The sequence below is a fragment of the Melospiza melodia genome, chromosome 1 (assembly GCF_035770615.1).
Source record: "Melospiza melodia melodia isolate bMelMel2 chromosome 1, bMelMel2.pri, whole genome shotgun sequence".
NCBI classification, from domain to species: domain Eukaryota; kingdom Metazoa; phylum Chordata; class Aves; order Passeriformes; family Passerellidae; genus Melospiza; species Melospiza melodia.
In genome coordinates this window covers 23,206,289-23,783,004 of record NC_086194.1, presented here as the reverse complement: position 1 = coordinate 23,783,004, position 576,716 = coordinate 23,206,289, and the positions used below count along the sequence as shown (strand labels likewise).

The 576,716-nt window shown below is 39.6% G+C and overlaps 3 protein-coding genes and 1 pseudogene across 6 annotated transcripts; all 4 read right to left on the bottom strand.

Moving 5' to 3' along the window:
• Nucleotides 1–173,923: 173,923 nt before the first annotated feature.
• Nucleotides 173,924–177,538, bottom strand: FZD1 (frizzled class receptor 1). Its single transcript, XM_063151088.1, has one exon. The coding sequence runs from the start codon at nt 177,536–177,538 to the stop codon at nt 175,787–175,789; it is 1,752 nt and encodes a 583-aa protein (XP_063007158.1). The 3' UTR covers nt 173,924–175,786.
• Nucleotides 177,539–179,997: 2,459 nt separating this feature from the next.
• Nucleotides 179,998–530,783, bottom strand: CDK14 (cyclin dependent kinase 14). 4 transcript variants are annotated; one of them, XM_063151059.1, is made up of 15 exons: nt 530,634–530,783; nt 524,118–524,149; nt 445,818–446,063; nt 435,885–435,979; nt 424,962–425,041; nt 397,711–397,805; nt 382,685–382,747; nt 370,151–370,274; nt 350,791–350,911; nt 339,651–339,744; nt 317,997–318,060; nt 306,289–306,337; nt 284,896–285,035; nt 280,733–280,879; nt 179,998–181,292 (listed from the first exon to the last, which is right to left on the bottom strand). In XM_063151059.1, the coding sequence occupies exons 1-14, from the start codon at nt 530,722–530,724 to the stop codon at nt 280,764–280,766; spliced, it is 1,410 nt and encodes a 469-aa protein (XP_063007129.1). In that variant the 5' UTR covers nt 530,725–530,783; the 3' UTR covers nt 179,998–181,292; nt 280,733–280,763. The 4 variants fall into 4 exon arrangements, with proteins under 4 accessions (XP_063007129.1, XP_063007123.1, XP_063007145.1 ...); XM_063151053.1 differs by lacking the exon at nt 179,998–181,292 and adding an exon at nt 217,289–221,539 and having other exon boundaries at nt 530,634–530,782; XM_063151075.1 differs by lacking the exons at nt 179,998–181,292; nt 524,118–524,149; nt 530,634–530,783 and adding exons at nt 217,289–221,539; nt 462,183–462,318.
• LOC134428906 (pre-mRNA-processing factor 6-like) lies at nt 466,793–489,619 on the bottom strand (annotated as a pseudogene).
• An 18,221-nt stretch (nt 530,784–549,004) lies between the features above and the next one.
• Nucleotides 549,005–571,565, bottom strand: LOC134415555 (pituitary tumor-transforming gene 1 protein-interacting protein-like). The gene is made up of 7 exons (XM_063151040.1): nt 571,410–571,565; nt 570,485–570,537; nt 568,040–568,148; nt 565,312–565,426; nt 561,781–561,846; nt 557,315–557,361; nt 549,005–550,596 (listed from the first exon to the last, which is right to left on the bottom strand). Exons 1-7 carry the CDS (start codon nt 571,522–571,524, stop codon nt 550,547–550,549), a joined length of 555 nt encoding a protein of 184 aa, XP_063007110.1. The 5' UTR covers nt 571,525–571,565; the 3' UTR covers nt 549,005–550,546.
• Between the last annotated feature and the right edge of the window lie 5,151 nt (nt 571,566–576,716).

Genomic DNA, 576,716 nt, shown 5'->3' with positions numbered 1-576,716 from the left:
GGACATCAAACATTAGGTTGATGTATCTAATTTAAATTGCAAAGAAACTAATTTTAAGGCATAGACACTGCTTTCAATCCTGGCATTTGGCTGATCTGTGGAGCTGCATTGGCAGGTGGCTTGAATGAGCACTGCTTCAAGCAGCACTAGCTGTAGGCATCAGGGCATCCAGCTGTGAAAACAGATCTGCATGGCTCAGTATTGATAACTGGTGTTCAGGGAAGTCTCTTTATCTTGTAGAATCCCAAAATGATTAATGGCTGGTGAGGAGCCCAGCCAGGTGCACTGCGACCAAGATCCCAACACCAATTCTGTCTCTGCTGAGCGCTCATCCCTCGCTTTGGCTTTGTCCCTCATTGAGTGCTAGATGTCTTGTTTCCCTAGCTGTACTTTCCTCCTTATTACATGTCTTTTATTTCCTAGATTAGTCAGACCAAGAGCCAAGATCCTAAATCCCAGCTCTGTACAATTTTGCAGGGGTCAGAGTCAGCCTCAGAGCTAAGCCTTAATGGCTTGCAATAATCACCAGCCTGAAACCATAAGGGATGCCTTCAGAACCTGGTAAGACAGACTTCAAAATATTTTTTTTTAAATGTGGTCTTTTTATTTGATGCTTATATTTTGTTCCTAGTTTCAAGATCTTCTTTGTGAACTTGGGAGCTTTTTTTCATTATAAATTAAAGTGGAAATTGTCATGTAATCTCCAGATGCCAGAAGAGAATGTTGTGTCTGCTACCGGGAGATTCTCGATAAAATCAAGAGAGCGGGCAGCTGGATACATGGGCCTATGAAATTATTCTAGTAATAACAGAGTTCTGACAGACACCCTGTGTAATCCCTGAAGAATTTACAGGTATATATATTCTGCTTTAGTATCTCTGTTCTTTCCATGTTTGATAAACATAAATTATCATTTGGGCATAGATGTAAATTCCATGCCAAGGACATAAAATAAGCTCGGCCTTCTGAGTTCAAGCCCTGTGCTTCCTGGAACAAGGCAGGAAGATAAAAATGAAAACTTGAGGGATTCCAGCACATCTCCTGAACTGAAACAGCTGTTTGTTGTTGGGTTTGTTGTTCAAAATTCTACATCAATACATACATTAATATTCTCACCATCTGGACTTGAGAGCTGTTTAGAGCTCTTGGCTTAATCCAGATATACTGAATTACATGCAGAAAGCATAGTTCAGTATCTTTTACCTTTCTTTTCTCTGGCCCAACACAAATCCTTAGTTCCTGGCTGACACCTGTGCTGTGAAGCCAAGTGCTCAGCTGAGCGAGTACATCACACTTTAGATTGGTGCTCTGCACTCTGTTCCCTCCATGCGCATCATCCCTGGGGTCTCAGTGATGGAATTGGTCCCCTCAGAGCTGCATGGAAGAGAGGAGGAGGGAAATAAAAGGCTTGTGTATAAAAGGGGAAGGGGGATAAAGGCTTGTGTGTGTGTAACATGACAACTCATGCACCTCTGAGAATATGAACTGTAATTGATAAGGAACAGTTTTGACAGTGGGAGGTACTGACATTAAAAAGAGAAAAACAATTTTATTAACATTACATGTTTGGAAGATGAGCTCTGGAGGGAGAAATCAGAATATAATGAAGTTTTAGTTTATGAACCAGGTCAGAACACTTAATTCAAGGAAATTCAATTAATCTGTCAAGCAACGTACTGATAGTGATAGTAGAAATAAGGTTTTTCCCCTGATCTTTTCAACTTCAGGGTATTAGAAACTTAACAGTGAAAATCTGATGTAACATATTGGTGACACTTCTTTCCCCATTGCCTACAACTTCTTGGGTGCATGGGAGTGCAACTTTGGCCTGTTATGTGGGAACTCTGTGCATTTCAGTCCCCTTTAAGAAATACATTTTCATCTGACATTTTATATCCCTTTAAAAAGTACAGGAGGAAGCATATGTATATTTGGCAGAATTTCGTTTACATAAATAAAATATGCCCAAGTTAGCTCTCCTCCTTTTTCCCATAGTGGCAGCAGAGACCTGTGTTTCTACTTATCCTTCCAAGTCACCCAAATCTGGAATGCTCAGAGATTAAAACAAGTTTAATGACTAAAAGTCCTCTGTGTGCATTTATCTCTATTTTTAAAGTCATGCTGACTTCTCTGAGTAACAGAAAACTGAAAACTGAGAGTATATAATGGGAATGTAATGCTCCATGCTGTCCTTAAATCTAAAATTTTGTATTAATCATCTACTTTTGGCTCCAATCACAGAGGATAATGAGCTACTGGACTTTTGATATGACCTGGTATGGCCATCCCTGGGTGATAGTAAGGTACATATGAAATACGTGGGGAAAGGCAAAATAAAAAATTATAATATATGTAGCTCATCCCATACTCACATAAAACAATCCTGAAATGGAGGAGCCTTTGCTAGCAGTGAGGAAGACCCTAGCAATGCAGAAAGTGTGTATCTGTGAATGCATATCTGTTTTCCTGGGAGAGGCAAGCACCTAATTAAAGCAAAATCTATTTCAGAGCCTCTTAGAACCAAGTTTTTCATACAGACTTTAGCCTTAAATCAATCAATGAATCAATCAAATTAAAAATGTAACTACTCTGAGATATCAAGAAGTCAGGTTAATCTCCAATGGCTTCATTTTTCTTCAGTTTACTGAGGGTGGACTCACTGAAAAGTGAGTTCTTGGTGGATGGAAACCTGAGAAAAAACAGGTGCTCTGGGATGAAGGCAGGGCTCTCTGCCATTGTCAACCATCTTGATTAAAACTTTGGATTAAACAGAAAAAGATGGAGAAAAATGCCTTTTTGTGTGAAGAAGACTAAAAAATAAAATAAAGCAAATTCTTAATTGCATGCAATCCAGATGGATTGATTAATATCTACTACAAGGGTTTTTTCTCTGGGTAGGAGTCTGAGCACTTAAACGAGAAACACACATTTTTTCTCGTTAAATTCTCAAAATTCAACACCTTTATTTTACACCAAGAAACATGATTATTTATGTTTCCCATTAAAAAAACAAACTCTTTGGGCTCTCATATATTTGAGAAAATGTGCTTCCCTTGGTTTCCATTAACTAAGTTGATGTAACAGTCCTGTTCTCTGCCTCCATGTTTTACCAGCATTCAGGAAGGCAGTAGCAAATCCCATTTCTAATCAGGTCTCTGACACAGCAAATTTGTTTGCTTGGTTTATTGTGGAAACCCAGGGCACTGGGAATATTTCCCTGTCTGCTCTGGGGTGCCTCACCCCCAGGGGAGCACTGACTTTGACCCTCATTCATGGAGAAATTTCCTAAACTTCAAGATAGACCAGAATCCACTAAGGTGTGAAGTAGATTGTAGAGAGTAGTGTAGATGCATCACTTGGTAAGAAATTTAGGTTTTGGGATTTTTAGTATGTAGTGGATGGAAGCAAGATGGAGGGCACAGGGTGTCATCCTGGGCTGCTGCTTCATGCTTCATCTTCCTCCTTCTTCATGGGTGGCATTTTGTAACCGGGCAGAGAAGTCTTCATTGGGGGGGTCTTTATTGGGTTAAAAGGGAAAATAATCTAGATGTCCTTTCTTAATTGGATAGTTTAGCTTTAAAAGACCTTGTAACAAGAGTTTGTTGGCCATTTTGTGCCTTCCAATGAAAAGCTGCTGAGCTCACAGTAATGAGACTGTTTTACTGATAAGAAATAATAAACACCTGAGTCCAACCATGAATTACTGTCTCAAGTGCCTTCAATCCAGACCCAGAGACACCAAGAGTTTATGGTTGGCTGAGGTGCCCACCTAAAAGCCTCACTCACTTTGTTGGATCAGATTTTACAAGGTGTTTTTGTTTCTAACAGTTCCTTATAGGTTTCCTGGGAAACAGGAGGCAGTCAAGTTTGGGATGATATTGATGAGAGGAAATGTTCTGGATTAACATGGCAGGTGTCACATTCAAGATTATTTTGAGGGAATATGATGTTAATACAACTAAAAAAGAAAAAATATTTAGATTTTTTCTCAATTTTTCTTATAGCTCCACCACATTTTCTTCATGAAATTTTCTTTGTGCATCATCAACAGAGTTTGAGGGAGAGCTGAGAATTACCTACAATATTAAGAAAAACAACCTTAAAATTTCCAGTTCAATGGCAGGGAAAGCATTGCAATAGAAACTAGCAACAATGAAAGATCAGTCTAATAATATTATAGGGCAATCAAATGGTTGATTCTAAAAACAGAAAGGAAAACTGTGGTTTTGCTTCAAGATAAGTATTTCTGCTTTATGCATGCTATAAAAATGCATCCTCTTCTGGAAAAAGTAACCAGATCTAAAGAAAAAACCAGATCTAAAGAAAAAAACAAACCTTGCCTTTTTTTGCACTCCCTAAATCTTTCTTTTTTTTAATGACCTTTGTGCCACAATTTTTGCCTCCAAGCAGTAACTAACCACTCTGCAAGTCATCACAAGCCAGAAATTAATTACACTTAAAAAAATAATTCGTAGCATTAACATCTTTTTAAAGCAAAGTAATCAGACTTGCACTACTACACTCTCATGTCTCTCAAGTACAAATATTATGAAATTTTCACTAGCTTTCAATGTCCTGCATAACAATTGAGGCTGGAAAAGCTGCAAACCTGTACCACCAAAGGAAGTCTCAAATGAGCAGAGCTGTCCTTGAACACACCTTCAAATAGTTTACATTTGTTATCCACAAAATGAGATATTTCCTTCATGCAACTTTTTTTTCAGCATCTTGAATAGAATGATGGGAAAATATGCAAGTAAGATTAAGCATCCTGCATTGCATTTGATCATGTCTTGGAACATTTAGGGGTGGAGAAAATATGACGAATGCTATCACCCAATTTTCCCTCAGGTTTTTAGTTAAGCAGCAGAATGTCTACATGCAGAGCTTGATTCTTTCACTTAGGCTGGTACCAGCTGGGAGAAAAGCTATTCAAGTCAACAAAACCTCCCTCAGGCACACAATGCTTAGAGAAGGGAAGGCTGCACATCCTCTCAGGTTACAGCTACAAACCTTCCAGTAAGTTTGTAGTAAATCTCCTGTGGTATGACCTGAGATATGCAGCAAATTTTGAGATATGACTTGCTTTGTTTAAGAAATACATGGCACTATATTTACTATGTTTGCTTTATGTCAGCTTGAATAGTGGCAGATTTTATCAGGAGGTTTTCTTTGACATCATCTTTTCCAATGACTTGGATTTGCATGACCAGTATTATCAAATTAGAATAAACTGCCCAACTTTGCAATTTTCATCAGTTTTCTGATCATTTTATGCTGAAGTGTAACGTATCTTATTATTTAAGTCTCTGCTAAATTTGCTGGAGTAAGATTCATTTGATATGAATGCTGATATTTAACTGTTCCCTTTTTACATCAAGGAAAAATAGACTTTTAATTGGGAACAATAGAGCAGTATGATTAGAATGTTTTGTATACTTTTAAGCACATATTGTGGGGTCTGAGAATAAGGACCATCTTTGAATTTGTTGTGCCCAATCCATTAAACCAGTAGAAAACAGATTAACAAGAACAAACCTTTTAATCTACAGAAAATTCAGCATGTAATCAATACTGGGAAGAGAACCCAAAACGTGAGATAGACCAATGACAAACTGACTTTGAAGATCAAAGAAGGGAATTAAAAGTAATTTTTATGGGCATCACAACCTAATATTACAATCAACTTTTTAAACTATATTGTGTCTATCTCAGCTGGAAGAATTTCTGGGTGAAATTTTGAAGAAGTTCTTCTACCTTCATTTTTGGAGTAATTATATGACCCACAAAAAAATTAGCTCGATTTCCGTCAAAATAACTAAAATCAGACTTTTGACTACTTAGTCAATCTAAGTTGAGATGGGGCATTAAGAAGCATTTGATGGTGGCTTTCAGGCAGAGTGATCCAGGACCAGCTTTGCAATCTGCATGTGTGTGAATGCTCCACCTTGTATGGCACCCATGTGTGCCCAGTGCGGGCATAAGTTTATTTCTCCCATGCCACATTATATCAGAAACTTTGGGGGACAAAAAAAAGAGAAAGAGTTCTTACAACAAGTTTTCTGGACAAGAGAAAGGCTATATTGTCCTCAATTTGTAAGAAATTGCTGAAGAACAGATGTGACACTCCAGGTTTCTCTAAGATAGCTTGGAAGCCTTAGGCGTTCTGCAAGACTATTGCATCACAACACAAACCCTACTCCACTTCTTTTGCCATACTGTTCTTATTTTTGATTGGTTTGTGATGACAAAACAATACAGGTCTCAGGCATTATACCTGAAGGTGCAAAAGCACAAGGGTATAGTGTTGGCTATTCTGTGTCACAGAAATTATGCAATGTTTAAAAAGAAACAGGTGAGAGATAAAGAAGAGGACTAAAATTTAAAATGGAATGATATCTTATTTTCTTAGTCTCCCTTCACACAACTTTTTCTGCTCTCCCTTTTACTCTTTTTTCCCCCATTTTTAAATTTATATTAAAATTTTCTTCCTGAGTTTCGCTTTCCACCTCTTTTCCTTTCTTCTCACCCTTGGAAGCCTGACACTGGACTTTTGTGAGCAAGGCTGCCATCAGCAGCTGTGGAAGCTGCCTCGGGGAGCAGCCTCATCACTCCTGCAGGGCTGGCAGGGTCAGGAAACCCAGCACCAGGAGCAGCAGGAGAACCAACCAAGCTAATGAATGTGTTTCATGAGTTGAGCTAAGGATTCCTCTACATCACAAGATACAATCAGACTCCATGGGGAGGATACAGAGATCTCAAGCTACCATTGCACACCTCTGTACACCTCACCTGGTGTGAAGGCTGGAGCAGAAGCAAGATGTGATGAATCCATGAGGGTGATGAAGCAATCTGCATTTAAGCCAGAGTGACTCTACTTAGTTTGAATCTTCTTAGTACATGATTTGGGGGTCATTTCTGCCTTTTTGTTGTTTGGGTTAGCACAGCAGCCTAAATGTTTGACATCTGCATAAAGCATCTCTGAAAAAAAGGGGTTATTTTCAACAAAACTTTACTTCTATGCACAGCAAGAGGATAATACAATTGCACATTTTCCTCCCCTCTGCTTGCTCCCACTTCTGGGCATGGCAAGAAGCCTTCTTTTTTACAGGACTGCTCCATGTGCATGCTGAAAACCCACGTTACCAGTTCCTGCATATCTCTACGCATTTCTCTTTGTTCTTCAGCACTATCTGGGAAACATAAATCTTACTGGATTTCCATCAGGCAGATGTGGTCTCCAGTTATTGGCTGCTCATGCTGTTCCCCCCAAAGCTTCCTTTATAACCTTATCTTTGGCATTGTCTCATTTCCTGCTTGTTCCCCACCAGGACTTGCCTTTGATTTAGCAGGTGAACTTGGGGGCAGATCCTGTTTGAAATGTACAGAGGGGTACCTTATTCCTCCCCAAAGCCTCAGGAGGGGTGTTTGTCCATGCACTCCCTATGCTACTCAGAGGGGCTTTAGAAGCTAATTGCAGCTCCTCCTTGACCAGTTTGGCTGCCCTCATGCCTGTAGCTGTCTTCCAGCTCTGAAAGTCAAGGATAGCTCTGAGAAAAACAAACAAAGGGAATGTTTTGTTGGCTTGTAGTTTAAAATAATTGCTTTGCTTAGGCTTTGTAACAACCTCTATCATTAACTTATGGGAGTGGGCTTTTTTCATTAAATTCAAATGTGTGCTCACACATTGCCTGGGAAATTCATGACAACCCACTGAGATGGCATGACCTTTTTCTGGGACAAATAATTTTTGAACAGAAATTACAGTGGCACCAAGTGAGCTGTGCTGAGGTCACATACATGGTGTTACTCATCATGATAACAGCATCAGAAACCTTATTGTTACGTCTTTGTGTTCATAAATATTTTAGTGATGATTTGTGGCATTTTGCGCTCAATTTTTCACACATTCAGAATCAAAGATTGCTAGTAGCAAGCCAAGAAAGCAAAGGGCATTGAAGCTGCCATTCCCTATCTGGTATATGCAGTCCTTGATTTTGTGTTTGCTGAGTGTCCCAAGGAATGGGCATTTATGGCTTCTGTTAATGCCACTATGAGATTGGGCTGAAGTGGGCTCCCCTGGACACAAAGACTGATCACACAGCTTTAGAAACTGCTCAGAAATACAATTCAGAAGCCTTTCTTTATAAGAAGGCCATAATTATAACCTGCTTGCCATAGAGCAGGAGTGATAAGACAGAAACAAAAAACACATCAGAAAAGATGTTTTGACTTTCTGTTATGGAGGGGATAAATCAAAAACAACACATCAAGAGTAAGAGAATGCTAACATGCAATAATAGGATGTGAGAAAACATTAACCTGACCAAGGTTGTCCAGTCTCCTTTGTGTGCTGCCTTTACTTCTGATTTGTCAAGCAAGAAGTTGAAGCTTTTCTTTCAACTACTGTCCTAGTTTTGGCTAGGATAAAGTTAATTTTCTTCCTAGTTGCTGTTATAATGCTATTATTTAAATTTAGTATGAGAATAATGTTGATAACACATTGATGATTCAGTCGTCACTAAGCAGTTTTTACACTTAGTCATGGACTTGCCAGCTTCCCCCACTATCACACCAGGTTGTAGGCTGGGAAGCACAAGAAATTGGGAAGAAACACAACCAGGTCAGCTGATCCAGATTGGCCAATGGGATTTTCCGTGTTATATGGCATCAGGCTAAGTATATAAACTCGGGGCAAAGTAAGAGGCTGTTGCTCAGGAGCTGGTGGGTATCAATTGCTGTGTGGTGAGCAATAACTTTTTTACTCCATTCTAATTCTATTGTTGTTATCTCATCCTTTTCTGTCCTATTAAACTGTCTTTATCTCAACCCACAGATTTTACTCTTTTTTCCCCCCAGTTCTGTAGCCCAACACCCTCAGAGCAGGGAAAAGTTGCTGTGTGGTCTTTTGCTACCTGCTGGGCTAAGCTTGCCAAGGAGGTTGCTTGTCTAAAAACAAACAGAGAAACAAACACAACCTGAGGTTTCTTCTCAGCTCTAGTAATCTTCACTTTTTTGTTCATTTTCACAGTAAAACACTTATGATTGTTGGTAGGTATTTAATTTGCCAGTAAATTTAATATTTGCATGGCCACAAGTTGCACCCAATTGCATTAAGCATTATGTGATACACCACATGTCTGTAGAGCTCTCACCATTAAATGGAGAAGGAGAGTGAGTGACATAAAGTGAGCTAGGGTAAAACTGCAGCAAGGAGCTTTAGGAGAATATAGCTGCTGTGCTGCTGCTGCTCTTCTCAGTGCCTACCCATAACAAGGTTTTACTTTACTACCCTGCAGTACTGAAGTGATGACTTTTTGGGGAAGTTTTGTTGAGGATGACAACTTGGCTTCACTGTTCCTTCTGGGAAGCTCTCCTTTAAGTGGCTGGTGCACAAGTCAGGAATAACTTTGTTCTTGCACCTTAAAACTGATGTGAATATACACCAGTAATTTAACTACAGGGGGAAAACCCAGTAGAATATAATGTGTCTGATGCATTCAGTTACTACCAGATAGCAGATCTTAACTGACAATTTGTTGACACATCCTTTAAATTACTTGTGAACAATCTGCAGCCTACTTGCATGACTGCTTGTGGAACAGTTTTGAACAGGGAGAACACCCAGTAAGACTCTAGGGAAAAATTAACAAAGCATTCAAACCCGAGGAGCACTGAAAACCCTAAGAGCACTGAATATACCGTTTGTTAGGAAACATTTGCATTTTGTGTTTAAATTCTGCACATAAAACCACTCCTTGGCTGCAGTTTGCTAAGAGCTTTGATAGTTTATTCTTCTTGGGTGACTGCTCAAGCACATGGTTTTCTCTGTTAGGGGTTTTAGTCTGGCTAGATTTCAGTGGAGTAGCCATTAAAGATCCTCCCATCTTATTAGCAATAAAGGAATGGATTAAGTAAAAGTATAATGCTGACAATATTTCATTTTTATAGCAGAGAAATGAAATGCAGGAAAGAAGGGGTTCAGAGGCTGTGATCCTGATTGTGAGTTCCATAGGCTGTGCTGTGGGTCTTGAATGGCACTATAAAACTCTGTAAGACACACTCTGTTTCTTGGAGTTTTCCATATCTACAACCACGATAGCTGCTTTAATCTCTGATTAAGGAGCAGGATCTACAGAGCATCCTACTCTACCAGTAGCAAAGTAGGCATATCATTCAATGACAGAAAAGCATCAGCAGCATATTTGGGTCAACTTCCTGCTATGACTTATTAAGCCTTTTATAAAATAAAGCTCAAAGACCTTATTAATATCAACAAGGTGTGTTATAGTCACTCTTAATGGCAGGGATTAACCTTGTCATGGTTTGCTGCTTTCGTTACAGTGCTGACAGCGAGCCAGGCTTATCATTCTGTTCACTGTGCTCTATCTTTACTGACTGCAGCAAATAGCTGATTTGGTCTTATTCACTGCAGCGAAATGATATTTCAGGATTTCAACTTTCAGGATATTATGAATTTCTTCTGCAAAGCATGGATCTAAGCCTTGAGATACTGTGGCTAATCAATTATATTAATTTCTTGTTGAAGCAGTGAAATAAATTTTCTGACCTCTTATGTATTTCTCTAGTTGTGAACCAGCCAGGAGAATTGTGGGGACATAACAGACTTTCTAGTTAAAAAATGAAAGCAAAACTTGAATATTGAGCTAATGCTGAACTATGAATTTAGGGGTAGATTCTAATCTCATCTGAGGAAGGCACAGAAGATTTATTTCAGTACCCTTGAAATCCCTATTAGTGGTATGGACTATCTCTGTTAGTGGACTGTGCTGTATTAAAACTGGGAGGGCATGAACAGGACTGGAGCAGACTGAGTGTTTTGGAAAAGTTCTGCTATTCCAGAGAAAACAAACTAACCCCAACATTTATCTACAGATTTTAACCATTGAAAGAATGCTACTGTTTATTCCAGACATGCATGAACTTGTCAGTATGGAGCTGGTCAGCTGAAGTGCACTATAACACTTTGAAGTGCAGCTGCAGCTTCCATAGAAAAGTGACTATGTTCCCTTAAAATTTAAAAGATTAAAGTATTTGTGTATCCATTATTATTTAATGCTTTTCACCTGTGAATCTTTCTTCATGCCGGGGGAACATCTTGAGCCTGATTTCTGCCTCCATTAGAATAAATGATAAGTTTTCTCAGGGCAGGTGAAAAGACCTCAGAGACTCAGATAATACATGTCTTTTTTAAAACTAGAGAGAAGAACCTGCCACAGCAGTGTATCTTAATGACTCTAATGCACATTATGTTGGAAAGTAGGACAATTAACAGTTTAACATAATGACAGAATATGCAGAGTGGTCTCAGTATGGCTCAATAGATTCACTTCAAAGTCAGGCAGAATCCACATCTGGGAAGAGGCAATGCCTTTGTCTGCAGCTTTCCTGAAGTGAGTGTTCAAATAATTTTCTTTTCCTTAACAGCTGGGGAAAAACCTCAGGGGACTTGCTGTGTTTGAACCAAATCTCAAGGTGAACTGTTTCAATGCAGCTAATAAATGCTGCCTTAAATGCATGGAGGAGATTAATGTGTCTTTTTATAATGGGGGCAGGAGAGGTAAAAAGGTGTTCCCACTGCTGGAGTTCCTCAGTGGGGTCTGCCAGAATGCCCTGAGGTGCTTAAGACCTCCAAACATGCCCACAAAGTAACCCTCCATCTCGTGGGCTCACCCTGAGATCCTTTCCTGCCAGCAGGAGTACCTCTGCATTTCTGTTAACTTGACATTATAATTTATTTTAGTCTCGTGTTTTATATCAATTTGTTTCTGCCAGTTACTTACAAATTATTTGGGACCAGGGTTTCCAAATGGAAGCCTGAGTATCAAAGGCAGAGTTATGATTCTGTATGTCAGACAAAGTCCTAATCATGTCTAAGGTGTTTGGAGAAATGGATTGTTGCCTTTTTCTCAACTTGGAAATGAAACTCGAGATAATTTTATTAAGGGGATAATATAAAAGGGGATCTTTATTTGAAGGCCTTCAGAGGCAGTTATGGAAAGATATCCACAGAATCCCACCACCCCCAGGGGCGAGTACATTTTTACAGGAAATCAGGAAGTTTAGGAAATTGGCATAATTGATAAAAAGCACAAGTAGGAGGACAACTGGTGATGCAATTCTCCCACAGGTCAGGCTCCTTCTCTGGAGCCCCCCCATCAGCACTAATTGCATTTTGTCCATGAAATGTATCCCAAAGGGTTGTTCCCAGCCTTTGCTCCCAGGATGAAACAAGATAGGACAGGGGCCTTGTACCCCCAGGGCTTGGAGCTCTGGGGTTTGTTTTGTCTTCTGCTGAAGGAAAGGCCATGGAAAGAACTGGGAAAACTAGCTACTAATACAGTAGGTGACAGAGTTACAAATATATGTGTGAAGAATACAAAGAACATAGGAAAAAAGGCAAAACCCAAACAGCATCAGGATGACCAGCTGAAATTCATGTGGTTCATGCTCTGAACAGTGCAGAAGTCCACACACAGTCAGAAATGTGCTCTCAGATGAGGAGGGTGTGCAACTGGACGTTCACAGGAGCTCCAGAGAGGAGCTCCTGCTGCTGAAGATCTGACAGCTGGGGCTGGGTGAATGAATGGCTCTGCTCCTGGCAGTGCAGATGGAAGAGCTGCAGCCCAGTTGATGGAGTCTGTAATGGTTATACTGGTTTGCCAGGAGGCTCAAAACCACTGGTACCTATTTCTGAGCAAGTTCCAAGAAACATCTGGATCTTTCAGAGAACTGACCACCTTCAAAGTTAAACACTACCTTCAAGTGCTTTGTTTTCCTAATAACTGTTTATCTACAGGCTATGGTTTTAAATATGGCTTTATGGTTTTATTTTTGTTTTGTTTTGCCTTTTTTTTTTCCTTCTCCATTCTGATTTGAACCGCTTTAGTGGAGTAAAGGGATGAGACTTAGATCTGCTTGTTCCAGCTGAGATGGAAAAACATCCAGGGAATATAGGGTGTCTCTTGCAGTTCTCATGCTTTCAACTCCAGCTATACCTTGTTAATACCCAAAATGTTTTCATCTATGCTGGGACAAGTGCCAAAAGTTAGAGTTGGCCTAAATACAAGGAAACAGCAGATAAACTGCCTGCTCAGCTCTCTCATGCATAAGCTAATGGTATCAGTGGACCTGGTCCTATTTTCTCATTTGTGGACATCCTTTTATGCAGAGTCATCCTGTTTGGACACCAGAGACAGGAAGAAAACCTAATGTGCCTTTGAAATTTAACACACTGCACTTCAAGAGGGATCTGGAGGAATGGCTTAAATCCCTTGCAGAAACAAAGGTATTAGAAATCCTGGTTAGCATGGACACAGGGAAAACTGGCATGATTTCTCTTTTGCTTGTTTCAGCTAAGCTGTAAGTTCAGGACCATGGTGTTGAGGCAAAGAGGAACACCAGGACAGGTAGCTGACAGTAAACCATGACTATGGTGATCCCCATGTCTCCTCTGGAGAGAGGTCTGAGGTTGCAGGATCATTTAGTCAAGAGGGCAGTTCAAGTCCCCGGTCTGCATTCTCCCTGAAGAGTCAGGTTTCTGGTTTAAACCCCTTTCCTGTCTGGACACAAATGAGGAACTAAACTAGAAGGGAGTAATCAGAGATGTCCCCAGTGAGGACAAAGTTATTTTAATGTAGTCCAGAACACTGTGGACTACATTAAAAAAAAAAAAAAAAAAAAAAAAGAAAAGCATATATGAGCTGCGTGTTGAATATATCAATAGAAATTTTAGGAGAGCTTACCATTGTGTTGGGATGTAGCTGACCCAAATAAAGAGGACTGATGGAGCAGAGAAACCAGCATATCTTGAGTGGTTGCAAAATCTTTCTGCTCTGGTTTTGGATTGGCTTGGCTAAGGGATTTCTCCTAATTGGGCTACTTTTGTTCAGCATTTCCCTTGAACAGATTCCTACATATTTTCCTCTGAAGAATCTGCATATAGATCTACTGAAGGTACCAGGAGAGCTGTAGCCTCAGTGGCCCTGGGGAGGTGATGACCCCAAATCACAGATGCCCTGCTGCACTGCCTTCTCTCAGTGCTGCTGCCAAGCAGCCCTGAGGGCAGAGCCTGAGATGTGCCTGACTAGAACCAGAGCACCAGAGTGCATCAGCAGCCAGGACCAACGAGGGTGAAAGGAAACCTTTTGCCTTTCCTTGATGAATAGATTAGAAAGTATCCCTCAGTGCATGTCCACACCAGGGCATGCCTCCCTGGAGGGTGCAGGGAGGGGGACAGGCCATACCTTTTCTCAGGGATTAGGTTTGGGTCAGCAGGCTGGAGGGTGGGTGATGGAGCTGCCTTGTCTGGAGGGCCTGAGAGCTGGTTCCTTCCTCAGCTTGTGTTCCCTGGGAGGCCCAGCAGGAGCTGGGCTGAGCCATCCCCACTCCCACCTGGGGCACCCACTGTCAGCCAAATCTGCATCTTTTATGGTTTTGGAGCCCAGAGCTTGGCATCACAGCAAACCTAAGAGACCTGAAGTCCCAGTTCATGTTTAGCTTAGTCTACAGATGAGTGTAGCTCCAATTTCTGTTACTTTATTGTTCTGCTGAGCTTGCCTGGCCCTGCTGCCCAGCCAGGCATTGCTTCTGTGACCACTCTCACACTGTGTTCATGTTTGACATCATACACAATTCCATTTTGTCTCTGTCCTTGACTTTTTAAAATGAGGTTAGATGTTAGTTCATAGAGTGAAGCTATTTCATCACAACAATGACTAAGATTTTCCTGTTTATCCTTGTCTTATTTAAAATTCTGAAGAAATCTCTACTGTGACATATTTTTACCAGGGAAGCAGTGAGTACTGCTTTATTTTTTTTTCTTCTGAGTAATTAACATGCTGAATACTCTTCTATGCATATATAGTAAGTCTTATGTTCAATCCCACTTCTTACTTCTAGTTGTCAGAAATTACTGTAAATTAAATAATTATGTGCGCCCCCCACATCACAGTGACTGCATCCTGACAATTTCTCTGTGCAGCCTCAGTACTGCTGCACAGAAAGAGAAACTGAGACACAGAGGAGTCAAATGGCTTGCAGATTTAGACAGAGTCAGGCATGAATCCCAAATCTACCAAGTCCTAGTTAAATGCTCTGGCTGCAAAATAGGTCTTTTTAAATGGACATTATATTAAAGTGTAAAAATCTGGCTTTTTTTCTGACTTGGAAAAAAGCTTGTAAGTTCCAACATTTTACTGTTTAGTAGACTGTGTTCAGCTGTCTTTCCCTGCCACCACATTGTGTAATAACTTTTTTTAAGTCCCATATCCCATCTCAGAATTAATATGTTCTTATATAAATAACAGTGTCACCTCCCCAAATGTTGTGTTGAAAAATCTGTGGCGTGAGTATTTAAAGAAAGGAGTTGGGATTGCTGAGAAATATGTCTGTTATTTATTCTGCCAATGTTCCAGCAGAGAGATGCTGAAAGTAACTGCTGTGCTACATAGCTGGAAGGAAATGGAGGGAACAAGTCATCCAGCAAGTCTAGATACTGCAAAAATCAGATGGGAATTGGCTGGTTTGTGTTTTCCATTTTGGATTGAGAGCACATTATTTTCTGGGTTGCAGTAGGTGGAAGAAAAGTTACTGGGGAAGCACAGGGGACCCTGTAACCTCCGTGAATTTCAGGGCAAACTGCCAGGCCCCAGATCCTTCTCCCCCTCTACACACAGTCCAAGCCAGTTCAGTAGAAGCTCAGAAAATGTTACAGCCTTTCCTGTTTGCTTTGCACTGCTAATATATTTGTGCATTGCAAAACCTTGCATCTTCTTGAAAATATCCTTCAGGGAGGGGAGTGGGAAATCCATATTCCTCTGTTTGGCAAAATCTCTTTGATGTGTCCTCTCCTTTCCTGTCATGCTTCTGTCCGTGTGAGGATAAATGCATTGCAACTGGGAGAGTGAGATAAATAGTGCAAGGAGAAATCATTATAAAGCTCATGCTTCAGAGGTGCCTTCTCGGAAATATGCCAGTCATAAAACCTGACCAGGCCTGAAAAATAAAAATCTCTCAAATAATAATAATATAGGATCCCCATGGACCATTTTCTTACGCCTCTTCCCCAAGCATGGAGCATTAAAAGATTGAAAACTCCTTTTTGCTTCATTCCATACAGCCTGAAAAACCATACAACATGCTCCACATGCATTTACAATAACAAAAGGCGGAATAAGAGAATTTTCCTTCTTGGGACTGTCTGCAAAATGAACCTTGTCCCTGCAAAATTAAATACAAATAAAAGGGACAGGGGACAACCATGGTATGAGCCTGTGTATTCTTCCCACTGCTCTTCTGGGCGATGAGCTGGGAAAGTGCTGAAAACAGATACTCTCTCCTGTGTTCTGTGAAGATGTATACACAGATACTCTCTCTCTGTGCTGGTGAAGATGTATTTGTGCATTTATGTGTAATTGTGGTGCAAGTCACATCATTTATATGGGGAGTAAGCCTCTTACAGGCAGGCCCAAAAGCTTCCTTTCGTTTCTGAGAACATTTCAAGTGCCCAATTGTTGCGGGTGGTTGCGTCACGCAGTGAATGTGAAAACAATGTAAGAAACTTTTGGCCACCCAAGACGTCACCACCATTGTTCTGCTGTGCTCCTGGCCTCATTGGAGCTGACACACAGCATAATGAGTAACAGGACTCCTCCCTGTGGTGCTCCTGTAGGCAACCTACAGGACTTGTTTGTGAATCATTCTTCCTCCCTCTTATGAATGGCAACTGCTACAATGGTTTTCTGGCCATAGTTATCTCCTGCAGGAAACCTTGCTGATGCAGGGCTGTACTCATTATGCTGTGCGTGTTGACTTCATCAAACCTCACCTTTTGCTTTGATGCATGAATCTCAAGCATGAGAGGGATGTGGGTTTTTTTTCACAGATTATTCAGTGGGCTGTTAGGGAAACCACATTTTATAAATAATGGGGATTGCCCTGTTAAAAAACCAATTAACACGATGAGGATTTAGGAGCATTCCCTTGCCAGCTGTCTTTAAAATAATTCCAAAATCATAAAGTAGATGGTTCTATCATGAGCAGTGTGCCCTGGCACTCAGCCCCTGGCTCATGCTGTCTTGCCTGACCGAGATTCCTGCAGTGCAGGACCTGAGGTGTGCGAGGCAGAGCGCAGGACTTGCTCCAGCCTGCACCCTCCTGAATGGCTCACAGCAAAGGGGAGGCTGTGAAACCTCTCCTGCACACCTCTCCCTCCTGCCTCCCCTGGCAATGCGCCCCAGGGCCTGGGCAGCTCTCTGCCAGCTCCCCCGTCTTTCACCTGGTGGTAATTTTCACCTGGCTGCTCGAGCACTTTTTGACAGCCAGTGAAATAAAAGCATTTAAATTGATATAATATATTGTCATATTTCTTCTGAAAGATGAAAAGTAAAGCAGCGAGGTTTTTTTATTACAACATTTTTATCTATTTATCCTATAGGTAGGGTTTAATTGCTCCCTAATTAAGTTTGCTCAAGTTTGCCCCAGTTTCTCCCTTCAGATGAACACTATTCAGATCACACATTTATGGATTTGCTACTCATGACATGACCAGTCTGGCATTTTCGTTATCCTTCAACTTTATCTCTCCTCCTGAATCAAGGTTGCTGCCATTAATAGTATTTTTACTGCCATGGTTAACTTCAGTTCAGGATTAAGACTGCATTTTTCTCCACTTCATATAACCACCTAAGGAAAGGAGGTCTCTGTACTGGGGAGATTATCGGTTAAAATGACCTTTCAGGGCTTCATTCTTGTAGAAATAATTTCTGTTTAATAATTTATTGTTTTCTGCCCACGTTTAAATCTCTGAAATTCTGTTTTGTCCTCATCCCCCTGCTTCACTGCTAACTGTGTTTATTGATACTGCAGTTCTTGGGTCATTGTCCCAAAAAATACTGAGCTGTAATGTCACTTTGCAGACATTATTCAGCATTCAGACACTTCACCTGCACTCCTCAATCCTGCTTCACCAAACAATTTGATTTCATGTTTTAAGTAAGGCTCTGAGAGATATGTTAAAATACAGTATCTCTGAAACATTTTGCCTCTTTTCTTAAAACCATAAAATGTTCTTTCAGTAAGCATCACTTTATAAATTCAAGCACAGAAGCATCTCACTTCATTGTGTGTTTTTGATCTCTCCTAGCTCTTGCCAGCTTCACAGGCCTCAGTAGGTGGCTAACAATTTATTTCCATTGTGCTGGAAGCTCCATTTTCTGTCCCCTCTGTTACCCATCTCTGCTGATCATACTCTATTGGACTTGCTCAAGTTTACTTCGAGACACCCAGAGACTTTTTCAAATTAATGGTTCACAAGCACAGTAACTTTGCTTTTTACCTTGTTCCAGGTAGAGGGTATTGTTTGTGTAAGGACTGCCAGAAGTTCCTCTTAATCTGTTAGTGAATATGGTCATATATTGACTTATTAATTGATTAATGCTCTATCACCAAATTTCATTTGGAAAGAACAGAGAAATTATTATTCTGTCTCACATAACAAGGAATATAAAATTACCTTCTGGCACAGATGCAATTACTTGACATTTGATATGTTTTCCTTTAAATAATGAGATAAAGAATATGAGAATAATTCGTGATTATTCCTGATTATGAATCAAATCTGAACATGAAATGCTTCAAAAGGTCACTGCAAGAAATTTTATTTCTTCCACTTTAAAAATATCTACTTATCCACCTATCTACTGTGTCCACCCTGACTGTGCAAATACTTTAGACTTAAGTTAAAAGAAGGCCAGTTTCTAAATTAACTATTAAAAATCTTATACATCCCTAGGATACAGAGACTGCCACCAAGCTCTGCTGTGAAATGCTGCTCTTCTCAACCTTTTTTTTTTTGTGAACAGAGAAGAACTGGTGGGTTATGTGATGTTTGGAGGCCATTTGGGACATGATCATGAAATGATAGAAATTTTGATTCTTGGAGAAGTGAGCAGAGGGTCAGAGAACTGCTGCCTTGGACTCCTGGAGGGCAGACCTTGGGCTGTGCAGGAGCCTGGTTGACAGAATCCCTTGGGAGACAGTCCTGAAAGGCAAAGGAGTCCAGGAAGGCTGGACATTCTTCAAGGAAGAAATCCTAAAGGCACAGGAGCAGCTTGTCCCCATGTGCCTAGAGACAAGCTGGCAGGAAAGAAGAGCAGCCTTACTGGACACAGAGTTTGGCTGGAAGTCAAGAAAAAAAGGAGAGTCTGTGGCCTCTGGAAGAAGGAGCAGAAAACTCAGAAGGACTACAAGGATGTAGTGAGGTTATGCAGGGAGAAAATTAGAGGGGCCAAAGCCCAGTTAGGACTTAATTGGCTATTGCTATAAAAGTCAATAAAAATGTTTCTAGCAATATATCAGCAACAAAAGAAGAGAAGGAGAATCCCCATCCTTTATTGACAATGCCTTCTTTGCCTGAGTCATTAATGATAAGCGCAGTTGTTCCCTGGGTACCCAGTCCCCTGAGCTGGAAGACAGGGACAGGAGGCAGAATGAAAGCCCCGCAATCCAAGGGTAAATGGTCAATGACTTGCTACACCATTTAGATGGACAAAAGTCTATGGGGCTGGATAGGATCCAATCAAAATGATTCCATGATTCTATGTCTCTAGCACTTATTTTTCTTTTGTCCTAAGGAACTTTTGTGTTCAAGATTAGCTTTGTAAGATTAACTTTTAAATTGAAAGACTTAGCTAATTAAAAATATTCCCTGCAGGAAACTAATTTTGAAATACTCATGGACAATCACTGAGGTAAAAATCTATGTCAAATCAACTTAAGTTAAAAAAATTCTACCAAAATAGAGCCAGGAATCAGCATTAATGGCCCAATTCATACAGTGTAGACACAGTCCTCTTGGATGTTTGTGCCCCCTGTTTTGGGAACCTCAGAACTAAAAGGCTTAAATAAAATTCATCAAAACAGACAAGAGATGCATATAGTAATAGAAGGGTTGGGAGGACTTATGTGAAGACCACAGAAGAAAGCAGAGGAAGCTGTGGAATTAAAGGTCAAGCCAGTCTAAGTAAACAGGCCTTTTGCATGAGCTAGGAAGAGAATTCAAATTTGAAATAACTTTTTAGGGTGTAATGACTTGCATAATGTCTAAATGGAATATCATTGCGTAATAACAATGTTAAGGGAGTGGTGAGTCAGTGCAACCAATACCTGACCATGGTGGTACCTGTAGGGTCCTGTTTCTCTTCAATAGCCACCCTAAGTGAGATAAGACCCAGCTTTGCTGGCTTTGAACCATGTTATCCATCTCCTAGGGGTCCGTAGAGTCTTTATTCCTGGGGTACAGCAGTGAACAAGCGTGTAGCTCAGGTTCCAGAGCAGTAGAGTCTGACCTCCTATGGGTTTGAAAGCAAAGTAATACACTCTGATGGACCAGAGCTGTCTCCAAGTGGAGGCTGCTTGGGTACATCCTCACCTGTAAAGCAGGTGAATTTTGTGAACCAGGAAATCTGCCCACGAATAATGGAAAATTAGGAGTACACAGTTATGTCATGTCTGCAGCACACAGTGCCTTAGGACAGGATTCAGCTTGCTAACTCTAGCATTGACATTTGATGTCTGCAGATGATATTCGATATGTGCACTAAACTCTCATGAGAGCTGATAGAGATCAACCCAAAGCAGTCAGTGCAGCCTAAAGGATGATTCAGTCCAATCTAAAATAGACAGCACCCAAAATGAGGAAGTTACTTACTGAGAGGTGTTTAGTTTTGTAAAAGGTCCTCCAAAGGAAAGATGATGGGTGACAACCTCAAATGCAGCAGCATGATGTGGAGTGTAATGTCTGCTACCCCCACACAGGTGTCCTGGGTTACTCTGAGCATCCCACTTGGTACCAGGTACATAGATTTTGGTACAGATTTCTGCCACAGTGGTTCATCAGCTGAGCCACTCCTGAGAGGCTGTTGACTGTCCTGACCAAATCTCCCTGGAGCACAGTGAGAGCCTGTTCTCTAGATGGCATGTGGATGGCTACCTGCACACACCTGAAAATTTTTGTCCTAAGCTGTGATCTAAATCCCACCCTTGGTAACTGCATGGTGCTCTGTAAAGCACAGCAACATTTTCTCCTTCAGCATCCATTCCATCTCTCCTTGATCTAAGGAGAAATATTGAGTGGCACCCTCAATACAGTGAGAGTGACTTTTCTAGATTTTAAATTTTTTTGCAAAGAACAAACCTTTAAAAAGTCTCTGGATGTGACTTTATCTCTCTGTGTAAGCAAAGCCCATGTTCCTAATTCTACACATCTAGGGCCCTGGTAAACAGATATTTTTGGAATGGAAGGGGGCATTCCTTTTGATCAAAGGAGCATAAGGTGCCATTAATGAGTCATTAATGACACCTGTAGGTGTCATAATTCAAATGTAAATGAATTTTTACTTATAATCAAACAAATCCTGTGGCTTGAAGGTGGACACTCAGATCTGAGGGTATACTGAAGCAATTTATTGAAATTTGTGCACCTGTAGGGTTGCACTAAGAACATGGCCACACTAAAACTGACCTTCTTTACAGGAACAGTGTTGTGCTGTGGTTGGTGTAAATAAGAAAGACACTATGGATTTAAGCTCATCTTAGAAAAGATAAACCCTATTCTATCTGACATATCCAGCTGTGCAAACAGCAGTATGGAGTGATCTATGTTAACTTTACTAATCTGTGAGCTTTAGAATAGAAGCTGTGCTAAATATAAATGATTCCTCTGCTTCTAAGTAGTTGAATACTACTGAAGACAGAGAGGAAATAAAAGGGGAGCACGAATTATTTCCCTGGTTCCTATAAAATAGGATTGAAAATGGTACATTTCAGTACTTAATTCTTATTCATACCAGTGTCTTTTGCCTTTCTTAGGCAGCATTTCCACAATATGGAAATTTCCACAGTGTATCAGCTGCCAGGAAGGAAAATGATGACCAAGCCAGAACCATTTCCTTATTCCTGTAGCACAGAGCTCCTAGTCTGGGGCTTTTAGTCCACCTCAGTGACGGATGGCATGAGCTGAATCTTTAGCAAAAGCACAGGGATCTCTTTAGAAACTGAGAGTATGCATAAAAGTGCAGTCAGACACTGGGGAAGAGAATGTCCCAAGTTCACCAAAACCAGAGGGAGAACTGGAATCCTATTTTTCTGAACTGTTGTCTGCTCAGTGACTGTAATGCAGGCCTCTATAGTTGATTTGCCTCCCAGCTGCTGTCCTATGTCACAAAATACCAAAGACCAATAAACAAGCAATCAAACACATAAATATTCTGTATCATTAGCTGCGTATAGTATCACACATTCTCAGTGCTATACTTGCTTAAGGATGCTTTCTAACCAAGCTATCAATGATGAACATAAAGTGTGCTGCTCCCCCAAGAATTTCCCCTTGTCTACAGGGCTAAACCACTGTCGACATCTCATTAATTAACCCAACTCTGTGCTGTATCAACGTGTAGCTAACCTTTGTTTGCTTTCTGAAAACATTTTCTTGTGCTCAGCACCAGGCTTTTTCTTGCTGCTTTTTTTTCCATTGCATCACTTTTTCCCCTTTCAGCCCGAAATGTGGGGGACCATTTTCCTTTGGAGCATATGGCAGTGTTCAGCTGTTGAAACAGCAGGGGAGGTTATAAATCTGGGCAGGGAACTGCTCTTCATCCTTAGTGGGTGAATGCTTTGTGGCCATTGCAGGCAGTGCTTTCTCTAACCCTGTGACCTTGTCTGGTGTCAGACACAGACCTTTCACATGGGATGGAGAGCAGCATCGTGCTGAAACAGCTCAGAGTCTGCTTCTACTGAGGAGCTTTTTTTACACAAGTGGCAAAGTATTAATTTGTATTAATTATATAGTATTAATTTGTGACTTTAAACTGTGTCCTCATTACTTTTTTGGACTCCTTCACCTCTACAAACACAAAGATAAAAGAAGAATAAAGCCAAAATCTTATCTGAATACAATATCTAACTGCAAGGACTTATTACAAAATTTTTAGCACTAAAGCTACTCAAGCCCTCATTTAAAAATACCCTGTTGCATTCCTTACCATTGCCAAGTATGCAGTTCCATTTTCCTTCAAAACATGGCTACCAAAACCAAAAAAGGTGAGTCACCTTTTCAATGCCTAGAAGTGTTACAGATGTAACTTCTGTTTTTTTCACAGCAAGAGTAGGCAAAAATTTATAAATTACATTTTCAGAACAACTTTCAGAGTTAACTCTGGAAGAATCTAAATTCCTGGACACCAGAGATTTGACAGATAAAAAGTTTAGATAAGTTCATTCTGTACTCTTTATAGTAAGTGTGTGCTCATGGACAACAGTTCTCATTAAATTATTCAGATTTCCCTGGAACAGGTGAAAATCAACTGATTTCCTTCATTTTTGTTGGTCTTATAACAGTATAGAATATAAATTGAAATACCTGATATAGGAGGGTCATTTTTCTTGAAGTGTTTTTTTCCTTTAGAAAAAAAATACTTACATTAAAAAGTTTCCTCTTTCTCAATTAAGTTTTCCTTTTATATCAAAACAAAAGGACTTTTGACTTCACTTTCCCATTTGCAGCACCTCTGAATCTTGTTATAGAACAGCTGTCCTTAGATTTTTTTTGTGCTTTAATGAGAAGGGTGACACTATCCACCATATCAAGGTAGAGAGATCATGTTAGGATAGTATTAATGATGAAATCATGGTCTTCCCTGGAAAGATCAGGGAAATTCTGTAATCTGGATTCATTTCCGGTGTAGTCTGAAAAGGAAGAAGTATTATACTTCACATAGTATGTAGAGATACTCCATATATAGTACTTCTATTATGAATTTCTTGCAGTAGTCTTTGGTTACAGAAATGAAAGCTATTCCATGAAAAGGGATTAAATTCTTTGCTGTGCTGGAGTCTCAGTAGCATCAGTCAGGGTACATGGTAGTGCTCCTTCTTCTGGTCCTGTCTATGGCCATCCTGACTGCCAGTGGCTCTGCTTTAGCAGGCAATGTGGATTATTACAAATTCCCATGGTCTGGCAGCTACAGAAATCTTTTGGGACAAAGAAATATCGACTCAATGAGGCTAAGAGCTCATTTGCTGTGTGCCAAATAGTAGGTGAAAGACCCTAGCAAAGTATTTTTCCTCTTCAGGCATGGTGAGGAAGTCTACTGAGACTCTATTTCACTAGGGGTAAATGGAGCAGACAGAAGTATTAAATCTTTTTTGTTTCCTATATGAAGTAAAATTCTCAATTAATGGCCCTGGATTAGTATCTGGAGGTTCCTTCATTTTGATGCAGTCAGTGGAAAGAGGGAAGCACCTAATCTAATATAATCTAACAGTATCTTTACCTACATGTCTTCAGTGAAATTTATCATTCTTTCATCTTTACGGAGAGGGCAAGTAGTTCAACTATGCAGCCTGACACATCAGTTACCCAAATTTCATTAAGTTGGAGGTCTGAATGAGTAAAATGGAAAATTCTACACAAGAGTGGTGAAGTTTTAAATCCTGTAAGTGTTCTGTAAGCAGGTCAGTAGTACTTATGAGAACAAATCCAAGTTGAGTCATGGATGGATGGATGAAATGGAGAGATGGATGGATGGATATGATGGTGATGGTGAGAAGCTCAGGAATTACATGGCTGTGTGTTGAAGAACAGCTGCTTCATACTTGCTTCTTGGTTCATCAAATGTCTTCTTGATGATATACATCTCCTGTGCCACAGGATTGTCTGCTGCAGCTGCTGATAACAAACCCAGATCTGAGCATCATTTTGATTCATGGGAGATGAAAACATTCCTGTACCCTATTTTCTTTTTGTCCTATGAGAATTACTTTCTTTCCAGCTGTTACCTTTTTTTTGGTATAATTGTCACTACAGTGCTTTCTAATTTTTTTTGTAATACCTAGATGACTTTTCAGTTAAGTTCTCACTCTTTCTTCTGGTTTGGGTTGTTGGATTTTTTTCCATTTTTGAAATTTTTTTAAATTCAGTTCTCAAGTACAGTGCTTTTAGTTTGATTTTGTTGTGTTTTTGTTTTAGGGGTTTTTTTGTCCAAACCTCCTTTGTTGGAGGTTTGCAATAAATATCACTGTGGGGTTGTATTATGGGATTTGGTGTGTATCATCAGATGGCTGAGGATGTCAGTTGAACCAGGATGATCCCTGTGGTGCCTCAGAATTTATGCTGATGATTGACATGGTTGATTTATATCATCCTACATATTGCCAAGTATATCAAATGTGTTTAATATTATTACAAGATTATTTCATGAAATAGACTGAATTCTCATGGACAAATATCACACCAAACATATCTCTGTGTTGGAAGGATAATTGTGGTTTTTGCAAGAAAATGGCAAAGGTCAGTATAAATAAGTATCAGATTTTACTATATAATAATTTCCAATAATTTCAATATGGCCTGTATCTTTTCATGAATGTATGTCATTGGATATGCAATTATCTAATTGCATATTGATATTTGATCTAAATGATTGATGATGATGTTCTGTAGGACAGAAACCATGCCAAATTTTTGTTTGTTGTTTTTGGATGAAAGTGCCATCCAAAGCCTTTACAAGGCAATGTTGTATGGTGTTCATTTCCCTCAGGATGATGAGCTCATCATGCAGTGGGACAGATGATACCCTTACTTCCAGCTGCAGATTGAAATAATCTTTGTTAGCATTTGCTGCTTCTTCAGTGGCTTGCTGCATGTCTGTGCAGAAAATTGAATCAGCTCGCATATAAAATGTTACCAGATAAAGAATTTCACATTAAAACTGGTTTCACATGAAGCATGGTCAAAGGATAAGTATTCCATTTATTGATCAGGATTGCAGCAGGTCCCTGTCCTCCAGGAGTTATTGTGAATTACTAATGAATTACTCCTCATTTTTCTTACAGTTGGAGTATTGTTCCTTTTCAGTTCTTTGTCCCAAAGTGCTCAACAACTAATCTTGTTACCTGGTAGAATGTTCAAATTTCACAGCCATTCTTAGTTAAGCTTTTTTCTTCCAGGATCATAGGTTTTCAAATCTATAGACTTGAGAGTCCAAGCTCGACTGCTTTAACTTGAGCTGCCTAAACCATGCACATTTGAACTTTTGGATTGTCCCTGTACATGTGGCTCTGGGTCTTCTATACAATGACAGCAGTTGGTGAGTCTCCTTGTCAGGAAATAAAAGAATAAATATTTAAATGTTTCTGAAATGTAGATGTTCAGAAGAAAAGTGGCTGTTATATCATGCCCAGGACTGATGCTGCCATCACTGAGCAAGGAGTGATGGCGCTTTTGCCTTTATGGATCTCAAGGATAATAATTTAGCTCTGGATGTGTTCCGTCTGAAGGAAGTTAATGTGCAAATAGAATACTTGTATGACATTCAAAATCTGCTGGAAACCTTGTTAGAAATAAAAAAATTGGAACCCCCTTCTAAGCACAGTAGGGCTGTAAGATTGCTGGCTGCTAAATCATGGAAAAGAAGAAGAAATGAGAAACTCTTTGGAGGATAAACCTGTTTAAGAAGGATTAAATATATAAACTGATTCATTCAATTGGGCATATCTACCAGCTCTGCATGTGCTCATTCTGTGTCTGTTAACTATTTCTAGCTGTAAGAGACATATGTGCTGTGCATAGGCTGTGATAATGTTAGCTCTGCAATTTGTATGGCATATTCCCTGCTTCCAGGAACTACATCTACACTGAACCTGAGACTCCATAGGTAGTACTTATGCTGTACCTGGCTGGTCCTGAGAATAATCCAGGTTTTAGGATAATCCCCACAACCTTCCTCCTATCTGTTGTCATTGTCCTTTTATTTAGCCTGTAAATCAATGCTCTTAAATCCCATTTTATCAGTGACAGGTGATGACATCTTCTAACTGGGATGCTTGGCTGATACTGTGAAATAGAGCTGTTTGATGGTGGTGGAAGGGCTGGCCCAATGGCTTCAGTCTGTCCATTCTGCAGGCTAATGTCTCTTGGTGAATATTCTTCTGGCATGTCCCAAACTCCAGAGACACTCTTGAAGATGAAAAAATGAGACTGTGCATTTGCCCTTGCTACTATATAATTACCCTCAAAGTTCATGAAGTGTGCCTGAAATCCTTTCACCTCATTCATTAAACATCAGCAATGAAGGCTAAAGGTAGAGGGGCAGCTGAAACTCTGGAGTACACATCTGCAGTCATGGACCAAGCAAACATCTCTGGCAGCAGGGACATGATTCAGGTCTAGGGCTTCAGGTCTTGCCCAGCAAAGGCAAAGTCAGACACCATTTCATGGATGTAGGCTTGATCTACACCCTCAGACAATTCCGCAGGTTACCAGAGGGTGTAGATGATTAATAGATTGGCTGTTGCTGGAATTCAGATTCTTAGGAAATAGTGTCTTAAGAAAGGGAAAAGGGATGACTCCTGACTGACCTTGTGTCCCAGAATGTTATGGAGACCAGGCTGACATGATTCATGAACAAAGAAGCACAGCACTTGATCTTTTTTTTTTTTTCCCCAGAAACTGGGAATATCCAAACAAGTTAGGATATAAAAGGATATTTATTGTCCCTCATGAAAGCAGATTTAAGAAGCTGTTGAAATGAGTTCTGCAAGGGTATTATCCATTGCATACCTGGGGAAAGGAGCTGGATGTAGGCAGGATTTTAGGTATTGCTCCCTTGAAGCACAAAGGCCCTCCTCATTCTTGAGGAACTAGAGAGAAAGAGGGTAGGGAAGGTGGTCTTCATCACTGCCTATATATCTCTCTGCCCCTGCTCAGTCCCTTTCTATCCAACTCATTGGTCTGGAGGCAGTTCACTCAGTCAAGTCATGAGGAGTCACTTCAGCCTCATCCTGCTCTCTTATTTTATGCTGGTGTTCCACCATCACCTGCGAGTTGCAGCTTCCTCTGGTGTTCCTGCTGATGTTCAACCATGTCTTCTATAACTGTGGCAAACGTGAATGCAAAGTTTATTTAAAGTCTGCTATTCCCCAGCAGTGATGTTTGACACTCATTTTTCTAGATGACTGTATAAAATACAAGGCAAAGATGAACAAAGCTCTCTAATCTAAATGGATTCCCCAGATTTGCATCAATGAAGTTGAGTGGAGAAGCAAATTCTAGACCATTATTTTTTGAACCAGTAGACACAGAAACCCTAGGCTGGGAGGCCCTGATTCAAGAAAATATTAAGCACCTGCTTAACTTTGAGCACTGACTTCAATGTATTTAAAGTTAATCAAGTGCTTAAGCTTTTTCCTCTATAGAGATTCTTCTCTGCATAAGGGCCTAAGAGAAAATAGATAACTATAAAGAGCAACTGTAATGAGCCTGCATATGGGCCAAAGAGAAGGGGATTATTAATGCTTTCAGGTTCAGTGAGGACTAGGGTTTAAATATCCACCTCCTACAGTGAGACATGAAAGAGCCTCATAAATGTGTTAAATCGCATCAGGTCCATTTAATATCATTACATTTAATAGAAGTATCTTTGCACTATAGGAATCAGTGAGGACAGTAGGTGGACCAGTGAGGCTGCTCAGGAAGCAGAATATATTTCTTCTGCTGGAGTTATCCTCCTGTCTGCTGCACTCTGGAGTGTAGGTCTCCAATAAACAATAAGCTTCTGATTCCTTTAATCTCTGAGAAAATCTTGGAATTGTCTTGAGGATGGTAAAAACACAACTCCATGACACAACTGAGCAAGGAAAATAAGAATGAGGTTCACTGAACCAGAATGGTAGAAATGAGGGTGGGAAAAGTTCTTGTGCAAAACTTGCCCTGTTTTGTTGGCAATGCTTCCAGTAATTGGTAAGACAGACCACAAAGCTGCCAATCAGAATAAAACTTAGAGTAAAACTGAAACTAGGGCTTTTATCAGAACAACCTTTCTTTATTGTTGCTCCCTCTCTCTTTCTAACCCTCTTGCTGCGGACAGAGAAAAAAACACATCTCATTTTGGTTGTTTATCACCCCAGAGGGCAAAACCAAGTTGTTGATTTAATTGAAGCATTTAATTCTAAACATAGCTTATGATATGTAAATGCTGCAAAGATCATTTGACAAAACAAGAACTTTGGGGAACCTTGACCCCAAACCTCATCAGCTTGTATTATAATCATGTTATGATGCCTAAACATCATAGCACTAAGTCTCTAATACAGTCTGGCTAGAATTTATGTGAAGTCTGAGGACAATCAACAGCAGCTTTTATGTTTTACAGCTTATATGGGAAATTTTTATTTTAAATAGGTCAAAGACAAAAGCACTCTGTGCAGGAAATATAAAGGCAGAATTTCAAATAGCTATTTTGTATTTTACAGATTCAGAATCTATCTGATGAACAGTTACAAACCTAATTTGTGTTTTCTCATCTTGCAGAAAGTTTAACAAAAACTTTTGCTGGCTATTTGGTATGAAGATCTACCAATCTGTCATGCTTCAAATGAAATTGATTTTTTGAAAGAGAGAAAATGAGCTTTGTGCAGTTTGGCAAAATAAAATATGAAATCACAAGTCTTTTTGAGACATTTGAAAATTTTATTGTCTGTATAACATTAAATTGTGTTATTGTTTCTATTAGGCGACAAAGACCAGCCTGTGTGAATAAAATGTAATTAATTACATTAATATATATTATGACACATTTTCAAGCAAAAAATGCATCTTTCTTTACCTTTACTGTAATCGTGGTCTTTAATTCCAAAAACTTTCATGCCCTGATCATTGTACAAGATGTATAATTAACTCATTGAACTTGTTACTGCAGAGTACCATGGCATTGTGTTCAGGAAAGCATGGAGTCAAATTAACACAAGGAAAATGTTCATCATCAGAAACACGTAGCTATTAGATCTGGCTCAGAAATTCCCTGAACTGTATGTTGTGGGAAGCTGGAAGGGCACATTTAGAGAAGGACCCCTTTATGCCTGGTCCATTTTTCTGCTCCTTCCATAGTGTCTGCATCTTTGACTATTCCAAGGGAGGTGGGAGATGCTGAATCCCTGGGAATATTCAAGGCTGGGCTGGATGGGGCTCTGAGTGACCTGATCTGGTTGAAGATGACCCTGCTCCTTCTGGGGAGTAGGAATAAATGCCCTTTAAGGCTCCCTTCCAGCCCAGACTATTTTATGATTTTATATAGGCCATGCATCTGTCAATGAGGCACAGGATGGATTCAGTCCTTTGCCACTGCATTCACCTTTCTTCAAATTTCACTTGCGAGTGATGTAATGTAATTATTTCTCATTTCACTGACAGACTTCATAGAGCTAGATGCAGAGGAAAGATATGTAGAACATCCTTCCACCCTATCAGTATAGTTTTAGAGTTTAGATGATGTGTGTCTGAACACTTTCAAACCTCTGGTCTTCTATCCTGGAAAGATGTAGAAGTGAACCCTGGGCTGGAATGAAAGACAACACTGAGTTGTTGCAGCTTCAGGATGCAAGTTGCTCCCTACAGGGCTCCCAGAGATATGCCCTAAGCTGGGCATCATTTGTCAGGGAAACAGCAAATCCCTGGCACAGTCTGTTCTGACAGGGGAGCCACAAGCTAATGTTATAACCTGGTAAGGGATCCCATCTCCCCAGCCAAAAAACTCCAATGACACACACACACAAAAAAAAGCAAACCAAAAATCTCTCCAAAAAACACCAACCAACCCAGTCTTAGTCCTTACCTAAAGGTTTATCTGTCACATGTATGTTAATTTGGACTTCATGTCTTGTTCCACTTGAGGACAGAGTGTGAGGGGAAGAGGCTGTATGACAAAGCATATCTGTTTTCTCCCTTTTACTGCAGACAGTGTTGGTTCCTATGGAGGAACACATAGTGCATTGTGCAAAAATTCTGTGAAAGGCAATGAATGTTGTCTTGGAGTTGGAAACATCATCCATCAGGCCAAATTCAGGAAAGGATTTTCCCTTGTCATGCCTAGGTTCATGCTGACTTGAATAGTTAGTATTTACAAACAGTAGAAGGGAACAGTAGCTCCAGTGAGAAGCCTTTGTTCCTTCCTAGGCAGTCTCTAGGCAGATAATACAAAAAATTACCAAATTTCATAGGATTTCCATGAAGGTTTTATTGAAGACAAAAGAGAGATACAAAACAGTTGTCTAATGCCTCCTCACTGCTAAGCTAAAGTGATATTTTGTAATAGGAGCATAATCCTATTAGGTACCTAGAGAATTAGACTGCTGGACACTGGAATTTCTTATATAGGTGTGAGAGTACAGTTTTATCAATGATTGATATTGGAGAACAAATAAGAATGAAGTGCAAACCACAATGCCAATGGCTCTTGTATGCACAGCACACACTATTTGCATGTTTTGCATGCTCACCCCTTTAAAGATCTGATAGAATCCAGTGTAACAGAAATAGGATGAGCACATAAATAAAGTAGAGAAATGACACCTTGTGACAGTTGGACTGAGTAGGGGCCTCTAGGTTCCATCAAAGGGAAATGCACAAAGGCAGTAGGAGAAGAGGTGAGAAATGCCTTTGCATTAGAAAGACTAGAAAGACTGTCTAGGTCAGGAACTGCATTTTTGTAATTATTTTTATTATTCTATTATTAAGTGTTTTTCGCCTTTTTCTTTTTTTTTAAATTAACAAAGTGTCTTTCTTAAGACTACATTATGAGCACAATGTTAAACATGGTGGGGTGCCAATCTACAGTCAGGGCCAAGAACCCTTAATAAAACTAGGTCAGCCTCAAGGGTTATATCAAGTAACACCCCCTGGCTAAGTTGCCCTTTAAGACTTTACAGTAAAATATTTTCTATTGTCCCCCATTTTTCCTATTTTGTGATAGATCCCCTCCCTCCTCCTGTACCAGCACAACTCTTTCAGTCTGTACTGCATGTGTTCTGTGGAGAGTGGCATAAAACAGAGGAAAACTCAGAGGACAATAGCTGGCTGCTAGAAAACAATACAAAGCGTCTTATTTTCAATTTCATTTTTAGAGTCTGTGCTCCAAATTATCACTCTTCCTTACAGTATGAAAAAGCATATAAGCTAAACAGCACTGGCTGAATGTGAATTTTTTGCAATACTCTTTCAAAAGAAAATAATCTCTATTCATATTTAATGACTCCTTTCCCCACATAGCCAATGAAAATCAACTGGGGAGTTGCTCATCCTAAAGGAATCCAAACAATTTAAAAAGTAATAAATTAGGCATATTCCCCCAGGACCAGGGCATATTATCAGTCAATAAGCAGGATTAATTTAGATTTCAATATGTTATGTTCTCTATAATCTTTGCTTGTGGTGAATATCAGAGAGTATTTTGCCCCACAAGCTCAGTCCAGAATAAGTAGGCTTTATCAATGTTCATCTAGTCTCTGAGAATGATTTAATTTTCTCAGTACTTTAATAATGAAATTATTTCTTATCTGTTTATGTATCTGAAAGGTAATCCTCCCATTTTGAGTAGATGATTATGTTCCCAGTTTTAAGAAAAATTAAATACGCAATAGGATGAATCACTTTAAGATATTCCACCATGCTGGTGCTTCTCAGCTTTCATATCTGGGAGAGAATAAATATTTCCTTCACTTGATCATTAGAAGCTTTTTAGATAAGGTTTTCCTAAGTCTTCTAGGACATTTCCCAGAAAAATATATTTCCTCAGATTTAACTTCTTTGGTTCATTCCAAACCAGAGATTCTAATTTGAAAAAATTACAATGATCGGTTCATTCCTATCACTGTGCTCTAATTCCACTGTATTAAGGTGACAGTATATTTTATATATGTTTTATGGTTTCCAAAGGATAAAGCTATCTCTCCAGGTTGTCTTGGGAAGTCAGAAGTCAGAAAAAGCACTAGAGGCCAGACAGAGAGAATTGTCTGTAGCCTTTGTCTCAGTAAATCTGCTGTTTCCATTGATTAAAAGAGGTATGGCTTTGCATTAGGCTACCAGCATAAACCTCTTTGGCTTTGTCTGGACTTGTCTTGGCCCACCTGGAGGTTTGATTCAGCTTGGAACAGCAATTACCTATTGCGGGAGGGGGTGTTACCTGCTTGGTTATTGCTCTTGCTTAGCTTGGAATAACTCTTGAGTTTTAACACCTGTTAGCACAGACAAAGGAAGATACAGAGGACCTGAGGACTATACATTTGGGCTAGTTAGTGTTCAGCAAACAAATACAACCTTGGATGTAATGTAAATCAGTCTCAGGGGTAACCATAAGAACCTGGAAGTGTCCCCTGTATGTAAAAGACACAAATAGAGAGTACTTGGAGATACAACACGGATTGATGATGAAGAGCAAAGTGCACAACATGTGAGCAAACATAAAAATGCTGCCTAGAAAATCTCAGACAGGGAGGAAGAAGCATTCAGTGGCAACATCATACTCCTCCTAGCAAAGGATTTGGGATACTTAAGACTCATGTTAATCCTCTCTGTGCCCTGCACAAATGGACACCATCAGTTTTTGGACATCAAGTGTCAGTGGAAAGCTGAGGGTAAGACCAGAGAAGGCGTTAAGTACTGTAAAATTTGTGTATACATCACTTTAATTGTGATGTGCAATTTGAACTGTGTCATATCACTGTAGCTGCACTAACAAAAATACTTTATAAGACTGTTAAGACTAAATACATCACCATTGAATTGCTGGCTTTGTGGATATTGTCTATTCCTTTTGCCCATCACAACTGTTGTGTTTTATTTAACCTCAGAGTGTTGGGATAACACTATATAGTTTGAATTTTCTGTATATATTTAGAAATTAATATTGGTACTAACCAAGACATCCCAGCAAATCCCAGTTCACATTCTGGCATATTGGTGCACTTCCATGAGTTTCCCATTCCTGAGGTAAAACCTTTCTTGCCTTTATGAATCCACAAGCTACACTCATGCTTCAATAAGAGGACATTAAAGCCACAAATAGTTTTGTGTGTACAAGGGTCTGCACACAAGACAAAAAATACAGTGGTGGCCATTCCAATGCACAGCAAGATTACAATATTGGACATACTGAGAGATAGAATTAAGTCTCAGACTCATCAGGGTGGTTACATGTACACTGGTGTGTGACTTCACATGCAGGGCAATTTTTAACCCACTCTTCTTTGTAAACAGGCTCAGACAGTATAGGAAATTCTGCCCCTGCTGTGCTGATCTGCAACTGCCTTCTCTTGCTCTTTATAAATCTCTTTTCCTGTCTACTTTCAAAATGTTATCTTAGCTAGGATTAATAAAGATACTCTGGGGAGCTACTTATCTCTTATAGGAATTATGTTTATAATGATAATAATAGAAAAGCTTTAATCTTGGAAGAACAATGAAGGGGGAGGGAGGCTAGAAAGAAGAAATGTACTTGTAAGAGAATAGACAGGTAGGAGATGGGCGCTGGAGATCATGGGTGGACCCCCACCAAAACCTGAGATCCAATACCCCTGAACTCTGAGAACATCTGAAGCCAGATCAAAAAGTTTTGATCTGAACCCCTACGTTTCTCTCTGAATTAGGGATGGATAAGCTGGCTCTGATAAAAGAAGATCCATCCTGAGGCTTTTTTAAATTCAAAAGAGCTCAGTTTACCTTTTAAATTAAGTTCTGAGCAGCTTTCCTGCTTCTTGCATTCAGCCAGAAGATGGAGAAATATCAAAACACAGCATGAAAGATGTGCCTGCCCAGTCTGAATGGAGGTGTACTGAAAATCTCCTCAGGGAGATTGATCCTCTGAGATTTCCAGAGCAAAGAAGCCTGGACATGCTTCAGAAAAAGACCTGAAGTTTTAGGCAATTGACTGAAAAAAACCTCAACATCAAACAAATTGAGGTTCACTAGGGCATTCTGTTTAACTGGTATATAATTAAATTTATTTTAGATATATAAATGTATTTTAGATATATACAGGATTCTCCTCTTTGGAACCAAAGACCTTCAGAGTTCACTGGCTCCTGTGCCAAAGGCTTTGGTGGCTACATCTGTACTAGGAAATTTTCCCTGGCCAATTGAAAGGGCATGGCTCATGCCCATAGCACTGAACTCTCCTTCTCTCCAAACCCCAATGACTGCATCCAAACTGACTGTGGGGATTGGTCCTTGGCCCATGTTCACTTGTGAGCCATACTGAGGATCTGCTGGAATGTGCCAAAGGTGTCACCCAACTTCCAGATACTGTGCTCATATTTAGCAGTATGGATAACCATGGGATAACAGCAGGTCTGTGTCCTGGTGCTTTTTATGTCAGCAATAAAGACTGAGCCATCTTGATGTGGGTTATCTGCTGCTGTGACTGCAGTCTCCCTTCCTTGTAAGGTGTAGTGCCCAGTTTTGTGTACCATCCATCTTTCCTGCACCTCATCTCGCTAAGTTTAAATATGATGTTCTTTATGAATGAGTTCATTTTTGTCTCTAGACAGAGATCAGCTGTCCTTGTTTAGCCCACTTGATTTTGGCCCTGTTCATTATTCAAACGTTCAGTAACATTCACTTTTGTTGAGGTGTGTATGTATTCAAAGCTCTGTTGTTGTTTTGAGAAATTAGTTTTGGAAATTGCTGCTAGTTTGTCTGGCAGTGATGTATCTCTAAGCAATATGGATCAATGAAAACATATAAAGATAATTAGTACAGTTGCCTTATTAATTCAGTGTTGGCCCTTAAAGCCTCAGAAGGCAGCCACTGCTGTTGCGCTGTTACACCCAGCTCAGGTACAGTGTATATCGCTGACACAGATTAAGGCTGTGTTGGAAAGAGACCTGGATGAACGGATCTAAATCTTGTGTCCCACTCTTTGCCCATTTTCACCTTGGAAAGAAGCCTAAACCTACCACCTTGCAGACAACACCAAATTAGATGTGAGAGTTGTTCTGCTCGAGGATAGGAGGGTTCTAAGGAGGGATCTGGACGGACTGGATAGATGGAAATGCAATGAGGGCTGCAGCAATTAGCTTCTGTTTCAAAGGATCTGTGCCTGTCTCTGATGTAAGGTATGTGTCCTCCATTCAGGCTTTCCATGCGTTTCCACATTGATGTGTTGATTACTTAACCTTTTCAGGAAGGCACTGTTATCCCAAGGGATCCCATACTCTTTCAGAGCCACCAAGGCCCTCAAATGGCATCCAGTTACAATCTACTTCAGCTGCATCCCATGGGAAGTGAGAAACTGAGAAGGACTGATGAGGCCCAGTGACTGTCTGACGACTGACTGATTTCAGAGCAAGGGATGACGCTTTACCATTGACTACAGTAAGCTGAAATGGTTAAGCTTGAAGGGGATTAAAACAAGGACATCACTTGATGGAGATGAGAATGTTTGGATAGAGCATGGCTTCCCAGCTAAGGAAAGATTTCCTTCCATACAGTAGGAATTGTCCTTATGTGCATATATTTTTCATTTAGATGGATGTTTGTGTGAGCATCTGTGTCTGTGTTGAGGAGCAGAAGTACAAGAAAAAAAAAATCCAAGCATGCAAATGAAAAAAACCTGTTCTTTTATGAATAAAATGGGTCTGCTCTTTTTTGGCTACATAGTTGTTAGTTTAATCTTTATAATAAAGTTTTTTGTATTCTTTTTTAAATGTGTGGCAAACTGAAACATAGGTAGAAATAACATATTTGGGTTACAGGGAAAAAAAAAATAACTGGCCTGACTTGAAAGGCACACATTTCATAACACCACATGTGCAAAGCATTATAATAATTGCACTGTGCACATCTGTAGCAGACAAAGTGAACAATGAATATTAAAAACACATTCCTAAAGCTGGCCCAGAAGCTTGGAGACTGGTACTTGAGCCAGGACTGGAATTCTGCATCCAGAGGTGGTGTGCTTTGGTGGCAGCTAAAGTGAAGGGCTTGGGTGCAGGTGAGGGCATTGGGGAGGAACATGCAAGGCTGATCCATTTGCTGTTGCTTTTTTCCCTGGTTTTTTACCCCGCAGAAGGTATTTCACTGAGGAAAATCTGGCTGGAGCCCTCAATGGCTGCTGTTCAACACTGCTGTAGTGCCAGAAAGTGAAGGAAAAGGGGTGGATGTGGAAGGAAAACAGCTAGGAACAAATGGTCTAAAGGCCACACTGGGAACACCTGGCCCATTTTCATGGCAAGGAGACAGAGACACTCAGGTTTCCTCAGATACATACTCCTAGGCAAGATGGACAAGATAGGTACCCACACAGAAGTTTTGTGGTTCTGGTTAATTGATGATGAATCCCATTTAATTAGTGGGCTATGCAGCAAGTTGAAGTTGTTTTATGGGGAAAGACAGTGGGATATCATTCAATGGAAACAGTCATGCAGACAAGTGGAGAATGCAGTAGCCACCTCCCAAGGAATGGCTCCTCTTTCCAGTAAGGAGCAACTCCAGAATGGTTTGAAGATTCTGATACTGCTCCACGAGGCAAAAAGCAGATCATGTTTTTCATTTTATAGCAGCAGGAGACAAGCCATGAAAAGCCCCAGAATTCAGATGCCTTTCACAAAGAGTAAACTTCCTCCAAGACTCTAAAAATGGGAGAGATGTCAAGATGTCCCAGCTCTGAATCCAGGGGCTTTGCCATGAGATTGCAGCTGTGCAATCAACCCCCAAGATTTTATTCTGTCCTATAGAAGGAGGAATATGGAATGCTTGGTCTACCAGCCCAAATGGTAATCATTTAACAGGGAAATGCTCTTTCCCCTTTTCTCTCTTTAACTTGAGTTCATTCATGCATCCAAATTATTTAGCTATTAGAACCTTTTTCTCCCCTTCCTTTTCCTTCTTTTTGCACCTTAGAATTTTTCTCTTTGGATGCCCACAAAAATTACCAGTTGTGATGCTGTTGCTGCTATGCCTACCATGCTCACCACCACTATTTCACTACTGCCTTTTGCCTCAATCTGTCTGTGTCATAGACTGAGAGTGTAAGGTTTTCAGAGGAAAGACATTCTCATATAATGTCAACCTGACCTATGATTAGTGTTCAAAAATGCTATGATTATGCTTCTATTATTACCATTATTATCTGTGGTTAAATCTATAACAAGTACTATTTAAGATGTGGTCATGTATGGAGTGTTTTGGGCTTTAAAAGAATATAATGTCCTCAATTGTCACAAGACATTTAAAAATCATACTACTAAAAACGATAAGTAATGAGACTTCTGAGGCAATGCAAAATAGATGGGCTTTTTTTTTTTTTTCTGAAAAGTGGGGATTTGCCAGCAATTCTGCAACATTAAGAGCAGAGCTTAGAGGAAAAACAAATATTAAGAGATTAGTAATAAAATCACAAGAAATGAAAACATTGGATATTTATAAGCTAACAGTCACAAAAATCAGATGTAATAAATTTCAATAATAAACATGTCAGTCATCTAAAAAGTATTCATAATCCTATTTTCTTTTCTTTCCTTCTTTGACACACTTCTGTAGTTAAATGAATATAGCAAAAATGTGGCTTGCTTAGCTCAATCATGTAATACCTTCAAAGACAATTAACAGCATTCAGAAAGGCCCTTTGATGTGAAATTAGACAAAACTAATGTATTAAAAATTGTGTATTTGGATTTTGATTAAGAAACCCCATAAAGAACCATTCTGAGATGTAGAGTTAGAATTTGTACTCCTTAAACAGGAGAGTCATGGTTTGCCTTCACCCAAGCCATAGGTCACTGTGCATTACAATTTCCAGACAGTTACATTGACAAAATACTTAAATGCCATGTTAGCTATCTTCCTTATTAAGAGGTCACATATCAAAACCCCACAGTTACCTAGATATTATGAAAGCTAAGAGAAGTATGAAAATTAACAGTTCTGAGGTATGATTCAAAAACCACTGTAATGGTCTTGAATTGTTACAAAGAGCAGGAAAGCCAGTGGAGCTGAAGGAATGTGCTAATTAAGGAATATTTTTGGAATGTAAACTAAGGTAGGTTTCCCAGAGGCTGTAGGAAGAAGAAATCTGATGCTAGCTATCAGGGAAGAGGGAGTCATACTTCATGTAAATCTTAAACCTGCACTCCCAAGGGCCAGAGATAAGGATAAAGCAAAAGAAAAGCAAGAGAGGTGGGAAGAGATCCATCTTGGACAGAGAATGCACCCTTGAGAGGTGCTGGAGTTTTGAATTTCTGCCTTTCTTTCCTTCCCTCACATCTTCTATTAATGTTATAAATTTGCTTCGCAATATGGTATTTAAGAGACAAAGACCTTCTTAGGTGCTGCCTTGGTTATTAAGGCTGACTGCAGCCTCAGAATATATGATCTGAAATACCACCTCCGGTAGAGGCTAGACATGATCTATTGCCACCTGTCATAGCTAAGTAACGTCCCAGAGAAATAGTGAATGGCACTTAGAAGAAGAGATTCATCCCACTATTTGAAGCTGTCGGAAGAGTGTTGCTTTTCAAGGATCCACCAAACTTAAAAACGGTCTAACCCAGAGAGTGGAAATCAAGGAGGCCTGCATGGATGAGCAAGGAGCTCCTGATGAAACTCAAACATAAAAATAAATTTTACAAGCGATGGAACCAGAGTTGGTTTTCCAAGGAGGACTACAGAGATGCTGTCTAAGTGTGTTGATATGGGGCTAGGAAAGCCAAAGCTCACCTGGAGTTGAGGCAAGCGTCATGAATGTCAAGAAGAAACACTTATTTTTTACTGTGAGGGTGATCAAACAGTGGAACATGTTTGTGAGAGGGGTTGGGATGTGTCCATCTCTGGGCATCTCCAAAGCCCAACTGGACATAATCCCGATCAACTCGCTCTATCTGATCCTGCTCTGAGCAGAGGGGCTCAACCAGATGATCTGCAGAGATCCCTTCCAGACTCAATGATTTTGGGATGCTGTCATTGTGGTTACTTCACTTTTCTTTTTAGTATTCTTGATCAATAGTTGAAATGTTTTGTTTGTGTAATGCTAATTGATTTAGCTTCAAATTTGTCATTGTGATTTGGCTTCAAATTTGTGCTAGTGAAAATTCAGGTTAATCTAACAGGTAACACATGCACATAAATCGAGGTATCCACAATGCTAGCCAAGTTTTGATGTTGGCATGTGTCCCATTAAAGTAGGAATTAAAAATCAGTGTGAATTTTGGTACTATCAGTTTCCAAGTGAAATGGAATGGGCTGTCCCAAGTCGGCAATTTCAGGGCCTCTCCAACAGACGATGGTGAACTAAATTCAGTTATAGCTACCCCTTATGTCCTCGTATCATGTAAAATGTTTCTCCTCTATACATTTTGTGGATAAGTAGGTGAGGTGGACAGAATGCAAGGTAGAAAATTCCACCTGTTATTTGCCACCACTTGTTCCCATGCACCTGAAGAATCACGGTTCTGTCTGTTGGTCTGAAGTTTAGGTGTTCGTGAGGGTGGAGCTATAAAGCTTTTACCAGAAGCTTCTGCAGCAAGCCGACAGCATCAAGGAGATAGTGCAGTTTGACACAGGATACTGGAAATTTGCCACAGTGCAGATTTGCAGGAACCAGAAAAAAAAAAAAATCAAAGAAGCTCTGGGCAGGGATTTTAAAATGCAATGACCAATCATCTTCTTGACTTAGTTATCCTAATGTCCTGCACACAGTTTTGCAAGGAGGACTTCCAGTACAGTCCTGTTTCAAACTTGAAGCTGTAGAAACCTTGGAAAGCACATTATCTTGCACTAGTAGAAAGTTATGTTGATGCAGCCATGAAGTATTAAAATAATTAAAGCATCTACATGAAGTGTCAGAAGATGCTGTATAAAATCTCTTCAGCTGTATCAAATGGTTTTCTTTTAAAAAAGGAAGCAAACACATTTATATAGCCTTGGGGAACAGTTTGCCTAATGTTGATGTCAGAGGGTTCACATAGCAGGGATCTAGGATTTACCTACCAGTAAGTGACAGCTTGCTAACAAGTCTGTCTTCATTTGCATACATAAAGTCAGGGAAAAAAATAAGTTGTACAAGTTTTAAGGCATGCTCAGTTTGAAAAGCGTCTTAGATGTTTTAGCAATATAGTTATGTGAAAAATGAGCTTGACAATAGAATTCAATGTTGCTATCCTTTCTGTCATAGCTGATTTCTTTAGAAGGTCAAATCTGGCTCTATTCAGTTGTTGGATAACCTTGAAACCACATTTGTGATATGAGGGATGCATGCTAACTTTAGCTAAACTCTCTGATTACTATTCTACACAAATTATTTTAATCTTAAGGCATAAGCCTTTTCTTCCTCCAAAAGACAGAATTAGTTAACAAATTCTACAGGGAATAACACAATATATGGATTATTATTATCATAAAGTATTAGAGTTCCTAAAATCATATAAAAATATGTATCATGCATATATTCACCTCTGTACCGTGAGATACAGGACTAGATTAAGATTTTACTGTGATTTTATTTTGGGTATGAAACTCCATTTTAGGGGAGTTACTCCAGGCTTACTCCCAGTACAAACGCTGATACAAATTCAAATAATAATGAAGATATAGATTTATTTATAATTGTGATTTTAATGATTTGGCTGCCTAGAATTGATTTTGTTGTTCTTGTTGTTTTTGTTTGTTTTGAGTGATTTTGTTTTTGTTGTTTTATTCTCTGTGTGTGTGTGTGTGTGTGAGAACATTTCTTAGAAGAATAACAAAAACCAGTGGTAGGATTTCTATGAGTAAATGTATCTCTTATAATGTATCTCTTATAATGTATCTCTATGAGTAAATGTATCTCTTATCTCATCAATAAATGTAATTTGTCCTAAAGGTGTGCAGAAAACACTTTCTGTTACACTGGTGTGTACAACACATTGCAACCACAGTGAATAGAACAGAGAAAACCCCTGAATTACTCAGAATCAAGTAACTTATGGCTTAATTCATGCTTCAAATAGCATCAAAATTCTTGTCATGGAACATCTGAAAGCAAAATAAGTGGATTTACCAAAATAATTATATTACTGGAAAAGTTGAAGAGTTAAAATCAGATTGTTTAGACATTTGACAATAACCAAACTTCTATGCAAATACTCAAGTAAGGACTACGTTGGGCTGCCAAAAATTCTAGCTACAAATAGAATTCCTTACTTTATTTTAATTCTGTGTGACAAGAACTGGTGAAATTAATACACAGGCTGGTAAAATACAGGGAACAGTTTGATAAGGTTATGAAGCATGCAAGCCTGATGCATATACTACAAAATACTGTTAGGAATTGAAGAGATGTGCAAAACAAAAGAAAACCAGCTTTAATTTCACAAATAATGTGAATTTTTTGAGGTATAAGATTTCCACTTCTAAACTCACAGATTTTATCATTTTGCAGGAAAGGATAACTCTTTCTATCTGTCTTGTTTTCTGAATAAGGCCACAGCTTTCCTCTCAACAAATTTGATTTTTATGAAAAATGTAGTGCTTTTATGGCTTCATGTTGCATTGTTCACCTGCTAGTGAACCCTATCATATCAGAGGAGTGATGGAGAGCACAGACATGTTTTAAAAAAGACCCTCATCCTAGGAATAATTCTTCTCCTTCTTTAATATTTATATTCCCGCAGTGCTCAAAGACTTTGTTGTTGCCTGAGATACAAACACGGTGATACAAGTCGACTCTTTTCGATGTGCTTGCAATCAAAGAATCACAAAAATGAAATAAGCAGGGAGACAAAAAAAGAATATTTTAAAAAGTGTAATAGCTTGCACAACTTGTAAGAATGCTGCTCTTTACTCTCAGTTCTGACTTCATATTTTAAGGGGTCGCTGCAGCAGATGCAAGAGACATCTTCAGCAGCCTAAGCAAGGATAAGACTATAAGAAATCAGGGAATTAAGGCTGATCTGGAAAGAATTGAGGCCACATAGCATAAAATCTGGATTTCTCGTTGTGATTATTATTCCAAGTTAACTGTCAATTTAATAGGCAATAAATCTAATTGATCAACATAAGGAATGCTTCCCATATGGGAAAAGATTATTTCAGATTAGATAACAAGCTGATAAGAGAATGCCACACCATAAGTCCAGAAAAAAAGGGATTACTGTATAATTTACAGCTAGTTTTGCACAGCTGTCTTAGAGAAAAATGACTGAGGAGAGCAGGAGGAAACAAACCAAATATCTGCTGACATATAAATGTGAGAATTAAAAAGCAAAAGAGATTAGGTTAACCTTCAAATCAGCTTGCAAGGTAAAGTCTAATCTGTACAGCTGCATTCATTTTTGGTAGTAGTAAAACTAGGAGAGGATTTTTTTAAGGTAAACTACTAAGTTTTGTGAAGGGAGATCTAGATGGAATGTGAAAGAGGCTTTTTTCAGAGATGGTCTCAAAGACCTCTGGGGTCTGCAAAGAACTTTGAAATTGTTTGGAAAAGGTACCTTGTGGAAACCAAGCTCATAAATACTCTGTAGCAATCCACACGTGTTAATTTTCACTGGGGTTTCCACTTCTCCAAGTGAATTAATAATGGGTTCACAAATCAAAAATGTTGAAAACCATTGGGCTGTGGACTAATCTCTGTCCTTGGATATGCACTCTGCTCCCATCACAGGCCCTGGGAATGGCTATTGTGGCTGAAGAATTGGCCCTATTCATCCAACAGTCATTAAGAAAGAAAAGTTGTCCCTGGCTGAATACTGAGCAGGCCTAGGTATACGTCAGATAATGGAGACCCTCGGCGTACACTGGGGCTGTAATTCACCCACGGGGTCCTGGTGAGTGCATGTGCTTTAACTGCACAGCAGTTTGAACTCAGCCCACAGCCATCTGGTGCTATTTAAAATATATACTTTTCAACTTTCACCTTTTAATCTTTCTGGTTTGAAAACATACACCAGTTCAAAGGTTACCTCTCTTAACCTTGAGCAATTCCCTTTTAGAAACAACACCGAAGGTTTATTATCATTACTTTTACTGGTGTTAATGAAGGGGCAATTCTCTACTGTGATTTGTACACACATTTTGAAATAAACCAAAACACAGTTGTTATACATTTAAAAATACATTTTCCATAAGTGCCATGGTTTTTAGGTTGCCTCCATTCTGGGAAATTCAAATGAATGGCTTTCTTAGGAGCCTAATTATCAGATGGGCTCAGTGCTTATAACCTCTCCACTGCCCCCAAAATACCAGAATCAGAGGCACTCAGGAATGAAACAAATGATTTAAAACTTTGGCCATACATGGTCATGGAGATGCATACAAATCACTCTTGAGACTATGTTCTGTTCTGTCTACGATAACAGAAAAGCACAAACTCACCCCAGATATGTTTGCCACCCCGCTCCAAGGCATCCAAACACCTTTATCTAGTCAATATCAAGAGAGCCTGTAGGTAAGCATGGTGCACTTATAGCCAGTTTTCTCACTGCCTGTGCAGTAGCCTGACACCAGTTTCATCTCTTCTTTTCAGTTGATTACTTGTATGGAATGTCACACAGATATTTTAATATTCCATGAATATTTGCATTAGGCAAAATAAAGCATTCACACTAAGGACCCCTTTATCTGGGCCTGTTCTGCATGGAATTGGAAACTTCTATTTTAAAAGAATGCTAATTAATAGTATTACTTGAAGAGAAATGGCTTCCTGAAGTGGTCTAAGAAACGGAGATGTAACTGGCTCTGTAGGTAACATTTGAAATAGCTCAGACCTTGCCTTATCTCCTTCTCAGTCTTTGGTTTAAATTTTCAGAGCTACAATACCTGTTACTGATTATTTAGCAGGGCTCCAGATTCCCTGGGACTAAGGGCAAAGTATGAGAAGCATACCTCTCATTTGTTCTCAATTTTGAGCCTAATGTTTGAATTTTTCTATCAAGTTAGATTAATTCTTATTTCTATCCTACTCGATTCTCAAACACATTTCAACATCAACTTAAAAATTATATTGAATAACATGGGATGGAGTCTGTAAGTTTTACCATTGCACAGCAGATTTTAAACATCACACACAGAATATGAGAGGAAATGATTCTCTCCCTTACATTAAAAAAAAGTAAAAATTGGAACTCCTAAAAAGGATTTACACATATTGCTTCAGGCTGCTAGCCACTCGCTTAGAGGTGGGTGGTGTTTGTTCAATAGCTGAAATACTTTTTGACTTGACTTTCTGTTTTTCTTGTTTCCCAGGTGATTGGTTCTGGTGTTTTTAGAACTGTCTACTGCATCCTGAACATTTTCCATGCATCACTGACTGGGAACATTTTAAGCTGGCGTCAAAGATAGAGTCTGTGGGGAAGTCTGCACACAAATAATACTTCTTCATTGTTCTTGCTCAGCAGTAATCATGTCTTTTGCAAGCTGCTTCACCCAGTGCACCAGAAGAGTAAACTAAAAATAATCAGTCAGATAATTTTTTTCCTAAGCAATCCATATTCTCATTTTCAGAGCCAATGTACCACTGGATGACAGAAAGTGTTCAAGTCCATTAGCACCAGCCATCCAGTAGAGCCCAGCTTGGCAGGCTGTGATAGCAGCCATGTAAGGAAGCCTAGGAGAGGCCACACAGGAAGATTATATAAATGAGAACCACAGTTGGAGATGAATATGAAGTACAATGAAATGGGCTAGACGATGCTGAATGTCCTCTGGCATAAGGAAACAATCTAATTTCTGTAAGCTTTTATTCAGGAAAAATGGTTGACATCAGCATATAGAGACCACAGTCTGCATGAGTGGCATAAAAAATAACTCTAAATCTTGAAGTAGTCTCCTGAACAGAGATACTTATAAAACAAGGGTCACCTTTGAAAGTGCAATGACTCATAGCTCCCGTCAGAGACAAACCTTCAGCACCTTATTTTATCACATTTATCTGTGAAGTAGGAGGGGAAGGTGAACAGTAAGGTTTTGTATGCAGTGTTACAGCTTACATTCAGGTCATTAAAACTGTGCAGGGTGTCTTCAGAGGCCAGAAGGGAAGCAGAGTGTGATAATATGTCTCTGAGGAGGCATTGGAAGCTGCACTTGCCAGGACTATGTGAGCAACATAGATCTATATCCATTCCATCAAACTGGAGCTGGAGGCTTCCCAACAACTGTGGGAACTACCCTGGCTACTCATGCATGCTCTGCTCTGCTCTGCAGCTGTGCCAGCAGCTCGAGGCACGGCCCCAGGCACAATGAGCTGTGCAAGGCAAGGAACAAAATGGAAATATTTGTCAGTGACAAATATCTTTCTCCCTCTGCATTTGGTCTGGGTGAGAAGTGCTAGAAAAGGAAAGTAATAAGGAAGGACACTGAGAGTACTCTTGACTGCCTCATGTAGAAGCTAGAAGGAAGACAGTCATCTAGAAGCAATGCAGGGGAGGGGGATTACTCATGAGTAAAAGGTAAGGAAAGAGGCTAAAAGTCTATAAGGAACAATATGTTTAGTGAAAAAGTCTATAAGGAACAATATGTTTAGTGAAAAACTGTCTAAGAAGCAGTTCCTTGGAAAACAGTAAATTGCTGCATTCAAAAGACTTCGACTGTCTCTAGGATCTGCCTCTTGGATCACAAATGGGTAAATTCCACTTACCAGCTGTGTAGGAAATCTGAGGTGTCAAACCCAAGAAATTCACATAGCAAACAGGTTTTGAACAGGAAAAGAGCATGAGGCCCCACAAAAAGCTCATTGTGGATGTTTTTATGGAAAAGGAAAGAGAGTGCACCTTTCGGGCCTTCAAGCAAATGCCAGAGAATTTCAGCAATGTTACACCTCAGTCCTGGAGAGAGACCTAAGCTGAAGCCAACAGAAGTAGAGAAAATGCTCTCTGTCCCAGTAAGTATTCATACTTAGGGTTCAAAATTTTTGGAAATAACTTCTCTGATGAAAGGACAGTTGTGTGCTGAGTGTCCTGTATGTTCTCCATACCTTTTCTTTTCTGGAAAAGGATCTGCTGCCTGTATTTGCACATTTTACAAACAAGATACTTCTGCTTGTCCTCACATTTGACTTCTGAGCTGGAAATTCTGTTTACCAAGTTATCACTTGTCTGAGTAAAGAGCTTTTTTACTAGCTCCTTATTTCTGGAACACACAGAGCTCTCAGGAAAAAAAAAATTGCAACACATAATTTATTGGCAAAGTTAGGCTTTTGCTCTTATTTCCATGAGCGCAGCAGCAGCATGGTTTCTTGGATGTACTCATTATTCAAATATATTCTCTGAGTAAACAGCCAAACACTCTGTACTGTCAGATTTTGCCATTACATGTTGACTGGTGGTGCATGTTTCCAAAGGCTTGGCTGATCACCCTGAGGTTGAAAACAGTTTTGTGGAGAAAATATCCTGCTGTGGTTTGTAATTTGCCACCGAGTCCCTCTCCCCCTGTTCTGAAAGGCTGATCTGTGTGATTATAAAGGCCAAACTTAGATGCAGGTGGTGGGAGGGGGCATCAAAGAAAATCCTACTATTCTGCAGTTCTGTAGTGTCTGATAGCACAAAAAGTCTCATATGAAGGGTGTTTTTCTCTATTTCATTATTCAGAAGGAATTTCTTAAGAGGGCTGGAGGGTGAGGAAAGAAGCTGAGTTTTGTTTATCCCAGAGCCTAGCTGACTTGCTCTGGGGGTGGTGGTGCCTTCTACCTAGGTAAGACTTCCTTGTCTGTCTGCATCTCAAGTCAAGCCACTGTGGCACCAGCTCAGGGTGGGGAGAAGCTGCTGAGGATCTCTTTGGGCAGTGCAGGCAGGGCTGGGAGGGTCAGGGTGTGTGGGAGGAGTTGGCAGAGTGCAAGGGAATGAGGTGTCCCTATCTGCACAGGCACAGGAGCCTTGTGTGAGTGAGGAACCCGGCTGAGGCTGGTTCTAAAATGCACGGTGTTTCCTCACCCAGCACCTGTGCCTGGCAATATGGGAGGCTGTGCATGAGGCTGTTGTGGTGGAAATGTGGGCAGCCTCAGTGTCGTCACACTTCTGCTCAGACACTTAAACCTTGCACAAAACAAAAGCCTCAAATATGTGTGGGACATTCCCCAGCTGGGAGATGTCACTTGCCTGAGCATACAAACCAAAGTCATCATTAAGACAGATCCTTGTACACAAGCTGATTTAACCTCACTGTTCTGAAGGCAAATACACATTTTACATCACAAGCTGAATTTGGAAAAAATTGCAGGTGGTTCATTTGTGCACAGAAATGATAGTATTTTTTCCTTTGAGGAACTTCACAATAAAGCATCACTTCCCCTGCTAGCTAATGTAATTATAATCAAAGACAGGTCTTAAACTCTGGTGAAAGTGAAAGATGCTACCAGAACTCAAACTGAACGTGGCATGTCAAAGGTTATCACTTCAAATCATCGAATTATGGTTCTCAGTGTTTAAATGGGGTCTGCATCTGAAGAGCACAAAGTAGTCAAAACTTAGGGGGACTTCCCATACAGTAGTTGCAGTTTTTTTCCTCTCTCAAAACTGTGTCCCATCATAACAGGAATCCTTGGAAGAAAGGAAGGGTTGGTTATACCAGTGCCTGTTTTCAGTCTTTAAGTGAAAATCCAGCGTAATATAAACGGCTTTCTATATCAACCGCAAGGATTGCAGAGGGTGCAGATTTAAAAAAAAACCTCCTCCCAAGACATCTTGATTGCAGATGTTATTAAATGATTCTCTGGTGCTGGAAATACTCATCCTGGCTACATGTTGATCATAGAATACATTCTGTTCTCATGGTTTTCTGACTAGAAGAATGGAAGAAATGCCTCAGAATGTAACAAGGGAGAAAAATACTTCTGTCTGTGGTGATACTTCTCCCTATCTTTTGGTCTGGGAGTCAGGTTTCTGCCTGAGGGGACCTGTATGAGGGATGATGAAAGTAATTACTCTGTCAGGTTAAATATAATTTTCTTCTATGTGTCTGCTTCTCATGATGTCAGTTGATTAACCTGTCAGTCATCTTCCCATGGCATGTGTCCACATGATGTCATGTGCTGAGGTCCATGGTTTGTTGTGCTAGTCTAACATAAACTTGAAAATTCTTCAATTTAAAACTTAGTTTTTCATCAATGTTTTGTATTTTCTTTTGCTTCAGTCTTACATGTTCTTTTCTAGACTCATTCCCATCTTTTCCAATTTCTTTTTTCTCTTCCCTGACTCAGTTTTTCCTTTAATTTCCTATCTTGGTTCATCTCCCTTTTTCTCTCCCACACTGCAATTCTGCTTTGCCCTTCTCGAATCTCTCTAAACCATCTCCTCATTGTTTCCATATCAGGGTACACTACAAAGACCATTTTGCCTTTGCTTCCCGTGCTATGTGGTGCACCTCTCAGTCCTTCTAAGATGAATGTAAGGCCATTCTGAAACTTTCTCTTTTAAAAAGATGAAGATTTGTGGAGATTTGTGGTTTTCCTTTTTTTTTTTTGAAAAAAAAATGGAAACCCAAACATCTTCATCTTAACTGCCCTGGTTATCTCAGGAAAGCTGGAGGCAATCTATACAGTACCACAAGTTGTATGTAAATCCTCCTTGTACTGGGGATGATTTAATCTTCAAGGATTTTACTTGAATATTGTTAAATGACAGCAAAGTCTGCTTAATTTGTTGCCTCATTCTTCCCCCGATTTGATGTTAGAGCACAGAATCCCAAGCAGACTATTTTATTTGTAGAAGAACATCTTAGAGCCCAGATGGATGGCAGAAGGATTAAAGATGAAGGTTTTGTATGAGAGAAAGGTTGCAAATCACTAAGACAGCCGTCATATTCCTCTGGCTGAAGCCAAAATATGTATCATACATATTTAGTTAGCTTGGGATGCAGGGTGTGTAAAAGTAACAATATAAATTATTTTGCTCACATATGCTTTGAGGCCCATAGAAAGCACAAAGTGACTTTGTGAGAGAGCTGGACATACAGATTTTTGACTGATTTTTTAATTTCTATGTCAGAAATTAAAAAAATCAGGTGCAGTACACATTTGCATTAGCATGCTAAGGATGGGATTGTGGGAATGCATTTCTTACATAGAATGATTATTTTCTTAAAATTTCACAAGGGCAGTGTGCTTTCCCATCCAGGTGGAGGACAGTTCTGTATGAATTTTGCTGTCAGTGACCGGGAGTGGAGACATAAAAAGAACTATTCAGTGTCTCTGGTTACAGAGATAAGTGAAAGAGTCATTGGCAGCAACTCTGTAGTAATAGCAGCAGTGAGTACTGGGCATGATTTGAATCTCTTGATAGTGATATGGGGATACCAGAATATTTATCAAGCCATTAGGAGAGGCTGTGCCTGGCTGATAAGATGACTACAACTGATGAAGTCCACCTGAAGACTCTGATGATGCTGGGACACATTTGCAGCCAACAAGGGAGGGTAGCAGGGAGTGCTGCCCTCAGAGCAGCATGTACTGCTTGTCAGCAAAATTATACAGTCCCCTGCCTGGGGCAAACTTGTGGAATCTTTAATAAGAAGAGTTGAGAAACATCCTGATGTACATGTTCCTCACGGCTGGGAGCCACAAACAGCCTGCCCTGCTGAGAAACTGCTGCACTGAACTGGTGGCAGAGGGGAGGGAGCCAGGGGAGATCACCAAAGAACCAGTTCTGAGAGTGATTAATACAGGGCCCTCTTTTAAACTGTCCCTATATAAAACTGCCAAAATTGTCATGGCTCTCTCTTTGGAAGATGAAATTGCCCAATTTATATCACTTAATGTCTCTTAGTATCATCAAATCAAAAAAATGTTCTGTCATTTTGACTGGAACTAGATTGGGAACAGATTTTTTGCTATAATCATCTGTAAGCAACATGAATAAGGAAGAATTGATCACAGCTTTTCTGATGTTGAATCAGCACATGTGCTGCAAATCAGGTGCTAGCACTTGAATTTATGTTGAGAAGTGTTTTTCTTTGAGGGACTTTTGTTAGTCAATGCTTTAATAAATCTTGGAGGATTTTGTTACCTACCTTACCTTAATTAATTATCACCTGCTCGGGTCAGGCACTGAACTTGGGCAATTGTTTTCCCCTCCTGCTTTGCTGTGAATTGTCCTCTCTGCTGATGAGTGTTCTAGAGCATGGAAGCTATGTGGCCATCAGGTCATGCAAATTCACAATAAATTTTCTGTATTTCCCTCTCTCTAATGTGTATAGGTATAGATAGAGAGCTCGACATAAACAAGCAAGTTTTTCCTTTAGGAAGTTTTAAAGATCATAACCATAAAGGATTAAGAAATTAAAAAGCTTTTTTTCTGTTTGCTTCCAGTAAACAGAAAGTGGTACAAAGAGAGGAGGAATGGAGAACAAACTTATGTTGCTTTTCGCAATTAATTAAATGTATAAATGCTTAACAATGAATAAACACTATTGACAGAGAAAAGTAAATATGTCTTAAATTTTCTCTGGCTTTTAAAACAAAGAATATCAATAGCAAAATTGTGTTTTCAAATGTGTTTTGAATTTGACAGTGTCTCTTTGACATTTATAAAATACAGTGATGAGTATGTAATTAAAGTTCTTTGCTTATTTTTCAATATTGAATTCTCAGTCCTACAAATTTCCTTTGAGCCACAGAGTGACTGAACAAAGGAGGAAGGCTTGCCAGCCTGTTCCCAGGCACACCATGCTGTGCACCAGCAATGTGCTTGCCTTTGAACCCAGTGCTGAGCCAGACCATGTGCATGTGCTGAGGAGCATCTCTTCCCAATGTTCTTTGGGGTTTGTTTCAATTACCACAAAAGTCCTAAGTGAGGAATAGAATGTTTTCCTAAATTTATTTGCCTTTCCTTCTCTGTCTAAATATGAAGCATCAGTCTTTTCATGACAGAGAGATGTTTTCTTGGGAGCTCACATATCTGGTTTGACTGCAGATAAAATACTGAACAGCATGTATAACCCCAGAACTTTAGCACTGAATCCACAGGTAATGAATTTTGCTGTAGGCTGTTTTTCAATTGTTGTTTTCACTCCTCACTCCCAGAGTGTGCTTTCCACCAGTGAGCATCCTGCTCAGGGTTACAGCACTGAGGGCCCAGCCTGCCTGGCTTGGAGCAGGTTTAGCTGTGTCAATAACACAAGCCCTCAAGCCAGCAAACTCCTGCTTGCAAGCACACAAAAAAGGCACAGCACCAAAGCTGTCTCATTGTTTTCACTCTTTCCATATGAAAATGCTCTTTTGGCCCAGCCCATATGTAGAGATGCATGTTTATCTCAAATCACACATAACATACAAATTACTATCACAAAGCTGAATGCTGCATTAAATGCCAGTGGTCAAAGTACACAGGCTGCAGGTCAGGGACAGGACTTTTGGAGTCCCCCTTACTGTCTGCTTAGCTCCAGAGTGATGTTCCTTCTTGCATACTCTGGCTGCCTGCTTGATTGTCTTTTAGCTGGAGACGGAACATGTTGGCTTGAATCCTTTCTGTTGAAGGAACCTGAATCTTATCCATCTCTGAAAGGGAGTGGTGTCAATAGAGCGGCAGGAGCTGCTTGGACATGGTTTTGAGCAAGGGCTGCTGTCCCCATGCTCTGCATGATTTTGCAGACATATGCCTGCTGTGCCCTGAACACACCTCCAGGCTTGAACCTTCCAGTTCCCAATGACAGACATGGCTGTAGTGTCAGTGACAGACTTGGCAGCACACAGGTGTCAAACTGCAGTATGAAATGGCAGCAGCAGGTGAAGGAGTTCACAGCATGTCCACAGACAAAGTAAACAACTGGGATTTTGCTGGTATGTGAACCTTTACGTTAGCTATCCCAGTCTTTTTGTGGATTCATTCTTCCTAGTTCAGTTGCTAACTCCCTGTGGAAAATCATCATCAGGTGATGGAATTGTATGCATCTCTCCATAGACCAAGCCCAGATGCCTCTGGATATTCTTTTCTGAGGCCATGAGGGCTTGGATATCTGAAATGGATGCATTAACAATTATTTAGGTCTTCAGACATTAAAAGATGATGCAGCTATTTCAAGCAGAAGGCAAATCTGTGACTGAATGCTGAATATCCGCTGCAGGAAAAGTCTGACAAGATTGCTGAGGGGAGTTGCTTTAGGAAAAAAAGCAGAATGTTACCCTGAGCAACTTGTAGGAGCTCCTGGAGATGGAGGTTATGGCAAAAGAGCAGCCAAGCATGGCAGAGCATGAACAATGGTGGATAGAAGCCCCTTGTGCACAGAAGTACAAGATCTCTGTATCATGTGAAAGTCATGCCAGCTCTGTGTCAGGAGGAAAGCAGAGCATGGGTCCTGTCTCTGTTCTCTGTTGTGTGCAGTTGGTTTACCCTCAGCAAATATTGTTCTAACAGAGCCAGCTGTCAGATTTGCATCTGTTGAACAGATTTAAAACACTGATCTCAGTGGGAGGCAGGTACCTACTCTGCATAAGCACTTTTGCAAATCCCAAAAGGCATTTTTCCATCTTCAGGCACTTCAATGTCTTTGAAAATCTTGCCCTTTGTGCCTAGCTTTGCCTCTCTACAAAACAGAGAGAAATCTGCCTCCCTAGGAAGTGAAGCAGAGTTAAATTTATTCATATTTGCTTTAAGCTTTGGAACCACAGAGAAGATGTATTCCACAAAGGTGTACTTCTTGTTCAGCAGACTATACAATGAAACACCTGTGTGTTCAGTCATTGTCCATGCTGTCACTGGCCTCATTTTGAAAGATGTAACCATGAACAGAGGAAGGCAAGGTGCCACACTAATGAATGATAGCTATAGAAAGATAAGCTACACTGTTTTGTGATGGCCCAGCACTTCTTTTATGAAGGACAGAGGAAAAGTTTCAGTGCTGGTATCCCCCTGTGCTTGAATGTCTTGCAGAAAAGAGGTAGAAAACTACTACAGGTGTTCATTGTGGTCATTGTGCAAGATGTTTGGTGAAATAAAGACAGCAAAGACAATTGTATGTCCAGATCTTCAATTCCAATGTCTAAAAGAGCTCTCAGTTTTTCAAAATTGTCCCATGCTCCATGGGCTCAGGCCCTTCTGCAGTGAATGACATGGTGGCTTCACTGGGGCTTTCTGGTTGCAGATGTCTTCTTGCCCTTGCTCCTCTACGTCTTGCCCCAACTGTGAATTTTCCAGAGTTCCAGAATCTGTTCCTGCACTCTTTTTATAACATGAACAAAGCAGAGGTTGTGTTTGAGCCCTGCAGGGTCCTATTGCCCAAGTTCCCCCATGGACTGCTTGGGGTGGAAATTTCCATCTGACTTGCTTGCCCTGCCCTCAGATAGAGGAGTTTACTCAGGCTGCCCAGATACTGCTCATCTTGCCTTGAGGTTTTGAACCACTTTCCTTTTGCTGGGCCAGCAGCTACCCTGCCAGTGGAGCTGTGCTGCCCTCCTTAAGACTCAGCCTGGCTGTGGCTTCAATTGCTGATCCCCACTTCCCACGTAGTGGCCTCTCCTCTATATCTGATAATAGTCACCTTCTCCAGGGGAAATTCAGAGGCAGAAGTCTCCTGCTTTCTGCTTCCTCTTTGCTTGTCTGCACAGAGGTGTACGGATGTGATGGGTTTTCTTCCTAATCATCTACTTTGGCTCTTTTGGGTTTGACATTATTTTGGTTTATATAGCTGGGGCAGTTCTTGATCTTTCCCAGTGGCAAATGCTATGGAAAGCCAGATAAGTACTTCACCCTATTTCTTAAACAGCAAGACAACATGTCTTAACTTTCAATAGCTGAGCATTTTGATAGCTGGGAGGCAACTGGGAGACAATTAAATGACATGATTTGAAGCCAGGGTTCTTTGTTTTAGTATCTAGCCTGCCCAGGCATTCTGGTGTTATGCTTGTAACTTTTCCCTTTACTTCTATGAAGATGGAAATATGATCAAAGAAAAAAAAGGAGAATCTGCAGAAAAGTTGTTTAAGCATTACTGAAACATTCTATGTTAGCAGCGCCAAAGGCTGCGAACTCTCTTAGTGTGTTAAACCCTTTTAATAATTTGAGATCACATTATAATCCCCTTGTCCAGAATCCTTACAATTTATACATGGTTTAATGCTTGGAATAAAGTTAGAATCTCAGTCTCTCTTCCTTTTTTTTTTTTTCTCCCCCACTCTTATGCCACAGACAAGGATAATAATTTTAAATTCTCAAATGTGTTAAAAGCATTAATTGCACTAGTTGAAGTATTTTATTTTGAGTTAAAGTCACTCAAAACTTTTAATATGACAGGGAAGATACAGCGCAATAATTCTAGCTGTGACTCAAAACAGGAAAAAATCCTGACTTTGATCTGAGTAATAACACTTCTCTCCCTGACTGACAAGATTTCTTTCATGCCACACTGAGCCTTAGCACCAGAAGCACCCAAGAGCTGGCTCCCTGCACAGGGAAGGCAGCTGGCTGGAGCTGGAGCTCGCCCTGGGCTCAGCCACACATCCCATCCATGCAGGTGGGACAGGAGAGGGCATCTCACAGCACCACAGGCACCAGGCAGCAAAGTGGAGCCACCTGCCCCTGTGATCTTAATCTTTGCCAAGGCAGTTGTGGAAATTTGCTTAGACCACTCCTGGCATTAAACAAAATGTGTGACATCTCATTATATGTAGCTATGTCAGGCTGGAGCATTTAATGCATTTGGTAGAGTGGTTAAGCAAGCAGATGTGAGGCAGCTGAAATCTCTGGGGAGAGAAGGCTCTGCTGGAACGAGCGCGTGAAGGGCAAATGTGGGGTGGCAGTGGGTCAGATCTCCCTCACAAGAGAAAGGGCTTGTTCATCTCCCAGCCCTGGTGGAGAGCAGTAGGGTTTGGTTTAGTGCATACACCCACAGTGTTTGAGGTATAAAAGCTGCATGCTAGAATTTATTCACATAGCTATGCTGCTGAAGCCATGCACCAGTTCACCTCAGCCCTGTTAAGCACCTTTGGAGACACATTGAAGCTATTCAGGGATGGATTTCTAAAAGCATGAAGGGCAAACTGGCATGACAGTTCCACTGGAACACTCCTAGGGAGTGATTTGAGTAAACATATATGTCCAGCACAGTTTTGTCTTGTGCTTTGCTGTAGAAAGTCATGGGTTTCCCATATACACCTATCAGCTCACCAGAAATGATCTGAAATTACACTGCTTACTTATGTTTGGACCCCTGAATATCTCCCTTAATGCCATGTTGTGCTTGCAGCTAATCCAGCTTGTAACAGGAAGAGAAAAAATTTTCTCAGTCGTCCAAGCTTATTTCAGTAGGTCCCTTCCACCTACTTCACAAAGCCACAATGGGCTGGTGGTCTTGCAGTTTGCACAAATTTTTCTAATTTTTTTAATATTTTGATTGGGAAGAAGTCAGACTTCAAAATTTGTGCCTAAGGTTAATCTAGCATTATTGGGTTTCAGAGTTAATGTCCATTTAAAAGAACGTCCATTTTCTTCACCTCAGAGGCCACCATCCCTGCTGTGCCAAATATTTTCAAGTAGTGTTGGTCTTGGCAGTGTGTTTGGAAAGTTACAGAAATCCAGTTAAGCAGCATCATAGAGGAAATTTTTTACAGTTGTCTGCCTTTAAAAAAGATGTGCTACCAGAAGCTCTTTTCATCCTGAACACCTCTGGTCATATGGAGGGATGGATAGACATGCTCAACCTGGTTCCAAAATCTAAAAGTCTTATGTCTCTGATACAAAAAACTACACAGCTAAGTACTATGACTCTTTTGAAAATCAAACTTGTGCTCCAGGCCCAATTACATGAGTAGTATCCACTCCTGAAGCTTTCCTCCTTGATTGTGCCTGCTGTGTACCTGACAACCTGAACACCTTCCCAGGCCTTCCCAACATAAGTAGTCCAAGCTTTGTCTGATGGTTTCTCTTTATCTGATCTCTCTGCTGTAGCTCCACACCTCAGTCTTTTCAGACAGGGAGCTCTGAATCCCAGAAAATTCCCCTTTTTGGTCACTCTGCTGTCTGAGCATGTTAATGCCCAGCTTGGACAAACGTTTTTGCCACTTGCCTAGTCTCAGCCCTCCCCATTGCAAACCTTCATGCTCAGGCTATTTTATAGCTCTCTACCCCATGGAGAGCATCTGCATCTCCAGGAAACTTCTACCAAACTAATTCTGTTTCCTCATTCTTCTTCCTTCTTGATATATTTATTATATCAGGTACAGCACCCATTCAGCTGTTTTGGATAGAAAAAAATGGCAACAGGATCCTCTTATTTGATTTAAATACTAATGGACTTGCCCATTATATAGTTTTTGGATAAAAGGATTTTATGGCAATGCCATGAGTGACCTTCTCTATCACGGGGGTAAAAGCTGGTTAGGGTGACTGGCAAGCATGAGACACTCATATATGCAAAAAATGTGAGAAGTTGACTGCCAGATGATGAGAGGCAAAAGCTCATAAAATAGAGCCTATACTGTGAGAACCTCAAATTCTGTGTATTCAACTTGATTTTCCTCAGAAGGCTTTTAGATTCCAAAACTAGTGGACATCTAATTTCTGAAAGGCAGAAACATTAGCCACTTAGGGAAATCAAGACCTTAAAACTGGAGCTACAATAATGTATATTCATTATGTGTACACATCCAGAATATATATTATTTCTGAAAGAAGACATATAAACCTTCAAGTTTCAGTCCATTAAGTAAGAAATTACCAGAGGTCATGAATAAATTTTGTCAATGAACGGGTTTAAATTTCAGTGACTGCTTAAGGAAAAATTGTATATTTGCCTTACTTTAATTGCCAAAGGCTATGGTTTCAGAGGAAAGAATGACTGGCTAAGTAGTCAGTAAAAAAATGATACCATTAGTACATGATATATTGTGCTGTTTTCTGTGCCATGGGTTCTCTTCTGTGCCGCTCCATCTCACCCAGATCTCACAACAAACTCCAATATGTCTGTCTGCAGCCTAGCTGTTATTCCTGCTAAGATCAATGCCTCCTGGTTGGTTGCAGATATTTAATTATCCCCAGACGTGGAGTGTACAGACTGGAGCCTTATGTACATGTAATGCTGAGGATGAAGGGTCTGTGACCAAACCTTTCTCTGAGCAAAAGTCACTTAACACATTTTTGCATTACAGAATATCCCACAGTGAGATCTCACTGGAACCAGATGTTCATAGCAGAAAGCATATGGCAAGAGGATGTAGATCCATTTTTCTTAAGTCCTCTTGAAAAGTCATTGTGTCATAGCCCAAATTCTGCTGAAATTCATGCTTATAATCCCTAAAGCCTTTACCCAGTTTAAAAAAAACCAGCACGTCTCTGTTTTCATTGCTTGTGAATCACTTCCACATCCATTGATTTCCGATGGTTTGCAGAGAGAGTGGCTGAGAAGAGAATCTGACCCACAGTGAACAAGGTGTGCATGAAGCTTGAATGAATGGAACATACGTGATGAATTAGTGCATGAATGTTTGTCCTGGAGAAACAGAGACAATAGCCAAATAAAAATCAGCCTTTGTGTGTTCCATAAGTATTTAATCTCAACCTAAAGAGATAGAAATTTCCAAACAGTATGTATGCTGTTTATCATCTCGTGTCATCTCACATTATACAATGCCTGCTGGTGCATGACAGCTGCCTAATTTGTTTATGTAGTTGGGCTTAACCAGGTGAGTTTGTTCTTATTGAATGGATTAGAGTGTCTGACAACACTTTTCAATGAAAGTCACTGCCAAATCAGAGAAGAGCAGGGCCTTATAAAACAGTGTAATCCAATGCCCAGGGCTAATTAAGGCTGAAACTGTGCTTCAGTTAATTTAACCCCACTGAGCCCACAGATACAGCCTTTATTAAAGAGGTTAATTGCTATGTCCTGACCAACCACACCCAGCAGAAGCCTGGTTGTGTGGTCAGATGTGTGTCCTTCATGCCAGCAAGGCAGTGATCCACCTCTGAGAGGAGCCCTGGGAAATGTGTGCCAGGCAAACACCCAGGGACAGTAGCAGTGGCCAGGACAGGAGTAGTGTGTGCTGCTCTCCTGCTTCCTCCTCCAATGGGTACAAGAAGGATGAGGCTGAGGGGTTGCCTCCTTGGTGGCCCACAGGTTACCCTGCAGCGGTCACTGCAGGTCTGGCATTGCTGCTAATGCTGCTCTGGAGCATGGCAGAGGGAATGCAAGAGTCCACCGGTGTCTCAGGAAGCAAACAAAGAGTCACACTTCGGATCTCTCAATATACAATGGCCATAATTTTACATTCTTGGGCACAATCTGAGTTACTCTGTAAGAATGTTGTTATTTCTTGGCTGTATTTGGCCTTGCCAATAACAGGAAAATTGTCAAGCATAGTCAGTGATCTCTCCCATTCTTTCACTTTACTCTTCACTTGGGATCTTTCAGGTAATTGCAATTCTTAAAAGCAATTTGAATTTGGAAATACTTTCAACAGCATTTGCAGTACATAGGAAATTCTAAGACAGACTAGACATTCATGGTTTGGTATAAAGTCCAAATATATGAGTCATCCTACAAAACAAATGTCATATGGCAGCCTGTGCTCATGAAAATAAATGACTGATTTGTTTTTTAGGCTTTAAATAAATAATTGCATATTTTATTCTGATCTGTCTCTTTTATTAAAATGAATAAATGTTCTGTGTTGTCTTCCTGAATTTCCATGTTCATAAAGAACTAGTATGTGCCATATGTAGATTCAATAACAAGAAACTGAAATACATGATGAAAATTTTACAGATTTTCTTCTGTCATCCTTGTCCAGGATGACAGAAGAAAATCTGTAAAATCATGGTGACAATTAGAAATGCTCTTTACAATTTTTGAGCTGAGAAATGTGTGTCTCATAGGTATTACACAGATTTATGTTTGGTTTTTAACAAATTAGTAAAGCACCATTTTAAAGCACTCAAAGCAGTCACTTTTTGTTTGCAAGCCAGAACCATTTTTCATTCCATGCTTTTATAAAGCCATAAACCCTCGAAAGAGATTATATAATATTGATATATAATCCTTTATGCAATCAGACTTTCTCTGTGATGATCTGAAACCACTTCTCATTTACTGATGAAATTCTTACCATGCCCTTTTTTGAGAGGTGTTTTCTACTGTTTTGGAGCTGAACAACGTGAAACACAGGCTGTACTTAAACTGGAAATGCTTCACTGGTACAGGAATTCCTGCACATTGTGGGAATGAAGTACACTTGGTCTGTTGGACAAGCAGGATTTCTTTGCACTGGTATAGTAAAATCAGTTTACCCTTCAAGTGAAACAAACTGTACTAGTAAAAGCCCAATTTTCCTAATGTGACTGCAAGCCAAGGTCTCCTGGACTGGTCTCCTTTATCTAAAAGAAAATCCAGTCAGAGCAGATTTTTAGGATTTTCCACCTTTGTCTAGACTTTCTGGGTGAGTGCCTTGCAGCCCTGGGGCACAGCTGAGCACAGCAGCCGCGCTGCTGCAGAGCCAGACCTCAGGAGATGTGCAGAGCCAGACCTCAGGAGATGTGCACAGACATCAGGGCTGGATGTGCACTGTGCCCCTGGTGCCACTGCCCTGGGTCCCTGCACCAGTGACAGCACTGCTGGCTGGCTGAGCTATCTGGGCAAATCAGGGGCAAAGCCAGCAGCAGGAGTTTATCCCATTAAAAGCCAGAGCACACAATGAAAGGCCTGGCAAATTCCCTTGGCATTAATAAGGTAGCTTTTGTTCACTAGGGCAGCTGTGTCATCGTGCAGCATTTCTAGGATAGCAAAGAAGAGTCATGGTGCATATATGTGTGTGTATATATATATATATATCAAAATCCATGTTCACATAGTTGCTGATACTTCCCGTAGTGTTAGATATCACTCATGAACAACTCAGTGGTTTCCATATGGCCTGCTTAGCAGTATCTGGCTTGAAAGGTACCTGGTAACTCTAGAAAATTCCAAGCCAATACAGAAAAAAAGCCCCTCTGTCTAGACAGAAAGAAAGTGGATTGCAAAATCTGGGCATAGGGTAGTGTTAGTTTTCAGCAATTTGAAAATATGATAAATGAATTTTGAAACACCTTCTTTAGGCTCCATCTTATTTTCCCTTATTTTTCAATTACATTGGTACTAATGGAAATACATTTATCTGTTTTTAATCTTAGTTTCTGTACCAATTCTTTTAGTAATCAGATGTATTAATTAGAGTTAGAAAATCCCTTAATCCTACAAGTTTGTAATTCCATGAGATTGAAGGGAGTCAAATAGAAAGTAGATCCTTCCATGGAAAACAATTACTTTTAGCAGGGAAAACTGAGCCACTTCTTTACCTAATGCTAGAGAAAAATCAGAAATAAATTACATAGATACTAGTATAATAGTTACAGACTTCAAAATGGGGAGCCAAACATTATGCAACCTGTTTCACTGAGCTCATGCAGGATTACATCACTGAAACCATGGAAAAGAGAAAAACACTATGAAGAGTGAATTTATCATGTTCTTTTCACATTTGCCAGTTTGATTCAGAAGAATGTAAAATCAGTGAGACCTTTCAGGCCAAGTTGTTTGTTAACCATTATCTGTTATAGTTTTTTCTCTTTCTCCCACCTACAACACACAAGGGCTCAGGAGTGGCTGGATGCTGAGATGTGGTCTCGGGCACTTTACACAGCAGGTCAAGGGAATGATCCTGCCAAAAGGATTTCCCCAGACAGATGAGCACATACCTTTGGTTGGGGTTCACTAACGCCATAGCCCCCTGCCTGAGGACTGTGTTGCTCAAGACAAAAATCCTATTTAGCCAGAAAGAGGGGAAGGAAAAAGCTCCTAAAATAAGCACTGGCACATTCCTCTGAAACTTAAAATAAACCTTCCTAGTGGTAAGTTCAAAATAGATTATTTTCAAGGTGGATTTTCAGTTATCAATAAACTTCTCTCTGACTTGGAATAACTTTTGTAAGAGGGAAGAAGCATTTTTTGTGGTTATGACCCAGAAGATGTATTGCTGAGATGTTTTCTGGGGCTTCCTTGCATGGTCAAGTAAAAGTCTATGTCAAATGCTTTAAAATGTGAATGCATAAAATTACTGTAACTAAAGATACTTTGGGAAGCAAGTTTGAAAACAGAACCTTTAATCTGTTTCTACTGGATTTTGCTTCACTATGCACAGGTCTATTGGGAGGCTTAATTAATGTCTTTTTGGTACTTCAAGAATGATCCTACAGAAATGCAAGATTTTATCATTTCTAATCCTCTTTGTCCTCAAAAATTAATCAGCACACAAATTCCAGCAGCCATGGCTGAACACAACTTTTGCAAGATACGTGCTGTGCCTTTAGGGTCGTGTCTGATAAAATGCAGTGTGCAGCATGCAAACCTCCATAGGAAATACTCAAAGGAGATATTATCCACACCCTCATCTAACAAGGGGAAACAATAATAGATATTTTTCCCCCTCCTCCTCTCCATCAAGAGCTGCCTGGACAAAAGTTGTGCTGTAACCTCTGAGGGAGGAGGACGTATTTTGTTTCCCCTTTACCCTTTGTCTCCCCTGTGTCTGCAGCCAGAGACCATCCCCTTCTCTCACCTCTGAAGTCAGTAAAATCATCTCTACATGAGACAAAATTCCACTTGTATTGTAACAGTACCTGTGGCACACAGCCCTACAACAAGTGGGGAAGCAGGCCTGGAAAGCTCACAGAACTAATTATCTTGACTTTCTCTGAAACAAAAGCATGGAAGTTTCTATTGCTTAATTTGTTTTGGTAAAAACAACTAACACACAACAATTACATTATTGAATGTAACTTCTCTGCTTGTGGTTGTCTTTTTAAAATTACCTCTCAGAAAATAACAATCCTTCCCTGAGGTTCTTCTCAGACAGAAAACTCTGGAGTAAGAACCAGAGAAAAAAGCTGGATGCTGAATGACAGGACACACTTATCTCCTTAGCAAGACTGTTGTGAAGACACAAGACAGCCCTTCCAGCAAGCAGGACTTTTTGCAGTGGCCATCAGAGCCTTTCCTGAAAAATTTCTGATGGGAAAGAGATTTGGTGTTAGGATGTAAGATATTGTCTCCACCGTAGTTTTGCAGTATTCAATTAACATGAGCTTTACCTTCCAGAGGTAAAACACCCTTCACTTTTTTGTCAGTGAAAACATGGTATAAACAAGACCAGGGGCTCTATCCCATGTTTGCCTCTTGCTTTTGACAGACTTGACTTCTCCATGAGATCCTGATAATCAACGCAGGAAGTTGAGAGAAATGCTACAAGTAAATAAATGCCATCAGGATGATTTATTTTCCTCTCTTTCTTTCAGCTTAAAGGAGTTACTGTTTTGTAATCCAGCCCAGTGAGATTTAACTCCCTTTGGTACCCTGCAAAAAGCCTTCTAACGTCATTGGGTGTTTATCACTTTGCTATTTAGCTGGTGATATCCCCTCTTTATCTTTGTATTTTTGAATTGGTTTACATTCTGGGGACGTTAAAATAAACATTGACTTGTGGTTTTTGGACCAGCACAGCAGAGGCCAAGGACCATATTGGAAAATAGTGTATGATTAGAAAATCTCTTTTTGCCACATGATCCCTAGTTACATAGGAGTCATGAAAGGTGAGAAAATGTAAGTATTATAGGCATAACCCAGCATTCCCTCTTTACCCACCTCACTCACTGACCTCAGGAGATCTGGATATTCAGTGAAGTCAGAGCTGCACTCTCAGGATCAGACAAAGGTTTCTGATACATACACATACATGTTGAAAGTGGCTAAAGAGGCAAACAGTACCCAAGGTACCTCTAAAAATTCTATTAAGAATTCTATTTAAACTATTTAAATACACCCAAAATAATGTCAATATGTGACTACATACCAGGGTTTTGATATTCTGTATATATGCTTGAGTTAGTTACCTAATCTTTTTAATTTAAAACAGGAAAATAAACACTTTTAGATACAATTCATTTCAGTTTAAAGTAGTTGTCTAGTAAGGAGAAGATGTTATAAAAGTGTTTATTTCTCACTATTGATGGTGCTAGAAACTGAGGGCCATGAGCTCAGGTAGAGCTGACTAAACCACAGGCTAGTTGAGCTGACAAGACAAATCCTGTATTTGAACACTTACTTATTTTAAATATTGCTGTGGTTTCCTGCTTACAAAGTTTACTTGTCACATGAAGTTTAATTCTGGGGAGAGGAGGATACATGATGTGCAGACATTCTGGTAGAAGATGATGACTTGGCAGAGGCTCTGGGCACCACTGTGGGATTACCATTAAGATGACACCACTGTCTTTATTCTGCACCAAGGGAGGCCTCCCTGCCCTGCCTAAATGTGCCAAACTGTCATAATCAAAAGGTCAATGGAAAGACTGCCTCCTTATTTTGCTACATCTGTCCACAATTTTGAAGATTGTTGCTCTAAACGTCTGTGTGTTTTCTCACTGACTGCCCATTAGCTTCTCCTTTGTGAGCTGGAGTTTATGGCTTGCATTTGATTTCCCCTGAACCCGTGGCAGCGACCACTTTATGTTATGGCCTGGTGTGCTTGGATTTTATTATTGGGTTTGGACAGGGGACTTTTCTGAGCAAGGTCCAGTCACTCTCTTTCTCATAAACTTATGCTCTAGAATTGTTTATTCTCCCTCAGCTGACTCCAAATACTTCTGCATTTCAAAGCACTTCTTTATTTGCCTAAGCATTTCATTTGTCAGTTCATTTGCTATCATTATTACATTTAATTGAAAAATTCATTATGATAATTTGCCATATAAACAATACAGACAAATTTGTAACTGCTTCTTTGGATCACAGTAGTTTTAAAACCCCTCTAACACATTAGGCTATTTGAAGAATAAATAGTGCCTGTGTATGTGAAAGAAAAAAGGAGAAGTATGCAGAAACTCCTACAGGCATCCAAGTCAAAACACACTGTTACACATTTTGTCTCCATGGGATAATGGTGAGACATTCACAATATGTGGCCTACTTTTTACACAGAAGCAAGATTAAATTTTGGAGAACAGAAAAAATGCATCAAATATTTGCTCTATATTTCTTTATCACATTCACATGAAGATTGTTATGTGATAGATACAGACCATCTTTCCTCCAGCAGCCTGGACAATGACCTGGTGTGGGAGTGCTCTGTGGGAATGCTCTGATCTGTTTTTGAAATGAAATCTAAATGAAACATTTTTTTTAAAAAATCCAATGGCTATTAGAACAAGTGAAGGGGAAAGAAAACCATCCACATCCCAAAAACTTTCTGCAGAATGTTTAGGATTATACCTCAAAATAGTAATATTTTCTGTAGTAGAAGTTGACTTGTTGTAAGGGTATTGTAAGGGCTTCTCAATTTCTGGTCTCAAACACTGCTAAGACCACAGTAGGATTTGGGATAAGCATGGAATGGAGCAGCAGGATAGCTCTGGCTGCAGCCCTGGTGAGGTCTGGCTGCACTTCCAGGGAATGCATCCAGTCAGGGCTGTGGTAAACTGTGGAGGGGCAGCTACCCACAGCCATGCTGCTGGCCAAACAGAGATCACCCAAGTTATGGCACAGATGGCATCTGTGACCACCAAGGGCTTCCCAGCCCCTCTCCCACCTAATTCCCCACCCCAATGTGCCTCTATGGATTCCTGGAACTTGGACTGTACACTTAAGCTACCTGATGGGAACCTGAGGTGAAATAAAGGGGATACTATTGTCTGAGCATTATCTCAGGCCCAGGGGGAGGTAAACAGAGCTGGGGGAGCACTGATAATGGACACAAAGAATCCACAAGGAAAGTCAGCTCAGTAGCTGTGCTGAAGTTGGCTGTGAGTTCTGGCAGGAGTGAGGTCTGGCACAACCCACCACCTTAAAGAAACCCATGGACTCAGACAACCCACTGATTCAGAAAAACTAATTAACATTAGAAATGAGGGAATTATTTAACCAATAGAATAAGACAATTGTGTAAATCAATAGTGAAAAGTTTTTAATTGCTTCAATACCCCCCCACCAAGGAGACCAAGGTGAAGAAGGACCAACAGGACAGATCCACAGATGGTGACTGCCTCTGCCTGATCTATCTCTCTCTTGTATTCTCTCTCCTCTCTTTTCTACATCTTTCTATGTCTCTAACTCACATTCTACTGTTAAATGAAATCCATACTATTGACTTTGGCATGTGATCTTGCTTGCACCTGAATTCAGGTAGAGACATCTCTCCATAAACCAGATCTTAAAACATGTCCTGGTCAAATTCCAGTTTAAATAATTTCATTTTGCTGTTTCACAGTAACCCTCTGTTTCTCTGGTAGTATAATGCCAGCATGGATCTGTGAGATGCCTGGATGCATTTTTTCCTGTTGAAGCATTTTTTAAATCCAGTCTGATTTAATGTTGTGTGCACCACTAACTTCCAGTGAACTTTTAAGTGAAACTGACTTTATCCACACAAATGTTTGGGGAATATAATTTCTCTATATAATTTGAGTAGTCTAAGGCAGCCTATTTTTATGGATCCTGTTACAGGGCTAGGTGGACATTGAATGTTGACTTTCTTAGATTTTGATGTCATGTGAGACTTTGCACACTCTTGCCTTGTATTTGAAAAACAAAATACAGTGGAAAACCCTCAGAGCAATAGTTTCCCAGACACTGTTGCTAGGTGATATTCCAAAACTGAATGAATTCTTACTCTTCCTGCTCCAGGCACCTGACTAATAACCAGTAACCACATGTTCAAGTGAAAAGGGAGCATCCCTGCTTTTTTGACTGCTTCCTAGTTTTGCATCCTTACACAGACTGAGACAGGCACCAGCTGTCTCGGTTTGAGCTTTTTTCCCCCTTGGAAACTGGGCAAGGTGTTTCCAAATACTATCAAGATTAGATGAATTAGCTGGTTAGAAAATCAACATACTCCAGTACTTCTATCTGCACCTCCTCAAAGATTCTTCTGGCAGCTATCTATGTGACAATGGTTCTGTTAAAAACATGCCTCTATATAATGCATGTTTTTAATGCATGAATAAGTGTTCACTCAAAGATACTCATGAATGCTAGAAAATCTGGAAGTCTATGTTGGTAGAAAAAGAACAAATAGTCCATTTTTAAAAACAGCAGTTGAATAAAAGTACAGACTCTGCCTGAAACTTGGTCAATTTAAGCAGAATCTAACTCAGAATTGGTTTATTATGTCCTGTAATACATAATGCTATTCTGAGCTTTCCTTCAACTTTAAGATCGAACTTAAAGTTCCCCCCTTTTTTTGGCTTCACCAAATATGAAGGCTTAAGTCAGCCTAGACTGACCCTGCAGCAAATGGCCATGTATGTTAGACCTTGTGAATAGAATAGTGAGTATGCATGCAAGAATATTTTGTATGAATGTGATACGGTGCAATAAAAAGCAGATACAGCCAGTACATCTGCTTTTGTGGCTTTGTTTTGACTTCCTTGCTGCTAGAAGGCTACCAAGGTATTCTAAACCCATTGCTTCATTTGTACTGACAAAATTCCTCAGGAAAAGGAGTAAAGTTCTAGCTCTCCATAATAGTATCAAACCTCCTTATCTCTTGACAAGCTGAAAATCCTACTCCCATCTTCCTGGAATCTCCCTGCCTTATTCAGAATATTCTTTCACATACAAAATACAGTTCCCTGTCTTTCTCTGAGCCAAGGTCCACACTCAGCTGCTGAGTGAGGACTGCTCAAGGCCTGGCAGTGACAGTAGTGACATGGCTGTAAGGACAGCCTTTGAGAGTCCCTCCCTTTGTCTTGCTCCACAGGAGAGGCTTTGTGAGAAAAACTCCCAACTATCAGTGCCACAGAGATGATTACCTCACCATGAAGTAATCCATGATTCTGTAAATAAAGGCTGTCATAATGTAAACACACCAAAGAAGCACAATTAAGCTTGCACTGGCAGCTTCAGTATTCACACTGAATTACTGAAATTTTCATCTTGATGGCAGTCTTTTAACTTTTATTCTGTGTATGATTTCCTAATCTCAGTAAAAACTAAATTTGCAAAAAAATAAGACTGAATCATCCCATCATCTAAGGTCTTCATTACCTCTATATGAATTATTAAGAGTGCTACTAATGGTGAGGAAAGACTAAAAAGTAACTTGTCAAAATATTTCTTAGAGATGTTTCTCTTTGCTTCTTTCACACAGGACCTCTGCATGTGTCTGTTTGAAGCTTGACCTATATTGGGAAGCTGCTTTCATTAGCTCCCTGCCAGTCCTGCTCCTGGGAGCCCATTAAGTAGCCTAATGCCACGTGTGATCCTGGATGGGAAGGCATTCTCCCACAGGCCTGGTTTCTAGTCCTCCTGGTAAAGTGTGGCAGAATGAGATTATCCTAAATAAGGACTTGACAGACTCATTTTCCACATGGGCAAGAATGATTTCTCCCCACTCTCATTCTTACTTTGAGTTGGTAAAAATGATTGGAAATTCTTGAGCCTGAGGCTCAAGGCAAATTTCAACCCAACCAGCTCAAGCCTGGCATTTAAAAACAATGGTGTCCCTACAGCACTGGCACACAGAAGGTACCCTAAGAATGCACTGAATGAAAAGGTTCATCTTTGGCAGTCACCAGTCTAGGGGAAAGTCAGCAGAAATGATATGGAAAATTTCCCTGGTGATGAGGAAATGAATATCACTGAAAGCAAAAGGTTTCTGCTGCTGGGGCAGAGCTCCTCAGGCAGCCCCTCTGGGGACAGAAGGACCATGCAGACATCATTCCCATCACATCCTCACACATTGCAAGAACTATGAGGGTCTAAGGCCTACTAAAACAAATCAATAAACCTGTCTGAACTGTTAAATGAGGCCATCAGTGGGTCTGTGTGTTTTAATGAGAAAAACTTCTGTAGGTAGGCAGGATAGGGAAAGCAATCCCTCCCAACAGAAAAAGCTCTCCCTTAGGGATTCTGTCTCAATACTTTCAGAGAAGAGAGAAGGAGTGCAGAGTGGGATATGGATTTGTTTCATGTAGCACACAGGTTTTTGGTCCTCCCTGTGTTTCCATTAACAGGGCCTCAGAACTTTGGGAAGAGCAGGTCTGAGACACCTCTCTAGGGCTCTGGGTGCTTGCTTGCTCAGCACCATGGCACTAGAAGTCCACTGCTGTTACTGCTGACAAGTCCTCTTCCCCAAAGGAGCAGAATTAAGAGCATGTCTGAGCCATGCTTGGTTAGTTCAGGTCCATCTGGGAGTTCCAGGTAAGCTCCAGACCCAGCACTCAGGTGCTTTGTCCTCTCTAACAAACATGGGATGCCCTGTTGTGGCAGTTTCTGCACAGTCTGTTCTGCAGCTGTTCCTGGACAAAGCACAGCAGGTTATGAGGCCCACAAAGGATTGTGAGTAATCAGAAGCCCTCTTCAGCACTGTGGCATGCATTTTCTAAGTAACTTGAGAAATATTCTTTGTTCAGCCAGGTATTGGGCAAGATCCAACTCCCTTACCTTTAGTTATCTGCAATTTAGGTGCCTAGTCTAGATGAATTATCTAGCCTCTTTGGACGGAGTCTATATGAAGATATACATCTTTAGAGTGTTATTCATCCCACCTACTATAAACATTTACATTGAAATAGGATGATATATACTGTGGAAGAGTCCATCTTTCTCCATTACTTATCAAGAAATTCTGAGGAAAATTTACATTAGTCACTTACCTGATAAATAACTAAATTTAATGAATCACATTCATGTGTTTTAAGGCAGATTGTCCTTATTTCTTCTACTGAAGTCTGCTGGGTGGTTATATGTTTATGATCAGATTTCTTCACATTGCATATCCAGTGGTCAATAATGATTTTTCTCATTTTCTTTGGGTATAAGTTTTCTCGGTGTTTCTGTGCCCAGAGAAGATGTGTGGGGAGCAGTATGTAACTGGTTTATGTTTGAATGGACATGATCAGGTGATCTTTGGTGCTGCAGAGAAAGTGTTCTGTGTAGCCAGCATCAGTACATCTCCTGGACACAGCCCAAAAAAAAGAAAATGGAAACATAAGCATTTATCTAAACATTTCCTTTAAAAGAGATTAACAACTTGAGGATGGAACAGAAAATGGCTGGTGTTTCTGGGATGAAGTGCTCTGCAATAGCAGAAGTTTCATTAAAAAAAAAAAAAGAATTCAACAGAGATCAACAGAGATGCAGTTGATGACAGGATATTTGAAATATCTGAGCTTTATAAATTACATTAAGAACACCAAGGTACATTTTGTAAGCATTAACTTATGAGTTTTGCCCTCAATGCAAGAAGACCAAAGCATTTGTGATTTTTTTCTTGGATAATATTGCTTGAAGTAAGGAAATTTTCAAGTGTACATGAATATATTTTCCTAATCAAGGATGAAACAGTGCAATACCACCTACCTGCACACTATAGGCCTTCCTATGAGTCATAAATTGTCAGTAAACACTAAAAAAACACAAAACACCCCCACTCCCATCTCCACAAACCCAACCCCCAACCAAGTTTATGGAAAAAACAATAAGGAATCACCACAATTTTTAACAGTTTGTGAAAGAGGAAATTTCTATTAACAATTTATTCACTAAAAAATACCCCACATACCTAAAAAACTTTTAAAACTGTTTTCTATTGTTATTCTATTTTCTTTTATCTAATTTCCAACTTCTAGATATCAGTTTTTGGAATTTTACCATTCATTTCTGACCAAATTATAGTGACAGCTGCCCTGATTTATTTTCTGCGTTTTGCTGTTACATCATGACCTTTTAGAGACATAAAATTTTTCTTAAATGTAGAGGCTGAAAGCCTAACATTATTCAGATGTAGATTCCAGATAAGCCTGAAGGCTAGGACACACACATTGTGTACTTCAGCCTAACATGTCAAAATAGGGATCTTTTGAAAAGGGATCTGAATTTGGATTTTTGAAAGTAGATGCAGGCAATTGTCTTAGACTTATGCCTTTTCTTTGGGATGGCTATTAATAAAATTACAGTTAATTAACACATTTAGAATTGCTGGTCAATGCTTGCATTGTCATGCAAGTGACAATGAACAGGATTAATATTCAGAAAGAAAACAGAGACCAGTGTCAGATCCTTCTAATTATTATAATTGCAGTAAGATTGAAAATGTAAGCTCAAACTCTGCACCCTCATCTCAAAGTGTTTGCTGTGCAGGTCACATTGAGCAGAACTAAAACCTCAAAGGGGAGGAAATATTTTCAAGCCTCCCACAGGACCAGCTTGGTATTTTGACAAAATGTTGAAGCACTGTTACCTCCAAGATAATCTGCTATCTGGAATAGATCTTTTAAAGGCTGGGTTTATGTACTCTCTTTGTGGTAGTCAAATTAGCCAGCCATAAATAACACTGAAAAGAGACCAGAACAGTAGCTTAAATTACCATGGGGAAGGTTCACTGACAGCCCTGGCTTCACTTCAGTTCTCTTGGAATCATTTGCCTATCACAGATGTTATTCGAGTAATTAAGTGTTATGGGATAAGTTCTCAGATAACATAATATAAACCTATCTTAAATTAATGAAGACAGACCAGTGCAGGCCATCTGAAGTCTTCATCTCATACTTATTTTCTTTCTTAAATCATTATGCTTTTGAATTTAAAAAACAACAAAGCCAATATGCTTCATCTATTAAACAGCCGAGAAGTGAATTTCTGTGTGAGTAACTCCATGGTGAAGCTCAGGTGTTGGGAAGAGCCTCCTCCTGCCTCCCCTACCTGCCTTCCTGCTGTCATTGTGCAAGAGAACAAGCCTTCTCCATGGCCCTGTGCTGTACATGCCAACCAATGCAGCTCTTAGCAATTTCAGGTGTCCAAAATGACATCAAGTGCCTCAGTTTAAGCACTAAGTGATTATTTAAAAAGCATCACTTTTAAGATCATAATGGGGAGATAATGGTAGCCAGCAAAGTTCCATTACTTGAGCCACACACATGAATTAAAATCTCTGACCTTGCTGTGCATCTTCATATGATGCTTTATTTTTGAGCTCATTTGTGTCTGATATTTTATCCTAGTGGATTTAGAACAAAGACCTTCCCTCTATTCTTGATGCTGGCTTTAGTCACAGGAGCTGGAATCTTAAAAATGCAATCACCATAAGTAAAGCAAAGACAAAGACATGATGGAGATGCAGGAGTTTTTTGTATGAGTCTACCATTAAAACTAAAACTAAAACTAAAACTGCAGCTATATAGATATGTATATATATATATATAATCTCTAAGAGCTAAATTATTGCTTCACTGTCTAATTAGAAACCCCTTCCCTGCCATGCAGAGGGAGAGCAACTAAAGTGAGACTAACTGGGAGTCTAAGGCCAGGAGTGTTGTAACAGAAATCTCATCTGAGCCCTCAAACAACATAGGGATACTGCCATCAAGGCTGATTCTATTTGAACCTTTTTAGAAAGACATTCTGCTTTGTTTGAAAGCCTTCAAATGAAGGACAATCCATAGCAAGCAGTTTCAATAGTTAATTGCACACACTGTTAAAAAACTAGTGCTTTATTTCCAGTCTTATTCCTTTCTTTTCTCTTTAAAGGAAGAGATTAGAAAAGAGAATGATTCATCCATAGATCTCATCAGGCTTGGTCTACATTGTTCACTTGTATTCCCTCCAGTAACTGCTCTTGTTTGCTGACCAGTTCAGAAATGAACTGCAGCCTTAGATGAGTCCCCCACACAGAGACTGTACTCTTATCTTTGCACTTTAAGCTGCATTAAATGAATGATAATGTCTTTGCACAGGATGAAGGCACAATCAGAACCACCTCACTGGGAAGAAAGCAATTTCAAACAGAGCTGGCAGCATATTCTGTCCTATTCAGTTCCTCCAACAGGCCCATCACCATGTATATGAGCACCTTTCAGAGCCCCAACACACAAAAGTTCACTTTCCATCTCTTCAGCCATGGGGTGTGCATGCAGTAAATGCCTCCAGAGACATGGGGACTAACAAGTCCTCATTCATTGGAGGTGTAAAAGAGACAATTTGACAAGAGGCTAAGTTTCTTCTAGAGTAAATTCCTGTATGTTGGTGTGGCTGCTGAAGACAACCTGTTCCCACATGCACAAGGGTGCTCCCGATGAACAGCAGTGGAGGCAGTGTCACAGACGTCTTTTGTGAAAAACCTTTTCTTGGGATTTTTCTCCCTTCTGAGAAGCTGGGGCCTCAGAAACAAGATGTAAACAATGGTTATCTGCTGCTGATTGGGTCATCTTGTATGTTTACAATTAATGGCCAACCACAGACCAGATAGCTTGGACTCTCTGTCCGAGACACAGATCTTTGTTATTCATTCTTTTCTATTCTTAGCTTAGCCTTCTGAGGAAATCTGTCCTTCTTTTCTTTTTAGTATACTTATAATGTAATAGATATAAAATAAAATAATAAATCAAGCCTTCTGAACATGGAGTCAACATTCTCGTCTCTCCCTTCACCTGAAAACCGCTGTGACCATGGTCACAGAGGCAGTGCAGGTGCCTTGTCATCATACTGGCCAAGGAGCAGAGTTTGAAGCAGAAAATGCTTCCTTTGGACATTTTACTTCCAGGCATGATTGCCAGATCAGCTGATGTGAAAGCCCTCCAAATGCAAAAGTTAACAGACCTCCAAGGAAAAAAGGAGGCCTGGTTTTGCTTTGGAACTGCTTGGCAACCCCAGGTAGGCTCAAACACTGTAAAATAATCCTGTGGCTGACTCTGTAAGGAAATTACTCTTCCTTAGGTTCCTACAAGCCTCAGAAAGGCTCCTGGGATGTCAACAGAGAAGATTCACCAAGGGAAGGGTGCCAGAACCTCCAGTTCTAAACTAAAAAGAAAAGTGAGATATTGACTGAAATACTTTGCTTGTGATTTGGCATAAAACTTGCTCTCTAAATCAGTGATCTTCCATGTTCTTGTCCTGCTGCTTAAATGATTATATTTGATTTTCACCCTTCCAGTAATTTGTTAATTGACAGTTACAGTGAAATTTCCTCTCTCTCTTCTTAGTGAGTGAGCGAGAGCAGTACTGCTGCTGTGGTTGTAAAACCTTTCCATAGCAGAAAGGTGGCATTTTATACATGCCCTGCATGTAAGTAACTGCAAGTCATGTGGAACAAGACTAAATCAAGTTTGCAGTAATGCCTCAGCCTATAAAAAGGCAGTTAACAAAATGTTTCTTCTGTAATTAAGTCAAATTGAGAGTTTCCCATGGGCTTTTTTAATCATTACAGCGATCTGGTTTATAGCATGGGTCTACAAAGGGTTGCACTGTCACAAGTGAGGGAGCAACATCACAGTGAGCAGAAGTAGCCAGAGGCTGGGAAGAGAAGACAAGAAATTTTTATGTTGGCTTTGTCACCTGTATTTTGAAGCTTTCAGAATCTTTAGAACTTCTGGGAAAATGCGCAGAAAACTTATCCCTGGTATCTGTAAAATCAAGACTGAATGTCTGTTTAATGGGCTGTGCTCCAGTTCAGCCGTGAGTTTTTGAATGGGTATTACTGGCAGAGGTTGTGAATCCATGTCAGGAGATCAGAGTGCCTTTGTGGTTCCTGTCCCTCAGACCTGTGAGCCCTCATTAGGGTTTCTCAGGCCTGGATTCAGGCAGCCGGTGCATTCCAGGAAGAACAGGAGGAAGGACAATGCTTTTGATACTCATACAAATTCCATTGTTTATCTGGCTGTCAGTATTACATCTCTGTATTCAATGGGGGTCAGGAGCCTACTGCAGAATAGCTGTGCAACATCAGTTGTTTGACCAAAGGCCTGTTCAGTCAAGCGTTTCACTGCTCATCTGTCACTGAGGCTGCCAGTAATAACAATTAGCTTGACTTAATTGTGTATTTTAACAGCTGCTTAATATTACCCATATCTTTCCTTCACTCATAACATAAGATACCTTTCTGCTGAATGTGGTTTTAATTAAGGCTCTGTTCACAACTTTTCACAAGCTGTTGAAAAATTCATGTCTTGTAAGAAAAGTGATGATGCAGTAAATGCTACTGGGGCAGAGACTAACTTTTTATTAGATGAGCATTGAGCCCTTATGAATTTATGTCTCTAGATTAACTGACTCGGGTGCCAAAGGAAAGACTGAATAGATTTAACTACTGCAGTAACATAAAAGGTGTAAAATATGCAGGCACTGATCCCAGCAAGGCTGTGTGTTGTGAGGGAATGTTTCCTTAAAGAGCTGGGAAGCCAAAATCTGTTGCAGAGCACTGTATGTGTGGACTGGATTTCCATGTGCTTGAGAAGTTCTAAGCTGATGAACAGCACTGTGACTGAGCAGTGCTGTGGCATTGCTTCCACTTAAAGCCTAGAAGCTTAAAGTCTAGAATTTTTTGCACAAGAGAAATATGCAAAGTCACATTTTCAAATATACAATTCAACGTAAAAAATCTCTCACTTATCTGTGTCTGTGACAAATGGATAATTCTTCACAAGACAGTAGTAATGGAGTTATTAACCCTCACCTTCACAAGGGGAATTTGAATTCCAAGCTCTCTTCACAAGCCAATACTGTTACACTGACATTCCCTCCATATGCCCCAAATAATTTCTTGGAAACTGCAAAAAAAAGTTGAGGAAGTTGTTATATATATGGAATTACATTGTGAGCATGAATTACTTTCATCTGGTGCAGATGTCATGTGTCCTTAGCTTGACTTCTACTCAGACATGGAATGCATGAAATTTATATAACATTACAAATGGGCTGGGATTTAGGACTGAGCAAACTTTTGGGTTACAGACCTTCAGAAGTACAATCATCACCCTTTCCTCCTTTTTATTGTCCAGAAGCAAACATTTTATAAAATTCTCTACTCATATTCTGCCAATAAACATTTTAGTTATCCTAGCAACCATTTTTAGATGTGCTGTAAATATACTTGGCAAGTTAATGGATGCCCTTAGCCACTTTAAACAGCCACTTTCTACTTAGTTTATGTATTTCACACATGTAAAGAAGAGAGAAACAGTGTGGAACAGCATTTGTAGGTCCCACAGTATTCATGCCTTTGGTATCTAGGAAGGTGGGAACTCCTTGCTTGAGGAACTTTGTCAGGACTCTGGCACAGTTTCTCTTTTTCTTTTATTTTAATGTAGATGATTTCCCAATTAAATTACTTTGTAGGAATTAATGATCTTTGAGAATTTACCCCGTTGTGAACTTGGTTGAGATATGTCACATCTTGAAAAATTGTTTTGACAAGGCATGGGTGGGCAGAAACTGGAGTGGTGGCACAAATATCAATTATCCCATGGCTGGGCTTCTTTAGGAACTGGGCTGTGGATCTGCAACTGACATGGAGCAGCTGATACACAAAACTGTCACAGTACAGAAGCCACAGGCAGCATCTTCTGCTCATCCCCCTGGTGATAAAGTCCTACTTATGGGACGACATTGCTGAGCCGAGTGACTCTGAATGAGTCTCCAGCAGTTCCCAGTTCCTGAGGTTTAAGACCCTAATGACTTGCAAACAGAACTCATTAACATAGCATTAAATATTGCCCAAAGAGGCAGGCTGCTCTGTGAGCAGTGGATAAACCCTTCACAAGGGTCAGTGTGCCACACCAAGATTCTGTGGCATTTCCTAAAAGGGAGGACACTCACAGATTCTTTTCCCTCACTACATGCAATAGTATCTTTCTCATCCAGTGACTAGGCTTTATTCAGCTCACAGAAACTATAGATCTATGTCCAAGCCCAGAAGACAAACAGTCAAAATGTATGCTGATGGAAACAGGAAAGCCATATGAATCTCATTTTCACAGGAAGACAGACTAAAAATTAACCCACACCGCGCCCTTTCATGCCAAACATGCAAATATGTCAATTAAACCAAATAAACTCTAATGGTTTTCTCTCACAGAGGAGTGGTTTGCTTCCTGTGACAAGTGAAGGCTTTATGCATACCCCAGTTTCTGCACCAGTTTCCCCAAGTAGTCCCAGAGCAATCTTTTCTCATAATGGCCTTTCTTGATTTAAGGACAATAAAGATCACAGGTCAAGAGTAGAAGAGATTTTTCCTGTTCTGAATCTTCAAAGAATTCAATGCAATTGTTATAGGACATTTTGTTACACAGGTGAAGGTGAGCCAGTTACTGTGTTAATAATCCTTGCTGAGTTTAATGATGAAAAGAAATGACTGGCAGGCTGGTGCAAAGGACAGGGACATCTGAAAGTCCTCCTTAGCTGTTTCCAAAGCAGCAGCTTGAGTCCCTTCTTTGGGAATTTAACTGCACTGGGGAGTTGTCTTTGCTGTGTTTCAATGTCTCTGTGGCTGTAGCTGCGAATGTTGGATCAGTGGGGTACCACTGCTTCTGCTTACTCACAAATGAGCCTAAAATGCAAAAGGTGTGTCCAGATCTGGATCTAGAATTCAAGTGTTGAGGAGCCTCGGGATATTTGGATCTGCTCAATGCTATGGCTAGAGGAAAAACTTGAAGGAGCCACTCTCTTCTTTGGCCCTGATTTCACAGGAGTGGAAGGGTTTACATTTTCACAAAGAAACGTCTAAAGCCTGGTTCCTCATCCAACCAGGCTTCCCATGGTGGCCCATGCTGCTGTCATCACAGGCAGCCTGAAACATTTGCCTGTCCCTCTGTGCCTCAGCTCCTGCATGCTCAGGACAGACCAGACAGGACAACAGGATAAAGGAGCCAGGATGCAGATGTGCTTTGTTTTTTGGGAAAAGTCCTACAGGAGTTTGCACAACATAACAAGTCCAAGCAGGTAACGGGAAAACTAGTATTTTTCCCTGACACCATGATAGTCATAATTACAGTCATATAAATCAATATGATGAAAGAAAAATCACATATTTCCAGATGTCCATGGTAAAACTACTTACTGTAAATTAGAGCCAGAGTTAAGAGTGTGGAAAAGTCCTATAATTTGAGCCACAGCTGCAACAAAAGCTGTAAGAAAAGGCTCTGAGCTGTGACTTTGTTTTCATCACAGCATTTTGTTATGTCTCTTGTTATTGCTTTATCAAAAGCAAGCTGGTGTAGAAACATTCCCTTTTACAGCAGGGCTATTATTCAGTTGGAAAAAGAATTTGAAAAAAATTGCACTAAATGATTTGAATGATTACCTTTAATTACCATTCACTCACTAAGCCATGTCAGATAGAAAGATTCCTATATTAAAGTGAATGCTTTTGAAAAATACATCAAGTGCATTGCTGTGATTTGTTCTGCCAGCAGATTCCAACATTAATTCTTCCCCAGTGTTGCAAAAGAAAACTGAGGTCCTGCCAGAATTTCAATAGCAGCCATTGAACAGGGCTAAATAATGAATCTTTTGTGAAAAACCATCAGTACCTCATGTGTTGTATTTTGTTTCAGAGGAATAATTTGTAGTTTATTAATCCTTTGAAACATACCTTTTCTTACCAGATGGCTTGATATTATATGTTTTCATTAATAAGCATTATTAGTGCTAAGCAATGATTCATGAATAAATAAAGGAGTCATGGATCTTATTTTTTATTGCTTACCCAATTTTACAGCCAAGACACAGCTCAGGCAGGAATTTCAGTGCTATGGCTTTAACAGTATGGGACCTTTCACCCCAATGGCTGGCATGCAAATGTCACATACAACCTTTACAGCTGCTAACTCCAGGGAGATAACCTCTAGACAGGCAGGGAGATGGAGTTTCTCCAGCCATGCTGATAAATACTTGGAGATGTCTGTTGGTTGCTTCACTCGCACAGCTTGCAGGTGCCTTCACTCAGCTCAGAAGTGCCCAAACCTCTGCCAAGGCTGCCCTTCTGGCCCTGTGTGTTGGCTGTGCTCTGTGTGGAGCTATTACAACCAGAATGGAAGTTTGTTTAATATAACATGACCCACAATCCTCTTCCCATTGTTGTGGCAACATTTCCAGCTGGGAGAAAGCCATCCCAACCCAAGCCACAAGCCTTCCAGCTCTGCAGTACCTGCAGCCATTGTAACTAAACTAATTTGCCTACCAATGATTTTTTTTTTTGTTTGTTTTGCTTTAATATAATACTCCAGTGATAAATTGGTTTCAGCTTAATTTTTTTGCTCAATCTAAATTGCCATTATGGGCTGGCAGACTGTGAACACCAAAAAGAAAATTTTGCCAAAGAATTTTTCCTACTAGGATATCATCAGGGAGCTGAGCAATCTGCAAGATCCAGCAACTGACCAGAAAAATCCCACCTGGCCTTTTCTTTCTCCAGTGTCCCAGGATGAGTGGAGCTCCCCACCCTGTTATCCCCGGGTCCGGCAGTCTGCCAGCCCAGGACCACCCTCAGGGAGTGCATGGTTGTTTTAGGGATGGTCTGGTGTCCTGCCAGATTGTGCTGGCAGCCCCTGAGGGGCATTTCAGCTGCTTGCAAGCAGGAATGCTTAGAGGGGAACATTCAAATGGGGCTTTTAGTACCTGCGGCCAAGCACTGAGGGTCAGTGTGTTAGCATCTGAGAGTTCCCATGAAGCTGTTTCTGTCAAAGGCAGTCCTCAGCACCTTCCTTTTTTAAAGACAAATGCACTTTTCTTCTAAGCAAAAATCATCTGAAATTGTTTAAAATCTGAGTATTATTTTCCCTGTCTTTTGCTAAGAAAATGTATATAGCACATCATTTATACAGAGCAAAAATGAACACATTTTCACAGCCAGAGGTTTAAGGGCACAGCATACACAACTGTGTTTAATTCTGCTCACTTATATTATTAAGCATCCATGCCAGAGCAGGAGCATTAACATTTTTGGACTCAGGCTACAGAAAGCTAAATGGTATGGCCAAAATTTTCAAGCTTCCATGTCCTACTACCACAATCTAAAGTCATCCCTATGGAAAAGCTTTTTCAGAAAAAAAAAGGGACAATCAAGACCCTGAAACAGAGCTGGGCTGCATAAATGAGACCTCAAAGCTCCATGGTTGCATTGTTTTGTTTCAGGTAGCCTTTGCTTCTGTGTAAATGGTTTTATAAATATGGGCCTTTTTTAATTGTAAGGCGTGACTCCATTAGAGTATGTTGAGGGACTCAGAGGAAGAATGTTTATTTAATGATGAGGGGACCAGTCCCACTACTCTTGCAGATGTTTTACAAACTTCTCCTGGAGGCAACTGACCAATTTGCTTTGGTGTCTAGGTATGGATTGACAGCCTCACTTCAGAGCCACTCCATTTAGAATGCTACCCAAATATCTGGCATACATCAAATCTGGATTTTCAGTAGGTCCTGTTACAAGAGATGGATTTTTGGCCACAATATCCATAAAGTTTCTTTCAGAAACACTTTTTTGCCCCAGAGCCTTAGCTTAAACATCATACTGTATCCAGATATTTCAAGTTTGCATTAATATTTTATTAATGAATCTTAATTAATTAATCTTACTATTTTATAAACTGTTCTAGTTTATAAACTTACTATTTTATACATTTTATACTATTTTATAAACTGTTCCAGCTGTTTTAGGAACCTAATCCTACTCCATGTAAAATAAGTAGATTTTGAATATATTCAATGTAAGAAATCTGTTTATAAGAACAGCAGTGAAAAATCAGGCCTAGTGTCTAATAACAAACCTATTAATCAGTAATTGCCTAATGGCTGACATGAGTAGAACAGGATATTATAAACTCACATTTGCTGTAGACAGCAATGGCTCTGTTAGAGCATTATTTTCTGCCTTTTTGCTAGTGTAATTATTCATAATGACTACTGAATTTGGGTATTGTTATTTGCCTAAATGATTCATTAATCTAGTTTAGAAGTGTTTAGATGCTCTGGGAGAATAATAGTGATTATAATTTAATAAAATTCAGCTATTAATATGTTGATTGATTTGATTTTTTACTCCAGCTCCCAATGACATCAATTTTGAATCCATCTTCTTTGAATTATTGAATCCCTTTTAGAATTAAGAAAGAAGAAAAAGTAGAAAGCAGCAAATTGCCTCAAAAAAAAAAAAAGAAATAAAATAGCACCACCTTTTTTTTTCTTCATAAAAATGTAGAAATGCCCTATAAATTTCTTATTGTAGTGGGAAACATTTAAAATCAAGCAGCCCATACCATAATTAGAGTACAGTTCATGGGAAGGAGCTGTTGAGCCTTATGTTTCTGGAACTCTTCTTAAGCCATGCAGTAATAGCCAGACCAATGCATTATTTTATCAGATAAAAGTTACCGAAGTAAACTGGAAAACTTGCTCTAAAATATACAATGTGGTTTTTTATACATGCATTTTTACATATTTTACAGGCAGTAGGAGATTAGAGTAGATTTAAGTAGTTCCTCTAAAATGATTCAACTGTAAAGCTTGAGCACAGACATGTGTATGAGGCATGAAACTATTTGGTATTTTATTGCACTAGTTACAATGAACATTATATTTACAGCTTTCTTTCCAATGCATGTTAAAATGATACTGAACAGAAGCAGGTAAAACAGAAACCTTAGTCTTTAGCTCTCCTGGTTTCCAGGAGAGTTTGAAAAAAAGAAGGAAAAGAATTATGAGTTAGTTGTAACAAAAGCTTTGAAGCGGATATAGAATCCAGGTTAATGATATCCTGTAATGTGATCCTGAGCGGACACGGACAGCTGTTCTCAGGGCCCTAATGAACCATGCACATTCACAGATCACTGATTAGCAGAACTTGATCCTGGTGGGCACAGACAAGTCCTAACACTATTTGAAATAGCTCTGGTGGTATTAAATAACAAGGATCTGTTATCATGTGATTACCTGTCTCTAAAATTCCTATTTATCTTCATTATGCTGCTGCTTTTCTCAGAGATGAAGGTGGTAAAGGCTTGTCATCTTTGCCACTACACCTGTTGCTTCAGCTCTTTGATAGAAGAACAGCCTCCTTGGGGTCAGTTTGCAGAGAGAAGCTCTGCAGCAGAGAGCTGCCCTGGGCACAGCCATGGCCCTGATGCCTCCTGTGATGCTCAGTGGGGCAGCAGTGACTCCAGCCAAAAAACACAGAAGTATTTCTTCTTGCTTTAAATAGTCACTGTTGATTGGGGGTAGAGGTGAGAAAATATGGTTCCATGAAAAAACCCAAAATTTGTGCAGTTTCAAGCAACTGGATAAACCTAAAAGGACCAGAGGTAGTGACAATTATGTTAGGGACAATCCAGAAGACTTTATTTAAGCATCTAGGTTCTGCACTTCCTTGATGATATTTCCAGTGCTTAGCTCAGTCTGTGCACTCTGAGCATCTAATTTCTGTTTAACAAATAAGGTAACTGCTAAATACATGCATCCATTTGCAGTGCAGTTTGCCTTACGCATTGCTTCAAGTCAGTAATAATCTAAAAGTAATTCAAGACAGTGATAATCTAAAAGTAACAGCACTGACCCTTTGTGTCAATGAGTCTAAAGCACACATCCACCTATGTGAGGAGCTGATGGCTTTATTAGGGCTTCAGTTGATGAGGACAGCATGTAAAATACTGCTAAATGTAAAGTGCTCTTTCAAGACAGCAGGGACTCCAGTCGCTCCAGATATTCAGGAATGAAGGAAATATTCAGGGATGAGGGATGGAAAACCCATCATTGAAAAGCATTTTATCATGTTATAAAGAGTGACTAAGCTAATCACTGTAAGACATCACTCATTGCAAATTTTCTTTAAAAAAAACAAGTGTGACTTTAAATTAGTAAGTTTTGGGGTATTTTCCTTCTCCTGTGTTTTCCTGACATTAATTATTCTGCAGCACTTGTTGTCTCTAAGTCATCTCTTGTTCCTGCATACATGCACAACCTTTCCTGTCCCAGAACAGGTAACAGTTGTGGGTCTAAGCAACACTGAACACTAAGAATGAGCTCAATTGCAGCATCACCACCTGGTCTCCTAATTACCATTTCCCTCAACTTTGCCAGTCCTCCCATTGGATAAGGAAAATGAGCTGTACTGATATCCTTGCAATAATGATTAGTTTAAAAGCAGAAAAATTAAAAATCAAGTAATGATGCTAGAAGTCAAATCTGTGCAACACATTACAAACATGTTATTCTGTCATCTGTTTTTCACTCTGAGAAGTTCACAACTTTCAATATAAAAGCACCTTGCACACAGAGGTAGAGAATTCTTTTTCTGAGTTTATTTATCCTCAATTTTCTTGAAAACTTTTTCATAAGTTTTCAGTGTTTCTTTTTATAAATTTCTTGGGGAACAAGTTGTTTTTCTGATCACATGGGCAAAAGGACCAAAGTAAATTTTCTGGGAGGCATTCTTCTGTGGATAACAAGTCCATGTTTGGAATAAATTTCATAAGACTTCTTGCCATGCTTTGGACTTGTACTTCAGCATAAAGAAGCAGTAGTTATGCCACTGACCAGAAGCCCCATTATAGGTTCTCTCACCACATGTCTCACAGGGTACCAAGTTGCATACATGATCCAGCCACTTTTAGGAAAGGAATGCAATCTTATCCTGGGTTCTGACTGGGTGGAGGATGCCAGATGTTTATGCTCTGAATAATTTCTAATCTGAAATAAAAGACTTGATTACCTTGATTTTTATTCTACTGTTGATTTCATAAAGAGTTCCAAAATACTATCTTATTTCTAACATAATCCTACCATGCAAATTAAAGGAACCTTAAAAGTTAAGAAGTATAGCTTGGGGTTCCTCCTGCTTGCAGCTACCAGCTTGTATTTAATGTTGTCCCTAGGATATTTCTTTCTTTCTACTTCTAAGGTATTAACAAACTAGCATTTCAATAACATTTTTCTTCAGTCCTTAAAGAAAATCAGCTTTTCTTTGAAGACACAAAGTTTGTGAATGCTAGCATTTTTCTGGAGTCCCCTTCCATTTAGGGAATGCAGCCCAAATGCTTTGTTCACTTTCCTGTTTATGATGAGATCCATTGGCCTTTATCTCATATCTCTTCCCCCGAAAGGGGAAGGGAAACGAAATCTTGCAATTTCAATGGGGATGAATTGGCCATGCTTTGGTGCAAGACCCTGCACTTGGTGGCATGCCATGCCTTTTTATAGCTTTCACTTTGGCCAAGATTTTTTTTTAAGCATCCATGCCATGTCCTTCATATCTTCCCCTGCAAGTTGTGTTTTCCTCCTTGATTTGTTCCCCTGCTTTTGCAACATCTGTGAGCTTAGTTTTGACCTCTTTTGGTCCTTTGCACTGCACCTCATTTCCTCCCAGTCCATTTTCTTATAGTCACAAAATTTCACAATTATCTTTTTTTTCCCATTCAATTGCATTTCATTTGATTGTATCTCCATTCCAGAGTGTTTGTAAGTCCTTCTTTTCTTTTTCCAGGATTTCATGTCTCTAAAGTTAGGTGGTTATTCTCTGCCACTCATTAGGGTCTCTTAATTGTCAATGGGGAGAGATACACTTCCAGAGGGTGATTTATTCCATCCTAAACCATCTGTTTGAGACAGGAAAGATGAATTATGCTGTGGAGGTCCTATCTCTCCTCAATGACTAGAGCAGTCTGAAGTCAGTTGTTCCTAGGATCTGTACAACAGGACCACAAAGTATGCTCTGTCATTAATTCCAGAATAAAGGAGTCATTGAAAATGATGTGGCTGGGGTGAACAGAAAGCATAGCCAGGCTTTTCAAATCATACACAAGGAAAATTTAAGCTGTAGTCAATGAGGTACTTCAGAAAACGCAACTGGAATCTAATTCCAAGGGCAGACAATGGTGGGGAGAGCTCTGTGCTGAGCTGACAGAAGTTGAGCCTTTGGTTGTTGTAAGCGTGGCTTCCTCTTTCTGATGGCTTTAATTTCACACCTTATATCCTGAAGAGAGGCAGTTAATTTTTGTACTTCCCTCAGCCACAGCTCATTTAGGAAAACCTCCACAGAACTGCAGAACTAGAAAACGCAGAGAATACTCTGACAAATTGAAACCCTTGTCTGTGTGATTATGCACAGCATAATCATTTCTTTTCAACCACTATTTTGGGAGAACCATCCAGAACAGTGTGGAGTAAGGGGTGACCCAAAGGGCAGATGCCCTTTTTGTCTGTTCTCTCTTCACATAACCAATCAGTTCCTCATTTTCACAGACTCTGAAAAAGAAAGAAACTGAAAATAGAAGCCAGGAAGAGGATTTTTGATCAACACTGAGCCTCAGTATGACTGAGCATCACAGATAAAAGGCCTTTTCCCAGGCACAGGGAGTGGAAACCCTACTAGCTGAGCCAGGGAAAACAGAACCTCCTTCAGCAGAGACCTCCTGTCTGGGGGTGGCCACCAAGGCAGAGGATACCCAAGGGACACTGGAAGTCAGTTCCCAGGCATGGATGGAACACCCTGTGAGTAAGGGTAGGGTGAAAGGGCAAACTTAATATTTGTATGATAAACAATTATTTTTTAATTCTGCTTAACTAATTCACTCGTGTTCTTATTAAACCAAACAGCTTTGATTGAATCACATTATTTAAAAATAGGAAAGATCATCCAGAGTGGTTGGTACCATTTTGGGAAAATATCTTTTGTGCTACACAGAAATTACATTACTCATTCACTTGAGGGTGTATCTTTCAACATGGTTGTAATCCGATTATCAGATCCAAACATTGCCAGTGAAGTTGCTTTGAGATGAAAGAGATAATTTTCTAGAGGGTATAAAAATATTTAATTTCTGATTCTTGAGGCAAAAGAGACTTTTAAAAAATTTTTGGTGTTGGCTGTAGCAAAGTGGAAGATATTGATGTATACCAACTATGTGATTTCAAACAGAGGAATAACAAAAGATCTGTGAAGAATCTCTAAAGATAAAAGAGAAGTTATACATTCAGTATGTCTAATCAATAACACAGTCTCTCTCACCAGGTCTTAATCAGTTTAGAGACTCCAACAGCAATATCCAATTCTCACTGTGGCAGTCATACAGAGTCTGAGAGGAAGGAGCATGCAATAGACTCCACTTTACTCTGTTACTGAAGGCAGGGAAAGTCCAGGTTGTGGATATCCCACCTGGAGAAGAATGTATTCTTTCTCAAATACTTTATGCAGGTGCATAAGAGAGCTTATCCTGTCCTGCTCCATCTTCAGCCTCCCTGTCTCTGTAGAAACCAACCAGTGCTACAGAGAAGGCTGAGCTGGATTTAACCTTTTCCAGGGTAAAACCATGAAACCATGCAAGTGACCCTCTTGTGTTTTAGGATGTACTTGGCAAGGAAAAGTGAAGGGTGGAATTCATCTGATCTAAATCTGGTGTTTACAGCATTTGCCCAAGGTAGTCTCAGTTTACAAGCAGTGCAGAGAAACAGGCATTTTATAAGGAATGTTTTTAAAACTTTGAAATGATGCATGCATTGTTCCATTATGTTATTAATTGCACTAGTGGCCACATCAATATCAACATTTATATTTATTCAGAGGCCTTTCCTATCCCATTTGCAGTACCACAAAACCTGTGGAACAAGGATAAAACTTTTGTGTCTTAGAGCCTTTATCATCAGTAAAAAGGAGTTAGAAAGCTTTTTAGTAGGATGACTGGTGATAAAATGAATCTGTAAAACTCTTTTAATCTTAAGTTTAAAACAGGGCAGCTTCTGGATGGGTTCCTTTCTGTTCTAGGTATTTTGTTGCAACACAGACTATAAAGTATAAATGTAATGTAGCATAAGCTGTCTGCAGATTGCTTTGTTTTTCCCTGAGAGCCAAAGAAGCTCTGCTCCCTGGAAATTGGTGACTGGTTTTAAATTGTTTTAAATAGGACAGGACCTGCAACCAGAATATCTACCATCATTGACCTCTGGTGTACTGTAGAAATATTCCAAATAAATTATCAAGTTCTTCCTCTGTAGTCAAGCAGCCAGACTGTGGCATACTCTGTGTTTTCCTCTTTTGAGGGAAGCCTTGGAAGAGAGTCCTTGACTGAGGTCTAAGCAAGAACAGATAGTACTGTCCCTAGAACAAAGTCTCCAGTGCTCATGAAAAAATTGGCCTTTTATCAGTCCTGCAGAGAAATTAAAGTCATGGATGGAACTTTGAAATGCAAGGATCCTGGGTTTGATATTTGGATGATATCATTGAAATTCATAGTTTCAATCGCACTGCTTTGCCTGTGAAGATATGAAAAACAAGGAGCAAAAACGAGTCAAGATGCTGAAAACTGTCATAAATACTGTCTTTTTTAAACCATTATCCCTATGCTTTAACCTATGCCCATTTGTCAGTATCAAAATACCACTTGAGTTCAACAGGAACCAGAATAGCCCATAAAGAAATCTTTATATCTGAATGAAAACACAAACCACTGTGTATTTTCAACTTTAGACCTGTTGCAAGGCCATTGCAGAGTATCTGATAATGGGACTTATGTTTATATAGTCCATTGTTTTTCCTGTGCTGCAAACTTTCCACTCCACAGCCCTGTTTCCTGTTTCCCATTATGGAATTCTCCAAAGGGGGTTTCCTTCTGTTTTTCTTATGGTCAAAAGGAATTTCATAAGTACAAGTCAAGTTTCTTTTCAGTGCTACACGTGCAGAATGGAATCCAAAAGCTCCCAGCGTAATCATCTCCAGCATGTACATAGTTAGTGTTACACATAATCCACATCTGGGTCACAAAATCTCTGAAAGGCTTCCAGGAATATTTAGACAGCCATAATGCAACACGTTACTGTGTAAGGGAGAAATAGAGCTAACCTCAATGTCAAGGTTATGGCTTTTGAGAAACACAGCAGCTCCCCTTCAGAACTTTGTAGCTCACCTTCTGGATCCTGCCTGCCATCAGTTTGAATGCCATTAATATTTTCTTTTCCACTCAAGCCCATAGACACATCTGAAAACAGTTTACATCCCAACTTGCCTTATGCTGTTGATATTTAAGTCTAAACGGCATATAAAACTTGGTGCATATGTAACCCATATATTTTAATATCAGAGACTGTCTTGGCACCTTTTTCTGCTACAATCAGCTCAGAACCCCAGGAGATAAAATATGGTTGGAACTGAACTAGCAGGCAGTCTGCATTACAGTATTCATTTCAGAGTTAAAACACATTTCTAGATTAGATCTGGCCTTGGCACTATGCTGTAGTACTGCCTTGTGTGTAATATAGTATCTATAAACTACTTTTTAACCACTGCTTATGGCAGAGAACTCATGGTGATATAAATGCTATATGAAGCCCTTCAAAATTTTCTCTTTAACTTATTTTACTTCAATAGTGGATTTAGGATAGTGCCTCAAGGAATACAACATCAGGCAATAACTGTAGCCCTTAATGATACTAGATATTATTGTAATGTCTTAACAAAATTTGGGGGGAACTGAGGATGAAAAGGTTTTGGTATATCTTCTCTTCACGGCACTGCGTCTGCTTCACAAATTGTTTGCACCAAGAATTCCTTAATTTTGTTGTTTCAACCCCAAAAAAGGGTCCAAACAGAAATTATTATCCAGATCTATATTAATCTTCTCTGTCTTGCCACTGAATTCAAACTTCCTAGCTGCAAATTTGCCTTCTGAATTGCTTTTAATACAAGGAACTTTATCCCTTTGTTTCTCTGTCCATATATACCCATTGGTGAATAAGAACATTATAGATGCCCCTGTCTGCTCCATACAGATGCTCTTCTGCTGAAAAGATGAGAATTTTTCAGCAAGAGAGGTTTTGCTGTTGACCTGGTTGAGAAGGTGGTCTAAAGGTCCTGTCTAAAGAGCAAATGCCATAATGCTTATCCACTGTCCATCTGTGTACCCCTCTGTACAGAGAAGAAAGATTTGGCCCTTGGAGAGGCCTCTTTCCTCCTACTTTAAAAGAGTCTAAATAAGAATTTGAGATGAGACATTTATGTCGTAAATTGCTGGAGCTGAGAGAGTTGATTTCCCCACACAATTTCTTATATGGAGTCTTCTCTTCTTTTCCCTCTCCTGTGGTGTGCCAAATGGTGCAAATACTTGATGGGGAAAGAGGAAGAAAACACCTTGGCATTTGCTCACTCTCTCTACTCTGAGAAGACACACCACAGTATCAGAGGTAACTCTCTGCTTCTCAGTGCCTTGGACAGGGTAGGGGTGATTTCACTGTTTACTTGTTTATTTTGCTTCTTGTTAAGCTTTGTGTATTGTTAGTGTCCCCAACAGTAACTACTCATCCAGCAGATATACTTTCAGAATTTTTTATTTTCTAAATCTGTTCTTTCCCCCTCCCCCTTTTCTTTGTGTAAAGGATATGTACTGGCTTTGTGAAATCCCTGTAGCAAGTTGTGAATGATGCATGAACTGAAAAATCTTTGCCTGGTACACAGTAGGAATACAGAAAGTGCTGTGCAGTCACTGCTGTGCTATGCTTTTTTTCCCTACATATACAGACACATAGTAGTCATTTCATATTCATTTTGACAAGCCCTTTATGTCCAGACACCATGGGATGGGATGGCTTGTGTACCATTGGCCTACACTGGATTATGTATCAGAGAGGTTTTTATGCATAACTGTTCCCTGAGCTGTGCTTGGAGGAAACTGGTGTCTTCTGCTTTTGCTAATATGCCAGCTTGAATTTGCTCCTCAGTTCATATTTCAGGCAGCAAGTATACCTGGGAAGCATTGCTAAGGTGTCTGTATTTTGCAAATGTGTGCTCAGACAGGGATTTGACTCCTAGACACTGAGCTACAAACCTGAGGACGTGCTCATTTTTTAAATTGGCATGGATCCTGGCTATTCCCTGTTTACAGCCTACTGTGGACTCAGTTTATTTCCTTTGGGCATCCAGTCTATCTTAGCTAATGGAAAGAGTACAGAATATCCAATAGAAATGCAAGTGCAAATCAGAGAGAAGATTTTCCCTTCTATTTTAATGGCTACAAGATTTATACTCCTCTTCAGATACCTACTGCTAACTTAGATTTTTGATTTCCCATGTTGCCATGCCTGAAAGGGACTGCTCTGCACTAGATATTCCTCCAAGATATGTGCCAACAAAGACAATCTTACTTGATTTCCCCTGATTATACAAGGGTGTCTTCCTAGGGTGGGGTGGCTGACTGCTTTTCCTTCTGTGGTCACACAGCACATTATTAGTTGCTCAAACCTGTATTTAGATTCCACTTGAATGAAAAGATTTCATTTTTATGAGCATTGACCAGTGAGACTACAAGTTAATTCTAGCTTTCCCCTAGGAGCAGGTTTCTCATTAATAAGAATGATACTGAAGGCAAAGTAAAGGCTTATTTTATTAAAAGTGGAGACCTTAGGGAGGAAGTAGAGGTTACTGACTAAAGCACCAGAATCCTTGTTTACATTAAATAAATTATATTCCTGCTCTGAGCCTCAGTTTCCTAACTTAAAAATAAGGATAAACCAGAGAGTTTTTAGCTCTGAAGACTGACAGGTGAACAGCACTGGACAAAAAGTACTGATGTGTATAAAGTATGAGTGAGTAAAAGACAAGCAAACAGGTGAGACCACAGAGGGAGAGAAGCAGCAGCTGGGTAGGAGGATACACCCAGATCACCCAAAAACAGGGTATCACAAATACTTATGCCCAAGGGGGCAGGTAGAGAAGGCTTGCAAGGGATGGTGGTGTACAGACACTCCAGCTGCAGGAGTCCTGGAGAAGATGGGTAAATCAGGCACAGGGAATTACTGTCTCAGGAAAGAAGTCAGGAAGAAAAAGGACAGGATTAGCTACAGCTGAGCCCACTGCTTTTCCCTAGGCTTCCCCAGGCTATGGGGTGAGAACTCCAGGCTCCTGAGTAAGGGGGCTGTGCTTCTCCCGCTGACACTGTTGCAAGATGTAAGGAACCTGTTACTGCAATAATTAATTTTTAAAAGTGGTTATCAGCAACTCCTGTTTTGTTATGTCTTTATCTCTAGTTTTCTCAGATAAACCAGACTTTACCATATGTCCCAAATAGTAGACTATTTATGAGGGACGTTTTATGATTGCAAATAAAGAGTATCCTTGGCAACATTTCTTTCCCATTCCTAGCAATCAGTTGCTGAACACTAACCCAGATATATTTGATACTCCCTGCATTCATGCTTGGACAAATGGAGTTGATTCCTGAGCCTGTGAACACATTGGAACTGTTGCCTCATTCACTGCAACCTTGGCAGAAGTAAATTGGACCAAGGTGATGCTCCCGGCCATGCTTTCAGTATAATTTCTTTCTTTTCACTACAGAACCCTGATGTGGTCATGCCCTAACCTTTCTTTGAGTCAGTTCTCCTGCTGGGGGAGTTAAACAGTGAAAAAAGGCTTCTGCACTTGCTTGAATTCGGCAGAGAGCAGCTAATGAGCCCTCCTGATCCGCCGTGCACCGGGTGTGCAGCCACGGCAGCCTCAGCCTTGCCCCAGCCACGGGACTGAGGCAGCCCTGCACCTGCCCCTCCATCCCACTGTGGGGCTGGGATTGAAATAAACACGGGCAGGAGACCTTTCTCCTTTTTAATGCTTTTTTAAAAGTGATCGGCTCAGGTGGAGAGAACCGACGGGTCCACGCTCACACCGCCACTGCTCTCAGGAGTGACTCAGAGGAGGAGCAAAAGTGCAGCTTTGTCCACTGGTCTGTGGGCAGAGCTGGGGGCTCCATCCTCATGGGAGCATCAAGACATCGCTGCTTTTTGGTTCAACATTCGAGGTCCTCTGTCTACCCAACATCTTTTAGGTCAGGGTTGTTAGCATTCAGAAACACATAATCACGAAAATGATTATGTCGGTGCTTTTTATTAAGAGCTCTGGGAATCAGGAGTATTCGACTCAAATCTGACTCCGACCATACATTCGAGATGAATGTGTTTTAAATTCTATCGCTATATAACTTTCATGTTAATTATTAAAACGATATTGTTCTATTGTATACATAGATTTCAGCTAAGCATAGCCCCTCTTAAATTTCCAACATAGTTTCTCATGATTCTTCTTATGATTATATAATAATTGTACTTAATTACTAAAGAATCATCACATCTAAAAATTATATCATTTATCATACTGCTTACGCAGGTGCAGTGATCTGGGAAAACACAAACCTTAACATTTTCAGAGTCTTTATTTAACATTTTCCAGGGCTCTGCTGTCAGGATGAGAGGTAAAAAGGGTCTTAGTGGATACTAGGTTCAGTTTCTCATGTCTAGACATCACTTTGATTCATCAGTTTTGTGTAGGCTCATTGTTTTTAGGGTTTTTTGGCTAGGTTAGGTGAGGGGTTTCTCCTGTTGCATGCTGGATCCAATGTAATTTGCATTTCACTCGATGTCCCCTCTTCTTCACCTTCTGGGTGTCATCCTCCAGGAAGCAGCAGGGTGTCACTCAAAAAAAGGGGGAATTCTGAACCATCAACCACAGGTAGTTAACGAAAATGACAGGTGATTAAAATAACAAACAGTTAGAACTCCACTCTGGCAGCAAGTAACCCAACCTGTTAACTCTGCAACCGTTTAAAAACATGAGCAGCTTTTCTACTCATAACAGGATGGGCAGCCAGGGTTCCCCTGTGCCAGCACTGCCCCACTGCATCAGGCTCTGTTCCCTGCACCTGGGCAAGGGCACCCAGCTGCCTCCCCCGGCAGGCACACATCAGCCTTGACTTCCAGGTGGTTTTGGTGGGTGCCTCAGACCACCCAGGCAATATCTGCTGTGCTGTGGGTGTGTCTGATGCATAATTTTGTGATGATAGTATGGCATAATGAGCATCTTACACGGTTGAGGGTTTTTTCATTGTCCTATGCACATAAAACAGTGTATGATACTCCCTACCAACCAAATGAATGCTCTTTGGTGCAGGAGTAGCCTATAAATTGGTTTGGGGTGCTTGCAGAAAACTGCTGTAAAAATGTTTCTTGGTATTTAGAATGTTCTAGAAACTCATCATTTTTGTTATCAAACTGTGTTGAAATCAATTATGGTATTACAGTCTGCATTTTCTTAATGCCTGTAGGCTTTCTCAACATTCTACTTTTTAAGAGTTTAAACTAATACATCTGAGTCTCGATCACCCAATTTTTATTCATAGACTGAAAGTAAAAAACAAGCTTCCTGTTTTTTTAGTATGTGATCAGTTTTTCAGCTTGAACGAGTGTCTTGCCTAAATCCAAATGCAATAAAAACCTTCTCTGCACCTGTGGAGAAGCTCCAGCTGGCAAAAGCAAACATTTTTTCAGGTGTTCAGTCATCGAAATCTTACTCCTGAGTAGTGGGACTTTCTTAAAATTTCAAGAATAAATATACTTCACCGAAGTATTGTTTTTAATTTAATATTAAATGGTTTGAGGTTATTTCTGTAGTTTTAGGCCTTTTTATATGTTAACTTAATTTCAGAGTTGATTTAAATTATATTAATATTTTAATGAGTCAGTATTAGCAATACCTAAATACAGACCCTAATTATTATTATTAGTCATTATTATTATTATTAGTCATTATTATTTCTGAGTACTAATTTTTGCATGATTTGTCCATAGAAGAAGTTGATTTGAAATTTCCAACCACTGAATCATATTGAGAGAGTAACTGTAATGTCAACTACTATTTTTAATTAAAGAAGATCAAAAACTGTGATTAGCAGATAAACATAATGTGGCCAGAAGCCAGAAATGTGCCCAGTAGACAAATTTTTGGAAGACCTGACATTCTTTATTAAAAATGTCTGGGCCTCCTGCTCCGAATAAGGGTCTGGCCTGTTCACTGCTCCTTGCTGGGTGGGTGCTCTTCTTTCCCAGGTAGGATGGTGTTTTTGTCACGGTTGGAGCACAGTGAACCCAAGAGGGATTTAAAACTATACAGGAATCTGAGGTTGATATAGGGATAGATACCAGGCAATTTAAAGTGTCTGCTTTGAAAGCTGTGCAGTGACCTGTCGTGAGCAATCCTGATCACCTCCTCTTTGCTGTCTGAACCCAACTGCTAACAGCATTTTAGCAGTTTGCTAAAAATCTCCTGTTTGCAGGAAAACCAAACACCTCTCTCTGCAGAGTGAACCTGTGGCACGGTGCTTCCACAAGTTCCACCAGCAGGGACTGGGCAGGGGAGAGCACAGCCCAGGGATGCTCTGAGGATGTGTGCAGGGCTGCTCTGGGGTTACAGGTCCAGCTGCAGTGGGCATTCTGGTGTGCACTGAGCTAATGTGAGCCCCCAGGGTGACAGTGGGCATTCTGGTGTGCACTGAGCTGATGAGGCGCCCCCAGGGTGACAGTGGGCATTCTGGTGTGCACTGAGCTGATGAGGTGCCCTCAGGGTGACAGTGGACATTTTGGTTCCACTGAGCTGATGAGGCGCCCCCAGGGTGACAGTGGGCATTCTGGTGTGCACTGAGCTGATGAGGTGCCCCCAGGGTGACAGTGGGCATTCTGGTTCCACTGAGCTGGTGTGGGGTCCCCAGGGTGACAGTGGGCATTTTGGTTCCACTGAGCTGGTGTGGGGTCCCCAGGGTGACAGTGGGCATTCTAGTTCCACTGAGCTGATGTGGGGCCCCCAGGGTGACAGTGGGCATTCTGGGGTGCAGTGAGCTGATGTGGGGCCCCAGGGTGACAGTGGGCATTCTGGTGTGCACTGAGCTGATGTGGGGCCCCCAGGGTGACAGTGGGCATTTTGGTGTGCACTGAGCTGATGTGGGGCCCCAGGGTGACAGTGGGCATTTTGGTTCCACCGAGCTGATGTGGGCCCCCAGGGTGACAGTGGGCATTCTGGTGTGCACTGAGCTGATGTGGGGCCCCAGGGTGACAGTGGGCATTCTGGTGTGCACTGAGCTGATGTGGGGCCCCAGGGTGACAGTGGGCATTCTGGGGTGCAGTGAGCTGATGTGGGCCCCCAGGGTGACAGTGGGCATTCTGGGGTGCAGTGAGCTGATGTGGGGCCCCAGGTGACTGTGCCCCCCAGGCAGACCCTCAGCAGGCAGAATGGTGCTGCCACAGCGGGACAGGGAGCCCAGCACGCTCCCACTCCTGCGCGCAGCCTGCCTCACACCAGCCCACTGTGATTACTTACAGATATTTACTTTAGCACATGGCATATAGAACATTAAAAGGGGTTTGAAAATCTCTCAGTTTTTCAACTTCTGAAGGATTATTAACTTCAAAGTCTGAAGAAATGTCGGCCTCCTATGCTTGGAAATGCCAGCAGCTTTTGCATATCCCCACCACAGTACCAAGCAACCCCCAGCAGAGAGAAACGATTACTGCCTCCATGGCATAAGGATGGCTTTTGATCTCCTAACATATTGGAAATTACTTAAAGGTAAGCCATCTGCTAGCTGAGGAACAAAAATAGATTACATCACACCCTGCTAGAAAGATTGTGTTAAATCCTGTGTATCAAGGCTTTTAATAATTCTAAATTAAGTCAGTTAATAGGATTAGGTACACATTTTCCTTAGGCTTCTTTCACCAACTATTCACAGAAAAACTTTTTTTTGGTGGAGATCTGTAAAATTCAGGCATGTTTCACTGTGAATAAAAGAGTTCATTCCAGAACAAAGTGTTTCTTTAGATCGTAATTGCTCTCCAAAAACACTTATAGCAGGAGAGCAGGTCAGTGTGCAGGGAGTGGGAGGAACCCAAGCCCTTTATTTTTTGTTAATATAGTAATATTAACTGCAAATGTTGGATTGCTTAGCTAGGCCATTGCAACTACTTACCTAGGATGTAACATGTCCTCAAAAGATTGTTAAAAGTCTTTATTTTTTTCCTTCTTATTTTTTTTTTTCTTTTCCAAAGTGGTTGGCCACCTAAGAAAGGTGATTTAGACCTGTACTGTTTACACTTAGAAGAAACTTTGACTAGTAGTCCTTCTAACTAGGAGACCATAAACTTTGTTATTTTGTCTTTGACACTGTCTGGGCAAAGATGCTCAGATGACAATTCTTTCACTGCTACATCCTTCTGCTCCTTGCCAATCTATGAATCATGGACTACAGTAGCTGAAAATTATATCCAAGTATTTGGGTTTAATAGGACTTGGTGGACTCTCCCCTTAATCTGTGAAATTATTTTCTAAGTTTATTCATAGTTTTGTGTTATGTAACATGCTTTGGTAATGAGATTCATAATTAAGGTTTGTGTTGCAACTACTTCCTTTTGTTAAAAACTTTTGACCTTATAATTTTATAAGGGGACCATGTACTAACTGTTTTCTCACCAGAATTAAACCATTTGGAATCACGTTTGGATGCAAGACAATTTGGTCATCTACTATTTAGAACTTGCTTTTTATGCTTGTTGCCATTATCTCTTGTGAATTAATCAGAGGCTAAGTTTTACTATATCCTTATCAAAAACACATGAAATGAAAATGATTTGTATTTTCTATTCTTTTATGTGGTCTAGGGTTTATTATTGAAGACTTTTATTATGACAGAAGTCATTATCATTAAGAAATCCTGCTTAGTCAACAAATATTCATGGCCTTACAAGGATCAGCAGCTAACAACTGTGGTAAGTGGTACCTTCCTCTAAGGGTAATTTATTTCATATCAAAGCAAACCATCCCCCCATAAAATAAGGCTACAAGAATCTGGAAAACATAAGTCAGAGCCAAACCCTGACTGTATGGTTTCTGAGCAATGTGACAAGTGAAAATATAAAGGAATTGTGGTCCCATGCCATAAAAACTTCTGGGCAGAAATCTGGGGAGTTCTGTTATTTCAGACACAGTTACAGTCACTGGGATCACTCTTGTGCTCAAAATTAAGTGCATATTTCTTTTCTATATATGAACTCTAGAAGGGATTACTTGTGCTAGATCAAAGTTTGGAAAACAATGGCTCCAACTAGCTGGTTATGGTTTTACACTGATTAGCACAGAATAAATAATTTCCATTTCTAATGGTAAATACACCATTATGTGTATGGTAGGACAAAAGCAAAGGACAGTATTGGCAGGTATGGAATTATATTAAACAATTTAAAAAATCCTCCCTCAACCTCTGTATTCTGGCAGTTAAGTATTTCTGGAAGTTTGGCTCAGTAGAATTGGGGAGGATGATGGGACAGGGAAAGTGAAGCATCTTATACTTCATTAAAATGGAAAGTGAAACAAAACAGAACATTACAGATATTTGAAGGTGAGATATCCAGGATAATATCTTATATTGCCTAGGAAAATATCTGGTTCTCTTTGCAACAAGCAGAACACATGATTCTGGATTTTGCTGATGTTGGACTTGCATGCAGAAGACACCACACAAGCATTTATTGCATAGCTGAATGTTCCATCTATATGCAAACTAAGTAATGTAGCGAGAGCTGAGGAGCAAACTTTACTGCAGCTCATCCAATCTTGTTAATCTTGGCCTTCAGACACCCTTTTGTCTCATTGAAGAGTCCTTTCAGTCTTTGCCTTTTCCACTGTGAAATTGCCAACATTATTTCTGAAAAGCTGAAAAGGAGAACTGACTTAGGAGCTACTGTGCAAACAGTAATTCTCACAACTTCCATCCACCAGCTTCCTACATCAAGGAGAGGTTTAGAGTCCTCAAACCCCTAGTTTACAAACCATCCACTTCAGAACATATATCAACACTAAATAATTTAAAATATAAGTATGACCTTACTACTTCAGATCAAATGTCAGTGTAGCTCTGTTTTCTGCATCCAGCAGTGGATGTACACTTGTGTCCCTGTACAACAAGAACATCACAAGTCTGTATGGTACTTTGCATTAGGCCCCACATTCAGCTTTTAGGTATTTTCAGCTCCATCTGCCTGCATTGCACACCCACTAGGTCTGACACTGGAAGAGTCTGTGGGGAAACATCCTCTATCTAGCTCTAGATGCCAGATCTAACATTTTCAGGCTTCATCACCAAGAACCTGTTTAGATACACTGAAACCATTTTGGGACAAAGAGATCAAAATTTGTAGAGTTTTAGGACATTGGTAAATCGTGGTTTTATATAGTGGCATAGAGATGTTCTTGTCTTGCTCCTTTCAAAAAGATTCTTAATGTCTGAATTGCTTTTCTGACCACTAATTCATATTTACATGACACTTTCTTAGTTACCCACCTCCATACCCAGATCTTGTTCCTGAGTGGTGAGATCATCTCAGAGCCCACCATTTTCTAGATGAAGTTAGAATTTTCTCATGCCCATCACTATACATTTATTAACAGTGAATTTCTTTTACCATTTTATTGCCCACTTGCTCAGTGAGTCCTTTACATTTGGGCTTTGTCCTTTGATATTCAGGGTAACTAAGCATAATTAGCAAACTTGACTTTAGTACTCATTCCTTTTGAAAAACATTTTAAATATATCAAACAGTCCCTGCAGAATTCTTCTGGTGAGTTCATTTCAACGTGAAACTAAACATTTACTCCTAACCTCTGTTTTCTGTCTTTCATTCAGATATTCATCTAAACAAAAAATTCCCCTTTAAACATCCCCCAGATGTTTAGTTTTCTTAAAAGCTAAATCTTTACTGAGGGATTTTGCAAAAAGCTTTTTGGAAATCCAAGTAGATTGGGCCTAGCAGGTCACCCTTATCTACATGTTTTTTTATTTTTTAAAGAATTCTACATTTATAAAGCAATACTTCCACAGACAAAGACATGGAGTAGTTCCAGATGTGCATTATTTCTATTCTTATTAAACATGCTACTGATGTACCCTCTATAGATGTCAATCTTGCAGGCCTGCAGTTCCTCAGATCTTCCCTGGAATAACTTCTAAAAACTGACACCCCATTTGTCTCTCTTCAGTTCTGCTGCTAAGGCAATTTCAGGCAAGAAATTACACACCCTTGCTAATATAGTCCCACTGTTGCATCCTTGCATTGTCCTAGAACAACAACCTGAATAACATCTGCTCTTGGCAGTTTTTCTTACTGTTCAACTGACCATTTGTTCCTTATCCTTTTTTGCAGAAATTTCAATTTCAAGGAGATGCTCTACTCATCCCCCCAGAAAATCCCCAAGCCAAATCCAAACAAGCAACAAAAAAACAATAACCCAAACCCCAAAAAACAAAAAAACCAACAACAACAAAAAAATCCTTCCAGAGTGTAAAAGTCCTTAGTTTCTTCCATAGTGAACATTGATGCAAACAATTAATTTACCTTTTCTGAACTGATTTTTTCCTCCTGTATCAGGATCAACTAGTAGTCCTACAGAGTTTCAGAAAGTCCTACTCTTTAAAACACATTTTAATTGTTGTGCTGACCCTACTGCATTTTTATATTCAAAATTCCAGAATTTATTATTGTATTTTCTTACTACAGATATGATTTCAGTTTTTTGAAGAAGGATGGCCTCGTGCCATACAAAGGAGAGATTATCTAGCTATGCTAATTGATACACTGTATGGAATTAGGCACTATCAGATAATTCTTACACAAAGTGGTTTTGCACAGAGAACAACTGAAGGAATAATTCAGGTCTGTATCCATGCCCTAATCAAAAGTCAGCCTATTTTTGGACAATATCCCTTTCATCTCTTCTCATTGAAGATGTTCCTTTTCTCAAAGCTTTTTAAAAGTGTTGCCTAGGTGACAGAACATTTATTTTGGAAGGGAGGTTTGGTGTTTGGTCTCATCACCTGCATCTCCCTCTGTTACAGTTCCATGACAACTCAGTAACACACATGTGGCTGTCAGGACAGCAGCAGCACTCAGCTGTGAATGCTCAAACAATGAGTGCTGCAGGCTGCAGAGCCACACTGACCATCCTTATAGCTCAAAGAATCAACACAAAGAAGAACTTTGACAAAAAAAGGGATGTGTTTTTGCTTTTTGCTCATTCCTCAAGACACTGTAACCTGATCTTTAGGGAGCGCATTGGAAGGTATGGATCCAAACACACCATGACCATGGTGAGGATTCTGCCAGAACTCAGTGGATTTTTAGCTTGAAACTGGATTGAGCAGAATCAGAAGACAGAAGGAGATACTGAAATAATATTTTGTCCAGACACCAATCTTTAGGGACATAGAGGATAGATCTGGGTCCTCTGACAGAAGCAGTATAAATGCAGGCCTTCAGAAGGTTGTTCAGGGTCTAAGGCTCTGCTGCAGAGTCTGGCCAGCCTTGGTGTGCTGCCTCCTGGGTCTGGCAACCTTCTCTGAGGTACCGAGGGGAGAATTGGACCTCTCATTCAAAACTCCAAATTCTGTTATTTGTGTGTCTTTGAATTTAGTTCAAAGGGTTGATTCAGCAAAGAGATTTATATTACTGACTACTACTTAGGCACCTGAATCCAATGTTCATATTTTACTGAGACTCTCAAAACTCCCACTGAATTGCTGCCTATCATTTTAACTCATCTTTGTTCTTGAGTTTTACATCACCTAAACTTAAACATTTGCAATGTAGATGCTTGCATCTGAATTAGTCATTCTCAGTTCCTCTTAAGCTCAGCAGAGAGAAGAGAGAGTTTCTGGGGAATGATTCATCTGACCCACTTTAGAGGTCTACAGCACATCCCATGGACTGCACAGCCAGCCCACGGTGACAGCTCAGATGTGTCTGCCAGCACAGTAGGTGATTGCATTTAGACAGATGAATTGAAACCCTGGTGCCAGAGGTGCTGGGGATCATTTGTACACTCTGTACAGCCCCAGACCACCTGTGCATAGCAAATGGGAGCTATTTTAAACCTCAAAGGACAATTGCACTGCAGGCTGATAGAAGCTAAGAGTGAGCTGTGGGGGCTGACAGACAGGGAATAAACAAGTGGCTCTGTGTGGTTTGTAGACAGGGTGGCCAAAGGCACCCTGTGCTTGAGCTGCACAGAGCCCTCCTCACCTCCATGCCTGACCATGCTGGCATTGCACACAATCTCCTGTGCCCAAAAGGTGCCAGCACAACTGTCTCCATTTGCACAGTGCTCTTCTTGGACAGCCTCAACAGAAATGTATACCTGAAGTTTCAGGATGCCTAAAATTCAAGCACTAAGATTTTCATGTCTCACTAGCCGTAGGTATGCCAATTTCAGTATAAAATATTCCTGTGGCTTTAATCTCTAAGTGTGGGAACTTAATGTTGAATTAATGCTAATTAGACCTCATAGCTTATAGTGAGTCTATTATTTCTTTCTTATGGGAGAAAACGATGGTGGATATGCTTTCAACAATAGGTTCTGGAATACTCTGACTTCAGTGTGAACTGTGGCAAGGCAAAAAGGAACTGGGTGTCCTAAAGGACTGGGTGTCCTAAAAACTGGTTGGAAGTTGGGCTTACAACACTAAGATATGCAAAGGAAATTTGCTGCTTAAGAAATAACTGGAGTGGTCAAAGTGATCTGCAGAATTAAAACACAGCAGCACAATTAAGCCGACACCTGGAGTAGCTGGCTAGATAGAATGCAGTAGCCTACTTACAGCTCATCATTAAAGAGTGATAAGGAAGCAATTTTTATTTGACCACCAGAAAACACTCAAAATTTAAACTACTTTTAACTGAAATAAGCTCAAAGTCACTTGTTGAACTGTTATTTATCAGATATTTTTTGCGCTCAAGTGAATGGCTTCAATTTACAACCAAATTATTAGAAAACCAAGGAATTATAGAAGTGAAAACTTGCCGTCTTAACTGGAGAAAACATGAACACTGACACTCAACCTGGTCTCAAAGTACATGAAAAATGTTTCTATCCTACATCTCCTACACATGGAAGCTTGAAGTGGACATCTGAAATTATTCTTATCCTTGTTGTATTTGACAAGCTCAAACAAGGTGACGGCAGACTGCTCAGGCCACATTCACTACAGAAGGGAAAGATTCCCAATAGTGGTTTATGAGAGAAAAGGCTGTTATACTTTATTTGTCATTTGTCCTAGTTCTTCACTGAGAGAAGGAATGTATTTTTAACATAAATGATATTAATTGTATATATCTACAACTCTCTCTAGTGACAAATAACTCATAAAAACTTGTAGCTCAGAATGTTTAGTGGCTGTCTGTTACTCTTTAAGTAATGAAAATTATTTGATCTGCTTGTTTTAATCCACTTACTTCATAAATCTTGGTAACTGTGGCCAAACATGCTCTACAGACTCATTACACACTCAGTACTCCCAGTGATGTCAACAGAGAGTGTGACAAAACAGTCACAATAAGATTTGGTCTACAACCAACAAATATTGCTGTGTGTATAACTATTCATCACAGTTAATTTTTTTCTTCTGCCACAAGCTATCCATGTAGTGCAGAGCCTTGGTTGTAGCCTGTGTTCCACATTTCACAGCAGGATCTGTGGCCCAACTTACAAGGCCCTGGCACCTGGAAGTGGCACTGATCTTTGGAAGAACGAAAGGTTTCTATAAAGTGCATTCTCACCTGACCTGGAAACCACAGTGGCATTAGTTATGCTTTTGTAATTGACAGCATTTATGTTAGTCACAGATTTAGCTTCATTTCTTCATGTCCTGACAGAAATTTATTAAATACGGCCTCTGAAAAATTTAACCAAAACTTTAAGTACTTGGTAGCATTGTTGACTTTTAAAAAACTTCTCTATATGATTCAGTGTCAATATATATTCCTATAACATCAATTAACGTCAGCACCTCCAAGTGTCCCTCCAGAAGATTTGGCCAAACTGCCAGGCACTTGAATGGAAGGTGGATCACTGCATCCCAAGTCATGGATATTGCACAGCTTTTCCATGGATGTGTCAGTGCTACCCCTATTTAGATTCATTTGCTTCAGGCTGCTTTTATTTTTTTGCCCCAGGACAAAACCACATGCAAACTGCTGAAGCTCCCATGCCTTTTGACCTTGCCAAGCTTTGTTAGAGCATCTTATCTTTGCACAATACCCACAAGAATGGGTAGGACACTGGAATCAGTGTACCAGAAACTCAGTGCAGTTTTGAGTCACAGCACCATAGGCTAAGAAGATGTGACATATATTTCCATATCAAAACAAGAAAAACCTTTCTTTCCCCTCTTCACTGATGCATAACATCCCAAAAGGCAAGAATGGCCTTCAGCTAACACAGATCAATTTTCTTTCAGCTTCAATCACCATTTAATTACTGTTGACTTCTTTAACCTTTTTCTCTTCCTTTATGGATTAGATTCCTTTATACTCTGTTGCCATTTGCTTTCTCTGTGACATAATCAAACTTAAAATGGTATGATAAAATTTCACATTTTTCTTCTTCCTTCCTACCATTTATGTTCAATTTACTTCAAAAGCCATTTACTGAGGAGAAAAGTATTTTTAATGAATTGACTTTTAACTTTATCACTCCAGTATCTAGATGTCATTTGCTTTAAGCAAGTAATTGTTCAGATGACTGGATGGCATGTTGGATAAAAGCATTAGCTTCTCAGTTCTTAATATTTCAGGAGAAAAACACCCACATGGCAGTATATTTTGAATCCAATGTGTTTTGTTGACTCAGCTTCATCTTCAGCAAATATTTCACATTTCACTAACTCAGAGTCCACATAAAAATAGTTCAGTTAGCACTTTCTATCAGAAGGAAACCATTTCTCAGTAGATCAGAAGAGGAATGATTTTCCTCCTAGTGGCTGTAAAACAAGCAGAGATCCTCCCAGCCAAATCAGGGTATTCATTCCTTGGCACATTTTCATTCTGCTGGATCAGAGGCCTGTATGTCTGTGTCACTGTGCATGAACTGGTGCAATTCAGGACAGATTAGAGCCCCATGCATCTTTTAAACTGATGGCTTTGAAACACCTTTAATTGCATGTGCAACGAGCACAGTCTGTTTTCTAGAACACAATTGGTTTAGTACTCAGAGTAACCCCGTCTTGCATTGATGCAAAGCCCTAGCATCCTCTTTAGCAGGGGCACCAAGCAGTTAGGCGCTGAGTTGTGGAGCAGAATGATTTCTTATTTGTTGAATTGTAGAGGTCAAAGGAAAGAGTGGTCCTGCAATTACTACCATACACAGTGCAACTGCCTGTGAATGCTACTGTAGACTTTATTTTCTTTTTGAAAACATGTGCCCTTGAAGTTCTAATTGACTTGGAACAATTGAGTTACAAGAACAACAGACCAGGAGATTTTGGAGAAGTGAGGATGCTCTGAGGTATGTGTCATTATTGGCAGTGATTTTGATCCTTATGCATCCTTTAGACACCACAATTAACAGCTTTACTAAAATAGCTTTATCTCATGGGATCTTAGCACTGATGTCCATTCAAGCTATTTCTTTGGTTTTGCTACATCTCAGGTTGCTGTAAATAGGTATGTCTTCTTATACATCCAACCATAAAGAATGAGGTCAATTCTTGAGGGCAAAAAGGACATAGAAAAGTACCAATTCTTGCTAAATTGATAATACATACTACTTGTCTTTTTTAGAATAATAGCTGAGTTATTAATTAATTATATTTTTAATTTAGTTATATATTTCTGCTCAACAGGCTGTAATTAATTCACAGGAAAAATACAGTTTAATTTTTGATTTTTTGATTCATTTACAGTAAAATGATAAAATTTTTGAAAATAATTGTACTAAAGGGAGAGACTGGAGAATAAAAATAAAACACATAAAATACAGATGAAAATATGTGAAGTATAATCCTTTTGGGCCACATAGTCTCTTGAGCCCACCATAGGCTTGTTTTGTGTTGCTGTGTGCTCATCCACTCTGGACGCTGCTCTACTGTGTGCCAAGATGTGCACATATGTATTTAGAGCAGATGATGTAGCTTTCTGATCATTTAGATTAGGGATGAGCTTACTCTGCAGCACTACCTCATTTAATAACTGGAATAACCTTTAATTGTGTTCTGGGTGGTTTTAATTACATTACATGTTATATTAAGCTGATAGTTTTTTAATACATGTCTGTGGGCATTAGACATTAAGACAAAATGCACATATCTGAGTTTAAAAACATAAAAAAAAAAAAACCTGCCTGCAATACTTCCAGACATGATAGATCTGCCTTTGAAAAAGCCATCAATTTTAACTAAAACTGTTGGAATTTTTTGGGCTGGCTTATAAAATTCAAACCTTTCTGCAGTGAGTCATTTATTTATATAACTTGGTCATACTATCCACAGCTATAAAAAATGAAGTAAATCAGATCTTCTGCCATTCCATTTCACTCCTTCTTGTCATACATATTTCAGCACAACTGAAAGGAACATCTTTTGTTTATATATTTCAGAAATAATTCTAAAGAGCAGTTTCTTAAAGTGGCATTAGAAAATGTTGACTAAGTTGCTATCAATCTTAAAGGATTTTGTCCTCAAAGGTTTTGGTTTTAATCTACAATGTAATGTACAATGTAATGTAATACACTACTCTGATGCATCTGCCCAGAGTCAATAATCAATTACCCTAAATTAACAGATTCTCTTGAGATTTCAGCTAAAATGTTTTTACAGTGTTTGAAAATAACTTTATTCTTAAAAATATGTGTGAAACTTTCCAAAATGAAGATTTTAAAAGGAATTACAAAATCAAAGCTCAAAAACTTGGGAAAAAGTCAGGAATGAGCTAAAGCAAAGGTCTGGATCTGCCTGTGTTTATATAGCTCATAAAATGAGCAAAAGTTCAGAAAAACATGACTAATGTCAAAGATTTATAAAAAGTTTTATATGCCAATTAAGTCCTTGCATGATGCATTTAATTGTCTGGTACAGACCAGGCAGTTATTACGGTGCAATCAGACAGCAAATGTAATTTATATCCCAGCTATTAATATTTACCATGTAAATGACCTAAAAGGATTTAATCTGAAGCACACAATACTTATTTCTGATTTTCAACATTCACTTTATCCAAGCAGGATCTGAAAATTCCATGTGAATTCAAAATCTAACCTTTTATAGTGAGGGAAAATATATATGTATACCCTGATAGCTGAAGATTTGGGGGGAAATATTGGCAATGGGACAAATTCTGGGGCTTCTCAGTGTGTATTTTATCTTTCTTTTTATAGAAGTAGTTCTATCCGGGAAAGACCCCTGTAGGAAGTAGACTTCCCATTGGAAGAAGGAAAGTGGAAAGTGACGGTGAATGCTCCTTGGGAAGAGGGAATTTAATACTTGTTTGTGACACTCGTGAGCCAAGGGCTGCGCTTGTTTGTCACTGCCATGAACACACAAGGCCTTCAGCTCCCACTCCTTGTGCTTTGCACCAGGGGAGGACAGAAGGGGCAGAGCTTCCTCCTGTCAGACTCCTGAGGAGCAGGGCCTGGTGCCACCTCCTGTGGCACAAACACAGTCCCTGCTCCCAGGCAGAGACAGCACCGCTGTAACCACGCAGGGTCACACCCAACACTGGTGCAGGGAAAAGCTGGAGTTGGCCCATGGCTCTGAACCAGGTTAAATTCACAGAAGACTTACAGTGGAATTTTGCAGTGTGTATGTTCTGCTTTTCAGGGCTTTCAAAAGAGCAGCTGAAAGCCATAATGTTGAAGCCTTTTGCCACTGTCTTCTCTGGCCATGTACCTTCCTGTATATTACCTTTATTTTGTATACTTGCCCATTAAAACATGTTGGTGAGCTAAATTCAGTCCAGACAGTTCAAGGAAAACTCAAACTCAGGATATGAAAAAAACAGAAGATGAAAAGGGGACTAGCTTATGACTTCATCAAATCAACCTTGGAAATTGTCACCTATTGTTAATTTCTACTTTGAACATGAAGTTTAGTTCACTGTTTTTCATCGCCTCCATTTAAAACTCTATTGTTTTGGAACTGGACAGTTTCATTTTTCTAGTCACTAACAAAATTACTTAAATTGAAAGAGAACTGGTATTATTTATATTAGTTTGAAAGTAATTCATAACTGCAGGAATTAAAAAATGCAAAAATAAAAATCAAAGTTGAAAAATAAAGCGGAAAATTTTCTTTTGGTATTTTATTATCAAGATAGCAGAGATCACTCAGGAAAGATCATATTCTTTATAAATACCGTGGATTTCTAAATTATTTTTGGCTCTTACTCAAGGTACAAGAAAAAATTCTTGTCCTACTGAAACCACGGCATACTAAGTATTATCAAGTGAAAACTAGCAAACATTTCCCCAAAATACAAGCTCAGTAACTTGCAGATAATATTGATTCTTATGAACCAAGCGATTACCTGCTAGAAGTACTGTTCTTCTGCCTCACTGCTTCCAAGAAATTTCTTTCTCCTGTTGGACTATTTAGACTCCTAGACAATATTTGTGGGATTATGAGTGCATTATTTACAGTCTACTGTCCTAACACAAAACTTTCACTGAAAAAATCAAATGTTCATTTTCATGCTCTTTAGCATCACCTGAACCAAACACAATCTCATCTTGCAGATTTCTCCAGCCCATTCTAATGCTGCCTTTCTTTCTAAATACTCCTTAAGCTTTTAAAAAAGCAATCAAATATACAATCAAAATGTCTTCCTTTTCTCTGTTGTGATTTTTAATGCTGACATCCATGCACTTTGATATTCCTCTGCTTTAGTGAAAGATAATGAAAACTAAGCTATCATACTTCCATGGTCACTTTCATACTTTCATGATCATGATCCTCTTGTGCTCCTTGCTGGGATATTGGTGGAGAGGTGCCTTTGCAAATCTATATTCCATAATTTGAATTCACCTTTATGTGTCATTGATAAAATATAATGCACTCCAGTTTGGGATGCTATGTTTTAGCATAGGTTACATGATGTATACATAACAGTGTTTTCAGTGAGTAGGGGAGCTCCAGGTAACAACACCTTACTAATCTCTTTTAATGCTACATACTAATTGAGATGAAAACCAGCACATTCTTCATGAAAAAAGAAATAGCAGATCTCCACTCAAAGAAAGGGATTGGGGGGGTGGGAGAACAGGGTGAACAGGAGGGAGAACATACAAAAAGACACCTGTTCTCATTAATTCAATGAATACTGTCAGCAGAGTGCTGCTACAAAGAAGGATAAAACCCATAATGACTACTCTTCAAACTACATTCATGAGGGGAAAAAGGGAAGAAATAATGCAATTCTAGTTAGATGCAGCACAAGGTCTTGGAAGTTGGTGCGCTCACAGACGAGAGCTGATGAACCGCACGGAGCATGAATGCAGAGATGTAATCAGACATGCTTGTGTCACCAAGTTCATGCTTTGCATGGAATCTATTTTCAGTAGTGCCTAAGGATCAAATTTTCCCAAGTACAGGATGATGATACACTGGGCTTTTCTTGTAGCAGAAAATTGAACAGTTCTTTCCTTTGTCTACTCAGCATGAACAAAATGCAGGGATCTTCTCTCATCATGTAGGAAACATCCATAGCTCTGCACGGCAGAGCAGTTCCAGCTAATGGGCTGCATATTGGACAGAAATCTGTAGCCATTTTATTAATGGATTACTGCTAGGAGAGCTTACCAACTGTCATGGTTTTTTTCCAACTTTGAAGCATATGACTCACAAAAGGAGGATATAAATATTTTTGAGGCATGACATGAAGTTAGAGAAGAAAGCAAAATACTGAAATAATAAGTCTCTTAACAGTATACAGAAGAGGCATTACATGAACCTTTTTGTACATGCAAAAAAAGGTAGCTTATCCACAGACTATAATTGTCCATAAAAACCCCATAAAGTCTGTGCATATGAAGACAGAAACTATTGTCCTGTTAATACAAATTTAACTTAAGAGACTGCTGGAGTTTCTGCTTGAGCTGACTAGGAAGGAACAAATTCCAAATCCAAGGAGTTCAGTACTTAAGGATCCACATGAGATTTCAGATGGGTCAGCCAAAAATATTGTGTTGAGACTTTTGTGGTCTCCACTTGGCATTCCTGACACCTTCCCATCCTCTGCCAGAATGGAGTCCCTGCATGTCACACAAAAAACACAGTCACAGTCCAAGTGTTTCAATATGACAAAGATATATTTCTTCACTCAAATAGAAAGATGGAAGTTTATTTTGTTTGCATGTTATTTAAGACTAGATGGGAAAAGGATAATATTTACAGCTGGGCTTCAAAAGCACACTTGCCAAGTAAGGCAGAACTGGTTTTTGACAGATTAGAATGGATGAGGGCTTATATGTAATCTGTCATTTATTTGTACAAATCCATATTTAGCCTGTAAATAGATACTTGTTGCTGGACTCTGTTTCTGTAGTTGGTCAAACCCAAACCCTAATATGCATTGTGCCAAAAAAATGCCCCCAAATCTGCATTCCATTTCTAAAGTTCAAACCTATTTCTAAATAAAAATGGCAGTTTCCCAAGAATGTGACTCCCAGTAATGATCATGGTTGTGCTGGCATCCAGAGTAATACCCACATTTATTTTTCTCTCTCTGTGTGCACACATATTCTTCTCACAGACTTATTTCTGATGATTAAAAATATTTATTCTATTTCTAAGATTTAATCATTACTTCTAACTGAACATTAGTGGGATTAAGCATGATTCAATAGGATGTGCAAAGATCAACCAATAAGGAGAATTTGATAGAATCATAGAATCATAAAATATTTTGGGTTGGAAGGGATATTCAAGACCATCTAGTTCCAGAGCCCCTGCCATGGGCAGGGATACCTTCAACTAGACTAGAGCTCCATCCAGCCTGGCCTTGAACACTCCAGGGATGGAGCATTCACAACCTCCCTGAGCAAACTGTTCCAGTGCCTCACCACCCTCTTGGTAAGGCATTTCTTTTCCTAATATTGAACCTAAACTTGCTCTCTTCCAATTTGAACCCATTCCCCCTTGTCCTGTCACTAAATGTCCTTGTAAATAGTCTTGCCTCATCTTTCCTGTAAGTTTCCTTCAGTGCTGGATGGCTGCAATTAGGTCATCCCTAATCCATGTCTCTTCCAGGCTGAGCAATCCTAACTTTCTCAGCATTTCCTCTTATGAGAGGTGTTTCCATCCCTCTGATCAACCTGATGGCCCTGCTATGCACTCACTCCATGTCCTCCATGTCCTTCCTGTGCTGGACCCCAGGGCTGGGTGCAGAGTTCCAGGTGGGGTCTCTGTCCCCAGAGCAGAGCAGAGGCACAAAACCTCCCTGCCCTGCTGCCCAGGCTGCTCTGGGTGCAGCCCAGGGCACGTTTGGCTCTCTGGGCTGTGAGTGCCCATGGCTGGGTCATGTCCAGCCTCTCACCCAGCAGCACCCCCAGGTCCCTCTGGGCAGGGCTGCTCTCAATCCCTTCATCCTCCAGCTTTTATTCATTTCTGTATATGGATTCAGTATCCAATATATTCTTCTTTAAATTTCAGTTAGAGAAAAGACAAGAGGAACCTGTGGTTTCCACTCTTAAAAATGTATCTGTTAACAGTTATTCTGGTGTTCATACTGTACTTACTTTGTTAGCATTGCCTGTTGCTTTTAAATGATGTTTAAATGTGTGGCCTATAGCAGATGTTATGTTGAGACATTGGACACAAGCAAGTTTCAGGGACTTGAACAACACACAGGTCTGTGAGATCTGATCCCTTGAAGTTTCCAAATATCCAGCTAGTCACTGTCGAATGAGATTAACTCAGACTTTGGAGGTCTAACAGCTTATGTCTAAAGTCAGTGAAGAAGGCACAAAAAAGAGCGATTACCCCCTTTTCCAATAAACACTCACATAGTTGGGATGAATGATCTTCTATGGGTGCACATTATGCTAGGTTAATTATAGTGTTGGGTTTTTTTTAATGAGGTAATATTAGACATATGAAGTCTGATTAGGTTTGGCTTATCCTCAGACAAAACCAAAACTCAAAATGAAGTTGGACAGTTCAGGGTTAGAGCTCTGCATCCAAAGAATTCTAAGTGCATCACACAAGAAGTAGCTGTGATTTTGAACTACCATCTTCAAAATACCACATGTGACACAGGGAAGATATATTCTTCACCTGACTTCTTCCTTAATCATGTTCTCTGACAAATTAGGTAATATTTATCTGTAAATAAAGCTACCGAAGTACAAAAAATTATCTGGAGGTGCTGCTGAGATGTAGGTAGGCATGTGATGGAGTGGGAGCAAGGCAGGTTAGTGAAAGAGATCTTAGGGTGTCTTGCCTCATTCAGGAGCAAAACACACAATTGAGCTGCAGGCACACCAGTGCTGATGAATTTAATATCTTGCCTGTCTACCTCTGGGCAGCAGCCAATGTCAGCAGCAAGAACCTGGGGAATTCTTACTGCAGGGAAGAAAGATGGCAGGGGAGTAAGAACAAATAAAAAGGATGTTGGTTCTGGGGTTCTGGGTTAGAGAAAGATGCAAAATGATCCGGGTAAAACAATGATTAAATCACCTTTTCACTGTGGCTGCTGATGGCTGGGATCTGTTGTTACAGCAGGGACTCTGCCCTCCCAAGACAGATGGGACTGGGAGACCTGCACAGGGAGGCTGCAGATTTGATTTTCTCAAGCTGCTTTCACTGCAGATTCCAAATGCCAGTGAATGCCACCAACCCCACATAACAAAGTGAAGCTAAGAGGCCTTTGTAATTTTTGTCTGTTGTCTTAAAGGGCTTAATTCTGCAGTGTATGTAAAACCCAACTCCAGCTATCAGGAAATGCAGCTGTCTTTATCTGCCTTCAGTAGCACTCATCAGCAGCTCACTGCCTCATTACCAAACCTGCAGCCAGAAATGTATTTGCACAGGGACAGAATGATCATGCCCAATGTCAGGTGAAGGACATCTGCTTTCATTATTTTTCCCTTGTCTTTTGTATTATTCACATATTTCCTCTTCTTTAATGTCTCTTCTCTTGATTATTAATGTATGAAGAATGCTGGCTGTACAGTTCAGAACATGACAACACCTGAGAAACCCCAAAGAAGCCAAGCATTGGTATGTGTTATTTATAGGATTTCAGGCTTCTCTGTGTTTCCTCAGTTTCTGGGATTTTATAATTAGAGAGAGAAAGACTACCAACTCAGATTCAGATGGTGAAAGAGGCTGCAGAGCTCTGTACTGACCTATTTATGCCAGAACTCCTCTTTAATTGTTAAAACATTCCTGTTGTAGGGGGTCAGAGGCTTCATGTATTAATGCACAAAGTCATGGGACTGAGTTGAATAATTTATTAATTGCTTTTGTGTACCACACCTAGGGCTTTTTGGAGAAAGGGTAGAATATTTAGTGGATTAGAACAATGTGTTTGAGTCATTTATATTTGGTACGAGCCTTATGAGCTGCTCCAGGACATGGGGTTGTTTAGGCAGGAAAAAGGAGGCTCAGAGGGGATCTTACAGCTCTCTAAAGTTTCCTGAAAGGAAGTTGTAGAGAGGTGGGGATCAGCCTCTTCTCCCAGGACAAAAAGAAATGTCTTCAATTCGTGCCAGGGGGGATTTAGAATGGGTACTAGGAGAAATTCCTTCACCAAAAGGGTTGCCAAGTGTTGGAACAGGATGCCCAGGGAAGTGATTCATTCACCAACCCTGGAGGTATTTAAAATCATTGAATCAAAGAATGCTTTGGGCTGGAAGGGGCCTTCAAGATCATCTAGTTCCAATGCTTCTACCATGGGCAGGGACACCTTCTACCAGACCAGGTTGCCCAGGACCCCATCCAACCTGCCCTTGAGCACTTCCAGGGATGGGGAACCTGTAAATCCCCTGAGCAACCTGACCCAGTGCCTCACTGTAGAGAATTCTTTTTGGAAAGTGTTTTGAAATGTTTGTGTGAATAATGGTCTGTGGACAGCATTTAACCTCAGTTTGGAGACCCAGGCAAAACACTTCATATCATGGTCTTCCAGCTGAACACATGCACACAGCTCTCCATCCATGGCCAGGAGCAATGACCTTTGGAGAGCTGAGCACTTCACTTGGAAGAGCTTTTCCAAAGGCATTTCCCCATTGTCTGGACCCAATGCGTGCTTAAGGCCATTATGGCAATGACTCATTCATTTACTCACTGCTGGAAGAGACCAGAGCAACTGAGAGTGCAAGCACTGCTCAGGGTCTGGCTGTTTTCCTGCCTTTAGTGACCAAAACCAGTATTTTCTTATAGAATACCTGCAATCCTAAAGTTCTATTTCATGTCCACTAAGAACACAGGAACTCAACTTTTTACTAGCTCAAAGCCCTCTGAAGGTTTTTTTTTTTTTTTGAAAATGCAGTTATTATCATTTTATTTTAGATACCGCCATTAAAATAGACAGAAGAATGTGAAATGTATATACAGGGCTATGATTGCTGTTCAGTTTGTTTAAATTGGAGAAAGTCTATATTTTGAAATTGTACAAATAACTTAGAATGTTTGGATTATAAAGCTAAAGATAACTGTAAAAGGATATGAAGCTGTAAAAGGATATGAAAAGACAAAGAGTGATTTAAAAAATACTTCTCATTAGTCTTCCATGTTCTTTAAAATCACAACTTGCTACCAGTTGAGTAAAATAATGCCAGGCCTAGAGAGCCTCTGGAATATTTCTGTTCTTGATTTTTTTCTGGTAATGTTTTGGGATTACCTTTTGTCAAAGAGTTTATTTATTGAACACATTCTAACAGCTTTTACCCCTCTGCAGCGCCACTTAATGTTTGCTTATTTTTCTATCGGCCTGAGTTTTCTATTAAAATTAATTTCTATTAAATTAATTGCATACTAATAGAAATTTGCTGTGTGATTGCTTGTTATAGCCCTGTGGTATTGCTGCTTTCCTAATTTGGATGATTTTCTTAAAAAAAAAAAAGTAAGCGGCCCTCGATGATAAACTTCAGGATGAGGACTGAAGGTGTATTCTGAAGTGTGTCAAAAGTGACAGCAAATGTCAAAATTAACTTGGAAAGTTGCCACATCACCAGATAAAGAACCAGGCCACCAACTGGTGTGTGTCATGAAATAATTAATGAAATAGGGTATTGGAGGCCCCTGTATAGTCTTTTGGAAGTGGTTTCACTCTGTCTTAGCTCAATGTAATCATTTTCCTCCTTTTGCTACACATGCCAGGCCACAGTACCCATCGTCCCATGATATCCAGTTGATACCCACTGCAGCTGATCACCTGGGCACCAATCCAGCAGAAGGAGAAAGGAGTGTCTAAATGCCACAATCCAAAAGGGACACTGAAATGGCATCAGTAACTCTAAAAGATGTGACCCAGCCTTCCTGGCACAGGCAGAGATAAGCTCAGTAAGTCCAGATTTTTCACCTTTTTTTTTTTTGCTACAAGGACCTGATTTCCCTGATCATTTTAGCAGCCCTCTCTGCCAATACATATTTCAATTTTTCTTAGGATGATGACAGTTATTGGCAATTATCTGTGCATGGTCCTGTCCTGGTTTTAGCTAAGATAGAGTTTCTTCTCAGTAGCTGTTACAGTGCAGTGATTTGGATTCAGAATGACAATATTACACAGATTTTTTTGTTTTCTTTTTTCCTAAGTCCTGCTTATCCAAGTCAAGAACTTCCTTGTCTCATGTTCTTCTGGAAAAGAAGAATGCAAAAGAAAAAAAGAAACTGGGAGGGAGCACAGCTGGGACACGTGGCCCAGATTGACGAGAGGGATATTCCATGTGATAGAAAGTCATGACCAGTATAGAAACTGGGAAGAGTTGCCCAGAAGGATGGTTGATCTGGATTTGGGAAGAGGGGTCTGACACTGGTCAGCAGGTAGTGAACAGTTGCATTATGCATCACTTGGTTTTCTCCTTTCTATTAACATTATTATTTTTATTTACCATTATTATTGTATTTTACTTTATTTTAATTTTTATTACACTATTCTTATCTGACTCAAGTTGCACTTTGAGTGTGTTCTCCATTCGACCAGGGTTTACATTTGCATTGAGTCACAATGAGTTATGGGAGGAAGGAAAGGCTGTAACAGACAAGCAGCATTGATTTAACTCTCAGAGTACTTTTACAATGCTTGTTGGACCCCTGAGGTAACTTCCACCCTCCTCAGTCTCACACACAACCAGACCCTTCTTCCTAAGTGAAGATTGCACAAGAAACTTCCACAGGACCATGCTTGGGAGGGCTCACTTTGCCTATGTAGCAACCTTTCAGTATCCCTGGGTCTGTCCTACATCACGGGTGTGAACAGGAGACAAAGGCTGCCATGACCCAGCCCTGCAGCCCCATCAGGTTCCTAACTTGTGTTTCCCATGAATGAAGTTCACAAAAGGGAAAAGAGATAATCCATGATGTGGGATCTAAAATGAACAAATCCTTCAGATCAACCCTTGCATGAAGATATCTGTCTCTCTGCCACAGTCTAGAAGATTAATGTGGTGAGTATGCATGGCTGCTAACTGCCTGTGTATGCCAGTCCAAGAATTAATAAATGCTTTGCAGTTGTTCAGTCACAATGAGAAAATTACAATCAACTGGCATTTTCAATAAAGAAATGAATGGTACACTTCAGTGAGATGACACTGCTTCAGGCACTCAAGTGCTCATCTCTATTTATAGCTATATGGCTGAGGACAGAAAAAAGGGAAGGAGGCGGGAGAGAAAATAAATCCCCAATGAACGCTATTAATTGCTTCACAGTGTACTGACTCACTGTATTCTTCCCCAGAAGACAGCTTTCAACAATTTTATTTTTTTACTATTTATCTCATCTCACTGTGTGAATTCACACCCCTCAGCAGAGCACCCTGGCCTGTCTTGGTGGCCAACAGAGAGAAGGGGGCACTCCGAGGACCTGGTGACCTGGATGGTGTCTGGCACCTGCTTTGAGGTGCAGTGGATTGCTCCCTAAACTAGCAAGGGAAGCCAGGGTGATTAACAGAGATCTAGCTCTGACCTATTTTAGATGTTTGTAACTAAGCAAGTGAGTCCCACTTGGTACTTTTCTTGCCTTAATTTCCCATTTAAAAAGTGACTATTCCACATGATCAAAGACAAGTTGTCTGTGAGATCTTCCAAAGTGAGAGGTGTGCCATAATGACTGACAAGATATAAGAAGTCATGAGTGCAAGAGAGCTAAAACTGTCTTTGTATAGACAGATGTTGCAGTGAATATCAGACAGCTCAGGTTGACAAATTCAGTTCAGCTCACTCAAGAATCTGTAAACATTGATATTGGCCCAAACTTCATCTGACTCCTTTCACTCCTGGCAGTGAAATCTTGGAAATGTGTCAATGTGCCATTGGAAAACTCTTGGGAAGCATTTCAGTAGCTCTAATTCAATCCCTAACCAGGAAGTATAGAAGGAATTGGGGAAAATTTGTTTTTAAGCCCATTAAAGCAACCCCAGCCCTGATAGGGGTTCATTCATTCAGCAATTAACTGAGGGTGTCTCTGGAGGGAGCAGGCAGGCTTGGCTGGCCTGGCACACTGGAACGTGTGAGAGAGGCACGAGGGACAGTGTGGGCGCAGGGCAAGGGTCTGCATTGCTGTCCCACTTGTAAGTGCTGGTATTCTACACTGTGACAAAGGATAAGCAAGCTGATTCAAGAGCAACAGAATTTTCTCCCCCGGCTTTTCCTTCCTCTTGGCCTGTGGGGGCTCAAAGTCAGAAATCCTTCTAACATTCCATGATCCCTGAGATGGCAACTCAAGGTGATGCAGACTGTACTGAATTGTGAGAGCCCAGGATTGCCCTGCACAGCCAGCACCAGAGTTGTGACCAGAATTGTGTCATGGATGGAAAGCTGCAGCCCCTGCAGCCAACAGGGAGAGCAGGGAGAGGACACCAACAAGCTGCTTATGAAGGATTTCTTGTGGGTCGCCTTTGCTTGGGGCATCATCATTTTGGGAATCACAGAGGAACAGTCAGATGGAGCCTAAGGATTGTGCTGCTAAACACAAGTCAAGGAGGCTGCAAAATGAAAGCTTATTTCTGACAATCAGTAAAAAAATCACCACTAGTAACGGAAAAGATTTGATAATACTGACAATGAAGCACTAAATTTGCACCAAATCTCCAGCAGTAGGTATGACATTGACACATGCATTTAGCATGTTTTGGGGGATGGTGAGAATGGAAAGGGCAGAAAAGTGGCTGGAGTGTTTCTAGAATCTACTTCTCACCCTGTATGTCTACAATTTCAACAAAACTCATCTTTTTTCCTACATTCACATAAATATTATATGCACAAGAATGTAAACAACAGTAAAAAATTGGAATCTCGACACAGGTCAGCTCTTTGAGGAGTGCCTGCTCTCTGAAGACGTGCACACAGTCCTGCAGCTTACAGCCTATAGTAAGATCACATCAGACATGAAAAATATAACTTTCCATGCCAGAGCAAAGAGCAAGCCAGTTACATCTTCTAATGATAGAAATGTATATACAAGGTATCCCATGCCTTAAACTGCATTTTCTAGCTGTATCTACGTAAGACTTTCAACAAAATTAATTGTGTTTTTCCATTCTTGTTGGGAACGGTGTGCGTTGATAGTGCCCCATCCCTCTTGCCTTGTTGGCAATTCCCTATGCAGAACTTTTTCACAAGTGTCACTAGGAGATGCTGCCCAGAGAGAGTTCACTGCTGAGCATCTGTGTTGTGCCTAATAAAACACTGAGGTGTGAAGTGTCTGTCAGAGAAGAACACTATGATGAAACAACATGAAAAAATATCTTCCCAGCCCTCCTGGACAACTGTAGAGCAACATATCTCCTAATCTCTTCTGAAACCTGTAACCTCAAGTAAGTCATCAATTGCACACAGAGACAAATTAATAAGGATTGCATCCATTTTTCACCAGGCTTTATAACTGCTGTTATTGCTATTGCAATAATTCAAAAATTTTGAACAATTAAACCTATGAGAGAGGGGGCAATAATGGGATTAGTCTTCCTTCAGGACCCCTCCTGACAATTGTGTATTGCTGGCCACAAACCTGTGTTCAGTTCATGCTCCTCATACAATACAACATCCCCTTGCTCAGCAGTTACTGCAGCAACAGCTTTGCCTGCACTCATTCCTTCACGAGGCACCGTGAACCCTCTCGTTTTCTCACAGACAGAGGACCCAACCCCCTATTACAAAAATGATTTCATAAAACAACACTATTCTTTAGAAGATAGCAAATAGTCTTTCTTCTGTCTGCTGCACCTCAGCTTCCTACAAAGTGAAGGAGAAACAAAATCAGCTGGTTTTCAGAGGATTTACCAAGACCTGACACAAGGTGCATTTATTCAAAGGGCGCTGCTAAGGGGGATCAGCCTTGATCCGAAGAACCCCTGAGGCTTCACCTCTTTGCAGTGGCCAAGGGTCCAGCTCACACTTCGTGTACAGACAGAATAGTAATTTCCCACAAGAAACACCACAAAAACTTACAAAACCATATTCATCAGTAGGTGGGAAAAGCACTTTTGACAGAATATGGTCAGACAGAATTTTTGGTACCATTTCAATCTCCACTAAGCTCTACAAGAACATTGGATGTGTGTTGACCTGTAGAAATCTGACATCATTGTAAACAGAACATATTTGGGAGAAAAGAAAGGAAAATATTTTGCTATTATCTCAGTCTAAGACTCAGAAGTTTCCCACTGAATATTATTAGTAGCAATGGTACTGCTAAAAGCGAGGACCTATTTTTCACTTTTTGAAGAGAGTTGTTTTTATTAGCTTATTAGCCCAGGTGTATAAATATATATATATATATATATATATATATAAAATATTATATAATGTATATAATAAATAACTGCTTTTAAGCATTTAATGTAAAATTGGCCCCATAAACTAGTAAGAACGTTCCTTGAAATTTGTAGTCTACAGATAAGCTAGTGTGCAAGAACATAGGAGTGTATGGTTTTGAATATAAAGTAGTAATTTCCCTCTTTAATGTATAAAAACACTTAAATGACCTATAGGTATTTGGACTTGTTTTATTCTGAATATACTTTACTTAGTATTACAAACCTCACCCACTGTTTAATTCTAGAAAAAAAATATTTATTGTAAAAGGTATTTACTGAATGATGTTTGTTTGAAAGCCTGCTTGTCAGCACATAAACCACCACCAGTATCAGCTGGAACAAAGTCAGAGGACCCGTAGCTCAGCATCTGGCCCATCTGATGACAGCCTGGCAGAGAGAAAGGGCATGTCCTCATGGCTCAGAATTTGCACTCCATGTCAAGCTCTTCATAATAAAATCCTTGGAATCCACCTGCTAAAGCCTTTGGTCTAAGAAGCATGCTTATAAAAGCCTCTGACTTTGAGGTCTGCTTTCTGGGACTAAATCATATTATTTCATCCTCTGAAGGAAAGCTGACATTAGTGGGACTTGGTGGGTACATTAAAGGACAGAGTTTGACCCAGTGGCTTAAGAAAAAAATAAAAGAGATAGGACTCTGAGGTTCAAGTCCATATTACTGCTTGACAAACTGAAAGGAGTGAAACCATTGCCTTACGAAGAAAAATAAAAATTAGAACATTTTGGCCGCAAGACCTATAAATCCACATCTACACATCCACACTTCATATTGAGGACTTACTTTGTAATAGTCTGGTAGTCAATCAAAACCTCAGTACCTGGTAACTTGGACAGGTCAGGAGAGATGAGCCCTTACTCTAACTTTTTGTTAGAGAAGGCAGAAGAACTTATCTGCAGCTGCTTAGAACTTTTATTTTTTAACCATCTTTAAGCACTGAAGGAAATCATGATGGGTTTATGGCTCTGGATGACTTTCTAGGAGGAACTTTCAGCAGAAATAATTCTCCTGGCTCTGAGAATGAGGCTGAGGGAGGGAAAAGCATTGTTTTGTCCATGTGGGCCCAGGAGAGACTAGTTCAGATGGGGACTGAGAGGCTCAGCAATGCAGACTGCTCCAACTGGCAGCTCTATAACTTTAAAGCCCCAGCATGTGTGAGCACTCTGAATAAAGTCCTCCCCACGACTCCAGCTGCTGGCTGTATCACTTGTGACTAATGAGAGGCAGAAGCAGAAGAGGAAGAAGGCAAGTGTCAGGAGAAGGCAACAGAGGGGCCACAGATAAATGGGGAGGAAGGATGAAAGGGGAGCATTAGTGTGTAAGACACTTCCACCAGCACAGGGCCCAGGACCTGATCCTCAACAGTCTGCTATCAGCAAATACCTGGGAAACCACTGATGGAAACAGCATGGCAGTCCTTTCAGGAGATGGCTCAAACATCATGCCATTGCTGTTGCTTCAAGTCACCCACTACCAGAAACCTGGAGATTTACCCCTCCTGAGATGATCTGGACAATGACTTGGACATTTTCAGCTTTGCATTTTTCTAAAAGGGAAGAAATTAAATTACTGCTCTTGAAAGAACACCAAGATGGTGAAGTCAAGTGCTGAAGAGATGGGAAATGCCCGAGTCCCTCTGCTCTCCTGCTACTCATGTGAGAGGACAGCACTGCACAAGAAGTGACTGCATGATCATTTTTCTGTGGGCACCCTGACTCTTTCAGGGCAGAGGATGGACATTGCTCAGAGCAGGAAAGCTGGTGTGTGGATGAGGGATTGTGAAGGATTGCTTCATCCAGACATGGGAAAGGTGTCCTGGGTCACACAAGGCACTACAGAACAGTTTCAGTCCATAGTTCTCATTTGTTGTCAAAAATCACAAATGTTTTCCTCTGCAAATAAAATCACAAAGAGTTGCTGCCTTTTTTTTTTTTTTCCTGATGTGAAGTTATTGATCATCTAAAACAATCCCCCAAACTCCCCAAGTTCTTAGGGGAGAGGTGATGTTTTCATGAGATCAAAGGGGAGAAGAGGCCAAAAAATCCCAAATTTTCAGGAATGCAAATCATATGGGATGATTCACATGGGACATGGAACAGCAGCAGCAAGTAAGTACGGAAGCAGATCCTATGGCGAACATAGGATCTACAGCAAGCATAAACATCACACTGTCATGAGGAATATTTTCAAAGAGCCCAGATTAAAGTCAAACCAATCCAGCTCTGGCATTGTTCTCTAGCATCAAATGTTTGACCTTACAGGCATGTAACTTAGAGACCTGCATGGTAAAGTGAGGTACGTGGAAAAACCAGATACAAACACAGTCCCCTGTACCCTCCATTCAATTGCTTTTTTTGAATACATGTCAGATTACAGTGACTGTAAGCCAGTGAAATGTTGATGATTTCTGCCCAGTGTTGGTAGAGGTAGCAAAATCAGCTTCAGCTGAAATTATATTTTATAGCTAAGAGGAAAAAAGTAGTCAGGCATTGAAGACTACTTTTACCTAGCACTTGAAAGAGAGCTCTTTCTGTTGAAAATCAAAAAGCTTTGGTAAGGCAAGGAAAAAAAGCATAGCTATTGGCTCTACTGTTTGGTAAAATAAAGCACATTTTCCAACATTTTTCTTGCAGCATTGTTCTGAACATAATTTAATAAGAGTTCAAGAATCAAAACAAAAATACTAGTGAAGAGCCAAAATAGAGGAATGGAAATCTCTTTCTTATAAATATCTCCAAAATCCAGACCTACACAAAAGCTGGAGCTTACCAAGTCAGTAAACCATTTTGCTAAATTTGGAGGGTCCTGACATTTTGCAGCTTCCTTATTGCACAGTTATCAAAGCAAAGAGCTTAAACTCTTCCCAAAGGCATGAATGTAACACCCAAAGTAATGAGGAGTTTTCATCTAGAACCTATTCCTGTCTTTCACACCTAGATCTAGAAAAACAAGATATATAATGATGGGGAAGAGGGGAATAAAAAAATCCCCACAAACAAAAATACAAACAAAAAAACCACAAAACCCCCCACAAACCCTCACCACCTAAAAACCACATGCTATATTTTCTTTATTCTCAATATCCTTGTTTCTCTGATGCAAATACTGTCAATATCCAGTCAGTATGTGTAGGACTCCCATTCAAATAAAAGAACATTTGAAGGAAGGCAGCCCTGGCTATTGCAGGTATTCTCCTTGCTGCTGTTATTTTTACAACTGAAGAAGATATAATTTTAACATAAAGGTTTTCTGGGCTTTGAATAATTCCATAAATTCTCTAGAGCTTGCAAAGAAAAGGAGACATAAAATCAGAAAGCTATCAATAACTCTTTTCTAACATTTTCACTAGGAAATGGTAGTAAAGGATGCATTACATTTTAACTGGAGTTTTTTTGGAAGAAAACAAAACCAGAAAGAACAAAACCACACCCCCACTAAACCACTTAATATGCTTTGCCAGCAAACATATTAATTTGTATGTCTTGGATTCTATCTGCAGCTGATATTCTCTTTAATCAAAAATACTGAGCAGAATCAAAGAAAAAATGCTGATTTATATTTTATTGCTCATGTTTTATCTTTCTCACTTACATAAAAGACCTATTTTCTGCACTGTTAACAGATCTTAATTTAAATATGTTAACACAAACATTTGTACATCTATTTTAGATACAAATACCTTGTATAAGTAAATAAAAATGCATAAATATATATGTAGATATGCAAGTATACAGATATACAAACTTCAATTATTTTTAAAAATACATCAAAGAAAGTCACTATTGTTATCCACCAGCTGTGACCAGAACTGTCTCTTTTACGTGCTGCATTTAATGAGACATTATGTTAGCATTTCCCACTCTCTGTATTTCCCTGGAAAAAAAAAATCTATACTAAAATCAGTAAGGGAATTATGTAAACAAAGGACCAACCCTGATGAAACAGCAATTATATATCTCAGCAGCTGTGTACGTCCCTTTATGATAGATGATTAACTAGCAAATTGTTTGCATATTTGTTTTATGGAGCATTTGGCAATTTAACTATTAGCTATGAAGGTTTAGCCAGAAGTCATTAAAATGCTTAGACTGGTATAGATCACAGGTGGTACTGTTATAGCAAACTTATAAAATGCCAAAATGTAGGAGATACCTGAAAGCAAAGGACTATATCCACAGAGTTCATGGGATGTGAGTGGGGACCAGGTTGGACATCTAATCCACCCCCTTGGTGGTTCATGGGGACTCAAAACATCCAGGGTCTGACTTCTGCTCCTGTTTGAGGGTGATTTCAGCCCTAACATTGGTGCCACTGAAGTTTTCCTGTCCTTTAGTCCTTTTGATAGTATATGACAAAGGACACCTTTGCTACAGGCAAAATTTCAGAATATCTCTAGAACTTCACAGGTAGATCTGGGCTGTGTGAGACCTGGATTCCAGCTCCACTTTCATGGATATTTAATGTAGATAGCACAGTCACAAGTGTGCACTGGCACAGGGAGCATTACAACACAGAATTCTTCTCCCTCTTTTACCTACTGAATGTGCAAATTTTAGAAGGAAGGCTCACCCCCACCAAATCTTGGGCTGGAAATATTTTGTAATGTGGGTTTAAATTGCTCAGGAAGGAAACTGCATCTTGTTTTCCTGCAGTTTGGGTAAGTGTACTGACACTTCAGCTGTGGGAAAGAGAAGACAGCCTCTTCCATGTGTGACTGGGGTGGCTGAAGACAGCTTACCTCTGTCATCACCCAAAGATTGCTTCATTGAGCAAGTGGAATATAATCGTGGCTTGTTTATTTTTGTGTTTAGCATCAAATAAATAGAGAAAATCTTAGTACTAAAATGAATAGAGAAAATCCTAGTAATAAAATAGACTTAGTACTAAAATAGATGAAGGCTTTTGTGTATTTCATTCACCAGATGCTGTAGCCAGCAGCATCCACCAGTAGGTAGCTGCCTAAAAAGCACATGGGTTGCTCTGAATGCAGTGTGTTCAGGTTCTGACTGAAGTCAGCATGGGTACACATTTTGGAGTTTTAGAGTTCTCTAAAAGATTTTTTTCTTCTTTTGCTCAGAGGGACAATGAATATTTCAGTTCTGCTGTTACTGTACTTCATTATTTTCATGAGAACAGGTACAGTATAAGAAGGCACAGTTTGGTCCTTTCTATTGTGACAGGGAGAAGTTGTTCTGCCTCAGACAAGACTGCATCAGTGCATCCTGGCTTGTTCACCATGGCTTTTCCTGTATTTTGCTGTAAGATGGGAACTGGCTCTCCATCAACCGTTCCAACCTCTGTCTGCTCTCATCCCTGACTCCTTCCCACCAGCCCACTTTCACAGTCACTTTCCCCAAGCCCTGCAGATGCATCCCCTGTTTCCAGACCCACGGAGCTCCGTGGCATGCACGAGAAGATGTGCACGTGACCAAAGGGCTGCCCTGTATCCACTGCCAAACCCAGCACAAACAGTGCTCTGCTGGTGCTGATAGCCAGACACCATACAGCTCTAGCTGTTAGTTACTGACACAAGGCTCACTCGCTGCTTAGTGGAGAACAAAAAGCATCAGCACAAGCTCACGTGTAGCTGCAGCTGCAGTGCTGTGCATGTAAATGTGTATAAATTACGGCTGCACCCTGCCTGCTGCTCCCTGCCATCTCAGCATGCCTTTCCTTGGCCTTCTGCCCTGCTCTTGCAGACCCCCACTCGCTTCCTCCCATCAGAAAAGAGCCATCTGAGCTCAGATTGCAAGTAATAAATTCATAAATGTTGTTTTGGAGGTTTGATGCAAAACAGAAATCTGCTCGTGATCCCAAAATCCTACTGATTCACCAAGCCATTATCAGTATATGAACCCATGCCAGTTTAATTTTGCTGTGACAGTATCCCAAAGAGCTTAAATAGCAAGTTGCACCTGGCCAAAAATGCACTGCTTTTATTTCTTTAAAATTTCAACCACACAACACATTTTTCCTGTGTTCTTGTAACTTGCCTCAGCTCAAACCTCACTAGCATCAGAGTTAACCTGGAGGATCCATGAGGAATTAGAGAAATACATTGTTTCCTCTATTTGTGGAACACACTTTCCAAGAATAGCATTTCCTTCTGCTCCCTCCTCTCAAATTTCCCCCCAGCCTGTTGCTGTGCTGGTGCTGTGTGCATTCACTTGGCTGCACCATGAGTTGCCTGTGGCAGGGAGATTTTATTTGTGCTCCTCTATAATGTAGTTTTGTCTCACTGTGGACACAGCAGCCCATGAGAATGATCTTCATCTCAGAGCACTGACAGGGTAGGTCAGTCATTCTTCAAGATGATCATTGACTCCCCAGTGAGGTGGGGGCTATGCTTTCAAGACCAGCCACAATTTATCCCAGCAAACTTGATGATATGTGGCTATTGTTGAGGAAAAACTGAAAAAGCCTGAGCACAACACACAGCTTGTGATGGGGTTTTACATTTTTTTCCTATAGGTGAAATGAATAATTTCCCCCTTTAACCTGCTGTGGGGCTCTCTGTGGGAGTCATCAGGTGAGATGTCTGTCTTGCAGCAGTGCTGGGGGACTGGAATGCACTGTGGGATACCTTGTTATGACAGATTCATACAAAATATCAGATTAATTAAGTTCAGCCTTTCCCTCTTTCTCATTTTTCCTGATTCGATGCCCAAGATGATGATGACTCCAGCTGGAAAAAAAAGAGGAAGAAAATCTGCTTGAAGGGTTGCCTTCCTACATTAAGCAGGATAAAGAGGTGACCTGAATTTGTTTGCTTGTCTGTAAATAAAGAACTCATAAAATCTTAAAAAGCAGCTTTTGACTGTAAACAGTGACTTTGCCTATTTAATATAGCTTTAAAGACTTACACTGCCTCCCTCCACCTCCAGATGATGGGGTGGCTTCCCAGGGAATACACACAGGAGCATTGCCTTCCTCAGGCTCTCAGCTTGCAGTGGCTTAAATAACCAGTTTCCAGCCAGTCTGGCTGAAAAAATAACCAAAGCATAAAAGCACAAAAGCATTAAAGCCTTTCTGGTGTGTGGAGGCAGTGTGAGGTGTCTCAGGGCTCCCCAGCAGGCACTGCTGGCCTCACTGCTCTCTCCACCTCTAATCCATGCCCATGGTGCAGCTTTGACAGATGCTACCCATCACTAGCACCAGAGATACTGTGAACTGATTGTCTAAATTCAGTAGAGAGACTTAAAACCTTGCTGTTTCAAAATGGCTTATTTGAATGCTTTTTATTTGCCTTTGGGTTTGAGTTTTCAGTCATGCCAGCAATTGCAATCATGAAGCCTACATATTTTTTCCAAAAATGGGACTTAAGGCTGTAATTGACAGCTTCTTTACACAGATGAGGCTTTAGGAAAAATCAAATATTTTAAGACTAGTAATAAAATCTTGAGAATTGTCAACATTTTATGACACTATCTCCTTTGCTGTTCTCATATCTTCCTGCCTTGAGAAATCAATTTCTCTATGTCAGACAAGAGGATCCATGATACCCATCCAAAACTGGAGTGCATAAACATTTTGCAGCTCAAGCCAATTTCATCTTGCCATCTTTAATAACAGCTCCATTTTAGAACAATTGGAGAGTAGAAAATTAAGAATAAACAGTAATATTTTTTTCTGATTAAAAAAATGTTCCAAATGGGCTTTTATTTTGAAAGTCTTCTTTAATGTACAGTGAAGCTTTAGAAATTATTACATGGCAGAGTGAACTGTAGTCCTACTGAGTGAAGTGTAAGATATCGAATAAATCATTTTGATTTGACTAGGAAAAGTGGTCCAGGTCTTTAACTGCTGCTATAATAGAAATAACTACATTTTTAATGAGAAGAAGACTTTCAAGCATTTCTTTGTGTGTGTATACATGTGCATGAGTTTGTACTGTTTGAGAGTTTATTCATAAAATAAGCAAAATAAAGTAACCCTTTACTTATTGCTGTGACAGGAATACTACAATTGAAAATTGTTGCAATTGAAAATGAGAATCCCACTGTAGTAGTTGTCACAGGAAAAGTCTGTCCATGCTCCAGGATACATACAAACGTAGATGCAAGTTAGAGGAAAGAGAAATGAGTCAGGGAGATGAGTTCACATTAAGAAAACAAAGTTTAACAGAAAAACGGGACTCTCAGCCTACCATAAGAGCATTTTTAAGGATGATGTAATTTTTATTAAGTTGCCTGAAATTACATTATTATCCAGTACTTCACATATGCCAAAATATTGACATATATGATAATACATATTTTTTCCAATGAGAAGAAACACTTAAAAGTCGTTATGATACCTCAAAATACTGTGACTTCCAACAGTGGATCCAAGCGCTACAGTTTCCAAGATTTCAAACATTTGAAAGAACATTTGCAGACCTTTTTTGAAATAGCTGTCCTTGAGTGCAGAAGATAGTCCTCTCTTACAATTAGCTGAATATTGTATGTACATCACCATAAAACTTTGAAAGGATTGGGATCAACTTATTTTTTGACAAAGCTAAAGCAAGAATGGTAATCAATCCCTTGGCAATGGAAATTTTAAATTTAAAATAAGCTTTACAAAGCCTTTGAACCTTCAAACACTTTATCCTTAAGAAATTAATGGGTCCCTGAAGAAGTCTTATTTCCCTTTCTGTTTCAGTTATATATACTTCAATTACATTAATCAACAATGCAACAAAATAACTGATAAAGACCAACCTCCCAGAAAAAAAATCTTCCCGATGCCTCTTTGCCACTTGTCCTCTTTTTTTGCCCTTTTTGGATTCTAAACTGCTCAGGGCTCTACAGAAAAATTGTACTTTCTGGTTTTTATGCTCTATTTTTTCCAGCTTTGGTTTGCTGTCACTGTAACACCTCCCTCCACCCCTGACCTATTCCTCTCTCCAGCAATTTGTGTTGACTGCAGCAACACCTGCAGATGAAAGCAGCCCTGTGTGAGAGGTTTCCTTCTGCTGAACCTGGAACAGCACTGAAGAGTCCTTCAAATGTTTCTCCCCTTTAAAGACAATTGGAACGTTATGGAACATTTTCTTTTTCCTCTTAGGAACAATTACCATTGTGGTCCCCAAGCTGCCATGCCAGCCTCTGCCTTTGGGCAAAAATGAATATATTTTTCAAGTTTCACTACATCAAAAACTCCTAGAAGTGACCTTCCTTGTTACAGGTATAGATTGTGGATGCCTTTATTGTGCCTACTCTTAAATCCCATCATAGTTATAGTTTCAGTCCAGCTCAGCTTTTCCCAAACATGAAAAGCCAGTCTGTGTGAACTGTTGACACTGTTTTCCCCTCTTGGTTCCTTTGCTCTCCTTAAAAACCAAGAGCCTAAAAATAAATGTCTCCTAGCTTCAGTCTTTGGCCTGGTAGCTCCTTGCAGGGCTGTACAAGGTGCTCATATTCACCATCAAGCATCATTTTGCTATTCCTGTGATACTTCACTGATATTTCTGCTAGCATTACCTGGAAGCACCACTGCATAGAAGCTGCATGCCTTCCAGTATTTGTATTATAAACAGCCTACTTAGGGGTTTATATAACTCAGAGGTAAGAATTTGCTTTTGGCTGAAAGCTGTTAACTCTCAGCCAAAAAGCAGAATTTTGTTTAATTTGACGTAAATAAAACTGATCTGCTGTGACAGTTCTATTTATACCAAGGGACAGGCTTTTGTATTCAGATCAGTTTATCCAGATACCACGTGAGGATTGTGGTGCTGACAAAAAGGCTGTGGTGTTGGGTCAAAATTCTCACAGCCTCTAGCACAGAAAAATTAAAAAGTAACTAATGCACAGAGAGGCAGGCAGACACCAAATCCCTCCCCCGTGCTCCTCCATAGGATGCAAGAGGTCCCAATAGTGTCATTATGTGCCCAAGGCATTAAGAAAAATTTGGCCTTTTCCTTGGCTGTGATATAGAATAAGTCTTGTTGATTTGGAATGGCAGACAAGGAGGACTGACCACTTAGAGCAAGGCTCTCTCTGCACAGCCACTGAGCCTTGAGAGCACCTTCAGTCCTGAGTGTCCTGGGCCCTGAAGTCAGACTGGGGTGGACAGGAGAGAAAGACTTTGCTCTTGTACATTTGTCCTGACCATATTGAAATGGCTCAATTTATCTGAATTTAAATTTGATGCTTTCATATTCAGATTTCTTATGCTGCTACCTTTCTGCTTTCTGCCTTCCTCTGCATTAATCTTGCATAATTTGCTTTGCAAGTACATTCAAAAGTCAATGTGTCTTTACTGAATTTGCCTTATATAATACACCATGCACATACATTTGTTTTTTAAACCATGAAGAAGAGAACTATTGATAAAGGCCACTAAGTTAGTTCATTAACATCTCAAAAAGTAACATTAACAGACTGAAATGAGATATCCAGGTTTTGTTGGGTTTTTTTTTCAAGGAAACTGCAGAAACAGTTTTGTGGTTGGAAACAATTATGGATATGGGTGTGGTTTATACAATATGAATATTTAAACACTGCACTAAAGGCAGTGACTCTTATTTTAAGTTCTATTATATAAAGTATAAACTTCTGCATGTCCAAAACTGGCAGCACCCATCTTGAAAAACGGAAGATAAGTGCAAGACAAAACCCTAAAATTCACACCACTTACAAAGTGTAGCCATCCTGAGATGGCTGCTGGTGAAAAATTCTGTCCCATTATAAAAATTAAAGTAAAATTCTTGACCTCATTTTTCTGCTCTAATATACAACTTATGACATTTCATTTATAAGGGGAAATTGGTGGTTATCTGCTAAGGGTAACACATTTCTGGTTTCTGTACCCGTTTCTATCTGTAGAAAATGAGTTCTGGAGTAAACATATAAGGGAGAACTGCACAAGCAGCATAAACCCTAATAGTTGGACGGTCAAGTGCTAGGAAGACCTGGGCTTCCCCAGTGACATTAAGTTACTCCCTGATGTTTTCCAGATATCTACAGAGAGGTGGACAAAGCAGAAAAGGAAGCATTTGGTGAGCAGGACTTGCGGCACTTGTGGCACAGAAATATTCTGAAACAAAATCCATCACCACACACTGTACAAATGTCAAGAAACAAGGTCTGTTTATAACTCTGGGCATGACAGCAAGCAGAAACCTGAGGAAGGCAGCATCATAAGGGATCACTGGCAATGGATGTGCCCAGTGTAGGACACACAAGGAAGGAAGGGAGGGTATTTAAGAGAGGGTTTAAGAGAGGGTTCTTGATCCAGTCAGGTCAGGCTGGGTGGGGGAAGCTTTGGAGCAGTAGATCTGCCCAAACATTCAAGAAAAATTAGGTGTTTTTGATAGCAAGAGCATGAGTGAGAAAGTGGAGCCCAAAACCACTTGGGAGACTGAACAGAAGGGACAGCAGTGCAGGCTGTTCCTGTGCCTTGCAACACAGAGAAGGCAACACAGGGTACAGGAGAGGTCTTTGAGTCTCTGGCCCTCTCTGGGCCTAAAAAGAAATGTATTAATGTGTCCAGGAGGTGAAATATGAACACTTCAAAAGCCCATAAAGCATTCATTCATCCTGGGCATTATAGGGTGATTTGTTAGACCTTGCCACAGACTTGAGACTAGACTTTAACCACTGAAGCTCCCTGGGACTTTGATGCAACAATTTACAGGACAGATTTACAGGGCAGCCACAAGAGAAATTTAGCATCTTTTCTTTTTCTTCTACTGCCTGGCTGGCATTGCACACAGCTCCCCCACTTTGCCAGTTCAACTGAGGCTCAAACCAGCACTGATTAATGTGTGTATAAATCAAGAATAAGATCAGAGACAGACCCTTTGTGTAAAAGAAAAGACTGTTTTTAGAGCTTGAGCAATAACAGTAATCATTAATAGGCTTAACCCAAACCCTGATGTACAGAGCACAATAATATTGTGAAATACAGACTGTGGATCTAAATTTTGTGGGTGATATAATCAAACTTATCAGAGAAATAATAGTCTTTTAAAAAAAGGACAATTGTTTTTTAAGCTACTTTGACAGTTCCTCTGCCCCAGTACAAAGCACTGGGATTGCTCAAAATAATTGAATTTGACCATCTGCTTTCATCTCTGTAATTTTTTTTTTTTAAAGAACAAACTCTTTTCTTGCTTCCCCACCATATCATCTTATTTTTCTGATACTGACACGCTAGTGTGCATTTCCATTTTCTCCCATTTTTTCCCTAGACTAACTACAACTCAGAACCTTTTCACCATGGATTCAGGTATGTGACAAAGAGAAAAACTAAGAACTGTAACTGTTTTGCAAAACTTCTAGTTTTTAAAAAATAATATTAAACCTATGCATCAGCCATCTCTGAATGATATGGAATTGGAAATAAGAAATTATCTGGGCCAAAAGCATGAAGAGGAAAAAAAATCAGGATTACCTGGAGAAGGCAGGCTGTATGATGTTAGGCTTCATAATATACTTGTACATTTCATAACATACATTTGTATATTTGTTTACTACTCCTGTGTAGCTTACCCTGCCCTTTCCTTGGTGTTTCTTACCTGATTTTCATTCAAATTAATGAAAGCAGAGTTTGAGCATGTGGATCAGCAGCACTAAGTCACCAGGTCTTGGACTTAGCTGCTTGACCCTCTTCTATTTCATTTATTACTACAGATATACTCAAAATATTAGTAGCAGAGGGCTATCATATGGAGGAAAAAATAGCCATCTTTTTTTGTTATATAAAAGAGGAGAGTTCTAGGTCATGTAATCTAATACTGTCATTGATGGTGCATCATTTATCTATTCTTAGTTTTGTTGTTTTGGTTTCTTTAACATGATGAAAGTTTAAAATTAAGTAGTTAGACACTGCTCAGCAGATCATATGCTGGATTTAGCCATGCTTGTGCTCATGCTGCAGCCCTCTAACAAAGTGACTCAAGCTGCCATGGGCACATGGGTTGCTCATCTGCCACTCTTCAGGTCACCAGCATTTGCTCATGGGATCTTAGGGGATCTGGACAGCTTTCAGCTCCCTCTCCTTTTCCAAGTTTTACCCTAGACAGAGTCTGTAGGTCAGTTGTCAGCATGTGCAATACATCTGCTATAGCAAAATGTCTGGAAAACCTGGGGCTTGTGACTCCCAGACTGTCAGCTGGTGCTGGGACAGAGGGACACAGGGAGCAGGACACTCGCTCTGAACTGGAGGTTCAGACTCTGAATACTGCTGAATTGCAAATAAGCTAATTAAAAAATCCAAACACAATATAGCCACTGCTGGATTACCAAATAGCCATGAAGGTGACTAAAGGAACTCCAGGACTTTACTTGGTGATTGGCACATGGATTCGTGGGGGGAGAAAAGCACAGCTCACACAGTCTGCTTTCTGACCAGAAAATCCACACTACTGCAAAAAAATTTCTGCCACTAGTTTAAAATGTTCCAGGACTGTTCTGGAAGGGCACATGTTATATAACTTTGCACTGCAGAAGTAGAGCTAAGTCAGCTTTAAATAGTAACCATTTCAAACAGTGCCTTCACAGAGCATTTTCACAGTGTTATTTTCACGGCAATAATGTCTGCATTCATAATTACAGTAGCAAGTTCAAGACTTCTGGAAAATGAGGGTGAAAAGATAGAATAAAAGATTGCATGTGGGGAAATGAGATTGGGAGAGTTACTCAAGCACTGAAGTAATAATATATTCTTACATTAAGCTGAATAATTTCCTAGTTCCTGTCTTAATATGTAGAATAGGGAATTCTGTGTCCCTAATGTACTGATTTGGTCAGAAAAAGCACCCACGCTGTCTTATACAAAACACTGAAGCAGACAGAACTAATTTCCATTAACACTCACATTTTTCCCCCAAAGCATCTACTTAGCATTAATGTAGCTACTCTACATTGTCCTCTTATTGTCCTGGATATGAACAAATCATTAGCCTTATTTTATTAATGAGGCCTAGCTAACAATATTCCCAAACTGGCTGTGCTCTCATATATTGCAGTATTACAGATAGGTGCATTCCATACTTTTATTTTTGTACCAGGAAAGTCTGGAAGTTGCAGTGAGGTGATTATGTAGCCTTCCTTGACAAGTGAGGCCTGTTCCAGGCAAAGCTAGAGGAAGGTTTCTGATGCATTTTTTCTTAAGCACTGGAAATTTTGCTGATTTCACAGCCGTAGACATCACGCTTTATCTTAAGCATTGTGATTAAAAGGCTCAAGCATCCTTGAGCACTGGTGGGTGCTCCTGGTCCCTGTTACAGCAGAGCAGTACTGGGAGCTGTTGTACCTTGACACGTGGGGATCAGCAGCAGCAGAAAGAGCTCTGCACCAGTGCTGGGGGTGCCTGTGGCTTCACATGGGTGAAGGAAGAATGGCAGGGTCTTCCCATGCCCTCACTACCTCTTTTCCCATGACAGGCATTCAAACTTCTTTAGGGATGCACAGGGGCAGGCAGATGTGCATTACCTGCTGTCTGCAGAGCTGGGCAATGGTGAGCTTGATCTGGAGCAGAAACTGCACAAATATACATTTGTATAATGAGGGCTCAGTGTTGGACTTCCTTAACTTTATGAATCTGGAGCCAGTGTTTTTTCTGGGCCACAGGCAGAATGCTTCTGCCCATACCTGCCCACAGAGACAGATCAAGTGTGCCTAATAAAAGGGTCAACCTTGTTCTCTTTCAGATCAATCATAGTAATAAGATGTAAGCAGAGGGAATGCCAGATGTCACTACTACAGATCCTGGATTTGTCCTTTAAAATGATGTTATTTCCTTCTCTTGTTAACCCCCATCCATGGCTGATCAAGCCACGGGATAGGTTCCACCAGCAGGACATCAGCGTGCATGGCTCCTCACTGCCCAGCCCACACCCAGCCCCAGCAGCTGGGGCACAACTGTAGTACAGAAAGAAGGTGCTGACAGCACACACAAGGAGTTAAACCATCTCCCCTGGCCATGCTGCCCTTCTGGGCCAACAAAGGGCAGGGGGACCCAGTGCCTTTCTGTTGCTCAGTCACCAATATGGCAACAAGTGCACCAAGGAAGCAACCACAATGAGCAAAACTGCAGGCTCCTACAGTCCTTTTGCAGGGAGACATGTGTTTCATGGCATTTTTCCTCATTTTGTCATCTGTTTATTTAAGGGATCTCTTATGCTGCTGGCTGTGAGGGGAGACAGGAGAAAACAATTAGAAGAGATTAGAATGTGTGAGAAAACAATTAGAAGAAGTTAGTGTAAGGGAAGGAGAGAGATGGAAGAGGAAAAGATGAGAACTGTGGTGGGTAGAAGGTTGAAACTGATGCACAAAATACATTAGTGGGAAAGCTGCTGCACAGACCACAAAACCCAAGTAGGCAATATAAAACTGTATTTGAGTTAGACTTTAAGATGAAATAGAAAGCCAGGAGTCTTGTATTAACAGCTGTGCGGCTGTGCTTGTCTCTGAAGGTTCTCTACTTGAACTCAGTAACAGGCATATCCTGAGATATTTAATTCTGGCTTTTGGCCTCCAGATTGATTTACCACAATATCTTCCCCACCTGACTGGGGATAAGGAGATTATCTTAACAAACAAGACATACCATCACAGTTGCATGGATGAATTTCTCTCCAGCTATTACTCCCTGCTCTTTGCATAATTTTGTGTCACTTTTTGACCTGAGAACAAAGAGCTTTCAGTATATATATATTTCTGCCTTTTCACTATGTTTTGGAAAATTATCATTGCTGCTATTTACTTGAGCTGTGGTTATACACACTCACAGGAGATTGCATACCTTATTCCCATAACAAGCAAATGGTCCCTCTTGCCTCACTCACTCCACAAATCCAGATACTCTCGAGAATGGTGTTATATAAATACCTAGATAGATAAATCAGAAAGATATTTCTTTTCTCCATACTCTGATAGGAAGGAATCTGGGGAGTGTGCATTCCTCAGTAGTCTCTCCTTGTTTTTATAATAAAGTGTCTTTTCTACCACTCTAGCAAGAGAAAATGAGAGATATCTGGTGCCAATGAACTCTTGTATATGCTTAGAATGCTGCTATTGTTTTTAATATTTAAAGCTGCAACGTTGCCATGTAACTGGGGAAATAGCTTTTTGTGTTTAAATATTTCATGGCTTGTTGGAGTCCAAGTAGAAGAAGAATTTCTTTAGTATGTTAGAGGCCTATCCCGACTTGAAAAGTTTTTTGTTAACCCTTGAATTTGCAAAAATTGCTATGTACTGCAGAAATTTAATAAGCATAATTTGATTCATTCAGGGATTATGAAGACCTGGAAAGCAGCATCTTTGTCTTTTCACTTTTGTATGAACCTATGTTAATCTTCTCAATATGCTTTTCTATGTTGGAGAAAACCTTTCATTTAATATTGGAGCTGTAGTTCAATATTTCAGCATTTGGCTTCTAAAAATATGTTTCCTTATAAATCATTTTCTCATTGCAGACTTCCAAAACTAGTCAGTATCAAAAAAAAAATTGACTTTTTAATTTCCATTCATTTCTTTGACGCTTGAGTGCACATTTTGTTCACTTTTTAGAACAGGATTGTGTATGTGATTCCCTAGGCAAAATTAACTTCAGAACAACAAATTTGCAAATTCTTCTGATTTCAACTGATAACAGGTGAAATGTCTTATATCCTGGAACTGTTTGTTTGTACACTTATGGTTGTGATGGTGAGAACAGGATAAGACAGAAGTTGAAAAAATTAATTCCTGGTATCAGTGAGGAAACAAATTGATTTGAGTCAGTTCCTGAATTATGGCAATTTTCCTCATGTTCTCCTGGCCTCTCAATGGTTTTTATTCCAAATAAAGTAAATAGTATCCTCATCTGGGAGGTGAAAATAGCCATCTGCTTTGCACAGAGATCCTGAATGGTAGGCTTATTGTGAAACTGAGGAAGAGAGTGGTATAGAGTAACACCTTGGGAACATTTGGGAATGGTGACAGCACAGCAGGGTGCATATAAATATTTAGGTGTAATAAACACAAGCCCCTCAAATGCTTGGAAAAGAATCAAACTGTTCTCATGAGATCTCCAAGTTACAGAAATATTTGCTTAGAATGTTAACATTAATGAGTATTTTAGGGTAAACCATAATTAACATGTTTAGAGATGGAAAAAATGTATGGAGGATAATCATCCTGCTCACAAACACATTTGTTTGTTCTTTACATTAAAAGTTAATGATGTGTGCTGGCAAGCAGAATGAAGCACAGATGATGGTTTGAAAGCACCCATGCCAGATGTTCACTCAATATTTGGCCTACTTTTATTTCCACACTCCATTATTCCCATATCACTCCCAAATGTTGACTGCAAAGCTGGCCTTAGGGCTACTGTTGCAGGACATATTCTTCCCTGCTGCTCATCTCCTGCTCAGCAGCAGCAGCAGCAGAGAGGCACACATCCTCCACTGGTGGCCCATTTCAAGCTGGACCTTTGGCTAAATTAGCCCACAGTTTTAGGTGACCTCAAAATTCACAAGTGAAAAAGAGATTCTTTACTTGCTCACCCAACCCAACTCATGAGAGCACCCCAGAGAGGACCTGGATGCTACGAGAATTTTGAGTGTAATGTTAACACCTCCCTGGCACTGAGACTTGCAGCCCTGAGCTGAGCGCATTTGCTGTCTCAGTGACAGGCAGCTCACAGTGCAATTGATGCCAGCCAATGCAACAAGGAGACACCCATGGCCCAAAAACCAGACAGGCAAAACCTTTCAGCATTACTCTTGCCAATTTCTAGGCATATAATTTATTATTTCCTTAAACGTGATGAGGATACCTGCTTTCAGTTCGCAGCCATAGATTTAGTACACTGACCTAGAATGTGAGAAATCATGTTCAATTTCCTTTTCTGCTCCAGGGGATGTGAATCAAGATCTGCACAAAGACATGGCCACCATCTTAGTCTGGAATAAACGTATGGAAAATTGCTTTTTCTTCTTGACCATGCATGGATAAATTAAAAATTATTTGATTAGAAAGGAAGTGACTCTTACAATGACTTTATGTTCCTGGGTTTATGGTGGAGAAGAAAACCTGGAGTCAGCCGTGCTCCAATAATACTTGTGATAGAGTTAAAATGCATTTAAAGATGCACTGGAAGATGGTGAGGTGAAGTTCCTGTCTTTTTTTTTGTCCCAGATGAATGTCCCAGTTGATAGATTCAAAGTCAGGCTTTGCTGTCTTTAACCACTGGGCATCACTGGGCTAATACAGCAAAATCAGAGGGATTTACAAGGGGCAGCTGTGTCTGAGCAGCCCACCCAGCAAACGCAGGACTGTGTGCACTAACTGGCGTGGTAGGAGAAGTGGTGTTAGCCCAAACAGGAATGCCTGCAGCCCCTGCCAGATGGATGTGTTGGGTGTGGAACTGGGCCTGTGGGCAGCTGTCATGGCACAGGTCCCTGCACCGCCTGGCAGGACAAGGGGGACTCACCCAGCGCCCAGGACAGCGCCTGGAGAGCTTAGACACCCCAGTGCCTGGCACCACCAGGACTGCACTGTGGGGTTTGATTACAACAGGTGAAGTTGTAAAAGATTAAAAGATGGGAAATAAGAGGGTGTGGAAGGTGCAAAAAATGAGGGGGAGCTGCTTTGGCAGAAGCTGTGAGGAGCTAGCATGAGGGATTGTGAAACTGAGGCAGTTTTAAAAAACTCAATACACCAGAAAAGTCCATTCCTTTTTTCTGCCTGTTTCCTCCCTCTTTGGGAGCTGGACATGAGCCCAGTGGTACCACTGGAACAAGGTTGTGCACTGAGAGACCCCCAGGGGGATATTGCTGCCGAGTGGAGCAGCAGCTCCTCATTTCCACCAGGTTACAAAGTGCCCAATGCAAAAGGCTGTGCCTCGAATTTCAGATGATCCCAGAAAAAGTATGAGCCAAACATATACATCTGAGAGTAATATTTGGCCTGTTGTGCTTTGATCCTTCAGTGAATATTGAATTCTAACTATTAAAAATACATGAAAAGTATTCAACAGCAATCAAACATCACCTTCACCACAAAAAAGAAACCTTCCCCAGTTTTGTTGCTTTCTTGAAGTCATAAGTATATCAGACTATGTGCTGAATTCCCCCTTGTAAAAGAGATGAAATTTTGCATTTTGCTAATAATCCTCTTCACTGTAGGAATAACAGAAATTAATATATTTCCAGAGGTTATCTGGGAGTCTGAGTCCAAGTCCAAAGGCATTAGTCATACTACAGAAATGGCAAGCATCATTAGCCTTTAGTTAAATATATCAAGTAAAATGGCAGTTTATAAAACAAGGGAGTAATGGCCTGCAGTTAAAACTGGCATGGAGTAGCAAGTCACATACAAGGCAAAACTTTGTGAAGCAACAGTGACCGTGTAAAAAGTGACAGCGCACACAGCAGATTTTAATTCCTGATCAAATTATTTTGGTGATGGTACATGTCTGCATGTGCCAACATTATTTTTGGTTAGTCCAGTTGCCACATGTGGAGTTCTCCTCGAGGAAACCCTGAAACAGAGTGCAGAGAGTCCTGGAAAAATTCAGGTTCATACATCTTATCCTCTTGTTCAAGCTCTTTTGAAGGACTCAGCTGTGTTCTTGCCCATCCAAACAAAACATCTAGTAGGACCACCGTGGCTGCTCCATGGGAGAAGTTAAGCTAGAAATTTGAAGAGCTTAGGTGGAAAGGATGAATAGAAGACGCAGGACAAAAATTTGTAATTGCCTTTAATTATTCATAGATAATTCATTGGAGGAATAACATTTCCTGATTTGAAAGTATGGATTAATTTTAGCACTCTCTGAGTAGCTGAAAATGTCTACATTAGAAACTAGAAAAAATAGCCTTTGGTACTTTTCCAGAGGAGATTTTTCAAAATCTGAACAATTTCACAGCAAAATTGAAGTCCATTTCTGATATCTTGATGACCTAAATGCAAATCAAATTAAACCAATTGGTTCATAGTTTTAAATATTACTTCCCAAAATGAAAAAAAAAAAAGTTGAGACTGGGATTGTACTGGGGACAGAAGCTTCATTTTTCAAACATACATGCTAGGAGCTATAAACTAAAGTGAAATTAGATAGTCTGCTTTTATTGAGACTCCCCCAAAGTAACACAATACAAATAGACTCAGTGGTAGAGCTGGTCTAGAATGATTTGATGAAATGTTTTTGATCTGAAAGTGATAGCTCCGACTAAGCTAAAGAATTTTTTGTGAAGTCATCTAAGAAGAATTTGCAGTAAATTGAAGTCCAAGGCACATCAGAAAATTGCCAGGCTCCATACTGAACTGTCTCATGGTTTGCCTGAAGAACAAACTTCAATCTGTGGCTTGGCTGCTTCATCATGAGAAATTCCTCATCCCAAATACTCCTGAGCTTTCAGGGCTCTACTCCTACCACAGTCCCACCATAACTCTGCTCATGAGACACTAAGTCCCAAAAACTTCATCTCCTGATCAAGCCCAGCGTGACCCTGCTTTGTGTCAGTGAGGATATCTACGGCAAGGAGGAAAAGTGTGGCTGCTTCTCCTCTGAGCCCTCATGAGGTGATGGTTTCTCCTGAGCTGAGTGCTTTGATTCCTAAAACACCTGCTTCATTTCTCATTCTCTGGCTTACCCCAGAGGGCATCATTTGGTGTTTGGGATTTACAATGAAATAGAAGTCCTGAGTTTAAAATGGCTTTACCTCAGGGTCTCAAGGAAGAAATGAAATCCCACAGAAGGATGCCACACCCCGAGGAGTTGCTGCCTATTTCACAGTCTTCCATTCCAGGAATTTCCATCTTTCTGGAGTCAGAAACAGAGATTTCGCTCCTTCAAACTGAGAGCTATAAATATCAGCTATTGCTAGCAGCCTAACAGAGAACAGCAATAGATCTCTCTCTACATATCTATTCATGTCCATGTTAATTATCTTGTAGATTTATTAAAGCCTCACAGTGTTACAAGCAGTGAATCAAAGTTTGGTACAAAGACCCCCAAACCCTGTATGAATTACATTGCCAAAGTGACTCATCTGTGTTTCATGCAGTCAACATTAAAATTTTCTTTGCCGTTATAATAGCAAACATTGCTGGATAGTGATAACAGCAAGTTCAGGGGGTCTAGGACTGGACACAGATGTGCTTGTGGTGGGGAACCTGTGTTATCTGCAACTGTGCTTTAAACTGATTAATCTTGCAATTGACTTGAACTTGATTTTGCATTAGATTTCCTTTCTCATAATTATCAAGTAAACTAAAATGACTGTCCCCTTGTGCAAAAATATCCATTAAAGCTGAAATAAACCAAGCAGTATTTCTGGTATTAGTCATAATAATACAGCAGGTGGTTTTGTTCTCTACTAACCAAAAAATTTTCTCTATTCCTTTTCACCCTATGCCCTTTCACCCTAAGAGTCCATTTGTAATTGACCATTGTTGCTGTTTGCTACCCATGAGAATGAAGTATTTGTTATTGATAACTTTGACTTAACCTAGGCCTGGACAAAATAAGATTTCCTGATAAATGTACATAGATGTGAAAAAATACACAGGTAAAAAAAGACTGTGAAAGACATTAAAGCAAAAGCTCATGGACCATGTTAGATTTACTTACAATTAAATCTGAAATTTGCATGTGGGTGGTAATTTATTTGGGGGTCAAAGACTGAAGCGAATCCCTTACCAAACACCTGCTAGGAATATCTAGCCTAAAATTCACAGTTTTGCATCTGGAGGGAATAAAAAAGGGTGGGAAGCAGGCAGCAGGCCCAGATAGCCCACACAGACAGATTCAGAGAAACCAAATGGTGTCAGTTGCAAAACCTGGAGCTGGGTCTCTGTAGAGGTCCAAGGTGCTGGGGGTGATCTTTGGGAGCAGAGCAGTAGGGAGGAGCTGAGGTCTTTCAGCAGATGTACTGGCACGTTCACCATAGCACTGCAGAACCTTATTGAGGGAAAAATATTTATCCCAGGCTCTCTGTCAGAGTAGCTGAAACTTTCTCATTGTGAAATACTTCCTTGGTGCACAAATTGCCCACTTGTTCTGCTTTTCTGACCTTCCCCGTGGTTTGCCCAGTACAGTCTGCACAAAAGTCCCTTAAAATTGGATGCATGGTGCTAGACAATGATTTGCCCTCATTTTTATGAAAACTACCTCAATTTGGCTGCTCCTGTGGCAATGCAAAGCAGAAAGTAATCTATTCATGAACACCTGTATTCCTCCACTCTACCTGTCTTTGATGGCTAGGTACCAATAATTTAGCAAGTGCCATGTTCTGACATTCACTCCAGAAGTTCAGACTGTCTCAATGGTATGGCAGCACCAGTAATATAAAGCACACTGACTTTCTCTCTAGAGCAACATTATTTATGCATGACATGGAATAATGCCTAACAGGAGCAATGAAAGGAAGAAAAGTGCAATGAGCTAGTGTGTATATGATATGACCTTGTTAACATTTCACTGCAGCATAATCTTTTTGTACTTTCAAGCATGATAAGTTAATGCATGCCACTGTGAGACACATTGGAACTGACAGATAGACATGCATTTTAAAAACCCAGCTCAGCAACTGTCACTTTACCACTACACAAAGTGCATGAGGGACTGAAGAATGATGAGGAGAAACCTTGAGAAGTAACAATAAAAATCCTGGCTTGTATTCCTCAGAATACATGCAAATACCCTGCAGCTTCCATCTGCAGAATTCGATGAGAATAATCTAAATGAGAAATGTATATTGTGACAAAGAACTGAGAGTTTAATTGGAATTGTGAATGTTGGCATGAAAGGCTGCCAATTTCTTGTGGATCTGAGGACTTGGTGCCTACAAAGAAAGCAACCAGACAGGGCTGCAGAAGCTGTCTTGGAAAAGGTTATAGAGCTCAAGCTGTGTGTATGTGTAATGCAGGATCCCTCTTAGGAATAAACCTGAAAAGAATGAATGGCATGTAAATAGGACACACACTTTTAAACCCTATCACTGCATAAGCTTGTTTAGATTGGGGATTTTGAAACTGGCAAAGCATTTTCTTCCCATACGCCACTTATGTGACAAAGGAACTTGACTAAGTGGGAAATTGTGAGCTGTCAAGTGGATGTTGGATGACATAACACAAATGTCTGGTATTAGTTGCTTGATCCATATTATATCTCTGTTAGTTCAGGATAAAAAACTGAAAAACACAGATAAATCTTTCACATCAAATATTTTACTGACAAGTAGCAGCCCTGCTGCATACATTTGGGATAATTCTGATACCTGAGAATCTTTGACAAAACCTCTTGACCTTAATGTAGCAGAATGAAGATCTAGATTTTTTTTTGTTTTTGTGATGAGAAAAACACTGTTCCATAAAACAAGTAGTGCAGTCTTGAATGTGCTTTCCCCTTGCAGCAGCACCTTTTTCTTTCTGTCCCACCAAAATGTACTAATTGAAAAGCAATAAAGGATTTTTGTAAAATCCAAACAACAGCCTCAATTGTGGTCATACCTCAATTGTGTAGACTGCATTTGCCAGGGAAGAGTTCTTTTGTGAAGACTACCTGCTTTGATGTAAGTTTTAAATAGTTTGAAAATCTGTTCATTGTCTTGCTTCTGCTCAACAGCAACTCCATTGCCACAAGGCCCAGCTGTTCTGTCAACAGCTGCATTATATGGTAACTCCTCTATGTGATGTTTCTTCCAGCCCTTTACTTGGGATTCTCATTCTGTACCACTAAAAAATGCAGTCCTTCCTCTTTGAATCATTAGAATGTCCTTTCTAAACATATAATACATTTGGTCATGACTGAAGTTTTGGTGTAGAGTTGAAGATTTTTCCCAAATTTTATAGCATTTGGGTGATGGTGGAAGAAATTGGTTGTAACATGATATTTAAAGATAACTGTATGACTCCTGAAAGATGAACAGGTAACTTTGTAAATAAACTACTGTGGCCCTGAAGGAGACCTGGAGTTCTTATATGTGCTAAGGATATAAAATTCTCATGAAAAAAAACTCACCAAACAAATTTTCTTCATTTTTTTAAATTAAAAAATTTGAGGAATGATTGAAATACATGTAGTAGTAATTTTATTTTGCTTTAATGACGAGGAGTACACCAATAGCTCCTACACGTGTGTAGAAAATAAAAAAAATATAGGTAAAAAACGAAATTAGGTAGAGGACAGTGCTTTAAAGGGAGGTTTTCTGCCCATAAAAAACCCGTAATTTTCCCTGACAGTTCCTTTATGAAACAGAACAGGGGAAAAATAAACTGGAGAGTATTGCCATATTGTCTTGTAAACTAAAGGGAATGTTAACCATACAGGTCTGAAATAATAGGTATCTTGAGCTCTAATACAAAACCCCCACATTTCTAAATTAAAAGCTTGAAAACATACATAACATCCCCATACATGCACTCACAGTAATGTAATACATGCAGTGAAGTATTATATGCGAACAATAAATTTGTCTCAAAAAATATTGGAATTATAGTTGCCATAACATTGGAAAGTTTAGTTAGAGAATAAATGCACTGGAAATACCTAATCATTTCACTCGGAGTTCTGTTCGTTGTTGAATGTGGTTTAAACCACTGAAATGAAACAGTAAATGCAGCAATAAAATAAATCAGTAATAACATCTTTTTAGACATTATTCCATCCTTTTCTCTATTTTTATTCTAAAAGAAACAATTTCCTGTAATTTTTCTTATTTTTTTCTCAAGGGGCTAGTTTTTCCATCCCAAGCCTTCCAAAGGGATTGAAGGAAGAACTAAGGAGGATGTATTTCGGAAAGTCTTCAAACTCCTTTCCATGACCATAAATCATGGAAGAAAATTTGTTAAGAAATCTGATGACATACACTGTTTTCACAGCAGGAGTCATATCTTTCAGCCAGGCTTGGATTGAAAGAAAATAAGAGGGAAAGGGAAAAAAGAGGAGGAGGGCATAGCACTGGCTCCAGATCATCTATGAACTGCTTGTGTTATGATTGTTCCTCTATCAGGAGACCAGAAATGAGGCAAATGTAAACTTCAGACACGGATCTGGATCTTTCCTGTCTCTTTGGTATTCGTGTCAATGTTTGCTTGTAGTTGCATTACAGAGAGATGAATCTGCTGTAAAATAGAAATTCCAAATGGAAAATTCCCAGACTCCATGGTGATGTCCTCCTGTGTTTGGCTTCCAGCTGCAAACCTGAATCCACATTTGACCTTTAAAAGAATTTGGGATAGTCTTTTCTTTAGTTTTTTTCTGACTTTGGAGGGTGTGTCACTCCCCATTACAATTGCAGCTGCAACCAGAGCACTTCATCTGACTGGTTTTTATACAGCGAGATGCATTTTTATGAAACCATGATGGACATACTTTCTAACAACAAGGGGAAGGCTGGCTTCTTTTTCAATTGTAATACCACATAAAGATTTTTTTCTATCTCATTAGCTGTATTAATCCCAAGACCATTAACAAAGTAAAAATAAAAGCCTTTAAGAAAGAATTTTCACAAAAATGATGGCTTCCAAAAATGGCAGAGATACATTGAAGATCTTAGTAAAAAGAAACAAGTATTTGGCCTCCATAAATCTTTTTAAGTTTCTTATCATCATTATTATTACTATCAGCTCAGTGAAGTCAGTATACCAAAGCAATGATAAATGTTAATAATTGTTTCTACACTCCATCAAGTGTTTTGTTTTAAGGCTGTGTATCACCAGTGATGGATAAAGCTCTAGAGGTTTGTACATGAGGTTGTTCATACAAGCAACTTGTAGTTCATTTCTCTATCTGTTTTGTCCTGAGGTTGGAACCAGACTAAACAATAAACTTATCTCCCTGGGGAGACTGAGAGGTGTATGTGCTTTCAGAATAGAGCAGCTTGGTTAAAAAATTACACTGATATCTGAATAGTCTCTGGGATTCATTTCTGCAAAATTAAAAGCAGCATTCATTTTCCATATTTTAATTTTAGAGCAATTCTCTGCCAAACCTGCCTTAATCTCTTAAACTGAGCAATGTTTTGATGGAATCATGAAACATAAGTTCTTTCCACTTTATTCATCCCCTTTCAATTCTCCAAGTCCTTCTCTGCCTCCAGTTGCCTTGAAAACAATCCCTGTCTTCAGCAGCATCTTTCAACTCCAGCATTGCCTCTCTTGCCATCCAGGGTGTCTACTGCCATTTCTTTTGCCTCTTCTCAATGACTTCCCTGCCATATGATGCTAAGCTCTGCCCAAAACTCAGGGGAGTGGGACTTAATTTTAGACAGAGGCCAGAGTGGTTGATTTTAAATTCAGATCCAAATCTGCAGTTTCCTGTGTCTTTGGCCTTTTTTGACACAGCTTTCCAGCTCTGGCACTCCCATGCTTATTTCATACTCACATTCCCCAGTGTGTGGGAGTGCTGTTGTTTGGGTCAGAGAACTGGAATTCCGGAGTCAGGAACTCATATTCTCCTAAATTACTCCCTTCATGGCCTTTACGACTAGCTGTTAACTTGTTTATTTCAATGACACTGACATAGGGTGTTTCTCTTTTTTAATGCCAACTTGACACATAGTTGACATAATTCTTGGAAGCTCTGTTTATCTAATTTAGAAAGCAATATCACTTTGAAGCTATGAAAATTGTCACAGTTTCTTGGTTTGGCCTCTGTGAAAGTGAAGCATATTAATTCAAGAGCAACTTCGGAAAATTAGGTGCTAATGCATCCAATTTATCCATCATCTACCTAAACAAAAGACATATTTCCTAACCTCACAGAATGGAGTTTTGGTTGCTTTTTCTTGCAGACCCAGCTGCCTTCCCAACCTTCTTATCTTCCTGGCATCCAGATGCTCTGTTCTTCCCATCACCAGGAGGGTTGTCAAAGGTCACAGCCTGCGGATCACTGAACTAGATTAGCTTTGCAAATTGCTACAGCCCTAAACCCTCTCATCCAAGATAACAGTAAAATGGCCCTAACTTAGTCAATGATTTTTTTTACCAGATTATTACTATCTCCAAAAATGCAGTTTTCATATCTTTTAGTGCACTTACCCTGTCCTTCAAATTTTGCGAAGCACTGCTTGCTATTTTACAGTAGTTCGGGAGCAAGCCTGCATTAGACACAGCAAGTTCTCCACTTGTTTTACTTAAGCAAAGACCTTCATCAGAATTATTTTCCTTATTTTTAGGATGAAATATTGATTCAAACCATCACTGTAGAGAAATACAAACATTCTCTCAGACAGTGCTGGAATTTGGCTATAAAAATATTCTGGAAAGGCAGAAATAAAATTTTTATTCAAGGCAATCTCTGTGCTACACATTAAACCAAGAATCTGAGTTTTCCTTTCAGAAGCTCCCAGAGGTGTTATTGCCAAATCTCACCGTTGAACCGGGACAAATGATTTTGGGGGTTTAATTTTGATTCTCTTATGGGTTTGCATTTTTTTTCCAGACCTAATTTGCACGTTATTCTATACATGTTTTCTTAAGAGATTGAAGTGCTCATATGCTGTGCAAATTTAGGTTTCCACACCCATTCCTATTTTTCAGTTTTAGGAGGCACATTATAAAATGTGAAATCAGTTTTTCACAGAGCTAATAGTAACAGAGGTACATATTTCAGCAGATTAATAATTCTCTTTACTGTAGATCTCATGAATTCTTCTCCTTCCTTTTCCTTATGCCCTCATGATTTTAAAGTCCACCCAGTGATTTCAGTGATCAGGTCACATTTTTACAATTATATATTTCAAAGATATTTTAAGAAGAAAATTAAACAAACAAACAAAAAAAATGAATTGGCAACATGAACAATTTCCTCTTTAATAACTACCATAACCGTTAAAAAACCCACAGAACTTTCTAATTTAAAGTGGAAAACATATTTTCTAACTTGGTGGTATCCTCCGTCACTATTATCACCACCACAAAAAACAAGAGCAGGAACCAGAAGTAGTGCTTGATCAGTCAGCCCCATAAAAGAGTGTTGTTTTGGGATCACAGTTGGTTTGGGTTTCCTGTCCCTAACTTTAGCATCCTGAATGCTACTTGTTTGCTCAGAATTAGTCACATAGGATTTCTCAGCAGGCAGCCTCTCATTTTGAATTGATGAGCCCAGATCACCCTCTGGAACTGGCTGTGTCTCCCCAAAGATCTCAGAGGGACCCACGTGGCTGACTTAGAATAGATGTCCCCATGTCTTCCTATTGATGGAGCTATATTATTACCATGTATGTAATGCACATTCATTTGTGCATGAGTTTTGCTGCACACATGCATAAACATACACATACAAATGCATGTAAATAAATATGTATCTTTTTATATATTTTAATCCACAATCTAGATACACCAAAGTTGGGGTAATGAAATATAAACACACAGTTTGCTTTCCTACAGCCAAACTTTAAATTATCTAAATTGAAAACAAAGATGCATGTGTTTGTTCCTTGCCATTCAACCCAATCTGGCCCAGTCAAAATGATTTACTACTAAAGGTCACCATGCCCATGCAACAATACAAACATGCCCAGGTAGCAATTTAACTGCAGCAGAACAAAGCTAAAGCAGTGCTGTGGCCAGGGACAAGCAGCACATTTCCTGCAAGCCAACCCTTGAAGTGAGAATCAGAAATGTTCAAGCCAGTGATGGTATCTGAGACCTTACATACTGAAGAAATTCACATCTTTTATCAGCATTTTTCTTTGTAAACAAAAAAACCTTGAGTCAAAACAGTGAAGCATTTCCCCACCTATTCCTTTCAAGGAATCTAAGCAGAGAAACCCATAAACTATTAGCAAAATGTACAAATTTTTCTAAACCTCTCCTGAAATCCCTTAAAGATAGTGATTTGAAAAAATGATGGAGAAAATGTTCAGTTCAATGTATTATTAATTTATTGTACCAAAACCCTTATGCATTATATAGCAGCTATGGAGTAGACAATGTGATCTGATATATACATATGATACCATCTGGTGTGATTATTGACCTATCCATGTGAAATATGGATTGTGCAAAACATTCAGAGCTGGTACAGCTGAGGGTTGGAGCCTAAGCAGAGATGATAGGACAGGGTGGAATGTATTTTTTTCTCCTGGCACCTGAACACAGATAGTAGCTCTTTTTACAGGCTACCAGCCTCAGGAATTCCGCCTTCATGCTGTTTTTATTTTGGTGTGTTTTCAAAGGGTATATTTCTTCTTTGGTACCATAAGGACAAGAAAATAACAATCTGAGGGTGCTGTTATTAGAGTTTCTGAAGAACAAAAATAACATAATAGATGAAAAGGCTATTCCATTTTATTTTTCAAATACTTGGAAATGCAGATAATGACCTTGCTTAGCTTTTGTTAGTGCAACAGCTATTTCATGGCAGTGAGCAGTGTAATTCCACAGAGGTTCAATCTCCTCTTATGAATGAAACATTGATATGCAGAGTTGTATTTTTATCACATCACCATACCCTTGTTTTATTTTCATTTTTATGGAGTTCTAGTAGTGCTTGGTGCTAGTACATGAGTGTGCAGTTATTCCTACACTTTTCTGGTCCTGCTTTTTCAGCATTCCTGCAGGATCTCCCGTGAGAGGCACAGTGAGCAAGGTGGGCAACACACACCTTCCCATGGTAATGCTCATCAGTGCACAGCAGGACCAAAAATGGTTTATGTGGATTATGTGCTACTCCTTCATTTTAGCAGATTTTCATTTGAATTGTAACAGTTTGCCTATTTTCAGATTAAAAATACAGCACCAAAAATGGCTGCCTTTTTTGTTGATTCATATTTCAACACTCTATGGAATATGGATCACCAAAAATTAATGCTACAAACAAAAAAATCAAAACAGTCATAATAGCTATCTAGAAAGACAAACAGCTATGTTCCTCTTGCAGAGCTGGCATCCACATTAGCTGACAAAACTCTGTCAGAAACTCCTTTGTCCCAGCATCCTTTCTGAATCATTATTGCTATGCACTGCTTATAATTTCTTTAAAAGGTGGGGAGCTGGAATAGAAAAGAAATTCTGGCAGAAGCACAAGGATTTCTTAGATGGAGTCCACCCACTGATATGTTTGTGGAAGCAGCTGTAGGCAGAAAAATTATTCAAGTGGGATCTGAAAATGATTCTCAGAAGGAGTGAAACAACATAAACACTCAGCTCATTTCCACCTTTGCACTGTATTTAAAAGAAAAGAATAAATGCTGCACTATGACCAGAAAGAAAGTGTGTTGGGAAACCCTCAGTATTCCTCTTCAATCTATTTTGGAAGGCATTTTTGGTATTAGGAACGCTGATAAAAGTGATTAAAGAAGGTACTTTCTTTTCTCATCAAAGTCATTTACCTGCTAGTGTAGACAGCCATATCATTACACGGCATGAACGCAGTTCTCAAAAAGTAGCTTCAAACTGTGGTTTTAGGCCCCAGTAACTTCCTAGAAGTCCTGCTGAGGCTCTTGCTCCTTTCATTGCCTTTTTGTGTCCAATGTGAATGTATTCACACAGTTTATATCCATATGTCTTAGTGCCCTTCAGAAGAAACATCCTTTTGCTCCTGGGGACATGCTTAGAGAAATAAATGGTGCCTTCTCCAAGAGTTTCCTTTGCAACATAAAACTAGCAAAGTCCTTTTTAATTCTGTCATGTGATGGGGTTTCTGTTCTCTGAGTATTGTCCTAGTCTTTGCTTTCACCTGTTCCTGTGTGAGTTCACTTTCAGTGGTAGATCTAATTGAGACTGCTCTAACTGTGCCCCATGTAATCAATAGCTCTTTAAACCACAAAACATACCATAAATCTGTGTTCATACTAAAAAAAAATAAACCCTAAAAATGGCCCAGCATCAGAAAGGCATCAGGAGAAGGACAAGAACATGTGATATTCCTATTTTTTAAAATTCAGATTTATGGGTCACTAAACATTTAAACCTTATTTGATGACAAAATAACTTGCTCATTTTTCACCCAAAGGACATGATTGATCTCAGCATGCAGCTAAACATATCAGTTTCTTAATGGTATTAAAAAGAAGAAAATTTGATATGGATGGGACTTGTGGGAGTGATTATTCCAGGCTGAGAAACAGCATATTAGCTTTAATAATACTGTGATAAATCCATAATAAAAGAACAAATTATTATTTGTGTTTTTTGCACTCTCCAGTCCCTGAAGCCTTTAGACAAAGAAAGAAATCTGTGTCCCTGCCCATCCTGTTCTCCACAGACACAGGAGGAGTCCAGGATCCCTGCCAGTTGCGTCCTGCTCTTCCTTTCTGCTTTTATAAAACACTTTATGCACATAAATTTTTGCCTATCATTTTGTATTGTGCTATGTATTTTTTTTAATATAAAAATTACCTACCCTGGAGTTGGAAGAGAAAGCTGTGAGACAGTTCAATATTTATCCCCATTCAAATGTGACTGTGTGTTCTGGAGGATGCCAGGTGCTTCAAACACTGCCAAACATATGGCAGGGCTGCCTTCGACGGGGAGCTGAGCTAATGGCCCCACATGCATTTCATTTCAAAATATGGACAACCATTCAATCAAAAAGAATTTTGTCATCTTGGGCAAAACCACATTCAGTCTGTGTTGAGAGACTTGAAAGGATGCTCTGCTGCCCATATTTTATAACAATGACTCATTCAGCTGCTATAATCCCAGGCAGATACAGTACAATGCTATTCCTCGCCTGCTCCTTTTCTTTCAGCTGCAACTTTTCCTCTGCTATGCACAAAACTCTGTGGTTGTCAAGAAGGTCTTGTTAGCACCTGCTTTAGGGGCTAGCTACTTGGCTTTGCACTTTCATGCTCTTTTTCCCCTCTAACTCTGACCCTTTTTCTCTAAGTATGAGAACATATCTCATCTTTACCTTGCAGCTACGGGACAGGAAAGCAGCTACAGTTACAGATCTTTATGATACAACCTTTTTCCTGATTTGTCTGATGAAAAATGTATAGGCAAGTAGAAAACATTATTATCCCAAAGCAATTTGTATACAAAAGCATAACAACCCAACCAACCCTACCAACCCCAGCAGAGGCAGCAGATAACTCAGCTGTGATATTTTTTGTTTAAGAAAGGGATTTACCTTCTATCATGGTTTCCTAGACTGGTTTCAATGCTCATTAAAAGAACTGGTTCAAAAGAAGCCTTATGAAATCCTGCACCAAGCAAACAATGAACCTCCTCCCTAAAAAACCCAGAAAAAATAATAATTGGCAGAAGTAAGCATATAAAATTATCTGTGGGGCTCGTTAGAAAGATATGCTGCATTGCAGGAATAAGCCTAACTTATATATTAAAGGCATGAGGCAATTTTGGAGGTAATGATCAAATTAAATGAAAATAGTTTTTTTGTAAAATAAAAAAATCATAATTAAACAATCAAACATCCAGTGCCAGGCTGCATTCATATCAGGATGTGAAACTTCCCCTAATTTAGCAGGAAAAAACCCAGGGATTCTTGCCCACAAAGAAATAAATCTCTATATAAAAAATATGCTACCTACCTCTATTGCTCCCTCTCCTCCTGCCCGTGCTGGGTGGGTGAGCTCCAGAATTTACATGCTGGGCTCTGTGTGGGATCACCCAGCTGAGCACTGGGGACACACCTCTCCCCATCCCTTTGCTGCTGACACTTCCCCTAGCCCTGGTCCCCAGTGGGTTTGAACCTGCTGTGACAGCCACCCTTGTGACAACCTGCCCAAACCTGCAGGGCAAAGCTAAGGGGAGGTTCTGGCTTGGGGTCACAGGGGTCCCCAGAAGCTGAGTCTGGATTTCTTTAAACGGCTCTCCATTTGATTCTTGTTGGGGTGGAGGGGTGGAAGGAGTAGCTAAGGGTAGATTATTCTAGCTGAATAGCCAGCAGACTGAAGTGAGTGGCCAGACCACAGGTATTTGGAGACTGTGAACGTGGTGTATGCACTGACTGACTGAAATAGCTTCTCAACAGCTGTAAGTTATTATATAGACACTGGGCTTTTCCATCCTTTATTAACAGCAACTGAAAAAATTCCTCAAATTTGGTTTTTTCTTATGCACAGCATTGTTAAAAAATAATGAAACTATATTCCTCTATAGATTGCCACAGCATTTCTAAAGACATGGCATCATAAAATTGCAAAATAAAAATTGCATAAAATACAATTAAACTGGGCTAGGGCTTATTTAAAGTCCTATTTTTTAACTCTATGAACTATTTTAGGGAGGCCCAAAAGCAAGAAATATCTGTATCTATGCATACTACATATGCATAGTTCTTACTTGCAATCAAAGTGAAACATTTGAAATATCATTACTACACTTTTGGCCAGTGAATGTGGCTGTTTGTCAGCTTGTGTGTGTTTTCAGGGAAGATATCCTCCTGATTAAGGACTGAAGGTCACTTGTGGAAAGGTCAGTGAACATCTTGTTCTGATTCAGAGTGGGGAGAGACAAGCTCCTGCGTATCTCATCCGACTGTGTTCATTGTGTGTACGAATGGGAACAGCTGGACATTGTTTAACAACCATCCTTGTGGGCACAGGCTGTGTGACAGCAGCTCAGCAGCCTCTGAGGTCCTCCAGTGTGAGTATATCCACCTTTATAGAAGCAGATCACTAAATAAAACAGGTGACATTCTTTTTTTATGCAATTAAACCAGCCAGGTATGTGCTTGGGAACATAACATGTTTTGAAAGAAAAAGGATGAAGGAAAGAAAATTCTGCTAAAGGCATGAAAGTTGTACAGTGTCTGTCCTGTATAATGAGTGAAAGAAAGAATTTCTTCTGTTTAAGAGTATAACAAATAAAATGCAAAGCAGACCCATAGGTTATGGGAACATATTTTCAAACTGATGAGCAGAGAAAAGTTGAACTCCTGACCAGCCAAGAGATGTAAAAATCCTTAAATGAGTTGTAAAACAGAGACTTAGAGTTTTTTGAATGGGACTGAGAGGTAGGCTGAGAAGTTTAAACTTGTGATAAGTCCTTTTGTCCTTTGTCTTCTAAAGAAGGAGGCATTTGTTCATTGTGTTCATTTACACCCCAGCTACGTAACCTCATGTCTCACATTTTTCTTGGCCTTTATAAAGACCTTTTATTTTCTTTCTTCCCGCCAACTTCACTGCTGTGATTTTTTTTGCCTCCCATCTGGAGTATGAGATAGATCTCAACCAGAGACAGGACAGGATGCATATTGGTGATTTTACTGAAATATAAATATCTCAAGTGCCTTTGAGGGATATCCAGAAGATTATACCTGCCACTTGACAGATCTGGGGCAGCAAAGGAATCTTCTCCAAAATCAGATTGGTGGAGGTGATTGAATTACCTACCTTTATCTGTAGGATAATGTGGTAGAATGGTTAGGATCATCTGACAAATAACTAACATCACAACTGCTAATGAAAACTGAAATCAGCAGTGAAAAACCTTGATCCCTCAGCTGTCTCTGTGATGTATAAAAAAGCATTTGGACCTTTTGCTATAGATCTGCAAGTTGTCACAGGGAGCTGGCAAGATTTTTGTGGCTCCTTTGTGACTGAGCATCTATTAACTGGTCAAATGCAGTAACAAGTAGCTGGGCTTAGTGATCTAAACAATCCTTTTCAGTTCACATTCACATAGTAATTTTATTTTTGCATATACTAGGCCTGCTAAGCAAAAGAGAAAAAGGTAAGTGATGTCCCACTGTAAGGGCATCATGAAGTGGCAGATTTTCAGCATCAGTTTCCAGATGAATGGCCTGGTGGTTTCCACTGGAATCTGAGGTCATGACTGTGTGTGTAACACTACTAGGACAGATCTGCTGAATTACCAATAACAATGTGTTCTCTTGTTCTGATGCTGTAAAATTCGGACATATCCGTTTCACAAAAGCTTCTATTTCAATATGTCTTAAATATTTTATTAAAAGAATTATTCTGTTATTATCATTTAATCCAATGTCTTATGAATATGACATTTGACAGCCTATGGCTGAAAATTCCAGCTGCCTTTCTGGATTAAAAGCATAAAGTTTTACAGCCGTATATGGCAAGCCACTAGGGTCAGCAGAAAAGGAGCCTGAATTTCCTATGCAGATCAGGAAAGCTGCTGATGAATTGCTATTCTTCCCCTTAGTGGGGGTCCCAGGAGACCAAATGATCTGAATTATCTCCTCATCACTAGCAGATCCGTCTCTCAGGGGAAAGGTCAAAAATAAGACAGGGCAAGGAGTACATGCAAAGGGTTGAGCATGCTTTGAAGTCTTCAGCCCAGTGTGGTGACACAAAATGCAGGCATGAGGGGCTGGTTGAAGGGCTATCCTGATTCCCACTCCAGAGAATTCCTCATGTAAATGCCCACAGGAAGACGTTTTGTTAAGTGGTCTGGATGAAAAAGCTAAAGGAGGGTTTTGGCAGCAGGCAAAGCATTCTTTGGAAATCAGGGAGGAGAAGGCAGACAGACAGACAGACAAGTAAGGAGGCAGCCACTGCCCAGAGGTTGTTGTTCTCCATGCAAACTTCTACCATCGAGGTCATGACACAGCAGGTACTCAAAGCTTATCTGTGGTAAGCCAGGAGAAAAACAAGAGTGAGAAAGCCAGGGAAGGAGTTTCCTACCCAGGTGGTAGAGAGCAGATTCACAACACTAACATTTGCTAGTGATAGTTCTGGGCTTCAAAGTCTCCTAGATATGGCACAGGACTTCATTTCGCTGTGTAAACTTCAAACAAGGAGACTGTTGCTATCCCAAAGTTTTCCTGAGTAGTAATTTAATCTGAGTAATTTCCTCCAGGCAATTTAAACTTTATTCTCAATAAATCGGACTAGTAAAATAAGAATAGTACAGAAGGTACAGAGCTAATTTCATTTATTTATTTTGAAATGGTGCCAGAGGATCTATTTATGACTTGAGGCTTCTTACAATCAGGTGTGGATGAGAGATATGTCACAAAACTAGGACCTGGATCAATTTCTGTTGATTTTGCTCTCTATTCATGGTATTATACCAGCTGTCCATGGAATATACGAAACACTGTTTAAATAGTTAAACTACTTCAGACTTTTGAGTTAGAAAAATGACAGTTTGTGATGAGGACTGAAAAAATATCAGATCAGGAAATGTAACTCTTCCTCTGAACACTCAAATAACTTTCTTTTTCTGAAAAGCTGCCAGTGAAGCCATCCTAAGTGGTTTTAAAATTGAGAAACACAACTGCAATGTATTAAAATGGATGTTAGACATGAAAGATCATTCAACTCCAAAAAGGACAGCTTTTGTTCAGTTGTGATGAATATCTAGCTAAAATGTACCAAAAGGCACAGAACTCCTGCTCTTTTTCTTCAATTGTTTTCTGGCAAAGACCAGGTGAAACATGAAACCCAGGCAAGAAATGGGCACAGTAAAGAAGCAATAAGAAAGGTAGGAAACAGTGGATGTCTTACATGAAGCATGTGCTCTCCTGTTGCTCCTTTACTGAAGAGAAGGAAAGGGCATTTAAGCCACTTCACCCTACCCTGACTTCTGGGCTGAGTCTGAGATAGCACAATATTTTTCAAATATTTTCTAGGGGTGTGTGTGTGGATGTCAGTCCTGAGCATGTGACTTCCAGAACCATTTTCTTCTCACACAGCTCTTCCCAGCTGGGGAAGCCATTATTAAGCTGGAATGTGCCAGCCCCGGGCTGCTGAGGATGCCAAGGGCCAGGCAGTGTCCAAGCACTGACCTTCACCTCGTCCAAGAGGCTCCCTGAAGCCTTCTCATCGCACACTGAAAAATCCTCACTCACAGCACCTGCAAGTGGGGATTTATTTACAGAATAGCTTTTGTTAATTTTGATAAAAATTTAGTGTTGGCAGGAACCACTTTTCTCACTACCAAAACTTCTTCTATGTCATAAAGTATGTCAGTGGCCCACAGTTAATTACAGCAGGCACTCTAAGGCTAGGGATGAAGTGGGGAGCGCAGATGCAGCCATGGGAATTCAGGGGAGCAATATTGATTGAACTATCCCATTTGTAACCACAGAAGGGACAAGGAGGGGTCCAGGCCCTGGACCCAAAGCCAGGCTGCTGATGCTAACCCCATTGTGGCAGATGTTTGTCTGAGCAGTCCTTAGGGGGCTTGGTTAGGGAGATCCTGCAGTCTGCTTCCACAGCCTTGCTCCTGAGTTAATCTGTCTGATGGTGAGAAACAGTCACTTCAGTGCCTGGCACTGAATGTACTCTAGAGTTCAACATCTTCCTTTTGCAAAACTGAAAATCATAAACAACTAAACAATCTCCTCCCTAATAAGGAGTGTTTAAAGGAAGATGAGATTCACATCCATTTAACTGTTCCTTGCTTTCTTTTTCCTTCTCTCACTTTCCTCTAATAGAGCAGGAATTTTGATACGAACAGCAAACCAAAAGCAAACACAAGCAGAGCCTCTGACTGGATACCTTCTCTGCCCAATGGTTTTAAACCTCTACTTTCCCAGGAAGTGTAATTTCATCAAGCACCTTGTAAATCAAAGGAATATGGACCCCTCAGCAGAGAAGTGGTTGATTTGTCAGGGAGATAACAGTGGGAATGTAATTTCTACCAGTAAGGCTGATTCAACCTTTTCTATTCATGAAGATTTTGATGGATTATGTGAGACCAAGTAAAGCAAATGTACACACCATTACATTAATGCAGTAAGATGTTCTTTGGCAGCTTATCCCTAAGTACATTTGCAGGACTACTAGGGTGCTAGCAGTGTTGTCCCAGCCTACAGAACTCATGATGACAGTAAAATGGAGATATCACAAACTGTTGAAGAAGTGTTGCTTGAGTGGAGCACCCTGCTGTCCAGGGACATGGCTGCTTTATATTTACTCTAATACTTCTACTGAGAGGAAATTAGATAGTCAACATTTTGCTGAAGGCACTGCATTTGCTGCTTAAGGAAAATGCATCTCCTTTCCAGGAAGGGATGCATTGCTACATTCACTTGGATCAGATGCAGAGGTATAAGGAAGGTATAGATCTGACCAAGGGAGAGCATGTTACTCTTCAAACAAAACAAAATCCAACAAGAGAGGTTTCTGCCTTCTGCAGCCAGAAAGGAGACTGCAGAAATTATAACAAGGCATTGCTGTAGCTCATTGCATCAATAACCATTTCCCATGATATCTGAGCTGCTTGCTGGGCATATCTATTTTCTCCTGTCTTATATTTAGCTCATGAGAAGTCTGGGAGTGAAACCATCTTCTCTGTTTGAACAGGAGATATCAAGTTCTGAGTGGGCTAATTGCTACTTATATAAGTATAATAATATAAATAACAGACAATAACAATCACCATATAATGACTGAATATTGGGAATGGTAGGGCATATGACCAATGAATATTGGAAATGGTAGGGCATACTGTTCCCTCTGGTAGCAACTGATGTTATAGTAAAACTGGGTAACCATCATCCACTGCTGAAAGTAGCAGAAAAGGCTGTGTCCTGTATTTATACTGGTTGGGGTGCTCTCCAGTTTATCTGTGAAGACAGGCTTGCAGATTTTTGAAATATAATTTGGGAGATAACTGGATCAGTTCTTCCCAGTGGATGTAAAGCAATGAAGGCTCTGATGAGAGACAAAGGGAGAAGGATTTGTTCACTGAAGAACATAAGATCCAAATTAAACACAAGAAAATATGAAGCTCAAAGAAGGGCTTGAGGAAGGAAGGGGGTAGAAAAGCAGAGATAAAGGAAAATAAAGGGATATTGTAGAAGAAGCATAGCTGTGTGTTGGAGTGCATGTTGCTGGGCATGGAAATGAGAGGAGATGTCGTCATTCTGCTTTCTGTGCACTGAATCTTTAAATGTACATGAATGTCTTTCCTTGCTGTGGAGGCAGCTCTGAGACAGCTGCTGTCTTGTGTTTCAGTGCAGATGCAAAACAGTACTAGAGCAAGATGGTTTCTTCCTCTTCACTGACCAGCAACTTCTTTTTAAATTATTTAATTTTCATTTTCTGTAGGGTTTTTTTGTTTGGTTGGTTTTGATTTTTTTTTAAGTTGCCTTTCTACAAGAAACGAAAGCAATCTGGTCTGGAAGATAAAAGCAATATATACTGTAAACTGAAAAATTCATTCTTGTGGGGATTACTGATAGCATAGCAGTGCTGAGCACCTACTGCCAGCCAGTGAACCATCCCTGCTGTCAGATGGCACCGGGGTTGTTGTCCCCCCCCCAGGACTCAGGGTCCCATGACAGGTGGTGTCAGTGACATGGACACCCGTGTCGCAGTGCACCACACACCTCCAGCTTTCTTCTGTCCCAGACAGGATTATTTCCATCACTACCCAGACTCAAAATTGTCAGAATTAAAACAGGCCATTAGTAGTCAGTTCAGCACATCATGCCCTCAAGTGCAGTCAGGATGACTTACAGTGAAGTTTTCTTGTCCAGCTCTTTTAGTGAGAGCGATAAATCAGTGGGGTCACAGTCTCAGCTTTTGCCTCCTTGTCCCCATATTATTTCCACCTGCACATTATATGCCTTAAGACACTGCACACATACATGCCCCATGTCTTTCTGAAAGTCAGACTTTGAATAATGACATGCAACTGGGGTCACCATAGCACAGAGCTTTAACTAGCATTAAATACCTTAAATATCACTTGTAGTAGAAGATCCTAAGGGTTATTCTCATTCCTCTGTGAATTTATCCCACAGCTAAAATTCATGCATTTTTTTTTCTAAATATGCAATAATAGTCAAAGCTCACACTTTTGTCTGTTAACCTTATATTGATGGAGACAGGACCAAGCTCACAGTGCTAAATTCCAACCTGAGTTCAACCTCTTCTATTCAGTGCAGATGAATGTGCAGAGCTGGGCACTAACTTTGACTCAAGCATGAGAAATAGGAAAGATGTGTAAAAATATATGTGATTATGTATGATTTACACATATGAAAAATTATGGTAGTGCAAGTCTATCCATCAAGAAAATGACAGCCTATGGAAACTGTAACTTTCAGCCCCCTTGTTTCCCATCAGTGACATGAACTGTTTTGTAAACATTGTCAGACCACTCACTACATTGACTGACTATAGAGATTCTCTTCAGATTCATGCTTCCATTAAATAGCTTAAAAATTTTTAGATGCAAGGAATGTACTTGACTATTGAATTACTTTGTCATGAAGGATCTCTCTGTAACAAAGAATAATGTCTTTTATGCAAGACAGAGGTCTTTCCAGGAAACAGAGTCAATGATGCAGACATGATTTGAACAGCTCTGTGTGTTTGACAAGCTCCCTAAGCCACTTCCATTAGAAAAATGAAAAACTGAAAAAAAAAAAAAAAATGCAGAGTCTGTAACTTTCCAGAAATGTCCATGTACAGGAAGAGAAAGGAAAACTGGAAATAACACCTGAGGCTTGTCACCTTCTGTCCCTTAAAGAAAAATTCTATTGAAAGCATTCAGCTACCCTGGTGTGTAGCATATAAGAGCTTGGATAGAATTTAAAAGAGTATCTATTAGTGAATGGCACACAAAACAAAAGAAAATGTGTGGCCTTTCAGCCTCTAGGTCACCAGGTCGAGTCCAGCTCGCACAGTGAGCAGTGATGGAGGTCATTGTCATTTGAGGCTTCATGGCCAATATGACACTGGCTTCTGAGCCATGAGCAGCCACGTTAGAGCTCTTGTTCCTCACCAGGAATTGAAGACATGACACTGCTTCTTCTGTCATCTGAAATTCATTTCAATGCTCATTTAAATTCAAATCACATTAATTTTTTGAGGATAATAATTATCCTGGTAACTGCATGTACGTCTTGAATGTACCTTTCATATTATGATCTTTACTGCTAAACAAGGGCACAGTAAAAATGCAGATCACTTAACAATTTCTTTTCATTGGTGCAAACAGTCATGCATGATACAAACTAGTGAAAATCAGACCATGCCTGTAATAAAAATTCTCAATCAATTGAAAGAATTTTGGTACATTTACCTTTATATAAAAAAACTTGTCTGCCCTCTTTCTGCATTACCCAGAAAATTCTTCTCCAAAAGAACTAGAAGGGTATGGGCTTATAATGCTTCCTTTTGAGAGGAACAATCTTAAGATACTTACTCATTTTTGCTTGGTATTCTCTCCTACCCAAAGAGTTTTATACCATGGAGTATTTTAACAGAGATTATGAATGTATGTGAGGAGGGAAATTCTTTTTTTTTTTTCACAAGTGAGAGACCAAGTGAACAAAGGCTAAACTGCTCTTTCTAAAATTAAAGCTGTCCTCAACTACCTGCAATCAGGAATACTATTGTAATACTGGGACTCTATCCATCTTCCTTCTGACAATGACCTGGTCTGTAGTGTTTTATGCTGCAAAATTTTAGCAGCAGCACTCACTTGATAGACACTTTGCCTTACAACACTTTTCTTGGCACTGATTTCCATCCTCCTATCCCTATATTTTGAAATGTGTTTAGCAATTTATTCTTGAATCCATCTGTGACAGTGCTTAAATATGGATTTTTGTCGTGAGTAAAAAGCATTATGGTTGAAGTCAATTTTAAATTTTCCCAGTGCAACTACATTTTCTCAACAAGAGACTAGGTGTGAGGGGGAAATGGAGGTAGATAATTTTTATTTAAAGAAAGCTTCATTTTGCAAATTATGAAATTCACTCAGTTTAAAATGAAGGCTTGAAAGCTGGGATATACAGGCTTGAAGACTGAATCCAAATCCTCTAGCAGAATCCACCAGGTACTTCAGCACACCCACCAGTTTTGCCACAAGTTAGTTTGGATATTTACAGGGTCCTGGAGCAATGGTGCCCAGAAGCAGCGAAGAGGAGTCAGAAGTCTGGCCCTTGAGGAGGTTTGAAGAAATGCTGCCCACATTCTGCGCCAGACTCAGCATCAAAGTGCCTCGCAAGGAGCTCTGCATCCTTTCAGCCACCCTGGAGGAGATAGTATTTAACTCCAGTGGGATAAATCCAGAATGAATCTGCTCAGCAACATGAGTAAGGGCTACACAGTTCTGCCCTATATTTTTGTTTCTGGAAGCCATTTTTTAAAATCTGTTTGTAGATGAGGAAATAAAATGCTAAATTTCACATCCTCCCCCGCTCAGATTGCAAGGCTCATCTAATGCATGTTTATGTAGAGTCTGATTCCCCTGCTAAGTGTTTCTATTCTCCACCCAATTTGGCAGCTAGTGAACAGTGCACAAAATAAATTTAATTGATTTGTACAGGTATTAAAACAGATTATCATCTACACAGTTTTGGAAAGCAGACACTGTGTGTTAGCAGACACTATGTGTTAGCCAAACAGATGATGCAAACTATAATGATTTACAAAGGGTTTCAGAGAGCTGGGTATTAGCAGACAGTAGATCACATTAGACAGCTAAAGAATTTCACATTTATTCATCAAATGACAAGGAAGATCCAAATCTTAATCATGAAATTATTTAAATATCCAGGAATTATTTATTTAAAATGTTATATTAGGAATCATTTTCATACAAAAAGCTCTTGATTTATTTATTCCTGAAAATCATATGCATGATGAAATGCATCCTTTTCCAGTGCAGGCCAGAACTTTACATCCAGGAACCGACTGCAAATAAAAACCTCCCCCAGAACACAGAACTGAGCATATACATGCAGCACCAGCTAGATATCTCCGCTGAAAATCCACGGCAGCCCACTGTCTGAAGGAAAATATTGACATACAGGCATATGGCTGACAAATGTGTAATGCATATATGTATAAGCATATATATATATATATATATATATGCAATGCAATTGCTGCTTCCAGCTTGCAATTAACAAAGGAGAACCCTAGGAGGGCAGATTAGCAGTCATCCCCTCTCTTGGAAAATTTGTTGTGCAGAATATTTGGGAATGCTGTTACCTGCTTTGGTGGCCAGCTCTGCTGCCCCTGCTCATGGTGTGGTGGGACATGGGGATGTCAGTGCCTGTCACCTTGTGCCACCACTCTGAGGTGCAGCAGTGGGCAGTGGTGGATGCCCAGGGATGAGCATAAAGCCATGACAAGAATGCAGCAATCTCAGTGCAGCAGGCACAGTGACCACTGTTATTTTACAATAAATGAAATTGGGGAATGAAAATGAAAAACCTTGCCTGAAGAAAAAGGAAGCAAGCTGTGGAGTTGTTGTGTGAAGGGATACCCTTTTGCACAAGTAAGGAGAGATGGTTTTTCCAAGGGCACAGGATGCTTTTACACAATCAGGGCTATAGAACTTGCAAAAGAAATTGTATAGCAGTTCTTTAATCAAACATCTATGACAGATGAATTAAAGCATTAGTTAATGGAGCTAGGTCTGAGATTTGAAATTTGTTTCTCTTTGTTCTACAGCCCAGGAGACCACTCTTTTTTTAATGCTTTCTCAATGTATGAAATCACTGCAGTGTCCTTTACGCTGTTGCAGGAATTTTGAAGGCTGGAAAAATACTCTTCTTGGTAATAAACTCATAGTTGGGCTGAATTTTTCCCTTCTACAGTAAAAACACAGTCAGACTGTTCTCCTTATCCAGCAATGACCAGTGCACAGCTCTGACCAAAACCCTGTTGTTTCTGCTGATTTTGAAAGATGTCTTATAGGAACAAAGGTAAACTCCACTGAAATTCTCCTCTGAGTCTGACATGATTGCACAATAACAGACATTGTAGCTTTGATCCAGAAAAATACATGTGTCTGACTTCAGGGGGGATTTTCATACACTTAAAGTTAGCTGCTTACAAACTTTGTTGCACAGAAGTCTGGGCAAGAAGATGTTAGCAACAATTATTCTCTGAAAACACATAAAGAGCATTCAGGAAAGGTTGAGTTTAGTATTCAAGTGTTGAATAATCTAAAAGGTTATGCTATCATATAATAAAATCAGAAAGAAAAAAAAACGCAAGCACTTTTTGGTAGCACTCTGAAATATATTATTCAGGTCTAGAAATGTATCAGAATTTATTTCATAGTTACAGAATGGATTTTATAGCTACATAGAATTTTCCATCACTGAAAACCTCAAAAGACTTTATAAACCAGGACTGAATTTTATCTCCTGGTTATAGGATACTTACAGCTGCTGTTTTCAACACTGGTCCAATTTCTTACAAGCATCTCTTTGGAGCAAAAGTCAAGTCACTGCTTTTGCAAAGTATCATCTGAAGTATCGTGTGCAAGTCCAGTGAGGTCCCCTCCCATCCCCTGCCCTAACATTCCTACCTGCATATTACTTTCTACATGTTTTCTTCTTTGCTAGGGGAATAAAGAAAACCTGATCAAATTTCAAAGGGCAAAATACTGAATGTATGATTCAAAAGAATAAAATTAAGATTGATTGCAGTAGACTCAGACTTTATCCAGAGATGTCAGTGGTATTAGTTTTAAAAATCAGTGAAGTAATAATGATTAAAATATCTTGTCAAATAAAACGGAATAGTAACATAAAATATTTTCCCTGAAATTGGAAAATAACATATTAATATCTAGTACCTCATTTCTGAAAAAAATATCATATAACCTTCTGTGGCTCCAGTTTTAAAGGTGACCTATTCTTATTTTACCATAAATTTTTTTAGGCAACAGTTATTTCCACAGTAGCCCTGCCTCTGTGGGCAGAGAGGTTTGTAGTTTTATAATGGCTAAAGTGCACATATGGCTTTGTCAGTGTAATTACCCCAAACACCTGATCCAGCCAAATGACGATAAAACTACATAACTGAAATGGAGGTTCCTTTCCTCCTGGGAAATTGAAAACCCACTGAGGTGTTGCTGCAGGTAAATATGTCTTAGAGGCTTTTCTGTCTCATTGTTCACCCACCTATTTGTCCTTACTGAAGAAGGATTTAATGAGAGAGAATTTAAAGTATTTTTTGGACACTGGGCAACACAGACTGGTCTGATATTGTTTTTCTGAAGTTAGTTGGCACTGTGGATCTCTAAATAAATATAAAGTCATTCACAATCAAACAAGCAAGAAAGAAATGACAAGTGTTTTGACAGTGCTCAAAATACTTTGAGGTATTTTTAGAATATTTCTGAGTCGTATTAGCTTAACCTGTAATAGAATATAAATGAGCCCATATGGCAGAGATGTAATTATGTTCCATGTGAGAAATCCCTGTGGTAGATTTGGGGGAAAAAACCTCACTACATGTGCCTTCTGGAGGGCACGATTTACACATGATTACCTACTCATTTGCATTGAGAAGAATATGAAGTAACACAATGCTAACAACACGGTAATGAAAAGGGCAAGCAAAGACTCCAGATCCCTGGGGGTGCTGATCCCTCTGACTGACATCCAGTTAGGAGCAGGGAATTCGTCCCTTTAGGGAGTACATTTTATGGAGCGATCTTTGATTATGTGGGCACAGTAATCACGAGTCTTAATTATTATTACTGTGAGAGAATGGGCTACAAATCTCCAGGGAATGTCTCTGTCACAGATACTTTGCTGGCGAATGCTGAAAATTAGTGTTTTCCCAAGGATCATTTTCATTCCAAGCTGATATTTAGCTGAAGTTTCTTTGACTACTAGTCATGAAACATTAAATATAGATTAGAGGCAGAGAGATGTTGAAAGTTAAAATTCACCGGAGGTGCACACCCGTGCACTTGAGAGACAGCCCCAAATGTTGTCCAGATGTTGTAGCAACAAGGCTGAGGGTTCCCAAGCTGCAGCACAGCCACAACAGAGGAGAAAGTGGATGTTTAGCATTCCACTGGCCTTCTGTTTAGTTTACTTGTAGTGCATTAATTTAGCAGAAAGTCCTAACAGCCTGTTAGCAGTAGATGTTACCAAGTGTACACTATCCTGAAAGAATGAAGAAATTCTTTTATAGCAATAAAGGGAGCAATTCCAAGCATGTAATTGATTTTCCACATTTTCAAACTGTGATAAGACTAAGCTTTAGCAGCAGAAACATATGTTTGCAGTTTTGTCAATGTTCTTCTGTGAATCAAAAAAAAAAAAAAAAGGAACCTATAACTTATTGGTTAGATCGTTAACATGCATTGGGCATTTTGGTGGCTATTGAGGCATTTTCCAAGGGCATGTCATCTTCTAAATAGACTCAGAGGTAGTAGGGATTGCTTTTTGCCACAGGACATGTTTTTGTGATTATCTAAAATCATTCTTTTCCATTAGGAGCACCACAGAAGAACATCAAGGCTTTTTAAACTAGCTATTGTCACGTTTGTGTGCTGTCCTTCCTTACACTCTTTTCAGTCTGGACAGGCAGAGAGGCAGCAGGGCAGGACTCATTTCTGCTCACCCCTGCAGCAGTCCCAACTAACTACTGCACGCTGTGGTGTCTGACAGCCAGGCTGCTGCCCCCAGCCTTCACACCAGCACCTAGAGCCCTCTGTGGGCCTCCCCATGAACCTCCCTGATGCCACCCACCAGAGGAACTCAGAGCAGAACCATCCAAACAATCTTCCAGAAAGGTTTTGGGGTTCTCCTGACACCACAAAAAAGACAGCACAGAGGGCAAGAACCTTAAAGAGGTCACCTAGTAAGGCTTGGAAAACAGGTCACCTACATGTTCTCAGAAACTTTTCAATTTCACATTTCTTCCCATCTTGCATTACGAGAAACCTCAGATGCCTAGCAGTTTATTTGGGAAAAAAGAGTGGACACATCCTCAAAATAACCTATTTATCAGGATATACAAGGGGAACACAGAAAATTTCAGTCCTATTCCTACTCTGTTTGCCTTAGAGCAGACATGTGGACCCAAAACTTCAGTCCACTTGGCATGCTAAGCCTGAACTGCAGACAGATTCCCACTGTATTTCAATAAATAATTGTGGAGAGCGATACAGGCTGAGATAGGGACACTTATCAGGACCCACTGGAGAACAGCAAAGTTTCCAGTAGGTAGCTGTGGTGGAGAAAAGAAGAGAGATTCATGTCCCCACATGTCATTTGCCTCAATTCTTCTGTTGGAAGACTTGCCAAAGTGAGAAGGAAACAGCTTGGAGAGATGCCTGCCCACAGCCAGGAGGGAAGAGGCTGTTTGCAGCATGGGGGTAAGGAAACCATCTTCTGGCATGGGGAGGAGTTGGCAAGGCTGACTGAGAATCAAACAGGGCAACAGTAGGGCAGGGGGAAAAGATCCCTCAAAGACTAGAAGCAAGCTCATTCATGTTTGCTCCCTCAGGACAGCACAGAGCATCCCCCACAGAGCATGACTTCATAGCTTTGAAACCAGGTAAGCAAGCTTCAGTGAATAGGAAACAGGAATGCATCATTTTTGAGAAACCAATCTCATTTTTTTACAAAACTGAAGTCTAAAGGTTTGAATTTGGGAAACAATGGGAGTAAGTACCTGAGTTTGTCACCATCTCATTACCGTTGGATTTCAGGTAGCAGCAGATCTTTATTTGGCTTTTTCATGGGCAAACATGGGCAGCAGAGATCAGCATCTGAACTGAGGCAGATGCTGTGGCTGTGGCCTGGTGATGGAGGAAATGGGACAGTGGAGACAGAGTCTCTCTGGGCCTCCACAGGAGGGACGGCTCCTCCGCACCACTGCTGTACAGCGCTGCGGGTGATGCATTTGGAGTACCATGCCCTTCTACCACAGAGGGCTTTTAGAACACCTGAAGTGTGTTGAATGGCTGAGCAAGATGCTTGCTGCTCCCTCTGCCAAAGGATCCAGCATCCTTGTAGAGTCACAAGGCTCTTCTTCTATAAACCAATAAAACCATAAGGGCAAAATATGGGTGAACTCATTCTCTTATTTAATATGACAGCATGGAAGAAACGGAAAACCAAACAAAATCCCCAATGGTTGCTCTATCCCACCCCTCCTCCATATGTGTCTCCTCCTTTTCAAAAGCTGTGCACAGGCAAACAAAGAAGGAACGTGGTTCCCTTCCCAGGGCTTAGGGGAGCTGTGTGCAGTGCCCCCCAGGCTCTGCTGTTTGCATGGATACACCATCAGTGGCTGCACACACCGGCTCTGCTCCACGTCTGTGCAAATACTTGTGCAAGGTGCAAAGAAATACAATGGGCTGTGCAAGGCTCCCATTATGGAGATGATGGGAATGGAGGGTACTCAGATACAAATATAACCAAACCCTTCTCAGCTATTTCTGGTTTCTACTCTAAATTTGCACTTAAGGACTCCAAACAAGCAGACCTCTCAAGCAGCAACGCGGCTCAACAGATAGCAACTTTATTTTGACTGCTTCCTAGCCTTTTTTTTGTTTTGTTTTGTTTTGCTGTAGTTTGGAAAATACTTTTTTAAAAAGAGAAAGAAAAAAGGGAAAAGATACAGGAACTGTGTGTGCTTCATTGCAAATGCTGCTCATGTAATTCTCTTTGAAGTCTGCAGCAAAACTCCTTTGTAGGTTAATGAGAACAGGATCAGGCCCTCCGCAATGAACTTGTGCTGAGAGCAGATAAGATCTTGAATCATTCAGAGCCAAGCATGTTATTTGTGCAACATGGGCAGGCTGAGTCAATCTCTGAATATTTTTAATGGGTGTCAACGTGAAGTGTTAATTCCACAAATTAAGTTGTTTTGCAGTTTGCCTGTGCCTGCTCTCCAGGCTGCCTTCACAAATGGTACACATCCACTCACTGGCTGCCACAGAAAAGCTATTTCCAGAACTGCTGCAAGAAAACAACACTTCCGAGAAAATATAACATGTGACTTTTACAAAGAATTGTAAAACCAAATGATAGTAGAAAATCCTGCTAGAGTTTCAGATTGTCAGCACACACAGAAGTAAAAGTAACCCAATTTTAAACAGAGATTTTTACCTTTTTTTTAAAGGACACTAAAATCAAAACAAGTATTTGGTAACTGATCATTTTTGAGAAACTAAATCTCTTTTTTTTACAAAACAGAGGACTGAGGTACTGAAGTACTCAGATGCTTAGATAATGTCTGCCCCTGGATAGTACCTACATAACCTTAGTAAATAGGGTCAGAAAAAGACTGAAAACATTTTGAATTCTGATGAAACTAACTAACTATAAACAACTTCTGGATGAAAAATTTTTATTTTTGGCTTTCCCCTTTTCTGTTCCCAGGATCTCCATGCACTTCCTAATGCATCTTGAAGCCAAGATGAAATTACAGCCCTCAGGAGGCCAACGGGAGGCTCACAATTGCCTGTTACCTTCAGCAGAGCTGGGATTTTACTCTTACTGTAAAGATATCTTAAAAAACACTGGGCTCAGCTGCCCACTTCTATGGAAATAGTCAGCTGGAAACATAGCAAAGCCTACCACACAATTTCATTTCCATTTTCCCCTGCAGGGAGATTTTTATTCTTGGAGTGGAGAACAGAATCCAGGGAAACCTGTGGAGGCCTTGTGGTTGCCATCCAGAGAAAGCTGGCTCTGCTGGGCTCCTCGCCTTGCCCTGCTCCCCACCCCAGCACCACCCCAGCCCCAGCTTTGCAGCCCACTCTGCTTGTCCCTCTTCCACCATGCAACAACAATGGTTTGTCTTGCTGGCATTCTGGAACACCCAGACAAGCTGTTGCCCTGCCTCCACCTTCCATGGCTCTGGGCCATGTGCTGGAGGGCCTGCCCATGGTTTCTGCATCCTCTGCAAAGCCATTCCCTTCCACATCTGAGTTATGGCGCTCTTCAGCTACCACTGGCAAGAGAGGCACAAATCCTGCACTGCCACAAGTTCCCAGTTCAACATCTCAAACCTGCAGCCTCTCCTCCCCCTCCTGCCTCTCTTGCCCTTTCCTTGCCTGCACACCACAGACAGCTGCCTTCCCAGGCCCTGGTTTCCATCTCTCTCCTCCATGTCCTCACACCTGGGGAGAGCAGCCCCAGCAAAACACCAGGGACTGAGCAGTGCTCAGCACAGCGCTCCCCATTTGCTGTCACACGTGGGCTGAGAGCTGGTGTGCTTCACCACTCCAGAACTGCAAATCTGTGTGTCAGGAAGTGGAGGTGGTGCTCAGACACCAAAGTTAAGTCATCCCAGTTGCAATGCTTTACTGGAATTGGTTGGAATCCATTTTCTTATAACTGAGCACCACTTGCTTCTATTAATTTTGTTAACAGTGAAGTGCCCAATCCTACAAAATGCTAAACCTTTAAGCAGGTTGCAAAATTTTCTTTTACTTCCCTCAGAATTAGAATAGCTATTTTCTTAATTAAGAAGTAAATAAATAAACTACTTGCAGTCTTTTAAGAGACAGCTTCATGCTAAGAGGAGACTAATTACTCTCCTCATTCACAGAAAATAAAAGCAAAGCTTTCACCATTATAGAAAAAATAAGTACTGAGAAGTTAACAAGAGTCATTGCAAAATCTGACTTTGTGATGAGCTGGTTTTCCTGCAATTTTTTCATTCACATAAATATTTTGCGAAACCCACCTCGAGGTGTGTCAGCTTTTTTATTATTATTTCCTCTTTAGATGCAGTTGTAGATGAATAGGCTATAAATGAAATACTCATTTTCCTGAAGGCAATCATAAAGGTGTGTTGCAGCCTTTCCTTCTCATTTCACATGGAGTGAATTTACCACAATGGGCAGTAATATTTTAATTTGAACAACTAGAAAATTCTTACCTGCCCACTCTGTATTCTCAGTATTAACTCAAGACCAGCTCCTTTGGGATAGTATTTGTGCTTGTATTTAAAAGTGAAATGTCATGAATGAACTGTCAAACACCTTGAGAGTAAGTAACTTCTCTGTGTGAACAGCAATGATTTCATGATGAACATGATGCACACTGCACAGTCAATTCTCAACAATAAATGGGGATCTGTCCAAGTTATATTCTGACAATGATTGGAGCAAGGAAACTTCTGGAGGAGTTACCTGAGAGTAACAGGCAAGAGAGCAGCAGTGGGATGGGGATGTTGTAATAGCACAAACTGCCCGTAACTTCCTCCACCAAATGCAGGGATTAAGAGCAGCCAGGATAGTCTCCACCCTAGGTAGGTGGGGGGAAAAACAAAAGATGATGCCAGCACATGGCTTGGGCAGCCAGGAAAATGAGCCAATTCAGCACAGCCTCAGCAGTGCTGCTGCCAGCAGGATATTAGTGGAGTTTGCAGGAAAAGGCCAACACTGCCTCTGAGTGAGAGTGACAGACCAGAGCCCAGTGGAGCTACAGGCACAGAACCAGAGGTGGGCAAGGTGCCAGTGGGGGCTGGCATGTTCTTGTGCTGCTCAAAGGGACTGCACAGTCCTGTGGCTGGCAGTCCTGTAGTGTTCTGTAGTGGTAGTGGAGCTCAAACAAAGTTACCAGTAACAAAGCAATAGAACTCAACCTGAAAAAGACATCATGAGTAGCCACAGAGCATCACTGAGCCATACTTTCAGTCTCACAGGTAAACACAGCCAGTGAGACTAACACTGAGTCACAGGATGTAAAACAGTTATGCAAACAAGTATGCAACAAAACAGCATCATGACATCCCCCCTGAGGGATACAGGACATTTTCATTTTACTTGTGGTCTTTGTCATTAAACTACCCTATAAATATTTTTGAATTTGTGTTGCAGAAAGTAATTAATATTAGCCAAGATATACTAGAACTTGACCAAAAACCCCCTTCTTTTTCACCCAAAAGGATGCTAGTGATACTCTAAGGAGGATGAATTCCACCAAACATGCTGCACTTTTTACATAGGGTAGCATTGTGTTAGCCCAGAATAACACCTTATTAAATGGTGCAGACCACTAATAATGCAACCATCCAAATGACAGCTAATTGCAAATAAAAGTCTATTACTTCAGCACTTCTGAAGAAGTTATTTCTAAGACAACCCATCAAAAATACTTTACATGGTGGCTGACAGAAGCTTCCAATGCAGCATGTTTCCATCAGTTAAATCGCTATTGTGAAGTTTTCACCTTGGTGAAGCTCAGACATGGACAATACTTTTCACACACTGCCACAAAGCCTTAGGATACAGGCACAAGGCAAGGCTTGTGGGGATCTCACTTCATGAGAGGTCGGTAGCTGAATGTGGGTCTAGGTCTTCATTAAGTGTTGTCTGAGTGGAAAACTAGAGTTTATTTTCTCAACCTCAAGATAAGCAATTTAATGCTGCTGATTTGAATGCAAACAAGGGCAAGACCTCATGCCTGGAAGACTCTCTGATGTGGTTACACTGGCATTTTAGAATAAACACAAGTTGGGTTCTGAAACACAGTTGTCATGGCCTACAAATTCAGCATGTTTTAAAGTATTTAGTTTTTTTAAGCATTGTCTACAATTGAATTATCAAAGTGGTATTGCTTTTATCTGGAAGATGTTACACTTGCAATTACATATTGTTTACTAAGGTCTAGTTTGCTAATTCACTGAAATCTCTCCCACATGACAGAAATTACATTTGTTTCTCCATTTAGTGACCCCAAATGACAAAAGGTGCAGAATGAATTTAAGTTGGCATGTAAATGCAATTATGCCTTTTTTCTTACAGGGCTTATCTAGTCTGCTTTAACAGCATCGCTGGGTGGTGATGCTGTTTAATCATCCACAAATGAATATGGGGTTCATAATGCTTGAAATGCGTCCAGGACCTAATCCTGGCATGCTTATTTTGTCCTTAAGAAGCTATTTCACGTCTTAAAATGTTTGCAGACATTAAAACTAAACTGTGGAAACCAAGGTCTCAGCTGTAAGACAAGTCTTGCTTCCTAAACCTGCAATCCCATTTTAAAATTACTACTATTATTAAAGTACTACTATTTCAAAATTTATCAGGAGCTTCATAACAAAGCATTTCTCTTTTGTGCTGTAAACACAGAAACAGCAAAGGGGTCAGTTCAAAGCAAGAAAAAACTAAGTTCTCTTTCTCCATATGAGTGTGAATCATTGCCTAAGCCTTACAGCTCAACTGGACCACAGAGATTTGCAAATATGAAAAACTCTCACAGCTATGGACACAAGAGCATCCTTCTCTTCTAATGGGTCTAAGCACATTACTGAGTTGCATTTTTGAATCAATATTTGAAATCAGGATCCATATGATCCATTGACCCCAAGTTTGCACAACATGCAGAGCAATGATGCTCTGGGTCCAGCAATGCAAACAGCAACCAATACAATCTAGGACCATTAAAAGGGAGGGTGAGGCTCATATTCAGATTTTGCACAGTATTGCCAGTCATGTAGTGCTGTCATTGGAAACATGTACCAAATAAAATGCAATTCCAGCTCCTGAGAACTAGAGGGTAAATCCATGACAAAAACAGAGCTGTGCCTCAGTTTCCTTATTTTTATAGGTGTTAAAATGTTTGATTTAGAACCTCTTCAATCTGTCTTGAGTTTTGCTAGCTGAAGCTCCTTCTGAGGCCATGCAGCACTGGAGTGGAAGATTATGCCACACAAATGCAAACTTCTTGCAAGAGTACTCTCAATAATTTTATAGTGCATCATGACAAACTCAGGATTACTTTCTCTGCTCAGCTTCAGGGTGCACACCTTTTAAAAAGAACTACAGTGTCAGTCTGGAGGCTGTCTCTCATGACTGGGATTGGCAAAAGACTGATGAGATACTAGCCCAAATAGCCTATTTTGAAAAATACTCATCATGTAAATAAACAGCAGTCTCTTCTCATACCTAGTTATCATCCCTTTGAATAACAATTTTTTTAAAAAGTGCAAAGGGATGGCAGCAGAAGGGTGGGCATGATCCAGAGGGCAGATTTGAGCCCCACTAGCTTTCAGTCTTGTCTTGCCCCTCTATTGAAGAAAAAACAAAACCAAACACAACAGAAACACACACAAATATGTGCATATACCAGAGATTTTTGGGCATTACTATATGAACAAACCAGAAATCCTACTCCTTCCCAATAGGATTTGTTATGGAAACAGCATACAATTTCATTCCAATACCACAAATTTGCCACTACATTAAAGAGCATTACTGTTACTGAGGGATGAACACTAAATCAACATCCCCAGCTCTTCAGGCTACAGCCCTCTTCAGGGGAATGGTGATTTTGAGTGTCCCTACATTTCAGGGTATAAATATATCCTATGAGAGAAAGGAAAGCTGCTAAGTATGGAATGCCTAAACACAAACTTCAGTCCAAAAAAATTTGTTTTATCAAATTTGTTCTTATAGTAACTTTGTCAGGGACAAGAGAAGTGGGGAAAACTGCTTCTTCATATGCTGATACTTTCTATTTACTGTATATTGATACTTTCTCTGGTTACCATGGCACATCAATCACCCAGACTATGTTGTAAAAACTGCCATCTAAAACCCCTGGAGCAATGGATAGATTTCCTTTTAACAGTAAACCATTACTGAGGCCCCATGCAAAAGACATTTTTGAATCTTACTAATAAAGCATCTGAAATACCATTATGTGTTGAGAAATCAGACATAAAAAGGTGGATGAGCCACACAGACAGTGCCACAGCATTCAGTGATGACTGTGACCTTTGCAAATTACTGCCCCATGAAGGGTCACAGAAATTGCAACAAAATTTTTATAGCAAACCAAATAGCAAACAAAAAAGCAGGGGGTGCTCTTTCAACAAATTTATGGACATATTGCACTCTCTAGTATATTTATTAAAATAACCAAGATTGAACATGGAGCTTTAGTTCTAAAAAAAACCCAAAAACCCAGAGAACTGAAGGGGATCCATATCTGCTGCAAATCATGAACTGTAAATACTGACGTTTTACTTCTTGTAGAAAAAAAATCCATTATTCATTTCTGAGAAGTGTTTTTAAAAATTGGTCTTCCTACCTTTACTGTAATTGCAACATCTCTGTTACAAATAAATGTGTTCTCCCACCCATAAATAGATAACATACATTGTTGCAAGAAAACAAGATTAGCCAAAAGGGCTGCAATGTAATTATACACTGACCAAAAAGAATTCCATTGCAATGAAAGTGAATGGCTTGTACTTCAGTTCATTAGCAGAGTGCTGATCAGCACAATTTTAAATGCCAAAATAGACCCCAAAAAAGGAGAAAAAAAAACCCCAAAACTTGAAGAGGAAAAAAAATTGAGATAAATGTCCAAATATCCGAGAAAGCAGGAATTATGTTTGTGTAGAGCAAATTTTAAAATAATGAGAAAACCCTGCCCCCTTGTCTCACCGTAGAGAAATTCTGTTACGCTTCCCTTACTTCCTTATAGCTGTTTATGCATCACGATTTGAATAAAGTAAACAAGCCAAAAATAATTTGTATCTGTCTCCAGATCTACAGAGAGAAATGCTTTACTAGCTTATAACACTAAAAATCAAAAATCAAGTTGGATAATTAACCAGTATAACCCTAATAAACCCACACTTACCGAATGGCACTTCAAACAGTGAGTTACAGAAAAAAGAGAAAAAAAATTATATTGCTTTGAAAGGTTCAAGAATGTGTGTACTTTCCATAAAGCTGAAATGCTTCCATGAACATTTAACTCTAGATTAACCAAACAGCCAAAATTCAGGAAATAAATCTATTTTACTAATTAAAACATTCTGACAATATTGCAACATAATTAGTGTTATTTTAAGCACTGAGGGGCTTTTTAAAATTTTAATAAAAAGGAAAACGAGAAAAAAGGCTAAGTTGTGAGAACTCTTTTCTGCAACCAAAAAAATAAGAGAAAAAAACCCACAAACCCCCACCAAACTCACCAAAAAATAACTGGTGAGCTTCTTGCTTCTCCTGCCATATAGCAGATCTCTTCTTGGATTTCACACCACTGACCATACCCTGTCAGAGATCTTGAACAGTTTACATTACTTCTTTTGAAGGATTAATCTAGACTGGCCCAGAGATAAAAACCAAAATGCACAATGAATTCCTACACTGAATTCCAGCTTGTTACTGTGAACTCAACATAAGAAAAGAAAAAAGGAATCCCACACATCTTGTAGTATATACACTGCTCTCACACAGCAGGAGTTAGAGGAATACGTAAAGGGACAAGCTACTTTTGTACAAAACCTCAATTTATTTCAGAGAAATTAAAAATATGGTATTTAATATATATAAATTTCTATTCCTCTATAAATATAGATGATCTTGTGATAATGAACAGAAATAAATGCATACCAAATTAAAATAATTTTGCATTTCAGGGTATGGTAGCCATAGATAATGTTTATGAACCTAAATACAGGCATTTGTAATATAAAGAAAAGTTTAAAACAATACAATCAGGAGAGAAGCATTCTGCTGTTTTTCATACAGAGGTCTACATATTCAAATGCATCTGTTGAAAGTTACAATTTCGTCTTTTAACTTTTTTAACGTATTAGAAGCACAATTCCACACACCCAGGAGCATACAAGGTAGCTGATATACTGCACACATGGTATTTTATCCTTGCAGTATGCAATGTTATTTCTGTACCGAAAAAAGAGGGGAAAAAGACAGCAGAGGCTCTTTCAGGTCTCACATCTCACCAGAACGCTTAATCATTCTGCTTGACTGTTTTCCTTTCCATTGTTTTTACTACTGGCAAAAATCATCACACCCTCATAATGTGTAATGATTTAAATCTCAACGAATTAAAATTCAGAGCAATGGCAATGGCTCCAATGCTTCCCATATGAAGAGCCCGTGTATGAATATAACTAGGGGGCAGGGAGGAAACAAACAAAAGCCCCAAAGTGAATGCTGCGTTTTATTCCGATGAGGCTCTTTTCACGGAGCCCGTATTTCCTGATCCTGCTGACCCCAGCCGGCACAGCCCGGCGGGGAGGGCCCGGGCCGGGCGGCGGTGGGAGCACCCGCGGGGCGCCCCCGCACTGGAAAGCGGGCTTGGAAAAAAGCCCCAGCAGGAGGGAATGTCGGCGTACCTCTGCCGCCATCCACCTCCTGAGCCCTCGGAGGTGCTACAGGTGCAGGCGGTGTGAACGAACCGCAGCCCGTACACCGAACCGGGCCAGCCGCTCCCGAGCCGGCACCCCGCGAGGGGCTCTCCCCGCTCGCAGCGGCCCGAGCCCCGGCACGGCTGCTCCCTGTACCCCCAGAGAGGCCCCGGGGCGCAGCGCCGTCCCTGCGCCGTGCTCGGGCACTTCTCCCTGCTCCCCGTACGGGACCGGGCGGGGTCGGCGCTCCCCAGACGGGGCCGGGGCGGCGGGGGAAGCGGCGCTCCTCCCTCCCCATCCCCATCCCCACCTCCGCGCTACCGCGGGCGGGCCGGGACCGGGACCGGGACCGGGACCGGGACCGGGACCCAGCCCAGGTCAGGAGGCGCCCCCGGCCGCAGCCCCGCTCCGGGCCCTCCTGCTCATGCAGCTGAAATTCCAAGCAAAGCCATTACAAAACCTGTGGGGGGGGGAGAAGAAGGGGATTTGTTTTCGATTCTTTTACCGGCAGCTTTACCCATCCTTCCCTACGAAATAAAAGTCCAAAGCCTTTTTTTCCTTTAAATTAAAAAATAAAAAAAAAAAGCGGGGGGGTGGGGTGGGGTGGAGGAGGTGATAAGCGAGGAAGTAAAATCCGCAAACGGGTTAGAAGTGTCCTAAATAATTAAAAAAAAAAAAGTGAGTTTTTTTGTAATTTAAATACAAATATACTTACAAAATCTTACAGAGGCTATTTACATCCCTCTCCCCCAACCTGACAGTGCGTTCAGCTCCTACAGGAGACAGCCCGAGCAGCACGGGGCGGGCAGAGCCCGGAGATCCCAGCACTGGGGTCCCCCTAGCTCGTCCTCCGCTCCCCGCCGCCTGCGGAAGCCACTCGCAGTCCCAAAAGTTTGCCCAGGCTGGATAAGGAGCTGCTTCTCGAGGCAGAGCCTCAGTCCTCCGCCTGCCCGCATCTCCCTAGCCTGGCAAGCAGAGGTCTCAGACCGTGGTCTCGCCCTGCTTGCTGTTGGTGAGCCTGGTGTAAAACTTCCTCCAGGAGTTCAGGGTTTTCCCAGACCAGATCCAGAAGCCCGAGGTGATGCCCACGATTAAGGTCATGAGATACTTGATCATGAAGACAGTGAAGTCGGGGCTCATGGGCGGGTGGTGGCCGCTGTTGTTGTTGGGGCAGGGAATGGCATAACTCTTACAGCTCTGCGTGACCCAGCTCCTCTCCCACTGTTCCCTAAAAGCTTGCTCGTAAAAATAGCAGGCAATGACGATGGTGGCCGGCACCGTGTAGAGGACGCTGAAGATGCCTATCCTCACCATGAGCTTCTCCAGCTTTTCTGTCTTGGTGCCGTCATGCTTCATGATGGTCCGGATCCTGAAGAGGGACACAAAGCCAGCCAGCAGGAAAGAGGTACCGATGAACAGGTAGACGAACAAGGGGGCCAGCACGAAGCCCCTCAGGGCATCCACGTTGTTGATGCCCACAAAGCAGACGCCGCTGAGGACGTCGCCATCCACTTGTCCCAGGGCAAGGATGGTGATGGTCTTGATGGCCGGCACGGCCCAGGCGGCCAGATGAAAGTACTGGGAGTTGGCCTCAATGGCCTCATGGCCCCACTTCATGCCAGCAGCAAGGAACCAGGTAAGGGAGAGAATGACCCACCAGATGGAGCTGGCCATGCCAAAGAAGTAGAGCATCATGAAGAGGATGGTGCAGCCCTCCCGCTTCGTGCCCTGCGCCACGGTGCGGGAGCCGTCCTCGGCAAAGCGCTCGTTGCAGACCACCCTCTCCTCCAGGAGGAAGCCGGCGATGTAGGCCACGGCCACCGCCGTGTAGCAGCCCGAGAGGAAGATGATGGGCCGCTCGGGGTAGCTGAATCGCTTCATGTCCACCAAGTAGGTGAGGACGGTGAAGAGGGTAGAGGCACAGCAGAGCACGGACCAGATGCCGATCCAGGTGCGGGAGAAGCGCAGCTCCTCGGGCCCGAAGTACATGAGCCCGTAGAGGCGGCCGGGCTCGCAGGGCGCCCCGCAGTCCTTCTCTCCCAGGAAGCGGTAGTTGAGGTACGAGGGCACCTTCAGCGCCCGCGGGCAGGTGAAGCGCCCGCGGGGCTCGCCGGGCCCCGGGCCCCCGGCGCCGCCGCCCCCGCGGTGCGGGTTGCTGGTCCAGCTCTCGGGGCGCAGGGCGGGCGTGGGGGTGCCGCGCTCGGAGGCGTTCTGCCCCACGCAGAGCTCGCCAGCCCCGTGCACCGGGAACTTTTCGCAGCGCAGCGTGTCGGGCCACTGGAAGCCGAACTTGTTCATGAGGGCCTCGCAGCCCTGGCGGGCCCGCTCGCAGAGGGAGCGGCAGGGCGGCAGGGCCTGCTCCAGCACGGTGCACACCGGCGCGTACATGGAGCACAGGAAGAACTTGAGCTCGGCCGAGCACTGCACCTTCACCAGCGGGTAGAACTGGTGCACCTCCAGCCCCGCGTCCTCCTGGTTGGTGTGGCCCAGCAGGTTGGGCATGATGGTCTGGTTGTAGGCGATGTCAGTGCAGAGAGGGATGGAGATGGGCTGGCAGTAGCCGTGGTCAGGGATGGAGATGCCCCGCTCGCCGTTGTACTGCGACGCCGGCAGCTGCCCCCCGGCCGGGAGCGCCGCCGCCCACAGCAGCACCAGCAGCAGCGGCAGCCGCGGGCACCGGCCGCTGCCAACTTCCCCGCCGCCGCTCACCGCCGGCCCGCGCCGCTCGGCCATGCTCAGTCGGTGCCGCCTGCCCTGCCGGGCTCCCGCCGCCCCGCCGCCGCCGCCGCCGCTGCTCCTCCCGGCCCGAACTTGCGACTCATGAAGGGAGCGGCGGGCAGGGACGGGGCAGCCCCGGCCGCCACTCACGCGGCCGCGGAGCGCAGCGCGCAGCTCTGCCCGCACCGGCGGCAGCGTCCTCCGCGCCTCCGACTAGGGCCGCCGCCGCCGCCTCCGCCGCCGCCGCCTGACCATTTGTGCCGGCCCCTCGAGCCCGCGCCCCTCGCCTCGCCGCGCCGCGCTCCCTCCGACCGGTTTCCAGGCGCCCCGCAGTCTGCTTCACCGGAGGGAGGAGCCTTGAAACCGACGCCGAACTTTCCTGCGTAAGGGACCGTCTCCCAACGCCTCAGCCGGGGGCGGGCGCAGGCGGGCCCGGGGCTGCCCCGCGCCGCGCACAAAGGCGGCGGGGGCGGCGCTGGGGAAGGGGCCCCGCCGCGGGGCGGTGATCGAGGGGACGGGGCTGTGCCGCTCGGTCGGCAGCGCGCCGGCCCCGCTGTCCCGGGGCTGGGTTTGGATTCCCCGCTGATGACGATTGTTGGAACTGCTGAGCGGCGCACCCGGACTGGGCCGGAGCCCGTCACCCCCGGTGTCGCACGGCGTGCAAGCGGCCGGGCTAATCCCGGCCGGGGAATCGATGTTTGGCACACAGCAAAGGGCAGGATTGCAGCAGGGATCCGCGGCAGTGCCGGGACTCTGCTGCGGGGAGCAGTGCGGTGGGGGTGTCCCTGCCGCTCTGAAAGGTGGGAGACACGCTGCGGTCACCGGAGGCGCGGGCAGGAGCCGCAGCTCCGTCCCTGAAGGCACGGACCGCGATGTCGCACATGGCACACACGGCGACACTGGAGTGGCTAAAACTCGGCTCTCCCCAGAGACACAAAGTAACTCGCTAGCGAGCTATTGCCAGTGTGTTATCTGCGCCTTCCTCGCAGCGCGTCCGCAGCAGCAGCCCGACACACGAAAATAATCCCAATAGGGCTTTCCCATTTCCCTTCCTCCCTCTGCATAGTGGGCAACTATTCCAGTGTGACTGAAGTCGAATGCAGTGTGACTTGCAATACCTCCCGTCAGGGTTTTTGGAAAATTCTTGCTGTATTCTTTGGGAGGGGGTGAATGGGCATACAGTGACCGACAGCAGTAGCCATTTTTATATGCCTGAAGCCCCATTGCACAAACAGAATGGAGGTCCTGTTGGCTCTCCCGAAATGCATCGCCCAGAAAAACGATGAAGGCTGAATAGGGGATTTACGGTACTCATTGGAACTGAATAAGAATAATAAAGTGTACTCCTGGAGAGAGGAACTGCCCTGTTCTCCAGACATTCAGTAATTAAGGCTCTCTGTCGTGTGTGCAAATGTTTTCATGTTTGTCTGAAGGTTCACTCTACCATTCGGAGCTGAACCAGGCATGCAACTTCTCTCACCAGCTGTCTTCCTTCTCTGCAGCATGCTCCCACCCTTTCCCCCTTACATGCTAATTGAACTCCAAAATTCCATTAGTAGTAAGACAGCTCCAGCATTTATTTCTAGCTGTCAGAGGTGGCAAGGGTTAATAAAAGACATCCGTATTTCTTGGATAGCTACAGATAAAATTTGGACCGTGCTATTTAGGCCACTTTCTTTCTCCCAGCAGAACTGTCCCACATTCAAACTAATTAATAGCTAAATCTGTGCTGTGTAACGACTGCAGGAGTGGGATCATGTTTAGAAATTGCACATCCTTAAAAATGTTGATTGCTGATGTCCTTGTTTACTGAGGTTCATTGAATTCTGTCAAGAACTCTCTTTTCAGAGGACCATAGTTCAAAAATTATATGCACAAATATCTTTTTCCATCTTCTGCTGAACAGTTTGATTCCTTAAATGTTGTATTTATAGTTTGAAGCTACAGATTTTTCAGATCTACATCAGTAATTAAAATTATTTGCTTCTTTCTAGCACAAAACCTATTTATATTCAGCCCTAAATAGCAGTATTGTTTTTCTGTTCATCCTAAAAAGACTGAACACTGGATCTTGAGATCAGAATAAGTATTATCCATGCTCTTTCTCATAGACACACTCATTCACAATGAGTGTGAATTTCTGACTGGCCTTGGGAAGCCTCCTTGGCTTTCTGCCTGTCCTCTTTAGACCTGGGGACACATCACACAGTCCAGCAGAGGAAATTAAGATGCCCAAGTGCATCATCAGTTGATTTAAATTCTACCTACTGGGGTCTGCATTTGAAATATTAAGGAAACATTTCTCAAACCAAAAAACACCATCTCTAACAACCTAGAAGATTGTTCTAGGAGAAAGACCGGTGTATACAGACAAGGTTTGTACATATACATAATTCATTTTTTCAGAACAACTAGTACAGAAGGAAAACTAGACACGTTTTTGGATTAACAAACTAATTTTTTTTTGTTGTTTTTTTTTGGTTCTGAAGCAGTAACTATCTAAATGCAGTAATTAGCTAAAAGCTAAACACAGCTTGAGAAAGACTACTTTAAGTTCAAATGTATCAATAAGACCAGGAAAAAAAAGTGGAAATGGGATGGAGGTGGTATTGTGGGAAGAAGAACAAGGGTAGAGAGCTGGTAAGTTCAGAAAAGTTTCTAGGACTTGCTCATTTTAACTGTGTAGTGATTTTTCACATAACAGAAGAAAATCCTGTGTGGAAAGAATCTTCCCAGAAGCACTTGTCCTACATTTCAAACACCCCAAACCACAAAACTCATCATTAAAGCATAATCCTTTGTGGCCCAAAACACCAGATCAGTTTAAACCGTGCCTGAGAGAGAAGTGCAAGATGTGTTTTGATGCCCATGCACTACTACAGCAGTGAACACCCCTGCCATCAAATCACCAGCACACCCTGGTCTTACATTGATGTTCCAGGGCTGTACTTCATCCAGTGCACAGCTGCATTCCTTGTAGTTCTGCTGCTGAAAACGACCAGCATGAAACTACTGGAGGCCATCTCCATACACCAAACAAACCACTGTGCTGTTTGTGAGGGAGTCTTTCTCACAAAACAGATATTCTCCCACTCCTTTCAGACCTGATCCCTAGGGGAAACTACAGAACTTGGCTCACAGAAGTGCACATAGGTTTCCTAACTCTGCCCAAAACATTGGACTCAGTAGAGATGTTGGTCTGACAGTACATTATCATTTCCTTCTACTTCAACTTATAGCACTGCCCCCTCCCACTTACCCTCTCCAAACACACTGTAAGGTAATTGTCTCTTGTTTCTGCCAAGCTAAAAAAATGCTATTTTTCCCATCATTAACATCATCAATATCCTCTCTATTCTAAAGCTACCATCTTCTTCCTTTCAGAGCTGGCTTAATTAATAAATATCTTAGGAAATGGTAAGCAATTGCTCTTAACTGAAAGGTGACTTTAACCCACAGAAAAGTGTGACCAAAAGTCTGTCTTACTTTCCCACATATATGTCTTGACCTACACAAAATATGTAACTTCTTCATGCAAGCCCAGTACTACATATCATACCCACAGGAAATCATTCCTGTGTGTCTCCCTTGTTCTTTTAATGATTCATTAGGTGTCCGTCATGGGTGACAGTTGGAGAGAGGAGATTGGACTGGATGCCACCTTTGCTCGGGTCAGTGTGACAGTAATCATGTTCTCATGAAGACACACCGTGTATTTTTTAAAGCACAGGCACTCTTCCCCCTTGCCACGGAAAGACAATCTTCCATTCTAAAAGAAACAAAAATTTGGGCATTAAATAATAATAAGAGGAATTTCAGCTTTTACTTCAAAACAATATGCAGATGTTACTAGGTATGGTAGCCATTAGGGTAACTTAGGGCTCTGGTAGGTAGGCAGAGATTTGGCCTCTTACATTCTTTATGTACCAATACTATCCTTAGAGTGCTGGTTTGTGCTTGCTGTACATGTTATGGGAGATGGGGGATTGTCTGGAAAAACAAAAGTCGTTATGTAAATCTTTAATTTTGTAAAGAAACAAAGCAAAAAGTCATCACAGGATTTTCTTGTTTTCCTCTGTGTGACTGGCAGAAATAGGATAGAGTGAATGCTTCCATTCCACAGCACTTAAGGAAAACTTGTTTCCCTAGAGGAAATTATTCAGCTTTATCTCACAGACCTATGTTACATACAGAGAATCCAAATATAAGCACAAATGTACATGCAGGAAGGCTAATAAGTACCCAAATGAATGAAATGTAAACCAAGATGATAACATAAATTATGTTTTTCCACCAAATTAAAGCAAAAGTTATGTTTAAATAATTAGGTTTTCAGTTGAGTTAAGGTTTCATTATTTAGATGTCATATAAAGGGTTAAAAGTAAGATTTTTATAATTCAGTGGGATAAATTAAAAGTTGATTTTTGCCTCATGGTAAGCATGAATCTTGGCTGATAAGAACACAATATTTTTTGTGTGCAAAGCAATCAGTTCTGTATGGAAAGAAAGGATTTTTGAGATTTGGATAGATAGAGGGATTAAAATCTGTAATCTGTGGTGGGCAGCAATGTGTATACTGAATTAGTGAAGTTTCTTGAGTGTTTCCAAATGAGACAGTATACATTCACATCTCAGGTGGGTCTCATTTCAGCTCTGAGTACTGGCAGTACACATCACATCAAGTCCTCACAATGCACAGACAGGGACACTTGCTGAAAAATCACTGCAAGGATTGTAAAAGCAGTGAAATGAAGGAGAATCAGTACAAAGGCTCTAATGAAATGAAGGAGAGATGATTACAGTGTCACACACCCCACATTGTAAGGTGAAATAAGGTACACCCTTACATTGCCATATTAAAACTACTATATATTTTGGATTATAAAATCCCTAATCCAGATATTACATGCTCCTTTAAGTAAGGTGTTCAACCCTAAAAGTTGACATGGAGGTCTACAAACCAAAATTCTGGAGAGAAGGTACCTGGACAAGTCTCCCAAGCAGATTTAACATTTGCATGGTAAGATACTTAAGATACATGGTAAGATGCAACATGCCAATGACATAGCCATCTGCCTCAGGACCATGGGCATAGTGCCTCACAGACCTAGTCTTGAGACTAGGATTTTAAATCCTTAAAATTTAAAAGCCTGCCTTCGACATTTCTTGGAACATCTAGAAGACTTTTGGAAGTATGCCTGTGCTGACAAAAATAACAAACACATGCAGCGATTGGCAAAGAAAATCAGTAGGAGCTGAACACAAACCTTAGGGATGGTTCAGTCAGCAGCCAGAACACTTTCTGCAGCAAAGGATCTCAAGGCTCTGCAGCCAAGTGCCCAGAAAGTCACCTCAGTGCAGAGGCAGTTGTTACTAACAAGTATTTGACAAGTAATTCTCTGACCATTGGGTGGCCCAGGTCAGCTTACCCTCAAATTCATCCCACTTGCCTCTCTATATGCCTTTTCTTAATTGGCTGTGTTAGTTTGTAATTGTCAATTTAGGTTAAAATTGTGCTTTTATTTCTATTTGGGTGTTGTGGGAACAAGAGAAATAGAATTTATTCCTGCTGAGTGATACCTATTGTAACATGAAGGTGCTGCCAGGTAGCATGGGTGAGGAATAAAGAGCAATTTTTGGCCAGCATTGGTGTAAGTCAGGCCCCCTTTACAAGGATTTTATGTTTTAAAGAGGCATGAGGAGAAGCGGTATGCACAGTCAAAGCAGACTACAAAGAATCTCTTCCTCCCAGTACCCACAGCATTTTTTCCTTAATGCTGTTTATTCAAGATAGATGGAGTATGTGGAGATTTGATTTGGTTTTCTTTTCTGTTCAGAAGAAATGTAGATGATCCCTTGCAAATTAAAGCCGTATGTTGCCTGCCTTCCCTGACATGTTCTGTGCTGGGGTGAGAGGCGCAGGGGCTGCAGCCCGGCTGCTGCTGCCAGAAGTTTTCCGGAGAACAAGAAAAAGTCACAACTCTTAAAAGGGCAATTGCAGATCACAGCTCATTTTGTTCAGAGAATGCGAACATTTTTACTCTCTTTTTATTTCCCTTTCTTGAGCAAGTTCTTCTACAGTTACATACAGTGCCTGAAAACACAGACTCTCTCTTGTTCTTCAAACGCAGAGAGGCTGATTTAAGGGCCTAAGATGGCAATCCTTACTCCCAGGAGCAGACCTGCTGATTTCACAGATACAAGGGAAAGGAGTAGAGCTTCATAAAGCTGTGATGCAAGGAGAAATTATGTGATGAGCTCTTACTTCTGGCCTCACGCTGCTCTTGCTGTGCTTCAAGTACATTCCTTTTAAAGAAATGACTCCCCATTTCCACTGATGTAAATGAGATTCAGATCATATTTGCTGCATTACTATTTCAAGATACACAAATTGAAAAGGTGTGTGTGTGAGGTGCGGAGATAGAGTGGAGGAAAGTTGTTTTTCTATGTCTTTTAGCTGTGTGCGTATTTTCCATGAATGCTATTTAGAGAGTGAGCAGGATGAGATCAGAGCAGGAGTATTTCTCAGCCTGCATCTGCCTTTTTCAGTGGAATGCAGCTTGGTACACGTTAAAGGACAATCTTGACTTTCCCTTTAAAAGAAATTTTTGGGCTTTTGCTTTTCTTTGTAAAGATAGCTTTAAATATTTAACCAATGTAAACAGAGGCAGAATGCCCAGCAAGACTGAAAGGAATGTGCCCCAAGGATTTGCTTGTAGACCCTTCTCCCCTAAATACATTCTTCATCATACAGGAGGGGTCAGCTCTATTTTGAAAGAAATTGTTTTTGGAAAATTTAGGCTGTTTGTGTGAAAGGGATTATCTTAAGGATGGACAGGAGTAGTTTTCTAGACCTTCCTCCAATTCTGCAGCTGGCTTTTCTAGTTGGCATTTCCCCTACTCTTTGACCCTGGCTGCAGAGAGACTGCTCAACACTGTAGCACTCCAATATCCCATGTGGAACCCAGATAAACCATCCTTAGCCCAATCCCATAGTCTTCAAGGAAGAGAAAAAGGAGCACTTCATAAAAATCTCAAGGTTCACTATGGGGAGTGTTACATTCAGGATGATGGAATTTAATTTTCTATTGTCACAGGTTGTCATTCTGTAATGCTCAAATATGCAGGCATAAGGTTTAGCCCAACCGCAAATTGTCTAAGTCTCTCCTTCCCCAGTATCCCTATCAGAATGTGAACCTATCCCATGACGGTGGGTGCATCTGGACTCTTTGCTTTTGGATCTTGTGGCATCTCTGTTTTTATGGATGAGTAATAAGATTGTATCATTTTGACTGGATTTGGACTTGTCTATGCAAATCCACACATTTGCCATCTCAGGGATGAAGACTGTAATTCTGTATACTTTCATCCGGTATTGCTGGCCTTAAGAAAAGTGTCTGACGGTTCCCAGCACTGAAGACCATGAGGATAAGCCATGTCACCTCAGTGTCCCAGTCTTCTGTTCCCCTCAGCTGTCCACATGCTGAATACAGAGCCTATAGAAGTTTGCTTCCCTTTCTTAAAGTGTCACACTGGCCTGATCCCAGTCATGTCAGGGATGGCTGCTCTCAGCAGCCACAGCCCACTGCAGCTGTATCCCACTGCAGTAAAACCTCAGCCTTGAACCTGCTCAGCAGGAATGAGCCCATATCCAGGAGACGCAGCTACTGCAACATTTGGCTGACTGAATCTCTGACATCCAGAAGATTCTGACATGCTTATGTATTTCTGTATTTTCAGATGAAAACACCTCCTTTTCCCACTTCGACTCTCAGTGGTGGTCACACCATTGCAAACAAGGTTCAGTCATGCCCATCCTTACATATTCTACCTGGAAAGTGAGAGGGACTTCATGGTTATTCTTCAATTTTCAGAGCTCTTTAATTCATGAGGAAGGATATGCATAAAATATGAACCCTAAATAGAAAGCGTTAGGAAGGGATGGAAAGGGAAAAGACAGGATATCTAGCTTCTGGTTCTTACTTGTTGATATCAATTAATGTTGAAATCATTCTTAAATCTCAGGAAGTACTTTGCTGATGGTGATTCTTTTGGACATTGTCTGTTCCTCTGCCATTTATAATAGCTAGGCAGATATAGTCTAGCTATGAGGATAACTATTAATTAGTTAATGTTTCTGTAAAGCCATTGTGGTTTCTATTTCTTTTTTTTTTTTTTTTTTTTTTTTTTACAGTTGTAGAGCTCCCTCCTTCTTTGAATACATCATGACTTTTTAAAAATGCAGACTGTATTAAATATTTACTTAAAAGTCTTCACTGTGCCTACACTTACATTGTTACAAGTACATTTGTAATTGCAATTCCGAGCTGGAAGTCTGGGTTCTCCTTTTAGAGAAAGGGTTAGGAGCAACTCATCCTAAACTTTGTCCACACTGTTGCCAGCAAGCAAAAGCATCCACCAAACTGGTTTGGGAGGCACTTTTCCTTCCTTCTCACAAGTAATGTATTTGTGACTTCATAGTGGCAGCCAGCCTGCCATAGAAATTAGGCTGCCATGAAACCACAGCCTTGAACTCACATCTCTGGGATATGTCAGCATTGCTTGAACATTAAAATAATGTGACAGAACCATGTTCCCACATATTGTGTTCCATAAAAGCAAGCTTAAAGATGCTTCAAAACATAGCAAGCCTAATTGTGAGCCAATGTAGTGCTCTGAGTACCAAGGACAGGCACTAATTGGTTTTTGCCATGTCAGCTATGCCATTTTTAATACCTTTTTTTGTTTTTTTAAATTCACAATGCATAGCACTAGGGATATGAGACTTAAAGGCTTGTCTTAGTTGGAGAAAAAGAATGCCAATATTAAACTAATCCCTTGTGTAGACACTCTTATTTCAGTTTAAAAGTGCCTTTCATGGCATTAGCAAGTTGATTCCTTGCTGACATAAGCTTAATCAATATGAGGCACTCAGCCTGATATAAATTTATCTCTATGATGGGGGTTGCACCAATTTTTCTATGTTGTGCCTTTGAAAAACCATTTAGTTAAATCAGTTGTTCCTTCAAACTGGCAAGTTCTCACTCACTGAAGATTTGCAGTACAACAGTGCAGCCAGCTGAAAAATGGATCACTTCAGTAAAATGAAAAGAACTTTTTGCCTTTGTATGGTGCTACCCATTAAAGCTCTGAAAGCTGCAAATATCAATAAACTTAGAGCACCTTTGCATCTATGTTCTTAATCCCCATTTTCTAAATGCAGGAACTTAAATGCAGAGAAATTAAATGCATTTCCAAGGTCAAAAAAAGAGTATGTGGTAAAGTGGTTTCAGAATGAGACCAATGACTTTGAATATCCCTGGTCCCAGCATCTTTCAGACACCTTACGTGTAAGAAGTACTTGCATCTGTGCTTTCCGGTAATCAGCCCTTTAGAATCAGATTGCCAGGGCTGGATGATGTATCTGAGAATAACTAGTCTGTAATCTCTCATTTGAGTTTTGTAAATAGAAGACTGACTTCTTCTTGAATGAAGATCCCCCCTTGTAATTTTATCACCACCTTACTAAATATTTATTTCTAGTGGTATCCTCCTTTAGCTATAAACATAGACATTCTAATCTCAAATTCTGAGGCAAAACAGATATTCTACCACTTGTTATGGCTACACCAAATGTATTTTTTCAGGTTAAACATTTCAAATCTTATGCTGCAAGCAGAGCTTTTTAAGCTAGGAAGAGAATCACAATGACAGTATTGATGCAATAATATCACCCATTTCTGGAAAAGTTATTGTGGACCAAACAACCACTCTGTCTGCTCTGTGTTAAAACTAGGATATTAGCTTGAAGCCCTGTAAGTGATGGGTCTGGTCACAAACAAAACCACACATTAGCTCTGCTGGAAAAAAATGACAATGTCAGGTCAGATGAGTTTGAATCGACCTCAGATCAGGCAGAGGTTCAGATGGAGCAAGTAAATGCTATGGTATAACTGATTGAAAGGTAACTGCATGTAAAATAGAGCACAGCTGGTGTTTTCACCATGGAGTGCTTGCTCACTCTGTTTTTGAGTGATGGTACTAAAAGTTACTGAAACTTGACACACAGTGAAAATGCTTTTTAAAGCCTGAAAAAACCATTTCCATCCTTTGTCATATATCTCAGGTTTACACCCTGAATTCTATGATCTGGAATTCAGTTATACCAGTGATTTGCCAAAAGCAGGGATACTTACAACATGTTAAGCTACGAAGACCATAACTGTGCAAAACAAATTCTGTCTACAATTACTGCAATTAAAAATAGAAGCTTGAGGCAGAAGCACTTTAAAAATATTTGCAGACCTATCAAAAGTCTTTCTGTCCTCCTATTCCCAGAGTACCTGGGCACCTCAGCACCTCAAAATCTCTAATGTGCTTGTTGTAAAAGATAAAAGTACTGCTTTGTCTTTGTTTTGGAGAAGGAAATCTAAGGCAGAGAGAGATTAAAATGACCTGTTCAAAGTCAGGTAAGAAATCTGTGATAGGAAAGGGAATTTAACCTAAAGCTGGCACACACATTCTTTTTTCCTGAGGCCTATTTTTCCTGGAAAGCTTTGGGGGAATCACAGTTGTTTTAAGCTCCCTGAGGGAGGTGGTCCCACACCTTACCCACTCCTGCTGTTTCTCCCACAGAGTCACCTGCAGGGCAGTGGAGAGAAGCAGAGCAATGTGCTGGCCCCGCTGAGGAAAGCTAACCAGCAAAGCCCCCTGTAGCTCCAGTTGCAGCAATTCCCTTCTCCAGCCCTTGGCATGGCTGCAGGAGTGCTAGTGCCAGCAGAGGAGAGGAGGGAATGGTTCCTGTCAGCAACAGCCCAGCTTTAATGGGCATGGAGAAATCATGAAACTGCAGCTCAGACTGCACATTCCCAAAGAAAATTTAATCATTAGTTATTCTGACTTGAAATAAAAAATCTAGTCATAGCTGGACCAGCCACTGAGGTGGCAAATATGGGGAGAAATCTCTGTTGTTTTGGTCCTTCCAGTACTGCAAAGGGAAATTGAGGGGCTTGGGAGTAGAAAAGACCTTGAGTCACCTTGATGTTGACTCTTTCCCTGAAAAGAGGGGCAGCAGAACTTGAGGCCATCATTTAACACCTCCCCTCTGCTATGTATGTTGACAACAGACTTATTTAACACCACAGTATTAGTCCATTAAGCTATCACCTTAAACTCTCTCATAGCAGCATGCAAATTTCTTAATATCTATTCTCTTACCTGAAAAGCAACCAAGATGAGAAATGAAATTTATATATTTACTTAACTTGATTCATCACCAGTTTCCTCTCCCTGCCTCCCTTTTATGCTCTAACTAACATTTCAGCATGCCATTGTCAATAGTAATTTAAATTAGGCATCAGACCATGCAAGCAGCTCACATGTTATCAGTTAATATGAAGGGAAACTCCAAGGACAGTGGTGCACAGTCTCTACCAGTGTGGGTTGAAGAGCACTGTTTTTGAAGGGGCTGTACCCCTCTGTTGCTGTGAGGAGACAGCTGCCTGCCACTGAAAAACCCTGGACTGGGCATAAGTACTGAAATGAATTAACCAGATAACCTACTATGAAGGGTATCTCCCAGTGCCACTACTCACACAGCAGAGCAGCTCTTCATGGGAGAAGGAACAACCCTTGGTAAAGATGAAATGTTGCAAGAGGAGACACAAATTCTGCCCCTTTTATATCGTGGGTAGGAGTCCTAACTGCTTCTCAACAAGCCTAATCAATGAAGTTGAGAACATGCCACTGTGAATGGATGTTTGTCATATTGTGCAGCAAATCTTCAATGAATACATAAATTAAGAAAGGCCTTGATAAAAGAAATTTGACCAGACACAGATGGTTGACAATGATGATCATCAACATGAAAACTCAGGTGTAGGCCGAGAATTTGAATCCTCAGGATTCAAATTTAACTACGTTGTAACATATTTGGCGTAACTGTTGGACAAGAACTTAGATATGGAATTGTTCTATTAAAAACAAGGTTGAAAAAACCTAGAAATTTAACTTTGCTGATTAGTGTTGGGTGCTTATTTATCTCAAGCTGGTAAAAGAAGATTTGGCTAGGATTTGAAGTGGAAGTTTCATAGATACACAGCCTTTAGCATGTATCCAAATATTTCACTTGCTCTTCCTTTGGATTGTGTATAGACAATGGCACTTGGGCTGCTTCTGACTGCACATGAAAATGAGATTTCCTTCAGCATGTACTTTACTTTTAAAAGGATTATCTCCCACATTTTTTCCCGTTCTTCTAGACCTCAACAGTGCAAGAGACTCAGATGATCTTTTAGAAACAAGAAGACAAACCATGGGGAGAGTTATTTACTGCAGCACTTGTAATAACTGCTTTTTGACTAAGGTAAAGCACATGGCACCTAAAATCAGCAACAGTATCTTGCAGAAGTACCTACAAGCCTAATCCACAAATTCTCTCTGCATGTACATAGTCATTATTTCACTACTTTAGTTTTTTCTTTTAAAAGTCTCCTTCTCTCTTTCCTTAAAGCATTAAAGAACTAAGGAACTCACGATCTCATGCTAACAACTTTTAGCTCTAGGAACATAATCTGCTTTTATATTTTATCAAGATAAATTCCAGACATAATTTGTTTTCCCAGACCCAACTCTTGGCCTGTATTTCTCACAAGCAGATAACCACCCAATAAAAATAAATAAAAATGTCACCCTACCAAATTAATATCTGACATTGCTCATAGCTGACGTTGTTCAGAGACCCCTTTTGCATCCACAGGAGACAGCCATGACTTTCTCACTGCTGCTCCCTGACCAGTTCTATGCAGACCATGTAGCCTCTGAGCTCATTATGCGTAGCTCTCTCATGTTGCTGTAGACTAATGATAAAGAAATTGGCTGTGTGGACATTCCCATTTTGTATGAATCTATCCTATTTTATAACAAGAGTCATTAGAATACAGACTGTTAGTATCCACAGTTACAGCTTATTTCCATGCCATGCTGGAGAAGAGAGAGATCTAAGTTGAAGGTCAGAGCCTTTAAAGAATGAAGAAATGTCTCCTGCAGGTGCTTGGTTTATAATTGCCTAGGACAGAGCTGCTGCTTTTATGAGCATTGTTGTCACAGTAAAATTCCTAAGAAAAACAGAGTGGTTTTTTTTTTTTTGGTTGGTTTGTTAGATTTTTTTGTCCTGGCATCTGTTCACTGTCAGTGGACGCCCACAGCTGTAGCCAGGAGTATGCCTTCACTTCTGGCCTCTGATGTGAACAGCTTTTGCTCCAGCCCTGGGGAGATGCTGGGCAGACAAAGCAGTAGGGAGCAGGCAGCACCCCAGGTGATAAAATGTCCAGTTTCCGGTCTGATGTATGGGAAATTTTAAAAGCTTTGATGTCTGAAGGCATATGCACTCCAGCAGAGAAAACTTCACATCTCATCTCTCCCTAGCCAAGAGTAGATCTTTTCTATTATATCACAAGCAGCCTGACAACACAACACATAAAAATTGGAGCTATCACCATATCAGATCATGAACCAGCTTTCCTGAATGTTGTTATTAAGGCAATTCTTAAATGAGATAAAAATTGGTAGGTTAATAAGTCTCTTTAGAAGTATGCTAAGTATACCCAAAATAAGGCTCAATGCAATTAATTTGACTAAACAATTCAGAAGAAAATATATTAATGTGAAAAGTATAATGGAGGAATTACCACATGAATTCTCTAATTGTCGAGATTCTAAAACACATAAGGGTATCAGGGACCTGGCAGGCACCATAATCCATAATTTCCACTATCATATGTTTCTGCAGTAGAAAGTAGAATTAAATAAACACTTTTTCTTTTTTAATTAAAGGAATGTACACTCTTCTAGATAAGTCTTGATACTGAACCAGAAAGCACAGCTCTGTTCACACATTCAGCTAAGTGCAACCATTCCCTCCAGGGAATGTACTGTGGAACTTGATCCCCTTGGTACTCAGCAGGTAGAATATGCTCTCTTACAGAGCCAGCCCACATTCATCCAGCATGAAGGCAGAATATGTCCTCTCATTTATGCTTCACCTCTTAGTTCTGTGCTCGTGCATGGGGAACATTGGAGTTTGAGCTGCCCTGGTCAGAAGATGCTCAGTTCTGAGCAGGGATAGCAGTACTGTGAGACTGAGCGTGCTGGAGCTGTGCTGTGGTTTGGCTCAGACAGCCTGGCTGTTTCACTGGATCTGGGCAGTTAGGGACAGCAAGTAGAAGTAGTCAAGGAGAATTAATAAAAACATGGGGATATCTGAAAAGCTCTTGGAATGAACACCTGCCTGGAGTTGGGCATTCTAAAGGCTGCAACTCTGTAGCTGTGTTGTGGTCACATACACAAAAAAAGAACTGTCTGCAGTCCTAGGCATACAAGATTTTACAGTTTCATATCCCTGTTTCCTTTGCATTTTCTACAAGCAAAGAATGAGCAGATTACACAGATCAGCAGCTGCACAGTAACCTGTAATCTGTTATACTCCAGCAGCTGATCTGGGCATGCAGTTTTTCCATTCAATTTCAGTTAGGGTTAGAACCCCTGGGGAGAAAAGAGTGCAGATAGTGCTGTGAGCATTTTAGCTCTGCACATCCAGTGCCATGCTGGCTTGCTTTTTGGAACACCAGCAGAAGGAGAGAAGCAGCAGCTATTGGAGGTTGCAGTGGCAGGAAAGGCAATGTATGCAGCAAGCTCTTGTCCAAACAGTTGCTGCTAAACCATGGGGATCCACAGAGCAGACTTGATGACCTATGCTGGCTTTCAGGCTTCATAGAACTGCCTGTGCAACCAAGAATTTTAAATCTGATTGCATAACATGGCATGTTAATGCATATGGGATGGTTTTCGGAAGCAGTGTCCTCTCCCATGAAGATGGAAACTCGGGCTTAAGGGACCACTTTGAAGAAACCAGACTTCAAAAAATAGCATAAATGTGGCTCTAGTAGCTGTGCATACAGCTGTGATAAGCTGGGCCTTGGTCCAATAATCCTGATTGCGCTTTGTTTTATTTTTTTTTAAGTACAAAATATATTTGCATCACTGACTTGAAAGGTCCTGGTAGCTATGTTGATTGTTTGTTGTTTCTACTTACTCGCAAACAAAGAAAAGTGAGGAGAACAGCAAAGTGGTCAGATGTGGGATAGCTGCACGAACAGAAAGGTCAAGCTGTTGAAAGCTGTCAGCGCAAGTAGCAAAGAGGCCAAAACAGATACATAAAGGAAGACAAGGAGGTTGCAGGTAAGCAGCCAAAGTCAATACCTCTACCAGCTTCAGGGAAAGATCCTGCTCATCCAGCTAACTACAGAGACCTTAGTCACCGGTGGAGAAAATAATTCTGAATACATTTACCAACAGATTAAGGCCCAGAGGAAGCAGATGGCCAGAAACACTGTGACTTCACAGCAGACACAAGCTTTATTGATCAAATTATCATTCTTGGCAACTGATGGGAGGGGAGTAATAAAAATGGGTTAAAGCTTTTGGAGGAAAACAACTGGCTTGAGTGGATACAATATAGAGAGTGTGGATATATGGAGTTTCAGGTAACTGTAATTATAAAAGGTGTGTGTTAAGACTCCTGTAGTGAAGTAAGAAATGTCAAGCAATTGGGTAAGTCCAAGTCTGATTTAGGAGCAGACAAGCTGGAATCACACTCATTTTCAATCATGAAGATGAATGTTGCTGTGAGATGCCTTGGAGGGCATAATTTTGAAAGATCCACAGCAAAGCTTTTCAGTAAATATAAATGATATGTGATTACTGGCAAGTTTGTCTGGTTTAATGAAAGCATTTTTTGCCATGTTGGAAAATCGGTTTTGTAGGCTTGAACTTAAAACTAGTTCCAAGAAGCTGAGATGGCTGAATCTTGGAGAAGAAAGAGTACATACTGTGCTGACATGTAACCTAAGGGATGTTACAGAGAAGTCTAATCCTACATGTAGTTATATCCACATCAGCATCAGTGGTTCAGTAAAGATGAATTAAAACAGTCGTGTACCTTAGTCAGAAATGCTGCACAGTAGGTGATGAGATTATGGATCAATAAGGATAATACATCTACAATCCATATGGGGTTTTTCTCAAATTTATTATAACTTCATGGACTAAGAACAGTTCCAGTAAAAGACATAAAATTGTGAAAAGGACTGGAGACAACTCTTTCAAATGTTGCAGTTAGAACTAGAAGACACTTCGAAATATCAGAGACTGAGTTAGGAAATCAAGGCAGGGGATTGACTTTAATGAAAAAGATTATAATGATGATGATACACCAGGCCATATCAATACATAAGGGAAAAAGAAAAAAGCATTCAAGGCCTAAAAGCTGATATCATCCCTGAACTGGAAAGATCAGCAATGGCATAGTGTTCCCCAGATCTACAAGGACATGCTACAAAGCCAGAGAAGAAAAGGACCATTTATCTGTTTTGGATTATAATTTAAATGCCTATGTTTTCTACAGCCCTAAAATGTATCTGTCTGGCTACAGAAATAGGCATAAACAATTATCACCATAGAAAACTTGTAAAAATGCCCCACAAATTCATAAGTTTTTGCAAACAAAGGAGTCAATGCAGATTCACTTACCTATATATTTAGCACATATGCACATACAACGCATACATCTGCACAGTAAGAAGAGAGAACGGATAAATCAAATACACAGACACTGCAGAAATATGATGTGCTTGTGAAGACTCAGACACAAGTCTTCACAGGAGACTGTAAGCCAATTCATATTTTAATAACTGAAATGACATCTAATGGAAATTAAATATATACAATAAAATAAATGTGTGTATTCATCTTTATGACAAAAGTATTAATAATACAAAGATACAATATTGAGATTGTCTAGGAAAACATCTTGTCCTAGAAAATGTAAGAGCTTTGTGTTCAAAGGATTTAGAAAATAAACTCCCTTTCTGTGGATCCCTGCCTGTTGGGATTTGGCATACGAAAGGAAAGAGAATTTCTAAGAAATATCAGGTTTTCTTTGCTGGCGTATTTTTTACTTTGTTCTGAATGGAAGCAACTTGAGCTCAAAAGGTAAATTTCATTGACTGTAGATTTTACTAAGTGTGAGTTTAGCAGAGAAAGCAAAAGAAATCGAAGGATGTACTAAATATGACTGCATTTTACAGCCCCTTTCTTCTTCTTCTTTTGATAAGCACTTAACAGAAATCTATTCAGTGAAAGCTGCCAATTCTTATTTTTACCATATGTACAGATCGAGGATGTCAGAGGAAATGTGTATGGCAAATTAGGGTGAACTCTGTGGCCTGAATGTTAAATGAGAGGGCAAATTATGCAGGATTTGTCTACCATTTTAGTGCTCTCATTTTTGATGTCTTTGGGCAGGGCACCTTTATAAGACTATCCTGAAGATATTATCATCATGGAATGTTTTGCATAATGGAAAACACAGTCACCTCAGATCTTCTTTTGCATGACAAACCCTTGATTAGAAAAATAATAGGATGGAAATGGAATTTGTGTTTATACAGGCAGGCATCAGAGACAAGGAGAATGGAAGCTGACCTCAATACACTCGAGAACTGTCATAGGCAGATGCAAAACTTCTCTCTTTACAGTAAATTTAGCCTGGAAATAGACTGAGAAACAAGCCGGAGTCATATAAAAGTCTTCTTACAGCGAACAGTTCCTTATTCATGACAAAAGTATCTGTGATATGCAAAGGATATTACATATTTTTAAATTACTCATAGCTCTTGTTACACTGTAAGATTCACATTACACCCCTGTGAAAACAAGAATGTTTTCATATTTGACAAAATTGTAAATGTTTTAAATTTTCTATTACACATCTGATTTAGCGTTGGCAATTTACAGTCTTTAGGTCCATTGATGTACAGTTAGAAAATGGAATTAATATCCTGCCTTAAATCAGCATAGGCAGCCATGTACATAATTAGGAGCTGGATTATCATTTTCAGCACTGAACACAGCCATGCTCCTGTCCTGTACTCATCTGAATTAATGCACATATCTGTATATATGTTTATAGGATTGCTGCTGATGTGTATGTGCCATTAGACATGTAAACCTGCTGGTTTTATTTAGTTAGTTAGTATTAATTACAAAGTTTATTGTGCGAACAGAAATATAGAAAGAAGTCTCAAAAGTGTACAATAATTTGGAAGACTGTGCCTTCAGGGCAATTGTAAAATCAAAAGGTAGATTTTACTAACTCTTTCCTTCTTACTATCTAAGAATATTATGTGTTTTTGCATGACTGAATTTAACGTATGTTCAACTTAGAAGACAACATTATTTCATTACTGTCAGTGATCCTGGGAGCCCAAAACTGTATTGTTCTCTGCCAAAATCATATTGCACACAGGTTGAAGTGGATTTTGGGTGATAAGAATTCCAATACAGCAGGTTTACCAAAGACCCCAGTTAAATGGAGTCTAAACTGCTCTAAAATATAATACCTGGGAAGACAGTGTTGTGATAGTGGGAGTTCTGCCTGCTGGGACAGCGGAAGTGCTAATTGCAAATGTGCTCATGCTTCTTTCTATGGTCTCCCTGAATTAAAGAACGTTGGCAAGTCCTGATATTCGATATAGTCTGAGAAGAGAATCAGTACATTGCTCTGACGCACCTCACCCCTGTGTGATAAGGATAAAATCTTAGCCTGTCTTTGGTTTTCTCATAGTCATTTCCTCTCTGTCTTCCTCACTATGATTTGTTGAGATGATCTTAATCTGATCCAAAGGCTCTGAACCACCCAGAACTGCCATTAAAAGCAGCAAGGATGGGTACACCTAGCATCTTTCAGGATCAAGCTTATCATTTTTAGCTGTAAATATCTATATGACTAGAGTTACATATGTCAGCTTTAAGATAATGTCATGATTTCATTGTGGTCAAATATCTGGAAAAAGGAAAGCATGGCTGATCTCTGCACAGTGTCTGTTCACGTTTATTATCCTAACAGTAAACTCACAGCTGATTGCCGTTTGGCTCTTATCAGTTCTTCCTTCTAGCAAAATACTAAATCATTTCAGCTTGTTCAGGAACAGATCAATCTTATGATGCAGCTTTACAGAGAACTGACAGATAATACCAACTTTTATTTTTCAGCAAAAGTAATTTTTGATGTAAAAAATGATGCACAAGTAGCCACAACATTCAATATACATATATGAACAATGGCTAATGAAATACAGGCATTTCAATGCCTGAAGAAGCAGATTTAATACCTGAGTTTAGTACTTCAGATTTCTTCACCTGCTTTAGAATGAGCTGTAAATAGGCTGGTTGATTAGAAGACTAAAACGATAACCCAATTTAATGATCATACATAACATACCTACCAGAATCCTCCACCTGAACAGCGCAATAGTTACTTTCTTTGAGGAATACTTTGCAATGTATTAGAGAATGAATCTCCCCTTTTCTTCCACGGCAAGAGCATGCCAGTCAGACAACCCCCTGCTAGCAGTCTGAACCCAGAAGTACATGTTCCCAAATGCTGCTTAATTCACCTTCTCTAAAGTGCTAGCAGTAAGTCCTGCACTGAGGCTGCATACTTAAGATCTGTACTTGTTAACCCGCTCTGCTTTCCATTAATTGATTACTGACTCAAAGCTGCACTTAATCCATTATGACAATAGTTACATTTGTAAAAAAACCATTCTGAAGTAAGAATCTGAGTTGTGGTAGAGTCTGTTCAGCCCATGCTCTGAGACAGCTAGAGCATGCCCCCGGGATTATTCCCATAAAACAAACCAAAGCCAGACTCTGTAATGACACCACTTGCAAATGCAGCATTTTTTCAACTCTCCCTGCTTCCAGTAAGCTCATCCTGAGTGCCTTTTAGCCAGCCTCAATTTTGGTGCCTCCTCTATCTAAACCAGTGAGAAACACACAAACAAATCCCGTAAGGAAGGGCAGGAAGTTGTGAGAGCTGTTACATGGTTATTGTTACTAGGGAAACCACTGCCTTAGTATTCATGTGTTCAGCAGATCTGCCTGGCTGTGTCTTGGACTCCCAGGCAATATGATGAAATAAATGGCAACCAGGAAAATAAACCCAAACCAGCACAGAATACACTATAACTGTCTATGACACTTAAAATTAAAATCTTGTTTTGGTAAATGAAGTCTAAGCAGAAGTATCTCCCATAATATGCTTTTATAACAAGAGGGTGTATGCTTGGAAGTGTAGGGTATATTCTAGTCCTCTTTTCCTGAACATTAATAAAATATCTGCAAAAGTAATCAGTACTGATAGCCTAGAGTTGAAAAGCTAATCCCAAGCAGCTACATTTTTTGGCTGCTGACCTTAGCTCCAATTTCATGAGCAGTATCTATATCCAAGCAAAGGATGAGTAGCTTTGGAAACCAGACTGCAGTGTTCATCTCTAAGAACAGATTGTCCATGCTCCTACGTTAAGGGACAATTTTCTTGTTTGTTGGCTTTTTAAAGATGGAGCTTGTTTCTGAGTTCAGTCACAAAAGTGTGTGACTTACAAAACAATCAGTAGAAACATCTTGAGCAATTGCCATGCCGCTTAATGTTCCCTGTTAGCATAGTTTAAACACGCAGCAACTTTCCCAGATTCAGTCAGAAATTTGGGCTGGAAGGGCTCTCAAGAAATCATTTTGGCTGGACAGGTTGTCTTATATCTGGTTTATACACAGACACCACCAGTTCCTTAATTTCCACAGTGATAGGGATTCAACACATTTCATCCTCAGTAAGAATTCCACAGCTGATTAACTGATTTTGCCTCTTCTTATCCATCTGAAAATCTCAGCTGAGTGATAAAGCCTGAAGAGGACACACACACCTTCCCTAGAGCACTTCCAGCCTCAGGCTGTCCGTTCCAGTGCTGGCTGCATTGCAAAACCAGCTCAGTTATTACGGCTCTCCCTGATGGACTCCAGGCACGTAGCTGGTTTGCTTATTCACCAAAGGTTCGGGCACTGCAGAAAGTTATTGTTCCTGAGGATCCCAATAACCCCAAGCCCAGCCAGAAACAAGCATCTCAGTAGGTTAGTTCTTGCTTTAGAGTGGTATGAATTGCAGTGGGGAGATACAGTGTGCAGCATAATTGAGTATTGCAAAGTTCACTTGCTGCTAGAGAAGAACTTCTCTAAACAGACATTTCAGAAGACATCATACATGCACAATTGTGACCAGAGTTACAGGCAAGACTGCTGGAAGGATAGTGGTACTTGTTTTTCTGAAGAAATGGAGGTGAGGAAAGCAGCAGACAATGAAGTGACAATACTTTATTGGGCAGTAACCATCTGATAATAAAGCACAAATCATTAACAACTATTTGGGCCTTGCTGAAGCAGGCTCACAAGCAGGGTTATGCAAAACAACCTATAAACCTAGATAAGAGCTAACACAGTAGATGGATAAAAAAAGAGATCTTTTTGACTCTACAAAAATCACTATTATTAAAGGTAAGTGTTTCAAGGCTTGTTTCCTTTTTTTTTTTTTTTCCAGTTTTATTTATATATCTTGGGGCTAACTATAGCAAAAATACTTCTGCTTTACAACAGATAGAGAAAAACAGAGAACCAGGACTGTGGGATTTATAAATATCCCTGCCAGTAAGACCTGCAACACAGGACAATGGGAGTATCAAGGTACAGAATTAGAGTTCAAATACACATGGGTGGCAGCTCATTTTCCTCTCAGCATGTTTATGTCTTTGCATGATCTCCAGCCTGATCCCTAGTCTACTGCATGATAGGGGCTTGTGCTATCCACAGGGTGACCATATAAAGCAGATAATTAGAGACCACTAAGAAGAGGCTTTGTCAATTAGAAATATCCAGCACAAGCCAAAAGAAAGATTCTGCTCATTAAGTATATCCACTGATGGCACTAAATAAAGAGGCACATGTGAGCTACAGCTGGGAAATACAGGGAACTAGAGTTCATGCAGAAAAAAGCTCTTGGAGCATTACAAAAACTCTCACTGATGTCCCAAATTAAAGATGACCTAATAAATATGATGTTCCAGTTTTTTTTCAAGTCCAGGTTTCTTTCAAGAGCACAACACTACAGGAAGAAGCTTCTATAGTTCAGATATCTGGATGTAAAAGACAAGGAGAGTATCCAAGCCAAGCAATATGTTCAGCAGGGCTAGGTATGGAGTTTGGCACTGAGGGACAGGCATGCTCTGGTTAGTTTGCTATGGCTCCTTCTGACAATTTTACCTAGGCTGCTGTCTCATGGCGCAGTAAAAAGGCATTCACTGTCCCCTGACAGGCCCCCACCTTCAGCTCAGGATGGTTGGACACTGTTGAGAGCAGGAAGACTACTTAGAAGAGATATTTCTATGGGCTTTCTTTAGTCACATATCTTTCCTCAGATACTGGCAGCCAGGTTTGGGGTTGGAGGACTGGAGAACTTTTGTGCTGCAAATTAAGGCCATTTTGATAGGCAGGAGACAGCCATGGTGCACACTAAACCCTGGAAAATGTTGAGCGCTCTCCACACCCTTGTGGTCTCTTGAGACTCCCATGCAGTCAGAAGCTGAATTCTTGGGGGCATTCATAGGAGCATAGCTGCCCTGCTTGTGGGTCTCCATGTGGCAAAGCCACACAAGGAAGCTGAGGAATAACTAAAAACAGATAGTGACACAAGGAGGGCCTTCATGTGGGGCGGTTCAGAAAAAGTGGTGGCATCAGGAGAGGCAGAAAACCTGCTCTTTTGTTGGATGAGGAGTGCAGGCAGCAGAGCTGGAAACACCTCCTGTGGTTCTCTGAGGCTGTAGCTGTTAACAGGGCAAGAGCCAAGTCACCCATCTCTCTTGTGCTTTGAGATGTGCAAGTTGGAAAAACAGACAGACACCCTCCTCCCAGCTGAGTTCACACTTTCAGTGAGAGCTTTAATAAGACGCTAGGTTTGCAGGAAAGAAGAGGATGGGGAACCACAGGGTAGCACAAATTTTCATGCAAAAATCCTCCAGCAGGATGTGACATCTTAAGTGTGGATGGAGAGCACCAGGGTGCAAGCAAGCAGTGCAGTTTCATTGTTCATGGCTCAAAATGTCCCCAAGATGTGCATTCATAAGGTCTACATTTTGAAGCTGAAGATCTGCCTCTGGCCCAGCACTACTTCCAGTATTCTGAGAAGCAACGGACAGCAGCTAAGAAGTCCAGTAATGGATACTGACAGTTGCAGGCTGCTGTTCAATCACAGGATGGCTTGCCTGTGACAGGCCAGGAGGGAAAGCAATGCTGATGACAGCACTTTCAACCAGGAACTGCCCAGAAGTCAAACCTGTCAAAAAGCCATTTACACACTCTGAGTGAAAACAAAGTAGCATCAGCTTTTAGTAACACTGCTCAGAGACCAATTGCTAGATTTTCTGTAGATTATCGAGCAAATGCAACATTTGCCAGAGAGAATACCTATATAGACAACAGCTGTTTGATGAGGGTTTTAGAAAGGGAAGACTGAAGTCACATTGCTTTAGAGCCTCAGGTGTTTACCATGAAACCAGTTCACTGGAAAAATGAGTACAATTGCATGGCCAGTATGTCCACCCATCCCTGCAGAGCAGGCTGTGGCTCCATGAGGGAGTAGGTTTCTTAAATGCTCCCAAAGCACAATACAAGGAGGGTGAACTAACAGCAGAGCTCAAGCTAGAGCTGAGCACAGACTGTGCAAGGAATCACTTAGTCACAGAAAGGTGCAAACACTTGTAACATCAAGTCAAATTTAGTCAGCAGTTTCACCTGAAATAAAATATAGAAATTATTATTTTGGTGATTTTGCAATAGTTCCTTGCTTTAACTTTTCATGCAAGACTTACAAACTGTCTTGAAAACAATTTCTGAAACAACAGAAAATGGGAAAAGAGTACCGAATGTCATACCAACTACATCCTGTGAGACTGGAGGTTAATATCCACTCCTTTTCCTACCTTATTTAAAACTGAGTCTTGGAATCATGGGTCTCCTACCTACTTCACAATGATACTGATTCTAGGTGGGAAGTTCAATTTTTTTGCCTTGAAGATACTTGGAAGCAGAGAATGGAAAATTCATATGAGTACCCTAGACACCAGCCCAGACCATAATCATCACCTATTTTCTTACTTTTTTTTAACTACAGTGAATTTTCTTCACCACAAACACCAATGCCTTCAAGTGGCTGAGAGCTCTACATCTCTCAGAACACGGGGAGCAGGGGAGGGTTGGTGGTGGAGCAGGGACACGAGGCAGTGCCCACCACCACAGCTTCTGCTGTTTTATCTGTCCCACCCCATGGCACACGGGCTGCTCAGCAGCCTTGATTCCAGAAGAGCTACTTTCTCAGGCAACATCAATTGCAGAAGTTTCACTTGATCTGTCCGTGTGGTATGGTTAGGACAACCTGGCAGTTAGGACACTTCTTCTGAGAGGAAAACCTGGGGATTATGGAGCAGCTGGAGTCTCTTACCTAAAAATTCAAAGTTTGCACTACTGGGTGCAGCAGGGAATATGTCCTCCTCAATTTTGTGAATATTGTTCCAGTCATCCTGAATGAGTTTATTTTTACATTGCTTTCATGCCCTCTAGAGATGTCCCAGATCAATATGAAATACTTATTCAACCTGTAAAAAAAGCCTTCCTTATCTGACAGTCTGAAAAACTCCAGTTTCATGTATATCAAAAAATATTTTCCCCATTTTCTTTAAAACATGGCCAGCACAGTTTTCCCCCAAATAGAACCAGTCATTCACACAGGTCTGGTTAAAATGAGAAGTATTGCTATTTTTTTGCTGAGAACATTAATCTGGTTCCTCAGCATTTCTAGTTCCAAAAGCTGTTGCCCAGAATATAACTGTTGCCCGGTTGTATTGGGTCTGGCTGAGATGGAGCCCATTTTCCCAGAGCAGCCCTGACAGTGCTGTGCTTTGTACCAATAGCTAGGTGAGGTGTTGATTGACACTCTTTGGCTACTGCAGAGCAGTGCTCACACAGCATTTGCACTTCCTCTCCAACAATCTGCCTCCTAGAGTGGGCTGGGAGGGCCACAAGTTGGGAAGGGACACAGCCAGGACAGCTGATCCCAAGTGACCAAAGGGATATTCCATACCATATTGCATTTGCTCAGCAATAAAAGCCAAGAGTCATTGTGAAGTTTATCTTCCAGAAGAGCTGCTAGGCACACTGAAGCCCTGCTTCCTGGGAAATGTCTGAACACTGATGAGAAATAGAGAATAAATCTCCCTTTCCTTTGCTTCTCTGCATGGCCTTTGTTTTTGCTTTATTAAAGTGCCTTTAATTTGACCCAGGAGTTTTTTCCATCTTATTTTCTCCCTCCCAGTCCTCCTGAAGAGGGGAGTGATAAAACAGTCTGGCAGGCAACTGGCATCTATTGAATACCACCCCACTAGTCCTTTTGAACAACCAACATGGGGCACCCTCTTTGCAGTAAACTCTGTGCCTTCACTACACTTAAGGGCCAAATTCTGATTAAGCTCCCATTTCAGTAGGATCAGAACTGGTTGAAACAACTCAATTTTCTCTCTCTCAGATTCCCATTGTTCCAGGTTTGGAGATGGAGGCAGGCAGCACGTTAGGCCCTTATACCCAATGCATGGCAGGTCTCTTTACACCCAAAGGGAGAATTCAGCAAACCGAGATTGGTTAGAGTTTTACTGCAGAGTTTGGAAGTGATGCAACACAGAATTTGCAATATCTCACATCCCAGAGCATTGGATCTGAGTTTAGGTGTGGGTGCCTTTGTAGCAGGATTCTCAAGGACAAACTTCATTTTGAGACTGCTGCTGAAAATATTTCTAAGTAGGAGCAGAATATAACTCTGGAGCATCTGAAAAAAACCCACTCTTTTTCAATATAAAAATACAAGAAAATATGTGTGCACAATTGTCTCATTCCTTAGAGCGTTAGGCACATAATCAAAGGAGAATCACTATGGACTGTGGCACAGAGGAATAGAGTGCTCTGCCTTTATGAATTAAGCACATAGAGCTGAGCAAGTACCATTTCCATGGGTAAAGACTGCTTTCAAGGATAAATAGATGGCATCTTTGCAGCAAAACAAGAATCAGCCTATTCTCACAGCCAGTGTTCAACTTTATACTTAAGAGCAGTATTAGACTAAAAAGCACCTAATTTAACTTGAGCTGATTTAAAATGCGTCTTGGTTTGTCTCAGCTATTGTCTAATCCTTTTGTTTGAGATGTTCTACATTAGTCAGACAGTTTTGATTCATGTGCTAACAATCCCCCTCAAGGCAGGTAATTCACAGACAATGTTCACGATGTGCAAAGTGGCACTCTAGTTCCCATAGACAAAAGTCAGTAAACTTTAAATCCCAGAGCCCCTAAACTTATTTTGCATAAATTGCCCTCACAGGAGGAGAGCAGAGATCTGTTTATATGCATCTCCCGTGTCAACGTGGAATTCAAATCAATTTTTCAGAACAGTGGGAATGCTGATTAGAGACAAATCACAGCAGAAAGCAAAGGCTGCAACCAATTTTGAGTACAAACAAAATAAAACGTGAATGATTTCAGTTTAACCTCTATGTCCTACTTCAGTGTCTTTTCCATTAAAGGTTTCTTAGCACAACAATTAACAGAGTGGATGTTGTAGTGTGTTATTAAGTTTCTTGTATTGCTCCCCCATTTTATGTATTGTTTCCCCCTATAACGCCAACACCGCATGTAAGCGGGCCATCCCAACTCTCCCTCGTAAACCCCGGCCTACGGTAGAACAAATGATTGAAGTGTGCGTCAGGGAGGTTCCATTACAAGACCCAAAAGCGCGCCCTAAGAGAGCGTAGCCTTCGCGGACTCCCTAACGCCCGAAGACCTTGAAGCCGAAGCTGCCGCCGCTGCCGGACCCATGACAACAGGGTCCAGCAGAAGAACAGTGGTGACTCACCCTTGCCACCTTTGCAGGAAGGTGGGACACTGGATGCCTCAGTGTCCCATGAGGCAAGATTATATGGAATGTAGGAAGAAGAGGGAGGAAAAAGAGTGGGAACAAAAAAACTAGAGGCAGAGCGCAGTCCCTCCCTGCGCGTGGACAAAAGTGTGGCGGGAATAACAACATCCAACGGGGAGGGAGGGGAGAAGGGAGAGCCGCCGCACGCACTACCTGATTTGTCGTTTCCTATACCGGACTTGTCACATACCTGTGGAATTCAGCCCCAGCCTGCAGTTAACACCCTGTCCTCTGCTTCCCCATACAGGCTGCAGCTCACTAGGGATCTACATCTCCCCAATAGTGATTTAGAGCTGGTGTCTGTCGACCTCCAACATCCCGGTCGCTGGAGGAAGATAGGACGTTGCAGGTGGACCATCGCCGGAGACACTAAGCACACACCGCGAGACATTTACATCGTCCCGGGACTGGTCACTACAGACCGGGACCGTTTCGCAGTAGGGCTGTACTGTGTCCGACCCCCACTCTTCCTTCCCAAGGGTCAAATCATCGCCCAGGCCATTCCGGTCCCGGATAAAGAACACCAGAGCAAGCCGGCGGAAGATTCATCACCTCCGACAGTGGCCTGGGTGCAAGTAGTGGGGAGGGAGAAGCCCTGCCTGACATGTCAGCTTTCGTTGGGCGGGGACCGCAAAATCGTAAGGGGTCTTGTGGACACAGGGGCAGATGTGACGATCATTCCCTCTCGGGAGCGGCCGTCAGATTGGGGCTTGCAAAACGCAGCTGGCACGATCCAAGGTGTAGGAGGGCTCCAATTGGCTAAGCAATCAAGGAGCGTTGTGCAAATTACGGGACCTGACGGGCAATTGGCTTCAGTACGCCTGTTCGTATTAGACTACACTAAGCCTCTCTGGGGGAGAGACCTACTGGACAAGTGGGGAGCCAAAATTGACCTTCCCAAGGCTCCCCAGGTTTTTCAGGCAGTGGCCACTGAGGAGCGCCGGACCTGGAAGCTGGATTAGCTGACTGATAAACCAGTACAGGTCTTGCAGTGGCCACTTAACAAACAAAAATTGAAAGCGCTCAACGAGCTCATTCAGGAGCAGCTACTTAAGGGCAACATTGTGGAGACAATGTCCCCCTGGAACTCTCCAGTCTTTGTTATCAAAAAGCCCAACAAAGATAAGTGGCAGCTCCTGACCGACCTTTGCCAAATTAATGAAAAAATTGTAGATATGGGGTCTCTCCAGCCAGGGATGTCCTCCCCAGCAATGCTCCCTTGAAACTGGAATCTGGCCGTAGTTGACATCAAAGATTGTTTCTTCCAAATTCCTCTACACCCTGACGATGCCCCGCGGTTTGCGTTCATGGTTCCTTCCATTAACCGTGAGTCCCCGGACAAGCGCTACCACTGGCGGGTCCTTCCGCAAGGAATGAAGAACTCCCCAGTGATCTGCCAGTGGTACGTCGCTTCTCCTCTGTCCCCAATTCGTGCAGCCCTCGGGGATGCCATCCATCATTATATGGACGACATCCTCGTGTGTGCACCCGACGATGATCTGCTTGCCCATGCACTTGACCTGACAACCAATGCGTTGGTTGCTGCAGGGTTCGAGCTCCAGGCAGAGAAGATTCAGAGGATGCCACCTTGGAGGTACCTGGGCCTTGAAATCACCAAGCGGACCATTGTTCCGCAAAAATTGGCTATCCGGACAAAAGTCCAGACCCTAGCGGATGTTCACCAACTGTGTGGGTCTTTAAATTGGGTGAGACCCTGGCTGGGCATTCCCACCGAAGACCTCGTCCCTCTTTTCAATTTGTTGAAAGGGGGAGAGGGGCTTAGTTCCCCTAGGGCTCTCATCCCAGAGGCTCAGGTAGCTCTGGAGAAGATCCAAAAAGCTATTTCAGCCAGGCAGGCCCACCGCTACCATCCAGGCCTGCCATTCAAATTTATGGGAAAGTTGCCACACCTCCATGGCATAATACGTCAGTGGGATAAGACCCTTAAGGACCAAGGCGTGGGAGACAAACTCTTAATCATGGAGTGGGTCTTTCTGAGTCACCATCCATCCAAAAGAATGACAAGGCCACAGGAGTTGGTAGCCGAACTGATCCTCAAAGCAAGATCGAGGATCAGGGAATTGGCAGGATGCGACTTTGCATGCGTACACATACCAATTGAATTGGAATTGGGCCAACTAAAATTGAAGACCTTCAATGAACTGCTGCAAACAAATGAAAACCTTCAGTTTGCATTGGACAGTTACACTGGGCGCATCGCAGTAGACCGGCCGGCCCATAAATTATTTAATTCGGAGTTTAAATTATCTCTAAAAAAGGTCCAAAGCAAGGAGCCCCTGGATGCAGTGACAGTTTTTACAGACGCGTCTGGAGCATCCCACAAGTCAGTGATGACTTGGAAGGATCCTCAGACTCAGCAGTGGGAGACAGATGTTGCTGTTGTGGAGAGTTCTCCGCAAATTCCTGAGTTGGAGGCAGTCGTCAGGGCATTCCAGAGGTTCCCAGGTCCTTTCAATTTGGTAACAGATTCTGCGTATGTTGCCGGTGTAGTGTCCAGAGCTCAATCTGCAGTTCTTCAGGTCTCAAACCAAAAGTTATTCGATTTACTCACGAGGCTCGTTGACCTAGTCTCCCACCGCGAGCATCCCTTTTATGTGATGCATGTGAGATCGCACACTGATCTGCCTGGATTCATTGCCGAGGGCAACCATTGTGCCGATTCCCTGGCCGCGGCTGCAGTTGCGATGGGCCCGCTCCCAGATGTGTTCGGCCAGGCTAAGATCAGCCACCAACTCTTCCACCAGAACGCGCCTGGCCTGGTCCGGCAATTCAACCTGACCCAAGACCAGGCTAAGGCGATCGTGGCCACATGCCCACAATGCCAGAGAGATCAGATGCCCGCCATTGCCTCGGGGGCTAATCCCCGAGGTTTGGCGAGCTGTGAGGTGTGGCAAATGGACGTAACACACATCCCTTCCCTTGGTCGATTGTGTTACGTCCATGTCTCAGTGGACACCTTCTCCGGGGCTATCTACGCCTCTGACCACACAGGGGAAAAGGCCGCGGATGTCCAGAAGCATCTGCTTCAGGCATTCTCTGTCTTGGGCATCCCTAAGGCCATCAAAACTGACAATGGCCCAGCATATACATCCAAGGAACTGCGGAGCTTCTTGCAGCAATGGGGAATAGTGCATAAGAGCGGCATCCCCTACTCCCCGACAGGCCAAGCCATGGTGGAGAGGGCCCACCAGAGCCTAAAGAAGATCTTGGCGTGTCAGCAAGCGGCTGTTAAGGTGGAGACCTCCCACGTCTGGTTGTCAAGGGCACTCTACACTCTTAACTTCCTAAATTGCTCCTTTGACAACCAGAATCCTCCAGTGGTCCGACATTTCGGCAGTCACCAGCAGCTGCAGCCTAAAGCCAGGCCACCGGTCCTTATCAAGGATCCAGAGACCTGGCGGACTGAGGGGCCTTTCGACCTGGAGACCTGGCGGAGAGGATATGCTTGCATGTCCACTCCCTCAGGCCCCCGCTGGATACCATCTAAATGGGTCAGGCCCTTCGTCCCGAAGCAGAGGGCGCAGAAAGGGGCTGTGCCACAGGTACAGGTGGCGTGTTGGCGGAGGAAACCCTCCCTCAAGAGGTCATCCTACTCCTCCAGTCTCCTCCCCATTCCAGAAGAGCCTTCACCTCCTTCTTCCCCTCCACCCCTCCACTTTTCATGGCACTTTGAGTCACAATCCTCCACTCCAGCTTCCTCCCCTCTCATTTAAAATTTAAGTTGGTTATTTGGGGCAGAACCATCTGTTTAAGTATTTTGTGTCTAACTGTTTCCTTTTTGTCTTTTAGTACATCTCCCCAACTCACCGTTGATTTTCACTCCCCTGATCCGCGAGCTGGCCGAAAGAAACTTAGGGCGCCGAGTGTGAGTGCTTAACACCTCGGACCCATGGAAATGAGCGACCCCTCTTCTTCTGTCGGTTTCCCGGCTGTTTTAATGACCTGGAAAGGCTCGGGGATGGCCTTGGGCAGCCCGCGCTCCAAAGGATGAGAAGAGGCTTCAGGTTTTTTTCTCAGTCTTCAGTGTTTATTAGTTATTTATCTAAAAGATTTTCTCTCAGCCCGACAGAGGTCTGCACAGCAAGCCAGCCATGAGCACACTGTGTGCCCCCGGGGCGGTCACCTATCTTTATACTCAAAATTACGTATACAATATTTATCAATTTTCCCCAACATCTTTTACCCTTATTGACCAGTGCACTTTTAGTAATAACCAATCCCAAAGTGCCAACATCACCACAGAAGATGGAGACTAAGAAGAAGGAGGAGGACAGGACACGCCCCAGTTCCTCCATCTTACTTCTTTAGAGCCCCCTGTACAGAAATCTTAAACCGTGTGTTTAACACTCTAATTAACTTATCCCTTCACCATTTACCCCAGTGAAATCCTCCCATCCTCATACAGGTGTCGTCTCCTGTGTAGGATCAAAGTCCAGCCACCAGACACTTCTGGCAACATTCCAGGACCTCCAAGCCCCCCTAGGGTGGTCTCAGTCACTCGGCACATCAGTCCTGAGGTGCTGAGATCCCACATTCTTCGACTTCTCTTCGGAGGCAGAAAGAGCTGCAGATGAAGAGGGGCCCACCGTTCCACCTCGCAGCCATCCATGGGCCAATGAACTTTGTCTTAGAAGTTGAAAGCACTTGGCCGGACCAGCCGCGGATCCCTATGTTTTGAGTTTCTTACGTGAACATTTACTTTCTTTTCTGCTTATTTGGTAAAACTGCATGAGGGTGTATGTGGCCAAAGGTCCAGCTAGCAGGAGGTGAAAGGCCGACGCCTCTGCTGCAGCAAAGGCCAGCCCCCCTTGGTGTCTTGGCCTTGGGCTGGGCTGGATCGCGGACTGGATTTGCACGCTGATGAGACGAGGAAAGGAGCAACCACTTGCTGGGGGTGGAAGTCGGTTTATTGATGGCAGGTAGGCACTAACAGAGGGAAGGCACCGACCAGCAAATGGCCAGGAGCAAAGGGTGAGGCAAGGTTTTAAAGGCAAGGGGTGGAGAAGGGAGGGATGCCCAGCTAGCCAATAGGGAAGGGTATGGGGAGGTACATAACCTAACTGAAATACAAAGCAACCAATAAATACAAAATAAAGGAGGGGCCCCAGGACCACAGCCAACCACAACCCCCAGAGAGAAGAAGGTTCTCGAAGACTAGGAGGAGTGGGGGGTGATTGACTGGGCCCAGGGAGGAGGAAAAGTTTACTTATAAGGACAAATAGGGGAGGAGAAGTTACATAACTTAGGTGACTGACAAACTGGGGGAGCAGGGGTAACCATGGAAACATAACAGACAAAGGGCTTGTGGCGGGAAAACTGGGGAGGGCAGAGCCATTTACATTGAATAGGGGGAAACAATACATAAAATGGGGGAGCAATACAAGAAACTTAACAGCACAACAAGTGGAGATAAATTTTTGTTAAATAATGATCTCCTATAGATGGCATTTTTTTTCCCTTTGGTACTGAAGTTACACATGACAGCATAAATAATGATCTCCTATAGATGGCATTTTTTTTCCCTTTGGTACTGAAGTTACACATGACAGCATTTAATCCTGTAATGAGAACAGGTTTTAAGCCTAGTAGCTGTTGATTTTGCCAAGACAACAAATGGGACCTTTATGCTAATGGAAGTTAAGATTTGAATCTTTCCGCTATGATGCAGTTTCTGTCCTCAGAAGATCTTGAGATAGGATGCTGTTTCAAATGATGTAACACCAAGCATAAAGAAGAGTTTGGATTCCTTTTTTTTTGAACTGCAGTACTTACATAATCACATTCCTTTTCCCCAGAAATGCATATATCTGTATTCAAAGTAGACAAAAAAACCTGTCATCACCTCCAGGTAAAAAACCAGAACTGTGAAACAATGGTACCAGTAAAATCTGTAAATATGTTAAAACAGGGGAAAATTAACATTTTTTCCATTGGTAAACCATGTAGCTGTGGCAACTTATATAATTAACAAATTATAAGACTATCAAGGTTGACTTCCTACTTGCATAAGCCATCAACATTCACAAAATGGAATCCAGACAGAGTTCCAATCTGTGTTTAAACTGCTGTGTCTATCTCAGCAAGCCATCCTGGATAAAGTCCTCATGGTACTGAAATCAATGCAAAAAGACAAAAAAAGGAGATTATTTCAGGGTTTCCAGGATTCCAACAGATCTCAAACCAGATTAAAACCAGATCTCCCCTGCCTAAATGCTAGGATGAGCTATCAAGTCATTATTTTCTTAGTGGTAGTCTGAATTTACCAAGTGCCTTCTCCTACCAGTGAAGCTTGTTATTCCCTCTTGGTAGGTTTCATTGCTAATGATGATCAGTAATTCATTTTATCATGGCAAAATGTTTTCTAGAAACCCTTCACTCCAAACTAAAAGCAAAACCATGAACACTGAAATATGGTGTCTAAACTGAAATACTGAAATATCTGGAGATGGCAGTTTGGAGAGTTTCATGACATAAGCTCATGGAGTCTGAAACCAAAATAGTCAATGATTTCTGGCAACTGCAGGGTCCTATAGCTGCACACACTGGAGAATTGCATTGGCTCCTAGCTTTGTGGCAAAAATCCAAAGATCCCTGAGGTCTCCAGCCTCACAGGCATTCAAATGGAATCCTGTCACTGGGCTGAGAAACCTGAGCTCCTGGCAATCCACAGGTGAAAGAAGTTAATTGAAAGATAAGTCTTTTTCTCCTGATAAATCACTGGGCTTCAAAGCTGCTGAATAACCTTGCTTTGTTGTGAAAAACTTCCAACCAGCTCTAATCAAACAGTCACAGATTAAGTTAAGGAAAGCAATTTAATTGAAAGAAGGTGCAGGGAGAGCTCTGGGGGATTTGTGTAAGTGCTGAGGGACACTTAAAAAAAAAAGTGTATGCTCCTACAACCCCGATTTCTTTGTTGGGACAGTAGAGTACTAAGGTATGAAAGAAAAATAATCAGTGAAGATTTCCCCGTTTTCCCCTTGCATTGCATCCTGCAGATTGGAACAGTACAGGCTGATCATCTGTTAATCAGTTGTTTAGGTGATTACTACCAGAGAACAAAAGAGATCATATGTGTGAAAATAAGCCAGGCAGAGATTCAAGAGAGATTAAATAACACATTTTCTTTCTCTCTTTGTAGTAAACGTCCACGTTACGAAATAACAAAAAAAAAAAAAAAAAAAAAAAAAAAAAAAAAAAAAAAGCAGAAAAAAAATCCACCTAAGGCCATTTTCTCTAACTCAGGCTCCAGAGATACCTTTAAAAGAACTTGCTTGCATTTTTTTCTCTTTCTGTATTGAAGAAATTAATAAAAGATCACCATCTGGGGCAAGTATGAGTTTGATACTGTGTTTTATTGATGACAAACTCCAATTCCATCTTCACACACCAGTCCAAAGCCCAGTTGCTGCTCCAGCTGCTGCATGGATCTACCTGAAGGCAGATCAGGGATTTAAGGCAGTACAGTACACAAGATTGAAGGTGTTGCACATAAACTGATGGATGTAGCAAAGTACTTTCAGATGTGCTAAAATGATGGAACAGGCTGCCCAGAAAAGCTGGAGCTGCCCCATCTCTAAAAGTGTTCAAGACCAGGATGGATGAACTTTGAGCCCCCTGGTCTGGTCTAGTGGAAGAAGTCCCTGTCCACGGGCAGAGGATGATCTCCAAGGCCATTTCCAACCCAGGCATTCTATGATTCCCTGGATTCTATGGAACCCTGGAGGTGGCCGCGTTTGGATGGCTGTGGGAAAGAGGCGAGGTCGGGGTCGGGGTCCCTCGTGGTCCCAGGACGGCGGGATGCCGGCGGGCAGGAGCAGTGCTGAGGGAGGAGCAGGAGCGGTGCTGAGGGAGCGGTGCTGAGGGAGCGGTGCTGAGGGAGCGGTGCTGAGGGAGCGGTGCTGAGGGAGCGGTGCTGAGGGAGCGGTGCTGAGGGAGCGGTGCTGAGGGAGCGGTGCTGAGGGAGCGGTGCTGAGGGAGCGGTGCTGAGGGCCAGGCTGGGGCCGCTCGGGACGCCGTGAGGGGAGCGAGGGGCCTGGGTTGTCCCAGCACCCCGCACCCACTGTGCTCGACAGCCTGGAGCCGTGGCTGAGAGCGGGGACGAGACGCCCACCCCCCATTCCTAGCGGCATTTCCTACAACCTCCGGAAAATCTCAGTGAGAAGCCTAACCCGCCCCGATCCCGCCTCTCATGGCAGCACGGCTGCTCTGCCGCGCCAAGCGCAGCGGCGGCTGCGCCCTGCCCCTCTCGGCATTCCGTGCTCCTCCCGCTCCGCAGCGGACACTCCGGAGCTGTTTTTCCCTCGCGTTGGCGCCAGAGTTCCCCGTTTCCCAGCGGGCGCAGACACAGCCCGGCCCTTCCCGGCCCCGTTCCGGCTCTTCCCGGCCTGCGCGGGCGGACCCGGCACGTGGCGGTCCCCGGAGCCCCCTCGGCCGCCGGGCGGAACCGGGCAGCGGCGGGACGGAGCTTCACCTCCGTGGGACTGCCCGCGAACGGTGCTTCGGGCTCTGGCCTCCCAGCGGCCCTCCCCGTGTCCACGGCGCCTGTGGGGATCGAAAGCTCATCTGCGCACACCGGGCATCTCAGTGGTGTCAGCACAGCCAGCGCACCTGAATGTGCTCCTTGTTCCTTCCTGGCACTCCCTCCTGCCAGACAGATTCCTGCAGTCAAAACATTTCGGTGCAAAGCAGCTCGGCAGCTTGAGTTGCAGGTGTGGGAATCACCGGGCCCAGTGTTTGGAATGGTGCTGTGGTTTCTCACCATGAAGTTCCTGTAGAGCTAACACGGTCTGTTGGGGGAAGGGGCTGGGAGATCCCAGTGAGCCACCGGTGGTTTGGTGTTTTTTAGATACAGCACTGACAAGGAGCAAGGGATGCAGTTGCTTTGGCTTCAGCCTCATCAGGCCTTCAGTAAGAGCTGATGTTATTCCCAGGCCCCAGCTCCTTTCTTTCCCTGGTTAAACTGGTGACTCCTTCAGCCCACCTGGCACTGCTGCCAAACTGGGGTTTGTCATGAGCATTCTCTCCCAAAAACTGGGTATTGTTTACTTCGGCAGTGCTGTCATAGGGAACCCTGCTGGCTAACACTGCAGAAACACAATGGGGTGTTCAAAGCTGTGTTATTACAGGTGGTGAGTGTATAGTACACTTCCTCATATTTAGGGGCTTGTAAGGGCTCATCTGAAACCCTCTGAGATTCTCCCCTTTCCTTTGATCAATTGGTTGTCATAAATCTAAACTGCAAGTGCTTGGGGAAAGGATATCCAAATGCCTCTTTCTCATATGTGGGTCATAAAAGAAAGGCCCAGCTAGCAGTAGGGTGAACATGTCGGAAATTTCTGAAAAAAGGGAGTATTCTAAAACACTGGAACTTGCTTGTGACCGTATCATAAATACTGCCAGGTTCATGAGCTTGCCCCCAGACAGCACACATATCTATCTCATGCCCTCTCTCCTGCTTCTTCCACCTCCAGTCCTGATGCACCAACAGACGTATCCAAGAAGAGCTTGGAAGAGTGGCTGAAGCTATGGAGCAGCAAATCCTCATTTTGCTCACTCACTGCTGTCTCTGGACTGGCAGAAGAGTGGGGCACCTCTGGCCACTAAAGGAGCTGCTCTCAGAATTACAGGTTCCTGCTATTCCATGTTAGTCACTCTGCATGCATGAGTGCAAACTAAACAGCCAGCAGTGAAAATGTGTACGTTGCCCAGATGCAAACAGGCATTTCTGGAGAGAACCTAGTGGATGTGGGAGACCAGAAGTGCAGCTCTTAGGTGATTCACATCCCCACCAAGGAGGCAGTTGTGTTCCAAATTAACCTGTGTAGGGTTGCTGTAGAGTACAGCCTTCCCTGCAGAAACTCACTCTTCCTTTGCTGTCTATATTGTGTGTTATGGGAAAAAAATGAGATTAAAGAAGAACATCTGAGATGGTCTCTGAAAGTTGTGTCTCCTGATGCAGACAAGTGGCAGTTCATGTTTACAGTATTTCCCAACAAATTCTGGTACATGCAGTTTCTCCTGCTCCACACTGCACTGATATGATGCTGGGAATTTGGTCAATGAACAACCCTACAGTCCTGTTAGAGCACAACACTTTGGCATGACTTTGGAGCTGTCTGTACTGTGAAACAGGACTTGAACACAGAAATTACACTTTGTTGTTGCAAGAAACTGTTCTAAAAAAGTATCTTCAGTGTTCAGTCTTCACCAAACACCAAGTGAAATACCCTTTCAGGTGGTTTTGCCCATGCAAAGTTTTGAAAATAAAAAAATGAATCTGTACCTTGGGGTGTGGGGTGTGGTTTTTTTTTTTTTTTGTTCTACAAAAATATGGATCTTTATATCTGTATGGTATATTCCAGAGCTGTGAATACAGTTCATTTCTTTGATGCATGAATATCTCTAAGCCTCTCAGGTGAAAGCTGGGAACAAATTTATAATTAGCTGGATTGTAAGATTAACACCTACCCTCTAGTCCTATATAACACCTACACTATAGTCCTAATTCTAGTTGAAAGATGAGGTTGAAATGTTTCTATGCTATCATGAATCTCCTTAGGCTTCAAGACATTACTGGGATATACAGCACTGCAGTATCTGGTATAGCACTTAGAGCTCTTACGTCTTTTATGTGAATCACCATATGGGTCCGTGAAAAATTAATTTTAAAATGTTTGATTTTAATTTAGCAGTTCTTTCAAGGTAGTACAGCCCCAGCAATCACTACTGGGTCCTCTGGGAAACAAGAGAAAAGGGAAAAAAAAAGAAAGGAACATTTCTGGAATCACTTTCTTTTGCCCAACTCAGTATCAGCGGGCAGAAGCAATAACGAAGGGGCTGCAGGACTGCTCTCAGCTATTATTGTGCCTGGCTTGCTCTCAGCATGACTCACTGCAGACAATATATAACACCACTCACAAGGGAAATGAACAGTAAATACTTGGCCCTGGATTTTTTTTTTAAACTCTCTTCAGTTGGTTTGGGTTTTTTCCCCCCCCTCTCTGATTTGTATCCCTTTATCCTCGCCCATGTGCTATATAAGCCTCTCAAATCTAATGTCCATAACACCACCCCCCACTGGTAGCAGCAAGCCCTTCCGCTGCTGTAGGGTTTGCTTTGCAGAGGTTTACAAGAAGAGGCATTATTGAGAAACTGTATGTGTTAACCCAGTGGCACAGGGTTGCTTCAACACCTTCCCTCTGGTTTTTCTTTTCTTGGGGGAGGGGTGGCTGCTATTCTAGCTAAATGCATCTCTTGCTTTGCCATAGCAGCCAGGCTAGCTTAGGAAGAAAACCTTGGGGCTAAACAGGCTAGGAGTGCAGCCAAGGGGGTCAGGAGACAGCTTTAAGGATTATACTACATAATTAAAGGCTGACTCTGAACATGCTTCCTGGTACCCTGTGTTCAAACATACAAACCTTTTTAGGTAATAATTCTTGGTCCTCATTTGTATCGGAGGGATTTGTAGGTTAAAGTTGCCATACAGGTAGTGAGTCAGGATTACAAATTATTCATCTAGACTATAAAAAGGCAACACCTTCCTAAACCTGTCCTAGCCAGTGAGAACTGAGGGTAAAATATAAATAGATGAACATGCATTGTTTGTTTTTGTGAAATGCCCTCTGGGTGCAGCTGATGTCATTCTGCAGCAACTTTCTAGATTGAAAATGAGGATTCTTCTCCTGAAGTGCTCTGTGATCACGTCAGGGCCAGAACATTCTTCTACTGGATAAAACCTGTGATGCTGAAGACCCACATTCAAGCTTATATTGTGCTAGCTCCAAGGAAAACCCTTTTATCTTCAAGTATTTCTAATCAGCTGGAGTCAGGACTAAAATCTAGGTCCTCCATTATTCATATTCTAGGCTAGGGCTGCTGTCCCATCAGCCTACACAGTACGATCACTTGCTCTCCAGCTATCCCCCATCCCAGATCAAAATGACTCCTATAGACTCTTGTGTTTGCTAAACCAGCATATTCTAACATTTCAGGCAAATATTCTAACTAAGTCTATGAAACTGCATTGATTTAGCATTCATTGTCTAAAAATAGGTCCTAGCGAGATGCTGGTACCAAAAAAGCTAGAAGCAATGGAAAGGAGGAAAAAATACTGAACACACATATTGATAATATATAGTGTGAGCAAGCACTTGCTTATCTTATCTATGATGCACAAATAGACAAAGAATCAAGGCAGCATATGTTCACTGATTGAAACACATAATCAAGTACGAACAAGGATAAATCACACTTCACATCAAAGTTGTGAAAAATGCGTGTTGTATGTTTTGCCTGATTTTCTACCAGAATTATCAGTTTTCTGTTTCAAGAGAAGTTGTAATATGCCAGACCTCATCTTCTATACAATGACATATTTAAATGAGACCTGTTGTTTTGGGTTTGTTTTTTTTTTTTTTCAGAATACTGGCTTTTTTACTACTTTGGTTAAATTCCAGTGTGCTGTAAAGAAGTCTCTTGTCACATACATAACAAAACAGAAAGAGACACCAAACCATTAATGTACCATTACAGACAGAAATGCGAAGAATCTCACCCTGTGTTGTGAGCACTGCCTTGTAGTTTTGATGAAGCTCATGTTTGACTGAATCAGTACCTAATCTTTTGTACATATTACTGTCTAGTGTCTACCTACTCCCAAGTACTTTTCATTCCTTAAAAATCTCTTGTTTACAACCATTTCCTTGTTTGGTTTTTGGAGAACAAAGAGGAAAAGAAAAGCTTTATTCCTTACGTTAGGTCTAGATCACATATACAAAGGAGAAGAGAGATTCTGCTACACTTTATTCAATATGATGTTACAAGAAAACAACAGTTACAGCTGACAAACCATTACATCTTTCATAATACAGACAAATTACAAGGTGTAACAAATAATGCGACATTTATTTTACTGTACTGTTTACGATGCTGTTCTTCTGAAGTATATATATATTTAATTACATTAACATTGTTTTCATGTACCAGCCCTCCCCTTTTTTATTTGTTAAAAAAAGAATACCTCTTAGTGCACCATACAAAAATCCGCATGGCAGCTGGCAAGCAGGAATTTTGTATGCAGCACCATGGAAATGCATTTTGGGGGATGGGAATTATAAGTGCATCCTTTACTTTTAGATTTTTTGCTTATGTGAAGAATGCAAGGCAGTAACATACAGTCACTCCACCTAAATGCTGGTAGGGGAGAGTATTGTTATGCTCAGTAATGCAACCTACTTCTGTTTTATAGGGGGTATCTGCATTTTGCTCCTTAGTCTGTACAGCCTAAACCTTTTATATAACAAAGATTACAAACCCAGTAATATTCACAGATGAATATTTTGTATATTCATCTTTTTGTATATTCATATATTGAGCATTGACTACACATTTGGTTGTGTGCACTGACACGGGGTGTACATAACCCACCAACCCAAGCGTATATATTTATTTATCCTAACTTCCCAGGAGTCTGAAGTGCAGAGCCCCTATGCACCAAAGAGAAAGCAAAATCCCCTGTGCCTCTGTCTACTGCAGATTGAATTTTCACTGTTGTACTGATGACTTGTCCTAAGCCATGGTTCTGATTAAAAGTAAGAGTGAGAATTAAAAGGACCCAACTGATGTAGGACCCCATACAGTAAAGCAATGTAATGTCAGAACTATTGGAGTGTTCTGTCTGGGGTGGTGCCTGATGGGTGTGGATTCAAGTTGAACTGAACCCAGCATGAGAGAAGACTGAACAATCTCCAGCTGGTTGACTTGTAAATTTAGGTTCTGTGAACTTGAACTTGTAAGGACTCTCTGTATCATGCAGACCAAATCTATCACCATCTTCCCTTCCCCATTAAATTAATATTAGATCCCACAGAGAGTTAGAACATGCCCTCCCACTTTTATCTGCCTGCTATACCTGCTGCCCTGTTGCTGCTCTCCCATCTTGCAGCAAAGCCGCACCCTCTCAAGTATTACCAGGACAAACCTACTGGATCTCAGCCAAGTGGTAGGAAAATGCAAGTTAAGCTGCTGCTGGCTACTCACTCTGAGCAAATCCCACAGTTTCTCCAGGACTGTGCCCCAAAGACTACTGGTCACTGAAGCCAACTTTTGACTTCAACAACGTGACAACGTTGGCAATGTGAAACATCACGTTCCAGGCACCCACATCTGGAAGGCTGGGCTACTTCTTGAGTCTTTGAAGATTCTTTGGGGAAGTGATTTCAGAAGGATGAGAGAAAAAGAGAGTAACACTACTGATCTTTGCTGAAGCTGTCTCAAGGGCGTTGACAGGGTTTAAACAGTCCATTCTGAACACTGAGAAGAGCAGTGGTGAAAACAGCTGGACAGGTGGGCAACTGTCTGGGTGAGCGGCTGTCTGATAGGTGTCAGGCTAACTGTGCAGGTAAGGGCTCTGCTGGAAGGGAGAAGAGTGAAATAAGGCTGTAGTGTCAGCTGTTCCCTGGGCAAAGGAGCTTCTACTATCTCAAAAAAACCCTTGATTTTTTCCCAGCAGATCTGATGTTACAGAAGAATAATTTGCAGTGCTCACGTGAAAAGCACCATCCTGCTGAGCCCTAGGTTGCCTTCATGCCAGGAGAATTCCCCAGGGCCCAGAGCCCCCATGGGAGAGCAGCAAAACCAAGCCACCACAGGCAGTCAGGGTGCCTGGAAAGTGGGTGCAGGAGTAAGATACCCTGGTCACTCCTTAATGATCAGCAGGTGAGATAACTTCATTACTGCTGAAGATTAAGTTGCTATTTAGAAACCTAGATATTTATGAACTTTCATTCTGGCACTTAATTGAGTTTGAAGACTTCTGGATCAGCTTTATTTCAGTGGTTGCTTAGAAGTGGGAATGGGGCAGAGAGGATAATCTCATGTGCACATGTGTGTTCACACACATACGCACACACACATACCTTAAGCAAACACTGTACATGAGTCACTATGGATAGAAATGTGCTACGCTCGTGGGAACAATTGGGGAATTACTCTATATTAAACCTTCAGATGGTTAGTTGAGCAGTGTAATTGCTTGCCTTCAAATTTAAGCTGTCAAGTAGAAGCATCTATGAAACTACCCTTATATTCCTAATCAAAATCTTTGTTATGATTTCAAAAATTCTTCAGATTTTGCAGCAAGTTTTTTTTTCTAAAAATAGCTAATTTTAATCATCAAACTGCACACAATTTAAGTAGCAAAGATAATGTATAAAAGACTTTTCTCTTACAAAAAAAAGGAAACATGAAACCCAAACAAACCACGTCTAAGGCAGTTTCAGTGTGTGATAAATTCAAAAGTTCAGTGGTCACTTTTCCCCCTATAAACACAGGGGAAGAACTGTAGTAAGTTCTAAATATGATTGTGACTGAAAGTGGCTTTCAGATGGCTTTTCGCAGATCCTGAAACAGAGATGTCAGTGGGGAAAATTGTCTTTTAATGGCTGTGCAAATATTGAGAATATTTCCACAGTTCAGTTCTTTGAAAGTGTAGACTCCTGTCCTAGTTCATTAAGAGACCTTTTGTAGCTGCTTGTGCATTCAAGGATTTGCCTTATTTGGTGTCTTTTTCTTATTAAACACTGCTGGAGTTTAATAAGATGGCAGTAGCACAAATCCTTTCCCCCTCCTTTTTAAACACTGAAAGCTAACCAAAGCATTACCACACTTCCTTAAAATGTAATTCAATGCATCCAGCAAGCAAAGGATGTCAAAATTATGTGTAGAATAATATTGCCTAGCAAGTGCTTCTGTCCAAGCAGGACTATAACTCAACAGTGATTTTTGCACCATACCTTGCCCTCGCTGAATGCAAAGTTGTAAACAGGGCAGTTTTTCCACACCCCTGAACACAATGCTCTCCCCAACCAAAATGTAGCAGGGGCTTCCTTTTCTGAAATCACACACACAACTTAGTTTCTTGCAAAGTTTGCATTTGAACGATTCATTCAGAAAAGCTGCCTAAAGACTAAGGATCATGTAGTGCCTTGCAATCAGCTCAGAATACCTCTGGAAAATAACTCAAAAGGTGCTTTGGTGTGGAACAGCAAACAGTCTGGGATGAGGAGAATTCTCCACCTTGCTTTGTACATGGCAAAGTAACACAGCTAGATTTAATGGCTCATTCAAAGGAAGTTTTTCTGTACCTCAGTATCTGCCTTGAATTAAACAGAACAGTTTCATCATCTCTGTTTTCAAGAAAATATTCCAAAAAGTAACTAGTGTGAGGAAAACCATAGAGATGTTAGCCAAGACCCATAAAAAAGAGATATTCTTGAAGAGAATAAAACCATAAGGAACTCACTGTGTATCCGTCAGCTGCATACATCTCATAAGTTTTGCTTTGTCCTTCTCACAGGCCTATTTTGAAAACTGGCATGCTACATAGCCTAAGCAGAGTAACCAAATTTAGAGTACTTAAGTAAACATGCAATTATTGCCATGTTTTTAAAAGGATATGAATGGTCTGAGGGGATAATGAGAAAAGAAATAACCCAACAACACTTGAGGAAGAGTGGCAAGTGTTGTAATTGTCAGCTGATCGGACAAGTTGGGCTTGCCCTGGGAAGAAATAGTCTTCCCATTGGTTGCAAACTATGCACAACCCTCAAAGAAAACACACAGTCTTTTATGCCACTGTTGGCTCTTTTTGTACAGTTGTTACTGAAGGAGTGTGAACACCAAATGTGTTGTCTGTAAGTATTTAAGACATTGCTGGTGAAAGCATAAAAATCCTTACAAAGATGCAGCGCTGCAGTGGAAAATCAAACAAAATCAAACACAAAAGACTGAAAGAGTACATGCCATGTATTAGTAAGCAAAAGCTTAATCTTCACATAGTTCTCTGAAATCACAAGGTATCCAAATGCGTGCAAGGTTTTAAATAAATTGCAGGGAAAAACAGGGTCTTGCCAGCTTCAATTTTCTTTTGAATGAAATCCACCATAGAGACAGAAAGGAAACAGGCCGTGGTTCCTTCCTGGTGTCGGCCTCCTCATTAGGTTTTTGTTTCCCTCCTCCAACCTGGTAAATTTAATCCTGTAAGGAAACAATATAAATTATAATAAGCCTCATGAATTGCATTTTGTTTTTCACTTGGTAAAATATAGGTTAGGCCAAAGCCAGTTATGAAGATGCCAGCTCAGAGTGAAGGGCAGGCTTCCAAAGCATGTTTAGAACTGGTACCTCAGGAAAAGGAACTTAAAACACCAGTGTTTTCAGGGTGGTCACCTAAGTGAGATATATTAATCCATATTCATGTGTCTGTGCCCCAAGAGCTAATCATCACAGGTACTATTAGCACTGACATTCTCCATGGAAAATTATAGACAGCTGTAACCAGTCATCTCTTCTAAAGGTGGTCACACCCCCTGAATGCAAAGGAAGGTTGCTAAAAATGCTGGCAGTGCTTCAGGAGTTTACAAGCTTTTTTTGCCCCTTTCTTTTTTTGCCCCCTTTCTCCCTAGTGATCTCCTCCATAACAATGCTCGTAATTAGTTTTTGAAAAGGTCTCCTCAGTTTTCCTTTCTGAGAGTTGTTTGGGGCACCTTGAAGCAAATCAGAAACATTTCTGCAAATATACCCAGGTTATGGAGCTTGATGTGCTGTGTCTAAATGTATTTACCTTTATTTCAGTGTATTTCTATTATCTAGGCAGATAATTGCAAACTCTCCTTTCAAATATAAAAATAAACACCATCAATAGCTTCACTTATGTTGTCTTTCACTCTACTGATGAAGCTCAAAGCAATGGCTGCACTTGCACGAAGGTATCCTGATGTTTCTGAGGTTTACACAAAACAGGAGGCAGGCTGAGAATGTGGGACAGGAAAACAAAGTATCCAATAACTGCAAGAGCCATGTGAAGGCTGAATGAAGGCTAGATGAACTGGATGAACTGAAGCCACTGAAAGGATTTTATAATTAACACATTTAACTCTTAATAAATCTCCAAGTAGAATTTTATGTCAAGTAATAAAGTGAGACTTTCTGAAAAATTCTGAAAATATATTTGTTAAGTTCTCCAAGACTAGAACTACAGACCTGATACATTTTTAAAATGCTGTTGCAGGAAGACAGTCAGATGTGAAGGAATTTCAGTCCTTAAAAAAAAGAATGCTGAAATATTCATTGAGCATGGAACTGGTTTGTATTAGCATGTCCTAAAACTATTTAAATCAAACTGGATGCAGGTGCCAGTGAATCTAGTCTAGTCCTCATTTCAAAAGCAGCAGAAAAACAAGACATTGGTTTTGAACTGCAGTTTCAAGCTTAGCACTTTCATTGTGGCTTTCAACAAAGCATCCCAATGTCTATGCAATATCTTTACTTCTGTAATTTCCAGGGTTCCTGTCATGATTCTTGAGAGCTCTTCTTCTATTCTTTCAGCACCAGGATACCTGAATTGGATTAATGAAAGTCTTTTCTTAAGCATCTTGGGCCCTCTTGCAGCTTAGACTACCACCTCTAGAGTCCTTCTTGGGTTGTTTTCTAAATGTGTCTGGAGCTTGTGTGGACTGTCTATTCCACATCAAAGTCCCACTTTCCCCAATGTCTAGAAGCTTGGCTGAAATGCCAATAAATCTTGTTTCAAGGAATACATTTGAGCTGATGCATTTAGTTTACCTTCAAAAGCTTAAAAAGGAAAGCAATATTTGGAACGTGCAGAGATTCACAACTGCTCAGTGATGAAACACCAGTGATAACCCCAAATTTCAGATTTCCCTTCCTTCATGAGCACTTTTCAGGGGTGTTCTTTTTAGGACCTCCTTCTTGGAAAGAAGCAACTAAACTCCCAAAGCTCCTTCCAATGCTGAGGTTGCATTTGCCCCCACTGCCACCCACACTCCAGTTGTGGAAAGCAGGCTTGCAAGTTGGAAGCTGCATCTGCCCAGGCCCAGAATAGCCGGCCTAATTTCAAGCTAAAACCAAATTACTGGAGTTCCAGAGACTGGCATAAGCAGCAGGGACATCTGAGACAGGTAATGAAATTATAAGGATAGCAAAGTCTCTGGATGCATGTTTTTCCAGTAGTTATCTAATTGCTCAGAGGGTCATTGCTCATTTGAGAATAACTGCAGTTTAATTACAGAGAACTTTTCCTTTCTATCACTGGACCTCAGGACAGTATCTAAATGAGGTAAGTATCACACTTCTCCTGGGATTATGCTACAGTATCCCAGTAACAACACTACATTGCCTGGTTTCAAGTTTGGCTTTGTAGGCAAAGCTGATGACACATTCTCCAGGGCAGGGCCTGAGCTTGTGAAATGGGGAATACCTTCATTAGGAGCCTAGCACTTCCAGAATCAAGCCTTAGAACATTAAGAGATTCTTTAGAAATTAATAAACTGAGAGCTGCTACCCTATAACACATGGGGGGAAAAGGCATCTTTGCACACTGGACTACTGCCAGCACCAATGCACACTGCAGGCAGAACACTGAAAACTAAGAAAGGGTAGCAGGAGTTACAGGTTTCCTGCTCTGGCTCAGTGTAAGGCAGATCACAGTTATAAGATCACAGCTCTACCAGCTCCAGCTTTGCTGGCTCCTGCCGTGCCAGGGCTGTAACTGGTTTCTTGTGAAGCTTAGAGACTGTGTATGGTGGGCAACACCACCCTCCACCTTCTGCACAGGCTCCAGATTTAGATTAGATCACTGGAAAAGAACATGATTTGATGCCACATTTCACTAATGGCTCTGGCTGGGGAAAGCTAAAAGACCCAGTACAGCTGGAACCGGGGAACAGTATGGTGGTCTCAGTCTCTGCAGTGTTGAAATGTGCAACAGGCCTGGTTTGGGAAGGCAGCCTGCATGACAGACCCCCTGCTCACAGCAGTGCCAGAATGCACAGGGTGTTCTGAACCCTCAGCTCTGCCTGCCAAGGTGTTTCTCCTGAGTTTGAAATCCTTACATGACACAACAAGTGTGGTGGTTAGGAATAGATAATGTTTGTACCTGAGTCCCTAATTCTCTGAATGTGTATTGTCAATTCAAAAGTGGAGTCAGCAGGTGAAGTCCCTTCCCCTGCCTCAGAGAGCTGGGGTGCAGTGCCAGCTTTCTCTTCTGCTGAACACAGATATGCCACTTGTCAGAGGAGTGCTCTAATCATTGTGCACTTACTCTTCACATTTAATTTGGTTTAAAATGAGACATTAAACAGACAACTCTCCTAAACTGGAGAAACAGGGAGAGCATCTCTTTATCCACAGCAGAAAATCTACAAAAAACCCCAGAAAATTTTATACTGATGTGAACCAATCTTTTTATTAAAAAAGCATTGTTTCTTCAGAGTGGCTCTTGAAATGAAACATCAGTTGTTCACACCACAAAGATCCAAGGCAGGGCCCTCTACACAGTGCTGCCATTCAGTTCCCAGATGGCTTTATATTCCATGTTTGCATTTTTAAAGATATATTTTAGAAATATCCTTGCTTAGAATTTATACATTTCCCTCATCATACAAATCAAAGTTTTGCCTGGTGACTTGGCAGATTATGTTTATGACCTCTGGTCACAGCTTTGCTTATGAAATTGTAAATTGTTAAATGGAATATTTACAACCTGTAATTTCCCAAGAGCAAAGTAGGATTCTTTCATATCTCCTTAAAAATCAAACCAAAACAACAAATCCCAAACAAACAATCAACAACAAACCCTGAAACATTGAAGATTGCCTTAAAAATCAACTTTTTTCACCACAGAACCGGGTACTTTGTGTTTTTGTGACAACTCTACTAAATCTAATAGCTTTCTACAAGTAAGTTAATGATGTACTTGAAATATTAAGTGATCTACATGAAGTGACTCATTTCTATGTTTGTTACCTAGAGGAAAATTCTGCTGCATATATTCTGTTTGTCACAGACCCTGAGGAGGATAGAGTGTTAATCCACCTTAAAAACAGCAGATGCCAGCTTCAGAATGCAGTAGCTGTTGATGTTACAGTGGTTCTAGAAAGGCATACCAAAGCCTGTAATTTAAACATTAATCATACTCTCAAGGCATGAGGCAGAGGAAGGTGATTAAATCCCAAATATTTTTCTTTATTTTAATTAGTGAAAGAACGTCCTGTCCTGTAAAAATACCAGTTCAATACATGTTCCTTTTGGCAGCATCAGCATCCTTCTCTAGGTACTTTTAATTTCTGTATAAATTATCACATCGGGTGGAGCTGTGCTCCCGCAGAGTCTTTAGCATGCAAAGCACACTCAGAGTGCAGGTCTATTTATGTGGCAGCTGATGCAGCAGTATTATAAGAGTATTCCAGTTTTAAAATAAAAATGTGAGCTGACAGCTGGAGATACTGTATTCTTTATGAGCTGAAGCATGGAGGTATTTAAGATCATCAACAATAATACTCTTTCTGCTTCTCCCTCCACCACACATGCAGACACCATAGATACTGTTCATCCTCTCTGAAAAAAAAGTACAGTATTAACAGGTGATTTTCCCCACACCTTTTATTCCTACCTTTGTTAGAGAAATCATTTTAAAAAGCTAACCCAACATTAGCAATACTATTTGCACTCAGATAATATCTACGTGCAACTTGTTGCTATAAATATTAATTAATTGGATCACCAGTACCCATAATGCAACTTTATTTTGACCTTCATGCCCTATGAACTAGATATTTTTTGGATTCAATTTCCTTAAAACCAACTGTCAGCATCATGTGATGGAAGAGATGAAAAATGAAAATGAGCATTCCTGCTGTGCAGGTGAGTGACCTGTGGGAGACAGCTCTGCCTGCCAGGATTTTTACACGTACCATCAGACACAGACCAATTGATTAGATCATCTTATACCTGCCACCAACTAGGCTCAAGAGACTAATTAGAGAGAGTACTGCCTGCGCAGGCACCCCATTGACACCTAATTTGCTCAGCCAAAGCCTTTGGGGAGAATGTATTATCTCTGCAGCTGCACTTCATGCATTTCTGATTTGAGGCATAAGCAAGGAGTACTTCTTCACTCTTTTGAGCAAACTGAGTATATAAGCCCTTAAGTGCTAAATACAAGCAGACAAATTAAATCTGGCCAACTGCCATAAATCCTTTTTCCCCTTCAAATATATATACACATATACGTGCATACATGTTCTATTTTTTATCTATGTCTATGATATATGTGCACAAATGCAAACATACAAAAAATGTGTATGTATGAGTCTGATTGTGTGCAGAAAGGATGAGCATATAAAGGCATTTCTATAAATATATGCTTTAAAATATGTAATTGTCACACTGTATAGTTATAGTGTGCCTTCCTTCGCAGGGAAGTTTTACTTCCGTGAAATTTAAAAGAAATGCATTTGTTCTTATATATGAAAAATAAATGATCTGCAGTGTTGTTAGCTCAGGCTCAGAATTACCCCATGGACAAGGCTCAGTAGATTGATGCCTGTAAAGTTGCTCTGTGTATCTTCAGAGGTGCTAGTTCAAAGATTATCTCAGTATACAGCCTGGCTTTGTTGGAAGCTTTACTTCGGTGGACTATATCTTGTTTGTGATTTCCTAAGGAATACTATTCACTAAGGCTAAATATAAGGTTTTTTAAATTGCTTTCTGCTGGGCTTTAGTTTTATCTAGTTATCCATGCCCCAAAATACACAGGAGAGGCAAGACTTACGGCTGCTATTAAAAATTTATTCAGAAAAAAAAAAATAAGTAGAAGAAGAAAAAAAGAGACACACTAGAAAAACTAGGAGTTTTTGACAAACTGAGAAGGGTTTGAAGAAAACAATTTCAACTATAGGCTGGTTAGTGATTCCTGAACTCAGAAGCCTTGTAACGCACAGGAACGTAGTGAATTTGCGATACTCCTGAAATAGCACTGAAGCCAAGTATCTTCTTCCCTGTTATTTGTCTACAAAGCAACTTTCAGGAGCTGAATAGGGCTGAATTATTGTAGTTTAATTTCAGTTTCTGTCAAAGTCCATGTTGACAAAGTCAGTTTATAGTGTCAACTCAGGATTCTGCACCCCTGTATCTAAAGAAAGAAAGAAGCTGTAGCAAAATATGTGCAAGTTATGTGTGTGGCCAAAATATCAGGTGTAATCCCCTTTGCAAAACACACTATAAATGTGACTTCCAGTCTTGTTCATAGGATGGGGCATAATTCAATACAAAGAATATCTTCACCTTTCTCCCCTCACACAGGCCACATCTTTTCCAATTCATGTAATATTTCTTTAGCTACTTAATTTCATTAAATGCTTAAATGACACCTCTAGAACATCTTGGCAATTGTTGGCTACTATTCTTTCACAGATGCAGCATTGTACAGGATTCTTACACATTATAATTATAAGTGCCATGAGTACTTAGCAGTAAACCATATTTGACAAATAAGTAACACAGGATTAACTGGTTAACTTCTTCTGTTTTCTTCTCTTGTGTCTTAGTTACTGCACTGTTATTCTTATACACCAGGGATTTCCCAGACTCTATCTAAGGTGATGCCATTTGCTGTGTATTTTTCACAGTTCTAACATATAAATCATAATACAGATCCTTATGGACATATTGCTGTGTTACCAATTCCTCTCTCCACAAAGAATTTTTCACAGATTGACTTTGCCTCTAAGCAGAGCCCTGCAACTCTAAATAGATTTGTGTGTGGGAGTTGATTGCAATTTCAGGGTGGGTGCGAAGAGATGACCCTAAAAGAAGTGAGTGCTAGACAAGCACTGTAAGCTAGTAAGAAAATAAAAACGAGAATAGTAATACAATTATAAGCTAAATTATTTTCTGAGCATAATTTAAATAAGTAACATAATATTTGAAAGGTGAGATGTCTGTGGCACTGTGGATATGGGGCTGGAAAACAGAAACCAAGATTTTGGCTTTGCTGCTGAATGTGACTGTAGGCAAGTGATTTCATCCCACTGCAACCTGTTTTGTACCAAGTGCCCTGGTTTATGTCCCAGCCTCTGGGTTTAGTGTCTTCAAAATTAGTGCCCTGTTTTAGCTGGAGCCACCAATATTTCAAATTATGTAAATACAGTTAAATTTATCAAAAATGCAATATTAGAACAGTTGCAACATTGGTAGTACTTGAAACCTTTACTGTGAGTTTTTCAAATTGTACCTTTATGCACCGTATGAGTTCAAAATGAAAGTCCTGCATCACCTGACTTGGTGAATGTGCACCCAATAGTCCAGTGTGGGAGGTTGATTCTGAAGAGCCAACACTTACCCTTAAATTACACACCAGCTGCTAAGTAGCATATATGCATATCGATAATTGCAAACCAACCATGCATACTTTGCACACAGGTCTCTACAAAATATTATCATGAATTCCTTCACAGTGTGTCTTGTGAGGACAAAAAAAGGAATACAACAAGCCTGATCTTTACTGTAATATATTTTATACACAGTATTAATTTCCAAAGTTATTTGATAATGTGATTGGTTTCACAGTTAATTTGTAGATATACTTTTAACTTTTGAGTGGCTGTGGTAACTTCCAAATTAGTTTTCTACAAGTCTTTCAGCAAAAAAAATCTTTCCTACCCTATCTGCCCACAGCTGAAGCTTTTTCTTTGAGTTGAGAACAAAGTCCTCAAAGCCCTTCACAATTACCATTTGAATAAGGCTTCACATGAAAAGTGGCCAGGACTGAATCTACTACATGTCTTCTAGTTTTTGAGAATAAAGCACAGCCCTCTGTGAGTGAGCTCTGGGAAAACTAGTACTTCAGATGAAGATACTACAAAAATAGCAGTGTCATTGAGCTTAATATAGTTTGCATGCAAAGCCATAGAAACCTTATTAAAAACAAAAACACAAATTGAGGGTTTTGGTACACATCAAGAACAGAAAAATATTAGTGCTAGTTGTTTGCAAGAATATACTTCTCAAACCTGACAAACATCCAAATCCCTACAACTTCCTCCAACCTCTTCCTATCTGATTAATGTGATGTGTCTAAATTGCTGTGCTTCTCACCCTGATAACTTGCAAAAAAATTTTCCAAAGAGGAATTGACTGAATGTGAATTGGAGAAATGCTGTCTCGGTTAACAGGTTTATTACTGGTTTGAAGCCATCTCTGGAGAAAAGGAGCTCCAGAGGCTGCTGAGAGATTTGCTCATTGCTAAACTCTCTTGTAGAGCTAAACAGTCAAGGGATGGGAGATTCAACTACAAGCAGCTGGGTGTGAGTGAGCTTAGCTGTGGTACCCTTCTGCCATTTGTGGCAGAGCCAGCTCAAGGAATTCCCCCTGCTGCAAACCTATTTCCTTGTTCCTGCCCTGCCACTTGTGCCCCTGTCACTCATATTGTAAAATTTTCTGTAGAACTCTGTACACTGTCTCACTAAAGGTATCAAAAGTGACATTTTTATGTGGAACTTGATAATGAAGTGATCCAGGTAATGCCAAACTTCCAACTAGCTTCATCACAGCTAATGGGATTGAAAACTGGTGAGGGAGTAAGAAGGAAACTGCCCGGATAGAGCTAGACAGAAATTTATCACACTGTTCTGGTTTGCAAAGACAAAATGATGGAATAACATCCTTATTTTTAATCAGCAGCATTCCCCAGTGCATTATGAAGAACAAAGCTTCATTCTAAAATCTGAAGCCACCTCCCAACTCACAAATGACTAATTATTTTCAGGTATCTGGAAACACTGTGAAATCTGCCTTAGCCAACCACTTAGAGGAGCAGACAGAAGTTGTCACATAATGACCTGCTAATTAAAAAGGAAGAAAACCATACTCAAAAGCTCTGGGAATACCCGTAAGATGGCCTAATAAGGATAATCTCCGGTACATGTTTCAAGGGAGCAGCAAACAAGAGATGGCTGAGAGCCCATGCCTCTGACTGGAAGTTCTTTGAATTTTTTTGGTTGGTTTTATTTTTTTTAGCAAAAATATGTTGGCCTGCCAACATATTAAGGAGATGTTTAACAGTTTGTGAGGCTTCAAGTCATATTTAACCAGAATTCAGAGAATTCATACAGGATAGAAAAGCATCTGATTCTTTATAGGTCACTATCTAGCTTTGAAGGAAGAATATAACCCTAGAGTTCAGGGACAGCAGATCAACTGTGCCCTCCAAATACCACAAATGAAAGTTATTGACTGCCAGCATCAGGAATGATGGTAGCTGCTCTTAACAGTGCCATTTATCAGCTCAACCTAAGCACATTTATTTATTTATTTATTTATATTATCTGCAACACAACAGCTGACCAACTCAGAACCCAAATTAGATGATGTGTTTGACCATCTCCTTCCACTCCCCCTCATCTAACATAACAAGAAGTGTATCTCTTCAGAGAACTGAATCAGAAATTTATTCTTGCTTTTCCCTGCCATGGGAAATGCTTCTATCCCCAAAGCAAAGTCTGCTCGACAAAATGACACATGAAAGACGAAATACTTGCATATGACTCATTAGCATTTACCTCCTCCCAAAAATTAAACCCTGCCTCATTGAAAAAATAAAGTATCTGCAGGTATTTCAAAATAGGGCATTTTGTATACATGTGATTGTTAATATTATTAGTCAAGTTGCTTCTTGAAAGCTAAGTAATCTTGGAGCAAATTTAATGCTGCTGGTTTAATCAGTGCAGAGTAGATCTGGGACAGTCTAGAGATGGGTGTGGACCATTTTGTTCTAACAAAGATTCCTTGGAATTTAAAAATGCCTCTGCAAGAGATCACAACACTATAAACTACCTCAGACCCCACAGATAAATGCTAAGCATTAAGAAAACAATGTGCAAATGTTTATCAGTACCACAATCATTCTACTAGCCTGCAAGTACCTACAGGCAGCTTGGAATTAAGTTACATCTTTTTTTTTTTTTTTTGAGAAGACAGGGTGAGTGTTCAGGTGCAGAAGGAAGGAAAAAAAAAAGACGGATGGATAAACAAAAGAAAAAAAATCCATTTCTCACCTGCATTTTTATTTCCATTTGCGTTCTTCCTAGAAAGTACTTTTCAAACCAGCAAAGAATTTTTAATCTGGAATGTGGAGTTATGAATGCCTTTGTTTTTAGCTTGACAGAATAGAGATTATTGCAGCTGCATTCGGGATAGTAAAGATCCTTCTAGTTAAACACCATCTGGTTATGCATTCTGTTTGCTGCTGTGACTTTTGAGAGACTGAGCATCATGGCAAAGTGGTCATGTCAATTAAAATACATTTTTTTAGGACAGCACTACAACACTTGAGCACATATAAATTAGGCAGAAAGCAGACTTCATTTGCTGAAGCAGAAGGATCTTTCCCATTATTATAGTATAGTATATTATATTAATGGCAAGTTTAAGTAATAGATGTATTTAAATTTTGGAATACATTTCCAAATATGATTATCTCCTAAGTTCTTAATCTGTGTGTCCACCCATACCATGAATGTTGTACAGTGGTATTTATTGACAGAGATATCAGGAAGTCTTTGCAGTTGAAATTTTCAAGCCTCAGTTGTTTCCCAACCTAAGAGTTCTTGAGACCAGAATGGAACAGAGGAGAAAAAAATCCCAGTTTAGGAAATGCAATGGTGTCTTTATGAGATATTGCTTGTCATCATGCCCATTCCCTAGAGGATGTGCTGATACTTGCTGAATACTGCTATGCAGGCCTTTCACCTATACAGCTCCCACTTGGGATTTCTGCTGAAAATCTGTGACATTAGAAATAGTTACTGGCAGCTTCAGGCCAGCTGCTTTCTTCCCTGCCAGTTCCATTTTTACATACAAAACCATATGGAGCACTGAAACAGAAATATTTCCCCAGTGCAGTCTCTGTGGCATTAAGTGGAAAAAATGTTCCAGAATTAGCACCTCTACAGAGCATCACTAGAGCAATGAGGATATTCTATCTAGTACATAAGGAGATCACAAAGCAGCTCAGTGATTTTATTTCTCAGAGTTCCCACTCTGGTTGGGCTAAGAACCTTTTCCACTATGTATGACTAAGATGTTCAGGTATTTTGCATGGTTTGGGAAATCTAGCATGAGGTTCCTCTCAGACACAACTTTTAGAAACCAAGCAGGATCTACAGTCTTTGAACTTTCAGATATTACAGGGAGAGGCTTCTCCCTTCCCTTTTGTTTTTTAAAAGACTTAAGAATGTTTTTAAAAAACAATCTCGCACACAAGAGAGGCTTGTGGCAGAAACAGTAGATGTCAAATCAGGTGCAACATACTGTGCATTTTGTGGTATGCAAAGACAGGGATCATGGTAAGATGGAGCACTAAAGGCTTTTCTTACAAAAGTGCTATAAGCATTGGTTTTCTTGTAACTGCAAGAAATACTTAATCTTTTTTTTGAAGCTCCATTATAAAAGTAAGGTTTTGCATAGCTCATTTAAATAGTTTAAATGACACAAGGTTAAGAACAGGAAAGCCTTTCACCAGAGGTGGTTAGTCCTTTTCAAAGATTTCATATTATTTGAAGCTTACTTTCACTGCATTCTTTTACCTTGGCTGCTTCCCAAGTGGGTATAAGTTAATTAAATACGATTTTGACCCTTTAACCTTCCCTATAAATTGCATCTTTACCTAACTCTATTTAAATAAATCAGATAAAAAACCAATCATAGCAGAATATATATTTTTACAGCTGAGGAAAAAACAAACATGTCTATTAAGCTTATTTGTAAGTACTTAGTAGTCAAAGCAACAGCCAAGACTCATGGATGATTTTAATTAAAATAAATCTGGGTGGGCACATAAATTCATTTATGATTTTTTTTAAACTGAAACTTCTCTAGCATTACTGAACAGCACAGCACTGCAGTAAGTTCTGGTTTGTTTGTGGCAACTGAAGCTCAATCCACCTGATTAGCTTGTTTCCAGTTGAGTAATGTAAAGTGTAAATTGTATCTACAGAAGATATCGAAGATAGGAGGCTGAAAATTGTTACAGGAAAGAAGAGAAAGAAAGAGCAGAGCAGATGGACAGGTAACAATTATACAATGATACCCAGCACTTCTGTAACTGACATGCTCTGGGTTTAAATAGCAAAAGGAGGTGAAATAGATGCACCAGGAGAATGCTGGATTGCTCTCTACAAATAGATAGTGTGGCTTTCTGTATCTCATTAGCCCTTTTCACCTTAAAGTACAGGCTTCTGATTATTAGACCCTTCCAAAAAGCCTTTTAAGTTCATCCAGAAACAAAATACAGTTTAGGTATGAAGAATGATAGCAGTTATGTATGGAGAAATGAGTAACTAGCTCATGCATAAAGAATGAACAAAGAACTGAGCTGCCTCTTTGTGCCTAAGTGATGTGCTCAGGTCTCTGCATAGGCAGTAACAAAGGCACTGCTACTGGATTGATCACATCTCTCACCCACAGTAGGACTTCTAAAATTGAGTTCACCACAGAAATAAATCCTTCCAAAACACAGGTCTTTAGCTTGATACATTAATAGCAATACCACCTAACCACCTCACTGGTACATTGTGTTCAAATTTTGCAGCCATTGGGTGATAAATACACACCTTTTCAAGGGTGCTACTTTTTGATCATTGACTGGGACATATTTGCCCCTTTCCTGACATTTCTCTCAGCCCATCCTTGCTGAATAAAGAACAGGAAGATGGCAACAACAATCATAGAATGTATAAAAAGCTCCCACTGCAGACCTCTGCACCAACTCTCATCTTCCAAGGTGCAACTCATCTCCTCATTTAAGTGGCTGGGGGTTTCTAATGGCATCATGCATCATGTTTTGTCCACCTTTGTCAAACTGTTGTAGACCAGGGGTGTTACCATGCACAGGCTGTGATAGCAAGGTTTAACAGGAATAAGGTTTTCTGTTTCACATATTGCACAGAAGAGGATCATATACTCCCAATAGCAAGATTTCTCTGCAAGATTTCTTCACTATCCCCAAAACAAAGCTATCTAAAGTAATATGTAGCAGTAGAGAGTGTCCACAGGAAAAAAAAAATCAAAAAATGCATAGGAAATTCTGGGAATTATAATAAATAGTTTAAAGGCATGTCAACACCCTGTAACTGTCCCTTCTCAAACATTTTTATCCTGTCAAATAATAACTGACAATAAGGGTACTGTAAACTCAGAAAGATACTTTCTTTGTGCTTTGAAAGGGCTTTGCATAGAGTTATTTTAATTATTTTCCTTCTATAGTAAGTAGAGGATGAAAAAGATTTCTGAAATAAGAAATGTTATTGTTAACTCACTAATCACAGCTGTGGGACTTAGGGGCAGTCTGGTTCCTGAAATATCTTTGAGCTTATTTTACAGAATTGACTTAGTTGGTGGTATCCCTGTCACATGGATTTCAATGCAAGGCACCAAAACTTCCTTTATGCAGAATTACAATAGACAACACTGGACCCTGAAATCATATCCTGGGAAATTCTAGATCACTAATACTTGAAACAGGGAATTTTTATTAATTTAAAGAAGTTAATTTTTCATTTGTAAATGCCTGTTTATGAGGTGATTGAGTTTTGAGTCAATGTGTAAATTACACACACTGTTAATTTATTTTTCAAACATAAAATACATATCCCTGCTGTTCTGAGAAACTACTGACCCTTAAACGTCAAAGCAAGGGCTTGATTCCTCTCCTTTGATTCTGTGGGTGCCACAAATGAGAGGGTTATGAGCTTCCCTATTTTGCTTCTTGACACTCAACATGCTTATGGCTTGGGAGCAATGGAGTAGCTGGGGGCAGCCTGAGTATCAGCACACAGGGAGAGCTGCTGAGGGGACCTTGGAGAAATGCTGAGACCATGGCCAGGAGCCCCATGTGGCAGAGCAGTCCAGGAGGGGAGCCTGCAGCCAAAGCCAGGCAGGCACACAGCTACAAACTCTGAGGTTTCTCAGCAGAAGCTGCTATAATATGGAAATAGATTCTTACCCTCTAGGCCCATATGTCATCACACCAAGCTGAGCTGAAGCTGCCAACTAAAATGGGCAATTTCACATGAACTTGGCAGGGTGACTGCCAACACAGAGCTTGTTTTCCACTGGTGCCACCCACTCTGCTAATCCAATTCTGTCTCCTGACTTGTTTTTAAATAATAATGAACAGCAGATGGGAGGGGAAAATGTTGCTGGCTGTTAAGCCAGCATGCGAGTGAGGCTCTTTGCTTTTCACATATCTTGTGCAAACTGACTCTGAATGCAATGTCAAGTGATTAATAGTGGTTAAATGAGAAAGCCAGGATTTGCCATGTTCTCAGTCATTTAATCTTTGACCAGGACAGGCAGGCAAATAAAACAATCAGAAGAATAACATGTTCAAAGAGAAAGAACCAACTTCCATAACATTTAACTTTGATAAAGTTAGGGATGGACTCTTCTTCCCATCCTTGCAAATATCATTTTGGTGGGTTTTTTTGGGCAGTGGCATAATATGGGGTTGCTAAGCACCAGAGCAATATTAAAAATGCCTTTCAAGTTAAACACACAGTAATCCGAACAGGCATTATTGAGCATAATTCCATGGCTGACTCCTTATTGATAAGGAGAGAGGAAACAGGCTGAAGCACCAGGGTGGGGAATAAGGATGTGACTGTCAGGAAGAAGGGCGCAGAGGGAGGCACGGAGAGGCAGTGGGCAGGCAGCAGAGAGCAAACAGCCAGGAGGCTGCCTGTCTCTTCGGCAGCAGCAGGAGGACCTATTGTTCCTGGGTCACACAACATTATCTCCTGCCCAACAAACAGCAGGTAAGCTTGTTCGCACAATGCGCTGTGTTTTCTCTCGTGTCAGCCTGACACAGAGCATTATCACCTCCTACTGCTGCCTACTCACCTCACACTGAGGGTTGAAAGGTAGGAATCCCCCTGGCAACACATCTCACTGAGGGTGAAAGAAGGTATCAGTGAGAAGGTATCAGTATGATTCCTTGCACCAAAACCTCTTCCGCGGTACCAGTTTCTGAAAATTCGGGAACTTAAAACTCTGGAAAGGAGTTAAAATGCTTATGCACTATATCTAATCCCTTCTACACCTGTAGTAGTCTTTAACACATGGTCATTTTCTTGTCTCCAGAGAAACCTTTGCCACATTTGCTGCTCAAACTATATGCTGCTTTTGTAAAACAAAGAGGTTTATTGAAAATAAGACCCTCGATTCCTTTATTGTGGAAGAAGGAAGGTAAGTTGAATGGACAGACAAGAAAAAATAACTAAGTTTCAGTAGCCATAGTCCTTACATGGTGCTAGAAAACTATTATCAGAGCTCCTACAATACTAGAGAATTTTTTTTTCTTTTAAACAGAAATTCACTTGGCAGCTCTGATTTTCTTTGTAATCCAAGATGGATCCTGGCTGGGGCTGCAGATATGCTGAGCATTCACTGCTCCAACTGAGGTCAATGCAGAATGAAATCCAATCTGAACATATTGAGCACTAAAGGATGCAAGGAGCTCTGAAAAATCAGGCAAGAATAATTGATTCATTTTTAACAATTGCCATTTTAATACTTGTACTTCAGCTCCTAGTGCAGAAAATGGACACCTTCATATCGTGTCAGCTCATGGGGGTACTGTGAAAGTGGCTTCATGATTCTGGCAAAGAACTAAAAGAGAGAAAAGCCACCATGGAAACGAATGATTCCATATCTGGTTCAGATTATGGATGCTATAGCCATAATGCACAGGATGAAACACTGAATGATGAAGATGAAAGGAAACATTAACTATCCATCTGTGTTCACAATCCATTATCATACTGAAAAGTGATTTGAGGGCCCAAAGAAATAAGAGCATATGATCCTGACAAATGAAAACTGTAGATGAGTGCATAAACCACAGGTGGACGAAATTAAATTTGAAACCTTAATTTTGGTATTTCCTAAGTACTGTTTGAATTTACCACTTTAATAAATTTTATGAAGCAGACTTTAGAAGCAGACAGTATTGCTAAGAACTAATGGTACATCTTCCCAGTTAGTCACATATAGGATGGAGAGATTCCTAATAAGAAACATAAGCTTGTCTCAAATTTACAGTCAGTTTCTTTGCCTTTCAACTCAAATATTTTGTCTGGTTTGATGTTGCAAGACCACAGTAACATAATTTGATACAGCAACCTTTGATAATACAGGTTAACAGGTATTTCATTGTGTAAATGTTACAATCTCTGTTTTTCCATCTAGGGAGTTTAGCATATGCCTTCTAAAAACTGAAAGAATTTCATACAGGCATCTGTACTGGCCTGTTCTTTGTACTAATTAAATTAGTTTCCTGTTGAGTAAGTAAAGTACTGGCAGCCAGGAACAGTTGGGGAGACAGCTCAGAGTCTTAAGCACTGAACCATGAACTTTTCTGTTTACTACAACATTAAACAAGCAGACACTCTTGCTGACATTATGGGGAATGAAAGAGCATTCTGTTAAGATTGTTGTTTCATTACTGTTCGTGAACTACTGATCTTCGTGAAGTGACATTTTTAAAGATACAAAAGGTATTTCATTTGACACAGTTAACTAAATAAACTCATTATTTGCTTTAAAAATACGTATGTCAAAGTTAAAGCTGAATTTGAACTTCAAATAGAAGGGGTCAAAACTCAGAAGGGAGAAATAAGTCAAAGTGCCACCCAATAACCTGGCTGTGTGTCTGGTTCTGCACCTCCACTCTAATGATCACAAAGATGAAAACTTTATATGACACATAGATCTTCAGCCCAGGCACCTCACAAGGGGCATTGACACCTTGAAGGAGTAGGGCAAGAGACATCATGTCTCTGATCTCCCATACTAGTGGCTTTCAGCATCTGCTGGAGAGTTTGCCATTTGTTTAAATAAAGCATAATTACAAAGAAGCACAAGCAGTACACGAATAGAAGATCTAAATAGCTGTTCTTACTTCAGTTCAATTTTTCCTTGTAATATAAGACCTTAAAATATTATAAATTGTTTACATTAAAATATACATGCTTACCACAGTTCATATACACTAAGCCTTTGTGTGCATGTATTTAGCTCAAAGCTAATGTCTGAATAAAAGCCCTTTCTGAAAATAGAGATTTATAAAAAGAAATACTGATAAACTTTCAACTATAGGGACTCTAGTGGTCACTGCATAAACAGCATTGCAACACAAAACCTGTGTGATTTTGCGGATCACCCCATAAATCTTCCTTTGTCCCATGAGTTTGAGTTTTCAGCCAAGAAAAACAACATTCTTCATAAAATTAATGAAAACAAGCTGCTCTTTGCCTACAGAAAAAGATTTTTCTTAATTACATTTTTTGCTTTGAATCATATATCCTGTAGTTTGATTAAATTCCCTTAGAAGTCAACTAAAAATTAGAGCTTTGCAGCGTGAACCTCAAACGTGGTGTTTACTTGGAGAATATAAACCCACTGTGCCTTTGGAAGGTGATATTTAAAGCAAGAATAAGAGCAATATGCAAGACAGTTTTTATTATTTTCATTATGTCACTGCATAAATTTATTTTCAGGGCTTAGAGTTTGCAGAGAAATATGATCTGGCCAATGTATTTATTAGAAATAAATGGTCTGTGTAAATGAATGTAGATAAAGCAAGAATACTGGAATTCTGGTTAATCCCTTGAGGCAGTAAATCAGGATTTCTAAAGCACTTAATGCAAAATATCTGCATCAAGGGGTTAAATATATAAAATATGAAACGTCAAAGACAAGAACTAGATTAAAAGGTTACATGGAGACAGTGTTGAAAAAACTGGAGCCTGCTGCTAAATAGATATCCAACAGGCATTTATTTAGGTTCACTGGCTGCAGCAGCCTCTGGCATACTCTAAATGAACTCATACAACAAACAAAAATCAAATTCTAGTGTCAGTCTTTGATAGTTTTGTAGCACCATAGCAGAAAATTTCATAGAGAACCAAGCTATGTGGACATGATTAAGCTAATGCAACTAATTGCCCTAACTGAAAAATAAAAATGCCAGTTCTCTATACCCTTGCTGCATCCTCATTGCCTCAATACTTCAGATGAGCCCTGTATCCTTCCTGGCAGACTGTGCCTAATCCCCAATAGGGAGAGCAGACAGAGAAAAGACATCACTCATTAATTTAAGCACTAATTGAATCAGTTCCTATTCAGCTGAGAATCTTCCTCCACTGCAGAGTGAAACTGGTCCCAAAACCTAAGTCTTTGACAGACCTAAATCATAATTCAGACTGAAGAACAATTTGATTTTTCTCTGGCTCCCAATGCTTTCATACAAACAACACTTAAGACTTTTTATGTATGTACTACCATGTAAGATCTACTTAAAAAAAAACCCAGCCCCAAATCCTAACCACCCTAAGGAACAAAAAAATGAATATATCGCCCATTCAAACAGCAGTGTTCCCCGAGGCTCTCTGTGCAGCAGATGTATTCCTAACATGACTGCAGCTATCACCCATGACCAGTAACTCTTGGCTCCAAAGCTCAGAGATGCTCTTTGTTTCAAGTTCTAAGGCAACAAGACATACCTTGAGATATATATATATATATATTTCTGCTTTTATGCACACACATGGATAAAACTGACCTTTTTTTTTTTACCTACTGTAGTCCTGACCCTTTCAGGGGCTCCATGCAAAGAGGCCAGTACCCACAGAGAGCTTGTTTGAAGCCAGTGTGGTTTTCCCAGTGGGAGACAGGAAGAGATGGGAATTACTGAGTTAAATTTGTGTATTGGTATTTTCAACATAAATTAAATATTTGCAGCTAAAGCAATAAATACTGAAATCCTACTACACATTGATACCTTTTAGATCTCTGGGAAGGCAAGTGACCTTGGTCCTGCTTCTGTCATTCTAAACTTTAAATCTTTAAAGGAAATTTAGTCCAGATTGAGAGAAGGATTCCTAGTCCCCACATCAGCACTCCAGAAACTTTCTTCATTTGCTTCAGTAGGTCTTAATCACATCCCTAAAGCTAAATAATTTTTCAGCTATGTTTCTAAATTGAGTTTTGTATGAACATCAGAATAAGTAAACCTTTTATATGTATGACAAATTACAGTGCTCATCACTTTTGTTCAGCAAGGTCTTATCAAATACTATTTCACAATTCAAGGAATGCATTCAAATTCCTATGAAGAGATCCAGAGGATTAGCTCTTGTACACGTCCTTTCCTGTTTGGGACAAGGCTGACAAAATCTGAATGCTGAAGGCTGAAATTCTGAGCATGGTGAAAAGTACTTGTTAGACCTTTTAACCTATAATTGATAGCAAAAACTAGATGTTGTAAAATTTAAGCCTTGCTGAGCAAGCTTTAGGGCATTTTCTCACTTGTTATTTTGCCTCTTGATTATCATTCATGCACAGAAAGAAACTACCAGAAATGCCCAGGGAATGGCTAATAGTCTCAAAGCTACTTTTTAAAAATAAGATATTGATAGAATTAGCTAGCATATAAAAAATGTTTGAACTGTGATTTGTGCTTATTATGCACACAATTTATTGGTAAAAATTGGCTATTATGATTACCATACATTTGTCAAACTTGATTGTAAAATGGCATTCTTTTGACAAGCCAGTTCTACAGTGACACAAATACTAAATAAAGACAGCATACAAGTACTTTCCTGGGAGAAGAAGGTCTTGAAAATAAAGGACATTTTAGTAATTATTTTTATTCATTTCACAAAGCTGGTACCTTAACTCCCCTGGGTCTCTGAATGAGTGTGTGAATATCCAGGGAACATGCTATCACAGCATTGCTAATTCATCTGGATTTGACCTCTGAGGAACAGTTTGTGTCATCATGGAGCAAAAGCTCTGGTAAAACATTTGTCTAGATAAAAGACCTCAAGCAGTTAACCTGCACAGCAGAGGCAATGCAGTGGGCACGAGGATAATGACCTCTACCCAAATGGGGAAGGTACATCAATGTAACACCACGACAGCAAGACAAAAGATGATGGCAGCTCAGCAGGAAAACATTAGCAGTGATATAATTCTTGGTACTGTATGTGAAGAAATGCCTTAAGAGTACAATGTCAATCTGTTTTTACCGAATAATTATTTCAAGTTTTAATATTAAAAAAGATTAAACATCATGCCCAACTTTGTTCTTCACTTTTATTTTAAACTCTTGCTTTGATTCTGTTTTATTCTTTCCTAAATAAAAATCCTGATAGAAGTAAGTACCCCGTGTGGGTAAACGTTACAATTCAGATTAAATAAACTTTCCTCATTTGATACATGAATTATTGGATGGATGTTTTTCTGACTTCTGACAGTTATGACACTGTTCTTAAACATAAACCAGAAGAACTTGATGAGCCTTGTTTAGCAAGTCAAACCTGTCCTAACAGACAGATTAACTCATTTATTATGCAGATTGTTTACACTTAGGATACCTTTCATTGTTTATACTGAAGTTTTCTTCTTTCTGTTTTTAAAAGGAGACACTGTGTCACATATCCATTATTTTTACCAAGCAGAATGCCTTGAATATTTAGCTACCACTCTTTTAGCACCACACCAAAAGTTCTGGGTTTAAACTATTTATTTTTAAAGTAGTAGCATGATCAGGCCTGCATGCTTATCTAAAGATCTTTGCTTCATGAGGGAGATTTTAGTCTGTGAGGTTTCCTCCACACATGGTAGGCAGCTGTCAGCAGCAGTGAGCAGGGCGAGGGGTCACTGCAGCTGCTCTGTGAAAGCACAGGGTTCCATCAACATGGCAAAAATCCTGCAGAGTGGGAGCTGGGAGACCACGGATTAGAGTACATTGGAGTGTGTCTGGAAGGTCACATCATGTCTGTCAAAGTGATATCAAACTGGTACACTGTACAATACATTTTACTGTCTTCTGTGTTCAAAGAAAATAAAAGGAGAATGGACATGTGTGTAGCAGACCACGGTTTAATACAGAATTTCACACTGTCCTTTTAAATAGATGGATTTACTATGTTCACAAAGACCCGTCGAATATGTATACACAGTGGAGATGTGTTGACTTGAGAGAGAACAAGATTTCATTAATTCTTCAGGTCAGACATGAATGAGATAAATATAATTCTTATTAATTAAATAGTAGAAAAGACTATAAGAGAAACCAGATGTTCACATTTCCTGAATCCTACACACGACTATACATAAATGTCTGTCCTTGTATACATGTGTCAATAGTTTCCCATGAAATGCTTTTCCATATCTCCTCATGAAATTTCACTTTGGTGAAATCGGTTGCTGTATTTAAGATAACGCTAAAATAGGGATAGATAGGTAGCAAACACATAATTCTGATTTGTGGGTAGACACAAATCTCTCCCAAATCTGCCTGTTTCAGAGGACAGTTACAGGATATTGAATGTCATATATATCATGTTGCATAGAATCCACAGAATCCAGAGATTTGTAATTCTCATTGTTAGGGTGCTTCAACCAGATGGAGAAAACTACACTTCCCGATTACAACAGCAACAACAACCACAGCAAGTTACTGCCCTGACATCTTGTGTTAGGAAACAAGGAAATGGGTAGGGCAACAGAGAATTTATTCTGGCTGAAATATGGAACCAAATGAGATGACCAAGACGCTAAACAATGTCTCCTATTTCTAGCATTCTTGTGCAAGCTGAAAGCTAGCAGAGGTATGGAGGCAACAAGGGTTTATCAAGCTACATCTGTCTACAAAGTCAAATGGCCAATGACACTGTAACAATTTTATGCTGTTGCAAAATTGTTTCCACAATTTTACAATTACTGGTAATCACTTTCAGCAGTAGAAAATAAGAAATGTAGGTGCAAAGAATAAAAAAGGAGAAAGCATCCTGTTTGCAAACTGTACAGTTATGAAGTATGAGCTGCTGAAAGAAACCGAATGGTGTGATTCAGACTAAAGCATCCCAAATATCTGAACCAGCAGGACTCTGTGACCTTCAAGTTTCCTCTGAAAAGTTCTGAAGTCTTTCTGTTCATGGGGATCACTTCAAAAATTGCTGACCCTGGCAAAGATTGCAAAACTGTCAAAAAAAAGTTACCACCTTAAGCACAAGTAAATTACAAACCTCCCTTTCTCCTTACCACAAATACCAACACCCACTTGCACAGTAAGCCCTTTAATCTCTTCCTCACAAAACCCTTCATGCCTGGCATTCACTTACACATGCATTTGCAGTTATTTTTCACAGCCAATTACCATCCTGCCCTAACCCAGTCATTACCCAATCTTCCTGGACACACACATTCACTTGAAGGCATCCTCCTCCACTTCAGCTCTTCCCACACTGAAGCCCTCTCTTCTGAACCACTGGCCCAAATACACCTGAGCCACTGAGAGGTTTCTGAGCCACCAGAGCTCAGTGTGAATGGGCTTTGTTTCTTTGGATTTCTCCAGTTTTGTTTTATTTTAAGCAGAAAATCTTTGATGCAGGACCATTTCTTCCTGCTTTCCTGGGAAAGGCTTCCCCTAACACTGAGCAGGCAAGAGTTGCCAAGACTGAAGAGTAAATGCGGATGAATACCCCTGGCAGTGCCAAGGGCTCTCCTCAGCTTCACTGCTGCTGACCTGGGTCTGGTCCCCAGCTCTGGCCCTGCTGTCTCTGCAGTTTTCTACATCAATATTGCTGCCCAAGCACCAATCTCCTCCCTCCCACAAGAGGGAACACCAGGGCACCCGCTGCCTTAAGTGATGTACTTATGATCGGAGAGGATCACACCAGGGCTGCCTGTCTTAGTCTACCCATCAAATAGTGCTTCACCTGCTTTACAAATGGCTTCTCAGTCTTAAGGGAATTATCCTTGTGCATGTCTGAATAGATGAAAAAGATTAAGGGCAGTTGGTGGCAGACATATGAAAAAGTGGAAAGTTTCCCATGCCTTTCAGCCTTGTGATTGCTCTTCTGAGCCACAGTCTTTGAGAAAAAAAAATTAATCTCCAAATGCTATCTTATTTTCTTGTAAGAATAGGACCACAGCTTTATCTTTGTAAAAAAAAATTAATCTTAAGGACTGATCTTTCAAAGGACATAAAAGTTCCTGACAAAATGGAAGGGGCAAAGAGTCATAAGAAAAACATATCTGAAAAAGAATTTTTCACTAGAATTATGAGAAATTCTGTCACCCATTTCACTTTGAAATCCTATTTGCCACATACTCTACTGCAAAACCATGGTACAGTACATATTTTCCTCCCATCAGTCCCTTCTTCTCGCATTATTCACAGGTTAGAGATCACTTTCCTACAGCTTGTAGAGCACAGCAGGAGCTGAGAAGTGACACACAGACAGCCCTAAGTCTGCGTATCTGAATTCCCAACTTCCACAGCTTCTTCTGCAACATTACTGGGCACATAACAGATGACTCTTTCCCTTATTTTCTGTGGGGCATAACCACTTTTCCACTTGATAGGTCAACCAGCTAGAAAATCAATACACGCAGACCAGTGGGCCTCAAGAGTCACCCTGTAAGCATGATAATTACATCCAAAATGCTGTAATTAACAACACGCACCACTACAAGCTCCACTTTTCAAGTGACCAGAGGGATGATTCAGAGCACTGCCCTGTACAAAGCTCCCATTTTAGGCTACAGAACTGGAAAATTGAGAACTCTTCAATAATTCTATGTTAAAAACATCCTGGTTATAATTATTAGGTTATGCTGGTAGCAGGATTTCATATATAATTACTGACTCATATTAGAGGAGTAGGGCAACCAGGAGCTAGCTTAGAGTAGTTAACTTGCAATTAGCTCATAATGTTTTCATTACTTGGCACATTGTTTTCTTACACAAAGCTCCCATAATTTCTTTTCTAAAATTACAGAGAGAATTGCTGATTAGGAATCTCCACCTGAGCTGGGAATTTATGCACTTGTTTAATTTCAAAATAAATAAAACTAAATTATATACTTATGCACATATAGGCCAGGCCTACTGAAATCTTTAGAAGCAGCATATTCAGGCTTTCAAAACAGAGGTACAGACATAAACAAAATCATTTCCATCTGCAAAACAGTCTTTCCTTCCCTTTACAGTATTTGCAATAATTTAGGCAGGTAGCAGAATATTTTCACAGCAATCTTAATCTTCGTAATACCTTGGAAAAGTTCTTTGTGCTTCTTATGTGTTTTAAACAAATGAATAGCTGTGGATTGGGAAAAATTCTACATGTATTGATTACACAAAGAAAAAGCTAAACCTTTGATTCTATATTCTTTCTAAAAGTGTTGATCATATTTGCACACATGTACAAATCTTTTTGAAACATTATTGAACATTCCTAAACAAAAACCAGAGTCTTCATGTTTCCCTTCTTTTTTTGTTACCCTTTGCATTCTCATCTTCTGCTTCCCACAGGTTTCCCTACCTGCTCTTCTGATTTGGTAAGAAATCCTGCTGCATGTCTGGGAGAGTTAGGAAGGAAAAGAAAGTCTTGCAGCGACAGAGCTGCTCTGCAGGCTGACAGCTTCAGACATGGCTTCTAAATAATTCAGTCTGGGACCAGACATGGCAATTCTGTCTATGCAGAAATACCTCAGAGTCGAGGTCAAACACTCCATGTTGTCAAGAACAAGCAATTAGTAAGTGGAATTTCCACACTTTGAAATGGGCTCATCGTTTGCTTTCAGCTGTATGGGTAGGAAGCATTAGTATGGGTGGACTCAAGTTGCCATCCTTTAAAAAACCCAACAAATCACTCTCAACATTTGTGACTTTAGATTATTTGGGAGTTATTTAATTTTCTTCTGCATTAGAGTTGATGTTGCTTGGTCAGTACAGAGGTAAGCTCAGGGCTAGAGGTGTTACCATCAGAAACAGGGATGGTTCTGTAATTTGCAAATGGCAAGGCAACCAAAAAGGTAGGTTATGCAAAGAAAGCAGTGCAATGCCATGTGACCAAATATTTAATATTTACACTTCACTTACACATATAATTAGCTTTTTTCCCCGAGTATACAAACAAAAGCACGTTTCTATTTTCACCCATACACTTTAGGGAGACTAAATTTATAAATGCGATAGATTATCTGAAGGCTAAGTACATCCTCTAGGTGTGTGCACACACCTCTGCACACAAGTTTCACACAAAGGAACTTACTCAGTTCCAGGAGAAGAGGATTTCTTAGCACAGTTCACTGTCCCTTTTGCATTGTTACAAAACAAATGCTGATGACAGCAACAGGAATAATACTTCCAAAAAAAGGGACTGTTTAATTAAAGTCTATAGAATGCAAATTCATCATGCTATTCAACATGAAAGTTCTTTTCAGCTAGATAAAGGATTTTTTGAGGGATTGTCTTTTTTAATTTTTTTTTTGAACAAGCTTAATGTCTTAGGTCTGGAAGCAATCAAACTGGATGTGACTGTGAAGTATAACTCTGAAAATGCTTGCAACATAACTCTGGCCTATTGCAATGTTGTTATTATAGTTCTGGTTTCTGCTGGAGCCATGGCCATGAAGCTGCACAGGAGTCATTGAAGAGAGTTCACAAAAATACCCGTTTCCCCACCATCCCTCAAGCAGCATGAATTAAATAACTGCTGCTCGGCTGCTCTCTTTTAAATAAAAATATTCTCTTCATTGTACATTTAGCAGTGGCAGTTTGAAGTACATTTTGCCTTTGTTTTCTTTTTCACTCCCCAAGTCACGGATCACCAGGCAGGACCACACGGAGAAAGGGTTTGGCATGTTTTATAAATTTTGCTTGTTTTCTTTTAGCACAGGAAAAAAGGTGCACAGAGGAACTTCTTTTCTCTTGTTTAGCATAGACAAAAAAGCATCAGAAAACAGTAATTATTCAGATCAGACAGAAAAGATGTGAAATCATGCCAATGTTTCACATGAAAACTCAGGTCTTTTAGGTCTTTTCAGGGACATGCCCTATACCTACCATAAGTGTGAAACTTGGTACTGTAGGTTAATGCTACTATTCTAAACATTTTTAAAATTATCCACAAATGGCTTTATTCTCAAAAACATGGGGTTTTTCCTACAGAATTGGAAGTACTGGGGAAAAGCTTAGCCCAGAGTGTTAAGTGGGTCAGAGGAAGACAAAAAATAGAAACAGATTGGTTTGGTAGAGGATGTGAGAATGGTTATGTGATCTAAAAATCTCCAGATTCCATCCTTGGTAGTTTCTACACCAAAGAATTCTCGTGAGGCAGACTGAAAACACAGTATTATGTGTTTGTGCTCTCCTCTGCTCCTTTCCCTGCCACTTGCCAATGGCAACTGTCAGGGACAAAACATTCATCTTGATGGACTTTTAGTCAGCCTTGGTATGGATGTTTTCATGTTTGTAGGTACCTTGAAAAGTCCAGTTTGGGAGACACCTAACCCTGATATCCTGGGAGTACTCAGAATAATCTACCTGTCCTGTGAGCTCACTCAGCTGTTTTTTGAGAAATGTAGTTATTAACCCTAGAACATTATTTTAAAGTTGTAGTGTAGTTATCTACATGTACTTTTACATTAAATTTCATGTTTAATTGTATGCATTTTCCTATGAATCCTTAATCTTGATACTTTTGAAGCTGGAGTTCATGAACACCTTGACAATAATGACTAATCAATATCTAATCCTGGAATTTAATTCAACATCAATTCATGTCCTACAAATTGCATTTTTTAACTACTTTATGAAAAGAATATGTATTGACCACAGTAGATAAAAATCTTACAGCAGTATACAAACAAGGAAAACTGTTCTGGTCATCTGTGACAGCCTCTAAATCCATCATCAGAAAGAAAAATATTTGTCAATAGTAATTAAACCTTTTTCAGTAGTGTGTTACAAATCTCAAATGCCCAGTTATTGCCTTTGACTATCACAGATGCTGTAAAGTGCTTTCATTGTTTATCTAGCTGGCTGATGGTCTCCAGTGTAGGTGGGTGACCCAAACTGCACCTCCCCAGCCAGGGGTGCTGGGGATGTCTGCATGCTTAGCCATTCTCAGGAATGTGAAATATTGAAAGCTGAAGACAGAGTCAAGACTTGGAAGCAATGTACAAAGCTTAAGTCAATTCTTCTACTTATATGGCAAAGCTGAGAAAGCAGCTTTTTATACATATTTCCTCCCATTATACCTCCTCTCCTCCCACACCAAGAAATACTCTCACTTATGAGGACACTAGGATGAGAGTGCTTGAGGCAGATGTTCCTATATATGGAAGAGTCTGAGTTAAAGATAGCTCTAGATGACAGATCATGTTGAATTCTCATCATGCCCATGCTCCTCACAGTTACTGTAGCAGAGATTAAATGATGAAGGAAGATCCCCCTGTTTACTTCCAGATGCTTCACTATGGGAAAAAATTCTTGAAAAACCAAGAAAGAGTCCTAAATTCCTATTTATTTCCTCTTGTGATATCATCCATAATGGTAGTCTACATCTTTCAGTGAACCTGACACCTGAGCAAGCATTTGAGTTTTCAGTTAACAGCAATGTAAAGGTGCCAGATAATATTTGTCAGAAAATGGTGCTGTTTTTCATTTGAGAGGACAATCTCCACAGCCAAACGACCTGCAAGATCAATGTTGCACTGTAACCATAATTCAAATCACAAGCCTAAATATGTGGTTTCTATTGCCAACATATAATGTTTGCTGAATATTTAATAAAGTGTTCACAGACTTTAACACCATATGCAGGCATTTTCCTTAAATGGATAAGGACATTGATAAGAAATGTGATTGCCATTTTTGTCAGTCCTGAGGTATGTGTGTAAATGTTTATCATCTTTACAATCTGGTTCTACACAACCAGGTTTTATCCATATATTTTGTAATTTTTAAATTGCATATGTTTGCTGCAATAAATATTTCTATCACATGCCTTTTTCTGGTTTTAGGTTAAAGCTTTATCATCTCTTATACATGACATTTTATGAAATCTTTCGTGCTGAATTCCTGTGCCACTTAAAGACATAATGAAGACTTCTCTCCCCAAAATATTTTTTTAACCTGAAAATTTCTAATAACTGAATAGCTAGCCAAATAAAAGAGGACTGAGCCTGTATAACCAGAGTTATACAAGACTGCTCTCACTCTGAGTGACAAACATAGAAACTGGCACAGCTGAGGATCACACTGCTCTGGAGACAAAAGCCTCCTCCTACTTTCCACCCTGTGGGAAATGAAGAATGGCTGGTTGGTCCACATAGCTGCAAATCCATAATTTCTCCTCACCTCTCACTATCACCCAATCTGCCTCCAAGGCTCTGTAGGTGATCCCATGGAGGACAGATCCCTGGTGTACAGGCAGATAACATTTGGCATGGACTCCTCTGCCTGAGGTTTGACTCCTTCTCTGAGTTCAACAGCAGCAGGATCACTCTCTCCACCATACCCTTCTTATCAGGCTGGTAAAGCTCTCTCTGTGAAGATGTGCTCTACCCATGACACTGGCTTCAGCAGTACTGCCATTCATGGCAATGCTGAATGAACCTGCTTTCATTCACATTTCTGCCTGAGCAGGAAGAGAAGTTCAGGCTCATCAAGGGCTTCAGGGCAGCTCCAGCCACCAAGAACAATGCCAAATGAGGGCTAAATGGGCACATGCAGCCATGTCCCGGCCCTCTCCACTGCATCCAGCTCCTGAGGTGGTCTTTCCACAGAGGCCTGCAGTGGGGCTGTAAAAACAGCATGGTAAATTCAGAATGAATATGTAAAGTATGTGCACATGGGCGTGCATTCAAGATGTACACTTCACAGCTGGCTTTCAGAACTGGAAAAGCCAGAGTGTAAAACATAAGAATAGTTTTCTATGATTCAGTTTCAGTCTTGATAAAGAACCATCATTTGAAGAGTGAAACAGCACTTGGGGACTGCTTTTGAAATTCCTGCAGCTTCTAGCCAGAGTCTTGGTTTCAGCTGTTCCCTCCGCCTCTCCATGGTTAATTTTAAGCATCTCATAAACACACATGGTGGGAATGAAGGGCAGGATTGAGGGGAAAAGATGAGACTAACTTTATTCTCATTCCAGACAAATGGAGAACAAACAAAATTATCCAAATATCAAAGCAATTTACTGTGAAGCTTAGTAGCAGACTGACAGAGACTGATAGTTACTTAAACATACAGTAAGCAGACTAATAATAATTATTTAATAGGAAGCTGAGTACATTGTACCTAGTTTGGTTACAAGCTGTACAGATTGCTACAAGCTGTACAGATTTCTTAGCCTTTTCAGAGTGGATAAAATAAAAAATTACTATGTGCTAGAAGCTTCTTTCTTTGCTGACAGGAACCAACTACACTTTTGCCCCCTCTTAAACAAACCAGTGTACTTTTCACTCCATAAATCTCATATTACTTCCTTCCTTTTCATTTATTTTGAACCAGAAGGAGGAGTTTTTAACAGAAGTGCTCTATGGCAGCAGAAGGAAAACAGCAAATCAGGATGGAAGCCACATAAGGAAAGTAAATCAAAAGTAATAAAATCATGGAGATCTAGCAAGCTTTGTGGGGGGAAATGAAGTCGAAGTTGACTGAATCCAGAGCTGGAGAAACATTGCACATGAGAAAACACCATTAAAAATAGGCTGCACTCTTAACAGATGAGATGGGAAATGAAGTAATAATTTATAACAAAGATAGGAAAAAACCTGCTAGGTTTGCAAATTTCAAATGAGATGCAAGTTTGAATAACAAGTGATAATGAAATGCAAGCACACAATCTTAAGGGTAGAACACCAAGGAACAATTTAATTAAAAGGAAAACAATATGCTCTGCAACACAGGATCAGAAATAACATACTGCCTGGTGTTTCTGTTCAGCTAACTAGATAACTGTCTATCCTATAGGGCAAGCAACACATTCCTGAGCTTGAAAAATTTTGCATAAAGGTTTGAACTTGACCTGAAAAAGTATCAGTAATGATGTATGTGATTATTCCAAATAGGTATTTTCTAAAATTCTTTAATCTGATTTTAAGTGACATGAGTATGAAACAAATGGAAATGTCTGGGCATAAGAACTTCTGCTATGCATGTATATCTTTTAAAAGTAGTTTTACTCTCAAAAGCAGAATATGCCAAGAATTTACTGTGATAAATAGGGCCATTTTTTCCCAATCCCTAAGAATAGTCTTAAAAAATTCACACAGTTTGGCAAGCCTTCTGAAAAGGAAAAAAACCTCACACCCTTGAAATCTCATATGTGATATTAAGCAATGCAATAAAAGAGTAGCTTATTTTATATTGAAGGATATTAACTACATTATGGGATATTGCAGAAGAATATCTCATATCTTCAGATTTGCAAATGAATGTCATGCATGATTTATAAATGCAAATGTGAATACTAGGTGATAATGAAATACAAGCAAGCAAATACACATGATAGATCAGATACCCTGAGGAGGTGGGGGAAGTGTGCTGCACTAAATGTATATTTTCAAATGTCAGAGTTGGACCCAAATGGCAAGAGAAAGCAGCATCTTTAGATAGAGTGGAATTATAGGAAAATAGCATGTGGATAACATCAAATGAAGGTAAAGGTAGAATGAGTGTTAATTGTTGTGTGAGAAAATACACTACTAAGTTGCATTAAAAATAAAGGCACTAATCTTAGTCTCAAAATACTGCTCACATTGCCCACTCAATTTAGTCAAGATTACCAAACCTCAGAAAGTCCACATAAGAAAACAATGTAAGTTGATGGTTAAGTTAATGGATATTCTTGTTTTACTATGATTAGTAACATACAAATACAATACCCAGGAGACAGACAAGGAATGCAGATTCAAAGGAAAGTAACTGCTCCTGGGGAGCCAGGGCAAAGCAAACACCAAGGGGAGCTTTTTCACTCAAAACCATCTTTGGACACGGGTATTTTTTAGCTCAGGTACCAGCAAATTTCCTTCCATGTAGCAATGACAGATTGAAGGAACTAATCCATGTTTTCCTATATTTTGACTGGTTCTGTAGTTAACAAATCAGCTGTTATTTAGACTGAAGGACTCTGCATGAAGAAATCTTACAAGTGTCTTTTGAAGAAATATGTGGAATTCTTTTTAGGAAGGAACTGGGGTCAGGGTTAAAAATGCACTCACCATATACAACTTTGCCTGACAAGACAGAAGTGGCATACTTTGATAAGGCTGTTAAAAACCCAAAGAGAGTAAAGTCAGACACAGCTCCATTAAAAAGGAAAAGAAAAAGAAAAAAAAAAGAGAAAAACAAAAATGTGAACAGTGTTACATGGGTCTGCCTATTTCATCTTGTCTTGGCATCATTTCAGTAGCTGTCTGCTGTTGTCCTATTGTTTTTTGAAGCTGCAATGATTTTTTTGTGTTGGTGTGCAGAGGCAGAGTTTGATGGCCTTCCAAATCTGTATTTACAATTTAAGAATTAGTCACAGAAGGCTCTATCAATATGGGAATTATTAAAACAGAGCACTAATAAAACAATAAAAATAAAGAGGTTAAGTATTTAAAATTATCTGTAACCTGTAACTTGATGCCTCATGTAAAGCCTATATGGAGATAAAATAAAAGCTTGGAATCTTTGGGCAATTTTGACAGCTGACTTTTTCAAACAGTTTTCCACCAATTAAAATCATAGCTTTGCCTGAAATTGAGCCATGGATATCTGGCTTACTTTCCTTTCATATATTCCATGATCTCTACCTGAAGCAGTTTTACCAGCTCAGAAAATTTAGTAGAATGTTTTAGGTCACACATGTGAAGACATGTTATAAACAAGTAAATATGAAATATAAGAACAAGGAAAAACCCTCCTTAGAAGGGATATATTAAATATTTAATAACAGAGAGCCAGAAGTACCTGGGCACCCAAGATATGCACAGGATGTTATGAGGGAGGCATTCAAAAAAGAGCTTTCAAAAGAGCTGCACCATGGCCAAACCTTCAAAGGGTTAATTACACAGCTGAGTGTCTACTCCATTTACTGATAAGCAGAAAATGTTGTAATTTTTTGGATTTATGAATTGCTGGGGTCAGTCTGTATCTCGCACACAACAGTGTCTGTCTAGCTCTATCCCTTCCATGCTGGGCAGAGACAATTCCCCGCTCGCCTGGAACCCCAGAGCCCCCTAAGCCGCTTGCTCTGTAGCCTTGGCAGCGGGGGCTGACACAATTCCTCAGTTTTGTTTTTGCAACTGGGCCTCTCTAAATAAAAACTACAGAGCCTTGTTAGCCAACAACTGAGCGTGAAATTGTGACATTGCAATCCCCTACTCTAAGACTCAATCAATATTTTTTCATTACAGATTTGTACAGTTAGGTCAACGAGAAGAAAAATGCTCATGGAGCAAAACAGACAAAACAGCAGAGAATTACAAAATCTCTTCCAAGCTTTACGATTATTTTCATTATAATGATGTAAAAAATATGGTCTGATGTAGTTTTTAAAATAAAAATGAAGGAAACCTACATTAGATTGGACACAACAAAGCGGTCTGAATGGCCTGTATTGACGAATCTTGGTAGTACAATCTGTATGACATTCAAAAGATTTACTATTCCTTTAAAAAAAAAAATTACATCATTGTATATTAAGCAAGTGTAAACATAAGAGAGGTTTAAACTGCTGAATTTTCTGGATGATATTGTCATTGCATTAATTAGTAGGAAGGAGAATTAGATAGAGGCACAGGGCTAAGCTGGTACATTTCCGCTTGAGAATCATGGGCAATCTGCTCCACAATGCAGTTGCTGCTCTGACCCATTTCCAACAAGTTTAACTCAGTAGTATACACTGAACCACTCATTTTCATGAACTACACTGCAAATCATGAAGATAGAACCAGATACCTGAAATTTTTGATGCAAAGGTGGTCACTGTTGACCATTAGTGGTTTGTTACTGGGTAAAATAGGTTTTACTTTACCTTCTACAGCTTTGATAGCAGTGTAACAATCCCTAACATAAAGCCTCATGATAAATCAGGATAATTTGGTAACAGAATAAAAAAAATAAATTGACAACAGAAATAAAGACCATACCTGCATTTTAAAAACCTTATTTTTACATAATCAAACATTTATTGAAACAGTATTTTTCTCCAAATAGTATTTGAAGAGAAACATTACTTAGTGCCATCAAATACTCTTCCTCCCAGGAATTATGGTTACAATAAGCCAAATCTGTGTTATGTGTTAGATGTGAATCTATTTCAGAACAGGTACATTACAATGTGAATTGAACCTCATAGGTATCTACACTCTTGATGAAAAATCACTGTCACCTAATAATACTGATATGAAACCATGGCCTTGATCTGAAGGACAGCCATCACAGAGGGATTTAGAGGGCTTTTATAATTCTAGTGAATATTTTACCCTAAACAAGTTGCTTGCTGAAAGCCCCAAGACCAATTTTTCTTCTGATAGGAACACCCTTGGAAAGGTTGGCTTTATTACAGGTCTATATTGTTAAACTATTTCTTCTACTGGAAGAACATCCTCTCACTTGTCCAAAGACACTCTCAGTGCCGGGTAGGAATTTGCTTCTTCATGTGTTTCCTTCAATCCATCTTTCCTAAACCCCAAACAAACCCTCTGTCCTCCACCACTGTCTTAAAGAGTTCAAAAAGCCAAAATACTTAATGAAGACTGACAAAACAAGGTCACTTTATAATCTACAGAGAACTGAAGTTTAACTTAGTTGGTTAGAGCATGGTGCTAATGACACCAAGCTTGTGGGTTCAGTCCCACTACAGGATATTGCTGAAAGAGTTGATGGTCCTTGTGGGTCCCTTCCAACTCAGAATATTCTGTGAGTGTTTATAAATTTAAAATGGCTTTTGCATACTCAACTGTTCTTCATGTCAGCAGCAAATAGAAGTAACTATGGATTTGAACCACAGCAGGAACAGCCAAGTCTTTGTTGGTGTCTAACAGTAAGGACAGAAAGGCTCTGGGACAGGCTACACAGAGGAGGTGGTGGCATCACTATTATTGGATGTTTTTAAAAACAGGTTAGTCAAACATCTGTCAGAATGACACAGATAGAGCTGATTCTGCCTTGGGGAAGGCAGGATAGACTGGATGACCTCTTGAGGCTCTTCCTGCCCTATTTTTTATGATTCAGTGATTCAGCACATAGCTTTGAAACACCCTGGGGCTTGATTCTTTTCTCACCTCATGTTATTTTTAAACTGGTGCAACTTCACTGACTTCAGTAGAGCTTTTCCTCCCGGTCCTGCAGTAAGTGTGAGAAGAATCAGAACTCACATTTCTTACACAAATGGAGGTTGGGTCTACCCTCCCACTGTGCTGCACTGCTGATTTCCTGAGATAACATTTTTTACCTCTTTAAAGCAGGCAATATCAGTGATTGAAGTCAGCCTTTATATTATTTTAGTAAAAATCTGAGTGCCATTATACGAAGCAAAGGTGAAAAAAAAAATTAAGTAGAAATATTCTTTGCAATTTTCAGTGAATGTCAACTTTTTCTCCCAACGTATTTCTCTTTGCATAGAGATGGAGCTTGGCACTGAGAAAAAGTCCACCTCAGCTACCAAAGGAAGCCACAGTAGATAGCAAAGAGGAGGAAAAGAAAGAGGAGGGCCAATACTAAGTATTTAGCAGTGCCTCAGAAACAAGGACACAACACACTAGAGTTGGCTGCAACATCTTATAGACAGGGTATTCTAAAAAAGCTACAGACTGGGGGTGGGTTTAGCAGGTGAGCTAATAACTGTGGAAGCTAATCACATTCCCATCCATCAGTCTCTAAGGACAAAGAAAGAGATAAAATATGTCAGAAGCCCCTGAAGCTACACAGCATCTAGAATACTACATATTTGAAAATGTCAGAGTTATCCACATTCCACGTGCAGTCAGCAGGTTTACACAGAGCTTCTAATGCCCAGAAAATCTGTGCTCTGTGCCACAGTCAGTGAAATACTGCTACACTGCACCAACTTCAAACAGAGGAACAGCACAAAACAGAGTCTATACTGACTAATTTGTTCTTTGGCTATCATCATCCGTAGATGTTACCTATCTAGGGACATCACCATCTCTCTTGTGGCATTCATTTGTATATATATATATATACACAAAATATTGCAAAAGTATTTTCTGCTCATTTGATTTTGCTTTTAATGGATAATAAATTGTCTGCTTATTTTCTAGGTGTGAAGGACATTCAACACCAAGTAGTAAACGATGCTTTTCATATGTTTAATCTAATTCAAACTAATAATAAAAATTACAAAAATGGTTATTGCAAATTCACTTAAAAAAAGATTGAATATAAATACAACTATAACTATTACTATAACTATGTATAACTACAACTATAACTATGTATAACTGTAACTATAAATATACCATGAATATGAATAAAAATACAAAATGAATATAAATATAAAATAAATATACTTGTAGGTGATTTTTGCTTTCAGAAAATTCATAGAAATTAAGATTTTAAAAAGTGAGAGACTTCATCTGAAGCATGCTGCTCAGGGCTTCTGCACTTTTTGAGACCATTGGGAGATTCTGTCTTCTGATTAGTTCTACAGTGGTCACCCCTCTTCTGTGCTCTCATGTCCCTGGAACAGCTTATGCAGAACTTCATGAAAAAGATGGTGAAGATATGAACGGAAAAATTCTCATAGGCTGCTAATTCCAGTGGTAATTGAACCTGGCATATTTCCTCTATTCTGGTCTAACTGGGATTTGAATATTTGTTTCCCTCAAGTAAAGGCTGTGAAATCCCCTGAAACACAAATCTATGATGAAAAGGTCCCTAGTGTGCAAAAGAGATTTCATTTACTTGTGCAGTGCTTTGAGATTTGATTCTTCACTTAAGAGTACCAGATTTCCTTGGGATGATGAAACATTGTATAAAACCCCAAGGAACATGGAAAGGTTCAACTCCCACCTCTGGATTCCTTTCATTAAGAAAATGGTGTCTGCAAATTTGGTGGGAGGTTGCAGGGGGTGTAAGTTTTTGGCCTGAGGAACAGTTAAAAATTAGTGACAGGTTTCAAGATGTGTTCAAAAAGTAGTTTATATAGACTGTGAGAAAAAAATCTTTAGAAGCCCTTTGATGCCAAATCACTCAGACAAACCTGTACAAAGTTTCATGTGACAGCAAAATATACAGCAAAATATACATTTAAGAAGGCCTCTGTCAAGCACCCTCCACGGTACCTCAGAACATGCCTTCTCTGCTTCTGAATTTGAAAACCTGTTTCACCCTGCTCCTTTGAAAAGGCCTACTCTGCATCCAAGTTTATCATAAGGTCATCTTCCTTTCTGTGCTTTTTTCTGCCATTATATTTGCTTATCTCAATTAGATTCTGAGCCTTTGAGATGGGTGACGGCAATCAGAGATAGCTGCATGCTGTCATGCTAGTTACCACATGCCAGTTCATTTCAAACTACCCAGCTCTTCCAGAAATGAATGCTATTCATTTGAACAGGACCTTTCTTTAACTTGTTTATTTGGTTGGTTTAGTTTGTTGGGTTTTTTGTTTTCTTTTCTTTTCTTTTCCAGTAATGCACTGTGCATAATGGGCAAGGCTACTGCTCAGCCTGGGTATTAAGCCTTCTGGGTATATTCTGGGAGAAAAAACCCCAAAGTTCCCTGAAGCATCCTGACTTTGAAATCTTTTTAGTATTATCTTCTAGTCAGCTGCCCAGATCTCTTCATAGGTAGAGACTGAAATGTCTGCAATAACAAAGACCACATAGAGAAATAGAGGCAAAGAAGTGGATATCTTTCTGTGAACCTTCGTGACTTAATCAGGAGCATGCCTGAGGATTCTGTTTTTACTTAAGCTTTGTGCACCTCCTCCCTTTGGTACCGTTCTTTAACCTGTCAAAAATGGTATCATTTGCTGTTTACTCTTTCAGAGAATCAAGTCCAATATAGTTAAAACAGTGAATACAGCCTCTTTGACACAGTACTTAAAGCAGGGTCTTCTATAGATACAAGGACATTTCTAGCAACATTCCCAAAAAAAAAGGGACTAAAATCTTCCCATCTGCCACCTCTCCTGTTCATCATAAGCAGTTCTTTGCATCAGTGTCCAAGCCAATCAGGCTTGGACCTTGATTGCCTTCATTGAAGGAGGTGAGCAAGTGAGTAATCTCTACACTGCTCCATAGAAGTGATTAGAACCAGTACTTTCTAGCCCCAAAAATTTGGTTATATTTTTTTAAGACTTCTCACATAATTAGAGTTAAGAAAGCTCAATAGATGTAATTTACTTCTGTCTCAGTTTTAAGTTCTTAATAATATTATGAAGTTCATTAATAATATGCATTCATGGGGTTGTCTGAAACTGTGCATTAACATTTCTCCTGAAGCAATATACTTTTTATCTACATGCTATTTTCCTATCTGTCTGCATAAGGCCCCTAGAATTTCTTTTAAGATATAGCAATTCAATAATTACTCAAGACTCCCATCTACAATTTAATATGACTGGAGCATTTAAGTATCATTGAACAGGCAGAAATGAGTTCTGAATGGAAAGGCTGGCCAGTTACCTCAATAAAACCAGTTTGTGTGCAGAGGGGGTGGCAGGCTGCAAAGCTGAACATGTGGCCTGAGATCTCTGCAAGGAGTATTATTCAATATACTACTGCATGGTACTTAGGGTGACTGAACCTAGCCTTGCTCTGAGCCAGGGGAGCCACATCCTAAGACAAATGTAAAATAATGACACTTCTCTTCCACAATAAACAGAACACATTCCTAAACAAAGACCAAAATTTCTAGAGTCAAAGATACAGCAAATTTTTAAACACTGCAATGTCAAGGCCTTATTGTGCACTTCAGCCTAGTGACCAACCACATTCTGCAGATAATGAAGAACTTGCTAAGAAGAAGGAATAACAAAGTTGACAGCAAATACACAGACTGATCACCATGACATAGCAACTATAAAGGAAAGAAAACATGAGATTGTATTGGATCAAGTAGTACTTGATAGCAAAGATGATAATATATTACCATATAAATATTGTGGCTGGAGGAAAGTTAATAATGGTCTTGGTAAGGTGCAAGTCCTTAGGATTTCTTTGTGGTAGCCCTGTAAATTATACATGGGCTTGCTTTTAGGGAATCACCTTTTTGCACTCCTGGATCTTTTATGGAAAAAAAAAAAAAAAAAAAAAAAAAAAAAGGAAGCAAGCAGAATTATTCTTGTTTATGTTTGATAAACAGGAAGGAGTCTCATCATTAGATAAAAAAAATTAATCACATTACGTCAAAATGAATCAATGCAGTCAAAAGTCACAGTAGTCCATTTTGTCCTCTTGCTCCTCAGAAGGCATGCTTTACCTAATGACGGCTGGGGAGGGCTGAGAAGCTCTTTAATAAACACATGGTATGCCTGGTATTATCCAAGTTTTAAAGAATCTCCTCAAGTTAAGGATGGTATGCAAAGCTGTCAACAGCCCATAAAAAACAGCCCATATTAACAAACACTAATGGGTATTAACCCACATATAAAAATAAATAATTAGTATGCAACATATTCTCTCTTCACATTTAAAGAAGATACTTTCTAATCTTTCAATCCAATCAGATTAGATTATGATCTCTTAAGCAAGCAGTTTTTTCAGCAACCCCAGCTAGAAACCTTTTCTAATTTCCAGGACATCAGGTTTTTCCTATGCGATTCAAGATTATTATCACAATTTAAAAATAAATTATCCAGCAAAATTATTTTAATGTAACCAAGTATTAGAAGATGATTTTTTCAGTTAAGAGTTCAGGAAAATCTGATTGACAGAAGTATGTGTGACAGGGCTACAAATCCAGCTTCAAAGCTCCTATGATTGAGTGAAAATCATGCTGACCCAGTGCAATCTAACTCTGTTGTTTCAAATCTGATAAAAACCTCTGAACTGATTGGTTAACCTTGAACCAGCAGGCTTTGTGGTGGTTCCCAGTGACCAGCATGGAGCCACCGTGCTCTGCTCAAATGAGGTCAGGTATCCCTTCTCAATCCCGATCAAATTTGTGCTGCTGGGAAAGCAGGAGTGCACAGACCCCATCTCAGTGATTGTGGAATCATGGCATAATTGTAGTAAATGCTGGAAAATCTCTCTGTGCAGTAAACACACCTCTAACAGAGAGTTTTTCATATGAAATACATTAAAGCCCTTATAATAATTCAGAAATGCATTTCCAATGCTTTAAAAGGCAAAAAGTAGCACAAAGGAGCTCAGACAAATTAACAGTTCTTCCATTTCTATTTTCTTCATGCCAAATAAAACTAAATTTCACAAAATATGTAAGGTATATTTGGGAGAAAGCCCCAAAGCCCCAAAAAACTGAAGGGGATGTCTGGTCTCAGAGATGACCTAATTTAACATATTTAGGAGGGAAATTTTGTCAGCAGGGAAGTAGAACACAACTTTCACCATTAGAACAGAACTGACCATATGCACACACTCAAGGCACAGCTCACATGGAGGGTTACCCTCTTCCAGACCAGGCACATTCCCATACCTCCAGAAATAAAGCAGACCAAATATTGACTTCACTAAAGTCTAAGTAAAAGGCTGCACCTACAGAATCTTAACAGCATCAGCTGGGACTCAGATTCTATTCCTCCATGACAAAGAACATGAGCAGCACATTTCTGACTGCAGCTCCCCAGCAGACTGCCCTTTGTCCAGTGACTCCAAGTAGCTCTGGATTCACATGACGTGCACCCAGCACACTATCACCCAAAAAGGAGAAAGAACTACCAGCTAAGTGCATCTCCATGGTTCAAGAGACTCCCTCCTCAGCTTATTTTTGCCTTTGGTTCACTCGCAGTCTTAAATTTTTTATTACCCAGTGAAATTCACTCTAAAAGGAACAACTCTTGGAATAACAAAATAAAAAGGAAACAGATTTTCCTCCCTTAAATCAAAACTACTGTGCCAGCCTGGAATCCCCTAATGACAACATGAGCCCAAGACAGAACAATGGCATAGTTGCTTGATAAATCACAGAAAGTGAAATTAATATTTTATAAATGGGAATGGAAAAGTCTGACAGGAAACCAAGGTTCTGCCAGAATTTCATTCCAAACCACATCAAAATGAGATACCAGAATACAAATAAAACTCTGCAACTTGTCCTATGACCCTTTTGGTGGTCCATCAAAGTCACCTGCAGAACTGTATGAAAAGAGAGTGGGACACTTCCTTTTAAAGGAACACTGATCGATTTCCTACCTGCTGTGTTATTTCTCAAAGAATTTATGTGCATTTGCAACATGAGAGTTGAAGCTCAGACCTACAGCTTTCCAAGAGGAAAGGCAAGTCCATGGCAACACAAGGGATGCCAGGCTGCATGTATACATACCTACCCACAAATGCTTCTCATGCTCCTTCAATTGCACCCCAGTGCTCTTGCTCAAAATTTCATATCTCTCAAGGATTTGTTTTTCCATTGTATCACTGGTGCGGAAGATTGCAGCTCATACACAAGGTAAGCAGCTCAAGTCACTTTGCAATCTTGTGTATTCTAACATTATGAGCCATCACTGTTTCTTTCAACAATTTTTGCTCAGTGATCAATTAGCCACTGTCTAAGCATGGGGAGTCACCATGTCCACCCTCCTGTTACCGTCATAAAAAGAAATGACCAGTCCTTTATTAAAATTCAGCACTTCATAAAGACATCTATGTGCTATGTGCTTAAATTTTACTTTTTGTATTACTCTAAAAGACTGGAATATAGATTTCTTTGGAAACTATTTTTTTGCCTACCAATTATTAAAAACAATATTTTATTTTAAATTTTATTTTCATCAGCTCACTCTCTGTTGACAAAAACGTCCTGCTTAAAGCACATTAAAATAGTGAATCAGAAAATGGATGCTCTAATTTACTAAATAAAGTAAAAAATAAAAGACAATGTAATAAAAAGATAAAGCCTTCATAGAGAATTGCAGCAATTATATCTCCACAGCTACAATATAACCCAAAACTTTGCAAACCCTTTGATTATTGAACCATGGCTGAAGTGAATAATTTGGCTTTCACTAAGAAAACAAGCACATTTATTCTCACCACAATGGAGAGAGGCAGTTTTAATTAAACCTTATCAAAAGATGAATAAAGAATAAACTCAATACCCATTCCACAGGATTCTATTTTCATCTGTTTAGTTTAAGCTTGCCATGTTCATGCAATAATTAACCACTGTCCAAGGAATGCTGGAGTTGTGCTAATGTTGGTAAAGATTTAATTAGTTCAATTATCTGGAGAGTATTGAAGGCTCAGCATAGTACCAATTTCTTCAGGCTTTATACATACCTCAGATCAAAATATATTAAACTGAATTATAAGTGAACAAAGAAAATTTACTATTTTACTTCAGCTACTGAATGAATGTGTGTTTAATAATTTTATTGCCCTCGTTTTAAAATGAGGTTTCAGAAATAGAATATGTAAGCTGTGACTTACCCAGTCTTCCAGATTAGCTGGTGTTTAGTTTTTTTCCCCCCTAAGTCATCTTATATCTTAAACAAAATTAAGTTTACTTTAGAAAAGAAAACCCAATGCTTCTTTAAGCAAGAAAAAGTATAGTTCCTTTTACATTTTTCCTCCCACTGCCGACATATTTTACATCTTTCAAGGAAAGTGAGGCATTTAAAAAGCATTGAAAGCAGTGACACAGACAACTGTTTCAATCTGTCAGACAGCATGGACAGACAGTAGGGATCATTTCGGAAAATAGAGCGGCCCCCCAGCGGCCTGACCTTCCTGGTGGGAAAGCGGGCAGAGCGCGGTGCTTGACAAGCTCTCCAACAAAGGAGGATATTTAGTCCCCCCAAATTCTGACACGCTTCTCACAGGAAAAACCCAGAGCGGGATGAGGCTGCTGCTAACAAAGGGTGGGCTCTAATTGGAGATTGCACCGGTGCTGTGAAACAAAGAGCGAGAGATGAAAAGTGAAAACACCACTTCACTGCACGCAGACTGCAAGCCTTGGAGTGAGCCCAGTTTCTGGTTTTTTAAAACTGTTCAACTCCATATTAGATGCTATTCAAGTTGCAAGCCCTCTGGATCTGTATGTGCAGCTCCTGCTGCCTTCAGTGGGAACAGAGCCCAGGAATGGGAGCGTTAGAAGATTTTCCTCTTTGTGTTACTAAAATATTTTATTATCAGCTGAACTTTAGAAGGGATGTTTGAATAAATCACATTCATTTTCCTGTAAGGTTTAAATGACATGTTTATTACTACCACGGTCCATCCTTGTTTTCCCAGCAGTGTTTTGGACTATGAGTTCTTTATAGCCAGTGAAAGCTGCACAAAGATGGCCAGCACATGAGAAAGTCACAGGAGTTTATCTCCTAGAGGAGCTAAGCACTGTAGGATGATGCTACCATTTTCTTATGAAGCAATAAAAACTAATGAGTTAATATAAAAGTAACTGTTGTGAAATTGCATACTACATTATACCCAGGCTGGATTCAAGCTGCTTGTCTCTTTAGGCAGTCAAAAACTACTTTAGAGATTGCACTGCTATGTTTCCAAGCAGTAAATATCATTTGGTAAATAATCCTTGTAAAATATTGTACCTTATTTTCTACTACTCATTTCAGCTGGAAAAAGGTAAATGCTTTAAGGAATAAATTAAACTAATAAGAGAAGCTGTGAACTGCACACTGATGCCTCAGTTCAGCTCCTGTTTTTACCAAAATTTGATCTCCCCTTCAAGCTTTTTGTAGGGTGGAAGAAAAAGGGAGATGCTGAAATTCATTCAGGCTTTTCTTGAACCCAGATAATGCTCAGCAAGCAACAGGATATGGCACATTTTCCATCAACCACCTCCCCTTTCTAACAACTGATTTTCAAGTTGCACCAGCAATCTGAGGAATGGAGGTGCCCTGTGGCCTATTGACTGCAGACTTGCTTCTGCCCGTGTTTCTGTGAGAATTTATGACAACCATGTGGGGGAAAATAAGGCTAATAGATGATTAAGTATTAAATGATTCACATGTATCACCAGCTGGAAAAAAAATCTTAGCTGAAATATCCATGCCTGCCTCTGAGTGAGCATAAAGAAGCATTTCAGGTTAAAAATAACCAGCCCAAACAAATCAGAGCATGTATAACTGAGAGCCAAATTTCATCATATGTGGACTAATTTATTAACAGGATTGTAATTTTTTTCCTTAATTATAACCCTTAAGCAACTGTAGAGGAAACACAAATATATCCATACAGGTATACCCAGCATCATTCTTTGGTATCTTAGAAATTGCTTCATCTTCTTCCCCAGAATTTCACCAAGGCTTAAAGACAGTACTTGTTTTAATAGAGAAAATTCAAGCTCTAGTCAGGCCAGGATATTGCTCACCCTAACACTCACAAAGCATTAGCAATAAATACATGTTGCTTTACAATGACTGTTAGTTACAAAGCTGATGAGAAAATGAGCTAAGTATGTACAGACACATTTCTGGAAAAAAATCATACATACATACATGCATACATATATATATAGAGAGAGAGAGCAAGAGAAAGCAAGAGAGAGCATTATATGTGTGTGTATATATATATATATATATATATATATATATATATATACACACACACACACCATTTCCATGAGTATTACCATCCAAATAAATAATTAAGTACTAGCTAAAATCATTAAGACTATGACAATCACACACACAAATTTGCAGCAACAAATAGCAAAAAGCATCTATTTCAGGTGCTGTGCTGTTAGATGACCTATTTGGTGTCTAAATATTAATCCTATCTCTGAGATGTGCTCTTTGTCCCATGTGAAAACCTTGGAAGCTGGCAGTAAACACTGTAAGTGGATAGTCATTCTAAGGAGGAGCAATTTGCCTGCCACCACCTTTAAATAGTTTTGGGGTTTTTGAAACACTAATCAGCTATTTTAGCTGGAAAAGCTCTAAGGCATGGACTGCTGCAGATTAAATACAAAAGGTCTGCTGCAGATTAAATACAAAAGAGGTTTGAGGCTTCTGGCTCATCTCTCAGGTGAGAAAAAAGACTAGAAAGTACAGAAGAGATCTTAGCAGAGACACAACACTTTACCCCAACTAAATTTCAAAACACTGTTTTTAGTTGGTATGAAACTGTCTACTTGTTTAAAAAAGAACTGTGCTGGAGAAGGCAGCAAGATTGTCTGCCTCAAGCCTGAAGAGTATCTTAATTTTTGCGCTCTCTGCATTTGGAGAACATAATTCTTCCTTTTTTCTTTTAGTTTGAAATAACTTTGTGATATATGAGTTCAGCCAAGAAATATTGGGGACCTTGTCTACACCAAAAAAAGGAACTTTTGGGTATTTTCTGAAGATAATGAAAAGAACTTGTTCAGGTCTGCAGTGTAAGTAATTTTTACCACACAAATTCCACACGTTTGTATTAGCAAAGAAGAATACTTTGAGTCTTTCAGTTTAGGAGATCTTCAAACAGACAACAGTGTGTAAACAATCCCAAAGTACATAACTTTACTAGAACAGCCTCCAGTCTGTGTGCAAGGGCTTCAGAAAGGCCCCTTCATCAGATTTCCTTCTGCTCTTCACACCGAACAAAGCCTGGGCTGACAATACCGAAATCTCCTCCTTTATTTGGACTAAAGCCCTTTGCAGGAGCAGTATGCAAATGCCAAACGTGTTTCTCTTGCTGAGGCTGCTCCAGCCCAGCTATCTTTTCACTGTCTGTTTTCCCCCAGCAGACCATCCTATCGGCTGACAGGGGGAGCAGCCTTTTAATTCAATCTTTCACAACACTGACAGTTGGATGCTGGGGCCTGCCATCAACTCTAAAAGGAGCTCATTTAGTCATAATTAACTATTCCCTGCATATTTCCTAAGGTATGGTAATTGTGCTAAAAGCCAACAAGTGAACCATTCATTCTGGTTTTCTTTTAAACTTTTATTTTTCCACAGCAGTCTCTTTCTCCCCTCCTTCCCCCCCCCAGTCCCCGGCCTTTCTTTTTTTTTTTTTTTTTTTTTTTTTTTTTTTAATCTTTTCTTTTTTTCTTTTCTTCCTCCTTGGAAACATTTAGAGTAAAGAAAAAGAATGACGGTGGAGATAGGGAGCTGCAGCAAACTGTGATGTGGGCAGTTCAAAAGGCAAAGTCTGCCATACGATACAGGACCCCATGGCAGCACTGAGCTATTCAGCTGGGTAAAACATAAAGAAAAATGAAATGAGTAGAATAGAGCTATGTCATTAATGCAGAATGATGGACATCCTATTTGGGTAACAGGGAGTCATGAATATACATTTCTAATTCCTTAGATATGGTGATAAGTGATCTCTCTTTCCATTAGCACCAGAATACATGTATTTGAACAACATAAAATGTTCAAGTTACGCAGATGTAAAGCACTTTACACACTATTCCTCCCTCCTCCCCACAACACAAACATATACCATGACCCACTGCATGCAGTGGGGTCTCACAGGGATAAGGTGTGACAGATCCAGCTCATGTTTATCATTGCTGAGATGGGAAGCTTTGGGACTCTGGCATGGATTATTTACCTTAAAAGGCAAAATATGACCTCAATTCTGCCCTTATCCGTTTTCTGGCTTATATAAATGAAGGCAGGGTTGACAGCACTCTCTGTTTACCCATAGGCTTTGCATCTGTTGAAATTCTCTTGCCTTTCAGAAAGTTTGGGACCTAGTGGACACCTTTCCATCATAAATGTGCATAGTGCATATACAAAAGCAGGAGACAACAAAGCTAAGTATCTCCACATTCCAATCTCCTTCCCATCTGAATGTGCACCCGGAGCAAAGAAATCACTGGCTTTTGGAAAGAATGCATGGCAGGGCCAGGGCTGTGTATGTGTGTTCTGGGGGAATGTGTGTTAACACTGTGCCAAAAGGGCCAAACACAGACAGCACTGAGGTTCCTCATTCTTATGCAGCATTTTGCCAGAGCCACAAAATACACACTAACAAGTTCCAGTGATTCTCCTGGAATCTTCCCCCTGGAAAATCTGGGGGAGAAAACAAATAAAAATCCAATGATGAATATGTGATTTTCCCACTCATTCCTCCTGTCTGACCTTTTTTTCCATGGTAGGGCCTTCCATGAACAAGGTGAGTAGGATCTGTGAATTATGGATTTTATATTCCGCGTTTCAGGCATAATATAACAAATAAACTCAATTAACAAAGAAATAGATAAGGAGGAGAAACAGCAAAACTTCAGAAAGAAGGTCAGGTAACAACTCATTTTGCTTATGTTCACATATTAACAATCCTGTTTTCACTTTTTGGAGAATCCATCTACAAATATGCTACATTTGCTTTAAGCTTGTAAAATATTAAAGAATTTTAAAACTGCCATATTTGTTTTAGTTCAAACACTAGAGTACAAACACTGTTGTGAAATAATAATCTTAATGTTGAAGAGTAAGGTGGATAAAATGTTTCTAAAATCCTTTCCCCCTCCCTTTATGTCTAGACCATATCAAATTTGTGAATCTATATGGTTTTTAAGGGCAGGCAAAAACACACTTAGAGCCAAGCTGACAGGCTGTTACTGAAACTCTTAATGATCTGTTTTATCACCATGGTCTGGGATTTTGTTTTCTTAGGGGAGGAGGTTTGGGGGTGGGGGATGTTTGTTTTACTTCTGTGCATTATTGTGATCACAACACACAGTGGATTAACAACAGAAATTTAAAACAGAGCATCTCTCAATAGACATGAGCTGAAAGTGTTGATGTTTGCTAGCAAGAAGCTGTGCTTGTTTCCATGAAAATCAAATGGGTGAGAAACACCACACAGATGAGATTTTGCCCAGCGTTGCTTCCTCCAGTCCAGACCCTGAAGATGTTTTTTCTAGCTCTGATGATTCTATGAGGGCCCATGTGTTTAGACTGCATTGTGTTTGCTCCCTTCCTTCCCCAGGAACTCATGGAAAGAGAATTCAGTTTCTCAATCAGTCTGCTCCATTGAGGCACATTTCAAACATCTTTCTAAATCCCTAGGTAGGGGTGCTACAGTTTCTCTGCCTGCATTTAGGAGTCTGGATGAAGGAGAGATGCCTGTCCTGCTGTCTGGTGACAGGAGCAGCGCTGTGACTCATTAGCAATTCTACTTTCCATACCACACAAGCTGGTACAGAACATTGTTTCCCAGAAAATTTGGAGATGAATTTGGGGAGAGGAGGACAGCCTACATAAAAAAAGCAACTCCAGGACTTGAAAATTCAGAAAATCTCAGATTTTCTGTCATCTGAGGAAAGATGGCAAGGGTTAATGACCCAAAAGCAATGCTCCAGCTACTAAGAAAATCAAAATCAAAACATATGCACAAAGTTTCTGGTCAAGGATTTTGACAGGATCAGGTCAAGAAATATTCAATATGCTCAATCTATCTAAATGTACCTCCTTAAAGATTTAGTATTAAGTTTAAATAATTTGTGATATATTTAATATAGGGGGGAAAGACTTAGTAAAAAAACCCAACATGGTGGTGAGGCAAAATCTTAGAAAATAATTTTTAGAAATAAATCCTTTTACTGCAGCCCAAATGAAAAAGAAGAATAAAAAGTGAACAATATCAAAGTCAAGAACTACACACATATCTTTAAAAAGGGGTATGACCCAATCCCAGGTTCAATTTATGGATTGATTTATACTGCTCTATTCAATTTGAAATATAATACATAAAGCAAAAGTTGAAATGCTACTGATTGAACCAGATTTCATCAACACCTGCTCACATTACATGGAGTTATATAGATGACCTCAGGGCTCACTCAATTTTTCCAACACTCTCAACATATCCACTTTCTAAAAAGACAAAGGCAATTCATAAAAAAAGTGTTTTTATACACAAGTAATGATGAAAGGAGTCACTGATGGAATACGGACCATGTGCTAGAGCTCCTTCTCACCCAAAAAGTGTTTCACAAAGATTGGTAATGTCACAGAATATACACTAGTAAGTTCCAGTGATTCCTCAAAAATTTGGGGGAGAAAACATATGAAAATCAGGTGGTATGCATGTGATTTTCCCACTCATTGCTTCTGCCTGACCTTCCCTAGAGAGTCAAGGAACAAACCAGTTTTTATTTAGAATAGAGAAGTCAGGATTTGAGTAAATAACAAACAACTTCAAAAATAGTAGGTTTTGAGGGGCAGTAAGGAATTTCCTACTAATTCCTTCCTGGCTACTATTCATCATTGAATTATCTAGTCCCTAGAAGGTAGGCAAATACTGGTATCAGTTTTGAAAAAGCAGAAGTTTGTTAAAAAATGAAGAGGGATTAAGAGTTTCTGTTTCAGACTACAATTCTTTTTCTTGGCAGAAAATGTAAATATGTGGAAAATATTAGTTGTTTAACTGCTTTTTCTAATTCTGAGTGATACCTTTGGTCATGAACCAAGGACATGCACAGGTCTCTGACCTGTGTCACACAGAGTTCTAGAAAAGAGCCTATTTGCACCTGCCAGATTTCCTAGCCATAACATCCTTCTCATGTCCAAGCAGCTGTTGCCAGATGCAGACAGACACTACAGCCACCACAGATCTCCCCCAAATATTCCTCAGGGTTAAAATCTAGCAGGTCTGTCCAGTGCCTACTGATCCTTGCCCTTAGTCCATGGAGCTAACAGACTTGGAGATTGTCCAGTTTACTCTCTTTTCCCAACAGAAGCCTCATTTTCAAACTCCATACACATAATTTAAATGCATATCACTCCCGCAAACCAAGTACCAGAGCAGATATTAAGTAATGAATAATTTTTGAACTTTTCAAATTTGTTTCCAGTTTTTTTCTTAAATACTTAAATACTATTTGGGCATCTGCAGAGCTGCCCAAGGTGGGAAAAAGTCTACCACAGAATCTGCACAGAGGATATTTTATTCCGATATTTTGCTCTCTTTATTCAGCTTTGCAAAGGACTGAGCCTGTGTGTTCATTAGTGCAGACTACAACAGCCAGTGTTCACAGTGCCTATCTGAAAGAACTTAACACTAAAAAGGTATCTGGAAGGTAAAGAATGCCCTTTTTATGGTGCTTTAGTAACTTCTTTTTTGCAAACTACCAGGCTGTTAATCTGAGCTTTTTACATGAAATACCAAATAGAAAACACTCATCTGTAAGCCTCTGTACAAATATTTTGATTAAGAAACTCCTTTTAAAAATCTGATTCTGATTCACATTCAGTGGAGAAAGGGAAATTCAACAGCCTGTTACTCAATAAAGCAAATGCTAGCTACTCCATTACCAACTTAAAAACTTTAATAGAAGAAAATGAAAGCTGAAAAAATCCAAGGATCTGAATAGTAAGCAAACATTCCTCAGGACCCAACCAAGAGACTGCTTAAGCACAAGCTCCAAACTTCTGAGAAAAGTATGAGTTTAAAATATATAAAAGACAAAATTCCTTAACAAGAAGGGATACATTTTAAAAAATAGCTCTCAGGAGTCCTTTCAACTTTTAAGTCCCATTTTCTCAGTCTGAGATGGTATTGTTGTGTCTATGTTAGTTTTTATAAGGGAGCCAGCTCTACTCCCATTGAAGTCCATGGAATACTCCCATTGTCTTCAGGAGGAGCAGAACTAGACAAAAAGCTGCACAAAGACACCATGATAAAACAGTGTGGCAGGTACCATGACCTCATCTTATTTTCTTAACATTTCTGAAAAAAACTCTGTGTGTGTGTGGGGGGGGAGAAAAAATCTATGCAGCCATTTCTACTGATATGCAATATGCCTTTTACACTAAAATACAGACCAGTGAAGCAAATGAATGGCTAGCAATATTAATTGCCAGGAGCTTGTTAAACTACCTGGGATGAAGAGTTTGCCTGCAATTTTACCACTACAGGATATCTTGGAGAAGACTAAGCATTTTGTAATGCTGATATTTTATATGTGCATTCTATAAGTCCCTGACAGGCAGCAGACCCTATAGTCTTCATTTCAGATTAAATTTTATACAGTAAGCTTGAATGCTTTATTTATTTTTAAATCCATGCTTTCTAACGGTTTATAGGTTTTCTTAGAAATAAAATTATGTCATGAAACCGAAATTGCATTCTGATTTTATGCAGTCCAACTAAGCATTAAAAATGAATCCTTTTATAATTCAACTTGCAAGAGGAACATGTCTTTTTTACAACAGGAGCTTGCAGTAAACCCCCAACCCCACTTCATCCAGAAGACAAACCACTGCCCCATGTTAATAATGAATGCAGCTCATATCTGCTGTGTTCTGTTAAATTGCTAAAATTGCCCAGATAAACCATTTGAGAGTATGTCAGGTTAAATTAATACAACATGACCTGATCACATCCACAGCTGGGAAGAAAGAAGTTGGCATTCTTTAAATCCAGAGCTCAACCTGGAGATTATGCTAAATTGCTTCATTCATAGTCCACACTCCTCCGCACATGTCAGGAGGACGGCATTTGTCCCCTCTAGTGATAAACAAATTATACACGAAATCAATTCCACTTCACAATAATTTTCCCTATTGGGTATTATCTTTCCTCCTCTGCTCCCTCCAGTTAAGCTTGCATCCTGTAACTTGCTAATGAGCTGGGGGCTTTCTGTTCCAGGTGGCACCCCCTGCCTCGAAGTCATGACATTTCCCATTTTGAATGCTGCTGGCATTTTTCGACAGCTCCTGCTAACCAGCCTTTTTGACCTGCACTAAGAGGAACTCATCTGATCGAATGCTCTAACCTGCCAATCACACCAGCAAATGATCTTCACACTCACTCCCAAGGCAGGAGGGGAGAAAAAGGGGAGAGTGGGAGAGGGGGAGTGAGAGAGGCAGCTCGGGATGGAGCAGCGAGCAGGCAGCCTCTGCAGAGACCTAATGAGAATACTTCAAGTCTCTGAGACAGCTGAAACACTGAAAAACTGGTGGGAAAATTAGGACAGAACTGAATGCCTGGTGCTGTTATTACTGCTTTCTTTACACCCTGAGACCATTTTGAAAGCAATACCTCTGAGATGTGCCATTTTCAAAAGAACAGAAGTTAATTTTACCATATAAATAGAAAACAGATATATTTTTCCCTGCCACTATCAATATGCAAACCTCATAATTCTGCTCTGCCAAATGGCGTTCTTTACAGAATTAATTAGGAGCTGTAAGCTCGTTAAATGAGAAGCTTCACCTAGGGATGATTATGAATATTTTTTGTTGTTGATGTAACCATAAATAGCACTTTTAACCTAATTTAAATGCTGGCAACATTTACATCTCTGTATCGACAAATGTTTGCACACAGATACATAAAACGACAAATACAGTATCTGCAGAGTCTAGATGTCACTTCATGGGCTGAAACCAAGCAGAGTCATGATAATGACTCAGTTGTTTTGATTTTGCTCCTTTTATGATGTGACAGATTACTCAGTGCTGAATCTTTCACGCACACAAGGAGAGATTTATTGTGTGGATTTTATTTCCCTTCAGACTATAAGCTAACTATAAGATTTTGATACACATGTAATGCACAGACTGAACAAGAAAGGTACTAAAAGCAATTGTAAAATAAAAATTTCAGGGAGAAGACTTAAATAAAAAGGGTGTGATTTTACTGTTACAATAAAAATGTCAGAAAATATAGTGCACGATTAGACTTTATATTAATATCAAAAGAAGGTTGCAGAGGTGGCTGTACAGAATTAAAATCTAGGTTACTAATGGCAGAGAACGATCGCCCATAATTACTCATTCAAAATACATATATGCCCCAAAACAACATTAATAATTTATAACAGGCCAAAAAATTATGAAAATACTCAATTTTGTTTCCACTTCTTAAAATATCCAAATATGCTGTTCCAGGGCTATTCTTCTACATTAGATATCTTTATTAAATGAGCATTTAGTATTTTTTTGAGTTTTCCTCCTGAGACTTAACAGTTAACACTAGGAGGATGTAGGAAAAACATCCATCCTCATCCCACTTATGGGGAAGAATAAATAAATATATTTTATTAGCTGAATTGTAAACTATTGCTACATTTTAAGGCAAGAATCTTCCCACAACTAGAAGTATTCAGTGCACATTTACTTTAATGGGTGGTGCCCTAATACCCAATATTGCTGTGGCTGGTTTAGTTTGTTTATTTCATGGAGAATCAGGCAATACAGATGAAAACTGGCACCACAAAGCTTGTCCTTCACAGAAAAGATTCTGGTATATGTAAATACAAAATTTCATTTTTTTGTTTGCAATTTGGCTGAAAGTAAAATGCTCTGTGAAGTCTGAATGCTGCAAATGGTGCCTGAGAGGCAATGCCTCTCATTAGCTTTGCTGTCTCTCTGGGTTATGGGCTGTGTGTCAGCATTGGAAGCCTCTGCTTTGTCTGGAAACCTCAGTTTCTCCCCTCCAGTGGTTCCACATTCCTCCGAGACAAAGCCCAACTGAGGAGTCACGTGAGGGAATAATCCTAAAGGAGAGGTGACTGTCCATGGGAGAGCAGGGAGAGCGGAGCCCCGCCTGTGCCTCCCTCCCAGTCATTGTCATCGAGACATTGTCCTCGGCGCATTCAAATGTCATCCCAGACTAGCGGCCCACTGCAACTCACACGGCCTTTCATGCCCAGACACTTCTTAAGCATGAGCAGACCACAAAGACTGTCTAGTGGGAATTGCTTGCTATCCTAATATTAATAATGCAATATAGCACACTCATGGCACTGAGGATTCTGCCTTTTGTCTCCTAAATTTATGAGCAAACAAACTGGAAAGACAGATAAACAGCACTGCAACTGAGCATGAGTTCATGCAAATATCACTAATATCTTTCCTGCCGCATAAATGACTGTAAAATTACAAACCTCTACACTAAAAATTATTTGAAAATGAATCTTCACAGTGCTGAAGGCAAGTTATCATGCATTAGAAATGAACTGAAAATAGGCTCCATACTATGCCATAGTACAAGGAGATACAGCATTGTCCTTCCAAAAAGTTATCCATAATAATAGTAACACTTTGTTTTCCTTCCGCCAGCTCTGAAGCTGATTTGGCCATGACACATTACAATTTAAAAAATAATGTCAATAAATATGTAGGCACTACTTTCACACCAAATGACATAAGAGTATATAACTGCAGGGAAGAAATCAATATCTCCTAGTAATGGAGGATTGAAATACTTGTTCTACCAAGTGGAGTAAATGACAATAAAATGTGATGATCTCCCCTCTCTGTTCTGCTTCCTTCTTTCCTTCTTCTTTCCTAAAGAGACTCCCATTATTTTGGAAATCCTGATCATGCCTACTTGTTTCAGTGTGCTTATTTCCAGGCATAGATGCTCTCCTGGGCTTTCACTCTCCAGGCTGGACAGGCTTTCATCAGGACTGCTGTTCAGCTTCTTTGGTGAGACCATCCCTCCCAATTCACTTTCCATACCTCTGTGCATTATGTTACCCACTCTTTTTATAAAGCAAATCAAGAGATTGTGCATTCTACTACTTACAAGGAGTGCAATTAAGTGACTGCATTTCACATGACAGGAGACAAGGTGACCTGTTACAGTACTGACACGAAAACACCAATAAATATATTGTCTGAACCTTATGAGCTCCTTGATTTGGTGGTGGATTTCCTTTACTGGGGCATACCTGGGGACCTGAGGGACAGTTCTTCCATCCTCAGCCCCCACATGTCACTTAGGCCAGATGGGCAGTTTATACAAAAACAGCCTTGCACTGGACAGCTGCTTGCTCAGTCCAGTCCATTTCACTCACTGTGCAGAGTCCAGAGAATATGGGGGGATTTTCTTTATGGTTGAATAGAGGGCAAAATTCAGTCTATAACTTTCATTTTATATCAATAGAAATAAGATAATAGATATCACAAGGAAAATGTAGACCAATGCCTGGAGGTTTTCCCTTGTGTGTTATATTTAGGGTATATTCCAGCAGTGTGGTGATCTTATTCTTCAGTATTAAGTAAAGCACAGCTGGAACAGTCTCATAAAGCCATTATGTTGTTAACATAAGAAAATAATGGCACTAAAAGTACCAGAGAGCCAAAAAATATCTTGGATTCTGCAGTTATCTTTCACAGCTTAATACTAATTTAACATTTTACAAAATTGATGTTACAATTTCAACTGTGCTTAGTACTGTCATTACTGGACTCAAACCCAAATTGCTTTCAGCTGCCCACCACAACTGCATCTTATTAGCCTTTTCAGGAAAGCCAATTTATGCAAATCCAGTATTAGTTAAATAATTAAACTGACCCTCAACATTCATGTATAGACACTGTCTGGCACTAAAAGATGCAAGAGAAATTTAAACCTCCCATCTTCAGTGCTTAGGCTTCCATCTTTTCAACTGCAGCAGCACAATGACTGTTTATACACATCTATCTGAATCCATCTATTAAAAAAATGCATTAAAAAATTAAATTGGCTACTGCTGTGCTTTTATAGCTCTGCTTTTCTCTCCCAATCTGGTTTTACACTGAATTTTGAGATTTCACACATATAAAGCACTACTGGCTACTTTGAGCTTTTGATTAAATCAACAGTGACAAAATCTGGCTGATCTGCAGTCTCTCAGTCTAGAATTTCTCTTTTATGCAGACCTTTCTCCACTGTAATTACTACAGTTTTATCCCCTGAAGCTGCAGAGATGAAGACTTAGATGCACAGTATATAGTTTTCCACAGTGTTTTAGCAACATTGGGGTACCCAGAACAGAATAAATTCAGGGGAGTAGTGAATGAAAATGATTTTTCAGTACTGATTGCTGGACACACACACAGCTGGACTGCAGCTTCCCTGTGGCTTGACTAGGGCAAGGCAGGCAAAAATTGTGTTCCCACACAGCAGGGCTGAAGAGACACTCTTAAACAATTTATACATGTAAAACTGAGGATGACAAACAAAAATGAAACTATTTGGATAGGGGTGCAAGAACAGTCACCTCTCTGGCTAGCAAAGAGAAAAAAGTAATTTTCCAAAATGATTCTGTGCTGCTGAACACACCCAGTGATAAGCAACCAAATAAATAACCAGCACTTTTTGCCTTTAGAGTGGTAAGTGTCACCTCTGCAGCTTTACTCTGCTCTGCACAGCTGAGCTGGCCCGAATGACGCCATCCTCCCCTCAATTGGCCAGGCTGCTGTCAGTCCCTGGCTTAAATGGACACAGAAGAAAGAATTCAGCACCCTGTGACTGACACTCAGGATTGCTGGGATGCATGTGCATGTGGTGAAGCAATACAAATAAAGGCCACTTTTTGTTTTGCTTCAGTGAATTGTCAAAGAGATTTAGAAAGCCAGGGGATCTCATTATGGTAATACAGGTTAAATACTTTAAAAGCATATGGTGTTACCATCCTGAATGAAGCTGTCCCTGCTGGCTCCAGGAAGCAGACAATAGGCCAGAAACACATCTCGTGTCTCTGGCCCACCAATGGGAGCTGGGGATTATAAATCACCACAAGAAAATGTCACGTGCTATCTGGTATCAGGTAATGCCTTGTCTTTTCAATTACTATTTGACTCATCTTTTCCAGAGAGGAACAAGCTTTAGCCATGTATTCCACTAGCCAAATGAAAACAGAGCTCTAGAGTTTCTTGTCTCAATAAAACAGATCTGTAAAGATGGATGACTTTAGTATATACAGTACAACTCAACAAGACATGCAGAGATGAGGAATGGTTCTACAGAGATGCTTCCTCCCCATGGTGAAAAAAATATCAATGGAAACCATCAGGCACAAAAGAAAAACATTTTACTTTATCACAAAACATTAAAGATGTGTAGATATGGTCAAAAGGCCCCATCTAATTCAGTGCTGACAGATTTTTCTGTGTGTGGTGATGCTCATTACCACCACATATTTGCTAATTTTCTCCAGTAGAGAGCAGCCTCAGCATTGACCCTGCTAAGTGCAAATGTCAGGATTTTCCCCATGGGTACTGGAATAAATGTGTTGTCTCTTCTTGGAGCCCAAGACAATGACACAGTGTGGTCTACAAAGACCCCATTAGAAGTCCAATTCTGACAGATGTCATCTAAGTTTTCAGAAACATGTCCTAGGCTACTGCATTTTCAAGTGGTAAGTTGATTTGTGAGTTGTAGACAGGCAGCTGAAGCACCACAGTATTTTAAAGACAGCAGAAATTCTTAGAGATGTACCAGTTTCTGAGGGCTTAAGACAAGCTGTAATCAATGATGGAGCCAATTACAAATTTACTGCCTTTAGTCCCTCTCCTTCACCAATCTGCTAGAGACTGCTGCTCCCAAAGTCAGCAGATGATGTCTCAGCCATTCCTCCCCTAATCTTTTTGCCTTCCAAACCCTAAAGAAACGTGGATTTAATTCAGTGGGTGCACTATCAAGGCAGTAACATCTAGCAAGTGTGTGAGAGAAAGGCAGGAGGTGATAACTTCTTATCACAGAAAGCCTTGGTACAAGATCTTTATTGGGTCTCTCAATTTTAATTCCTATTTTACCCCCAAACCAGGGAAATTAGCGGGGGAGGGAGGAAGGGAGGAAGGACATAAGAGTAGAATTTTCTTCAGCACCAGGTTCTGGAGGCAGTTGAAGATGGTTCCTTGTTTATGTTTCTTTGTGGGTTTCTCTAATAAATTCCTTTATGATGTATAAATGCATAAAAATATATAAAAAATAAAACCTTTCCTTTACACATGTTAGAGGATTTAGTGAATAACTATCTAAAGATTTTTCTCTTTCACAGCTTCCTGAAGGATACTGGAACACTTCAAAATTCCAGCCCTTCCTAACTTCCCTGCCACCTCTATATATGCATAAAGTCAATCCACAAAGTTGAGTGAAACACATATGTGCTTACCTTGTCCAGGAGACAAGTTAGAAATATTTGTTTGCTATGGTTGTCGAGGGTTTTTTTGATAATCAGATCTATTTCCTTGCAATATTTGACCCTTCTAATTTTTCTTTATCCTACAAGTTGGGATGTTATGTGATCATGCTTGTTGACATTTTAACATCTTGTACTGTTTGCCTCCACCTCTCTAACTCTACTTGCCTTGCTTACCTGTCAACTTCATGGCCCTGGAGAGCTACTGCTATCTTTCCTTTTGCTATTCATGCATCACTTTGCTTCACTGAGCCTTGTGAATGGAGGCTCTGAGAGAATATATTGTAATAAATACCCCTTCCCTAATGCTACGCTCCTGCTGACTGCAGCTCTAATCTTCTGCTGGAGTGACTGACTCAAACTTATCCATCTCACTGACTGAACATCCTGCTTGCTAGTCACTACTCTACAGCTTGAAATCACAGCCACCTGCCATTCACCAGATCTTCTTTTCACATTACCAAATCTCCAGTCTCTTTTCCCAACTCCCTTCATTTTCCACACTGACTCACACCTCTACTTGCTTGGTAGTCTCAGCCCTTTAAAGGTTTCCACCCATTCTAATAATTCCTCACTCAAATCCATTGCTCATGTCCTCCTACTTCCCTAAGAATTTTAGTTTCATGTCATTAATCTCCAGCTCTCCACATGGTACAAGGACCTCTGTTTGGTCCTAATACTTTTCCAGGATTGCCTGCTGGTCCCCATCTCATGGCACAAGTCAAATACTACAGCAGGGAGCTGATATGTTATTGCACAGTAAGCACCTAATAGAACAAAGTCGCAAGCCACAGTGGAAAAATGTAATCAATAATGTACACATCACAACACTTGCGAAGTGGTTTCAGACCCTTCACAATGAACATGCTATTCTGTATTAAAACTGTGGCTGATCAGCCATAACAGTATAGTGATGCATGCAGAGGGTAGATATGGTTTTCTCTTTCTGTTCACATATAAAAATTTAAACCAGTAATTTGTACCTGCTCAAATAGATATTCAGTAAGAATTATCCAATGGTTCTTTTGCACTATTTTACATGCTCATCTGCAAAAACCTTTCATTGCATATTTTATAAATGAAAAATTGCATTTATTTGGAAGCAAGAGAAAGGAGATTCTGTACATGAGAACTGAGATTCTGTACATAAGCTTCTACACAAAAGGTCTTTAGCACAGATGGGCACATTCTAAATATACTTTAGATGGATGATATGTCACGTTAGAACAGACAAGGTTGAAGAGATGTCTGCAGGGACACAGCCCCAGGAAAAAGTAGGGATTAGCTTGTCAATAAGGATGTAAACAGACTGCTCTGAGGCAGCCTCATTTCTGACATTAGAGAATCTTAAATGGTTTGCTGGTGAAGAGCTTGTGCAAAAACTGGGCCAGGCTGTCAGCACCGAAATCTATTCATTCCAGTTTTTCAGTAGTTACTGCCTGTCAGGCAAAGACTCTACAACATCACAGGGTTAAAAACCCCAGTTTTACATAAGCATACAACAGTAAACCCAAATGTAATTCATTAGAGAAAGTTATGTCTGATACTGTATAAAGCAGACTTAACTAAATATAGACATCATGTGAATATCAACTACATTTATAGGAGACCATACCTTCAAATAGATATAAGAGCAGCATGTGCATTTATGTCAGCTCCTAGAACTTCTGCAACAAACTGTTGAAATGGACTCAACATGCAAAAGCAACCATGTCTTTAAAAACAAACACACACAAAAAAATGGCAGGCCTTGTTTTTTTGAATGAAAAGAATCTGCTCTTAAGGTGTTTTGTGAAACACTGTGGTATGAAAAGATTTAGAGAAGCATAATATGCAAAGCAGCTATATAAAGAAATACTGCTAATCTGGAAGAGTCTGCCAAGTGTTAAATCCCTCTCAACAAACACTGGGCTGGTGCACATGGGCAGAAGACAATTAATGCCATGATATAACTCCACCATCCCCTTGCTGTAATTTGAGAAGTGGCCTCTCTGTTCACCTGGCCTTCCCAAGTTCTGCTCTGCTCTTAAAATACCAGAAGTCATAATACATACTATTGCACTGCTGAATAACAATGGTTGAACAAAACTAGTATTAGTTGATCCAGTGGTACAGATCATAACCACTAACATGACAGCACCTCTTTATCATGAACATCCTTCTGCTACCAAGACTTGCAACCTACTAGATAACAGAATCATACAATGGTTAGGGTTGTGAGGGACCTTAAATCATAGAATGTCTCCTCCTTGCTCCAAAATTTAACAACAGAACTCACAAGAAGTATTTTCTCTCTTCCTATTTTACCAGGGGGAAAAAAGTATCAGTCCAAATTAGAGGCAAACTATTATTTAATATACCAGCACCAACTTCTGCAGTGTTTTCAACTGGTCAGTGACACTCATTCCTGAGTACTTACACTCTTCATGTGGATTGTAAACCTGCAAAAACAGAGTATCAGCCTGCATATGGACATGCAATTGAGTTTTGTATTTTGTTTCTCTTAAGATGACTAAAGAACATTTTCAAAGATATCCTTTCCAATAATCACTTCTTACCTGCGTTATCAGTTGTGAACATAGGTATTCTTCAATGTTTGCTGTTTGATACACCTTTGCCATAACTATTGTTTTTTCCAAAGGCTCTCATGCTTTCTCCAGTCTCTGGCTGTAATCTTACATTCGGTACAGTAAAAATAGAAGACACTGTAAAAAAGAGTGTCAGTTCAGAAACCTTGGTTTCTTTTTGCAGTAAAAGCAGTAATGTAAAAATAATTAATATATAGTACAAACACAACACATTAAATACATATACCACCTATTTCTGCCAGTAAGCAGTGCACAAAATCAAAATGGGAAGAAGCTGAATGCATTATGATGGAAATTGTATGGTGCAAGCATTCTTAGCTGCATAGAACTTCAAAAAAAACCTGTTTCCAAACTGTGTGTGTTTATTTGTCCTCTACACCACCATACAATTAATAACTTCCACTTTCAAATTTCTGCTGAGAGAACTTAGAAATAAAAAGGTAAAACATGCAGCAAGGTTTTTCAATAATTTGATATCGCATATTACATCTTCAGAATCTTGATATCAGAACTGAACTTGTTTGACTTTCTTTTTTGAATTACCAAAGACAACTAGGTTTGTTAAAAATATCCCAAGAACTCAAAAATCTTTTACGTGAATCAATCCCCTTTTGCATGAGCTAGAAAAACCTTGACAACTTCAATGTCACACCAAGCAACCAGTTATTAGGAGACATGATGATAATAATCACATCAGTCCAAGTGCAAATGGTTAAGAACTAACATACTGATAATATGAAAACTCATTTTTACTTAGAATGCCTCAATCTGATGAGGAAAAATCAATGACTTTTAATATATCCTGAAAACAAACCTCCATTGAACAATGTCCTCATGAGAGCTGCCACTGCATGATTCCATAGTGAAATGCTAAAGAACTAATCAGGGCCATAAGAGTTTTCTGTTTTGCACTAACAACTGGCATTTCTGTAAATTTCTGGAACTACTTTTTTCATCTATATGTCTTTAAAAGACCTGGCTATTGCTTTAGGCACAGACCTTCCCACTGCAGTTTGACATCTCAACTTGCATTTCCTATTCTGTTATCCTTGGTAACACACATTGTTAATGACAGATATTTTATGCAAATAAAAGAGTGTGAGCTCTCAAATATAGAAGTAGAAATGGGAGGAATGATTTTTAAATAGAAAATAACAAGTACACATATTTAGTAAAAGGGATTCATCTATAGATTACTGCTCAATTTTCAGATGAATGAAAGCTATGCTGCATCATAAATTGCATTGTATTCCTAGACAAGGTGTTTTTAACAGAACTGCATTGCTCTTATGTTTTTAATGTACTATTTTCAAAAACTGAAAGTGGCTACCTTTTAGACAGAGCTTATCTGGAAATTGAACTTCCAACCCAGCTGAAATTATGCCTTGAAACTAAACCAAGTAAGACAAGCAAAATTGTGCTTCTCACATAAACTAATTTTGCACACAATTTTAAAATAAACCCTAATAAAAATATACTGTAAAGTATTACAGAGAATACAAATACCTAGTACTAAAGGTCAAAACGAGAATAGAAAGTCAAACACTTCATTTTTACTTTTTCAGTGTAGGCAGAATCACCATACTGTTGTGAAATATTGTGATTCCGAGAAAACAATTTTCTGATAGAAAATCACTTGACTGATTCACCCTGTTTGCTTTTCTACCCACATATGAGTCTTCCCCTTGTTTTAAGTGCTAAATCCCAAAATTTACAATTCAGCATTAGACAAAAATATATTCCATGATGAATACTACTCACTACAGAGATTTGCAAAATCAATGGTGGTGTGCAAATTAGAAAGCACTAATTTTTTTCTACATAAAGACTTGATTGTTTATAACTATATTTAATTAACTATCAATAGTTTTCTTGATGTAAAATATTAGCAAAAAGAACTAGAACCACAAAAACTGGTAATTTCACTTACACAGTAAACATTTTCCCAACTCTCTAAAGTATATGACTTCTTTGTTTTGTAAATATGTTTACAAGTATATCCAAGTCATACTAAATAGAAATTATTGTAGTATTTGATACTGGGATTGTCCTTTCTTGCATCTGGATTTATTCTTCATAATGATTATCTCCTAGACACAGAAATAGTCTTTCTGTAGCTCAAAATTTTACTGGAGGCATTTAGAAGAACCTTGCTTTAAAATATAATGATTTTTCATCTTTATTCTCCCCCCTTCAAAAGGTTTTCACTGCTCCTGATGTTTAACGTTATGCAAAGACGTGTTTCTGCCAATGAATATCGCCTTATGGTTATGCTTCTGCAAATAACCTGCTGTGAGCTGATAAAAGGATTAATGCAGCCAAAATTCTTAATCTGTGAAATTACAAATTAAATTCTCATATTAAAAATACCACCCTGAGGTATTTTTTGTGGTTTTAATTCCCCTCTGGTGTTCTGCATACATTGTGCTTGTTAATGACTAGGACAAGACTGTCTCTGTTGGCAGCCTGCTGCAGAGTGATAATGTGTAGGCATTTACTTCACTGATAGAACTGGATTTAACCACTGGCTGATAAACTAAGTGGCAAGTGGGTAATAAGTCCATATTAACAGAAAAGTGCTACTGCAGAATTCAGAATTCAAAATCCTGGCTAGACTAAATCACACAGTCATAAGGATTGAGATGTCACCACTGCAGAGTGATTTTTGTTTTCCATTTGGTGGAAACTGGATAAATGAACTGGCATTCTTGATGTTTCATTAGTTCTGAAGAAAAGAATCTCTACATCAGTTTCTGCAAAGGCAGACTTTCAACAGTAGCTGCCTTAACTTACACTGGACATTTAAATTTTCTGCTTATCAAGTACCAGAGCCAGCAAACAGTGGTGGGTCATTGAGAAGGAAAAGGAAACTGGGAATCTTTTTGCAGTGCTAGAACACAGTCTATGACAGTGATGGACATAAATTATTGGTGATATTTTGGTTTAATCTTCATATTCTAAAAATGGGAGAGTGCTCTTCAGAGCAGAGCTGGGAGTAGGTACTTGGATAGCCAAGCCACAGAACCAGCTCAAAATGTGACTACTACAGCTGTTGAGGATGGAAAAGATAAACTTCAGGAAGACAAAAGTTTTTGTACCGACACGACTGTAAACAGATTCTACTGTGGATGAATATTCAAAAAGAGAGCTTGGTTTTTAGAAGCAAGCTTTTAAATCAGCCATAGTTACACACATATGTTCCATTGTTGCATCTCTGAACTTTCTGCCTTGAGGTACTGGATATAGATATTTAGCTAATGGATGCATGTTTGAAAACAGAAAAGAACATACAATGCTGTAATGCAAGCATCTCTTCACCATATTGAGTTAAAGCAAAACGCTGACTGTTATTCCCTTGTGAAACCTTTTTATAATAATAGAATCTTCTCTGAATAAAAAATATCATTCCTGATACTATTTTTTTTCCCTAGAATAAATAGCTGTGTGCTTTTAATGCTGAAAAACAACATGCAGACATACAATATAAATGATTTTAAATTACTAAAAAGATAATTGGCAGCATACGTGATGATAGGATAGGATTTCTGCCAAGCCAACTGGACTGCATTCAGTTTAATAAAGGAAGCAAAAGGATGTATGAAAATAGTGAAAGCATTCTTAGCTAAGAATATCATCTGCTATCCTCTTCGTACAGTTAATTCAGCAAATTAACTGATTGTTTACTTTGTGTTTCCCAGACTTCTGAATGCCAAGTCCTTTCTTAAAGAAGGTTACTGTTAGAACACACAGAGATTCTGTGAATCAAACACAGCTTGATTTTTATCCTGTGTGCTGCAGCTAGTTAAGAATTACTGTATGTTATAAGTGAAAAGCACTAAATATGTAAATTGCATTTTTCCTTTTGCTTTATGACAATTCAGAGAATTCTATTGGCTCCACACATAATCAAACACAAAGATAGCAGGCTGCAGACTGCAGAGCAGAGATAGCAAAAAAAAAAAAAAAAAAAAAAAAAAGAATCCATTTTGTCCTGTGTCAAGCTAACTATGTAATTTCAATCTGCACAATTGCAGTCACGTGAGGCTGTCTGTATGTGGGGGCTAGCATACACACATGCATCTGCCTGAACTAGAATCTTTGTTTCTGATCCATTTGGAGGTGGTTATACTCACTATCAGTTAACTCCCATAGCCGTGGGGGCAGATCACTGAAGTACTCGTGGCTCAGAGCTGCCTGTGCTGACAATCTGTTCTTTGGGAAACACTGGAGTAGTTTGGAAGCTAGATCTTCTGCATGGTTCACACAGCTCAGCCTGAAACACAAACAAGAAGGGTTTTCTGGAAAACAGTGTAATTATTCTGTTTCTAATTCCATCTCCAGCCAGCACATTTGAAACACCAAGTTTTAAATAGCCAGGAGTGCTACCAGGAAAAGTGCTCCTTAGGTTAGGGATTTGATTAATCATTTCTGTATTGACAGCTCAAAATTCATACAAATTTTACAACTACAGAGCATATAATACACCATATCACATATGCCCTGCCTAGTATGCTAAAGCATCATGAGCAACAGCATCTTGAAAGCAACTGTTTTGATTCATCCATTTACATTTTACTGAGCATACTGACAAACTGAAAATTTACAGTGCTGGAAACAAATGCTTATTACCATCTGAACACATGAAACCCAAGCTTACGATAACAGCAACATTCACACAACTTAAGGAAGTATAAAATTTTAAAATCCAGTGATGCTTAACAAGCAACAGATTCATCATGTTTTACAAAGACATTTGTCTTTCAGGAAATAGTGACTTCTTATTTGTTCATATATTCACATGGCAGGGAATTGACTTCTCATTAAGTGTTAATGCAATGCAAACATTAAATTTAAGTGAGTTATCTTTTCTAAGCTTCCTACAGAAACTGAGAAAACTTACTGTTTCACTGGGACCTAAATCCTTGGGAATATTATAAGAAAATATAATCTAAAAAGTAATAGACTTGAAGTGGAGACAGTAAAATGGTAATCAGCAAGATGTGGCCTGGGTCTAGGAAGCTACAGTTGCCTCCTAAATTTCCACAGCCACCAAGCTTTTTGTAATATGCAGTCAAAAAAATACATGCTGAATCTTGTTGACATCATGTTGCTGTTATTATTAGGAAACTTCATAAATTCAACCATGCCTTTGCTCAGTAAAGATGTCTTACTGGGTAAATGCCAAATTCTATAAAAGGTTTTTCAATGCACTGGTTTCTCAAAACCAGTAGATAGTAGACTGCAGTCCAAAATAACTCAGTCTTTGAAAAAGATTATGTTTTCCTCTAAAATCAATAATCCTACAGCATGTTTCATGGAAATATTCATTTTTTTCAGCTCAAGCTGACTTTCCAGAAAAAAAATCAAGAAGATGGATTAAGCAGCATTACTCTTTTATTGGGTTGACATGGCATGATTTATATGAAACAGTATAGGCACAGGTGAAAATTGTTTCTTCAACAAAGAACAGACAACACTGAAAACACTAAATAAATAAAAAAGATTATTACAGTGAGAGATTTAAGTTACAAATGTCATATACACAACCTTTTGTCCATGTCCATACCATCATCAGTGTGAAAAAAACCCTAATTTTAGATATTAATTTTAAATTAAAAAAAAATAAAAGTCAAAAGCATCTATCCTAAATTATGTACTGGCATATGCATGATATGCTGATATCTGCAATCATTCAAAAAGTATGCCACTGGCTGTCATTTTAATTTCTAGCAACTGTATGCTAGATGGAAATTTGAATACTGTGCCTATCTGATCTCTTCTTGAGAACTGGCAGGATTTAAGTCCAGAAAGTACCCAGGGATGAATTGCTTAGGAGTGCTGACCACTTTAAGGCATTGTATCTCATCACCCATAATCTTACTGAATTCCCAGGATCAGATTGCAAAATTGCTATTTCAGGTTAAACAGATGATGAACTCCAGTGTGTCTGATGGACACATCTTTTTCTGTTTGCATTTTCAGTTTGTGACAAAAGAAAAACACCTTGAATGAAAGACTCATTGCTCATAAATTGCATTTAAATTAGAATAATTCCAGACTATTTGAACTACCAGATTGTTGAAAATGTTCAGTAGACTTTTGTGACAATTACAGATAACTTCATTACAGAACACAGCAAGATATCAAGACAAAAATTATTAACAAAGAAAAGGAAAAGGAGTGGCAAATATTCAAGGATAATTTGTATTAATTCTTCTACACATCCAAAATTTCCATGGAATGGTGATTATATTGAATCTGCGAGCCCTGAGTCCTAATCCCCCCTGCACCAATGAATCGTTCAGAGATTGTGTCATACCATTTCACCAATGTAAATTTTCCCTACAGAGGTAGCTGCAAGATTTTAGGAACTATAGTAAACCTGCTCTGTCTTGAATGAGAATTACTGTTAATTCAGAAAATGCAGTCACTTAAATAGTGAAATATTGCCCTCCAATATAAGAATTATACCATTCCTTAGCTGATCCATACATATAGTGGAGATGCTAATTAGGTGAGGCAAAGCAAAGCCAAAGAAAATAACATTCAAACACCAACAGATTCTGACTTGCAGGTGAAGTTTTGGATGCCATTTGCCGCTCTTTGAACAGACTGATGCTGACATTTTGACTGCATTAATGGTCACCAGTCTATCTGGCATACTGCTAAGATCTTTTTGCAAGAAATTCAGAAAAACTAATATAAATTGAGCAGGTTTTGAATAGAAACAGTGTGGAAAGCCAGTCACCTTCCGAGTTTAGACAAAAAAAATATACATATTTACTGAAATCAGTTGAGAAACCAAAGATAAACATCAAATAATCAGCACATTATATATTTAATATAATAAAAACACAACAAAATATCTAGGGCTGCAAAATAATCACATCAACTAATTAAATAATTATTAAAAAATCAGTCATAATTGGTACCAGTTTTATAATTAATAAATAGAAAGAAGACTAAATTCATTGCACAATCTGCAAAAATATTTCAATCTGCTATTATTATTATTAGATCTATCTTCCCTGATCACCTTCCAAGTAGTGCTGGGGCTGTGGGGTTGGTGCTACTTGTTTGTCAGTGCTTTGAAGATTCCAGTTGCTACATTATTAGGATTATGTTTCCAAGCATTTATAGATTTCAAACTCAGAAGGGACCATAACGATCAAGTGTCACCTCTTGTGTAACACAGGCCAAAGATCATCTGAGTAACTCATGGATCAAATCACCACTTTCCCCTAGCTCAGCTGTATCTTTTAAGTTCTACATTAAAATTCTAATTTTATTTATGGAGCTTTGCTCAACAATAAAAAAATTCTTCTCCAAAACTCAGGTCTTCTGCAAAGGTCACTTCTGGAAATCAATGGCCACTACAAAAACCACATGGATGTGGGCTCCTGAGGTTGTCAGTATTAAAAACCAATGCCTTTATGGAATGCATGACTAATTTTGCTGCTTTGTTTAAAGACAAGCTATTCTTTACTTGTGAAAAATGTACTGTATGATCATGTATTAAAGTTACATCTGCTACATCAGAATTGTTTAGAAAACCCTACTTAGAGCATAACCTCGGTGTCTGGAACATTGGAACGATTGCTTTGTTTCTCTCCTTTTTTTTTTTTTTTTTTTTTTTTTGCCAATATTCTCTTTAAAACATCCTCCTTAAAACATTAACAATTTGTCTGATTTAAGTTTGAAACCTGATTCCTCAATAGAGACAAAGGCTAAATTTTCTGATGGGGCTCAGTAGTTAAATACCTAATACAGAAGTTAACAAAGAGAACCGAAGAAAAAAAAGATTTCATTTTTAAATACACCTCTTTCAGTACGAGACAGGATGGAATTTCATACAATATGGCTTTGTGTCTAAAACATAATAGCATGTTTTGTCTCACAGCAGTTGGGCCATATAGGAACTTGGCATGCATGATATGGCAAGTCTCAATATTCACGCTTCACTTACTGTCACACTAATCACTGAGGAATAGTTACTAGCCATGACAGCATACATACTTTCAGAAAATGTTGTGTACGGCAGAATACAGAGAAACCTTTGGCAATGAGCATTAAATAATATGTAGATATTAGAAAATATTAGATTTGAGAAATACTGGGAATATTTTTACACACCTACTCTGATGACATTTGTGAAACACATTGATTTTCAGTTTAATCCCAAATGCTTTATACAGCCTTAGCTCAAGAAAAACAAACACCATATGAACCCGTCTTACTTGAAATATATATGAATCTGACTAGACTTGAGCAGTTGTAAATCTCATTGGATTACAAGAATTTGATTTAATTTCAGAAAACAGGCTTAAATGTCTTTCTACTGCAGAGGAAGGTCAGTATTTGGTCAAGCAGAACATGACTAAGATCACTGAAGTTTGGTTTAAGCTCTTAAGAAAAAAAAGTTTGGGGCATGTGCAGTGAACTTCTGAACTTGGGGTGATTTGCTTTTAAATGCAATGAAGAAGGCAGTTCAAATTCACATTAATAATTAAGACAAATGGGCATTAAAACAAATGGAGATAATAAGCTGTCTATATGCTCCTAGCAGCATGAGGTAAATACTTCCCAAAGCAAAAATCATTTACTGTGCACATTTTCCATGTGAAGATATGATTCTTGCAGTGTATCATTAATTCATTTCTCAACTGGCATTTATAGCATGGCCTAGAGGAGTGAGGCACCTAGTTCCCTTTGGAAACTCAGCTTTCTTTATTCTAAGCAAACTCCTGCAACCTGAAGTGCTGAAAGACAAAACCACAGTTAACCTGAACAATCACACCATTTAGCAAAGCTTAAAGTTTAATGGTATGAAGAGAAGTAACAAATTGGTGTGAATCAGGCAGGGCAGGCGGCAGCGCTCACAGCTCATCTCAGAGGATGCTCTGGTCCCTCAATGACAGGGCTCCTGCACAGTCCCTGTGCTAGCTCACCTTCCAAGGCCCTGACACAGTGGTTGTATGGGGACATTTTCACCCAAGGCTGCTTGAGGACAGCAGCCTTTTGCCCTCATGCCAGGCTCTAGCCTCTCCTGAGCTCTGCACACAACCGCAGAACACCGTGCATTGCAGTTAACATTTTGCAAATGCATTGTCCTCTAGCAGCTGATACAGAAACGCCCACGTGTGCCTTGACAGCTTATACCTCTGAATCTCCACGTGATCCTGCAGCAGCAGCAGCTATGTGAAACACGAATCAGAGCACGGCCTACCCGAGCAGCATTTCCTCTTTAGGAGCTCCAGCAGCCTTTCTGTTGTTGCCACCATGCAGAGAACACCCACTGTCTTCAAAGAGCCGCCGTGCCAGCTCCAGCGTGCAGGAGCCGCTTCCCGAACGGGCCCCGTGCCTCCACGGAGCTCGGGAGGGTTTATTTAGCCATCAAGAAACCACCACAACAACTGAACACAAGTTTTGATGCCAGGCTTTTAGCTTTTGATACAGATGAAGGCATAAAGGAGTATATCAAGATGAGAATAGAACAGAGCAAAGATGTTACCATTTTTTCAGTGTTTTACACAAAGGGTATTGAGGACTTAAACTGATGAACAAAGTAAGAAAAAATCATTTGAAGGCTCACTCAAGCAGTGTTTTACTTGTTGCTGATCAATCACAAAATGCAGAATTTGCTCTACAGCACAATATAGAGGTACCTCAAGCCAAACTACAGAGTAAATAATGCAATCAAACAGAGCCAGTGTGACATGTCACTGTTGGGACGGTACCCCACACCTGCACGGGGCTGCCAACAGCAGTCCTGGGTTGTGCACTCTCCCTAGAAAAGACATGTCTCCAAAGACCCAATGCCCCTCTTGCTCTTCCCAAACTGAGATGTTTGCAACAGTTTAGACTCAGAAACACTGAGCTCTCTAGACATACAGGATGGGAAAATCCAGTCTCCAGACTCCCTTGGCCATTGCTTTAATTGTGCACTCAGCACCTGAAAAGAATCAAGATTGTCACGTGAGCACAATGACTCGCTCTTGGATGAGGCAGGCTGGGACAAAGCCTGCCCTGGCTCTAACATGTATGACATGGTTGTACTGCTCCCAGTGTCTGTCCTTGCTCTGCACAACACTGCATGCCACAGTCTTCAGGCCACCGTGATTTCCCTGTGGTGTATGATATGATTTCTTTGGAAATTTAAAAATTAGTTTGATCCCCTTTAGTTATATTACCATATTACAGGCATCAGAAGTCTTATCCACTGAAGTACTGGAAAGGTGGTCAAAATATTTATTACTACAATAAAAGCCATGACAACCAATGATAAGTATTCACTGATATGGAACAGAAAATAACAGTGTCAGTGTTGATTCCTTGGCATTGCTGTTAATGCCGACGTAGCAGAGGTCAGAGCTGTCCCCATTTGGAAAGCTGTGGAGGGAAGTTCATTCAGTGCATTCCAGGAAGGTAATGAGAACCCTGGCCTGTCTGAACAAATTCTCATTTGACATTTGCCCAGATGCCATGAGTTGGAAAGCAGCCAAGATGCTGCAATAGCATTTCAGGAAAAAAGGTGAACGTAACAAATGAAGGTTCTAAATATAGACAACTAGGTTTTCTGTTTTGATTAATATAGATTTAGTCCTAGGTATATAATGGCATATACTTGGTAATTTTTTAAAAGAATCTACTGACCCAGTAGGTAAACAAAAATTACAGTTGCAGCTCCTGAACTTCTCAGAACAGAGAATTAAGAAGCTTAAACTGCTCATGAGTCAGATTAGGTTTCAGAGACTCAGTTTGGTCACACCTAAGATAGACAATGAAGTGATTCAACCTCTCAAGGCAATTCACTTTTGACAATAGCCATTATACTCAATTAGAACTTGATTATTTATGTCATCACCTAACGCAACTCAAGACAAAAACTTAGATGAGTCTATTTCTCCCTGGCTCGTTTGCAGTAGATTTGGTGTGTTTTAGTGTCTGTTTCAGATGTATTTCTGTATTTTCTTTAAAACAATGATGCTTGTGATTTCCAGCTTGGTTGGTCTGCTTCATAGAGGAAGCAGAACATTACCACCATTACAGAACACACCCCTTTTAAAAACTGATTTTGGTTGATTTGATGTTTAAAAGCTATGCTGAAGGAGAACAAGTCAATGTACAACAGACCTAAAAGTATCCTGAGTTCTGTGAGACCTACCTGGGCTAGCTCTTGCTCTGATGCCTCAGAATAAATATGCTGAGCTATGAAACCTTCCAAAGAAACTCAGCATCAACTTGAGAGAGATTTGGGTGGGAAGATTGCTTATACTGTTCATTGACAACATTGCAGATGTTTTTCCTACTTGTTTCTTCCAATTCTGACACAGAGTTAGGTTTACATTTGATGCTCATCATCTTTTTGCCAGAATAACATATGCTGGAGTATCAAATGAAGCAAAAAGTACAGAGTCTACATGGGAGACACTAAACAGAAGAAGAGTTTATTTAAACAGCAAACATACAATGTATGGGCAGTGATAACATACCCTAAGCTATTGAGAATGTGGCGTTGTGTGATATGATCACAAAACTTCCTTAATTCTTAAGAATTCTGGCATTGTATAGCCTAGGCAGCATGATTGCTGGGTACAGTGTTTTGCTACTGTTTAAAATCCGAACTAAGTAATGAAACTAAAAGAAGACTACCTTAAGTAAATGACATTATTTCATTCAGTTTCCAGCAGTTTCTCTTAGATACAGGTATTTCCCATAAAAAGTATTTCCTAAAAAATTTTAATTAGAACATGCCTTACTATTTTGTCCCAGAAAGAATTTAGCAATTACTTCTTTTCGATTTTACATGGCACCACCAATCAACTGTTTTAATTCTGTCAGCATCCCAATTAGGTCAGTATTAAAGATACTAATTATGGAAGACATAGTACGTTACTTACACCACAACAGACCACTACTGAATATGCCAGATTCATAGATTACTGGAAGATCTTTGCTGTAAGTGCAATTAATGAAGAAAAACAACACAGTGGTGACATCTAGTCAGAAGCTTTTGATTATTCTGAAATTCTTTAAATGGCATGAATCTTCTGATCAAGGTGAATGTTTTTTAAAGGCTGTCTGTGTGCACCTCAGAAAGCTGAACAGAATAACCTCGGAAAATAAACAGAGCTAAAAATAATTACTAACACCTCAATCATTTTATGAGCTATTATTTCACCAGAAAATGGAGAAAATATAACTTTAATCCTGAACAAAACTCTTCAAGGTTTATGTTCTCTATAAACCTTTCAGTGAGAACTGAAAATATAAGTTAGTAATGCAGTAAATGCCCTAACAAATATATCAGATTTTTCACTTAATGCTTTTTACAGGCTTAAACCAAACTGAGTGAAAGAAAATCACCTTTTACAGTCTGACTCTTAAAGGAAGAATGCCTTTCTGTTATGCTTTTTAAAATAAGGCATGGTGAATTTATATCATCTTCAGTGAATCTTGGGGCATGATAAAAGGAAGAAAAATATAGCAGTGGAATTAACATTCCATAGTATTCTTTCTCACATATTTATTTCCTCACTGGCTGGACATAGGTGAAAAAGAAAAAAAAAAAAAAAAAAAAAAGGAGGGAATAAGCCCCCATCCCCCAACACAGAAATAGCTGAATTAAACCTTTGGCACACAATACAGTCAAAACTCTGTGTTTTTCCTCATGCCACCTTTGACAACCTGAATTGCTTCTCTCCAAATAAATCCATGCAAAAGATATTCTGAAGAAAAAGAAAAAAAGCTCTGATTTTCAAATTTGTCTACTGGGTGCACCCATTAGGGAAGTAAACAAAATCTTCCTTATTTTCCCTTTTCCAGCTGTCTTCCTGGACCTATTACCTTTAGAAAACAAACAAAGACAAAACTAAGTGCTAGTAAATAAACATTAATACTGCTCTATGAATCTCTACCCTTTTGTCTGATATTTTATCGTCTTGGGTTTAAGAAGTTTTAATTTCATTCTAATGTAAATAAGAACTGGTTTGTTTGCTCAGTACTTCAACAAGACTTTGCTAAAAGGTTGCAGCATGCAGGCAGTGCCCTGAGAAGGGTGACCTTCCTTTAGTCAGTGAAGCCAAAGATCATTTATCAGAGTTAACCTACAAATCTGTCTTGCTGGGGCCTCAGATCCATCAACCACTTGGAAGCAGCTACTTGCCCTGTCCTCCCACTGCTGCCTAAAACACTGCATGGGTCTGATCTTTTCTATTACTGTATACCTCTCAGCTAATAAAATATATTTTTGTGGCTATGGAACTAACAGGAGTACTTTGTATTTATTTATACAGCTCATTAAAGGCGGAGAGAGATTTGGAGGCAGAGAGAATGCCCCAAGCCTGGAAAGCTCAGGAAGACAGACCCCAGGCACATGCATGTATTTAACTTTATGCAGACGAGTTGCCTGGCTGAACCCAAGGAGACTGAGCAATTACATAAAAGCAGGCATCCTGGTATTTTTGCAACCATGCTCCCAAGGTAAGGCACGAGAGGGAAATGATGCAGGACTGGTAAATACTGAGAGGAAGAGACTGAAATGGTGGTAATGAGGGCATATGGGCAATATAGTCTAGCTATGCAGTCAAGAACACTTAATTAGGTGTTATTATGTCTGCATTTGGGCAGACTTGCATCACATAGAGCTAGCTGCAGCTCCCTGACCCTCGGGCACTCGGTCCAGGTGGCACAGGGTGGGACACCACCTTCACACCAGCACTGCGGTGCAGAAAGCGCCGCTCCTCCTCCAGAGCCACTCTCCTGATTTAGCACACCACTTTCTCTTCACATTAATGCAGACAGAAACTTTCTAAAGTGAACTTTAGGTCCTCTTTGAGTAGGGAGAACCAGTCAGGCTGAAAATCCAGTGTCTGACACCAAAGGCAGTAAAACTTGTTAGGAGACAAATATGCTTGTGTTAACGTATGAACTTGACTTTGGACTTGAATGAGGGAAAAAAACTCTAGGTTTCTTATGCAGGGACCACCATGAAAGGAGAAAACAGATCTCTCTAGTACTCAATTTGGAGACAATGTAACATTATTATTTTTTTTTTTTTTAAGGGGAACACTACATATCCACACTTACCTGTATTGAAATGTCCTTCTAAAGAGTTGCATGAATTTAACATACGTGTTTATGTTTTTTATCCATAAACATCTTGGAGGTGAATCATCAAGTCACAAACTCCATCTATTTTAGTCACCAATTACTGAAATACAAGGATCTTAAGTGCCTGTACTCATATATGTACGAAGATGTAGTTCTGACACTCAGAAATTGGCTTGCAGTAGGGAAGAACTCAACCCTGAACTATTTTTGCAAATTCTACCCTGTCAAAGCATCATGAAAGAGAGACAGCTAAGCAGGGAGTTACTGCTATTTAGGCATAAATCAGCATAGGTGATTTAAGAGCTAAAATCAAAATTTTTATCTATAAAAGTGACCACTAAAGGTCAGATTTCCCAAAGAGCCAGCTATCACTAAAAATTGACTGCCAGCAGAGCTTGGGCCACTTCTAACAATGAAAAAAAGCAAGTGGATTCTCAAAAGGTATTGCACACATGGAATTGCACACACAAAAAACCAAAATTGAATTTACTGGTTGCTTGGAATCCATGAAGCTCCGGTCATGTGTGCTGTCACTGAACTGGATGGGCAGGTAAATAAACATCTGGGTCTCATTTTAGGGTGTTAAAAGAATATTAAGCTTTTGCAAAAGCAGATATTTGAGGCTATCAAGTCTTAGCAGATTCCAAACTGAGAACAAGAAGCCTGAAGTCAAGGACCACAAACAACTGATAAATTCACTATCTGGGCATAACCCCATCTGATTCCCAGAAAGGAAAGCAGCAGTTCTGAGTCTGTCTGAACTATCTAGGGGACATGAGAAGGGTTAAATATGAGAAAGAGATCACTGACATAAAAACAGGGAACAGGAGCTTTGTGAAGAAAGAGAGGAAGAGGCAAAATTATGGAGGATTTTGAAAAGGATAAGAAGGGGCTCAAAAATAATGGAGTAAACCAGCCAGTGTTGGGAAGAGAATCAAAAAATACACAAAAAACCAAAATTGAATTTACTGGTTGCTTTTTATATGATCTGAATAAGGATGTTGATCAGCAGAGGATGTGAGAAGTCTATTATGATAATCAAGATCAGAATTATAAAGTTGGTTGGGAAGACAAGAAGGTAAAGCTGGAAAGAAAAAAAAAAGGTAAAATGTATATATCATTCTGGATGCATAGTTTGGGGATATTTCTTATTTTTCTTTTCCTAAGACTTTAGGCCTAAGTGACAAAGAATCCTAGCAGAACAGTGCAAGCAGGGGGCTTCACCAGGAATCTGCTCAGGTGCGCACAGGGAACAGTAGGAATCTCTCTGCTGAAGCCTTATTGCTGAATTGAATTCACAGGGGCAGTCAAAGAGCCTGACTGCTCAGCTACTGAGTGTCCACATTGCCCCTGAGTCACTTTGCCCATGTCAGCAGCATGCTCCAAACTCACTCCTGCACACAGCCCAGGGACCATTCCCATGCCAAGGACCATTCCCAAAATGCAGCAGGTTCTGTGCTCCTACAAGCAAGGTACGCCATATATTACACTAGAACACAACTCCTATGGTCTGCCACACGTGTGTTACTTTATTCTGGAAATTTTGATGTAAAAACCTGAGGCTGAACTACCCCAAAGCAATAACTGCACCTGCAGCTGCACGGGGACCACACCAAGCCCCCAGGGGATGCATGCCCCAGTGCTGCTCAGCACAGCTGCAGCCAAGGCCTCTCACATGGCCTCGGGGCCAGCAGACAGTCCCTGGCTCTGCTTTAGTTTGCAGCACAGACATGGGCTGTAGCTGACAGAAAAATGATATTCACCAAACACTGTCTGTCAACATCTCAGGAAAATTCATGCCCTCATGGTTGCCGAATAAAGCTTGACTCAAGGGCACTGTAAGGATCAAATATGAAAGAAATAAAAGGAATGTAACAGCATTCTGCAAAAGTCATAATGCTGCAGGAAGGCCAATAATGATCCACAGCATGATTTTTTTTATGTCAGGGTGGTGAAATTAGTTTGGGGCACACAAACAGTACATAGTAATAAATAGAACTTTAAAACTGCCATAAAATTAAACCAAAGAAGGCAACACAAAAGTGATGGTCCATTCTTAACATGCAACGATGTTGGAGTGAAAAGCATAAATTTAACCTACTTTTACAAGATTTCCTTACCAGAGAGCATTGATAACCAAATATCTGTACCACACATATCCAAACAGTATCAATCTTTTAAAATTATTCTGTATTCCCAAACAATAGGGACACAGAAGGAAACAATGCATTTATAAGAATGTGACAGAAGTAAAGAATTTACTTTTTCAATTTAAACTCTTCGCAGTAGGATTCTGAATTTATAAATCCAACATGAAAAATTAGGTCCTTTATTCATTTGTATTTTCAGCCTCCTATTGCAGCAGTGATCATAAAACAAACACAGCTGGCATCTTTATTATTTTATTCACTGAAGGATTTAGCTGGACAAACATCACAAAGATGGTGGCTGTTTTCATTGAATTTATGATCAAATATGCTCCAGCATAAGATCAACTCTGTTACATCAATTATTATGAGATGTGAATAATTTAACAGAAAGTTGTCTATTTGTAAATCAGATCTTAGGGATAGAAATTCAGCTGAGGTAGCAGCCAGTGGATATACACGATATTACAGAATTTAAAAGGATGCCAGCCATTTGTGAGTCACATTTAGTGATAAACATTGTCATTTGTATTTTGCTATCTAGTGAGCTGCTAATTCAGGAAAAAAGATTTCAAAATTTTATTTTAAACTTTAATTAAATTCATCTTTATCAGAGGACAATTTAACTTTACTGATGCTTTTCAAAATTACAGAATATATTTCCTATAAAGACTTAATTCAAAACAATAAACAAACTACCATCAACATCATATTTTGGGGTTTTTTTCCATAGATTTTCACCAGAGTGTGTTGTTCAGCCTAATGCCAGGAGAGCTATAATAATTTTAACGCAGAATGTGTGCCTTAGGACATGGGATTGACTCAGTGCCTGCAAGAAAAAGGTCAGTTCCCTTTGGAACCACTTGCCTCTGTGCCCTGCAGCAATGGCAGGTGCACCAGCCCTGTGCTGGGGCTCGTTATTCACAGTGTGCTGCTGCAGACACACAATCCAGCCTCTCTGGTTCAGTGCAGCAGCAGGCTGAGAGTCTCCATCTCCCCATTCTGACACGGGTCAAGCAGGCACTGAACACATATACACGATGACCTGCTTGCAACCAGCATCTTTCACAAATCCCCAAACAAGAGCTCAGAATTTTCTTAGCTAGTTTCATTTAAAGAAATCAATAAATTAAAGTATTAAACTGTTTGGCTAGCAAATAACCTAAAGTTACGAAAAAATCACTGTTTTCACCAGTCTCCTACAGTGATATGTGTTTCTGTGACACTAATTAAAAAAAAAAAAAAAAGGGAAAACCTGCATGAAAAAGCAAAAATTCTCATTTCTCTGTACTATATGGCAGGCAAGATGTCAGAAATCTTTAGGCAGATACACGAGGCACCACACCCAAAAATGCAGGAAAGGAAGTGATTAAGATTTTCTTGGATGAATTTTGAGAGACAGTTGGAGGAGATGTTCATGAATGGCAATACCTGAATACCAGTGATCTTGCCATGGAAAATGTGGTGGTCAAAATAACACTAAAAACCCTCCATGAAATCCTCATAAAAGTCAGTATTTGCCTAAGGCAAAGACAGTTTATGATGTTTACATCACTGCAGAAATCTTAACTATTGTCATAAGTCTCTGGCTGGCAACAGAGACGAACAGCATGAGTTCTGAGATTGGCTTAAACCATCTGCAGGGGTGACAAAACCCAGGAACATTATTCATATTTTTATACTTACTGCCTGTCTGCATCATCTCTCAAAATTATCTATGTTTCTGAGACCCTAAGATGAGAACCAAAGGAACTCCTCAGTTAAAGAAAAATTATCAGTAATACAGAACAAACAGCAGAGGATAATATCAAGCCACATGATCCAAGAGCAGTTGCTTAGCACTAAGCACTTTTGAATGCCAACCCAGTTCTCAAGTTGCCTATCATTTTCACTCTCCTTTTGGAAGAATCTTGCCTTTAATGGCTACATGCAAATAATGAGGGAGCCAGCAGCAAGGTCTACTTTATTTATATGACTACTTTCACAGTGTGGCTTTAATTCCTTATACAAATATTTTTAAAACATATCTCAGAGACTCAATTTTGTCAGCAATGTCATTATCTGGAGAAGAGAGATTTCAGCAGATAAACTAACAGCACAGAAGTCAAGCAAGAGGGTAGAATTCAGAATGTGAGGATATAATGATGCCTGGTGCCTCTGATCAGAAAGTATTAGACTTCAAACCAAGAAATGAACACAGATACCATGGCAGCAAAAACATAATTCTGAGAAATTAATAAAACATTGGCATGTAGAAATGCAAGGAGAAAGAACAACTGGAAACATCTGAAGAGCTTATCAGAAAGTACTCAAAAACACTAATGAAGAACATACATTGGAAAAAAGTCATACCTGGAAACACCAAATAAACATGTCTATCTGATATATGTCTCAATATCCAAAGGAATTCTTAAGGAATTAGTGAGGATAGCAAACAAATGTAAGGCATCCTTTAAAAGTCTTTCCAGGAATTCTACACAAGAATAGCCAGTTCTCTCTCCTCATTTCTCTTCATAGGCTTATTACTGTAGATATGCTACTGTAACATTACCTAATTTTGCTCTGCATTCTAAAGTATGGTACTAGACTTAAAAGATACAAATATATGCCCATACTTCCTTTCTGGTTTTCAAATAAAAGAAATTTGGCAAATATTTGTTGGACACTGACACACAATATAGAAGGAAAGTACAGACAACAGAAACATAAGACAATATGGACACAAACTTAGATTTCAGAAGAAATAAGACAAAATGGCAATCAAAAGAAGAGGTGACTAATGAAAAAAGCATCACATAAATTATTTTTTAAAGTGGACTTAATTGGTGGAACAAAACAACAAGATAATGTTTGATGCAATTTCTCTTAAAAAATCTTGCTCTGTGGACAAACTCTGAAGACCTGGGATGTGATACACTATCTCAAGCACTGAAAACTGGCTGCCAGACCATAAGCAAAGGGTAATGATGAGTGGCAATGTGCTGAGTTGGAAGGGAAGTGTCCAGCTGTGTGCCAGAGGGATTAGCGTTAGTCACAGTTTTATTTAACATCTTTATTAATGACCTGGACTAAGGGATACCCTGCATACTGAATCAACTCCTAGATGATGCTAAATGCTGAAATAACCACAAAAGACAAAGACATTAGTACAAAGAAACTAACAGTATTGAGACATGTGGGCAGAAAATCTAAAAATAAGACAGAGCATAGAACACTACAAACAATTATTTCCACAGAAAAATAACCCCAAATATAGATAGGTCCAGAATTAACAATGCCAACAAACTCTAGTCCAATGCCAGATACTGGATTAAATGTTGCAGAACACAAGGAACATCCATGTACATCGGGGCTGTATTTCCACTGCTATCATGGATGGGAAAGGGTACAGGGCAGTAACAATGTAATTTTAGTAAAGAAGCAGCATTGAGTTATTAGTGCTCTGAAACAAAAATGACAAAAGCTTTTGTGGTCCAGTTTAGGAGGCTTATTAGTATTTTTAACTGGGACAAGAGGATGTAACACAAAACCTAAAGCTTAGCAACACAAAAGAGGGGGAATTTAGAATAAAGCAAGAATAAATTGACTGTCAGGCTAAACATGGTATCAATGAGGTCTGTTAGGAATAGTCTTCCCCCTAGGTTTGTAAAGGTATAACATTATAGCACTTTACGGTTGCTCCAATGTGAAAGAAAGATTGGAATATAAATCAGGAAGGATTTTTCAGCGTGGCGAAAGGATAAGCGGAGGAACCGCGGAGATGTTTCTCAGCCTTGGCTTCAATCGGCATCCCGTAATTCCGCACCGCGAGTTGACAATCCCCGCGGCGCGGGGGGCTCAGCACAGCGCGGAGCGCCGCGCACACAAAACAGCGCTGATGGGCGCAGGAAAAGGCGCTAATGTAAAAACGAGCAGCCTCCACCACCCCGAAATTAATTTATAATTTATAAAAATTAATTTTACCGTTTAAATGATAATGAATTAATCCATAAACCCCGCTAAGCAGAGAAATAAACAACAGGCGGCGCTGCTGGGCTGCGGGCGCCCCCTGGCGGACAGCGGCACTGCAGCGGCAGGAGGAGGGGCGGGGGGCCGCGCCTCCATCGCGGGGCATGTCGCGACATGACTCCCCACACCCCCTCGGGCAACCGCCTGTTTCATGGGAAATGGAGAAAAAAAACCCGAAAATACAAAATGCTTTTTGTTTCCAGCGCAACAGCATCGCTGCAGACCTTCAGGAGGCAGAGGCAGGTTTATACGCCTTTTTAAAAATACTTCAAAAAAGATTTTCATCTTGTCTCCAGGACCCACCCCTGCTGCCCCAGCGTGATCGGTGGCTCCTCCTGGCCCCAGGACCCCAGCACACCTCTCTCGGTACTGCCTGACATCCTTACTGCTTCCTTCAGAAAGGTTTCCACAACCACAACACTAAAGCTTTTTGTTTCTATTGTGCTGGAGAGCTTGAGTATTCCTTCAGTGGTACTACGGGCTATGTTACAATGAGCGGGTGAAGGGACAGGAGGCAAAGAGATAAAAGTGACAATTAGGAGAGCGCTCTTTCTTTAATCAAAACCCAGCTAAGGCAAAGATTTTCTTAAAAACCCAAACAACAGAATCCCAAGCCAAAAATGCTTCCCTAGTCTCAGCTTTAACCAATTTCTTGACGCAATGCTTGAAAAAAGACACAGACTCAAACTACATGGGCTTGTCTCTATTCACTCCCTTTGCTTTCTTCAGGAAGTTTTCACTGAATAACATTCCCAAAATAGGGCAGTCCATCCTGGAATGCAACTTTTAAACACCCTGGCCTCAGAAAGGGAGGCCTCAAGTACAGAGGCCATCTTGTTAAAGGAAGGACTCCTCAGCAGTGGGACTGGTTGTGAGAATAAAGTGTTATTTATATAATAAATAAGCCATGTTGGGGAATTACAAAGTACTAGTCCTATTTATGCAGAGCAGAATTTGTTTTCAACTGCACCTTTTCTTTCCAACATAATTTCTCACAATACAGCCCATTATGGCAGAAGGATCTGAAAAAGCTTTTCATATCCTACCAAATATACACAAGGATAATTAGTTCTCTTTTGTTATTCTTCTGTAAGGGTTTATTATTGTGGAGAAGCCTTTGCAAATTGAAAGAGGTTGCATTGCATTCTGGAGGCAGAGCTGTTCTTGGTTTTTATTGTGTAGAGATAATTGAACAGAAAAGTTCAGGAAAAAAAGTGGAAATATAATTGTGAGGTCTATAGGAAGATCAGATTACCACATCTTAGTTCTCTTTAGGCCAGTATTTTATAATTACATTCCACAGTATGTTATGTCATGCTATAGAGGTGAAGCTTCGTACTAGATAGAAGCAAACATCAATGCAAATTTTGTTTCTTAACTTTATAAGCATTACCACAAAATGTATAGATTCCATCTTATCTAATAAATTCTCTACATTCTTTAAGTAGTTTGACAACCAGTAAAGAAAGTCAGTGCTAAAGTCTCCAAAGAACTTAATTTACTGTAAGTAGAAGTTATTTTATTTGCCTCAAACACTTCCCAAAGTAGCCTCTAATATTAACCAATTCTATTTTAAGAATTTAAGGGATCTGACATATAATGATCCTGCTAGGTTTCACTTTGTCATTGCTGTTAAATTCCGGGCTTTTGAATAATTTCCAGTTAAACCAGGAATTAAACCAAAATTGACTTGTATCCAATATCTTTCCATCATCCTGCTCTGCCTTTAAAATCATCTTGTGGAAGCTGATGTTGGTCAGGTGCAATTATTTTGCCCTCAAACTACTGTGTGTGACTTTTGGGAAGGTTTGGGGTTGGAGGTTTTTGCCTCTCTTCCTTTGGCCTTACAGACATGAAGCTGGTTTTACAGATACTGGAAGAGTGTTATTCTTCCTCCTACTAAACTCCCCTTACATAAATTGAATTAAAATGTACATTTTGAGGTAAAAGCCTCTTTGAAGGCTTCTAAACCCATATTCCCACCCTTACGTGCCATGACCTCAAACCATATTTTTAAACAAGAACAAGGATCAGCCTGTGCCTGCAAGATGGAACAGGAGATAGTGAAACTTCATTGTGTTTAGAAAGTTAAAGCTGTTCTCTTCCAATCCAGGAGCATGAAGTTCAATGTCACTGCTGTACAGTTTCTATGTGAAAATTCTTTAATTTTTTTTGCATTGCAGTTCCTCCCCTATAAAATGCAGCAGTGGGAGTTTGCATCAGTAGAAGTTTAATCATACATGTAAATCCTTACAAGACCATAAACGCTGCTCTTTAAGGTGTATCTTTCAAAGCTACTGCAATGTTGAGGGGAAATCTGTACCAAAACCAATGCATATTTAAAAACAAAAGTCTGTATGCTTTTATCCCCATTTTAGGTCTCATGTTCATTGCCCTTAAAATAAGTAAGTATGTGACATATTTTGTGTCACCAAAAATCTTCCACAAATTAAATCAGGAAGTTGAAAAGGTTTTTTAACTTAAGACTGGAGACTGCTGCTTTTTGAAACGTGATAAGAAAGAAAGAAAATTTCTGGAATGAATCAGTGTATCCCTGTGTTAAGTTTTACAGCTGGATTACAAACCCCTGGGAATTTGATGTCTCTAATGGAAATGTTTATACATCCTTAACTACAGCTGTGCAAGCAAGCAGCCCTCTAATACAGCACACAGATAAAGATTTACACTGGAAAAAGAGAAAGCCCTTCACATTTCAAATGTAAACGATACATAATTTTGAGGCATTGAATATTTCCTATGATAGTAGAAATACCCATATGAAGCACTGAACTGTATGTATTGTCATTGCTTTCAATCCCTTCATTTAAGCTGAAAAATTGCAAATCCTTTATGTATAGAGCATTGAAAATGTATAAATATTTTTGAAGAGGTTTCATAGAATTTAAAAAGCTCTGGTCTTATTTGAGTCAGCCTGTGATGTGATCAGAACTTGTGTCAATTATGAAATCTTAAGAGACTGAAGCTGTTTCAAGCAAACTGGGTTTTGTTCTTTTTTGTGGTATTTTTGAATAGAGAAATTTCATGCACTAGTCTTGAAGGAAATATAAGACAGCAACTTTTCAAATTCAAACCAATTATTGTACTTATTAATACATAACTGCTGTATTTTAATAGTCTAACTGCTGTTAAAATACAGAAAAAAGACTTCAGTCCAGGCCTGCAGGATGGATGGAAGGGCATGCCAGTATCTATTCACATTACTTAGGCAAATATATGCCTCCAAGCAAACACATTGAAATCAATATTAGTTTCCTTGTCCTTCTTTCCCAATCCAGATCTAATTGCCTATGTTGTAATATAATTGCTTCTTCCAAGCTTTTGAATTTCACTTACTACTTTTAAAGAAAAAATCAACTTGCAATTTTTGCGATTCTAAAAGGATGGGATACAGGCCATTATAATGATTTAATTTTTAAAAGGAAAGCTGTGACTTTCAGGAAATTGAATTGTATTCCAAGCAGTAAGATTGAGGTACAGTCAAACATTTTAAGATGTCTGCAAGGATCACAACAGATAATTTATCTGAGATATTTACAAAAGCTAAATATGAGTTAATCTTTCTGTTGTTCCCTCTACAGTAAACAGGAGATGGCCTCATCCATGAAAGCCACCAAATTAGGGTCCTAGATTGAACTGGATAAGCCAGGAACTTTTCTATAGAATACTGAAAGTCAATTAATGCAGGCTAGTGACCCTTAATGCCTTTGTGGAGGCCTGAGTTGGTTTCAGTGCCAGTTTTATTTCTCATTGCAGGAGCTGTGAAGTTCCTGCTAACCAAGAAGGACCCAGGAGTCCTGCAACGTGAGCACAGGGCCATGGAAGATGCCTGGCACCACACAAGTACAGGTTTTGACTCAAAGGACAAACATTGATGGTATTACATTCAACAACTAATACCAAAAGTTTTTTAACAACAACCCTGCTATATTAAGAGATTCTTCCTCCTTCAATTGTCAACCACAATTTCAAAAGGTGGGGTGGGGGGTTTTTTGTGGTTTTTTGTTTGTTTGTTGTGATTTTGTTCTATTTGTTTGTTGGTTGGTTTTTAAAATGAAAACCCTGGAACAAATGGGTTTGGGAAGGAGCAGAAAGAGAAAAAATTAATAGAATGGCAAAGTGAATATAAACTTAATCACATTTTGGAAAAGTGACCACAGTATGGCTTATGCAGTTGTAGACACATTTCACTGCTAATAAATAAGAATATTGATAAAAAATTTTGATTTCTACTCTATTAATAACTTTTTTTTTCCTTTACAATAAGGAAGCTTCTTCACCAAAACATTTTGTATCTTCAGTTTCAGTGGTGAACTTGGAGATGTTACAGTCTCCTGCTGATTAATCTCTTGAACTCTCTGGTAACTTTCCAAGACAGCCAGGTAGTAGCAAAAATAAAATTTTGAATTAGTACCAGAAAGAAAAGAGAAATGGTGGTACAGCAAAGGCTCAGCCTTGCTCAAAACTTCTGGTCAAAACAGAGTGGAGAAAAATTCAAACAGGTTTTCTGGCAAGACAAGTTGCTGACATAGCTGAAATAATCCAATTCAAACTATGTATGCTTTCTTCAAACTATAAAAGCTATTAATTGCTCAAGAGAGTGCAGTCCAAATATCCTGTCTACAAAGATTCTACATGTGCTGAGAAATCTTTTAGCAAACTTTACACAGATGATTATTTAGAATAATGCTGGTAGTGTGTTATTCAATCTGAACGCTCCTGAGGCAGCCTTTCTGGACTTTGAGCATGATATCTTTATACCAACGTCCATATGATGGAGATGTGAGCAAATTAAGGAAAAATTGAAATGGGAAATAAAAGAAAAGTGTAGTGAATTTACAGTAGGTTTTTCCATTCATAATTAAGATTACAACAGTATAGTCAGCAGCTCACAGCAATAGCCAGATGCACCTGGCAACAGGGGATGATCATGTGGGAACAACACTCAAAAGTGGATTAGAAACACATTATTTAAAAGTTTCCTGATTTTTATAGATGAACAGAGAAAACAAGATTCAAAACTGATGGCCCAAAGCAATAACACAATATTTCTCCATGAGCTCAATACACTTGCCAACAGCCCCAAGAAGAAAATATTATTCTATGCAGTTCCTTCCTATTTACAAGAAACTGGCAATTCAAATATGGATTATTTGAAAAGAATAGAGCCCTTCTGAGTTAGATATGATAACTTCAGTATACCATTGAAGAGTCAAAAGTGCAATTAAAAAAAATACTTACTTATTCCATGCTTGTCTAAGGTTTTTAGGGCTGTACTGTGTAAACCGTTCTGTAAGAAAAAGGGGTATATTCAATTATTCACTAAACCCAGGGTTTATATTTAAAAAATATTTATTTACTGTCAATTTTCATAATTTCATCATCTTTCTATGCATCTTCTGCAGCTCAAGTCCTAAGACAAGGAAAGAACCTATGAACAATTGCCATACAAACAGAGGAAAAAAAATATGCCAAAACAAAACACCAAAACAGCCCCCAACTTGTTAAACCAAATCAAACCAAACCAGCACGACCTAAAGCTCATTTACTGTGGCATCACCAGAAATGGAAAGTTTCACAATTATGCTATGGGAAAATAGAAGCCTGAAATCTAGTTTTTTCTTTTCATGACAAAGAAGCCTCACTGTCATATTTTTATGCTTCTCAGGATAAGAGTAAGTGTGGGTCTCTGTGACACACAGGGGCACACAGAATGTGGTGGACACATAAGAGTCCATTTTCTAAAGAATACATATAAATAATGAGCAGAAGTAACAATGACAGTTTATTTATTCCAACATTAAGTTCTTCAGTTCAGCTAGAAGGATTTTTCCTCTCATATCTAAGAAGATGCTTGATCTGCAGTGGGATCTCTAGCTGAAAAAGGAAGATACTCTGTAAGCTGGTGCAGAAATGAAGGGTCTGTCCTTCATTAGCCTCTTCAACAGGAGTTAAGTGCCCCTCAGGCAGCAAAAGATGAGTTCTGTCAGAACCCAGGAAATTCCTCTGACTGCCCTGGAGGACTCAGAACCCTGACAGAGGGCTTGGAGACCTCGGCACAGAGTCAAAGACACCTGTGCCTTTGATTTCAGCCCTTGGAAAAAGCTACCAACTTTGTGTGAAGATGCCCAAGCCACAGGAGTTTGAGTAGAATGTTAGTGAATTTATCACAGGGTGAAAAAATAGAATTTTGGGGGTTTTAGAATGGAGGTTCAGGAGGCAAGATAGAGGTATTTGGGCATGTTCTGTCTTTCTCTTTCTTCTTGTTGTCCTCCATCTGCTGCTGTGATGTTGGCACTTTTGGATTGGTTTAGAGTAGAGACAAACTGTCTAACATAGGTGATAGGTACTGGAAAATTATTGCAAATAATGTACACGCAGTTTTTAGTATAAAAAGATAACACCACCCCAAGGCAGTCAGTGTGGCACGAACCGACACGCTGGACAGATCTCAGCAGGTCGGAGAAAGACAATGCATTAGAGAAGAGCAAATAAACAGCCTTGAGAATGAGAGCCAAGGAATTCTGTTGTCTTCTTCAATCTCAGGGCTGGGAAAAAGACTTTCTAACACCTCGGGGTCATCTCGACACCAGAGACCCCATCAAACTTCTACTGGAGAACAGAGCAACATTTTCCATGGAGACTAGTGGCACAGAAATCCTGCCATGTAGACTGGTACTCACCCTGGCCAACTACCCTAATGTGATTGCATTAGTTGCTGTGTAGAAGTTCTAAACTCACAAAATACTCCATAGAATCTAAAGAAAAAAATATTTGCTTCCTCTCCACCCATGTGCCTGACACTTAACAGACCCACTGTACAGCTGCAATAGTATTTTATATATATATATATATACACACAGGTATGCATGCATCTTGCTGTGAAAAACAGCTGTAAATGTAACTTCAAAGGAGTTGTGTTCAAATTCCTGTATTTGTATACTTGCTTGTATCATTTCTAAAGTTGTCATGTACACTTCATATACAGTCAGTTCTAAAGATGCCAAAACCAAGGCAGAAGCAAATTCCTAGCATCAATGTGGATGCCTTGATTTTCTTTGTTATACCTATTTTTTTAGGTTTTTTGCCCCTTTAAGTAAAAAAACAAATGCAGTTGCTTCAGATCTTATTGAATTCACTACTGGAAGTTACTGATAATCAGACCTGAAAACTGTGTCTGCAGACCACATTTACAAGATTTGTTGCTTTAACCATACTGATGCAGTTAAAGAAATGAAATCACAGCGTTTTAGATATGTGTGACAAGTGTACTGGAAACTGGAAGCTACAGGACTATAACCCTTCAATTTTAGTTTGCAAATAGGAATTAAATAAATATATGGAAATAGATACGTATAAAAATTGGGGAAAAAATAAAGACCTTCTGTATTAAGTAAATTGTCCAACCATAACACTGTCAATTCATTTATGACAAGGGACTGAAAAATAAAATGCAGCTGGACAGTGCTGTGTAATAACATGTCTGAGATACACATGGGAGTTCAGCTAATAAACTGCAAATTTGCACATTAATCTGTTTTGCTGCAGAAAAATCTGTGTGGAAAGAGAATTGAACTGACTTGAAGCAGTGCTGAAAAGGTAACCTGGACCTAGAGAGAAACAGATTTTGATTTTATCTGTCATTCTGCAATATGTTTTGGTCAGATACTGAGCTGGTTCAAACTGGCACAGCAACACTGACTTCAACAGAGCTGCATCCACTTACAACATTTGAGAAGTATCATACACAACACATTTTGTTGACCAGAGTATCTGGTATTTATTTTAATTAATTTAAGCTATTTTTACTGTGGGAGGAAAGCCCCAGAGTTAACCATTTGGCCAAATTACCTTAAGGCTTTTATGCCCAAAGATCTGTTCCAGTTCTGCAAAAAAACCTGGAAAACTATTGCTATGCCAGATGAATTTTTACTGAAAAAATGATACACTGGAAGCAGTTATGGAAATGCTATAAGGGACACACATGAGCAAAACAAACTTCTCAAAGGGATCTTCCTTTGCTCTCTACAGTTCCAGTCCAAACACCTTTTTAAGTAAGTACCTTACATATTTATCAGGCAGGAAGAGAGAAAACTGGTGGGGAAGACATGGAGAGGGCAAAACCCTGTCTGTGGAGAGGCAAAGGTTTATTCCATAGTCCTTCATTTCAAACTCCATTGAATATGCTGTGACTGCAAACCCTGCTTCTCCTAACTATTGTATCAAACCTTTCCTCTCTACTCAGGCAGATTAGAGGCTGCTTTCTTCACATGCTTTATGCAGAAAAGAACCACGCATTGATAAAAGAACAGCTCACATTTTTCTACATAATTTTGTGGTCATGGCTCCAACCAGTCTTACTAACTTTCAGGGACAAGATAATTAGATGGGACTATTGTGTTAATTAAGTCCAGCTCCATGTACGTGCCAGCTCATAGTATTCTTCTGAATTCATCCATTAGAGAATAAAAAAGCAGTGAAACCAGCTGATTTTGGTTTCAGAGTTGCCAGAACAGAGAAGCTACAATAATCTTGTCCTTGAGCTCCTCCACTATGTGCAGTTTTTCATGAAACTATAAAACCACAAAATTATATACCTCAAACCACCAAACTTGCCACCCCAAGCAAAAAAGAGGTAACTTTACTTCAAAATTTTTATCTTAGTGTTTCTTGCTTTTGCTGATTTTTCACAGAACCAGAATTCAGTCTCACAATTACATCCCCAAGTTTGCTTCTGAGTCACTGTTCAGAGTGAACAACTCTCACACACCTGTTTGAATGCCTCAGTCCTTTACTGCTCCATGGATGCAATAAAACCAAATCTAAAGCTATACATACCTGACTGTGACCAACTGCACAAAATTACATTCTATGATACTTTCAAGCATATAGCTTTGATATTTCTTTTTTCAGAAGCTACGACTGATATGTTCATAAAGAACAGTAATATAAGTCTGTATATGAGATTGGGAATTCTGCAGAATTACCATGAATGCTCCCCCACAAAAGAAATCTTTGCCTGACATACTGAGAGACAACACTGACAATCACAATCTCAGTCCAACCTTGTGGAGGAAACTCTGTGTAGCAAAAAATACCTCTCCCTCAGAACTGGAAAGCAAACATGCACATGTGAAAATTTCATGCAGACACTCCCATGGTCACCCATCCACACAGCCATCCTCCAGCATGTGCACACCATTCTCAGCAACACAAGGTGCACCCTCGTGCTGAGGCAGCTGCTCACTCTCATCAGGCTGACATTAAAGAAACTGTATGAAAATTAAAAAATGTATGTTCACAGATCAGGATTTGATCTCAGATGTATTTTGAATTTTTACAGTTCAAATTGTAGGAATATATATATGAGAGTTCAAATTTTTATACATTATTATTAAATGTGGGCTTTTAAATGAAAACTCTGGAAGGACAACACAGTGAGCACAACTGAAATTTAAAGTAAAAATTGTGATTTTAATTTCCTTTATGCAAACACTTCAATATTTGCCAATCTTTTGGGAACAAATTCAGGAAACAAAATTTGATTCACTGCATTTTTATCCCAAAGATGCAGTTATCATCCTCACTACCAGCTATGTCTCACTGTTACAGAGCTGGCTTTTCACCTAGGGATGAGAAGGGTGCTGTATTTCACCTAGGAAAAGGTGAATTTTTGCTTATGTGAAACAAAAGAAGGAAGAGATTTTTAGTTTAGTTTAAATTGCACAGCACCCTAGAGTGTTTACTATTTGCTTCTTAGAAGTGGCATGTCCACAATTAAATGCAGTGTAAAGAGATGCCTGTATAGGACTACATAAATAAGAGCTAACATAGAGTATTCCTATTTGTTACTGGAAAGATGTAGCATAATTTTTACTCTCAGGATGTCCAAGAGAACAAGGCTGACATGTCCCTCCCACAGCCTCAGAACCAGCTCAGAAGCAAGGGTCACTGTTCTGCTGGGCACTGCACACACCCTGCTCAGACCTGGTGAGTGGGGCAGCTGCACAAACCTTCTTCTGGCAGCACAAGGACCTGAGCTGCTCTTTGCCTCAGCCCTTGCAGCACAGCTCACTCAATGCCTCCTTTGCCAAGGAAGTTTTTGGGACGGTGCCCCACAAACTAGCATCAAGAGGCTATTGGAGTTACAACTGCAAAATGGAAGCAGAAGTGAGCAACCTGAGGAAGAGAGGGAGGGAATTTCTTGGGCTTGTTAATTTGACCAACTTGATGCATCAAAAAAATTGTGTTTTTAAAACAACAGCTTCCAAATTCTGGCCAGTTTGAATGTCTAGGGGGAAAAAAAAAAAGCCTGGACAGAAAGATCATCCATTGCACTCAGCAGTACTAAGTGGTCTTAGAAAAAGAATTCCTTCCTTCCGCCCTTTTTCATTCTTTTCTTTTTCTTTCTTTCTTTTCTTTTTCTTTCTTTCCTTCCTTCTTTCCTTCTCACTTTCTTTCCTTCTCTTTCTTTCTTCTCTTCCTCTTTCTTTCTTTTCTCTCCTCCTATTTCTCTCTCTTTTCTTTCTCTCTTCTTTTCCTTTAGACAACCACCCTACAGCATCCCTGTTATATGTGCATACTCACTTGTGCCCACAACCCACATGTTCAGTGGATTTGCAGTGCAAACATCATTATCTGCCTGATAAACATGCTCCATCTGACAGCCCTGCATCAAGGGCAGGTTCAAACAGAAGCCAGTTTCAGCAGAACTCACTAGTGAGCTTATTAGCAGACCACTGCAGCAATACTGGTCTGCTGTGAGAATTGAAAAAAATAAGCACTTGCATTTAAAGTGACATAAAACAAGATGAGGGTTTTTTCCACTTTTATCAGTCAGAACAACAGATGAACTGTTATACCTTTGCCATGTTTGCTTTAAAAGGACCTAGGATAGACAAGAAAAGCTACAGAAGGAATTAGAGGCACACTACAATTTAGCTTCTTTTTAACAGTATTGATAATCAGCTTCTAGTCTAAACCAAAGAACTTAAAATGCAGTTTGACTTCAAGGTATTTTTTATGTTGCTAATCAAAACATGATGGCTAATATGCATTCCTTGATTAATGTTCTTCTCTATTTAAAACCAAATGTGATTAGCTTAAATGCAAATATTTAAACATCACCATAATTAATATTTTGAAAAGTCTAATTCATTCTTTCTCTGAAAGAGTTTTCTTTATATTTAAATTAAACTCTAATGTGACTAACACTGTATTGTGATATATAAGACATGTACCATTTTTAGTAGAGATTCAGTGCTAAAATTATTCAAACTATGTTAGCTAAAGATATAAAGGCAAGCATCCATATTGACAAGAAAATTGTCAAGCACTGTCATATTTGCAGCAATTAGAGTTTTTGCTGAAGTTCAATTATAACCAGAGTTTTACCAAATACATGAGCTAGACTTTGGAGTTTTGAATGCCAAACATCTTGAGAAAAATTACTCCCTCCCCTCCATCCTGTCCCCTCTTCTCCCTCCTATTTGCTTTAGAAGAGCACAGTTTGTGTAAAGAGGAAGATATGTGCTGTTTTCTAGATTCCCTCCTGAACATGAGTAGAAAATGTAATTTTAATACCCATCATTGTCTGAAGCATTGGAGTCCTACATTAAATGGTTCCACCTTTTAGCAGAGCTCACCTTGCCTCCCCTGCACACACAATAAGTCACTTCAACTTTTCAGCCTAATGTAATTTTGTTTAAAGAATGGTGAAAACACTGACAACTCTGCTTCCCTTGGGTTGTGGATACCACAGATTGAAGAAACACTAAATAATACAGTTTTGTTTTGGCAAAAGAGGGGGAGGAATTCAAAATTAATTCTCCTTTGCAAATTGCCCTCCTTTCTTCAAGTACTCAAACCCTTGAAGACTACATCTACAGCAGAAATTTAAATGAGTTTGAGACTGTTTGGCTGAGACACCATCCCTGTCCTGTGGCACTGCTGCAGCACCTCCCTCTTCCATCCTCCAACACAGGAGATGGGAACAGGGAACAGCCCCTGGCCCACACCAACTTCCTAACCCTAAGGAAGCTGCCTAATGCCCAGGAATTAATTATTTGTAAGTGCTAATTGTCATGAGGTAAAGGCAATCCTGAGGCTGCTCTGACACTCTCACAGCAGAGGCTCCCACATTGCCTGGGAGCACTCCCTGGTACCAATGCAGAGGTAAACAAGCAAGATGTTGACTCAGCAGGTAACAAAATGTTGACAGGCTTTGGAGAAACTCTATAGGAAAAACTGTTACAGAAGTTTAAAAAGCCATATGCTTTCATGTACAGGATGTTCATGTGTTTGTGCTAAAGGAGTTCAGTCTCTCAGTCCAGCCCTACTCTAAATGAAGACTTAATCTTTTGGAAAATATCTGGCTGTCAATCAGCTGTTAAGATGCATGTAGGCAGATCATATTTCTAAACCAAATCTATATTTATTGATCACCTGGGAAGTAGAGATCTTGAGTTAGAACACCAGCTCTGCAGTGCTTTTGTCTATCATAGATTTGTGAGTTTTTAATAAATCCACGAAGTACCCATCAGTCCCTGGCAAAATCCATGTTATGTACAATTTCCTATGAATGCTTTTTTTCTCACTTTTTGTGTTCTGCTTTCTCTTTAAGGAGAGACTCTCTCTTACCTCTTTTCATCCTGGCTTTAAGGATTCTCATTTAAAAATCAGTGCTCAGCAGATGTTTCTATTGTCTCATAAAGGCACCTTTTCAGGTGTATTACCCTCCATTGTATCTGATCACTTGTGGAATATTGTGAGGTTCAGGCTCCTACACCATCAGGCCAAGATTAAATATTTAACTTTCTTTCACCTAGAAACGGTATTGTGAAGAAACTGATGCACAGTGAACATTACAAAGCATTCTCATGTTTTTTCCCCCTTCCTAACAAGTTCCTTCCTCTCCTTGACCATTACCATCTCTTCTTCGCCATGGACACTTCATTTATCTTCTATTGAGACCATATCTGACCTTCTCCCATTTTACTCACTGACAGTTCCTCCTGATAAATCTCTACTTAACTTCCCAGGATGGGGGTTACACAGCATCAGTCCCAAACACTCACTGAGAATGTCAGAAAAGTGAAAACTTGACTTAAGTGTAGATATTTATCCAAAGGCTTATCCTGCTCATTTATTTGGACAAGACTCAATCCAGGAGAAATGGCTGGAGAGGAAAAGTTGATAGGACTCCAGACTAAAAAAAAAAAAAGGGAGATTTAATAACATGAAGAACATAATGCTCAAAAAATCAGGAAGACTTGGACACAAGACTGGCAAGGAAGCAGCTTGTTTGGGAATACTGCTTCACTACTCATATAGACAAGCCATAGGTAATGTCTTGTCTACTTTAATGCTTTAATGAATTACTGGAGATACAGGATATGATTGGTGTTTGAATCTGTTTCAGCTCAGCATATCTACATATTTCCTAAAGTATTGCAACAAAAGAGTGAATAGTGAAAACATGTTCTCCAAATCTAGACATGTTCATCATTGTCTCTGTCCAACAGCCTGAAACAGGGGGCTTCTTGTGTGGAGGAAACATCAAGATTTTGTTGAAACATCAGGATTTTATTGAACCAGCAACTAGCACTTTTTCATAATTCCCTCAAACTGTTTTCCTGTTTGAGGGCAGATAATTACTGTCACAGCCATCCAGAATGTCTGGGATTCTTTGGTGATGAGACCAATGAAATGATGATTCCTAGTACAGGAGGACCCTCTCAAGATTATGGCATCCATAACAGCTTCAAAGGGAATCACAGAGGTAACCCAAAGTTACTGCAATAGTCCTGAAGTGTTTTTTAGCTTTAAGTGTCTTATATATTACTTGGAGCATTTGTAAGACAGTAAGAAATCTCAACGCAGGCAGATAAAATACAAGTTGTTTTCTGACTTTTTAAATGGCAAACAAAACTACAACCATTTTATTTTCACTATTATAAGCTGTTAAAATCACCTAGGTCAGGGGTTTAAATGACCTAGAGCCATCCATAACTAGCCTTAGGAACATATTTATTATTCAGGCTTAGAAATGTTCCCACATATTAAGATATCAGAGATCATAGTTTTTAAAGCACTGGATGCTTTCCACAATAATCAAGACCCTTGGCCACTGTAGTAGAGACTAATAGCAAGTTTCTCAGACATGTTTCTCCAAGTAAGCTGTGATTAGCTCTCTGCAGCACAAGACTGTGCCTTATCAAAGCACAGTGTGAAAATTAGTTATTGAAGTCTGTATGCAAACAAGAAATGCAATGAAATTCTGTGTTGACTCTCAATAGTTCTCCCAAATCCACAGGCATTTAATGTGCTCAGCATTTTAAAAACTACAATAATCATTTATCACTGATACTTTCTGTTCAAATGCTTTTGTTTTATGCTCAAGTTTATAGAATTAAAGCCTTGCCTGAGTGAATGTTGCCATCCTTACCAATGCTCTCTGCACTTCTCAATTTATCACAGTTACTGTTAGCAGCTATCAGTTTAAAAACTTACTAACACATGCAAAGCACAGGAGACACTTAAGCCCATATCTCATATATTTAAATACAGTAATTTCAAAAATCTTCAAGAATAATGGAATTGGTTCAGATTTGGCAAGACATTTCAGGATACTTCACTCTTTTGCTAGGAAAAGGAACAGATTAAGTCATCTCCAAAGAATCACATAATATTCTGAGCTGGAAGGAACCCACATGGACCATTGAGTCCAACTGTTAAATGTATGATTAAAGCTTCAACTTTCATTTTTGCTCCTAAGAAGTCAGTCAGGAAAGCTGGAGCGTAAGAGCAATTTCAGACCATCAGGGAGGGGAGCATGGGTGGTTGAGCACCTGTAGAAGATGATGCAGCAGCCTTACCATAGCCAGAAAGCTTTTGTGCACAGAACAGCATGAAGGAAAGCACATTTTAAAGAAGGACAGAGAACCTGGTGTCCATGACCAAACATCTCCAACAACCGTAAAGGCCAGAGCAAATCGTGTTTATTCCAGCCCAGCTCAGGTCAGAGCATTTTTTGCAGAGCATACCTTAGGTGCTGGTGCCCCAGAATGATCCCAGAGGGATGTGTTTTGCTGCTCTAACAATTCCACATTTACCAGCATAAATCAGTTTTGGGGTATGCAAGCCAGTTTTGGTTGTCCAGTTAGATGATGCTTCCTATTGCTGTAATTTCTAAAAACAGCAAATAAGGAATCATAAGGCAAACAAAAAATCCTTTTACCAAGGTCATCAAGGATAGAGGGTGCACAACACATTATGTGTACAGAGCAGGGATTTTATTTTTTGAGTGCTCCCAGACCACCACAGTGTAAGAGAATTACGGAGCTCAGTGCTTTATATTAACAGGCCCTAAAAAGTTTAAATTATTGCCAGCAAGAATAGAAATTACTCTGACTTACAAATCTACATACTTCACAGATGTGGAAAGGATCTCAGAAAACAAAGGCCACACCATGGAGAAATGGTGAAAATACTGAGTGACCATTTTCTGTCTTGGAGGCACTTTCTTGCTGTCCCCATTCTGCATTTGTATAAAAATTATGTATTCATAGCTGAAAAAATCCAGAGTCTGGGATGGAGAAAATAAGAGCAATTCTAACACAATGCCGGTATAAAAATTAGATTTAATGATGTGCCTACAGTGGATTTATTTCCTGATGTTCTTCTGTGGTAATAAACCCACATCCCCTGACGCACTTGGAAGCCAAACCGAAAAACGAAACCAGGACATTTCTTGGCTGCCATCTACTGTTCAAAACTTTCCTGTACCTCACAGAAAAAGAAAAACAAACCAACCCAAAGAGCAGTCACTGACACCTTCAGCCTTTTTCCTTCTCTTTACTATTCTTGCTAAAACCAATGTTTTCGGGCTGTTTTTACACACCACTACATTTCTGTAAGGATTCTGTATCATTCAATCCGTATCAAGAATGAGAAACACAAAACCTTGTAAACTTAATGACACAGAGTTTAAGCGGAGAACACTGCAGTATTTTTAGTATTTCAGTGAATGACTGTTAAAGTTTCTACTAATTCACTAGAGTGTGATTTCACTATACAGCAGTAAGGCAGCAGTAGGACAGAGACTAAAAAGCAATGTGCAAGAGAGCTGTCTGCATTCCTATTTTTCAAGGCTATCAGAGTAAACCCTACAATAAATTTGTTTTTCTCTTATTTTGGGAGCTATCTAGATCTATTTGTCCTTTACAACTCCTCTGCCTCATCTCCTGCCTACTCATTCTACTGCTTTGCCATATTTAAAAAAATCATCTAAGAGTCCCACTCAGAAGTTCACTAGACTATATATATATATATATTACATACATACTACATACATACATACTTACATACAATATATATTGCAAACATAACCATGCACACATAGCATGGCATAATGAAGCTGCCCACATCCTCCTGTTCTCTAGGAGAAAAAGTGCTCCCCCTCACAAAAAGGTATCAGATGGTGAAACAGTTTTTCAAGGATGGTTGTATAGTATGACAACTGCAAATACAACATATATTTAAAAATTAAAATTAGTATCTTTGCAGAAAGATGATCTAGTAATAACTAATAGATGATCTAGTAATAACTTCAGCTTTGTCAAAGTTTGGTGTGCTCTGCTGGAAAAGTAATCCTAATAGAGACTCAGCACACTAGCAGCCTGAAAGGTACAGTTCTCAGTGGCTGAGGAATGCAAGCAGGTCAGGGATCATGCTGCAACAAACAGAAGAAAACAAAACAGAATGGGAAGAAATTAAACAAAAGAAAATCTTCCACCCTGAGCACAATAAAAGTAAACAACTGGAAGAAGATAATCATGGTTCACACGCTGCACACCAGGTCATTTTGGTCTCTTGTGGTCAGGGATGTAATTATCTCTGTTGTGTACTTCCAGAGAGGGAATTTGGAGGAACTTGGTGCTTCAACCTACCTGGTTTGAAATGGGGTAAAGAGTGGACTCCAGGCCACGTATCTTCGTTGGGTGTTCCAAGTACCTATACGCAAAAAAAAAAAAAATTTTAAAAAATGTTGATTTAATGGAAAAGACTTAACAAGTCATAGCACTGTAGAAAGCACAATCCAAACTTCAAATAGGCTTCTTCACTGGGGGATGAAGAGGAAGAAAGTACAAAAGGTTAAATGCTTACAGCATTTCCAAGGTACCGGTGGAGTCTATAAAGCAGAATGGGAGTGCAATGTTCCTGTCACACTGCCTCTTTAACCAATAGATGTTAAAGCTACTTTTCATTGACAAGGATCAGGCTATCTGAGAGTATTGGTTACAGAGGCTAGATAACTTAGCTCAGAAATAACTTCAATCCTCAGAAATTTAGATAAGACAAACAGATATAAATAGATGCTAGGATAGAAGATTTACACAGATGGTAAAGAGGATTATCAAGAGTGTGGCATGAACAAGAATGCATAGCAAAGTGTTTTTATTTTAACATACACATAAAAATACATAAAAATGCAGTACACATAAAAATAGTAAATTCTTAGGAGATAGACTTTGACTCGTGCATTATGCTTTGTCTCTATTCACTTCAACTCTCCTCCTTCTTGTAATGTAAGTCAGACCAACTTACAGCATCAAAGTATTTACACTTCTCACATGCATCTCATATTCTCTGTTCCCGTGAGAGGTTCGCTCTCCATGCCCTTGACACAAGCAGCAATCAAAGGGAGAGAACTGCTCTAAGTAGTTCTCCCAAACCTGCTTCTCTTCATGGCAAGTAACTGTCAAGACTTGCTTTAAGTAAAGCCAGGAGGAACACTTAAATTACCAGCTCTAGAAACACATTTCTGAACAAACTGTGGAATTTAATATTTCACTAGTAGGATCTTTCTTTTCAAAAATTTGCACTCAATTTCTAACATGAATGAAAATGAATAGATATTCTTTTGAATATCTATTAAAAGCTCAGGCCCTGGAATAAAAGGTTGATATTCTGAGTGAAAGTAATTCACATTAGTCTGGTGCTTGTTTTGCATTATCAATGTACAAAAGCCCCTCCCAGCTGCCCCTATCTGCACTGCAGGTCATCTGAATAAATCTTTTGGACATGCATATCTTGAGTCCTTGTGACATTCTGTGGTCACTTACATTATATGAAGCAACCCCAAAGTTAGCATAAAAATCTTTGGTCCAAAAAATGTGAAAAAACAACATCTACTCCAAATCATTTGGAACTGAAGAGATATTTTAAAATTTTGTTTGCTGCAATATACATATGACTTAGGAGCATTAGAGGAAGTACACCACTCTAGAACACCTGTTTCATTCCTTAAGGTATGTAAACATTTCTTCACATTGATAAATTCAAGCTGAAAAAAATTCTTAGAAGCAGGAACGGCAAGGTAAAACACAAAAAGTTTTTCTTAAACTCTCCCAGAAATTTATGAAATTAAATTTAGAAATGAACTTAAAAACTTGAGACAAAAGTAAATGAACTCTAAAACAGATATAATTTTTACTTATGAGCTTTGCTTTATGAGTCTAAGGTCTCAAATTTGTTGAGCAGTTTAAAATAGTCATGTTCCTAATCTAAGAATATTCATCTATTTTTTCTCTACAATCATATACAATAGGCAAATGGATGTGGTATGATCAGTAGAAGGTGAAAGCAGAGCACTAAGGTGACAAAGGTGACAGTATCACTGCAGCTATAGAGTATACATTCACACAGCTATTTAGGTATGCAAATTCACCGATTTTATTTGTAAATATTGTTTGTAGCACATTGCTTTCAGTCCTTGTGATATGTCTTAATTGCCACTTGAATAAGATAAACCTGGCCCTGCAGCCCTGATTCACCACAACACCCGTGTTCATCTCTTTATTGCTATTAGCGAGAGCACAATGCTCTCATTAAACATTGAGGAAGTTTGGAGACATCCTCGACACTGTGTCACAAAATCAATTTGCAAATAACTTCCACTTACCTTCTGTATTAATCAAGCTCATGGTGCCAAGCACCTCCCAGACCAGGAGAGGGAGCCCGTGGATCAAAACCAGAGATTCTTGCATCAATTTAAATTAAGAAATAAGGTTCTCAACTTTGCAACCCCTCTTAGTGAATCAAAGGAATATTCTCTTTAAAATAAGATGTATTTGTTATGACTGTATTTTTTCTGGATATTAAAAACATTATCCACATTCCTCTAAAAGTGTGTTCTTATTTGCCTCTTATTTTAGATGAGACAGAGGCAGCTATGAGACTGCACAGATAAAAATTAAAACCAGCTAACAAAATCTGTAACTTTCACTGTTTAAAGGAATCATATTTGATTCAGTGTTTCTTGTTTCACTAGTTTTCCAATCCATTTCTTCACTAATATTTTAGCACATCTGCCACCACAGTATCTAGGAACCAGCTATGAGCAAGTTCTGTGCATTGGAGTAGTCAAAGCACCTGCAATATTTATATCTTCTCTCAAGGGCAGCAGTCAGGCTGAAAACAACTGAGAGTTTTCTAGCATCTCAATGCCCACCATTTTTGAGGTAGAGACTCTTGGTAGTTCAGGAAAGGATCCAAACACCTTATTTTAATGGATGGTACAAACACTATAAAGATCATCCTCCCACACAACTTTTTAGCACATGTAACACAAAAATTCACAATATGTGACAACCAACAAACAAGGAGGAGAGGGCAGCAGTGAAAGAAAGAACTGTGCTTTTGGATAAGATGAAACAGTCCCTGCCCACAGGTAAATCTACATAAAGACATTTGTAAGCATCCCTTTGTAAGTGATTCTCCTGAGCAGCAACCAATCCCATTTTGATGAGTGGGATTAAGCAATCCAAAGCAACGAGTTTTGACATCTGCTGTAAACAAAGCAAAGTGGGGTTCACACTTAACACCACAGTAGAGAAGAATCTGCCTTGTTTTGCAGCTTACAAGAGAGAATTAAGGCACCAACATGGAAAAAGAAAGGCAGAACCCACTAGTCTTCTGCTTTTAGTGGAATACTCTGTCACTTAGCAGTGAAGACTGATTACCCAGACCCAGACAGCAGCTGAACACCGGGAGCTGTTCTTTCACAGGTGACCTCCTAGCCCCAGCTTTCATGGTCCACCACTTCTCATCCTAATCATGACACCAGGAGTTCTGCCTCCTCTATATTTTAACACTTTTTCTTTCCATTTAATCTTCCAAAACCATAAAAATCACCCCCGCTGTCACGGCAATCAAGCTCCAACTTAATACTGGAAATAAACTTTTATTTAGCATTGAGAACTGCTTGAAAAATTAGACTAACTTGTTTTCTTTCTCTACTGACAATTTGCTTCTCAGTAAAGTAAGCATTCAGCTTGCATGGTTCAATAGCCTATTTTCTTTAACTTTAATTACTAGCACAAGACTAATCTAAAATTCTCATATTTGGAATGGATTTAATGTTTTCCATGGTGATTATGGTTTCTGCAAAGAAGACTCCAAAATCTACTGGGGTTCTGCTGTTCCACACCACAGATAACATTCTGGGATCTTTTTGTTCTCTGACAAGGCATATAAAATGATGTTCTCATTAGAAACTTGCTATTAAAAATCAGGACCAGATTCTAATTCCATTTGTAGGATAAGAAGTCTATTTATATAAAAATAACTGATTTACAATACATCAGGATACTGAGGATGAAATACCTGTACTGCCAGTTGATACCATTAGGGTTTGGCAGAAAGTCATAAAAACAGAACCTGCTGTTCAAATCTCCATACACAAGCATGATATAGAAAGATTTCCTGGGAAATGCAACAAGAATGCGTCAAGGGCTACTGAATTACCTTATTTTTTTAACATAAGAAAAAATTGGGGTTTAGCATCTGGTTTTGCAAGGAGTCACCACTCCCTGGTGTACAAGGGAATAATTAATTTACAGTGAGCTTTGCACCACTCTACCAACACAATTAGTCATGTTGTCCTGTGCTCTGCTTCAAATGCAAAACCATCCCACATTACTGCCATCTATTAGATGAGCAGCAATGCAAATCTTTCCTACCAGCTCTTTCCCAATTGCTGGCATAATTAATAAAGAAAAGCATTTCATTTTACACTACAAGTTTTGAATAGACAAAGCTGCATATTACTGATATATACTGATATACTTTAACCCTTGTTAGAGCTGATGATCCTCAAGAAGGGTGATGGTTTGGACTTCAACAAGACAAAGAACCTGCAGCCTGTGGTATTATCCAGAGCAGAATGGAAGACAAGAGCAGAATGCAAATGAGCTGCCTTTCCTTAGACAAGAGTTATGGAAATCAGGCTAAATCATATGCAGAATTTTAAATTTTTTTAAAGTTAGGTCAGCTTGATGAACAACCAAAGTTTAGTGTAAAAAAAAAAAAGTATCAGTGGAATGCAATTTTTTCCTTTTAAAAGAAGAGTGGATTGTTTAAAAATGCCCTAAAATTTTAACCAGGAAAAGTTACAAGCTGGATATAAAAATGTTTTCTTATTTTATTGTACCTTTTAAGGATGTTCAAGATTTTTTTGTCCAGTCCTCTTATTTCCTGGGTAAAATATACTGCATTTAGTGAATCCTTGGCTGTGATGTACCATGGGAGACTGCAGCTCTTTGAGGAACTGAACTCAATCAAAAGAGGAAGAGAATAAGCATTGCAGACCATTTCCAAATCAGCAATCCCTTTCTGTCGAGTGAGATTTGGAGGTTTCAGATGTTTGGTTTTTCAACAAAAATTTGTTCTGTTCTTTGGAAACAGAAATATCTAATGAAGTTTTAAACTTAGTTAGAAACCTAGGTGCTTTCCATTCCATTAGGGGAAAGTACATTACTGCTTTATATTTGCCTCTTGAGGAGCAGTGTGAGCTCCAGGGTTTTTCCATCACTCTCAGAGCCACCTCTGGACACAGAATTTCTGCTCTGGAAGAGCAATGGTGCTAAGCCATTTGTCCAGATGATCCACCTACCGCCACATTCCCCTCCTGAGGAGCAGACCCAGGTGGATCTGAACCACATCCTTCACAATCTGGAAAAGTTCTGTGTTACAGCCCAACAATGTCAGTGAGCACAAAGCACAGGCAGCAGTGAAAACCAAAGAATGAACTTCATCCTTCAACTTAGCATTTGGTTTCAGTATGACCAATGTAGGTTAGAAAAAGCATCCAGTAACTGTTTGTGTATTCTGCATGCTGAGTCAGAGTCTGCTGACTGACAACTGCAGCGAGGCTTCCCTTGGCTCCCTGCTGGGCACAACGGTGACAGCTGAGAGCCAAGTTTAATGTCCAAAACACAGAGCCAGAAATGGAACTGCCTCAACACCAATCATTTATTTCATTTCTTTACATCAGGAGTTTGGAGGTTTGGTTTTGCTGTTCAGTTTCCATAAGGAAAAACTGTAAATCTATGAATTTGCGTAACGCACTTACAGCTTTGTTAGGGGCCAAACACATTTTACCCTTGGGAATGTTGTGGAAGTTCCATGGTTCACAGCTGCAGTGAAAAAGTAACTTCATTTTTGGTAAATTGGCAAGAATATATTTATTTGGATATGTGAAAAGTAAATACCACATGCCTATTCACTGTCCTTGAGATTTAGAATATTGAAGCCTTACTTCATTAAATGAGTAGCAAAAATTGCACATAGTTCCTAGACCAGGAATCCATGTCAGTTCAAAGCTGAAACAACTGAAGTAAGATTGTGTAATCTAGGCAGTCTCTTCCCATGTGGAAAGCAATAAGGGCCTTGTTCAGAACCTGAAAACCATATTTTAATAAAATTATTTTTCTTACATAGCAAACTTTCTGTGTTTTTTTCAGTCAACTGTCAACAAAATATCCCTTCATTATTCCCACACAGATAAGAAATTAAATACCAGTGAAACAGATTAAAAATATAAAAAATGTAATGCAACTGATTAAGGATACAGAAAACATAACTTGTATGATTCCTCTTCAGAACAAAATGTTAAACACTTTGCACACAAATACAGAATTTCAAATTCTTATTCTTAGTTTTATGCATAAAAGAGGTGGTAATTTTGTTTGCTTCCTTATATGCAAATGCTACCAGAATCATGAAAAAAACCCTTACAATGACAATACATGGCAGAAGGAAAAAAAATTCAACAGCCATCATTTTATATGCATAATGATAATGTGCAAAAGAATATTTTTTATTTGAACTGCATTCAATCAGGAAATTAAATCAGAATTATGGATTTAAGAGAAAACAAGGCTGGTTAGAAAACAAACTGGTTGGAGTATTTATTTTACAAGTTATTTTGTAAATTATCTAAACATGGTCTTAACCAAAAAAACCCAAACAAACAAAAAGGTATTAAATTCTTTCACTAGCCTTATGAAGTACCTGCTGCACAGATGATGAGGTTGGGAAGCAAGAGCAACAGAAAAGAGAAAAGGCACCTCCTCACCAACCCCATAAACCTGTTCTTGCTGTAAGGAAAGTGATGCTGTTTTGTGAAAAAATGGAAGTTATTGGAGCTTATTCTTTAAGGTGAAAAAAGAAGCAGTAAGAACAGAATGAGGCTCAAGAAAAGCCTGACTCAGGCATCAAGTGGAATATCATTCCATTATATGTGGGTAATTGAACCACTTCCTTTAAGCATAAGAAGTGATTCAATACATGAAGCTGTATTCTAAAACCTTGGGGTGATGTGCCAGTATGCATGAAGGAAGAAAAATATTCCCACAAAATTCTAATAACACATATTCTTTAAAAAAAAAAACCAAAACATCAAGCTCAACTAATATTTTTGCTTTGGCTCTGTCAAGGATGAAAAATGAGGTACTTGAAACAGTAGAGGGCCCAACTGTTCTTAACTTCCTTTCCCCATGAGGCAAAACACAGTGAAGTCTTGCCAGGAAATCTTTTTAATATGTGATTTTTTCCATCCTTACTTATGTACATAAACAATATTTTAGTAGCTGTCTGCGTTGCGAAGTTAAATTTATTCCAACACTGTTTCCATACCATTTGCAGCACAAGCAAATTCTTCATTCCCCTCATGGCCACAGTGACCAGAGGCACCTTTCCCTTTCTGGGGAGCCTGGCAGGGGCAGCAGTGCAGCCGTGCCAGGGTGAGGAGGGCAGGGGCACTGGAGGGTGCCCAAAGCCAGGCCAGCTCTGCCCACCCGCCCTGCACCAGACAGCTGGCACCAGGAGGAGGAGGGGGAGCTGGGCAGCCCTCACTGCACGCACAGCTCTGCAGAGCATCAGCACAAGAGCAAATGAAACCCTCCAGCCCTACAACAGGCACCACGGGGGTTTGACATGCCAGGGTCCTTAAATGTTCACTCAGGGAAGGGTTTTGGTTACTCCAAAAGGTAACTGCTAAATGCTTACTACACTTGGACAGGTCTGTTCCTGTGATTTGATGAGATGACTTTTAGAAACAAATTCTGCCCGTAATCCAAACTGAACTGGAATCAGCACAGAACTGGAGTATTTAATCTAAATTTCACAACGAGAAAAAGCAAGGGTGAAACAATTCATGCAGGACTGTGACATCCTCTACCTACAGGGAGTCAGCACATTTCACCATAAGGCCCTATTTTAGTAACTCAGAGCATTCATAAAAGTTCACATGGTGGAAGAAACTGGTTTTGTAATTTAGTGATTCTTACTAAAATATTTACGTGAATGAGGTGAATGCTAAAGAAGAACTAGAAAAAAGGATTTGGCAAATTTATTTTGAAAGTAAGAGGGGCCTAGGATGTAAAGACATAATCTGAAATTAGCAGAAAAAAAAGGAAAAAGAAAACTCCTGACAGAGACTGCACTTTCCCTCACACCAGCGCAACCATGCAGCAATTTTGCCAAATCAAAAGCTAGTTAAACGATGATGAATATGGTAAAAGGAGATTGTTTAGCACCAAAGTGAAAAGATGGCTCCTTTGTGAGAGATGCTCCATGTTGAACTGCTAAAAGCAGAACAGAGAACCTGTCCTTTCATCTTTCCCAGCCACCTCTGCTCAGGAGTCTCCTTCCATCAGCAAAAATTCCCATAATCAGAATTTAAAAATTCTGACATTAAACTAGACTTAGGTTCTCTTGTATGTGCTTTGGAGCTGCAGAAACTATAAAAGACCTCAACAGGATGAAACTGATCCTTATTAAAAGAGAAAAGCTTTTGTAGACCTCAAGGCTGTGGATCAGGAAAAGACTGGGAAGAAAATTCATGTAGAAGACTCAAGCTAACCTCAAAAGATTTCTCTCCCCCTCTACAAGGAGAGAAGTTTGGTCTTCTGACATTGACAGAGCTTGTGAGCTCTCAAGTAAGGTTACAGAGAGGGAATGATTTCACTGAAGAAGGGATTGGTGTTAATAGATGTGAAGAAGCAGCTGCTGCTGCTAGCTGTGCTGGAAGGTCTCTTCCTCACTGCTTGGGAGCAAACAGAATGGATTTCTTCACTGCAAAGCCACCAATTTTCTGCCAGAAGGGACCCTGTGGCTCACAAGTCATGCTTGTTTACATATTCTTTAAAATCTGCTCTGATTTACTCTGTACAGATAGCGATAGGCTCTGCATTTTCCATTTCCTATCCTGTCAAGGCTGCAAAGCCTTTGGAACAACCCACCCAAACAGAGAGTCCTCTCCTAAACATGCTCTTTAAAGATTTATTTCTAATTTTTTTACTGACTTATTTTCTTTAAACTGAAAAAGGGGAATAAAAATAAAAGCCAGAACCTAGTGGGAGGCTTTTCTGAAATGTACTTCCAGAAGCCCTGCTGTGCTGGCTCATTTGAATTTCAGGTATGCACTGTACAGGGTTTTTTGGAAATGCTGGCTTATCAGAAAAGCAATGCTCCCCTTGGATCATAAAGCTGGCTTTATGGTCTTTTTGAAGACCATAAAACTGGCTCAGTTAACACATGAATTCCTACCTGGTGTTGTAGTATCCAATCCCATTGGCACAGGCCAAGCTACGCTGTTGCATCAGGATACTTAAGGGCTTAAAGCTGCCATTCAGCTGGAAAGCTTATTGAAATAATTAAGATACCAAAGTATGCATATTCCTATGAATCATCATAAAAACAGCAAGAAAAACCTTTTTATTTAAAATAAAATTACGTTTCCTCACTATGGTGTCATTTAAGTACAACTGCTTAAACAAGACCAGACCATTTGGGATCACATCCTTTCTCCACATGGATTTTCTCTGACCCACTGGTTTTCACAGGAACCAATCAAGGTTCCCTCAGAACAAACCTCCACGCCTAAGCAGTGAATGCACAATGCACTTCTCTGATGCTGGAATGCTTTGTCTCTGGCCTGGTGCCCAGTCCCAGCACGTCAGAGGAAGGATTGTGCCTGGTTCTGACACCACACCAGGCTCACCACTCCCCACGTCCCAGGAGCAGCACAAGCACAGCACAACAGAAGCTTGTGACACGTGCTGCTTATGGGACAGAAATATACTTGCAGAGGAAAGCTGTTGTGCTAAGGAGAGAGAATACTAGAGCTGAGCTCACTGTCTGGAGGAAAAAAAAAAGGTATCATGAAAATTCTTTTTCTCACCTAAAAAACCAGGGGAGGTAACATACGCTGAGACCTATACAGGAAGCCTGGTACTCAGCATCACAGAACAGCACGACATTCGAATCTGATCTAGAAGTTTTCCAGCTCCTTATTTTGCCAATTAAGGTCTTGGTCTTGTAATAATCTCAATTTTGAATGGATTTGTGAAGCCACATGGAGCTCAGTGATGCAGTGGGTATTTTGTCAAGTTTTTAAAGTGACAATCTGCAGAAAAGGAAGGCTGCCAGTCACACTGCCATTTGAAGAATGCGCAGGTTCAGGTGGTACAATGTTTCTGAAACAGTGAGGGCATTAATAATGAGCTCCAGTTGTGATGGCTATATAGATAGATAAGAGTACTCCTCTTGGATGTCTAAATATCCAGCTGATTCCTACACTGAACCTTATCAGAAATCCCAAATCAAATCCCTTTAAAAAATGTCTAACCTTATCACTTAAAATCCATTTCAAGTGATACAGTTGGAAGTGTGTCTCCTTCAACAAAACACAGCATGATGCTTGGGGTATTCACTCCAAACAGCAGTATTTTGCTGCTACAAAAGAAAATAGTTTTATACTAGCCTTCTGAATCACAGGCACAGAACAAGCAAGAAAAATGAAAAATGGAAGTACAGAAATATTTTCTTCCTACAAATGGGGGAAATGTCAGCCTACGTCTGATGGAGAGAGAGTGGCTGTAAAAGCAGCTGAGACATTTTAAGTGGGGTCAGTGCAGAATCCCAGGGAGTTATGCATTCTCACCCAGAGGATGGTGAGATCTGTGGGAGGACGGGCTGAACAGAACCTGCATCCTCCAGTGCAGCCTAGAGAGCCAGTACACCTCACTCAGAGCACTTTGGAAATCTCCAGTGAATTCTTTGCTGAAACATCTACCCATTGTCCTGACACTTTCTTCACCTATTTCCTAGCAAACCCATTGAAAGGAAGGGGTTCACTGCCCTGACACCATGAGGTACATGCCCAAACACTGAGATCAGAAATGGGTTTTGAAAGAGTACAGAATGTTGGGATGATAAAATAAAATTTTCAAAAACTGGAAGCTGTGATTTAACCATTTATCGCTCATTTAGCAGTTATGGCCTTAAGCAGATGGCAGATAGCCTGAGTTTTCACTTTGCTTATTTAAATGAAGATGAAATCTGGTCTATCTCAGCTGGGAGGGGCAGCAGCACTGCCAGCTTCAGCAAACCATCTTGTTTGCTCTGACATCGGTGCACTGGGTAACTTTGTCCATGACTTCTGAGCTGGCAAAAGCACCAAGCAGGGGGGACTAGGCTGTAGTCACCTCCTGTCTCCAGTTAAACCTTACACTGCCTGCAGGGCACTGCAGGGGCAGATCCTGCTCCTGGCAGCCCTGCTTTAGGCCAAAATGGAGCTACTGGAACTGATCCTCTCTGCTCACTGGAGAAAGGAGCTGAGAGGACTCAGTGTTCGGGGAACATACTGACTGCCTGCAGCTCCAACATGAACTGAGGGGGCTTGCACTGAAATAATTAGTGAATTGTGAGTGAATTACAGCAAATTCTCAAATGATTTGAGCTACTTAACACCTGTATATCATGCTCCACTTTTTTTTTTGTTCCGAAAAACAGAATAAAAAACAATCCAGAGGGAGAAACAGTTAACTAAATAAATAGGGCACACAAATTTTAAAAAGAAAATTTGCACAGATATATGACAATGAGCTTCAGTACCATTGGTAGTCAATAATGAGAGACAGGAGGGGGAAGACTGGAGTAACAATTTCTTATGCTCTGTTCCCAGTAGACTGAAGTCCACAGAAATGCAAGGCCTGAAATATTGATGACATGAAGGCTCAAAAATGATGGGGCATCAGATACAAAAACAGTGAAATGACAATCTTAATCTTTAACATGACAACTCTGCTATTACAAGGTATTTTGGGGGTAAATCTGAAAGATCTCACTGAAATAGAAGAAAGGGAGATACTACACCAATGAAACCTGGACAATCAACTATGCAAGTTATCAGAGAGAAAAATCAACCTCTCAACCCTGTAGGCACAGCTGATCTCTTGGACTATGTGAGGAATGCAGATGAGCAGCACAATGTTATCATCAAGCTATTTAAAAGACCACAAAAGCAACAAAACCATGAGAACATTAGCAAGAGGAAGATACTATAAAGCAGAAGTGGTAAGAAGCTACACCAAAAGTACATTTTACTGAAAGTAAATGTAGCCCAGTGAAGAGACGACTTTAATAGCACACAAGTGTTTCACTACCCTTAGTTTTCAGCTACATTCACTGGTCTGAATTTTTTTATGGAATATGGTATTGCAGAGTTTTCATGAAAAAACCCATTAAACAAACAAAAGATTATTTTCCCTGGGTACAGTTTGAACTGCTCTGAACTGCTGAGCAGCTGATAAAGTGATATGATGCAGTGAGGTCAGCAGGGCCTCATCCCCACCCTCCCTTTGCAAGAGGAAGGAGGAATACTAACACACTGCAATGAGCTGGCTCAGCAGCATAGCAATGTCATCAACCACAAATCTCACTCATCAGACCAGGGCAGATTATAACAAAATGCACAGCATCTCCAACATCCAAATTATTAAGGGCTTTTTTTAAGTAATTAGGGCAATATGTTTTATGGATGCATACCAAGATGAGATGCGAAGGATACTTAAAGAATTGATAAAATCCTTGGCTGCTTTTCCTCTGATTTTCATGAAGGGCCAATTCAGAGATACAAAGTTTATGTACTTTTGTTTCTCTTATGAGAACAGCACAACTACCAGCTATTATAATACAATCACACTCAGGATATATAGGTTGAAAATGCAAATATAGTCTGTTCTAAGATGAAAATGAGTTATAATTTAAATAACACCATTTTGAAAAAGAAGTAGATTAAGAATATTTTAAAATATCTGTGAAAGGAAGTAGGCTTTATTCTAAAGTAATAAATCCCTCTTTATAATGTAATAAAGTTTAATCAAATTGAAAGCTCACAAAGTCAACTGATTTCTCACCTATCAAAAGATACAGAAGTCCAACTGCAATCTTCCAGTGTACTAAGTCAGATGCTAAAAATCTTCTTTGATTTGTACTCATCAGGGTAATCATATTTATGTGAGAACATACCTGCTGTAGCGCACTGCATTCTCTGCTAAGTATTTACCTTATGCTGTTCTACTCCATCACCAACAGGTCTGAGAATTTGCACTGCAGCCATTTGGGTGCTATTCTGCCCTGAGAAAGCACTGTGAAGAACTCTCACTACAGTGTCACAAAATATATTGTTGGCTTTCTGTGATGTACTTGGGAACAGACCTCAGTTGCCAGAAATACAGCTGCACAGTGATATACATGCACACTCTAAAGACAAACAGCAAACACAGAACATTTCTCTTCCTGCAACTGACAGCTGGAGATTCCTGCTCTGCTTTAGCCTCCAAGTCACCTTAAACTGAGAGCTTACAAGATTGTGGAAGGGAGAACCAAAGCAAAAGAACAAAACATAATACTGCACTGCTCATAACCTGCTCTGTTTATTTCACACTCATTTGAGAATACCAATTGCATTAAGATCCTAGTCAGGTAATTCTCCTATACTCAGGATCTTCTGAAGACTTTCTTTTTTTTCACATTTTCTATGTAGCAGAATACATTTAATTTCCCTTTCTTTTCCCTTTTCCTACTTATTAATACTGATTTTGTCAGTAGGATTTTCTTTTCTCTGTGCAAGTCTCATAAGAAGTGGCAACACACAAATAGTGGACATACAGAAATTGTGTGACAGCATTTTTATATGTATAATTAAAACATGGATGAGGTTGTAAAAATTTTTCAACATATGAAAATTTTATGCCGAAGTTATTGAACCATAGCCATTTAATGAACTAGAAAAACAGCTATCCTAATCGAGGTGTACTAATGTTTGCCCCTTGAAAACTTGAAGCTTCCTGAAATCACTAAGCTTACCTCAAAATTTGCATTGAGCTCACTATGGATCAGCAGCTTGTGAAAATGAGAGTTGAAGACAATCTTATGGCAAATGCTCAGCATCTTGCTAAATTAATACCTAGTTTTGGGCACTGATAATGGAAACATTGAAATAGGTAACAAAGCCTAACTTTACTCAAATTAGGCTTACTGCAAATGGTACCTCAAAGTGTGTGCATGGGCTGAAGGGGCAGTTGTCCCCAGACACCATGACAGAGAGAACCATTTACTTTTAGTAGCTCTAAGGAGGACAGAAGAAATTGGCTATTATTCTGGAAGTCTATAAAGAAACGTGTGTAGACAGGCAAGACATATCAATCTCTGATTCTCATAACCCATCTCCAAAATCACCATGTAAAACAGCCTCACATTGATTTTTAGACATTTTTAACCTTAAGGATGTTTCAACTTCTGCTACAGATCATAAACAACAGTTTTGGCCATCAAGATGCTACACAGAAAACTCACTTTTGACAAGCAGTGTGCAATTCCGACACAAGTGAAAGAAGAAAGGGAAAAGGGAAGATTCAAGTGCAATGAATATTGTTTCTTTACTTACGAAAGAAAAAGCAATGTGACAATTTGATACCTGACAATTTATTATCTCTCCTAGCAAATAAAGCCAGCATACCAGGGTAAGTTTTTTCTAATGTGTCTGTGTTTTTTATAGTACTATATTATCTTGTAGAATAAACTTTTTGATAGCAGACCACCACTTCTTCCCAGAATGGGCTTCATCTCCCACAAATGCACAAATTGCTTGCAACTGTTTTTCTGTTCAGGGTCACCTGTACACAAAAATGTTTGCAATTACAGCTCCATAATACATGTGGACACAACGTGCACAGAGAGGGATTTTACACAGCAAAGAAGATATTTCTGTGGTGTAAGGGGCCAAGAAGGAAGGTGCCTGCAAAGATGTAGATTTACAACAGGTACTGATTTGCACCAGCTGAGTCTCATCACATTTTTTTTCAATGTATTGTCTGTAAACACCCTCTCAAAGGCTAGAGGCAAGTCTGGAAAAGAAACAATGCTTCCTTATACTTATAGCTCATTTCTCATTCAGCAAGTGAAATATGGCAGAAAGTAAACATTCTGATTCCAAAGAAAACCACAAAGCCATTGTTTTCCACTGAACCATGCCTTAATTTGTTTTCTTTTTCTGATAGCCAATTACTCCTCATGTTTTGCACTACCAAGATGATAATAACCCACACTCTTGCAATGCCAGCCCAGCCATGCTCGGGGTTTTGCTCAGAATTTACCAGGCTGGACAGGAACATCTTGCAGGCAGATGACACCTATGTGCATGAGGTTGTGTGACTGGCTGGCCTGAAATCCAGCCAACCCTCAAAGCAAAAAGATGGGGTTACACATTAATTTATTATTTCCTCTCCTTTTCTTCTGTTCTGCTGCCAGCTGGTAGCTCCCCTGGAAAGTGTCCATGATACACTGGTGGGTGTTTTTATGACTTTAAACATAGATAAATGTGAGATTGAGTGCCCCAATTTCTAAAAGAAATGTTACCAGAGTGTGAGATACATATTTTTTAAAGTCTCCTTTCCTAACACACATAGGCAATACTCCTGCAGAAAGTGTCCTATGTTTTTACAAGATTGCTGCTTTTAAATCCTAGGCCAAGTTTGTTTTCCCAGGACCATATGGGTTTAATGGTATAAGGCAAAAACAGCACAGACTATTGATACTCAGACATGGTGAGGATGGGAGCTCTGCACAAAAAGTGAATGCAAATTAGCATAATTTACTTTGTGCCCTGTTATATGGGAAAAACTCTACTCACACAGTAATAGACAAAACAATATAGCGCAATCAGAGATCAAAAACCGAGCTGAAACTCCAAAAAGAAATCTGAAATATTACCAGAATCCTTTACAAAGCATGAACACATAGAAGATTTTACTTTGTTTTTTAAAGTTCATTTCAAAGGTTAATTTCACTCATACTTGCCCAGTTTAGAATTACTTTCATTTGAAGTTTGGCATAAGACATAAAGCCCAGAGAGGAACCTTGTAAAAGTGGTATCAGTGCAAAACCTGCAGGCAAGTATAGTAAAATACTGAGTAAGTGCTAACAGCTTCAAAGAGAAGACCCACAGGTAGAGAATCCTGCTATTTATGTAATTAATTTTCAGTGGTGCTGAAAAGAAGTAAAATATTTTTCATATTGTTGTCATAAAGCAAAGGAGAGGTAGATTTATTAGCAGGATTGCACTTCTCTACTTACATATTGTGTTAGATAGAAGTCAGCAGCATGTTTCTAATTAATTAGTTTCAAACCCCCCCTCATTTTCCTCATGAAGTCATTGGTGGGAAGCAAATGGAAAGACATGGGAGGAAAACACAAACTTTGCCCTCTAAGCAAGAACAATATTACATTTATATTACAATAGATTCATCCAACCAGAAGAATAGATGGCACCATAGACACTCTGCCTACTCAAAACAAAATTTCAGCCCACATTCAGCCTCACAGTTACATGTATTCCATCAGAGATTAATGACCTGTGTTTTAGAGCCAAAGTATTTACTGAGTGAAAGAAAAACATATTTTAAATAATGAAATGGGAAAAAAGACCAATAGATTTGACTAAGTAGCTGATTACACAGATGAACTTCAAAATCCAATGGTTTAAAGTACTCTTCCCTTGGGTTTAGCATTGCTAGCTTCCCAAAAGATGCTACTAATACGATGTACCAGAAAGCACATTTTCTTTGCGTCCATCATAAGCTTAAAAGCTCTCAAAAAGCATTATCCCAGGCTTCAGAGGATGTCAGTGACATGAAGAAAACCTTCAGATACAGAACTACAGGGAGTGAGCTTTGCAGCTTCACTAATGCCTGTTAACATCAGACGTGGAGGAAACACTACTAGCTTGCATTCAGGCTTGTATATTACAAGTATATGTGCAAATATGTATAAAAATAATATTGCTAGCCTTTAAGATCTTCAATAATGGGAGAAACATTTCCATTCCCATTGAAATGAAAATGTAATTTTCCATAGCTATCTGAAATGGCAAACTCTTGTGTTTTGCTGCACAGCTCCTTGTGGAAATCTGGCGTTTCTGGTGCTGCCCTTTGGCAGATGAGGCTGCTGGGCTCAATGCATACTGTTCCCTTTTAATTACTTTTTAGTGCTGTGTGTTATGGTACCCAACAGAGCAACAGCATCCAATATCAGAGAGGAGTCCTCAGCTTATTCAACATGTGTGTCAGGAAATAGAGAAGCTCTGGCTGCCACTTCCCACTCCTGCTGTGTCACCCTACCTGCAGTGTGATGCTGCTGCGGTGCACATGCTTCCCACAACCATGTTTGCAGAGAGAATATCCATTTTCAGACAAACCAGCCTTTAAATGCCATTGTCCTGCCTGTGCAGAGAGCTACAAAGTACCAGGAGAACTCTTTGTACATTATTCCTGCAGTGAAATCTAATTTGCAGTGTAGTGGCACCAAGGCTAAAGTTCAGGCGATGCACAGATTATTCCCTTATGGGGAAGGCTTCAGAGCCTGGGAGGAAAATTCACTTTGATCAATTGTGGCTCTCAGAAAGCTCCTGTAAGATAGAAAAGACAGAAATACCTTCCCACTTAAAAAAAAAATAAATCTCTGCCAAAGAAAAACTTAGCTAACACAAGAGATTCAACTCTGGTCTGTTTTGAATCTGTTAAGAGCAGCAAGTATAAAAGCACATGCTTATATAAAAATCAGAGCTGTAACCAAGTTGATATCTCCAGTGTGGCATGCACAAGCATACTTCAGGCTGCTCAGCGTAATCAGCTTTAACACTCAGCTAATTCATACTAATCATCACCAGATCCAAGGAGCTGTCAATTTTTCCATGGTATGGGGCTAGCTTGAAGGCATTTGGTGCAGCTTGAACATCTAGACATAACTAAATTTTATATTTACAATGGCACATTCTCCTTGATGTGAAAACCTCAAAGTTTGCGTATAGAGATATGTATGCTAACAAATGATGAACAGGAATAAACTACTGATAAAGATCTTAGCTATTCCTTATCAGAAGCCAAATGCTATTTCCCAATTTTGTGTTTTATTTTGAATCAACACATTGCCTCACATTTTTCCTATTCTCATGATTTTACTGCTCAATGTGCACTTGATCAAAGTTTCATCCTGTCTTGTGCACCTATTGCAAGACGAAATAGAAATGCTAAGATTACCACTTCATGTCTTCAGTCCATCAGACCTAGCACCTTGCAACAAAAACCCAAGCTGCTTGTCTCAGAGAATGGCAAAGCAAAAAGTTTGCAGGAAATGATGATGACACATCATTAGTTTAATACTTTGAGGCAAGAGACTTGTTAGCTCTTACAGGCTGTAATAGCAAAAACCAGTGACAGAGCAAAAGGAAATGGCCTCAAGCTGCACCCAAGGAGGTTCAAGCTGGACATCAGCAAGAATTTCTTCACTGAAATTGTTGTCAAGCATTGGAACTGGCTGTCCAGGGAGGTTCTGGAGGTGCCATCCCTGGAAGGGTTCAGGAAATGACTGGACAGGGCATTTAATGGTTTTGTTTAGTTGACAAGGTGGTATTCAGTCAAAGGTTAAACTCAACCTTAATGATTTTATGATTAAATTCTATGATACTACACTTTCCTCTCTTATTTTCTATGACACATTTCAACCCAGAAAGTAACCCCAGTTTCAACATGCAGGAAAAAAGCAGGACCAGAAATGTAATCATATACTACATGATTAAACCAAAACACCTCTGCATTAAGGCACTTTATTCACTGTTAAACCTCTCTGGGAAAGCAACCTGCTTATACATGTGAGTCCCATTTGGTAAGAACAGTTTTTTTAAAAGAGCTTATCAACACTTTTAATTTTAGGCAGAAAAAAGAATTTGCATTATCAGATCCAAAGTGTAACAATAACAACTTGCAGCTGCTTATTCATCAACATCTCCAAGTGCTGGTCTGATTCTGAGAACAGATCCTGTGTATAAACCCTTGCTATTTTACTGAGGCCTGTGGTTGTAATAGAACCTGAGTACGCTTATTAAAAACAGCTGCTATAACAGAAACAGAGAATCAGGGTATATTACCATTTAAAAACCCCCAAATTGAATCAATAGAAGTCAGGAGAGACAAGCTTAAAGAGCAAAGTCCTTAAACAAAACTGAAAGATCAACCGCTGTTCTCAATCTACTATAAACAATCACTTAATTAAGCTGTTATGAAACGTAAATAAACACCATTCATAATGAGGAACAAACATATGTGGTGTGTTGTGTTGCATCTATTTTTGCTATGTAGATATGTGAAGAAGCCAGCAGTAGAGATACACAAAAACATTTAGAGAATCTCTCTGACTTCAACTTCATAATCGCCAAAAGAACACACATAAAATGTATTTTAATTTCATTTACATAATAATGGCCTCTAAACAATAGGAAATCAAACAACCATTTAAGATTTTTAAAATGTTATTCATGTTAAATTTCATTCATTTTTCTTGGCTACTATTTCTTATATTTTTTCCAGTTTTCCTACTACAATGTAACCAATTCCCTAAGAGCTGCAACCTGGCTCCTAACACACTAAGGACATGTAGCTATGACTAGCAACAGCAGATATGGCAACGATTAATGTTCCTTTTTGTTCCAAGTTGTGTACAAGGTGTGAACAACGGGATTACTGGATCAGAGTGAAGGTGGGCTGTGCCTTCCACCATTTTCAGAAGAAAGCCCTCTGTTATAAGGCAACTCTCGCTGGTGGATGCTGAAAACGTGAACTTTGGGAACTCTGTCTGCAAAAGTCTTTTTATGGCTGATGTGTTTCTTTCACAGCTGTGCAAGCGCTCGCTGTGTGGGAGTCAATCATATTGGTTATCTGGTAAAACAACCTGATTCCTTTTCTCCTTCAGTGCTATTAACTACCCTACTATCTATGATTCACTGGAGAATTAATGAATTAAATCCCTCTGTTCAAATACAAAACCAAACAAGAATAATCCTCTGGTTTATAACTTTTAAATAGATAACTTCAAGCCTTAATGATGCTTAGAGTACATTAGGAAGGCACCCATTGAAACTATTTAGCTAATGGTAACTAGATACTACCATTAGAAAGCCTAATTAATTGGGATTTAAAATTAACTCTGATTTGCCATGGACCATAAAACATCCTGACCAAAATTTTATTTATTTATTTGATGGTTTGCAAAAGATCAAATTAAAGAAAGTATCAATAAATTATCACTTGTTATTTCAACACTCTTCTCAGTATTTGCAATTGCAGTTTAAAAATGAAATTTAAAATAATTGGCAGGACTCAAAATTCATCCTAGATTGCATTAATCTTGACATTTTTCCATTCAAATAGTTGTGAGGATAGAGGTAAAAAATAGAAGTACATAAAAGGTTTACAGAAGGCATACAAAAATAGATTTATATGATACACCCATCACTATCACTTTTTGCACTATATCTTACAATCTCATACAATAAATTGCAAATAAGATCCCACTAAAGGAAGAACCTGATTTCTGCTGTTACAAATGCCCTCAATTTCAACAGCAAAAAACAGTCAATAAGATTTTACTGCAATAAATGAGATGAAGCTCCAAGGAGGAATTAATACTTTCAAAATTTCATGTTCTATAAATAAGGAGAAAATTTCAAATTAATAAATGAAAAGCACAATTAGTTTAAAAAACAAAAGCCAGAATCTGGCTCAGAAGTAGCTAGCTTAAAATATACAAGCTGGCAAACAAACAAAGCAATGAGACACATCACAGGAACTGCTCAGAACTGCTGCTCCCAGTCCACGTTGCAGCATAGCAATTCTTTCACAGCACAGAACTTTCAGGGTATTAGCCAACAGGGCGGAAAAACCAAATATTTTTCAGAAAATGAGTTATATTTATATCACAATCAAGTAAGGCCTTGTTTTAGAGAGATACTTTTTATGAGTCATTCCTAAAAGCATTTGCTAAATTCCCTGATGTCCCAACAAAAGCAATACAGTGCAAGCAAGGCTGAATAAAGTCAAGAATGTAAATTTTTTAAACGTATTATGAAAGACTTTCTTCCTCTCCCCGTGGACCAAGAAAGAATACCAAATAAATACTCTGCATTTGAAATAAATGACTACTGACAAAATAACCTTTGGGAGCACGGGTATGCTCATGTTTCCCTTCTAAATTTATGGTCAGAAGCAAGGCAGAGATTGACACGTTAGGGGCAAATGCTGCTCCAACAATACTTTCCCTGATGACCACCCAGCAGTACCAGGAGCCACTCTGGTCAGCAGTGCCTTCCCTGAACAAACCCACTCCACAACAGTACAGCTCCCAGCAGGGCACAGAGTAGATATAAACCTTTACTGGGGGTCAAGAAAAATTGTTCCTGAACCTTTTGTTAGGGTGAAACCCTTTTGTTTCGCTCTGGCCAAACCCAGAGCACAAAAGAAGAAAGAGCAAATGAAAATAAAATCCCAAGCGAACAAAGAAAACCACAACCCTGTGTAGAAAAATGTATAAATTATCATTACTCTTGAGACAAATGATCTTTTATTTCACTGCCAATATAGATGTGTCATCAGTGCCTTTGAGCAGCCCACATGAAGGCCCTAACCAGGCTGCAGAAGCAGTAGTCAAGGACCCCCGCTGAATCTAAGCATGATTTCAAAATTCCTATTCTATTTCTCTCCTATTTCCTATCTTGCTTTTCCTTTATACATCTATATAACAAAAAATACTTGGCATTAACACTATAATATTAGTAGAAGATCAATAAACCCATCCAGAGCTGTCCTCTGCAAAGGGAGGATGACAAACTGTCTGGATTTCCATTACCTTGCATTTGGAAAGATTTTCCACAATTGCATAAGCCTCCTTGTTTAAAAAAACAAACAAAAAAAGTGAAAAAATGATAAACAGAACTTTTTACAAAATATATCAAGTAAACTGTATCTAGCCTGTGGACTGGGCTTCTGATCCTTGGCTCTATCAGTAATTTAATTCCTAACACAAAGAAATATGTGAACAGTTATTAATTGATCATTTTTAATCTTACTTCAATAAAAACTCACCAGAAATATCCTTTCAAGTTGATCTTGAATGTCTTTCATTCCTGGAAAAGCAGCGACCCCTTGAATCATTTCTACAAAGATACAACCCACTCCCCTACAGAGGGAAAAAATAAAGGCAAAGTTAGAAAGATTTCTTATGGACCAAAAAGCCAACAACAATGTTTTTGTATCCTTTACCAGCCTTTAAATATTTTTTTTAATTGATGCCAGGTGGAAGGACAGAGAGGTGCATTTGCTAAAATCAGTGTATACAAATGAACACTTCTCAGGTGTTTGAAGAAAGGTGTAGAGGTAGCAGGAGTATGGTTGGTGAGTGTTGAGACCAACAAAGGCACAGCTGCTGATTTCTGTATTTGTGCTTCCCAAGCAGAATAGTCATGCTGCCAAAGAAACTCTGGAGATGTGGGAATGAGAGCATCCTTGGGAGAAGCTGAACAGGGACAGACCAAGGACATGGAAGCACATTTAGCACAGGAGGAGGAGATTCTGGGAAAAGGTGAGTAAAAAGGAGAAGGGCACGTAGCTGCTCACAGGCACTGAACTTAACTACCACCCAAATGCTTTGGGGATGTACTGGCTTGGACTTTCTTCTCCCCTCTTCCAGCAGAGCTGAAAGCAGCTCAAAGCCCACAGCTGCTGACCCCATTCCCCAGAAGCTCTGGCTGAGGGGTCCTGCAGTGGGATGAGGGGTCCTGGAAATGGGTCCTGCATGGGCTCCTTCCTCTCCCCACAGCAGCCACCTCCTTTACAGCTCCTGTCCTTGGCTTCCCACACAAGCTACTCCACATGAGCCCCCCTCATCCCACTGAGTTCAGCAAGTGGCAGAAGCACTGGGAAATCGGACACTAAAAATATCTGAGGTTCGCTAACTACAACACAAAGAATGCATTCTCAAAGGTTGAGGAAAGCTTTTGTGACTCCATCTGAAATTCCAGATAAACTGTGAACTTCCTGCATCTCAAAAGGAAAGCAAATTACAAACTTGCACTCGCATCTTTTCCAGATGAAAACAGCTCAAGAGTTCCTTGTTCCCTCAGCAAAAATAATTTTAAGAGGAAACTTCCCTTTTGGCTATCAATAGGATGCAGAATTTGGTTATATACTTCAGCTTCTTCAATTGCATTTTTCTGCATACATTTTTCTACAACTTTCATATGCAAACACCCACGTATGCTGTACAACCATGTCTGTGTAAGCAACCACACAAAACCACTCTTCACTCAAAGTAATAATATGTTTAAATCCCCAGAACACATATCAAAATGAAGTAGGAATTTGCAACACTAACTACAGCACCACCTCCCCCTAAAATTGAGAGTTTTGTTTCTCTATCAGAAAAATCCCAGCAATAACCTCTAATTTAACTTTGTTTTTAGAAGTAAATTATTTGGAATGTAGTAATTACATACTTTTTCATTGCTTATGCATCATGATGATGCATTCAGAAAGCAGCATTTAATTTTAGGATTTGTGTGCATATATTGGTGAGGAAGTGGTTCTAGAATAAAACAACAAAAACATGCAACCTGTTTTCATTAAGACTGGAGCTGAGTACTAACAGATACCACTTAACTAAAAGTATCAGTAAATAACCTGTGCTTTACTCATCTCTCAGGCTTTGACAAATACCCAATAATGAAACAATTTTACATTCTAGGACAATGAGGGTTGATAGTCAAATTTTTGAAGAAAATTAAATATACATCACCATTTTCTTATTCTACCACCCAGAGCTTAGATACACTAAGTGAAGCTTCTCATGGCATAGAAAAGTGGAAGAAAACTTTAAGAAAGCACAGTTGCAGGCAAATTTTAGAATAAATCAGGTGTTTATAAAAGAGAGGTTAAAATTTATGTTCCATATGCTTCTGTGGGTTACTAAATGAACTGAATTGATTAAACTGCCATTCATCATTTAGTCTGGTTAGTGCTTCATTAGGCACAGATAGGCACAATATATCTTTGTCAAATGCTTATAAACAGTACCAGCATCTCAGGCAAGGAAAAATTCAAGATTTTACCCAAGAGTCATTTATTCAAGATGAGCAATAAAACAATTGAACTTGGACTAAAGAAAAGAGGATCACAGTTCTATTCTTGCAACCAGAAAACAGGCATTTGATTAAACCAGCATATCACTTGAGAGCATATACAAATCTGCAGAGAATCTTCATCTAGCTGTTTGAACAGAAATGTGGTAAGGGCAGCAGGAAGATTCTGCCAAATTTAGCATTGTTTTACATTATTTATAAATTTGTCCACTTTTACTGGTTCTGAAACAAGTATAAGCAAAAAAAAAAAAAAAAAAAAAAACCCACAAAAAAAACCCACCAAGTAAGAACAGCAAGCAAAACCGAAGAAAAATTTCCTGCTTGGAAAGAAGAATCCTATTATATATATCCTATATCCTATTATATGTCTTGAACTCTTGTGCAGCCTAGAATTCCATTTAGTGACAAGCTGAAATAAAAGAGTACTGGAGTTAAACAAACACCTAATATAAAAATCAAAAGGGTATTATAATCATTGGGGAGCAAAAATCATAAGCAAACTTCAAGATTTGAGTTGGAAGACTGCTGCTCTCTTCAGCCCACTTGAAAATTAAGGTTATGATTGGTTTCAAAGGTTATGGTGTTCAGCACATTGACAAGTAGGTCAATAGAAAGAGAAGTTTAAATTAATAAAAAAAAAAAAAAGAAAATAGTAATACAGAAAAAGTGTGGCATGGAACTAGGAAATGGATAGGTAAGACCCAGAAAGCCATAACAGCACATAAAGGCTTGAAGAAGGCTGGATGGTATTTTAGATGTATAGTGGTATTGGTGAATTTTAGGATCACGGTAAGTAGAAACTTGAGTCTGTAATAGGATCCCTGCATTGCAAACTGTAAGTGCACACACTGCAAATGAGAAAATAAATAACACCTCTGCAAGGCCTTGAAATTTTGTCTTGCTTTGTAGACCTCACAACTTTAAACAGTTTAGAGAGGTTTTTAAACAAAGCAAAAACTATTATAATGTCAGAAAAACTGGGTCTTGAGGAAAAAATTAAGAAAATTATGTCATCCTTGGCTACAAGAAAACCCAAGGGGCAAGGGAGAATGTGATGACTCTGTATTTAAAATTATGCAAAACGAAGGACAGGGAAGAACTGATTAGGATTTTAATGATTCCCAGAATGGTAGGTAGGTCCAAAATAGTGTAACTAGAAATAGCAGAATGCCTTTAGGAAATAGAAATTTTAGGGTGAGTGTTAGAGAAACACAATTAATAATTGTGCTATATCCCAGCCTCCCAATGGACTTGAAGCCTAGTTACAGTCATGTAAAACCAGACAAGCTGAAATACTTAAGAATATTCTTCAGGAAACACTTGCATTAACAGTAGAGTGGACAGGATGATCTCTCACACCAGTCCCAGTTCTAGTTCAATGACACAAAGATTACTTCTTAAAATATGAAATAGAAGCTTCAAGGTGTATGCAATTCCAAGGGTATGTTATTTAGGTAAATTTGTGCACATTCAGCCTACAATGACATTTTCAGGAAGCACATATAAATAATTTTTGACAAAAGAATATTACTTTAACAAATTTTGCTGTATTCAGTTGGAGTTTTCCTACTCTCTTTATAGGACTTCTGAGTTTGGATGAGTAAGCCAAATGCTGCGATGCTGTTCAGAGATCTTTCCAATGCAATGGCAGAGGATAAACTTGCCAAGTAAAAGTGACAGTCATATAATGCTGAAATGGGTGGTTTACTCTCTGATGACAAAAAGCATGACTAAACCTATTGATATATTGATGAGACCATACATGGCCATGCCATCTAATATTGCTCTTCTATTGTCCTGCTTAATTTCCTGGGACTCTGGCTGTCACTGTACAGCCTTACACAGAGTAAGAGTTACTAGCACAGCTGAATGGCTTGTCTTGCATTTGAATTGACATAGTAAATGAGCCTGTAAAATGGAAGTTGAACCCCTCAGAAGCCTCCTTTTTTTGTTGGGTTTTGGGGTTTTTTTCCTGCACAACTTTTATAATTCAGAAGGGTATTCCCTTAAAATTAACTTCCTTACTTGGTGGATTGGTCTTATGTGTTTGGCTTAGGGATTCACATTCCTGTCTCTGTGTAACAAAAATTCTTATTGCTACAAGAATCTCCAGCAAATCTGTATTGAATACTGTAAAACAAACAAAAAGAAGCATAACAGCTTTGGTAAGGCACAATATAAAGGGAAGGTTCCTTCAGTTAATGTAATAACTTTTCTAGATGGAGCCATAAAAGAAAATACAGACTCACTCCAGAAAGAGGAGCTGTTTCCAAACCAAGTTTTAGTTTATACTTAAATCAGGTATACAGAAACCCAGTATTTCTTACTATATATGTTTTAAAGTGTTGAATGTTCTGCTTTGAACAGATCTGCTTTGTAGCAGGCTCAGTGCAGGTGATAATATTCAGCATGATCTTTGCAGTGAAAACCTATGCTGGGTCTTCACACGATATTTTTATCGAATCATTAAGCCGGTTTTCTGTGTGCAGGGTTTGGCTTCAGAGGGGGAAGGCATTTTATGAAAGCCAAGTAATTCCTTTCAGTAATCCCTGGTGAGATTTCTGAAATTCAAAGGAACTACAGAGTTTTCATTCAAGCTTCCCAAACTACACACTGTTTGTAATGTTAAATATATCAGAATTAAAAACCAAACAGACAAACAAATAAAAACACAAACAAAACCCCACAAAACCTACACACACTCTCCTTCAAAATCCTGCTGCTTTACTTTTTTATGGATTTGTCACCAAGATGCAATACTGTAGCATCTTCCATAAACTCCTAGTAATATACATGTTGTAAGGGCAAAGAGATTTTTATCTTGTCTGATTTATTCCGGGAAAAAAGGTCATGTTTCTTTATCATCCTTCTTATGAACACAATGATGAAAACAAATTTTGGGGGAAAGGAATGTAAAGCAAGGGACTCTTTTCTCCTTTAGTGACAAAATCTGATTTATTTCTACTGCAGCAGACTGCTGGCATACCCACAAAAGCTGAAGTTGGTTGGAATTTGTCTTTCTTTGATATATAAGAAATAACATCTAATGGATGACATAGCCTGATAAAAATAAAGCGGCAATAAGGCAAACAGCACTTGTCGCATCAGAGGTATTGAGTGAACGAAAATTCCCCTTACATGATGACAAAAAACATTAAAATTTGTGCAGGTATCATATGCAATGAATAATAACTAATTTACTTGATAACTTAAGGTATTTCTTTACAGTCAGACTTGAAGTAATTGTAATTTCAAGAGAAAAGAGTGGTCATGTTCTTGCATGTGTCACTGAATACCTAGAAATAAAAGCTCCAGAATTTTTTTGCTTTGTAATAATACTCAGTTTCTATATTAAGAAATACTGTATTCATGAAGGATTAAAACATACATGATCCCTTCTTGTGGGATTCTTTCTATTGGACTCATTTGTTCTATAAAAGCAGAGTCAAAATAAGAAGAAAATAAAATACTCCTCAAACTTGAGCAACATTTTGCCAGGAGACACTTTCTTGTTGAACATGTACTTCCCGGTTTTCTTTTCTGCATCCAGATACTTTCATAATTTACTTTCCTTACACACATGAAATGTATTTCTACAAATGAAAAAGTAACAGCAAACCTGATGTTGCAAATGGACAAAAGTCGTTTTCAGATTTCAGCATTTCAGGGACTGAAATGTGCTTCCCATAACTACAGACCCAGACAGTTCCTCACACACAGCATTTCTATGAATATGAGCCTACAGAATTTTCCAATTGAAAGCTAATTCAGCTGATAAAACTTTAGAAGAACTCGCTGACAGCAAGAGAAATTAACCATACCTTTAGAGTCACTGCAATACTACCCTAATCCTACACATTAGCATTTCTTTGCAGTGGAAGTCATAATCCTGAGGAACATCAAGGGCAAGAGAGCTAATTTGCCCGTGCTGTTTTCTCTCAGGCCCCAAGAAGTATTTCTTCAGGGCATATTGGGACTGGGACTACTGCTCTCACTGCAAACCTTTTACAAGAGAAACAGGATAAAAATGCCTTTGTAATGTCCCCCATGTAAAAACCATAATTTGGTGCATTTGTGTCTAAGACAAAATCCATTTTTATGTAATGAACGTCTTAATTACGGTTGCAGGTCTTCATTGGTCAAATATTCATGAAAAAATGCTTGGAATTGTAGTGAGCACTCAAATCCACACTCTTAGCAGGCTATGTGGGAAAAGTGTGTGTTCCCACATACCATTTATTTTTCTAATAATAGGATAGAAAAACTCCATATGAACAGGTTTCCCTAAATTAAGCTGAGATTTGAAATCGTGTATAACAACCCAGATGTAACAAAGTCAAATAAGGGTGATTTAAGAAGCAATTTTGTAGCATTTTACTGGCCTACTTTCTAATTTATTTCTTCTGCAATACTAAACATAGCTGATGCTAGTTAATAAATGTGAATTTAAAATATATCCCAGGCCATTACTGCTTAGGTACTGTAACTCAGAGTGTATTTTTTATAAACAAAACAACAGAATATGCAAAAAAAATGCCAGCTGTTAGCAAACACAGTATAAAGACAGCTGCACTTCAAAATAAAATATCCCTAGTGACTTCTTGATGTAAGCAACCCAGATGTAGCAGCAGTGCATGCATTACCAGAATCAAATGGATTTAATAGCCTCTTTAAATTGCCTCATTTATGATTATTATATTCTTCCCGTAAGGAACAAATAGAATTGGTTAATTTAGGGATTTTTCCCCTATGTTTCTGTGTTACTTATATATGGGTTTTAGTAATCCATAAACCCTTTATGTGTTGAAGCCTATTTTCCTTGCATTGACTTTCAAAGGACTGTAAAATTCAAGGATTAGGACAAGTTACACCAGAGGCAATGCAAAACCATTTTCCTAGGCACTAGTAAGTCCTCATCAAGGGGAGAAAAAAAAGCTATATCAAAGGTTATCACAACTCTTTGATGCAGTTGTGGGTAGTATAATACATTCATATAATGCTGCTGTATCAAATGCTGTCAGCAGTAAATCACAAAGCCTGACACACTGATTTCCATCACCAGCCTGACACCACTATTGCATGTACATCTTCATTAATATTATTTTAATGCCAGTGGCTATTTAAAAAAGAATGCAGGAGAATGTAACACTGCATGTGGATCATTAGCTTTTAGTTACTATTCTAATTCTCTACACCAGCAAATGAAGTGTAAAAATAGCCTGCAGCCTCTGCCACCTGCTTCCCAGCCACTGTCCAGTGGTTAATATTTGGACTCCTTTTTCATGCAGCTGGTCTTCCACTCTGTGGGAGCCTCACTTTCTGTTCCTGGGGAGCCACCATGAAATGTCATTTATCATGGCTATAGAAAAAGCCCTGTGACCTTATTTTGTTTTTTTTTCTTTTCTCTAAATAGAGGAAACAGCTGTGCTTTCTACCTTAACATTATTTAAATATTTAGTGAAGTAGCTGCCTAGTTTTGCCATCATGTAGATCATCAACAACGACACAGGAGAGCACACACTATCTGCCATAAGGACATAATGCCAGTAATTGCATAAAAATGCTAATGCTACAAACACACTTTTGATAACAAATTACCAAATTATCTTGGAATCTGATGGTAGACAGGTTTCTCCACGTCTCCCTTCCTCCCACTCTGGGAAGCCACTAAATGGCTTTAATGTAATTATGGCTCAGCTCTGAACAAGCATTGTGTGAGCACAGCCCCGAGGCTGCCGGGCTCCAGCCGAGCTCCCTGTCAGATGTGCCAAGCAAGCACAAGTGACCTGAGCAGGCAGCTACACCTCTCACCATCAGACTGCAAGTGCTGTCTCACACACAGGCCAGAAAAGCACAGAAGTAAAATCTAAAGCTCTTCTGTCACACACAGAACACATTTGCTCTCATCTGACTTCTGCTGTGGCAGAGGCTGAGCCCCTGCACAAATTGCTGCCACGTGAAAAAAACTGAATTACCAGGTCCCTTTTTCCTAAGCCCTTCGTAGTTCCTCACACTGTACAGGGCAGAAAAATATTTTAAGGGCTACAAATTGAGCACAAGAGGAATTTGACATTGTTTTTCATTTGAAACAGAACACACCACCTCTGCCTCCTGAGCACCTGGATTTTTTTAGGCCTCTACAAAATGCTCTGTGCAAGAGAACATCATTTCTTGATATCATTGAAGATGTAACTATTGTGTTCTTCCCCAATACTTGAGTCATTTTTGTCACAAAACAAAATAATGACCTGGATTGCAGAAGTAGCACTGGTCTACCACCAGCATTTAAACTCCTTACCTGTGATCTTCCCTGCTGCCCATGTAATTTGAATATAAACATTACAAAGGACATGCTCAGTCTGCAGGTGCAGTAACTTTTAAATGCTTTTAATTAGCTACATGACTTAATGTTTATTACAGGAATACCACATGTTTTGATTGGACCTTCTAATTTTACTAAAATCATCACTGGGGGGAATGTTAAAAGATCTATTTTTGACAAGCTATTGAACTATGGAGAAAACCATTTTTATTTGTGGAAAAATTTTCAGCAACAAAAAAAATGTTTTAAAATCCTTTGTTCAGTTTCACAGTGCAGTGTTTTTTAAACTGGGAAAAGTTTAAAAAATATTTTAAAGTTAAAAAAATATTGCTTTTATCTAAAAGAAAACATTTTGAAGTGCTTTTTTGAGCAGTTTGCTCTATTAAAGCATTAACACTTTTCTTCAGCAGTTTCTGTATATTCTCTGTAATTGACAAGCTGACTCACGTGTGTGCAGACACACAAATACATGTGACTCAAGAACTGAACAAATGTAGAGACAGCTATGACAAAGTAAGCAGAAAGGACTGTTTATCTCTCCCAGCTATCTCCATCCTTGTCTTGCCTCACCCCAAGCAAGCTGAGCCTCTTGCTGAGGGCATCTGAGGTACTACTTGGAAAAGAGGTGATTGTAGAACATCAGGAGCAGATGGGCTGCAGAGATTGCATGCAACCTGTGAAGACATCAGGTTGAACCTGGCATTTAGGAAAACAGGACAGTTTTAGGATAGATGAGAAACTGAGATGCAGGAGGAAATTATTTCAGACCTGTGAAGTGGAGAATGGTCTGAGGGAAAACAGGGAATTGATACAGAAGATGCTGCCTTTGTCTCTCTGGCACACTTGTAAGATCACAGTGGCCACATTTGGAGTTTTCTCACTGTCCCTTTCTTACCCCTTGGTTCACCTTCCCTTAGAGCTCAGGGAAGCGCAGCAGCCAGGGCCCAGTTATACTAACCACCCATTTCAGTGTTAGATACTCTAGTATTTATACTCTGTAACCTCTTCAGATGCAACAATCTTGTGATTTCTAAATCACGCCCCCAGGAAGTCAAGATTTTCAGGAAAACCTGTTTTCTTCCCATAATCTCTGATTTCAGGTACAGGACTAAAAACAACCTCATATTTAGTTCCCTTTCCCAGCCAAAAAATTTTCCTGCTAGGTCTTCAGTTTCAATATTACACTGCAAGATTACTTAAAAATATTATTCACACACCATATGAAAACATAAGGTGCTTTTAACCTTATCTTACAGTTACCTCTAGATTTTAATATAAATGTTAGTGTGTCTTTGGTTTGCGTGTATTAAAGATATTTCCATGAACTGCAAAATAATTATTGTATTTTTCTGAAAATTCCCCAGTATAATTTTTTCTCAAATGAATGAAATGTATATTTTTCTCAAATGAATGAGGTTTAAAAAGTCAAACATGCATTTAAAAAACCAAAACAAAACTAACCAACCTAAAAAAAACCTCAAAGCAAGCAAGCAACCAAACAAAACAAAACCCAAACATATTCCAGAGCATCTTATTTTCTTTGTAAGGAAGAGGGGGTTTTTTTCATATTTCAGAATTTGCACAGATTACAGAGATCCTATCACCTCAAAACCCACAGAATAAATGAAGGACTTCCAGCTTGGTTTTTAATAGTCAAAAAACCAAATACCTTCCTTGTTCAACAGAGAGCTAAATAATGTAATCAAAAATGAGCAAGGTGATATATATATTGTACAAATCAATCTACTCTTCTAAATCTGCAAGTCTAAATAAAATCTTTAGGTTTGAAAGAGAACTACTCAACAATATCTACTACTATCAAATACAGTAGATTAAGAACTGAGGTTTTGTGCTCACAGACAGAGAATTCTGGTTTTCTCCTTGCTACAAGTGAGCATGATGAAAGTCAATCTCTTGCAAAACAAGTGTCATATCATAGGAAAGTACCACACTTAGGCTACAAAAGTCAGACTACAGTCTCTTGCAAAGCACCAAGGGCATCCAGGCCAGTATCAGGAATAGTGTGGCCAGCAGGAGCAGGGAGGTCATTCTACCCCTGTACTCGGCACTGGTGAGGCCTCACCTTGAGTGCTGTGTCCAGGTCTGGCCCCTCAGCTTGGGAAGGAAGGACCTTGAGACGCTTGAGCTCATCCAGAGGAAGCAACAAGGCTGGTGAGGGGCTGGGAACACAAACCCTGTCAGGAAGAGCTGAGGGAGCTGGGGGTGTTTAGCCTGGAGAAAAGGAGACTCAGAGGTCACCTTATCACTCTGTACACCTTCCTGAAAGGTGGTTGGGGTCAGGTGGGGTTGGCCTCTTTCTCCAGGCAGCAACTGACAGAACAAGAGGACACAGTGTTAAGCTGTGTCAAGGGAAATACAGGTTGGATATTAGGAAAAAGTTTTTCACAGAAAGAGTGATAAAGTACTGGAATGGTCTGCTCAGGGAGGTGCTGGAGTCACCATCCCTGGATGTGTTTAAAAGAAGACTGGATGTGGCCATGGTTTAGTTGAGGTGTTAGGGCTGGGTTAGACTCAATGATCTTTAAGGTCTCTTCCAGCCAAGTGATTCTGTGAATTCTGTGTCAACAGCTGGCAGCAGCTGCCAGCCAGTGGGGTGGCAGGAGGGGATTCCTTCAGGAGATACTGCATGAACCACACATGTCACTACACATACATTTTTTAACCTGTACCACTACATACTTGGTTTAAATGTCCAAAAAAACCAAGAGCTAAAGCATCTACATGGGGTCTTCTCATCTACACTTACCACATGTCAAGGCAGGTGGAATATTCTGTTGATCCCAGAAGGACATCTGGAGGCCTGTACCATAGGGTTACCACTTCATTAGAATATGTATGACTAGGAACTGATTTAGCTCTTGCAAGACCTGTGGGGTAGACACAAATAAATTAATGTAAACAAAGCAAAGAAATGCTTTGCTGTACAGTTACAATCTAAAAGGATGTATGAGCACCTATCATGTCATGTGACAGGCATGTTGCAAGAGTGTTTTCTTCTAGAACCGGAGTACTTTACTTAATGGTAGCATCTATCATTAAGTACCTGGCTAAACAGAGCTGTGAATATTATGAAGGGATAATAAAATATGCTTTTCATAATGACAACCACAGGCCCAGGGGAAATGCAAAGATATACTGTGGTATACCTAAATAAAAGACAAATAAACAAAGATTTTAATTGCCATTAACTGCTCATCCTGAGGCATGAATAGTCTTCCATTTCAGGGTTATTTAGAAAAAGAAAATGAAAAGGAAACTCCCAGACAAATGATGCCACAGATGAGATTTGGCTTCTTAGGGAAGCCTAGGAAACCTTCAACAGCTTGCAAAGCCCAGCCTGCTTATTCAAGTTTACGTTTGAAAGCTGTAGACACAGTTACACATTACCATTCAAATAAATATTAAAATTGCAGCAATACAGCAGAAAATTGTATGTGAAAAATTCCTCACTCTCAAGAATTGCATATTGGCAGTGCTCCAATTTTAGAAACCATTTCAATAAAATCTGTGGCCTACTAAAGATATAATAGTTACAATAATTGTGTTTTAAGCCTGTCAGTCATTTAAAATAATTCACATTGCTACACAATCTATGTAAAACACAGATCATCATATGCTAAACCAAGAAGTTTACAAGTATGTTTCTCCTACAGAGGACTCTCTCCTCCAGAAAATGGAAAAAGATCTTCAGGGCTAAGGTGACTCTTCCTATCATGGGCCTGCAAATGCTTTTTCCAAACTACCTGACCCTAGCTACTGCCTTGAGAACATCCACTTCCTTGCTGGGAACACTGGACATGCACAAGTAATGAAAATCAGGAGAATGCAGTACTGAGTGGTTTTTTGTGTCTTTTTGATCTACAGATTTTCCTTTCAGAAAATAAATGGATTTACTATAAGAGAAGGTCATGGTTTACACCTTACAGAAACAAAGAAACAAAGTCATACACTCAGAAAGGAATAAACAACATAAGAATTCCCGAAAGTGTGCAGAAGAGAGTCCTTTGTCCCCTTCTTCTTAATACACTAGAAAAGCTATTTATGGACATTTACTGTCAGTGAATACATCTCCATAGTAATGATGGCCAAACTTGCCAGCAGATTGCATTATCAGCTGATTATAGCAATTAGACCAGTGTAGGGGAATAACACAAATTGTATGCTAAGATCCATTCTTTTAAAAATTACATTTGAAACATGAATACCTATTTTTTAAATTTGCAGACCTCCACCTCTTTAAGGCATGTGCACCCACCCATCAGCTTGATGAACAATTTGGCTTACAAAAACAATCCAGGGCTGGCCAGCTACAGCCCCAAAGAGGCCAGAGGAGAGGTCACATCGCATGTCCCACAGTGTCTCTGCCTCCAGAGTAAGGTTTTTTGCTTCTACAAAACCAGAAACCACCAGCAGCTCTAACTGGTGAGCAGCTCTTATTCCTGGCACACAGGACCATTAGCAAGCCTGAGTTTCTGAGCATCAATATCCCATGTGACTAAACTGAAACAGTATTCCCTGTATTTGTGGATATGGACCTACTACTACTAAGCAATAAAAAAATTATGAAAGGATTTGAGAAGTCTGGATGGTGAATGATTCCATCCTTTTTGCCTTCCTGTGCCTTCCCCATTAGCCTTGCCTGAGGAATACTAAATTTGTTGGCAAATTCTAAACTTCTACTGAGCTTTCACAGGAAAAGAGGCATAACTAAGCAGGGGGAAAGGCCTCTTGAAGAAGCCACATCATGTATATTGGGCAAAACTATCAAAAAACTTTAGAGCTTGTGGGATGACAAACTCAAATTTTCATGGCACAAATTGATCCACACATTCCAGAAACCTCCCATGTAGAGAGAAATGAGTACCTGACTTTTCATACCAGAAATGATGTTGCAAATAATAACACCATAACCATGGTTCCCAGCTGGCTTCCTCCCCTTTACTGACAAGGATGCAGCTCTGCAGGAGTGACAGTCAGCCCAAGCACACCTTTCCTCCTCTCCTATCACTGCTCAGCCTGGAACCAGTCCTCCCTTCCTGCTGGGAATGCCACCCATGCTGTTTCCTCAATATACTGCTTCTATATCTTCTCCACCTCTAATCCATTCCAGGTTAATGAAAATCTGTCCTATTTTCAAAGAATGCCCCTTTTGGGTGAGTTCCAGCCTGTTGGACAACAAAATGTTTTTCTTTAATCCGTTCTTCACTCCCCAAACACTATGAAAGTTTCATTTGAGGTTGGCCACTGCACCTGGTTTCTCAGTTATGAGAGGATCATTAATGGAATTGAGAAACATTTAAACAAAATCCTAATTTGTAAAAGCAAGCTGAGGCCCTACATTGGTATCAGACAGCAGCACCAGGTTAAGAGGTGTTCCAGTTTCAGTTAAACCATAACGAAAGGCTTATGAGTACAGGCCACATGTTTTAACTTGTGGCCAATTGGTTTCCTCGCTGGCCACATACACTGCTTTGGAAAGTAAATGGGAAAATGGAAAGCAGGAGTGAACAACCAAGCAAAATATTTACAAAAGCTAAAATTTGGAAGGGGAAAATCTGGCACAGTCCCACTGTTCAGTCAGCCACTCACCCCCCTTGTGCAGGACTGACAGGACCTGAATCAGGCTAATGCCTCAGAGGAGATGCTTTCTCACAAGGAGGGAGCAGCCTCTGCTTTTTCTGAATAATTCTCTGCTCTGCATAAAGAATGCATTTAGCAGTAATGAACACTTTCACTCAAAATTAATGCAAATGTGTCTCATCACACATGAGATATGGAAAAAATAATCTTTCAGATATATTCACAATCTAAAGCGAATTCTTTCCAAATATATATGTGAAAAACACCAAGATACTACATTTATTGTTTTGATGATCCAGATACAAATAGATGACAGTTACCAGGGTTTTTCCAGATATCCTTCTGCAAGAAAACTTGCTACATATTTTATACCCCTTTGCATATCCAAATATGCTTACTCATGCAAAATTTATTTAAGCACATCCTTCAGCTGAAAGAAAACTGAAGGGTAGGATTAATTAGCACAGCATGTTCGATCACTTTCTTTAAGGGTTCCCTGTCTGTTTCCATGGTTACACTACAGGAAGAATGACAATCTCATTTTAAAAAAACAGAGCTTATAGGGGATCATCAAAACTTCAAACCTTAATGGCCCATGTGCATTAAAGCCAAAAGGTAAGTGGCAGATCACGAGGTGAGCGCACAATATTTACATATTGCTGCCTGAGCACTCTTTCAGCCAGGGGAGGTGGAGGAAGGATTTCCTGACAAGCAGAGAACTCCCCTCCAATCCCCGTGTCTTATAAAAGATAAAGGTCAGCACATGCCCTGCTGTTGCAGCCCTATTTTGAGAGAAGGAATCCAAAGATAAGGCCCAGTTATTAAAATTAAGGTTGTGTCAGACCCACTGGGGAACTTGTGTGTAATTATGGAAAGGACAGACACTGTTTAATGTTCTCCAGGCACTGACTTCTTATGACCATTATTTACCCAAAATGAAAGAAGAAACTGTTCTATGCATTACATACTGCAAGGCTTGCACAACATCATCTAGCTGCTCTGTGGCACAAACCACAACTTAATTTTAACTCATTCATTAAACAACAGCTCAGGATATCCTGGGAAGCATGGTATTTAAAATATAGAGTGAATGATCTATGCCTATGTATGTTTATGTCTTTAACACAGAAAATACCCTGCTGCTCCTACTCTGAACTTATAAAAAAAACCCACCTTTTTATTTTTTTAAGAAGAAATTTTCTTGCTTGGTAAACACAATTGTCTCTGCCTCATCTGGCTCTATCTTAGACTCAGAGGATGAACCTGATTTTACCTAGGATCAGTTATTGACAAAACATACTGCACTGATTTATCACTGTAATTTTTAAATTGTATTTGGCTTTTACAAGAGGCTTTAGCTACATCCAGACTCAAGACTTATCCAAAACACACACCTTTGGTTACATAAGCACAAATATTAATATTTGATACCTCTCTAGCTGCAGGATAGCTTCCTTGTCAACTTCATGACAAGGAAGCCTTGACAATCGGAAGCCTTTGTTCACAGCAAATATGATTCTGCAAATGAGAAAACCAGTCATGTCTGCAAAAACAAAGGCTTAGCAGCCAAGTGCATGGTTTCCCTTTCTATTATACCTTAAAAGTGTTGAGCAGCATATTATTTTGATTTAGATGTATTTTAAAAGGCTCTAGCAAGGATACTAAAAAATAAGGTGTTTTTCTTGTTGCTTTTCCTTGATTCAGCTTCTTTATGTGCTTCCTTTTATAGCTTCCTGTTTTGTTTATTTAACGATTACTTAGTTTGAGGTAAATGGCTTATTGAACTGCAACTGAGTCAGTAATAATATTAAAATTTTGCTAATGTATTCTGTTGTAGATCATGAACTGTCAGCTTAACCTATTTACTCAGCTGCTTGTTTTCCAACAGAAGCACATTTATTCAGTGAATACTTGAATGACAGCAAAAAAAAAAAAAAAAAGTAAAATGGGTGAAGACACTGACGCTGCTTCAATGAAGTGGTCAACACTCTAACCCAGAAGCCAGTACTGGCAATCAAAAGTGCCCTGCAGCCTTTAGGTCCCTCTGCTGTTTATCTGAATGCATCTGTCTCCAGCATGAAGCTTTACCTGAGCACCTGAGTTAAATGCCTCTCAAGTAAGATAAATTACCTACAACATCCTATGTCTTGGTCCTAATATAGCCATTAGCTTATGATAGCGCTGTTCATTTATAAAAGTTACTCACAATCAGAGAAAGACTAATTAGGGTTTCAAATTAGTATTCCCAAAATGCACTTGAGCAATGACTAGTCTTCCAAACTGGAGTGCAGGAGTCAGATTTCAAGGGAGAGAGAGAAGTAAGTAAGACAAAAGGCATGTGTGCCTCTCAGCCTGTCTGGTTTTTCCAGCTGTTATCAGCTGTTGTAATAAAAGATTATTTTCCCCTACAAGTCTTATCTCATGTAAGTCTTCAGACAATCACTTACAGTAACACAGATGATAATTATTCCAGTCTGTGAATAGGACTCAACTGTCAGCTGACAAACACAAGTTACAGAATGGGGAGACACAAATACTTTTCCTGCTACCAGAAAGAATGACTCTAGCACTCATGAAAAGTGTTTGCCCCTTTCCAACAAATCCAGCATCATCTTTTCATAACCTTTCTCCTCCACCCCCTGTGCCTCCCAAAGGATCATAGGGAATAGAAAAAAGGGATACAAGAAAGAGCTCAAATATTGGTTGTATATTATAAGGTCCCTTTGGTTTATTTGTTTGAGAGCTATCATAGCTGTAAATCTGTTTATTTCTTTGCTTTAAAATACTTATAAATAATTTCCAATATATTTTGAAAAAAGGCACACTGATTTTGAAAGTGTACTATGACTGAGAAATTTATTCCCTGTCTATAAGCAGGAAAAAACCATACTAAAAGTTGTGCAAAAAGTGGTACAGAAATACAAGAGAAATATACACCTCACTTTTGAAACCAGGAAAATATAAATACTCCCATGGCATTCTGGGTCAGCATAAATATGTTCAAAGTGCCTCTACTAGTCTGGAGGTAGAAAATTAACTGAGCGGCAGGAAAAAATAAATGGAAACAAACTGCATCAACATTATAAACATTCACATAGATGTAAAAGCTAGCAGCACTCAAGGACAGCAAGCAATTCCACATCAAAGATAATTTCTGCATTACAGAAAAGACCTGGATTCCTTATGGACATGGTACACATGCTCACAATAGCCCCAACAGTGGTTGATTTAAATCTTGCTTTCCAGATTCCGGATTTTTACTTATCAATTTCTTGTTTCATAAAAAGTCTACAAGAAGATGATATCCTCTACTTCTATAAAAGCCCCAGTAGGAACATGCCACTGTGCTAATAAGGCTGTAAGTGAAAATGTCAGAATTACTCATTTCACAGTGAAGTTATTAGGTTTGAAGCAAAGAGTTAACAATTGCTGAACAGATGGTTTTAAATTGGAAAGATCTGCAGAGTGCAGGGAGGAAGTTCTAGAAAGGACAAACAGGCAGAAAATAATTCTTCACTGAAAATGAGAGCTAATACATCTGAGGATATTTTAATATTCCTTGAGAAAAGAGAAAAAACAGGGAAGCAGCTATGAATGAATGAGCCTAATCTATACTGAACAATTATTTGTGTAATAGTAATAATTTACATGTGGAATTTTAAGACATGACCGATGAACTTGCTGAAGACAAGAAAGGTAACAGACCATTTCCACACAGGTTTGTGGTATAAATGTTTCATCACCATTAGGATTTTCCATTAACAAATCAAAGGAATCAGAAAAGACCAAAAAAACAAAGATATTCAGGAGAGCAGTGTTGTATGGAGACAAATTGAGAGCTATGGACGCCCCATTTGGTGAAGTGTAACAGTCCATCAAGCACCAAACACAGAAGCTAACAAGCTACTGCAGGCTATTGTGTTTGAAGCTAACAATTTACTGTGATCTCTACATTTATAACTAAAGGCAGGAGAGCAGGGGTCATTTCTGGATGACTCCATCTGGCATTCAAGAAAAAAATGAACCAATCCTTTCCAACTGGTACCTGGATAATTTATCATTTGATAGATATTTGTATCCTATCATTTGCATGGCATGAGACAGGTTAAATGCAACATAGCAGTAAAGAAATAAACAGGCTCTCCAAGACTTATCTCTTTTAGAAAATCATCACATAGACAAACTGCCTTCCCCTCTACCCAGGTGCAAAGAGAACTGAACATATATCAGATGTAACTCAGTTTTATACAGGGCATCGGTACCATTCAAGTCCTTTTGGTTTCATGTTGTATTAAACCTGGCAGCTGAAGAACTGTTTGATAAGCACAATTTGGTGCTACTGTAGTGACTCACAGTCATCCACACAGAAACACAAAAGCTAGGTTTCACTGACAGTTTCATGTTTCAACATCTAATCCCAGTTGCTTACCCTCAGGTAATTTTGTCTCTTAACTGACCATACAGCACTGGCAGTGCCAGGTACTGCTCTCTCCACGTGTTGGAGGGGTCCAAAACTCACTGAAATGAACCCTGCAGGGCTGGACAAAAGGCAGCAACAGCAGCATGGCTACTGGGATGTTATTGATGGAGAGATTTATTCCAGTGGGATCAGTTTTGCTGATCCATCATGTCCTATCTAGCTCTTAAATATCTGGACAACTTTGATGCAGGGCCTATCTCAAGTCATGGTCAGCTATTAAAGCCTAATCAAGTAGCTGAAAATTTACTTGAATTTGTCTAGGATAAATAGTTTAACAAGAACAGGGCTACATTGAAAAGCAAGTATTTAAATAATATCTATAGACAAAATATTTTTGAAAAGCAGATCTAACAAGTATTTTGTTTACAAATCAAACCTTGCTGCCATTTGACATTATTCTGCAGGAGTAGAATCTGTAAATTTGAAAAGCTGTCACCCCATGGGTGCTGAAACCACCAACTCTTACAATACAAGGTCTGACTTATGTACAAATGCCACAATTCCATGGCTAGTATCCACCAGATCCTTGGCCCTGTACTGCAGAGCCAGCACAAGTGGGTTTGAAGGCCTCCTTTTCCAGCCAAGGTGTCACCTCAGCACACATCTCCTCTGCAGAATGCAGCTGCATCTGGTCCCCCATCCACCCTCAGCTCATGAAGCACGGCTGCCCTGCCTGGCACAAACTGCTCTAGAGCTCATGGAGCTTAATCCAGGCTGCTTCCAGTACCCCAGCCAGACTATTTATAGATAAGACAAATATTTATCTGACTTTTGTCATTGCTACAATGTGATCTCTCACAACTTACATGTTTCCTTAGTAGGTAAAACACTGTCTTGGAGTTCTTCCAAAGAACTCCAGCACATTTTGCATGTGGTATCACATTGGTACATACATTCACATACTGGGTAACGCCCACAGCATCTAAAGTCACATCTGACTGCACAGGCTTAAGTCAGAGTAAAATGATCTGAAAACAGACATTGCTGCAAAACTAACAAGACTTTTTTTCAGTCTCCATTACATAAAATGTTTTAAATACAAAGAACAAAATAACTACAAAATAACTTGAAGATTTCACTAATTTTCAAAATTTCTTCCACTTTGCTTTCAAGAGTGGAGTCATTAAGAAAATCTATATAAGCACTGTTGCTTCTGTAAAGCAACATCTAACAACAGAAATCTCTTGACTGTCAGATTCACCTGTTCAATTAAATTGCTCCTCAAAACTCATTTAATGTATATGCCATCTTAAATTATCTGAATCACAAATCTTATAAGAAAACTTTTATGAGAGAGACATTCCAATATGCTTAGATCTAAATTATTATTTGACTTTGCATCAGTAATAAGGCATCTATATTCCTGGAGAGCCATCAATTCAGTTCTTAATACAATTTTGTCAGAGCAAAAGAAGAAATGAAAGCAGACAATTTCATTTTTTAAAAAGTTACATTAGAAGGGCATTAAGACTATTCCTTAACAGTACAATTCTGGAAATATGTAGTTAAATCCCAACTGCTCCTAATGCAGCATTTATCTCTAAAGTGATAATGAAAACTAAAATGCCACAACCAGAATGGCAAAGCTGGAGCTATGCAACCCAATCTAGTCCTTTCTGTACAGATGTAACCTACCAGTCAGTAGGACTACAGCAAAACCCTGTATTGTAACTAATAAAGCAAGTGAAAACTTGTTTGTACTGAAACCAAGCCATTCTTTTATCTATTCACCTTGGGGACAATGGATGTACTTCTGGATGAGGTGCTCTATAAAAATCACTTGTAGATTGCAAGCAAAGGATCCCTATTAGTACTTTGACCACCGACAAACTACTGCTGTTATACTGTTATGGAATCATTCCATGCTTTATTGAAACCATTTACCCTATCAAGTTTGCATGTGTGAACCAACTGTTAGTACCCATAAGCATGTCTCATTTGGTATCACAGCCTACAGCCTGCGTAGCTAAACTGGTGATAATCCTGACCACTCTTAAGACAGAATGGGCAAAGCACTGCCAAAATTGCAAGAAGCTTACATGAGAAGGCATTTGTGTTTATAAAGTATATTTCAGCGATCTGCTGCCTTTTCTCTTATCCCTCCCCCTACTTTTTTTTTTTTTATTTATTTAGTTTTCTTGTAAGATCTACAGACAGGTCATAGCTGAACCAAATTTCCAGCTAGCTGGAAGGTCCAGAAATAACTTAAAAACATTTCAATGACATATGCTTGAAAGCAAATATAGTCACAAAAGCAAGTAAATTTGATGCTCAAGCGACTTAAAAATTGCTGCAATAAGAAGGATATGAATATATTCATGGGTGTGGGTGGGAATAAAAGAGATTACATCTGAAAATCTCCTGCTACCTTATTTCCAATGACTACACGAAATATTTGCTGTATAATTTGACATATTATGAGCCAGAAAAGCCAAAGGCGATACAACCAAGTTTGAAGAAGAACTTGAGGACCTTTAACCAGGTGAAGCTCTAACCTGCCATTTTCCCTACCATGTAAATCAAAAATTACTCAGCACCATTTTCTCTTCATGCAGAACCACTCTTAATTTTCCCACATCACCAAGGCATAAAGCTGCTGGTTCCTGATTCTCCCACTTTTAAGATTTTTAGCTTTGGTCTCTCAAATTATAAGACCAAAAGGTCAAGCAAAAGATGGTTATTTGTAATATACATAAGAGTAACTACTTGGAGCTATAATTTATTTGTATAATTTTTGGAAATGGAAGTTGCTGGAGAAGTGTTAAGTACTGCTAAGACAAGCACTGCCTGATCACTTCTGGCTATCATCAAGGCTAACTGATGCAGGGGAAACTCTCATCTTAAAGCAGGTAGCCCTGCAAGCATGATTTTAATTTATATCAGGACAAATTATGCATCTATGAATATATTAATACAACCAGCACTGTGTCTTTCAGAAAGAATAAAAAAAACCATGCATACATTAAGAATTACCTAGATAAAAAGCAACTGCGTTGCAGAAAAGTAAGGTTTTAAACTGTCTGGGACAAAACAAATGACATCATAAATTACAGAGCCATCATTCCTTTAAAATGCCATCTCAATTATGGAATTATTTCAGACCATGTTAAAGGCATATTTCTCTTAATGAACTGCCAGTTCTGTTCACATTAATCTTTGCACATCAATATTTTTTGTTCTGACTGATGATGAATTTTTTCTTCTTTAATCCACACCTTTCCAGTTAACCTATATTACCTACACAGCTTATTATTTCCTGTGTAAAATAAATCTGCATAACTATTAACACACTAATGACATTAAAATATTTTAAAAGTTGGCATAATTTTCTCACTATATAATACAGTATGTTCTCATAAATAAAAAAAACATAAAACAAAATCATAGTCAAACCAAGAAAGAAAAGATAGAGAGTACTATGGGAGTTACCTAGAGGCCTATATTCAAAAGCTTTACCATGAGCAGTACCTTTTTCTATAGTATTTTTTCCCTGTAACTAATGTAACAGAAGGAAGCAAAGAAGCTCCAAAACAATGAAGTTTTAATGAAAGCTTGATATTTTAAATACAGGTGCTTGTAACCATGATAACCACAAGGATATGGAGAGGTGTAGGAAGGGAAAATGTTCTCATATAAAATTGAGAGAACCATCATATGACTGAATAAGGCTTTTTTCAAGTGAAACAATATTTGTTTTAATACATTTACAGATTCATATGGATGGATGGACGGATGGATGGATGGTTGGATGGATCTCTTTTGCACAGAGAGCAGATCACAGTTCTCAAAGTCTTTTGTGCCACTGTCACGCAACAGTCTAGTTCACACTTAAGTGGGCAATACAAGGCAATTAAAAAAAAAATCATGATTATCATCATAACACAGCACTGAGCTAGCTGCAGTACAGATGACATTCAAATCCCATGTTCTTCTTAAGCACAAAATACTGAAACAGATTTTTCATCACAGTTGTTTTAATGGTGTCATAACCAACTTCCTTTATTACCCTTAATGGATAATTAAGATGCTTTCCTCCTATTTAAAGGCTTAATATAACTCTCACTTGTAACAATAGAGAATTGCATTGAACCCGAAGTAATCTGAGATCCGTTTAACAAGGGACCCATTAAGTGAGTCACACCAACCCCCAGGTCCTTCATGCTTTTTAAAAAATAAAACATTTTCAGTCAATAATCCTGCATAGGGCTTCTCAGTGGGAAGAGCTTAAGTTACAGCATCTGCCTTAGTAAAAGCTGAAAAGCCTCCTATTTAAAGATTTTTAATTTCAATTGTTAAATAGCAATCAGTGAAGACTAGCATAGACAAAAATTTAATAAGTGGTTCTGCTTTGTATTAAAAACTGGCAGAGAGAAGTTAAAGTCCTAGTTGAATACAGCTGAATCTCTCTACAGTTTTTGCAATTGCTGTCTCCAGATAGTAAACTCATGTCAAATCTATTCTTTCTTCATAGATTATGAAACCCATTTTCTGCCCATAAGAGATTCTTACTGTGCTCTCACATGGTAATTTTTTTATAGATTGAACTCCTACCTCAATAAAGCCATCAGATATATGAAGCAAATTAGATGGACATCCATGATGAGACAACAAAACAAATAAATAGGAGAAGAAAGAAGCATTTCCAGCAGCACCAGACCACACCTTCTCTTGCATCTTCACCTCTGAAACAATTCTTTAGACCAAATGCCAGAATACTCCTTTAGACTGCTGTTGTTTGAAATCTTTTGCCACCCACCCATCTCCATCTCACCACAGGTCTGGGCATCACAGCAGAAGGTCACAAGCACAGCATATGAAGCCCTTGCTCCTGGGAGGGAAAGGGAAGGATGCAGCTTTGGCTACTCCCTGACAGCAGCCAGTTACAGCATTAGAAACTGAGAAGAAAGGTCTGGGGGTGCAGGGAAAGCCTATTATCCTCAGAAAGCAAAATAAATAACATGGCAGCCTGCCACATATCTCTGGGTCCACAGTGCCCACAGCTTTTGCAGCCTACATCATTTATTTTTCCCCCAAGAAAAAGATTTGAGGGTGCCATAGCTACCTATAACCTCTGCTCCTGAGCTCTGGCCTTACTTTGCCTGGGTGTAGAAAATGTGGACAGAAGGGCTTTTCACCCTGACTCAGTAACAGGCCATAAAGGCTATTCCAGGACAAACACACCCAGCCTGCTCTGCTGCTCCAGCCCCAGCTGCCACTGTACACAGCAACAGCAGCTTCTGCTCTCCATGGAACATGAGGCATTTGCAGCTCATTACAAAAATAACTGCTTTATTAAGTACTTTATAAAGGCCTGCAAGCTGACTCTGGTTTGAGCACTTTGGGGTTCACTTTCCAGGTTCTCACTTTTTTTTTTTTTTCAATTTCTTCACAACATTGTCACTGAAGTTATCTTCCTTGCTTGATATTTAATACAACTAGAGTCCTCAAAGAAGCCCACTACTGTCCTTGCTGAGGGGTAAACGAACCAATTCTTCAGATTTCAATGGCTGTTATCAGAAAGGAACAGGCTGTACCTGGAGTAACAGCAATCTCCAACAGGAATATGGGACAGAAATATTCTTACCATGTTCAACTCAGGCAGGGTGTTAGAGGGGTCTGTGTACCTATGTTTGGGGTAAACTGGTTTTCTTTACCTGCAGCAGCCTCTGATAACCAGCACCCAGACAGCTCCTAGCCCTTCTCTGGAGCCTGCAGAAGGGCTGCTGTGGGGGCAGGAGCCTCAGGGGTGAGCGGGCAGCTCCTACAACTCAGCACAAAGGCTGCGTCAGGCTCCCCAAATCAGTCTCACCTAAAGCCAGGCAACCAAAGGGAGCCAGCCCACATAACTAGAGGCACTCTCAGAGGAACTCTGCTAACAGTTCCATCAAATCCCCAACAATATCATACCAGCTCTTTGGGCACTGAGACAACTCCTTATATCAGCATCTCCAAGAACTGATACTCTGTGGAACATTTACACAGGAAAACATTGCAGTTATCCACACAAGCAATCTTTGATGCTATTCACTTTTCATAGGAATATTATACAGTACATTATAAAGAAACCCTTGTGGGATTCTTACTGTGAAGAAAAAAACCCAAAAAACCACTTTTTTTTCTTTTCAACTTGTCAACATAGTTTTAGCAATTTTAACAGTAAGCTATACAGAAATAACCTTGTCCCTCATGACATACCACTGTCATGCTCTCCACAGAAAAATCTATATGGAAATGCATGGGAACATTCTCTCTAATACTCAAGTCACAGTTTTAAACTGCAAGTCCATTGAGTATAATTCCCTTTGTTTTAATCCTCAAGTCTCTTTGCTCCTGCTATCTATTATTTATCATTCTATGTATCTAGAAGGATGCATGGTTGAATCACACTGACTTGATTCTTTTACTACATCAGAGGACTGTATATTAAGAAAAATTCTGAAAGCTTAAGGCAGGACTTTCACCACAATACAGACCTCCTGCAGATCCTTACTCATCCAGAGATCCCCAAAGACAACAAAAAGTAGTCGGGAAAAGCTTCAGGGTTAGTGTTATTTGAGAGACTAAATAAAAGACATTTTTATGATGATGTCATGCTGCTTTTCCACTTCAAAGCAGATTCCCACAGATGAGAAAGAGCAACTCTCAACTACAGAAACAAACATTAAAGCACTAAGTACCTGATGCTCCTTGTCAACTCACCTTGCAACACTGGAATTTATTGGTAGCGTTACTACAGTTTGAAGATTTTTTTAAAGGACTAAAATTACCAAAAAATGGGGCAGATAGGGGAAGCATCTATTCAAGTATTTTCTAAATTTTTCAATTTAGAAAATTATCAATAATCAAGTTTTCCTCTCCTTTCAAATATACTCAAGATAACAATACTTCTAGACCTGTTTTTCCATACTTTGAAATTGTATTTTGCACTTGTGTGCCTGCTATGTAGGTACCTAAGGTTAGGCAGGTGCCTTCATAGTTTATACACCCTGTCTTAGAGCCATAGCACAGAGAAAAAGGCATTATACACACTAAAAAGAATGGCATCTAATTAAAAGATGTGATTACACAGAAGCACTTGCACTTAAAATAACTGCACAATCCCAAACAGAGATCTAACAGGTCTTCAAACTTCACATTCACCCACTTCAAGCAGCTTACTTCTGCTGCAGGTCTAAGAGAAGAGATGGCAGGGAAAGGCAGCTGCAGAGAAGATTCACAAATGAGCAACTCCCTGAGAAGTAAACCCCAGCAGCAGGCTGGTTATCTCAGAGGGGAGGAGGCCAAGGCCCTACTAGTGACTTGGCCACTTTCTCTCACAGTCTCAGAAGTGCTTTTACTGTGTCACATGCTAGTCACGTCTAAATGTTTTGTTCTTGACACACATAACCTGATGATATTTTCAGTGCATTGAAATGTGGGTGATGTCACCTCAAAGCTATGTAAATCTTTTATCAGAAAATATCTAATAACAACTATAACATGTATTTTTCAACCCAGAAAGCAAAAAACTATTTTAACTAAAGAATATGTAAGAGTAATTGTGCTATGATCAGAATAAAGGTCGACATTGCTTTGGAGGTGTCAGAATATCAGATTGCAAGAGGCTCTTTTCAGAGAATAAGAAACAAGGCAGGAAAAGAGTAAATCCTTCTTGGAAAGTCCCACACAGAAGGTGGGACTCACCTCCCACCTGATTATTGTCAGCTATTTAGGGACTTGGGGCTGGAGTTTATCAAGTATGATAATCTGCATGCAAACATAATTGATTAGCCAATCTTGATTTATATCAGCATATACAATAACTAAATACCAATCTCCAATCATTAAGAAACAAAACAAAACAAGCAAGGTATTTAGTGAGTCACGGAACCACACAAGAACAATTTGCCTAGTTCAATCTGCCAGATTACTCAAGGCTTAGTCCAGTAAGGGAAGCAAACAGATCTCACAACACCTCTGGGCTGCTCCAGGGCTGAAGTACTTTCATACCAAACATTTCTTTCCTTATAGCCAGTTGTGTGTTCAGCTTATGACCATTATCCCTCATGCTCCCACTGTGCACCCAAGGGCACCACCAGGCTCTTGGTAACCAACTCTTAAGGCACTGCAGAGCTCCTCATTCCATTACAGCAGGCAATCCCATGGATCTAACATGATTTATTGTGACTAAAACTGGCAAACACTTTCTTCACACCTACAAGAAGCCTCATTCCATCATTTCCTATGGGATAGTGGTTGACCAGCTGCAGTACTCCAGACCTTCCTTCTTGCAAATGGATAAAACAATAACCTTTCTCCAGTTATTGAGAACATCCCTCAATCTACAGTCTGTCAAAGATCACAGAGAGCAGTCTGACAATGACATCAGTTAGCTTTCCAAGTACTCTCATGGTGTGATTCTTGGGTTTGTCCTGGGAAGGGTGAGAAGTTGGACTCTATGATGCTTACAGCCCCCTTCCTGAGGTCAGACTGACAGGCCTGCAGTCCCCCAGAGATCCTTCTTCCAACCCTTCCTGTAGATGGGTTTCACATTTGCTAACCTCCAATCATCTGGGACCTCCCCAGCTAACCAGGAGCAAAGATCAATTAATGGAGAGTGGCTTAATGAGCTCTTCTGCCAGCCCCTTCAATACCCTCACATGAATCCCATCTGGACCCACAGACTTGTGAGGATCTGAATGGCACAGGAGGTCACTAACTACTTCCTCTGGATTGCAGGGGCTCTGGTCTGCTCCCTGTCCGTGCCTACCAGCTCAGGGCGTGGTGCCCCTGAGGATTATGAGTCTTTCTGCTGAAGTCTGAGACAAATTTCTTATGGTGTTACTCATTAGAGGTTTAAAATATTGTATTTCTACTTAGACTGACATATGCAGGAGGGGAAATAAACTCATAGACAGCCAAATTCACACCATAGGATCAAAAATAATTCTTGCACTTCATTCCATAAGAACTCCAAATATACTTTACTTTCCTCTGGAATGTTAATTAGGTTTCAAAAAGAATGCAGGTATGATGTTCAAGGACTATTTTTCACAGCAACAATTACTCGAGATGTAGTCTCCCCTATTATATGTTCTCAATAAAGCCATTTTTTATAGCTCATCCATTTTTAATTTGATAAAGCCTCTATTTTCTGCTCTCCCTTTTCATTTGACCGCTGAGTCTTCTCATAAACGTTCATTTCCTAGCAGCTAGAGCACAATGAACAGAAACGCAAACTGCTGTTCATCTGAACAAAGACACTCCCACACAGTGAAGTGTGTGTGTCTGGGAGCCCTGCTACAGAAAAACACATGCCCACAGTTATTCACAGATTCCACTTCAGCCACAGTGCAAGGCACTGGCAGACATGAATAGCCTCTTTTACCTTGTTTATTCAAGAATTATGATCCACCAGCCTGCTTTTAAGTATTTGATATCCTACAGTGAAGAGATTAAATAAGCCTGATGCCAAATGAAAAACTTCAGACATGATGCTGATATTTTTGGTAAACTTATGAAGCCAAAATCTGAAGGTCTTGTCCTTAGAGACTAAAAGGCCTTTGCTCTAGGATTTTATATTTATTATGCTAGCAAAATCACTGATTTCTTGATAGGTTCTCTCCTGCCTTGAGTGCATTTGAAAGAAAAGCAACCATCTTTCTAATTTTCACACTGCTCCTCACATAATTAATCAAGTATACAATCTAAACTGACTTCCTTTCCAAGCACATTATTGCAAATTAGTCATTTGTGGGAGAAAAGCATAAAGAGAAATAGGACTGTAGTTTACACCTTGTTTAAGAAGAGTCTTCCATACTGGGAAGCTGGAGGATGGGCTATAATAATACAGCATTTAAATAGTAAATATGCACAGGGGCACACGGACAGCACACAGGTGTGCTCTCACTTCTCATGATCCCAGTGAAAGGGGTCATGATCTTTCAGACTTTGACCTCAACACTTCTAATTTTTCATCTTGGTTCTCGGAAGAGAAATTTAACCCATCTGGTTTTCAGTTTTATGAGGTCATGAGCCATGAAAGAAAATCTAGCTTTAAAAAAAAAAAGGAGATAGATAATCTTCTGCCCCTGTATAAGAGTAGATTACACAGATGTTTCTGTTATGTCAAGGCAAACTTAAAAGGGAAAAAATACCTTCTGTCCAATATTGTATATTCATGTCTCTACCACTGTGTGTTTCTTTCTGGCTGTACTTACACATTTCTAGTCCCTCTATCAAAACCATGCACAATGGTCAACCACAAACTCCTGCCAACACAAACTTGTGAAAATCCTGCCTTTCATGTCATCACTGGGCTATCCAGCCTGGTGCTACAATGAGGCAACAATTCCATTAGAAGTGATAAATAATTACATTTCCTACTATAGCAAGGCACAAACCATCATCCCACCTTGTCCTCTGCTCTCTGGCACCACCAGGCAACACAACCAGAGTCAACTCGTGTCTGAGTTGAACTGTTCATTAACTGGTTCACACATCCAGCAATGCATTTAATAGTGCTGGTAAAGGGCAGGTTGTTTTCTTTTTTCTTAAAAACACACAAAAAAATTTGCAGCCTCCCTCTCCCCAGCCACACAAGCCATAGAGCTTCAGCAATCCACCCCCACACTGTAGGAAACATTTTACATACAAAAGAATTTATGAGATCTTTTATGGTTTCCAGCATCCACCAAAGCTAGAGAACCGTTGTTACAATCTCCCGAAAAATTTATAATATGGGGATATTTGGAAGTCAGATTAGTTCATAGGGTTCTCTGCATATAAATTATACAACAAAACTATTAAACAGCACAGCACCTTCAACAGAGGCTTAACTCATATTTCACTGCAAGAACACTGAATGATGCACCTGTTTCATATCCTTAAGATATGAAACCTCACAATAAAATGCAACATGCATGAATGGGGTTTTTAACCATTTATTCAAAAAACAGCAAGTTTTGAAAAATGACAGCAAAGAATCATATGTAAACCAGGAGACAAGTGCTTCTAATACTATTTCTATAATTGCCTTACAATTCAAAGGCCAACCAAGTCCTTGTGGACTGTGTCCACCTTAAGTCCTGTTCCCTTCTCCAGCATAGCAAATACACACTGAGCTGTTAATTGCAGTAACGCTAATTAAAAGACAAAACCTCACGACTACATTAGCAGTGAAATTGCCAATTAGCACACAAGGCTTCCTCATTACTGCTGCTGCATGAAATGTGAAGCATGATGTGGATAGCAGTCATAAAATAAAAGACATTTTTTAAAAGCCAATAGGTCACATTTTCAGCTTACTTCAAAAGTACTGCTGGAATCAGTAACTGAGAAGCTGACCTACAGGAAAGAAAGAAATTCCTACAACCTTTTGTGAAAACCACTAAAGAAAAATATTGCCATTTTCCACATCTGCATTCACAATGGCTTTCAGGGGAAAGAGTACTTGCCTTGGTGTAGCCACTAGAAAATGGCTTAAAAATTTAAAAATAGGCCAAAGGCTAAGACTTCAGTGGACAATTTACCCTGACTTTATATTCCATGTAAGCCTTCCCCAGAAAGAACTAATGGATACTGAAAGCAATCCAGGTGATCCTAGTGTCCTTTATTCTACAGAAGGAACACTTGTGTCCTTCAGTCTCTTGCAATGACCATTTAATGAAAGTCAATCCAGACCTCACAACCCTCAAGCTGCTTCCATAAAGTGATTGTGCTTTTCATACAGTTTATATTTCCCCATATCTCTCTGCCTTTTTTTTTTTTTTAAGATTTTTAATTCTAATTCAGAGGTCTCATGGTAAATAAAATGGAAATACTTTCAGCATGATCTTCCTTGAGAGATCTGGAGTAGGTATTTGTTTTTCACTTGCTCCCTTTTAATCAAGCATTTTGTTGACCATAATCAATTTCTTCACTCAAGAGAAAAATGTGCAATTATCTACAATGAAGAAGGTGCGTCCAAGGAATAGGGTGGGGGGGGGGGGGGAAGAGAAATCAATGGAACCATCTGTCTGACATTCCTACAACATTATAAGATACTTGTAATTAACTGCTTGCCTACCAAAGTCTGCCAGCTTTAACTCCCCCGTGTCACTGATCAGAAGGTTCTGTGGTTTCAGGTCCCTGTGCAAAATGTAACGCTGGTGGATGTAAGACAGTCCTCGCAGCAACTGAAATAAAAATAACTGAAAAAGAGGGGGACAAAAAATGACCTCTGTTAATATTTTGCATATAACCACAGGTGATTTCTTCATGATATGCAGGGTGCTTGCACATTGCGGTAACATTGTGTCAGAATTCCTCCCAAACTGGCTAAATCCCACCCAAATTTAACACAACAAAATTTCCATCTGAAATATACTTACTTTGCAAGGACTAAACCCAGCCTCCAATGTCATAGATTCAATTTGACTGCTTTAAACAGAATGAGAGCAATACAACCATGTGCAGAAGGCTTGGTTTCTACCAAATTATAATTATATTCCATTTACCCATATGGCCTTAGAGATTAGGTGGTAGCCTGAAGACAGATGTGTATCTTCACTAATTATAGGCAGCAACAGTACAGGGTGGATAGGGATGGGGAGATAAGGCTGGGGGATGGAATGCTGAAGCTAAAACAAAGAAGAAATTAATAGTATAACAATAATGCCTGCATACCCAAGGAAATCTGCAAGTAAAATAGATTTTATCTCTTGAAGTCTATTTTAATGGGAGTTTCTTATGTATTTTCATTAGGAAATAACTCTCACTGAACCTAAAGATGACTTTTGAAATCTACTTGCAATAGTCTTTAAGGTAATTTTAGATAGAAACCTAACTCACCATCTGGTTTCTTAGAGTCCTTCCCTGGACTCTATAAATGCTTACTCCTAAATCTAAGCATTACTATTGTGTATTCTGTAATTCACAATTATGAACAAGGAGCTGGAGGAAGAGGATCTTTTGTCCTCCCCTTTCCATCTCTCATATGCATAATTTTCCTGCATCATTTCAGACACTTGCTGGGAAGGGCTGTGTTACCCGTCATGGGTTTTGTCAACACAAAGGGTGAATGAACTCCCAGGAGTTTTCTTTGCAGTTATGAAGAACCTGTCCCAATGCAGAGACCCTTCCTTTTCCCTGATATATCTTGAGAAATACTTCAGTTTCTAGATGTGAACGCAAAAATGCCCTCCAAAGCTAAACATGGAGGATCCAAGAGCAGGTATGGACTCCGTGCCTCACAGCTCAGAGGACAGTGACATGTGCTCTCTAGGAAGACGTGGTAACCACCCCAAAGATTGGGGAAAAGTCAACTTGGGCACATGAGAATTTCTAATTAACTTGCAACACAAGCATCCTATTCAGTGATTACTGAAGTGAAGAGACATTCTAAAAAGGGTTACAAAATCTGATTATAGAAGAGAATAAAGGCTGACATGAAAGAAACAGAAATGTCATGTAACTGAAGGTGAAATTAATTTAATTGCATTTCATTTTTTCCCTGAGTGCAGACACAATGCACTCTATGTTTAACTATTTAGCCAGGGCACAAAGAGCCATATCAATCACCTTCTTGCCAGGGTAGGGTCTAACAATGTGCTGAGGAAACCTGAGAGAAAAATACAGGAACAAAGAATAGCAGGAAAGTCATAAGTAACATGCACATTCCTTTCTGAATTGTGGTTAAAGTGGAATTCATGGTACATAAAAACTATTTTAATAAGAGCAAGAAGCAGAAATAGCTTTCATTACAGCCTGAAAATATCAATTTAATTCTATTAAATTACTTCAAAATAATACATTTTTTAAAATAACAAGATGGGCAAAATAACAAGTTTGCCAGGCTAAATTAATAGCATTTCACTTCAAACATTATTTTCAAATATGCAAAGAAATTTCAATTATCATGGTAGCTTACAGCCCTGTAATCTTTATAACAACTCAAAATATATTTATTAATGTCTTTCATTTGGCTTTAGTGAAAAGAGTCAAATGATTTGACATAATGTGCTAAAAAAAATGCCCAACAACTTCACAGCTAAACAGAATAAACATCTGCTCTAGAGGACAGCTTTGGAATGTAGTTTTATTCCAAACTTGTAGACATGCTGTACACATTAAGTACTTCCCCAAAAGTTAATTAATTCACTCACACCTCCTTGGAGGAAGCACATGGAAGACAAGGGGGAAAAATAATCTTCCTGAATTCATTACAGGGTAAACTCAAATATTGGTTTTTTTGCTTTCTCTTTTTCTCTTCCCCTTTGTTTTTATTTGGTAATTTAAATGTGAAAAGATTTATGTGAACACAAGCCTAACATCTGGCAGCAAAGCATTCTGCAAACCACTGGTCCTTTGAGATTTCTTGGGATGAGAAAACACCAAGGGAGGCCTCTCCATTTCCAACGGTTTCTCAGCCCACAAAAAGAAGAGATGAATTGGAAAAAAATGTTTCTGGTTCCTCACAAAGCACTTCTGCCCTCTCACAGTCAAGTTCACACCCCTGATCTGGAGGAAAGCCTTCTCCAGGAAACCAATTTTCTTCCCAGATTGTCTGCATTAACTTCTCAAGAACAAAAATGAATCCTATATGAGGAACCATCAATCCTTACCCATATACCCAGTCTGAAATTGACATTTCTCCTATCACAGTCATACTCTCATCTTACTTCATCCTTCCACCACCTCACTCAATTCCAATCACCATGAAACCTCAGCCTGGGTTTTTTTCAGGGAGTTTTGTACAGGCAATGGAACTGCCATTTCCCAAGGCCCCAGGATGGGAGCTGCAGTCAATGGCAAATTCACCATGTATTTCAACAGGTTGGTTGTGATGGTAAAATCAAGACAGACACATAACTCGTTAGCTTTCATGTTGGTAATTTTAATATTTGCATGGTCATATTTGCATGGCTGTATAGGTAATGAATAACCTGCAATAAATAAACTAAGACATCGTTTGTGTACAGTTTCTAGCTTATTAATAAGAACAAAGGTTTTGATAATAAAATTAGGCTCACAAAATACCAAAGGTCACTGTGTTGAAAAAGACAGAAAACAGGACAGGGATTTGTTCCTAGAAGTCAGGTTTTCAGCAAAGTTTAATATTAAGAAGCTCAACACTACATTCAGACAAAAAAAAACTTAACACTAGTGGCTTCAAGTCTTGCTTATTTCTTTCAGCCATTAAAAAATACCTTTTTTCCCTGTTATGCAGCTCTCACTTTAATGAGCAACATATTTTAATGAAGACTTTTCGTTGTCAGCGAGAAAAATGCATGCAGGTCAAAGCTAATTCAGGGTTTATGGACTGTGATATTAAAAGAACATTAGCAGTTCTTAAAACATACAAGAGAAAGCCCTCAAAGGGTGAGTTAGCACCTACACAGTCCTTCAAGTGTAATGCCTGGATAACCATTTGAGCTATATGCAACATTTGACCAAATGGCCACGGTAGTTTTAGAATACAACATTTCCTGAGAGACTTGTAGCTATGTGGATGAAGCGCCCAGCTTTCCTGGTGTTTGAATGAGTCTGGGTGAGTGCACAACCCAGTGCTTTCCTGGTGTTTGAACGAGTCTGGGTGATTGCACAACCCAGAGCCTGACATGCAGACACGCAATGGCTGCCTGGTGGCCCACGTGCTGCAGAATGATTCACTGTCTGGTGGCCTCTGAAGGAGCTTGTGAGGTAGACACTGACACAGGCTGTGCAAAACACATCTAAAGGGTGGGATTGAGAGCAGCTGACACTGTCTGACTTAGGTTCAGAAAGCTCTTTCCAGTCTAAGGATGAAGGGGAACACTTGCGTACAAGTGATCTGTGTAAAGCACTCAGATAACTCCACACAGTTGCCTTCCATTACCAGAGAGGGCAGAGAGTTTCTGGCAAAGGATATTGAGGTAAGTGAGAAGCAGAAATCCACAACATGCCTAGGGAGATTCTCTGGAAAATGTACCATTTCCACACAGACTCTGCTGAGGCACTGAGGATCCCAATGACAGAGAGGATGCTTGCCAAAAGGACAGAATAATGATGCCTGTGGGGGCCTTTTTTAGGACTTTCCATGATGGCAGAGAGGGATTTCTAAACTATTTTCTTCATTTGAGCTCTCTTAATTCATGTTGTATTTTGGGAATAGAGGACCTGGACACAGAAGTAAAAGGCTACACAGAACTGGAAAGCTACAAAGAACTTTTTAGTTTACAGAAGATGCACAAAACTCTTGGTTCTGCTCTCTTGGCAGTAAAGTCTGCAAAAAGGCTGAGAATCTGGAACAGGCATTAACATCATTTCAGAACAAAGCTGAAAGCAAACCTGAATCAATGTCTTTCCTTTAGCAAGCTCATACTGCTCTATTAGTATAGCTACTTTTGAAAAATACACAATACCACACAGGCTTTATTATCATCCAACACTGATTACATAAATGCCCCTGCTTGCCCTATGTATCAAAGCACACTGTCTGGGAATCACACAGTCATCTGAATTCCCATGTGTGTATTCAGCATCAATAAAATCATATTTAGTCCTATTAGGCCATCAAATCTAAAAATACCAGTAAAAGAAACCAAACTTAGGACATCCCATCTCATGCTTGCAATCAGTGAAGTTCTCCCTATTATCCAGAGGACAGTACAGGCTTCTGTACCTTATTGGCTATTTAAAATGGCAAAAGGAGGTAACAAATCACTACAGTGCCATCTCACAGCCTTGGAAATAAACAGAACCAAACTCAGTTCCATTTGGGCTCACTCAACTATTCAGGAATCTTAGAACTACTTGTTTTAAAACATCATATTAGATAAAACTACCTGGTTATATGCACTATCGCAGAAGCAATGAGAAATGTCCCTCTGTGACTTATGCTGGCATGTCAAAACCTCACCAAGCACAATCTTTTTTATCTCTCTTGGTTTGCTATTCATTTCCCTCTTCTAAACCAGGATAATAACCACAAGATAAAATCAAACTTTTCACTTCTAATACCTGGGGAAATACTGCACTTTTTAGGTCAAAGTTTTGTAGACTCTGTTTCTTAAATTGTCAGAAGAAGTTCCAGGAAGAAAGAACTGACTTGAGACAAATTTGTATTCGCATGAATAAGGAAAATCAGAATTAAAAATTATTAGGTATTTGAATCTGCAGGATTTTCAGGATTATAATAAGATTTATCTCACAAAAAGGTTCCTCATATCTGCCTTCCCTGGAATCAACTGCGTTCCCTCCAAAAGAATTTTACAACAGTCCACTTCAATCCAGTGCTTTTATAAAGGCTTCTAACTTGCTCCTGCATTCCTTACACACGAAGGAGTGGAGTCCTACCAAGGCAATATCACACAGAAATACAGTCACTGGAAATATTTATTGCATCATTGCTTAAAAATATATATATACAGATTTTTCCACTTATTTTCAGCAGAACTGCAAAGGAAAGAGATTGGAATGTATTAATTTGCTAACTTCTATTCTCTTTGATGCTGTTTTAATCATTTTTTGTCCCCTCTGGGTACTACTACAGTCATTTGCAATGAGGAAGGTGTGCTTAATTAACTGAGTGTAAAGACACTCCCTTATGATCAGCTGTAGTCATCTGCTAAGGTTCAGTAAGTGGAAGACTCAGGTTTTTACTTCTGAATAGCAAAAGTAAAAATAAATTCAATTCAATTGAATCTGCTTTTTTACCTTTCATCAGCACACTTCCATGCTGAAGTAGGTCAGAGTGACAATTGTTGCCTCGCTGATTTTAAAAATCTTGACGTGTTCTCCCTACAATATACATGTGTTCTTGCCCTATGTGAATCATGAAGACCATAGAGACAATAAAGTACAAGTGCACTTAAGAAAGTGACATTCTAGCATGATTTTAACATGCTAATGAAGCTCCTGCATTAACCATTCACACTTGTGCATATTATCAAACCATTAAGTGACAAGACTGACATGAAGTAGAGTGAAATGCTGATGCTATATTTAATGTCTTATAACGAAAAAGTCTAATTTAAATAATCAATTTTCAATGCCATGTGTAAAAGACGACCTTAATTTGGCATAACATTACTCTGTCTGCTGCACACCTGCTTATTCACTGAATGAGGAATGAAAAATAGCACCTTCTCAACCACATTAAACAGCATCACTTCTTACTTAACATATCTGCTGAAATACACTTTTAATTCAACTTCACATCAGCAGCATGACCAATTTTAGTGAGTAGGAGAGAGATTTCAAAAGCATGCCATTAGTTTCGATTTGCTTCCAGTAACAATAGATAAATTTAAAAGGACTACCACAGCAGGTTTTCACCTTAAAGTCAAAGACTGTTTTCTTCAAACCCCAGTGAGTCAGTGACATGAAAATTTATCACAACTGGATCTACTACCACAGTTTCATTGCCTACTTCCTGTGCACCTTACTTCTATGGCACTCAACCTCCTGGTTGGACACCCCTCTCTGGTTACACACAGGTGCTCACACACCACAGCTTCCCCTACACCAAGTAACATGTCTCTGCCACATGGGTATGCAGGACTGCCCCTGCAATCCAACAAATGCTTCCCCACAGAAAAGGGGCAGCACAAACCTCCTGTCCATGCCACAGATGTTGATACAATCACCCAATGGAAAGAAAACAGAAACATCCTAGGGAAGCTTACATTAACATAACTGCAACCTAAAACCTACAGCATTGTTTCATCCTACTTTTCAGCTATTATGCTTTTCTAACAAGCACATGGGTTTGTATCTTATTAGTAATAAATGTAGCTACTGCTTAGCAAGAGGCAGTGTGCAACACTCTGCTACTGGCAAAGCTCAGGCAGCTCCACTTTAGCGCAGTAAACCTCATATGGATACAACACAGGGGCTGCCCAATCCTTGCACGGTCTGAATGCCTCCCTACCCTTTGTGCTTCAGACCATCCTAAAGCTGAAATCAGTGATAAATATTAATGCTTCCAGAAGACATCAGATGACAAATACCCTATGGCTTCGACTCAGATTATTAATTTTCACATTAGTTATTAAATGCCAAAATTACTCATCTGACAAATGCAGATTCAACTTTAACAACTGCAACCATTAGTTAAGGACAATGCTCGCAGTACTACAGCAGGAATACACAAATATCATAAATTACTAAGTTCCAGAGATTTCAGATAATATCATTTAACACCCAGTGTATTTCAACATTTTCAATCCCATGTTATGGAGACCACCATTAAATCCTTGATTTAACAAATACAGTATTTTTATCATATCTGGGTTTTTTAGCTATATAGTTGCTATAAAGTTGACTGACCTCTTCTTGAACATTTAGCACAGAAGAGTGTTGCAGCATCCCTCTATGTGTCACTAATTACTATCTAATACATTCCTTTAAAAATATCTTTTTTAAGTTTTTAGAGAAATTAATGATATTTTTTGCTGAAACATAAGCATATTTTTACAGAGATTATTGGACAGCCCTAGGAAACTTAGTACCCAAATCCCAATCCACATTTTACCACATACTCAGTACTGGAGTGATAAAACACGTTTTAAAATATTCTGGTGGGGGTAGGGCTTAGTAAGTTAAGGTTTTGCTTCAAAAATATCCATCCATTATGCCCAGAAGACTGCTGTACCCTGCTTCCTAGGAGAAAGGAAGGCTCAAAATTGAGATGGGTAAGAGCTGAAGTCTCAAAGGCTCCTGGGAAAAGGCTGAATATTCTTGTTGCCTGCATGCAGAGCTCAACAAGAGGGCCTGCCTATTTCTTCTTAACACTTTTTGGCCCTAGGAAGAGAAAAGGTGCCCAGGGAAAAGAACAAATCAGTGCAGCAATATCAGATAGAATAAGAACAAACTGCAAGTTCCTTCCCCCTCTGGTCACAGCAGACTACAGGAGGCTTCCAAGTTGCCTGAAGTAAAAGATTTTGAGAGCAATTAAGAGACAGGAACAGTTTTTGTCTGGTTGAAAACCTGTTGTCATTCAGACTGGTGTTCCTGGACTAAGGAACAGTGGGTCAGGTGCAAGTGTCTTTTTATATTGCCAAAGATGAGGGTTTTTTCTGTCAAATACTCATGCAAATCAATATTACCTCTAACACTGCAAGTAGAAGAAAAAAGGCAGAGAGAAAAAATTCAGGATGCTTTTCTCAAAAGACTTCAGCTATCTCAAGGCAGCATCACTAATTAAGAAGCAAATCAGCTTTCATTAATAGATTTATTTCTAAGGCAGGGATGCAAACAAGCAATGCAGGCATGACAGATGCAAGCCTTTGCTCTACTTATTCTACCAGTAATAGGAGTTACAGTAAACAAACTCAATTATAAAATAAATGCATCAAGGCATAAAGATGAATTTATGTGCATTATCGGGAATGTGGTAATATGGAGTAAAACACAAAGTTAAAATAAAGGTGATATTTCAAATATTAAAAGAAGCTAAGAATAGTTATATTTTCACAGGGCATGCTGAAATGCACAAATAAAAAGACACTTAAATTATGAATTTACAAAACCAGAGTTGTCTATTTATGGACAACTGCAAACAAAAGCCCAGAAGAACCAAGAAGGTAAGAAAAAAGACTGGTGGAAATAGCCCTGTACCAGACAGAAAGGGACATAAATCAGAATTAAGATTATAACACAAAAAATATCATTGGTAGGGTCAGCTAGTTGCTCTAACCCATTAGAGTTCCTGCCGCAGGAAGCAATCCAGATGTTCCAACTGAGCAGGAACTATCTCTAAAGGCTGCAACATCTGTAGGAAAGACAGCCAGGAGTACAGCTTTCAGTAGTTTGTGCCAGGAGGAACAGCACAGGGAGAGTCAGGAGCAAACCTTGTACCTCAGTTTGCAATAGCACATTTTACAGCTTGGCAAGCACCACACAGTACACACATAAATCAATTCCTATTTCCAGTCATGGACAGGGCTGCAGCAGTAGCTTCCAGCAGAAACATAATTATATGTGGGGCCATGTATTTAAGATTTATTGCTTGCCTTCAATTGTGGAAAAACTGAGAAAGACATCTTTTAAACCAGACAGGAGAAGATGAGGCCATGTGTTCTACACAGGGAATTATTAACTGATTACCCTTTTCCTCAGCATCTCTAAATACAACACTGTACACAGTATATGAATACATGGTCATTTATAAATGCTAGACATGCAAATTCATTAGACACCAAAGAGGTAAATAATTGTATATTTGGACCTAATGGAGTCTGCAGAATATATGGACTGAAACAACTGCTTTATGCCAATTTCCCTTCAAGCTGATGAAAATGTTTCAGGTACTTGACTGCAATTATGCCATCACTAGTTTAACATTACCAGGGACAGGCATTTTTAAAACAGTATCTCAGCATCACACACAAATTCCTTGAAGGATTTAAAGCCTCACATTATTTGTAAGACTTGCACCTCCACCCACAAATTATAAAATCCTGGAATCATTATGTGTCAATACAGACATACCAATAAAAATGCTAAACATAATACTTGTTTTATTTGCCTAAGCATATTGTCCCTGGACTTCTATAACTGTCAGCTGAGACATTCCTCTTTATACTTACACATACTTATAATATCCTGCTCAGTCTTTATTTAAAATAGTTAAGTGACAGCAAATAGCCTATTTAAAACCACAAAGAAAGGCAATGTCAAGCACAGTACCTGAGGGGACAACAATATGTGTGTCCATCAAATTTAGATTTTTATTCTATTTATGAGTCATCATTTAAAAGTAAGCCTGAGGGAACAAGCATTGTCTTTACATTGCAAATACAGAGAAAATCCAGAAATCTAATTAAGCTGAAGATATCCAATAGAAGGCAAGATGTAATTTGCATCTGCCTTCCTATAAAATACTGTTTAACAGGAACTACTGTGCATATTCTTTGGGAAAAGAAAAACGTGTGCTTATGTGGGTTTGTAGTCATAATAACTGGCAACAAGCCAGAAAGGAATATCCATCAATAGGCAATACTTCCCTCAAGAATAAAATTAAAAGGCAGGGGGTCTTTTGTCATGCTGGGAGAGCATCAATGGCTTAATCCCACAGGTTAGCCCCAGAAAGCTGAGACTAATTTATTGCTACTGGAATATAATTGCTCAACTGGAAGCTTTTAAAATGGATTTAGGGATCACATAACCACTGATTCTGAACAAACAGGGTCCAAAAGTCTGACTAAAAGTGAAATTACCGAAGGACCTCTAGAAAGAAGGGGCTGGCAGGGAGAGAAAGCTAATTCATATAGCCCAGCCTAACCCTTAGAAATCAGCTGTGGACCCAAAAAGACAACTTTGCCCAGAAGTTAAAACCAAAACAAGGTGGTAAAGTCTCAGATCCCCAACTGCACGAGTCAACAAATTTAGTACAGTACAACAAAGCATCAAAATGAAATGGTTGTGAAATAACCATCTTACTTCCTCTGAAACAAAAGAGCACTTCTAGTTTGGCATGCTGGTGAAGGTCTGGGAATTTTTAGCATATCTGACTAGGTTTCTGTCCTCCCAGCCAAAGAAATCACTCTTGGGCTATTTTTAATTCAGCCTTGAGAGCAGGTATTGCACTGAAATTCCCAAGCAGGGTGATTCATTCATTAAAATGGTAGGACTTCAAATCATCATGCCTGGTTTAGTAATTAATGCATTATTAGGACTAGCCTTTGTTGCTGGCCTGGCAAGAGAGACTTCTAAATATATATAACTGATTTTAATCAGTATCATTTAAGAGAAAAAATTTCATTGTTCAATGGGATTGCTCATGTTTCATCTGCTGATTGAAGTTGCATCTGCTCCAACTTCCAAAATTTTTCTTTTCTGCCCCCTGCCACCCCCCACTTTTATTAGTAATCCACTGGGAATTTTAAAAACTTAAACCAGCAGTACCTCAGGAGTACATTCTACACAGCTACTCAAATATTTCTAGTGTGTCTATAAGCTTCAAAGGTATTTCTGAGCACTGACAAATGGTACAGATAGTCACAGAAATACATGCAGCAAAATCTGAAAGGGAAATGCTGCGGCTGCAGTTCCCTCTGAGGTTCCCATTTTAAAAGACAGGTAAATCAGGATTCACAGGAGTGACAAACTAACAAGCCAAATGATCCATTTATATCCATCCTCCTCAAAGACAAGCTCACTGGGCCCGATGTGATTAAATACAAGTACAATTTTTGAATTATTATGTCTTTTTTTCGCAGGGCTACAACAACTACTGCATATCAGACCTTGAGGTACACAGCACTGCAGCCTTGGAGCAAGACTTACAAATCTGAAGCAGCACAAAGAATCTTAATAGCCAGTCTTCATTTACCCCCAAAACTCAGAGAAATGAAGTTAAAAGCATCCACATGGGGAAATGAAACACAACCCCCCTGGTTTAACAAGCACATTTAACACCTGAAACTCTGCTTAGGAAACTGAGCAGAGAAGAAAGCTCAGAAGTTTCAGGGGTTGAAAAGCAGGTCCTACCTCACCCCCTTTAGTGCCACACTCATGGTCTGTGAGTGTATTGGTTTGTTTTGGGGTTCTTTTATTCCCAAATATATCTAGGAGGAATTTTCCTTATTTTTTTTAGATGGCAGAAATTCTTATTGAAATTCATACGTTGTAGATGCCACTTTTCAGTCAAAGAACACAGAAAATTAATGAAGCTACATGATGTGCAACAATGATCAGCTAGTGCAGAAGAAAAAATACTTCCTCTTTTTAATTTTTTTTTTTTTAACCAAACAGCCTTCTGGCTTTTCCAGAAAAGAGAGAGTTTCATGAACTTCTACGTTTCGGTAAGTTACATCCTGGAATAAAGTTCCCAGTATGACAAGTGAAGACTTAAACACTTCCAAAGCAGAACAACAATGGGACTGATGTCCAAGTGCAAGACAATTGTAACAAAGATCATCTGAGTGATCTATACACACACAACACATTCTGCATGTCTGGTTGGCTTCCATTTCATGCTAAAATAATTTGGCTGACTCCCCAAAGAGAAACTGGATCAAGTCTCTACTCGTCTAACTTTCCATTAAATCCTGCTAATAAACTCTCCCTTTCCTGTGTGATGATTCTCAGCATCTACCTTAGAGGGAAAAAAAATTCCAAAGTGAGATCAGCTATGAAAATGCTGATCTCATCCAAGAAAGTGTGCAAAAAGATTAAGGAAGGTTTTATACGGTCATATAAAAAGCAGCACATTCAGCTAATAGAAGTAATTACAGTTCCCTCAAACCTGATGAACCCACACTAAGTTACCTAACTGAAGATCTAGCACTGACAGCCTAAAGCTTGTTTACCCTGGGGTTTTAGGGCAGTATTGTCTTAAGAGCAAATGTTTCAATGGAGGGGAGGGATTACCAGCACTGCTAACAGCATTCACAGCATTCAAATATTTTGGCTCTGAGTCAATTCTTACAAACCTCAGAAATTCTATTGCAGGAATGCTCAAATACTTGAATTTGTAATTATTTTCAAAGAAAATAAATATTTAAAAATACAGTTAATATGCCAGGCATTTTCCCCTTAGCTAGCAATCAGTTTCTATGAAACAACTGACATGACATTTTTTGCAAAGTTACTGCTACTGCATTTGCCTTGGATGTGTGCTCTTTTTGACTCTTACCTTCACATTCTCTGGATGAAGCCCTCCAGGGTGTTTGTCCATGTACTGACATAAATCAGTGTGCTAAAAGAAAGTCAGATGGAGAACACTATATTAATATCCATATGACTGCAGTAATAAATACCCCTCTACTTAGGAGTGGACATAACAAATGGAAAATAAGATATTTTTTTTCAGCCACACACATGCAAAAACACATTTACACCTTTACACTCGTTTCATTTAACAGCCTTGATAACTGATATGAATATTCAACAAATGCAAATTAATATTTTTTCTAACACCTTGCATTTGTTGAATTAATCACCTGAATTTTAATACCATTCTAAAACTTGTAAGGACAGTATCACCATCAAGATAATCAGTATCGCCACAAAGATAATATCTAGAGGATGAACCTAAAGGGAGAATCTCACATTCAACTCCCCTTGTCCACATTATAGCATTGCCCTTTAAATATAATTTTATAGTGATCCTAGATTAAGATGGGTTAAAGGTTTAGAAAATAAGGCTGAAAGGCATTGCTTATCAGAGTACTGAATGGTATTTTCCACCTCAAAAAGAAGCACATATGGACATATACAGCCATTAAATACAGATACTTTAGAAAATAACATAACGGAAAATTCAAACTTAAGTTTTCATTTCATAGTTACCTATATTTCCTGCAAACATAAAACCCCATGAAACCACTTTTTAAAAAAAAGAAAAAAAGAAGGTTTGCAATGCATAGATTCATGTTATTTTTAATGAATAAATATTTATAGTTTTTACTATGGAAACACTTTTCTTTGAATTCTTCTCTTACATTTCTACACTTGAGCAGCAGAGTTTCAGACAAATGGCATATTGCTTCTCTAATGTGCTTGCAGAACACAGCTTCTGGAATTATGTTCAGAATAAAAAAAGCAAAAATATGTACTTGATTAACCAGCAAATACTCAGAGACAGACTCTGCCTTCCACATCTGGTTTCTGAACACATCTGGTAAAAATCATCCAACATTCCTTGAAAAGCTACTTGGCAATACCTGCCTCACATACACAAGAGCCCATATAAATACAGGCAGTTTTCAAAGTGAGAGTTTTGGACAAAAGTTGCCTTCCACACAGCAGAATGGTGTCTCTGTGCAACATTTGCCAAACCAGGAGGCATTCTTTAGCTTTCTTTTGCAGAGTTATGCAGATACATAGCAGAGCTCACACCCAAGACACAAATTTTTTTTTTGCCACAACTATCATATGTAGCTGCTTCTGAAATCACAAACTAAAAAAACACATTGTGCATGTGAAATTAAAATTGCAAAGACATGAAGATGCACAGGATGATTAGGCTCTGCACTAGCACAATTTTCACAAATTCTTACATGGCTTCAAGGGAGCAAGAGCCCTGACTACAGGAAATTGCTTGAATCCCAAAATGAACAGCGTGTGTATCACAAGGGCAGAGGGCATGCTCAAACAGGCAAACCACACTACATACTACATTATTTCAAAATGTAGGATTTCAGACAGCAATTATTCAATTTAGAGATTACAAATTAGTGAATGCATTTACAAAGAAAATTTTCAGATTAATTAAAAATATTCTACCCATGAATTGCTAGTGTCAAAGTGCATTTTCCATAAAGATTCTTAAGTTTAGAGACTTATTCCTCATTTCTGTAAAATCTTTAGCCTTAAGCTACAAATTCCTCTTCCATTCTCTACTCCATTCATAGAATTTGGCACAGTTTTGTCTCCTGTGTTTTGACTGACTGTGGTGGTAATGAAGCTTTCTGGGACTGCATCAATAAACCACGAACCAGCCACCCTTCAGTGCACATCACCACATTACACATTTTTGGTTTTTGTACTCTATGAACACCAAGAAAACAAACAAAGTCATCAGCTTGCCTTGTCATTTGTTTTAATAAACAGGTTCTGAGTATTAATCCCAGCACAAGAACCTGCCCTAATATCAGCTGAAACACGATTACTACAGGTGATGACTGGTGTCAAATAAGAAATTTGTGGGAATCCACTAGTTTTAATAGTTATCTGTCATTCATGAGATATGCCAGTCTTTGAATAGTACTAGCACTCGCAGTGCTCAAGAGATGTTTAAAGAAATGCCTGAAATATCACTTTAGAAAGCCCATTAGGGTGGCCAGGGAAGCACTGTCCCATCCTCACAGCCATCGTGGTTCCTGAGCACAGCACCCTCCCTCACACGGGCTGGCTCAAGGAATTATCATTTGCCCCCAGTTCAATCTTTCAGCCTTTGTGAAAAACAGATAACTTGGTAGGTGGAGGTTTATTGCCTCCTTCACCTTCCACTGATTTATAGGATTTGCAACCAGTCAGCTGACAGAAACCAGAGCAGAGGAAGACAAACCCAGTGTCCCTTCTGAAGATCCCCTTCCTGAAGCCCCACCACTCCAGCCACACTAACTGCACATTTTTATTCACAAAAGCTTTTCATCTTATTCAGAGCCAAAACTAAAGGAATAGCAATAAGTCATATTTTTTATTTCCAGTATATTTGTAACAAATGGTGAGGATAACCTCATTTTCTTATGCTTATATTTCAGTTACTATTTGGATGCATTTTCTCCATACAGAAATATCAATGATCATCATGTTTGTTATCCATCATGAGCTTATTCTTCCCACCCCAAGGATGAAGACAACTGGGAGCCTGATATAACCTTCTGCCACCAGTTTAACCACCAAAATCTACAAAAACTGATTGAACATGTCTACCTGAAAGTCAGTGTAAGCAGCAATTTCCTCAGAACCCTGGAAACCTTACAGAGTCAATTATGCTGCAGTCTTTTGCTATTTATTTTTTTCCCTACACACACACTACAGGAATCTGTAGCAAACCTTCATTCAGATGGGGAAGAGGAATTGAATATATTTTCTGTTAAAATCTTTCTACAATTTGCTTTCATAAAACTATGAGTCTTTCTCATACATGTAACAAAACATTATGGGAAGAACTGTGGAAGCAGCTTATAATGTTGGAGTACATTGCTCCCCACTTTAAAAAAAAAGAAGGTGGCAGCAAAGCAAAGACAGTTTCAGCTGCTCCTCTTTCCCAAGGTAGGACTGAATGCACATTGAATTAAACATTAGTACAGCCAGGAAAACTGACAGTGCTGCAGAGACAGCTCTTTCTAAACCTGTTTTCCCTTTTGGCAGCCAAAGTGTCTGCTCCAGTTCTCGTGTGCACAACTGACATTGAAGGAGACAACACGAATACAAGTTTCAGGAAAGCATTAGAAAAGAAAACGAGAGCAAGCTGGATGAAAGCATTTTTTTAATGTATTCCATGAAATTTGTACTATATAGATGGAGTCTTTTTCTTCATGCTGGATTTGAAGGTGGAAAACAATGTGCTTTCCCAAGTGGAAGAGTGGCTGCCAATACAGCCTGCCATACTCTGGAGTCTTTGCTGCAGTCACCACCCTGGTCTAATAAAATAGATAACCTAAAGGAAAATTCAAGATACAATTACATATTGGTAATAACATAAAACTATACTGGAACAAAGAGAAGAAACAGACCAACCAATACACCTTTCACAGTCCATTCTGCACTGTCTCAGAGGGTCAGGCCACCTCACAGGGCAGCAGCATAATGGGAATGGAGTAACAGAGACTTCCAAGTAATTGAACACATTCTGATCCCAAGTGGGCCTGGCTAGACCAATTCTGCTTCAAGCTAGTTTTTAACAGCTCTATCAGCCATACTGTCAACCCCCAACACACACAAATCACCAAAGTAATACCATGCTGACAGAACATTTGATATTTTAGTTTAAGTTCAAAATCCCATTAGTTCCTGCTCTTTACACTCCACCAGCTTACCCACACCTAAATGTACAATATATTGAATAGTATTCCATTAGCACTCCTCTGCTCAAAATAGCTACACAAAAAACAATAAGCATAGATAAATCAAGTTTCTGTAGAGAAGAACTCAAAAGCTAGGAAAGTCCAGAATTATTGGGGTTTATCCTACCTTTTGTTTCTCCATTTAATGTATATTACGATAACTCCTAAAAGGTCATACTTTTTTTTTCATCTCAGGATTAGACATACTCACTGAAGAATAGGAGACACTTGATTGAAAAATAGCTTTACTGGTTTCTTCTATTCTCAAACAGCTTGCAGAGTCTGGCTTTTTTTCTAATTTGAAGACAGAAATAATCTCACAAGTTTTCCTACCCTGCTTATAGCTATGCTACTGACATGCTTTACAAACACAGAATAATTTCATAGCAATGCAGGAGACATAAGACATTACTTCCTTTTATCAGATAGGGACTTCAAGCAAAGACAAAAAAATTTCTAAGAATCACTGATCTGGGCTATTCTGTCCAAAGAGCTTTGGTTTTGACTTTTCAGAGTATTTGGCACTATTTTGTTCTGACTGACTGTGGTGGTAATGAAAGATATTCTGGTCTTCAGGTGCATCCTTCACCCCCCCACACACACTCCCTTACTTTTTGCTGTCTCTGATTGGCAATGAGGTTTGTCCTAAGCTAAGAATACCTGGTGGACATGGCAGAGGGAACTGTCTGGATGTTCTCATTTCTGAGATGGGGAAGCTGACATGTTGCTATTGACTTTGAAAAAGAATATAAAATGCATTGGTAATATTTAAATACATATTAACAATAAATCTAAGCATAATCATCCACTTAATCATGGCGTCCTTCTCATGCCTGGCTGAGAGCCTCATCTGAAATATTCTGCAACACTGGCTTCAGTCACAGCTGTAAATGTGTAATGCTTTTGCAAAGGAGACTGAGAATCTCACACTGAATAGGAGAAATCTGTAATGACAGCAATTTCAGCTGGTGGTGACAATTCCCAATACAGGAGAGGTGGAACCCAGTTCTCTACAGCAGTATTACCTAACTTGTCTTGAAATGATACCTTGAATGAGCAGGAACCTCAGAAGACATCCTGGTTCCCACATTCACAAAAAATGAGAGAAATCCAACAACAACCACATGCTTCACCACATAATCCCTTGCAGAGCTGCACAACAGGCACTTCCACAAGGGTGAAAAAAGGAGACTGCCCAGGCCATCTTTATCTTGGTGTCCTCCAATTATAAGAGCTTCCCTTTCCCACTTCACTAACAAAACAATGTTTTCTGCAGAACCTCTTATGCTTTAAGTGAAGAACTCGATCTCTTCTCCCACTACTGGCTTCCCCAGTCAGAAATGAATGGCTACAATATCTGAAGTGAGAGACTAAAGTATTTGAGAAGAGAAGAAGAATCTTCAAAGACATAGCTCTTAAGTACAGTTTACGATTTTTCTGAAGCTTATCACTTGACCAAATTTGGGGCAATTCTCAAAATAACAGTCCAAAGCTACCCACAGCACAAAGGGTACCCATCCCATAAATTCCAAATCCATACTGTTCAGCTTGAATATTTAAAATGAGAGTTCTCCAGATAGAGGCAAGATATCTTGGCCAATTTTGCTGAAAGTAAATATAGGTAATTTGAGACAGACTTTGGCATTTTTGCCTTCAAATAACTGTATTTCACTACTGTGTGCCAGAAGATCATTGCTCCAGGGCTGCACCTTGACTGGCACACACAGCTACACCTCCTTGATAAGGCCCTGTCCAGCCTTTTTGTTATCTTCTCTCAGCACACCAAAGCACAAACCCTTTCCTCAGTACACATCTCCAGTAACAAGGCCTCCATTACGAGGCCCATGACACTTCCTGGGGTGGATGGAACAATTTCTAGATAAAGCAGAGACTGCAGAGTGCTTCCTAGGACAAGGGACAGAAAACCTATGCTCAGAAATGCTGGTTCGCCTCGTCTTGTTTCCAAACTAAATATAGAAGCACATCAGCCAGAGCTCATTTTTGACCCAAACTTAAATTAATCGCAAATATTTTCCTCCCTGTGATAGAGAGAAGTATCACAACTCCTACAGGTACCTGAACATGACAGAGAGATTAAGTTACTTTTCCAACATAACTGCTCATAGTCTAAACAAAAATCAACAAAGTCATATAAGAATTAAAAAAAAAGAAAAAAAGAAAATGCACAATTGTTCAGACTCTCTCTGTAATATTTTCCACTCATTTTCTCCTCATACCATCAACTAGCCGGACCACTCCACAAAAAGTATGATTTATTTATGGAATATTGTCTTCCAGACTCACATGAAGAAATTAATTGGGGTTTTGATTTAGACTTGGGGCAGTGTATAATTGTATGAAGGTCATTTTTATTCAGCAAGACTCTGGTTTATAAGCAGACACATGTGGGTTTATGTTTGTGAGCATACTGGGTATAAGCATCTGCTGAAGGGAAAAGAATTCTGGCTGATGTTTATACAGTTGAAGTAAGGTTTATATACATTGCATCCTAGGTCTGGAAAAGAGAGAGTATGCAAAAAAAGACAAATGTTGATGATTCTTCCCTTCTCCTCTTGAAGGAATTGTAATTATGAATAGATGAGGAAATCACAAACTAGAAATGTCCTCAGATATGCTCTGTGCTTCACTTTGACATCAACTGTTTTGCTCAGCTATTCCTGCTCAGAAATCAGACTCTGCTACCAAGAACAAACGTGTTCAGACAAAGGCTGGGACGTTTCCTTTCAAGGCATGGCTGGTAACATGAAATGATCTCTACTTTGCCCACCCTTCTCCATAATAATGTGACTGTCACTCTCTTCTAATTAAATTAGTCGCTTCTACTTCCCATGCTATACATTCTCTTTCCCTCCTCTTCCTCAGTCATGATAAATCTCCATGTGACTCAGGCATCCCATAATTCTGCCTAATTGGTTTCAGCTGTCATTTTTGAAGCTGAAATGCACGGAGAGCCTGGGGCTTGTGAATGGAACAGGAAGCACTTCCAACCTCATTCCCATCATGTAGAACCAGCAATGTGTGAGAGCCCTCCCATTAAAACAAAACCGGGAGGATTTGGCTGCCGGCGCTGCCGTCGTGCAGCAGACAGATTGTGCTGCTCCACTGAGGCAGCCAGGCTCTTGTGAGCCATTCCTCTCTGCTCAAAGGACAGCACACATTATTTATGCCCTAGCAGCTTTCCTGACTAAAATACTTCCCCCTTTGTCACCAACAAATTCCTAAACCGATAATATGATTTACCAATAAAAGGATGGGCACCAGGAATATTTAAAGTGACAGGAGAACAAAAAAAGCTAATTCCTTTCAAATGGTGTGTGTCCTCCAACCTAAGCACTCTGCAGATTACTGTGCCACAGTTTAAACTTATTTCATGTCACTGGTATCTTGAAAAATGTCAGACTTTTATTTTCATGTATTTCTGTGGCTTTCTATAATTCAATCTTTTCCCTCTATGAGATGACACAGTGTTACCCATGCTAACAAAAAATACCCTACAAGGTATCTCTGGGTGATACCTAAACAACTTTCAGCAAAACAGCAGCAGGCAGCAGCACCAGCTGGGCTGAGCAGCAGGGAAAAATCTGTATTAGGGAATCAAGGAAGAAAAAACTGCCCCACAAGACACTCAAAGAAAACAATTCTGCTAACAGATGTTTTGAGTGTCTTGGATTTCTCTCACACTGTCAAGAAAGATAAGCATACTTCAAAATACATGAACAATACTATATAGAAAAGGAGACTAGGTGGTGGGGGAGTACATAATACAGACAGAAACATATCTGAAAATCCAAGAGAGAAAAAGGGATACACAGTTGTCTGATTTTTGGCTGTTGTTAGAAAAGATAAATTTATTTATGGATACAAAGCCTCTGTTCATTCCACAGAGATTAATCTTGTTCCTTACAGACAAGTGAAACACACACCACTAAGGAGAGAATTGCTGAACTAAAGCTCTTCAACAAAATACAGTTTTCTAAAGACACCAGTTTATCCTCCTCCTTATTGTCTGTCCACCTTAATAATTCTATCAGCTTTGTGTTCTTAGTAAATCAGGTTAAGGAGACAAAACCAACTTAATTTAGTGAGATTATCTGAACAAAACAATGACATTGCAAAAATCAGTAGGAATTCCTGTTTAGTGCGATCAAAACCTAGCACCAAATCATCAGCTTGTGCAAACTGTGATGGACTTGGAGACCTCAAAATGAACAGAGTTGGGACAATTTTTGCAAGCTGTAACACATGTGCCCACAAGGATGGGCATGTGCAATTTTTCTCTAATTTATGTCAAATGAGCTTCCACAACACTGACCGCAATATGCACATATAACAAACAAACAATCAAAAATAAATATAATAAAAATTTGAAGATACAAGAAAGTTTTTTGTTAGAGCATGGAAGATACCCATAAGCTCCTGGCGAGAGTCCTTGCTTCAGGACCATGTAAGCAGAACTCATACATGAGAGGGAGGCTGAAAATCCACATATAGCCACACTAGTCAAGTATCCACATTAATATTGGCATGGCACTGACCATGGATAATTCAATTGTAGCCACACAGAGGGAACTAGAGAATGCCAGTTCATGACAGAAATAAAAAGATAAGGAATATGTGGGATGCCACCAGAACTACTGATGATAGAGCTGTGTATAAATCTATAACATAGTAATAATTATTAAAGAGTCCAACAAAAAACCTCATATGCACTAACAAACAAAAAGCACATAACTAGAAGAATTTATTTTTTAAAACTTTAAAGTAGTAAAATAAACTGGTATATTTTTTCTTTGGTTCCTGACACAGGAAAGCAACGGCATATTAACTTCACTGAAAGACTAAAGGTATTATTATTTTGCTGATGAAAGTTATGATGCAGAAAGATAAATACAGAAAGGACTTAAAAAAAATCTTACCTCTATCTATTATCAATGACAGAATTCTGTTGATTATTTGCCTGAATTGTTCTTTAAAAACTGACAGTATTAGACAAACCTTCACCCCATAGTAGCTTCTGAAGTGCTTTATTATTGCTAGCATGAAAGGGGCATTCCTTGAGTTTAATCTTTTTCTTCCTTACTGTAATTTCAGATTTTCTTTTTCATCCTCTTAACCATTCACATAGAAATAGGTCACTGACTTTCTCCATGATATATTTAAAGGTTGTAAATGTCTCATCCTTTTTTTATCCCCAACTCTTAAGAGCCCCGCTTACTTTGACTTTTCCTTAGAAGGCTTTATTCTCAATGTTTACTCACGCTTGTCTTTTTCCCCCTCAGGTCTCCAGCTGATTCATGTCTTTCTTGTGTTTACAAATTTACCCTTTAGGATGGTGGCCTTACCTGGATCAAGTAGAGTTTCATCACTGGCATGTCTCCTATGCACATGTATCTCACTACATGTATTTGTTTTTGAGGGACTGCAATGACACTTGAACTTTTATTTGTAATTTAGGAAAAAACTAATTGGGATCTGTCAGAAAGCAGAATATCTCATGGGATTTCCAGTATTTCATTTGTCAGCCCAACTCTTGATGTTTCTCATGCTCTGATTTTTTTGTGTGTATTATTTTGGGTTTTTCTTTTAATACTTACATTGAATGCAAGTGTTAATACTTAATAAAAAGAAGAATAATCAATAGATGCTAATTATTAAATTATGCACAGCACACCACAAATCTAACCAATATTTACCAACTGTTAATAAATTGTACTGTTAAACTGTTAAAAAATTGATTATTCAGATACATACAGCCTTCCAGCCTGTTGGATTGTAAATCTTGATTAATTTTATTAATATATCTATTGATCAGCACGTGCCCTCCATATGAAGTCTACACAACACGTTGAAATCCAGCAAAGATGGGATCACAGAATCACAGAACAGCTGAATTGGAAGAAACCCACATGGACCATCAAGTCCAACTCCTGGCCCTGCACAGCACCACCCCCAAGAGTAACACCACATGCTCAAGAATATTGCATGAGTAACATCTGCTCTTGCTAGACATATGCAAACTTCTTAGCCTAGTAGGAGTATTTTTATTTAAATTTAAATAAACTTTTCATTCCTTCTTTCCTACCAATTCCCATGTCTGGCAGAATCTTAACCTCTCAGCAAAGCACTGAACACTTTCCTTCTGAAATCCCACCTCAATCCCTCCCTCCTGAAGCCTATTTTGTTTGCATCTCCAGCCTACATTTGGACATCAGCAGCACCTGTCTCTGATCTGCTCTTTAAAACTTGAAAAACAAGGCTTTTCCCAAGAGCACTATTCCCTTACTGCCTCTTCTCAATAGCACAGGATTTCCTTTCTCTCTGTTTACCCTCAGCCTTGATCTGTCATCTTTTTCACTGCAATTTAAGCAATGCAACTTATGGCAAGCCTGGGGCACGAGTCAGGGTTAAGCTACAGGGGAGCAGCTCCTTCTCTGGTCAAGGTAAACAGAAAATCCTAAATTCAGCTGCTGCCATGGTGGAGCCCTGGGTGGCTGCTCCTTGCCAGGGAGGACGAGCACGTTCACAGCAAGCAAGGGCACCTGGCTTTGTGCAGAGCTTCCCCAGCTTTCAGGCCTTGCTGACCATAGCTGCACAGGCACCTTGATTTCAAAGGGGAAGAAAATCACCCATCATTTTACTTTCACACCAAAATCATCTAATTCAGGCTCCAAATAACATTCACTTGAAGTCAAGGATTAGGAGACAACTCCTCCCTTCTTGTGCCCAGTTTCTCCCTAGGTATTACACATCACTGAAGGATCCTCGTGAGAACAGCTCAAAAGCAGCTCTGGGATACTACTGATTTTCCCTGCTCTCTCACCCACTAAAAAAAAAAAAAAAAAAAAGTGGCTTTTTTGGTTTGCTTTCACAATCAATCAATGCCATCATACCTTTGGTTTCAACACTTGCTCCCTAATAAAATAAATAAAAACGGAAAAACAATAGTAGTCTTCAATCCAAATCATCCAAAGTTATAAGAAATTGAAATTTTTTAATGGAAAAATTTTTGATCCTTGCACATGATTAATTTTGCCCATTTTCTTACATTATACTTTCTAAGTATTATGTAAGACAAATTTGTCCCAAGACAAATTCAAAATCTCAGCTGTGTAATTCTTAATTCTGATAAAGGCAACTTCCAATAAGCTTTAAAATTAGAAACTCACACCTATTTTTTTGTTACAGGAAATGGGAGGGAAATGTAACTAATTAATTTTATTAAGTAAACTCATTGTATAACAACCTATTTTAGCTGCTGTAATGAAGCAATGAAAATTAAATGTTCTTCTTTAATGGAAAGGAATTTTTAGAAGCAAAAACATACACAAACATTAAAATAGGCAAGGCAATTGAAAATGCTTGGGTTTAAATTACATTATTAGATTACTCTGGAGCTTTTTCACCATTGAGGCAGACATAATATTGCTCATTACTCATCCTTCCAATTATAAGTATCTGTTCTTGTTGCAAACCTAGTTCATAAATATTGAAAGCATGATGCAAAGTATTGCTATACAAGCTCACTTTTACATGCTAGGAATAGGACAAGCTGCTGGTTCATTTATTGATAATAATATACTTACATAATTATGCATAATACTAAAAACCTCATTATCATTCTACCAAGCCTGTAGCAAATATGTTTTGCTTAGGATTGCCTTTCAGCAATTATAGGTTTCTAAATTCAGTCATCTTCCTTCTAAATAAACAAGTGAAGCAGCAAACAGCAGCAGCTAATGATAATTTTAGAGCAAACAGATGTGAAGCCATCTTCAGAGATCCCACCTATTAAATCCACCACCTCCTTGGGCAAAGCTGGCCACACCAGTGACACTGGCACTAAAGCCACCATCCCCATAAGATCACCTAAACTAACACCCAGGAAGGGAACAAAACCTTTGTGAGCAGTCGTACGCCGCCACTGAACTGTGAAGCTGAACTGACCTTTTACTTTGGGGAGTCACTTCAGTCTCACACAGCAGACGCAAAGCATCAAAATCTCTTTTTCAGGTCTTGCTTAGCACATCCCAGTTAATTATACAGAAATAATTTTCTTTGACATTTATACATGAAAGACTATCAGCCATTCAGGTTCTGTAGAGGAAATTCCAAGCTGTTCATTCCCAAAACTCCCCAGGTAACAATGCCTCTCAGGCATCCAGTGATAAAACTGAGCTCTAAGCATGCTTTGTAGTATGCTGGTGTAAGAGTTAACATATGCCTCAGTAAGAAGGTACTGTATTCTAAACTATTTTCTACAAAGTTCTTTCATTGAAAAAGAGTAAGCTCCCTTTCTCCCACATAAATGTTCAGCTCCACATTCAGCACCAAAATGTTGGTATTGAGAATAAATTTCTCCCAGTCTTCAACTATCAGACAGAATTTTTAAAGATTAACTTCTCTTGGCTTTGCAGACCACCAAGGTTAAAGGTAGAAAACTCTGTCGTGTCTTCACATGACACACATACGTATTTAAAAGAAAACTTATTTCAGGGACTCAGAGATTTTAATTACTGCCATGTTCCCTTTCAGAGGCTATTTTGCTTTCAGCATTTAACTTACTACCATAATGCATTTTGGAATTTAAGGTGCTGCTACGTGAAATTAAATTTTATTCTACTCTTTCAGGGTCAATGCTGAAACCAAACACCTCTGTTAACCTCAGACATTTCACCAGTATTATTTTCCCCAAGGAATCATCTCCAACCTAGTAACCCAAAGTTCCCATTTTCTGAGAACTCTCGGATCACTAACTGTGCATTCCTAAATTAGTCAAGATAACTCACCCAGATGTCTCTTATTATGTTTGAAAAGGTCAGTAGTAATCAATGGCAATAGTGTATCAGTTCCATGATATCCCTTTATGAAATAAATCAAATTCAATCCCTTTTAGGTTAGGATTCAGTCATTCAAAAACGTACATCACCATGTAATTTTAATCACATGAACATTTTGACTTCTTTCAGTGCAAATTACTCATATGATTGAGCTAAACCACATACAGGTGTTAAAATAACAACAAACCAGACATTACAGATACAGAGCTCAGTAACACCAATTACACAGCTAGATTGCATACTCAACCAGCCAAAATTTGTACTTTTAAATGGGCAACTGTAATTTTTGCCTCTGCACATTCACACCATGCACTGAGTGGAAGCTTTATAACCAAAGGAACAAATGAGATCCTGGCAATCATGCAATTAAAGCCTGTATCATGCACACCCACAAGAATTCATTTCAGGTTATGTGGCCATTCTCAAGCATTATCAGATAGCATCCACTGCTTGATCAGACTGTAACTTTACACTACCAAACAATGAAAACAGACTTTTTAAAATAAATTCTGTCATCTCAAGGCACAGGAGCATGTTACAATGTCATTATTATACAGTCTTTATGCTGTTTGGAGAGACTAAAGTATCCTTCCTTTCTTCCCCAGCAGCACCTTGAGAGACTGCCTACCAGCCTAAACACTAAAATATTACTTGGATCAGTTGCTAGAAACCATTACTAAATGAGATTCTCAAACAGCCTCAATAGCTACCAAACACCATTGGAACCAAAAGGTGCAACCTCCAGCAGGGCTGTTTGCTCACTGAAAAACAGCTTAGTGAATCCAGAAAAACGTGTCACTGCATGAAGCTTAATCTGTGTCAGTGCATGGCTGCGAGCCACAGTCTTAAACAACTTTTCTTAAACAACCTTCCTGGATATAAAATCCAGAAACTTGCATCAGTGTAATAAGCAAAATGTAAAATCCATCCATTTGAAATTAGTGTAATAGGCAAGTCCATCTGTTTTAGGGAGAAACATATTCTATACATCTAATTTCTCAACCAGTTCTGGAGAATACAGCTAAATACAGCTGCTGATAAATGGGATTGCAAAATGTATTCATGTAAAGATATGCAAATAAGCATACACTGACCATTAAATAAAATTAAGTATCAAGGCTTTTCCTATGTTAATTCAGTGTGTAAGTCAGGAGGAGGAAAATTACTGAATTTTAAAAAAGGAATTAAATTTTTATTACTGTTCCAATACCTGAGGTAAAAAAATACATACTGTATCAAATGCTCAGCAGGCTGCTGCAGCTGAATTCCCTCAACCTCACAGCACAGCACATTTATGTAAACACACAAGGTGAATGGCTTCTCCAGACAGGATTCTCTGATGCTGTGTGCATTGTCATGGAAAAATTAAGGCCTGCCCCCAAGAAACACACAAAATAATTTCATCTGTCTTAAGCAGAGTTGTATTTAGAGTAATGCTAGCAATCACTGTACTTGATAAACAGTGTCTTATATATAATACAATGGCTGATATTATACTGAAAATACAACAGTGTCTAAAGTAATTTGTTCCTTTTACATTACATGTTCTTGGACCCATCTATGAAAACTGGCAGGTTAATTATGATAGTACATTGCATAAGTCCACAGCTAAATGCTGAAGTAGTTCTACATAAATGCCATATGTTTGTCTCAGAAAAATTAAAAAGATTAATTAGGAGGCCAAGGCCGGTACTTTGGAAAGTAATACTCTCAACACAATTACACTGTCTACTATGTAAATTGAAATTTTAATTAATAGGTTAAGCATTAGTCATGGAAAAACTAAAAAAATCCCAAATTCTAAATTACATGCATCAGACTTTTTTTATTGATATCACTTATAAAAAGACACACTGCACAAGCCAATCACACACAAAAAAGGCAATTTAAACTTGATATAAGCTTTTCATCAAGGAGCTACCTGTTAAGCATTTCAGTCTTGTTTTTTCCCTACATTATTCTCACCTATTTAAAGTTACCTGATCACACCAATAAAGAAAAAGCTTCAAAAAACAAACTATAACTAGGAAGCAGAGTACGTTTGAAAAGTCAACTCAGCAGTCTAAGGCCCTTCAAGAGCCTAGCAGCCACTTCTCCATCTCTGAATCTGGTTAAACCCAGCTTTTAGCCTACTCCACTACAAAGCAAAATCTCATAGCCATCACTCTCCTGAATAAAGTAAAGGGTTATTTTGGCCTGATTCATAGACCACTGATGGTAAAGAGAGCACTTCCATAAAATTTAATACACTCTGGACCATATCTAGAACATACAGTCGCTTTACTCACCACATATTCAAACACAAGTGTCAAGGTCTCCTTGGTGTGAATGATGTCATGAAGCAGCACAATGTTTGCATGTTTCAATCCTTTCAAAAGAGAAGCTGAAAAACAAAACATACATATTATCTTTAAGAGTATCCAGACGTTTTATATTGATTTTTTTAGTGACTTAAATGATCTTCATAACCTGACAACCAATAGTTGTACTTTAGCATCTTCTATGTTCATGAGTTTCACGCATCCAGTTTTTGAAGATCACACCTTCCCATTCAATGCTATTTTCTCCTCCTTGCTGGTCAAACTCAGCCTTACTCTGAGGCCAAAACAAGCTGGAGCAAGACATTCTTCCTTTACACAGCCTCCTCTAAGTGAATCACTCATGTCAGAGCAACCAGACACCAAGAGCACTCCTACACTCAAAGTTTTTTTTTTCTCTCAGACAAAAGTCAAGCATGTCTTTTCAAAGCATAATCTTTCCTATCCAACACAACAGAGCCGCTGTCTAAATTAAGTGCAGCATCCATCCTGAGAAAGAGTTTTAAGCAATAATACTCCCTTCTCTCAAATATAACAGATTTAATGAATCATTTGTATTAGCCCCTGAGAATAAATACATTGTATTTTCTCACTAATTTTTTAAAGTTACTAGCTCATGTTCTCAGAAAAGACAAAGACTTATCTAGTGAACTTTCAGGTAATCTCCTTCACTAATTTTTTTTACAACCTAATACATATTTAATGTTCATTCCATATTACATATTTAATGTTCCACAAGATGTGGCATATTTTAGCAATATATGCTGACAAGCCATGTGTTGTTACCAATGTCGTTCTGTTGTCAGTGCCTTGTCATCTCATGCACACATCTGAGCAGGACTATCAGTCACCCTAGCAAGTAAATAATAGATACAAAGACATGCAAATGAGTGGCACATTTCTAAACTGAATAATGTGGAACTTTCTTCTCTCACCCTTCTACTTTTGTCAAAGAAAAAAAATGAAAGGTCAAATGTGTGTCTCAATCCCTTACTGTGCTCAAAGGAAGCTCCAGTGCTGCCACAGCACTGCTACCCCTTGCTGTCCTATTCAGGGTTTTCTATCAGGCTGAGGTAACTCCAGGGGTCAGCTGGCTTTGAATTAAGATAAGTACATATCTCTCATTCTGGTCTTTAGGAGATCAATCTGACAAGTTAATCACTGTAGGAAGCAACACAAAAGCAACATGGCATCTGGCTGCATCAGTGGTCCTCCACAAGCATCCTTAGAATCAAACTCAGGAATTCATCCTAGGCAGAAGGCAGACAGCAAAGAGGAAATACAACAAAGCTGCTTCAAACAGACTATCATCACAGACATCATGAAGACAGGACTGCAAACCTGCAAGGAAACTTTTTGTCCAAGAATGAGGCAACCCTACAACCTGGATGAAGAGGTGAGAAGAAAAATTTCAAAAGAACTTGCTTCAGCCTGCACTCCAAAGCTCATGCTATTTAGACAGCCAGCACAGAGGAGTCTTTCCTGTGCTCTGACTTTGCTGCCACTGGGCTGTAAAATAGCTATTGTAATTACAAATAAGAATTGAGATCAGTGCATGTCTAGAAACTGTTAATATCCCACAAATTAAATAGAGGCCTTTATCAGAAAAGAAGCAATTTTCAAGGGATGCTCATCTTAGAACCTGGACAATTATTTGGAACTAAAGCTCACAGAGATTTGGATATGTTGGGTATTTTTTAAAGACAACGATGAGAAATTGCTGCAGGAAAAAGTTATGGATACGCAAAAAAGATAAAGAATAACTGTTCTGAAAGGTACCTTCTAACAGAAACAAGAACTTGTAACCTGGGGAAACCATAAGAAGATTTCACCTGAAGTAACTGAGGTTTTCACCAGCTCTTTCCTCCAACCTTATTGATCAACCACACATTCACAGACACTGTGAAAAAAAGCTTCCTCCTAGCAGAGCCTGTGTCAAACTCCAATGGTATTGATAGCCTCTGTCAGCTTTTGCTGTTCAGATCATCACCTGAGGCCTTTAATTCCTCTAGTTGGCCATTACTTTGTTGCTAGAATCTCTATAAGGGTCATTAAAGCTTAAACAGTACATTGAAAGCAGCTTACCTCAAGGTCTTTGCAAATACTGTCTCTTCCCTTCAGTCCCCTCCCCCACTCTTATTTATCTTCTCTAATATCCAATTCTCCCCCTTTACAGCCTCTGTAATCAGCATCTGCCATATATTACAAGAATTACAAAATATCACCTGCAGGGTGAAATTTCTGTCTTCTCCACTAAGCCAAGTGAAATACAGTAGGTAATATAGTACAGAGGGAAAAATCATCTTAATTGCATGAATTTTACACTGCAGAAATAACCAATTACACTATGAATTTACATTGTGAGAAAACAAATATAACTGGTGAAAGTAAGAGAATTACCCCACATGTACTTCTATCAGGACTTACTATTAAGAAGATTGCCTGTCTTATGAAAACATTGCTTTTTTTCTTTAAAAAAAAAAGAGGGTGGGAGGGAAATTAAAAAGAGGGAAAAAAAAGGGGGGGGCAGAGAGGAAATTAAAGAGGAAAAAAAAAGTTGTATGAAACAGGTAAGCTGTTTCTTCTTCCACAGGCTACTTTAAAAACAAAATGAAATATGAACTATGATATGGAGGTTTTTTCCCAGAAAAACAGCTTTTCAGCTGTTTTGACCTCTACACCACCTCTTTTGGGCAAGTTTTTACAGGAAGGGGATAGAACTTTGGATGAACTCCATTAATTCAAAGACAAAACCCAGAGATCCACATCCAAAAGAATAAAAAGGAGTCCAGAGAATCTGTCAGCATCAGCTTGAAACAAGGTTGGCTTTACCTTTGAAGCTGCCAATGCAGCTGCTACTGGAGCTCAGTGAGCAATCAGGTACTGCTGTGCCCGATGTTACTTCTAGAACAAAATAATTCCATCAGAGAAGGCCATCTCCACCCAGTGATTATCACCCATGGATTTCACAAAGAATTGTTTTCTTCTAAGATAAAAGGACTAAAATGTTGTTGAAAAAGCACTGTAACAACTGTACATTGTTGTTGCAGTGCTTTTCCAAAAGTGGAACCAATGTACTAGTACTCACCGTACTCTTAACATGCATTTTTAATGACAAAATTATACAATGCTGCTTCAAAAGTACTGCCATTCTTTTTTTACCCTTGTTATGAAATGTAAGATAAACAGATGGCAGCACTTTTAATTAATTTCTCCAAAGAGTTCTGAGGAGGAACAGCAGCAAGGAATGTTAAAATTCATTTTCAAAACACTTTGGACAAAGTATTATATGGGTTTGAATGACCAGGTGCTTTTTCTGTCACCTGTGTTTGCACAGTCCCACACAGCCAATTCTAATAGTAAAACCCAGGGAAGGCGAATTGTTGACATACTTCAACAATTAACAACATCCCAGATGATGATTTCTGTGACTTTTACACAAGCTCATGATCTGAGTTGCTAAATGTACCAACACTCCACACTTGCCATCAAGGGCTAATAACCATATTTGCATACTTAAAGGAAACACATTGCATTTGCTTGAATAACCATCACAGGCTTTGCTTCCAACAAGGGAACGCTCTCATCTATTATGAGCTCCTGGCAAGCTGCCATATGGCTTGTGCTGGTCAAGGAGGTTTTTGCTGTTCCCAGATGAGCTGGATTCTAAAGTACACTCACTCCACAAGCAAGGCAAGCCAGATGGACTGCAGCCAAGTCTTACCCAAGACCTGAGCAGCATCAGTAAATCAGTGCTGTGCTCCCTGCGGGGTTCACAGCATCAGCTCAAGCCTGACACTCCATTTAACAAAGCCTTGTGACTTTTAGATCAGCCTCAGCTTGGGAGTGTTTTGAAAAAGGCTATTCCCATATCTCATAAAGTAATATTTCACAGCTGTTTGATAAATTCAACAAAAGTAACTATTACTATTGACTCCCAGGTCACATAGAAGAACCTTTCACTAGCAAAGATAGTAGTTGTGGACATGGTAAGTACATTAAGCTCAAACATTAATTATGCTCCTTTGATCATCCATTCAGTCTTTCAATTCCTGAGTATCATTTTAATTTCATTTTGTGAAAAATCACAAACCTCCACTGGAGCTTTAGACAGAAGAATAACCCATGATTTTCAAACTGGCTGATATTTCAGTGACCTGGAAGCTTTTCTTAGCAGCAGCAGAACTCAGCCTCATGCTGCTCATATGCACCATAACGTACAACTGCTGATGATGCTCTCTCATATTTCCACATTGTCAATATTTTTCTAAAAAACATAACTATAAAAATACCTGCTTTCCTCAGTAGCTGGGGTGTCCTCTGGGATTACCATGCACCAATGCTAACTATTGCTGCTACTCACATGCAGCGCTCACCCTTTCTCACTGCCACTCCAGGAGGATTTCTCTCATCAGGAGACTTGTGAAGACTGCACACCATGGAAGCTTTCACTTCTCTAATGCTGTTAAAGCAACTGTGCATCTTTGCTGCCCTGTTGGATTTCTGACATGCCAAAGAACACATATTCTAGTCAGTAACACAAATCTGTGAAAGCAAGTAAGCTGCTGTGCTTCAGAGCCAAACAACTTATCTTTAAAATTCTGCAGCTTGTCACACTCTGCAGACACAACGGTGCTCTGTCAGAGTGCCAACTTCCTTGCATACACACTTGGGATCAGCCTCTGAGCTCTCCTGGAAAGGCATCCTTAGTGAGAAAACATTCATGAGGTTTTTTCATTATAATCATGTTTTCTGAACAAACACACTCAAATGTGTCTCACTGCCTGCACAAACTACAGTTCTGCTTCTTTCCCAGCAACTTATTTTCAATCTATACATCTTTCATAGCAATTTTTAAAATTTGGCCTGAGAGCACAACGTCCCATATACTTCTCATCCACTTCCCACACAGCAGGGTTTTCTGTGTGCAAAATGTTATTTAGAATTCTACCACAGAGACAGGAATTCAGCACTCTGTTGGTTTTGCAGCAATAAATATGCAGTAATTTCCTCCTCAGAAATGCAGTCCCCAAATCTACACTTTGCTGTTTTCCAGTTCACCCATCTGAAATGATTTACTATGAGCAAATAGCTTTGCTTCCCTAGAACCCTAACATAGCAAAATTAAACTCAGCGAAAACTGTACATCCTAGGTAAGACCACACTGACCAGAAACTTCCCATCTTCTCACCACAGGACATATTCTGCAGAATTATTATTATTTATAGCACATATGTAATCCCAAGTAATTTATTTTAGAGCTGCATACCTATAAACACACAGAATTGGTCAGCTTCCAATTTGATCTTAGTGGACACAATGCAATAAAGATAGGTAGGCCACTCTTCAGCTTGGAAGACTTTTTAGGAGGAAGTTTCATAACAAATTGCAAAAGAATTTGTGAGCTACAGAAAAAAAAATAAAAAGCAGAATAGAAAACTTTAGATGGGTTATTACATGAGCTTAGCTCAATTGCTTTCTTTACAGCTAATTTGACCCTCATAAAAGTCTCTTCTAGATCTAACAAATAGTCTTTATTCTAGTTTTTTATTAAGTCAAAAAATGACAGTCTTCACATGCTTGCAAGTACTTGGTAGTCCTTCAACTGTAGGTTGCTTTGCTGGAGGGACTACATGGATAAAAGTAGCTTCATTTACCTCCTCAGCTTCAATTCAGGCTTTCATGAGAGACTTGAAATTTTAAACAAATATTTTTTTTGTTTGTGAAATTTATTCTTGCTGCTCCTTCTTGAAAGTGTAGTGTGCTATTAGAGAAGAAATACAGAAAAAGGGGGTGTGTAGCAATGTAGTGAACCGTCAAAGGTTCTTTTTGTTACAGCTGTAGTCCCCTAAGCAAAAGGCAAGCCACAAACCTGCTAAAATCTCTTTGCCTATTGAACTGGAATAAAACACTGGAAGGACTGATCAAATAAGCCCTGAAAAGCACTACAATATATTATTCTAACAGTTATAGAGAAGACTGCTGCCATATGAAATGAATGTCTCTTTCATTACATTCTAGATATAAATACATGCATTGTGTATTGTTCCCAGTGCTCTTCCAACACAAGTGCAGATGGAGGTTAAGAATAATGAGACATCATCCTATTAAAGCCAGACTCTTTTGGAAAGCAATTACAATATGCTACTCCTATCTTGTAGCAGCCAGTCATATTTTGCCTTCCCTATCCATTTCAGTATTCAAAAGAAGAAACTGTAAACCAAAAATATGCAGTGTTTACAGAAAACAACTCTATAATGCAGGTAGCCTGTAAAAGCAGGAACAGTTCTATTACTTTTTGATGCACACATAGCATGTCCAGGAATAATAACACAATCTATTTATAAAACCATCCCTGGCTGGTTTTAGCCCTGTTACTGTGATGAATTTCAGACACTGTCTTCACATAAATAGGTATTTACCTTAGGATTACTTGAAAGTTTTCAACCTAAATAGTTCCTCCCATCTCTCAAAAACAGGCTTTAGTAACAACTTCTGTAACCCACAGAAAAACTTTCCCTTTGGGAAAAAAAACCCAAACTCCTCAACGCAGTGTTTTGGAGTAGAGATTAAAAATCTGGGGAGAGACCTTTAAAATAGAAATACACACTTTGCCATCTCTGTGAAACTACTCTAAATTTGGTTAAGTTAAAGCTTTGGAAAGCTTTTGTCTCTTTGGGTCAGCCTGACTGTCAGCAGTGTGAAAGGAAGGAGAAATACCAAAAAGGGGAGATGGCAGGAGGGGCTGTGATCCGCAGTGGAAGCTAGGACAGCTGGGTAAGGAGAAAAAAAAGCCACAGGACAAATGAACATCCTTCACAGGTGGAAAAATGCAGAAAATGGAAAGAGCACATAGGCAAGACAGAAAAGGGACAGGATGCAGAGTACAGGGTGAGCAAACATATTTTGGGGGAAGCACACAAGAACCTGCAGACACTAGCACATATTTGCCACTGATGTCCATACAAGAACCCAAGATTCCCATGGCTTTCAGCAGGAATCAGTGAAAGTAGCTGGCAGTTTTTCTCATTCTCCTGCAATTTCAGCCTAGAGAGAGAAGCACCCTTCAAAGTAGAAGTTAACATTTCAGTTCAAGCAGGATGTGTTCATGAGAGCTAGCAAATATATTGAAACATTGGAGTGAGATGCAACACCAGAAAATAGAAGATAGATTTTCTCTTGCTTTTTTAAACACTTGGAACATTACTTACACAAAAATCCAAATGAAAATAAACAATGCTAGGCCAAGTGCTCAAAACAGAGATGGACTACAATTACAGGGGCTGCCACAATGCAAACTCCATTCCTGATGTCACTACCATGAGACAAGCCAGAGTTTCAGTTCACAGCTGCTTCACATCTATCTTGCATTTATCTCACTTTGACAACCTGCAAATTCACAGTTCAACTTCTCCTCTCCACTTCTGCAGTGGCCAACTTTTGTGCTTGTACCCATTAACTGTTCTCAGGTCTTCAATTTTGTGTTACAGATGGAATAAATACAGTGGAAGGATCTTGCACATTCATGAGAGAAGATGAAAACTCTACAAGGTCTAAGCCAGAAGAAAATCAGCCTGATCTTTACCCTTACTTTACCACTGACTAAGCATAACTTTAAGTCACTCAAGCTGATAATATTACCATGTCCCTCATTTTCTGAATATTTCCACTTTTGATCTTAATTCACACTTACCAGAACAGCAGAGTGCATCCAATTATTACAGAACCCCAAGCAACACTGTACGCTGATATTACCCAGCATTATGCAAGTATTTGAAAGTCATCTCAAAATCATCATTTAAAAGGACTCTTGGCAAGTGGGGCGCTGACAAGATGAACAAATATTTAAGTAGTCAGAGTAGAATGACGAGTGTTCTAGAAATTTTCAAAACCATCTGTGTTTTAGTAATGCACAGTAGGTGCCTATAGCTAGAGCCACCCATCAAGAACATTAAATTAAATTAATCAATCATCATCTGACACAGGCAGAGATCACACAGCAGGAGAAAACATGGTGCTGTTGTGTAATTAAGAAAAGAACAGTAGAAGAAGAGAGACCAAATTAAGTTTTCACAGGTAAACTTAATTCGGACAACTTCTGAATGATTGACTTTGGAACCACAATAAAGATCCTCTGATGTAAATGGTATATCTGCAATATTAGTATTACATTGTCCAAATGAGGGAGTAAATAACCGAGTACCAGCACCGAATCTCATGCTCTGCTGAAGTCAATGAGCATTTTGTTACTCACTTTTACCAATGCATCAATATGACAAGAAATCACTTAACCTTATGTACCTGCAATGAATATTTTTTTTGTACATAGAAGACAGAAAAGCATCACAGGAAATAATTAAATTGCATTGACACGAAACTCAGTTGCCTACCAGCATGCTTGAGCCACTAGTTACAAATAAGGAATTCTACAGAAAAGCTATTTTAGAAAAAAATTACTTTTGCTCTACTTCTCAGTGGGCCATTTCCTTCAGAAAAAAAAAAAAAAAAAACTGCACAAAAAGCAGACTCATTTGTCAGCACACACTTCAGGCAGCAGGAAAAAAAGGCTTGTGGCATATGTCTTGCTATTTTTCAAAAAGGGAGCGAGACAGGAGTCTTTAAAAGATCATGTCAATTTTCTTTTTCTGGGTGGGTGAGGCTCAACATGCCTCTTTGCCCATAAGTGGAAAATAAAGCTGGAATGCTCATAGCATTGCTGCGTCTCTTGTGGAGTGGTTTAGATGTTAAAGAAAGGCAGACTCAGTAGAAAGCTAGAAAACAACTATTTTTACAACTATTTTAGTAAACAAAATCAATCAAAGTGAAAATAAGGCATAGTGCTCTGTAACTGAAAAGAGAAAAAACATGGAGTATATATATATAAGAAATGAACAAAAATGTCATAATGAAGCAAAATTAGGTGCAGTTACTGTGTAACTTGCCTAAAAAGCAACTCAAAACAATGAACTATTAGGCTCTGAAGCATCATTAGAATGAATGATATATGAATAATATCTAGAACATTTTTAAAACATGTTTAAGGACAGGAAATAACTTTAATTCAGACTAGATCTCTTTGATGTCCAATAACATTTGTAATTTATTTTTCTTTTCCATCTAAAAATATGCCAAGCACGCAGACTACAAAATGGCAATATTCCATCAAGTAACTTGTAAACTAATTTCAATCATAAAAGAAGCAATAGTGATGAAGCAAGTTTGCAGACACTATAGCAGCAAAACCTAGTGAAGGTTAAATTCTTTTCCAGACTAAATTAGTTGAAAGATTATATCAGCAATGGACAGCCATGCTCTACCATGGCAAATAAAGCCGCTTGGTGCCAACACTGCTGGACATCTACTAGGCAAGCATATACTCTGAAAATACATTATAAGTGGTTTTTTCCACATGTGAAGGCCCTATCAATTCACAAAGGGCAGATATATGTTCCTCCTTCTGCATTTGCCCTGTGGTCTCTAGGTATTGTCTTGGTTCTCACCTCATCACTGAATTGTCATTTACTCTTGCAGTTCATAGTACCCATCAACAGTGTCAGTGGAATTCAAAGTGCAAGCAATAGAGAGGAAACAACAATTTGGAGTCTCAGGATTTTTGCTTTACTCACCTCAGAATGTAACTATATCCAAATCAGTATGACTGCAAACTTTGCAAATTTACATTTAAATGACAGTGAGACCTGTTCTTGTCACGGCACTCTCTGGAGCAGCATGTGCTTTTTGAAAGGTTGGAGACATTGTTCAACTTGGAAATATGTGTTATACAGAACAAAAATTTTCATTTAAGCAAAAGATATCAAGTCCTGTATGTTTCTTTAAAAAGCAGCTGGCCCTCATAGAGAGCCAGAGAGGTGCCAGAACAGAAAAGATGAGCTGAAGGAATGTCTCAGCTTCACGGAGATGACAGCCATAGCTGACAGTGACAGGGTGCAAAAGTTAAGTGATGCTCAGAGGAGATCTAATTGAGGTAAGGTAGTGATTTCTATCCTCCTACTTTTGCTAAAAACATACCCATAATTTTCAAGTACAGATTCAAAATTACCTGTGCAGTTGCATGACATGGATCAAACTATGGATCTAAATCATACTGGAAACCATTCTGAGCAATGGCATAATTAAAGCACTCCTAACAAATGTGAGAAAACACATTAAAAGGATCTTCAAGCATAACCCATTAACACCACAGGTGGTAAGAATATTTTTTAAAGAACAACTCAACAGCTTGTCTGTCTATTACATACAGATATAAAACATCCAGCCCCCTTGAAAATATACTCAGTTCTTCCATCCTGTTGTGTCATTCATCAATTATAATTACAGCAATTTACCGTTTGCTTTTCCAGATAAAATTCTTTTTATAGAATCATAGTAATTAACAATGACAGTAGCAAAATTGATAGCCCTGCTTCTTAAAGTACCCATTCCTCTAAAATGACACTACTGCCCTAACAGACTTTAAACAAACGTCCTCATCTTTTCCAATTTATGTCTAACAGTGTTTGTTCCAGTCAAAACAGGTCAGCTCTTTTCCAAGAGAGAACTAGAGAACAAATATGCTCTTTAATGCGGCTGACCTTGCTTTCAAACAGTTCTCTGAATTCATTCATTGAAAGGGGGCCTTCAAAAGTAAGACTTCAGATCAAGGAAATGCTTTTTCTAGTTTCTGTGAAAATTTGTCCAATTTCTCAAAGTTTACATCTAGTCAATAGAAAAATGTATTTAGCAGCTAAAATATCCCAGAGAATCCATCTTCCCTGTCTGAGCCAAGAACTCTGGAGTACAACATTAGTTACAGACAGGATAGTGTCATCAGGAGAAAATTTCTAACAGTTTCCCCAAAATCTCAATCACAAACCTGATTTTGGCTGAATGCATTTCCAAGTCCTGTGTTCCACTTCTGCTCCCCCCTCTTCAACCCTGCTAATGAACAAATAGTGGGAAATGCTCAGCCTGTCCAATTAGATTTCCCATTCTCCATGCCACACGCTCCTGACTGAGCCCAGACAAAGTCATCAACCCTTCCCTTCTTGCTACCATTGCTTTCTACCCTGGTGCTGCTTTGAATGACCCTGAACTTGCATTCTTTCAAGCTCACTGTGACAGTTGGTGTAATCCTCACACCTACATTTATTCTTAACCTCCATTTCTCCTAGTTCTCCTCCCTACCACTGCCCAGATATGGACAGTGCCAAGCATTCAGCAGGGCAGTCTTCTCCAGGCTACTAGAGCATGTCAGAAAGGGAAACAAGAAGGCTAGAGGGAATGCAGAAGGGAAAAGGGGACAAAAATGCATGGATAATGCAAGTAGAGTTTATAATGCTGTCAATACGAGAAAAAAAAATCCAAAACCAAAGTTAAACGCAAAGCAGGAGGTTTACACCTCTGCAAACAAAATTGCTACCTTAAAAGCCAGTTTCACAAAGGGACTTTCATAGGCTCAGGACAAGCTAACAAGCCAAAATCCAAGATCTTAAATCCTGGTTCATCATCCCACATAGTACATGAGCCTAGAGATACAGATGATTCTTTAGCTGTCTCTTTAAATCCTTCTTGCTTATTGTTATATGCAAACAAAAAAGTGACTTGCTAAGCAAACACAAGAAGAAAGTTCTTGCTCCTAAAGAGAAATGGAACTGAAAAAAACTAGGGCACCTTAAGCAGCAGGACGTAGAAGAAGCAAGACAACATGCCTAAATTGTATTTCTCTATAACTTCCACATTGAATTAGAAAGACAAAGCAAATAAAATACTAACAGATTGAGTGGCTCAATCAATATAGCAGAAACTCTTCCCGATGAGCTCCTATTTACTTGCAGAAACCAAGCGAGGAGAAACACCAAACTTCAGCTGTTTATTTGATTTGACCAAGCACAAACTGGACTAGGCCACTCCGTGTACGATTATGGTGCCAGTATGGGACCTGAACACCACAAAACTACTGGATATAATCTCCTTATCAATGTAGCACTATCACAGGGTCTAAGATGAAACTATCATCTCACCAACTGATCCCACACAAACTTGCCCAACACAAGCAAAACACTCTTCAGTGCAATGCAAGTGCACTGAAGTTTTAAGTTCAGTGTAAGCAACAATTTCACACACATTAAGACCAAGGTTCAGGAATATGGCAAAGCCATGATTGCTTAGAAGTAGTTTCTGAACGCCTTTGTAATGTTTTTATTTTTTCTCTAAAGAATCCTTTTCCAAGCAACTCTTGAAGATAGCTGATCTGCAACAGTATTTTGAGATACTGCAAAAGGGCAAACACATTTTTAGTTTCTACAACTAAAGTGAGAACATCTTAGTATTCTGGAAAACACAGCCCAAGCACTGTAGAGTCCTTGGAGCTCTTTACTAGCGAGTTGCTGCCTCATCACGTCACGCCAAGGAAATCAAGAATGACTTAACAAAGCCACCAGATTTTTATCGGCCAAGTTTTTCTCCCAGACGAACACAATCTGACCTAAAAAAGGTCACAGGAATTACAGAAGCAAGCCTATTACCCACAGGCACCAGTGAATCTTTTTCCTCCTTCAGCATGGCTAGTTAGTGTGTATGTATGTTATATCAGACATTCTGCAACAGCAAACTTTACCTCTAAGGGAAATTGATAAATAAGGAATACTAAATCCCTGTTCCAACACATGCCAGAAAGCTTTGGCTAAAAATCAAGAATTGGTTGCACTGAAAACTCTAAGAGCACATTCCAGTTCAGATATTGATATTAAAATAGTGGCAGCCAAAGTGCTAACATTCACAAGGCTAAACATTCTCCTTAAACTCACAACAAAGTTCAATATTTCAAATAACACCAGACTTATGAAAGCAGAACAGAAATATTCCCAAATAAAAAAAAAAAAAAAGGAAATATCAGTCAATGAAACAGGCACAGGAACTTTACTCATTTAGGCTCAGCACCCCAGTGATGACAGATCACAGACTCTGTAAGGTGCATCAAAATGCCTCTCCCCCAGCTGGCTTGGAAGCTTATATATGACAGCCTGATAATATTTGAAACGGACTGAGAAGATCTCCACACAAAAACAAACCTGGTCTGAGACAGGAAAACAGATTCCTCTCCCCAAGTTCTCTGGCCACAATAAACTACACCTAAAATATTAAGAACCGTTTACCCAAGAAGAAACTACAGTTGCATACCCTTATCTTGAAGGTATCTTTGATGTTACCTATACAATGAGTGCTACACATGATAGGAAACACAGCAGTCTCTTTGTCCTGAAGGAGTGTATGATTATCTGCAGGTATTTTTATGACATTTTGTTGGGCTTTAACAAGTGCTGTTAAAAAAAAACCTTGTCCTTGTATACAGTTTGGATTTCATTTCACTTGAGAAGCTTTTATAAACTTGTTTACATAATTTTCAGAGACGTAGATTCATAACTGTCAATGATTTTACAAGGTTAATGGCCTCTGTAATTAAAACAAATTAATGAGAAACTCAACTTTTAATTTATGCACTTCAGTCAACCAGAAAAACAGCAAACTCTGCAAAGAACGTGAGTGTATGAACCAGACTAAACTCACCTTTTGCTGATTGCTCCAAAGCAATGTACAGAAAAGGAGATATTTCTATTAATGATGCACTTAGACTCTGAAGTATTTTGAAACCTACAGTTCTAGGAACCGAGATAATTGGAATTTCTAGTCTAGTTTCCAGATCTAGATGCATCTGAGACATACTTTTACTCCAGAGGTTAACAAACAACAAACACATAAACCAGAAAAAAACTTTGTACCGTATGATACTGAAGGCTCAAAAATGCAGATTGTGTTTTCAGGAGCATACCTATCATGGAAGATAGTTTAAATTTACATTAAACCTCACTACTTTATTTTTTTATTTGGACCTCCAGTTTTAATTAGTATATTTTTAAATAAATAAATTGAATCCATATAGTGCCTCAAAAAATTTTATATTGAATAAATTACATACATTAGCAAGAAAAAGCCTAGATTACACCATAGTTTTTTTAAGGTTAAATAATCTGAAGTTGTAATAACTATAACCAAATTTCTTTGTGGAACTAAAACTTCTGCCATCCAAATTTCACTTAAGAGCTTGATTCAATAGTAACAACACATCAGAAATTCAGTCTAGAAAAAATTAAAAGGATAAAATCTCCTGATATTTAAGGGGGTTTTTTAAGGTTCAAAGTTTTCCTATTGCCTCAGAGAGGTCAGAAGTTGCTTTGTGCTCTTGAACTGTGATCAGGAGTTATTTACGTGTAATTGAAAGTGACATTCTTGTCCACAGCCATAAAAATGGATGAAAAACATGAACGCATGGGCTGATGGCAAGAGGGGACTATTATTAATGCAATTCATAAGCCTCTTGGACTGCTGGTAGAAATCTGACAGAAAGGTGATAAAGTCTTGAACACAGTATCCACAGATATATACTTTTATAGGTTATTTAGTTTGATCTCCTTAGCACAAGAAGCCATTTCCAAGCTCATGCATTTTTTACTGAGTATATCTTTAGAAAGACATCCATTGTCTTGCAACAACCCAGCAGCATAAGTGCCCCAAACTTCATTCCCATTTGGAAGAGCAGGAAGCCCATCTAATCCTTACACTGATAACTTAAGCAAAGCCTGCTTCATCAGACTTTTAATGGAGACTATACATTGCTCCAAAACTTATTCTTTGGCTTTTATATAGATTTGTACTAATTTGTGCAAGCAAGACAGAGACAGCAGCATTCAGACACACATCAATGCGATCACTTGAATTTCGTTTGTGAGCCACAGCTACAACCCTTTGCTTCTCCACTGGCATGCAAAATAAAGCATTTTTGATTATGCAAATAGCCCTCTGTTTTGTGAATAGGGCCTCAAGTGATTCAAATGCTAATTCTGTTAGAAACCTTGATGCAAAGCCAGTATTTCAACCATGTCAGCTTTATAACCAAGACTTTCTGAGAAACACGTAATTGCAAATTGAAAAATATCTTTTAGAACCAGAAATACATAAAGTAACCTAGAGAAGTAGGAAAGTTTTTACAGCTTTCTGTCAATGGCCCTGCAACCTGCTGGGTTTTGCTTTGAGTTAGATGCCCCTTCAGGAACTGGCAGTTTCCTAGCAGAGGCAGTGTAGGCACTGCTGCACTGAGAAAACCAGATATGAAAAAACAAAAGCAAATTTTTATCTTGTCCAGAGAACAGTGTTGTATATAGTTGGGGTTTCCATCTTGTTTTCTTAATAAAACTTTCACACAAGCCGGTGAATGCCTGCATGAAAATGTTCTTGCCATTATTAAACACATTTTTTGAGACCTCAGAGCACACAAAAGAGTGAGAATGCATCCTTAATTTCAGAGAAATAGGGGGAAAGGGAAATGAGTGAGAATGTGTACGTGAAATGTGTAAAAAGCTTTTCTTTTTAGTTTGAAAGTTTTGATTTACTTTTCTTCCCTCAACTAGTTGCATTTAATGTACTACAGTACTTTGTCCTCTCAGTTCTAGGAGATATGAGGGAAGGGAGAATGTTTTCAGATGGAAATCAGCCTGTGTGCAAAGCTGATGGTACATTCCTATGACCCTCCTGACTTCTTTCATTGCTCTGCTCAGGAAAACCAGCTGATAAATAAGGCTAAGAAAAACCTGTGGATCTAATTACCTGTACATTAAAGTAATTAGCTGTACAACTAAGGCTTCAAAGAACTAACCTGCAGTTAAATTGCCTACAGAGGAAAAAAAATAAAGGATGTTAGGAAACTTGCATATGAGGTCCAAAGCAAAAAGTTAAATAATATAAACTGTCATTGACAGTCCCAGTTTTGAGCATCTCCTCAAGGTAAAACCCAGAGGATAGAATCCTTATTTGCATTAAGGCCCTCCTAACACCCCAAAGTAACCATGAAAGAAAACTGTGGTTTATACCACTTCAGCACTGATTAAGGGAACTCTGGAACATGCACCACAAAACACACACTACAAACAAGTTAGATCAGAACAGGTATAAATCACTGGGTTTAGCACACCTAAAATATCCTTATTTACAAGGCTTCCTCCATTCATTTTGTTTTAAGTTCACTTTTTTTCCTCTTGGCTCCAGCTAAATCTGCTGCCAGCTGAGAAGCTGTGGAAGTTTGTGAGAAGTGGCTCAGACCTCAAAAATTCAGAAATGCACAGTTCCAGATTCTGCAGCTGAACATCCCATAGTGATGTCTTTTAGACTCCACTATCATGGTTTATATTTCAGTAAAGGGGTCAGAGGTGGGATGTCACACATCCTATTACCAGTCTCTGACCCATCCAGTTCCCCTCCATCTCATCAGAAAAATTCAACACATTATCAGCTTCTTTTTGAATATTGCTTACTCGGGGAGAACATTCTGAAGTAAAATAATGTGGATATTCATTTTCATTGCTTTGAAGAAGACAGCAAAGGTCAAGTTCTAATATTGAAATGCTCCTCTCTTCATATTGATCATAAAGCCTGGAAGCAGTAACTCCACCCATGCTGGAAGAAGAGACCCCATTATGAAGCCTGTATTCCAGTTCTGTATAATTCCTGAAAGAATCTCCCACCTCTCCCAGCAAAAACTGAAAAACTGAACTGAAGTGTCTGCAACACAATCTCCAGGCTATGGAAAAATACAAAAGAGAAAAAAGAGCAGTGCTGTCTCCCAAAGGAATGGTCTCAGCCAGACAACTGTGCCTACAGCATCTGACAGCAGGTAGACCAAAGATAAAAAGGAGCCTGTGTAGAAACAGAAAAGAAGGAATATATTGTCTCACATATATAACTTTAAAATAAGATGTATTTGCTACCACTTTTTTCACTGTTTTGATTATAACTGACCTTCTCCTTCCTATGAGAAAGGTATTAGTGCTTCTTAATGACTACAGTGGTTGCTGCCATATTTCATGCCAGTACAAAGATGTAAGCTGCTGAAAATATTTGTCATCTATTTCAAAGTTTAGAAACAATTCATGCTTAAATTTTTCAGCAAATTACTGTGAACTATACATAGCATTTAACCATACTAGGATTTTTTACTTCCCTGTATATATGACATATTTAAGGAAGAATTGAATCATTACCACAAAAGATGGGAATAAAAAGCAGCAAAACAAAATGCTGCAGTAGTCTCACCCTCTCAGGCTCCCTATCTTCTCAAGTCTCCACTTATGCCATGGCCCCATCATTTGAAAATAAGTGTTATTTTCCCTTTGATATAGGAATGATTTGTTAGATATTAAAACAGAAGAGTGTCTTGTATCTGTACAGACTAAAGGTGCTAAATTTGATAAATAAGTTAAAAATTTGAAATATGCTAGTGGATTTTTCTCAAAGGAAGTAAAAGTACTTATTGTGCTGTGGACAAAAGCATTGAAAACAATCCATTGTTGTGGATCCAGCAGAAGCACATGCTCATCTTCATTGCTACATTCATGTCTGAAGAACCAAGACAGTGTTTAAATTATTCATACACATCAAGAGAATTAGGATAATTCATTCATGAACTTTCTGTGTTAGAAATACACAAAACTGTTCTGATGATGTTTATGAAAGATGACTGAAATCAGTAGCAAGAAGATGGTGGCATGTCTCAGACATGACTTTTGATGAAGATGGACGACTTTCACAGGAAGCATTTTTACTTTATCCAGAGCTGGGTACATGACCCATTCACATTACACACTCTCTGGGTTGATCAAAGACAGTATGTGACCCATCACAGGGGATTTTGCTCTTTAGGGGACAGGATTAATTGTTTTTCTAAGTCTTAAAAACATACAGGAACACACATATGCACCCATACACTTCCTTCCATACATGTTGTGGTGTATCTCCTTCAATGGGGGGAGCTGTAACACACCTGAAACCAGACAACCTTCTAAGGTCCTTACTTTGTACTTTACCCAAAGTTGAAACCAATTTTGCTGAGATTCCACAGTCATCTACTAGGTTTACATGTTAAGAAGACCATGGATAAAACTGAAGCTGACTAAACTGGTTTGAACACTGAGTTGCCACCTTGCTTTGGTATTTTTGAAATCCAGGACACAGCAATGGAAAAACACACACAGAGATCTTGACAAACACAAATGTCTTTGTGCATATTTGAATTCACCACTTTCATCATAAGGGTAAATGATATTGTTGCCTAGATTATCCCTTTTGCAAAAGGGAGATACAATAAAGAAAAAAACAATTAGAAGAACTACCTAGGTTCAGCAGATATTTCTTTGCCTCAACATCAGAGATAAATTTTTTTTTTTCACCAGGTGGCCATGGAAGGTACTGGCACTTGGATGGGTACCTGAGGGTCTACAAGCAGTTTCAGTTGAGACATGCCATCCCTTGCCAGCACCTCCACTCATATTAAGAAGCTGGTTTCTGTACTACCAATTCCATCTGCTCCAACTGGGATATGGTCACAAGGAAAAAACTAATGTTACTTGGAGAAGTAACATTCTTTTGCTGGCAGAATGTGCTGTAAGAGGAAATTAAATTTGCATACAGCATAAAAAGGCAGACTCTCAACAACTTCAACTCAAACAAGAAAGCCATGAGGGCTGCATAAGGTTCTGTATGACTTATAGATGCATATTATCATTATATATGAAGGATTGACAGCCTTCTTGTATCCTCCAAATTCTGTGATTGTCATGTGCTTTCTACCCTTCTTGTCATACTATCAGGGACAACAAGAGCAGCAGACCAAAATCTACAAGGCAACAGTTCCAACTTGTGCATTAACTAGGAAAGAGAAGAAACAGCTTTTGAGCAGAAGTCTGCTCTAAGCAGAAAGCCCCAGGGGCACAAAGCAAGTCAGAGAGCCCTGAAACTCAGGTCAGAGGAAACTGTAAGCAAAAGCCATACCGAAAAGGGTTCAATAGCACTTGTGAACTAATGGATTTGCAACCTTCCAGCGCAGAAACTGGCACAAGATCCCTTATCCAACACTTTCCATGTGAGAAATGAGGATGCACCGACAACTGCTTCAGTGGAAGTAGGGCAGAGCCTGAAAGGTCTGCCATTAAGCTAACATAACAAGGATGAAGAAAGAATTCTTGCTGGCAAAATGATCATATTAAAAAAAAAAAAATCTTCAAAGTGTCACCTCATTCTCTTCTTGCTTGAACTGTGCTCAAGAACAAAAGCCAGAAGAAGGTCACAGCCTGAACATCAAAAGTACTGAATAAAGATTCAATTGATACAGTCATGTTCCACCTCAGCAGGCCACAGATAAAATGTTGGAGGGGGAATAGGAGGAGGAGAGAGGGGATGGAATATTCTGTGGAACAAATCTAGTTCTATGAAATGGGATAATTTGGAATTTGCATTTGTACTTCTCAGAAAAGTGCAACCCTTTTCCTAGATGATGGAAGCTCATTATATATTTTAAAATTCATAACAAGATTCTCAAAGGGAAACACTATAATTTATGCTATATTTATGTAATCCCAGCTCTCCTGAAGGTTTTCTAATTGAGAAAACTGCTGATTTGTTAGATGGTTAAAAAATAAAAAAGGGGGGGGGGGGGGGGAAGAAAGACTATGTTCAGTCTGTGAATAGTCAAGTACAAAAAAACAAACAGGACAGACTTTTTCAATCTACCATTTCTGACCACACTGTGTGGACAGAAGCTTTCATGTGGCCCACCAAAAAGAACTAAGTAGCACAATGTAATTTGGACACACTAAAAAGCAGAATAAAATAACATCATAATTTGCACTGTATATGAGACTAGAAAACTATCAGATCTCCCACGTTCATCTTGGATGACAAGGAATTCAGTTCACCTGCTTCAGCCAGCCAATTCAAATGCTTTCAGGGAACAGCAAATGAGTACTGTCAGTAAAAAAAATTAGCAGCCAGTCAGGGCTGGAGAGAGCAGCAGGAGGCAAAGCAGAGTAAAGATGAAACTCTTGCTGCTTCCGAGCTCCATATCACATTGCCAAAGATCTAACACGCTTCTTGTAGGCGTACACAACTGCACATGCAGGAGAACGCATAAATGAAACATAGCTGAAAATGTGACCTATCAAAAAAATATTCAGAAAAAACCTCCAGAAATTAAAAGCAATTTGTCTACTATAAATGTTCAAGAAGAAATAATATCCACTTCTTTGCAACATGAAAGGGTATTTAATAAGTAACCTCCAAAAGTCTCAGAAATTTTAAAAGTTTACTTCATTTCATGATAAAGGTCCCAGGAACATCCTTTTCCAAATGTAGTTTTTGAAGCCCAGCCTGTCTTAATTTGAGAAATCTTTTAACTCAAGGAAACCGACAGCTTGGGTAAGGCTGCAGGGCGACCATAAGAGAAAGAGACCAGACAGAGAAATAAAAATTGCTGGAGTTTCTTTACTTTTGAATATTCTTGACCTTAAATATCCAATGACACGGTGTCCCAGAGGTTCTTGGCTTGCATGTTTTATTTTTAACAACTCTGAAAAACAAAGCTGTTACGACTCCAAGCCCAACTGGCTTTGCAGGGACTTTACAGCTAATTGAGCCGTCGCTATTTAGCCTGCAGTAGGCACCAGCTCTGCCAGCTCTGTAGGCCATGAAAAAGTTCCCCAAGCTACAGCCAAGCTACTGTCCTTTCCCTTTTTTACTTCACTGCTCCAAAGCAATGTGGCTTTTGGGGAGAGTGAGCTTATCCTCAGGCTCCAAACCACAGACACAAACCCCCTATAGTAATTCTTGTGACACGCACGCTCCGAATAGCTACATCTCCATAATCTTAAACATAACCTCTTGAAATTCCCTGAGGCTTGTTGAACCAGATACATGTGAGGCTTTTACTCATTTCAATTATGGAAATTCAAATTTCTTGACTGGGCTTTGTAAAGGAAATCTGAAAGTCCTCCAAATTCCTATTACTAAAAAGAAAGCAGTTGTTAAGCTTCCTTATTAGGAAAAAAAACCTCACAACAAAAAACCACCCAAACCAATCCTGAATAAAATTACTAGATTTACTTTATGTAAGTGGATCATTTAACTTCCAATTTTAAAAAAAATAATAATTCTTTACTGGAAGATGAAGACAGGATTTTCACTGCAATTTTCATGTTTGCCTTCTAGCAGTAGATCAACCAATGACTCTTCAAAGAATACAGGCAGATATTGTTTCACTGTGACCTTGACTTATGGCACACAATATTCCAGGCCTACTCTAATACAACAAATAGGAGGCTTATGACTGTGAGTCATCCCGCCAGTGCCATGAGGTCATTTGTTGACTTCAGTGGTGTAAAGACCATTGGGCTACACATCACTGAGCTGGGGAGTGCCTGCAATAACTCAGGTCATAATTCAGGATGAGGTCGCAAGAATCATACCCACTGAGTCAAAATACAATTTTCTGGAGCTCTTCCTTAAATGGTATGGGTGCAGAATCTGCTGTTTCTCCAGGATAATAGAAAAGCTCAGCTGCTTTACATCGCTTGCAGCTCTGTTAACACCAATCACTGTTTTCCATTGGGCACCAGTTAGGAACAGTAGGCAATAAATTACACATTCACTCAGGTAAGAGCTTTGTCTTGGCAAACTCCTGATCTTCCCTGCATTCTTTTCGTAGCAATTATTCCATTTTGATTTTCTACAGATAAGTTTTGTAAAGATTTATCCCCTTCAGCCAGACAATTTCAGAAAGGGAGGCCTCAGAAAACCTCCCATCTTCAAAGAGGCTGTCTGGTATAAATATATATCCTGAGGATAATATATTATATATTACAATATAGAAAATATCATATATAAAACACAGACTATAGAAATCCTGGGGAATAAATGTGAACTCACAACTCATTTCTTTCTTAGAGACTGTTTCAGGTTTTCATTTTTTGTTTCCATTATAATCATAAAATGGCCCAGTCAGAAGAGACCTTAAAGATCATCAAGTTCCAACCCCCTGGCATAGGCAGGGACACCTTTCACTAGACCACATTGCTCAGAGCCTCAATCAAACTGGCCTTGAACATTTCCAGGGATGGGACAGCCACAATTTCTCTGGGCAACCTGTTCCAGTGCCTCACAACCCTCACAGTAAAGAAATTCTTCTTAATAGCCACTCTTTGTCAGTTTAAAGCCATTTCCTTGTGTCCTGTCACCACATGCTCTTGTTAAAAGTCCCTCTCTGTCTTTCTTGTAGGCACCTACAGGTACTGGAGAGCTGCAATTGGTAATTCCTAAGCCTTCCCTTTTCCAGACTGAATAAACCCAATTCTCTCAGCCTTCCTCACAGGAAAGCTGCTCTATCCCTCTAATCATCTTGGCAGCCTCCTTTTGACTCACTGCTACCACACAGTGAGATAAGGATGCAGAGACCCAAAGCTTTGAAGACTTCTGAAGATGTTCTGTGGCCAATAATCAAGCATCTCTCTTCCATGCTCTATATTGGCACTCAGATGCACTAAGCGCTCTCCCCCAACTCACAAAATGAACTTATTCAATATGCATGATAAACTGTTCTTTAAAAATTTAAAAAATAATCATTAAGTCATTCCCATATTCTAATTTTATAATGCAATACAGCAGATGCTTCCAGAGCACTTATGTTGTATTTCTGCATGCTGCTATCCATACATGGCATTAGGACCACAGCCTTTGACAATGAAGTAGATGGAAAAGTATCATCTGAGAAACTGCCAAATCAAAGATGTAGAAACTGTCACATGAGCACCTTTAAAAGTGACACAAATGGGTACAAATACATATAAATTACAACATGTGAATACAGTAATTAATAAAAAGAAAAACAAACTGAAAGTTGCCCAATCATGGAAATTAAATGACAACTACAAAAATAGCTACAAAACTTGATGATGCTTTGAAACACCATCCAGACCTATGGGAAATGAAACATTTCAATAGACCAAAACCCTGGAATAAGGTTTTATTGCTATAGTAAATAGCAATATTTTCAAGAGCGGAAAATTAAAAACAAAGGCAAAAAAAGTTTTCATGAATGGGATGGGGAAGAAAGAATTTTGTTACCCAAGAAAGGAGCACAGTAAGCAAGTTACCTCAGAAGCAAGGTGCTGATAAAGCCAAGGGATGTTTGTCTATATATGAATCCAAAAAGCAAAATTGTTGTCATGCTGGATAAAAGCAATATTATTACCCAAAATGAAAAAAAGATAACTACAGCACTGTTAATCAAGCTGTTCCCAGAATTAGAATCTACCACACAGTTCAGTATTTAGCCTAGATGGACATATGATTCTACAGGAAATTAAGAGAATGAAATACCTGAGATAAAAGTTAAGGTCAGTGACCTTTTCTCCTGGCTGCTGTGGGTTTAATAATACTTCAAGTCTGATGCTGAACCATCTCTGAACAGTTGATAAAGAGCATTACAGTAAAAGGACAAACCACAACTTGATTAACACAGAAAACAAATAACTTGCTAATCTGTATACTACCGAACTTATTTTAAATGAAAAAATGGGATGTAAATGTCTTTCAGACTCCACAGTGTTTTGGATATCACTGTTGCAGGCACACTTAGCCCACAACAGTGAGATGGTGGGCTGAGTCACTCATATAAATGTTATCAGAAAATCTCATTGATTTATCCCACTCAAGTACATACACCAAATCAGTTGTGCTTTTTTTCTCCTTTTTTCTTTTTTTTTTTTTTTTCCTCCTTGGGCTCTTCAAAAGTAAATTAGATTATCTCAGACTAAGTGAATTAAATTCAGAAACATCCCATAAACTGCATACTACTGTATGGTAGTAAGCTGGTACATTTAACTCAGCCCAAGTAGAAAGAACACTTAGCATAGGCCACTTCTAAACTTTGTTCTAGAAATTCAATAGTGAGCTGAACTGCACCACTAAATATGCCACATTCACCTATTTTCATTTAAATCTATGGAACTTTGATGGTAGAAGACACAAACCCTTATCTGCTGTAAAAGCAGACTTACTTTATAAGCTTTAATTGAAGCTTCAGCTAAACCTCCCCCAGGCCTTAAAATTAACTATGATTTCCCTTATGCAGATTTACTGGGGGTTTTTTTGTTCAGTTGGAGTTTTTTTCACTTTTTCTTCCACTTACTGCTTCAACCAAGTTAGCACTTGTCTCTACAGCCACACATTCCATATTTATCTCCTCCATTTTCCCACTTCTCCTAGTCTTTTTCCTTTGTAGCTTTGTTTTACTTTGAGCTTCATTCTGCTGCTGTCACAACAGTAACAATATGCTTCCCTGTACATAGGCAGCTACAACATTCCCTCAGCATGACCACTGCTTAGGATTTCAGGCTGTAACATCCCCCAAATTAGCATCACACAGCATCCCCCTCAGGAGCACTGAGCAGAAATGCTATTTTCTCTCACTGCTTTACTCAAGGAGCCAGGAGAAATGTTAAACAGTTTTCTAACAGTAGTTTTAATTTACAACTAACTAGACTTCTGCCTGAATTTGCCTTGCATTGTTGGAAAATTAGAAAATAAGGAGCAAGCCAAGATGAAACCTGCCTGGTTTCTCCATTATGAAAGAGTTTGGAAAGAAATGCCCTTCAACAGACCTCTGGCTCATACCATCATATATGCATTTTTCCATTATGGGAACACTATTCCTCAGATAACTGAAATTAGAAGTTGATCTCATCTTCAGTGGTATTTGTCCTTGTTCTAGTTGTCCCAGACTAAATGATGGCACTGGAGCCCTTGGTTAATCATCAAAGATCAAGAGAAAACAGCTTAACACAGTGTCCCATTCTCACTGTTTTTCCATATCAAACTTATCAGATAATTTTAAGAGCTCATAGAAGCATTTATTTTTTCCCTTTTTTTCTCCCCACCCTTGTAGCTGACAGCAGTCATGGATGCATTACAGAACTCAGCATGTCCAAGATGGATGAGATGCTGCCAAGAGGAAAGGAGGAGCTTCCTAAGGTCCTGCTAGTGAAGGCTGCAGTGGCCATAGCGTTACTGTCAAATACTACCAGCCTGGCATAACATCAGAGAGGTCGCCGGAAATTTGCATTTCTAATTCAGCTTTCCTTACTTTTCTGGCCCTAATATTTGTTTCTGACAAAATCAAAACCAACAACAGAAAAGTCAAAGCCTAAATAAATATAGATTTTTTTCCCCTTCTCATCTTACATATCAGGTGTGTGTGACATCTACATGACATAAAACATACAGCATTGCACTTATACTGATAGCTCCTGAAAGAAATTTCACTGTCAAGGAGATGAGATTTCATTTACACCAAAAAACCCTCATAAACTGCCTATAACCCAAGTGTGATCCCACCTATCCAAGAGTCTACAAGAGCCAAGAAAAAACTTTTTTAGTATCCTAATATTCTTTGGATCTAGTCTCAGCTTAGATGAAGACTTAAAAATACAATGGATGCACACAGTCCTACCATAATCAATGCTGCACCGTTGATTTGGTATTATTAACTTCAAGAGCTTTTCTAGACAAGACAATTATTCTACTACTATTAAAGCTATTCTACTACTATTAAACTGGCTTCAACCACAGTATTGTAGTCACAGCTAAAAATAAAACTTTCCAATGACAGTTTGGGAAGTATTTTCATGCAACTATGCCTTTATAATTTTTTTAACATAGCAAGTGGGAAAAATTTCTGTTCTTGTTCCTAATGAATACTTCTGTATACTGAGCTCACACACCACACTATTTATGAAGGGAAAGGGATTATACTGAATTTGACTGTTACAGCACTATAAGCTTTCATCTAGACCAAGCTCACATTAAAAAAACCTTTTAAGTGTCACCAAAAAGGCACAAGAAAGCCGTATTTACTATTCTCTCATTAAGTCAGTACCCTATCAACTACAAACCTGAAGAACAATAAACATATTTGAAACACAGACTGTTATAACTTGAACTCAGCATTAAAGATATTGAAAGCTGCACCCGTAGCCCTCTGCACACCTCGTTATCACAGCACAGCTGCAGGGACAGACAGCTCACACATAAAATAGATATTGTTATGAATAAATGTGTCAGATCATTCAATAATTGTTACTCAGATGAAGCAGTAGAGAAGAACTGCGGAAATTCCTTCATAAATTTGCCACCCACAGTTTTCCCTCCTTTGTGAAAGAGCCACCTTTAAAATGCACAGTCTTGGGATGGAAATCCACAGTAGTTTAGTGACTTCAGGGTGTCAATCACATGAAACATGAGGTTTTTTGCCCAGCCTACTCCAGAATGGGCTCATTGTACAGACAGACATACAGCAGACAGATGGCTGCAGGAGCAAGGCACAAGGGAGCTACAGCTGCTGTGTCTGGGCTCTCATGGTCATGAAGCCAGACATCTCACATGGAGGGCCAACTGCAGAGCCTGTGAGGGCTGATGTTCCAGTACCTCCCTGGTTCATCTCATCCTGGGAATTAGGCTGATAGTGAAGTTTTAAGGGGTGCCTCAAAGTCGTAGCAGTTTCATCTCTTTAGTTCATTACCAATTTCAGCTGAGTCTGAATAAGTGCTGTGATGGTAAATTGTTTATTATTTCTCTACCAAGGCTCATTTTTAGTACCTTCTATAAGAGCAGGACCACACAAAGAAGGCATATCCACCAATTTCTGTACAGGAGCTTGATACAGACAGGCTCAGATAAAGCAGCCGTCACTAGGGACCAGGAGAGGCTGTCGAGGAGGGATAAAGGATGGAGCAGAAAGCTTAACAGGAATCTCCAGGCACCGTAGATAAGAACAATTCCCAGGCCACACAACTTAGAGTCCATGGGGAAGGAAAAACAAACACAAGCTAGTTGCAAACCACACACAGCTTCAAAAGTGCCTGCAGTTCTGCTCGATGATCTTTTGATTGCCTTTATCAAGAAATGCTTGTCATTGCTTCACGCTGCGTATATATGAAAAATCACATCTACCTTCATCCTAGGTGCTGCCTGCGGGCCAGAAATGCATCTTACACAGCTCCCTCCTCTTCCAGAGTGGCTTCTCACACCCACCTCACACATGCTCCCCAGTACTGTTCGTGTAGTAAATCTAACAGGAGCCAAAGCACAGGCAGAGCTGCATTCTTTAACAAGAACTCCCACACCAGAGGCTTTGTTTCTGAAGCACCAAAGTTTCATCCTACTGAGAACGTTACCATGTAATTTGAATTCTCAAGCTATTCACTATAGCATGGCACAGAAATAAGAAGCACAATGCAATTACAAAAGAAAAAAACCCACATATATCATCACTAATTGTGAGTGCATACCTTCCCTGATAGCAGTAAATGGGGTTCCTTCCTCTTCTTGTAATCTAATCACCTTCAATGCCACCAGCTTTCCATTTACCCTGAAAGGGAAACAGGGGAGGGGAAGGAGAAATTTTGAAAAACCAAAATTATAGAAGAAACAGTATTTCTTATAATAGAACTTATTTCCTATCATGTACTTATTCAATTTCTCCCTGTCAATGCCAGTGATTCATCTACAGCACTGTAAGAAGCACTTCATAGCTTCCATAATGTCAACTTTATATTTTCACACTCAGATGCAATCCAAGAAATGATCTCAGTTTTCTGTGAGTCAGTCTGCTTCCTTTCTACCACAGCTTTGTTACTGAAGCTTTGTTAAGAAGTAACACAATTTAAAGTTTCTGTTATAAAATATCTGTTCATTATTTGATCAAACTGTTCAGAGGAAAAGGCATATGATTTTCATCAATCACTTTACATGCAGTATATCCAGATTTATACAGATTACCTCCTTCCCACAACATGATACACATTAGTATAACCTCCAAAAAGTTACAAAGTCTGTGTAATGAAATAATTCTTAGGTCATTCTGGTCATTTCCCACTAGGGCAGGATTGTTCCTGAGGCATATTCTTGACTACACGGCCCGGGCTACTTTTAGATTATAATAGCTCTCATTTATAAGTTTAAAAATATTTTGTGTTCCCAGAGACAAAAGTTCTTAACAGGTCATTTTTGCGTAAAATCTATTTGTCTTGTTTCATTTTTAGCATTCAAACTATCACCACACATTAATTACATTCCAGGCCTTGCAAAAAATCCAGTTGGTTCAGTTAATCCAAATAAAATCTCACAAAAATGGAACAAAGCTGGTATCCATTACCCTCTTCAAGAACAAACTCATATCATGAAACTTTAACAAACTCCCCATGTACAACAAGCAGTGGCAAAGATAAACTACCAAAAAGGCATAATACAGTTTTTAAAAAATATTGTTATTATTATCATTAAGATGTATTTCTGTAAAAGCAAAGTTCGCCTTTACAGCCACAAAGCTCAAGGACACATTGGAGCCTTCACACTCCTGTAGTCATGGAGGCAATTCTCTCCTGTACTACAAGAGGGATGGCTTTACAACATGTTTTAAATTTTCAAGGCAAGATGATATGAACAACCACCAACTCTGAATTCATCTTCTCCCTCAGGCTTTTAATTTTTGCAGTTATAGGACTTCAGTGACGGATGGCTACTGTCTTGTTTCTTCTGATTATTCCTCTTTCATAATTACCAAAACTCATTAGCCCTATACAGAACATAACACAATGACTCTGACCAAGTTAAGAAATCCTGGTTATCAAAAGATGGTTTACTCATCACCTTCCAATTAGTCATAATATTCAGGCTGGCACCAGTCCAAGTCTCAGGCCGCTAGTCACTGTTGAAAAGAAATTATCAGCTTAACTCTCCTGGATTTCCCTTATAATTGTCTTACATATTTTTAAATTTGGATTCAAACAGGATTTATGGCATCAGAAAAAGATAAGCCTTGCCTCAAGTAACTTCATGTGTCATGCTCAGACAGGAGAATGAACCATGTTAAAAGCAGGACTGATGACAGACATGCAGTTCATAAACATGTGTCGTTTTCAATACCTCCATCAATCCACCAACCTACCTATCACATACATATTACTTAGATACCTGAAAAACTTGAATATTTTGCAACAGATGAAATAACTGCAGGAGGAATTTAAGAAAGAAAAGCAAGATCATTTTGTAGATAAAGAACAGGACAGATCCTGTGTTCAGGGAAGGTGATGTAAAATACAATGAAAAAAAACAGGGCAAAGAGGTACTAAGGAAACAGGCATATGAAGAGAAGGACAAAAAAACATACAGCATTGTGTAGCTTATGTTCATTTTAATCTGAAGTTCTACATTCCACTGGTTCATGAAGAGAAATATATAACACAAATAGCAATAGTACGGAACCCATTTCAAAAAATTCACAGTTAAACACAGTAGGTGAGCTGTTCTTTTTAGTTATCATTGCCCCTTTGTCATTGGTATCTGTCATCATCTTGATAGATATCATGGCAACTCTTAGTTCTACCAAAATAATCAAACCAATCACAAGTAGTGTTCCTCTGGGATTTCATTCTCCTCTTTAATACAATTTATCTCCAACATATCAATCTATAATTTCCATAATATAACAGCCTCCTTATTCTCATTTACTACCCAGTCATTAAAATCTTTTTTTTTCCATTTAATTTTCTATAAACAGGAGCATATAAAACTGGAGATGTGAGAAATTATGAAGTATCAATTACAGAGATAGGGTGTTTATTCACATCCTTTAATTATCCTCCCACTGATGCAATCTCAGGGTGCAGTTAGATGATGCTGAAAAGATGAGCTAAGAGCTGCCTCACAGTAGAGGTTACTCCTGCTTAAACCTTGCCACACACTCCTGACACTGACTTGTATTTGCTGTCATTTCTGCTGGACTTTACAATGAGAGTGCTTAGGGAGCTTAAATAGGAGAAGACTGGCCCTTCAAAAAGTGTTAAATAATACTTTTTAAAAATTATAAAGGCATTTAAAAAAGGAAAAAACATTAACAAATACATAAGAACTGGGTTCACCTTTTGAGAAGCAGGTGTCATGGGATCAAGCCAGCTATGTCATGAAATTGCACCCTGAAACTTGAAATGCCATGTCAAAATAATATGGCAATTTCCTTAGAAACAACACTGAAAAAAGGAAAACTGGGTAAAATTACCTCTGCAATCTATCAATACCTGTCTTTGCAGACTTCAGAAGTGATTAGATAAGGTTAGGCAGAACTCCTTCCAGATATTGCTTCACATTTGTCTTCCATAACTTTCAAAGCATGCTCAGTATTTTCATTATTTCAAAGCCAAGTAGGAAGCTGACAAGGAGACTGCCTTTTAGACAGTGAAAAGGCAACACCACTGATTCTTTTAACATCCAGGATTCATTAAACCACCTCTATTACCCACTGTCCAAAGCAAACAATTTCACACCTTCTCAAAACAGTACACTTCACTGCGTCAAAGATTACACTTATCATCTTATGCCCAGCCTGTCAACTGCCACATTAGCTTCTATTAAGGACAATATTGGCAAAAGAATTCCTATTTTCTAAGCCATCCTCCCTCCTAAGCTAACTTGCTTTCTCTTTCTCATTGAAACACCTTCAGAGAAAGTACAGAAGTCTAAAGCCTCTCTAATTATCACACAAAACTACTTTAGTCTAGGCAAAACACCTGCAGCTGGTGGACAGCTTTCCAATTTATGGAAATTCCTCACTTTAACATTATAAATTTTTCTAATAACTTTCTGATTATATATGCAACGTAGGCAATAGAAAAATTAGTCCAAATTGCTTTATGCAGCATAAAGTAAAAGTCTGCATATTATAAAAAAAAACAAATGAGTCAGATATTACAAAAAATGCTAAGATAATGTGTCATTCTGCATTTTCTAAACCAGCAAATATCAGCACTACCAAAATAAAAACATTTATTAAAAATGACCATTTATGAGAAAATAGAGAAAATTGGAAATTATTTAATGCATCATTAAGAACATATAATACTGATGAATATAAAGTAACTGATTATTTAATTGGCTTCACTGGGGATAAAGCTGATGATGCCACATAGAGAACAAAAGAGTACAATAACACTATTTTCTCAAGTTCTTCAGATATATTTAGATGACATAAATGTTCTAAATATACACATTTAAAAGAGTCAATTAACACAAAATCTGCCAATTCTGATTTCAATCTGTTTATATAATACTGAGTTTTACCACTGTCTGGAGTTGAGGTTGAGCTCATAATTTGTGCAAGTGCTAAGCTTGGGAACACTTCTGCAAAGAAAAATCAGTAGAAGATATTGGGATGATGCTCTAATTTGTGATACAAATTTCAAGAAACTAATTCTTGTGAAGAAAAATAACTTGCAATTGTTAAATATTCATTTAGAGGAAAATCTCAAAGTTTGATGATCAAACCTTGAGAATACCTAATTAGATCTACTCTGTAGTGATACTGATGTCATAAACAGACACCTAAAACTCCAAACAGACCATGGGGGCCTAATGAAATCAGGCTCTGCCAGAAATTTCCTTTGAAGAAACCTGACAGAGGCACATTCACTGTAGGTTTAGTCACCTCTGATTATTCTACCAACGAATAACTAATTCCACATTGAGGGAAACACTTCTTTTAATCATTAACATAAAAGACAGTTCAGTGTAAACATGGCTTATATTATATTTTTCTTACTAAAAAGGACTTATACTTCTAGTTTACAAAAGCCACTCCCAGTCCTGCTAAAGCCCAAACATGTAAATTCTCAAGGGGACTAACACAGGCCCTGAATTTCTCTTTTTGAATCCCACCATCTTTTAACCTCATCCTAGGCCAAAGTTACCTCATCTTAGTAGAAGCCAGTGGATTAAAGATACTTCATAGTGCTGACATTTATTAGGGCTGAAAAAACAGAAGATCAAAGGGTTTCATGTGAGATGAAGGATTTAAATTATTAATTAGTGCTGTCACTGGAACTTAGAAGTCAAGGCAGTCTCGTACAAAGAGTGTGGCAGCCCTCACTTGAACAGGAGCAGGTAAGATAAGAGCTTAGCCCCAGCTCACATCAGTTCAAACTAGCCAGCAGCTCATCCAAGCACAGGGGCTGTACTCGACCTGTGCCTGCTGGAAGGAGTGCCCTGGGAAGGGCAGCAGGCACAGCAGTGCTGAGCACATCCTGCTGCACTCCCCTCACATCTCCCACACCCCACTGGGGCTCGCAGAAAGAGAGGTGTAAGACAAACAGAGCTATCCCTGATAAACAAGGGCCTCTTACCACTGTGCACAGTGACAGTCACAGGGGATCTGCTGAGAGATGCCACTGATCAGCAAACTGGAAAATGCAATGGTGCACAATGGCAGCTGGCAAATTAATTCAGTATTCTCCCTACCCTTCCAGTCATGCATACATGGCCAATAAGGCACTGTCCAGTAACTCTGCGCATGTACCTACAGTAACTGTATTCTGTCCTAGTTTGTCTACCAAGTTTTCCAGGGCAGTCCTGGGTAAGTAATATAATAGACTTACTTTCTTCAGTTTTGTCCCCTGCTATGAGAGGTAATAATACTAAGTCCCCTCCTTAAACTGCATTCAAGTTGAAGCACAGCGCATACAGTGTGATGTTATTTTTGTATTTTCAACTATGAAGAAAAAATTTCCCAATCTTTATTTTCAATGCTGAAAAATTCACTCAGTAAGTGATCAATACAGTCAATGATTCATCTTCTAGTTAGAATCCTAGTAATTTATTTTAGCACTTACTCTACTTTAATAATTTTTCCACCGTTTGGCATTTTAGTTGAACATCTAGTTGTCATTAGTTTTCTATCTAATTCAACTTTAAGTTCCTATTTTTAATAAAGATTTACAATGCTAGAGATTTCTTTAAAACATTTTATAATCCCATGTCATAACTTGCCTACAAAAATCAGTTAAGGAAATAAGTTAAAAAATGAGGGTGGGGGGGAAAAAGAAAGACTAGTTGGTAACCATAAAGTGCCTTTTTGTAACCCATGAATATGTATTCCTTTTCCAGCCATCTGTTATCCTCAGATGAAAAGAGGATTTCATTTGTAGGACACTAATTTCACACAATTTTCAAGAAATAAAGAAAAGGTTAGGAAAGTTTAGGTCATTAAGGCAATAAGAATCAGCGTAATTTTGAAATATCAGTCTAAATAAATTGGCCATAACATGAATAAAAACTTTCCTGTGAACTGGACTGTTGAACATGAAACTTATCAGGGAGCCTGTGAACACAACACCTCACGTGGGCATAGAGTAAAGCTTGGGGAATGACTGAAAAATGGCAGCTTGACCATTGCAAGCTTATGGCACTTGCAGCAGATTGAGCATAAAAGATAATCAGAGTCAAAGAGATCTCATGACAAGTAAAAAGATTATTTGCAAAAAAAATTGCAACTTCAAAAGCAGAAGTCAGAACAGCAATTAGTCCTGTCAGCCATCCTCAGTGAAGGTTTCAGCATCATAAACATAAGAATCAAAATACACATGCCATCCCTTTTCTTGTGAGCAGCCATCCACAGACATATTTATGAAACATCATGGTCAGCTATATTCATAGCACACACTGCAATACATCGTGCCAGTAACAGACAGTGGCAGTGCCCCCCGATTATTCAGAGATTCCCTGCTGCCTCCAGAATAACACAGCATGGAAACAAGGCCAGTACAGAGCACGATGCCTGGCTGAGCATGATTACTCTCCACTTTGCACCATGAACTCCCTATTGACTTTTAAGGTGAATAGTAAAAGGTACTGCCTTTGATGGACATAAATATCAAATGCCTGGGGTCCCTGAAAAAATACCTTTCATCTTTGGATACAAGCTGGAGTCACCTTGAAAACAAAAATTCATATTTTGAACTGAAATGGGAGAGGTGCCTGGATGGAAGGACTGCCCTATATCAGCAGCCTTTGAGCTCCTGTTGACAGCACCAGCTTCTACTGTGCTCTGCTCTGTGCTCTGCTGATCTCTCCTATTAATAGTTAAAAAGGATAGGGATCAGAATTCATTAAAACAAGTGTTTTACTAAGGGTAAGTTGAAATTATGTAATTTTATGATAGGGGAAAATAGGCAAAAATATCTTGATGTGGCTTTTAACAAATTCTACACATTTTTGCAATACTATGAGCACATGCAATTCAGTAAAGGTGCCCAAAAAGGTAAAGGTACAGTGAAAAATCACATGGACAGTCAAGAGGCAGATCAAGATCACAGTTCAGATACCACTGGCATGCCTCTCAAAACACAGACACGTGCTGTGCTAGCAGCAGTCACAGATCACATCTCTTTAACTGAGGCAATCTTTTTTAATTCTTTGCCTCGAAGGGCAACTGAACACAGTGGGAGAGGCTGGAAAGCACGCCAACACAGAAAATTGCCAAAAGCACAGGTTTTTCCCTTAAGTGCAATATGCAGAGCTCCCAGTGGGGGAATGCAAGGCCTCCACACTGCTTTGCAAGGGACTCTGGTTGGCAGCAGCTCCCTTGTGCTGTCACCAGCTTCATCTCCAGACTCTCAACTCACATCAACACTTATGTGGCACAGATCAAGCCAGATCCCACTGCTGTATGTTCAGGTAAATTTTTAAACAAGCTCAAGAAGCAGCAGGAAGACACACATGTCAATACACAGACAGGCAGCACTTGCTCAGCTCAACCATACAGTGAAATGATACAGGAATTCAAAGGCCACCCAGTGCTTTGCACCTATTGTATGGCGAACATCCAAGGTGTTAATCAAATACAGAGTCAATGGAACTTGCATCATTTTTTACAGTGTTATCAGTAAATTACTCTGCCCACTTCTCCAAAATTTTACAATAAAATAAATCCCCTCAAAGTCACCTGAATTTCATGCAGTGAGTAGCCTCTTGTGGTTTTATACAACTAAGTAAAATATGAGAACCTAGCCTGAATGGAAGCAGAAAATGAACATGCCAAGATGAGTTTCATTACACACGTCTGATGTGCAACACATGAAATCAAATAGATTTACCTATTGATGCAACTGTCAGCCAGAAAAAAATGACTGCTTGGCTGTTTCTCCTATAAACAAAAAGCCCAGCCTAAGAGAATACTGCTTCACTTCCCTCAATAACACAGTCCTCTTCACTCTGCTGCTTCTTCACCCCAGGGATTCATTTTTATCTGACTACAGAAAGAGAAATCCATCATCCAGTAAAAGGAATTAGCCCATTTCATTTCACTTTCCTGGAATACAACCACAGATGCTCAAAAAGATAGAAAAGCAATGAGTTTTATAGGAAGACAAGGGCTTGGTACCATTTATCCTGCTCCAAGATGCAAAAAGCCAGGGTTGCTCTGAAAGCAAGTTACTGTACATATTACTTTAAATCTTAGGAAAGGAATGGCTGATTTTGTGTCTGTTCAGGCAGGTATACATCTTTTAGACTCTCTGAATAGCATGCTAAGATTAAGAATGTTTTATTCCATCATTATGATCAGCAGGGAAAATCATTTTAAAAGCTGAAATGTATCTCAGGAAATGCATAAAAAACCCCAAACTCAAACAATTGCCACATGCAGCTGGTGACAAACACTGAGCAAAATAATTCTGAGTATAAAGCATCATTTAAAATAGCTCAATACAATCTTAAATGTTCCAACTTTAACTACAGTTAAAGAAATATCTCAGAAACATTTTGGCAAAACAAAGAAACCAAGCACTAAAGTTGGTTGTTAGGGATTCTCAACCATTTTGAGCAAAATCCACTTGTTGTTTGTTACCAGCTCCAGCTTTTCCATCATGTGTGTGCATTTTGCATTGTGTCATGAGAACTTAATCCTTCAGCAGTCAAACTGGGCACATACCAAAATAAACAGACCTCTTTGGCTCATTTGTATTCCCACTGAGTCTGTAGGCAGAGGAACAGTGATATATAGCATGGTCTCACCCTACATACCCAAATCAGAGCCTAGGAAAAAAAAATCTCTATCAATTCCTGTATCATTTTAAAATAAAGCTATAAACAATCAGAGTAAAGCTGCTTGAAAAGCAACAGCCAGGTCCAGGTCTCAGCCATGTAACCATGGAATTGTTCAGGCTGGAAAAGACCTCTGAGTCCAACCATTAACCCAGCACTGCCAGGCCCACCACTAAAACATGTCCCTAAGTGCCACATCTTTGAAACACTGCAGGGATGGGCCAGAGCCAATGCATTCATGCATTCACCCCACACCTGCTCACCTACATTCCCCAAGAGTCCATCACAGCAGTGATGCTCCTCCTTCTGTGGGGACACCACATGGGTCAGAGATTCCTCACCTTCTCAGGGGACAGAGAGGTAACAGGGCTACATTACCTCAACAAACAAGTCCTTTTGAAATAGCAGATAACACCTGCAGTGTTTCCCAAGTTCTTAAAGTACAACCTCTTCCTGCCATGAAGTAATTCAACTGTCTCTACAGTTCAAGAAACAGAAGCCTGGACTGGAGGTGTCGAATGTCAATTGTGCTGGATAATATGGAAATTATTCAACTCTCAACAGGGAAAAAAAAAATGTCAAATTCAAACAGGTGACAGAATACTACTATAACAGTAGAAATACTGTCTGCATATGAATTCTCATTCACACTCTGGTTGCACATACTTTTTGTCAAAATGTGTTTTTGTCAGAACACATTTTTAAAGACCTTGCAGAAGATGTTACAAGGCAACAGGACAAAGTCATACATAATTGTTATAACTCTCACTACTTATTCAGAACAAGCTGTTTGTAATAGAGAATGCAGTATGCCCAGTAATTCCAATTTATTATTCAAGTACCGTTAAAACCATTGAAGTACATCTTTCAGATTTGCAGGCAACTCTACTAAAATGAGTATTTCTAACCAATCTACATTTCATAACATGTTCACTATTAATGCAATAGCTTCAGGGAAGGGTTTTGCTTTGTTTTTAAATTTCAATCTGTTCCACTGACTGATGGGACATCCAGTGGCTCTGTTGCCTTAGTTCAGTCTTACTGAAAGCTGAGACATATGGACTGACTGTCATCAGATACTCACTGTGATTTTACTCAAGGATTTTAGTAATTAGGCACAAGCTGAAATCTATACTGTTTTCTCATATTACATAGACCCCAATAAAAAGCTTACACATGTATAATGTCTGGAACTTATGGTAATGCATAACTGAGCCATTAGCAAGACAAAGTAATAGCCTTTCCTTGAAGAAGGCTGCCAGTGAAAGACAATACCTGCAGTGGCATGGCACAAGTGTGAATATTTCCTCTACATTTAGAACATGTTTTTATTCCTATCAGCTGTTATTATGCTTGTCAATACCTAAGCAAGCTATTGACAGATGAGGGAACCCTCATTTTAATTTATTACAAATATTCAGTGAAAAAAGATAATTTTCAATACCTAACCAAGTTAATGAACCTGGGAAATGTTCAGACATATTTTCTTTTTTTACATAGCTATTCTGTCCCATGACCATCATGGTACTCCCTGCTGGAATGGCAGTGTTGTCTCATGTATTATTGACTAACCAAAGTTTTAAAATAAAGATATCACATGTACCAAATCCCTGTTTTACAACTTGTTTATTATTATTGGAAATTTGATTATGAAAATTTCATTAAATATGTCAAATGGCACAAGACACTCTGCTTCACAATGGATAGCTCTGAATGGAAGCACTGGCTGAAGAAGTATATTTTAAGTGTGCTTACTGAGTTATTTTATGCAATAGAAAAGCGCTTAGGGCATTTGGGGATAAAAAAGCTACAACAGATAACATTAAAGTGGCTGAAAAAATATGTGACATGTATAAAGTAGATTATTTTGAGGTAGAGTAGTTGCAACAATTGTAAATAAACTATTGTAAACAAACTAAACCTAGAGTAGCCCAAAATTCCATTCATTCCCTTCATGCTGTTTTATTTAAGTTTTTTAATAACAATAAACACAAATGAACAACTTATCACATATATTCAGCATTGTTCTCAGGCCATCATAAAACCCTACCTGACATCATATTTTGCTTTTACCCCTAGGAATGAATTTGGTATGGATACCAAAGAAGTAGCACAACACTGAAGTGCAAACAAAACATCAGATTTACAAGAACTTCATCTTTCTCTGGTGTATGCACTGTGCTACCTGTGCACGATGGTCTCAGCCCCTTCCACTGGAGCACATGGCAGCCAGCAGCACTTGGATTCACAGAGATCTATGTACATGTTCAGCAACATCACTTGATACTTTCTGCTTATCTTTATTTACTCACAAAATTAAAAGAAAAGAAAACACCACTTACTTGCTTTTTCCTTTGTATACTGTGGCATAGGACCCTTCCCCTAGTTTTTCCAGTTTTTCATATGAGTCTGCTTTTCCAAACTTAGGGCTTGTAGGCTAAACAAAACAAAAAAAGATCTTTCAGCATTGCACCCATAACATTAACTGCTTTGACTCAACCTTTAGAGACCAAATATCATTATCAAGGCTCAAAGACATGCTGGTTTGCAGTAACCAACAAAAAAAATTAATAAGGAAAAAATCATTAATATTTGTTCAAAAACCCAGATGGTAGTTGCTAATACCAACCATACAGTTACATCACTGGATCTATCAAAAACATTTTGTTCTTAATCAAAGAGATGGTTCTGTTTTCTTTTTCACATACATCATTTCATAGAGGAAAATAGATCATTAACAACTGAAGCATCTTGTCTATGTTTAGAGATCTAAACAGCACCCTTAATCTGCCCTACAAAATCAGACTAGTAAAGCTGTTTAATTTTTTGTTCTTACTTTTTTAGACTAAAGCCCATCCAAAAACATTGCTCTAAGTAGTCAGTGTCCCATTAAATAACTCATTGTTCAGAGCGGTCAAAATGCTACAGGAAAGCATCTTTGATGATGTCATCTTCTGAATTGTGGTCAGTCTTCAGATGTGGCTATAAACATATCATAGTTTAATGTACATTTTATATAGTTGATAAAAGTCCTGTATCCTTAATATTTGCAGCCTAAGTGAGGAGTCTAAAACTGAGCCAAGCTAAGGAATGATTCTTGCTCAAAGGGCCAGACAGCTCAGCTGGCCTTTGTGATAGACTGATACTTGCCCCCCTTTGCACAGTCCTAACAGAGAACAAATCAATTCTGCAAAAACAGAAATTCACCTGACATTAAAACTTTCCATTCTGAAATTCTGAGAATTTGTTTGAGAAAATGTTTGGCTTTTTTGAAGTGCATTCCGTGTTCCCACATTTCCCCATTTTCCAGTTGTCTGGAAGGAAACAGAATTTTATTTTTTCTCCAAGACCTGATGGACACTGCAAAAAACTGACTTGCAGCTGCCTTTAGCAACACCTACATATGTTCTAGTCCGCAGTGTTCAGATATTCTTCCTGTCCTAAACCAACCAAAAGATCATAGAGAAAGTTGGGAGAGTCAGCACTATACTCAATTCACACACAGTGGCTGATTTGATAATACTCTTGCTAATGCCACAGAGGAAAGCAGACAAACAAACACAGCATGGCTGAGGTTGAATTCAGCTGGGATGAGCCACGTGCAGCTGTACACATGGTACCCTATGTCTGATTTACAAAAAGTATCCATGTATCTGTCTTTTGAAAGGAAACAAACATTACAGTACAGGGCACATCTGTGTGTAAATTCTTGCTAAGCCATGGTTGAAAGTTTTAAATCAACTCACCTTAAAAATTGCTTTATTTAAACAGGCAGCGGCATCCCAGGTAAGCTGACATGGTGCCTCATAATTGCCCACTACTATCAACCATTAGCCAGAAAATGCAAACATTCTCTTTATTCAACTATTCTTCACTTGTCCTATGCAAAAAATTCTGGCACTTTGACAAATATACACCTTTTTTGATACCAATATTCCAGCTTCCTATTCAATGGCATAAGGGCCTACATATACATGTTTGCAAAATTGAGCCCTTTCACCTCTCTCCAATACAAAGAACAACCCATTATTATTTTGCTATCCAATTCCCAAGTATTAATAGATTTACACAAATTTGTCATAAGGAAACACTCACATCTTTTTTCTGCTACGTTATTTTGAACCCTTCATTATAGATAAGGCAGTAATATTCTTGGTTTCCAATCTGTGCTTAAAAAGGCATTCTGCCTGGTTATAAAAAAATTAGGATTTTTTAAATCACAGTTTTATTACAGATGTCACTAATAGAGGTGACTAAAATATTTATTCAAGTAGACTTCCATGTAGCCATCCAATTATGGACTAATGGAACATTAAAAGACTTCAGAAAAGAAGTGGTTAGATGTTTAAATGTCTTGCATATAATGAAGAGGGAGTGCAAAGTATTTCCCAGATTGCAGGCTGCAGTGAACACACAGTGAGTAGCTTTGTTTGGAGTGGAAATGCTGCCCTAGTTAACAGTGAATAGTTCACTGTTGGCTTCCTCATAACAAGACAGAGAGAGGACAGGGTGCATACATGTGTTTCACATCCATTCTTATTTTCACACTGAGATTTGCTTTTATTCCCTACCTCTGGAAACCATAATCTAAAGGTCACAACAACTTGTAAAGCCCTAAGATCTTGATAGGAAACAGGATGTCTTTAATCCATTACCACACAGTAAATCATCAACAATAATTATTCCTACAACCTCAAGCTCTTTTCTCCATAGTCCAGATGCCAGAAGCACAGACTAGAAGTCATAACTTTTGACTCATTCTCCTCCTGGAAGTGCTGCATCCTCACCAAGAACAGGCAAACCCAAAAGCTGGTGGTGCCTGGATTGGGATTGCCAACCCCTGGCTGTCAACTTCCCTGCCCAGCCTGCAGCTGCTCTGCTCCCATGGCACCATCACACTGGATTGCCCAGTTCTCCACTGTGAGAGCTCCCTTTGTGAAAATGGACATTATTTTTCCTTGCATTTGTAATCTTTAAAGGCTTACAATTTTTAAAGGCATGTGGTGGAGAAAAGCACTTCATGAAAATTTATTTTAAAAAAATATTGTTTATATTATTAGATATATTATTTTGCCTCAGAATTTATTCAATTTGTGAGATACTTAATGAAATGTCAAAACACTCATCCATATTGCAATTATTTTAGACAATGAAGGGACAGCTTTACCATTTCCCCAAAACTTTCTCCATTTTTTAAAAATGAAATCTCATACACTAATTCAAACTTTTCATTACAAATTGCCTATGAAATTAAGAAGTTCCAACACTACTTATATTTCCTTTTATTTCTGGATTAGAAAGGAGCTGAAGACAGAAATAATGCAAAAATGCATAACTTTTCAAAACCTAAGTTTTAAGCTTAAATGAATATAAATGAAGGAATCTGAATAATTTGAAATTCCACATGACTGCTGAAAACTATAACCATTTCACCCTAGTTTCCTTTATTATTACAGTCCCTCATACATATGAGTATTTTTTCAGCTTCATAGATATGGATTTCATTATTCAGATATCCATTACAACCATTTCTGTTTAAAAATATTATTTGTTACAGCAAGGTTGGTGGCTTTTTCATTAAATGTTAACATGAAAATCAAATCTAGAAAATCCACTTTTAAGTACAATTTCTTCTTCTAAAGTATTTTATTCCTTCTGGTAAAATACATGGGAATGTATATACACAGAGATTTGTGTTTGTTCAATCACAGGAGTCCCTTACTCTGCCTGGGATGTGGTTGACTGAAATACACATAGTGAGTGAGACACATCCAGAGCACATCAGATGTGCTTGCATCAGCCACTGACAGACATCACAAGCAGCAGACTCACAGAAAATTCCCTGTATTTTACATAACATTTTACAATCCCCCATTTTGACCTAGACAATATTTCTCAATGGAAAAGAGTACTGGTTACAGCAGAACACATGTATTTTGGTAAGTTTTTTCAAACCTTCTCTTTGAGGATGTAACCTTACAATATTTCTATGGCTATTATTTTTCCATTCCTCTTGCTCCTTCTTACTGCTTTTTAACCCTCTAAAACACCATCAGAGAATCACAGAATTATTTAGCTTTGAAAAAATTTTAAAAAACACCAAGTCCAACTCTAATCCTAACACTGCCAAGCCCACCCCATATGTCCTCAAGCTCCACATCTATACACATCTTTTAAATATCTCCAGGGATTGTGACTCAGTCACTTCCCTGAGAAGCCTTTTCCAGTGCTTGGCAACCCTTCTATGTACTAAACATCATTAGGACTACTTAGGCTTATTGCTCCATGTTAGAGCTCCTCATTTGCTACCAAAAATCCCTCCAACTTACAAAGCTGAGAAAAAACCCCCAACACCTAGATGCATATGTGATCAGGTCTGAACTATCTGAAAGCAAAAAGTTAAATAGGCAGTAAACAACCAGGCAGCAAGAAATTGATACAACTGGAAAACTCACTGCAAAGTGAACTTGCATGCTCTGGAGAAATCTTTCAAAGAACTCAAATGGGAAAGCTAAATTAATTACTGAGACAAAAGACAGTAAAGGTCCTCATGCCTCTGAAGAACAGTCCCAAGTCACTGTGAAAGTCAGCACAGGTTGTGGTAGATCATGTTATCCCCAAGAGGACATGGGCAACTGGAGCATAGAGCAATGCAGATCTTTCCCCTCAGGAAACTCACTGGGAATTTTACTTGTTTGCCTTCACATTCCACTTTCCTTGAAAATAGTTTTCATTAGGCAGCTTTCTTATTATAAGCCTCCATTTTTCCCAGTGCTAGATCAGTCTAAGAGCCCCACTGAACACAGAAGTGAGCATTTTTAGCAGCATGGCTTGCAGTAACCAAGATTAGATATTTTTTCCCCTCTGGTTAAGGAAATACAGATCATAGTAACAAAGATAGAGAGAGTATGCCAAAATGTTGAGTACAGAAATAGAAGAAGCTAGTAGTTCAAACTGACGTGAGAGTATTAAAAATAACAAAGGAAAAAAGAAAGGAGAAGAAACTGTTTTCTGACCACATAGTTTCAAATGGCTGTTTCATTGATACAGCCTGTAGGAGAGATAATAGGTTTAAAACAAGGTCTTGCAGTGTGAATCCCTGCACTACATTGCCACGTGAATACTTTCTCAGAATTTTTCAAAATCTATGTAATAAAGAAGGCTTTAATGGAAAATTACACTGAAAATCACCTGACTATTCCTATAGAAGCTGTGTGGGTTATGTTCTCATGCATTTTTCATAACTGCAGAACAGCTTGTGAATGTCACACTTAACTGCCACACTCCTGAGTCTAAGTTTTAAATAGATCCTTTTCTCTTTTTTTTTTAACTGGGGGATATTAAACTTCAATATAAAACTACCACCAAGCGAAAAATATTTTCACAGTACCTCTGTAAACTAAAGAAAAATCAAAAGTGAATATCTGCTTTGTTATACACCTGAAAAGAAATAAATTGATTGCTAGAAAAACTTGAAAGAAAAATACAGGCCAGGAAGCTTAACTGAGATTAAATCACAAGAATGACAGATGATTACTTTTTAAGCATCTCTTTGTCACAAGAGTAAACCTTCTTTCACAAAACCAGATGCAGTTTCCACACTAATTGCAGGTTGTATCCTACCTATAATAATAGGCCAATTTGACCATATCTTGAAAGTGGGACTGTTTTCTAGGGCAATGTTCAAGGGATACAAAGATGTTCAAGCATTCAAACCAAGCCTCAGCCTCAGTTCTCCCACTCTCTGATCCCATTCTGCTGCTTGCATCTTCCTAACCCTTGAACACACAGCCATAAATTAAGAGCAACCTGGGCTGAAGCAACCATAGAGCTCCCTGTGAAGGGTGCAGTTTTTAAAGCTCTTCACTTGCTCTCCAGGCTATTAGAGCACAGGAGCTGGCTCAACTGCCACATTTCATCTGCCTTTTCATCTAGAGAGTATCCTTTAGGTTAAGGATTTATTAATGCTTCCTTTGTGCCAGTAAGAACACGCCACTCTCTACACCGAGCTTTGAAATTATGCTACCTCCATAAAACACATCAACCAGGAAGGATGCAGCTCCCCTAGGAATTTACAGGTTCCTAACTGGAGAAGCTTGCCTACATCTGAAGAAGAAGAGAGGCAAGATTGGCACACAAGTGATTATTTTGGTAGACAGAAATGACGTCTAACTTTCAGGGAAAATCCTGACATTAATGTCTATTTTAGAATTAGATTTCTTACACAACTTATTTTAGATGTGCTAACAGGATCAGTAGGATCATTATAGGATTCATGCTTTTTTGCTTGTACTTTTTGGAAGAAAGTTGCATGTATCAGAACTGTAAATTAATAAAGGTAACAGAAACAGAAGAAAGGCTGCTCTCCCAAAAAAAGTACAGAGTCAGTGCAGTAAAGCACTGCTTATTGCAATTACTTTTATTTTATTGTTTGGGGTTTTTACATTTGTCTGAGTTAGTACAATATTAGAATTTTGCTTGATTTTGTTTTTAAAAAGTAACTGACAGGTAGGAACCTATACCTATGCATGATATTTAAATTCACCACCAGGGAGCTTAAGCTATTCAAAGAGAACAAACTGATGTGCATCACTACATAACTAAATCTTGAGCAGATGGCTACTTTATACAGCTTGCAATATTCTATTTATATAGGGTACAAAAGTAATATTTTAGTGTATAAAATGTGAACTCAATACACCAAAACTTTACCTTGCACTGGAGGGTTTGATCACGTGTCTAAAGAGGAGGGATCTCAAATAAAATTCTCAGATAATTAGAGTCAAGCCATCTTTTAAAACCAGCTGTTTGGGGCAGAGTGGCACATGTTTGCTTTTCAGTTGTGATTTTTGTCTAGTTTATTATGTAGTATTAACTTTTTTTTCATTTAAGGAGAAAAGAAAAGCATTTTCTTGCCTTAGTAGACAAAGGACTCAGCACAAGAATTTTAGAAAAACAGATAAAGACAGAGAGATGGATAAGTATGCACAGCTATAGTTATATGTATATTTTATTTATACACATACAACACATATATTGTGTTGGAATGGACCAGACAAAAGGTTAGTCAAGCCAAATTCCCTTCTAAAAGTGGCTGACAGGCAATGCACAGGTAGGAAAATGCCTACTTCAGTACCTCCAGGTTATCCACTACTCTGTTGTGATAAAGAAATAATTCTCTTTTGCTGGAAAATTCAGCTCATAGCAACATACAATTTCAATCAGCATAAGCAGTTTGGAAATCACTCCAATAGATGTTTTCTTATGTCCATGGTAAGCAGAGAAGGTGGGAAGATTCTAAGTGTAAAAATTAAAAAAAAAATCTTGTTGTACAAGAAGAAACAAACAAAAATTTCTAAATTCTGTACACTACTGCACCAATTAACAGAACAGGAATTCTACCAGGTTGCAACAATGCGTGACATTAACTGCAGAAAAATACTTCAAGTTCAAAAGCAAGAGATTTATTTTCCAAGTGACAACCTGTGTGAGGATCATGGAGCTCCAGCTTCCCCAAACCTCTGTGTGTGTTTCATCTTTCTCATCACAAAGTGCAGTGCATTTCAAAGGTATGGACTACACAAAATGGGCAACACAACACCTGCAGAGTATTTTGTAATCTTTACCAAACACTGAAACTGATACCTGTCAGAGAGGTGATAAAGCTGCTGAGATTAATCAAAACTGAAACTGACACCCCAGGGCATTATAAACAAGGTCTTTCAGGTCACATCTTGAAAAATGTTATTTTTCTGAGACAAATAAAAGACTTTTACCTGAGCAGAAGCAGTGAGTGATATGGAAACTGCAAGCCTTGGCCATGTACCTTCTGTACAGAGGACTTCAAATGATGAAAAGACAAGACAAAATGGAAGTCTAACTCTAATTCTGTTCCTCTACTAATCAAACAGAGAAAGAGAAATTTGAAGGTAGCATATCTCTATCAGAACATCTTAAAATAAAGCTTACAGAAAGCAGAGCCAAAACTGAAAAATAACTCCACAGCTGTAGCCCATACGACCCAGAGGGCATAACATGTTCAAGAATATTTACAGAAACTGAACTGCTTGTTCAGACTGGTATAACCTATACAAGAGAGAATTTCCAGAGAACCAAGTGTGAACTCAGTAAGGGAGAGTATGCAGCTGACTTGGAAGAAAAAGATGTAATGATCAGAAGAGTAAGTAGCAGGGGCATCTGCTAGACAACTATAAACTCTTTGTTAATTCAAAACCACAGAATGATACATTTCTGTGCCTAACCACACGGGTACCACTCAATAAAATGTGCATCAGGGCATCCACTGCCTGAAGCCATGTATTCAGGTTCTGGGAATAGGAATAAAGCATCTTGCTCTTGTCTCTGCCTTGGATGGCTGAACTCAGGTCTGCCAGGCAGGACCAGGTGTGACCTGATCAGCAGAGGGCAAACACCACTTTTTGCTGTGAACTGCTCTTTCCTTTTCATTGGCATGAACACTTTCATCATTCCACATGCTCTTCCTTGTGAGAAAAAGCAAGAAAAAAAAAACTAAATACTAACAATGCCTCCAAGCAAAAGGAGGAACTGAGTCCACCAAACAGAGCTATAAAAATCAGAGAGAATTACAGGAAGTTGAGAAATAAGAATTGCATTTCAAGAAATTCCTTTGCAGCCCCTGTATCCAGCAAGTCTGTGTGAGTCCCTGTGGACAAGGATTACCAAAAGCATATGTTTAGCTAGGGCTCTAAGCAGCAGCATATTAGTAGAGGAAGCATTAATGTCATTTACATAAGAAAACACCAGGATCATGGGAGATTGTACGGATGCAGTAGAGTGCCAGCCCTCTGGAAAAGAACAAGACACCAAAAGCACAGTTTCAAAAATATCTGCTTCAAAATTCTGGAAAAAAAACAGCTGAAACCATTCAATGTTAACAGGAGAATGTCAAAAACTTTAACAGAAATTAGTAATAGCTTCTAAGAGGAGCAGCAGAGATAAGGAGTAAGTTAATACCACTAAATACTTGAGATTGCCCCAAAAAATCATTTAAATTAATAGTTGTCCTGCCAAAAAATAATTAGGCATCACAAACAAGTGAACACAATGCAAATAGATTCTTCCATTCCTAATGATTGTAAAAGTTTTATAGTTAAGAATTCCCGGTCATGGACCCAGATGGAATACACTGGAGACATCTTTGGCAGCAGCTATATAATGCCAAGTGATGGTAAAAAAGCAAATTTGTTTTTGCTACAGATGGTTACATTTTAAAATGTAACCTTTTCTAAAAAGGACAGTCCCCTGGAGGGGTGACATCTTACCCGCTAAATCCACACGGGTTAAACACAGCTCATCTACAGAAAATTAATCTCCTGCCATTTCTGTCAGAAGTCTGACAAGCTTCAGTCAAACTTCTGTAGGGAGGACATAAGATGTCCAGAAGATAGAGCAAAACAAAGAAAAGAAAGAAAAGAAAAAGGAAGAGGCAATCAACCTTTTAAATTTTTTCCCACCGAATAAGATTTGAAGTGTTACATCCATTCTACTTAGATCTGTAGTTTTCAACTCAAAGGTCACATTATTATGGATTTTTCTTCCCAAAGCGTAACAGAAATAGTTTTTCAATAATTTTGAAGGTCTTTTGGGGGAAATCTGTTCTGGGCATTACTCATTAAAGACATGACATTTTATTTATCTAGTTTCTTTCAAGATACTTGAGAATAAAACTATTATGATGTGTTCCCAAACCCTTCTCTGTAATTTTTCTCTCTTCCCTCTCTCTCACAGAGTTTCTGACAGGGAAATGTTATTTTTACTACTTGATTTTAAAAAGAGAATTATAAAATGTAAACAAAATCCATCAAATCTGATCTGTTTCTCTAAAACTGAAATCTAAAAATCAAAAAGACAATTCATGTGGTTTCTTAAACTTCATGGGAAAGAATTCCTCTTAACAAATAAGCAATCCTCTGCCAAATTTGCTGCATAAACATTATAGCAGCTGTAATGACATACCAGGATAAGGAGAGGAAAATGCTTAGAAATCCTGTAAGACACCCTAAAAAACATCTGAAAGGAATTTCATAATCATATTCTTTTTCAAGATCTATTTTCTGATCCTATTTCACTTATAACACCACAAATATATATGGAAAAACACATTTAATAGCAGCTTTGACCTTTTTCTTTGTTGCTTCCATGTAAACAATCCCTTCTTAAGCAAGAAAACATTTATCTGGTGCCTCTAATTCCATCATTTGGCACATGCAGGGGTATCAGGACTGTGCACTTACAGAGCTGGGGCTGGAGTGCCGCCTGACTTTAGGCGATTCCTTCCCTGCAGATGAAGTTTTGAAGTTAATGCAGGCGTTGTTCTCTGAATGAACCCTCTTCACTTGATTAGTTGGCTTCTCAAATGGATCAAAACTACTCTGTGTCCTCTGTACCCGAACTTTTTTATCCTCAGGAATTGTATCCAGAGGTTTGATCACTGAATCCATTCCCTGGCAGTTCCGTGTAGACATCTTTGTGACACATATCTGAAAAGAAAAAACATCATTTGTTGACTCTAACAGGCTTAAAGTTGATATTATCCCATGCACTAGCCAGCATCAAAAAAGGCACTGAACTTTATAGGCATTCACTTTCTATTTCTATGCTAAAATAAAAAACAACACGTGCATTTTACATAGAGGACACCCACATCACAATAACAGCTATAAAAAGCCTATCTTTGTACAATGTACTGAAAGATCCTGGAAGAGGAAGGCCAAGGAGGGACATACATAAATTCATACATTTGTGTTTTCTTGTACAATGTGTTCTTGGCAGCAATGCCACTTCTCTCCCCAATCTAGCCACAGATATCCACAAGCAGTATTGATTCCCATTTGTTCAAAATTGGATGAGACTAAAGTAAAATAAATGATGGTAGTTTGTATGTGCACTGGCTGGTGCTGGCTTTCCAAAGATTCAATACTGGTATATTATGGTATTTTTAAATAATGCTTATACAGTGTTATTATTATTATCACCATATGTCTCAGAAAATCAAATCAGTAAATCAATTCCCAGGCACTGAAACGTGAGACTGCAGCCTAATGGCACACTAAAGCACAGAAGTTCAATTCTTTGTTACTGTGAAGTATGACTCTGCCAAGCTCCAAAGACTGCCACTTGCTGCTTGAGCCATCAAAATGTGCTATGGTTTGTTCAAAAGAACTAAATGAGCAGAACAGCACCTTTAGATGCTCCAGCCATGTACATTTCTGGTTTTCATTTCAATACATGACATTTTTTAAATTACACTGTTGGTGAGGGGTTGTGTTTGAGGCCTCAGTTTCTGTTTTCACCCATAAGAGACTTGACTTTTTACTTGGAAATCAAAGAAATACTTTCAGCTTTCAGGCTACAGAGAAAAGTTATGAAGTGTGATGCAAGCAGACCCAAGAGACTCCCTAAATTGTAAGACAATCGAAGTAATCTAAAATCTACTTTTTCCATTACATTTGCATATGTTTAAGGATAGACAGTGTTAATTTGCTGTCAATTGACCTGTTCATATAAAAACAATTTAATATTCCATATATTAACAATTTAATAATCTATTATTAATTTGTTTGAAAACTTGTTATACTAAAACAGTTAATATTAAAAAGAAAAAAGAAATTACCACTAAATCAGGATTTTCCTTCATCAAGCAAAGCATCTCCAAAAACATCTCAAATATTTCTTTCCCATTTTCCCAGAGGCATTTTGTGCCTTGAAATCCAACTTTCTCCAATTGTTTATAGAAATACTGGGTTACTATACCTTGTGGAGTTTGGCTTTTTGTTTTTAATGATCCATCGTAACACTAGATGAAAGATTTCTTTTCTACATTAAAAATTTAAAGTATGTTTCCTGCGCTGTGCCATCTGGCCAAATGATCATGTACCAGGTCAACTCTAATGAATGACATCACTACTGTCACAAACCAGGCATTACAAGGGTTTGCCTTTCTTCTCACTAAAGCAATTTCTCCAAGACTAAAACTTCACCAAGTTATAACTTCCTTGAGAGAAGGAAAAATCCCCTTCTTTCCAAATGATAATTCTTTTTTTGGGCTTAAATTAAGACAATTATGTAATTTTGGTCTGCTCCTTCAGAGAGAGAAAAGATAAACAGCTGCAGCACAAAGTTTTTAATTAGTCTTCTTGTAAAACTAATTGGTTTCTTTTCCTTAAAACAACTCTCATGCACTGACATGTATCCACATACTTCTCACTATCATCTCCATGTTCTTGCAATGCTTGCTACTAACAAAGACATTTTAAAATAATGTAAATTGGAATCACTGTTAATACAGCAGCTTCAGCAGCTTAATCATCATGGATGCAAATAAATCAGCAATCAGTAATCATTATTTCTCAGCATTTGAAACCCTCTGATCTAGAAAACAGGGGTAGGAGATATGGACAAAAGTTCCAAAGCAGTACTTCTCTTCCTTTCAGGTTAACAAGGCACCTGTAGCAGATTAAAATATTTGGAATACACAGCTATAAACATACTACAGATAATAATGCCATGAATGCTGCTTGTTTTCTTTTTCCACTGGAAAATCCCCACGTGTATGTCTGTCTTACTTTTGTCTTGGCTGGAAGCAGTAACAGTTTGGAATTAGATTTTGAAGGGAGGCACTTTAGCCTTCAGGCCACCTGACTGAATCTGGAGTAGGATAAAAATCCCCATCATCACCTTATAATAGTCACCTTCCAACTTGCAAATGACTACAACCAAGATGAGCACCAACCAGCTCCCCACTCAGAAGTCAAACACCTTGGTGGATGCACAGGCTGTCACCTGTGGAAGAGCCTCAGCACTGCAGACAAATGGCAAAGCAGAGGCTGCTCACCCTGCCCATCTGCAACTGCAGCACATCTCCTGCCAGAGCTGACAAGGGCTTGAATTCATCACTCCTCTCTCACCAATATCAATATTTCCTTGGCAGAAACAAAGCATTCTCTCCAAATGGCTGCTGTGCACTGCTGAAGCCAGCAAAGCTAAGCTCACGCTGCTGCTGCAGGGTACACGTTTCCAAGCTGTCTAACCTGCCTATAAAACACTGAAGAGAAACAATATTTAAGCATTTGTTTTATATTCTGCCATTGATAGGCCAGGTCCATTGACAAGCCAACTGCAGTCTGAGAATCTGTTTTGTAAAATCCAAAAGGACCAGCTCTAAAAGATCAGCACTGAGCACTGGCTGTAACCAGCTTAAAGACCCAAACTCATTGGTGGTGTCAGGTTTCCCTCCACCAGCAAGGTTAAGCTACCACAGTAGAGCAGATTTTGCCCCTGGCCAGCAGGAGTGCTGACCAGCTGCTCCTGTGCTCAAGCTAAGGGTACAACTTATTCTGTTGTACCCTTACAACTTATCATGCCAAAAAGCAACAATTTGCTAAGCAAAACGGAAACATAACTTATTTTGGAAATCTTCCTCTGCATTAAAATGATCATAGATTCCACCAGCTTGACCACATCACCTTTGTGAACATTATGGATTTGTTTGGTTTTTTTTATTCTAATTCAGCCTTTAAATATAATTTTCCTTTGTACAGCATAATTGCTGCTTATAAATTTTAACTTCTCAAAGGATATGTACAAATATTTAGCATCAGAAGGTGTTAGACTTGCAAACCAGTGTCTACCACCTGGTAGCTCCTTGCTGGTAGTCAGGAGAAGCCTAACACATCTTCTCATTTCCATAGTTCTTTTTGCATATGAGAATTAGGACCATTTTCCAGTTAAAGCGCAATATTTATCCTAAAGAACACTGGTTCATTTCCAGAATCTTTTGGATGCTCCTGGGTGATCCTCTGGGACAGTGAGACTTTCCCTCTAAGTACATTCTGTCACCTCTAAGACCAGACTTTTCTTTTCACTCCATTTTATTTGTTCTATCCCCAGAAGTCATATTTTCTTCAGATGGGCACTATTCTTTTAGTAACCCTTCTTTTACACACAGAACAACCCTAGTCACCTCAGTGAAGATCCAGAAAGTTATGGAAACTATCTCTTTTTCCAACACAGCCTCAAAACTGTAGCCTCAAAAAAGTACTGACCTCAAATGTATGTAGAGACAATACAAGTGACACCTTGTTTTGTCATATGTTTATAATTGTCAAAATGACAATTATGATTTATAAAATGTAATCAAGAAGAAGAAACTCAGTATGAATATACTGTGCATTTAAAGAAACCTCTGTCTAGCCAACTAGCATAAGTCATTAAGCAGTTTTAATTGTCATTTCTTTCAAACAAGTAATCATATAAGTAAACATTAAGGTACATCAATGCTTGAAGTGATTCTTTCCCCTTCAGGAGTTACTGCCATGATTTTGTGCTTCTCCCACCACAAACTACATTCAAGGCAAAATTTTCTGAGGGATAAACTCAGAACTTTTATTTCCAAAACTATTTGGCTTTTAAAAGTAGGGCAACGCAACCACACTTCTCTCTTTCAGATAAGGTATTTTTGCCAGTAGATTCCATAAATATGAGGAACAGAGGTATGGGATCCTCATTTATGCTTTACTACTTCTTTACAGGAAACAGGATTTTAAAATAAGCCAATCAACTTAATACACATAACAGCTATAAATTATTACACGTATAACAGGGAATACACAAAAATACTTGCATTGTGTATGGATTGCTCCATAATCAATAAATAAGAAAATATTACTATCCTTCCAAACCTTGTATCAGATATAAAAGGCTTGAGGAATTCACTGGACTATCAACACTTCCAGCCTAAGGCATGGTAGGTGGCCCTGGACATGAAAAATAAGGGAGGAAATAGCTGCTTTGCACCAAGGTTCCCACCTCACAGCAATCTCACTACCTCAGAGGACCACGATGAGAAATGGATGTTGGCAAAAACGGCAGGAGAGGGGCCAAGACAAGGAGCAGGTGATTAAAAAAAAAAAAAAAAGAAAAAACTAGACGGGAAAAAAGTAAGACAAAACAATGTGTAAAATGCATGTGTATGGTATTCACACCAGAAAATTTCATCTGTAGAACATTCATCCCCAAAGTCTCTGCTTTGACTCTAAGATAAAAATTCTGAAAAGGCCACACTACACTCCAATACCAGTCTCCTTTTAGGGAGATTTGCTTTTCTACACCAAAAACACAGTGGTCCTACAGAAAATAATTTCTTGTGTTTGAAGTTACTCTTTGGAAGAACACTTCCAAAGCAGCACTCAAACTGCCCGGGCACTCGGTATCTTGTAGGAAAAGATTTAATCCGGAAAATAACAATAACTATGCTACTCAGTAAGGCAACAGTATTAAGAGACTGGAGTTCCTGATCCCAAATCTGATTTCCAGATCTTGGAAAAGAGATTGCTGTCACCCCAGGTGTGCTCCAAGAGAAGCACCTCTCTATGAGCATCCTGCCCATTACAGTTTTCACATATGGATCCTTAATGTCAATACATAATTGTACTTCCCCAAGTTGTCCCACATTCTGCTGCCAAGCTATACACATTCTCCATACTCTAATTAGTGAAATAAAACTACTTTTAATATTTGCTCAATTATTTACTCAGTCACAACTGAAAAACATAAGGCAAAATGAGACATCATGATGAGACATTGGCCACTTAAAACCTACAGCACAAACAGCCACTTAGCAGCTACATGAAGAGCTCTCATCTACTTTTAAAAGGAGACACAAAAGGAAGATTTATCTAGAAAATCAGAATATTCATGTCAGTTTCAGTAATTACTTGAGCTATCGCAGATTCTGGCAATGCAAAGCAAAACAAAACGCGGCACCACAAAAGTTAGTGCAGCTTGATACTAAAAGTTATTTTAGTGTTCCTCAGTGGTTTTTTTATTTATTTAAGGTAAAAAGAACCGGAATATTCAAGAAAGATCTCCTCATGTTAGAGCCCAAAAACACACAACATAGTTTATACTTTGTAACTTAGTTGCGGATCAGGATGTGAAGACAATCTATGACAGACACCAACACGGACTGGATGTGCTCCCAGCTCCTCCTGCCAGGCTCCCAGTCAATTTGAGAAGATCAAGGCTGCTCTAGGATAAAGAGCCTTAGCCATCATTATGCCAGAATGGACCATGCACCATGGGGCTACAGCCTCCACCCTAACATGGTACTTACCATATCTCAAAACAATGTCAGCATTTAGCCAATTTTTTTCCCCCATAAAGAATACTGCTGAAGTTCAGAGACTAAAACCACAAGAAGAATAATTTTCCTCCATGCGTAAAGCCCTGTAATAAGCCCCATTAAATAAATAAAAATCACTATCATTATTCATGGAACCATTTCTAAATAAAGATGCCTCTTTGAATCACATTAAATCTCATTTAAAGCAGTACTCCTTTATCTGCATTTGGGATTAATGTGAAAATAATAAATGGTGTATCAGATGTGGTTATTGTGATACAGTTTCAATGCAAGATTCTTTCACTTCATCACTGTCACCAAAATTAAGAGGTCCCAAAGAAATACGATTCTTAAAGGTTGCTAGACTAATTTATTTACTGTTAAAGTCATATAGCATTGAAAGAGTGAGACTGATCAGTTAAACCGTGTAAGTAATTTATAGTCTTACAGTTCATGAATTTTAAAATAGTCATGAATGATCAGGAATTAATCACCTGTTTGGGTACTTAGTAAAATATAGCCTGTCCCATATCAGTGAAATTTATTCATATGAGTAGAGATATCCTCCGTAACAAGAATCCTACAACGAAGAACAACCAATTCTGGCAGAACAGGTCAGACATCCCACCACACAAAAGAAAAGAACTTTAAAATGCTTGTATAGTCTAAAGACACCCTGTTCCGGATCTCATCACATCTTTCAGGAATATGCATTATATCTGGGTTTTAATTCTTACATTTAACACTAAAATGCTTACTTTGGTCATCCAGTGGATACAGACTTACGTAAAGTTTTGTAAATTGCCAACCATCTACTATTTTCTATTGGTTATTGCCACTGTGTAAATCTGGGGGGGGAAGTGACTGGCTGGGTAAATACCACAGTAGACATCCAAAGCTGCTACTGAAAAATCTGAAGGAAATATCTGAATTCCACCCATTTGCACCATTCCAGATGATGTAGTATGAATGGACCAGACACAGGGAAACGCAAGATCAAGCATGTGGCAAGAAAATCAAGAATTAAAATTACTAAATAATGTGAGGTAAGGAAGTCACTCAGCCTCTCCACAATTCCATTTTTCTGTTCACAACAGTGATCCCTATCACAAGCAGAAACTGGGAGTGCTAATTACGTCTGCAAAGCACTTGGGCTTTGTAAAGTGAAAAGTTATGAAGATATAGATTATAATTTGTAGTGCCAAAACCTACTGGAAGTAGTGCAACAATCTCATTATTACAGACAATAAGCCTTAGCAGTTGCATTTAGCTGAGAGACGTTAAAAAAAATGGTTAGGTGACTACTGGTTCAACAGCTGAATTGCTTAGAAAGTTAGTCTGCCATTAATTCTCACTGGAAAAATCCTATCTGGATACAAGTTTTTATTACCATTTATAAGCATGTTATTTTCTACCATGCTTTGGTACCATGGCAATTGAGAACACAAGTCATCTGCAGATTTTGGCATCCCTGGAATTTGACATTTGCTACTTATAAAACACAGTTTGGGAATGTTCTGGAGTATTATAAGCAGCTTTGTTCAAAATAAAAATGCATCTATCTGCAGATTCATTCTCTTTGCAGAACAAAGCAATAGGGAGGCGCTTTCTCCTTTCAAACAAAAGACTTGCCTGCTTCTCCTCAGTCCATCTGGTAGCACTCTCCATCCTCCCCAGGAGAGGGTCAGCAAATGACTGCTGCACCCACAAGCAGAAACATGCACAGGTTGAGAAGAGAGCTCAGTGTGTGAGAACTCTACAATACAGGAAAAGATCCATGAAGAGCAAGAGATGAGATAAGGGAGCGGATAAAATTGTGAAAGGGGAAGTAGAGCATGTAATGCTGCACGACATCACCAGCCAGCTCATACCAGAGCTACCAGTGCAATCAGGCTCACACTTGAGAGAGGTCCTTGAACACACTCACCCCTCCCTGTAATCACCTACACCAGCCCTTTGGTTTGAACGTTTGATGGGCACAGCTAAAAGAAGCTGAAAGAGAACTTGAGTAAGAGAGGGGAAAAAAAATAGGGAGGTGGTAGAAAGGAAGATGCAAGGAAAAAATGGTTGTAGAATAAGACACTTTTCCTCTCCTGATGGCCTCTCTCTGCATCCCAGAACTATAATTCATATTCTTGGGTAATATTTATTTAACCTTAATTGGCTACAGAGAGTGCTAGCAATGAGCTAGCAAATGCAACTGAAAACAGAGCTCAGAGACTGGAAATGGTATCTGGGGATATGGTATGCTCCTTGCTGTACCTTCCACAAACTTACTCATACACCTCCCACAGCCCATCTCAAAGGCACTCGCCCAAAATGGCCGTTTTATTTACAAAGTCAAAGCTGATGTTAAACCAACTGTCATTGTCATATGGAAGAAGGCGAATATAAAAAGGTCACTGAAGTGCCAGATGGGAGAATTTTTGAACTAAAAGCTCTGACATTAATTCTCTGTGTTTGTCTGAAAGACTGAACTCAATGAGCTGATTAAATGTCTGTGCTGAATTGCCAAGTGAGAGAAAAGTCACTCTCACAGAAAAACCAACTGATCAGACCTGGGGTAGGAATCCCAGTTGCATAAAAATCTGAAAACATTTTTACCTGCATCAAGAAAAATAACATTTATCTAGAAGTTAAAACTGGTTACACAATTCTTTCCTTTCACCACCAACACACCAAGAGCTGCAATATAGAACATATTTATTCCGCTAACTTGACATCTAAATATCAGTATAATTTCTGAAGCAAACACAATCCTGAAATTAGGAATTATTGAAAATTATTTTAGGTGTCCTCAACATGGTAAGGAGAACCTCAGCATTTTTAATTTTTTTTCTGTTCATAGCACAGCCTAGCTTCAGAAAAGTGAGTTTCTAATCCATCAAAGTTGATGTTCCTCTCCTTGCAGAGAAAAAAGGTCCAGTTTTCAAGAGAGTCTGGATTAGACCTAAATAGATTTTAGGTCTATAAAAGCCTACATATGTCCTCAAAGCAAAACTCTGTTCTGTGACAAGAGACGTCAGGAGGAGTCACCTAAGGACAGGGTCTCAGATAAAGGTCACACCAAAGTCCTGACAGCCTCTAACGCTCATGAAAAGAGACAGAAACTCAACAGAGCTGATTTAAAGGGGCATTTTGCTCTATTTCTGTACTGATGCCCCAAAATACAGTAACTGTGTTAGCAATAAAACCTGGCAAATAAATTCTTCCTTTTACTTGCACAGTGTTCACATTTGTCACACCGGTGTGTAACACAATGTGCCATGAAAGCCTTTCCTGAAATTGCAACCAGGCTGCTGCTGCTTCCATTAACCTGGGTCCAGACTTGCTGTATCCAGAAGTAGGAGGGTCACTCCTCCAAAAAACCAAACAGGAGGGCACAGTTGAGGATCAGCAGGGATATCACTGTGGCAGAGGCAGCTTCCAGTGCCAGGCACGAGCCAAGGATGCCTTGGTAACCAGAACGGCGGTGGAGAAAGTGTCTGAACATAAACACTCCCGAGAAATTGTGACAGGTGGTTCTTATACTCTTTTACTTAGTTACCCACTTGTATCTGTTGTCTATCCTCCTCTGTAACCATATGAACAGGATTTAAAAATAAAGATTAAAAAAAATATTTTCAATCCATTTTCCATATCAGCCTCCTGCTCCAACAGATGGTTACATGTGCTAGTGCTAGTTTATACAGTTTTCTTTCCATAAGTGCATTATTAGTGGTTTTGTGAGAATAGTATATTATGTCTCTGAGTTTACAGGTTTATAATTTTATTCTATCCTCCAAAACTCCCCCGATCATGAAGTTATCAAAGGCATATCCATAAATGCAATAAAGTCTTCCCACTGCCAAGTTCAAGTGTGAGAAATCTTGAGAGACTTGACAACAAAATGCCTATTCTTGCTAGATTCTGAGGCTGTCAGTAAGGTTTTTAAGAAAACAAATTGTAAACAACTCCATGCCTTGAAAATAGGTTCTACCCAGTTCCTTTAGGCTGCTTTGCCTATCCCTAGCAAGCCTCTTGATTCTTTCACAATTATCGTCAAGTACGTCAGACTGAAACAAAAAAAAAATTGTCCTTGTACAAGCAGGGACTGCAACAAAAACACTGCTGGGGGTGAGATCTGGTCATGTACCTGACATTCTGTGACTCAAGCCCAGCTACTCAGACCTTGCACATAGGTCTTCACATAGATGCTGAAGATCACTTTTTAAATTAAAATATGAAGGGGATAGGTAATGTAATCATCTTTGTGAAATACACACATTTGCAGGTGGAAAGTTTTTTTGCAGTTATCTTTTGTCTGCAGTTAACTTTTATCTTCATTGCAATGAAGCAGCATGCATGTTGCATGTTCATTAACAAATCAATGCTACTCTCACATTAGCTTCAGCAGATATTTTAAAAGTACTTTGCAAGAAATAATTCAAAACTAGAATGGTAAATTAGTTTGGCACTTTTTCCTTCAGAACATTTCCTTCATTAAAAAAAGTCTACATGCTTCATTCCTTTCCCTGTTTTCTTCATTTTTCTTCCTTTCTTTTCCTTTTTAACTATCTTCAGCAAAAGCCAGACGATCTAGGTAATTGGAGTTGCTTGCTTCATTCTGCTAATGCATTTCAAAGTTTCATTTTAGCACCAAGAAAGAAATCTCTGCTGCTTTTACTTGCTTCATCCCTGAGGTCAAAAACCCTACGGGTTGAGAAATGCAGCCTCCAAGGCAGATGAATGTCACAAGGAAAGATCAGCTCTCTGAGCAATTCTAGATCTATTCCTCTACATATTATCTTCCAAACCACTGCATTTGACAAAGTATCCTCTATCAAATCAGTATAAAGGTAGAGGCAGAAAAAGAGCTTCAAGTTTGTCATTATTCTCTTGTGCAAGGAATCTTCAGAGATCTGAATAACCTACATTCCAATTCAGTCTCCCTGAAATCTTACTAACAGCCATCCATGACCTTTCTGCCATTGCTTTCTTTCATGGAAGTTTGAGAGTTCAGACAAGGATGAGAAAACCCAGTTTCACAAATAATTAAATGAAAAGTCCTCATATGTTTTTGGATTTCATATATACCTGACTTCTTTTTTTTAACTTGTTCTTTCTGGTTTTTTCCCCTCAGACAAATGACCTGATTACAGAATTCTATAAAACTTGAATGAAAAGTCTCAAAGGAATTTTCTAGCAGCTACCACAGGTTTGCCAGACTTGCAGCACCACAATAACTTTCAAAGCAAAAGGGTGTAAGGGGGCATAATGAAACTTGCTTCTCAGTGCATAATGTGTTACACTGGAAAACATGCCATATCCTACAATTCAGAATTTAGTCAGGAGCATAATTGAAAATTATAGCCTATTAAGTTACTCAAAATATGAAGAACACTCTAGTATATCTTTTCTTGCCAAGATGCATAAAACTTAAAATGGAGAGGTTGCAAGCTTATACTGAGAAGAGCTCATCATAAGAAGGTTTTATAATGAGAATTCTATGAACAGCATAGAGATAATGCTTATTTTTAAAAAAAAAAACCCTATGTATTTCAACAGAGAAATGAATACCACTGCTGCTTCTTTGATGTATTCAAGCCAAAACACATGCTACAGTAGATTTATGACTGTGCTCAAATGAATCTTAAAGAATAAGCTGTAACAGTACAAAGCAGCCAAGCCCTCTGAAGTTGGTGGCAATTTGCACCTCCAAAGCTGTGAGTTCATCATTAATCACTTTCAACAAGCAACAAATTTTGAGAATCAAATTGGTCAAAAATCACATCACTAGAACAACATGTAAGAAGTCCTCCAGCCTTACAGTCCATTAAGTTTTCATGACAAAACTGAGTGTGATTGTAGATATCTTGCATAACTTACCCTGCATAGCTGCCTACTAATAGTATGATCACATTTTGTAATTACATAATTTTATGTATCTGGACTACTTTGCCAAACACAGAAAATTTCTTGCCAACTTGAAAGTCAGGGGGCTGGTTCCACCACTTTCCTAGGCAGCAGCAAAACCAACCACTCCATCATTAAACTGTAGAACTTTTCAAGACAACATTAAAATAAAACTTCTATAGCCAATATTTAACTACAGAACCAATTTGTTCATTAAAACCCTCACTATTTACAGGGAAGTCTGGGCAAACTTATTTTACACATACCCTCTAATGTTTTAAATATATCTTCTGTGTACTTACACAAAGATTTAATAAAATGGAGAAGGACATATTCAAACGCTCTAAGCCTGTAGACTGAAAAGCATCAGAAATTAATTAAGTGAAGCTAAGCTTTCACAATATATAAATAGACATTATGCCTTTTCCTAGTGGTTTTACTTCCCCACTGCTCACTTGGCAACATTTGGTATTTTCCTCTTCAGGTAAGTTTTATACAATTTAATATTAAATTACAAACATCAACACAGCAAAACTGAAATATAACTGACATAAATTCTATTCAATTTCCTGGATAGAATGATACAGACTGTATCAAAAGCTTGCTGATATGATATTTGTTATTAGCTTAGATTATTTTGCATTTATATAACATCTAGTTTAAGTCTATCAAGTTATTTTTCAATCAGAAGCTGCAACAGAACCAGTAAGCAGGATGAGATGGCAAGTTCAGCTCTAGAATGATTGTATACAAATTCCAACAATAAATCCTACAAATATTTGCAAAATAAAAGAAAAATCTCACACTTTTCACATTATTTCTGATTAGCACACCAAAACTAACAGACAAAACTGCACATTTCCATGACCTCTGCAGGCCAGTCCAGAACTGATATAGCAACTCCAGAGAAGTCCATCCACCCAGGAATATGATAAGCAAAAGAGCAAGATCACCAGCAATGGAGAGAAAGCCCAGAGGTTACCTTTACAAAGGCAAAATTATGTGTTTATGGGGTTGATAATACAAAATCACCCCCCTGAATTCAACGTTCAGTACTATATTAAATTACTCTTTCACTACTCGCTTTCTCCTGAACTGCTAAATCCAGAAATATGTGTAGGTTTATATTAGGGAGTGGAATTAAATATATCAGTGAAAAATATGCCACACATCAAAGAGATGCAATATAATCAACGATTCTGACAATATACAAAACATTTATGTCAAAAGCAAAAAGCAGCCACAGAAAGGCGTTCACTGAACCACACCAAAACACAGAAGTCACCATGTGGGTGGAAGGAGCACTTAGGGACTGATGGAGTTGCTATTGGGAGAACTTGTCCTGACATTAACATTATAATAACAGTATTAAGAAAAATAAAGTCCTTAAAGGTCAGATTCTTAACATGATCAGTACACTCCTTCCTAACCTGGTAGCAGAAAAAAAATATTCTGGAAGCCAGGATGGAGCTAAGAGAACTCAAGTTCAGAAAATAGTAATTAACCTCTTCTTCCCAGACTAAAAACACCAGCTAGTTTTTTCTTTAGTTCAGAAACAGGTTTTGGAGAACTGATATTGCACAGGCTCTCTGTTGCTTCAGGTAATATTTGCTAGGATACTCCTATTCATTTCAACAGGGATTGTAACCTGTAATTATCATTGTAGCAATACATGAAACACTTAGGAACATTTTAAGGCTAGTATTATCAAACCAAATTTACAAACCATGCCCAGCAGTCCCTGACAGCTGAGTACTTTTGCTTTTCTGGGACTTCAAAGGGAAATAACCCCAAGAGAGCTGTCTGGATCTGCTCAGCAGTTCCTGTGACCTTTAAGGGGCACATCTGCACTCACATCTATACCTAAGCTGCTGAACACGACAGCCCAAATTCTCACTTGCCCCAGGCTGAGTACTCACACACACTCTCACCCCAGCAAACTCCTGCTGACCCCAAAGACCCACCCAGGGCAGCTACTGAAATCTGCAGGGGCAAACACCCAGTGGAAGAAGTTCAAAGATTTCCCTTCAAAAACAAAATAATCCCTCACCTCTTCCCTCCAGAGCGGGAGTCCAGCAGAGCTGCCCTGTGGGACCAGCCAGGCACCCTTCTCTTCAGCCCAGTCACAGCCCCTCCATGGCTCTGCCCATGCTCTCGCTGTGGGGGCTCCGGGAGAAAACAGAACTGCCTGCCTGAGACAGACAGAGCTCCTGCTCAGACATCAAACCTCCAAACAGCCCACCAATGCTAACAGTGCCAGGGGAAAATGTCAAAACCTGTCAGAGCAGATTGGGTTTTAGAGATTTTAGGTAGTGGTTTTGTTTAAGATTTATACAGCAAAATAACAAAAATAAAGGGAAAAAAATGATAGGTTACCATTTTTGCTACAGGACATCAATGGCTGGCCAACCTTGCACTTAGATGAGATCTTGATGATATTTTGCCTGCTCAGCTACAACTCCTTGAATTTCTTTCTTCCTAGAGTCAGGGTCACTAAGGAGTCTATGGCAAACACTCACTCCTCAGGTAATCCCTTATTTCCTGCTGTAACAGACCCCAGCCTCACTACAAAACTGATTCACACAAGGTTCTTTATACTCACAGAGAACTTGGCAGTAACTGCTTATTAAACTATGTATTTCTTCCCTTTCCCATCTGTGTTCTTAAGTTTTGGCCACATTTTGCACATTTTAAGTTTTCCAGCTAGTTAATTTGGGATTTCTGTTTTACTAAGTATTATCACCAGGAATATTATTTATCAATAAAATATGTCTGAAATGTTATTCTTAAGCTCAGAAAACCAAAACACGAGAATCCAGAGACAGTAGTAACTCAGCTAACAGAGATTATGACTTCAGGCTTGGGGAGAAGAAACACTTGAAGAATGATGAAAGCAACAAATTTCACATATATAAGTATATGAAAAGATAATGCTAAGAGAAAAACACAAGTTAAAATTTGCTATTAAAAAATCCTTCATGCCTGGACTTCCATTCATTGTACAATATGTGGGCAAACACAAGTGGTTGGATTACTCCTGTGCATTAAACAATGGTTTGCAATTTATTAATAGACAGAACAACACAAGCAAAGGAAAGCTTCCAATATCATAAAAGAATAATACAACTAACTCTTTCAATGGAAACATTATGGGTAATTCTACAACAACAACAGCAAAAGGCATCTCTACTTTCTGAGAAAAAACTGTGTATATTAAGGTTGTATATATGTGAACTGACCACCTCACATCACTTACATCAGAGTATATACAGCATTTTTGAAGAAGGAACTCCAGCAAAATAATAATGAAAGCCTCATAAAATAATTGATGTTGGACTGAATCTTTACCCCTTAATCATATTCTGTGACAAAGAAGAAGAAGAACCCTTTAATGGGCAAGTAGAGAAAAAGAAAACATGAATCCCTGTCAAACTAGTTATTTGATCCCACACTGATATACAGCTGATCTCTTCTTGGAGTATAATTCACATGCTGCATAAAGATAAGCATTCTCCTCTAAAAAAAAAAGCCCCTTTGCTTTTGTCCTTAACTAGTAAAAGCAAAAACCATCTCTCATCACTCTACTGTTACCACCAGAGTTCATTTCCTTTAAATAGTAGGACATATGGTGAAATACTATTTTTTTGTTTAGCTCCAAAGGATTTCTGTTGAGAGTTAGTTTTCTATGGCTTGATCTACAACTGAAACACACTATCTAACAGTTAAGTCATCAGAAATAATTCTAATAATTCCATACTATGGCCACATTTTAATCTTTCTGTCTTGTACTAATGGTAACTGCTGCTCTTTTCTTCCTCTCTTTCCCTGAACATGCGGCTGCTCCAAGCTTTCATATGTTGAAATATTCCTCTAAGATCCAAACCACTGTCAACACACTCCTACATAAGAATTCACAAATGACTACCTAAAAAGACCACCTCACATTTTGTTATATTAAATAAAGACAGCGTGCAAGAGGAATAAAATCATTACAGAGGCTAACAAGGCAAAAAAAATATTCTGACATCCATGAAATAGTATGTTTCTATAAAGGATCATTTTAATTTTATCTTCTGCCACCCAGCAAATCTGTAACTGTTACAGACATTTATTCAGATATAGCAAGATGCACAGACTTGTTAGCAGAGATGAGAAAGTGGCTGATCACGTCCTTCACTCACTCATCCCAGAGGGCGTTCAGCCAAGCATGTATCGGAAAAAATTGCCCATACTATCCTCTTAATACAATTATAAATAAGGCTGCCAGAGAGAGAGATACAAAGCTGTACCGAGAAAAGCACGGCTTTTAAGCCTTCCCCTACCTTTTCCCTGGTATTTACAAACCGCAGGCAGTACTGCTGGGGAATCTCACCAGGGTGGCTGCCGAGAGGTCTCATGTGGCGTTCCCAGCTTCCCACCGCCTCCCTCTGCCTGGATGTTAAGCAATCCCGAGAAAACCCACCCTGACATGCACAGAATGAATCCTGCTCAAGTTGGAAGCATGTGATAGCTAGGCTTCAGGTTGAAACAGGAAACCCCAGCACCCAATTAATCCCAGAGATTTAAACAAGCCCCATTTTACCGTTTTGCTGTTGCCCAGATCAGGTCAGATTCACCTGCAACTCTTTGGCATCCCTCTAGCAATGTTAGTGTTTGCAGTCAGGCCGGGCTCATTCAGCAACTGAATTCACAACATCTTTCTGCACTAGCAAGCTGAAATGGTACGGCTGTACTACAGCTAAGAAAGGGGGAAATCTAAAGCAGCAAACAAAGAAATCCCTCAAGACAGGGTAATCCCAGTGGAGTAGAATATAAAAGGTACAGATAAGCACCGAGGGTACAATATTTCTCTGTCTAAATTTCATCAGCAATACTATGCTCTTTCTAAAAAGATTTTTTTTTTTAAATATATGATGGACTTGCCTGTAGAGTTCCCAGAAAGGCAGAGTATCCAGGCTCTGCAGCAGCATTGCAGCCAAAGTAACCATGCATATGCTATCTAGGCAATTTACAGCAGTCTTTTTGAAAAGATATTGATTTACAGTGTAGCACTGCCTCAACCCAACACAGAACTGCAGCCAAAATAGCTAATGGTGATTTCAGAGGAATTAAGGGGAAAAACTCAACATTCAATAAAAGGATGAAACTAATAATTCTCAATTCAATTCTGTCCCAGCCCTGAAAGATATCAGCAAGTTCTAGAGTGACAAAATGACATTATAGAAATAATCTATGGGCCCCTGGAAACAAGCACTATGAATACCACTATCCACTTTTACATAAACAATAAATATTAAAAAGTATTTAAAATTTATTGAGTCAAAATAGGAACACTCAAGTTACTTTCAGCATTTTAAGGATGAAACCTACTATTTAATTTATGAATGCACAAAATACACAAAGCTGTGAGTAAGCAATAGACACTTACTCCGTGCTGGGAATCCACTACTCAGCCCAAGAAAGCTTGAGTGTGGCAGGAGGGAAAAGGGGGCAGCAGTAGCAAACCCTGGCAAACCCTGAGAGAGAGCTTCTCCAAAAAGGAGGCAGTGCATCTTCTCCATCTCCTACTCCTACAGCAACCCCTGCTGGCCTGTGCTTCAGATGGCTCCTGGCTCCCCAGAAATCTCCTGGGGTTGGGGGAGCACTGGGCAGACTGTACTAGGATAGAGAACAGTAATGTGTGCATCAGTGAAACCTTCAGGAGGAGATGAACGCAGCTCAGCTGAGATGGCATCTTCAACATCCTGAGATAGTTTTCATTTCTATGTAATTATGAGCTACAATGAACTAGCAGGCAAAACACAGCCCTGGCTCACACCCCGGGCTCCAGCGACCCTCATCACAGAACCATTGGAAATGGGCTCCCCTGTAGAGCTCCACTTTGAAGAAAGCAGTGTGCGCTGAAACTCAACTCATTAGAGTTTGAGCACCATAGTCACCAAGCCTTACACATGTTGACTTACTTGCTCTCACCTGAACCTAGCATCAGTGGCTCCAGCAACATATAGAACTGAATGCCATTAGCAAATTCTAAAGGATGATTCCAAACTTATGTAGTAGTTGTTATCTTTTCCCCTCCTTTTCCCAACCTTAGTCACAGGGGCCTCTCCGGACTTCTCAGTTTGCCAGTTTGGTTTCTAACCAGATTGGCAGCTTCAGATCTCCTGAAAAAATAGGACTTCCACTCTCTTGAACAAAATTTTCTTCTCCTCTCTCTCAAGTGTGAGGCCCAGAAGAAAACATGAAGAACTTCCAGCTGAAATTATGAGAAAATACTTTCACAATGTTTACAATTCTTGACCTTATTCTGTCAACAATAAATTTGTCTGAGGTTGAGGGAGAACAGGACAGAAGGATGCTCAGGAGAAAGAAAAAAAAAAGATAGTGAGTAAGCACCAGCAAAGACCAATATGTGCCAAAAGGCAGGCACCATGTTAAGGGAAAAGGGGCAGACAGCCATGGAAAGAGGAAACACAGGCAAAAAAGACAAGCCAGAAAAACAGGGAACTGCATTCCAGAGGCAAAGAAGGTATTGGGCCAAGGGAGAGTGAAAGCAAGTCAAACATCCTACAAAGTTATAGAATCACAGAATATGCTGAGTTAGAAAGGACCCACCAGGATCAATGAAGTCCAACTCCTAGCCCTGCACAGGACCATCCCCAAGGATCACACCATGTGTCTAAGAGTGTTGTCCAAACACTTCTTGAACTCTGTCAGGCTGGTGCTGTGGCCACTTCCCTGGGGAGCTGTTCCAGTGCCCAGCCACCCTCTGGGTGAAGAACCTTTTCCTAATATCGAACCAAAACCTCTCTCACACACCTTAATACCCTTCTTTTGGGTCCTGTCACTGGTCACCACAGAGAAAAGATCAGCACCTTCTGCTTCCTTTTTTGAGGAAGTTCTAGACTGCAGTGAGGTCTCCCCTCAGTCTCTTCTTCAGGCTCAACAGACCAAGTGACCTCAGCCACTCCACATACGGCTTCCCCCTAGATGGCTGTCCACCATCTCTGCAGTCCTCCTTCGAACATTCTCTAGGACCTTTCTATCCTTATTGTGGCACCCAGAACTGCCCCAGCACTGGAGGTGAGGCTGCCCCAGTGCAGAGGGACAATCCCTCCCTTGCCAGTTGGCGATGCTGGGCCTGATGCCCCCAGGACACTGGGCCCTCCTGCCTGCCAGGGCACTGATCATTCACATTCAACTCACCACTGACCAGGACCCCCATGTCCCTTCCTGCAGGGCTGCTTTCCAGTCATCCTCCAGTCTGTCCATACTTGATTGAGCCACTCCAGATGCAAAACCTAGCACTCACCCTTGTTAAACTTCATACAGCTGATTATTGCCAAGGGGTCTTACTTTCTCTAAATCTCTCTCTGCAGGGGCTTTCTGCAGTGAGATAAAACTCACACAAACTTCCCACAACTAAAAGTCAATTATTTTTACTGTATTGAAAAAAATGAAAAAAAGATCTATTTATTTTATTAAAGCCCTTCTTGTTGGCTTTGTCTTTGACCTTCCTCAAAAGATTCAATTCAAGGTGACCTTTGTCTTTTGTAAGTGCATGCTTGGAAGATACATCTGTATTCCTTCCCCATTACTTGTTCTCAGTTCTACCTTCTACTTAATTCCTTTTCACATTTGACTCTTGTTAGGAAGTCTTTGTTCACCCATGCAGGCTTCCCAGCATTTTTGCTCGACTTCCTACTATTGTTATCCCACTCCTCCTCCTCTGCTAGCCCCATCCCTTGCCCCAGTCCCAACACCATTTGCAGATTGTGGTTGAACATAACTTAGCTCAAGCACAAATATGTGCTCTGCTGCCCATGGTACCACAGAGAGGGTTGGGGAATCTGACAAAGGATATCTAGAATTAAGAACGGAGTTGATGGAACACACCAAGACCCCATATAGCATGGGTCAGGGTTTCTTCCAAGGGGTGGGAGAGTAACTAATCTAAAAAAAACTTCAATACAACAACTAAAAATAAAGTCAGATAACTATGGAGTTCAATTTAGATTTTAAAACTCTCCCTGGAAGCCAGCTGCAAGTACAAGTTTCACATTATCAGTACTTTAAGTCCTGCCAACAGTTTCATCCCAGGGCAGACCGCAAAATGCTATGTGGCACTTGGGAGCAGTTCTTCACCTATAAGGAGGTATCTTTGGAGCTTTTCAAGATAATAGCAAATTGCCACTCTTAAACCAGAGAAATTACACAATGTCACAGCTCTGATGGTTAATTAACTAAAAATGCAAGCCATCATTCAGTAATATGGCATAGCAAAAAAATGCCAGTAGTTACTTCTGTTCTGTGTGATCATACTACAGACTAGTAAAATGAACTTGAAAGTAATGTCCCATTTCCATTAGTCTGCACTGAGCCATCTGAGAGGATGGGAGACAGGAAGCAAGGGAGAAAGGCAGATAATACTTCCCTCCTCTTCAAGGAGTAATAACCAAATGCAGTAACGTGTAAAAGTTTCATACATCCATATGAGCTCTTTTTCTCTTCATAGAAGAAAAGGCACAGCTAAGGAGAGCCACTGCTTCTCAATACAATCCTTTCCATTTTGACAACTGCAGACTCAATATAGAAGGAAAAAATGAACACTTCTGAAAATTTATTCACTTGTGAGAGTCATTTAGACATCTACCCAGCCACTTCACAAGCCACTGATAATTTTTCATTAAGAAATTATTTAACAAGACAGTTAAGAAGTTGTGTCTAGAAACTGAGTGCTGGGTGCAACATCTGTCCAACCCCAGTTCATATCCTTGCTGTCACAGGTGACCATAAAATATGACCCCCTTCCTTAAACCTGAGAATTTAGAGTTTGAGTTAGAATACATAAAGTACAAGGAGACACGACCTTAATAAAACAATCCAGCAATGATACAAATTCATTTAATGCAAAGAAAATAATTTTTATCTGAAGATGGCAAGTGAAGCAGTGGTAATGTTGCACAATGGAATGCATGACAAGTTATTCCAAGTACAACATGCTGTTAAACTTGCTTTGCAATACCAACAGTTGCACTATACCAGATGCATTCTCTGGTCTGGTAGAATGTCACTTAAAAAGTTACTGTCTGAAACAAAATACAATGCAACATAGTGCCAATTAGTTTTGCAGCTTTTAAGACAAATAAGAGATTTTGTGGGCTTAGGGACTGATTCCATACACAGTTTGCATTACAAAGCCTCCCAGAGTTTCTCTACAAGCTCTTTTTGTTCCTCAATTTGTCCTTTTATAATCCACAGTTTGGGGAAGTCCTCATAGTGCTTCAAGGCTTCCTGACAGAGCTTCTGGGCTACAGCAATGTTCCCAAGCACCCATTCCAACTTCACAGATTTCACAGAGACCCTTGCTGTGGGGGCACTGCTGTGAGCCTTTGCCTCCTTGCTCTTTCATAGTCCTTGTTCTCTGACTCAAGATTCATGGCAGCCAGCCAGATGTCCTCACTGTTGGGGTTGCCCTGGAAAAACAGGGCCAAGATGCTTCTGGCTGCTGGCACATCTCCTGCCAGCCACTTCGATTCAGCTCCCTTGTGCCCCAGCACTTCTGCTTTGGGACAGTGAGCAACAGCTCTCCGCAAAAGAGCCTCCAAGGATTCTCTGGTCCCATGGTTCTTTTCAAAGTAGGCCGTTTGCAACCACACATTCTTCTTGCTTGGGAAAACTTGCAAGAAATAAGCATAAATGGCTCAGGCATGCTCCAGAACACTGTGAACAACACAGCTGTTTGCATTTTCATCCAGGTTGGTTTTGATCTTCTTCAATCCTAATCCAAATCACAGCTGGCACAATTGCCTGGCCTGTGGACACACTTCCAGCTTTATCACATTGTTCAGCATTTTGTACCTGGTGCTCTCTGTTGAGTTCCACAATCCAGAAGTGACAAACCGTCAGAATGTTCCCCTGAGCCTTGTTAAGGCCTTTGAGGATTCTCACATGTCTCCGGCCTTGCAGCACCAGCCATGGTTCAGCACCAGCTGGACAGCACTCACAGCCCTACTCAGCATGGCCCTGGCATCCTCAGGCTGCCCCAGCTCCATAACTGTTTTCCACAAATGCACCAAGTTTGGAACATGCTCAAGGGCTGTCCCAAGGACACATTTCTTGGCACAGATATCTATCTCCAGCTCTGCTGCTCTGATATAAATCCAGAAAGGCCATGGAAGGTGCTGGACCGCCTGGGCAACAACAGCCTTCACTGTATCTCCAGACTGAAGCTGAGCAGCTTCCAACCAAATATCTTCAGTCTTAGGACACATCTCTGTTCCTTTCAAGATGTCGTTTCAAGCCACTGGGAGTTTGGCAGTGATCTCCTCTAGTTGGGCTCATGCTATCCAGGCTGGTGGATGCTGAGGATTGCTCTCTTGGACAGATTTCAGGAATAAGCAGGCTTTTTTCATATCATCAATATCTCCTCCGTGTGTGGGAATCATGGAATTCAAGTCTGTCAAATATCCTTTCAGGCCCACTACAGTCCAGCCACTCACAGACTGACACCTGGCTTAGCTTCACATCCATCAAGGTGCTCCTGGCTTGGCCAATCTTCTTCATATCCAATTCACCTGTCCCAAGTGTCATCAAGCCTGGTGTCATTCCTCCTGGGTATGCCATATTCATTCCCCCTAGATATGGAGTATTCAATCCCCCAAATTGTGGCTCGTATGGGTCCATGGAAGTATGATTCTCTCCTGACTGTAAACGGTTTGCAGAGAAGCTGTCAGGGACAGGAGTCAGCTTCTTATATCGAAGATTCCTCTGATGCTTGCTCCCGGCATCACCGGCCTCTAGAATACTCCTCAGCCACTCCTCCTCAGTAACCTCTGCTAACTTCTGTTTCAAGTCTGAGAACTGCTGCTGAATTTTAGGTTGTTCCATATGGTCTTCTCCTATTTTCTCTTTTTCCTGTTTGCTTCTCCTTTCTGCCTTCATCCATCCTCCAAATCCACATCAATAGCATCTGTTTCCTCATCACCTTTTTTATAGGGGCCACTTGAGAACAGGCTCCCAGTGTAGCCATTGAAATCATCATAATTAGTGTCATTCAAGTTCTCATCTTCATAATTTGTGGGTTCTGCCTGGTTCTGCTTCCTCTGGTCCCCACAGTTCTCTTCCCCAGCAGGGCATGTTGGTCATCCACAGGGTCACTGGCACCACAAGCAGGGCTGATGGCAGAGTGGGTGCTGAAACCTGTGGCTCTGCAGCCCAGCCCCAGCAGTAGCCCAGGATTAGCTTCTTCAGTGGTGTCCCAAGTCCCTAAAACGCCCAGTTTATATCTGGTCAGATTCAGGCAGGAATGCCCAGCACCTCCCCAGAGTGGGGAATTTCACAATGGAATGATGTAATCCTGTAAGTCATAGGATATTTTGGGAAGTCTTTGATGGCCTAGGTGGTTACAGCTGTCCAGTGGGGCTGTATGGCCCATTGGCAGAGAGGACCCCCTTAGGCTGAGTTACCTTAGTTACCACAGCTGAGTCAATTTGTGAGACAAACACGACCGACCTCGCACCCAAGGTTTGCCTCTTTCCCTTATCGAACACTCAGCTTGCAGCCTTAGGGCTGGGCGTGCACTGGGCAGCAACAACCCACTGCTGCAAACAGCCCACTATTAACTGTTCATCAGGAGTAATGTAGATGGGAGCAGAATGCATAGCTTGGTTACACCCCGCAATGTAACAGGACACCCAGAGAGCTGACAATACTCATGTTTGCAATCAAAAAATTTAAAAAAAAAACCACCAAACCAAAACCACACTAACCAGGAAAGGATAGTAACATTTCCATGACACACATTTTAATGATGAATACTAGAGGCAGACTTCACAAAGTTTTTCTTTAGAGACAATTATAAAGAAATAATAACTTTTAATAACGATCAGTATAAATCCTAGGGATGAATCCCTGAAAATGTTTCATTTTTGAGTTACATATATTGCTACAGTGGATCTCCTAGAGGGACAAAGCTCAGTGATACCCTATTTCAAAGTCATCCACAGTGTTTTAGCTGGGAGGAAAAAGCTTTCCAGAAATTAATTAAAACTTAAAACAATGAGTTCACCTTCATCTCTTTCTTAAGTTTAAATATGTTACGCACCAACATTCTCATCTTTGAAAGCACTGGAGTTTAGCCTCCCTTCATTTTCACTTTGAGATACTCACATGAAAGGCTTGGGTTTGGGTCCATATTGGGACTAGTGTTATTTAATATCTTCACTAATGACATCGATGAAGGGATCAAGTGTACCCTCTGCAAATTTGCTGATGACACCAAGCTGAGTGATGCAGCTGACACGCCTGAAGGACAGGATGCCATCCATCCAGAGGGACCTGGACAAGCTCGAGAAGCGGCCCTTGGGAGTCTCATGGGGTTCAACCAGATCAAGTGCAAGGTGCTGCCCCTGGGCTGGGGTAACCCCCAGTGCCCATCCAGGCTGGGGATGAAGGGATTGAGAGCAGCCCTGCCCAGAGGGACCTGGGGGTGCTGCTGGGTGAGAGGCTGGACATGACCCAGCCATGGGCACTCACAGCCCAGAGAGCCAAACGTGCCCTGGGCTGCACCCAGAGCAGCCTGGGCAGCAGGGCAGGGAGGTTTTGTGCCTCTGCTCTGCTCTGGGGACAGAGACCCCACCTGGAACTCTGCACCCAGCCCTGGGGTCCAGCACAGGAAGGACATGTACTGTGTCATTTCTGTTTTATGAGGCTTAATATTTAATGTATTTATAAAAACAGTATTCCTTCAATAACTCCATGACAGCTATGGTTTTGTTCTCCTTTCTTTTCCTACTTGTTTCTGAAGGTTTACCTGTTTTTCAGAGTACTGCTTAACACCTAACCACTATCTTCACATTATTGTCCCATGATCCTACAATTCCTACCCAGAATAATGTAACTTGTTTAGACTCACCATTACACATGCATAGCTGCAGTTAATTTCTCCATGTGCATTGGTTTATACATATCAGCATGAAATATCATTACCATTTTATCACCCAAATAATCTATATTGCAAAATCCCTCCAGACTGCAAAATTTTTGGCAATTCAACTAAATAACCTTTTTTAATACATCATTTTTTCATCCTTCTTCCATGTCTTTCTCTCCTACCTGGAGGGTCAGTTGCTATTCCCCTCTAAGTCTCAAAAATGGATGTTTTACCAGTTCTGCATGGCATACACAGCACACATGACAGATGTAGAACCATCACACAAATCACAATGACTGGAAAAACTGATGATAGCAAAACACTGAGCTAGATGGGGGCACGACATGAGATTAAACAAGTTTCTAAATAGAAACACTCAAGCAACCCCTGATTTAAGAGTATTTTTGGTTCTCATGACAAAATATGAGAGGCAGCTGTAAGAATCATCTCCCCTCCTTCCAGCTCTGTTTGTCTAGCAGGCTGCACTACCTCATGGACAAGGGTTTCACTGCAGTCACCTGCACTTTTGTTCTTTACTAATCAAATTGGCACAGAATGATGACCAGCAAAAAGGCACATCAAATCTCCAAATGCTGCAGTGCTGAGTCAAGCATCCCAGGAGACAAGCACCAGAAGTGCAGGTATTGCACTAATATTCCTCTGTTCTTTGGTTAAATACAAAGGATTGGTTTTGACCTATAAAACCCTTTACAGTCTGGGTCGTTACCCCCTTGCAGACTGCTTCTCTCGTCCTCTTTTATCTCAGTAACTCAGACAAGAGGGCTGCATTCACCTGGGCATTCTCACTGAAGGGCACTTCAGTCCAGAAACTGATAAAGCTTTAATGCATGTTGAGCAGCTTATCTGTTTTCCCAGGACTTCTCAGGTGAGAAATAGAAAGAATCTCGGGAGCAGTGAGCTGCTGAAGATAAAAAACTTCAGAAAGGACAAGAGAAAAAAGCCTCTTCCACATACTATTAAAAATACTTCTACAAAATACAGTTAGTGGTGGTACAGCTGCTGCAGCTTAAATGTTCACAGAGCACCCATCCCCACAGAGTATTTCACCTAAGAGGCTTTTTCCTTCCCCAGACCATCTCTTTCTATACCCCTAGAGCTGTTACAGTGTGTTCTAAAATAGACTCCCTATTGTCCCATGATCTTATTAAGTAGAAGAACATGGATTTTCATGTGATGGAGCACAGTGGTTGCAGAGGGTTGGGACAGATTTATACATCAAGAGATTTATTCAAGAGCAAATATGTGGCCTATAAAAAAATACAAGTCTCCAAAGCTTTCACAATTTCAAAAGGAGAAAAATATTGATTTCAGAGAGTGGAGTGAATTTTCCTTACCTTGTTTCATTAATTTTTTTAAAGGAAATTTTCAAGGAAACATGCTGTTTCAGTCTACCAAATTTAAATTCAAATGAAACTTCTTTTGGTTAAATGAAAAAAAAAAAATACATAGATTAAATTATCTATCACTCTTGCAACAAACTGAAGAATCCTATTATATGAGGAAAGGGAAAAATTAAGGTCTGTGACAAACAAGGGAAATGATTCCATAGAACTGACAGGCTGAAGGCTGTGAATGGACACCTCCTTCCACTTAAATCACTGCTACAGGACTTAGTTTCAAGCCAAAAACTCTCCAAAATTCTTCATTTAGTTGTGCATGAGAGCCCTCTGTAGTACTAAGGTGTGGGAAGGGCATCCAAACAGTGAGAGAAATTTGGGTAGAGATGGCCTCCCTGTTGAGAGGCTCGTCACCTTTCCAGGGACTGAGGTAAGGCTGACTGGCATTTCCCTGCATCCACCTTGCCCCCTCTTCCAAAGGCCTGGATGATGTTTGCTTTTTTCCAGTCTCTTGGACTGATTATCATCACCTTCCAAAGCTGATCATGAGCAGCCTCCCCATGGTGTCCAACATCTCTCTCTTCCATTCATGGATGCATAAAACCCACTTGCAAAATCTTCTGGTGGGGGGAAAACCTCAAACCTGGTGCTATATTTAATTTGTGACTGATTTAACAGAAGATTACTATGAAAATTATTCTTACTCTACCATAAAACAAAGTCAAATCCCCTTGAAGCAATAATTCTCACAATCTAAGCTGTCCCATGGCTATCTACACAGAGTTACATTGATAATAATGTACTCTTACCTTTTTTTCTAGAAAAAAACAAAAAATTCTCAAAAAATGAGACAACATGAGCCATACAACTCATGGACTAAACCATGTAGCAGCGAACACACTTCCTTAGAAACTTCTTGTAAGAAGCAGAGTCACTGATGCTTGATTATTCTGTTGTTCTTTCAAATAGTAAGATGTCTTTTCAATTGATACTTAAAAATAAAATTAGCATTGCCCTAGCAGCTTAGTCTTTAAAATAGGTCTTCACTCTACTAGACTCTTAACAGACAGAAAAGCAATTTTTTGTTCACAAAACCTCTTACAGCATGAGGAGCAAAACAAAAGTTTTACCATAAAACCAATAGTGCATTTAATTTTGAATAGTAAGTGGAAAAAGAAGTTTAAAGTAGGAGAAGCATGATAACATATAAATTATGATTCCCCTAGGGTGTTTCAAGGACAAACTGCAACCTAAAGTTTAACTGAGGAAAGGTCTGAAGGCCTCAGAAATGTAAATGCTGCAGAACACCTCTTTTGAGGTATGATTCCCAACAGAAGTGGGAGAGCCTTTATGCATAAAGTTCTTCAGCATAAAATCATGGCTGCTCTCTGACAAAATTTTAAACAAAAATGACTGAAAAAATCCTTAAATGCTTTTAGAACTTGTAATATTGAGGGCTTATATGTCTAATAGAATAGCTGTCTATCCTCAGTAAAGATTACAGAAAATATCTGAAATCTAAAAATATAGTACAAGCAGAAACAATTACTACAGCAATAAAAATTCAGACAAGAAGAATTCAAACAAAGATTGCACTGGAAGCCACAGTGGTATAAAAAAAACCCAAGAAAAGATCACTTTAAAATGTCTTATGGCTGCCTTTGAATTTCATATGCCAAACACAGATCTGACACTTCCAAAATAAACAGTTTCTATTTGAAATGTTGCAATAAAAATACACATCTCATGCTCTACGCTTATACCAGGGGTGTTTATACTCCTGGGGAGTCTCATTAACCTGTGTGCAACCAGTATGTTGAGAGATAAACATACCAAAGGCTGGTTGTTCTTTAACCACCCATGACAGCACGAGCCACCAATTACAATACATGCACAGATGGCTAATGGGTTTTACACAGTTTTCACAAGTCTGGGAAGGGGGACACCACCTTTCCCCATTTCTCTGAAGGTTAGTACAGCAGCACAGAACCAATTCATGTGTTGAGGCCCCTCAGGTCTTGTTGCCCTACTTGGTCAAACAAAAACCAAAAACTTGCATTGTAGTTTACATGATATGCTCAACACCCTGATTAAATTATATGTAGGCCTTCAGTACACACATTGACTTTCTCTCAGTTATTTATGAAATGCTAAGAAGATTGTCACATATGACAAATTCTAAACACTTGAGAACAGTATAAAGTTGATAAGACTTGCAATTAATTTGTCAGGAATGGCAACACTGAAACCCATTAAAATAAATGCAAGAAACAGCTTCAAAGCTAAAGGTAATTTTAACCAGGCATTGTGGTTCAAATCTATTGTATGTAACATTATTTCTTCCTCTAAAATACCTGATGATATAGATCTCTCTCACCTATATTGTTAACAGGAGGACTAGATCACAGGCTTCTGTAATTAAGTTTAAACAGCAACAGCAGTAAGAGCTTCTGTCCCAAAATCAGCTGTGTCTAAGCTCTGCATATCAGTGAGATTCACACCTATTTGCTGAAACAGAACAGGGAGACTGAGGACTCCACAGAGAGATCTGAAACCCCTAAAGGACCTCCAAATATTAGAGATCACCTTCTCCCACAGTCCTGGACTCTTGTCCAGCTCCCTGAAAATTGCTTCTGATCCAGCCTTTGCTCCTAGCCCTCCATAACACTCCTGCTTTCATCCCCCACACACAGCCGTAGACCCCAATGTGCTTTTCCAATATCTTCCTGAATCCTCCAAATTCCTTATTAGGCTCCTTTCTCTTGGAGGATATTTCATATTCTATGTCTCATATACTAGAAGCACTGAATATATTCAGGGGAATGACCTGAATCCTGAGGGGATAAGTCCAGCAGCAGTCTGACTCTGTCCCTTTCCAGATGTAAGTTCCTTTTAGTGCTTTAGCACATGCACAGGTCCATTAAGGAATTTCAGTGTGCTTTTACAATAGGAAATCCTAGAAAATTTCTGTTACAATTTATCAGGTCTCCAATATGCATTAATTAAGAGTATTTTCAGCATGTCAGTTTCAGGAAAAGCTGCATAAAATGACAAAAGCAGAAAAAAACCCTTGAGAATAAAGTCTAGCCCTTTCCAAACTAAGTGTTTGAGAAAATGAGGATGTATAATTTGTAAAATTGCCAATCCTTCCTACACCTCCTTAACTTTCCCAAAAACTGGCATCTGAAAAGTGATGCTGCAAACAGTGTGGCTTGCAGAATGCATGTGCTGTCAAGTCAGGAAAATAGTTCTGTCTGCCTCAACATGGACTCTGGGATGTACCTGTACTCCTTCGTGAACATGCAGAGCAGAATGCAAGCAGAAGAATTTGGAATTTTTTTCAGCATAAAGAATAAAGGGTGCCCTCCATCTCACCCTTGAAAGTTTATACTCATTTTTAGGCTGGGCTATTTCTGCTTCAAACAAGCACTGAACCTAAAATGACTCCATTTTTTGATAGGGCTTATTGACCATGTATTTTTTTTTAAACAGCTGGCAATTACAGGTCAAGCAATTCAAATCTATCTTTAAAAAGTACTGCTAAATAATGTTGGCTCTCTGAGGACTGCTTATTAATAGGATTACCAGCAGAGTTGCCAGTAGTATTTACAGAGGTCTGAAATAAATTCTTGTCCTATACTGGAATAGTTAGACTGTCCTTTTCTTATCCTTGCTCTTCCCTGCCAGCAGCAGATGCCTTTCACTAAAGAAATGGAGCAGTCTTTGCAGGCACATCGTTCCCAGGATCATGCCAGGGCAGAGCCCTGCCACTTCCCAAGCTATTTCAATGGAGATGAAGTAAGAAATGCTCTTTCACAAGACAGGGGGAGTTTAGTTCATGAGACCATGTGCCAGCCTGGGAAATACAAGTTTCCAAGTTGGTATGTTGTTTTATAGGATCTCAAACATCAAGGGGTTTGGACTTGAGATTTGCTTGTGCTAAGTTAATACTTTAGCCTCTCTTCTGACTATGCTAACTGCATTCCCCTAAAGCTCAAATTTTGAGAGGGCAGGGGGCAAGCTATCGTTTGAATATACAACTGCATAATATGGCATAAACAGTAGCAAACCACACAGATCAAGTGCATCCCTGAGGTCACTTTCAAGAAATATTCATTTGCATTTTTTAATTGCTACTTTTCATTTCAAACTCAGGTAATATAAACAACATTAAGCCTGCCCTTATCAAACAGATGTTCTTGAACCAAAAAATGAAGTTAAAGTAATAAAAAAATGAATACCAATTAAAGGTATGAACCCATTTCCATACAATGCACGAGGAAGCCTTATATTAGTACTAGAACAAAACACCTAAGAGGAGATTTCTAAAAGCACAAGTTAAAATCAGACAATTAAAAAACCCCACTTCATTATATAAACAAAGTTAAAAACCCACAAACCCAGGTCTTCCTTTAGCAGAGGCCAATCCATGAAGATACATGAAACAGAACCATTAATACACACATAGTGTGAAAACAAAGACCGCCTCAAAATAAAGTCAACCCTCAAAAAACAACCAATAAAACTCAAACACATAAGATTTATATCTAAAGTACTACATGCATTCCCTGAATCACATGTTATATATAACTGGCATGCTTTAATTCATGTAAATCCTTTCTGAAGTAACCCAGATGTTAATGTAAGTTCGACATAAGTCCAACTAACATATTAATACGATAAAAAAATTTGACTATTCCCCTTATTCTTAAAGTAAACAACTATAGCTAGGGAAAAGGTAGGGTGGTGCAGTTACCTGGTAATATGCAGTGCAATGTGTGATCTTACAATAATAAAGTATCTTCAGAGCAGAACCAAGTAGTAGAAAAAGGGCTTTTCCTTAGACTGTCTCATGAAGGCCTTTATACTTAAAGCATCAGAAATAAAGTGCTCCTTCATAAGAAGGTGCCAAACTTTAATCTTGGCAAAGGTTCATTTCATTGTTTTTGACCAAAAGGCTAAAAAAACTACACGAATCCAAAAAACACATTAGAAAGGATAAAACCTCTTTGTGCTATGGGAGCAAAGGAATGCAAGCAATACTGAATAGTTTTTGTCTTACTTCATCTTTGTATTTTCAAGGCCATCCTCCCTAATAACCTAACATCTGAATATCTTCAAGATGCGCTAAGAAAGCTATCTTCAAAATCCACTGAGAAAAATACTAACTTCTTTATCTGTCAGATGGAAAATTAAGGCTCAGATGTTTAATAACTTGCTAAAAGCATCACAGCACTTTCTCTGCCAGAAGAGACAGTATTTGAATACAGGTTGGTGCTGAGGTTAAAAGTACCATGAAATCTAATGGATTAATTTAGCCCTGGCCTTTTATACAAATTTTATACTGCTATCAAATTCCAATGAGAAGATTTCCTTCCATGTCACATTAATGTCTTCCACTCAATAGAACAACCTTAGGGTTTCAAGGTTTGCTGTTAAACTATTACTTTGCCTTAACACCAGCATCAGCAATTAGTATTAAAGACATGGAATAAAATTAGATCTGAGGCATTGTGCACTATACCATAAACATGTCATCTTTACTACCTCCTTTCACATCTCCCTTCCAAAAGCATTGCCTTCACTCACTGCAATCCATTAAGATATGCTTCTATCATAACATTCCCTCTAAAAAAGAAATTATGTTTCTTAGTAAGTGCTGAACTGAAACTGATTGCAAAGCAGCCATGACTACAGAACACTAGCAATGTTTTAAAAGCCATAGAATTCACTCATGCCACAACCAGAGCAAACACTTCAAACAAAACCTGCTGTATTTCACTCAGCTTAATAGGAAAAGTAATGCCATTATGGAAATGCGTGGACATTGCATGTAGTGCAAGGTCAGTCAGCAGTGTTTCATCTCCATAATGTCTTGGCTCCTTGTAGACATTTTTAAAACACGTTTCATAGAGTGGATTTTTTAAAATTTGTACCAGAAAAATTTCAGGGTTGTGATATAGAACAAAAATATAGAAAGCATCTTCTTAAGTTTAATTCAGTCTGTGAGCTTCCTGGCTCCCTACTCAAATGCACCCCTAACTGGACATACCTCCAGACTCAGACACACAGACATTTACAGACCACCACACCCCAGCCAGCTCAGAGGCTCACACCACCCTGGTTCCACACCACCTGTGTCACCCGTGCTCACTGCCCCAACCACCTTGCTCCAAAAGTGCTTGGGCACATTCCGCATGTGTGATACCAAAATGCTGAAGCAGTCTTAGAGCAGGCAGGTCTAAAGTATGGCCCTCCCAAGCTTAAGCATTATAAACCTACATCCCACAGTCAAATTTAAGTAATTTCAACCTTGATTCCTCTATCATATTTCATCTTAAACATGTAATGAAAAAAAATCTTCATCTGCTCTCAGAGCTAACACTGCCCTTTCTCCCAAAATTTTCCGTAAAACATGAACATTGCCTGACTTAAAGTCACCAAAAATTTAGCTTAACCTTCATGAGTAGCAGCTACAGGAAAAAGACTCCAAAGAAAGGCACTGACAAACCCAGACAGAAGTAACATTTTCATGGTTACTAATGACAGTCAGAAATCAGCAGAAATGCATTTCATTGAGCTCCCAAGAATTAGCATTAGTGGATCAGCATTAATACAGGCAATAAATTTGCAAAGTGTAATGAGGTTTCAGAAGACAAATAGGAAAGCCAATGCATATGACCCCAGGCTTTGTTTCACCTCCCTCACAACTGTAAAAGTCATGACTTTACTTATCAGTGTACATTTTATATAACCTGCATGGTACACTCTTCTCCCTATGAACTGAGGGTTGTGCTTTCTTTTTTTAAATTGCTTTTATTCATGTAGGGTTTCTTGTTTTTACACAAACGGAAACACAGATCAGACACAGTTACATAAGAAGCAAAAAAGGTCATAATGGGAAAACATTTTGCAGTAAGTACATGATTTTGTTGAAAAATGGCAGCATTGGATGAATATCATTAAAAGCATTTTCTTTACTTTGTGCTATAAAAAGAAAATTACCTCCAAATGCAAATTTGGTGACCTGTTCTCAGACCCATCAGCTGCTGGCTTCTTTGATGTGCTGTGAGTCCTCAACTAGAATTTTATTTACAGAATATTGTTAGATGTAAGCCCACAATCTCTATGTAGGACTTTTTACCTTCAACAATAAAAGCCACTGGCAGATAGAGAAGTTTGTCCTTCTTATTTCCATAGAGAAAATTAACTAAAATCATCCCTTTTAATCAAGTAGAAAAACTGATTTTAGAACTTATAGTAAGTTTGTGCCAAAGGATTGTCCTGAAATGGCTATATAGTATCAGTTTTATCAGATAATAAAACAGCTGGTTTTAACTAACTAACCAGAAGAGTTGTATTAAGTATGCAATTTCTTTAAAGCAAGAAATACACCATTATGAGCTTCAACAGTTACATATGTATTCAAATTTTCAATTTGTTTTAGTATTAAAAACTGAGCAATTAAGGTCTAATAAATAGAAATTATTTCCATATCATTTGTCTTAAGCAGCATGTAGAAGGAAACTAAAATGGATTGATACCATGATTTAAAATATTTGATTAAATAAAACCATTTAAAATAGTAGACAGGAAAACCCACAAAAACAAATTTCATCTTTTAACAAGTACATTATTGTCTGCAGTTATTAGTAATCCGAAACACTCCTCATTGTTATTTTTTGGGGACTGAAGAACTGGTACACCTCATTGCTTCGGGCTCATATTCACAGATACTCTGAAGATGAGAACAAAGCATCCTGATTTTCAGCTACCAGCTAACTTCCAGTTTCTGAATGAACTAGTTACAGAATTTTAAAAACCCGTTTGTTGAAAATCTTTATTCTGCAGAGATAACTATTACTGTCAAAAACTGATTCAACATTCAAGAGGTTAGCAGTCTGGCTTGAAACTTCAGCATAAGAATATTTCCTACCCCACCCAACTAAACTTTCAGCTTCTTTTTTCCCCAGTCAAAACTATTCTGAATCATAACGCTTTAAAGGTTATCATAACATTAAAAAATGTAAAATTTAGACTTTTTAAAACTTATTTGTCTTTAAAATGCTTTTCTACCATGCTATTTGCATAATGCTAAATCAGTTTAGTTGTATAAGTACATAAAATACTTTTCCATAGCATGTTTTGATGCCACCAGGAATAGTGAGAAAATTTTTTACTGCTCCACTGATTTCACTGCAGTCCCAAATAAGCTACATTCTGCATTAATCATTTTGTCATATCAGAGCTTACCCTTAAAACATTAGCTCCATTTTTCATAATCACTTAATAATGGAGGTACAGAGACACTTCCCCTAACCCTGCAGCCAGGCAAGTGCTCACCCTCCTGTCTGGCTCTGAGGCCCCTCTGTCCCTGCCCAGTGCTGCCAGCTGCTCCCAGCAGCGCTCCAGCTGCTTCCCTGCTGCACAGCTGGCACAGCCAAACCTCTGCTTGCCTCTCACCCACTCAAATGGCCAGCATCCCACGGCATCAGCTTGATCCCAGGGGATCAGTGCATCCCTGTGCAAACAGGAAATTTTCAAATACCTGTGATACCTTCCAAGTCACCGATTCAAGTAACTTACATAGTCTCCTGCTCAAAAGCATGTTATTGAGACCCATCACTTGATAGGGCATGCCATAGGAAAACCATAACAAACTGGGAACCCTTATTTAGTGAAATGGACTGACATGTGACAAGAGCATTCTGCACTCGTCTGTAACACAGGGAAACAGATGGCAATGAAACTAGCAAAAGCCACAGGATAGATTAAAAAGGGTTGAAGCAATTTTAGCAGATGTTTATTAAAGGAAAGCTCAAGGGACAAAAGCAGTGAAGGTAAAAATGCCAAAAATAATTTCTAAAAATAAATACATTTTAAAAAGGATGGCAACATTTTGGCAAGGAGAGGACTGATAGATGGATGCATTCAGGTTCTGAAGACCTCTGAAGCTAAGACTTTGAGGATTAAAGTAAAGCAGGAATGAAAAGGCTTTATCCTAAAACACACCCAATGCCAATTTCCTTGTTTCACTTGCAGAAAGATGCTGCAGTGCTGTATCTGAGAAATCAAAGCTCAGCACCATATGTATGAACCCTCTTTATCTGCAAGACTTAAAAGACTTCAAAACAGCCTAACTCACATAAAGGTGACATTATCAGCCATTAGACAAAAGCCAGCCTGAGTTTAAGGCCTGCAGACTGCTGGGGAAAAACCAATAGCTGCCACAGAGCCCTATCACATAAGGAAATGACACCTTTGGATCAGAAAATGTGGACACCTGCTTGTCCATTACTTTCCTGAGTAAGAGAAAGGGAAAACAATGAACATTAAGTTTCTTTCCATCATGAATATATTTAAGAGTCATTCTTCAATGAATAATTTAATATACTCTGAAGCTTTAAGAGATTTGCTTTAAGTGGACTCAGCAAGCAGAAGGGCCTTGCTGTGGATGCCAAAGAGGTTTTAACCTGTGTGAAAACAAGCCAGAAACTCACTGCGGCCACAAAACACAACCAGCAAAGAAACTGCTCATATAAAAGGCCCAGAGGTTTTCACAATCACACATCAAAATTAACACTTTATTCTCTGGTAGTTAAAAGCTGAGGATGACACACTGCAAACACTTCAACAAAAGGCATTCTAAACACTTGTATAGTTTTTATCATGTAGCAGAGACCTGAAGAAGAAAAATATCCTTTTTACTGACACATAGCCTTTAAAGAAGTCAGCCACTTGCAAAATAAATGTTGTCAAATAAAATAGCACCCACAACGCAAAACATTTGTCTAAATATACAACTTAAAAGATTTTTATGCAATAGGGGAAAAAAAATTATTTTCTTCTAAATTTCCTCAATTTGCTCCACTGACCTTTCTTGAAATAGTTTTTATATTCTATATTACTATTAAACAACTTTCATTTTTGCATCAATCCCACAGCAGGCAATATTTTAAGCATGCCCAATATAAAGCTTACTTAATCACCTAATTTCCAGTTGCACTCCTATAATACATCATTTATCCCAGTGGAAATCAGTATCACTGAATGGTCTACAATAATTTTCTTACTCTAAGTAAGCACAGGAAAAGAAGTTATGAATATAATGTATTATTTGCTTACTATCTGTATATAAGGCCCTCTGTGCACATCCCTGCATTGTGTACATACCACAAAGCAGGGCTACATAAAGATAAGGCTACACATTTAAGAGCCTGCACTTGCAAGTATCATTTATGGTTACACATCTGCTTCTCAGAATAGTGACCACACTATTGTTGAAGTCCTACACCACTTCACGTGCTGATAAATCTGAAATAGCACAATTCAGCTATTTACAAGGAAAATACATTCTAGGCTTATTTTTATTTTATTCCACACATACATAACTATTAGTGCTCCATATCAGAGGCATGAACAGGGGGCTCTGAGCATGGGGCACCCAAGGGTGGGCTGGGGGAGCAGCCTGCAGGGAGGCAGCCCACACCTCCCTGAGCAGGCCTGCTCCTTGCCCCACCACCACCAGGCTGCCCTGCATCATCAGAGCAGCTGACCCACAGGCAAATGGTGACAGAGTTACCCCTCCAGGCAAAGCAGAGCTGGGGATGGTTTGTGTAATGATAAATCTATGCAAAACCTTTCTGTTTTGTGCAATACTCAAAGAGCCTTTTGTGGAATACCTGAAGGCCACTGCTCATATTAGTCAAAACAGAGATTAAGATCTCCAAAAATATTTGCTCAGGCATTCCAGAACCCTGCCCCAGAGTCTACTAAGAGTAACAGGGTCAGTGAAGCAAGTGTTCAGCCAAATGAGTAATGCTTGGAGTCAAGAAAACAGCTGGGCAGACACAGATGTTATCTAGGTTGCTCTTTTAGACAAACAAAACATTAAGGGCTCTGATTCATACTCTGCAATAAGCTCTGTCAGAACACCAGCTACTGGTGCCGAAGATCCAGGTGATGCTAGAAAGATCAGACAGCAAGGAAAAAAAAATCCAGCACACACAATCATTTTCAAAGGCACATACACCTTTGATATCAGGGATTTACGTAACAGCTTCTCTGCACCAAAAATAAAGTCCGTGCCATTTTTCCCAGAATCTTAGCCAACCTTCCCTCCAAGGACAAGAACAGGGAATGCTGTCAAACATTGAACCTTACAATTTTCCTTGGTACTGTGATCCTGCATTAGCACCTGGCATCCTCATCTAAACAGTTCATGGCAACCACAGAACCTCTGACAAACTCTGGCTATAGAAAAAAGGCATGCTGCAAAGCAGTTTCTAGGTAATAATGTGGTTACATGCATAAGCAGATTATCAATCATGTTACAAATGTGGAAATGTCTTCACTGTATTTGAAAACACCAAAATAAATGTAAACTTCATTTTCTATCAGGAACAGGGCATCAGGGGAAAAGAATCACACCTGAAAGAAACTAAAAATATTTTAAATTCTATAAGAAATAGTGAAAGGATATTTTTTCTCTTTCAAGCATTTCCAGACAGCCTGAAGTAAGAATTCATGCTTGCAAAGTAGACTTAAAATAAGTACTGACCTGTTCCTTTTGGGTGACAAAACCCATTAGCAATGGAGACTGCAAAAGGTCCCTGATGACCAAAGATTGTTGTACTCTTCTTCAGGAAAAGACCAAAAGGACAATCAAGGAACTACAAATTAATCACTTAGGTCCTTGGAAAAATCATGAAGCAAATCCTCTTGGAGCATATTTCCAGGCACAAAATAGGGGTAGTGACTGGCAACAGATGGCATGGATTCAGCAGGGGTAAATCTTGCCTGAATAAAAAAGTTGTCTTCTCTGCTACAAATCTTGACTGGATTTCTGGACAACATGAGAGTGGTGAACATCACTCACTTTAACTAGGTTTTGACAGACTCATACAGCATTTCTGCATTCAAGTTAAGATGTTACATTCTGGATGGGTAGACAACTAGCTGGACTAAAAAATGTTTAGCAAGCTGTGCCAATGGGTTGTACTGTCCCTGCAAGCTGGTGACAAATGGGGGGCTGCAGGGGTCCATCTGGGGACACGCCCTGTTTAATACCCCTATCAACAACCCGGAGGAGATCAGAGTGCAGCTGGTGGGGCGGGATGTTGGTATCCAGGGCTGCTATCCAGAAAGTCCTGCACAGGCTGGAGAAATGTTCTGATGGAAACTTCATGCAGTTCAACAAGGACATTTAAAAGTTCAGCATCTGGGAGTAAAGAGATCCCAAACATTGTCCCCTCCTTCCAGTGCTGTGGATGAGTGCATGGGCCAGTTCTGCAGACACAGTCCTGAAGAGGGTGGCAGACTGAGGCTCCACAAGAGCCCACAGCAGCAGTGGGGGTCAGTAGCTGGAACAGGAGCCAGGGAAGTGACCCAGCACCTCTGCTGAGCACCTGTCTGAGCACCAGAATGTCAGTAATCTACATTACTGACACCAGTCTGGGGCCCTTCAGTACCAGGCACTGACAACCTGACAACAGTTCAATGGAGAGCACCCTGGGCTGGGGGCTACAGAACCTGTCCTGTGAAGGGGGTATGACAGTCCAAGGTTTGCTTAGCCTGGAGAAGAGACATTTTCAGGAGAACAGCAGCTTCCCAGTACCCAGTATCTACAAGGAGGTTATGAAAAGACATATGAGCCCTTTATGATAATGTATAATGGGAGGAAAAGGAACAACAAGCATAAACTTGTTTATGAAAGAGGGGACATAAGGAGAAACTTTTCAACTCTGTTGACAGCCAAGGATCAGAACAGGTTATTCAGAGAAGTGGTGCAATTTCTATCTTTGGAGGCTTTCAAGATCAATTGGAAAAATCTGAGTAATCTGGTCTAATTTCATAGTTGATCGTGTTCTATAAGAGATTTCCTCAGGTCCCTCTTGACCTGAATTATGACATAGTTCCATAGAATTCTTTCTACTGCTGCAAAAACTGTCCCTGCAGTAGGGTGCTTCTGGTAACTCCCTGGAAGTTGAAAGGGCACAGTATTGAGTCAGATGGTGATGCTAACTAGACTACTCAGTCCAATTCATCTACTTACACTTGAAAGATTTCCAAGTGAGAGTTGGAATCTAACAGGAAAAAACATCTCCACATTATTTCTTAATTACTCGAATGCATACATTTGTCTTGCTTAGAAAATCACAAAGCAGCTCTGATAATCCCTATTTAGTTACAATAGGATACACAACTTTTTATTTTGCTTTGTAAAAGGTTTCAACATCTACAAACGAAAGTCTTTGTGAGTCTGGTATCTTTCCTACATAATGAACAGAAACTGGCCAGCTCCCAAGCAGCCTCACTGCAGAGGCCAGTCAGGGGAAATGAATGCAGGAGAAAGGGAAGGTCCTTTCCCAAATGTGGATGTACTGATTCAGAGATACTCAACACTCAGCCTTTCAAAAGAAGAAATGTAAAATTTGCCTGTTCAAGCTGGAAAAATACGTCCTAGAAGAAGCACCTTTAATTTTAGAAGGAAAAATTCCCAGCCTATTCAACTCACCATCATGAACTGAGAAAGTTTTCATTTCATAGCACACAAAATTAGCCAGCTACTACGCTTCCTAGAAGAGAAAGAAACTTGTAACTTTTAGCCTATGCTGCTAGTGACAGGTAATTTTCATTCCCAAAACAGGGTGATGTTTTATTAAAATTCTCCCCAAGGTAAAAATCAAGGTGGTGTTGTGTCAGCTTCTAATGCAGCAATTCAGCAGCTGAACATTTGCATTAATTGAGTATGATACTGGTGATGATTCTCCTCTGCAATCATTGGATATGCTCCATTTCTCCTCCAGATGGTCTTCTCCCAAGTCCACAAAATTGTCTGGGAAGCTGATAACCTTTTACAAATTGACAGTTATCCTAACAGCAACTATATTTTCCTAACATTTGCAGAATCAATAAAATACTGGGGTCCAGTTATTTTCCTTGTATATTTTGACATGTATTTTGTATATTTTGGATTGGGGTTGGTTTTAGGGTTTTTTTGGAAGGGGGGTTTGTTGTTTTGTTATGAATTTTTGTTTGGGTTTTTTTTCTTTTTAAGTACATCACTAGAATCACGCTAATGAAATTATCAGATTGAAGAAAAATAAAGAAAGAAAAAAATCAGGAGGAATCACATCCCAGGTCTCTATCTGGGGAGTTGCCTCGCTTGTTGGGGAGTGAAGAATGAAATCTCACACTACCTAAACATGCTGAGCATCACTCTACTCCAGATGGAGGGAATAAAATCCCAGCACTGCAATGGTGGCAGACATCCATCCACTGGAGTAAACTACTCACTGTGGCATGGGAGGTCAACAAACTGTTAAGGATTAACCCCAAAATCACCACTGAGAAACCTGAACAGAAACAAAGACAGGGTTACAGAAATTTCCAACGCTCATCTGCACTTAGCTGCCTTTCCCTCTGTATGAAATCTGAATATTTTATCAGTTTGATGTGTTTTTTCCTCGCACCTATGTAACAGAAAAAACAACAGTTGACTAAAAAGCAATAGCTGGTCCCACCGAGGGTTATGTTTTCATTACTGGTCAAAATCTAGAATTAGTTTTATAAACACTGTGTAATTGACCTGTGAGGTTCAATAGCTCAGAACATATTGAACAAAGAGCTTAGCAGTATCCAAGAAGGGATTGAACATAATGATTAATAGCCTCTGTAACTAGACTAAAAATTGGAAGAACCTCAGTCTTCATGCTCCAGGGCACAGACAGCCAGCTGAGATCAAGCATAAATTTCTGCCCACTATATTACTGTGAAATTATGTGCACTGGGAATAGTTCACAGCTTTAGAGACTTGCAAGACTTTTAGTTTCTTCCACTGGATGGAAAGTATCTACATTCATCCCTAAACATCTCAGAAAGTAAGACTTTCTCAGGGAACAGCTGCCTAAATTGAAACAGTTTCTGACAATTGCCCATCTCATCAGATTTTGAACTTTTTAAAATAGCTAATGCTCCACAATATCATTAGAAAACTGACTCTGAAACAAACTCACTACTTTTCGTTGGTGATTGGGAAAGGCAGCCACACCACAGACAACCTCAGTCACCATCCCTCCACCCCAAAACACACACAGACAACCACAAAATAAAAAATTCTAGCCAAATCCTTTTTTAATGAAAACTGGTTGCTCCAGCTTTTCTTAATTACTCTGCTCTTATGAGAAAGAAGCTGATTTTTTAGTAAAAAATAATAAAGAACTTTCAATCTTTTCTAGTTTTCACTCAAAAGCTACTATTTACACAAGACAAGGTTGTGTTCTACCCACATTTTATTTCTCCAATTCATACTTCCATGGGCTGTATTTCTTATCTGAATTAGGCTGTCACAACTCTATATGGCATTCCCATATCGTGTTTTCCTGTTGTAAGGCATCACACCGGAGTTAGAGGCAGACTTGGCAGTCCAGGAAATAGATCCACTGTGCAGCAACTGCCTGTTAACTTGGGTTAAAGCTGCACTTTGGCATTTCCAAACCCAGTAATTTGGGAAAATACTATTATTCATCCAGATTGTCTAAACAGGTAAGAATTCTCTCAGCTGTATCATTTACACTGATTCTATGGTTCTTTTGATTTCCAACTTCAAGCATTTACATATCTATTACTATTTTGAACAGTTATCCTTCCATATCCATCCCAATGCAATCAAATTTGCCAAAGCTTGCCACAGATTTTTGCAGTTCCAGTAATATTTCATTCTTTACTAGTGGTCTCTGAAATCCTTCTTGTTTACCAGAATCTTACACAAACAGAAGGATATTGCAACACAATGACCCATTCTAGCAATTTTGCTACTGACATAAACATTTGGTGTATGGGCTTTTTGACCTTATGACTTAAATAAAGATCAAGTTCTCCAATAAAAAGTACATTCTTATTGTGTAATAAATAAAAATATAAATACAAAACACACTAAATATATGAATATTATAAGGTTAAAAAATATATTAATCATGGACAGAAAGTGGGCAGAGAGAACTTCCATCGCCATTAACATCGGAAAAACCAAAGTATTGCCATGTAACAAATGAGAAATTATTCTTATGGCAACAAAGATACAACAAAAGCAGAGAAAGAATGTGGTTTTTATTCATGCAAGACAAGGACAAGCTACCCATCACTGTCTGTTTGGAAATCTGGACAGGAACCTTCTTGATGCAAGCCAAGACTATATTAAACTGACAAGATATTTTAATTCTCCACTATAAAGAAGAAGCTGCAAAGCCTGAAGCCTGGGATATAGCACTTAAAATGTAAAGGGAAAATAAAGCAGAATTTCTCAATTCTTATAGAAATTCTGAGCCGGTGAGACAAAACATGGAAAACATGACAGAAATCAAACAGCATGTGTCACCATGCAGGAAAGCACTGGAAGGAAAGGAGGACCTGAGAAACAAGGAGTTGAAGGACAAACATCTAACAATTTTATATTCAGTTACTTAGAGTCACACAGACTCTGATGTGGGATCTCAGCACCTCAGGACTGATGTGCAGAGTGACCGAGACCACCCTTGGGGGGCTCGGGAGTCCTGGAATGTTGCCAGAAGTGTCTGGTGGCTGGACTTTGATCCTACATGGGAGACGACACCTGTACGAGGATGGGAGGATCTCACTCTCGACCTATGTGCTTCACCCATGTTGTATGTACTTTAACATGTTCCTTCATAGGGAAACCTTCTTCATCGAAGATTGACATGGCCTCTCCAACTGCATGTGGCGGCAATGCGAAAGCTCTCGCAACCACAGTATTTTCCGGTACAGTCAATGGTGGACAAAGTGCTCTTGCCAAAACTGTTAATTCCGTATTTTTGTCTGCTGAGACAACCGTTGGATAAACAATGAGTCCAAGAATACTGCATTTATCTTGTCCAACTATCAAGAAATCTTGTTTCTTGTATGAAACCCCGCGGATACCCGTTGGTATCTCCGCATGACTTTCATCTAGAAAGCATACTAGTTTTGAAGCTGCCAATGCACACTGTGCTCCTGGTGGGAGGAGGTCTGGGTCACTGTGGAATCGACTGAGGGTTTTTCTGAGGGCATCTGCTTGTCGCTCACTGATGATTGCCCTGTCTGCTCTTGTGACACCGCCCGTACTTGTGTCTGAGTGCGCTGGCGAGTTACGACCACGCTCCGCTTCCCATTTCCTGGACGCGGTAACGGATTTCCGTCCACATCTGTCTGGGAATAACATTCTTTCACAGAGTGTCTTCCTTTCCCACACCGCGCACAAATTGGCCTTTCCGCTTTCTGTGCTGGCGCTGGTGTATGTGTTCGTGGACAATTCCTTTTCATGTGCCCAAACTCCCCACATTTGTAGCACTGTCCTCCTGGGGGATTGTTCTTTTTCTGCATTATCGCAAGAACTTTGTTGATGTTCTCGTCCTGTGGATGGAGTATTTTTTCGAGCATCTTCTCCAATGTCTTGTCCTCTGATTGCCTTTCTGAATGTCCCTTTAACTGTTCTTCCCATTCCTCTCTTAATTCATTCTTCACAATCGTTGCGACATGCTGAGGTGTTCCCACCTTGCTGCATGCCTCCACCATCTCTGCCAAGGATGGCCGTCCTGGCATGGCGCTAATGACCCGTTGACAATCCGGGTTGGCATTGCCGAAAGCCAAGCTCTCCAAGAGAGGCCTCTTCGCTTCTTCGATCGTCACCTGTCGATCCACAGCTTGCATGAGTCGATCGATGAACGACATGAATGGCTCTGTGGGACCTTGCCTGATGCAAGAGAACGGAACATCCGGAGCTCCTGTTGGTGTAATTTGCATGATTGCCATTCGTGCTGCTTCTTTGATGTCTTCGTGGAAGCCGCGCTGCTTGTTCCCCTGGGTTGTCATCTGGAGGATCCCCTGCTAACTGCCCTTCTGTGAGGTTCGCGTTTGGCCCACCTTGATATCTATTCCGCAATTCAGAAAGATATTTTCTCTACCTTTTTTCCCAGACGAGACTCTGTGTGTCAGTGAGAATCATTGCCACAATACTTCGAATATCATATGGCGTGAGGTCATATATGGTGAATGTCCCTCTTAGTAGCTGTTTGAAGTATTGTGAGTTCAGCCCAAAAGTTTGAGCCGCCTTCCCTAAGTCTTTGAGTGTCTCATGACCCATCCTTTCCCACCTTGATTCTGTCCCTGGGCATCATATGTCACCGGCATTGTCAGATCTCCTGATCCCAGAAATAAATGCTTTTCTTCTGCCAATGCTTTTCTGATTCGCTTCCAATCCATCGCTATTGTTCCGACCCACGCTCACACGCCAATTGACATGTGGGGACAGAACAATAGCGATCAGAGGTATGCGCGACGCAGGGGCGGATGTAACGGTAATATCGTACATCTTTTGGCCACGCAGTTGGAGCTTGGTCGCGCCATTGGGTTCTCTCTCAGGCATAGGGGGAGCATCTCTGTGTCTGCAAAGTGAGAATTCTGTCGTTGTCACGGGACCAGGAGACAAGACGGCGATCATTCGTCCTTTTGTCATCCAAAAGCCGATCACAGTCTGGGGTCGGGACCTTTTGGCACAATGGGGAGCGAAGACCGACGTGGATTTTTAATAGGGGTCACTGCGGCACTCGCCACATTGAAGTTGACCTGGAAAACAGATGATCCAGTTTGGGTGGATCAGTGGCCCCTTGAGCGGAGAAAATTGAGTGCTTTGAAAGACCTGGTCCAAGAACAATTGCAGAAGGGACACATCAAGCCAACAGACAGCCCTTGGAATTCTCCAGTGAAATCCTCCCATGGTGCTGTGGGCATAGTTAAATCTCAGGGGGAAGAAAGTAAGTTGTTGGGGTTTTTTTTATTGCCCTGTTTCAGAAGGGTCTAGCTCAATTTGGACGCAAATGTGGAAGTAAGGTACTCCATAAAGCAACAGTGACAGAATCTAGGCAGCAGAAACACCATGAAATGTAGTGAAAAATGTTTTTTCCTTCCCCATTGTTTCCTTCATTTCAACATCTTCAGGAAAATAAGATACAAGAAATAGCCTAAGTTCTTTTTTTTACTGTAGGGTCACTCAATGAGTTTTCACTATTTATTCATTTATCTTCATGACAGAATTTCTCCCAAGAGACCGAGACAACCCTCTCAAAGCTGTCCTAGTATAAAACAGAATGCAAAAATTAACATCACTTGAACAGTTTTCAAAGCAGTACCATGTTCTGCCCACATATATCTGCATTCAATTCTCAGTACCTTCACCAGGCACTGCTCACAGCTGCCAATTGCTGGCCTCTAAAAACCCAAAAACGAATGAAGCCCAGCTCATGAGGAACAAAAGCAAGTACATCAGCTGCAAGCACACACACCTCAGAGCACACAAGCTGCAGCCACCAGACCTTGGCATGGAAGATGAAAGTATTGCCCTCCTTCCAAGAGAGAAGGCAAAATAAATCACCATAATGTAGGGAATTCTGGAAGATCAAAATCACTGTATGAGGTAAGGTGGTCTACAGGATGAATGGAGTTAACAGAATCATGTTTGTTTTCAAGACAAAATTAGAACAGGGCTGTCTTTTCCAGTGGCCAGGAAAAAAGGCATAAAAGCAAAGTGGGTCCCAGTTCCTATTCTTGCCTAGGATAATTACTAAGAAGAATCTGGAATGTTTTGTCTGGAATCTCTTCTGAACAACACAACTGCCCACAAGAATTTTGTTACTACTATCGTTCTGATGCTTCAGTATCAAAACTTGTTTTAAAAACCCTCACACATTAAAAACTACTTTCTCAAATTAAAAAGTTGTTCATTAAAACTAGTGGCCAGAGCTTTGCCAATTGTATACAAATATATTAGTTTCTTATATGATGCAAAGTCATATATGTATAAACATGCTGCACAGTATCTGTGTAATAAAACTGCATTTAGTGCTGCATATTTGCCTGCCATTTCTTTTATGAATGGAAAGATGGTGCCCCCAAGAAAACAACCAAGATCACCTAAATATTTTCATGTCTTACATCAGACTTCAAAATGTGCAGAAGAGGAAGCAATTTTTCATGTGATTTTTTGAATAACTTCTCTGTATTTCTTGAACTGCTCTTGACCAATGCCTCAGCATTTTTTTGGAAGCCAGTCAGTAGCTGGGAGGAAGGAAAGTCTGAGAAAACAGACAAAATGTTCTGTACTTTATTATTTGTCATGAAGTGCATCTCTAATCCTTACCACTTTGTACTATCACAGGCTAGGACAGTGATGTATCATTATGCTCACACACGCACACAGATGAAAAGCTTAAACTACATGTTTAATTCTCAATTACATCTACCTGCAGAAGCCTTGTTTCAAATATTTGTAAGCATGTGCTATAGATTCACTTCAACTCAGGACTGCATTTGTAATGCAAACTGGCCTAGTCCAGGAAAGAGATTGAATTGCAATTCATTTTGAATTTTTCTTTTTAAAGCTTTCCATCTGATCCAGCCCAACTGCACACACCACTACAGCTTTCATTTTTCCACTCTGATGGGTATAAATTACTAAAACATCATCAAATCCACAGAAATTAAAAAGCAGTTCCAGTTTTAGCACAGTGGGCTGGTAGCTCTGTGCACACAGTTACTTCCCCCAGCTCTCCCCACGGTCACTGCTACCAGCTCGCTCTTTCCTCATGGGAGAGCTTTCATTTTCCCTCTTTCTTCTCCCTCAGAGACAAAGTTTACTGTACACCACTTGGGCACAGAGATGGGCAGCAGAGACTTCACACTTGCAGGCCCTTGCCAACCACTCATTAGTATTTTCTTCACACATTTTCAAGTGAAAATAGCTGTTACAATTACTAGCACTGGACAGATGCTACAGTCACTTTAGCTAAGTACAGAATTACACTATTAACACCTACTTCTCAGCAGAAAAATGTCACTTGCACTGCAACAGCCACCCAAAAGAGCCATCCATCTCCATGGATCAGCTAATAGATTTTTGGCTGCAGAGCCCCCTCGGTCACAAAAGGCCAGCAGCAGAGATCAGAGCAGGTCTAAGGAGCAGGAGCTGCAGCTGTGAGGCTGCCCCAAGTGCGAAGCAAAGCTCCCGCCTGAGAAGCATCCATTCGGTACATGGGCTTGGCCATCACTTCCCAGTGAAAATTCCACCCCATGGATGAGCTTTCTCCTAAATGAATGGCAAATTATACACCCATGGAGTGCCAGCTGGTATTGTTTCTCTGTAGTTTTCCTTCGGTTTCCCTCTCTCTCCCCTCAATTAATACAACGATATTCATGCCCTGTCATGTCTTACTGCTTAATTATGTACTTTGCAGAACAAAGCTTTAAAAATGAGACTATCAAGCTGGAGGGGGGAAGGGGGAAGAGCAGGACAACCAGATGTGCAGAGAGAGGAGGAAACAAAGGGCATTTCAAAAGGAGAGTGAGAGAATTAGGATTTGTGTGGGGATGAAAGGATGGGAAGACAGAAATAGAACAGGAAGATGCACATAAGGCTTACTGGTTCATTCACTTTAATTTATAAAAAGGTATATGCTGCATTAAATAATTCATCTGCAGTTATCTAAAATAATTCAATAAATAGTTGGAGCTGTTTGTTGTGAGATCTTAACCTGCTTCCATTTCATGAAGCAATAGATACACACTTCTTGCTGGCAGAGAAAGAACGCTGCATTGTATTACAAAACTGGGAAAAAAACCAAGGTAAATGAAAAATATATTGGCAAATCTTGGTTTAGAAGGCATATTTTAGTCTTTAGAGTTAAACAAGTTAAAAGATATTAGCTGCACCAATATTTACTCCATTCACAATAAGACAGTTTTTCACACATCCATTTCATCTCAACTTTCTTTATCAAGTGTAAATTTTATTTTGTGAGTGCTAAAATTTATTTTGCATATACAGTCAAGACAAGGTATTTAATTAATGAAACAGCTGTTTTATCTTCTCTTACAACTTGAATGCTGTGTATATTGTGGTACAACAGGCAGTAGGGACTCCCAGAGCAAAGCTCTGGAATTAGTTTTAGGTTGGACACAACTACTGGAAACCAATTTGTTCAAAAGCATTCAGGCTCACTGTAGTCCTAAAATATTCTTTAAAAAACAATTACTAATCCTTGCAAGTATAATATTTTTTGGCATGTCAAAAATGTTTTGTACCAAAATTTTTAAAAATTCAGGGAAGGAGAAAGATTTTTTCCACTTGAATAGGAAGGGACCAACAGAGCTCTTCAGATCCCCACTAATCACAATTTTACAGCACAATTCCATGCCCAGAGTGACCATTAGGGGAAATTAGGCTTTTCTAGTTTTCCAGTTTGTACAAACTATTTAGAATCCAGCTGTTGCCTCCTGCCAGTGCCAGGGGAGCTTGTTGGCAAGGGGAGGTTTATTGATCATGAGTTACTGCGTCATTTGCTCAGGTGGTAACATAATAGTTTGGAGTTGGACATTTTTATCCTTCCCAACACATCACAGAGAAAAAAATAATTTTGAGGTTCCCATTTCCTTTACAATTTTGAAATCCTTTATTCAACTGCAGTATTCGGTTCTCAGAATTACTGTGTAGGCAGAAAATTCTCCCTGATCCTGCATGAATAATAAGTTATTCCACATCCACTTCAATTCTATTTGTATAAATATTTTGTAGGAAACAGCTTGCTTAGTATTGATCTACTACTTCTGGTTTCACACACCATATACAATGCTTTTCAAATGTTTGCTGAACATGATTCTCCTGTATTGAACACAGACACAGAGAGGTGGATTTTCCTTCAGCCTCTTGCTGGCGCTAAGCATAGAAGGAACAGCTCTACAAATGAAACTGACAGCTACAAGACAATTTGTAAAACAGAAGCTAATATTCTTTTTGGACCACAGAATTAACAGAAGCCTTGACTTTTAAGCAGCTTTTAATTTTAATCTACTTTAAAGTTAAGCAATGACAGTCTCATTTCATAGTAGGAGCCTTCAATATAAGAAACTGTCCTGTCTGCAGAGAGGGGGCAGAGCTCAGCACTGTGTGGTCATGGCTATATTGCTATTTTATACCACCCACATCACCACCAAGAAAAGCTGAACACTGGGAGTGCCCCCTTTGGCCTCCTCCTCTCCAGCAGCGTTAAACTACCACAAAAATAAAAATCAAAGAGAACTCATTTGCTTGCCCATATTTTAATGTAATATTCTCCAATCTGAAGTCACTTAACTTCTCCCACAATAGACTGCATTAACATTCTATTGCACTAAAGAAGCATAGTATAAGTGAAAGTGGATCCATTGAAAGAACTGTTTCAGTTTGTTTTGAATCAGATTAAGAATAGATTAAGAAACAGCCTTTTAAATTTTCTTCTGACTACGCTATTTTTATTATCTAGCTGTCTTTGTGAATTTTCATGTACTAAAACACCTAATGTAACAGAGCATGAATGGAGGTTGTGAGAATCAATTTTAATGCAAAGAAGCCCTTTCAAAAAGGAGATACTCAACATTAAAATTTCCAGTATAAAAAAAAAAGCTTGGCTAAATCTTTACTGCAAAAATTAGGATATAGAATCATCTAATCATAGAATAATTTAGCTGGAAAAGAACTTTAGGACCATCCATTCCAACTGTTAATGTAAGACTGGCAAGGCCATCACTAAGCCATGTCCCCAGGCATTACACCTACATTTTTAAGTCTTTTTAATGTCCTTTTTTTTTTACGTTTACTCTTTTTGCATCTTTTAATACCTTCAGGGATGGTGGTTCAACCACTTCCTTGGGCAACCTGTTCCAATGCTTGACAACCCTTTTATCTGAAGAATTTTTCCTAATAAGCAATCTAAACCTCCCCTGGTGCAACTTGAGGCCGTTTCCTCTCATCCTGCCCACTTGTTACCAAGTGTAAGGTGCTGCCCCACACCTGGCCACAGCCTTTTCAGGCAGCAGTACAGAGCAATGACATCTTCCCTGAGCCTCCTTTTCTCCAGGCTAAACACCCCCAGCTCCCTCAGCTGCTCCTCATCAGTCTTGTGCTCCAGGCCCTCTCCCAGCTTAGTTGCCCCTCTCTGGACATCATTTTAATGTACCACAGCTGAGCCCAGCATTTGAGGTGCAGCCTCAGCAGTGCCAGGTACAGGGGGCAGTCACTGCCCTGCTCCTGTTGGCTGCACCATTGCTGACACAGGCCAGGATGCCACTGGCCTTCTTGGGCACCTGGGCACACCCTGGCTCAGGTTCAGCCACCTGTTGACCAGCACCCCAAGGTTCTTTTCTAGCAGGTAGCTTTCCAGCCACTCATTCCCAAGCCTGTAGCACTACAGGGGGTTGTTGTGACTCAAATGAAACACCGGGTACTTCACCTTTATATATATGACCTCATACCACTGGCCTTGGCCCATTGATCCAGCCTGTCCAGATCCCTCTGCAGAGCCTTCCTATCCTCCAGCAGATCAAAACTTCCACACCGCTTGTTGTCATCTGCACACTGACTGATCCCTGATCCAGATCATCATTAAAGATATCAAACAGTTCTAGCCCCAGTATTGAGCCTTGGGGTACCCCATTAGTGACCAGCCACAGACTGGAGGGAGCAGCATTCACCACCACTCTCTGGGCCCAGACATCCAGACAGTGTTTAACCCACCAAAGAGTATGCTGTCCAAGACAACCTGTGACAGTGGTCACGGGGGTCGTAGGATGAGGGAAGAGATGTAGATCTGACTCTGTTACAGAAGGCTTGATTTATTGTTTTATGATATACATTACATTAAAACTACACTAAAAGAATAGAAGGAAAAATTTCATCTTAGAAGGCTAGCTAAGCTAAGAATAGAAAGGACAAAAATGATAACAGAGGCAGCTGCCTCAGACTCTGTCCAAGTCAACTCTGCTGTGGTTGGCCATTAATTACAAACAAGCAGATGAGACCAATCACAGATGCACCTGTTGTATTCCACAGCACCAGATAACCATTGTTTACATTTTGCTCCTGAAGCCTCTCAGTTTCTCAGGAAGAAAAAAATCTTAAGATTTTTAATGAAAATATGTCTGCGACAATAATCAATCAGTTTCTCTAGAATAATGCTTTGGGAAACAATGTCATAACTCTAGAGATCCTAATGATTAGGAAGCTTTCACAGTCCAAAGCCACATTTATTGGGTCTGGCTGAGATGGAGCCCATTTTCCCAGAGCAGCCCTGACAGTGCTGTGCTTTGTACCAATAGCTAGTGAGGTGTTGATTAACACTCTTTGGCTACTGCAGAGCAGTGCTCACACAGCATCTGCACTGCCTCTCAAACTCCTCAGCCCCTCTACCTGTCAGCTGGAGCTGGGCAAGATTTTGGGAGGGGGCAGAGCCAGGACAGCTGACCCCAACTGACCAAAGGGATATTCCATACCATGTGGCATCTGCTCAGCAATGAAACCTAAAATAGGGTAGAGAAAGGGGTGGTGGAGAGGGACCATTTGTCATCAGAATGTTTGTCTTCCAGAGTAACTGCCAGGAGCACCGAAGCCCTGATTCCTGGGAAGTACCCTGGACATCACCTGCTGATGGGAAGAAAAGAATAAAGTCTTCTGATGTCCTTTGCTTCCATGCATGTGACCTTTACCCTATTAAACTGCCTTTGTCTTGACCTTCATGTTTTCCATCTTATTTTCTCTCTCCTCCATCCTGCTGAAGATGGGTGCGATAGAGTGGATGGTGGGCAACTGGAGCCCAGACAAAATCAACTCACCACACTGCACAATGTTGATGTCCTTCTCGGAGAAACTTTGCTGAAACACCACGACTAATCAAAATTCTGGCCATCAAATGCCATTTGACTAATCCTGCCAAAACCACCTCAATCCAACAGGTTGTCAAATACTTTAACTCATGCTGCACCTCATTCTTCATGACATCTTTTGTTTTTTCCCCTTGGGGAGACTTGCACAATCAAGAACCAAATGTACAAAGAAAATACTCCACAGAAGAAAAGTGTCTCTTTTGCCTACAAATTACATGACAACACTTTAACTCCAAAGGGGATATAAGCAAGAAGAAAGAACTACTCCAGAGACTACAACTATTTGATATGGCAGAAAAAAAGCATTCATTTTCATCAAGAGATTTCTATGGATAATACCTGTTTCTAAAGGCAGTTCCCACCATACAAAATACCCTAGTGCATGTCAGAGTTTTGAACATCAAAAGGCCTTAAGTAATTAAATCACTGGATGTTGTACATAAGCATTTTCCAGCTTCCTCAGTCACTGTGTAAGGTTTAATTCATTTTGAACTCACCCAGTCAATCAAATACATACATGACACCTTTTTTCAGGGTTCTACTCTGACAATAAGAAAAATAATGTTATAAAAATGTTAATCTCCTGCAAAATCTATCTTAGCACACTATAGCAATGCATCAAATGACAAATCATTGACTCCTGACAATAACTGGTATTCAACCAGTTATTCAACCATCCCAGTTCATTTGAATAGCCTTTATTTACAGCAAATACAGACAACTTACTATCAGTTTTCATACTAAAGCTCTTTAAATATACTAATTCATTAAACTGTGAGCTTGATACATTTTAAACATTTTTTCACTCTTCCCAGAAAAGTAACTGCCAGAAAAATTTTAAAGGTATTTATACAGTAAAAAAGCTGCTGTAGTAAACCAGAAAGATGAAACATTCTTGCCCACACAAGTTAAAAAGTATGAAGTAATGGAAGTTAGATGCAACAGCTCAAAGCCTCATTTCCAGAGCTGGAAGTCTTAAAAAATTTCCTCAAAGCATATGCTACGCTCAACACCCACTAGACATAGTGGCATTGGTTAACTTACATATATCTGTATTAAAAAAAAAAAAAAAAAAAAAAAAAAAAAAAGAGAAAACACAGATGTAAGTTTTGGGATTACCTCTTTGCAGCTTTAAATACATGCTTGTAGTTAAAACATTTCGAGCTCTGTAAGGTCCTTACCTAAATGTGGAACCAGATGCATTTAAATAGTTTGGCTCCTGGCATATCCAAAGCAGTCCTAAGGTCCTCAGCCTAAGAGACTTTGCACAAGACTTAGGGGCCAACTTCAAAGAAGCTGCCAGCATCAAGAGAAGTTGTGTCAAAAACCTCCAAGTGCTGCTGCTGGGATTGGTTCCTAACCATGGAGCAGTGACCCAAACTCTCAGGCCCCCCAAATTCTCACCTGCTTCACACTTTGGTGTGAGCTCTGCACCCTGCAGTGGGGGCAGCCTTGGCCTGTGATGGCACAGCTATTTTCAAGTCTGACTTCAAAACTAGTATTAGAGGGCATAAAATTATACAAAATTAGGCTTATTATTTCCATAAATTGCCCTTATGTCAAAAACTTCCTAGGCATCTCAACCCCTTTGTTTTTTATTCTTTTACTAAGGATGAGGTAGTTTCCTGTACTTACAAACAGAAAGCAAATTAAAATGCCCTCATTTTCATACTGACTTCCACTACCTTTTATTTACATTTTCACATACCTCTTACCCCAATTTAAAAACAGAAAAAAATTCATTAAGAAACATAAAAAAGCATTGCATTTTGGGTTATCACGTACTGCTTATTAAATATTAAAAAAGTAACTTTTTCAAAACAGATTCACATATTTGCACCTCAGAAGCAATGTAGCCTGCTTCCCAAAATTATAACATTCATTTGCACAGAACACTGGTAGCTACACAATTCTGTAACTGGGACTTGAACCAGGAGAACCTGATATCTACATTAGTGTAGCCTAGTTATTTACAGGTATTGTCTGCCTATACCATAATAAGCTTTGCTACATATAGGTATATATGTTTATTCACTTACTCTCATCTAAATAGTCAAAAGATTCATATGTAAGATTTACACATAAATAGCAAATATTGTACACTGAGCTGCTGTTGTGCAGAGATGCTCTAAAGTAATTGAGCCATTTTGTCAAAAAATATACAAAATTTAAGAGTCAGCTTAAAAATGCCTAAGTATCGAAACAGGCAGGTAACAGTTTCTTTGACTCCTCTTCCCCAATCATCTCATAAGAAATGCTGTAATGAAATTTTACCAATTCCTTCAAGCTAACACTATAACAAAGTATTTTAATAAGTATAAAATAATCAGAAATTCAAATAAATACTGCCAAATCAAACATCATAGTTTTGATGAATTCTCTGAATGGATGAGAGCTGGCACCAAAAAGAAACTCTGAGTTGTATATAAAGGCCATTTTTCCCCTCATTTCTGTGAAGACCTTAAAACCTCAACTGGCTTCTTTGAGTTCCTGCCCCAGCTGCAGCAGAGGCACTCACCACTCTGCTCCCAGCAGCAGGGAACAGACACCTGGTCAGCCAAAGGACCATCTCGTATCCTAAGTGCCAGTGCAAACAAACCACACAAATCTAACCAAACGCACAGCAGACAAGCACAGAGATTGCAGAAGTGGAAGATCATTTCTAACACCACTGCACCATCACCCCAGGTTATAATGCAGTAATCAGCAAACAATAACAGCTTTTGTAATCACAGTTTTGTGCATCCCAGTGCCACTTTTTGCTTTCAATATTAGAATGAGAGGAGGGACCTGAGCCAACTTTTTTTTATCATCTGGATCTTAATGAAGTTTATGTCCCTGCTTGCTGTTAAATTACACAGATTAGTAACACATGAGTAAAATAAATACAATCCTTCACATCATTACATTTCAAATTACCACATCTGAGAGGGAAAGCACAAACAACATGCACTTGGCATGTATAGAACATTTGCTGCCCAGGTTTGAATTCAGGACTTCTGTTCAAAAGCCTCTACCTCTTCAGCCAAAGAAATAATTTATTCAGCTGGCTGCCATTACAGGCTTCTCAATGGGAGAAAGTACCTTCTAACACTGTAGGAATACAGTGGCAATGAAACACAAGAACAAAGAATTATCTGGACTTACAGTTCATCAAATGCTTCTGAACCTGCGGCCCCAGCTGACCCTGCACACATGCACAGAAACCAAGGATGCAAAGGTATGGACATGCACAGACCGCAGCCCTCCACATTTCCACCCTGACATTGGGACTCTGCCAACCAGGTATCTTAAAGCATTTTATATATTGCAGCTCCAACCACAAGTTTATCAAACACCCATGAATGTGACTGATCTGTGCAGTTATGGGAGAAAGGATTTTTCACTTCCCCCTCATCTGGAGTACATCCCATTCATCTCAGCGCTGCTTAGGTCAGGCACCAGTTTGCATCTGTGTACATTTATAATGTGCTCCTATCAGGTGCTTAATATATATCCAAATCCTACTGCTAACATCATTTTAGTAGTTAATCAATCAAGCCTAAGTGTTCCCAAGTTCAAAACCAGCAGCTGCTGTGGGTTGACACAGATCCAGCGATGAACAGTGTTCAGGATCCCATACACGATTCACCTCCACATCCAAGGATGCTCATGGTGCTCTGCAGCAAGGGCCTCAGCACCATTAGCACCATTTTTCTCCACCAATTAATTAGCTCATCAACTGAAGACAGCTCAGGGGGCATGGGACTGAAAACCTACCATCAACATAAACTGCTTTTCATAGCAATTACTGGTGGAGACAATAAATGGCCTTGCCAAAACTCAGTGTGTATCCCGATGCTACTTGAATACATCACACCCTCCAAATAGGAATGAGAAGCAGATCATCTGATTAGCTTGCTCTAGATGGGGGAACACTGTACACAGCCCTACAACCCACACCACAGACTCAGACAGCCATCAAATACTGGGGTTTTTTGAAAGAGATCCTTTTTAATTCTACTTCCCTCAATAACATAGTATCAATATTTCTTTAGTCTTTAAATAAGGCACCGATTTGATACATTATGTGCTTGAAAGACACAAAACACCACAATCACAAAAACACCTTTTTCAAAGAAACTTTTCATAAAGCAGTACCAGCTCCATTTTGCTCAATCCTTGCAAGCAATTCAGAGGCAATTTCTTTGGACAGCAGAGCAGCAACCTCTGGCATGACTCCCACCAGCTGCCTCCATTCACATGTAAACCACAAAGGTTGGAGGATATTTTTCCTCACAGACTTGTCCATGAATGGTATGACATGATTCAGAAAGGAAAAACCCAAAGAGACATGCTATTAAAAGCCTCTCCACACATTCCCAACTAATAACTCAGTTTCCAAGTCTTTCCTTGTGTTCTCCATCATTTCCCTCTCCTGATTCTTTTACTCTGGTAACGCTGCCAGGCTAGACACTTTTTTTTTTTATTCCTCTTACTCTGCTTTCTGTCTTTTGTGCTGGAAAGGAGGCTTTGTCCTATTTGTTTTCCAACATGCTGAGCACAGCTATAGGAGAATCTGCTTATTGCCTCAAAGTATTGCTCACTAATGGGTGAAATAAATAACAGTGTCTTGCTCCTTCCCTTTCCCACACTTTATTCCTTAGCAATGGAAAACAGTCTTTACATCAAAAAACCCATTTCTTCTTCTTAGAGGGGTCTCAGTAATGTTACAAAACTGAAGGAAGTGACAGTAAATACTTTAGATTTTCTCTGGCATTCTTCTAGCACATAGAACTTAATTGTACAGTCTGCAGAACTACTTTGGCAAAAGTTTTACTTTCTGAGCATGCTGATTTCACTTCAGATGGCTGACATTCCCCAGAAGAGCCAGGGAAGAAAGAAAAAGAAATATCTTGAGACTTCCCACTTCCTCTCAGCAGGACCCTGTCCCAAACCTCCTGCCCTCAAAAATATGTAACCACTATATACTGTGTACTTCCCAGTGATACAGAAGTGCTCAAATCTGCCTTCACAGTTTAAAAAAAAAGATACTTGTGCTTAAAGGGGAAGAAGGAGCAAGAGCAAGATCAAATTTTTCAAAAAAGATCTTAAGAATCACTTTTAAAATCACTATTTTATAACTATTTAGTTACTTTTCACTACTTGCTTTTGACCTACAAATACAAATGTTATTGATGAAAGTCAAACAGAAAAATATATCCCTCTGCATTAAGGACTTTAATCTAACAAGACTTCAGAAAGCCAAATTAACTGTCTTCCCTCATCAGATCTACCAGAGACAAGCTCTCAGGATCACAACTAGTAGGAAATTACACTGTGAAGTGGCATTTTCTTACTCTCTTTTGCTTGAATCTCATGCCCCAAGAAATAATGAAAGCAATTTCAATTTATATTGACAAAATTACCTTCTAAAAAACACAGACAGCATTGATGATCAAACTGCTGATAGAATTTATAGTATATGCTCATATACTGATTTACCCACAATAAGTTATCGAGCTACTTCCTCACATCACACTTTGAAAACCAATGAACTTTTGCAGGTATTTGACTACGAACAAGTTTTTCTCTAATACTGGACACAGAAACTGCCTGGAAGCCACCAACAGCTGTGCCCCTCTCAAATTTGTTTTGATCTTGAAAGGGATCAGATTTTCTTGCCCTGTTAGAAAATTCCAGATGCATTCAGATTTTTTTTCTGAGGGGCAAGACATCTTTTTTTCCCCCCTCAGTATCCTTGTGCATCCCAGCATTAATTCATTCAGATATCTTCTCACACCTGTACTATCTATGCACTACTGAACAAAGATGCCAATTAACCTGCAGAAACAACCCTAATACAACGGCCAACTTTAAAACATGGATTTCTGATTATGCATGCATGTTTTGAAATTTGTTTAAATCCCCTTCTGGGCAGAGGTTCTTCAAATACAGTCAACATTTATTTCTCATTAATTAATGGAAGCTATTCTTTACTTCAATATTATTTGAATAGTAAATGTTGAAATGCATATAAAATTAGTTGCCTTACAAAAACACAGAAATGTCAGCTTTTCTTTCTAGTGCACTGAACAGAAATTTATCATTGTCAACTGCAGCTTCCAAATGAGAGAGCTCACAGCATAAAAAAAATTGGAGTAAATCACCACAGTAGATGGAGTGCTAACATTGTTATGCCACATTCAGAGCTTCACATTAAAAACCCAATTCATAGATCAAATGACATTTTTGAAGTACCTAATTGTTGCCATTATTGCGACTGCAAAGATTTCATATTGTTGTTTCATACCTTCTTGATGTTTCTCATAGACAGCTCCTCCAAGCACTGACTCCTCCTGGTCCTCACAGTGGCCATCTGACCCCAGTTCCTCTCAACCACCCAATCCGCTCTTTTATAACACTCTTTTTATTGGCTACAGCTGTGGCCTGTTAAAGTCAGGCCTGCTCCTAATCTTTAACAATTAACCCAGCTGCAACTCTTTAGGGGGTAAGATTACTTTCTATATTTTCTTATATTCTATCCCCCTACACTTAATCACTTTTCAACATAATTTTTTCTATTATTTTTCTACTTACAGGACCTTTCCTAACTTCCTAAGCTTTTCCCACTTTTTACTCTGGGGATGATAAAATTCTGATTCACTTCACCTGAAAGCCCTATTTTCAAGAAACATATGATATTTCAGAAGACTACATCAGATCTAGTTTCCACTTGAATTACTTCATCTTCTTGTATTTCAGTTAACTGTCTGAGGAGGAGGTAGTCCATCTTTCCAAATGACTCTCCAAGTTTCTGTTTGCAGTATGATCATCTAGCTGACCCCTCTAATAGATCCTGATCCTTCAACTGGTGTCTGAAGCCATCTGTGGCCTTTCCCATTCTCTCCCCAGCACTGCTATTGATAAAAAGATGGAGTGTACCCACTTCCAATTGTCTTTTCCTTTCCTCTCCTCTCCGGCAGATGTTTCTGAAAAACATACTCTAATTTCCCCTTTATGGCATTCTCCATATCAATGGCTGTGTGCATGTTCTTTAGGCAGTCTCTGTTGAATGGAAGTTATTCAGCACATCAGAATCTGCTGGGAAAACAGGCAGATATGTGAGTAAGACATGAGATGCCTTTATGCCAGAAGGCATGAATGGATCAACTGTTTCTTTTTTGATCTGTAAACAGCTACAGAGGTCCTGGACAATGTGTCTTTGCTAGACAAATGAAAGGAAAAAAGGATGCTGTTCCTGATGGTTTCAGTGTCCTCAGACCTTTCCTCCAGACTGCCCTCTCCCAGCAAGGAAATGCCACAAAGATATAAAGTAAAATACCACATACCACTCATGCTAACAAAACCAGACAAACAAAGATAAGATCCAGCAAACTTCCAAGTCACATCATGAAACACAATTCAGAGGTGTGATCAGGATATAAAAAAATCATGCATACATCTGTCCAGACATCAGTGTACACCTTTCCTTTTAAATTTAATATAAAATGTGTTAAGAAACAGGAGTCACTATTAGAGGTTCTCTGGTGCCACCAGACAGCTTATTGCCATTTGGTATCATTATTCACTTAACAGTAACAGCAGAAAACATTTCTTTCATAAACCCCAGCTGTTCTGGGAAACATGGTGCCCTCAGAGCCATCAGAGCAGGAGCTCCAGCCCCCAGAGCACTGCAGAGTCAAGGTTAATGTTCTTCCAAAACATTTAAGTGATGCTGTTTGTAGTAGCCTGACCTGAGCAACAAGGTAAGGCGTGCTGCCCCTGCTGCCTGGAGCTGGTGTTCCTCACAGCAGCTCCTCTGGTGTTTGTATTTATGAGCAAAGCAGAACAGGTAACACAGCAATGTTCCTGCTGCTGCTTGCACAGACTCCAGACCTCCTCTGCCTCTCACACTGCCCCCATGATGCAGGCTGAGGGTGGGCAAGGACACAGCTGGGACAGCTGGCCCCAGGTGACCAAAGGGATATTCTGTGACACATAACACGAAAAGCCATAAAAACTGGGGGTGCGAACTTTCCAAGGTAGCTGCTGCTCAGAGTCTGGTTGGGATCATTCTACCTGTGACAAGTTCTGAGTGACTGCCTTTGCATCACTTGTGGGTTTTCTTCACTTTGCTTCACTGTTAAATAGTCTTTATCTCAACTCAAAAGGTTTTCTTGCTTTTACTCTTCCAATTCTTATCCCACTGCAAGAAGCAGGGGAAAGAGGATGGGAGGGAGGGGCTGGTAGGTGCTTAGTTGCTGTCTGGGTTAAACCCACCACATAAGGTCTTGACTAAAAAGCTCTAATGTGAAATATTTGTGAAATGTGAAATTATTGTGCTGCTTAAAATATATGTCTGTTACAGACTTAAACACTCATCACTTGCTGAAAAGAAATAGCAGAAGTATCATATTCTCAAAGTCTATGAAAACAAAGTATTTAATACAACAGCAAGTTCATGTGAGCATACTTAAGAATATAAAGAGATTCTGTATTGTAAGGTTCTTTCAGAATCCCCATCTTGTAGGGTTCAGAAACCTGGATTACCAGGAAACATCTCTGTGAATGGAAGCTGTTGGGCAGAGCACCTTTAGGAAGTGCTGCAGGTACTTTAAATAGATTTTAGTATTTAAACAACCAGGGACAAAACAGAGCAGGTCTCTTCCCAATACTACTGTAACTACAGCTTCTGTTCCAGTGTTATGTAAATATGGGCTACAACTGTAAGTTATAACTTTTCTGTGGAAAGAGGCTGCATGTCAACAGAAGTGTACATTCTATTCTTTTTTATTTTACCCTTATTTTTGGAAGGAAAAAAATGTCATTATAAAGGAGAGAATATTGGCTAGTATTTTGGACTTCTGTATTTCCTTAAATTCAGAGCAAAACTACAACCCTAGTCCAATACAACACCCTCCCTTGTTTTTTACGTATTTTCTAAAATATTATTTTCTAAAATATTCAAATGGGAGACTAGACAAAACAACCTTCTGAACTTTCTTCTAACCAAAGTACTTTATTTCAGATGAATTTTCTGTATGCCACTTTTCCACACAGAGGTGTTCTACAGCATCAGACCCCAAACAACGGAAGCACAAACTGCACCACCACTACAAAACCTCTACAGAGTGAAAATAAAATGAAAAAAGAAAAGCTAATTTGACACAAGCAGTACTCTGAAGCATAAGCACCAACACATAACAAAAGAGGAAATGAAACTGATTCCACAAAAATAGACATACAAAGCAGAAAAATGAAGCTGGCATATACAATAACCTGTGGTATATTACTATGAGAGCTACAAGCAAGATAACTGAACTGTCATACACAAAAGATTTTGAAATACAGATGATGATAAGCACAACTTTAAAAACTATGTCAAAAGTTATACATAATCTTTATTAAATATAAAGCATTATCATGTATCAAGTCAAGAAATAAAAAATACAGAAAATTAGACTGGTCAAAATTTTCCACTTTTTTGCAAAAGCATAATGGTTTCCAGAAAGATGCCATTAAGAAAAGATTTTTCAGAACCAAAACTGGACCTAGCTGTCAACTCATGTCTGTAAAAGAGAATATTATCTGGTGATCACAAAATGCAGCTGGGCTGTGTGATACACATGCTGAAACACTATCAGCTTCTCTAGAGTGGGCTGGATCTTTAAGAAGAGGAGAGTTGGCCTCTCATCCTGTTACAGACAAAAAAAAGGGATCTAAAATCTCAGTACTTTGAAGAATAAATTAAATGTTTATTTTCCAGCTCAAAATTAAGGCCTACTACACTTCTACAGTAAAGGAGCCTTTACTCACAATTCTTCCCCGATATTAAACGAAAGAACACATGCACATCTACACAAGAAAAATGTCCACAGAGACATACAGACTTGCAGGAAACAGAATACAAACAAATTAAAGCAACAAGTCCCTGTGGTCCCATTCGGAAATACTGCACAGGAAATCCAAGTGGTAAGGTGAAACTATTCTGACTAGGAATGCAAATAGAAGCTAAATAGAAAACAGTTTAGTTGTAAGCTATTTTCAAATATTTAAGAATTCGAGAAGGGAGAAAGAAGACAACTTCACAATAAAACACTTGCTTTTCATTAGCATTTTTGTGGAGTTTGTAAAATCTCTAGAGAATGTGTTGCCTGAATATGAAGTCACATTTTGAATACTGTGTAAGTAATAAGACATCTTCCCCTCCCTAGAAAAGACCCAGATCCTTCACTATACTCCAGTTTTCCTTCACTGTTCTTCTCTTTACCCTCTCCAGGCTATTCTATGATGGATTTGTCAGCAGCTCCAGACCTTTTGTAAGAGACAACTCATTTCTGCAAAAAGAATTTTCTTCTCTTTTATTTATGCCAGGTATTTGAGTAAGATAAATCAGAAACTGTAAAACATGAACCAATACAAAGCCAAGACTACACCTGGAGTTTTGCCAGCAAGAGTAGCATTGTTTAACAAAATTACCCCTAAGAAACATTACCACTGTGATTTTTATGTGCCCCTAGCTCCAAACACAAAGATGCCAATATTGGATGAAGCCACTCAGCCAGTGTGCTCTGTCTGTCTCTCAACAGATAAGCTCTGTGGTTTCTGTGGAGGGAGAGCACATACCCTTCCAGTGAGAGCCATCTCCAGATGTTTTCCATTTGTCCCCTCCTCCAACATGTGCTCTGCTGTCCCCAGACATGCTTCACTGTTCCAAATCTTGGGGAAAAACTCACCCCCACCCCAAGCCCTGCCAAGGCTTTCACAGGCCTGAAGCTCCTTCCCTGCAGCAAGGCAGAGACAGCAACATGAAATCAGTTCAGTTCTGTGGAGCTCTCCACAGAAAACTTCCCTCTGCCTGCTTACTTCCTTTTTTACTCAACTTGTCCACATCACACATAGTTTTGTGTATCTGTAATAATTCTCCTTGGTGGTCTTTTCCAGGCTTAACAATCCTACTCTATTTGCTTTCTCCTTACAACACAGCTGTCCCATGACTGCCCTGCTGGAGTTGTCCAGCTCCAGCAAAGCCTTTCCAAGAAGGACTCTGGGGGGCACCTTGGATGATTGCAGAAGAGAGAGCACAGAAAACAGTGACACCTCATGTAAAGGCATGCAAAGGAAGAAACGTCTTTGACTCCCTCTGCTATCACCTCCACAAGTCATTCAAAGTGTCAATTTAAAATCAGAGGAGGAGCAGGGCAGCATGTCTATCATCTATAAAAGCTGAGAACACACTAGCAACATACCTGCTAGCTTCCTCTCCCAAATCCCTGTGGTTAGCATGAGGGAAATCATTTATACCAAGTAAACATGGTAAAGTTTATACTAGATATAAATATATCAGATATAAATAAAGACAGGATTCAATGAGGAAGTAAAGACCCAACCTGCTTGACATGGATATCCGTAGTTTGAATATATTGTGTTAGAGACAGAAATTAATTTATTCTGTACTTGCATTCATATTTGGATACAACTGCTTTGTATAGCCTTAGAATAAATACCAAATTTCCCCTTAAATTTCCCCTTATGCTTGCAAGCAGATTTGTGTTTATTACCTTAAAAGATTGAAAGTCATTATGGATATTTCTAATATCCTTTGCTGCCTCTTGAACATACACTTCCTTAAAACCAGCCAATTTTTAAAAGTTTATATATAGTCAAAGATAAATGCAGCCTAAGCCAGAAAACTCATTTTCTTAGAAGAAGCCTAAAGAAGAATTCAACTGTTCATATTAAAGCATAACATAAAAGGACTTAGTAGTGTGGGAGAAAAATGATGGGGAGGAGATACTAATGCATGCATCAAAGCTTCACTTTAATAATATAAAAGAAATAGGTATCAGGCTGAAGCCTGATAAAGAAAACTTAAATATGGAAGAATTTTGGTTTTCTCTCCCAAGTTTTTGGTAACACACTTTTTTTCTTCCAAAAGAACTAAACTAAACCTGTAAGACCAGTTTATATACCTGTTGTGGCTGCAAGGGACAAAAAAAATTTATGGCATGATTTGTAAATTGTCATGTTAATCACTTCTGCACTTCTTGTCTGCAATCAGTCAAGGCTGCTAACATTTACCTGAGCAATAACCATTGTTTTCAACAAGAAAAATTACTACCTCGTGCCCATTTTTCTTATTAAGTATCATTTTACAAATTAAGGCTTTGATTCTATGAGTATGCACATTTTTGACAAGTTTATGTGTTTCCCTGCAAGCCAGTGAAGCTGTCAGCACACAAAGCACAGAGCACTTCATGCTTTGCAAAAGCTTTACTAAGAATTTAGGAACCAAATACTAAAATCTACTTCAGTAACCAGTAATGTGAATCCAACTGACACATGCATGGTAACCTGCTTATTAAAAGGTACTTAAAATGCTGACCCCATCTAGGTTACCAGAACAGCAGGCTATTGAAATGTGGTTTTGTGATCAAATTCAGGAGATTTATCAGTCTATCTGGAGAGGGAGAAAAATAACAGACACAGCAGAAGATTAAAGAAGGATAACAGAAAACATAGGGAGTGATGAATTTGAGGGCTCTAATATTTAGGCCCTGCCCATATCTTCCTAAGTAATAAAAAACAAAATAGTAATCAATACTCATTTTGAAATCTAGAGTACACAATAGGTTTATAGCTCACATTAATTCTAGAGAGAGCTTATGATGCTTTTAGTGGCCCAGGACAATAATTAGAATTGCCAAAATGCACCTCAACATTGGTGCTTTGTTTTCCATTTGTCTTGGTTGTTAACTTTGGCCATTAAGACAAAAAAAAAAAAAAAACCACAAAACAAACAAACAGAAAAACAAAATGCTTTAATGACCACAATCCACAATTCACCAACCCATAGCTGATTTTTCATGATGAGTTTTGGGATTAATTTTTTAGTATTTTACACACTAATTAACTAGTTTGGGAGAAAACCGTCTCCAGGGGACCATTAATTAATTACAGACATATTGTTTATTAATGCATTTTTTTTTCCAAAACTGTGCAGCAAGAGTGAACATAATTTACTCCCTTCTCTTATAAACTTAAATTAATCATAAATCTGCTTTACTGCACTGTAGATTATAGCCCAGTTTTAAAGCATCCCCCACCTTGATCAAGCAGGACCCTAAGGGTACCATTTTTTAGAATAATGAGCACAATCTTTTGAACTATTCTACTGAAGGAGTCTGGTGCTCAGGACAGAGCTTCATGAACCAGTTTGCAAGATGCACATCATCCTGCTATTACAAAACGGCAGCAATTTCTAAAATGCAAGCCAATATAAGGCAGTTCACCTCTTAAAGAGTAAACTGAAAAAAAAGAAAGTACTAAAACAGTAAAATATGTGATTGTGCACTAGTCTTAGGCAGAAAAACAAAATAAAGGTATGCTACTCTTTCAAAAGTAGAGGTTGTTCAGCTGTGCTTTGTTGATGTTGACAGCAGCTTTATGCACAAGCAAAGAACTTACAGGTACAACACAGCCATTCAAATTTGGAATACAGCCCACAGACCCTTTCCTAGAAATCAAGCATTAGACCACAAAGTGTTAAAGCCAAAATTACAACTGAGAGTCCTGTTGACAGCTGGTACAATGCAATGAATAATTCTGGCTAGACTTGGATTCCCCAGCTTTTTTTTCCACAGGATATTTCTTACTGCTAATGCCAATTCCAGAACTGGAAACATTTCAGGAACAAGTCTATAAGCAGAGCAATTCACCATAAGAAGCACTTAAGGGCCACCCTTCAGATCAAGAATTGAGAAGCTTCAAGTAGTCTGCATTTGCTCCACACAACTCCATATATAAAGTTAGAAACATATTTAAGGAAGAAGCAAATGTGAAAACCAAGGTTTAAAAGTGCGCACAGCAGCAGAAAGTGTGATGGGATATTCCCCCTTCCCCTAGGTTTATGGAGAAAGAACTACATGTTAAAAAAGTATCTCCCCTCCCACCCTACTGCCTAGACCCACTACTAACCAGAAAAAAAGTTCTTCACTTTTCACCTCAGCCTCCCCAGTGTCCTTTCCAAAGGGAATACTCAAGACTTGGTGAAGAATTCCCTTTATTTGACAAAGCTTATTTTCGCTCTGATGCTTGTGGCAGCAAATGTTTCCTCTTTCCAGATAAATCAATCTGGAGCCTCAAAATGACTGACTTTGCTACAAATGGATAATTCCAGGCAAAAAATACTTTATTTCTGTTGGAAGCATGTGGTTCTTTTAAAGGTTCATAAACACAGGTGATTTCCATGGATAGGTTAGAGTCAGTTTTTGAAACTGACCTCATGGAAGAGCAGGCAGAAGCGACACTTAAATACACATCTTACGCATGTTAATAAAAACAAATTTCACAAGAGCCCCCTTTTTTGTAATTCCTCATGGAAACACTTGATAAGAGGTAAAACTACAGATTCCTGTAAGAGGAAAAAAACTCAAACTTCAGCAATAAGCTCTGTGTTGCTTGCTCTGGAGCACCAAGTGTTGGGATTCGGAGAGGGTAAGAAACAGAAGGACTATTCCAGGGGTGTCTTTGGCAGATGAGCAGTGGATAGGAATGAGTTTTTAAAGGTAAACATTTTATTACAGCTGTTTCTAGAGAATCTCCACAATTATATTTCTTCTAAGCTTTAATAAACAAGTGGTTTGAAACAGTATCTCTTACAGTGTTCATAGTACTGGGCCTCGATTATTTGCAATGTACCATATGGAATCACAGATGAAGCAAATCACTTCTCCTTACAGAAACAATTAGAATATTATAGGTGATCACATATGGAAAAACTAACAATAAATCAATTGCATGTGGCACAAGCAATGCAAAAAGCTTCCAAAAATGCAGAAAGAAAGCAGCCTGTAAAAAAGTCAAAAAGTCACAAATGGTGGAGATTGGAAGGCTCCTCTGCAGGTCATCTGGTCCAACCCATCTGCTCAAGCAGAGCCACCTAAATCACAGTGCACAGGATGGGCAGGTTGTCCAGATGGCTCCTCCACAGATGGTGACTCCACAACCTTAATGGGAAATTTCTCTTTCTCCTAGGTCATGCTCACAGTAAAAATGTGTTTCCTGATGTTCAGAGGTTTTCAGTTCCCTGTCTCAGTTCATGCCCCTGTCCTGTCATGTGGCACCACTGAGAAGAGCCTGACTTTGTCTTCCATACATCCTCCCTTCATTGGTATGATCCCCCACTGCTCCTTCTCTTCTCCAGGCTGAACAATCCCAGTTCTCACAGGAGATGCTCCAGTCCCTTAATCACTTTAGTGGCTCTTCTTCACGTCCCTCTTGCACTGAGGAGCCCAGAACTACCTGTACAGCAGGTGTGGCCTCCTCAGTGCTGCGTGGAAGGGAGGCACCACCTCCCTTCACCTGCTGGCAACATTCCTCCCAGTGTACCCCATGATACCAGCACCCACCTTTGCAGCAAGGGCACGGTGCAAGCTCACATCCAACTTCATGTCCACCAGGACCCTCAGGTTCTTTTCTGCAAAGCTGGTCAGTTCCTAACATAATAGGTTTTAATAAACAGTGTGGTCTGAACTTGGAGACTGAGCCTCTTTTTGAGCTCCAGGCAAAATTCCATCCTGTACCCAGTTAAATTCCATCCTATACCCAGCTCAAGGCCCTGGTGAGTGACACAGGGTTCATTCTGGAGGTTGCTGTCTCTCACACTGTGGCTCAGACTGTTGGTGACACACCATGAGTGCTAGTCACGTGGTCCTGAGGCAGAATGCTGAGGTTGTGAATGATGGCAGTTTAATCCAATTTCTTCCTGATTAATTATCTATTTGAAATCTTGAAGAAGGCTAAGAAGCAAACTCAGATTTTAACTAATATATTCCAACTGAATATCTCATATTCCATCTATGTTCTTTGGCACAAGAAAAAGGAATTACATTTTCCATTTTTCACCTTCCTCTCCAAGAGGCCTTCTCTCTGATTTTTCACAAGCAACAGAAACTGAACAAGGAAGCCATGGCATTCTCCCAAATCTTAACAATAAAGTAAACCAATTCACACAGGCTTCCAAGATAAGGATCCACTCACAGTAGAATATCTGCTCCAGAGTCTTGCATCACCACTGAACCCCAGAGGACCCTTGAAATCACCTCCTCAGCAGCGAGTGCCAAATATGCTCATGAGCTCTGCTGAGTCCCAGGGCACTGGGCTCACACTGGTGTCCTCTCTGAAGCTTAACTGACAATACCAAAATGAAACATCACTTTGATTGTAAAAGTCTGCACCATTTCTGCCCCTCCTGTGGGTGAATGAAATAATTAGTGCTGGGAATTAACCTAGCAGAGCATCCCAGTTAAAATACTGTCAAAATTAATGTGTAAGACAGAATTTCAAGGAAAGGATTCTTGTGTTCCATGACAGTATTTGTTCAAATATGACAGAATTTTCTTTCATAACTTTTTTTTACTTTTGAAGAAACATTTTATTGAATATCATAGTTTTGTGTTGTTGAATATAATCACAAATATAGTTTGAGCCCGTTGTCTATGTCCATATAAAATGCATGACTAAGCATTCTCTCCACACCACTGAAAAAAACCTGTTCTTAAGATATAAAAAAATATATGCATTCTAACTCATAACATCCTAGATATTGCAAACTTACTTTCAAACATAAAAATACCATTTTCTTGCTGATTTGAACAGAAAAAGGTCCTGAAATGCTATAGCATATCTTTTACAAGGGCAAGCAAATTAGGCATTTCCCTTCATCTTCTCTGAGCTTCTGTCATGATTTGATGACGGCCAGACAAATCACATTTAAATGAGCCATACCAGAGTAGTAACTAAACAAGTGGAAAAAAAAAAAAACTCAAGTATTTCTCCAGATGCTGTCCTCTAGTTTCTGGAATTCTGTGCATCTCCAAGGTCATCAGGAGATGCCTCTAACAAACATCCTGTTTGTATCTGGTTCCTCTCTGTGCATGAAAAGCTAAAATAAATCATCACTGCTTTTATTCTTTATTTTTTTAAACAAACAAAAAAAAAAAAAACTATTTTCCCTCCAAACCAAGCAAACCTGCAGTCATGAGAGACTTCCCACATCTGAACAAGCCAGGACACTGTAAGAATGATAATGAATTTGACAAATGGAACTTGTATCTTTCTTTGCATGGATAAGCTAAAAAAGCTTTTTCTGAGCAAGCATGGATTGCTATTTTTTAACTGCAAAACTGCATCAGTAACTGGCATGGACAAAGGAGAGCAGGTTGGAGATCATTTAATAAATCAGTCTGTTTAGAAGGCCAATAAATAAATGAGAGTTACCAACCCACGCTTTGTGTGGCTTCTGCCAGCGTCTGCCGGTGCCAGCAGCCTCCACAGCCCGCAGGTGCTGCCTCCCCTCCTGCCCACTGCACTCAGGACAGGGCTCCCACCCTGGCTGGGCTTCCCCGCAGCTGGCTCAACATCTGGCAAGCCTTCAGAACATCCCTGTCACCACGGACAAGGTGACAACACCAGCTTCAGAACAGGACAAACAGCATAAAGGCATAGAGTGGCTGTAGATAACTACACCGAGACTAAGCTGTAAATGAAAAGAGGCACAAACAGGAAAGCAAAAAGAGGAAATCAAAGAAGCATATCTGCGCCTAAGAGCTAACCAACATGGGCACTGCACTTGAACTGTGATGCAGCTTTTGTCACTGGTTAAAAGGAAATAACTGAAAAGAAACCAGAAATTGTTATAAGGGGACTACCAATAACAAAAGGTAAAGAAAAGGATGGACATACTGATCCCATAGGAGGATGGGATAGATGTGTACATAGATAGTTTTCCAAAAAAAAGAAAAAAAATGTAAAACAAAATAACCACAATTAATAGAACAACTTCCAAAAAAAGTGAGAAGTGAAGATCTTGGTTCTCTGTCAGAAACAGATCTTCTTTCTCAGTCAGAAAGCAACAATAACTGTTAATGGAGAGACAAAGATAAAAATAATTCATTCTAAAGCTCTCTACACATTTCAACATGTTCTCCTTCTAACAATACAGAAAGGAAAAGTTCTTCATCTCTAGACACAGTATTTAAGAAAAATAAGTCAAAATACGCATCCTCTGCACTACTTACAACATAACTTGGCATAATGAAAAGTCTTCCAGATCTCAAAGCTGAAGGGCACATCTGACCTAACTGATCACAGCAAGTGACCTCAGACAAATTCCTTCAGTGTCGAATTTTCAAGACAGATGACAGAAAACAAGTCCAGGAACAGCACAAAGCCCCTCTCAGGTGCAGTGCCAGGATCACCATGCTTGAGTCTCAATGTGCATCCCAGTGGAGAAAAATGAAGGTAAAGATCCATTTAAAAAAATGGTGCTGAGGGTTAACAAGAAGTTTACCCTCCCTAAAACAAACAGGAAGATGCCTCAGACATGGAAGAACACCTTTTTGTACATGTGAGCTCTCGAAAAGTTAATGTACAAAGAAAAGCCCTGCTGAGTACATGGCAATAAGAAAAATATTGTAAGCCACTGGATTTCCTGGGTTGGCACATCAATGAACATTTTCCAATGCTAGCAATGTTTTTATTGCTCCATACTTAAAAAGCTGAACACCTGGATTCTACTGAAAAACTTAATTCAAGTGAAGTAAAAACCTCAGAGGGCCCCAAACACAATCAATTCCAGTTATTACTTAGAATTGGTTATAATGCATTATGTGTTCTCTCAGCAATCCTGCTTCCATCATTTATCATTGTTTTCAGCAGCATTCACACTTTTACTTAATAAATTACTGCCAATATTTCATACTTAAATAACTTGTAATATTCAAGTTTGAATTTTTAAACATGATAAGGAAAATTTCTATACCTGAAATGAACATAAGAAGTACTAGCAGGACTCTGACTCAACTGGCTTAGAAGTAGAAAAGTTTGCTGGAAGGGGAAAAAGATAAATTCCAGAATATATAGAAAAATAGGTGTAAGGCAATAACCATTTCTTTAAGCCTTAATATCATCAAAATGACATTGTTTTGTGTACATAAAATCCATTTTGTTTGAATAAGCCTGTAATCTCTTTTTTCTTATCCCTTTCAAATAATTAACAAGAGATGTCAATTGACTCAGAACTTTGATTAATGTGGATCCTGCAAATATATGGCTGTCAGCAATATTGTGACACACAGCAGATGAGGCAGCATACATGCAGAATTTCTCAGGAAAGTTAAAATGTAGACTGATAATTTTCATTTAGATCCCTTCATGAGAAAAAGATTTAGATATAGTCATGTGTCTGCTCTTGTGTGGCTTGGAAGAAAAAAATAACAAAAGCAATAATGTCTATGTACAAAGTAGATGGAAGAGATAAGACTATCAAGGAAGGGGCATGATTATTTCTTGCCTCACAATCAGGAGATGGCCCACAAGGCCAAGAACAAGAAGATATGGATCCCATATACAGCATACTGTGCTTTGTTACTCTATTTAATCTATCAATAAATTACTATATCCTGTATGTCTCAAGAAAATAAACAGCAGGATTTACATGTAAGCATATTTGATCAAAATGATAATAGCTTACATTCAGACTCCACATTCCTGGAATGCATACACCCTCTGATCTGATGAGCAGAAACATCCCAAAATACACATGCACAAGTGAGAGAAGTAGGCCTGGAAATTCATCTTCATTTTGCAGTGTTTCTCTGATAGCTAAAACACTTGCCTGCAGATCACAACAGAGCTATATATGTCAGCATTTTGGACAAATCCTCACCAGCCACTGCTGCAAACATGGATTCAGACCAAGTTCTGCTCCTTTGCTCCATCCATTCTCAAAGAAAAGTTAAGCAAAGGACACAGGCATATCAACTAATCACAAGAATCCTTCTTCAGTCCTTTTCTACAGAAAAAAAGGCAGAGAAAAGGAAGAGTAAGCAGGTTCACACTTGACTTAACCACCATCTTATGTTCACACTACACACTGTCTAAAAGGTAACAGGATGTACTCCCACCAAACACAACAGGCAGCAGAGCACACAACAGAACATATCAATGGCTGAGGCAAAAATTCAACCCACTGCCACTCCACAGATTTAAGGGATGTGCCAAGATTAAAGCTCTTCCTCAGCTACTAAAGAGGGTTCTCAAACTTTCATCTCCTAAAGGCCAGGTCTATCCCCTAGCAATAACAATTCCTGTACTGAATGGGAAGAGCCACTGCCATGTAAATCTCAAAAACTTCCACATGGTCTCAGGTTTTGCTTCAAAGCCTTGAAATTGGCAAAACAAAGCAGATATTTCATGGTCAGTTTTTCTTGCCACTTTTTTCCTGCCACTTCTCAGTTGCTTAACAGCTTGCATTGTGGTCCCCTAGATCTGTTTCTGAAGTGTCTCTCATGCCTTCCAGAACCTGATTTATTTCCATGTGCAACATAGCACAGGGAAATGACAGGAATCCCTGATCACCATATAAAAAATAAAAATTCTCTGAGAAGTTGTGCAAGACTACCCAAGGGTTGGGCTTTTTTGAGCCACCAGAAGTTTCACAGACCAGGGTTTTTACAGAACAATGTCCCTTCTGTCCCACAGAAAGCACATCTGTCCCACAGCTGATGAAGTAAGAAGCTTTAGCAGAATGGCAATATTTGCTCTCTTCCATTGATGCCCTTCATTCTCAGACTCACCTGAAGCACAACTGCAAATAATATTATCAGTCTAGAGAAAACAATATTTCCCTTAAAGCAGATAAGAACAACTTTCTAAGGCCTGAAATGCTGGCACTATTCTGCTACAGATGCACACACATTAGCATCACACACCAGTCCTAAGAGCTAGGACACAATTCAGATTCATATTTTGTTGGAATGGCCTCAGAGAGATGCAGAGACCAGTAAATGTCTCTCTGATGTCTAAGCCATCTGCTGCTGGGGAACCACTGGACCAACACTAGATCCTCAGAAGTGTGAGAGAACAGTACTGGGGAACAGAAGACACAGAATTAGGAGTGGTAGGAACACAAACCATCTCCTGGGAAATCTCTGTCATGTACAGGCTCAGGAGACAACATCATCCCCACCCAGCTTCCCTCCCAAAGGTGGCAGTCTGGAAAGATCTTTATCAGACACACAAAGACCTTTCTAACACAAGAGGGTGGTCCTCCTGCAGGAAGCATCAGATTACATTATCAAGCCTTTACCTCCTTCTTGTCACCAAGAAAATATTTGCCTGTGTCATGCATCAAGCAACACTTCAAAAGCAGCAACTGAGATGTCTTCTGCCTGGAATTATGTTTCCTCTCATTTGTTCTGTGACAATACATCTGAGCAAACACATTTTTCAGACACTTGAACCACCTTTGTACACATTTGGCAAAGTAACCTAACTACCAGATGAAGTTTTTCTGACCCAGTTCCCCAGTACTATTTAGAAAATGCTTTGACACCTATACTTCTGGCATTTTCTTCCAAATTCAGTTTTAAGGGGTTTTTATCTTTCTGTCATACGTGCACTTCTCTCTCAAGCTGCTAACTAGAAATCAAATAGTAAAACCATGCAGAAGTTATTTAGTGTATTATGTGCCACCTGCATTATGGCATTCAAATGCCTCTTGTTCATGCTTTACAAAGCTTTGCTTTTTTCCAACTACACCCTTTCCTTTAACTGTTCAAAGTCAAAATAATCTCTATGCAAAAGTTCTGGTTCAGAGATGGGTGTCCTTTAAACCAAGACATTTTTCATGCCAACATCCCACAGAGGGAGTAGCCTTTTTATTTGGGGTGAGAGAGACTGTGCGAGCAGGCATATTACAGAATCAAGAAGTAACTTGGCAGAACTCCCTCCCCTTTCACACACTTCCACTTCAAACACACAGAAGTTGTTCCATGAGTGAAATAAATGAAATTTGGCTTCCTCAGAGTTGGAGACTCTGCATGCAGTAAGGAGTAGATGAGTATTAAGGATTTTGCTGAAGTCAGAGTATTCATAACACCTCCAACTGCATTCTCATATGCTCACAAGAACTTGCATTTCAGCTTTTCCATCAGAGGAGATGCTTATCTCTACCCCTCAGCCAGCTCACATGCTTTTCCAGCAAGCATCCAGGCATCTAGTGTCAGCCAGCTTCAAAGTTACTGGGTGAAGTCAGACAGCATTACACATGCAGCAGGCACAATCACAGCACCCCAATGTCCTAAGAAAGATGGCCTTAAAAAAAGGTCCTCTTGATATAAGTAAAAATTAACATTAAAATACGGCTAAACAATAGCAATAAAACTCACTATAAGAAGCATTAATCAACAAAAATCATGTTTATTTTGAGTCTGAAGATTATTTTCTTTTGATTTCATTGTGTCATTGATATTAATTTATTTAGTGTGCACACATATGACTGAAGGTCTTAAAACATGATTTAAGGGCTCAGAGAAACCAGCAACAGAAGGACAAGAACAACAGCTTGCAACTGCTGACAATAATTTAGAAATAAATCATAATAGCAAGCAGCTAACTAAAGGAGTAGGTTACCACCAGCCTTGAGATGAATGTAGTCACAACATCAACGCTGGCTGTTATTCCAAAAAATATGCTACAATTCAGTCACTTGTTATTTGCCTTGATCACATTGTAATGAAAAATAAATTGGTTCCATCATTATGAGGCAGAGTGGACTTGCTACACCAGTGGTCCAAATACATCAAAGCAATCCTGCATTAGTTGGAAATTATTAATCCAAACTTTGACAAACTACTGAAACACAAACAAAACATTCACTCAAGGAACACTTATTTGTTTTTAGACTGCTCTTTTTATGTAGTGCTGCTCCTCAGAGGTGTTCATTTTCTTTCACGATATTCAGTGTAGATAATCAGAGCTGCAGCTAAAACAACAACACAGATGCTAACTGTGCCAGAGCCCACACTCAGAGTGTGAAACTTAGGTTGCTTTGAAAAACAGGGCAGCTACTTTGCAGGGGGAGGGTGGCTCACAGTTTGCCATTTTCAGAGAATACATAAGGTACATTTAAGGACACCAGGAGAAGGTGCCTTACTCAAAAAACTTTGAAAAGAGGCAAGAACAGCCCCCCTCTCCCATGATACTCCATGACAGAGGAAACCAAACCACAAACCGCTGAAAACACTGAGAACCTTCCCAGCGATTTCAGCACATCCTGACACAGGCCTATGTTTCAGTTCCCACAATGTGACCAGTATGACAGAAAGGAAGAGGCTAAAAGTTAAAAAGGAAAAAACAAAACCACACAATTACTGCTTTAAATGAAAGAAGTGTAGAAGAAGAAATGTAGAAGTTCTCTGTATCCACTCCTTTATTTATATAAGTCTCTGGAAGATGTCACAACATCTTAGGAAAGTGAGCAGGCTACCACTAAGTCTATTAAATGGATTAATTCAGTGTTCTCTCCTAGACCAAAGCAAAGGCTGGCATCACTTACAGAAAACTGTTTTTTTTTCATTTAAAATTTAATCAAAGCAACACAAGAGCAGGTACTAAAAAGTGAGAAATCTTACACTACCCCTTCATGCTATTGTTGTGCTCTCACCTTATGGGTAGAACTAAATACAGCAGTAAGATCCCTGAAACAATTCTACAAATAAAAGTATTTCCTAATAGATAACTTAATCACAGGATTCACTCCTCATGATTCTTTTGGTTCTAATTTACTGGACAAAAAGAATTTTTGTCCAGTATTTAAAAAGAGTATTTGTCCAGAATTTTTATCCAAATTTACAGATTAACTTCATAACCAACAGAAAGCAATTATGTGGTACACTTGCCTATCATGTCTGACATCTTCATTTTTAGTAGTTTCTCTTCAAAGACAGACAACTTCCTGCAGTGTTATACATTTTTCAGCTACTGCAAGCAATTAAAGCAGGTAGAATTAAGAACCACTGAAGTGCTCAATTTATTCCCCTCAGTTCCTGAGAGACAAACAAGTAAGCACCTCATGTAGCACTTACAATATGCAGAATAAAGTGAGACCCTATCCAGCTGCAAATGCAGACCTTGCAGCTTTAGAAGGGTCATCTTCCTCTTCATGCCACTCCCTCTCCTCCATCAGAAATTTCAGGTCCCTGTTGGCCAGCTTCTCCTCCTGGTGTTCTAGTCACAACTTGAAAGGCTAAAACATGAGTCCTCCACCTCTATCTGTAAAGAGCATAAAGCTCCCCTGCAAGTTCATTGCTCCTTGTTCAAGCCCGGCTTCACAGGTCAACCTCCCTTCAGGAAAGGGGAAACACAGGCTGAGAGGAGATGCACAGCATCTGTCAGCAACATAAAAGAGCATCGTTTCCCTAACCATGCAAGGAGAATGCCCTGCTTATTAAATGAAATTTCTGCTTCAATAGTCGACTGTTTAATTTTTTGTAGTAGGAAGCGCAAAGCTGACAGCTTTGGACAGCTTGGAAAACTACTTGTCTCTCTTCTATCCTTATCTGATATTCCCGTCTGATATCCCCACTTACTGTCATATTAACTTTCTTCATAACTGTTTCCCTGTTATAGCAATACTACATACACAAGCCAGAAGACTAGACTGCTTTTTTTAATATCAAATGGTCTTAGTAGTGTTTTTCAGGATGGCCTCCTAAGACCAATATGTGCACCCACTCCTCTGCTCACAGATTCTGTCTTCCTCAGGAGTAGGTGTTATTAATCAGGTACATTATTGTTACCAACATCTGTTTCATCTTCTGATTTGAAGGATGTTTGAAAAGAAAGGAATTAAGTGATACCTGGTACAGCTTATTCTCTGATTCACACGTTAGGCTAGAAAATTGCCAAGAACTGTGAAGAATTTGAAGAGATAATAAGGACAACATAAAATCTCAAGACACATTTTTCTCCTAAGAAATGACACCTAAAACTATGGAACCAGTTGATGCAAATGTCACATTAAGCTCTTCCATATTTACAGGGAATGGAAGAAACTTCTTTTGTGTACCCTTCCCACTAGATGTCCCTTACTGCCTCTGCAATAGCTCATTGCAACAGTCTGTCAGATTCCATTAAAACATATTTGAAAGATTATTTCTCCCCCAACCCTCTTGAATTTAAACAAAAATTTGCTCAAGTTGTCTCCTGTTAAAGCAGAAAACCAGGTTTAAAGAAAATAAATGCAACCTGCAGATAAACAATCCTGGAGAAGGGAAGGGGACAGAAGAACTGGCATCTTCATATGGCGGTGCTTTTTAATAGATCCTTCTAAATTCTAAGTCACATTTAATATGAGGTATTACTACTTTCTGAGCAGGTTATACCAGAGATATACCACTACAGCCTTCAGAAGAAAATACTGAACAGAACCAGACCAGATGTGTAAAACAAGAATTCAAAGTTTACTAAACACGTATCTGCACGTATTTGCACAGGTGTAACTTTCGGGGCGGAATCAAGTTCCATGAGAGTTACAAGAGAAATAAAATAGTCAGGACCAAATAGTCAGGACCACTGCACACTGCAACAGAAATTCCTGAAAACAGAGCCCGATCCCATGACCTTCACTGCAGACCTGAGATGGGTCAAGGTGAGTTACAGCTTTTGCAATGCATGTCAGAAAAGCATGAAATATTTATATTGTTACCGCTGTATTTGAGCATCAGTGTGATCTGTTTAGAAAGAGATGGAGTCTGATTTGATCCAGAATCCAGGACATTACATCATCATTTATTTATTCTAGAATCTGGCATTACACAACATCTATCTCGCTCCATTCAGCCAAGAATTTAAGCTTGCAGGCAATGAAGAAGAAATGCCAGAAGCACAACATCAACACATGAAAATACTTCCATTTGCTTCCAGCTATGGTGGCAGTACCAGGCAAGCATTGACTACAATATGACCAGTCACCACAGCAAGGCCTCCACCTCTTCCTGCACAAACTTGCTCCCTGGGATGACTTGCACTGACCTGGAACTCTCAAGCACAAATCGTGAGCAGCATATTTTACAAGTCAACTTGCAAATCATACCAAGACAGGTCAAGACCCCAAACTGATTAGACTGAATAATCAAGTATCAGCTTCACCAATAGACTAGATGTTGATTTTGTGCTGTTGGGTTGGGTTTCTTTTTAATTTAATAATAAGCATCTCTCTCAGCTGACATATTCAGCAAGAAGCCAGTGCAGCAGCACTTTACATAAGGTATTCTCTCAGGAGGGATGGTTTTTTTCCCTGCCTGTTACAGTACAGGCCTACAGTTACAGGAATTATCATGGGCAAAGTTCTGTGAAGTACTTTCTCTGTATGCAACATTTCTCAGCACTGAACAGTTTTAAATGGTCACTTTTCTTAAAACATCCAGCTGTATTACATTAAAAAAAAAACAAAAAACCTAAGCGTTCCATGCAGACCCTTTGACTAACACATTGTTCTGGTAGTTCTTCAGAAAATTAAAATATGTTTGAGCAATAGGCAGGTATTAATTCACATGTACATCATAACATTACTATCTGTGGGTTTCGTCTAGCATCAGTGCGACATACTAAAGGCATACCTGGACTATGTAAGGTACAAAGACATTTAACCTACCTCATCAAAGCCGCTATCTTCCTTCTTCAAGGCTGTAAAATAAAAAGAAAAAACAAATTATTATCTGTACTGCATTTCAATAAACACAAACCACTAGAAAAGAAAAAAATCAGGGCATTATTTTCCTGTTATAATAGGAAAGAGCAGGCTGGTGTGAATAACAATTTTATACTCAGAATGTGAATCTGTAAATGGAATGTAGAACAGCACAGAGAGTTTCTAAGAAAGTAAATTTACATATTTATGAAAAAATCCTCTCAGGTTAAAGAAAATAAGAGTTTGTAAGGGTGGGTTTGGGTTTTTATTTTAATTCCTAGTAAGTGTGAAAACCCTTTATGGAGAGTTTGACTGAACTTCAAAAAGGAAGAGTATAGCAAACACCTAACCGTGTATTCAGTTTTTCAAGTACTAACTCTTCATGAAATAGTATGCATTGTAACATACCTTTTTCCTGTTTTTCTTTTTTTTTTAATTTTTAGTATGACTTGCACTATAGCAGAAGAGATTTCTTTCTTACACTGTTAACAAGCAATGAATCAACAAACATAGGAGAGAAGAACAGTGCAAAAAATATATGAAGACACAAATAGTTCTGCACCTGTAGCAAAGATTAGGCTGATGGAAAGTTCTCCTTTAGCACACTGGATTTCTTTATTGAAACATGAAGAAAATTAATTTTTCCAAATCTGCACTGAACTGTGCCAGTCCAAAGGTACGAGACTGGTTCTTTTTCTCAGCCAGACCCACGAGGGACTTCACTCCATGTGCTGCATGCCATGACCTGAAAGTGCTCTCTGTTTCCCCCTCCTGAAGAGCTAAAATTAGATAAACCATTGCATTGGTGATGGCTTCTTTGCAGTTTAAACCTCGGAGGTTTTCAGTTTGAGGGAGGTCATGAACAGCCGTGCAGCTCATGCAGTGCTGCACCAGAAGGGTCTCTCCTCACCATTAAGTTATAAGAAATATAATGTTTCTTCCACTCCTGCATATTTCTGCAGAAGACAAATATTTAAGCACCTAGCATGGTAAAGGATCCAGACTCCAGTTCTTCATTTTCTCTTTTAGATGCTCTTTTTGCCTTCAAATCACTAGTAATTTCTAAACATCTTTCAAATCTTGTCTTCAGATTACATTACCAGCTTCAAAACCAAAAACAACCAGGAAAAAAAACCCATCAAAATGCACACACACAAAAAAAAAAAAAAAAACCCAAAAACTGAAAATCCCCAAAACAAGCAAACAAAAAAACCCCACAGCAAAAATAAAAACCAAATGAAACAAAATAATAAAATAAAAGCAAACAAAAAACCCACAAGAAACAAACAAAAGCAAGACAAAACAAAAGCAATGCCAAAACTGTAGAAGCTGTATCAGAGGTGGTACTGAACACCACCTGTGCAAACGGTGGTGCACCTTCAGAATCTCCACCATGGGCAGCAAGGCACAAATCCCAATTATCTTTGTGCAGAAAAGCAGGGAATGTCCAGCCTTCCTTTGCTTTTAAACTCCCATTTCTTTAGGACACGAAACATGGCTTCTCTCAAACCTTTGAAGATCGCTGCTTCACAGGTACTCATCTAGATTTCATGCTCAGTGATAGAAACAATGAAGCAAACCCTGGGGTTTTGCTGAGGAGGTCTGAGGCACACAGTGTGCATTTTGATAGTTCAATATATTTTTATGGTTTTGAAGGGTGATCTAAACATTTTCAGACTGCAAATACCAAGTACTCAGAACTATGAGTCAGGAAAGAGAAAGAAAGAGAGAAGGAAAGAGAGAGAAGAAGAAGGGAAGGGAAGGGAAGGGAAGGGAAGGGAAGGGAAGGGAAGGGAAGGGAAGGGAAGGGAAGGGAAGGGAAGGGAAGGGAAGGGAAGGGAAGGGAAGGGAAGGGAAGGGAAGGGAAGGGAAGGGAAGGGAAGGGAAGGGAAGGGAAGGGAAGGGAAGGGAAGGGAAGGGAAGGGAAGGGAAGGGAAGGGAAGGGAAGGGAAGGGAAGGGAAGGGAAGGGAAGGGGACCCCCCAACCTGTGTAACACTTTTTAAAAACACACTTTTAATCTTCCCAATTACCATTCAGGTCACATTGACATACAAGCTATAAATTAGTAAATAACACTCAAGCTGTGCTGACATGCTTTTCTCCCTTACCAAAACACAGGATTTTCACATGACCAGAACACTACAGGGAATGGCCAAACAGATAGCTAAACAAAATTCACAGTGTAACAGAACAAGAAGAAATGGGAATATGTGGTCCATTGCATATATTTGGCTTGACTTTAGCTTCTTCCTTTTACTAAAAGAGGGCTTTTAAGAATCACAAAAAGAGTATGAGAGTTCTGGCCACCCATTTAATGAGATTCTGTTTAAAAATTATATCAGTCTCAACCAATTCACTGCATAGCATCTCCCAAAGAAGACGCCAAAGCAGCATATTTTATAGAACAAGCTATATTAAAAATACCTTTTTCTCCTTGATGCAATATTTTCCTTTTTAAACTGTTTAAAAAATTCTGCTGAACTTAAGAAAAAAATAAACTGTTTACAAACGAAGTTCTCATTATCTCAGGTATGTGAGCTATGTGGATGTACATCAGAGGAGATTAGTGGAGATAACCTTTGTATCAGTGAGGAGCTAGTAACAAAGCCCAGGGATGCTCAGAAGGGCCATGGATTGCTTTTAGCACACTGTGATAAATCTCAGCAATGTTTTCTCTCTTTCTTCCTTTCCTCCTTTCTTTCTTTGTAATCTGGTGTTAGTTTTTGGCTAAAGAAACTCATAAGAAAACAGAAGTTAAATGGCATGAGCTGAAGTGATCTCACATGTGATTCTGGTGCTATATGAGCTTCAACAAATGCATAGCTAAGAACTCTTCACATAATTTAGAGATGACTAATGCTTTTATTAAATTATTCACTAATAATTTAATTACATAACTATCAAAGGGCAAAACTAAGAACCAAACCTAATAAAGGTTTAAATCCTAAATTAAACAGTGAGTCAACTGAATTTCTAAAAGTTGCTTAACGTGTAGTTATGATGTGTTCACTTGTATGGTCAACACAGTCTGTAAGCAAGGAAACAATTTTTTTAAACAAACATGGATGTTCATATAAAAATGAATAGGCTGGCAGAAACTTACAAATGAAAAGAATTATGCATTTTTTTTCAGATTCTTAGCAATATTAGTTCTTTATGATAAGATAACTTTTAAGAGGGACACTCCTGGAAACACCAGAAAATTTCTGCCAGGAAAAAGGATACTTGAGCTGCAAAGACAGTTCATTTCTCTAGGACTGGAAGAATACAATTTCAGCAGCAAAGAGCCACCCTGCAGCACCACAGACCACACACATTTCCCCCAGCACACCACAGCACTGTGTCATCCTCTGCCAGATCTGCACATAATGGAACAAAGTGAATGCTCAGGAAAAGGCTGACTGAGTGGACAATTTCACACATCACAATTCTCAACTCAGCAAAATAAACATTTTCAATATTAGGTACTCCAAGAGTTACAGGACTGAGCCCAGTTTTGTTTGATGAGCCAGATCTTCATCACCCTCTTCCAGGAGAGCCAGTGGATGCAAAGCATCCATTCAGAGTAAAGAAAATGGGTCAAGTCTTCCTGAGGCTGCTGTTGGTACCTTTTGGGCCTCTGCTGTGCCCCAGGAATAACTACCCTGTCTAGAGATGGTGTGGAAATAGCTTCAAATGTTACCTAACATACCTTAGTGCACTTTGGAAAAAAAAAATATATATATATAAATTAATTGCAGCTACAGCTTCTGAAATTGAGAGGACTTCTTGGTGGGAAGAAGTGGGTCTGAAATGCAGTTTATTGAGTGTTAACCTGCAAGGTCTAACAAAAAAAAGCTCACTGCCAATGACAATCAGGATACATTTCCACCTCTCTTAACATAAACTTGGGTATCTAAATCTGGTACCAAAGTTTGGGGTCTTGCAGTATTGAGAGAATTGCATTTGGTAGATGGAATACTGCCAACACTGGGGGAAGGTGTAACAGTGCTTTATCATTTAAAGAATGGTCACCAGATCTTTCCTACTGCAACCCATGAAGGTTTGACTCACTAATTATTTGATTCAATTATTTGATTCAAGCACCACAGCACTCTAACATCATTTGTATGACTGTGCTCATGACACTATGTTGTGTACTTAAACCTGCAAAAACACAGACATTGAAGCATAACAGAAGAAGTTTGATATATCATCACTCTTTTACAGAGTGACAGAATTGTTTGGGTTGGAGGAGACCTTAAAGATCATCCAACTCCCCTGTCATGGGCAGGGACAACTTCCATCACACCAAGGTGCTCAAAGTCCCATCCAGCCTGGCCTTTACCTCTGTCAGGAATTTATTGTTTATGACAAATCACAACTGAGCAGATGACTAAAAAAGTTACAAATGAAATATATAATTAATGTGCAATTTGCTAACCATACCAAGCAACCAGCACCTACAAAAAGATCATTAAAACCCAAACGTCAGATACCCAGGAAGTCTTTTTCCAGTGAGGTTTTTGTTTTCTCTCCTTCACTTCAATATAAGAGTTAAGTGCAGCACATGTTTTAACCAAGGATTTCCTGGTATGCAAGTTTAGAGTTTCTTTGCTTGGGCTTATCTGTGGCTCTGGTATCAGGGAGTGGACTATCTCCAAACCTCACACAGATACATTATAAGTTTTTTTGCTCAAAGTGCAGTTACCTGAATGATTATCAATATATTTGAGCATCTGGAGATGGAACAAACTTGCTGGTAGCAGCTGTGTTTTAATCACAAAACAACCACCAGCAAACAAACAAACCAACCAACCAACCACATACCAGCCCACACTCCTACACTCCTGCACACACACACACAGGGCTGGAGGAGCTTCCAGACATAAATATCTGTGTGTCTAAAACCAGGCCAGAGCTCCCAGAGAAACTGAAAGCTTGTTTAATTTGTGCAAAATGACAAGAAGAGATGATCACCCAACCGAGCCAAATAAAACATGCAGAAATTACCAGCCAGAGGGGCCTTGATCCCTAAAAGGCATTAACAGGACTGTCACTGTTACAACAAAGCAGCATCCTCATTCAAAACATTTTCTTTGTTAATGACTTCCACCATTAGTAAAACCCTTTCACAGCTCTGTGGAAGAGTGTCTCTGTGTTTATACATCCACAGAGACATATAACAGACCAAACACCTGACTGCTTCATTTTTTTTCTTCTAATCAAAGAAAGTTAAATGTATTTTACAAGCTTAAGACTGATGATAGGTGAAAGCTGCTTTCAAACGGGGACAAAAAGATTTGTAACAGTGACTTGATACTTGCTTTACAACTGTAACTTTGCATTTCCCCTTGAAACTCTCTGGTTTACAAGTAAGAATAAGCTTTTCTCAGTCTCTTTCATCCTGGAGTAGGACAATAAAAATACCTGGTTTCAAAGACAATCATCCTCCTAAAAGCTTGCAGTGCTTGAATGCATACACAGCACGTGAAAAATTAAAATGCCCAAGTGTGCCAGCACAGATCCTGGGTAGGGTCACTGGGGAGAGCCAAAGGCCACAGCTCCTGGCAGGGCACAGGCACCTCACAGCCCCTCACAGCTCTGCAGGCTGCCCTGCCTCCAGCCAGCCCTCCCATGGGCAATGCATGGAGGGGCTGTGCAAGGGTCTGCAGAGGGTCTGCAGGCACACACAGGGCGCTGCGTCTGCCCTCGGGTGTCACAGCACCTCCTCCTGCTGCTCCCCGTGCCACCAGCTCGGGGACACCCCACACCTCCGCCGAGGTACCTCCTCTCCCCGCTCAGCCGTGCCTTGATGATGTCAGTGGGAACTGATGCTTTAAGCAGTGAATTAAGCAACACAGTGTGCCAAAGACTGAGAGAAACACCAGTCTAAGCAGACCAGAACTCTTTGGCATTGTTCACAATAACAAATTCAACTGCAAAATAAACTGGTGTCAAAGCCAAACACGGTGTGGTGGCACCGGGAGGTAACGCGGTGGCATTGGCATTCGGATGACGCTGCCTCAGGATGCTTTATGTCAGTGACAGAGCGACAAGACTTCCCAGCAGATGACAGATAGGCTTCTTTTGTCTGCCCCCCTAAATCACTGTGCCGCTATTCGCTGCTTCAGCATCTCACACTTCAACTAAAAACAACCTGCAGCCCGTACCAAAAATAAACTAGCAGACCTGCGACAAAATGAAAATACCCGACTGCTTTCTGTTGAGGTTTCTCTTCGGCAGTGGGGGCACGTCAGCCAACTCTCATTCACAGTTTGTTCCTCCCAGCCGATTCTGGGCTCACTCCATCGCAGACCCGCGCAGCGCTCCTGGGGCTACCGGAATTGTTTCTTTCCCGAGCTTTCTTCCCAAGAAATGTTTTTCGCGGACGGCGCCGTCAGGGCTGTTCCCAGCCTGGCAGCGCTGAGCCCACCGCCCGCCGTGCCCTCCCTGCCGGGACCCCGGGTGCGGGCAGCGCCGTCAGGCCCGGCACTCACCTATTCGGCCGAAGCTCTCCGATAAAGTTCTGCGCAACTTTTTCATCCTGCTGATCTTCTCGGCGGACTGCGAGTCGATCATGTCACACATCGGGGGGCGACCCCCCCGTCCCGCCGGCCGCCGCCGCCGCTGCCCAGGCTCGGGGGAGACACCGACAGCGCCCCTCCGGCCCGGGGCTCTCCGCGCCCCGAGGAGCCGCGGGACGGTCCCGGTCCGGCCCGGGAGAGGAGCCCTACACCGCGGCCGGTGCCGCTGCGCCCCGCGCCGCCCGGCTCATCGCCCCGGGATGTGCCCCGGGCTGCCCCGGCACGGCGGGCACGGCGGGCAGGGCGGCAGCGCCGAGCGCAGATGGAGCAGCGGCAGCAAAGTCCGGCCGGGGGCTGCGGGCGCCGGCGGCAGGGAGGGAGGGAGAGAGGGAGGGCGTGAGGGAGGGAGGGTGCGCTGAGAGAAAGGAGGAGGAGGAGCCTGGGCGGGCCGGGGAGCCCCGGGGAGGAAGGGCGGCGGCGGCGGCGGCGGGGGCGTGAGGGGGGCCGGAGGGAGCGCCGGGGCCGGGCCGGGGATGCGCGCTGCCCGCGGGGCCGCGATGCCGGCCGGGGCTGAGGGGGACGGCGCTGAGGGGCGGCGGAGACACCGGGGCTGCCCTTGCCCCGCTGCTGCAGCGCCGGCTCCCGGATCGCTGCGGAACGCCGGGGCTGAGCGGGGCCGGCGGGGGAAGGAGGCGCCCCCAGGGCCGGCGGGCGGGGAGCGCTGGCCGTGCTGCTGCGATGGGCACGGGGAGAGGCACCGCGGGCACCCAGAGCAGCCGGCCCGTCAGGCTGGAACTTGGGGTCCTCCCCACGTGCGTGTCCAGGCACAGCCGGATAGTGTACCTTCATGTGCCTTAGCCTGCGACTTAATGAGTGTTGGGACCTTTTGAGCTTGTTAACTCCATTGAAGCAACGTCACTGAAAAATAAATCAGTTTAACCCATCAAAATGGATGGTCGTGTCTAGTCTAAAGTATAAAGTGGTTACTTTTGGAGAACAATATGTTAGGTAAGATTTTAAAGCACAGGTCTTTGTGGCTCAGATAGTATTTCAGTGTATGTTATCTTGTTAAAATGCACTTGGGTTTTAAAGAGGCCACCTGACACAATTTGCTGAAATTAGAGGGTGTCTAAGCTCAGTTTCAGAAGCACATTTGTCTAGACAAGTGTTGAGGTGAGTTGGGTTCAAGCCAACTGCAACTCTGTGCTCCGGGATTGGGATTGAGCCTTTCTATTACAATGCAGCGGGGACGGACAGTATGCAGCATCTTGAGGTGGAAATCCATTGCAATTCTCTACTTTAATCTACTATATGTAGAATATGCATGTGCTTCTTGTGGCATGCAAGATATTGGGAACTTGTCCTGCCATAAAGCAGTACAGCAGCGCTGGTAAAATGTCTTATGCATTACACCTGAATGTACAGACAGTTTGATAAAAAGGGTTTTTTTGGAAGTGTGAATCCTCTTGACCCTGCTAGCATCTTTGAAACAGGAGCTAAAATGGCATTTTCAATGTTGGCTATGTCATGTTATAGAAGGAAATTGAGAAATGGTGGAAACTGGAACCTTGCAGAGAGCAGTACAGGGAAAAGGAGGAGAAATAAAAATTAAGAAGGAACAGACAAAGGCACTAAAAGGAAAAAGGGAGGGAGAACACAAGTGTTTAAGGATGTTTAACTAAATAATTTCAAGAAAATTACATTTAAGTCCTTAATAATGGCTGATGGTTTGATCTTTGTCTGAATCTGAAATTACTACCCCTGTTCTTAGTGGGGAGGGAAATGCCATCCATCATCATACATAAAATATTCTGGTCCAGGAGCTGAAACTGAATTTAACATCTGAGCACTTTGCATTTTCTGTGTCACCATTCACTCCGGGTAGCTCTGCTGTTTGGCTGAGACTTGTACTAACAGAGCTATAATTCAGTCTGTGACTTGCTTTCAGCAATTAGGGATATCATTTCTGAGAGCTTCTTAGGAACCTGTAATTAACCATGCCTAATTGATAGATGCTGTCTTACCTAGTGAATTAGCCTGGATCCTAGCATCTAGTGAATTTGGAAAAATATTATCTTTTTTCCTTCCTATTTCTAAGTAAACTCTCACTTTATCACTTGTGAAGGACAAGTCTCTGCCAGGCTACTGCAGTCTTTCTTCCACAAAAAACAAGCAACCCAAAATTTCTGAGAAGCATCTGGCTTTGCAGCTGTTTGGGAATGATCTACAAGCATATGTCAGGGTCTTTTAAATCAATGAAAATTTTGCCTGAATTAGACACCGGTGTGGTGCCAAGTGAGAGAAACCCAGGTCTTGTCTCCCAAAAATTGTACAACCTCGGGATGCAGAGATGTTACACAGACTTTTTCCTCCAGAGGAAGGACAAGCTTCCAGCTGTGCACAGATTCTCCTGCAATTTGTGTCATTCTTCCCACCATGGTCTTTATTTGGCAGAAATATTTCTGTCAAAGTCCTTCTTTGTTCTCTCCCCAGCCCAAACCTCCTCTGTTTCCAAGGGTAGTAGTATTGAAAATTCATTGAATTCAGGAATGTGGAATCACTTTTTGTAGCTTTGATCAAGCTCATAAGCTGGTGGTTCTTATTTCTCATCTCTGTATTTCCATCACCCATCTCAGGAAACCAGTAAAGCAGAAATATGCAATTAGGAAACCACAGAGATAGCAGCTACTCTGATGATAATGTTTTGCTTCCTTGTAGGGACAGGATTTCAGGTCTGTTTTAAGTCTTTCAATTTGAGGCATAAAAAATTACCATGAAAAACATGCAAAATGATATTGTTGTTTGCTGCCTTCTTCCACAAGCCTCTACAAAGTTAAAGCATGTTTGCCTTTAATGGGGCATCTGTTTTATGAAAAGCCAGGCACATTATTTACAGCACCTTTTCTTACATCAACTCTCCAAAGAAACACCCTAAACAAAAACTGCTTGCAGTTACTTTGTGACCCAAGCATCTCCTTTCCTGGCTTTGGTAAGAATTCACTACAAATCCTGGCCTCTGCTGCTGACACTGAGTCATGCTGAATCACTCTGCAAATGTATTATCAAGTGCAGGAAAAATAGTTGCCAAGATATCCCTTGCAAGCTGGACAAGGGGAAGCATTCTCCTCGGTGTCTCAGAGCCTCACGGTTTCAGTGTGTCACACTGAGGTGTGGGTTATTTCCGAAGAAGGGGAGAGAGCAGGGCTGGCAGTCTGCTCGTTATTGTGCACAGGAACATATTGTTTGGAGCTGTGAGCAGCCTGGTCATGGGCCTGGAGCTCAGGGTGTGCCAGCAGAGCAGCCTCCTCGCCGCAGAGGGAGCAGCCACGGCTGCGCTGTTCATCACTCGCAGGGTAAGATGAAACGACAGAAAAATAAATCTGTGATGCGTGGTGCAGATGGTGGCTCGGGTGTCACACTGATCTCTGCACTCCCCAGGTCTCAGGGCACTTGCTGTTGATTTTATGGGGTCATTTCACATAGTCTGAGCTCTCTCTAAACCCCAGTGTTTGTTGTGTGCCCCCCACCCCTGACCCTGTAACACTTAGGGGCTCTCAAAAGGCAGTGTACTTAAGTTACATTTCTAGGCCAAGTGTCTGAATTTCAGAAATTTTAGGAGCATATAAACAAGCAGTGTGTGTTTGTGGAAGAGGTAGTTAATGCCATTGATCTGGAGTTATGTGGGTAGAGTAAGACCTTGCATGAAGTGGTCTGTTGGAGGAAAGCAGTAAAGATCTCTAGGGAGATGAAATACTCAGTGTAACTTCTCTGGGGAGAGCACTGTCTTGTCAGGCCTTCTGCTGCCAGTATAAAGTAGATTTTCATAAATCTCCCTGGCTGGAGGCATTCTGCATCAGGCCAGTCTGCTCACCTTGAAAAGATCTCTCTGCTGCAGCGTCTGGGACCTGAGTGCTTGGAGCTGTGTTGCTTGTTAACACACAGCAATCCTTTCGTGACCCTCCAGTGATGAAGATGGATGTACAGTCACACAACACACCCCCTCCTCTTCCCCCCTCCCCAATCTCACTTTCACTTGTCCTCTAATGGTACTCAGTCCAAGATGACTATTATCTGAAGAGAAAGCCAGGCTCTGCTAACACAAATGGTGTCATATCCTTAGGGACATGACCTTTAAGCTCTGCTAGCAAAATGCATTAGTGACAAAAATTAAACTTTGGCAACAACAGAACAGTACGTGTGCAATCTGCAACCACATCATAACTTGATCCCACAAAAAGTTCTCAGAGCTGATATAATATATAAATATGTATATATTTATGTTGCCTTATTGGTGATAATCATTAAATCCCAGTTTTTATGCACATATGGAAATTTTCCCCTTGTTGATATTCCATGCATCCCTGCTGATTAACAGAGGGCACATAGGCCCAGGTATTGCCTCTCCAGCCCGGCTGCTGTTGCCAAAGCCGGCTCTGTGAGGTAAGAAGGGATGAGTTAAGGCTCACCCACATAGTTCCAAAGTCACAACAGGAAAAAAGTGTGTTTCCTGCTACCTGATATCCAGCTGCTGGCTAGAGGTGACCTGCTGAGCCATCCATGGTTTTACACCTCTGGTACCCCCTCGTGGTCACTTTATTTCATGTATTAACATATGGGGTCACTTGTTTCTGTTTCATTCTTACTTTGCACCATCACATCAGGGGTTAAATGGCTGCAATTGAAACACAGCATCTTTAACCTTGATGCTTGCAGCTCCTGTCTCTGTTAGGCAGCTTCCTTGTGGTGTTTGTGAGCAGTTAACTTCCCAGGAAGGTATGGATTCTTTTTGGCTTGGCCGTCACACAAAGTTGAGGGTTAACCCCCATAGGCAGCTGAGCACTGCACAGCCACAGAACAAAAAAGTAAGAGCAAACACAAGAAAACTCATGGGTTGATAATTCTATAAGCAAAGAAGTGGAATAAGAAAGAAGAAAAAACTGACGCAAAGGCAATGCCTTGCCATCTCCCACAGAATGATGCCCAGCCTGTTCCTGAGGCAAAAGACAGCTGGCCTTCCTAAACTGCACTCCTCTCCACTGCACTGCTGAATATTGTTATATGGCATGGAGCATTGCTTGGCACAGTTTGGGTAGCCTGTATCCCTTCCTCACCTCTTGTGCACCCCTGCTCTATTCACTGGTTGGGTAGCAGGACAAACAGAGGCAGCCTTGATGCTGAACAAATGCTGCCCAGCAATAAAAAGAGTCTATACAGCAGCATTGTTTTGGTCACAAATCCAAAACACAGCATCATACGAGCTGCCATGAGGAGAATTAACTCTATTCCAGCCAGACCTAGTACACATAGATGTGGAAAAATCCCACTGAGGATACAGTGTGCAGAAAAACAGAAAAAACCACCCCAACGTGAATGACAACGTATCAGAAACCTACATACTTCAGACTAACAAAGTAGCATTATTATTATGAGCTGAAATATTTTACAATATATGTTTCTATATAAATGGTGTCATCTCAGAGATTCTGCTGGGCAAGTATAGGTAAGCTAGGTTTGCAGGAATGGGCTGAGGTGCTTTCCAGTTTAAAATCACCTGGCTACCTAGCAACATAGCATTGATACTGAATGCTGTTCCTGTGAAATAAGCAGAAACACCTTTTAGTGAGCTCATTTTCTTATGCTATATTGATAAAAGTCTAGTAAAAGGGGAAATGGGACTTAATATGCAATGGCCCCAATCATTGTGATTTTAGATATGAATGTTTTGAAGTCACCTAAATATTCAGCAAATACTCATGATGAAAATGATGCAAAATGAAACAGCAGGAAGGCTGAGGTTGACCCACTTAGATGCACTTAAAAAGCAAGTGTGCATTATGTAATTTTATCAGAAATATTGAATAAAGGGTGTTTACTGTAACAGCACAAGTTTTCTTCACAGCAAAATCTCATCAGCACTGTAGCATTATGTGTGCAACTCAGAAGTCTGTGCCTCTGCACATACAAAGCCCAAGTGATTTGGGCTGGGAAAATGTGATAACTGGCATACACAGCCCGAGGAAATTTCTCATGGACAAGGGTCCTCTTGTAGGTAACCCATGATTTTGAAAATACACAGGCACACAAAGCCTATATTGATTCTAGGTGTGAATATTTAAGCACTATGTGCAAAATTAAAAACCCATATACTGATATCTCTTGGAAACAAGCTTGAAATATCAACCCTACTTTATTTCTAAGATATCCCAACTTCCTCTTGCTCTGCTATTTTTTCCCCATTTCTTAACTAGTAAATAATTTGTAATGACTATAAGCAAACATGCTATAGAAGCAGATGAACTCCATTTACTCATATTTCTCTGTACCCTTTTGGACTGCTTGAATCTGTAGGAAAGAGCATAATGGGAATGTTATCTCCCTGTGGAGAGAGAAACTCTCCCTCAAAAATAATACAAAATATTTGCAAGTATTATACATGAAAGGCTTCTTTGTCAAAATGGAGATCTACCCTCTTAACATGAAAATCTGGATGGACTTCAGGCATGCAGGAAAACATTGCTTGTTCTTTCTTCTCAGTTCTATCCCAAAATCAGCACCTAAGGCAGTTAAAAACAGTCCAGCCCACATGGCAGTCTGCTGAGGGAAGGTTTCAGAACCTGCATCTTACAGTTTTATTTAGTTCTTATCACTGTGGTAACAAACTACTGCACAAATTAAGTGCCACAAATTCACAACTGAATATTGTCCTTCACTACCAGCTTGCAATATCGTTGGTCTTCACAGAATCACCCCAAATGAGAGCTCCTGATCTCTCAGTCCAGGTCTTACTTACAGTGCAGCAGCAGTAAAGGCTGTGGTTGCCACTTAGGGGCTTATATAGTGATAAGGAACTACACAGAAGTGATGTCCCTCCAGGTAATGCAGGTATGGTCTCTACACAAAAGTGTTGCAGCCAACATTTCCAATGGAGGCTGGCCACAGAAATTGTGACAGTTGAAGGATGGCAGTACCCATCCTCTGCAAAATGAGTCAGAAGCACAAGAAACAGCAAATTGGCCACTGTGGAGTAAAATTCCCAGGCAATATGTGATTTTGAGAAAGATGAAAGAGAGGCTCTGTGTTTGTTTAAAGCCCTGCTTCCAGGAGTTAGGGGGGAAAGTTTTAAGGAAAATTCAACTGAAGAAGAGCTGGAAACACTAATTAGAGGCAGGGGTTGGTGTCACCACCAGAACTTGGGAAGTGCAAAGATTTATGTAATTAGGAGTTTTAAAAGGAAAGAAAAGGTGGGGGTGTTTAATGCAGCAGAAGGTGGAGAGGCAGCAGAAAGAAACAAAGTGGAAAAGAGAGACTCAGGATGATAAGGTGGAAAGATGACCTATAAAAGAGATTTTGGTACCTGGATAAAGAACCTTTATCAAAACTGAAGGTTAGGAGCTTGTGGCAGCCAGCCTGTGAAATGAAGAGGATTTTAGTTGCATGAAGAAAGAGCAGAAGTCACTCTGTACAAGAAGGAGCTGCCAGATTTAAAGTACCTGGACCTGTGTGAAAATTAGATGTGACAATTTCCCCCATTTTGTTTTAAAATAATGTATGAAGTAAATGCTAACAGATGAGACCTCCTGCAAAATTAAGAGGAGAAAAGCCCAGGTTATTGTAACAAATTTGTGATGGTCTCCAGGCACACCAACTAATTATGGTGCTTGTGACAGTCTTGTCAGGACAGTACTGTGAAAACTCAGTGTGGTTGACCTATGAGCCAGTGGCAACATGACTTATTTTAATGAAGTGTTGTTCATACAAACTAGCAAGAAACAAGTCAGAGGAGAGAGCCTCTGCATTAGGTGCAGTGGTATCTTCATTCAGCTCACTCCTGTGTATAGTAGGAGTCCTAGTAAAATATCTGTATTGTATAAGTGGCCTTGCCCCAATCCTAGTTGTTCTAAATGGGCTGCAGCTGTGATGTCCTTAATTGGGTGGCAGCTGTGGCTAGTGAAGACAACTGGGATAAAAGAGGGTAGGCTGGCTGGTCAGGGAGAGCCTTGGATGGGCCCTGATGAAGAAGCAGGAACAGCACTGCTGTGAAGAGTTGTGTGTAAGGCAACCACCCAGAAGGTATGGGACTCTAGAAATAAGATAATAACAAGTGGTGACCCCAACATGATAGAAAATAGGACAGCCGAGAGCTGTAGAAGAATGTGGCCTTTGAGCAAGGAGCTGTGTGTGTTGTAAATAGCCTTAGAGTCATGGGGAAATGTATGTGTTGTATTTGAGTATCTATGAGTAAAAGAAAAGGGGGAAATATAGTAGGAGTCCTAGTAAAATATCTGTATTGTATAAGTGGCCTTGCCCTGATCCTAGTTGTTCTAAATGGGCTGCAGCTGTGATGCCCTTAATTGGGTGGCAGCTGTGGCTAATGAAGATAACTGGGATAAAAGGGGGTGGCTTGGCAAGTCAGGGAGAGCCTTGGAGGGGTCCTGACGAAGAAGCAACACTGCTGTGAAGAGTTGTGTGTGAGGAAACCACCCAGAAGGTATGTGACTCAAGAAATAGAATAACAACAAGATAACAACACCTGTGGGCTTAGCTACCCAGAGTCTGTTCCATGTGCTGCCTGAGCACTGTTTGACCAGTGCTGCACAGCAACAGTTCCCTCTGGGATCCCACTGCCTCTGGAAAGGACTGTGTGTAAAGCACACATCTCTCCAAAGGTGATGGAAAATGGAATCACGAGCAAATATTGATGGAGCATGGTGCTAATAACACCAAGGCTGTGGGTGTGATCCCCATTTGCTTAACAGCTGGAGTTGATGATCCTTGTGGGTCCCTCCAGCTCAAAATATCCTGTGGCTGTGATTCTGTGAGATGTGCTGGGTGGAGGGAGTGCTCTCCAAGGGCCAAACAGTCTCTTGGAAACTTGCATTTTTGAGGTACCAGGGCTGGATGCAAGGAGACAGAGCAGAGGGATGGGTGAGAGGATGATATGAAGAGGAAGGCAGTGGACTGGGATGATCAGCGGGACACACAAGAGGAGTTAACAGAGAGGAGGTTCAGATCTGAGCAGAAGGAAGTGAGTCTGACACAGAGAGAAAGACCTTAGAGTCATCCCTGCACAGCTGGTAACCAGAACTGCACAGTGGCTTCAGAATTTAATGGTTAGAGGTCCTGGTACCCCACTGAACTCTCAAAATAATTATTACTGTTGGTCTATATGTAAACATGGACTACTACAAGATGAGTCTGCTTGCATCAGTAACAAATTGATCCCAAAACACATGCAATATTGCAACTAACTTTATTCAGCATTTACATCCTTTGGTTATATATTTTACTGAGAATTTAAATATCATGTTTAAAAACCCAGAGATTTCAAGCCTGGATACACTCATGTCCACTAACCTCAAATTTGAAATAAGTACCTAAATTTGAAATTAAGTACCCTTTGTCTAATTGATGAAAATAAGAAGTTAATTCTCATTCTTATTTTCAAGTTTATATAATCAAAATTCACTGCTCACAAGTTACTCTAGCAGGACTTTGTTTATTGTACAGAAATTTCCAGAATATGTATTTGTTTTTCCTTTATAAGGAGAAGCATAGACAATGTGGTAAAATGGAGAGGACTTTCAGTGTGGTTCAGTTTATTACAGTAAGAGGTTAAAAAGTAAATAATCCTACATTACTTGCTAAAATATTTACAGTATTTCTGCAATTCCTCTTGCAGTTACAGCCATCCAGAATGGATGTCTTTAAGATTTATAAAAAGTGATACACAATATAAATAAGAGCATATACCCAGGGAAAAAGGTCTCTGAGGAGTGATTCAGAAGACAAATTCACTGGAAAGTAATTTTTTTCTAACGAAAGCTTCACTTGACAGAGTCCCTGCTAAGACAAATCTCTTTCAGAAAAAAGTTTGTGAGTGATAGAGTCCTAAGGAAAGCCCCTGATAATTCCAGCTTCCTGAGTTCACAACACAAGGCTCTCATAATTGCATGTGGTGCTCCAAGCATCCCAAAGGACGTGATACTAAGCCCTCACTCCTCCACACCAATGAAATGAAACAAAATCTCTGTTGTTTCAGACCCATCTTTTCACCTAGTGCCCCCAGTTCATATATAGCTACTTTGTCATAGAAGAACCTTATGCTGATTGAAAGTATTTCAGTCAATTTCTCAGTTGTTGTTGGGATCAAGAAGGGGAAAGGTGGAAAGCCAGTAAATCAGAATAACTGATGTTGTCACAGGAAGTTCCTAGTAACAAGAGCAGCAGCAGAGAAAAGAGACTACCAAGAGGAAGAGAAGGGAGCATATTCTGAATATTCTTCAGGGTAAAACAGGTAAGGTGTAGGACAGGGTTATTCAATGAACAGGCAGATATCCACAGCTGCATCAGAATGAAGGAAGGAACTTAGCTGTGATATGACCTCTTGGTAACTTCTTGCCATTCTTTTACTGCATGACAGAATTACTCTTGGTGCTGTTTCCCTCTGAATCTGGGTCATTTTGAACTTTCAAACCAGCAGTGTTGTAGTGCCCAACCATTGCTATAAACCAGATCCTTCTCCAGTGTGCTCCAAGGCACAACAACCACAGCAACCTCCTGCTGTTCTCAGAAGGTTCATTGTACCTGCAGCTCCAAGTGCTAGACAGAAATGAACGTTTTCTGTCATTTAACTGAGTGTTGGGTGCTGTCTAAATTTGATTTTTTTTTTATTGTGTACTCGAAACAGGATGATTCCACAGCACCACTCAATTTTTTTTCAACTTTTACACCAAGGACTAGAGATTGGCCTTGGGAAGTGATAGCCAGTGACCTAGCAGGGCTTCCTGTGGTGCAGTGTTATCCAAAGATTATCTATCTTTCCAAATAAACAGCTCAGCTGCTGTGATTCATGGTCTGTGTTTGATGTCAACAAGAACACTGGTCCCAGTAATGACAAAGAGCTCAGGCTGCTTCTAGCCTTCCACCCAGCTGAGCAGCTTTCATGATGAGTAAATGAGTGCACTTTTGTATCATAGATCTTCAGAGAATAACTTGAAGAGAAGACTTGCCTTACTGTGTTCAAAATGATTTTAAAAGATAACTGATACTTTTTTTGCTGCAAATCCCAGTTCCCAAGTTATGCTCCTTGCTGCTTCAGTATTCTCCTTCATTAAGTGTGTTTTTGTCTGTCTTAATTTGGCTGAAGCCATGTATCTGTATTTTAGAATAAGAGTTCATCAGGTAATGCAACTAGGGAATAAAAGGAAAAATATATTTTTAATTTATTTGGTGTACTGAAAAGAATGTCAGGAAGGAAATTTTTAATAAAAGACAGTTTTATGGCTCCTTTTCTTGCTTCACAATGTGATCTAATTATATACTCATTCAAATGACAGTTCCCCTGTGATTCTCATTTAAGAGAAGTGCTAACCAATGCACTGATCAAAACCAACACTGTAGAACAATTCCATCATATTCAGGATACAAGTCCATCCCGGGACTGTCTGATCACCAGATTTGCTGGTGTCTAGCCTGAGGGCATTAAATACATGACTGACACATTTGTCTATTTGCAGAGTCTATCTATTCATGTTTTCCAAAGTTTAAAAATCTGTTCTTCTGGGAAAAAAAAACCAAAACTTTCCTCATGAATAAAAATTAATCCAGCACTGTGCTTTTCTTCCACTGTCTGAGCACTCTGGTAGTGCAGCCAGGCCACGGGCAGGGAGCTGGAGCATCCCTGCATGGCTGTTGTGATCTGGCACCCAGGCTTGTGTGCCTGCCCCAGCAGTGGCAAATACAGAACACTGGCTCAAGGTTCATAGAGGGCAAAACTCACCTTCGAGTGTAGGTGAGCAACAGGAGTCAAAGCATTTCAATTATTTATTTCCTTACTCCCCCAGTGGTTTCTGAACTCCCTATTTACCCTCTTAGGGAGAGGGCTGTAGTGTTTGTGCTGCCAAATTCAGCAAAATATGTCTGAAAACATCACTGACTTCCTGTACTCTTTCAAATGAAAGCAGAGAGATTTCTATCTCCCTCTGTTTAAATCTGATTTATAACACAGTTTCACAAAGTATCTAGAAGCATTTTAAATACCATGTTAATGTGAAAACAAGAGCCTAAATTCTTGTAATTCTTTGTGTTCTTTTTAATTCCAGTCTGAAAAGCTACACAGATACTATATAGATAGCACTTTTAATTTATTCATTATATTCTGATAATTTTTCATACAAGTAATTACATTAATAAACTCAGCATAGTCCTTGGAAGTTCAATTTGGAAAGTACCATGTTATCTGCATGTAATAAACCTCATGTATCTATCCTCCCTCTTCTATCACATCCAGTGACTACTATTACAAGCTTTTTAAAATATTCCTCTGCTCAGTTTAATAGGGATTTTTACAGTGTCATTACACATTCTAATTGGGCGATTAGGGGTTTCATGCCACTAATCAAAATGCAGGGTGAGTGACTGAACTAGTGCAAGTGAAAAGAAATGAGCTAAAAAGACAGTCACAGTTTTACCTACAGAGTGACAAAACCCAGAGTCAAGTGTCAGGCATGTCACTGCAGCCCAGAGCAAAGCCTCTGACCAAAATGCATCTGGTCAAAACCTAACCCATGGGAAAAAGGATTCTCTAAATTTCTCTGTGAAGATGGGTTTGTACCATCCCTCACTACTATTTCAATTTTGAGGCTCAAATCCCCTTGTGCTAGAGGATTTCCTGCATCCAACCATTTTATTGCCCATTTTGGAATACCTTCAGCCTGGGCAGCTTTGGCTAACCATTGTATTCTATGTTGGATGAGGCAACCAACTCATCAGCATTGAGCATTGGGATAATCTTGAATTCTCCTTTTCCACTTTCATAGCCCCATGCTGGAGCACTAAACAGTCTCTTCTCTGACACAGGGGCCCATATGAATATTTGGTAAGCTCCAGGGGAAAATATTCACTTATTTTGCTAATTTCAAGCACATTGCAGTCTGATGAAGCTGGTACTCCTGATATTCCTAGAACATGGACATATAACAAAGGCAAGAGTCATCACAGCTGATGGGTTCTGCCTTAGAAATCTATTCCTATGTTGATCTGTTTGTTATTAGAAACATGGGGCTTTTTTTTTTTTTCCATATTATTTTCTTCACAGATGGGAATGGCATTTTGATAAAAGGGGAAATAGAGATGGGCTTGGATCCTGATTACCTCAGGATAATTTGGGTATTTTCCCCTTAGAAGTCACAGTCTGTCTGATCCCACTGACTCAAATTCACCACGCCTCAACCTACACCCAGTTTTAGTCCTGTGAATCACCCTCATTTTGAGGACAGAACTGAACACCAACATGAAGTCTGTGTTTCAGCAGGAGCTACTCAGAGCACCAGCTAGTCATGACTTTAGCAACCCAGGACAGATGTTCAGTCTGTTTGAAATTATTATAAAACTACTCTCTAAATGTCTTTGTTATTCAGGTGTGAAGCTCCCTTGCAGCAGCAAGAGACACTCAGGAGGATGACACTGCTGTGCTGACATTTGGATCTTTGCTAAAATTCCATCAGACCAACAGTAACCCTTGAGGGAAAACTTGGGGATATCACTGAGACCCAGAAAGAAGTTATACTAAAAACCAGAAAGAAATTGGTTCTCCTAATCCATCTGATCTCCACTGGTGTGTACTGAAGAATGGAAATGCTTTTCCACTCTGCACACGGTATTGCATCTGAGGGGAGCCCTGAATGAGCCATCTCTTCACCAGCTTGCCCAGAAATGCAGCCATGACAAGATGGTGCCATGCAAATTCCACGTGCCTCCTCTTGCTTTGCAACGCAGCCATACCAACAACCGTGTCCCAGGAATGAGCTGAGGTGGAGCCTTGGTCCTGCTGATCAAATAAAGCATCAAACATCATAAAAACAAAGGCCATGTGCTGTTCAAATACAGCATCAAAGCACTGTACTGGTTTGTTGCAACAATTTCAGCTCTGTCACAAACCATCTCTTTTAAAATAAGTTACTCAGTGGTGGTAAAAAAATTTATTAGGAGTCAAATGGATTTTCCCTGTGTGCTCACTATCACCTTCTTACAAGCCAGGAGGTCTGGGAAGCAGGATTTCCCTTTGCAGATGCTATGCTGACTCTGCCACAGCAGTCTCAATTGTCCAGGGTAACTGGTCTGAATTCACACTGTGGTGATCTAGGTTATTGGAATTTTGAGAATATATGTGAAGAAGAAAGCAGCATTAAAGAAAGTGATGGTACCGCAATATAAGAGGCAAAATTAGTCATCATGGAGACTACTACCTTGAAATGTTACAAACCCTCTTTTTCCAGGACTAAGAACTTAGGTCATCTGGTAAAAAGAATTGTGATGCTCATAAAAAGGAAAAAGAAATAATGAAACCAAGTAATGGGAACTTAAAGGACTCTCCTTGAGGGCAAAAGCGTGTGTGATTCTTGAATTGATGCATGGGAAATGAGTAACTAGGGCTGCTCTGAGAACACCAAGTGCCAGATACTATTTCAAGCCAGGTGACCTTTGGGGGTACATGAGAGGTTGCCCTTGGGATGCAGGTCAGAGGAGTATTGAGCCAGCAACTGTGACAGAAAGAGTGGTAAGAAAATCCACATCAACTTGGGGTAATCAAATATTTCCTAATCCTTTTTGCCATGCTGCTACTTGACAACTCCTTGCAGAGACTGGACTGCAGGTCACATTAAAAAGAAAAGAAGAAAGCAAAAACCAACAACAACAAACAGCTGCCAAGTCTCTGGACCAACTGTAAATATCTTTATCTTCTTTCTGCATCTTACTTCAACATGTTAATACACAAACAGATTCAAGCTTACAGGGTTCTCAAAGTGACTTTGCTTAGTCTATCACCCATTTATCTGCCATGCCAGCACTTGACTCAAAGTGACAGCTCAGAAACTCTGCCCTCTATTACTTTTTCTTGTTTAAAAGCAATTGCTATATCAGCAAGAGAAAAGTCACTCCATTTGATTAATAATACATACTGATGGTCGAGACATTCAGTCAGAAAACTGATAAATTGTTAAGCTGCTGAAATCCACCTGCAGGTCTCTTTAGATCTAGACTTACCTTCTGACCTTCCTGCTTCATGAAAGTTGACTTAGGACACCACTAACTATTTTCTCTCTAAACTATGTAAGATAGGGAAAAGGAAAGTTTGTGCTTTTCAGACAGCCTTCCTATAAACAAACACTAAGCCTGGTTATTGATGCAGCAAGTGAATCAACCTGGGAATTTCTGATGTAGCAATACAGTGTAGTCGCATATTTTCATTTCTATTAAAGATGACAGGACATAATGAAATACAAAAATGCAAATCTAATCAGAGTTGTGCAAAAGAGAACACCGTTTGTTGATCACTGCTTTAGTGTTTTTCCACTATTTCCCTTCTGCCTCCTTTCACAACTCTTCCCATTTGTGGATGGTTTGGCTCATTCACTACTTGCACATATCCTTCACCACAGCTTAAAACAGGAACGAGGAGTCAAAGTGGAACAAAGATTTGTTCTCATCTCTGACATTTAACATCTCTTGTAGGAACTCAGCATGAGAAAAGAAAGCAGAGTTTGTTTTTCTTGATATCTAAGGTGTGTTGTTGAGGACAAACACTTGAACTCACACATGACAAGGCCTAGCCAGGAAGCTAAAACTGAGTTGACAAAACAGAGCTCTGGGTTTCAGAGCCAATGTACACTTCTACACATTTAAACATTTAATCCTCTCATGCCAAGTCCAAAGCTTTAATGATGCCACAATAAAGACTAAATGTATTTGCTCAGCCAGATATTGAGTATAAACCGTGTGAAGCCATTAAAATAAATTAAAGTTCCCAATGTTGTTTGAAGGTTATCAGAATCACAACCCTTTCTTTTAAGTTTTGGGCGAAGGAGCTTTTGAGGAAGGGTCTCAGAGGATTCCGTCAAGTGCCAGCAAGCAGAAACACAACTTTAGGAGTACTCTGGAGATATTTATTATATCTCCAGATATAATAATAGATTTATTATATCTCCAGTCCTGACATGCCACTTTCTACATAATTTTGACAAGTTCCTTCCTCTCTGCCCTTCAAGTGGTTGTGCTAGCACCCACAGAAAGGATGAATCAATCAGCAGCAAGCTTGGCCCTGCTGCATTTGGAAAGATGAGAGCCTGTGTGAGCCTTGAAAAGCTTCCACCCATGTCACCTCCCCAGCTCATGGTTTGCAGCACAGGGGCAGTCTGAGATGCTGGCTGATTAGAACCCCAAAACCAAAGATGATAAAGCCCAGATTCAGGCAGGCACTGTGGGAGCAGCCACATGCAATTCCTGCCAGCTTCACTGTCTCCCCAGACTATTGACTTCCCCTCTCCTCATCACTTTTTCTCAAAGTGCCTTTCATCCTCTCTGTTCCTGTGTGGCCCGTCACTCAGAAAGACAGCAAGAAAAGCATCCTAGCTGTTTCTGCCCCATTTCCCTCTGGACTGGCTCAAATCTAGAGAACTGCACGTCCAGCAGCTCACCTGGGGCATCCTAGGGTTGCAAGCCACAGGCACACAGCCCAGAGCCACTCCTTGTGCACCTGCTGGGCATAACAAGAAACTTTGAAAGGATATATGGTGAACTCTGTGTATGGGAGTCTGAAGTAACAGTACCCTCAGAAAAAATAATTGACCATTTTCCAAAATGACTTTTGTACATCTACTTAATAATTAAGTAACAATTAAGAAAGACATGTTACAGACAACTAAATGGAGTCATCAACAAATCCAAGATTTCTGAAGTGGCAAAAATGTTCCTGCCCTATGACAAGTTAAAACAACGTGCTTCAATTTTCTAAAATTTTCTTCACTTACATAAATATTACACCCAGCAATATCAGTCTTAAACCTGTCCCACCTGAGTTTTGAGTACTGGAAGCTGTACTCTGTGGAAAGATAAGATTAATAAATTTTAATTTTTTTTCAGACAGCAATACCTTCACTACTGAAATTAACAAGCAATAACCACTAAAACTGTAAATAGAGGAAAGGGAATAGATTGTGAATGAAGGGGAAATCAGAAAATCACAATGAACAGAGACACAACTCTCAGGCCCAGGTTATGCCGTTTCCCTACTTATAATTTGTTATTATGTTGCATACCTTCTGTTTCTTTTGTTGAAAAAGTGTGGAGGAGGGGAAGCTTACACCCAAGATGATAAATGCCTTTGTTCATACACCTGAGAAACAAAGATACAATGATACCTTTCTATAGCTGTTTTCCCAATTGTGGCTACACTGAATACAAAGGCAAATAACCCTTCTTGTGGTAAGACACAGAAAGAAATAGTGACATACAGAAAAGCAGAGAAGCTAATTAATATAATGAAATAAGGCTATTTTCCATCCAATTATTTGCTCCAATGAACACAGAAAAGAAAGGTTAAATAATCTGAAAAGTCCAGGGATTTTGTGAGGATTTTTGCATTTTCTATTAAGCTCTAAAGCTGGTGTCCACAACAGTCTCATTAAATTGGTAGTCTTAACTGTGTAAGCAAAAATATACCATATTGGGTGTCCGGCTTAACATTTTGTATAAAGGCTAAACATAAGGTAAATTTGACCACAGTCATTACCTTTTCATGTCCACAACTGCCACAACTATTTTAGTTCTCTGAGCACTTGACCATCTTTGAAATTGTAAGAAAGGTTGTCCCTCCTCCCCTTTTTGATAGAACACACAACGGCCCTTCATACACTGTAGCAGGTGCTGAAGAAAAATGCTTTTCTATTAAGTCAGGAATGTCACTACTTGGTCATGAGACAGCAGACAGACCTTCATCATTTTTGCAGAAGTTACCTCCAGGGAAAACCATCAGCATGTTTCATTTCCACACTATCAACTCACTCTTATCACAGACCATCATTCTTCTAAGACAGGCATTTGAATAATACTTCAGGTTTGACAATGGCTGACAGACAAAGAAACATGAAATTAAACACAGTGCCTACTAATAACGCACTAAATGTGAGTTAAAGAAAAAAGAAAAAACAAACAGACCGGTATTTCATTAACAGTAATTACAATACAGATTCAAAAAGTAGGAAACCTATTTTTATATAAATTTCTCAGAAACTGTACCGAGAGACAGTTTGAAGAGGTAAAGCCAGTGAAAGAACACTGCACCAAAACCAGTGATAAGTGTTATTTACTAAACCTAAGCAGAGGCAGGTTCTTAGACACTGCAAGGAATGGCAATTTACATCCTCACCCACAAGCATGATCTAATTCCTGCCACAGACAACCAGCAAAAATGCATTTTTTTCCTTCTCCAAAGTCATACTTAGAAACTTCTTTTAAACCAAGTTAATTTAAAATGGTATGGAACAACAGAAGTAAACAGAATCATATGCAAAATATTGGAGAGTTTATTTTAGGAAGGGGAACAAAAATAACACAAACATCTTCAATACTGTACATTTGTTTAATAGATAATACACAGCAAGGGAGGTGCTTTAAAGTGTGCAGAATAAACAGGAACATACAATTAGACTGGGGGGACAGAAGAGCTCTTTGCTTGTCACATCATACTGGTAAGCTACTAAAAGTGCTCCAGGAAATACCTCTATGAAAAGTAAGAAAGACAGGAAATAAATCACATTATGGAAATATCAAAAGAACAATAAAAGGTTAAAAAAAATACTGCCTTCTTATTGTACTGGCTCTGGCAGGGACTGAGGTAACTTTCTTCACAGCAGCCCTTATGGTGCTGCTTTGCTTTGGATTTGTGGCAACAATAGTGCTGGTAACACACCAGTGCTTTGGCTTTTGCTGAGCATTGCTTGCACAGCATCCAGGTTTCATTTTCCCCCCACTCTGCTTGCTCCAGCAACTAGGCCAGGGGGGAGCAAGAAGCTGGGAGAGGACACAATTGGCACAGCTGGCCAAAACTGACCCAAACTGACCCTATTCCAGGCTCACCAAGACAACTGGAGGGGAGGCTGGGCAGAGGTCTGCTTCTAGGAGGTGCCAATTGCCTTGGCAGAATTTGTTCCCTCTACTCTCCTTTCCTTCTCTTACTGTGCCTTTATCTCAACCCTTTGCTGTTCCCATTCTCTCCTGCATCCCCCCAAGGGAGGGAGGAAGCAGCTGGGCAGTGCTTCAGCTGCTGGCCAGGGTCAGCCCTGGTAAACTGCAGAATCTGGGCAACTTTATACTATTTTGTTTTTCAATATACATTTAGTTTGCAGAAGAAAGTGCTCACACAGGCTGATGTTTCTTAAATTTAGGAACACCTAACTATGCTTGTTTCAAGATCAACCTTTCTCCAATTTTGCTAACTGTATTTGAAGTACATATTAACATTCCCACAACTGAATTTAATTATTCAAAGACAAATATGCTCTTCTCTGTCAGCCCTTAAACATTACACTCTTGGAAGATGCTTTTCCAGGCAAAAGAATCTCCACCCACAAGAATATGCATGATGTATTTTTCATCAACTACTTCTGCTATGTGGAGCTGTACTTCCATGTTGCTTTTTGTTTTATATATATATATATATATATATATATATATATATATATATATATATAATCTCTATTTAGGAACATGAGAACAACTCTTTTAAGTAGCAGTTAAGACTGAACTCAAAATCACACTATTGTGACTATTAACCATCTAAGTCAAGTAATAAAATATAGATTTTAGGAAGAGGAAAGATAACCTTCAGTGAACATTTCAACAACAAAAAACATTTATGGAAAATTAGTTTCATACATGTAGGAGATAGAAACATGTTATTTCAGAAAGTCTTTAGCTGCTTCTAGTTTTACAACTAGGAAAAAACACTTTGGAGAGAAAAAAACAAAAGTGAAAGAGCACAAAGGGCTAATGAAAACAAACTGTCTTCCTGGATTCTGGAGTACAGCTCTTGTGGAAGGTGCCCATCTTCATTCATTCTCAAATCTGCTGTAAGGGTTATCAGAATCCTGGAGAAGACCTGTAAAACAAAATGGGACTACAGTTATAATTTTCTTTTTACAGAAAAACTCTGAGTTACTGACTTCACTGCTATTGGTAACTGCATGTAACAAATCCAAAAGGCAATTCTTGTAATAGCTGCTCTATTACCCACAGTCAAGTATTATAATAAATTGGAAGTGCTCTTAACCACTCTTATTTCTCAGACAATAAGAACAACAAATAAGTATTTCATGATTTAGCAGGGAGAGAACATTTTTCTATGAAAAATTATTATAGAAAAACAATTTCTCATCTGTGAGGTATAATACCCCAAAAAATGCACTTGTGAGAGTCAAGTTGAAAAAAAATCCAGGTATAGAGATGTCTCAAGAAGAACAGATTCCGAGTGGCCAGTTTATAAATGCAAGTGACTATAAGATCATCATCCTTTTAAAATGTAAGATGTTGCTACTTTGACTTAGTTCTACTTCAATTATACCCAACCATCTGTCACATTCAGCCACTTACAGCTTATCTGCAACAGGACAATAATCTCTAAGAAAAAATGAAGATCACTTCTTATGTGCACTAAAACCACCAGGGACCAGAATGAGAGCATCACTTAATCCAAGTTCCAGCATGCTTCCCTCACAAAGATTCTTAATGACTTTATACCAGAATACTGTCACAGCAAGCACAGCAAAGCCATCCAATTACGCTGAGTGCCTGGATATGCAGAGCATCCTCTGTATAGGTCAGCTGAGCAGTCGCTGTTCCACACAGAAAATAATTTCAAAGAGACTTTAAACTACACTTTAAACCTGGGGTAGGCAGGAGACTGAAAATAAAGGAGTCCTATAACAGTGTAGAGGCTGACCTTATGTTGTGAAAGGACAGAACACTATTGCTACTTTTTCTGCCAAGGTTTTTCTACTGATGTGTAACAAGGACTCTTCCACAGCTCATTTGTCTAGGTGTGGAGACAGAGAACAGGGCAGCCCAGCAACTCCAAATCACAAATGTTCAGATTCACAATAATGAAAAAAAATATTTCTAGTCACTGCCAAACCTTGTAAGAACTCTCAGTCCTTTTCACATGTACCTGCACACAGATATTGAACATTGACAGTTTTATCTGGAAGTCAAAGCCTAATGGTGCTGGAGGCAGACTACACTATTGCCTACCTTGTGCAGCTGGTGAGCTTCCTTTGAACTGCCAGGTTATTTTAAGATGCCAGTCAAGCAGCACAACTGCTCAGGGCTGATTACTGTACCAGTTACTGCCACTAACTACCTAATAGGGAACAGTAAATATTTGGAATAAAGAATAAATATGAAAAGTCCTATAATCACTCAAATAAACAAGATTACAAGCAGTCAACTTGCAAAATGTTAATATCCAAACTATCCCTCATATATATGACCCTTACTTGTCCAAGGAGTAAGCCAGTAACATCTTTAAAGCTTCAGCCAGGTAACATGACACATAGTCTATTTGCCTGGTATAGTACCTTGTATCAGAGGTTCTATCCATTTCTATAATTGTTTTGGGGAAAAAAAAATTAAGTATTTGCTTACAAAGAATGTGCTTAGATGATATAATTGCCAAAAATTAACTACAATATTTTCAGATTTTGAAATTTATATATTTTTAAGCTTCTAGAATGTGGTCACTTCTCAGACTTTAGTATTACCTTTCATGCATTTAAACAAGCAGTTGTGATGTCCACTATGCCTATTCTAGCTGTCAAGTAAACTAATACACAATAAAAAATCCTCTCTTATCCTTGGCCTGCCATTCAACCTTCAGTGCCTTCAGGTAATAGTCCTGCATTAATTTCACCCCAGCTCAAAGAGAGAAGAAACATTTATTTAATCCCAGATCGTCACCACTCCCACCCTTCCTCCAGACTTGTTAATACTTTGGCAGGTAGGATATATGGCTCCTCATAGATTTAGTTACCTGAAACACAACTGAGTAGTCCAATTTAAAAAAAAAATTTGAAATACTCCCGTATTTCAGCCCTTTGAAACACAAAACGCATTTACCAAAAATAGCATCAATACTGGTAATTACCACTATTACTACAATTGCCATTGCATAAACTCCCTGCACTCATTAAGCTCCATTTACAAATAAATGCACCTAACTTCAAGAAGCTTTCCACAAAGTGGCAAGAGGTGCTACCATATTGCCTGACAAAATGAACACAGCCTGCAGACTTTTCTCTGTAGAGTCTGGCAAGTGCTTATTATATTTTTTGCTGTTTCATTCAGGACACATACTCAACACTTCACAGGTCTGAAAGTAGCACAGTAAACCACTAGATACTGTTCTTTACAGCTTGAGCAGCTGAAACCCAATGGAAAAGATTTTCTACATCCAGTAGTGCCAATTTCAAATTAACCAGAGGATCATGTAAGAATCCTGATAAACTTTTCCTACATCATTCTGAGGAGTGAATATACTCTCCTCTTCCCCTGTCCCAAAACACTCAGCTAAAAGCCATTTTAGAAAACTAATCCTCATATTTCAAGTGAATGTGTCATCTTTACTTCTCACTCCATATGCCATTCCCAGTAGTACTTTACTTGCTTTAATTTTACTGAACTATGTTTAGGAATGAACAGATCTAATCAACATCAATCAGGAATTAATATGCCTAACTAAAAGTACTCTCACCTGTTTCATCACAAAATACTGAAACTAAATAGGCTTTAAGAACTATGGGTTAACTTAGTGTGAATATTTTTGGCTCTGACTTCAGAAATTGATCTCCCAGGAAAAAGGGACTCCAAAAGAAATGGCAAACCCTCCTTCCAAATGAGGATAACCAGGGGTTACAATACCTGATACACTTTGCTTTCAGCCTTGCTCTAAAGCCTGTATCCAGCAGTTAAATTTCTTTTATCCTCATAATTTTAAGTGCATCATAAGATTACTTTACGTAAGAGGAGTGAGACAGCAGCTCATCACTTGCACCAACTCTTACTGAAGAAGTATCAGGCTCCAGCAAGTGGACAAAAACTATATGGGGAGACATACAAAAAAAGGAGCATGACAAAAACCTTCTGTCAGCTGCCACAGCTGCCCTGTCAGTGCCACTCTGAGGGGCGGGCAGCCCATGCTATGGGGCAGCACGTCTGGTTCAGCTGAAGCTCTGGTGCTGCCTGGAACCAGACAGGAGTTGTCTCTCCACTGTTTCCTGTCTGACATGAGAGCCACTACCCAAGTTGTCATTTACCCTCAGGGGTTCAGAGAAACCAGATGTTTGCATCTTCAGGAGCCTTGTTTGCAATCAAGTCCACTGCATGTCACTGGTGAACTTGAATATTGGCACACAGGTCACTTAAGAGTTCTTACTTCTATTTACCCTCATTTTGAGGTTAGTATTTGAGCTATTTAGCAGTATCTATGAAACACTCAAAAATTTGATAGGTATAGTAGTCAAGTATCTTTCATCAGTTTACAGGAAATAATGAAACATGTTAGTAAATATGAAATGACAAAACAATGGTCAAAAGAAATTAATACCTCTTTCCAGCATATTCATTTATATTGTATACTAACTATACATGTTCCCAGTCATTGAGATCTGACTCTCATCATGTATCAACACTGCCCAAAAAGAGAATTAACAACTGAAATACTTGTAAGAGACTGTGCATAGCTGAAAACAAAAAAACCAACCTAGTTTGCTGCATGTCTTCACCCCTTATTAAACTTTTCCTCTTTATTTCTAGACCCCCATATTAACAACTGTATTCTTAACAAATAAACTAAATAGCTTTCAGTGTTTGGCAATGTAAGGTTCTCCTGCTTTGCATTCAGAACACTAAAGAAGGTGAAGGCAAAGTATCTACCTTGAACAGAAGAAACATTTACCGTCATAAACTACTGAATATAAAAACCAAAGCCTTACATAGAATAAACAAGAGAGGATTACATACCATTAAAATAGCTAATCAAAATCTTTGCAGAACTAAAGCAATGAAATGATTATCATTTTGCAAAAATTAAATGAAAAAATCCTTCCACTAATACTTTGCAAAATCCTCAAATAAATAAATAATAAAGCAGCTTCTCACTAATGCTATACTGAACACACAATGGAAGCAAATGCAGCAGGAATTAAATTGTAGTTCCTTTGTGTACTACACAAGCTGCAAAGTACTCCGAATTCTACTTTAAATTTTTCCTAAGAGTCAACATATAATTTGTGTAATCATATTGCATTCATATATGTGAGCAAATGAAAAATACTATCAAATTGTGCAACAAAGAAACAATTGAAAGTGCGTACTCCTGGCTGCTAAAGCTCTCTATTGCTTCCAATGCTCCCAGAGGATTGTGGCTAGAGTGACACCTGCAGTGCATTATAAATGTGTAATTACCATTTAAATGGGGTATGGAAAGCTGGGGATGAAATGGGAAAAGGCATTCCCTTAAAGCCAACCAAATACTGAAATTTCGGGCATCATCATCTGTATCTACAGTCAGGTTAACCAAGTCATTGTCATTCTGCCACTCAGCCATGCCTGCTTAACTGAGAATCCTCTCTGCAGTCTGTGAGGGTGCAAAATAATCTAGTGCCTCCATAATTATCTGCAGCAATTTTTATTAGATTATGTTTAATATGCTAACATCTGTATTTTCTAGACAGTAAAAAATGAGACAAAAGAGAGACCCAAGTCTCATGGAATTATTCTGACCACCATTTGTCTATTATCAGAATGCAACCCTTACATTCAACAGCAATTGTATTTTTTAATTTCAAAATTTATACATATTTTGTATTTAATTTTTCCTCAATTACATACATCCTTTAAGGATGTGCTAATTACATTATGTGAGAGTTAAATTTTTTCTATAAAACAAAAATTAACCATGAGATTCCAGGCCTTAAATTGATATACCTGATAATATAAATTAATATTTGTTTTGGCAATACAGCAAACCTGTCAATAAACTTTATATGGAAATTTGCTAATAAAATTTAAGTTTTATAGTCCAATTGCAATCTTGAGCAGGTAAGCTGCATTGCAAAACCGAAGTGCAGAAAGAAGTGAGTATGTCTGACTTCTTAACAGAAGGAACACTTTCCATTAACACAATGAATGTATGAACTTGTTTCTCATTTATTCATTGATAGTGGAGGCAAAAAGACACTAGCTCTCCTATGACTGTGGACAGTATAGCTACAAGCAATACTTGATTTATTGAATTTGATGTCTGTATTCTCAAGGCATTTCATTATACAGTTTTAAATTTCAGGGAACTCAAGTACTCCAACAAGATCCAGCAAAGCACCCCACCAGGCTCTGAAGCAGACACTGAACACACAGCTGTCTTCAGTAAAATGTAGGGCCATGCAGAGACAAGTGAACTGGTTCCACAAGCAGAACATAACTGATGCAGCTTTCACATCCCTGAACCCCAGAGCAGGGCTCTGATATGGGAACTGCAATTCTGCACCCAGGGCTGCATCTGGGCTGCATCCAGAGATGCAAAGGTCCATCTGCACTGAGTGCTGCGTTACTGTGGGGACACAGCCGTTGCCCTAAGTGCTTCACCAGATCTTTCCCAATGATTCCAGCTTGCTGAGATTGACTGTCAGGTCTCTTCTAAGGAGAAACAATCACAAAAAGCCTGTATTGTTTCATGTTGTGCTTGGATTTTGTTTGCTTTTTTCACATCTGGACTATTGCTGTCAACCACTCAAACAACTCTTGAAACTGAACTGTGGTTGAGATACAGGGTTAATTATCCTGTAAAATACCACAGAACAACTTCCTTGACTGATGTTTAACAAAAATTACTTCCAGTTTCTACAACATTCTTTCCTCAGTAGCTCAAGCTTCACAGTGTAGTTTTCCTCCATTCCAGCAAAGGATCATTCTTTTACAAATGTTCTCTAGGCAGAGAATTCCCTACAGAGTTTGTCTGTATCACTTCTGCATCAGGCAAAGGGCAGGCTGCAGATTCATGAAGGCATTCCTACACTCTGTCAATCATTTAACAAGAGGATGAAAATTAACAGCTTTGAGTGATTGTTCAGACCCCTAGAAACACCTTCTCTGACATTAGTGCAATTTGCATAATAAAAAATGCAGCAGAGTTTTAGCAGATCTGTCTCTGAATACACAGTACTGTTAACCCTATGAACAAATCAAATGAAAAGTGCAAGTACTGACAAGCCTACATAATAAGAGCCTCCTACACAACACAGCAGGTCCTACAGTCTTGTGATGTGATATTCTACAACTGGATAGCTCCACTTAAAAACAAAGAAAAAAATAATTTATCCCTACATTAGGCTGCATCCTCCACCCTTCTTTTTCAAGCTTGATTTAAAAAGTTTGCTATCTACTAGTCAGTCTCTCTTCCTTCAATAGCCATGACTCCAGCAGCAAAGTTCAAGTAGGCTGATTTATCACATTCAATAACAAACAAAAAAGCCCCCAAACTCAGTCTTTTTACTTAGGAACAGACAGAACAAAACACTTATTTTAACCAATATATTTAAGTGCCCATCCCAAGCACACTGTCTTCTTGCCCAGTTGGACAGTTAGTGCAGGAAGAGAACAGGAGCATAAACATGCTAAAATCAGGTGTCAGAAGACAGGCATCAGCAGAAAACTGGGCTTGGTTACTTCTGCTGCTCATAAAGCAGCTTATTTCTGCTGTGAATTTTATCCATCATTAGGAAAAAGGAATCAACTTAGGCAGAGGATCAAAACAAGATGACACATACCATACTTCTTACGTATTTCATCATGCTTCATTTTTCTTTCATGTTTCCTACAAGAAATAAAGGCATCAGAAGAACATTCAGAACATCTTTTGAGCTGTAAGCAAACTATAATTACATCCAAAAAGGACATGAGCATTTTTTACATTAGCATTAGTAATCACATAACAATTTTAAAAAAAATCACACTTAGCAGTTATATATTTATTATATATATATTATCTTTCTATTTACACTTCATCTGTAAGTATTTACATACACTGTGTCTATAAGACTTACCATAAATTCTTATTAACAGAATTTAGTGCGAACATAAGATGTATAACAATAAAAAGAAACACTTTTCTATATAGAAGTAAAGCATCCACATACATGCACACATTCACACTGAGATGTTGATCTATACATAAGAAAAAGGCACTACACTAAAATGGAACACTCCTTAATGCTTTCAAGCAGGGAGCATAATTGTAAAACTTAGCTTTGCACAGAACATACTTTGAAATACTAATTCAATCTAATAATACTAAAAGGATAAAAAGGTGTATTACTATTTTGGTTAAGATGTACAGCAAGTGTAAGTGAAAACTACTACTTTCTAAAATCCTGCATGGCATCCATGCAGAGAATAAATTAAAATTTTATGCTAAATATAAATTGGTTTTTATGTTGTCTGACCATAAGACTGTTTTTAAGGCTGTATCTAATATTGCCAAACTTAAATTATTCATATAAACCAACTGTCTGAGGAGTCGATTTCTCCCTCCCTTTTGCAAAGGTGAAGGGGGAAAAATATGTTTAAATGGAAAAAACTCCATCTTTTATCAGACAGTTTTCCTATATTACAAAGGAAGGATCTATTTTGCTTATTTAAAAAAACAAACAATACCCACAACTGCTTAATGAGTATGAGCCAGGATCTATACACCTTGAGTAAACAAGAAATGAAATTTGGGAAATAAAAGTCCCTCTAACAAAAACTTAAAAAAAAAAATGCACCCTTTGCTATCCCCTGTCAAAATTCAACCCAGTTAGATGAGTTGTGACTTCTGCCGGATTCCAATTTGCACGTATTCAGCAGAAAGCTGTTAAGCACTGACAGCTTAATTCACCAAAGATCCCATCTGCCCTATGCATATTCCACCTCCAAACAATTCCTACTGCTAATCAGCCCCTGTGTGTCCTCAGAAGCAATTATCCTGCTTCCTACAGAGCTGAGGGCTGAAGTGGCCTTTTCCAGCAATTGCACTTCTGGGAAAGCATGCAGATAAAGCACAATGAGAAAAACCAAACAAGACAGACAGACTCAAAAGCTTCCACTACTGTTTCCCAGAGACACCCATGTCCCTTACATCCCCCTGCATTACTAAGCCCAGGCAGCACAGTAAACAAAGCAACCTGGCCAAAATGCACTAACAGAGGCTGGAGAGTCGGGTAATGAAATTCACGTAGAAGAAGAAAGTCAGGATTGAGACATTGAAGAGAACAGAAAAAAGAGGAGACAGATTTACCCATTGAAGGTAAGCTGATAACAGGATTTCTGCTTTCTGTGGTACATAACAGGAAGATATTATATGGGACAAGGGATCTCAGGAAGAGAATAGAGAAATTCTGCTTAAAGCAGCCTTCTCCAACATAAAGCTAAATCCTTCTACTGTATAGTTTGTGAGCTCAAACCAAGTTTATTACAGGTGGTACTAATGGCATTTCTTCCTTGTTTTGCATATCCTGTCTGAAGTAATGAAGACTCATTGCTGCAGTAGCTCAGTACACTTCAGCAGCCAGTGTGAATCAGTTCTGAATTCAGCAAGCACCTGCTTAAGAAGGGGATGGTGCAAAATCAAGCTGTGTAGGCTTTAAACCTCAGAAAGGCTAGGGATACTTCCCTAGGCTATTCAAAACAAACCACCAAACACCTAATTAAGTTTGAAGGGTAAAACCATTAATATCAGTGAAACATTCAAACTGACAGGCATCACTTCACCCACGAGTAAATCCTTGCTCAGTAAATAAGGCTCAGGTACACATCAACCCAGAGGAACCAGACACAGCTCTGAACAGGCAGTCCCTGCATCAGCCACCCAGAGTTACTGTACCACCCACATCTCACATGATGATCAGCTCAAGTCACTTCAGTCTTCTGAGTTGTTGTTTCTTAACACTGCTGCTATTACTCCATCTTATACATCCTGAAGTCTTGGCTTCTCATGCAAGCTGTCCCCCCTGCTATAAGCTGAGGAAGTATTTTTCCCAATACTAACAATTCACATAATAATTTTCCATACTTGGTTCTTCACAAATAAACTGCCATCCTTTCTTTCCCTGGCCTCTCTCCTTGTTCTTCCTTCTATCAATTTATACTTGGCACTAGATCTTATTGCTTAGCATTTGTTTATAAACTTCTAAAATAAATAATTATTTATAAATTATATAAATCTAACCTAAAAATATACCACATATTTGAAGCTGTAAATAATTGAGTGTATAGAAAAAGACTCGCTACTCAATGCCATACTTAAAAATTATTTTTCATGTTAGAAATTATGAAGTCAAATAAAGGACTAAAGCTATGCAATAAGATACCTGTTCAGACATCCTTCATGCCCCTCACTATAAGTGCAAACTCAAACCATCACCAGTGATTTTCAACCCTCTCACTGAACTGACAGCTGCTTTCAGCCTTGTGTAAATAAGCAGACAGCCAACATAACAACCTTTACTTTTCATTTTAACAGGCATCTTCCAAAGAGACACTAAAGTATCCATAATTAACTGAATTTCAATGCAAACAAGTATTAAACTTAAAAAGCAGACTTTTACAGTGTACCTGAAAGACAGAAAATACTAGGTGCTGCAAATCATCTTAAACCTTCCACAAAAAATATTTCCATGGAACACTATGGAACTGGGGCCTCCTTGCTTTGTTTTTACCATTCACTAATGGAATCATGAAACGAATCTCAGGCTAGTCCTCTTCACCTTCCATTGCCAACTGATATGAACCATACATCAGCTGATATAAGCTGTATTTGAAGTAGCTGTATCCCACAGAAAAAACAAACAACATGTAAGATGACAAGAAAAAAACAAAGCCAGACAGACACAAGATCAATGCTGCTCCTATTTTCCTCCCATATTTATCTGAACATTTATCTGATATTTAACTGAACATCTATTCAGCTATTTTCATAAACTATGTGAGAACTTCACAGTAGAAAGGAAGGACTACACAGTACAAGGCAGTGTTTTCCTCTGCAGGCTGCTTGTAAAAAATGGGTTGTTGAGAATATTAATTTGTTCTATAGCCTGCCAGTAGCAATTCATTCTCCAAAGGTCTTAGAGGAAGCAGGCAGTGGGTAGGGTGAGGTGCTCTAGGTGCTGGAAGTGGCTTAGTCCTCGTGTTTTCCCATGACCCCCAGCCACACACACAATTGGTGTGCATGTTCAGAACATGGAAACACCCCAGGGCTGCTGCTAAGCTCCTGCAATTAAAGCAGTTTCTGTTTCACAGACACACTCCTGAGACAAGCTGGGAAATAGGAATGCTGCTCTAAATAAGGCTGCAGGAATCATTTTGGCAGAGTAGCCTGCTCCCAGTGGTCTTTGCTCCTAAGCTAAATTCAAGAATGGAGCTGATATTAGCTCTAGGTTGCACTACTTGCTTGGTGTGTGCACAGCACACCTTACACTCCAGACGCATCAGACTTCCTACAGATTAACTGTACCAAGCTGATACACAAATCACAGTGGAAAGGTTACAGAACACAATCATCCCTTTATGCACATAGTCAGAAGTCTATGCTTTATAACAAACACAGGTAAGTGCTGTCTTAGCTGAACAAAGCAGCATAATTAAAGATGTACATTTCACCACAAGGCAAGTGGTTTTGGCATACAAAAACTGTTGATATTCCTCACTGGATCCCTCCTCTTTAGAAAGAAACAAAAGCATTATAGGAGAAACAGCACATTCATACTAGCACTTGGCCTACTGTGCTGTGACTAGTTATAACAGGATTAACAAGTAGAGAATTCCCCTTTTTTTCTGATCCATTGCAAATATTCAACATAACTTATCTGAGAAACTGTGAGTGAGCATACTTCCTGAATTGGACACCTATTTCTTACCCTTTCATGTACATTCAAGTCTGACACTTTCAGCTCCCAAAAAACAAATTTGCATCTGTTCTCCTCTTGGATAATGTTTGCCAACACTTGCAATGATGCACAGATCACTCATAGTACCTGCCACACTGAGCATCAACTTGTTTGCTCTCTGTTCATTTACAGCAATACAGCTCCTAATCAGGTTCACCAATCTCATAATAAAGCTGTTTTGTAAACCTGACACTGTCATGCCTAACATCACAATGCCTCTTTGTTTAGTACTCCATGTATTTCTTAGAAAGGCAGAATACTCCTGCATCATCAGGAAGTGTAGAGCTATATATCAAGCTGTCAAGACTTACCGCTGAAGAGACTGTAGCCTTCTCTCCTCTCTCTTCCTAGCTATCTGCTCCTCTTCTTCCTCTAGTCTGTTAGAAAAATAAGGGGAGGAAAAAGCAACTTTATTGCTAAGCTATCACTATTTAGTACTTCATAGCCATGTGAAATTTCACAGCTGAGTAAGTTTCATTTACAAGTTTGTGTAATTATCCTTTCACATTTTATAATATCCAAATGCTGTACTCATTGCAGTAATATGTCCTTCAGCCTCCACAGAACTATTTACAGCTTCTTAGGAAGAGGATGTGGACTGTTCCAGAAGCAGGATTCCTAGCTGCCCTTTTCCCCATGTGTCACACCCCATTTAAGAGTCACTGTTCTGCATGTGCACAGTTAAGTCCATTGTTGTCCTTTGGAAGATGATTGATGGTTCATAAGCCTTTGATGCCAGAACAATTTATCTTTCCAACAACCATTACCATCCAATCTCAAGCTGCCCCCAGGAAATGAGTCTGTTCTGGAATGAGCAAGGATTTACCTGAGCATCAGCTGTGTGACTCTGGGAAATGCTGAACCTACACAGTACATCTGAGCTGTGCTTGTGCAGATTTCTCTACTGAATTCTCTGCTGCACTTTAGCTCTGTGTCCTGCCTTGCAGAAAGCTCAGTTTCACTTAACCATTAGACAGACCCTGTAAGACTTGTAGGACTCTAAAGCAAATGTCAAACAATTTTTCTATTAGTTCTTCCCTGACAGAATTTATGATGATTCTTCAGGGTTAGTAAATGGACAAATGCCATGCTTGCTAATTAGTAATTAGTAAATGGACAACTGCCAGGTGCTAATCACCTTCCAGAAGGGAATAAAGTTCTGAAGATGTCTGAGCTGAATATTTACAATATTAATACACCTGAGCAGCATTACCACTCATCTGCAGCCACCAAGACCCAAGTTTAGCAAGAGTGACATCCAGTGGTTAATTACAGCATGTCAAACACTTCAATACACAAAATTCAGACACATTCAGCTCTGGAAATATGAACTCAATTCCTTCATGTGCTCAAAACAGTCCATATATCTGTCTCAATATTTTATTTATTTCAATACAAGCCAGTACTTAAGAATCCATGCAATGTTTCACAAACAAATTTCTTAGTCCCAGCTTTTTCCACCTAAAGAATTAAAAAAAATCTTGGGGGAGCAGGAAACACAAACAGGTCACTTTTATTTGAAAACAATGTTAGACTCTTTTGGAAAACTAATCAAGTCTCCACATCAGCATGTCCAGCACGACTAAAAGCTCCCATTCTTGGGCACCCTTCTGTAAAACTGCTTTACTGGAGACCTCATGTCTTATAACTATGCAATAATCTTCACAATTGGTGTTGCAAAATATGAAAGCATCAAATAAATCAAATGTTGATATATGATTCAGAAAATACATTTCTTCCCTGTAATTAAACAGTATTCTGATTTCTGGATACTTGGAATGAATTGTTCTTCCAAATTCAGAAAGTTTGAGATTATACAAATGAAAACATGGTTGACAACAGAAGTTCCTGAGAGTCTATTTAGTAGAGTTTCACAAATAATAGCTGTTCATAGAACTGTCAAGTACAAGGAACCAGACTCTAAGAAGTCCAAAATCACAGGATAAAAAACAAAAACTATGCACCAATATTCCTAGAATTCCTGTGATAGGATGGCCACAGATGAGCCAACTACATTACTGATGTGGGGGCTGATGCACTGAAGTATTCTCTGTGTTCAAGGAAAACCTAAGTTCAGGCTTCTCAAACATCTAAACACCCCCAGCTTAAGAATTCCCTAAAGAAACACTGATACTTCTGCAAAACAAGGTTACACCTTAGAGCTCAGATCTAAAAAGGAATCAGCTGAACAGATCTAGTACTACATTTCCACAACCCTTCCTTCGTCCTATTCACAAAAAAAAAAAAAGTTTCATTTGTGGAAAATGAGTCCCCAAAAATAAGGAAGAAGAGAGCAAAAGAATTCCTGCTGAGAACCACTGGGCTTAAAGCAAATAATGTACCAGGCTTCAGTGTAATAACACATTCTGACTCCTCCTGAAATAAGCTGGACCCCAGATTGACAAGACCTTTAAATCCTCTAAGTGTCACAAGATGAAGCTTGACACCATTGGAGTCTTGCCATAAGATGACTCTCAACTAACCCTCTATTTTTAGAATTAGATGTTACAGTACTGATGGACAACTTAGCTACTAAAACTGAAGTCCAGCACAAGTATCTCTTTTCACAGGATTCAAGCTTCATTTGCTGACATGTCAGCTACAGGGGCCTACTCAGTTGTTCTGCAGAGGATGCTGGCAGATCTTATGTAATATATAAACCTGTTCTTTACATCTCCAGGGCTTATCAGCACAGGGCTAAAGAGTATTCATTTTTGCACTTGGGCAGATTTGCTATACCAGCCTACCAACAAACAGGTACAAGCTTCTTTCTCAGGGAAGAAAGAAAGGAATGAGATGTTATTTACAATTATTTTCACATTTCTTTAAAGCCACAGATGTACCATATTTCTCTGGCTTTAAGGTCAGCACTAAACAATGTACAGTTACATAAGTTCTTTTAAAAAACCAAAACCAAATCTCAAACAGGAACAAGTCAAAGGTATTGTAAAAATTTATAGGAATAATTTCAAACCAAGAAATAAGGTCCCCATTTCATTCATACAAGTACTGAATGACAAAAAGAGCAGAGGTAGCTGAAACTACACTGTCCAGAAAGCTTTAAAACTTTAACTGATAAAGGGAAGCATGTTGTGCTGTCCCCTTCACACAGCAGTACTATTTTACCTACTCATCAACTGCTTCCCTCCTTTTAAGAATATTAGCTACTCAGAGACGCCAGTTTAAAAAAACAATTTTACAAGTTCTCCAAGATCTCAAGAACATTTAATTTTTGCAGCACTACTTTCCTTGAAAATAAGTAAATTATTCTTAGTATCTTAGAGCAAAGAAGTATTATCTTACATGTAGAATATCTTTTTGAATTGGCAAAGACAGCTAATCCCTTATATAGGGACTGCTGACAGATCCTAGAGCAACTCTGAAAGATGGATACCAAGTGCCATATAGGACATTGTGGCTCAGTTACTTTCTACTCACCTGGTCCCTTTTTGCTGTACCATGAGCTTGCCTTGAAAGAAATTATTTACACCATTATCAGAAGAAGCAAGGATTTACCTGGTCACTGAGAGATTTTATGTCCAATGTTAAGAAGAAAGTGTAAAATGTAGAAGTGTAAAGCAACAGCTTACCTGAAGTCAGACATATCAGCGCTGTTACCACTAGAAAAATCACTTCAGTGTCATTCCAGCATCATTTCCAGTGTCATACTACTTGTCACTAAATATCTCTTATCTTGCTATCTTTCTCAAACAAATAAAGCAAAGTGATCAAAACTGCTTCCAAATGAAAATATTCTTAGTGTAAGTAAAGGAGAGTAAAACTTGTAGGTAGATAGGGAAGGGCAGGACCAGTGTTGGTAAAGAAAACAAATGCACGTTTACCTCCTCCTCCTGGAACGCCTCCTGCAGTAACAGCAGTAACAGCAGCAGACTGTGAGGGACACCAGAATGAGCCCAGCTACCACAGCCATGGCAATCAGTAAAGCCTCAAAGTTTACTGAAAAACATGAATATATTCAGCTTGTTAGACTCCATCAGTAACATTCATCTTTCTGATAACTCTTCCCTTCCTTCCCACATGCTTTTTCATCCCTGTATGCAAAACACAATTCTGTTGAGCTACCCCAGATAAAATGCAGTATACCACATTAAAACTTTGCTATTATGCATAATCCACACTGAACAGACATTTAGTAAAACCACGTTTCTCATTCTGTTACTTCCCTACAGGTTACAAACAAATGCACTTTATCCCATAAAGCAAGAATTTTTCAAAAAAATTGTTTTAAACAAATTTTTTCTTTCAAAAGCATAGTACTTAACTGAAGCAAAAAAGGTTTTTTTGGACCTATTAAAGTGAAGGAAAAGACCATCAGTTTTCAGTCTACACTCCTGGCAACAGTACCTATTTCATTTGCTTACTATTCAGGAAAACACCCAACACAAGCTACTTTGTATTACACTGTTCTTCACTTCACTATGATTAATAAGCTGTCAACACATGTAATTCATATAAAATTGTAACTGGAAGCCAGTAATTTGTTTTTGACTTTGAAAGCTGCACTATTCACCTTCATTTTCAGCAATGGTGAACAACATTCATCTCTTTAATTTTATTTGCTTAAAGAAAAAAAAAATCAACACCACCTTCACAAGCTAATTAATTTTCCTGCTGTGTTTGTCAGGGACAGTCTCAATAAGACCATATAACCCTATTGCATATTGCTGCTTGAAATTTGTGAAAAACCTATTAAGGAAATGCATATTTGAGGGTGTTTTTGTTGTTCTGGTTTGGGGTTTTTTCCTACTTTTTTTTACTGAGAATGTGCTCCATTATGAAGTTTTCATTCTGTGTTTAAGCTACAGTCAATCTAGAAACACAAATGGCACAAAACATAGAAGCCATTTCCATAGCAGCAGTAAACTGCCAAGATCACCATGAGTATCAGTAGAAAAGAACTTGTTTCTCTACCTGGTGTGTTTGAGAGTGTTAACTTACTTCACAGCAGCTCATTTGATGCTGGGTTTGGATTTCTGGCTCAAACATGCTGGTAACACACCAATGTTTCAGCTGCTGCTGAACAGGCTTGAAGAGCACCAAAATATCTTCCCACCTGTCCCCTGCCCCCTTCCCTTTGTTCCCCCCAGTGAGTAGGGCTGGACACAGGCAAGAGAGTGAGAGAGGTCAGGAGGGGATGCAGACAGAATGCTTGAGCCAAACTGGCCACCAGACAATGTCATGGTCAGGGAAAAAAATCTGAGGTAAAGGACAGGAAAGTAGAGGGCAGAACTGGCTTCCAAAGGGAAAGCCAATTCCAACGGGCACTCATTGTTTGAGGACTGGCTGAGCATGTCTGCCTGTGAGGGGGGGTTAAAAAAATTGTGGTTTTTTTCCTCTCCCTCCTTTTCCTTCCCTTTTTAAACTGCCCTTATCTCTATCAAGGAGGTTTTCTGCTCTTGTTCCTTTTTCTTCCTCCATCCCACTGGGGCCATGGGAGAGAGGGAGGAAGCAAGCAGATGTGTGAAGTACTCAGATACTGGCAGGAGTGAGCCCTCCACACTTCCAGAAAAAAAATCTGCTAAAATGTCATAATAAAAGCCCAGTTTTCTTAAAAGTGAGTTTTATCACTGAAATTATATTCTTATCGTACTCTAAAAAACTCCAACAAAAGTTTAAGTACAAATGCCTGTTCTCAGAAAACAAAGCCCTTCTCTAAGAACACAGAATTGATGAAGTTCACCTGTACTTTTTCATCTAGTCACTCTGCAGCAGGCATTAAGTGGTAGTGCTCAGAACTTGCATGCTCCACTTTAACAGCAATCTCCTACTTCTGCTACCCTAATTTAGACTACTGCAAAACCTCTCTGCCCTAAGCACGGTAACTTTCTCCAGTCAGCATTGTCACTGACAGTTCACCCCCACTTGGTTTTGTCCTTTAGCCTCCTGCTGTCCATGCACAAACACACAGAAAGCAGCAAGTCTTTGCTCTGCTGGACTGAAGCTGTACTCTTGCTTCACACAAGCAGCTTTCCCATGCCTTAGGTGTTCTCTGTTCCAGTCTAGTCTGAATCTAGACCTGTACACACATTATTACAAAAACACCTCCAAATATTTCACCCTGATGGCAGAACATGCTCAGTCGTGTATTTTCTAGTAAAACATGCACAGCAAATGGAAACTGAAGAACAATTACACCATGCAGGATTACAACCCACAGTGGCACCACGCATGCTCCTTCTTAACCTTATCTACATTGCCTTTGGTACCCATCAATTACATTGTTATTTCAGTTGTTTAACCAAAAACAGCGTTCAAGAATTTCTGTGTGACTCTATTCATGTGATATTGGTCCGCTGCTGCCATTGGAATATAATACAAGTGTGGATCTAGACAAATCATCCAATGCTTTCAGAAATTTTAAAGAAAGTAAAAATGTTTTAAAGCCATTCCATCACCATACCTACACTGATTGGTGCTATGGCTTCAAAGCATAACCACTGCCTCCTCACCCTGCACCTCCAAATAAATTATCAGGAAACAGCTCCAGCAAGCTGTCTTTAATCATACTTATAAATAATTCTCTACAGCAAAAGTAAAATTAGTACCTACTCCAGCAAACTCCCCATCGAGCATCTGAGAGAGAGCACAATGAAGACGGTGGGAAAATACTTCTCACAGGGTAATCAATACATGTGCTGTTGGTGTAACACCAAAGGCACTGTGCAAAAGAAACAAGAAAAAGCCCAAATTATTAATCTTCAAAAACAGTTAACAATTGAGTGCACCACTCCAAAGATAGATTTCTTATGTGAATGTAACACTGGAGAAATGGAAGTGCTTTGTCTTCTACAGCATACAGAAGTGCTTGTGCAATTTCTCAGTAAAAAAACCTAAACTGAATAGTGGATAAGAACATTTTGTACTTACAAGTAATACTAGCCTGAAAATATTTGGAAACATATTGAGGTACTCTGCATACTTAAGGGTAAAATGGCTTTGGGTTTAAAATTACTGGAATTAACAAATACAAAATCAGACTGAAGACTGTTCAGAATTTTAAAACACCTCATATCTTTAAGGAATAAAAACACACCTATAATATTACTTCAGCCTTGCATTTGATTATCAACAAAAAGAAAATAGTAAAGAATTCTTTAAAGTCTACAGGAACTTTTTCTGCAAGGTAATGAATGATACAGCCTCATCCAGTCTGAGTTGCAGAGTATTCTGTGTATCTTAATTGCACATGTTCACGTATCTGGATATTTTTACAATTTCATGTTTTATATGTATTATAGATAAAATTCAGCACAACGTTTCTGCTTCTGAAGTCATCTCTAAGCATCAAGCTTAGGTTCTGGTTATCATCTGTCAAAATAAATACTTATTCAGAAGTCATTTACCACACAACCCAAACAGTGAAATAGGTTTGAATACCAGCAATAGGAATCTCTGACAGGACATGTTTTTTTTAGGATTCATTATAAAGAGTTCAGCCAGGAACTATGCTTTATCTAACAGTACTATTAAGAACATCTCTGTCATACATCCTCAATTACACAAAGCCTGTTATCTTGCTCTTAATGGATTACAAAACATTAAATACAAAGGAAACAATTTGTAGCAGATGCTGCTTTCTTGAAAAGTGTGGATACAAGAAGAATATATTACTATTTTGTAGTTGGCAGTCTGTACAATTTAAACATACCCATAAGGACACATCAACCAAAAAAAAAAAAACTAATAAAAGAGAATTCACTTTGCAAAAACTGTGCCCTTATAATTATGGATGCTAGACGAAAATATGATTTTTTGGTTCAAATATTTAATAAGAATTAACAGTTCAAAAATAATAACTACAAGTGGGCATAATAAAAGTCACTGTTAATCTCTGGACCTAATGCTGACCCTGTTTTGAGTAGGAAGCTGGATTAGGTGGCTCATGAGGTCTCCTCTACTCCAAATGACTGCACACTGCTGGTGACAACTGGAAGCCCAGAAAGGCCAGCTGTATCCCTCTGATGGAGACTCCTGCACCTAACTACTGAAAACGTGTCTAACCCAAAAGGCAATACCTGACACAGCTCCTGGCTGGAGCAGGGGCTGAAGTACAAGAAAATATTTCAATTCACTCATTCTCAAAGATAAAAGAATCTGACTATAGACAATCAATACAATTCAATTAATATTTTTCCCTTAAAGCCAAAATGTGCATAAGACAAGCAGGTAAGTTCAGATATGTCTCAATCTTCGCTGGTGAAGAGGTTTTCCAGTAATGGAAACTTTTAAGCAACTTTAAGACTCCTGAAATGTTTCTTTTCTGTGACATCTAAAGATTGAATTTGAAACAATCTCACACTTCTGCTCTGCAGGGACTAATGCCTTCTGCATGCTTATCACAATACTTTTGTAGAGCTAAACAAGTCTTCAGCAAAGAACAGAAACACAAATTCTAACATTTAAACATCTGCCTTATCACAATCTCATTGGAAATACACTTTGCTACCAACAGTGGCTTAGCCTGGCAGTCTTCAGCACAGAGTCAGGGGAGGGACCAGCACACTCTGCCTCAGTTACAGGAACTTCTTGCAGCATCTTTAGAGAAAGGCACTTCCATTGATTTGCATTGATTAGCAAATAAACGTTGCGCATCATTAGCACAACACAAGAAAAGCAAGGCATTTTAACTGCCTAAGACTGAGTTTATTCGATGGACATTTAACCAAGTGCTACGCACAAAATGAGGATGAGTCTGAGGCAGCAGCAAGATCAACCTGCTCAGCTGAGCTATGAAAGCCCTGAGCACACACTGACACTGGAAGCCTGGACTCGGTGTGTCCTCTCCAGACACAGCACAGAAACACCTGAGTGACCAAAGCATGGAGCCACCCTGGCTAAGTGAAAGCTCGCTGGCATCACCTGTGACAGATGGGAAGCAACACATCAGTTGATTCTATCAGTTAAATGAGAAACAAACAGCTAAGAAAGCCTAACAGTTTTCTTTCATATAAAGTGGAAATTCTTATCAATCAAAAAAGATGTTGAAAACCTTACCGAAACATTTTTTAGACATTCTTCACAGGACTTCAGGGAAAACGCTGAACATGCTAGAAAAACAAACAAAACCAAAATACAGAGATTATACACTTATTTTTATTCCAAAAGGTCAAGCAATTATCACAATATTTAAGCTTTTTTTCCCCCCTAATCCTAGATACAAGCAATAATTTTGACTGAAATAATGAAATCTCAGTAAAAAAAGGTGCACTTGAGATGCCCACATTTGATGTCAGCCAACCTGACACACACCTTTGTGGTCACATCTGTTGGTGGCAACTAAATCAGAGGAGAAGTTTCACCGGCTGCCTGCCAAAAGCAGCGAAGAGATAAATGATTCCAGCAGAACAGGAAGGGATGAGCACCTCCGTCAGCTTCTCCTGAGCCACACTCCTCACCATCACCCAGGGCTGAACAAACCCTGGCGAACGTGTGCTCTAGGATCACCCTGCTTGAGCAAGGGACGTTGGACCAGGAGACCACTGTGGTACTTTCCAATCTGCACCATCCTGCGATTCTGGGACTGCTGTCTGTCTGTGCCAAGGACGGGACACCCTAAGGGCCCCACAGGCGGGCAAACCCCAGCGCCATCAGCCCGTCCTTCGGCTGGGAGCGGGCTGTTCCCTCCCGGCCTACGGGACCGCTCCGCTCCGGACACAGCACCACGGCAAGCCCCGAGCTCTCCTCACGGCGCTCCGGACACAGCACCACGGCAAGCCCCGAGCTCTCCTCACGGCGCTCCGGACACAGCACCACGGCAAGCCCCGAGCTCTCCTCACGGCGCCGTTGGGCCCTTGCAGGCCTCGGGGCGAGCCCGAGCCCGTGTCCGCCGCCGCGCCGCTCTGCCCGGCCAGGCCCGCCTGGGAAGGCCGCACGGACGGGAAGCGAAGGGAGCGACGCCGCGCCGCCCGCCCCTCCTTACCCTGAGCCGGCGCCGGCGGAACCGTGGTGCTGATCTGCTCCAGCCCCGCCATGGCGCGGCCCCACAGCAGCGCCAGGCCCTGCAGCCACAGCGGCCACCGCCACGCCGCCTCCATGGCCGGGACGGCGGCGGACAGAACCCGCTCGCTCCGGGACCCGGCCCCGCGCAGCCGCCGCCAGCCCCGGGGCGGAGCGGGCTCGGGCCGGGGCGCGGCCCTGCTGGAAGCGGGCGGGGCTGCTCGGCTGGGCCGCGCCTTCCTCGCTGCCGGGGCACAGGGTGAGCGGCTGGGCTGTGCAGTCACTGGAGGGCGGGATCTGACATACGCGGGGCCTTTTCCGCTCCCTTCTTCGTTTGGTGTGACGCCCTTTTGCAAGAGTGGTGAGAGGGCAAGGAGGTGGCGAGGATCCTGTGCCCTGCCTCCTGGTTTCGTTCCTTAGTGAGGAACTAAGGCTGCCAGAGCCAACTGAGACAAGAAAGGCATCCACAAGGGCTGGCCAGAGAAATTAATAAAGAGATAGAGGCAAATAGAAAATTTGCCATGACCTTCCCATTTTAAAAGACTAGTGAGTTGTTGGTCTTGCATGATGACACACTTTTCAGGGCTTGGGAAGCATTTAGCACTCTTTCAAGTGCCAGGGATATACAGAACACCCAGATGAGTCTGCAAGATACAACACAGGAAGAAAAGAAAGACCCCAAACCCTCTGAGATGGCAGGGTGAGGACCCACAAGACATTTTGGGCATCTCAGTGGCCTTAGATGTGGCCAGGCACCAAACCGAGTCCTTAGTGACCAATGAAGTGATTTGCCATGCTGTGACAGAAACCTTGCTTTAGTTAAACAGTCCTACTGCTGAACTTCATTGGCTTCTCTGTGACTTATTCAGGAATTGGAAGTTTGATATTTGTCAATCAACAGCTGAAGTGCCAGTGCAGGTTTTGTTAGTGCTCAGACTCTGCTTCAAGCAGGAAGTAAACATTCCTTCCAAGAATGGCATTGTTCAGTCAGTAGTGATTCCAGCTGCTTGTGATCTCCCTTCTCAAACACTCCTCTTCTATTTGCACCATTTTTATGACTCTTGTGTAATAAGGCCATTGTTGCTATAGAAAGTACTGCAATTGGTTTGTGGATCTGGGCTGTTAGAGAGGCTTTTGTAAATATCCTTCAGTCTTAACAAGAAACAAGAGGAATGTTTTTCACAGTGCTTGACCTTGCCATCCTGTCTGTTTTTAGACACCTGATTCACCTTACTGCAGAGATTAATCTCCCTAAAGTCCTACATGGTAAGAGATGAGTAGCTCCAGGAAAAAATCAGAGGGAATTAGGATAACTGCTAGTATGTCTGGTGGCTTAGGTCAATGTGTAAAACTGAAGAGATCAAACCTGAGTTAGGTGCCCTTCCCTTAAATTAAGTTCCAACCAGTGCATTAAAAAGTTGTTTACATTTAATTTTGTCTATGTTATGTTCAGATTTTTGCCGGCAGCACTAGAGTCCCTGCTTCTCGGTCTTCAGGGATATTAGAAAAATAAAGCTAAAGTGAGGGATACGTCTTTGAAGACAAAGATTTTTTTTACCTGAGGTTAAATATAGGACAATATTATTATGACTCCAGTGTGCTTCAGCTGGCAGAATCCTTGAATGGCTGGGGTTGGAAGGAGCCTTTAAAGGTCATCTATTACCACTACTCTGTAATGAGCAGGGACATCTGAATACCAGGTTTTACCACATGTGCAGTCTATAAATCTTTATGCTCTGAAAAACTTTTTTTCTTATTTCTTGAACTCACTTGGAACGGGCTCTTGAGAAAGTAGAGAGACACAGGTGACAGACAAAGACAGCCAAAGATAAGGAACTGTTTACAAGTAATAATTCAATAGACTCTAGCTAGGGAGGCATATGCCAGAGGTGTATCAAGTCTGAAAGGCACAGAAAAAATGAACACAGAAGGGCTTTTTTTTAATAGAAGAACTAGAGAGCATTGAAGACAATTATCATGTAGAAGACTGAAAAAAAAGTTCTTAGAAGAAAATAAAGCACCTTAAATTGTGAAACTCTGGATATTAAGGACATTAAAAGTTTAGATTAGGCCCAACATTTAGATTTTTTTCCATAAATATGTTTGTTAACAGTCATGAAGTATCCAGATACCTCTGGTTCAGAAAGTCCTTGAACCATACTCCTTGAAGCTGTGTGCAATTGCTGAGGAAGATGCATTATATGATTGCTTTGTTCTGACAGTCTTCCTCAGGCATTTGTTGCTGACTGCTATTTTAGGTGAGATACTGAGTTAAAAGTGGCCTTGAAATGTCTTTATAGAGCTGTTCTTACTAATTTTCTTTTTCTTCAAAGCTTATGTTATATTCCACCTGATTGCACTGAATTATGTTTGAGACAGAGGGGAAATCCTTTTGCTTTTTTTTTAATCTGATTTTTGGATGCTTTTATGTATTCAGTGAAGAGTGACTTCTCATAAAACAGCTCAAATTCCAAGCTTTCCAGAATTTGGGATTTTTCATTGAGTTGCCTCTATTACAGTTATGTTAGAGGAAGTATTTAGCTGCAGCCAAGTGGGAGAGGAGGGGAAAACAGAATTTGCTGAGAGCTCTTCAGAAGTATGGATACATCCATCTTCTCGGCTTTAGTTTTATTATGCCTTTGGGGGAAAAAAACCCATTAATAAAATTTATGAACAGCTGTGGTAATTCTCTCCCAATAACTATTCCTACAGTAATGAAACACTTTTTCTCTTGGTTAGGTAGCCACTCCCTCAGCAGACATAAATTGCCAGGAAATGGAGTGTAGATGACAAGAAAAAGTGATCTACCAAGAAACTGACTTTGGAACAAGTCAGTATATATTAAGATTGCAAAAAAAAAAAAAAATCTCAGAACTTAAAACAGATTTTGATTATTTTGTAATTCTATACATATTTCAAATGATATTTTTTTTCCAGCTCTATAGATTTTGCCTGGGGTTTTGAACAGTGTTTCTACTCATGCATTTTCAGCATGAGGTGTCTGGCCCCTTTGCCTCATCTCTGCTCCATCGTTGTGAGAGAGCAGCTTAGTAAGCCATTCACTGGGTATCTGAACAAGGAACAGATTGGGCTGACAGAATCTTGTCTTCTTTTTTTAGCTTGTTTATTTTCTGTTATCACAAGTGCTAACAATCTCAAAGGTGACATATGGGTTACAAAACCTGGGTGTGTTCAGTTGATTCCCTTAGTGGCAGTATTACTTCATCACTGTGGCAGAGTTTACCCAGCTTGCCTGATTGCAGTAAGTGTGAATAATTCAGCTGATGAGTCACAAAAGTGATTAGAATGTCACTGGGGTTTTCTCTGTGTTGGACTTATGAACACAGACCTTGGTAAAAGACTTTTACTGCAGCAATGTTGTTCAAAAAGCTTTTTTTGGTTTGTGACTGGCTGCACCACGAATGTATGTTCAGGTTGCAATTTGGTTTGTAATTAGATCAGTCTTCCCACAAAAAGCAGTCTGTACTCTCTCCCTGAATACTTGTTCTTGTAGATGAAAAGTGCTGTGGTACGTGCAACAAAAATGTATCTGTAATCCTATAGAGAACTGATGCAACTGGAAGTTACTTTTTCAGTGAGATCAGGGATGCTCTATGGGTTCACTGAGCAGGGGACCAAATTCTTGTGCTGGCACAGCAGAGGAATTGTACTCCATGGGCTTTTATTTGTTTGTTTGTTTTCTCAATTCCAGGACCAGCTTAAATGTCTGATGGCTTCATATAAAGGCTTCAGGACATTGTTGAAGCCATGTGAGAGGGTTTGTGTGAGATCTAGTACTTTGTTAAAGTAGTAAGTGATTAAATACCTACAGGGGGCAGATCTGCTGAGTAAGGACATGCACCTTCGTATAGTCTTCCTTAAGAGTCTATTCAGATTTTATTAAAATGGTTTCTACAACTGTCTTCTTAAAAATATTAATAATACCATTTTACAGAGCAAAATGTGCAACTATGAGTACAGACTACTTCTCTAGGTCAGATACGGAAAATTAGATCATCCAGGTCAATGTTCACTTTCTGTGATACAATAACCAATCTTCCATAAACAATCTTTGGTGAAACAGATCTCTTGGAGGTGCTAATAATTAGAAGTGGGAAGTATCATAAACAACCAAGCTCTGGTCCTGCAAAAACACAGATAGCAGGTATTTGCAGAGATCAGAGCAGTGTGGTTTATTCAAGGTTTTTGTGGATTTCCTAGAAATGCAACAGCCCAGTTTCAGCTTTCAGACAAACCCTGGGATTAAACCAGAGACTGGCTTTTAAATAGTATTATTCCATTCAGATATGATCAGCTGAACACTGCTGGGACAGTTACAGAAAGTCAGTCTCCTCAGCTGATGTGGGGTTTTGCTGTTATGGAAGTAAGACTTGCACCCTCAGTGAGTTTTTGCTTGCAAAGAGATAGTCTAGAGGAATACACAGGAGCAGTTCAGTGTCTCTGCTAAGGGTGCTGGTAGCAGCTGATGTTCCCTGATTTTCATTGCACATTACTCAGGTGACCACACAAAATGTTTAGGGAATAAACATACTTTTAGAAGAGTATCTGCATATCTGCATAATTACTCAATTATCTTGTGGTCATACTGAGAGATAAAAATACTAGTCTCATCAAAAAAGGCATATAGTGATAATTCTTGCTTTCTGACCTACATGTTTTTCTGACATAAAGTGTTTTTTTAAGGAAGAGTTGAGAATGACTTTATGTGCACTGTTCTGCAAAATGGTTAATAGTACTGAATTTCAGTCATATTGAATTATAGTCTTTTGTTAGTTAATTATAATCTCTATTGTAATACTACTATCACCAAAATGACAAGCCAAGTGCTTCGAACTTTTATTTCAAACTAAAATGCACTGCAGTCAAATCTGGTAGTGCATAAACAGCTGTTAACATTTAGTCCTCACTAATATTTCAAAAAAGAGTAATGAATTTTCTAGTACCAAACTGATCCCTCCTAGCAGGGCTAACTAATTTATTTTGAAAAGCATTGGATATATTTAGACAAAGACTACTTGTTAAAAGCAGCATTTCTTCAATGGCAGGGCTGATTTGCTTTCTGGCTGAGCAGTGTTGCATTAAAAATGGACACAGTTTTCAAGAAAAACAGTGTCTGGGGCCTTGGCATAGGCTATTGCTGAGATCTCCCAAACAGGAGGGTTGGTTGCAGTCTGGGTAGTGACAGGAGTTGCTGGGTCAGGGGAGACTCCCTGAACTGCTTCTCTGCTCAATTCTCAATTGTCTCTCATGCCAGTTGGCTCCTGATCCT

Coding starts and splice junctions, on each gene's coding strand:
- LOC134415555 (XM_063151040.1), bottom strand. CDS start 571,524: ATGGAGGCGGCGTGGCGGTGGCCGCTGTGGCTGCAGGGCCTGGCGCTG. Junction 561,847..565,311: donor AGGCGTTCCAGGAGGAGGAG/GTAAACGTGCAT, acceptor TTTTTCTAACAG/ACTAGAGGAAGAAGAGGAGC. Junction 550,597..557,314: donor TGAAATACGTAAGAAGTATG/GTATGTGTCATC, acceptor TTTGTTTTACAG/GTCTTCTCCAGGATTCTGAT.
- CDK14 (XM_063151059.1), bottom strand. CDS start 530,724: ATGTGTGACATGATCGACTCGCAGTCCGCCGAGAAGATCAGCAGGATG. Junction 397,806..424,961: donor ATTTACTGCTATCAGGGAAG/GTATGCACTCAC, acceptor TTTGTTTTTCAG/CTTCTCTTTTGAAAGGATTG. Junction 306,338..317,996: donor TTTACCCCATTTCAAACCAG/GTAGGTTGAAGC, acceptor TTTTTCTTACAG/AACGGTTTACACAGTACAGC.
- FZD1 (XM_063151088.1), bottom strand. CDS start 177,538: ATGGCCGAGCGGCGCGGGCCGGCGGTGAGCGGCGGCGGGGAAGTTGGC.